The 565,295-nt window shown below is 47.5% G+C and overlaps 1 protein-coding gene and 2 long non-coding RNA genes across 13 annotated transcripts in view; 1 reads left to right on the forward strand and 2 right to left on the reverse strand.

Annotated features, from left to right (window-relative positions):
- The window catches only part of LOC129137992 (uncharacterized), a 7,315-nt gene extending 1,407 nt beyond the window's left edge, over positions 1-5,908 (forward strand). Inside the window, exons 1-2 of the long non-coding RNA XR_008540899.2 lie at positions 1-3,403; positions 5,191-5,908. The exon at positions 1-3,403 is cut by the window's left edge and continues 1,407 nt beyond it. This is a non-coding gene — a long non-coding RNA (uncharacterized LOC129137992). The remainder of the gene's footprint in view (positions 3,404-5,190) is intronic.
- A 35,910-nt stretch (positions 5,909-41,818) lies between these two features.
- CACNA1A (calcium voltage-gated channel subunit alpha1 A) lies at positions 41,819-460,402 on the reverse strand. Of its 9 annotated transcripts, none has more exons than XM_054673090.2 (49): positions 459,829-460,402; positions 435,864-436,167; positions 341,700-341,993; positions 290,966-291,071; positions 288,729-288,868; positions 208,145-208,236; positions 201,902-202,054; positions 196,163-196,356; positions 172,570-172,673; positions 171,150-171,265; positions 169,642-169,698; positions 167,017-167,106; positions 152,080-152,289; positions 147,654-147,766; positions 143,434-143,546; positions 143,138-143,269; positions 142,800-142,872; positions 138,795-138,912; positions 138,565-138,641; positions 135,590-135,696; positions 133,586-134,395; positions 121,542-122,005; positions 120,107-120,245; positions 118,303-118,432; positions 112,136-112,195; positions 110,916-111,022; positions 98,019-98,118; positions 96,737-96,897; positions 94,872-95,009; positions 92,657-92,858; positions 90,397-90,561; positions 88,295-88,405; positions 80,495-80,578; positions 70,181-70,297; positions 69,780-69,845; positions 69,492-69,607; positions 66,275-66,425; positions 64,673-64,800; positions 62,031-62,127; positions 59,265-59,370; positions 49,885-49,992; positions 49,617-49,717; positions 48,000-48,109; positions 47,753-47,891; positions 47,472-47,585; positions 45,982-46,017; positions 44,677-44,863; positions 44,124-44,374; positions 41,819-43,430 (listed from the first exon to the last, which is right to left on the reverse strand). In XM_054673090.2, exons 2-49 carry the CDS (start codon positions 436,055-436,057, stop codon positions 42,699-42,701), a joined length of 7,713 nt encoding a protein of 2,570 aa, XP_054529065.1. In that variant the 5' UTR covers positions 436,058-436,167; positions 459,829-460,402; the 3' UTR covers positions 41,819-42,698. The 9 variants fall into 9 exon arrangements, with proteins under 9 accessions (XP_054529065.1, XP_054529064.1, XP_016790736.2 ...); XM_054673089.2 differs by lacking the exon at positions 62,031-62,127 and adding an exon at positions 63,289-63,385 and having other exon boundaries at positions 167,017-167,108; positions 169,641-169,698; XM_016935247.4 differs by having other exon boundaries at positions 138,574-138,641; positions 459,829-460,401.
- A 47,768-nt stretch (positions 460,403-508,170) lies between these two features.
- LOC107969609 (uncharacterized) lies at positions 508,171-523,221 on the reverse strand. Of its 3 annotated transcripts, none has more exons than XR_010153550.1 (5): positions 522,956-523,221; positions 521,315-521,394; positions 518,417-518,539; positions 516,160-516,309; positions 508,171-508,773 (listed from the first exon to the last, which is right to left on the reverse strand). It is a non-coding gene; the product is annotated as an uncharacterized LOC107969609 (long non-coding RNA). The 3 variants fall into 3 exon arrangements; XR_010153549.1 differs by lacking the exon at positions 508,171-508,773 and adding an exon at positions 515,055-516,045; XR_001711542.3 differs by lacking the exon at positions 518,417-518,539.
- Between the last annotated feature and the right edge of the window lie 42,074 nt (positions 523,222-565,295).

Consider the following 565,295-nt stretch of genomic DNA (forward strand, 5'->3'; position numbering starts at 1 on the left):
TCTCCCGATGGGCTGGCCTTCAGCCTGGAGAGACTCCACGGCCCCTTGGAAGGGGCTCCCCAGAGGGTCTTCCTGGACGAGGGGGAGGGGACAGGCTGAAGAACAATGGGGCTTCTGTGGCTGCAGGACGCCAGGCACTTCCTGTTAACCCTTTCCTCGGGGTGCAGCTGCAGGGAGCACCTCCCAGGTCCCGCCTTGTGGGAAGGGGCAGAGGCAGCCCGAGGGGAAATCTTGTTTCGGGAATTAACTGTTGTGTTAATTGAGGCTTTTGTGAGTGTGCTTAGGAGGGGTGAGGTGAATCACACCTTTTCTCACTTGATGGAGTTACAGGGCTTTCTCCTCTATTGCTGAGGGCTGTGCAGTCAGGGACGGGGCAGGGCTAGCCTGGGAGAAGCCTGTGCACTGAGCTCAGAGACGTTCAAGGCTTTTCCCCAGATAGGTTACACCAGGATCTCCAGGGCATGGACAGGGATGGGGTCGGGGAACCCAGGCATCCTAGGTGAATCCAAGGAACAGCCATGTCTGCAAACCACTGTTCTAGCTGCCTTGCTGGGCTTATCTAGGGGCCACGATCCCTGAGTCAGTTCCCTTGGCAGCCTGGGTCTCAGTTTCCCTTGGCTTGTAGAAGTTCTCCCAAGGGCCTACCAAGAGGACACGGCAGTCTAGGAGCTCCCTAAGGGGCAGGAGTGGGCTGGGAGCCTTGGAAATGGTTTGTTTCTCCTGGGAGCCCTGAGAAGTCATGTTGGGGGAATTAACTGCTGTGTTAATTGAGGCTTCAAGCCAAGTCCCCTCTGTTTACACAGAGAGTCTGAGAAATGCCCTCGGAAGATTCCGAGAGCCTCCAAAGGCCCTGGGGCCTTTGCTTCTGCCCTGGAGGCTTCCGGTTTTTTACAGGTAAGATAACCTCTCCCATAGTCAAGAGAGAGACTTACTGATGCTTATGGCAGCCCCAGGCCCTGAAGGTATGCTGTACTTCGTCACTTCCATGCATTTGTTTAATCCTCACCACAAGCCTGGGTCAGGATAAAAAGTAGGCACTTCACTCTTTTTTTTTTTTAGGGGTCTTGCTATGTTGCCCAGGATGGTCTTTAACTCCTGGGCTCAAGTGATCCTCCCGCCTTCGGCCTTCCAAAGTGCTGAGGTTACAGGAATGAGCCACCGTGCCCAGCCCAGCCCTAAAGTAGGCCTTTTTTTCCCCCCGTGACGGAGTTTCACTCTTGTTGCCCAGGCTGGAGTGCAATGGCATGGTCTCAGCTCACCGCAACCTCTGCCTCTGGGTTCAAGTGATTCTCCTGCCTCAGCCTCCTGAGCAGCTGGGATTACAGGCATGGGCACCATGCCCGGCTAATTTTATATTTTTAGTAGAGAGGGGGGGTTTCGCCATGTGGGTCTCGAACTCTCAACCTCAGGTGATCCGCCCGCCTTGGCCTCCTAAAGTTCTGGGATTACAGGTGTGAGCCACCACGCTCGGCCTTTTTTTTTCCCTTCTGAAGTGGAGTCTTGTTCTGTTGCCCAGGCTGGAGTGCAGTGACGCGATATCAGCTCATTGAACCCTCTGCCTCCCAGGTTCAAGCAATTCTCCTGCCTCAGCTTCCCAAGTAGATGGGATTACAGGCATGCACCGCCACGCCCAGCTAATTTTTGTATTTTTAGCAGAGATGGGGTTTCACCATGTTGGCCAGGCTGGTCTTGGAACTCCTGACCTCAGGTGATCTGCCTGCCTCAGCCTCCCAAAGTGCTGAGATTACAGGTGTGAGCCACTGTGCCCCACCAGGTAGGCACTTTCATTAGCCCCATTTTACAGATGAGGGAACTGAGGGGAACTGAGGCACAGAGTGGTTAAACAAAGTGTCCCGGGTTACCCTGTCCAGTAAAGCAAAGCCCATTGACATTCTTCCTCTCCTGGATTTTTTTTTTTTTTTTTTGAGACGGAGTCTTGCTCTGTCGCCCAGGTGGGAGTGCAATGGCCCAATCTTGGCTCACTGAAAGCTCCGCCTCCCAGGTTCAAGCAATTCTCCTGCCTCAGCTTCCTGAGTAGCTGGGATTACAGGCGTGCACCACTGTGCCCAGCTAATTTTTTTTTTTTTTTTTTTTTTTTTTTTTTTTTTTAGTAGAGACGGGGGTTTCACCATGTTGGTCAGGCTGGTCTCGAACTCCTGACCTCATGATCTGCCTGCCTCGGCCTCCCAAAGTGCTGGGATTACAGGTGTGAGCCACCACGCCCGGCCGGATTTTTCTTCTTTTCTTTTCTTTTCGGCGGGGAGGAGGAGAGTGTGAGGACCTTTGTCCTGGTTGGTGAACTTTTGCTTAAACCCAGCTTCTATCTCTGGTTCTCAGATAAGGAACCAGCTCCTTCTGGGAGCTGAGAGCCGCACCCCAGGTCTCCTTGCCACTCCTGGGCTACCTGTTTTCTCTTTCCTCATATCCAGGGCTGATCACTCACCAGGTTCCCTCTTAGAATCATTTGCCAGGTCACTTCATTTTCCTCTCTTCTCCCCTTTCTGCAGGATGAACACTTCCCCAGGGGTCAATCTGTGCACGCTCAGTCCAGGGGCTGGGTAAAGACAAAGTTTTTTGTTTGCTGTTGTTCACTTGTTTATTTAAATTTATTTATTTTGAGATGGAGTCTCGTTCTGTCACCCAGGCTGGAGTGCAAGGCGCGATCTCGGCTCACTGCAACCTCCGCCTCCCGGGTTCAAGCAATTCTCTGCCTCAGCCTCCTGAGGAGCTGGGATTACAGGTGTGCACCACCATGCCCGGCTAATTTTTGTATTTTTAGTAGAGATGTGGTTTCACCATCTTGGCCAGGCTGATCTTGAACTTCTGACTTCGTGATCCACCTGTCTCAGCCTCCCAAAGTGCTGGGATTACAGGCGTGAGCCACTGCGCCCCACCCTCACTTGTTTATTTACTTGTTTTGTAAACATTATTTACTGAGCATGATCAAACTGCTAGACTGGAGAGGCTGCTGCAATCTCCTCCCTCTGCCCCAGCCATTTCCCGGTACCCATCCTTGCTGGTGGTGTCTGCAATCAGTGGGGCCCTGGCTGAGTTCACGGGAAAGGAAATGGCTCATTGCTTCAGCCTTTAGACCGGGGGGCAGGGAGGGCCTGTCGGGAGACCGCCTAGTCAGGGGCGTGTCAGAGGCCAGAGGGGCTGGGGCCCAGCAGCTGGGGCTTGGTTAAGCTCTGGAGCCTGGGCTCCAGGCCAGCTCGCTGCCAACCTCCACCTGAGACCACCCCACCCCCAACCCCCTTCCTTCTCTCCCCTGCTGCCGAGGCGCGCCCTTCCGGAGTGAAACTTTGTTTGGTTTCTCACGACCCGGAAGGCTTGAAGCAAACCTGCAATTACTCACTGCCTGGTCTGTGCGGGCTGCAGCTCTCAGACTCAGGATGAGGTGGCGGTAGGTGGGGTGGGGCTCTTGGGACCCTTTTACCCCTTCGTGCTGCTGGCTGGGGGAGGCCACTAAAGTCTGCGCGCTGCCTTCCACGCGTTCTCCAGACACCTTCCAAATCCCTGCGGACACTACCTTATAAACAGATACTGGAATTTTCAAAGTGCTGTCATGCTGTTTGGGACCAGAAATTCCCTCCCATGAGGGTTGGATATGAAGCCAGTTTGGAGGGGGAAGCTGAGGGTGCATGCCCCTGGATCTACCAAAGCCTTCTCTTCAGTCTGGGAGGTTTTTTTTCTTTTTCTTTTTCTTTTTTGAGACGGAGTCTCACTCTGTCGCCCAGGCTGGAGTGCAGTGGTGTGATCTCAGCTCACTACAACCTCCACCTCCCAGGTTCGAATGATTCTCCTGCCTCAGCCTCCCGAGTAGCTGGACAACAGGCGTGTGCCACCACACCTGGCTACTTTTTGTATTTTTAGTAGAGACAGGGTTTCACCATGGGTTTCAGAGGGTGCAGTGGCTCACGCCTGTAATCTCAACACTTTGGGAGGTCGAGGCAGGTGGATCACTTGAGGTCAGGAGTTCGAGACCAGCCTGGACAACATGGTGAAACCCTGACTCTACTAGAAATACAAAAATTAGCTGGTGGTGGTGGCACGCACCTGTAGCCCCAGCTACTCAGGAGGCTGACTCAGGAGAATCAGGAACCCGGGAGGAGGAGGTTTCGTTGCTCCAGACTTTGAGACTCCATCTGAAAAAAAAAAAAAAATTAAGCCAGGCAAAGTGGCTGATGCCTGTAATTCCAAAGCTTTGAGTGGCTGAGGTGGGATGATCTCTTGAGGCTAGGAGTTCGAGACCAACCTATGCAACATGGCAAGACCACCACACCCCCATCTCTGCAAAAAATTAGCCAGGTGTGGTGGCGCACACCTGTAGTCCCAGCTACTCTAGAGGCTGAGGCGGGAGGGTGGCTTGAGCCCAGGAGTTTGAGGCTGCAATGAGCTATGATCATGTCGCTGCACTCCAGCCTGGGTAACAAAGCAAGGCCCAGTCTCAAGAAAATCAGTTATTTTTGCATGTGTATGGCGTACATAAGAACATTTGTTACATGTCTATAATGTAACCTCTCTCTGCTTTGCTTTGCAGCTCTGGCAGGGGCAGGGCAGCAGTGCTATGATGAGGCCACTTATAATTGGGGGTGTTCATGGGAGGGCCTTTGTTCTCTGAGCACTGAGTGGGCACTGCTGTATCTCCATATGCCTGGGATCCTCATTGGTTCCCCTCCTTTCTCCCAGGCTTGTGCCTCTTTCTTTTACTTGACTTTTTTTTTTTTTTCCACCCAGGCTGCCATATAGTGGTGCCATCTCAGTTCACTGCAACCTCCACCTCCCAGGTTCAAGCAATTCTCCTGCCTCAGCCTCCCCAGTACCTGGGACTACAGGCATGTGCCACCATGCCTGGCCGATTTTTGTATTTTTAGTAGAGACTGGGTTTCACCATGTTGGCCAGGCTGATCTCAAACTCCTGGCCTCAAGTTATCCATTAGCCTCAGCCTCTGAAAATGCTGGGATTACAGGCGTGAGCCCGGCCTTTCTTCTTTTTCTTTTTTCTTTTGTTTGTTTTTTTAGAGACAGGGTCTCACTCTGTCACCCAGGTTGCAATGTAGTGGCATGATCATAGCTCACTGCAGCCCTGAACTCCTGCGCTCAAGTGATCTTCCCACCTCAGTCTCCCAAGTAGCTGGGACTATAGGTGTACATCACCATGCCTGGCTAATTTTTTAATTTTTTTTGCAGATATGCGGTCTTGCTATGTTGCTGAGGCTGGTCTCCAATTCCTGATTTCAAGTGAGCCTCCTGCCTCTGCCTCCCAAAGTACTGTGATGAGCTACTACGCCTGGTCATTGTCCCTCTTTCTCATGACTCTCTGGACATCCCTGGGGTGGAGGGTGGGGCAGGCACACACATCCCTCAACTTCCCAGTGGTTCCACGATGACTAAGCCAGCCCTGTCCCTGAGGCTGGGAGTCTGGAGCTAGGATCCACCCCCATGGCCTCATATCCCAACCTTGAGCCTGGGTTTCTGGTCAGACTGGACGGGCTAGCTCGGTCTCCTTAACTCTCAGAGTTGCCTTGTCCAGGCCCAGCGGGTCCCACACAGCCAGGCACACCCCACCCCACAGGGCTCCTGGGAAATTCTCTGCCCCACCCTCAGGCTGCCTCAGACAGACTGAGGTTACCTGTGATTATCCCAGATAACCCGAGTGAGCCCATCCTCTGCTCTGGGTGGCTCCCTCCCTGGCAGCTGACCTGTAAATTTTGAAAAGATGGGGACAATGCTCAGCGAGGAGGGATGCTCCTGCTGTCTTCCCTGCTGGCCTGGCCACTCCCCAGACTGGACAGGTCCCTTGGCAGCTCTTCCCAGCAACCCAGGCAGCCCCAAGCCCCCTCTTGCTTGGTGTTCCAGGCCAGTGAGAATCTCACTTCTTCTCCAAAACTTTGTCTTCCAACTCCTGTTTTGTTTTGTTTTGTTTTTTTATTGAAACAGGGTCTCATTCTGTTACCCAGGCTGGAGCTCATGGCATGATCATAGCTCACTGCAGCCTCAAACTCCTAGGCTCAAGCAATTCTTCCCACCTCACCCTCCTGAGTAGCAGGGACTACAGATGTGGGCCACCATGATCAGCTAATTTAAAAAGTTTTTTTCTTAGGCCAGGCATGGTGGCTCACGCCTGTAATCCCAGCACTTTGGGAGGCCGAGGCAGGTGGATAACAAGGTCAGGAGTTCGAGACCAGCCTGGCCAACCTGGTGAAACCCCTGTCTCTACTAAAAATACAAAAATTAGCCAGGCGTGGTGACAGGCACCTGTAGTCCCAGCTGCTTGGGAGGCTGAGGCAGAGAATTGCTCGAACCCAGGAGATGGAGTTGCAGTGAGCTGAGATCACTCCACTGCACTTTAGCCTGGGCGACAGAGTGAGACTCTGTCTCAAGAAAAAAAAAAATTATATATATATAAATTAGCCAGTCATGATGGTGAGTGCCTGTAATTCCAGCTCCTTGGGAGGCTGAGGTGGGAGAATCGCTTGAACCTGGGAGGCAGAGATTGCAGTGAGCCAAGATTGCTCCACTGCACACCAGCCTAGGTGATAGAGTGAAACTCCATCTCAAAAAAGAAAAAAAGAATTTTTTTTTTTTTCAGAGATGGGGATCTCTCCGTGTTGCCCAGGCTGGCCTCAAGCAATCCTCCTGCCTCAGCCTCCCAAAGTGTTGGGATGACAGGCATGAGCCACTGCGCCCGGCCTGTGGTTTCTCCATGTGGGGCCAGATCACTCTTTGTGCAGGGAGCTACCCTGTGCATCTTTGATGTTGAGTAGTAGCCCTGGCCTCAACCCTGTGCCAATGAAAGATGTCTCCAGATGTTGCCAAATGTTGGGGTGGGGTGGGGCGCAGCCTTGCCGCCTGCTTCACCTGTTCTACCTGTCCATACTCATACCAACCTGCAAAGTAACTTGGACCGTGTGTTTTCTTTTTCTTTTTTTTTTTCTGAGATGAGGTCTTGCTTTCTCCCAGGCTAAAGTGCAGTGGCACAATCTCAGCTCACTACAACCTCTGCCTCCCAGGTTCAAGCGATTCTCCTGCCTCAGCCTCTCGAGTAGCTGGGATTACAGGCACCCGCCACCATGCGTAGCTAATTTTTGTATTTTGAGTAGAGATGGGATTTCACCATGTTGGCCAGGCTGGCGGCTCGAACTCCTGACCTGACCTCAGGTGATCCACCCGTCTTGGCCTCCCAAAGTGCTGGATTACAGGTGTGAGCCACCGTGCCCAGCTGGAGCATATGTGTTCTTTTTCTTTCTTTCTTTCTTTCTTTCTTTTTTTTTTTTTTGAGACGGAGTCTTGCTCTGTCACCCAGGCTGGAGTACAGTGGCGCCATCTCGGCTCACTGCAAGCTCCGCCTCCTGGGTTCATGCCATTCTCCTGCCTCAGCCTCCCAAGTAACTGGGACTACAGGTGCCCGCCGCCACACCCGGCTAATTTTTTTGTATTTTTAGTAGAGACGGGGTTTCACCATGTTAGCCAGGATGGTCTCGATCTCTTGACCTCTAGATCTGCCTGCCTCGGCCTCCAAAAGTGCTGGGATTACAGGCATGAGCCACTGCGCCTGGCCAGGAGCATGTGTTTTCTCATCTTGGACCTGGATCGAGTCCTTATGGTGGAGGTGATCTGCGGGTTCCAGAATCTTGGGAAGGGATTGGTGAGACCATAGCATGGCCCATTGCACCGTCCCTCTACCTGGAGTGAGGGGTGCCAGCCTCCCATTTCCTGGTGGGTGGGCTTGCTGGATGGCAGCCTGAGGTGGGTGGAGTCAGGCTGCCTTGTTCTATTTCCTGGTTCCCAGGGCTGGGTGGTGGCAATGGTGGCCCCGGAGCCAGAGGGCGTGGGGTACCCTGATCCTGCCTCTGGATTTACTGGGTGGGTGCTAGGGTGTGTGCTCCAAGACCGATGGCCCCTGTGGGCGTGGAGGAGAAACCAGAGACTCAAGCAGATCTCCCTGCCTGCCTTCTGCCCTCATGTCCCACTTCACCTTGGCTGTAGGCCAGGGGCTGCCGGAATGGTGACTCAGAGCGACTGAGAAGAGGAGAGAAACAGAATGGAGGTCCTCATCCTCCAATCTCCGCCATCCCAGCATCCCCATAAAGGTCAGGACCCTTGAGGCCACATGTCAAGACCAGCCACACTGCCCTCTCCTGCTTCCTCCTCCTCTACCCGCCCTCTTTCAGTGGGATTTTTTTTTCCGGGTACCACGCTAGGGCAGGAAGGCGGAAGTGAGCATGGGGCGTGGAATGTCTCTGAGGTTGGAATATATTTAGGCCAGGAGAAGAGTGTGTGTGTGGTGCTGGCCAGGCCCTGGCGCCGGCTCGGCGGGCTTGAGGAGTGATGCTGGGGAGCCCTGAGCCAGTGTGGGAGGCTCCTGCCTTCTCCCTTTTTTTTTTTTTTTTTTTTTTTTTGGTTTTGAGATGTAGTCTCGCTCTGTTGCCCAGGCTGGAGTGCAGTGGTGCGGTCTTGGCTCACTGCAACCTCTGCCTCTTTGGTTCAAGTGATTCTCTTGCCTCAGCCTCTGGAGTAGCTGAGATTACAGGCATCTGCCACCACGCCCGGCTAATTTTTTCTATTTTTAGTAGAGACGAGGTTTCACCATGTTGGCCAGGCTGGTCTCGAACTCCTGACCTCATGATCCGCCTGCCTCGGCCTCCCAAAGTGCTGCGATTATAGGTGTGAGCCACCGTGCCTGGCCACCTTCTCCCTTTTAAAGACAGCCTGTCAGCTTTGGGGAGGAGGAGTGGGAATCACTAGGCCCCCACCAAGGCTGAGGCAGGCCCTGTGTGGGCCAGATACATTTAGCATCTTCAAAACAAACCAGCAAGACTAACATCAGGATCACCTACAGCTGTAAACACAAGGCCCAGAGAGGTTAAGTGGCTTTCCCAAGGCTGTTCAGGAAAGAGGTGATGATGGAAGGGTTCTCTTGCTGGCCCGGCTGGCTGCCACCATTCATGCACGCAGTGTTCATTCATGCAACACCTTTGTGGGTACAGCCTAGCCTGTGCCAGCCCCCAACAACGTGCGGGAGAACAAGAAGCCAACTGGACCCAGGTCGGCAAACCACAGCCCATAGGTGGCATTCGTCTGTTGTCTCTGCACAGCCCTTGGGCTAAGAATGGTTTTTACATTTTTAAGTGGTTGAAAACAAAAGAATAAGAGTATCCCATGATACATAACAATTATACGAAATTGCAATTCCAGCCTTCATGAATTCAGGGTACACAGGTTACACCCATTTGAGTCCACATTATCTTTGGTTGCCTTTTCGCTACTGTGGCGGAGTGGAGCTGTTTTGACAGAGACCCTGCAAAGCTAAACAACTTTCCTATTTGTCCCCTCCTCCCCTGTCCCCCTCACACTTTTTTTTGACAGAGTTTTGCTCTTGTTGCCCAGGCCGGAGTGCAACAGCGCAATCTTGGGTCACTGCAACCTCCACCTCGTTGGTTCAAGCGATTCTCCTGCCTCAGCCTCCTGAGTAGCTTACAGGCGCCTGCAACTATGCCCGGCTAATTTTTATATTTTAAGTAGAGACAGGATTTCACCATGTTGGCCAGGCTGGACTGGAACTCCTGACCTGAGGTAATTCAGCCGCCTCGGCCTCCCAAAGTGCTAGGATTACAGGCGTGAGCCACCACACCTGGCTTTTTTTTTTTCTCTCTCTCTTTTTTGAGATGGTGTCTCACTCTGTCGCTCAGGCTGGAGCGCAGTGGCGTGATTTCGGCTCACTGCAACCTCTGCCTCCCGGGTTCAAGCGATTCTCCTGCCTCAGCCTCCTGCAACCTCTGCCTCCCGGGTTCAAGCGATTCTCCTGCCTCAGCCTCCTGAGTAGCTGGAATTACAGGCGCGTGCCACCATGTCTGGCTAATTTTTTGTATTTTTAGTAGAGACGAGGTTTCGCCATGTTGGTCAGGCTGGTCTGGAACTCCTGACCTCAAGTGATCTGCCCGTTTTGGCCTCCCAAAGTGCTGGAATTACAGGCCAGAGCCACCACGCCTGGCCACGCCCGGCTAATTTTTTTGTTTGTTTGAGGTAGAGTTTCACTCTTGTTGCCCAGGCTGGAGTGCAGTGGCATGATCTTGGCTCACTGCAACCTCCACCTCCCAGGTTCAAGTGATTCTCCTGCCTCAGTCTCCCTAGTAGCTGGGATTACAGGCGCCCGCCACCACGCCCGGCTAATTTTTTTGTATTTTTAGTAGAGACGGGGGTTCACTATATTGGCCAGGCTGGTCGGCAACTCCTGACCACAGGTGATCCACCCGCCTCAGCCTCCCAAAGTGCTGGGATTACAGGCGTGAGCCACCGTGCCCAGCCGGAGCATGTGTTTTCTTTCCTTTTTTTTTTTTTTTTAAGAGACGGAGTCTTGCTCTGTCACCCAGGCTGGAGTGCGGTGGTGGGATCTCGGCTCACTGCAACCTCTGCCTCCTGGGTTCAAGCAATTCTCCTCCCTCAGCCTTGTGAGTAGCTGGGATTACAGATGTGCACCACTATGCCCGGCTAATTTTTTTTTGTTTTTTGTATTTTAGTAGATACGGGGTTTCACCGTATTGCCCAGGGTAGTCTTGAACTCCTGAACTCAGGCAATCCTCCCGCCTCAGCCTCCCAAAGTGCTAGGATTACAGGTGTGAGCCATCACGCCTGGCATAAAATAATAATAATAATAATAATAATAATAATAATAAAATTGGCTGGGCTTGATGGCTCATTCCTGTAATCCCAGCACTTTGGGAGGTTGAGGCAGGCGGATCATGAGGTCAGGAGTTTGAGACCAGCCTGGCTAACATGGTGAAACCTCATCTCTACTAAAAATACAAAAATTAGCCAGGCATGGTGGTGGGCACCTGTTAATTCCAGCTACTGGGGAGGCAGAGGCAGGAGAATCACTTGAACCCGAGGGCTGGAGGTTGCAGTGATCTGAGATCGCACCACTGCACTCCAGCCTCAGCGACAGAGCAAGACTCTGTGTCAACATTTTTTTTTTTTAGGCCAGGGGCAGTACCTATTTCCAGCACTTTGGGAGGCCCAGGCATGAGGATCGCTTGAGCCCAGGAATTTGAGACCAGCCAGGGCAACATGGAGAAACCCTGTCTCTAGAAAATATACAAAAAATTAGCTGGGTGTGGTGGCATGTGCCTGTCCCAGCTACTTGGGAGGCTGAGGTGGGAGGATATGCCAAGTCCAGGAGGTCAAGGCTGCAGTGAGCTGTGATCACACCACTGCACTCCAGCCTGGGTGACAGAAGAAGACCTTGCCTCAAATAAAAAAAAAAGTTTTTTTTATTATTATTTTTTCTTTTTGAGACAGAGTCTTGCTCTGTCGCCCAGGCTGGAGGGCAGTGGCACAATCTCAACTCACTGCAAGCTCCGCCTCCCAGGTTCACACCATTCTCCTGCCTCAGCCTCCTGAGTAGCTGGGACTACAGGTGCCTGCCACCACGCCCAGCTAATTTTTTTGTATTTTTGGTACAGACAGGGTTTCACCGTGTTAGCCAGAATGGTCTCAATCTCTTTTCACCTTGTGATCCATCCGCCTCGGCCTCCCAAACTGCTGAGATTACAGGCATGAGCCACCATGCCCGGCCTTAATTTTTAAAGATAGGGGTCTCACTATGTTGCCCGTTTATCTGAGCTCAAGCGGTCCTCCAGTGTTAGCCTCCCAAGTAGCTGGACTCAGGTTTTTATTTTAACAATGTAAGACTATATTATCCTTATAAGAATACTTTAAAAAAAATGGATAATCCTCCCAGACTCCCTGATATGGGAGTTGAAGGGGCAGATGTGGGGCGGAGGGAGAGGGGAGCTGGTGTTGGAACCATCTAAACCAGGGCTTGCTAAATCCAGCCTGCCACCTGTTTCTGCACAGCCTGTGAGTTAAGAATGGCTTTTTCATTTTTAAATGGTTGGGAAAAAAAAAAAATCAAAAGGGAAATTTCACGACATGGGGAAAAGTATATGCAATTCAAATTTTAGTGTCCATAAATAAAGTTTTATTGGCATGGAGCTGTGCTCATTCATTTACCCTGTATCCGTGGCTGCTTTTACGCTTCACCGCAGAATTGAGTCATTCAACAGACTGTCTGGCCCTCGAAGCTGAAAATATTTACTGTCTGGCCCATTGGAGAAGAAGCTTGTAGACCCCTCTTCTAAGGGGCCTGAGACCCTCACTTCAATCTGTCCCTGATTCAGGCCGTCCCAGGATCATTTCTTCATTGGCATGGAAAAGACGTTGGTGTGATTTGGAGGCAGGAGGACTCGCTGAGGACTGATCCTTAACACTGGATGCCCCCTGGGGAGGAGGGGCATTGGGGTCTTCAAGGTGAAGCAGGATTGAGGACTGAGGTGGGCAGGCTGGCTATGGGCACGGCAGGAGCAAAGGCCAGGAGGCCAGACCTGTGCCTCAACTCAAGCTGCCCCGCTCAGTTCGAGTCCAACTTCGGCAACATAGCAAAACCCCGCCTGTACAAAAAAATTAGCCATAGGCCGGGCACGGTGGCTCATGCCTGTAATCCCAGCACTTTGGGAGGCCGAGGCAGGTGGATCGCGAGGTCAGGAGATCGAGACCATCCTGGCTAACACAGTGAAACCCCGTCTCTACTAAAAATACAAAAAAAATTAGCCGGGCATGGTGGCGGGCGCCTGTAGTCCCAGCTACTCGGGAGGCTGAGGCAGGAGAATGGCATGAACCTGGGAGGCAGAGCTGGCAGTGAGCCGAGATTGCGCCATGACACTCCAGCCTGGGCAACAGAGCGAGACTCAGTTTCAAGAAAAAAAAAAAAATTAGCCGTGCATGGTGGCACGTGCCTGTAGTCCCAGCTACTCGGGAAGCTGAGGTGGGAGGAATTGTTTGAGACCAGGAGTTCCAGGCTGCAGTGAGCCATGATTGCACCACTGCCCTCCAGCCTGGGCAACAGAGTGAGACCTTGTCTCTTAAAAAAATTAAAAAAAAAAAAGCTGGGCGCGGTGGCTCACACCTGTAATACCAGCACTTTGGGAGGCTGAGGCAGGCAGATCACCTGAGGTCAGGAGTTCAAGACCAGCCTGGCTAACTTGGCAAAACCCTGTCTCTACTAAAAATACAAAAATTTGCTGGGCATGGTGGTGCATGTCTATAATCCTAGTTACTTGGGAGGCTGAGGCACAAGAATCACTTGAACTCAGGAGGTGGAGGTTGCAGTGAGCCAAGATCATGCCATTGCACTCCAGCCTGGGTGACAGAGGGAGACTCTGTCTCAAAAAATAAACAAACAAATAAATAAATAAATAATTATAAATAAATAAATAAAAGGAAAGAGAGACAGAGAAAATAAAAAAGAAAGAGGCGGGGCGCGGTGGCTCACACCTGTAATCCTAGCACTTTGGGAGGTTGAGGCGGGTGGATCACTTGAGGCCAGGAGTTCAAGACCAGTCTGGCCAACATGGTGAAACCACATCTTTACTAAAAATACCAAAAAAATTAGCCGTGTGTGGTGGCACGCACCTGTAGTCTCAGCTACTTGGGAGACTGAGGCAGGAGACTCACTTGAACCCAGGAGGTGGAGGTTGCAGTGAGCCGAGATCGCGCCACTGCACTCCAGCCTGGGGGACAGAACGAGACTGTCTCAAAAAAGAAAAAAGAGAGAGAAAGAAAGAAAAAAATATAAGCAAGCAAGCTCCCCCCCATCCCATCTCCTAGTGGATGGGACAGATCTATTCCATGGGTCACCTCCCCCTAACCAGTCCCCCAGGCCCATCTGCTGTCTCTGCATTTCTCTGCCCCTGTCCACCATCACTGTTTGCACCAGGCTCCATCTCTTTCATTGTCTTGGGTCTGGAGATGTACCCTGAGCTCCCTTAGTTGGTCCCGCACCTCTCTTATCTCCTTTTCTCAGCATGACCAGTGCACTTTTCTTTCTTTTCTTTTTGTTTTTTTTGTTTATTTTTTGAGACGGAGTCTCGCTCTGTTGCCCAGGCTGGAGTGCAGTGGCGTGATCTCCACTCACTGCAAGCTCTGCCTCCTGGGTTCAAGTGATTCTCCTGCCTCAGCCTTCTGAGTAGCTGGGATACAGGCTCCTGCCACCACGCCCGGCTAATTTTTGTAGTTTTAGTAGAGACAAGGTTTTGCTATATTGGCCAGGCTGGTCTCAAACTCCTGACCTTGTGATCCGCCCACTTCAGCCTCCAAAAAGTGCTGGGATTTCAGGGGTGAGCCACCGTGCCTGGCCTTTTTTTTTTTTTTTTTTTTTTTTGAGACCGAGTCTCACTCTGTCACCAGGCTGGAGTTCAGTGGCACAATCTTGGCTCACTGCAAACTCTGACTCCCGGATTCAAGCGATTCTCCTGCCTCAGCCTCCCAAGTAGCTGGGACTACAAGGCACCCACCACCACGCCCGGCTATTTTTTGGATTTTTAGTAGAGACGGGTTTTGCCGTGTTGGCCAGGCTGGTCTCGAACTCCTGACTGCACGTGATCCATCTGCCTCGGCCTCCCAAAGTGCTGGGATTACAGGCGTGAGCCACTGTGCTCGGCCTTTTTTTTTTACTTTAAAAAAAACCTTTTTTCCTCATTCCATGCTTCACTTCAAAATTAACCATTTTAAAGAGAACATTTCGGTGACATTTCAAACATCCACGTTGTTGTGCAGCCGTCGCCACCATCCATCTCCAGAACGCTTTCATCTTGGAAAACTGAAACACTGTCCTCATTAAATACTCACTCCCCATTCCCCCTCCCAGCAGCCCCTGGCACCCACCCATCTACTTTCTGTCTCTGTGGATTTGACTATTCTGAACATTTCATATCAATGGAATAATCTACTGTGTGGCCTTTTGTGTCTGGCTTCTTTCACTCAGCATGATTTTTAAAAATTTTTATTTTTAGAAACAGTCTCACTCTGTTGCCTGGGCTGGGGTGCAGTGGTGTGAAAATAGCTCACTGCAGCCTCAACCTCCTGGGCTCAAGCAATCCTCCTGCCTCAGCCTCCTGAGTAGCTGGGACTATAGGTGTGTACCACAATGCCTGGCTAATAAAACCTTTTTTTTTTTTTTTTGGTTGGATGCGGTGGCTCACGCCTGTAATCCCAGCACTTTGGGAGGCCGAGGTGGGCGGATCACGAGGTCAGGATATCGAGACCATGCTGGCTAACACGGTGAAACCCCGTCTCTACTAAAAATACAAAAAAATTAGCCAGGCGTGGTGGCGGGCGCCTGTAGTCCCAGCTACTTGGGAGGCTGAGGCAGGAAAATGGCATGAACCGGGAGGCAGAGCTTGCAGTGAGCCGAGATTGTGCCACTGCACTCCAGCCTGGGCAACAGAACAAGACTCTGTCTCAAAAAAAACCACGGGGTCTTGCTTTGTTGCCCAGGCTGGTGTTGAACTGGCTTCAAGCCATGCTCCTACCTGGACTTCTGAAAGTGCTGGGATTACAGGCATGAGCCACTGCGCCCAGCCTGCCATCATGGGTTTTGTTTTTGTTTTTGTTTTTGGTGGGGGAGGGGTGGTTAATGCATGTTGCAAAATGGATCAGTGCTTTATTATTATTATTATATATTTTTATGAGACAGAGTTTTGCTCTATTTCCCAGGCTGGAGTGCAGTGATGCTATCTCAGCTCACTACAACCTCTGCCTCCCGGGTTCAAGCGATGTTCGAGCCTCAGCCTCCCGAGTAGCTGGGTGTGGAGGCACCTATCACCATGCCTGGCTAATTTTTGTATTTTTAGTAGAGATGGGGTTTCCCCATGTTGGCCAGGCTGGTCTCGAACTCCCGACCTCAGGTGATCTACTGGCCTCGGCATCCGAAAGTGCTGGGATTACAGGCGTGAGCCACCTTGCCTGGCCCAGAATACTTTCATCATCCCAAACTGAAACTCTACCTCTGTTAAACATCAAATCAATATTCTCTGCACACCCCCAGCCCATTCTACCATTCTACTTCCTGTCTCTAAGCCAGTGAGCTTTCCTTTTTTTTGGGGGGGACAGAGTCTCGCTCTGTCATCCAGGCTGGAGTGCAGTGGTGTGATCTCGGCTCAATCCAGCCTCTGCTTCTCAGGTTCAAGAGATTCTCCTGCCTCAGCCTCCTGAGCAGCTGGGATTACAGGCCCCTACCACCATGCCTGGCTCATTTTTGTATTTTTAGTAGAGATGGGGTTTCACCATGCTGGCCAGGCTGGTCTCAAACTCCTGACCTCAGGTGATCTGCCCGCCTCGGCCTCCCAAAGTGCTGGGATTACAGATGTGAGCCACCACGCCTGGCCTCTTTTTGGTTTGTTGATGTAGGCTGGGCTGATTGATCCTCCCCCATCTGATGGTGAGCCCTTGAGGGCTGGAACAGGATCCTTCTTCCTCAGCACTGTGCACTCCCAGCTCCCAGGCCTGTGCTTGATCTTCAGCTGATGCTCAAAATACAGTTGAAGGAACGGCAGAAAATTCCAAATGGGTGGGCAAAGGATGCAGTCCGCTGCTGGGGAGGATAGATGGGCTGAGGCAGGCGATGAATGCCTCGTGGCTCTGGGTGGGTGTAGGGAGCTCTCGGGCTGCAGGTGGGGTTGGGTGCATGAGCCGAGATCTCAGGGGGCTGGCTGGGTAGGGGCTGCAGACACTGAGAGAGAAGAAGGGTCTGTGGAGGCAGAGAAGTGGGCACAGAGAGATGGGCTCCCCAGGCAGAAGTGCGGCCATGTGGCCAGGAGAAGGTGGGACGGAGGGACGGGAGGTGTGGAGGCTCCATGGTCACATTCTTGGCCGTCCTGCATGTGCGTTCAAAGCCTGGGAAGGGCCCGGTGTGGTGGCTCATGCCTGTAATCCCAGCACTTTCAGAGGCCGAGGCGGGCAGATCACCTGAGGTCAGGGGTTCAAGACAAGCCTGGCCAACACGGTGAAACCCTGTCTCTACTAAAAGTACAAAAATTAGCTGGGCGTGGTGGCAGGTGCCTGTAATCCCAGCTACTCGGGAGGGTGAGGCAGGAGAATCGCTTGAACCCAGAAGGCGGAGGTTGCAGTGAGCTGAGATGGCACCACTGTCTGTCTGGGAGACAGAACGAGACTTAAAAAATAATAATAATAAAAATAAAAAGTAACAAAGCCTGGGAAGGCCTGGGGAAGGGGGCTCTCAATCCCAGCACTTTGGGAGGCCAAGGCAGGAGGGTCGCTTGATCCTAGGAGGTCAAGGCTGCAGCTGCAGTGAGCTATGATCGTGCCACTGCTTTCTAGCCTGGGTGACAGAGCAAGACCCTGTCTGCAAAAAAAAAAAAAAAAAAAAAAGTCCAGAAAGGCCGGTCTTGGGCTGAGTCCTGCCAGGGCCTGGTAGCCAGGGCCTAACAGTGTCCTTGTGTCCTTGCTAGGAGGTGAATTCCTAGTGTAGGCTTGACCCACTTTAGCTAGGGAAGCCACAGGATTTACCATTTCCAGGGGCCAGCTCTGCCCGAGGAGAGAGGCCTTCCTCATAAAGTCAGGCTTGGCTTCCTCCCAGCTGGCTGGCCTCCTTCTCCCTGATTCTAAATGCGGGCTTGTCACCGTGTGTCTGCATGTAGGCACACGAGCGCACATCTGTGTGTGGGGGGGTGTTTGTGGTGCTGTGGGCAGCGTGGGGGTGGCATGTGTTAGCAAGCTGGGGGCCATTTCTACCCCACGGTTCTTTTTATATCTCACATTTACAGAAAGCCTGGACCTCTGAGCCTGGGCCTGTCAGTGGGCTGTTTGAGGCTTTGAAGGAAGGGACCAAGAGGCGGAGGCGTCTGAAACCCCGGCGCCGAGGGAGGATAGTTGGGTCAGGGGTGGCTGTTAGCTTCCTTCCATTGGCACTGACGGCATGCAGCCCGGGGCCATAGCCCTGCAGTGTCAGATGTTGCAGAGCTATATTTTAAGACACTGGCACCATGGTTCACACCTATAATCTCAACACTGAGGTTGGAGGAAGCTGAGGTTGGAAGGCTGAGGTGGGAGGGTCACTGGAGCTCAGGGATTCAAGACCAGCCTAGGCAACATAGTGAGACCCCATCTTTACATATATATATATATAGCGATTATGTGTGTATATATATGTATAGCGATTATATATATATAGTGATTATATATATACATATTTTTTCTCCTGCTTCAGTCTCCTGAGTAGCTGGGATTACAGGCTTGTGCCACCCCGCCCAGCTAATTTTGTATTTTTAGTAGAGATGGTGTTTCACCATGTTGGTCAGGCTAGTCTTGAACTCCTGACCTCAGGTGATCTGCCCGCCTCGGCCTCACAAGGTGCTGGGATTACAAGCGGGAGGCACTGTGCCCAGCCCTACAAATATATATATATATTTTACTTAGCTGGGTGCAGTGGCTGATACCTGTAGTCCCAGCTACTTGGGAGGCTGGGGCGGGAGGATTGCTTGAGCCCAGAAGATCGAACTTGCAGTGAGCTATGCTCGTGCCACTGCACTAGCCTGGGTGACAGAGACAGATCCTGACTAAAAAATAAATAAATAGGCCGGGCGTGGTGGCTCACGCCTGTAATCTCAGCACTTTGGGAGGCCGAGGCAGACGGATCACGAGGTCAGGAGATCGAGACCATCCTGGCTAACATGGTGAAACCCCATCTCTACTAAAAATACAAAAAATTAGCCAGGTGTGGTGGTGGGCGCCTGTAGTCCCAGCTACTCGGGAGGCTGAGGCAGGAGAATGGCATGAACCTGGGAGGCGGAGCTTGCAGTGAGCCGAGATCGCACCACTGCACTCCAGGCTGAGCGATGGAGCGAGACTCCATCTCAAAAAATAAATTAAATAAATAAATAAATAAAGCCGGGCATGGTGGCTCATGCCTGTAATCTCAGCACTTTGGGAGGCTGAGGTGGGCAGATCACTTGAGGTCAGGGGTTCGAGACCAGCCTGGCCAACATGGTGAAACCCCGTCTCTACAAAAAATACAAAAATTAGCCGGGCATGATGTCCGGGAGGTCCCTGTAATCCCAGCTACTCAGGAGGCTGAGGCAGGAGAATCGCTGGAACCTGGGAGGCAGAGGTTGCAGTGAGCCAAGATCCCGCCACTACACTCCAGCCTGGGCAACAGAGCTAGACTCCATCTTAAAACAAATCAAAGTAAATATAATAAATAAAGCATACTCTCTCCGCCTCCACTGCTGGGTCCTCACCAGGATGAATGGTTCAGAGCAAGGCCTGAAGGGGTCCTCCCTGAGATGCTGGGAGCGTCTCCCTGAGAAGCCCTGTTGGGCTGGTCCCAGTGGACCCTGGGTGCTCGCTGCCTAAGCTGCCCTCCCCCATCCCTGCCCAGCTCTGCACCCCATGAGAAGCCCTGTGGGTGGCCCCCAACTCAGGAGTTCCCACAGGGAGCTGAGGGCCGGTGATAGCCCCCCAGGCTTATGCAGTGACCTCTCTTAACAGCTGGTAACTCCTGCAGGATTCTGAGGCACCCGCCTCCTCCCAGAGGGACACATTCATGGCCTTTTCCTATTTATTTATTTATTAGAGATGGGGTCTTGCTCTGTCTCCCAGGCTGGAGTCCAGTGGCATGACTATCGCTCAATGCAGCCTCAAACTCCTGGGCTCAAGCAATCCTCCCACTTCAGCCTCTGGAGCAGCTGGGACTATGGGCATGCACCATGCTGGGCTAATTTATTTTTATGTGTATTATTGTATTAATTTTTTTTTTTTTTTTAGACGGAGGTTTGCTTTTGTTGCCCAGGCTGGAGTGCAATGGCACAATCTCGGCTCACCGCAACCTCCCTCTTCCGGGTTCAAGCAATTCTCCTGCCTCAGCCTCTGGAGTAGCTGGGATTACAGGCACCCGCCATCATGCCCGGCTAATTGTTTTTTTTATTTTTCTAGAGACAGGGTTTCACCACGTTGTTGGCCAGACTGGTCTTGAACTCCCGACCTCAGGTGATCTGCCCGCCTCAACCTCTCAAAGTGCTAGGATTACAGGCGTGAGCCACTGCTCCCGGCCTCGTATTAATTTTATTTTTAAAAATAAACACACTGCAGGCCTGGTGTGGTGGCTCACGCCTGTAATCCCAGCACTTTGGGAGGCCGAGGTGGGTGGATTACGAGGTCAGGATATAGAGACCACCCTGGCTAACATGGTGAAGCCCCGTCTCTACTAAAAATACAAAAAATTAGCCGGGCGTGGTGGCGGGAGCCTGTAGTCCCAGCTACTCAGGAGGCTGAGGCAAGAGAATGGCGTGAACCCGGGAGGCGGAGCCTGCAGTGTGCCAAGATCACGCCACTGCACTCCAGCCTGGGCAACAGAGCGAGACTCTATATCAAAAAAAAAATAAATAAAAGTAATAAAAATAAAATAAACACACTGTAGCCTTGAAATCCTGGGCTCAAGCAATTCTGACTCTGCCTCTCAAAACAATGGGACTGCAGAGGTGAGCCACTGTGTCCAGCTTAAAAAATATATATATATATATGTATATACATGTGTATATATGTGTATATATACACGTGTATGTGTATATATACACGTGTATGTGTATATATACACGTGTATGTGTATATATACACGTGTATGTGTATATATGTGTATATATACATGTGTGTATGTGTATACATGTGTGCATGTGTATATATACATGTGTATGTGTATATATACGTGTGTATATATACGTGTGTATGTGTACATATACGTATGTATATATACACGTATATGTACATATATACATATGTATATATATACGTATGTGTATATACTTATATATACATGTGTATATACGTGTATATATACATATGTATACGTATGTGTGTATACATATATGTATATATATATCAGCCAGGTTCGGTGGCTCACGCCTGTAATCCCAGCACTGCGGGAGGCTGACGTGGCTGGATCACCTGAGGTCAGGAGTTTGAGACCAGCCTGGCCAACATAGCGAAACCCCAGTCTCTACTAAAAATAATTAGCCGGGCATGGTGGTGGATGCTTGTAATCCCAGCTACTTGGGAGGCTGAGGCAGGAGAATCACTTGAACCCGGGAGACGGAGGTTGCAGTGAGCCGAGATCACGCCATTGCCCTCCAGCCTGGGCAACAAGAGCAAAACTCCATCTCAGAAAAAAAAAAATTTTTTTTTTCTTTGAGACAGTCTTGCTCTGTTGCCCAGGCTGGAGTGCAGTGACACAATCTTGGTTCTCTGCAACCTCTGCTTCCTGGGTGCAAGTGATTCTCATGCCGCAGCCTCCATCGTAGTTGAGATCACAGGCACGTGCCACCATGCCTGGTTGATTTTTGTATTTTTAGTAGAGATGGAGTTTCACCATGTTGGCCAAGCTGGTCTCGAACTCCTGACCGCCAATGATTCGCCTGCTTTGTCCTCCCAAAGTGCTGGTGTGTCCGGAATTGGTGGGTTCTTGGTCTCACTGACTTCTAGTATGAAGCCGCAGACCCCTGCAGTGAGTGTTACAGCCCTTAAGGTGGCAAATCTGTAGTTTGTTCCTTCTGACGTTTGGATGTGTTCGGAGTTTCTTCCTTCTGGTGGGTTCGTGGTCTCGCTGGCTCAGGAGTGAAGCTGCAGACCTTTGCAGTGAGTGTTACAGCTCTTGAGGCGGCGCATCTGGAGTTGTTTGTTCCTCCCGGTGGGCTCGTGGTCTCCCTGGCTTCAGGAGTGAAGCTGCAGACCTTCGCGGTGAGTGTTACAGCTCATAAAAGCGGTGTGGACTCAAAGAGTGGTCAGTAGCAATATTTATTGCAAAGAGCAAAAGAACAAAGCTTCCACAGTGTGGAAACGGACTGGAGCGCGTTGCCACTGCCAGCTGGGACAGCCTGCCTTTATTCTCTCGTCTGGTCCCACCCACATCCTGCCGATTGGTAGCGCCCAGTGGTCTGTTTTGACAGGGCGCTGATTGGTGCGTTTACAATCCCTGAGCCAGACACAAAGGTTCTCCACGTCCCCACCAGATTAGCCAGATACAGAGTGTCCATTGGGGCATTAACAAAGCCCGAGCTAGACACAGGGTGCTGATTGGTGTGTTTACAAATCTTGAGCTAGATACAGAGTGCTGATTGGTGTATTCACAATCCCTGAGCTAGACATAAAGGTTCTCCAAGGCCCCATCAGAGTAGCTACATACAGAGTGTCGATTGGTGCATTCACAAACCCTGAGCTAGACACAGGGTGCTGATTGGTGTGTTTACAAACCTTGAGCTAGATACAGAGTGCCAATTGGTGTATTTACAATCCCTGAGCTAGACATAAAGGTTCTCCAAGGCCACACCAGACTCAGGAGCCCAGCTGCCTTCACCCAGTGTATCCCGCACGGGGGCTGCAGGTGGAGCTGCCTGCCAGTCCCGCGCCGTGTGCCTGCACTCCTCAGCCCTTGGGTGGTCGGATGGGACTGGGCCCCGTGGAGCAGGGGGTGGCGCTCGTCGAGGAGGCTCGGGCGGCACAGGAGCCCACGGAGGGGGTGGGAGGCTCAGGCATGGCGGGCTGCAGGTCCTGAGCCCTGCCCCACGGAAAGGCAGCTAAGGCCCGGCGAGAAATTGAGCGCAGCGCTGGTGGGCTGGCACTGCTGGGGGACCCAGTATACCCTCCGCAGCCGTTGGCCCGGGTGCTAAGCCCCTCATTGCCCGGGGCCGGTGGGGCGGGCCAGCCGGCTGCTCCAAGTGCAGGGCCCGCCAAGCCCACGCCCACCCGGAACTCCAGCCGGCCCGCAAGCGCCGCACGCAGCCCCGGTTCCCGCTCGCGCCTCTCCCTCCACACCTCCCTGCAAGCTGAGGGAGTGGGCTCCGGCCTTGGCCAGCCTAGAAAGGGGCTCCCACAGTGCAGCGGTGGGCTGAAGGGCTCCCCAAGTGCCGCCAAAGTGGGAGCCCAGGCAGAGGAGGCGCTGAGAGCGAAGGAGGGCTGTGAGGACTGTCAGCACGCTGTCACCTCTCACTGGGATTACAGGTGTGAGCTACCACGTCCAGCCAAAAAAATTTTTTATAGATGGGGTCTCACTATGTTGCCGAGGCTGGTCTCTAACTCCTGAGGGAAAGCAATTCTCTCGCCTCAGCCTTCTGAGTACGTGTGATTACAGGTGGAGTGATGAAAATATTCTGAAACTAGATTGCAGGTGGTGGTTGTATTACATTGTGAATGTACCGAATGCCTCAGAATTGTACATTTTAAACAATTTTATGCTATGTGAATTTCACCTCAACTAAAAAAACTTAATTTCACCTCCCTTCCTTTCCTCCCTCTCTCCCTCCCTCCTTCCTTCCCTCCCTCCCTTCCTTCCTTCCTTCCTTCCTTCCTGTCTTTCTCTCTTTCTCTCTCTCTCTCTCTCTCTGTCTTTCTCTCTTTCTTTCTCTCTTTCTCTCTTTCTTCTTTCTTTCTTGTCTCGCTCTGTCGCCCAGGCTGGAGAGCAATGGCGCGAGCTTGGCTCACTGCAACCTCTATCTCCTGGGTTCAAGCAATTCTCCTGCCTCAGCCTCCCAAGTAGCTGGGATTACAGGGGCCTGCCACTACACCCGGCTAATTTTTTGTATTTGTATTTTTTTTTTTATTTTTGAGATGGAGTCTTGCTCTGTCACCCAGGCTGGAGTGCAGTGGCACGATCTCAGCTCACTGCAACCTCTGCCTCCCAGGTTAAAGCAATTCTCCTGTCTTAGCCTTCTGAGTAGCTGGTACTACAGGCACCTGCCACCACGCCTGGCTAATTTTTGAATTTTTAGTAGAGACGGGTTTCACCTTGTTGGTCAAGCTGGTCTCAGACTCTTGACTTCTGGTGATCCACCCGCCTCGGCCTCCCAAAGTGCTGGGATTACAGGCATGAGCCACCACACCTGGCCAGGCTTTTTAAAATTTTTTTTGAGACAGAGTCTTGCTCTTCTCCCTCAGGCTGGAGTGCAATGGCATGATCTTGGCTCACTGCAACCTCCACCTCCCGGGTTTAAGCGACTCTCCTGCCTCAGCCTCCCAAGTAGCTGGGATTACAGGCACCTGCCACCAAGCCTGGCTAATTTGGTATTTTTAGTAGAGACGGAGTTTCACCATGTTGGCCAGGCTGGTCTCGAACTTCTGACCTCAGGTGATCTGCCTGCCTTGGGCTCCCAAAGTGCCTGGATTATAGGCATGAGCCACTGGGCCCAGCCTCTTTTTACTTTCTTTTTTTTTTTGAGACAGAGTTTCACTCTTGTTGCCTAGGCTGGCTTGCAATGGCTCGATCTCGACTCACTGCAACCTCCGCCTCTTGGGTTCAAGCAATTCTCCTGCCTCAGCCTCCCAAGTAGCTGGGATTACAGGCATGCGCCACCATGCCAGGCTAATTTTTTCTTTTCTTTTCTTTTCTTTTTTTTTGAGACGGGGTCTTGCTCTGTAGCCCAGGCCAGAGTGGAGTGGAGCGATCTTGGCTTACTGCAAGCTCTGCTTCCCGGGTTCATGCCATTCTCCTGCCTCAGCCTCCTGAGTAGCTGGGATTACAGGCGCCCTCCACAACTAATTTTTTTGTATTTTCAGTAGAGACAGGGTTTCGCCGTGTTAGCCAGGATGGTCTCGATCTCCTGACCTCGTGATCCACCCGCCTTGGCCTCCCAAAGTGCTGGGATTACAGGCGTAAGCCACCGTGCCCAGCCTCTATTTTTAATAGAGATGGGGTTTCACCATGTTCTCCAGGCTGGTCTTGAACTCCTGACCTCAGATGATCTGCCCACCTCGGCCTCCCAAAATGCTGGAATTACAGTCGTGAGCCACTGCGCCTGGCTCTTTTTACTTTCTTTAATGTGACTACTAGAACATTTTGTTTGTTTGTTTATTTATTTATTGAGACATTGTCTGACTCTGTTACCCAGGCTAGAGTTCAGTGGCACCATCTCAGCTCACTGCAATCTCTACCTCCCACACTCAAGCGATCCTGCCACCTCAGCCTCCTGAGAAGCTGCGACTAAAAGCACACACCACTACGCCTGGCTAAATTTTGTATTTTTTGTAGAGATGAGGTTTCTTTTTTTTTTTGAGATGGAGTTTCCCTCTTGTCGCCCAGGCTGGAGTGCAATGGCGCAATCTCGGCTCACTGCAACCTCTATCTCCCGGGTTCAAACGATTCTCTTGCCTCAGCCTCCCAAGTAGCTGGGATTACAGGCATGTGCCACCACACCTGGCTAATTTTGTATTTTTAGTAGAGACGGGGTTTCTCCATGTTGGTCAGGCTGGTCTCGAACTCCCGACCTCAGGTGATCTGCCCGCCTCGGTATACCAAAGCGCTGGGATTACAGGCGTAATCCACTGTGCCCAGCAGAGATGGGGTTTCACTTTTTTGTCCAGGCTGGTCTTGAACTCCTGAGTTCAAGCAATCTGCTCACCTCGGCCTCTCAAAATGTTGGGATTACAGTTGTAACCCACTGCATCAGGCTAGAAATTTTAAATGTGGCATACTTTGGATTTCTGTTGGGAGGCTCTGGTTTAACACTACTGTGCCTCCAGAGACAACACATCACACCTATTTCCTCTGCCCAGCAGGTGGAAACCCCCAGGGCCACTGTGGACCCACAGCAAGGCAGAGAGAAGTCTTAGAAGAGCCGAGGTGGGGAGGAGAGCTGTAGCTGTCCACCCACTAACTGGAATTTTCTTTTTCTTTTTTTTTTTTTTGAGACAAGGGCTCGCTTTGTGGGCCAGCTGGAATGCAGTGGTGCAATCTCAGCTCACTGCAATCTCTGCCTCCTGGGTTCAAGCGATTCTCCTACCTCAGCCTCCCTAGTAGCTTGGATTACAGGCACCTGCCACCACGCTCAGCTAATTTTTTTTTTTTTTTTTTTCTGAGATGGAGTTTCGCTCTTGTTGCCCAGGCTGGAGCGTAATGGCGCGATCTCGGCTCACTGCAACCTCTGCCTCCCAGGTTCAAGCAATTCTCCTGCCTCAGCCTCCCGAGTAGCTGGGATTACAGGCATGCACTACCATGGCCGACTAATTTTGTATTTTTAGTAGAGACGGGGTTTCTCCATGTTGAGGCTGGTCTCAAACTCCTGACCTCAGGTGGTCCGCCCGCCTCGGCCTCCCAAAGTGCTGGGATTACAGGCGTGAGCCACTGCGCCTGGCCAACGCTTAGCTAATTTTTGTATTTTTAGTAGAGACGGGGTTTCACCATTTTGGCCAGGCTGGTCATGAACTCCTGTCCTCAAGAGATCCGCCCGCCTCAGCCTCACAAAATACTGAGATTGCAGGTGTGAGTCACCGTGCCTGGCCTGGACTTTTTAATTAATTAGTTAATTATTTTTTCTTTTAAATTAAATTTTTTTTTTTTGGGATGGAGTTTCACTTTTGTTGTGCACGCTGGAGTGCAGTGGTATGACCTTGGCTCACTGCAACCTCTACCTCCTGAGTTCAAGCAATTCTCCTGCCTCAGCTTCCCGAGTAGCTGGGACTACAGGCTCCTGCCACCACACTCATCTAATTTTTGTATATTTAGTAGAGGCGGGGTTTCACCATGCTGGCCAGGCTGGTCTCGAACTCCCGACCTCAAATTATCCACCCACCTCGGCCTCCCAAAGTGTTGAGATTACAGGCGGGACCCACCGTGCCTGGCCTAATTTTTTTTTTTTTTTTTTGGCCAGTCTTAACTCTGTCACACAGGCTGGAATGCAGTGGTGTGGTCATAGCTCACTGCAGTCTCCACCTCCCAGGCTCAAGTGATCCTCCCGCCTCAGCCTCCGAAGTAGCCGGGACTACAGGCATGAGGCACCATGCCTAGCTAATTTTTGTAAAGATGGGGTCTTGCCATGTTGCCCAGGGTGGTCTTGAACTTCTGGCCTCAGGCGATCTGCCCCCCCTCAGCCTCTGAAAGTGCTAGGATTACAAGCATGGGCCACTGCACCCAGCCACTGACGGGACTTTGGATTCATGGTTTGCTTCCAGAGGTAGCAGGACCTAACTCTCCCTGGCTGGCTGGGGCGGGTAGGGGAAAGAGATGGTTTCAATATCTTGAACCACCCTGAACTTTGGACCTCCTGAAGTTCAAGGACCTGGAGATTGTTGTTCTGGATCACGATTTAGGAGGGGGCGGAGGCGGGGGTGGGGTGGACGTGGCAGAAGTTAACTAGGTCTCAACCAGCAGGGGCGTGTCCTCACCTCAGGGAAATGGCAAGTGTGACTGGACGGAAACCAGAAACCAACCGGTTATAGATTCAAGTCTCATCCTTTTTACAATTGTATGACATTGGACAAGTAATTGAGCCTTTTTGAGCCTTTCTGACTCTTTATTTTCTTTTGAGACGGAGTCTTGCTCTGTCGCCCAGATTGGAGTGCCAGGGTGGGATCAGGGCTCACTGCAACCTCCACCTCCTGGGTTCAAGCAATTCTCCTGTCTCAGCCTCCTGAGTAAGCTGGGATTACAGGTGCTCACCACCATGTCCAGCCAATTTTTGTATTTTTAATAGAGATGGGGTTTCACTATGTTGGCCAGGCTGATCTTGAACTCCTGACCGCAAGTGACCCACCTGCCTCGGCCTCCCAAAGTGCTGGGATTACAGGCATGAGCCACTGTGCCCGGCCTGACTCTTACACTTTTCTGATCAGAAACTTTCTCCCTTGGATCCTTTGAGGCCAGGAGTTTGAGACCAGGTTGGGCAACATAGCAAAACCCTGTCTCTTTTTTTTTTTGAGACGGAGTTTCACTCTTGTTGCCCAGGCTGGAGTGCAATGGCGTGATCTCGGCTCACCGCAACCTCCGCCTCCTGGGTTCAAGCAATCCTCCTGTCTCAGCCTCCCGAGTAGCTGGGATTACAGGCATGCACCACCACGCCTGGCTAATTTTGTATTTTTTAGTAGAGATGGGGTTTCTCCATGTTGGTCAGGCTGGTCTCAAACTCCCGACCACAGGTGATCCATCTGCCTTGGCCTCCCAAAGTGCTGGGATTACAGCTGTGAGCCACCACGCCCGGCTTTTTTTTTTTTTAGCCAGAGTTTTGCTATTGTCACACAGGCTGGAGTACAATGGCGTGATCTTGGATCACTGTAACCTCTGCCTCCCTGGTTCAAGCAATTCTCCTGCCTCATCCCCGCTGAGTAACTGGGATTACACATGCCCACCACCACCCCCGGCTAATTTTTGTGTTTTTAGTAGAGATGGCGGGGGGGGGGGGTCTCACCACATTGGCCAGGCTGGTCTCGAACTCCTGACCTCAGATTATCCACGCGCCTTGGCCTCCCAAAGTGTTGGGATTACAGGCATGAGCCGCCGTGCCTGGCCAAAACCCTGTCTCTTAAACAAACAAAAAAGGTTAGGTGCGGTGGCTCACGCCTGTAATCCCAGCACTTTTGGAGGCCAAGGCGGGCGGATCACTTGAGGTCAGGAGTTTGAGACCAGCCTGGCCAATGTGGTGAGACCCCATCTCTACTAAAAACACAAAAATTAGTGAGGCATGGTGGCGGGCGCCTGTAGTCCCAGCTACTCGGGAGGCTGACACAAGAGAATTGCTTCAACCCGGGAGGCGGAGGTTGCAGTGAGGTGAGATCATGCCACTGTACTCCAGCTTGGGCGACAGAGCAAGACTGTATCTCAAAAAATAAATAAAAAGTAAAAAATAAAAATTAGTTGGGTGCAGCGGCACCCACCTGTAGTCCTAGCTACTAAGTAGGCTCAGGTGGGAGAATTGCTTGAAGTCTGGACTTTAAGGCCAGCCTGGGCAACATAGTGAGATCCATCTCTATTTTATTTATTTATTTATTTGAGAGAGGGTCTGGCTCTGTCACTCAGGCTGGAGCGCAGTGGTGTGTTCATAGCTCACTGCAGCCTCGACCTCCTGGGCTCAAGTGATCCTCCCATCCCAACCTCCCAAGTAGCTGGGACCACGGGAGTGTGGCAGGCCGGGCATGGTGGCTCACACCTATAATCCCAGCACTTTGGGAGGCCAAGGCAGGTGGATCATTTGAGGCCAGGAGTTTAAGACCAGCCTGACCAACATGGAGAAAGCCCGTCTCTATTAAAAATACAAAATTAGCCAGGCGTGGTGGCACATGCCTGTAATCTCAGCTACCCAGAAGGCTGAGGCAGGAGAATCGCTTGAACCCAGGAGGCGGAGGTTGCAGTGAGCCGAGATCACACCATTGCACAGAGCGAAACCTCGTCTCAAAAAAAGAAAAAAAGAAGTGAGGTCTCACTATGTTGCCCAGCCTTGTCTCAAACTCCTGGACTCAAGTGATCCTCCCGTCTTGGCCTCCCAAAGTGCTGGGATTTAAAAAAAAAACGTAGCCAGGTGTGGTGGCACTCACCTGTGGTCGCAGCTACTTGGGAGGCTGAGGTGGGAGGTTCAATTGGAGGAGGTCGAGGGTGCAGTGAGCTATAATGGGACCACGGTACTCCAGCCTGGGAAACAAAGTGAGACACTGTCTCAACAACAACAACAGAAAACCAAACCAAAACAAAAAAGAAGAAAAAGAAAAAAGAGACTGCCTCTGTCTTTCCAGTTTTGGTTTCCTTCCTTCCTTCCTTTTTCTCTTTCTTCTTCCTTTTTTTTTTTTTTTTTTTTTTTTTTTGAGACAGTGTCTCGCTCTGTTGCCCAGGCTGGAGTGCAGTGGTGCGATCTTGGCTCACTGCAATCTCTGCCTCCCGGGTTCAAGCAATTTTCCTGCTTCAGCCTTCCGAGTAGCTAGGACTACAGACATGCGCCACCATGCCCGGCTAATTTTTGTATTTTTAGTAGAGATAGGGTTTCACCATGTTGGCCAGGCTGGTCTCAAGCCCCTGACCTCAAATGATCCATCTGCCTTGGCCTCCCAAAATGCTGGGATTACAGGCGTGAGCCACTGTGCCTGGCCTGCCACTTTCTCTACCTCTCCTAAGCAGCCACTCCCCTCACACAAGAGACTTGCTTCAACCCGGGAGGCGGAGGTTGCAGTGAGGTGAGATTGTGCCGCTGTACTCCAGCCTGGGCGACAGAGCAAGACTGTATCTCAAAAAAATAATAATAATAATAAATAAATAAAAATTAAAAATTAGTTGGGCGCTGTGACACCCACCTATAGTGGCCCACCGCGCCTGGCCATCCAGTTAGAATTAAGAGTGGTCTCTCCGGGCGTGGTGGCTCACGCCTGTAATCCCAGCACTTTGGGAGGCTGAGGCGGGAGGATCACCTGCGGTCGGGAGTTTGAGACCAGCCTAACCAACATGGTGAAACCCCATCTCTACAAAATATACAAAATTAGGCGGGCATGGTGGCGCATGCCTGTAATCCCAGCTACTCGGGAGGCTGAGGCAGGAGAATCACTTGAATCTGGGAGGCGGAGGTTGCGGTGAGCCGAAATCGCACCACTGCACTCCTGCCTGGGCAACAAGAGCAAAACTCCGTCTCAAAAAAAAAAAAAAAAAGTGGTCTCATCTTTGACTGTTTTCCATCTGGCCTCCAGGTGGCGCTGTCGACTGACTCCTTGGCTTGTTCAGGCTGTGCAACCTCAGGTAAACCAAGGCCCCCGGGAGCCTGGAGCTTGGGACACTACCTTGAGCAAGGCCCTGGACCTAATTTTGTGGAGTTCCAAATCTAATTTGATTGTCCAATTGATTTACTTTTGTTTTGTTTTGAGACAGGGTCTCTGTCGCACAGGCTGGAGTGCAGTGGTGGTGCGATCTCGGCTCACTGCAACTTCTGCCTTCCTGGTTCAAGGAATTCTTATGCCTCAGCGTCCTGAGTAGCTGGGGTTACAGGCATGCACCACCACATCTGGCTAACTTTTGTATTTTTCGTAGAGACAGGGTTTCACCATGTTGGCCAGGCTGGTCCCGAACTCCTGACCTCAAGTGATCCACCTGCCTCGGGCTCCCAAAGTGCTGGGATTATAGGTGTGAATCACGGCTCCCGGATTTTTTTCAAAAATTTCAAAATTTATTATTTGTTTGAGACACAGTCTCACTCTGTTGCCCAGGCTGGAGTGCAGTGGGGCGGTCTCGGCTCACTGCAACCTCCGACCCATGGGGTGAAGGGGTTCTCAAGCCTCTCAGGCTCCTGAGTAGCTGGGATTACAGGTGTGAGCCACTGCACCCGGCCGAAGTTCTAGATTCTTTTTGTTTGTTTGTTTTGAGACGAAGTCTTGCTCTGTCGAGATCTCGGTTCATTTCAACCTCCACCTCCCAGGTTCAAGCAATCCTGCTGCCTCAGCCTCCTGAGTAGCTCTGACTACAGGCACGCACCACCACGCCCAGTTTGTATTTTTAGTAGAGACAGGGTTTCACCATGTTGGCCAGGATGGTCTCGATCTCTTTCTTTTTGTTTTTTGAGACGGTATCTCGCTCTGTGGCGCACTGCAACCTCTGCCCAGGTTGAAGCAATTCTCCCAGTAGCTCAATTACTACAATGGTGGGGATTACAGGAACCCACCATTATGCCCGGCTAATTTTTGTATTTTTATAGAGACTGCGTTTCACCATTTTGGCCAGGCTGGTCGTGAACTCCTGACACCTCAAGTGATCTGCCCGCCTCGGCCTCCCAAAGCGGTGGGATTACAGGCGTGAGCCACCGCTCCCAGCCTCGAGTTCTAGATTTGTTAATCAGTTACAGTTTTCTCACCTTTGGCTGTTTGCCAGCTGGCCTCCAGGTGACGCTGTCGACCTGCCTCCTCCTCCACTTGTACAGACTGCCACCTCAGGTCAACCAAGGGCCTCCAGGCCGTCCCTGGAGCCTGGAGCTCGGGACACCCCATTGAACAAGGCCCGGGACTTAATCTTGTGCAGTTTTGAATCTAATTTGATTGTCCAATTGATTGATTATTATACTGTGGTCTTTGATTGGACAAGGCGGTCCTTGAGACTCAGGAAACACATTTTGGAGAAGAAGGTGCCTGGGCACCCTTAGAACATTTTTCCAAGCTGGGCATCGTGGCATGTGCCTGTAGTCCCGGCTACTTGGGAGTCTGAGGCAGGAGGATCCCTTGAGTCTACAAGTTTCAGGCCAGCCTGGGTAATATAACAATACCCTGACTTAAAAAAAAAAAAGTGCTTGATGTAATCCCATTTGTTGATTTTTCCTTTTGTTGCCTGTGCTTTTGGGGCCTTGCACAAAAAATCTTTGCCCAGACCAACATCTGAGCATTTTCCCAATGTTTTCTTATTTTCCTTCTTTCTTTCTTTTTTCTTTTTTTTTTTTGAAACAGAGTCTTGCTTTGTTGCCAGGCTGGAGTGCAGTGGCGCGATATCGGCTCACTGCAGCCTCTGCCTCTCGGGTTCAAGCAATTCCACTGTCTCAGCCTCCAGAGTAGCTGGGACTACAGGCGTGCGCCACCAAGCCAGGCTAATTTTTTTGTATTTTAGTAGAGATGGGGTTTTACCACGTTGGCCAGGATGGTCTCGAACTCCTGACCTCGTGATCCGCCCGCCTTGGCCTCCCAAAGTGCTGGGATTACAGGTGTGAGCCACCTCGCCCAGGCTTCTTTTTTGTTTGTTTGTTTCTTTTTTCTTTTTTTTGAGGCAGAGTCTCACTCTGTCATGCAGGCTGGAGTGCAATGGCACAATCTCAGCACACTGCAGCCTCTGCCTCCCCGGCTCAAGTGATTCTCCTGCCTCAGCCTCCTCAGTAGCTGGAATTACAGGCACCCACTACTGTGCCTGGCTAATTTTTGTGTTCTTAGTAGAAATGTGGTTTTGCCATGTTGGCTAGGCTGGTTTTTTTTTTTTTTTTGAGACAGAGTCTTGCTCTGTCACCCAGGCTGGAGTGCAGTGGCACGATCTCGGCTCACTGCAAGCTCTGCCTCCTGGATTCACGCCATTCTCCTGCCTCAGCCTCCCGAGTAGCTGGGACTACAGGCGCCCGCCACCATGCCTGGCTAATTTTTTTTTTTTTTTTTGTATTTTTAGTAGAGATGGGGTTTCACCGTGTTAGCCAGGATGGTCTTGATCTCCTGACCTCGTGATCAGCCCGCCTCGGCCTCCTTTCAAAGTGCTGGGATTACAGGCTTGAGCCACCACACCCAGCCCAGGTTGGTATTGAACTTCTGACCTCAGGTGATCCTCCCACCTCGGCCTCCCAAAGTGCTGGGTTACAGGTTTGAGCCACTGCGCCCGGCCTCTTTGGTTTTTTGTTTGTTTGTTTGTATTTTTGCGACAGGGTCTCTCTCTGTCATCCAGGCTGGAGTGCAGTGGCGCAATCTGGGCTCACTGCAACCTCTGCCTAACAGGCTCAAGTGATTCTTGTGCCTCAGCCTCCCGAGTAACTAGGACTACAGGCACGAGCCACCACACCCAGCTAATTTTTGTATTTTTGTAGATGTGGGGTTTCACCATGTTGCCTAGGCTAGTCTCAAACTGCTGGACTCAAATAGTCCGCCTGCCTCAACCTTCCAAAGTGCTGGGATTACAGGCATGAGCCGTCGCGCCCGGCCTCCAAAGTTTCCTTCTAGGAATTTCATAGTTTCAAATCTTAGATTTAGGTTTGTAATCCATTTTGATTTGATTTTTGTGTGTGGTGAGAGATAGGGGCCTAGTTTCATTCTTCTGCACATAGCCAGCCAGTTTTCCCAGCACCATTTTATTGAAGAAACTGTCCTTTCCCCAGTATATATTCTTTTTTTTTTTTTTTTTTTGAGAGACAGTCTTACTCTATTGCCCAGGCTGGAGTTCAGTGGCACGGTCTCGGTGCAACCTCTGGCTCCCGGGTTCAAGTGATTCTCCTGCCTCGGCCTCCTGAGTAGCTGGGATTACAGGCGCCCACCACCACATCCGGCTAGTTTTTGTATTTTTAGTAGAGACTGGGTTTTACCATCTTGGCCAGGCTGGTCTTGAACTCTTGACCTCAGGTGATGCACCCGCCTCAGCCTCCCAAAGTGCTGGGATTACTGACGTGAGCCATGGCACCCCACCTAAATATTTATATTTAAGATGACACATATCCCAAGTACACTTGATCTGATCTTTACAAATTATATGAATGTATTAAATTATCACATGTACTCCCAAAACTATGTACATCTATGATGCATCAATTAAAAAAACTATTGAGTGTAGTGGCTCATGCTTGTAATTCCAACTACTCAAGAGGCTGAGGTGGAGGATCGTTTGAGGCCAGGAGTTGCAGACCAGCCTGGGCAACATAGCAAGATGCAGTTTGCACAAAAAATTGCTGGATGTGGTAGTGTGCACCTGTAGTCCCAGATACTTGGGAGACTGAGGAGGGAGGATTGGTTGAGCCCAGGAGCTCCAGGCTGCAGTGAGCCATGATCGCGCCATTGCACTGCAGCTTTGATGACAGAGCAAGACCCTGTTCATGTATATATATATAATATATATATAATATATTTATATATATTATATATAAAATATATATATATACACACATAAATGTCCAAATATATATATATCAGAGTGGGCAGGAGGGAGGTCGCCTTTTGCAGGGCTGCAGGGACAGGTATGAGAGAACCAAGAGTGGGTGAGAGGGGCTGGGCCTGATGTAAACGTGTGCAGGGCTCGTAGGGGCCTGGGGCTGGGGGAAGCTCACAGGGGGAGAGGTAGTAGGCGTGACGGGTGTGACAGGAGACCGCAGCGTGGGACCGGCCATCATTCCAGGCAGGGCAGGGGCGGCAGAGACAGGAGCCCAGATGGAACGTAGGCACCCTATATAGCGGACGTGGCTGTCATCACCGATTCAGGACGTGGGTGGGATGACATTGGTTTCCGTGTCTGTCCCCTCTGCAGTCTCTCCTCTGCGATGGCTGCCCCCATCTGCTCATCCTCACCTGGCCTTCAGCAGGTGCTCAGCTGACATCGGTGAGGGAATGGGAGTGATTCGTCATCACAGTAACCGTGTACTTCAGGTAAACGCTCAGAAGGAAGCCAGTTCCCACAGGACTCACAGTGGGAGACAGAGCGGAGCGTCCAGTGCTTCCTCGGCTAGCCGTATCCCACGATGCCGGGTCATTTGCGGACACAGTCTGCACCTCCTTTATCGCTTGTGTTACTGATGTGGGTTGAATAGCATCTGCTTTAGTCTGTTTGGACTGCTATAACAAAATATCGTAGACTGGGGGATTCATGAATGACAGAAACGTGTAGCTCACATTTCTGGAGGCAGGGAAGTCCAAGGATAGGATTTTTTTTTTTTTTGAGACGGAGTTTTGCTCTTATTGCCCAGGCTAGAGTGCAGTGGCGCAATGTTGGCTCACTGCAACCTCCACCTTCCAGTCGCAAGTGATTCTCCTGCCTCAGCCTCCCAAGTCACTGGGATTACAGGCGCCCACCACCATGCTCAGGTATTTTTTTTTTGTATTTTTAGTAGAGACGGGGTTTCACCATGTTGGTCAGGCTGGTCTCGAACTGCTGACCTTGTGATCCACCTGCCTCGGCCTCCTAGAGTGCTGGGATTACAGGCGTGAGCCACCACGCCCAGCCCTGACTTTTTTTTTTTTTTTTTTTTTTTTTTGAGACAGAGGTTCGCTCTTGTTGCCCAGGCTGGAGGGCAATGATGCGATCTTGGCTCACTGCAGCCTCCGTCTCCCAGGTTCAAGCGATTCTCTTGTCTCAGCCTCCTGAGTAGCTGAGACTACAGGTGTCTGCCACAATGCCTGGTTATTTATTTATTTATTTTTGTATTTTTAGTAGAGAAGGGGTTTCTCCATGTTGGCCACGCTGGTCTTGAACTCCTGATCTCAGGTGATCCGCCTGCCTCGGCCTCCCAGAGTGCCGGGATTATGTGTGTAAGCCACTGTGCCCAGCCAAATGTCTGCTATTGTAAGCCACCCAGCCTGTGATAATTTATTACAGCAGCCACAGGAAGAGACTAATACAACTCCTATTTCTTTAATTTTTTATTTTATTTTATTTTTTTGAGACGGAGTTTCCCTCTGTCTCCCAGGCTGGAGTGCAGTGGCATGATCTCGGCTCACTACGACCTCCGCTTCCCAGGTTCAAGCCAATTCTCCTGCCTCAGCCTCCTGAGTAGCTGGGATTACAGGTGCCCGCTACCACACCTGGCTGATTTTTGTATTTTTAGTAGAGATGGGGTTTCATCATGTTGTCCAGGCTGGTCTTGAACTCCTGACCTCAGGTGATGCACCCACCTCGGCCTCCCGAAGTGCTGGGATTACAGGCATGAGCCACCATGCCTGGCCCAACTCCTATTTCTTTAATTTTTTTTTGAGATGGGTTCTTGCTAGGTTGCCCAGTCTGCTCTCAAACTCCTGGGCTCACGTGATCCTCTCGCCTTAGCCTTAGCTGGGACTACAGGTGCATGCTACCACACCTGACTTCTTTAATTTTTTTTTTTTTTTTGAGATGATGCCTTGCTCTATCACCCAGACTGGAGGCTCTGTCACCCAGGCTGGAGTGCAGTGGCGCAATCTTGTCTCACTGCAACCTCTGCCTCCCGTGTTCAAGCGATTCTCCTGCCTCAGTCTCCTGAGTAGGTGGGATTACAGGCACCCGCTGCCACACCTGGCTAATTTCTGTATTTTTTAGTAGAGATGGGGTTTCACCATGTTGGCTAGGCTGGTCTCGAACTCCTGACCTTGTGATCTACCTGCCTCGGCCTCCCAAAGTGCTGGGATTACAGGCATCAGCCACTGCGCCTGGCCACTTTTTTTTTTTTTTAACTTGAAACATTTTATCTTTTTTTTTTTTTTTGAGATAGGGTTTCGCTCTGTCACCCAGGCTGGAGTACAGTGGTGTGATGACAGCTCACTGAAGCTTCAACCTCCTGGGCTCAGGTGATCCTCCCACCTCAGCCTCCCAAAATATTGGATTATAGGCATGAGCCACTGCACCTGGCCTGTTTTATCACTTCTTTTAAATTTTTTTTTTGAGAAAGAGCCTTGCTCCGTCACCCAGGCTGGAGTGCAGTGGTGCGATCTCGGCTCACTGCAACCTCCGCCTCCCGGGTTCAAGCGATTGTCCTGCCTCAGCCTCCCGAGTAGCTGGGATTACAGGCATGCACCACCACACCCAGCTAACTTTGTATTTTTAGTAGAGATGGGGTTTCTCCACATTGGTCAGGCTGGTCTGGAACTCCCGACCTCAGGTGATCTGCTCGCCTCGGCCTTCCAAAGTGCTGGGATTATAGGCGTGAGCCTCTGTGCCTGGCCCAGTTTTTTAAATTTATTTATTTTTTTGAGACAGAGCCTCTCTCCATTGCCCAGGCTGGAGTGCAGTGGTGTGATCTTGGCTCACTGCAACCTCCAGGGTTCAAGTGATTCTCCTGCCTTGGCCTCCTGAGTAGCTGGGACTACAGGTGCACGCCACCTCCCCTGTCTAATTTTTGTACAGTAGAGACGGGGTTTTGCCATGTTGGCCAGGCTGTTCTCAAACTCCTGACCTCCATGATCTGCCTGCCTCAGGCTTCCAAAGTGCTGGGATTACAGGCGTGAACCTCCGTGCCCGGCCCTGTTTTATCACTTTAATCATTTGTATCTGTAAGAGACTGGCTTTGCTGGGCTGGTGGGGCTTTCTCCAATGCACAGTGAAATAAATGCAGCTTCCTGGCTGGGTGTCCTGACCCCATCCTCTCTGCTTCCGGGTATTTCCCTAAAGTTGAGCCTTCACCCCAGCGTTGCCCTGAGTTCCTGAGGCTGGGGTTCCAGTCCTGGAAGCTGGGGTGCTCTGGCTGGGCCCCCTGCACAGTCTTGGCTCCCTCACAAGTCCTCCAGCAGAGTGATGTCACCCTTCCACGTCCCCACCCCAGTTCTCTGATGGCAGCTGAAGGGGATCAGGATATGTTACTGTTAAAAATATATCACTTAGAGACCGGGCACAGTGACTCACGCCTGTAATCCAGCACTCTGGGAGGTGGAGGTGAGTGGATCGTTTGAGCTCGGGAGTTTGAGACCAGCCTGGGCAACATGGCAAAACTCCATCTCTACCAAAAATACAAAAAATTCACCAGGCATATGGTGGCATCCACCTGTGGTCCCAACTACTTGGGAGGCTGAGGTGGGAGGATGGCTTGAGGCTGCGAGGCTGAGGTTGCAGTGAGCCGAGATTGCACCACTGCCCTCCAGCCTGGGTGACAGAGCAAGACCCTGTCTCAAACAAACAAACAATCTATTATCTATCTATCTATCTATCTATCTATCTATCTATCTATCTATCTGTGTATCTATGTATCTATCTATGTATCTATCTATCAACTTTAGCATAAGAATTATTCTGAGCTGAATGCAATAGAAAATCAGTAGATGGCCAGGTGCGGTGGCTCACGCCTATAATCCCAGCACTTTGGGAGGCCGAGGTGGGTGGATCACCTGAGGTCAGGAGTTGGAGACCATCCTGGCCAATATGGTGAAACCTCGTCTCTACTGAAAATATAAAAAATTAGCTGGGCATGGTGGTGGGAACCTATAGTCCCAGCTACTCGGGAGGCTGAGGCACAAGAATCCCTTGAACCTGGGAGGTGGAGGTTGCAGTGAGTCGAGATCCTGACACTACAATCCAGCCTGGGCAACAGAGCGAGACTCTGTCTCAAAAAAAAAAAAAAAAAAAAAAAAAAAAAAATCAGTAGAGGCAGAAAGAATTCTCTGCTCTCTCCTTTTCTGCCTCAAAGCCAGGCATAAACTTCTCTTTAAGAAGGTGACATAAGGCTGGGCATGGTGGCTCACTCCTGTAATCCCAGCACTTTGGGAGGCCGAGGCGGGCAGATCACAAGGTCGGCAGATCACAAGGTCAGGAGATCAAGACCATCCTGGCTAACACGGTGAAACCCTGTCTCTACTAAAAATACAAAAAAATTAGCCGGGCATGGTGGCGGGCACCTGTAGTTCCAGCTACTCAGGAGGCTGAGGCAGGAGAATGGCGTGATCCCAGGAGGCAGAGCTTGCAGTGAACCAAGATTGCACCACTGCACTCCAGCCTGGGCAACAGAGTGCGACTCCGTTTCAAAAAAAAAGGTGACATAAATTTTCCTTTGTGGAGGTATCCCCCCGTCTCCTTACCAGGGAGAGCAGAATGATTCCTATCACTGCAGATAGTCAGTCCCAAGATGAGTCTACATAAACAAACCTTACTAAAATAACTCTCTGTCTCCCTCTCTCTCTTTTTTTTTTTTGGAACAGGGTTTTGCTCTGTCACCCAGGCTGGAGTGCAGTGGTGTGATCATAGGTCACTGATGCCTTGACCTCCTGGGTTCAAGTGATCCTCCTACCTCAGCCTCCCAAGTAGCTGAGACCACAGGCATGCACCGCCATGCCGGGCTAACTTTTGTATTATTTATTTATTTATTTTTTGAGACGGAGTTTCGCTTTTGTTGCCCAGGCTGGAGCGCAATGGCATGATCTCGGCTCACTGCAACCTCCACCTCCCAGGTTCAAGTGATCCTCCTGCCTCAGCCTCTCGAGTAGCTGGGACCACAGGCATGTACCACTACACTCCGCTTTTTTTTATTTTTAGTAGAGACAAGGTCTTGCCATGTTGCCCAGGCTGGTCTCGAACTCCTGAGCTCAAGCAGTCCACCCACCTTGGCCTCCCAAAGTGCTGGGGTTACAGGCGTGAGACACCGCGCCCGGCCAATGCCTGGGCTTTTGCACCTCAGGGCATTTATTTTTCTTTTTTTTCTTGAGTCTCGCTCTGTTGCCCAGGCTGGAGTGCAGTGGCACGATCTCGGCTCACTGCAGGCTCTGCCTCCCGGGTTCACGCCATTCTCCTGCCTCAGCCTCCTGAGTAGCTGGGACTACAGGCGCCTGCCACTACGCCCGGCTGATTTTTTGTATTTTTAGCAGAGACGGGGTTTCACCGTGTTGGCCAGGATGGTCTTGATCTCCTGACCTCATGATCCGCCCGCCTCGGCCTCCCAAAGTGCTGGGATTACAGGCGTGAGCCACCGCGCCCGGTCACCTCAGGGCATTTCTATGACAATCATGCCCTTCCAACCTTCCAGGTGATGAGGCTCAAGCAATGGCCTGAGAGTATGTGAGAGTGGGGACTAGGCCAAGCTCCGCCCCTCTTCCTCATCCCCTGATCTTCCCACCCTGTGTCTCCTGGGCAACTAACACTCTAGCCTGATGATGTGCACTGTGGAGGCCGTGGGTTTACCTCTTGGCACTCGGGCATAGACTTGGCCTTTGAGTTCAGGGCTCATGGGGGGCTTCGGTAGTGAACTTCATTCCTGGGAGGACAGATGGCTGCAGCCTCATTGACAGCAGAGGGAATTGCACAAACCCTGGCTTACTCCAGTGGCTCCTGGACACACTCAACCCCAGCACCATGGGAGGGGGACCAGAGGCCAGCTCTGCAGTGGATGGGCAGCTTGTTTAGAAGCCTGTGGTGGTTGCCAGATTGCCTGGTTAGAAAGTTAAACCTCTCCCTCCCTCCCTTCCATTCCTTTTTTTTTTTTTTTTTTTTTTTTTTTTGAGACGTAGTCTCACTCTGTCGCCCAGGCTGCAGTGCAGTGACGCAATCTCAGCTCACTGCAACCTCTGCCTCCCAGGTTCAAGCGATTTTCCTGCCTCAGCCTGCCAAGTATCTGGGAATATAGGCATGCACCACCACACCTGGCTAATTTTTGTATTTTTAGTAGAGACAGGGTTTCACTATGTTGGCCAGGCTGGTCTCAAACTCCTGACTTGGTGATCTGCCCACCTTAGCCTCCCAAAGTGCTGGGATTACAGGCGTGAGCCTCTGTACCCAGCCTTAAAAAAAACAAACTTTTTTTTTTAGAGACAGCGTCTTGCTATGTTGCCCAGGCTGGTCTTGAACTACTGGCCTCAAGCGATTCTCCCAAAGTGTTGAGATTACAAGAGTCAGACACCGCACTCGTCCTCAAAACTTTGACTTCTCGTTGGACTGATCTTTTCCTAGATGCCATTATTTTATTTATTTATTTTTACTTTTAATTTTTTTAGAGATGGGATCTTTCTACGTCACCCAGGCTGGAATGCAATGGTTATTCACAGGTGTGATCATAGCTGGTCTTGACCTCGTGGGCTCAAGTGATCCTCCTGCCTCAGCCTCCTGAACAGCTGGGACTATAGGTGTGTGCCACCACATTTGGCTTACCATTATTTTAGAAGGACTTACACCTGTCTTGCTATCTGGAGTCTGCAGATTTCTTACCCAAGGTAAGCTCAAGCAGGGCCTGTTGTCTGGAACAAGACCTGTTCAAAATGTTTGCCTTAATGCTACAGTAGTAATGGTGATAGTCAATAGTAGCTTGCTATGGGTCAGGTACTGTTGTGAGAACAGAAGCTCTCAAAGGGGTATTGGACTCTGGGGATGGCTGAAACACTTCGTGGGGGCGGGGGTTGGTGTCCACGAGACCAAATTATTATTATTAATTATCTGAGATGGAGTCTTGCTCTGTCACCCAGGTTGGAGTGCAGTGGCACGATCTTGGTTCACTGCAACCTCCGCCTCCTGGGTTCAAGCAATTCTCCTGCCTCAGCTTCCCGAGTAGCTGGGATTACAGGCACCCACCACCACGCCTGGCTAATTTTTGTATTTTTAGTAAAGACGGCGTTTCACTATGTTGGCCAGGCTGGTTGTGAACTCCTGACCTCATGTGATCCACCCACCTCGGCCTCCCAAAGTGCTGGGATTATAGGCGTGAGCCACCGCGCCCCGCCTTTTTTTTTTTTTTTTTGAGACTAGAGTCTCATTCCGTCACTCAGGCTGGAGTGCAGTGGTGGGATCTCGGCTCACTGCTAACCTCCGCCTCTCAGGCTCAGGTGATTCTCATGCCTCAGCCTCCGGAGTAGCTGGGATTACAGGTTGTGCAACCACGCATGGCTAATTTTTTTTGTATTTTTAGTAGAGATGAGGTTTTGCCATGTTGGTCGGGCTGGTCTCGAACTCCTGACCTCAAGTGATCCATCTGCCTTAGCCTCCCAAAGTGCTGGGATTACAGGCGTGCATGATGCCCGGCCTCCTTATCGCTTTCAAACAGTGCTTCTAGGAGCTAACAAAGTGCCTCTTTGTATGATTCCCCAAGAGAGACCCACCCAGGCAGCACCTAGCCAAGGGACAAAGACCACTCCTATCCAAAAGCCCTTTGATTCAACTTTTTTTTATTTTTTTTTTCTTTTTGAATGTCATGCAATAATTCACAGTCCCAAGCCCACGGTTTTCAAACAAGGTAGGAAAAAAGGAAAAAAGAAGCAAAGGAATCGATGGTGATGGTGGGTTTTTCTTCTTCTTTTGTTGTTTCAAGCAGGACCAAATGTCAGAAAAAAATGCCTCTTTTCTCAATCATTAATTTTTTTGTCTTTTTTTAAAATTGTTTATTGTTATTATTTTTTTAATTGATTTCTGCAGGCAGTAATAGTAGGGTTTGGTATAACCGGCAAGCACTCTTGTGTGTGTCTGAGAACGTGTGTGGGTGTGAGTGAGTGTCTGGTGGTGGGTGTAGGGCACTGGGGTTCTGGTTCCTTCTGGCTTCTTTGCCGCACTCGGCCACCAGCTCTGTTCATCAGGGAAAGGAAAGATTCAATTGAGATGATAAAACTCATCAATAGAAGCTATTTTTTTCTCCCCGTTTTTTCTTTTAAAAATGTTTTTTTTTGTTTTTTTTGTTTTTGTTTTTTTTTTTTTCCATGTTCCCCAAAGTTCTCCAAAAATGGCTGAGTTAATTCAAATCCCTTGGCTGTGTGGTTTGTCTGCTCCCTGCCTCCCACCCGAGAGCCCCTGTCGTGGGTGGGGGGATCGGGGCTGGGTGGGGGGCACCGTGGCTGCCCAGGAGGGTCTCTTTTGGCCGAGGGTCTCTGCGGGACACCCTTGTGGCCCAGCCCTGGCCTCTCCAGAGTCTGGAGTCTCCCGGCTGGCCCTCTCCCGGGCCCTCTGTGCTGGGCCCCCGCGGCCTCTGCGCGGCTCCTCGGGTGGGGTGTGTGCGTGGGGTGCGTGGGGGGCCGGGCGGGCGCCACCTCGCCCGGGCTTAGCACCAATCATCGTCACTCTCGCTGTAGGGTTCGTGCAGGCCCTTCCTGGAGCCCGGCCCGCGGGGCCTGGCCAGTCCGTGCGCCGGGTAGTAGCCGTTGGGGAGTCGCCGGCCGTGCCGAGAAGGCGAGGCGCAGGCCGGGCCCGAGGCCCGGGGAGTCCTGGGCGAGCGCCCGGTGGCGCCCGAGGACGCGTGTCGTACGGGGGGTGGCGCGTCGTAGGCCCTGGCCATGGCCTCCTCGCCGCCCCCGCTGCCCGGGCCATCGGCCTCGTCGTAGTCGGAGCCCCGGTAGTAGCCATGGTGCCGGGGACCCGGGGGCCCCTCGGACACGTGCGGGCCAGATGCCGGCCACCGGGCCCCGCCGTGTCGACAGGCCCTGGGGGACTCGCTCCGGGCCGGGCCTGGGACCCGCCTCTCCATCCTGGGCGAGCGGCCGCTGCTGTGGCCCCCCGTGGGCGGCCGATCTCCGGCCAGAGGCTCGGCCGTGGGGCCTGGGTACCTCCGAGGGCCGCTGGTGGCCGCCCGGCCCGGCCTGGCCACCGCCTGCTGCTGCTGCTGCTGCTGCTGCTGCTGCGGGGGCCCCGAGCCGCCGGCCTTACGGATCACAGGGGAATAGGACACGTGTGGCCGGGGGGTGGAGGGGGTCTGGGGGAGCTGGCGGCGGCCCCGCCGCGGAGTGCTGGTACCAGATGTTGAGGGGGCTGGGCTTCCACTTACGGAACTACTGCCCTACACGAAAATTGAAACAAAGGAAATCAAAAAAAAAGATACAACAAAATCAAAGGAGACACGGGATTGGGAGGAAGAGAGGGGAGCGAAGGGAGAGGGGCCGGGAGGAGAGGGAGGAGGGGGAGGAGGAGGAGGAGAGGGGGGACACAGGACATTGAATGGAAAAAAGCAACAGCCACAGGGAGGAGGGAGGGAAGGAGGGGGAGTGAGACAAGGAGGGAGGGGAGGAGTCGAAAACCAACACAACAAAGTGAAAAGAGAAATGAGAAATGGAGTTTTGTAAGTTTCGGGGTTAAAATAGCAGAAGTTTCAAAAATTACTCACAGGCGTCCAGAGGACAGAAATCATAATTGAAACAAAAACAGAAGCCGGGTTAAAGGAAAGCGAAAGGTCGGGCGGCACGGCCCAGAACTCAAATATGATCCACAACCGAGGAGGAAGCAGCTGCGGGCGGCGGGGAGGGGGCGGCGGGTGGGCAAGGGGGCTGGGGGGACAGCATAGGCAGCTGGTGTGGTGGGGATCCGTGTCCGCTCCGGCCGCCGGGCACCCCGGTGGCTTGGGGGCAGGATGGGAGGTGGTCACAGCCGGGATCCGGGGACCTTTGCCCAGAGTGGCTGTTGGATGGGGTATCCCCTTCTCTCCTCCCCGCCTCCCGGCCGAGCCCAGCCTGGGGTCACTTGCAGCCGCACCCACCTGCCGGTGCGCCATGTGCTCTCGGCCCTCGCTGGGCGAGCGGGACCAGCGCTGGTCCCGAGCCCGTGCCCGGCCGTGGTCTGGCCGTTCCTGGGCATAGCGGTCCTTGTCTGGGGGCGGGGGGTGGTGGTGGTGGTGGTGGTGGTGGTGCTGTCGATGCTTCCGATCCTTGGGCCGGCCCCGCTCCTGGTCCCGCTCCTTCGACGGCAGGTCCCCGGATTGGGTGGTCATGCTCAGGTCTGTCCCCAAGCCTGGGCCGGGTGAGGGTCAGACAGACAGACAGGTGGTCGTGAGGGAGAGGTGGGGCAGATGCACACACAGGAGGCCACCTGGAAGGTGTGGGGGCCCTAGAGATCCCCTGAACCGAGGCAGGTCAGTGGGTTGGGGGGAGGGGGTAGTACCCAGGTTCCTGCAGCCGCTGCCTGGCCCCCTCTGTCCCCTCTCCATGGAGGCCTCTCCCTTTCTTCTTCCTTAGTGTCTCCTCCGCCCTGCCTTCTCCTCCCCTCTCCTCTCCTCTGTTCTGCTTGTCCCTGAGCACCACAGGGCTGCCCACCTGTGTCCACGTCGGTGTAGCGGCCCAGGGAGCGCTCAGAGGCGCGGTGGCTGCGGTCGCGGCGCCGCTGGTGGTGCCGCTGGTTCTCCTCGGGCGGGACCCGCTCCAGCGAGTAATCGTCCAGGCGTCGGGCCTTGGGGCCCAGCACGGAGGCTGAACGCTTCATGGGGCTGGTGTCTGAGATGGTCTGGGAGGGGGGACAGGCCGGTGGGCTGGGGTCAGCAGCTAGCACCAAGTGGTCCCGGTCCTTCCTGCCCCATTGTGGCAGCCTGGTGGTGGCCTTCGGTGACTGCGGTGTGACCATCCTGGGGCAGGGGCCAGGGGATGCCATGGGGCCTTGGCTTCCCCTGATCAATCAGGGCTCTGGGTGTGGCCAGGCCTCTGAGGGTGGAGCCTGAGGATTCCTCTGTCCCTCAGAGACAGGACTGCTCCTTTTGAGCCCATCCTGGGTTCTGACCAGAAAGATCTGATCCTCACTCTCCAGTCCTGGGGGCCCAGCCACGGTTGGGCAGGCTCAGGCTGGCCAGAGGGAAGCCCTCTCCACATCCAGGGTGCAAACCTGGGAGCCCTGGACTGCCGCACTCATCCCTGCCCCAGCTTGCTCTCCTGGGAGGGTGAGAAGCCTCCGACTGTGGCTGGCTGACCTATGGGCTCAGGACCAGGTGCCCGGCATGGCAGCTTCGGGTCCTCCCGGCTAACGGGGCTGTGCTCGCTGCCCCCACAAGTCTGAGTCCTTCTGGTGAGGCCCAAGCTAAGGAGCTCTGGGTGGGGGTGGGGGATACCCAGGCACTGGAGGCTCTGGGGGCCCACTCTTTTCCCTGGTGCTTCATCCCTGGGTCAAGCCCTGACACACAGGTTTCTCTGCAGCAGGCAGAGGAGGGAAGGAGGGAGATGGGACAGACGCCCGCCTCCCAGGGTCCAGCCCAGCTGAGCGCTGGTGGCCCTGCTCCAGGTAGGAGCTGCAGGACCAGGGGTTGGTGGTGGTGTCAGGGGAAGAAGCCCCCCAGAAAGAGGTGCAGAGTGGGCCAGGCTCTTGGAGAGCCAGTGTCCTCCGGTGTGGGGGGCCCTGAAGAAAAGGGGGTAGGGGTGAGGATGGGGATGGCCCCGCCCACCAGGGCTTATGGGTGAGGGGCACACACAGGACACCACACACAAGGATTGGGCTCCATGGAGGGGAGAGGGTGCGATTGGCAAAGAAAGGGTGGGGTCCGGGGACGGTGAGAGATGACGGGACTCCCTGGAGGGGGGGTGGGGAGGAAGAGGGGGCCGGAGCCCTGCTGGGCGCTGGGCAGGCGCGGTACATACACTGAGGTTATTCCCACGTGGCCGGCCCCTTCTCCTCTGTCACAGCCCCATGGGATGGTGCACACAGAAAAAACAGAAAGAAGAAAATAAATATAAAAGGCAAGAGGGAGAGTGAGGAGGTGGTGCATGGAGAAGAAGCCAAGGAGGGGAGTGGCACTGGCATCAAGAGAAATCGGAGGGAGAAGGCAGGGAGGAAAAGAAAAGTTAAAGTCCTGGCGGGTGGGTGTCCCAGGCCCCCGGGGCTGGGCGTCCTCTATTCCCATGGGTACAGAGGAGACAGACAGGAGATGCAGACAGACAAATGGCAGAGGCATGGGACCGAAAGACAGGACGGCGCAGCCTCGAGCCCCTGGCCCTGGGCTCTGCCTCATGCGATGCACACCCCAACCCCTGGCTCCGGCCGATGCTCAAAGCTTCCATGTGGTGGCCGTCAGCTGGGCTTGTCCCAACCCTCTCCTGGGGCCCAGCAGCTCGGTCCTGAGGGAGCAGCAGCATGCACGCTGGGTGCTCCCCAACCCACGTTCCCAGCAGCCAGAGGCCAGGCCCTCAGGTGACCCTGGTCCAGCCAGGCACAGCACAGCCTCCTGCCCCGTGCAGACGCCACACACGGCACACGGAAAGCTCGCCACAGCCACACATGCCACGCACCCGGGCCAGGCTCTCACAGCCACGCCCTGTTCTCCTCCAGAGGCGGGCTGCGTGCATGGGCCCCCGCTGTTCAGGCCGGGTGGGCAGCCAGCTATGCCTCTGGGCCCTCTGTCCCGTGAGTCCAAGGCAACGGGATCACCTGCAGGTGGGCCTGGCAGCTGGGTGAAGCGGCCACACACAGACACACATCAAGCACACACCCCTGTGCCCCCCAATGACTCCCACAGAGACCAGACAGAAAATACAAGCCCAGCTGCCCCCAGACCCACCCCAGACTCTGCTACTGTATCCTAGGACCTGCCAAGTTCCCATATGCAGACACGTGTGCACGTACATGTGTGCATGTGTGAGTACATGTGCAGTGTGTATATGCCCACGTGCACACGCATGTGTGTGTGTATGCAAGCATCTGAGTAGGCGCACAGCTGCACATTGTGTGCATGTATGTTGAGCATGTGTGTGTGTGTTTGTGTAGGGGTGATCTTCGTGGCAGGTCTCAGCTGGCCCTGTTGAACCCTGCTGCACCCACAAATCTTCCACAACCTCCCCTGTCTGCAGCCTCCAACCAGGGCAGCCAGAGACCATTTTGCAGTGGCCACTGCCCTCTGCCCCAGGGGGAGCACTTTCCTCTCTGTCCTCTGTGAGGGAGGAGGGTCTGCAGGTGCTCCAGGTGTGACCAGGTGGTGGGTGGGGCCTGCAGACTGCTTCAGAGACTGAAGGAGTCCCTACCCAGGCCTGAGTCCGGCAGGGAGGGGAATGCACTGGGCTGCTTGTTGGGGGGCCTGGCCCCACCCAGTGCAGAGTGAGGGGTCCAGCCCCAGGGCAGTGGTGAAAGCCCTCACCTGGTTCTCTGCAGGGAGGCGGGGCATGGAGGCAGCCCGGCCCTGGCCTTCCATGGGGAGGTAGTGCTCGCTGTCGGAGTAGCCATCTCTGCCCATCTCTCGCATCTCCACGGACTGCGGAGCAGATGGCAAAGCCAGATGAGCTCTGGGGCCTGACCTCCAGATCCCTGGTGTCTGCAGAGGGAGGGAGCTGCAGGTGTGTGTGTGTGGGGGGCCCAGATCCCTTCCACCTGAACCACCCGGGCCCTGGGAGCCATTGGGGAGTTGGGGGACAGAGGCACCTGAGAGTTAGGCTGGCTGTTGGGCATGTCGGTAGGGGGGCCTTGTTCCGGACTCCATGTGCCCGTCTTCTGGAACATCTCCTGGGCACGCTGGGTCACCCAGGACGGGCTCTCCTTGAGGCCGCTTTCGTGAGCCATCCTGCATGGGGGACAGAGGCCGGGGTAGCAGTGGGCGCTTGGGCAGCTTCCAGAACGTGGGGACCACGGCACCCCCACACTCCACCTCCCTGGCAGGGGTGACACTCACAGGGCTCCTCCTGGGTCCAGCTGGGTGGAGGGGAGGGCGTTCTGGCCAGGTCCCCCTTCCTGCGTTGGGGACGGGGGCTCCATGCGCTGGAACATGAGGGGTGTCCGGTCCTGGGGAATGGGGCAGAGAGCAGTGTGTGGACAAGGGTGGGGTGGTGGGACGGTGGTACCCAGAAGGCATTGCGACATCCCCAGTATACACATACACACACACACACACACACACACACACACACACACACACACACTCTCAGGTCTCATCCATCTAGACCCTTCCTTCCAATTCCACGCAGAACTGGACCACTTCTCACTCCTCCACCCAAGTCATAGCCCCAGCCTGGTCCCACGTCCTCATCTCCCACTGCAGGCACCTTCTCCCAGGTCTCCCGCTCCTACCTTCAACCCCACTGTTCCACAAGAGCCACCAGAGGGCGCCCATGAGCACTTGAGTCAGGTCCTATCCCTCCTTTGCTTAGAACCCTCCATGGCTCCCACTTCACTTGGGGAAAAAGCCAGAGTCCTTCCTGCAGCTCCCATGGCCCTGAAGGATCTGCCCTGTCACCTCCTTGCCCTTGTCTCCTCCCTGCTCTTTTCCACCACACTGGCCTCTTTGCTGTTACCCAAACAACCCAGGCACGGTCCAGCCTCAGAGCCTTTGCACTGGCTGTTCCCTCTGCCTGGAACACCCTTCCAGGTATTGCTTAGCTCACTCCCTCTCCCCTTTTCCTTCAAGCCTTTGCTCACATGTCACTTTCTCAGGGAGGCTCCCCAACTACCCATTTCCCACCGCATCCCCTCCTCCCCTGGATACTCCTATCTTCTGGATTCTTCTCCACTTTCCCCCACGACACTTTCTTTATCTTTGCTGGATGTTGCACGATTCAGTCATTTGCTACCATCGGCCTTTCCCCACTTGGAATGTCTGCTCCCTGAGGGCAGGGATTCTGGCCTATTTTCCCCATGGGTGCATCCCCAAGGACTGAGAACAGTGCCCTGCACACAGTAATACTCAATAAGTGTTGGTGGAGCAGCTGAATGAAGAATGAATCCACATGATGTGTCCTTGGCAAGAACTTTTTTTTTTTTTTTTGAGATAGAGTCCTGCTCTTATCACCCGGGCTGGAGTGCAGTGGCTTGATCTTGGTTGTACCTCCACCTCCCAGGTTCAAGTGATTCTCCTGCCTCAGCCTCCCAAGTAGCTGGGACCACAGGTGCATGGTGCCACATGCAGCTAATTTTATTTTTTTTTTTGTAGCGATATGGGTCTTTCTATGTTGCCCAGACTGGTCTCCCACTCCTGGCCTCAAGTGATCCTCCCATCTTGGCCTCCTAAATAGCTGGGACTACAGGTGTGCACCACCATGCCTGGCTAATGTTTTATTTTGTAGAGATGGAGTCTCACTGTGTTGCCCAGGGTGGTCTCATCCTGGTCTCAAACGATCCCTCTGCCCTGGCCTCTCAAAGCACTGAGATTGCAGGTGTGAGCTGCTGTGCCCAGCCCCTACTTTTCAGGGACCTGCCCTGGGGCTCAGCCACCCTCATATTCCAGTTGGTTCCCATGGTGACATGCAAGCCACTGTCCCCAGCCCAGGTGTCCCCAGAGCGGCGAACAGCGCACCTGCTCCTCGCGCATGGCCTGCAGCTTCTTGGCCTTGCTCTGCCGGTAGTACTCCATGATCATCATGGCTGCGTAGATCTTCCCCACGGTGAGGTCCGTGGCTGGGGGCACACACACGGCGAGCTCACCAAGGGCAGGCCTCTTTGGGGCCCTTGTCCTGGGTCCCTGTGTATACCAGCCCAGGCCAACACTCTCCCCAGGCCTCCCCTTTCCCTCCCCCTCCAACTGTCCTGGTGGATTGGATCCCAGGGCTGGGCTCGGCTCTTACACTTGTGAGGTGTGACCAGCAGGTCTAGCGTCTTCTGGGACAGATTGGGCCAAATCGCCATCATCTCCTTCCGCAGCTCAGCGTCCATCTGCTGTTTGTCGGCTCCTCCTGCAATGGGGGTGTAGACAGACCCTGACTGCCTGCCTGGGTGTCAGCTGGACTCTGGGTCAGCTGCAAAGCCATAGGCTCCTGAGAACGAGACCCCAATCTTTCTGGTCCCCATGGGGTCTCCAGTTCCCCAACGGCCTGGCCCAGAGGAGGCCCTGGGCAGTGCTGCCGGAATGACCTTGTGGGCTCTGGTTTTCGGTGGGGCCAGGACCATGGAGCAGCTGTGCAGGAGACAGCCCAGCATGGAGAACAGCTGGGCGACCTGGGTCCCAATCTTGTCTCCCAGTTATCGGCTGCATGACTTAGGTTACTCTACCACTTAGTAACTCAGTTTCTCCATCTGTGAAATGGAGACGATAGCAAGAGTACTTGCCTCACCTGGTTGTTGTGTGTGTTTTTGTGTGTGTGTGTTTTTTTTTTTTTAGACAGAGTCTCGCTCTGTTGCCCAGGCTGGAGTGCAGTGGCACGAGCTTGGCTCACTGCAACCTCCGACTCCTGGGTTCAAGCAATTCTCCTGTCTCAGCTTCCCGAGTAGCTGGGATTACAGACATGCACCACCATGCCTGGCTAATTTTTTGTATTTTTAGTAGAGACGGAGTTTCACCATGTTGGTCAAGCTGGTCTCGAACTCCTAACCTCAGGTGATCTACACGCCTCGGCCTCCCAAAGTGCTGGGATTACAGGCGTAAGCCACCGCGCCTGGCTGGTTGTTTTTTTTTTTTTTTTTTTGAGACGGAGTTTCACTCTTGTTGCCCAGGCTGGAGTGCAATGGTGCAATCTCAGCTCACTGCAACCTCTGCCTCCTGGGTTCAAGCGATTCTCCTGCCTCAGCCTCCCGAGTAGCTGGGATTACATGTGTGCACCACCACGCCCAACTAATTTTGTATTTTTAGTAGAGATGGGGTTTCACCATGTTGGCCAGGCTGGTCTCAAACTCCTGACCTCAGGTGATCCACCCTCCTCAGCCTCCCAAAGTGCTGGGGATTACATGCGTGAGCCACCGCGTCTGGCCTGTTTTTTTTTTTTTTTTTTTTGACAGAGTCTCTCTCTGTTCCCAGGCTGAAGTGCAGTCATGTGATCTCGACTCACTGCTACCTCCGCCTCCCAGGTTCAAGAGATTCTCCCGCTTCAGCTTCCTGAGTAACTGGGACTACAGGCACACACCACCATGTCTGGCTATCACCTGGTTGTTTGATGATCAAAGTAACGTGCGTGCAGCCTTGGGACAGTGTCTGCCATAGGATTATTACTGCAGTGACCCATCTGTTCAAGGCTGGGACGCCCTGGAGCATCCCCAACAGAGGAGGTTTTGGGTTTGGTTTTATTTTGATTTTTGAGACAGGGTTTTGCTCTGTCGCCCAGGCTGGAGTGCCGTGGCACAAACATAGCTCACTGCAGTCTCGACCTCCTGGGCTCAAGATCCTCCCACCTCAGCCTCCCAAAGTGCTGGAATTACAGATGAAAGCCACTGTGCGTGGCTCAGAGGAGGTCTTTTCCCCTTTCCCAAGTCTCCACTGCCACGGACATGCCCTTGGCCTGCAGCCAGTCCCTCGTCCCTCACCCCAGTCATGGTGGTCATTAAAGCTCTCTGACGGTGTTTCCTGGCCCTCCTACCTGAGTACATGGGGGGGTTCCTCCTGTGGTTGGCAGGGCCATGTGATGAGTTCTTGCTAATGGGGTGTGCACCATGTAATGTGCCACTTTGGGGCCAGAGCATTTATTATTTTTATTATTGTTATTATTTTTGAGATGGAGTCTCGCTCTGTCACTCAGGCTGGAGTGCAATGGCACGATCTCGGCTCACTGCAACCTCTACCTTCAGAGTTCAAGCGATTCTCCTACCTCAGCCTCCCGAGTAGCTGGGATTACAGACATCTGCCTGGCTATTTTTATATTTTTGTAGAGACAGGGTTTCACCATGTTGGCCAGGCTGGTCTCGAACTCCTGACCTCAGGTGATCTGCCTGCCTCGGCCTCCCAAAGTGCTGGGATTACAGGCATGAGCCACTGCGCCTGGCCTATTATTTTTTTAAAAAATTATCTATCTATCTATCTATCTATCTATCTATCTATCTATCTATCTATCTATCATCTATCTATCGATCGACAGGGACTTACTCTGTTGCCCAGGCTGTGGCACAATCTTTGTTCACCGAAGCCTTGAGCTCCTGGGCTCAAGCAATCCACATTCTGACAGTCAGAATGTCACTGTGGGCTGCTATTTGGATATGCTAACTGGGTTTATGTTTAATATGCTAATTGGTTCAGGCAGGTGGTTGGCTCTGCCCTCAATGCCTGGGGTGGGAGGCTTGAAAGAGGATAGGGTCCAGCCTGGTCAACATGGTGAAACCAGTCTCTAGTAAAAATGCAAAAATTAGCTGGGCGTGGTGGCGTGGGCCTGTAATCCCAACTACTCGGGAGGCTGAGGCATGAGAATTGCTTGAACCCGGGAGGTGGAGGCTGCAGTGGTGAGTTGAGACTGCGCCACTGCACTCCAGCCTGGGCGACAGAACGAGACTCCATCTCAGAACAATACAAAACAAACAAAACCAAAACCAAAATAGAGATTCTTCTGGGCAGAGAGAACAGAGGGGTGGGTGGGAGAGAGAAACAGATGGACAGGGAAGAGAGAGAGAGAGACAGAGACAGAGAGAATGAGATGGACTTGCCCCCTTTCTCCCAGTCTCCAGCAATGAATGGTGACACCATTTTTGAGAATCTGAAGAATGAGGTTAATCTGTACCCCCTTTGCAGCCCCTTAGCCTGCTGGAAAGGAAGCTCAGTGTGCTTAGAAAGTGAGCTGAGCTATGAAAAGGAAGCGTGTTATATTCTCCTGAGACTCGCATCTGCTCAAAGGGCTGCCACTGTTATCACTCTTCCATTGTTGTCCCCACACCCTCTTGACCTTCCTTAACCCCGAGAGCCTGGCTCAGCTGTGGAACTCCAGGATGAGGCCTGGCACCCCCTGAGGACAAGAGGTGGAGGGGCTCCTGGCTGAGAAATCTGGGGGATCATTGTCTTCAGGGAACTGAGTGGCATCTGGGGTACAAGTAACAACTGTGACAGCCAAATGCAGAGACATCTCCAGGAGTCTTTGAAACCCTCAGGAAGGGAATCCAGTAGGTGTCATAGAAGCTGGGGTTCTAAGCAGTAAGGACTAGCTCAGTAGGCTGGTGTTGTCCAAACCCTGCACATTCCAATGAAAGGACTGGTCCATTGACTTGCTCCTGGGAGGTGATCTCTAAGCCTTTGAAATGTCCTGCCTGAAGAGTGTCTTTATTTAGCAGGGGGCCTTGGGCCACACTGTATAGTTCATTCTTTTTTTTTTTCTTTTTAAAAGAGATAGGGTCTCACTATGTTGCCTAGGCTGGTCTCGAACTCCTGGCCTCAAACGATCCTCCAGCCTCAGCCTCCCAAAGTGCTGGGATTATAGGCATGAGTCACTGTACCCGGCCAATACAGTTCATTCTATTTATTTATTTATTTATTTATTTATTTATTTATTTATTTATTTTGAGATGGTGTTTTTGCTCTATTGCCCAGGCTGGAGTGCAATGGCACGATCTTGGCTCACTGCAACCTCGGACTCCTAGTTTCAAGTGATTCTCCTGCCTCAGCTTCCCCAGTAGCTGGGATTACAGCTGCCCGCCACCACGCCTGGATAATTTTCCATACAGTTCATTCTAACAGTGCGATTTATCGTTGGGGTCTTTGGCCACGTGGTATCAGTTTGACCTCTGGAGGGACTGGAGACTGAGTAACTACGTCAGCCCTGCCTATATGACAAACCCTCAATAAAAACCCTGGGGCACCAAGGCTCAGGTGAGCTTCCCTGGTTGGCAGTACACGGTGCGTGTTGTCACACACTGCAGGGAGAATTAAGCGTTGTCTGTGCAACTCCACTGGAGGCAGACAACTGGAAGCTCGCGCCTGGTGTCTCCTGGACCCTTCCCCAGATGCCCTTCCTTTGCGCATTTTATGTTTTTGGATTTTGTTTGTTTGAGACAGAGTCTTGCTCTGTTGCCCAGGCTGGAGTGCAGTGGCATGATCTTGGCTTAATGTAGCTCTGTCTCCTGGGTTGAAGGGATTCTTGTGCCTCAGCCTCTGGAGTAGCTGGGGCTACAGGTGTATGCCACCCCACCTGGCTAATTTTTTTTTTTGGACAGAGTTTTGATCTTGTCACCCAGGCTGGAGTGCAATGGCACAGTATCAGCTCACTGCAACCTCTGCCTCCCAGGGTCAAGCGATTCTCCTGCCTCAGCCTCCTGAGTACTTGGGATTACAGGGGTCTGGCACCATGCCTAATTTTTGTATTTTTGGTAGAGACGGGGTTTCGCCATGTTGGCCAGGCTGGTCTCAAACTTGTGACCTCAAGTGATCTGCCCGCCTTGCCCTCCCAAAGTGCCAGGATTACATGCGTGAGCCACCATGCCAGGCTCTTTGCAGATTTTTTTTTTTTTTTTTCCTAATAGAGTCTCACTCTGTCCAGCCTGGAGTGAAGTGGCGGGATCTCGGCTCACTGCAACCTCTGCCTCCTGGGTTCAAGTGATTCTTTTACCTTAGCCTTCCAAGTAGCTGGGATTACTGGCGCCAGCCACCACGCCTGGCTAATTTTTGTATTTTTAGTAGAGACAGGGTTTCATCATGTTGGTCAGGCTGGTCTTGAACTCGTGACCTCAAGTGATCTGCCTACCTCGCCCTCCCAAAGTGCTGGGATTACAGGCGTGAGCCACCGTGCCCGGCCCTTTGCAGATTTTAATCTATATTCTTTCACTGTAATAAACTGTGAGTATAAAAACTTTTCTCAGTTCTGAGTTCTTCCAGGGAATCACTGAACCTGTGGGTGGTTTTGGGACCCCTGAACACAGATTCTCAGAGTGCCACAGCAGCTGAGTTACGATGGCATTACATACAAAGAGTGGGGGTGTTGTTAGACCCGTTGTACAAACGAAGGAACTGTGGTAGGCAGAATTCAAAAGCTGCCCTTCCGCCAAGATTGTTTATTCAAACACTAATCTAGGGACCATTGCCCAGGCTATGAAGGGACTCTGCAGATATAATTAAAATACCGGAGGCCCGGCGCGGTGGCTCACGCCTGTAATCCCAGCACTTTGGGAGGCCGAGGTGGGCAGATCACGAGGTTGGGAGATCGAGACCATCCTGCTATCATGGTGAAACCCCATTTCTACTAAAAATACAAAAAATTATCCAGGCGTGGTGGCACGCATCTGTAGTCCCAGCTACTCGGGAGGCTGAGGCAGAAGAATCACTTGAACCCGGGAGATGGAGGTTGCAGTGAGCCGAGATTGCGCCACTGCACTCCAGCCTGGGTGACAGAACAAGACTCCATTTCAAAAAAAAAAAAGAAAGAAAATGCTGGGCATGGTGGCTCACTCCTGTAATCCCAGCACTTTGGGAAGCTGAGGCGGGTGGATCACCTGAGGTCAGGAGTTCAAAACCAGCCTGGCCAACCTTGTGAAACCCCATCTCTACTAAAAATACAAAAAAATTTAGCTGGGCTTGGTGGTGGGCACCTGTAATCTCAGCTACTCAGGAGGCTGAGGCAGGAGAATTGCTTGAACCTGGGAGGCGGAGATTGCAGTGAACTGAGATCACACTATTTATACTCCAGCCTTGGCAACAAGAGTGAAATTCTGTCTCAAGAAAAAAAAAATATCAAGTCATCTGACCTCAAAATACAGAGATGATCAGCGTAGGCCTGCCCCAATCAGGTGAGCCCTTGAAAAGCACAATATTGTCTCTGCTGGGTGGCAGATGGGGAAGTCAGAGAGAATGAGAGCGCATGGAGGATTACATGCACTTCCAGGAGCAAAATGCTAAAAAGCCAGTGATAAAACAAGACCTCAGTCCTACAGCCACAAGGACTTCAATTCTGCCAACACCTGAATGAACCTGGAAGTAGATTCTCCCCCAGATCCTCCAGAGAGGAGCCCAGCTTGGCTGACACCTTGATTTCAGCCTCGTGAGACCCTCAGCAGACAGCCCAGTCCAGCTTTTTGGACTTCTGACCTACAGGACCGTGAGCTGACAAATAGGTGTGTCTTAAGCTGCTGTGTCTGTGGTCATCATATAGCTCACTGCAGCCTTGACATCCCGGTCCCCAGTGATCCTCCCACTCCAGCCTCCCAAGTAGCTGGGACTACAGGTGCACATCACCACACCTGGCTAATTTTAAAATTTTCTGTAGAGATGGGGTCTCTCTGTGTTGGCCAGGCTGATCTTGAACTCCTGGCCTCAAGTGATCCTCCTGCCTCGGCCTCCCAAAGTGCTGGGATTACAGGTGTGAGCCACTGCTCCCAACTTTCTTGTGCTCTCTTTACCTTCACTTTGTTCCTGGCATTAACAATATCTGTCCTCCACCCCTCTAGTCCCCCACCTTCCCTGCCACTTCCTCCTTGAGTCTTGCCACGTAGCCTTGGCTCTTCCTCCCTTCTTTCCCTCAAGACCCTGGAAGGCACATATGTCCCGAGGCTCAGTCTTCCCTCCTCCTGACTTACTAGTGGTTTCAGCTGGGCTCAGCACCTTCCCATGTGTGGGACTATCCACCTGCTCCTCTCCCACCCACTCCTTCTCTCTGGTCCCATTTGTTTTTTCTTTTCTTTCTTTTTTTTTTTTTTTTTTTTTTTTTTTTTTTGAGACAGAGTCTTGCTGTGTCCCCCAGGCTGGAGTGCAATGGTTTGATCTCGGCTCACTGCAACCTCTGCCTCCCAGGTTCAAGTAATTCTTGTGCTCAGCTTCCCAAGTTGCTGGGATTATAGGTGTGCACCACCATGCCTGGCTAATTTTTGTATTTTTAGTGGAGATGGGGTTTCGCCATGTTGGCCAGGCTGGTCTCAAATTCCTGGCCTCAAGTGATCCACCCACCTCGGCCTCCCAGCGTGCTCAGATTACAGGCGTGAACCACTGTGCCTGGCCTCAACAAAATGCTGAGATTACAGGTGTGAGCCACCATGTCCAGCCTTCTCGGCTTTTTTTTTTTTTTTTTTCAGAGGAAGTCTCACTCTGTCACCCAGGCTGGAGTGCAGTGGCACAAGCTCGGCTCGCTGCAACCTCTGCCTCTCGGGTTCAAGCAATTCTCCTGCCTCAGCCTTCTGAGTAGCAGGGACTACAGGTGTGCGCCACCACACCCAGCTAATTTTTTGTATTTTTAGTAGAGACGGGGTTTCACCGTGTTACCCAGGATGGTCTCGATTTCTTGACCTCATGATCTGCCCGCTTCGGCCTCCCAAAGTGCTGCGATTACAGGCGTGAGCCAGCGTGCCCCGCCTCAGCTTTTTTTTTTTTTTTTTTTTTGAGACAGCATCTTGCTCTGTCATCCAGGCTGGAGTTCAGTGGCACGATCTTGGCTCACTGCAACCTCTGTCTCCCAGGTTCAAGTGATTCTCCTGCCTCAGCCTCCGGAGTAGCTGGGGTTACAGGTGCCCACCATGACACCCGGCTACTTTTTGTATTTTTGGTAGAGATGGGGTTTCACCATGTTGGCCAGGCTGGTCTTGAACTCCTGACCTTGTGATCCACCCACCTTGGCCTCCCAAAGTGCTGGGATTACAGGCGTGAGCCACTGCGCCCAGCCCCTTCTCAGCTTTAAAAAAAATTTTTTTTCTTTTTCTTTCTGTTGTTTTGAGCTAGGATCTCATTCTGTGGCCCAGGCTGGAGTGCAGTGGTGCGGTCATGACTCACTGCAGCCTCAAACTCCTGGCTTCAAGCAGTCCTCTCATCTCTGCCTCCTGAGTAGCTGTGACCACAGGCATATGCCACCATGTCCAGTTAATTTAATTTAATTTAATTTTTGAGACAGAGTCTTGCTCTGTCTCCCAGGCTGTAGTGCAGTGGCGTGATCTCAGCTCACTGCAACCTCCACCTCCCAGGTTCAAGCGATTCTTCTGCCTCATCCTCCCTAGTAGCTGGGACTACAGTACCCACCACCACGTCTGGCTAAATTTTGTATTTTTAGTAGAGACGGGGGTTTCACCACATTGGCCAGGCTGGTGATCCTGACCTCAAGTAATCCACCCACCTTGGCCTCCCAAAGTGCTGAGATTACAGGCGTGAGCCACCACGTCAAGCCTACCCCTAGATCTAAGCTGCCGTCCTGTCTCCACCCGGATGATATCAGCAGCCCCCACACTGGCCTCCATTCGGTCTCCCATCCCCTCAGTGGCCGGAGGGAACCTGTTCAAATGTGAGTTGGGTCAGGTTCCTCCTCTGCTCTGAACCTGCGTGGCGTGCCCTCACTCAGAAGGTGAGTCAGCTCAATGCCCCGGGTGTCCTGTGTTCACCCCTCTGTCAGGGCCTTTGCCAGTCCTTCTGCCTGGAGCACCTTCCCCCCAGGGATCCATGAGACACTGCCTTACCTCCTCAGTGGCGGCCTCCCCATCCATCTAAAGTGTAAGCTGCTGGGTCCTCCCCTGCTTGGACGGGTCTCTGGCACATTGAAGGAGTGCACTAAATATCTGCCAAATGGGCTGGGTGTGGTGGCTCATGCCTGTAATACCAGCATTTTGGGAGACCAAGGTGGGAGGACTGCTTGAGCCCAGGAGTTTGAGACCAGCCTGGGCAACCTGATGAAACCCCATCTCTATAAAAAATATAAAAAATTAGGTTGGGCATGGTGGCTCACGCCTGTAATCCAGCACTTTGGGAGGTCGAGGCAGGTGGATCACTTGAGGTCAGGAGTTTGAGACCAGAGGTCAGGAGTTCGAGACCAGCCTGGCCAACATGGTGAAACCCCGTCTCTACCCAAACTATAAAAAATTAGCCGGGTGTGCTGGTGGGTACCTATAATCCCAGCTACTTGGGAGGCTGAGGCAGGAGAATCGCTTGAACCCGGGAGGCGGAGGTAGCAATGAGCCAAGATCACACCACTGCACTTCAGCCTGGGTGACAGAGGGAAATTGTCACACCAAAAAAAAAAAAAAAAAAAATTAGCCGAGTATGGTGGTGTGTGCCTGTAGTCCCAGCTACTGGGGAGGCTGAGGTGGAAGGATCACTTGAGCCTGGGAGGTCAAGGCTGCAGTGACTTGCGATCATGTCACCACACTGCTGCCTGGGCAACAGAGCAAGACTCTGTCTCAAAAAAAAACCCACAAAAAACCAAAACCCAAAACCCCAAAAAACCCTGTGGAACGAATGAAGGGAAGAGTGAATGAAGATCCGGGTGGTGACAGCAGCTCCTCTAGTTTGGGGTAGGGAGGGAGATCCCCGGTTCCACCCTGTCACGCCTGTCTGTGCCCGCCCCTGTCCCTTCCTTACCCTTGGCAATCTTGATGTCCAGGGCTGTGCGGATCAGAGCCATGAGGGTGGAATTGAAGTGGACGGTGTTGTCATCTGCGACGGGCAGGTCCATCCGCAGAAGCCGCTACAGAAAACCCAAGGCAAGCGCAGTCATTCCCAGGCATCCCTCCTGGGTCTCCCGTGAGCCGCACCCGCCCCTACCCAGGGAGTCCCAGGAAGAACTCTGAAAGCTGTGGCGGCTGAGGTGTCCCTTACTTAGGTTACCTGTCCCAGTACTCAGTTTCTCTTGGTGGCCCGCAGGGAGGGCACAAAAGGCTCTCTTGTACTTCTGGTCCCCTGCCCTCTCCTTTTCCCCCCCACCTGCTTGAGCTGAGAACTGGCATTTCCAGGGTTTGCCTCAATCCTTGCCCCACCCCCGCCCTGCCCCAGAGTTCTTCTGGACGGCCCCATTTCGGTCTGACCCCAAAGAAAAAGAGCACAAGCTGGATTTGAGCAGTGCATGCAATAGCCAAGGCTGAGGGGGCCAGGACCACAGCCGCTGGTGGGGGGCGCCGCTGGCTCCCCACACCCAACCCCTGGCTTGGCCCAGACCAGGACAGAGCAGATGGTCACAGACCACATCATTCCTCTGAGAAGCAGCAGGCAGGCAGCCCCCCACTGACGGGGCAGGCCCCTCGCAGGCATGCAGCGAGGCTGTGACACAGAACAGCACAGACAGGGGCGCATGCAGACGGAATCTCGAGACTCATTCATAGCTCCGTGGGAAGTGTATCTCAGGGGCATGTCCGGATCTTGGCTCTCTGTGCAATGGCAGGGGGAAGGGGTGAGGGGCACTCCCTTCCAGCCCAGGGAAGAAAAGATTCCCCATGTCCCAGGCAGGGGCTCTGTCCACCATGCTTGGTGGCATGGGAGAGGATGCTGGGCTGGTGTGCACCAGCCCAGGCTGAAGTGGCACAGAGAAGGGGGGTGAGGGCGACTTGGGTGGGGATTCAGACACACGTGGGCGGGAAACACCGAGTTGAAGATGGGGAGGGGTATGGTAAATCCAGAGCAGGACACTGGAGGGGACACTGGGGGTAGGGTGGGGAAGGAGGTGGGAAATAGAGAAACACACATAGACTGGGCCACTGTGCACAGTTGTGCAGGTTGTACACTGCACAAAGGGCTCCCATCTTGGAAATGATAGATTTATATACTTATTATTTATTAATTAAAATATTTTTTTTTGGTAGAGATGGGGTCTTGCTATGTTGCCCAGGCTAGTCTCGAACTGGGCTCAAGTGATCCTCCCATCTCAGCCTCCCAAAGCACTAGGATTACAGGCATGAGCCACCACGCCCAGCCCCCGATTTGTGTATTAAATATAACAGCTTCCCAGCTGATAGAAAAAAAGTGTCTTGTTCTCACCACATTGGTGGATTGCAACAATTTTCCAACAGGCATGTTCTGTGGAAAGGGTGCCTTTTTCAAATTTGCACAAAGTTGTCTTATGGACCCATGGTGGTCCTGCACAAAGACCAGGAGAGGAAGGGCTCGCCCTCCCTCTCTTGCACATGCACACACATTCATCTAAGCAGAGACTGAGAGAAGCGACTTGAGGAAAACTGGGGGGGGGGGGGGGGGCAGGGAGGGGCACAGGGCGACAGGTGCCAGGAGAGGCTCATTGTCTGAGATGCTGGTGGGACAACCTTGTCCCCGGCTTTGATTGAGAAGTGAGGGGAGACATATAGGTTAGGTGAGGAGGGGTGCACAGAGGAAGGAAAAGAATGAGGTGGCAACACGTGGCGGGTACAAATAGCGTTGATGGATAGGGACGCAGGGAAGAAGATCAAGGTGGATGGGAGAATAGGATGATGGGGTAATACTTTTTGGGTGGGGAGAATCTTTAAAGGTCATCCCTGAACTTCTTGTGGATGAATGGAGGGAACAGAGCATCTGTCCTTGGGCACCAAGGGAGATTCCAGGACAGGGATCTGGAGGGGTGGCCCGGCCCAGCCGCTTGGCGGCAGGACGCTCGCTCTCTCAGCCAGCATGCACCAACCCCCGTCGGCCATGGTGCCTGCCCGCCCCAGGCCCCGCCAAGGCAGCGTGCATGGCCTGCATCAGTGTGCCACCGTCCAGGGGTCCAGCTGCGGCCGCCTGCCCACTCTGGAACAATGGAGAGGCATGTTGGGGTGTCTTGGGGGGATTAGGGACGGGGGCTGGGGACGAAACTCCAGGGGAGGGAAGGGAGGGGAAGAGAGGTTCTTGGTGCTCCTTGGAAGGTCTCGAATCCCCAAGGCCCTAGGTCAGAGATCAGCTTCAGGTGTGCGTGGCAGGGGCGGGGACCCGGGACCTCGCCTGCTTTTGGGGGCTAAAGCCCCTCTCTGCAAGGCGCCTGCCCCAGCCTGGGCATGGGGGCTGCTCTGGGTGGGCAGAAGTGGGAAGCATGGGTTTTGACTCCCTGAAGAAGCGTGTTTGTTTCCAATTTGGTACCTGGGAGACCAGGTGCAAGGGGACCTGGGCACTCCCCTCCCCCTCCCCCCGGCATGTTGGCCATAATGGAGTCTCAAAACACGAAGACACTCATCAGAAAGGACGGACACAGTGTGCTGCTTAGAATCAAGGGATGGTCATGATCAGTTTACTCGAGAAAAGAAAAAAAAGAATCAAAAACAAAAAAGAAGAGAAACGTTGGAAAAAGAGAGTCGGCCGGGTGTTTCTGGTCAGCACTAAAAAAAAAGAAGAAGAAGAAGAAAAAAAAACCCAGTGCCTGGACGTCGGTGGTCGGCAAGGGTAGTCTACCTTGTAAGCCACTCTGGCCGGACACTTCTTCCCCAGACCCAGGGGCGGAGACATGTGTCTCAGCATCTGATACATGTCCAGGTAAGGCATGCGGCCCCTGGCAGCACCGAAAATGAAAAAAACAAAAACAAAAACAAAAAAACAAAACGGGAATGGGAACAGAGAACCAAAGGAAGAGGGGTGGGGAGGAACAGAAGAAAGAAAAAAGAAATCCACACGAGCCGAAAAAATAGAGAGAGAAAGATGCAGAGAATGATAAAATAGATATTTCAAATCAATGGAAAAGAGGAGGAAAAAAAATGGAAGAAAAGGTCAGTAAAAAAAGATTACTTCACTGCTCGGGAGCAGGGAGAGAGAGAGAAAAGAGAAAAGTCAGATTCAGCGTGGGCTCTGAGCTACAGTTCTGGAGGGATGCGGAGGGGAGGGGGAATTCTCACTTTGGAAGATGTAGAGCCATGCTTTTGTTCATTGCCTTTTTTTTTTTTTTTTTTTTTTTTGAAGAGACAGGGTCTCTCTCTTGTCGCCTGGGTTGGAGTGCAGTGGTGTGATCATAGCTCACTGCAGCCTCCACCTCCTGGGCTCAAGCAATCCTTCTGCCTCAGCCTCCCAAGTAGCTGGGACTACAGGCATGCGCCACAATGCCTGGCTAATTTTTTATAGAGAAGGGGGTTCTTGCTATGTTGCCCAGGCTGGTCTCAAACTCCTGGGCTCAAGCGATCCTCCTGCTTTGGCCTCCCAAAGTGCTGGGATTACAGGCATGAGCCACTGCGCCCGGCCATCACTGTCATTTCTACAGTTGGGTCACGTTCTCTGGTTTGGCTGAGGCTGGTCTCTGAGGGGGCCTAGGTGGGGAGCAGGGGCCAGTGCCAGGGAGGGGAGGAGGGCTAGGGGCTTTGGGAGGTGAGGGGTGGAGGGGGAGAGAGTGGAGGTGATGGTTGGGGGAGAAATGCAAAGTTACAATCCCCCAGGGGATGTGTCTGATTTGGGGTGCCGTGGAGACCCCAGGATGGGCAGCTTCAGCTAAGAGCAAGCAAAGATGGCTGAAGGCTGAAGGGAAGGAGGAAATATGTTCCATGCTTTATCGAGTCTACATGACTGCATTCTGTTGGCTAAGAGAGTTTTCTAGTTTAATGCAAGAAAGAGAGATGGCTCTGTTTTTTTAGAGAGAGAGAGATATATATATATGAAATATATATATTGAAGAACCCCAAGCCACACTCATTCCATGGATGCTAGCAGGTTTTAGTGGAAGTCAAACCTTGCAAGCAACCCTATGAGGACATTTCTTGCCTAAGCCGAGAGGGGGAGATATTACTCGTAATAAACTGTACATATCCTTATAATGAATCCGACCGCTGAAAGGAGAAGAAAGGGGGTTAGTGCAGGCAATGGGTTCACAAGGGCTCCCTGGGCACATGGCGAGGTCATGATGCCCGAGGCTGGGGTCTCCCTGGCTTGAAGGAGTGGGAGAGACTGGGGACAAGTGAAGGTCCCCAGTACATTCCCAGACACTGGGGAGACCCAGGGGTGTAGGATGTCAGTCGAGTTCGGGACTGCAGGGCACCTCCCCTGGGGCTCTCTCTGCATCTGCCTCCTCCACAGTCTACATGGGCTACAGGGGTGGGTGGGGGGGCTTGTGGAATAGAGGCCTTGGGGACAGCATCCAATTGCTGTGACCTAAAATCAAAAGAGGAAGAGTTAGGAACCAGCCAAAGCCCAGCCCCAGACCCACGGCTCTCCCCAGCCTCTCGGTCTCATGGAGTACTTGTTTGAGGCTATGGGAATAGCCAAGACCACCTCCTGCCCACCTTCCTCGTGACGGCCTCCTCTCTGGTGCTGAGGCCAGAGGAAGATGGGGCTTAGGCTGCTGAGGGCCCCCCAGTAATGCTTCTTCAGGCCCCAAGACCAGCCTGAACTAAATCCTCAGTTAGTGGCTGGTGGGTTCCAGGTATTCAGATAAAGCCTCTGAGTGTCCTTCAAGGCTTGGTGTTGGGTGGGCACTCAATACACGTGCACAAGGTGGAACCCACCCTCTGAAACCGTTGCCTGTCAGTGGAGAGGGACCCCTCTGGTGTCTACCCAGATGGGAGCGCCCACTCCCTTTGTGGCCACAAAGATGCAAGGGCCCCTGAGGCTCTGCGTCCTCCCCTGGCCTGTATGTCCTCTCACTCCAAGGTTCACGGGTCCCAGTGGGAGCTGAGTTCTGCTACTCTGATGTTGCTGCCAATCCTGTCTGCCAAGGGTAGGCAGCCCTCCTCCCCACACTCTCAAGAGAACTGAGGCTGGGATGCTGTTGGTTTTCTCCCTGGAGCCTGGCTAATGCATCCTCACCATCTGGAGACTTCACAGTGAGAGACAGGAGAGACTCGTAGGAGGAGAGGGCTCTTCAGGACATCTCATGGTTGACGCCCTCCCTCATTTCCCAGAAAGTCCAGGGTTTGGGCAGGGTTGGCACCCTACGTGTTTAATCTGGGGTATGCAAGGGTGATGATTCTTATATCTTCTCTCGTGATTGAACCTGTGAGACCCCTGCTAGGACCCCAGGAGTTCAGTGCTCCAGAGTCTGAGGCCTGACCTAGCCCATGTTCCAGTTCCAGGGAGAGGTGAGTATTGTGGCTGGAGGATTCGGGGTGACTTCTTACCAAGCTGCGGGGTCATACTCGGCCCAGACACGCACGTACTCATCCAGGTGGTGGGGGCCCAGGATGGAGGAGTCTCGGGTGAGGTACTCAAAGTTGTCCATGATGACGGCGACAAAGAGATTCAGCATCTGTGGGGACCCCGGGGACCAAGAGAGAGTGGGGGCAGAGACCGAGGGAATGAATGAGTGAGTGAGAAGGAGACAGACAGACAGACAGACAGACCCAAAGACATGTACACAGACGCCCAGATGGAGAGAGGGATAGAGAGAAGATGGGGAAAGGAAATGAGACAGAGACAGAAAAAGACTGGGGAATGGAGAGGTGATGCTCACTCACACAAGGAGGTCCAGTGAGAGAGAGATCAAGTGGAGAGATGGGGAAGAGGAAGAGAGAAACAGAGATAGATGGAGAGAGAGAGATACAAAGAGACAAAGACTGGCCGGGCGCGGTGGATCACGCCTGTAATCCCAGCACTTTGGGAGGCCGAGGTGGGCGGATCACTTGAGGTCAGGAGTTTGAGACCAGCCTGGTCAACATGGTGAAACGCTGTCTCTACTAAAAATACAAAAATTAGCTGGGTGTGGTGGCATGTGCACCTGTAATCCCAGCTACTTGGGAGGTTGAAGCTGAAGAATCGGTTGAACCTGGGAGGTGGAGGCTGCAGTGAGCTGAGGTCTCGCCACCGCACTTTAGCCTGGGCAACAGAGTGAGACTCCGTTTCAAAGAAAAAAAAAGAGAGAGAGAGAGACAAAGACCAAGAATGATGGAAAGAAACAGAGTCAGTGAGAGGGAGGGGAGGCTTCTGAAACAGGGACCAACACCAAGAGAACCACCGTGACCCCAAATCCTCCCACATCTGCCCCCAACAAGGCCAAAGTGAGGTATTTCTTCCCCCGCAATTTTTTTTTTTTTTTTTGAGACAGGATCTCATTCTGTCGCCCTGGCTGGAGTGCAGTGGTGTGATCATGGCTCACTGCAGCCTCGACCTCCAGGGCTCAAGTGATCCTCCCACCTCAGCCTCCTGAGTAGCTGGGACTGCAGGTGCACAGCACCACGTGTGCAGCTAATTCAATTTTTTTTTTTTTTTTAAGAGATGGGTTTCACACCATGCTGTCCAGGCTGGTCTTGTATTCCTGGGCTCAAGTGACCCTCCCACCTCAGCCTCCCGAAGTGTTGGGATTACAGGCATCAGCCACTACGCCCAGCTGAAATATTTCATTGAGTCTCAAATGGGGGAATTCTGTCCCCCACTCCCAACCCCACCCCCACCCCCTGGGGGCATCTGGCAATGTCCGGAGACATTTTTGGTTGTCACAACAGGAGGAACGGGTGGCGTGTGCTGCCAGCATCTGGTGGGGGGAGGACAGGGATGCTGCCATACACTGCAGTGCACATGATGGCCCCACCCCAAAGAATCAGCCACCCCCAAATGTCAACAGTGCTGAGTTTGAGACGCTCAGGGTCACCTGATTCCAGGCTGGTTCAGAGAAGCCTTGGAGGGAACAAGCCTTCGACACAGCCACATTCCACAGAAACCCACTCCCCTGAAAGGAAGCCAGGCTTAGGGAGCCCAGACGGCCCTCACAGTGTCCACAGACTTACCAGAAACGAGCAGAGGAAGATGAAGGAAACAAAGTAAAAATAAGCAAATTCATTGCCACACTCTCGAGTCAGGATGCCAGAGTTCTTATCACACGGTTTCCCGCTGAGGCAGGAAAGCATGATGTTGTGCCAAGCTTCCCCGGTGGCACTCCTGAGGACAGGGAGAAATCAGAGACTCGGACACCCAGCCCTGACTGGGTACCAACGCCTCCCCAGGAGGTGGAGCACACACGTTGAGCACTTGGGCTCTGGAGCTGGCCAGGCAAGCCCCAGGTGGACCACCTCCTTTTACTGGGAGCTGAGAGAAGGGAATTCACATTCTTGGCTGTGCACTGAAGTCCACAGAGAGCTTTGAAAAAATACCAATGCCCGTGCCCCACCCCAGCAGACTTGGATTCAGTTGGTCTAGGGTGGGATTTGAGGACACTGATATGTTTTTTTATTTTCTTTTCCTTCTCTCTCTCTTTCTTTTCTTTTCCTTTCTTTTCTCTCTCTCTTTTTTTTTTTTTTTTTGACAGGGTCTTGCTCTGTTACCCAGGTTGGAGTGTAGTGGCACAATCACTGCTCACTGCAGCCTCAACTTCCCAGGCTCAGGTGATCCTCCCCCCTCGGCCTCCTGAGTAGCTGGGACTACAGGCACACTCCACCACTCCTGGCTAATTTTTAAACTTTTTTTTTTTTTTTTTGTAGAGATGGGGTTTCACTGCATTGCTCAGGCTGGTCACTGTTATGCTTTAAAAGCTCCCCTCTTGGCTGGGTGTGGTGGCTCACGCCTGTAATCCCAGCACTTTGGGAGGCCGAGGTGGGCGGATCACGAGGTCAGGAGATTGAGACCATCCTGGCTAACATGATGAAACCCTATCTCTACTAAAAATACAAAAAATTTGCTCGGTGTGGTGGTGCTCGCCTGTAGTCTCAGCTACTTGGGAGGCTGAGGCAGGAAAATCGCTTGAACCCAGGAGGCGGAGGTTGCAGTGAGCTGAGATCACGCCACTGCACTCCAGCCTGGGTGGCAAAGAGGGAGATTCTGTCTCAAAAAAAAAAAAAAAAAAAAAGCTCCCTTCAGGCCGGGTGCAGTGGCTCATGCCTGTAATCCCAGCACTTTGGGTGGCTGAGGCAGGTGGATCACCTGAGGTCAGGAGTTTGAGAACGGCCTGACCAACATGGCGAAACCCCATCTCTACTAAAAATACAAAAATTAGCTGGGCGTGGTGACGGGCACCTATAATCTCAGGTACTCGGGAGGCTGAGGCAGGAGAATCGCTTGAACCCGGGAGGCAGAGGTTGCGCCGAGCCGAGATCGCACCACTGCACTCCAGCCTGGGCAACAAGACCGAAACTCTGTCTCAGAGAAAAAAATAAAAAAGCTCCCCTCCATGAAGGTGACAGTCATCTCATACTATATTCTCCCTAGATCACTCTGTTCTAGGTATGTTCTGGGACTCCTCACAGTCCTCAAACATGCCAGCCATACTCCTGCCTCAGGGCCTTTACACAGGCAGTCCCCTCGGCTTGGCCTGCCCTTCCCCATATACCCACTGACTCCCTCCCTTGCCAATTTCTCTCAAATGTCACACTTTCAGAGAGGCATAACCTGCCGGCCCTCTATTCTTTTTTTGTTGTTAGATTAAAAACATTATTTATTATTTTTTACTGTGGCAAAATACACACAGCATGAAGTTTATCAATTTAATCATTTTGAAGTGTACAATTCAGTAGCATTAAGTAAACTCACATTATTATGCAACTATCACCACTATCTACCTCTGTAACTTTTTTTAAAAATTAAAAAAATATATTTTTCTTTTTCGAGACAGAGTCTCGCTCTGTTGCCGAGGCCGGAGTGCAGTGGCACAATCATAGCTTACTGTAGCCTGGAACTCCTGGGCTCGAGCAATCCTCCCGCCTCAGCCTCCCAAGTAGCTGGGACTACAGGTGTGTGGCACTATGCCCAGTTAATTAAAAACAATTTTTTTGTAGAGACGGGGTCTCACTATGTTGCCCAGGCTGGTCTCAAACTCCTGGGCTAAAGCGATCCTCCCACCTTGGCCTCCCAAAATGCTAGGATTACAGGCACGAGTCACTGCACCTGGCCCTATTCCCCTTTATTCTTGAATTTTATCTTTTTCCAGCATCCTCTATAATTTGTTTCCTGATTATTCGTCTTCCCCATGGGGATGTTAGCTTCCAAAGTGCTTAAAATGTCTCTTTTCTCTATTTCCTGGTGCATCCTCGTTTTTCAGCCCTGCCTGGCATGCTGTAGGTGCTCAATACACCTCCACAAGCAGAGCTTGCAGTGAGCCGAGATGGCGCCACTGCACTCCAGCCTGGGCAACAGAGCGAGACTCCATCTAAAAAAAAAAAAAAAAAAAAGGGCTGGGCACGGTGGCTCACGCCTGTAATCCCAGCACTTTGGGAGGCTGAGGCGGGCGGATCATGAGGTCAGGAGATCGAGACCATCCTGGCTAACATGGTGAAACCCCGACTCTACTAAAAATACAAAAAAATTATCTGGGCGTGGTGGCGGGCACCTGTAGTCCCAGCTACTCGGGAGGCTGAGGCAGGAGAATGGCGTGAACCCGGGAGGCGGAGCTTGCAGTGAGCCGAGATCGCGCCACTGCACTCCAGCCTGGGCGACAGAGCGAGACTCCATCTCCAAAAAAAAAAAAAAAAAGCCCCCCCAAAAAACCTACACTGAACGAGTGAAGGAACTTTTGTGTGCAGCCAAGATGACGAACCAAAGAATCAAGCCTCACGGTCTGTAAGCCTGTTTTCTCATTTGTCGGATAGGGCTGCCAAGAATCCCTTCCTCACAGGGTGGTCAGGAAGATTCAGAGATAATGCCTGGAAAATGACCTTGATGACTATGTCCCAGGGCCCTCTGCTTCTGCCCTGCTAGGATTCCTGGGCCCCTAGACACCCATTTCCAGCCTCACGGGAAAAGAAGGATAAGAGCACATCTGGCCACCCCCACACCAGAAAAGAAGGAGGAGGGCACGCCCCCTATCGGAAGAGAAGGAGGGCACGTCCCCTACCAGAAGAGAAGGGCACGCCCCCTACCGGAAAAGAAGGGTGAGGGTGCGCCCCTGCCAGAAGAGAAGGAGGAAGGCACGTCTTCCATTGGAAGAAGAGGGTACATCCTCTATGGGAACAGAAGGATGAAGGCAGGCACCCCACTCCATGGAAACAGAATTATCAGAGCAGGTCCCCTTCTCACCGGAAGAGAAGCATGAGGGCCTGGAAGAAGGTCCGGAAGTTATTGTGCTCAGTGATTTGGAACTCATCTTCATCACTGTCCTCGTCCTCCACGTCGATGCCAATGTTACCAAACACCTGCGGAATTGGAGGGTAACGACCAGGGGCTGCCATTCCTCCAGTGGCTTCTGGGAAACCCAGCTCAACCTCCATGGCTGCTTCTGTGAACCAGGCTCCTCTGACCCACCCCTTTCTAAGGGTGGCTGCCCTCCTTGGGAGGCTCTGGGAACCTTAGGGGCATGGCACTCACCTGCATCCCAATGATGGCATAGATGAAGAAGAGCATGGCGATCAGCAGACAGACATAAGGCAGGGCCTGGTGGGAAAAAAGGCAACGAAGAAGAGTGCTGGGGGTCCCTCAGCTGCACTGTCTTCCTCCCTTGTCCCAGTGCTCTGCCCCACTGGGTTGGGTGGCCATATGCCACGCGCCAGAGTCCTGCCAGGGCTGGTGGGCATCTCTGGGGGCTCTAGGATGAGGCCCTTACAGCTGTCCCTTCCAGGGACAGGAAGTTTGACAACAGCCTTGGAGATAACAGATTCTCTGCACGACTACATCACAGAGGCACTTCCAATCTGACTTCTACATTCAGCCAGAGCATGAGGGTCACCTGTCTTCTCAGCCCTGGGCCAGCAGCAGGGACGAGGACTCACCTTGAAGGATTGCACAAAGGTCCAGAGAAGAATGCGGATGGTGTAACCCTGACGGAGAAGTTTGATGAGCCGGGCAGCTCGGAAGAGGCGGAGAAAGCTCAGGTTGATGAAGTTATTCTGGGGAGATGGAGGAAGAGGGGTGACCATCCACCCACCCCAAAGGGCTCAGAGCTGTCACCACTCACAGAGGCCCCTACATGAAGCCAACCAACAGGAAAAAAGCAAGCCAGACCCCAAATAAGGAGGGAGAGAGAAAGCACTATTAATGCGATGATGCGGAGGAAAAACTCGAAAAAGGAATAATGTTGGGAGAGAGAGGGTGGGAGGGAGGAAAAGGCATCAACTCAAAAGCATAAGCCCTCCCTGCCAGCCCCACCCACAATGGGGAAAAGAAAAGAAAAAGAAAGGAGGAAAAAGGAACGGGGATGGGGAAGAAATAACAAAAGAACAAGAAAAAGAAAATATATCCGAATCATCCAATCAGGAAAAAAATCGAGATGGTTTTTGTTTCTCCCAACAACCAAATGCACTGAGACGAAAGGACACAAGCCGGTCAAGTTGCGGAATCTATCACACGTGTACGATGCACAAACACCAGGGCGGGGGTGGGGGTGGAGGTCGCCAGCACGGTCAGGCCTGGTGGACATGTGCGGGTTCCGAGGGCATGTTACGCTCCGGGCCAGAAATGCATCTGTCACGGGACTCACCGGGCACCCTGCCCTGCCCTGCCCTGCCGAGCTGCCCACCCGCTCCTGCCCGCCCTGACCTCACCCCACGGCCAAGAGGAGCAGCGGCTCGAGCCAATTGGGAGAAGCGGAAGAGCATCTTTTCTTACCCCCTTGGCGAGCGGGAATGGGGAGGACGGGAGGGAGCTGGGACTGTTCGGCTGCAGGGTGAGTCCTCGCTGCCCGCTGAGTCGGAGAAGATGCATTTGGGGCCCTTTTCCCCCCTCTCAGGGATGGCTTCTCAGCTTCTGGGGCTGGGTGGAGTAGCACGGGACCAGGCCTGCAGGAAGCAGGAAGCACTCAGCTCCCATGGGTGGGTGAGCTCAGAAATCAGCCCGGGCCCACCAAGGGGCGGGTGCTGGGGGCCGGGAGGTGGGGCCATCCCTGCCCCCAGGACCTCCCTGGGTGGCCACTGCCTCTGCTCAAAAACCCCCTGTCTAGTCACTGCCTCTGCCTCCTCCCACCCAAGCTAGAAGAACCAGGGGGCCAGAGAGTTGGAGAGTCAGGGAGGAGACCAGCTGGAGATGGTGGACATGGACTGCCGGTGTTAAGTGGCCATTGTGGGGCTTCAAGGGACCTTGGTGGGGGGTGGGGGTGGGAGTCTCGAAGTCATGAGTGGGCCAAATCTAGCTAATAAAACTGTTTTGTTGGGCCCGAGCAGTGTTTTTTCATTTGTCCTTGTTTTTAATTAAAAATTATTGCCATTGTTTAAAAATCAAGAGATTTTGCCCACCAATCTGGCTTTCTGGCAACCCCAGGCCTGCTGCGATTGCTCCCTGGAAGCAGGCCACATGATCTCCAGTTTTCCAGGGTCCTCACGTTTTAGAAATGGCACTTGCTTTCCTGGTTGACTGGAAATGCCCCAGAGGCATTGAGTTTGAGACCCCAGCCTCAGGCAGACATGGAAACCCTCCTTCGCTGGCCAGTACCCAGCAGGGTGAAGGCAGGAGGAGTAGAGGGTCTCTCCACACTAAGGGAAGGGGCTTAATCAGACTTGTTCTATGGGATTTGTAGGATTTGCTACAGGCCACGTAGCAAGATTTAACTTGGTCTAACCTTCACCCCCCAAATGGCACAGGGTGACCATACAGTCACAGCCTCCCTCCTGTTTCAAAAGTGTCCTAGTTTGGGTGACATGGGCATCCTACTTGGTGGCTTCCAGAGGGCTTTCTGGCTGCCAGATCTGTGTCTTGTGCTGGCTTTGGCCTGGGAGCTGAGAGGCAAGGACTGGAGTTCAAGGAATTTCTGAGGCCTCTGGGTTTGATGGCAATGTCTAGGATGCTCTCTGGGACACATCAGTGCGTCCTTAGGCCTCTAGGATGGAGAAGGGGGCTGGGGGATCCTACCCTGACCACACTGGGCTCAAGTGCTGTGAGAATGTCTCCAGTGCCTCGAACAAGCCCCAAACCCAGCTTGGCTAACAGAGTCACTCTCTGTGCCCTGCTGCCCTGACCCCCATCCCTGCCTGGCCACCCAGCTCCACCTGGGGATGGGGCCGATGGCTCAGGTATCCCCAGCCCCCTCCCGTTCAACCCCAGAGTACAAGCCATCCCTTTCATGGGGTGGATCATAACATGTGGACTCGGCCAGGCATGCGAAGGCAGGCGGACCCTGGAAGCAGCCTCAGGAGAGGGGTTTGGAGGAGAGCAGGGGAAGCTTGCAACCATGCAAAAAAGCCAGGGATCTGGCAGGGAGATGCGTGCAGAAAACATGCTTCCCTTCTTGGAGCCAAGTGGGGGAGGAGACACATGAGGCAGGTAGGGGTGGAGACGGGAAGGGTTCGGGGCAGTGGGGGAAGGGTACTAGTCTGCCCTCACCCACCCTCCATCTCTTCCTGCATCAGTACCAATTCTTTCCACTGCCCCCAGAACTTCTGACAAGTTCCCTCTTCCTGCCTTCCACATTTCAATCCATGGCTTGGGAGGTGCAGCTTCCTCTCTTCAACACCTCCCCTGAACTTCCTGGCTAGAATGTGATGGGGGTGGGACACAGCCCCTGGAAGGCATGAGGACAGCGTCCTTGTGGTCTTTTCTTTTCCAGTGCTGTGCTCAGATGTTCCTCAAGCGCTCAGAAGGATATGGAGACCACCCACCTAAGGGCTCCAGAAAAGTCCTACTACTTGTAGACCTCAGCTCCAAGCTGCAGCCCCCACAACACCTGCTTATCTGACTTATTTCGGGATGTCCTAAAGGCACCTCAAACTCGCTATGCCCACACCTATTCTCTTCCCCCAACCTCGTCCTTTCCTTGCACTCGCTCACCTCTATCACCCAGTATTTTTTTTTTTTTTTTTTAAGAGAGTCTCACTCTGTTGCCCAGGCTGGAGTGCAATGGCACGACCTCGGCTCACTGCAACCTCCACCTCCCAGGTTTAAGTGATTCTCCTGTCTCGGCCTCCAGAGGATCTGGGATTACAGGCGCCTGCCACCACGCCTGGCTAATTTTTGTATTTTTTAGGAGAGATGGGGTTTCACCATGTTGGTCAGGCTGGTCTCGAACTCCTGACCTCAGGTGATCTTCCTGCCTCAGCCTCCCAAAGTGCTGTGATTAGAGGCTTGAGTCACCGTGCTCAGCCTATCTGCCAGTTTTAAGCCAGACCCGACTGCTCCCAGGCACCTCATCTCCTCAGTTCAGACCTGATCTTTCCCTGGGTCCTGCAGAGGAGAACCCTCCCACTGTTCTCTCTCCTCCACTGTCATCTCTTGCTGCGATTCCTGGTGCCCACCTCCAGCCCAGCCTCCTGTCAAGCTGTTCCCTGCCCTGCAACCAGAGCGAGCTTGTCTAGTCACACGACCAGTCGCACCTCCCCTGCTTCCTATCCTCCCAGGCCCTTCCTGGTGCTTAGGAGAAAGCCCATATTCCACAATATAGCCCCGCCCTCCCCAGCCCCGCATCCTGTCCCCTTCTGCCTTCTTCGGCTGTCTCCAGGCCAGCCTTTCTCTGCTGTCTTTGCATCAGCCACATTCCCTCACTTGCAGATCCTGACCCCTCACAGGTTCCGTCCCACCACAAGGCCTTTGCATGTGCTGTCCTGGGCCTGGAATGCTCTGTGCATCTCTCTCTGCCTTGTTAATGCTGCTCATCCTTCAGCTCGCAGTGCAGGTATAATTTTAAGTGGAGTCAAGGGGTTATTTGACTGATGCCTGCCTCCCCCACCTGACTGTATGTGGTAAGAGGGGACAGTAATGGTGTCTGCTTCTGCCCATAATTTCATCTGTGGCACCAAATAGGGGCTCATTAAATGTTTGGTGGGTGAATGCATGTGTATTGCCAGCAGGGAAGGGATGATCCCAGGGCAAAGATGCCATTGGGGTGTCCCTCTAAGGGCCTCATTGGTGGGTAGGAGAGGGGCAGAGGCAGTTGAGATTTAACAGAACAAGGGGTGTGCAAGGGGCTGAGAAGTGGGGGAGGGAGAGAGATGTGTGCAGTATGTACTGGAGTGGGGGTACAGGGTGGGTAGATGTAGCAGAGAGGGCCAGTGTGTGTGTGTGTGCATGCGTGCATGCATGCATGCCTGTATGTGAGAGACACAGAGACAGGAACAGTGAATGAGGATTAGAGGCCAGGTGTAGTGGCTCACACCTGTAATCCCAACACTTTGGGAGGCTGAGGCGGGTGCATCACTTGAGGTCAGGAGTTCGAGACCAGCCTGGCCAACATGGTGAAACCCTGTCTCTACTAAAAATACAAAAAGTGGCCTGGCGTGGTGGTACATGCCTGTAATCCCAGGTACTCAGGAGGCTGAGGCATCATAATTGCTTGAAACGGGGAGGCAGAGGTTGCAGTTAGCTGACATTGTGCCACTGCACGCCAGCCTGGGTGACAGAGCGAGACTCTGTCTAAAAAAAAAAAAAAAGAGCGAGCGAGAGAGAGAGAATTGGAGAATGAGCGAGAAAAAGAGAAGAGGTCATGACTATGTGCAGTGTCTGTACATGCAGTGACTGTGTGTTCAGTGTGTGGGTGCATAGACTGTGTGTGCATAGACTGTGTGCACAGTGACTGTGTGTGTGCATAGACTGTGTGTGCAGTGACTGTGTGCACGGTGACTGTGTGTGCAGTGACTGTGTGTGTGTAGACTGTGTGCAGTGACTGTGCATGGTGACTGTGCGCAGTGACTGTGTGTGTGCATAGTGACTGTGTGTTCAGTGTGTGGGTGCACAGACTGTGTGTGCAGTGTGTGGATGCATAGTGACTGTGTGTGCATAGACTGCACAGTGACTATGTGTGTGCGTAGTGACTGCAGTGACTGTGCATAGTGACTGTGTGTGCATAGTGACTGTGTATGCAGTGACTCTGTGTGTAGTGAATGTGTGTGTATAGTGACTGTGTGTTCAGTGTGTGGGTGTATAGACTGTGCAGTGACTGTGTGCAGTGACTGTGTGTGCATATTGACAGTGTGTGCAGTGACTGTGTGTGTATAGCGACTGTGTGTTCAATGTGTGAATGCAGACTGTGTGTGCATGCATAGTGGCTCTGTGTGCAGTGACTGTGTGTGCAGTGTGTGTGCATAGTGACTGTGTGCAGTGACTGTGTTTGCATAGTGACAGTGTGTGCAGTGTATGTGTGCACAGTGACTGTGCAGTGTGTGTGCATAGTGACTACATGCAGTGCCAGTGTGTGTACATAGTGACTGTGCACAGTGACTGTGTGCAGTGACTGTGTGTGCATAGTGGTGTGTGCAGTGTGTGTGCATAGTGACTGTGTGTCCAGTGTCTGCGTGCAGTGACTGTGTGTGCGCAGTGACTGTGTGTGCAGTGACTGCATAGTGACTGTGTGCAGAGTGACTGTGTGTGCACAGTGACTGCGTGCAGTGACTGTGTGTGCATAGTGACTGTGTGTGTGCAGTGACTATGTGTGCAGTGTCTGTGTGCAGTGTCTGTGTGCGCAGTGTCTGTGTGCAGTGACTGTGTGTGCAGTGTCTGTGTGCAGTGACTGTGTGTGCAGTGTCTGCGCAGTGACTGTGTGTGTGGATAGTGACTGTGTGCAGTGACTGTGTGTGCAGTGTCTGTGTGCAGTGACTGTGCATGCATAGCGACTGTGTGTGCAGTGTCTGTGTGCAGTGACTGTGTGTGCATAGTGACTGTCTGTGTGCAGTGGCTGCAGTGACTGTGTGCAGTGTCTGTGTGTGTGCAGTGACTGTGTGCACAGTGTGTGCACAGTGACTGTGTGTGTGCACAGTGACTGTGTGTGCAGTGTCTGTGTGCAGTGACTGTGTGTGCAGTGACTGTGTGTGCACAGTGACTGTGTGACTGCGTGTGCACGTACAGTTCAAGGCTCCAGGAGAGGGCCTCAGTGGGCCAGCCCCACATGAAGCTACCAGATCCAAGTCTGGCACTTCTGAGTTCCTCTGCCTGAGAGTCTTTGCCGGCACACTGCCTGGCCTTCAGGTCTCCTTTATCAGACTTGGAGAGTCAAGTCTCTGCTGGTCAAGGCCAAAGATCTTGTGGGCTTGAGATGGAGGACTGGGGACAGCAGGATGGAGAGAGCTGGAGGGGCGAGGAGACAGTTGGCAGCTTTCCTGGGGCCTGGGGTCCATGGAGCTGAATGGGGGACAGGAGTGGTGAGAGGTGGCTGGGAGTGGATTTGCCTCTATTGTCTCTGAGTGTAGGGGATGTGTGTGCGGGATGGGGCAAGAGAGAGGTGCTGCGCTGGGAAAACCCATCCCTTTCTCTGCAAAAGACGCAAACCACCCCAAACAGAAAACCCCCATTCAGAACCCGATAAAAACAGAGAGACAGAGTCTACAGGAAGTGGGAGGCACAGGGGCTGGGGGCGGGAGGACAGACAGACAGAGGGGAGCGGAGGGTTGAGGAGAGCGTCAGGCATCCCACGTTGGAGAGGCAGGGTGTGGCATGCAATGCCGATGCGAGGAGATGCGTTCACAGTTAATGTAAGGCATTTAGACTTCAGAAAGAAGTAAGACCAACCGGATTCTAGATGCAGATGTTGAAGATGAGGGGGAGCGGGCGGGCGGGGGCAGTTGGGGAGGCGTGTTCAGCATTTTTTAGGTTGATTTGTAACCAGTGCCAAAAAACCAATGGGTTTCGGTTCCCGGGCGGGGAGTGGGGGTGGTGGTGGCGGTGGGTTGGGAGATAAGTCATTGGTGTATGAACACACAGACCATGTCATGGATGAACAAATGAATTTCATAGTGCATTTTGATTGGATGAGTTTTTCAGACGGCGTTGCGCCAATATACAGTTTTAAGAGCAGGCATGAAAAGAGACAAGACAAGAAACACAGTCATTATCCATTGCACACAGGGCAAACCCACATCACCCCGGACACTTGGGGGCAGCAGCTGAGACAGCACTGGTTAGTACTGCCGCACGCCCTCTGCCCCCTAAACCCCAGGGACCTGCCCTCCCAAGCATCTGGCATTTCCTGTCTCAGCCTGGCCAAGCCCTGGCCTCAGAACTAGTGGGCTTACCTGGGAGGCAGAAAGGGGCAACTGAGACCTCCTTGCCTGCCAGGACATGCCTCTCCCTACTCCAGGTTGGGAGTTAATTGTCCCAGAAGGACCCAAACACCCACCCCCTATCTTTCCCTCAAATTGATTGTAACTCAGGGCTGGCTAACAAAACTACACACCCATTCACAATAACAATAACAATAGCAGTAATAGTTAACAACCACCATTTTCAAACTCCTGGTTTCCTGGCAGGTTCTGTGCCAAGCACTTCACGTTTCTTTCTTTCTTTTTCTTCCTTTTCTTTTTGAGACAGAGTTTCACTCTGTCGCCCAGGCTGGAGGGCAGTGGCACAATCTTGGCTCACTACAACCTCTCGCCTCCTGAGAATCAAGTGATTCTCTTGCCTCAGCCTCCTGAGTAGCTGGGATTACAGGCACCTGCCACCATGCCCGGTTAATTTTTGTATTTTTAGTAGAGACAGAGTTTCACCATGTTGGCCAGGCTGGTCTCGAACTCCTGACCTCAAGTGATCCACCTGCCTTGGTCTCCCAAAGTGCTGAGATTACAGGCGTGAGCCACCACGCCCGGCCTGTTGATGCTTTTACTTGTAAAAAGTTCCCGTCTCTCTCCTTAGAATGTCAGCTCTATGAGAGCAGACACTCTGTATTCTTGGTCTGTTTTGTTTGGCACCCCTCCTTCTCGTTCTGTCTCCAGCACTTATAATCACACCAGGCACACAGTAGGTGCTCAATGAATGTCTTTTGAGTGCATGCATCACTGTGAGTCTTGCAAGTGTCTGAGGTTGGTTGCAATGGTTAGCCCCACTCTACATGAGAAGAGATAGCGCAAGTTGTCCAAGATCAAACAGCTGGTAGGGAGGGCTGGGGGCTGTTTGGCTACTGCAAGAGTCCTGATGTCCCATGAACACCCCATGCCCCATCTTCCTGCCAGCCAGGAGAACAGGCTGTTGGAGTCTGTCCCTACAGCTCTCTTACTGGTGACTGAATGTTTCAACTAACTTCCTCCACCCCACCTGCCCTTCTGGGGAGCTGGACCATCCTTCTAACCTCTTGACCCAAAGGGACATTGGTTCAAGGCTGTCTTGTATGTAGCCAGATGGCAAGATATTTTGATTGCCAGCTGGAGCTCCAGCCCTCTCTAGAAACTCAGGACAGGGGAGAATGACCAGGTGGGGGCACCCCAGTGGAGAGAGCCCCCATGTGGGCAAGAACCCTCTAGAGGAAGGTTTCAGGGATAGGGTGAGGGGAAGGGGAAAATTCTGGCTCACTGGAGCTGAAGGCAAATAAGTGTGTATCACTTGGGTGCGGGTGCCGTAGGACATATCAAAGAATGGCCCCCTCTTTTGTGTAGTTCCCCAGCCCCTCCTGGCCTTCTAGGACGGAAGAGCAGGCAAACAGATCCTTTTCTGTAGGGGGATCTGACTGGGACACCCCAGGAGCTGTCAGTGTACTCTCAGGAGTCACCCAGGCCTGGCTTTGTGACCTTGGGAGTGTCTCTCACTTCCCCAGGCATTGAAGATCAGTTTTCTTTCTTTCTTTCTTTTTTTTTTTTGAGATGGAGTTTTCGCTCTTGTCACCCAGGCTGGAGTGCAATGGTGTGATCGTAGCTCACTGCAACCTCCGCCTTCCGGGTTCAAGCAATTCTCCTGCCTCAGCCTCCTGAGTAGCTGGGATTACAGGCATGCACCACCACACCTGGCTAATTTTTTTGTATTGTCAGTAGAGACGGGGTTTCACCATGTTGGCCAGGCTGGTCTTGAACTCCTGGCCTCAGGTGATCCGCCGGCTTCGGCCTCCCAAAGTGCTGGGATTACAGGCGTGAGCCACCGTGCCCGGCTGAGGTCAGTTTTCCCATCTGTGAAATGAGGCAACACCCTCTTCCTCAGGCCCGACCACACCCAGATCTATTCTCCTGACTTCCCTGCCTGCTCTGAGCATCATATTCAGCTTGCTTCTGGTTTACTTTGGGCCATGGGAGGCTCTGGCAGGAGATGAGGGATGAGGGGAGAGAAAGGTTGGGGTGTTTCTCCCCTATTGCTCTCTGCCTGCTTGGGCCCTGGTCTCTGTCTCTCCACATTGACAGGACAGCTCCCACTTGGTGGCTTCTCCTGGCCTCCGGCTCAGGTTTCCTCCCCACTTCAGCACCTGGGCAGGTAACAGCTCCCCATGGTGGCTGGTCGCTGGACACCTTGCCACCCTTGTGGGCACCCTTCCCTTCCCCTCCACCAGTGAGCTCTGCATTTGGGTGCCTTCAGTTGAACCCTCCGAGGGAATTCTCTCACGAGCTGAGACCAAGACCTCTATCCTGAGCCAATCCACGTAAACCACTTGGCACAGTTCCCTGGCACACAGCAAGGCTGCAATTCTCGTGAGCTATTGTTATTTTTATTGTTAGTAAGATGACATCGATATCACCCTTGACCCTTGGCTTTGACACCCTTTTTTGACCATTGCTTCCCCCTGCAAGGATCTTCTACCCTCCCCCCAATCTCCTGAGGGACCCCAAGCCTGGGCTCATTGGCAGATGGCCAAGGAGAGGGTCTAGGACAGGACCTCTGGGGCCCTGAGTCTTCCAGAAAAGGAGAAGGGCAATGTGGCCTGTGAGGCCACCACAGAGAGGTCCAGAGACTCCCATGTTGAGAGTCTCCCAGGCCCGGGGCTAGAGGAGGGAAGACACCCTGGGGACCTCTCTATGGCCCTGGGAGTGGTGTCCCCACACTGGCCTGAGGGCTGTGGCTCTCTCCTGCCAACTAGGAGAGGGTTGGTTCAAACAGAATTGACTCGAAACCCATTCTTTCTGGGCTCCTGACATAGGGTGGTGTTTGGGAGCCGGCTCAGCTTTCGGAGCTTTTGAGTGTCTCAGTTCCCTCAATGTACTCATCTGCATTATTAATTCCTAGGCCAGGATGCAGGAAAGCCCACCCCTCAGTGCTGGCCCTACAGCCAAGCTTTGGTCACCCCCATCTCCCCACGATGCCCTCCTGAGGGGCTGCCATTGTCCCCGGGGCCCCAGTTCTCCCTCTCTGGTCATGGCCAAGTGCTGGCTCAAGCAGCTATGGCTGCCGGGACACACTGCCTCTGGGACCGCTCCCCCGCCCCCTGCCGCCTGCCTCGTCCAGCCCAGAGTCACCCAGAGAGAAGCTGGAGGGAGACTTACCCCAAACTCAGTCACGAGGATATCGGTGATGCTGCCCAGAACAGTCACAAAGTCGAAGATGTTCCAGGCATCGCGGAAATAATTCTAGAATGGGGACCCACAAGACAGAGATGCCAACAGAGGGCTTGGTTCCCGGCCCCCTAGGCTGGCCGGGGGCATGTTAGAGGCACAGTTGCCAATCAGCGGAGTGCCCGGGACAGTTATGGTTGTTCGAAGGGCTGCGGTAAAGGCTGTTCGACATCATCTGTGCTGAGTCTCCCTCCCTGGGAACTCCTGGGGGCCTCCCCATGATTGGCCTGGCCCCAGAGGGGGCCTCCAGACCCTGCTTCAGCTCCACAGGGCTGGGGCAGCTCTTCAGAGCTGTGGCCTGTCTCTCCAGCATTGTTGAGGGCTCCCGAGACCCCAGGGGCTTTATAAATGACATCACTGAGATCCTCATGAAGATCCTGGAGGGAAGGGTTATCACCCATTTTCTTTTTCTTTCTTTCTCTCTTTTTTTTTTTTTGAGATGGAGTCTCGCTCAGTCGTCCAGGCTGGAGTGCAGTGGCACGATCTCGGCTCACTGTAACCTCTGCCTCCTGGGTTCAAGCGATTCTCCTGCCTCAGCCTCCCAAGTAGGTAGGACCACAGGTGCATGCCACCACACCCAGCTCATTTTTGTATTTTTAGTAGAGACGGGGTTTCACCATGTTGGTCAGGCTGGTCTCGAACTTCTGACCTGAAGTGATCTGCTCACCTTGGCCTTCCAAAGTGTTGGGATTATAGGCGTGAGCCACCACTCCCAGGTATACCCATTTTCTAGGAGGTAACCAAGCCACTCATCTGCCTGAGGCTAGCAGCACAGAGATGTAAAGCCAGGATTTGAACCCAGGCCTCAGAGAGCCCACAGTCTGTGTTCAGGTCCCCACTAGGTTGGCAGCATACTCGCAAAGAAAGGAGACTCTGGGTTCAAATCCCAGCTCTGCTACCACAGCTGTGTGGCTATGGGCAAGTGGCTTAACCTCTCTGGGCCTCCATTTCCTGATCTGGAGGCAGACAGTAACAGGGTGCAGAACAGGCACTGGACAGGGGGCTTTGGGGCCTTTCAGGCACACGCACTTCCTGGTCCCCTTGTGTTTAGATGGGGCCATGTGTGTCTAGGTGCAGTGATGTGCTGTGTGTGGAAGCAGTGTGGTCACTTTCTGGTCAGTGTTGGACTCTCTAGCCTCTCAACCCTGGGCTTGGCGACCAGTAACATTTTGAATGGCAGCTACTCTGTGAGCCTGGGTCCCTGGGTAACTATGAGGCAAACAGCTTCCCTGCTGAATGTAAAAAACCCTTCCCATCAATTTAAGTCACTGAGATGTGGGGGCTGTTTGTTACTGCAGCTTCACTTGATCTATCCTGACTGCTGCATTCCTGGGCTGGGTGCTGGCTCAAGGGGAAACACAAGCATAACCTCTCTGTTTTTTTTTTTTTTTTTGAGACAGAGTCTCACTCTGTCGCCCAGGCTGGAGTGCAGTGGCACATTCTCAGCTCACTACAAGCTCTACCTCCCGGGTTCACACCATTCTCCTGCTTCAGTCTCCCGAGTAGCTGGGACTACAGGCGCCCACCACCACGCCTGGCTAATTTTTTGTATTTTTTAGTAGAGACGGGGTTTCACCATGTTAGCCAGGATGATCTCGATCTCCTGACCTCGTGATCCATCCGCCTCGGCCTCCCAAAGTGCTGGGATTACAGGCGTGAGCCACCACGCCTGGCCTCTCTTTTGTTAAAATATGGAAATACTCCACATTGTTTGGAGAACAGTCACAGCCTCAAGTCCCACAAGGTCTCCTGCTATCTCTGACTCCCCTCAACCGGGTACTGACATGGTGATGGGTGGCACCCCAGTTTGGATCCAAGAGTCTGGGTCAAAGAGATGGCCCTCCCCTCTGGGGTCAGTGGGACCCAAAACACAAAACACAGGGCCTTCTCAGCATCTTCGCAGAAGCAGAGGCCAGGTCAGGGGTTGGGGTGGTCAGTGTGACCCTGAAGTAGCCCCTCTACCTTACAGAGAAGGAGCCTGACCTTAGAGCTGTGCTTCCCTCCTAGGCGAAGTGCCTGGGGCCTCTGCGCCCCTCTCTGGAAGGCAGTGGTAACACAGCAATCAGACAATGAATGTGCGTCGCTGAGCATGGAATATACAGTAGGTGCCCAACAGATGGGATGTTGTTGTTTCACAACTGCCTAAAAAAGGAATTCAGGGGGCCGGGCGCGGTGGCCCACGCCTGCAATCCCAGCACTTTGGGAGGCCGAGGTGGGCGGATCATGAGGTCAGGAGATCAAGACCATCCTGGCTAACATGGTGAATCCCCATCTCTACTAAAAATACACACACACGAAAATTAGCCAGGTGTGGTGGCGGGCGCCTGTAGTCCCAGCTACTCCGGAGGCTGAGGCAGGAGAATGGCGTGAACCCGGGAGGCAGAGCTTGCAGTGAGCAGAGATTGCACCACTGCACTCCAGCCTGGGCCACAGAGCGAGACTCCGTCAAAAATAAATAAATAAAAATAAATAAATAAATAAATAAATAAAAAGGAATTCAGGTCCCACTGGCACTTTTGGCATTTTGGCAGATGTTGCTGGGGCCCTGCCCATAGCTCAACTACACACCTGAGGTACACTACTTTGCCCAGGGTCTCTCTGTGGCTGCACAAGTGTTAGGGAATTAATAGCTCCCCTGGGAGTGGCCTGTGATTCTGTCTGATGGGCACTGGAGGATAAATACTCCAATTCCCTCCCTGTGAGGTGGGATGACTCTGTGGTATGTGCTCTCTGTTGCCTCCTGGAGGTCTCCACTGAAACTGAGCCCCATTTGTTCACAGCAGGAACTGGCTTAATAATACACTCTTTCCTGGTTGCCTTTCTGTCCCTGTGTCACTTCCTCTCTCCCTTACTGCCCTGCATCCCAGATAAATTCCTTGCACTCAATCCTTGTCTCAGGCTCTGCTTCTGGGGGAGTCCAAACAAAGACAACTTTATAGGCGTTTGGTCACAGACCTGAACCCCTAGGCTAGAGAGCTCCCCTCCATCTCCCAAATGTTATACGGGGAACTTGTGGCTTCATTTAAAACTGAAAGGGGAGACCAGGCGTGGTGGCTCATGCCTATAATTCCAGCACTTTGGGAGGCCAAGGAGGGAGAACTGCTTGAGGCCACGAGTTCAAGAACAGGCTGGGCAACAGAGTAAGATCCCATCTCAAAAAAAAAAGAGAAAGCAGAGGGGAAGCTCAGTGCTGGCTCTTGCAGGATTGGCAGGGTGAGGGAGATGCAGCTACAGGACCCAGTGGAAGACTCACTTCACCAGCAGAAGATCAACTCAGAATAAAATAACTGCAGGCTGGGTACGGTGGTTCATGCCTATAATCCCAGCACTTTGGGAGGCCGAGGCGGGCGGATCACCTGAGGTCAGGAGTTGGAGACCAACCTGGCTGACGTGGTGAATCCCCGTCTCTGCTAAAAATACAAAAATTAGCCGGGCGTGATGGTGGGCGCCTGTAATCCCAACTAGTCGGGAGGCTGAGGCAGGACAATTGCTTGAACCCGGGAAGCAGAGGTTGCAGTGAGCCAAGATTGCACCACTGCACTCCAGCCTGGGCAACAGAGTGAGAATCCATCACACACACACACAAAAAATTATAGATTCAGTGATTCCCTCCCACCTCATCAAACCAAATGAATCAGAACATCTAGGGGTTTGCTCAGGGTATCATTTAATTTTAAGAAATTTCCCTAAGTGCTTCTTTTTTGATTTTTAGAGTCCGGGTCTTGTGTTGTTGCTCAGGCTGGAGGGCAGTGATGTGATCGCAGCTCACTGCAGCCTTGAACTCCTGAGCTCAAGTAATCCTCCTGCCTTCGCCTAAGTAGTTAGGACAACAGTCATGTGCCACTATGCTGGCTAATTTTTCAATGTTTTGTAGAGATGAGGTCTTGCTATGTTGCCCAGGCTGGTCTAAAACGCCTGGGTTCAAGCAATTCTTCTGCCTTGGCAGAAGTCCCAAAGTGCTGGGACTACAGGCATGAGCCACCACACCTGGCCTCAAGTGCTTCTAATAAGTAGCATCTCCACCAAATGAAAGCCACTGTTTTGGAGGAAAAAGGTCCATTAGTAGGATCCCTTTCCTAGCATTTATTTATTTATTTTGATACAGGGTCTTGCTCTGTCACCCAGGGTGGGGTGCAGCGGCTCAATCACGACTCACTGCAGCCCTGACATCCTGGGCTGAATCCATCCTCTCACCTCAGCCTCCTAAGTAGATGGGACTGCAGGTGCACGCCACCACACCAGGCTAATTTTGTACTTTTTGTAGAGACAGAATCTCACTATGTTGTCCAGGTTGGTCTCAGACTCCTGGGCTCAAGCGATCCACCTGCCTCAGCCTCCCAAAGTGCTGCGATTACAGGTGTCAGCCACCGTGCCTGGCCCCTAGCATTTATTGAGTGCCCATGCCAGGCCAGGCTTCATCCTCAACCCTCTAGATGCACGTTAGTCCATCTGCTGTTTACCAGGGCTCTGCTGAGGTGGAGGGGGAGAATGGCTCCTTTTAATGATGGGGAGGTGACAAAGCTTATATAGGACGAGGCAAGATCTGAACCTAGAACTCTGGTGCTAAAGCTGATGCCCCTAACCACCTCCGTGAGCCAAGGTGGGAACCTGGTTTCCTGAGACCCTGGCTGAGACCCAGACTGTAGGTCATTCTCTTCAAAGGGATGGACTAAGCTGGTGGTCAAGAGAACAGATGTCCTGGTTCAAGTCCCACCTTGGCCACTCACTGGGGACCTTCAAGAATTCACTTCACTTCAAGTCCCAGCCCACTAGCATAAGCCTTCTTCACCTCAATTTTTTTTTTTTTTGAGACAAAGTCTCACTCTGTCACCCAGGCTGGAGTGCACTGGTGCCATCTTGGCTCACTGCAACCTCCGCCTCACAGGTTCAAGCGATGCTTGGGCCTCAGCCTCACGAGTAGCTGGGATTACAGGCACACGCCACCATGCCTGGCTAATTTTTGTATTTTTAGTAGAGACGGGGTTTCACCATGTTGTCCAGGCTGGTCTTGAACTCCTGACCTCAAGGGATCTGCCCTCCTCAAGCTCCCAAACTGCCGGGATTACAGGTGTGAGCCATCACACTCAGCCCCCAATTTTTTAAAAAATAATTTTAATTTAATTTAATTTAATTTAATTTAATTTATTTATTTATTGAGATGGAGTCTCACTCTGTCACCCAGGCTGGAGTGCAGTGGCAAGATCTCGGCTCACTGCAACCTCCGCCTCCCGCGTTCAAATGATTCTCCTGCCTCAGCCTCCTGAGTAGCTGAGACTACAGGCATGTGCCACCACACCCAGCTAATTTTTGTACTTTTTAGTAGAGATGGGGTTTCACCATGTTGGCAAGGGTGGTCTGGATCTCTTGACCTCATGATCCACCCACCTCTGTCTCCCAAAGTGTTGGGATTACAGGTGTGAGCCACCGCACTCAGCCAACTATACTTTTGTGTGTGTGCTACGAACCTTGGCCATGTGAGAATAGTGCTGGCTATTTTATTTTATGCATAAAGGCTTGTAAATGCATAACAAAATAGCAAGGGCTGCAAGGTTACCTTTTGTAATAAAATAGCTATCAAAATATTTTTTAAGGCTAGGCACAGTGTCTCATGCCTGTAATCCCAGCATTTTGGGAGGCTGAGGCAGGCAGATTGCTTGATGCCAGGAGTTCGAGACCAGCCTGGCCAACATGGTGAAACCCCGTCTCTACTAAAAATATAAAAATTAGCCTGGCATGCTGGTGTGCATCTGTAGTCCCAGCTACTCAGAAGGCTGAGATGGGAGAATCGCTTGAACCCAGGAGGTGGAGGTTTCAGTGAGCCAAGATTGTGCCACAGTACTCCAGCTTGGGCAACAGAGCAAGACTGTGTCTCAAAAAAAAAAAAAAAGTTTTAAAAATGGCGATCTAACAATGAATATACTTCTCCATTAACACACTGAGTAGGCTGGGTGCGGTGGCTTCTGCCTGTAATCCCAGCACTTTGGGAGGCTGAGGCGGGCGGATCATGAGGTCAGGAGATCAAGACCATCCTGGCCAACATGGTGAAACCCCATCTCTACTAAAAATACAAACAATTAGCCAGGTGTGGTGGCAGGCACCTGTAGTCCCAGCTACTCGGGAGGCTGAGGCAGGAGAATGGCGTGAACCCAGGGGGTGGAGCTTTCAGTGAGCCGAGATTGCGCCACTGCACTCCAGCCTGGGCAACAGCGAGACTGTCTCAAACAAAACAAAATCAAACAACAACAAAAAAACACTGAGTAACAAATTCTAGCTGTAGGTTTAATCACAAGCAACATTTTAAAGCAATGATGAATGCAAATTAAATGTTAAGGTATCTGCAGCCCTTACAATGCAGTATGAAAATATCTGATGTTTATAAGTGACACAGGTCATGTTGATAATATTAAGGGTTGATAATACTAATACTAAGGGTTTGTTATCTCCCTTTAAGATGGAAGGAAATGTTAAAATTTAGTTAGTGGCTGGTGAAAAATAAAGACATATTTATTTTTATTATTATTATTTTTTTGAGACTTGCTCTGTTGCTCAGGCTGGAGTGCAGTGGTGTGATCTCAGCTCACTGTAACCTCCACTTTGTGGGTTCAAGCGATTCTCCTGCCTCAGCCTCCTGAGTAGCTGGGATCATGGGCACCCACAAGCACGCCAGGCTAATTTTTTGTAGTTTTAGTAGAGATAGGGTTTTGCCATGTTGGCCAGGGTGGTCTCGAACTCCTAGGCTCAAGTGATTTGCCTGCCTCTGCCTCCCAAAGTGCTGGGATTACAGGTGTGAGTCACTGTGCCTGACCTCTGTGTTTGTTTTTTAAAGATGGAGTCTTGCTGTTGCCCAGGCTGGGGTGCAGTGGCATGATCATAGCTCACTGCAACCTCCACCTCCTGGGCTCAAAATATCTTCCCACCTCAGCCTCCTGAGTAACTGGCACTACAGGCACGAGTTACCATGCCTGGCTAATTAAAAAAAAATTTTTTTTTTTTTTGTAGGGACAGGGGCTTGCTTTGCTGCCCAGGCTGGTTGAGAACTCCTAGCTTCAAGCGATCCTCCTGCCTTGGCCTCCTGAAGTGCTAGGATTACAGGCATGAGCCACTGTGCTCAGCCTGATTTCAGTTTTCTTTCTTTCTTTCTTTTTTTTGAGACAGAGTTTCACTCTTGTTGCCCAGGCTGGAGTGCAGTGATGTGATCTCGGCTCACCACAACCTCTGCCTCCCAGGTTCAAGCGATTCTCCTGCCTCAGCCTCCCGAGTAGCTGGGATTACAGGCATGCGCCACCACACCCGGCTAATTTTGTATTTTTAGTAGAGACAGAGTTTCTCCATGTTGGTCAGGCTGGTCTCGAACTCCCGACCTCAGGTGATCCGCCCACCTTGGCCTCCCAAAGTGCTGGAATTACAGCCACGAGACACCTCGCCCAGCCTGATTTCAGTTTTCTTATCTCTAAAATGGATGCTAAAGACTCCCAGCCATGATGACTCCCATCATTTTGAGGAACTGGATACATAAGCAGCCATATGGTAACACTCACAGGTTGGGTCTCCCTGGGACTCCTTGGCAAACACAAGAATGCCTAAGTAGGATCTGTGGCCACTGGCAGGATACTGAAGCCACCCTTGAGGTTGGGGTTCTTGGGGCCACGTTGGGAGACCATCATCCAGGACCCATTGTTCCCCCTTGGGCTTCTCCCAAGCCCATAGCTGTAGCCCCAAGGTGGTACTTACCAGAATCCCAAAAGCCATGACTTTCAGCACACATTCCAGAGAGAAGAGGGAGGTGAAGACGATGTTGAACACCCTCAGGGCATTTTCATAAGCAACTGAAGCCCCATAGAACTAGGGGAAAGAAGCAGGAGTAGCAGGGGTCAGCGAGCAGGGGTGGGAAGTGGGAAGTGGGGAGGCAGCTTCATGGCTGTTCTCCAGGCAACACTCCAGCCCCAGGCAATGTCTGAGCAACCTCACTGGTAGGAGGCACAGTTCAGGAAAGCCCAGCTCTCCGCCGGACTAGGCTCTTCTTTTCACATCCAAAAAAACAAAAACCTCCCCCCACCTTTTTTTTTTTTTTGGTAGACGGGGTCTTCCTATTTTGCCCAGGCTGGGCTTGAACTCACAATCCTACCTTAGCCTCCTGATAGTCGGGACTATAGGCATACGCCATTGTGCTTGGCTGAATTATACTTTTTTTTTTTTTTTTTTTTGAGGAGTCTCACTCTGTCACCCGGGCTGGAGTGCAGTGGCGCGATCTCGGCTCACTGCAAGCTCCACCTCCCGGGTTCATGCCATTCCCCTGCCTCAGCCTCCCAAGTAGCTGGGACTACAGGTGCCCACCACCATGCCCAGCTAACTTTTTGTATTTTTAGTAGAGACAGGGTTTCACCGTGTTAGCCAGGATGGTCTTGATCTCCTGACCTTGTGATCGCCCGCCTCAGCCTCCCAAAGTGCTGGGATTACAGGCGTGAGCCACCGTCCCCGGCTTCCTTATTTTTTTTGAGACGGAGTCTCACTCTGTTACCCAGGCTGGAGTGCAGTGGCGTGATCTCAGCTCACTGCAACTTCCGCCCCCTGGGTTCAAGCGATTCTCATGCCTCAGCCTCTCACGCAGCTGGTATTATAGGCATGCGTCACCACGCCCAGCTAATTTTTGTATTTTTAGTAGAGACGGGATTTCACCATGTTGGCCAATTGGTCCCGAACACCTGGCCTCAAGTGATCCGCCTGCCTCGACCTCCCAAAGTGCTGGGATTACAGGTGTGAGCCACCTTGCCCGGCCACTACTGATTGTTTTTGAAGTGCCGAGAAGGAGCTAAGGTCCTTGCATGAACTTTCTCATTCAATCCTCTCACCTCCTCCGGAGGGGGCAAAGGTGCTCTTATTATCATTCCCATTTTATTGACAGGGAAACTGAGTCCCCAGAAAGTCACTGGTTGCTTGTACAAAGGTAAATGAATTAAATGGAAGAGCTGGGCTTGAATCCACGCTTTGGAGTCCAAAGCACAGGGCGAAAGGTTTTCAGAGTTTTTTTTTGGAAGCCGCTCCTTAGCCCTGGGGATTTTAGGGTCCTCACCTACCCCTTCTCCCTCATTTCTTTCTTTTTCTTTTCTTTTTTTTTTTTGAGACGGAGTCTTGCTCTTGTTGCCCAGGCTACAGTGCAATTGTGCTATCTCGGCTCATGGCAACCTCCGCCTCCCGGGTTCAAGCAATTCTCCTGCCTCAGCCTCCCGAGTAGCTGGGATTACAGATGCGCACCACCACGCCTGGCTAATTTTGTATTTTTAGTAGAGATGCGGTTTCTCCGTGTTGGTCAGGCTGGTCTCGAACTCGTGACCTCAGGTGATCCGCCCGCCTCGGCCTCCCAAAGTTCTGGGATTACAGGCATGAGCCACCGCGCCCAGCCCCCTCATTTCATTAATCAAACATTTATAGAGAGCTGCTTGTTCCGTCTGAGCCAGATCCTTGTTGGACTCTAGGAATTCAGGGCTGAGGTCATCATAAATGGGTGGGGGACACTGTCATGCAACCTGACGCAGATTTTTGTGGCAGGCGACATAAAGATAAGATGCCTGCTAAGATGGGCACCTCAAGCAGTCTTGGGTAGTCAGGGAAGGCTTTCTGGAGGAAGAGGTCTGCAGGTACAGCTGGGAAGAAGAAGCTGGCCGGGGGAGTGGTGGGAACAGTGTGTCAGGTAGAGGGAACAGCAGGAACAAAATCTCAGAGGTGATCCAGAGTGTGGTCTGTCTGGGAAACTGCAGATGGTTTCATTTTATCAGGGTAGAGGCAGGAACGAGGTGGGGGTTAAGTAGTGCTGGGGGCTGGTGTGGGGCACTTACCTTCATCATAAGCACGATGGTGTTGAGGGCGATCATGGCCATGATCGTGTACTCGAAAGGCGGAGACACCACGAACTGCCACATGCGGTACTGGAAGCTCTGCTTGTTCTGCGGCATGTGTCGGGTCAGCGGCTTGGCGCTGATGGCGAAATCAATGCAGGCCCTCTGCGGGAGAGAGGCCAGTGGTGAGAGCGGCAGAGGCAGGAGGAAGGTGGCTGTACACTGGGCACCCTCTGTCTAAATCGTCGCGGTTCTCAAGTGCTTCTGCTTGAGTCTCTGCCTCTCTTGCCCCCAGCCAGGATTCCTGGGCTCTCTCTTCCTTCTCACCATTGCTTTCTTATCCCAACAGCTACAGTTTCTTGAGATGTCACCAACTGCCAAAACTTGCACTGACATTTCCCCATTATTGCATGGCTAATGCAAACATGGGAAGTGGGTACTATCAATGGCCTCACTTTGCAGATCACCAAAATAGAGGCTTAGAAAGGTTAAACCACTTGCCTGAGGTGACACAGCTACCGAGTGTGCCAAATCAAATTGAAGCCTAATCCTTCTTCCCCTTCCTCCCTCCCTCGCTCCCTCCCTCCTTCCTTCCTTCCTCCCTCCTTCCTTCCCTCCCTCCTTCTCTCCCTCCCTCCCTCCCTCCTTCCTTCCTCCCTCCTTCCCTCCCTCCCTCCTTCCCTCCCTCCTTTCCTTCCTCCCTCCCTCCCTCACTTTCCTTTTTCCTTCCTTCCCTTCATTCCTTCCACCCTTTCCCCTTTCTCCTTTCCTCTCTCTCTTCTTCCTTCTTTCCTTCGCTCCCTTTCTTTCTTCTTCATTCCTTCTTCCCTCCCTATCTCCTTCCCTCCCTCCCTCCTTTCTTTCTCTCTCTCCTTATTTCCTTCCTTCCTTCCCTCCCTCCCTCCTTCCTTTTTTTTTCTTCTTTGACACGGGCTTGCTTTGTCACCCAGGCTGGAGTGCAGTGCAATCACAGCTCACTGCAGCCTTGACCTCCTGGACTCAAGTGATCCTCCCGCTTCAGCCTCCTGAGTAGCTGGGACTACAGGTGTGCACCACCACACCCAGCTAATTAAAACTTTTTTTTTTTAATCATAGAGATGGGGTCTCACTATGTTGCTCAGGCTGGTCTTGAACTTCCGGGCTCAAGCAATCCTCCTGCCTTGGCCTCCTAAAGTGTTAAGATTACAGGTGGGAGCCACTGCGCCCAGCCCATTCTTTCTTACTGAATACTTTGCTGCTGCTTCTCCTTCTCTTTGAGGGAGAGAGGAGGAGGAATAGTGGTTATTAAGTCTTACGGGTCAAGGGAGCGGAGGATATATCCTAGGTCCTCTATTTAGCTTGGATGATGCCAGAGAGGCAAAGAGTCATGTCTATACTCTCTGGTAGACAGGGGACTGGATTTTCTTTCCTTTTCTTTTTTTGAGAGAGGGTCTTGCTCTGTTGCCCAGGCTGTAGTGCAGTGGCATAATGATAGCTCACTGCAGCCTCAAACTCCCAAGCTCAAGCATCCTCCCACCTCAGCCTCCCATGTTACTGGGGCTAAAGGTGTGCACCATCATGCCTGGCTAATTTTTTTGATTTGTAGTAGAGATGGGGTCTTGCTATGTTGGCCAGGCTGGTCTCAACTCCTGAGCTCAAGTGATCCTCCTGCCTCAGCTTCCCAAAATGTTGGGATTACAGGTGTGAGCCACCACACCTGGCTTGGCTTTCCTTCATAAATATTCACCACCCTTCGCTAGGGGAGACTGTATTTGCCCACTCCACTGATGTCAGAATGGATGTGTGACTTGCTTTGGCTGATGAAATGTGAGCAGAAGTGACATGTGTCATTTTTGAGCACAAGCCTGAAGAACTGAACCTCAGTCTGACATACTCTCTTTTTCATCTGGAGCATCTCAGAGGGAGGCTTCCCTGCTGCTCTGCCAGCCTGGGAACCAGAATAAAGATGGCAAGATCCACAACTGATGTTGACATGCAGTGTGAGCAAAAAATAAGTCCCTTTGTGGATATTTGGCAATGAAATCTGGGGTTGCTTGTTACTGTGGCATAACCTAGTCTAAACTGACTGATACATACGCTATATGATGTGTTTCCTCTGGAAACTCCATGAAGGGCTGCCCTGAAGACCGGATTCGCTTGGGACAATGCTTCTGTTCCCTCCCCCAGGTACCCCTAGAAAGGGGTTCCTGGGCGTTGTGTGTGTTTTAAAGTTTGTGTGTGTCCCCAGTTTTTAAAGGACAGATGGAATTGGAAGTGGCACCTCATTTTTCTCCAGGCTGTATTCCTCCATCATCTTGTCCCCTTGCTCCTGGAAGGTGATGATGATCAAGGCCACAAAGATATTGACAAAGAAGAAGGGGAACACCACAAAGTAGACGACGTAGAAAATGGACATCTCCATGCGGTACCCGGGGCTGGGGCCCTGGTTCTCAAAGGTGGCGTCCACCGAATGCTTGAGGACCCTGCAAGGAATGGGGCAGCGAGAGGGAAGGGGCAGGAAGGAGAGAGACAGGGACCCAAGGGGTGATGAGGAAGGTGGAGAGAGGGTGGAAGTGAGATGGCGGAACAGGAACAGAGGGAAATGAAAAAGAAATTTAAGTAGTCGCTGTTTTTTGAAAGGCTGACAACAATGTCAGTTATTTCTTAATTTTAATTTTAATTTTTTGAGATGGAGTTTCGCTCTCGTTGCCCAGGCTGGAGTGCAACGGCGCGATCTTGGGTCACTACAACCTCCGCCTCCCGGGTTCAAATGATTTCTCCTGCCTCAGCCTCCCAAGTAGCTGGGATTACAGACCTGCACCACCAAGCCTGGCTAATTTTTTTGTATTTTTAGTAGAGACGGGGTTTCACCATGTTGGCCAGGCTGGTCTTGAACTCCTGACCTCAGGTGATCCACCTGCCTCGGTCTCCCAAACTGTTGAGATTACAGGTGTGAGCCACCACGCCTGGCCAATGTCAGTCTTCTACTGCTGTGCATGAAGGGCTTGCTGTGTGCTGGAAACAATATTCAACAATTCATCCCCACTGGCTCAGCAACCCTCCCAGGGAGGTTATTACTGGCTCCACTTTGCACATGAGGAAATTGAGGTTCAGCAATTTAAAGGGACGTGCTGAAGATCACCCACTTATAAGTGGCCAAGTTGGGATTTAAAGACAGGTTGTGGCAATGGAGGGAATAGAGGTGGGTGTATGCATGTAGAGTGGGTATTTGAGCACAGGTGGTGCTGGGTGCTCAGGAGGTACAATGGGGATATATATGAGAGTGGGTAAGTGCACAGCAGCTCTGTACAGTAGTGCAGGTTGCGCACTGCTCAAAGGCTCTGTGTCTAAGCGATACCTTCACATGATAGGCATGATAGATTTGTGTATTCATGATGACAATTTTTTGGCAGGTGGCCCTCCAGTGCCTTGTTTGAACAAAATCATTTAAGTCTATTGCGATGATTTTCAGACAGATGGAAATGAAGTCTGTTGAGAAAGGTGTTTAAAAAACCTTTGCTCAAAGGTGCCTTGTGGGTTAGCACTATTCCCACATGTGTGAGTACTGGATGTGTCTGAGAGTGGGTAGTAGGGCATGTTCAGGTTGGCATATTTGCTGAGAGAGGGAGGGAGGTGAGGATGCTGAGGGCACATGCTGGAATCTACCAAGCTTCCAGCCTGGCATTTCCAAGACCTCTGAGAGACAGACCATTACTTGGACGAGGTGAGGGAGGGAGGCATTTGTTTTGGGTGCAAATTAAGGGGGTACTGAAAATCTCAGTAATCAAGATAATCTTTTGCTCCAATATTTTAAAAAATCAAAATTAATGCAAAAAGTCCATGATGAACAAATATCAATTTCTTCTTCTTTTTTTTTTTCAGGGACAGGGGTCTCCGTCTGTTGTCTAGGCTGGAGTACAATGGCACAATCACAGCTCACTGCAGCCTTGAACTCTTGGGCTCAAGCGATCCTCCCACCTCAGCCTCCTGAGTAGCTGCGATAACAGGTATGAGCCACCACAAGTGGCTCAAAATTTTAAATAAAGACTAAGTCCATGATTCAGCCTCACTTTTTTTTTTTTTTTTTTTGAAGGCGGGGAGGCCATAGTCTTGCTCTGTCACTCAGGATGAAGTGCAGTGGTGCAATCTCGGCTCACTGCAACCTCTGCCTCCTGGGTTCAAGTGATTCTCGTGTCTCAGCCTCCTGAGTAGCCGGGACCACAGGTGTGAGCCACCATGCCTGGCAGGTTTTTTTTTTTGTTGTTGTTGTTGTTTTGTATTTTTAGTAGAAATGGAGTTTTGCCATGATGGCCAGGCTGATCTCAAACTCCTGGCCTCAAGTGATACACCTGCCTTGGCCTCCTAAAGTGTTGGGATTACAGGCGTGAGCCACCATGCCCGGCCTCCAAGACCTTTCTTATTGCTAAGCTCTCAGGCCCTTTATCCTCCTGCTCCCCGGGGCTCCTCCTGGATAGATTTCCAGTCGGGCCACTTACTGTGGCCAGCCTTCTCCCGTGGACACGGTGAAGAGGGTCAGCAGAGCCCACAGCACATTGTCGTAATGGAATTCATACTTCTTCCACTCCCGATCTCGCGCCTTCACCTCATTCTTCTCGTAGAGGAGGTATTTGCCTCTGCCACAGAGAGTGGGGACTGTTAGTAAATGGGAAAGAGGGGCTGTCTTGCACTTGTCTTTGGTTATCAGAGACAGGGGGAGGGAAAGGAAGAGGGGTCCACCAGCCTAGACTGCTTGGGAAGCAGTGACTCCCCATCCTGCCACCATGTGTCCCTGTGCTTCATAGGGGATTACGTGTGCATCTACTTCGAGATAAATCCATGGGTGATGGCACAACCTTACTCCTGGTGGGAGAGCTGACCCAGGGTCCAGCACCCTCTTCCAACGTGGTAACTTCTAGTCCTCAGGGTGAGAGCCTCAGGCTTGCTGGGGGTCGGGTGGAGGGAGTTTAGGAGGAGGCAGAGAGACATAGGGGACATTTAGAGGTTCATCAGGCTAAGGGAGGTTGCTACTCCTTTTCAAGGCAGGAAACAAGGGTTAGTTCCAGACTCCTATCCAGACATCTGGCATCCTCCTAATTTCAATAGTCATCAAGATAACAACAGGCTACCATGTGTTGCAAAATGCCACTTTACACTGGTAACAATATCACTATATATACACATACATATATATACACACACACATAATGTGTGTGTGTGTGTGTGTGTGTGTGTGTGTGTGTATATATATATATATATTTTTTTTTTTTTTTTTTTTTTTGAGATGGAGTCTGGCTCTGTTGCCCAGGCTGGAGTACAGTGGCCCAATCTGGGCTCACTGCAAGCTCCGCCTCCCGGGTTCACGCCATTCTCCTGTCTCAGCCTCCCAAGTAGCTGGGACTACAGGCGTCTGCCACCATGCCCAGCTAGGTTTTTGTATTTTTAGTAGAGACAGGGTTTCACCGTGTTAGCCAGGATGGTCTCGATCTCCTGACCTCATGATCCGCCCGCCTCGGCCTCCTAAAGTGCTGAGATTACAAGCATGAGCCACTGCGCCCGGCCTATATGTATATATTTTTGAGAGGCAGGGTCTCACTGTGTCACGCAGGCTGGAGTGCAGTGGTACCATCATAGTGCATTGCAGCCTTGAACTCCTGTGTTTAAACAATCCTCCCGCCTCAGCCTCCTGGGTAGCTGGGACTACAGGTGTGTGCTACCATGCCCCGCTAACTTTTAAAATTTATTCTGTAGGATGGGCTCTCATTATGTTGCCCAACCTGGTCTCCAACTCCTGGCCTCAAGTGATCCTCCCACCTCAGCCTCCCAAAGTGTTGGAATTACAGGTGTGAGCCACTGCACCTGGCCTCTTACCTAACTTATTTGGTAATGAAACCTGATCTGATTGGACATGAAGCTCTTTATACTTGTTATTTACCCCATTTGATGTAAATAGTTACACATTTTATGGCAGAAATATTGTGTTTGATTATAGGGCTGCCTTAGACCCAGCTGAGGGTGTCATGTCCCACATGGGAATCTCAAAATATACTCAACTTTGAAACACATCTGCCTGTAACGATTTCAAGTAAGGAACTGTGGATGTATATTAATATCCCTCACATGACAAAGGCGGTGGCTGAAAGGTCAATCAATTTGCTTATGACTCATTCTGTGGCTATGGGTGGTGACTCACATTCTAAAACCGGTTTTCTTTCTACCCAAGATCCAAGCTGGTTGCAACTGAGTCGCTTCCAAGGCTCATCACTTCTCCAGTCTCTGAGCCCAAGTGGCCAATGCCTCTAGCCACTTCCCCCCTGCCCACCTGCCAGTTCCAATGGGAATGTGCTGGAAAGTGGAGACCCACCGACAATCTTTCTCAAACTCTTTGGACTCGTCAGTGCAGTGGAAGAATTTCCCCTTGAAGAGCTGCACAGCCACCACGGCGAAGATGAACATGAATAGCATGTAGACGATGAGGATGTTGAAGACGTTTTTAAGTGAGTTCACCACACAGTCAAACACAGCCTGTGGGGTGGAGTTGACAGAGAGCATGAGGGGCTGGGGACCTGCCCAACCTTCTGCCTCCAGTGGCCCATCATACCAAAATACTGCCGTGATCATTCCCATTTTACAGGCAAGGTCGTAAGTCAAGTCACTAGGGTAAGGTCCCCCCAGCTTTCAGAAATAAGTGTTGGAGGAGTCGGACTCAATCCTGGCATTCTGTGGATCTAAAACTCCCAGATGGGATACCAGAGATGCTTTTAAGTGATACAGGAGCCCAACACAGAAAAACAAGGTAACAAAGTTACTTCCTTTCCAACTCTCTCAATCCTTTTGAGTGAAGGAGAAATTATTACTTAGTTGCTACCATGTTAACACCTACCATTGACATTTTCCCTCTTTAACCAAGAAAGAGCAGTTGTCAATGCACAAAGCCTTAGGCAGGCAGCCATATTTGGTTAGATTTCCATAACAGTATCTGTTTTCTGTCTTTAATTTTTAGTAGAGACAGAGTCTAACTATGTTGCCCAGGCTGGTCTCATTCTCCTGGGCTCAAGCAACACTCCTGCCGTGGTCTTTCAAAATGCAGGGATTACAGGTGTGACTTGATTTAAAGAAACATATTACATAAGAGATAATACTGGGGACCCCCAGGTGAAGCATACAGTGAAAGTGGGTGCTCTAATGACTGGATTTTATTTCCCTTAATATATATATTTTTTTGAATGACAGGCTTTTGGGAAATGCTGGTTCATGCTATTTTGGAATGGGAGGTATTAGAGCCTAGAATAGGTAGATGGAAAGTCAAAATTTTATGGAACAAGAAATCTAGTTCCTGCTTCCCAGATCACGGTTATACCCTTTTAAATCCATATGATGCCTTCATGCAAATTAGGAAAAAGGATCTTAACCCCAGGACATTTCATCTAAAGAAAAACTGCCATAATACACAGATTATTTTCGGTCAACTCACTTTACTGCCATCTGCTGGGAAGTTGTAATAATACAAATATCCATACATGATGGCTAGGATGTTATCAGCACCTCCTTTAATGTGTTGTCCTTGAGCAGTGTGCAACCTGCTCAACTGTACATGATAACCCTGACAGTCCCCCCCACCTCACCCCACCATCTCCCAATCTCACCTTGAGCTTTGGCAGCCGCTTGATGGTTTTAAGAGGTCGTAGCACCCGGAGGACTCGGAGGGATTTAATCGTGTTGATGTCTTTTCCTTTGCTATTGCCACTGTGGAGGAATGTTTAGGTGGGGAGAAGGGAAGAGAGGAAGCAGAGGTCAGGTTGGGTAGGGGGCAGCCCACAGCTCCATGGGACCCTACCCTCCCAGGCCTAGAAGTCTGGGGTGAGCTTGGCACAGCCCTGCCCTTCCTGGTGAAGAGTGGTCCATTTCACCTGTTAAGCTTGGGCTCGGGAGCCAGTAAGTAGGTGGCTTTTTGTGATTCTGGTCCCAGGGTTGGTTGAGGGCCCTTTGCCATCTGGCTGGGCCTGAGCAGCTGTATTGGGTGTCCCTGAGACCCAGCATAAGGGAGTTGGCTGATTCCCCACCCCCATTTCTGCACAGATTTTCTTTTCTTTTTCTTTTTTGAGACACGGTCTGGCTCTGTCACCAAGGCTGGAGTGCGGTGGCATGATCTCGGCTCACTGCAACCTCCGCCTCCTGGGCTAAAGCCATGCTCCCACCTCAGCCTCCCAAGTAGCTGGGACTACAGGCACACGCCACTGCGCCTGGCTAATTGTTTTGTCTTTTTGTAGAGATGAGGTTTCACCACGTTGCCCAGGCTGGTTTCAAACTCCTGAGCTCAAGCAATCTGCCCTCCTCACCCTCCCAAAGTGCTGGGATTACAGGTGTGAGCCACTACACCTGGTCACAGCTATTTTCAAAAAAGCCCTTGGTCTAGGAGTTTAGTGGTCCCCTATGTATTCTTTTTTTTTTTTTTTTGAGATGGAGTTTCACTCTTGTTGCCCAGGCTGGAGTGCAATGGTATGATCTTGGCTCACTGCAACCTCCACCTCCCAGGTTCAAGTGATTCTCTTGCCTCAGCCTCTCCAAGTAGCTGGGACTACAGGTGTGTGCCACCATGCCCAGCTAACTTTTGTATTTTTAGTAGAGATGGGGCTTCACCATGTTGGCCAGGCTGGTCTTGAACTCCTGACCTCAGGTGATCCACCCACCTTGGCCTCCCAAAGTGTTGGGATTACAGGTGTGAACCACTGCGCCTGGCCCCCTGTGTATTCTTTTTAAAGGTGGTATCAGTGGGCTCTTAAAAAAATGGGATTTTCTCCCCCTTCCAGTGGGATTCTGGAAGATACTTAAAGTGGCCCTTATACCAAATCTCCCCTCCCCCACCATATTCCCTGAGCCTGAAGGAGGGAAAATAACCGGGTGCCGCTGCTTTCAGATGCTGATGTGGCTGCTGCCATGGTCTCTGCTGCATTGCTCCAAGGGTCTCTGAGCCCATCTTTGCCAGAGAGGACTGCACAGAAGTTCAGTCCAAGGTCTGTTGGAACTGAGCTTAGCAATGCAGACCCCAGAGATGCCATGACACCCTTGGCCAACCACGACTCAGGCCCCCCAAGAGGAGGGTATTGAGTGGGACCATGAATAGCTTGTGGTTCATGGCACTCATGACCCATCCAGTTGTCCACACCAGAAACCTGAGAGTCATGGTCAACTGCCTGCCCTCTATCCCCATCCCCAGTGGGTCACCTTCCTTAACATCCCGCCATCCGTTCCTGGGTGCCATCCCCCCTCACACGTCTCCCAACTTGCTCCTCATTCCCTGCCTCTTCTTCCATGTTTTATGCACACAGTGGCTAAAGCCAATGACCATGTCACTCTTTCTCTTGCTCAGAATTCTTCTGGAGCACGTGAATTCTCAGAAGAGCAAGTGCAAACTTCTGGGCACGGCATTCAAGGCTCTTGAAAATCTAGTCCAACTTACCTTCATCTTTGCATTCCCATTTATGGCTACATATCTCAAGCCCCAGCCACATTCTTTTGCCTCTGTCTGCTTATGCATATACTGTTCCCGCTGCTAGAAATGCCCTTCCTGCACTTCTACAGTCACAGAACTACCCGGTCCTCAAAGCCCAAATTACCTGTTGCTTCCTCCGACAGCATTTCCTGACTGCCTACCTCTGGCTCCTGCCAGCTCCTATGTGCTGTTTCGGAGTTAATCTTTGTTTGTTTCTTCGGTCTCTGGTTTTAGACAGAAAACTCTTCAAAGGCTTACAGTGTAATCTACTCTTCTCTGTGTTCATTTTCCCTTTAATCTTTTTTTTTTTTTTTTTTTTTTGAGATGGAGTCTTGCTCTATTGCCCAGGCTGGAGTGCAGTGGTATGATCTTGGCTTACTGTAACCTCTGCCTCCTGGGTTCAAGTGATTCTCCCACCTCAGCCTCCTGAATAGCTGGGACTACAGGCATGAGTCACCACACCTGGCTAATTTTTGTATTTTCAGTAGAGACAGGGTTTCACCGTGTTGGCCAGGCTGGTCTCGAACTCCCGACCTCAAGTAATCCACTGGCCTTGACTCCCAAAGTGCTGGTATTACAGGCATGAGCCACCGCACCTGGCCATTTCCCCTTTAATCTTGATTCTTGTCCCAGCCCCTAGCCTGCGCCTGGCGTGTGGTCTCAGGACACGTGAATGCCTCCGGTTGGAGTATTTGGGTGGGGAGGTCACCTAGAAAACATCTCCCTACAGTGACCTCCCAGGTCATGAGCAGAGGTGCCCCAGAGACCCCCATCACGATGGGTCTCAGTATCCAGTGCAAAAACATCATTCTTCACATCATTTGCTTTTTAAAGGACTCCATTTTTTTCATTTTTCAGGGAACAAAGACGATAATTGTATTTTAGCCTGCTAGGCAGAGATATACTCCAGGATTCAGAACTCTGAACATTTCTTTTTCTTTTTAAAACTAACATCATCATTATCATCTCAAGGCTGTGCCCCCAAGTGTGAGACACACGTTGGACAGTCACTGAGATAATTTTAGGCAGAACAGGGGCACAGATTAAATAATTGGATCTCAGAGGGGCATAATCATTTCTTTTTCTTTTTTTTTTTTTATTATACTTTAAGTTTCTTTTCCACGTATCTTTCAGACGTTCTGCTTTTGCGAGAAAGGAAGCCTCAGGTAGATGCTAATAGGCCTTTAACACCTCCCTAACACTTAGTAATTTTCCTTTTAACAAAGAGCCCAGCTTGAAGGCAACAACATTGTCTGATTTCTGTTAGATTTACTTTTTTTTTTTTTTTTTTGAGATGGCATTTCTCTCTTGTTGCCCAGGCTGGAGTGAATGGCGTGATCTCAGCTCACAGCAGCCTCTGCCTCCCGGGTTCAAGAGATTCTTTTGCCTCAGCCTCCCGAGTAGCTGGGATTACAGGCATGTGCCATCACGTCCGGCTAATTTTGTATTTTTAGTAGAGACGGGGTTTCTCCACGTTGGTCAGGCTGGTCTCGAACTTCCGACCTCAAGTGATCCGCCTGCCTCGGCCTCCCAAAGTGCTGGGATTATAGGTGTGAGCCACCATGTCTGGCCTACATTTACTTTTGCAGTTGCAGATTTATCTTAGGTTAGCAATGCTGGTTGTAAGTGGATAATATAGTTTCCTTTTTTTTTTTTAAATTAAAGAGATGGAGTCTCAGGGTGGAGTGCAGTGGCACGATCATAGCTCACCGCAGCCTCCAACTCCTGGGCTCAAGTGATCCTTCAGTCTCAGCCTCCCAAATGGCTGGGACTGCAGGCATGCACCACTGCACCTGGCTAAAGTTTCCTTTTGAAATTGAACTTTAGAATACAGGTTGATAGAAAAAAAATATCAAGGAACTGTACATCCAGGTTGCACATGGAACTGGCTAAAATCTTGATGGAACTGGCTAAAATCTTGATGTCCCAAACAAGTGACAATTGGGAGCATGTCTCCATGGGCATTCTGCATCTCCTCATCTGAAAACGATTCCATGGCCATTTTATTTTTTTATTGTTTAATTTATTTTATATATATTTTTGAGACAGAGTCTCACTCTGTCACCCAGGGTGGAGTGCAGTGGTGCAATCTCAGCTCACTGCAACCTCCGCCTCCCAGGTTTAAGTGATTCTCCTGCCTCAGCTTCCTATGTAGCTGGGATTACAGGTGTGCACCACCACGCCCAGATAATTTTTTGTATTTTTAGTAGAGATGGGGTTTCACCATGTTGACCAGGCTGGTCTGAAACTCCTGACCTCAAGTGATCTACCCGCCTCGGCCTCCCAAAATGCTGGGATTACAGGCGTGAGCCACTGTGTCTGGCCCGCTTTCATTGCTTCTGATAACTGCTCCACCCAGCTTGCCTATTGAAACTGAACCTCTGCCCCTTCTGTTCTCTGCAAGAACTGGTGGGGCATGGGCGGAGGCATTGGCAAGACCCTTTGGGATGCCTCCTTCGCAGGGAGTGAGTTCTGGTCATTTGAAGCGACAGGACAGCGGCGGCAAGGACACAAGGCCACAGAAACAGGCCCAGAACTAACGAGGCTGCACCAGGGGACAGATCATGAGAGACAGAATATGAGAGAGAGAGAGAGAAAGACAGAGAGAGAGAGAGACTTTACCGTGTACTGCTCCTGGTGATGTGGCATCGGAGGGAGAGACAGATCGTAAGTGGCCTCAGAAAAAAGAACACAGAACACGCACGTACACACACGCACCCCTGAGCACCCCCGAGTCCCGCCCGGGCAGCAGTTGAGGGAGCCTCAGGCTCATGGCGCTGGCCAATGTCCATCCTTCCATCTGGAAGCCGCCCCCACCTCCATTCAGTCCCCCACCCTTGGCAGGCACTTGGCACTGCCCAAGAAAGCACTAAGAAAGCCAAATTTCCAGGTAGCAGGACAGCTGCAAAGCTGTCAGTTACCAAAGGTGAATTCACCACGGAAAGTCACTGCCAAGAGCCGGAGAAACCCCTCTTCTCCAGGCGTTGTGGAGCTGCAAGGTTTTAGAATGTCTAAAAGGTTGTGAGCTTTGAAGTTGAGGGGACCTGGGTTTGAATCCTGACTCTGCCTCTCGTTATCCTCATCTGCAAAACAGGCCCAGACTGGGTGCCGTGGCTCACAGCTATAATCCCAGCACCTTGGGAGGACGAGTTGGGAAGATTGCTTGAGGCCAGAAGTTCGAGACCAGCCTGGACAACATAGGGAGACCCTGTCTCTCTCCTTCTCTCCTTTTTTTTTGAGGCAGGGTCTCCCTCTGTTGCCCAGGCTGGAGTGCAGTAGCGGGATCTTGGCTCACTGTAGCCTCAACCTCCAGGGCTCAGGTGATTCTCCCATCTTAGCCTCCCAAGTAGCTGGAAATACAGGCAAATTTTTCCATTTTTTGTAGAGACGGGGGTCTCATTATGTTGCTCAGGCTGGTCTCAAACTCCTGGGCTCAAGTGGTCCTCCTGCCTAGGCCTCCCAGAGCGCTGGGATTACAAGTGTGAGCCACTGCATCCTGGGCAAGACTCTGTCTCTTAAAACAACCAACCAACTCAGGTCTGTGGAATTCTGATGTTTGATTAACAAAAGCTATGGCCTTGGCTTTGCTCTTTATGAAGGAGGGGTCAGCAAAGAGTTCTGACTTGGGATGGAATTAGAAGCAACTCTGAAGCCCTCTGAGCAAATGCAGGCCTGGGGAAAGCTATCAGCACCTAGCAGCTGGTCCTCTCATGATTCATTGGAATCAGGCTTGGGGCTCATTAGGAGCCTTCAACAATGACTGGAGATCCAGGTTAGAAAGACTTGAGCACCATCAGAATGGCGGAAACCCTGCTGCCAAGCGGACTCTATGGAATTTTCCATCCACGACCCCTTTGGAAGTTAGTTATTTTTTTTTTTTTTTGAAACGGAGTCTCGCTCTGTCGCCCAGGCTGGAGTGCAGTGGCAAGATCTCGGCTCACTGCAAGCTCCGCCTCCCAGGTTCACGCCATTCTCCTTCCTCAGCCTCCCGAGTGCTGGGACTACAGGCGCCCACCACCACGCCCAGCTAATTTTTTTTGTATTTTTAGTAGAGATGGGGTTTCACCGTGTTAGCCAGGGTGGTCTCCATCTCTTGACCTCGTGATCCGCCCACCTTGGCCTCCCAAAGTGCTGGGATTACAGGTGTGAGCCACCGCACCCGGCCTTATTTTATATTTTTAGAGACGTGGTCTTGCTCTGTCACCCAGGCTGGAGTGCAGTAGCACAGTCATAGCTTACTGCAGCCTTGAACTCCCTGGCTCAAGTGATTCTCCCACCTCAGCCTCCCAAGTAGCTGGGACTACAGGTGAGAGCCACCACACCCAGCTTCTTTACAGATGATTGAGGGAGTTTTCAATGACAGTGATTTTTGCCTAATCTGCTGACTTTAGGTTTAATATGGGAGTCTTCTGGACATCACTGCATTTGCCTATGGGAAGACAGCACCATTATGCCCATTTTCCAGATGAGGAAGCTGAGGCCTAGAGAAAAAGAGTGACCTGCCCAAGGGCAGGCACACAGCTGGGAAGACAGACTAAGATTCAAACCCACGTGTGGGTATCTCGCACTCTAATCTTCTTTCCATTTCATCATACACAAGAAAAATAATGCCTTCAGGGGTGGGGGCTGTTTTGAAGATGAGGATCAAGAGATAGCAGCCTGAGGGCTCCATCTTTGGCTTCCTGACAGTTTGGCTCCTGGGTATGCAGGAGCAGCTTGATCAAGGCGCTCTGCCAGCTGCAGTCCTGCCTTTGGGGGAAGAACAGCCGCGCCAGATGGACTCTTGGCAGTGAGGGCAGGATCATGATCTGCCAGCTGCTGAGAAATGTCAGTTGGCTGCCCCGATGCATGGGCACAAAGCGTGATACCACGTGTGATGGCTCATGAAATGGGGTGTTTATGGTGGACGCATGGATACAAGGGACACAGTCAGTGAATTGAGCAGGACACACACACACACAGATATTTGGGTGAGGTGCAGGAGGGGTGGACATCTTCAGAAGAGCTTCAATACATCCCTTGGTGGGACCACAGGGATAGTTTTCTCCCATATCGGAGACGAGGCCACAATCACAGCACTGGGGGAAGAATCCTTGCTTTGACCCCAACAGGCCAGAACGGCAAGGTTCCTTTCAACAAGGAAGGGAATAACCTTATGCTCCCTTCCCCTATTCCCTTCCCCTGGATCTCGCAGCCCTGCCAGGCCTCAAAGAACCCAGGCTGGCCGGGCTGCTGAGTATCATTCTGCTCACTGTGAGCCTCCGTATTCAGGGCTGGGAGATGGGCAGCATCTGACAGCTGAACCCAACCTCAGTGATCTTGTCGGACTTACTTCCCTCCACAGTCCCTCTGGGCTGCAGTTTCCTCATCTAGATGGGAAAAACTGAGGCACAGAGAGGCTAAAGGACTTGCACATCTAGAGAGAAATCAAACAGACCTGGAGGGACAATTTCTTAAAACAATAAGGTCAATCTAATACCTGTGGGGCTCTCAGCCTTGTCTATGAGGGGATATGCACAGAGGACAGACAAAGCAAGTTAAAAGACCAGAAAGGAAATAAGCAGAGGACCCTGGGGTTGGGGGTGGGTGGTGAAGAGTTCAGCGCTCAGGCTGAGAACCTCAGAGCATCCAGGCTCCTTCCAATGTGCCAACGATCTGATAACAAGGAAAGACAATAAGCAAAGTCCTCATAGGGTGAGAGACCTTCTCAGGCAAAAGAGGCCAGAAACCTGTAACGGGGAGAAGATTCCAAAACTTTTTAGGGAAAAAAGCAGTAGCTCCTATTCTGGTTTTCTAGCAGTTTGGCTCTTAGGTGTGCAGGAATGGCTTGATCAAGGCACCTGGCCAGCTGTGCTGGGCCTGCAGCCCTGCCCTGGGGGAGGAACGGCAGCACCAGATGGACTCTTGACAGTGGGGTGGGGAGGGTGTGGTAGGGGTGAGGTTTGAGGGTCTCCTCTCTCATCCCTTCGGCCATGATATAAAGATGCTCCCTGTTGGACTCATGTCCGTCGGCTCTTCCAAAACCCTGGGAGAGTCCCAGGCACTTGCCAGGATCCCACTGGCAAAATCTCACACCTCCCAGTTCCTGCATGATCTACAAGCCTGCCAGGGTTGACAGGATGGCCTGAAATCCCTATCCAGATCCTTTTCTTGCATAAGAATTAAAACAACAACAACATTCAAAATGGATTTTCAAGAGTGAAGGGTGGCTTTATGCCTGTACCAATTTCATGAGAACAATGTAAAAGCTTGACTCTGCAAACAGGCTGCCAAATTCCTGTGAGTTGTAGGCCAATTTTGAATGCCCTTGTATAACTTGATATTTAAAAAGAAAACTCAGAAATTAAAAAAAAAATCAACTCCCCAAAAGAATCATTCTGCTGTTTTTTTTTTTTTTTTTTTTTTTTTGAGATGGAGTCTCGCTCCGTCACCCAGGCTGGAGTGCAGTGGCACAATCTTGGCTCACTGCAACCTTCACCTCCTGGGTTCAAGCAATTCTCCTGCCTCACCCTCCCAAGTAGCTGGGACTACAGGCCGTCCCCACCACACCCAGCTAGTTTTTGTATTTTTAGTAGAGATGGGGTTTCACCATGTTGGCCATGCTGGTCTTGGACCCCTGACCTCAAGTGATCCACCTGCCTCGGCCTCCCTAAGTGCTGGGATTACAGGTGTGAGCCATCGCACCCAGCTCATTCTGCTAATTGATCTCTGGTGGAAAAGAATTTTTGGTTTGCTTTTGCAGATTAGCTTTGTTTAAAAGAGGAGGCTAATTGTACCTCCAGAGAATCTAGAAACAGCATGTTGTAAACGATGGCCCATAATGGCAAAAGCTCAACAATTGAAAGGCTTGCTCCTGGGTCCTTTGTAGGTCATTCCCCTCCCTAAATTGTGATGGTCAACTTGGAGGATGCAGGTGGGACAGTCACCTCCTCAGCATTTTTTTTTTTTTTTTTTTTGAGACAGAGTCTTGCTCCGTTGCCCAGGCTGGAGTGCAGTGGTGCAATCTTGGCTCACTGCAACCTCCACTTCCCAGGTTCAAGCAATTCTTCTGCCTCAGCCTCCCGAGTAGCTGAGATTACAGGCGCCTGCTATCACGCTTGGCTAATATTTGTATTTTTAGTAGAGACGGGGTTTTACCATGTTGCCTGGGGTTTCACCATGTTGCCCAGGCTGGTCTTGAACTCCTGATCCCAGGTGATCCATCTGCCTTGGCCTCCCAAAGTGCTAGGATTACAGGCATGAGCCACTGTGCCCGGCCCTCCTCAGCATTACAGTATGTCAGCTACAACAGAGGTCTGAGAGTAAAGTGACATTGGAGACCTGAACAGCTTGGGCTTGGTACCATTTATCTGTGTCACACTCAGTGGTGGTCACTGGGAGGATTCACAGGATAAAACCCATTCCCCTGGGCACAGGTGGCCAAGGTAAGCATTGTGTGTGGACAGGTGGATATGACTGACATATTCACCCCACTGCCTGCCCTAGTGCCCTGAGCTACCTGCCACCTCTTGAGCCCTAGGAATCTTGGAGGCTGCTGAGCAGACCCTGCCCCAGAGGAAAGGGGCGGGGGGTCCCTGCCTGAGCATGTCCTCCTGTGTCCTGGGATCTGCCTTTGTCTGAATACCATTCCTCATCAGAATGCAGGGGAGGGGGGCCAAGTCCCTGTTGCCAGGCCGATGACAGAGGGTCAGCTTTCTCCAAGCTACATGGTCCAGGGGAGGCCCACATCACCCAAGGACATAGGTCATCAACAGTGCAGGGAGTGAGAGAGAAAGAGAGGAAGAGAGAGAGAGAGAAAGAGGAAAATAAAAAGATAGAAACTGAGAGGGGTTAAAAGGAGAAAGCAAGCAGAGGGAAAAAGGAGAGAGACAAACAGAAAGAGACAGAGAGAGGGAAGAAGAGAGAGGGAAGAGAGGGGAAAGGAGGAAGAGAAAGAGGGAGATAGAAAAGGAGAGGAGAGGGAGGGAAGGGGGTGAGAGGCAGAGAGGGGTGGAGAAACCCTTAGGTTATTTCCATAGGAGAAGGATTCATTCCAGGCTGAGGGTGGTAAAACATTTTGGCTTTTCAGGATTTAAATTTTCTCATAGCATGATGTCTACCTGACACCTTGAAGGACCTGCTTAAATAGGTGATAGAGGGGGAGAAAAGTATATTTTATTATAATACATTGCTTTTTTTTATTTTTGAGACAAAATCTTGCTTTCTCACCCAGGCTGGAGTGCAGTGGCATGATCTCGGCTCACTGCAGTCTCCATCTCCTGGGTCCAAGCAATTCTCCTGCCTTACCCACCTGAGTAGCTGGGATTACAGGCATCTGCCACCATGCCTGGCTAATTTTTGTATTTTTAGTAGAGACAGGGTTTCGTCATGTCAGCCAGGCTGGTCTCGAACTGCTGACCTCAGGTGATCCCCCTCCCTTGGCCTCCCAAAATGCTAGGGTTACAGGCGTGAGCCACTGTACCCAGCCTATTATAATACATTCTTATATATGCTGTTTATTAGCTAAAAAAATCATTTTGTGTGTGTGTGGGGGGGTGCGGCGGGAACAGTGCTAACTTGATAGGGAATGAATTGTATCTCGTTTTTATTTTACATTTCTCTGAATTCCAAGGGTTGATTTACCTCCATTTTTACTAGTTGCCAGCATTCTATCAGATTTCTGTTTATGTCCTCTGCCCATTTATCCATTGAGAAGTAGTGTTTCTTATTGATTTGTAACTGCTTTTCATATTTTAAAGACATGGACTCCTTGTCTTATTTGTCACAATCTTTGTCCCCTAATTTGATGTGCATTGTATTTTGTTTAATTAATTATTTATTTACTTTTTAACCTACAGAACAGCTTGCTAAACCTGTTTTTTTTGTACTCATCACTATTAAAATTATTCAGTAACCATATAAAGCATAATATTCTAAATAGCAAATTCATTGATTTTTAATTTTTTAAACTTTTTATTTTTTTGAGACAAGTTCTTCCTGTGTTCCCCAGACTGGGGTGCAGTGGTGCGATTTCGGCTCACTGCAGCCTTGAACCTCCTGGGCTCAAGCAATTCTCCCACCTCAGCCTCCCGTGTAGCTGCTACTGCAGGCATACTACCATGCCTGGCTAATTGTTTTGTTTTTTTTTTTAGAGATGGGGTCTCCCTATGTTACCCAGGCTGGTCTTGGCCTCCTGGGCTCAAGCAATCTGCCTGTCTCAGCCTCCCAAAGTGCTGGGATTGCAGGTGTAAGCCACCGTGCATTGCTCTAGTAGTCAAATAGACACTGAAAAGCTTTGAGGAGAGGGAAGGATGTGGGGAGGGAGAGGAGAAGAGAAAAAGAAAAGAGTAAACGAACAAAAAGAGAAGAGAAAGAGGAGGAAGGAGTGAAAGAGAAAGAGAAAGAAGTATAATCAGCCTCCCAACCTTCATGATACATCCCCAGCTCTGAGGCATCCAGAAACTCTGGAGATTTTTTGTTCTAACACGACTTGACCTCATTGTGTTCCCAGAGAAGACTCTAAGTGTGGCCTACTTTATAGCCCTTCTACTGGAAATGGGCCACTATTTTGGCCCTCCTGACAAACCAAGTCCTCATTGTTTGGTGAGGGAGACCATTCAAGGGCCCCTCCAGATTGGCTGAGGAGGGAGCCTAGAGGCAGAGGCACAGGAGGAAGCCCCTGATTTTCTCACCATGGGAGTGAATGTGTCAAGATCCTTTCAAAACCTGTCAGGGAATGATTCACCATGATGGGCACAGCCAGGGTCCCCAAGATTTGTTTCTTGATTAAAGACTGATTAGATATTTTTCATCCTGCTCCAAATGTCTACAACTTCAGGAATGTACTGCTAAGTCTGCTATCAGGGCCCTAAGGGCTAATGGCCACTCACCTGTTGGGTACCATCTTGAAATAGTCACCCAGAACTTGGGGGCCATTTTGAAATGGTTGCCCTAGAACTTGGGTGCCATTTTGGAATGGTTACCCAGAACTAGGGTGCCACCTTGAGATGGCTGCCCAGAACTTGGGGGTCACCTTCGAGTAGCCATCCAAGACTTGGGGACCATCTTGGAATGGCTACCCAGAACTTGAAGGCCACCTTGGAACTCAGGGACCATGTAAGAATGGCCACCAAGAATCCAGAGGCCATCTTAGCAATGGTAGCCCAGAACTCAGAGGCCATCTTGGAATAGCCACCCAGAACTTGGATGCCACCTTGGAATGGTTGCCCAGAACTTGGGGGCCACCCTGGAACTCAGGGGCCATCTTGCAATGGCTGCCTAGAACTTGGGGCCATCTTGGAATAGCCACCCAGAGCTTGGGGACCATCCTGGAATGGCTACCCAGAACTTGAAGGTCACCTTGGAACTCAGGGACCATCTAAGAATGACCACCCCAAATTCAGAGGCCATCTTGGAATGATAGCTCAGAACTCAGGGGCCATCTTAGAATGGCCACCCAGAACTTGGATGCCATCTTGGGATGACTACTAAGAGCTTGGGTGTCATCCTGAAATGGCTGCCTACAACTGGGGCGCCATCTTGGAGCTGCATGATGACACATGGCCTTTCAGAGGGCAGAGAATCCTAGGACTGCCAGGAGAAGTGAAAGACACACAAAGGGAGTCACCAGGTCTACAACTACGGGGCCTTCAGGCATAGGGAGGGGGTCAGAATTCTCATGCACATTCATTTCCTGATTGTCTCTTTAGGGACTTTCCAAAGAGACAGCGGTTTGGGCGGCGCTTGTGGAGTAGTAGGGGGATGAGATGTTCCGGCGAGGCTAGTCTACAGGAAGCTGCACAGCAAGCGGCCAGTGATGTGGCTGAGGCCCGTTGCTGTGTGAGGAGGTAGAAGGTTGGCAGGAGGGGGGGTCCCTTCTCCTTCTTCCTCCATGGACATCATGCAAAAAGCCAATCGAAGCTCTTCCTGGTGGCATGCTGATATCTCCCACATCCCCGGAGCCCACACACCCCATCCCTAGACCCTGAGAACATGTCCTATAATCCGATGTGTGGCCCAGGCTGGGGGTTGGGGGAAAAGAGGCAAGAGGAACCCTTGCGAGGAGACTTACGTGAAGGCAAAGGCTACCAGGGCCCCACTGACCACTATGAAGTCGAGAATATTCCAGAGGTCACGGAAGTAGGCACCCTGATGCAGGACGAGCCCCAGGTCAATCATCTGTCGGGGAGAAGAGAGGGTGCTCAGAACCCCCACCTGATCCCCACCCTGGGGTGCTGCCACCCACTCTCTAGCCTCTCGGGGAGAGGCAGGGAAGCCAATGAGGCCACCTCATCTTGCAGGGATGGGCAGTGGCCAGAGGACTCCAGGGAGGAGTGGGGAGCCCCTGCCCCATGAGGCGGCCCCCCTTTGCCTGATGGAAGCCAGCTCTGGCTTGCCGGCTCTTAGATCCAAACTTTGGGATCCTCTTTGATGCCTCTTTGTCCCAAATCCCTCATTGGTGGCTCTATCAGCAAAACTCACTGGCTCTATTTCCAGAACCTTCCAAGAATCTGTCCACTTCTCACCTCTTCTTTGGTCACCAGCCTGATCCTGTCCCCGTCATCGCCCATGGGGACCAGTGTGATCACCTGCTCACAGGTCCTCTGGCTTCCCACAGATGCCAAAGGGCACCTATGAACACCTGGATCAAGTCCCTCCTCTGCTCAGAACCCTCTATGGCCCTCACCTCACTCAAAGTAAGAGCCGAAGAGCCCTCTCTGTGATCCCCGGCACAAGGTGCCCCCTCACCTCCCCACTCATCTCTCTGTCCTTCGTTTCCCCGCTGTTCTCTCACTCCGCCCAGCCACACCAGCTTCCTTGCTGCTCTTCAAACACACCAGGCATTTCTAATCCTCTGGGAGACTCATCCTCTCACGGGGGGCATTTTTGGAGGCTCAGGATCTCCTGGAATCCCAGCTCTTTTTTTTTTTTTTTTTTTTGACAGAGTCTCGCTGTGTCACCCAGGCTGGAATGCAGTGGCACGATCTCGGCTCACTGCAGCCTCCACATCGGCTCATTGCAGCCTAGGGTTCAAGTGATTCTCCTGCCTCAGCCTCCCGAGTAGCTGGGATTACAGGCATGTGCCACCATGCCCGGCTAATTTTTGTATTTTTAGTAGAGATGGGGTTTCACCATGTTGGCCAGGCTGGCCTCAAACTCCTGATCTCAAGTGATCTGCCTGCCTCAGCCTCCCAAAGTGCTGGGATTACAGGCATGATCCACTGTGCCCAGCCCTGCACTTGCTTAAAAAAAAAAAATTACCGTGTGTTCTCACTTATAATCTGCACTCACCTTGATCACCATCTCAAAGGTAAAGACGCCTGTAAAAACGTAGTCAAAATATCGCAGCACCTGTAAGGGATAAAAGCAAGAGAGCAGTGGATCACTGGCCTGTTCCAGCAGAGCCCCGGTAAAACTAACAATCGCCTACTGGGGAGCAGAGTTTCTACCCAGAAGAGGAAACACAGCTGCTATATACAGTTGCGCAGGGCGTGCACTGCACAAAGGCCCCTCCCATCTCTTTTCATACTGCAGATTTGTATGTTGTGAATGAAATTGTCCAGCAGATGGCAGCAAATCCTAACAAAAAAATCACTGTACTAGGCCAGTTCGCTAACCCACGGGAAGGGTACCTTTTAAAATTTGCCCCAAGCCCTATAGTGGATTAGAAGCGGCCCCAGAGAAGTTCAGGGTTGACTGTATCCTTCTTGGTGATGGATCTAATCCCCCAGTACCCTTGCTTTCCTGGGCATCCTGGGCGAGAAATAGTTGCTATGTGGTTTTTTTAAACACTGGGGCCAACCTCCTGCCACGGCATCTCTTCCTGCTTCAAGGCCAGGCCCCTGCCAGGGTAGGTTGATTCTTCCTGTGCCCCTCCCCAGACCTGATGTTTCTGCCTGGACGAGCAATGTCCTCTGGCCCAGCCCCTGTCCAGGACACACCATAGCACACCTCTGGTGTCACCCAGGCCTGAAGATGAGGGTGCGCTGGCACAGTGTCTGGCTGGTGCTAGACAGGGGGTGGACACCGGCTGGGCACGGTGGCTCAAGCCTGTAATCCCAGCACTTTGGGAGGCTGAGGCAGGCAGATCACTTGAGGTCAGGAGTTCGAGACCAGCCTAACCAAATGGCAAAACCCCGTGTCTACTAATAATATAAAAAATTAGCTGGGCATGGTGGCGTGTGCCTGTAATTCCAGCTACTTGGGAGGCCAAGGCGTGACAGTCACTTGAACGTGGGAGGCGGAGGTTGCAGTGAGCCGAGATCGTGCCACTGCACTCCAGCCTGGGAGACAGAGACTGTCTTAAAAAAAAAAAAAAAATCAGATCCACCCGGAAGCTGCAAGGGCCGAGCATTACTGAACATGGCCACCAGAGGGCGCTGTGAACACCAAAGAAGTCAGGCACATCCTCTGCTTACAATCCTCCGTGGCTCCCACCTCATTCAGGGATAAAAGTCAAAGTCCTCCCTGAGGCCCTCAAGCCCCTGCACGATCTGACCATTCAGCTCCCTGCCCTCACTTCCTCTCATTCTCTCCCTTGCTCACTTCCTTTTGTTCCCCAAGATGCTTCCACCTCAGGGCCTTTGCACAGGCTGTTCTGTCTCTCTGGAATGCTTTTCCCCACATCCCATTTGATTCCCTCTTTCTCCTCCTTTATGACTTAGCTCAAATAACACTTTCCCAGTGAGGACTCCCCTGACCGGCTGTTTAAATTCCATCTCCTGGTGCTTGAGATCCTCTTTACGAAGTCTCTCTTTCCCTCTGCCCACCACACCCTCGGCCACTTATCACTCCCTGAACATTTGTTGTAGTTACTGATAATCTCATTGTCCATCTCCCCCACCCAAATGTCAGCCCCACAAGGACAGGGATGTCTGTCTGTCACCATGGCGTCTCCAGCTTATAATACAGGGTCAGGAATACAGTAGGTGCTCAAGAAATGTTTGTTGAATGAATGCATAAACAGTTGGGGCTGTACTGGGTCCTGGAGGAGCTGGGCTCTGTGATCTGTGTGGTTATAACTTATATTCCTGTTATATGTGGTGCTTGAAGAGGAATCAGAGACCAGAGTGCCTGGGGTCAGGGTGAGGTGACTTCCTGGAGGGAGGGGCTGGTGCAAGGGGATTGGCTTGAAAGACCTGGGTGGGCAGAGGGGATGGTGGTGGGAGAGTATTTCAGGTGCACGAGGCAGTGGGCACAGCCTGGTCAAAGGCCTGGTGGTCTGTGGGCTCTGGGAGTGCAGGGACCATCTCATACCCTGTCAATCCTCCCTGGCTCGCTCAGTACCTGGCACATAGTAGTTGCTTATCAAATACTTACTAAAGGAATGAATGGAAGGAAAGAAGGAAGAGAGGGAGCTGGGAAAGGGCAGGCCATGGGGGTCAGGTGAATCTAATTCTGGAGCTCTTAATAAGGTGTGCAAGAGGAAATCAAAAGACCAATAAATTAGGTTCAAGTATTCCTAATACTTAGATCTTTTTCATCTATTTGCAAATGTTATTTCCTGTGGCTCAGTCTAATCCAAAAAAGTGCTTGATCTCATTCATTACAGGGAAATGCCAAGCACAACCCCAATAAAATCTCACTCCACACCCAGCAGATCGGCCAAATGAAACAGTCGACAGTACCAAGTGTTGACAAGGATGTGGAAGAACAGGAGTTCCCATGAGCTACTGGTGCAAGGGCCACTGCGTTCATTTATTTTTAATTTTTTTTTTGAGATGGTGTCTCGCTCTGTCACCCAGGCTGGAGTGCAGTGGCACAATCTTGGCTCACTGGAACCTCTGCCTCCCGGGTTCAAGCGATTCTTCTGCCTCAGCCTCCAAGTATCTGGGATTACAGGCGCATGCCACCACGCCCGGCTAATTTTTGTATTTTTAGTAGAGACCAGGTTTTACCATATTGGCCAGTCTGGTCTCGAACTCCTGACCTCACGTGATCTACCCACCTTGGCCTCCCAAAGTGCTGGGATTACAGGTGTGAGCCCGGCCCACTGTGCCCGGCCCACTGTGTTTATTTTTATTTATTTATATATATTTTTGAGACAGGATCTCGCTCTGTCACCAAGGCTAGAGTGCAGTGACGCCATCTTGGCTCACTGCAACCTCCACCTCCTGGGTTCAAGCGATTCTTGTGCTTCAGCCTCCCGAGTAGCTGGGATTACAGTTGTGTGTTACCACGCCCAGATAATTTTTGTATTTTTGGTAGAGACGGGGTTTCACCATGTTGGCCAGGCTGGTCTCAAACTCCTGACCTCAGGTGATCCACCCGCCTTGGCCTCCCAAAGGGTCACTGTGTTTATTGTCCAGTAAACATTCAAGCTGCATTTACTGAGGCCAACCACTTGCAAATTATATGCTCTAGAAACTTCGCTTTTGGTTTATACCCTGGAGGAATTCTTATTTATTGAGACAGGGTCTCGCTCTGTCACCCAGGTTGGAGTGCAGTGGTATGAACATGGATCACTACAGCCTTGACCTTCCAGACCCAAGTGATCCTCCCACCTCAGCCTCCCAAGTGGCTGGGACCACAGGTGCGCACCACCACGCTCGGTTAATTAAAAAAAAATTTTTTTTTCTTTTTTTTGGTAGAGGTGGGGGTCTCACTATGTTGCCCAAGCTGGCCTTGAACTCCTGGCCTCAAGCATTGCTCCCATCTTGGCCTCTCGAAGTGCTGGGATTATAGGCGTGAGCCACTGCATCTGGCCTCCTGGAGAAATTACTGTCCAGGTGACTCAGGAAACATGTTGAGGGGTGTGGCATGGGGACAGTATTCACACTTAGAAACAACCCAAACATCTGTCAACAGGGGATGGATAACACATCCCATGCCACACAGTAAATCTCAAAACAGCATCATAAAGAACGCCCATTGACCGGGCGTGGTGGCTCACGCCTGTAATCCCAGCACTTTGGGAGGCCAAGGCGGGCGGATCACTTGAGGTCAGGAGTTTGAGACCAGCCTGGCCAACATGGTGAAACCCCGTCTCTACTAAAAATACAAAAATTAGCCGGGTGTGGTGGCACCTGCCTGTAGTCCCAGCTGCTCTGGAGGCTGAGGCAGGAGAATCGCTTAAACCCGGGAGGCGAGGTTGCAGTGAGCCAAGATTGCACCACTGCACTCCAGCCTGGGTGACAGAGCAAGACTCCATCTCAAAAAAAAAAAAAAAAAAAAAAGAATGCCCATCAATCCTGCAACAGCAACATGTACTCATTTAATGCGAAGCATAGAAGTGTCTCATTTATTGAATGTTACAGAAGAGCAAACATAAATTCAGTTTTTAAGAATTGGCCAGTGTGGTGGCTCATGCCTGTAATTCCAGAGCTCTGGGAATCTGAGGAGGGAGGATTGCTTGAGGTCAAGAGTTCGAGACCAGCCTGGCAACATAGCAAGGCCCGTTTCTACAAGAATTTAAAAATTAGCTGGGTGTGGTGGTGCATGCCTGTGGTCCTAGCTACCTGGGGGGCTGAGGTGGGAGGATCACTTGAGCCCGGGACGTTGAGGCTGCAGTGAGCCATGATCACGTTATTGCACCCCAACCTGGGCGACAGAGAGAGACATTGTCTCTTAAAAAAAAACAAAAACAAAACAGCCTGTGCAGGTGGGAAAAAGAGAGAAGCCAAAAACGCTCATTCCAGAAGCTGGGGTCGTGGTTACCGGTAAGGCAGGGTTTCTCAAGCTGGGCTCTGTGGACATTTGGGTCTGGATCATTCTCTAGAGTGGGGGCCGTCCTGTGCATCGGCGGGTGCTGAGCAGCATCCCTGGCCTCCACCCACCAGATGCCAGGAGCACCTCCCCCCTCCTGTCGTGACAACCAAAAATGTCTGCAGACAGTGTCCCCAGCAGCTCTAGAGGGAAAGAAGGCGGTGGGGGTGGGGGATCGAGGAGGCACATGCCGCGTGGGGCGTTTTTGTTCTATTTCTTGCCCTGGATGGTGGTTACGTGGTGTGAACGTTATGGGGCCACAGTGTTCTTGCAGAGAAGTTTCGACTGCGAGATGGACGAGGGAGGGGGCCGGGGAGCTGAACGCTCTTTGCAAACAGTCCCTGGGGCCTGGTCTGAGCACTGCCTAGATTCCCTTCAGCCCTGGGAGCTGCCGTGCCCCCTGGATCACCCATGCCTGTGCCCTCCCTGCCGAAGGCAACGCCTTCTTCAGCATCCTCGCGTCAGCAGGGGGTTTGTGGACCCCTCCAGGGACACCTCCTCCCCACGCCTGGCTCCTGGAGGCCTCTGGGGGAAACCAGGCTGCGGGAAGCAACTAAGCGGACTGTGAGGAGGCTGGGCACTGGCTCTAGCTTCCTCCAGGAGCTGCGTTCTAATTATTTCCTTCCATCTCCCCCATCAGGTCCCCAGGGGGGCCTGCCAGGCCTGGGAAGGAAGGGAAAGTGCATGGTAAGCTGTGGGCAGGCTTGAGGGATGGGGCTCGCCAGCTTTGCCTGGGTCCTAACCTACTTAGCCAGGGCAGCAGAGCCTTGGACCAGCAGAAAACACACTTTTTTGGCTCTGGGTTGGGAGGGAAGGGTTGGGGGAGGGAGCTGGGGAGGGAAACAGGAGCCACCAGTCCACCCTCTACCAGGCCCTGGGGTCAAGCCTCTGCCCGCAGCCCATGACTGAGGCAAGCCCTTGCCTGTTGGTGCCTCGGTTTCCCCATCTCAACCACAAGCATGCACTCATTCCTGCTTGTCAGGACTCAAAGGGGCTATGCACACCCATCCGTAGCATACAGTGGGTGATTAGTAGATGCAGACAGTTGGGGGAAGCAGTGAGAGCTTTGGGGGATGCAGAGTTGGAATTCTGCTGTGTGACCCTGGACAGGCCACTTAGCACTCTCTCATTCCCCTGAGCCTCAGTTTTCCCATCTGTCAAATGGGGATGCCTGGGCGGGGGGTTGGGGGGGCGCATTGTGAGGATTAAACGAGATACTGCATGCTGAGTTTCTTCCTGGGACACAGCAAGTGCTCAATTAACAGGGGTTGTCAAGAGACCCACCATCCGCAAAGGGGCTTGCTTTCATAAAAACCAAAAGCTTAGGCTGTGTTTCTGAGCCAAATAGTTGTTTCTTTCAAAGCTTCGTGTACAAAGGGAAATGTCTACTGCGGAGGGGACCACCTCTGAGCACCGCCCCTGCCCCAGTAACCCCCCTATTCCATGTAGAGAATGTGCAACATCCATATCCTGCTAGTCTCACGCCTCCATTAGAGAATCCAGCAATTTTCAGCCCCAGTCACTCTGGGCCACCTCCACCCCACCAGGCTCACAGAGAAACTGCCTCAAGGAATGTCTTGCTCCCAAGAGCATCCCCAAGGAATCAGAGCTTCCCCTCTCAACCAGCAGCCATAAGGGCTATGCCTAGGGGTGACCCCAACATCCCACCCTACCTATGAGCATTTTGGATGCAGGAGAAAGTGGCCTGAGGCAGAGCAGCCAGGCTAGGAAGGGGTGTGCTCTGTGGGACTCACGTTGTTCCGAGGTGCGTTGGGCTGCACAGGGTCCTCGGCGGCCAGGGCGATGCTGCTCATGGCAATGACCATGAGGATGCACATCTCAAAGTAGCGCAGGTTCAGGATGTAATGGCACAGGCGGCGAAGGCTGTTGGAGACAGATGGGCGTGCAGAGGTCCACTCAGACCACAGGCTCACAAACCCTTTTCTTCCATAATCTCATGTTACCTACCACTACTGAGATCTCCAACCCCCAAGGCCTCCTACACAACAAACTATTAAACTCCTCCAGGTGGGGGCCCTCTGTGGGTCCTGGAACCCCAAGAAGGCAGAGGGGACCTCGGTGAGAGAAGACATTCACATGCCCTGTTTAGCAAAGTTCCTATCACTCCCAAACGACCCTCTTGAAGTATCTTGATCCCCAAGCTAGGTTGAAGAAATACGGTCCTTAATTCTGTAGGAGATAAAAAGGCTTTTCGATATTAAATGTCCCAGGGCCAAACAATATTGTGAATCTATGGGTTAAGTAGATTTCTTTCTTTCTTTTTAAAAATTAGCTGTGTGACCTTGGGCAAGTTACTTGTCCCCTCTGTGCCTTGGTGCCCTCATCTGTAAAATAGCCATAATACTAGTGCTTACTTCACAAAATCATGAGACCCAAGAGTTAATTTATGCCTGGCTCATGATAGGGGCTCCAAAAAGTTAGTTATTGAAATTATGAATTGCAGGCCTTATCAGAGCCTTGAATGTGCCAATGGGATGTGCCAGTTAACCTCTTAATAAGTGGAGCCAATAATAAATAGTTCATAAGGTTGTGTGAATGGCAGCAGAGCTGAGTGGTTAAGAACAAGGAGGCTAGAGCCAGTGTCTGGGCTCAAACTCCAGCTCTCCCACTGGCTTGCTGTGTGACCTTGGGCAGGTGAATTCACGTCTCTGGACCTCAGTTTTTTCATCTGTCAAATGGAGCTAAGCATAGTAACAACCTCAGAGAAATTAAAAAAAATTTTAAGGCACTCAGAACAGTGCCTGGCACTGAGTAAATACCACATAAGTGCTTCCTTAGTAAAATCGATAAGTCAACTAAATAAAAAAGTACTTTAAAGGTACTTTTATTTATTACTACCCAGGGTGAGTTGCCAAGAGGCAGATTATAGAAAGCAGCTTCTCCCCCATCTTATCTGACATGATCCTTCATTGTCAAGAAGCATTTTGAGCGGTCAGGCTTTCAAGAAATATCCCTGGGAGACATTCAATTCTAAAACAACCTCCGAGCCACTACGACATTCATGGGATAAATTTCTCCCCTAAATAATCTATCCATTTCAAAGACGCCCAAGACAGAAGGCCATGGAACTCAGACACTATCCGCCCAGAATCTAAACCCTTACAGAGTCTAGGTTAGAAACAGAGTTCAGGTCCCAGGGCTGCCATGTGCAGTTGTTCAGGCTGTGTACTGCACAAGGCAGCCATTTCTAAGGGGGTGCCTCTTACATCACAGTGAAGATTTGTTTATTTATGACAAATTTATTTATTTGTTGTTTAGGACAAATTTATTTGCTTATTTATGACAAATTTGTTTATTTCTTGTCATAAATAACAATGATTTTCTAGTGGATGGCAGGACAGGGGTCTCTTCCAACAAAGTATATTGTGACAAATCATCTTACTTGACTTACGGAAGGAGCATCCGTTTTCAACTTGTTCAAAGGTATCCCTGGACTCATGGTGGTCAACACTCACTCATTGCCCTCTATCTGGCCTGACTTCCGCCACCCTGGTGGGAGCCCCAGGCCCCCCTGCCCTTGCTGGGGGCCATACTCACGGGTTGGTCGTGGACAGGATGAACATGGAGCTATAGGGAGGCATTGGCTTAGGGCCGTCTTCCCCACGGTCGTCTTCCTCCTCCTCCTTCTTCTCTTCCTCTTTTTTTGGCAGTGGGTCTGGGTTGGCGTTTTTGTTCACTGTTGGGACAAGAACCAACACAGGGCTCCCTCCACAATTTCCCACAAGTCTCTGGGAACTCCTGTGTACTCCCAGGGCAGGCAAGAAGCGGCTGACATTTCTAAAGTGCCTGCTGTATATACCAGGCATCTTATGACATCACTGAACCCTTGTATGGCCCTGAGGTTGATATATTCTGATCCCTTGTTTACAGATGAGGAAATTGAGGCACAGAGAAGTAAAGTGACTTGTCTAAGGTCACACAGCAGGAAGTGGCAGAGCTGGCATTTGGAACCCAGGCGGCCTGGCCCCCGAGAGCCTGCTCTCAACCACTCTATAGCCTTGAGTGCGGTGGGGCCCTCATGGGATATTAACACAGACCTGCCCCTATCCTTGTTGGACCTTCACACCCTCACTTGCAGGCAGGTAGGGAGAGTGCCAAGAGACCCACTGAACAGATAGAAATACTGAGACCTCCCATAAACTGCATGGCATGCCCCCATTAGCACCCCTCTCTTGACTCAGGGGGAGGAGCCATCAGCCTCTGGAGCTTCCATTCTGCAGCCCAGCTTGCTTATGTGCCCACGGGCAGGCTGAGCCTCTCTGAGCCTCAGTCCCTACATCTATAAAATGGGCACAGTGACAAGACCTTAGGATCTTAGGTCTCAGGACCACGGAAAGCCTTTATCCAGCAAACTCATGAAAATCTCTCACATAGAACTGACACTAGATGAACTTAAGACATAATCCACTCAGCAGTTCACCATTTTTTTTTTTTTTTTTTTTTTTTGAGACAGTCTCGCTTTGTCACCCAGGCTGCAGTGCAGAGGTGCCATCTTGGCTCACTCTACCTTAGCCTCCTGAAGTGCTGGGATTACAGGCATGAGCCAGTACATCTGGCCCCATTTTTAATGTGGCGACTAGAGAGTTTAAACTGACATTTGCATGTGGCCTGTGTTACATTTCTTTTGGACAGTGCTGGGCCGAGAGAATCAATCATCTGACCCCCTCAAGCTTCCACCAGAGGACCCTATTGCTCCTCAAATGGGGTGGCTTCCTGGCTCCCCTTGGGAAGGAAGGACGTAGAAGATATTGCTAACCCAACTGAACAGAACCCCGTGCCAGGCACTGTGCACAAATTATCTCACTGAACGCTCCACAGCCCTGTGGGGTAGGAAACTACGCCTATGCCCATTTTCCAGGGGAGGAGACTGAGGCCAGAGAGATGGGGTCACAGTCCAGGGTCACTCAGCAGAGCCTCTGGCTCCAGGGACGCCAGGTCCCCTGCCCAGTGATGTGAGAGCAGAGGGTCTCACCTTGTACGACGGTGTGGTTGAGGGGGGGTGGGCAGGCTGGGGGGATGTCCACTGTGGTGTGGTCGGGTTTCCTGGCAGTCTTAGCTGAATTGGTCTGGGTGCCGCTGGGGTTGGTGACGATAAGGCTATTCTCGGGGGTCTTGGGGGGGCCGGGATTGGATGGGTTCCCCGGGTTGTTGGGCGTCCGGCGGCTGGCGGCATTCTGGGGGTTGGTGGCCATGGCAGGGATGGCCGGCGTGGGGCCGGGGTCGGTGCTGTTTCCCATCTTGGCTGGGCTCTGGGGCAGGCCGGCGTGGCCAAGGCTGCCGTGGGGAGCGGCCGACTCCGCGGTGGCCAGCTTGTTGTTCTTCATGTTGTCAATATCCTCTGCCAGGGGTGGGTCTTGGCGGCCCAGGTCCTGCTGGATTGGCCGGGTGGTTGACAGGTTGGGGCCCGACACAGGGACCCCGGAGCCCTGGTTCTCTCTGAGGAAGGCAAGTGAATGAAAAAGAACCAACAACTGATTTAGGATAAAAGGCAACAGTTCAGGATCCTAGCTAAGATTCCATCTTTCAAGAGTACAATTTGGGCTGGGTGCAGTGGCTCACGCCTGTAATCCCAGCACTTTGGGAAGCGGAGGCAGGAGGATTGCTTAAGGCCAGGAGTTCAAGACCAGCTTGGGCAACATAGTGAGACCCTATTTCTACAAAAAATGTGTAAATTGACGGGCGTGGCGCTGTGTGCCTGTAGTTCTAGCTACTTGGGAGGCCGAAGTGGGAGGATTGCTTGAGCCTGGGAGGTTGAGGCTGCAGTGAGCTGTGATCGCCCCACTGCACTCCAGTCTGGGTGACAGAGTGAGACCCTGTCACCAAAAAAACAAAAAAGAAAAGGAAAGGGTACAGTTTGGTCATGGAGAAGTCGTGTCCCAGATCCCTGCAGCGCCTGGAATTGAGAGGGGCCTGTTCAATTCTTGGTCAGAGGTCAAGACCTTCACGTGCCCATGGACAGGTTTCCACAACTCCCCATCATCTTATTTCTTTTCCTTCTTTCTTTCTTTTTTCTCGCTCTGTCATACAGTGGCGTGATCTCAGCTCACTGCAACCTCTGGCTCCCAGGTTCAAGCGATTCTCTTGCCTCAGCCTCCTGAGTAGCTGGGATTACAGGTGCCTACCACTACGACCGGCTAATTTTTTGTATTTCAGTAGAGATGGGGTTTCACCATTTTGGCCAGGCTGGTCTCGAATTCCTGACCTCAAGTGATCCACCCACCTCAGCCTCCCGAAGTGCTGAGATTACAGGTGTGAGCCACTGCACCTGGCCTTTTTTTTTTTTTTTTTCAGACAGGGTCTTACTCTGTTGCCCAGGCTGGAGAGCAGTGGCAGGATCATAGCTTACTGCAGCCTTGAACTTCTGGGCTCCAGTGATCCTCCCATCTCAGCCTCCAGGTAGCTGAGGCTACAGGCTCACGCCACCATGTCTGGCTAATTTTAAAATTTTTTGTAGAGACTGGCATCTCACTATGTTGCCCAGGCTGGTCTCAAACTCCTGGCCTCAAGTGATTCTTCCTCCTCGGCCTCCTAAAATGTTGGGATTACAGGCATAAACCACAATGCCCAGCTTGTTTTTAACTTTCTTATTCTTAGCTGAGTTTTCACTGCCTAGTAGAGGGCCTCTCACACAGTCAGTGTTGGGTAACTTACTGTCAAATGATAAATGAATACCCCCATTTTCTTTTTCTTTCTTTCTTTTTCTTTTTTTTTTTTTTTAACTGAGACAGAGCCTCACTCTGTTGCCCAGGCTGGAGTGCAGTGGCGGGATCTTGGCTCACTGCAACCTCTGCCTCGTGGATTCAAGTGATCCTCGTGCCTCAGCCTCCCAAATAGCTGGGATTACCAGCGTGCACCACAATACCCAGCTAGTTTTTCTATTTTCAGTAGAGACAGGGCTTCGCCATGTTGCCCAGGCTGCTTGAACTCGTGGCCTACAGTGATCCACCCACCTCAGCCTCCCAAAGTGCTGGGATTATAGGCCTCCCTAAGTGCTGGATATATAGAGCCGCCGTGCCTGGCCAGAATGTCCCCATTATCCAGATGAGGATACTGAGGCCCCAGGAGAAATCCCACAGCCTCAAACCTCCCATCAACCCCTGCCTCTCCAAGCCATGGACACCTGGGCCCTGCCTCTTGCCATCTACAGGTGGACACAGACTCACTTAGTAGCCCATCTGATGCCTTCTGGACTACAGACCCCTGGACAACACAGCCCTGGTTTCCCATAAATCTATCTAGAAAGAATAAATAAATAAATAAGTAATAAATAAAAGGCTGGCTTTCCCCAGAGGGCTTCCCACTGGCTAAACTACCAGCACCATTCTCCTCATTTTATTTTTGCATTTTAACTTGCAAAAACCCACGGTGTTTTTAGTAAGCGGAAGAGAGACAAGCTAATTTATTTTCAGACCAAAGTAGGTAAGTGGGATGCTTCTATGAATACTTCCCGGAAGGAGAAACCGAGGCAGTTCCACTGTTTCTCTGAGACTGCACAGGGGAAACAGACAGGTCCAAGCAACTTTCTGCCTTCTCAGTTTCGTGAGTGGGTCATAGAGGGACATTTCAGAAGACAGGCTGACCTGGGTTTGAATCTCGGCAATGTCTTTTTTTTTTTTTTTTTTGAGACAGGGTCTCACTCTGTCGCCCAGGTTGTAGTGCAGTGGCGCGATCTCAGCTCACTGTAATCGCCACCTCCCAGGCTCAGGCAATCCTCCCACCTCAGCCTTCCCAGTAGCTGGGACTACAGGTGCCTGCCACCACGCCTGGCTAACTTTTTAATTTTTCTTTTTGTAGAGATGAGGTCTCACTATATTGCCTAGGCTGGTCTCAAACTCCTGGGATCAAGCGACCCTCTTGCCTCAGCCTCCCAAAATGCTGGGATTATAGGCATGAGCCACTACACACAGGGAAATCTCAGCAACATCACCAGCTGTGCAACCCTGTGTGATTTGCTTAACCTCTCTGAGCCTTAGTTCCCACATTTTAAAATTTGGGATAACAGGAGTAGAACCTTCCCCATATCCTGGAGACTGAAGCAATGATCCTGGACCTTCTTTACCACATAATCTCCAGTGAGTTACTTAGCCTCAGTTCCTGACCCATAACATGCGGGCCGTAACCTCATTGAGTCTGGCGCTGAGAACTAAGTATGTTAATGAGCTGAGAGTCACCGAGGATTATTCTCAGGCCTTGAAACCTAATGGGATTTGTCTTGCTGGATTTAGCGCTTGCTTAGGACTGGTGACCTCTTTATCCCTTCCAATTTCTCCCTTTTGCAATGGGAACGTCTATCCTATGCCTGTCCCGCTGTTATATTTTGGAAACATACAAAGATCACTTGTTCTGTAGTTTCTATATTATATATATAACATATATATTATATATATTTATCTTATCTTATCTATCTTATTTTTTGAGATGGAGTCTTGCTCTGTCACCCAGGCTGAAGTGTAATGCACGATCTCGGCTCACTGCAACCTCTGCCTCCCAGGTTCAAGTGATTCTCCTGCCTCAGCCTCCAGAGTAGCTGGGACTACAGGCCTGTGCCACCACACCTGGCTAATTTTTTTTTTTTTTTCTGTAGTTTTAGTAGAGACAGGATTTTGCCATGTTGGCCAGGCTAAAACTCCTGGCTTCAAGAAATCCATTGGCCTTGGCCTCCCAAAGTGTTAGGATTACAGGCGTGAGCCACCATTTCTGGCCTAAATGAGGTAAATTCTAAACCAATATTTCCTCAACATCTTGGACAGTCCACAAAGAAATCCCTAATTCTAACCTGCTTGTGATGCTTTTTGAGAAGTTGTGTATCATGAAAACCTGGCTGAGAGTATTTTCTCATCATCTGTAATGTGTGTGTGTGTCTGTGTGTGTATAATAATAATAATTTATTTTTAAGAGACAGGGTCTTGCTCTGTTGCCCAGGCTGAAGTGCAGTGGTATGACCATAGCTCACTGCAACCTTTAACTCCTGGGCTCAAGCGATCCTCCCACCCTGGGTAGCTGGGATTGCAGGTACACACTGCCATGCCTGGTTATTTTTATTAATTTTTGTAGAGACAGGGTCTCACTGTGTTGTTCAGGCTGGTATTGAACTCCTGGGGCTCAAGAGATCCACCTGCCTTGGCCGCCCGAAGTGCTGGGATTACAGGTGTGAGCCACCACGCCTGGCCCTGTGTATGTATATGTGTATATATGTGTATATATATATACACACATATATATACACATTTCAGAGAGTGATATCCCTGCCATAAAGCAGGCCCAGTTAAGTTATAATTTCAAAGAGAACCTAAATCCTTTGGCCACCAGCTCAAGAAGCCATGGAGAAACTCGTGGCGGCATTTTCATAGAGGAATACCATCTACCAAGAGCAGATGGAAAAGGGTCTGCCAATGTGTTTTGTCTTGTTTTTGCTTCCTTGTAGAGCTTCTGTTGGCTCTGTTTGTTGGGAAATTTTAACAAGCTCAGCCTGCAGAGGCCTAATATCAATTTCCGGGAGGTTTCATTTTCAAAGTGTCTCCAAGGAGAACTCAAAAGGGGCAGAAAACTTTGAAGCTGCACCCCTACCCCCTTCTCCCTGGGGATCTGGCATCCTCTGCCTGGAATAGGTGGCCAGTTGCATAACACCTGCTGTGCGTGGCGTTCTTGTGCCAGCTGATCACTTGGGCATCCTTCTGCAGAGGGCTGTGGACACCTTGCCTGGGGCACACTCAGACCCTGAGATCAGATTATGTGGGGGTGATAATAACAGCAGTTCCTGTTTATTGCTTATCTCCTTGTGTCCCCACCCCCTGCCTAAGGACCTCACATATTAACTCATTTAATCCCTGCAACTACCACCATCTCAGATGGGTATAGTGATCAGCCCCATTTCACAGAGGAGGAGACTGAGGTTCAGAGAGGCAAAGTTACCCAGAGTTACCCAGCTGGAAAACTGCTGAGCTGGGCTCTCTGGTGTTCGAAGCTTTAATGGGGCAGCTTGGTACAGTGGCTTACGCCTGTAATCCTAGCACTTTGGGAGGCTGAGGAAGGAAGATCGCTTGAGCCCAGGAGTTTGAGATCAGTCTGGGGAACATAGTGAGACCCCATCTCTTAAAAAAAAAAAAAAAAAAAAAAAAAAAATTAGCTGGGCGTAGTTGCACGAGACTGTTGTTCCAGTTACTTGGGAGGCTGAGGTGGGAAGATCATTTGAGTCCAGGAGTTTGAGGCTACAGTGAGCTATGATTGTGCCACTGCACTCCAGCCTGGGTAACACAGCAAGACTGTTTTTTTAAAAAAAACCAACTTGGGCCCATTGGGGGTACCGTAAGAATTAGAGTGCTAAGTAATTAACCATTCCCTGCCCCCATGCAGGATAAACTGTGGAGCTCAAGAGTCCAGCATCTCTCTTCCTGTTCCTTTTGGGGAGCAGGTTGTCATGGTGACAGATGCAGGTGGAATTAGGATGCGAACAGCAGAGATAAGAATTCTAGAGTGGAGCAGGTCTTGGCAAAAGTTCCCTTTGCAAGCAGATAGGCCTGGGAGGAGGCACTGCCTGGTTGCAAGGGAGGGGCAGAAGCTCTGTCCTCCATAGATTTTTACTGACAGTCTGGGAAAGTTCCACCCTCATTTTGTCCACCCTGCAGGGCCACTGGGCTCGGCCACCTGGTATGGGGGATCTGGGGCCAGCAGCCATTGAATTATATGAAATAGAATGTGCGTCAGTCCACTTTTCACTGGAGTGAGCCACTGAGAGACAGATGAAGGTAGGAATGAGGAGAAGACAAAGTGAATAAAAAGGAAAAAAATATGATCGGCCTGGCAAGGTAGCTCACTCCTGTAATCCCAGCACTTTGGGAGGCTGAGGTGGGAGGATCGCTTGAACCCAGGAGTTGGAGACCAGCCTTGGCAACGTGGCAAAACCCTGTGTCTACAAAAAATACAAAAGATTAGCTAGGCATGGTCGTGCACACCTGTAGTCCCAGCTACTCGGGAGGCTGAGGTGGGAGAATCACCTGAGCTCAGGAAGTCGAGGCTGCAGTGAGCCATGATTGTACCACTGTACTCCGGGGCCTGGATGACAAAGCGAGACCATGTCTCAAAAAAAAAAAAAAAAAAATATCAATACGCTGGAGAATGAAAAACACAGGGTACGTTTGCAAAAAGCCTCAAGGAATGACTGAAGAAGAGGAAAAATGCACAAGGCAGACCTCCAAAGGCCACTGGCTTTGTCACAACAGAGAACGAAAATGTCTTTTTATTATTTTATATTCTCAAATAAAGTTTTATCTTTGCCACTTTTTTTAAAGCAGATGAATGACTGATCTTGGATTTTTTTTCTCTTAAAGTGCATGAATCTTCATGAACTTTTATTTCCAAAGAGCCTTAGAACCTCTTTATCAGCCAAATGAATAATGTCTCTCCCGGCCAGGTTGTTTGATGTGTCTATTAATAATGGAATTAGCAGTACTCTCCTGGTTCAGAATGGGGGTCTGGCCAGCTGAGGCTATGGGGGTGAAAGTGGGGAGATATTTTCTTCCTCTGAAGAAGAGAGGGAGCAGGAACCATCTGTGGGCAAGCTGTGGGCAACCATTTGGGCAAGCTGGGTCCTTATTGCTTTTTATGTTTATTGATGAGAGTATTACTAACAGTATTAGCTGACACTTCCTGAGTGCTTACTATTACTGCTAAAAATAGCATTCATTGAGTACTTAATAATATTCATATTAATAATAGCTAACATGGCCAGGCATGGTGTCTCATGTCTGTAAATCCAGCACTTTGGGAGGCCAAAGTGGGAGAATTTCTTGAGGCCAGGAGTTTGACACCAGCCTGGGCAACATAGTGAGACCCCAAAATGCCACAAACAATTGCTAACATTTATTGAGCTTTTGGTATAAGCCAGGAACCACTCAAAGCATTTTACACGTACTAACTCAGTTAAATCTTTTTTTTTTTTTTTTTTTTTTTTTTGAGATGGAGTCTCGCTGTGTCTCCCAAGCTGGAGTGCAGTGGCGCGATCTCGGCTCACTGCAAGCTCCGCCTCCCGGGTTTTACACCATTCTCCTGCCTCAGCCTCCCGAGTAGCTGGGACTACAGGTGTGCACCACCTACGCCCAGCTAATTTTTTTTTGTTTTGGTATTTTTAGTAGAGATGGGGGTTTCACCATATTAGCCAGGATGGTCTCGAACTCCTGACCTTGTGATCCGCCCACCTCGGCCTCCCAAAGTGCTGGGATTACAGGCATGAGCCACTGTGCCCGGCTCAGTTAAATCTTATACCCTGAGAAGGAGGTAGCTACTATTCTTATCTCCATTTTATAGATGAGGAAATGGAGGCCCAGAGAGGAGGAGTGAAATTCTGAAAGTCACACAGCCTGGAAGTGATAGGGCAGGAATGTGACTGCCTGCCCCAAAGTCCTTGCCTTTCACAATCAGGCTTTGCTGCTCTTGTAGTTTCCAATGTTTACTGTTGTCTTTCAAAAACTCTTCCTGGCATATTGTTAGGGAGAGACATTCTGTCCCTGTCACTCTGCCTCCTTCAATAATAGTAGATCTGTTAATAAGGCTGATAATAACAGTAATATTAGTAATAATAGCAAGAGTAATTAATAATCATTGGTCTTTCTTTTTTTTTTAGACATGAGGTCTTACTCATCTCTAAAATGAGCAATGCCACTGCAATCCAACCTGGGCAACAGAGCAAGACCCTGCCTCAAAAAAAAAAAAAACCCTAAATAAACCAACAAACTAAAGGCACAGATAATTATAGGCAAGATTTTTCACCTGTGTGAGGAGCACTAGAAAGTCATGAAGAGGAAAGGATAATTCTTTTCCATATGAGACTGTCTTGTACATGGTAGGGTATTTAGTATACTGGCCTCCCATTCTCTAAATGCTCAGGCTGGTCTCGAACTCCTGGGCTCAAGCAATCCTTTGCCTCAGCCTCCTGAGTAGCTGGGATTACAGGTGCATACCACTGTACCTGGCCTTTTTTTTTTTTTTGAGACAGAGTCTTGTTCTGTTGCCCAGGCTGGAGTGCAGTGGTGTGATCTCAGCTCACTGTAACCTCTGCCTCGCAGGACAATTCTTGTGCCTCAGCCTCCCGAGTAGCTGGGATTACAGGCGTCCACCACCATGCCTGGCTAATTTTTTGTATTTTTAGTAGAGACAGGGTTTTGCCATGTTGGCCAGGCTGGTTCCGAACCCCTGACCTCAGGTGATCCACCTGCCTCTGCCTCCCAAAGTGCTGGGATTACAGGCGTGAACCATCACACTGGCCTGTACGTGGCTCTTCATTGGTCTTTACTATATAGAGAGTGCTGTGGTAAACACTTTATTCCATCTAAACTCCTGTTTTGACCTCTCATTCCCCTGAGTGACTGACAGCCCCAGAGTCTCATCAATGCACCTTCAATTTCTTTGTCACTTTCTCGTCACTATTCATGTCCTGCAAACTGGCCTCCTTCTGGTCCACCCCAGGGCCTTTGCACATGCTGTTGTTAGACTGAAACACTCTACTCCCTTCTCAGATTGCTCCTCTGGAAACCTGCCCTGAGACCCTGGGAGCAGTTTCTTGGTCGTATTTCTCAGAATGTCTCAGACCACTTCACTTGCAGTTGTGTGACTGAACTCACAGCATGAGCTTAGAATATAGTAGGCACTTAGTAAATACTAACTGAATGAATGCATAAACCCATAGGAGAAGATTGAAGCGAAAGAATGACCTAGAACAATGGTTTTCAGAAAACTGTTGTAGAACTACGTGGAAACCTAATAACATAATGATTGAGGGGCACTGCAGGCACTTAGAGAATGGTAGGCAGTTATACTAAATACCCTACCATGTACATGACAGTCCCATATGGGAAAGACTTATCTTTTCCTCTTCATGACTTTCTGATGTCCCTCAAAGAGGTGAAAAATCTTGCTTGTAATTACCTGTGCTTTTAGTTTGCTTGTTTGTTTGGGTTTTTTTCTTTCTTTCTTTCTTTTTTTTTGAGACAAGGACTTGTTCTGTTGCCCAGGTTGGAATGCAATGGCATAATCATAGCTCACTGTAATCTTGAACTCCTGGGCTCAAGCAATCCTCCTGCTTCAGCCTTCCAAGTAGCTAGAACTATAGGCACCTGCCGCCACACCTGGCTAATTAAAAACAATTCTTTTGTAGAGATAGAGGTCTCCTTATGTTGCCCAGGTTGGTCTCGAACTCCTGGCCTCAAGCGATTCTCCTTCCTCAGCCTCCCAATGCACTGGGATTACAGGTGGGAGCCACTGCACCTGATCCTGTGCTTTTAGTTTAAACCTAACTCTTTTACATAAGAACACAACATATTTTTTGTATGTTTTTAATATACATTGCATTTTCCTGCAATGCAACTATTAAATGGAAGAAAGACTAGACTCTTTTGTATATGGAACTTTGCCAAGAGGTGTTCAACATTGTGGAACATCTTGACACTGCTGGCAACTCCCCTCATGTGGTTTGAATTGTCCACACAACCCAGAGTTAGCCATCATTTGTGCCTGTCACTTCATGGTGATTTTGTGTATGGGTGTACATATCAGAATTACTTCACTATGTCCTCCAGAGTCTCATTACTCAAAATGTGGTCCCTGGACCAGTAGTATCAGCCTCATCTGGGAGCTCGTTGCAAATGCAGAATCTCAGGCTCCACTGAGTCCTTAGCCCTACGGAATTACAATTTGTGTTTTAACAAGATCCCCGGGGATTTACATACACATTAGATTTTGAGAAGTGCTGGCCTAGTTCATATGTCATACAACAGGATCACTTAAACCCATCATTAAAAAAATCAATATTATGCCCTGATGGTAATATAAAAGAGGACTAAGAGCAGGTTAATTTGTAATAGGACAATGTCTACGATGTCTATTTTAATGGGTAAGTTGTTGAGTCCCTATATGCAGAATCACTATAGCATCTGCTAGAAAGTATTACAAAATATCGTTATGAAAAAGAGGATGCTGGTTCTGAATGGATAAGTTGCTGGCCTGGAAGATGCCTCAAAAGCTTTCTAACATTTTTATTTATTTTTAAAAGGTGAGGTCTCACTATGTTGCGCAGGCTGGTCTTGAACTCCGGGGCTCAAGTGGATCCTCCCACCTTGGCCTCCCAAAGTGCTGGGACTACAGGCATGAGCCACCACATCCCGCTGCATCCAAAGCTTTGAAACTCTGCTCTCCCTTTAATTCTTAGGGCCCAAAGTGGCTTTTCTTTTTCTTTATTTTTTATTTTATTTTTTGAGACAAAGCCTTGCTCTGTCGCCCAGGCTGGAGTGCAGGGGTGCAATCATAGCTCATCATAGCCTAGACATCCTGGGCTCCAGTGACCCTCCTGCCTCAGCCTCCCAAGTAGTTGGGACTGCAGGTGCATGCCACCACATCTGTTTAATTTTTTATATTTTATAGAGATGGGGTCTGCCTCTATTGCCCAGACTGGTCTCCAACTCCTGGTATCAAGTGATCCTCCCACCTTGGCCTCCCAACAGAGTGGCTTTTCAAACTTCCAAAGAATAGCATTAGGTAAATAGAGTTGGCTGAAAATGGCCAAAAATGCTCTAAATTTACCGAGCACTTATTATGTGTCAGCTGCTCTTCCAGGCCCTTTGCATACATTACCTCATTCAATCCTGGCAATGACCCAATTAGATCCCACTATTTCCATTGTGTGAGGCCCAGAGATACGAAGTCACTTTCCAAAAGTCACACAGCAAGAACACAGAAGACTATATAATTCTGGACGAGAGTGGGGCTTCTCTTAATAGTTTCCCTGAAATGCTCAAGGCCTCTGGTGCCAGAGAGCCTGGGTTCAAGGACACTGGTTAGAGGAATGACCTTGAGGAGCTCACTCAATCTCTCAGTTTCCCCATCTGTGAAGCCTCTAATCCGAACACTTTGGGAGACTGAGGTGGGATGACTGCTTGAGGCCAGGAGTTGGAGACCAGCCTGGGCAACAGAGCCAGGCCTCATTTCTACTAAAGGTAAAAAAATTAGGCTGGGTGTGGTGGCTCATCCCTGTAGTCCCAGCACTTTAGGGAGGCTAAGGCAGGCGGAATGCTTGAGTTCAGGAGTTTGAGACCAGCCTGGGAAACACAGTGAAACCCTGTCTCTACAAAACACTGTCTCTACAAAAATTAGCCAGGCATGTGGCACGTCTGCGGTCCCAGCTACTTGTGAGGCTGAGGCGGATGGCTTGAGCCTGGGAGGTAGAGGCTGCACTGAGCTATGACTGCCACTGCACTCCAGCCTGGGCAACAAGGTGAGACCCTGTGTCAAAAAAACAAAAACATACAGCATTTTTTTTTTTTTTTTTTGGAGACAGGGTCTTGCTGTGTTGCCCAGGCTGGAGTGTGATGGCACGATCTCAGCTCACTGCAACCTACCTCCACCTCCCAGGTTCAAGTGATTCTCCCGCCTCAGCCTCCTGAGTAGTGGGAATACAGGTGGGCACCACCACTAATTTTTGTATTTTTAGTAGAGGCGGGGTTTCACTATGTTGGCCAGCATGTTCTCCAACTCCTGACCTCAAGTGATCCGCCTGCCTTGGCCTCTCAAAGTGCGGGATTACAGGCATGAGCCACTGCTCCTGGCCAAATACAGCACTTTTTTTTTTTTTTTTGAGACAGAGTCTCACTCTGTCGCCCAGGCTGGAGTGCGGTGGTGTGATCTCGGCTCATTGCAACCTCCGCCCCCCGTTTTCAGGCGATTCTCCTGCCTCAGCCTCCTGAGTAGCTGGGACTACAGGCACCTGCCACCGTGCCCGGCTAATTTTTGTATTTTTATTAGAGGTGGGGTTTCACCATCTTGGCCAGGCTGGTCTTGAACTCCTCACCTCGTGATCCACCCGCCTCGGCCTCCCAAAGTGCTGGGATTACAGGCGTGACCCACTGCGCCTGGCCAAATACAGCATTTTATAATATATTTTTATAAACAAATACACAGCACGTGCTACTTTGGCTGTTGTCATTATTAATGTTACCGTCATTCTGCGGATTCGAGGTCACCTCCACTTACTTCCTCCTCCGATGCCTCCGCTCCTTGTCCTCCCTCCGCGCGTCCCCCTCGTACGTGGCTGGAGCGCCATGCCGGTGCCTCCTCCTGCGCTCGCCCCCGTCGGGGCCCTCGCCCTCGCCCTCGCCGCCCCGGGCCGGCCGGCTGCCCTCGCGGTGCCGCGCCCTCCGCTCCGCCTTGTCCTCCGGACCCTCCTCCCCGGGCCTGCGGTGCGCGCGATGACGTCGGTGCTCCCCGTCCGCGCCCGTGCGCGGGGACCCGCTGCGGCTCTCCCTGCTGCCCCCCTGCCGGTGCACGTGCCTCCGGTGGGGGTCCCCGGCCTTGCCTCGCTCGGCCTCGCCCTCCCAGAACCCGGGTTGCTCCAGGCTGCCCTCCCGGGCGTGGTGGTCCGACTCGCGGCCGTAGGGTCCCTCCCGGCTCAGCTCGGCCTCCTGGCTTCCCGCCCAGGGCCTCCGTGCGTCCAGGCCCGCCGAGCCGCTGGGGTCCCGGGCCCGATCGTGGTAGCGGGCCTGTTTCCTGAGGAAGTCCTCGGCGCGCTGCTGGCCGAGGCGCTGGTCCACGGTGGGCTCGGCCGCCCGGCTCTTGTTGGTGTTGTTGTTGCGGTTCTCCTGCGGGTCCACCACCAGCGGCCGGTCCAAGTGCGTCTTCATGTCTGGCCGCAGGTGCCGCGTGTAGGCAGACTTCCAGCGCTCGTCCGGGTCCATTTCGTTATACAGGGCCTCCCGGCTGGCCAGCAAGTTCTGCTTTCGCATCTCACTGGTCCGCTGCTCCCACACGGACTTGGCTGGCTTTTGATTCTTCTGTTGCTCTTTCCTGCAGTGGCATGGTCACAGGACTTAGAGCATTGCTAGGCACTGTAGCTTGGATGGATGACCCACGCTAACCAACCCACATCTCAGCCTCCCACTCCTGCTCTCCACCCTCTACTCCCCACTGAATGCTAGGAGTCTGTGAGCATCTGAGTCAGGTCCCAGCCTCCTCTGCTCAAGAACCCTCCATGGCTCCCACCTGGCTAGGGGCAAAAGCCCAAGTCCTCCCCCTGACCCAGAAGGCCCTGTGTAATCTGCTTGTCACCTCCTTGCCTTCACCTCCTCACACTTACTATTCGATTCTAGTCACACAGGCCTCCTTCACATCAGGCATGTTCCTGCCTCAGGGCCATTGCCTATGCTGTTCCCTCTGCCTGGGATGCTCTTCCCCAGGCCCCCCAATGGCTCCTCCCTCACCTCCTTCAGGCCATGTAACCTTCTAGGTGAGCAGTCCCCATCCTTTTTGGCACCAGGGGCCAGTTTTGTGGAAGACAGTTTTTCCACAGACCTAGGTGTGGGGGGTGGTTTTGGGATGAAACTGTTTCACCTGAGATCATCAGGCATTCGATTCTTAAAAGGAGCACGCAGCCTAGATCCCTCAGATGCACCGTTCACAATAGTGTTTGCGTTCCTATGAGAATCTAATGCTGCCTGCTGATCTGACGGCAGGTGGAGCTCAGGCGGTAATGCTTGCTTGCTCACTGTTCACCTCCTGCTGTGCAGCCCCGTTCCTAATAGGCCTCGGCCTGGTACCAGTCCACAGCCCAGGGACTGGGGACCCCTATTCTAGGTGATGCCTTCCCTGACAACTTTGTTTAAAATCACAACTCTCTTCACTCCCAGCATTTGCTATTTCCCTCCCCTACTTTCTCTGTAGTTCCATCGCCTTCTAACACAATATATAATTTACTTATTTTTCTAATTTATTGACTCCTTCCCTTGCTAGAACGGCTACACACAGGTGGGATTTTTTTTTCCTCCTTGTTAATGCTGTATCCCCAGAAGTTAGAACAGTGCTGGGTACATAACAGCTGCTAACCAAATATTTATTGAGTGAAAGTGGGTGGAAGGACAAGAAGTGTCTCTTCCTAAAGCTCAGTTCTGTCAAGGACCACCCCCACTGCTTCCCAAATCTGTGCCTGGGATAGTGTGGACGTTGAGGAGCCAGGGTAGCATCCCAGGGATTAGGGGCACTTACACAGCTATAGACATGTTGGCCGCGGACAGAGGACTCACTTCTGCCACCTCCTTGGCTTTCTGTAGGGCAAGTTTCTGGTTGGCTGCTTCTTCTTCCTCTTGCTCGTCCTAAAAGGCACATGGAATCTTTGTTCACAAAACATGAACTAGGCCTTGGGGACTCACTTCTGACCCTGTTGCTGACCAGGGGCAACATTTGAAATATTTCGACCAATCAGAACCAAGGCTCCCCAATTGGAATGGGTACCTGCTATTGGTTAAGTGTATTGCTATCCCCTCTGTGTATAAGTTTGACATCTAACTCATTATGAAGCCTATTTTAACACACAGCCAGATAACAAAAAATAAAAATGTCCCTTCTCTTCCTACAATGAAGACTTTCCTGCAGCCTGTTTTTTTTTCTTTTGTTTGTTTTCAGAGACAGAGTCTCCCTTGGTTGCCCAGCCTGGAGTGCAGTGGCACAATCATAGCTCACTGTAACCTTGAACTCCTGGGCTCAAGCAATCCTCCCACCTCAGCCTCCCAAGCAACTGGGACTACAGGTGCATGCCACTATGCCTGTATATATTTAATTTTTTTTTTTTTTTTGTAGAGACAGGGTCTCACTATGTTGCCCAGGCTGGTCTTGAACTTCTGGCCTCAAATGATCCTCCCATTTCGGCCTCCCAAAGAGTTGGGATTCCAGGCATGTGCCACCATGCCTGGCCCCTGCATCCTGTCTTAATGAGCTGGAAAGCAGTGCAAAGATTTTCCTCTCACTAGGCTTTCTGAGCCATGTGAACTCTCTGAACCAACTTTCAAAAAACACCAACTACCCTCACACACAGAAGAGCCTGGCATCCGATGGCCCCTGCCATGCACTGTCAACAGCCCCCAGAAGGAGAATGAGGAGAGGAATTTATATTCCCAGCCCCCATGACAGGAAGGCGGTGGGGAGAGGAGAGCAGGGCACTTGGGCTACAGCCAACTGCCCAGGGTGCTGCTGCTCACTAGTGGTTAGGTTCAGAGAGGAGGAGAATGGGGGAAGAGGTTTTAAAAATACATACAGAAAAAGACGTTTTTGGACTTTAAATCCTTCTTCAGCCTTCATGCAGGGCCTCATTCGTAAAACAGAAAAGCCAACAAAGAAAAAGCAAAGAAAAGGCAACGAGAAAGAAATGGCCAGAAATGAACCCGCCCATAAGAAAAGTCATGCCATTGCAGGCAGCTCTCCCGCTGTGCTCCGAATCACTGGAACGGGGAGCAACCTTACCACCTTGGAAATGGTCAGATCAGGACACTGTCAGAGACAACATGGAGATGGGATCTGGCTGGCCACCCTGCTCTCATAGGGCCACCCCCACCCCTCCTGGCACCATTCCCAGCATTTTTCAGAGCCAGGTCTCTGGACCATCTGCCTCAGAAACACCTAAAATGCAGATCCTCAGGCTCCCCAAATAATCTATAGAACCAGTGCTGGGCCCTGGAATCTGCATTTCCCACAGGTTCCCAAGTGAGCATAAAACATGCCCAAATTCAAGCAACTGGTACACAGCAGTTAAGAGCACAAGCTGCAGACCCAGACGGCCTGGGTTCAAATCCCAGCTCCACAACTTACTGCTGTGTGGCCTTGGGCAAGTCTCTCAACCTCTCTGTGCGACACATATCTCATCTAAAATTCCAACTCTCCCTGACTTTCCCTACTGAATTTTTCTCTGTTGTGTTTATCACCAACTGACAAGCTACGTATGTTTACAAATTTATCTTGTTTCTTGTCTGTCTCCCCTCTTGAATCCCTGCTCCACGGAGGCAGGGATTTTTGCCTTTTTTTGTTCACTGCTTAATCCCTAAGTCCTAGACCAGGGCCTTGGTCACACAGTAGGTGCTCATTAAGTGCTTACTGAATGATGAAATCTGTAAAATGGGGCTCAGAGAACTTGGCTCCTAAGGTTTCCATAAGGACTGAATAGGATTAAAAACACGTATTAAATGACCAAGAAATGCTTGTAGGATCAATGAAAGAAAGAATGTGGATCTAGAGAGGAATGTCCACACCTCCCAGGAGATAAACAAACTGGCCTTTCTCCCTCCCCTTCTGCTACCCTCCTGCACCAGCCCCTAAGGATGGACTCTTGGAACTTGGATGAGCTCATGGCTGGATCAGCCCTCAGCTCAGCCATGCCAGCCGGCTCCACAGTGGCCAGGCTTGTGGCCGTGTGCTTGGGATGGCAGAGACTTCCGCTTCCCTCCACTGGGAGCTGGGGCCGGGAAACTCTCTCTCCCTCCTGCCAGGGCCGGCAGATGGAGCGTTGGCAACGTCTGCTTGGTTTGGTTCAATTTCACAAACATGTCCTGAACACCTCGAGGCACTGGAGGTGGGGCTGCAATGCTGAGGGAGACCCCAGGGCTGAGAGGAAGACCCTGTACCTGTTACATGTCATCTTAACTTAATAGGGTCCTTGGGGAGAGGCTTAGGCTGGACGGAGGCTAGCTCTTAACATGCTGCGTTTGGCTAAGGGGAGGCTCCAGCGGGAAGCCAGAGGAAGAGAGAAGGTGGGGACATTTATTGGCCACTCCATCTGTGCCTTGCCATGGTTCTGGGTTCTCTAAGGTCCCAGGGCTGGTGGCAGCCCTTTTTCCTTGGCCCCAGCTCTGACTGGGTCCCCATAACAGCACTCCCTCTCCCATCCACTAGCCTGGGGGCTACACCATTCCTTGGAAACCCTGCTTACTCCCTGTAAACGGCCTTTTGGTTGAGTTTGCCATCTGTTTCCTGCAGCGACCTCACTGCCTTCCCCCTTCCCACCCTCTTGGCTGTAGAATTTGCTTGATGAGGGACAGTCTGTTTCTGGGAGTGGGGGGAGAGGCGCCTTCTCTTTGCATGGTGCATCCCCAGCAAAAGTTCTGACCCCGTTCCCATGCCCCCACCCCCACCCCCACCCCCGTCCTGATCTGCCATGGGCAGGTGGTAACTTTGCCAGAGAAACATTCTCCCACCGCCTCCACCTTGGTGAGCTCCTGGGCGTTGGCCAGATTGTCCACAGCGATGGCCAAGAACACATTCAGGAGGGTGTCTGCAAATGTCTGAGTCAGGAAAAGCAACCACTGGTGGGACACCACTTGGGCCCTGGGTATCTGGGTCTCTCAGTACCCTCCCTTGAGCCCCTGCAACCTCTCCTCTGCCAGAGGTCCAGGCCTGTCCCCTTCTCTCCCTCCATGAAGGATACAGTTCCCAAACAGTGTCAGTACAATGAAATAGATGGAGAACACCATGCCGCCCTGCACGCCCCCCTGAGACTTGATCCCGTCGTACATGACCTCGTTCCAGTCTTCGCCCGTCAGGATCTGAAAGGGGAGGAAGAAACACACAGCCAACCCCCCTCTCAGCCACGGGCCCCTTGGAGATGCAGCTGTGGAGCCGGAATCCGCCCACCCCATCCCCAAGCCCAGGAGGTCTTTAACAATCCTGCCCGGTTTGCAGAGCCAGACTCGGTGTTGGCTTCTCCTTGGCTTTTCTCTTTGTTTGCGAGTAGAAAGGGCCGTTCCTGCATCGTGGGGCTCTTAGCCTGGCTTCTAGGAGACCCTGGAGGAGTCACAAACCCTCCTGTAACTCTGTCTTACTTGATGTGATTAAGGGGATTTGCTATGGACTAAATTGTGTCCACCTCCAAATTCATGAGTGGAAGCCCTAACCTATAATGGGATGGTATTTGGAGATGGGGCCTTTAAGAGGTAACTAGGGTTAGATGAAGTCATAGGGGACTTCATGATGGTATTAGTGCGCTTATAAGAACAGGAAGAGACCGCATGCCATGGCTCATGCCTGTAATCCCGGTACTTTGGGAGGCCGAGGTGGGAGGATCACTTGAGCCCAGGAGTTCAAGATTAGCCTGGGCAATATAGCAAGACCCCATCTTTACAAAAAAATAAAAAAAATTAGCTGGTGCACATCTGTAGTCCCAGCTACTCAAGGGGCTGAGGTGGGAGGATCGTTTGAACCTAGGAGTTTGAGGCTGCAGTGAGCTATGATTGTGCCACTGCACTCCGGGCTGGGTGACAAAAAAATGTGATTTGCCTAAAAAAAAATAGATTTTTTTTTTGAGATTTTTGTCTCAAAAAAAAAAAAAAAAAGAACAGGAAGAAACATCAGAACTCTCTCTCTCTCTTTGACATATGAGGACACAGCAAGAAGGTGGCTATCTGCAAGCTAGGAAGAGGGCCCTCACCAGGAACTAACTAACCCTGCTAACACTTTGATCTTGGACTTCCCGGCCTCCAGAACTATGAGAGAATAAATGTTTCCTGTATAAGCCACCCAGTGTGTGGTATTTTGTTATGGCTGCCTGAGCAGACTAAGACAGGATTTTAATATTTACCTGTGTTCCTCATGTGGTCATGGTGATGATTAAATAAGCTACTACGTGGATAGCACAAATGTAGCACAAGGACATGTTTGGGGTCCCCCTGCCTGAGGCAGACCCTGGAACAAGGGTTCGGGTGCAAGTGGTTTATCTGGGAGGTGATCTCAGGAAGCACCAGTAGGGGAGAGGAGAAGTGAGAAAGGGAAAAGAGGGTGGAACGTAAACAGTATGTGATCAAGCGAGTTTCCACTGTAGGTAACCGGGGCTTGGTCTTGCTAGGGAGCTCTAGGGGTCATCCCACCTGAGGGTGAGGGAGCTGGGGTATTTATCCACCAACGGCTGCTCCTTTTAGGGTGTGGTGCAAAAAATTCACAGTACTACTGGACTGCAGTTCCTTGGGGGCAGAGCAGGGGACCAGAGAAAGACCAAGGCAAAGGATTAGGTGTTGACAGATACAAGTTTTGCTGATGCATATTGAAAGAACCAAGGGGATATTCAAACAGCGCCTACATGCTCCTTTAAAAAAGATCCAACTTCCTTCCTTCTATCCATATTTCCATGAGGATAAAGTAAATGTTAAAGAACTCCAAAAACATGAATCTGCTAAAACAGGGTTTCTAAGCCTCAGCACTGCTGATATTTGGGGCCAGATTATTCTATTTGGGGCTGTCCTGTGCACTGTAGGATATTGAGCAGCATTCCTAGTCTCCACCCACCAGATGCCAGTAGCACCCTCTCCCTAGCTGTGATAACCAACAATGCTTGCAGACATTGCTACACGTCCTTGGAGGACAGACTTGTCCTTGGGTGAGAACCTCTGAGCTAAAGATACATGACTAGTGATCAGTGCTATTAATAATCGCTTATGGGCCAGGTGTGGTGGCTCATGCCTGTAAGCCCAGCACTTTGGGAGGCCGAGGCAGGCAGATCACGAGGTCAGGAGTTCGAGACCAGCCTGGCCAACATAGTGAAACCCTGTCTCTACTAAAAATACAAAAATTAGCCAGGCATGGTGGTATGCACCTGTAGTCTCAGCTACTCGGGAGGCTGAGGGAGGAGAATCGCTTGAACCCAGAAGGCAGAGGTTGTAGTGAGCCAAGAACGTGCCGTCGCACTCCAGCCTGGGCAACAGAGCGAGACTCCATCTCAAAAAAAAAAAAATCGCTTATGTGGGGGCTCAGAACTTCCCTTCATGGAAGGTTTCCTCTTCAACTCCCTGTCTTGGGGTCTCATTTAGAAACTACCTCCCCAGGTGAAGGAGAGAGTGAAGTCACATTTTCTATACACTCTCAGTCCCTCAAAGAGAAAGAATCCACCAAAGATGCTCTGAAGGTCCCGGCTGGGCCAGTCCCAAGCCTCAGGGAATGCGCCCACATGGGCGCAGAAGTTGCTTTGGGTTGATCACCCTGGAATATGAGACCAAGGTATCTTCAGATTTGATGGGTGTATTAGCCATTTTTTTTCTCTGCCTTTTTTTTAAGAGACAGGGCCTTGCTCTGTGGTGCAGGCTGGAGCTCACGGCAGCCTCGAACTCCTGGGCTCAAGCAATCCTCCTGCCTTGGTCTCCCAAAGAGCTGAGATTACAGGCATGAACCACCTCATTGGCCTGGCCACGCATTTTATTTTCTTTATTCTGATGCATCTGGGGTCTTGCTGACTCTGGAGGGACTGCCCCGTCCAGCACTAGCCAGTCCCTAGAGGTAGTAAACAATTTAGCCCTGAGCAGGCTTTTAAAAAGCTAACCAAACAATATCCCAACCAGCCCATATCCCAACCACCTCCTTTATCTTCCCAGCACTATCCACCTGCCCTAATCACCCCAAGGCCAGGTCCTAGACAAGTAGGAACAGCTCCTCTGCCCCAGAGCCCACTGAAATGATCCAAACTAGCCAGTCTCGAGCTGTTTACTCTGCCTCACCCATTCCGTCCCATGGAAACCACAATCAAGCCTCTTGCCCACATTTTCCTTCTCTTCCTGCTTGACCCTGTTGCTTCTCTGCTTGGTCCTGCATGGTGTGCTCCTTCTCTGAGGATCTGTGAGTATAACAAACTTTCTTTTCGTTTTTGAGACAGGGCTTTGCTCTCTCGCCCAGGCTGGAGTATAGTGGTGTGATTGTAGCTTACTGCAGCCTTAACCTCCTGGGCTCAAGCAATCCTTCCACTTCAGCTGCCCTAGTAGCTAGGAGGTATGTATCACCATGCCCAGCTAATTATTATTATTATTTTTTTGCAGAGACGGAGTCTCACTATGTTGCCCAGACTTGTCTCAAACTCCTGGCCTCAAGTAGTCCTCCCATCTTGACCTCCCAAAGTGGTTTTTTTTTTTTTTCTTTTTCTTTTTTGAGATGGAGTCTCACTCTGTTGCCCAGGCTGGAGTGCAGTGGCGCGATCTTGGCTCACTGCAACCTCTGCCTCCCAGGTTCAAGCAATTCTTGTGCCTCATCTCCCGAGTAGCTAGGATTACAGGCATGTGCTACCACGCCCGGCTAATTTTTGTATTTTTAGTAGAGATGGGGTTTCACCATGTTGGCCAGGCTGGTCTCGAATTCCTGATCTCAAGTGATCCGCCCACCTGGGCTTCCCAAAATGTTGGGATTACAGGTGTGAGCCACCACACCTGGCCAAAGTGCTGGGATTATAGGTGTGAGCCACCGTGCCCAGCCACAAACTATCTTTCCAATGACATTCATCTCCTGATCTGTTGGCCTCACCATAATTGAATAATGATAACCATAAAATCTGTATTTCAAAGTGGTGTGAAAAGGCCAGGTAGAGAAGGAGGAGTTCAGGGAAGCCCCTTGGATGTGGAGCAGGCACTTTCATCTGTGACACTGAGAGGTGTTGGCCCGTGGGGCCAGGTGGAGGCTGTACCTGAAACACCGTCATTATTGCTGCTGGAAAAGTATCGAAGTTGGTGGGAGGAGTCCCTTCATCGAAATTAAACCTGCAGGGAGGACACAGACATTTCACGTTGGCCCCACCCGAGGTGCTCTGAGGGTGTGGCTCAGTATCTCATCTCCAAGGAAACGAATGTCTCCATCATCTCTGTCCCCAGGAAACCCTGAGTGGTACCCAGGGCCCTGCCCATTTGGGTGACCGCAATGGGTGTCTGGGCTACGAGGAAGGCAGCCTGCACGGTGGAGGGGACTGTGTGTTCCCTGAGCCTGACCCCAGGGAACCAGGAGTTGGAATTCCTGTGAAGGACTTACTGGCCGCCGAAGAGTTGCATTCCCAAAAGGGCGAAGACGACAATGAACAGGAAAAGGAGAAACAACAGGCTGATGATGGACTTCATGGAGTTGAGGAGAGAGACGACCAGGTTTCTGAGAGATGCCCAGTACCTGCCGACAGAGGCCGGGCGAGGACTCAGGCCAGGCGGGGGAGGCAGGGCCCCGGAGTCAGCCCTCGAAGCACGAGGCTCACTTTCCCAACTTTCTGGAGGCGGCCCCACCATGTCCCCCATCCCCACCCCCTGTACAAATGTCCAGGAACCCCAAAGACTTACTTTGTGACTTTGAAAATACGCAATAACCTGAGGGCTCGTAACACGCTGATTCCAAAGGATGTGCCAGGTTTTATGACAGCCCAGATGACCTCGAAGATGCTCCCAATGATAACCTAGGGCAGAGGACCTGGTCTCATGTCCGGGGACAGTGTCTGGGCTCCAGAACTGGCAAGCATTTCCTAGGTACCAACCTTGCAAGAACTCAACCAAACTCCTCCCTCCAAATGGAAGCCGGGTGAGGATCCTTGACCCCCTCATTCATCCATTCATTTATCTATAGAGACCGGGTCTCACTGTGTCACCCAGGCTGGAGTGCAGTGGCGCAATCCTAGCTCACTGCAGCACTGTCCTCCTGGGCTTAAGTGATCCTCCCACCTCAGCCTCCTGAGTAGCTGGGATTACAGGTGTGCCCCACCACATCTGGCTAATTTTAAAACATTTTTATAGAGATAGTGTCTCGCTAGTATTGCCCAGGCTGGCCTCAAACTTCTGGGCTGAAGCCATCCTCCTGCTTTGGTCTCTCCAACTGTTGGCCTCCACTTTCCAAAGCATTGAGCCACTGCACCCGGCCTCTTATTTATTTATTTATTTTTATTTATTCATTTATTTTGAGATGGAGTCTTGCTCTTATCACCCAGGCTGGTGTGCAGTGGCGCAATCTCAGCTTACTGCAACCTCCGCCTCCCAGGTTCAAGCGATTCTCCTGCCTCAGCCTCCCAAGTAACTGGGATTACAGGCACCCGCCACCACGCCTGGCTAATTTTTTGTATTTTTAGTAGAGACGGGGTTTCACTGTGTTGGCCAGGCTAGTCTCGAACTCCTGACCTCGTGATCCGCCTGCCTCGGCCTCCCAAAGTGCTGGGATTACAGGCGTGAGCCACCACACCTGGCCTCTTTTTTATTTATTAAGAGCTCCCACAGGCCTGAGAATTCCTGAAACGCATAATTACAAAGTGAATGTCATGCAACTACTACCTATGTCAACAATTAGGAGAAGGCTAGGGCAGTGGCTCATGCCTGTAATTCTGGAACTTTGGGAGGCCGAGGTGGGCAGATCACTTGAGCCCAGGAGTTCAAGACCAGCCTGGGTAACACAGGGAAACCCTGACTTTACAAAAAAAAAATTAGTCAAGCATGGTGGCATGTGCCTGTAGTCCCAGCTACTTAGGAGGCTGAGGAGGGAGGATAGCTTCAGCCTAGGAATTTGAGACAGGAGAGGGTCATGATCCTGCCACTGCACTCTAGCCTGGGCAACAGAGCAAGACCCTATCTCAAATAAAATAAAAAATAAAATAAAATAAAAACGGACATGTGGATACCCTGGAAGTTTCCAGAGACACTGTGATATAACTACCATCCTGAATTTTGTAATAACCATTTTCTTACCTTAAAAAAAACTGAGGTGAAATTCACAAAACATAAAATTCACACTTTGAATTACACAATTCAGTGCCTTTAGGTACATGCACAATATTCTGCAACTATCACCTCTATCAAGTTCCAAAACATTTTCATCACCCCCAAAGGAGGCCCTGTCCCCATTAGCAGTCACTCCCCAGTCTCCCTCACCCAGACCCTAGCAACCACTAATCTACTTTCTGTCTCTATGGATTTGCCTGCTCTGGACATTTCATACAAATGGAATTATGCAATACTTGACCTTTTGTGTTTGGTTTCTTTTACTGAGCATTGTGTTTTCGAGGTCCTTGCCTTTTTAACGTATTCAAGTATCATCCTTAAAAAATACAGTTTAAGGCGGGGCATGGTGGCTCACGCCTGTAATCCCAGCACTTTGGGAGGCCAGGGCAGGTGTATCACCTGAGATCAGGATTTCGAGACCAGCCTGGGCAAATTGCTGAATCCCGGTCTCTACAAAAAATACAAAATTAGCCGGGGGTGGTGGTGCATGCCTCTAATCCCAGCTACTTGGGAGGCTGAGACGGGAGAATGGCTTGAACCCGGGAGGTGGAGGTTGTAGTGAGCCAAGATTGCGCCACTGCACTCCAGCCTGGGCAATAGAGTGAGACTCTGCCTCAAAAAAAAAAAAATATATATATATATATATATAGAGAGAGAGAGAGTTTAATTTTGTCCACTTGAACTTTGCATGAACTGTATGGACTTAAGTTGCTAGCTCCTGCCTCCTTCTGTGCCATGTTACATGGGTGAGATTCATTCCTGTTGTTGGGCATGTGGCTGCTGTTGGTGGACTTTGATTGTTGCAGAGTATTTCATTATATAGATATGCCACAAAATATTTATCTGTTCTACAGCAAAGGGATACATGGATATTGAGACTTGGAACTATTACAAACAAGGTTGCTCAGGACATTTTAAATTTTTTTTTTTTTTTTTTTTGAGACGGAGTCTCATTCTGTCACCCAGGCTGGAGTGCAGTGGTGCAATCTCAGCTCACTGCAACCTCTGCCTCCCCGGTTCAAGTGATTCTCCTTCCTCAGCCTCGCAAGTAGCTGGGATTACAGGCATGTGCCACGACGCCTGGCTAATTTTTGTATTTTTTTAGTATAGACGGGGTTTCGCCATGTTGGCCAGGCTGGTCTTGAACTCCTGACTTCAGGTGATCCACCTGCCTCCGCCTCTCAAAGTGCTGGGATTATAGGTGTGAGCCACTGTGCCTGGCCTACTTTTATTTCTTAGAGATGGGGTCTCACTCTCTTGTCCAGGCTGGAGGGCAGTGGTGTGATCATAGCTCACTGCAGCCTCAAACTGCTGGGCTCAAGCAATCCTCCCACCTCAGCCTTCTGAGTAGCTGGGGCTACAGGTGTGCACCACCACACCTGGCTAATTATTATTATTATTATTTTTTGTAGAGACAGGGTCTTGCTATATTGCCTGGGCTGGTTTTCAACTCCTGGGCTCAAGCAATTCTGCTGCCTCAGCCTCCTGAATAGCTGAGGCTATAGGCATGAGGCATCACACCCAGCTTTCTTTTCTTTTTAATGGAAAGAAATTGGTTTTATTCTTTAACTACTTGGGTCATTTATGTAGGGAAGGTTTGTTTGTTTGTATGTATTTTGTTTTCTCCAACAACATAATTTTCTATAATGGCAGAAAACAGTACAACATTCAGTTATTATAAATTATTAAGCTGGCTGGGTGTGGTGGCTCACGCCTGTAATCCCAGCACTTTGGGAGGCCAAGGCGGGTGGATCACGAGGTCAGGAGATCAAGACCATCCTGCCTAACATGGTGAAACCCCATCTCTACTAAAAATACAAAAAATTAGCCAGGTATGATGGCGGGCACCTGTAGTCCCAGCTACTGGGGAGGCTGAGGCAGGAGAATGGAGTGAACCTGGGAGGCAGAGCTTGCAGTGAGCCGAGATGGCACCACTGCACTCCAGCCTGGGTGACAGAACGAGACTCTGTCTCAAAAATAAAAAATAAAAATAAAAAATAAAAAAAATAAATTATTAAGGCTTTCTGAGACCAACAGGACTGTGGTAAATGATTAGGGCTGCCCTGGGCCAGGCATTCTCCACTTATTTGTGAACAACCTTAATTTCACTTCCAGCTGCAGGGACATTCTGGCCTGTGTCTCCTAGGTATCTGGGTGAGATTTTCTAGGATGAATTCCTAGCAATGGAATGCTGGGTCATATCTCCATCTTGTAGTTTTTGCCCTGGTTCGACGAGAAGGATTGGACGTAGATTATTCTCAAGGACTTAGGTTTTGTGTGGACTAGTGGGTTACTGGGTGTTCATCACATTTAAAAAATAAATTAATTAACTGAGTAATTCACAAAATAACAAAGGACCATAATGGCTCCATAATGCCAGGGTGTTGTAATCTAACAATTATACTTCATCTACTTCCACATGACTGAGCTACAAAGGAAAAGAAGAAATAGAAATCACATTGATGTCCTGTTTGTAATCCTGAAGTTGGGTACTTAGTTGGAGCGACACAGGCAACCCACCTAAGGCATGGCTTTTCTCCCAACTTGGAAAACTTGTCTTATGTCCCCCACTTAGCTTTCCAAAGGGGGTCTATACGTTTTCCTCCCACTGGCGGTGGTTGAGGGTTCTGGGTACACTGTATCCTTGCCAGTGTTTGGGATTGTTTTCTCATTCCTTCTGCATCCATCTGAGTCTCTCATATTCAGGGGTGACTTTACCTTTCTCCCTTTAATGTGTCCAGGTATCTGTCATTCCAGGCAAGAGCTGGAGAAATGAACTCCTTAGAAACAAGAGCACTTACCCCACAGTCAAAGCAGTTGAAGGAAGAGTGGAAGTAAGGCCGCGTCCCAAGCCCGTACATTTTTATAAACATTTCGGACATAAAGAGTCCTAAGAAAATGAATTCTGCATAGTCTAGAAGGGAGAAGGAGGAAAGAGAGAGGAGGTTAGGCTTGCTGAGGGTAGGGGTTCCAGGTGGCTCTGACTTTCCTTTTATTATCATTTTTTAACTTTTTATTTTTTGTAGAGATGAGGTCTTGCTATGCCGTTAGGCTGGTTTCAAACTCCTGGCCTCAAACAGTTTCCCTGATTTGGCCTCCAACATGCTAGAACTACAGGCATGTGTCACCACACCCAACTTCTGACTTATCTTTTTTCTTTTTAAAATTTTTATGTGGAGATGGGGGTCTCACTATGTTGCCCAGGCTGGTCTTGAACTCCTGGCCTCAAGTGATCCTCCCAGCACAGCCTCCCAAAGTGCTGGGATTATATACATGACCCACTGTGGCCACGCCCTGTCCAAGGTGTCCTTCCCATGGGCCTCAGTTTCCCCTCTGTTAAAAAGGAAGAGCTGGCTGGGCATGGTGGCTCACGTCTGTAATCCCAGCACTTTGGGAGGCCTAGGCGGTCAGATCAACTGAGGTCAGGAGTTTGAGACCAGCCTGGCTAACATGGCAAACCCCGCCTCTACTAAAAATACAAAAATTAGCCAGTGTGGTGACACATGCCTGTAAACCCAGCTACTTGGGAGGCTGAGGCATGAGAATCACTTAAACCTGGGAGGTGGAGGTTGCAGTGAGCCAAGATTGAGCCACCGTACTGTAGCCTGGGTGACAGAGCAAGACCTTGTCTAAAAAAAAAAAAAAAAAAGAGCAACAATTATGCCCTACCCTCCAACCAACAAGCTAACCAACCTTAGGCCAATTTTAAAAGGAATGAGAAAAATATCAGTGGGTCTCCATCTTGTAGTTTTTGCCCTGGTTCGATGAGAAGGATCGGATATAGATTATTGCCAAGGACTTTTGTGTTGACTGGTGGGTTCCTGGGTGTTTATCACATTTAAAAAATAAACTAATTAACTGAATAATTCACATAATAACAATGGACCATAACGGCCCCATAATGCCAGGGTGCTGTGATCTAACAATTATATTTAATCTACTTCTACATGACTGAGCTCCAAAGGATAAAAGGAAATAGAAATCATAATGATATCCTATTTGTAATCCTGAAGTTAAGTACTTAGTTGGAGCGACACAGGCAACCCACCTAAGGTATGGCTTTTCTCCTAACTCAGAAAACTTGTCTTATGTCCCCTAGAAATCCTGTGTTGTGAGTGACCTAAAAAGTCTTGAGTAAGACAAAGCCTTTTGTTCTTTGATGAGCAAGCATAAAATTGCAAATGCCTCAGGGAGGGGTAAAACATGGATATGCATTTGCTCCAGCAAATAAATGGCTGACATCAGATCCTTTTCTGAGAGGGCTTTCTTGGTAGGGTAGGAAGATGAGGAGTTAGGAAGGGCGTGGGTACTTAATGGATAGAAAGGAGAGATGAGGAGGGTTTCTGAGGAGCAGAAAGCATACAGAAAGGAAAGAGACAGAGGACTGAAACTAACTTCCATGAATTTCATATAGCTAATTAAGGCCACAAAGCTAATTGTGTTTGGTGGTTGTGATGGTTTAAATGTTTGTGTCCCCTCCAAAATTCACGTTGAAACTTAATTGCCAATGTAACAGTATTAAGAGGTGGGGCCTTCAGGAGGTGATTAAGTCATGACGGTAGAGCTCTCATGAATGGGATTAGGTGCCCTTATAAAAGAGGTTGACAGAGGAAGTTTGTCCCTCTTGCTCCTCCACCTTCTGCCATGTAAGGACCCAGTGTTCCTCCCTTCCAGAGGATACAGTGTTCAAGGTGCAATCTTGGAAGCAGAGAGTAGCTTTCGCCAGACAGGGAAACCTGCCAATGCCTTGATCTTGGGCTTCCCAGCCTCCAGAACTGTGAGAAAATAAATTTCTGTTCTTATCAAATTACCCAGTCTCGGGTAATTTGTTATAGCAGTACAAATGAACTAAGATATTTGCCAAGGGTGTTTGCTATGTCATGCTTTTAAGAGGTGTTTTGAACTGACCGTCAAAGTCCTTCACAGTATTTATCACCAAAATTTCTCCTTATTTATAGGACGCTAAGGAGATCTTAGTGTCTGAGGGGAACTCTAGGGTTCCTAGGACCAAAATATCAGCAGAGGAAGTCTGTTTGTAACATCTGACACATTCCTAGACCCACCAGAAGTAACTCTGGGAGGATTGAAGAGTTTCTGAGATCTTGTTCCTCAGTTACCATGGAAACATGATAGCAAGTGATGCACAAGACTTGAAAGAATTACTTATCCTTAGCATTGTTGCATCTGGAAGAACTTTCAGGACCATCAAATCCAGTTTCCACCACATAGATGTGGAGTCTGAGATCCAGAGAAACAACTACACTTCACTGATGCCAAGATATACATTTTTGTTTATATTTTGACATCTCTGAAATTAATGTGTATCTTTTTTTTTTTTTTTGAGATGGCGTCTAGCTCTGTTGCCCAGGCTAGAGTGCAGTGGCATGATCTGGGCTCACTGCAACCTCTGCCTCCCAGGTTCAAGCGATTCTCCTGCCTCAGCCTCCCAAGTAGCTGGGATTACAGGCGCCCGCCATCATGCCCAGCTAATGTGTGATCCTGGGCAATCTACTTAACCTCTCTGTGTCTCAGTTTTCTCAAAGGGAAAGTGGGAATGAGTAAAGGACCTTTATAGACACTGAGGACCCAGGCAGGAAGTCTCAGTCCCTTGTTCCTGAACCAGGACAGACTGTACAAGATGATTAGTAGAGAGAATATAGGAGATTAAAAATAGAGTATTAGAGGAAGTTAAAACACGAAGTAGAGTCCTCATTTATAAGAGACTCCAGAGGGACTAAAAACAATTACTAAGTTTGAAACTAGGTCAGGGCCCTGGGAAGGAGAACTGGTTCCTGAGGGGTGTCCTGGGGGGTCAGCCAACGTGACTGGGAACAAGGAGGGTTATAAGAAGACAATGGCCTGGACTAGGCTCACGGGCCTTTCTAGGTCAAAGACTAGACTGTCTCTTCTTGCTGTCCTAAGTCAATTCTGAACCAGGTCAGAAGGTCAGTGAATAAATTAGACAGCCAGTAGGCAAAAGACGTTTTGAGAAGTCCTTACTTGGGGCCTGTGAGCCAAAGCCAGGGCATCCACCTGCCCCCCTCACTGCCCAATCACTACTCTTTATTTTATTTTATTTTACTTTATTTTTTGAGACAGACACTCTCTCTGTTGCTCAGGCTGGAGTGCAGTGGCATGATCTTGGCTCACTGCAACCTCTGCCTCCTGGGTTCAAGCAGTTCTAGTGCCTCAGCCTCCTGAGTAGCTGGGATTACAGGTGTGCACCATCACATCTGGCTAATTTTTGTATTTTTTGTAAAGACAGGGTTTCACCATATTGGCCAGGCTGGTCTTGAACTCCTGGCCTCAAGTGATCCACCCACCTCAGCCTCCGAAAATGCTGGGATTACAGGTGTGAGCCACCATGCCTGGCCCCAATCACTGCTCTTGTTGATTCCTCAGAGCTCTTTACTTTTTAAATCCTGCTCAGACATCTCCCCATCTTTTGCTGCTTTTCCTCACCCTCACTTGGCCCTCAATTTTGATACTATCTCATGCTAACTCACATAGAATCTGGGAATAGGCCCAGAGGGCAAAGCCTTAGTGGGCCTTGTACCTTGAGGGAGCAAAACGCTCTCGCAGATACTGGAGGGGATGTTCTATGAATGAATAAGGAAGCCAAAAAGGGCAGGGGAGGAAGTATTAGGTTGGTGCAAAAGTAATTGTGGTTAAAAAAAAAAAAAAATGGCAAAAAATGCAATTAATTTTGCACCAACCTAACAGGAAAGAAGCAGAAGGTTTGAAAGAAGAGAGAAGTAGAGTCAGAAATAAGTAGAGAAAATGAGGGCAACATATAAGCCACTCCTTATTTCTAAGGCATCCTCTCTTAACCATAAGTTATGAACATTTCCAGAGATGTACATAAAAATTATTAATACATGTATGTTTCTGTTTCTATCTGTCTATCTTATGAGCTCCGTCTTCCTCTGTCTCTCTTCCAACATCCCCTTCACCAGCACCCCTCTGTCTCTCTCTCTTAGAAAGGAATCACAGGAGCATTTGTTGGTCTGAATTCCAGCTTCCAGCTCTCAGGTCTAAGGGAGATGGGTTCCATTGTCATAGCAACGGCAACATTGGCCCCAGTGACAGTTATAGAAATGGCTAAAGGAAAGGGCAGATTCAATGAGGACCAAAGAAGATACACATACTACCAGAGAAAGAGAAGTGGAAAAAGGGTGTGAGGGAGGGATCAGGGAGTTGGCAGGGGTGGGGCTGGGTGATACTCACAAAGGAAGTCGGAGAGCCACTCGGGCTGGTTGTAGTGAACAATAGCAACACACAGCGTGTTGAGAGCTACCAAACTGAGTACAGTCCAGTAGAAGGCCTGAGTTTTGACCATGCGGCGGATGTAGAAACGCATCCTCCTCTCCTTTTTGTGAAAAAAGGTCGAGTTCTCCAGCTTGGCACTTTTAATGCTGGCTCGGGCGAAGGGAGAACCTGCCAGGGAAAAGATGGAGAATGTCAGGCTCAGGCTGTTCCTTCAGAAGAAATTAACCAATGTGCAGCCCAAGCACAGATTTTAGCCAGGGGATCCATTAGTCTCTCCAGCAAGCCTCTGGCCTGAGGGAACCATCATGACCCATGGGCTTAGTTTTGCATAGATGGAGCTTATGAGAAGACAGTGCCCCTGAAAAATAACAGAATTAGAAGTAACCAATTAGCAGGATGTTGATGGGAAGGCTGATAGTTCTCTGTTGCAGGAGCCAATTTTCCATGTCTCCCACTCCCAGCCACATCTGATGCCTCTGGGAGTCACACCACAGGGCAGGATAAAGCAGAGCCTCCATTCCCTGATGCAGGGGCAGGCAACAGAGCTGCATGGAGCACGCTTGGAAGGCCTCCAGAAAGAGATGTGGATGAGACTGTTTTCCATGGACATTTAACTTTAGAAGTGATCACTGAGGAATAAGCTGGGTGTGTCCTCTGCCTACATATAGTTTTGCTCTTATGCATTTATTGAGTACCTATTTTGTGCCAGGCTCTGTTCCAGGGGGTCAGGATACATTAGGCAACAGAGCCTCGACTTCCGGGGTCTGACCCTCTAAGGGGAGGAGACAGACAGTGGACGTAATAAGTAAATTAACAGTGGGATGGAAAATGAAAAGTGCTATGGGAAAAAAAAAGTTGGGATGGGTGCAGTGGCACATGCCTCTAATCCCAGTACTTTGGGAAGCTGGAATGGGAGGACTGTATGAGGCCAGGAGTTTGACACCAGCCTGGGCAACGCAGTGAGACAAGTTCTTTTAAATAACAATTTTTTTTTTTTTTTTAAGAGAAAAAGTAAAGCATCACAGAGGGACTGGGAGCAAGGTGGGTGTGTTGACTTGTTACTTTAGTATCTTAGGTAGAGGAAACGGCAAATTTAAGGTCCTGAAGCATGAATGTGCCTGCCCGACATTTTTGGGGAAGAGCACAAGGAAGTCAGTGTGGCTGGAGTGGAGTGGTTGAGGGGAAAAGAGGAAGGTGGTGAAGGCAGGGAGGTGACAGGCAGATCATGCATGGCCTGGTGGACCACAAGGAGGACTTTGGCTTTTACCCTGAGTGAGGTGGGAGCCGTGGAGGGTTCTGAGTAGAGGAGGGATGGAACCTGACTTGGGTGTTCACAGGCACCCTCTGGCTGCCGAGTGGGAGAGTAGACAGTGAGAGGTGAGGACGGGAGCTGGGAGACCAGGCTGGAGGTGACTGAACCCATCCAGGCAAGTGATGATGATGATGGATGGGGGCTGGAGTTGGGTGGTAGTTAAGCGGGGAGGATTTGGGATGAATCATTTAAGACAGATTCAACATTTGCTGATGGAACGGTGTGGATGTAAGAGAGAGGGATGAGCCAAGGTGAATGAATGATGTACATACAAAGGAATGGATGAATTGGTGAACCCCTTAAGGGATGGAGCTCTCATCCACTGAATGGGCACAGGTTTAGGGGAAGGTCAGAGCTCAGTTTTGGACAGATTGAATTTACCTTCTAAAATACATCTTTTTTTTTTTTTTTTTTTTTTTTTTGAGACAGGATCTTGCTTTGTTGCCCAGGCTGGAATGCAGTGGCTTGATCATAGCTCACTGCAGCCTTGAACTCCTGGGTTCAAGCAATCCTCCCACCTCAGCCTCCCAAGTAGCTATGACTACAGGCACGTACCACCATGCCCGCTTAATTAAAACAATTTTGTTTTTGGTAGCAATGAGGTCTCCCTGTGTTGCCCGGGCTGGTCTTGAACTCCTGGGTTCAAGCGATCCTCCCGCCTCAGCGTCCCTAAGCATTGGGATTACAGCATGAATTACCATGCCCAGGCTTAAGATATCTTTTCTTATAAACCCTCAGTTGCATTCATTTTTAAATGGTTCTTCATTGATTGATTCATTCATTAGTACATTCATTCATTCTTTCATCCATCCATTTGTTCATTTATTCATTCATTCTTTCATCATTCTTAAATTCATTAGCACATTCATCATTTATCCATTCCTTTGTGTGTACATCATTCATTTGCTCATCCATTCATCCATCCATTCGCTCATCTATTCATCCATCCATTCATTATTCATTTGCTCATTTGTTTCTCCATTCATTCCTCCATTTATCCATTCACCCATACATCCATCCAGCACGTTTATCAAAACCACCCCACTTGCCAGACACAGGACACAGCAAACACCTCCAAGGAGGCCACTTCCTATCAGCAAAATTCTCAACAGAGATTTTGAGTTGGCACCCTAGGGGCCATACCGACTCATACTGGGTTTGTGAAAGCTGAAATTATTGGTCCACATTTAAAAACTGGGAGATTTTCCATGAAAATATGGATTTCAGCTTCCCCTGAATGAAAATAACAGCTGACGTTTATGGAACATTTAGCAGGCACCAGGCACTGCAGGGAACATGTTTTACACGACAAGCTACTTACTCCTCCTCAGAGCCCTAGGAAGTAGGGACCAGCGTTATCCCCATTTTACAGCCAAGGAAACAGGCTGAGGGGGGTCTAGTAACCAGTGAAGATGTGTCAAGATGGTTCAGAGTGTGTGCTCTCGGCCACCACGTTGCACACCTGGGGCATATGGTCATGGGGCAGGGGCACATTCCACTCGGCTGCAGTTGGCCAGGCCCAGTGGCTGTGACCTGCTTACAGGGACGCCTCTCCTTTCTGCAAAGACCCTTCCCCTCATGTCCATCACCTTCTCAACCCCAGTGGCAGCTCCTCATGACCCTGCCCAGCATTTCTGGCCCTAGTCCCTGAAACTCTCAAAGATGTGTCCAGATCTGCAGGTCTCCAAAGGGCTTGGCCAAAAGAAATAAGACCCTTGGGACCTTGGGGGTCAGAGGGGATGTTCCACAGATCGAGAGAGAGAGAGAGAGAGAGAGAGAGAAACCACAGCAGGTAGAAGGTCCCCAGCCCCCACTCCTGCTGGAGCCACACTGAAAACCTGGCTTAATCACCAACCAGCAGATGACCTTGGGCAAGCCACCTTGGTAAACTGGAGACAACCACACTTCCTACCTCAAAGGGCCATCCAAAGGCATAAATGAATTAATACATCTTAGCATGATGCTAAGTGGTACCTTACGATTATTGGATATAAATCCTCTAGTACAACCTCAAGAGCTGAAATCATGACTAGGTTCACGTGCCAGCCATTGAGAAAGTCCTTCCTGACCACTCAGCCTGAAGACACATCCCCACAACAGGCATACCCTTCACTGGTAAGGGAGAGGGAAATGAATATTAATTGAACACCTACTAAGTGCTGGACCCCATGCTAGGTACTGTCACTTCTATTAGTTGAATTTCATACTCACTTTGACCCACGTTCCCTTTTTCTATACATTCCTGTCTCTCGTTTTTCTCTGTGGTCTGGAATTATAATTGCAGACAATTTCTAGATTTTTAAAAATCATTTTCATGAGATGTTTTATTCAACCCAATACATCCAAAATATTACCATTTCAACATGGAATCAATATCAAGGTGGACTCAAAAGATACTTTATACTCTTTCTTTTGTACTAAGTATTCCCAGCCGGACGTGTTATTATGAAGTACATCCTAGTTCAGGGTCAGCCACATTCAAGGGATCAAGAGCCAGTGTAACTGGTATCAGTCTGAAATGTTCTTTTCCTTTTTTTTTTTTTTCTTTTTTTTTTTGAGATAGAGTCTCATTCTGTCACCCGGGCTGGAGTGCAGTGGCACGATCTTGGCTCATTGCAACCTCTGCCTCCCAAGTTCAAGTGACTCTCCTGCCTCAGCCTCCCAAGTAGCTGGAACTACAGGTGCCCACTACCACGTCTGAATAATTTTTGTATTTTTATTTTTTATTTTTTATTTTTTATTTTTATTTTTTATTGTACTTTAAGTTTTAGGGTACATGTGCACATTGTGCAAGTTAGTTACATATGTATACATGTGCCATGCTGGTGCGCTGCACCCACTAACTCGTCATCTAGCATTAGGTATATGTCCCAATGCTATCCCTCCCCCCTCCCCACTCCCCACCACAGTCCCCAGAGTGTGATATTCCCCTTCCTGTGTCCATGTGATCTCATTGTTCAATTCCCACCTATGAGTGAGAATATGCAGTGTTTGGTTTTTTGTTCTTGCGATAGTTTACTGAGAATGATGGTTTCCAGTTTCATCCATGTCCCTACAAAGGACATGAACTCATCATTTTTTATGGCTACATAGTATTCCATGGTGTATATGTGCCACATTTTCTTAATCCAGTCTATCATTGTTGGACATTTGGGTTGGTTCCAAGTCTTTGCTATTGTGAATAATGCCGCAATAAACATACGTGTGCATGTGTCTTTATAGCAGCATGATTTATAGTCATTTGGGTATATACCCAGTAATGGGATGGCTGGGTCAAATGGTATTTGTAGCTCTAGATCCCTGAGGAATCGCCACACTGACTTAGCCCAAAATCTCCTTAAGCTGATAAGCAACTTCAGCAAAGTCTCAGGATACAAAATCAATGTACAAAAATCACAAGCATTCCTATACACCAACAACAGACAAACAGAGAGCCAAATCATGAGTGAACTCCCATTCACAATTGCTTCAAAGAGAATAAAATACCTAGGAATCCAACTTACAAGGGATGTGAAGGACCTCTTCAAGGAGAACTACAAACCACTGCTCAAGGAAATAAAAGAGGATACAAACAAATGGAAGAACATTCCATGCTCATGGGTAGGAAGAATCAATATCGTGAAAATGGCCATACTGCCCAAGGTAATTTACAGATTCAATGCCATCCCCATCAAGCTACCAATGACTTTCTTCACAGAATTGGAAAAAACTACTTTAAAGTTCATATGGAACCAAAAAAGAGCCCGCATCGCCAAGTCAATCCTAAGCCAAAAGAACAAAGCTGGAGGCATCACACTACCTGACTTCAAACTATACTACAAGGCTACAGTAACCAAAACAGCATGGTACTGGTACCAAAACAGAGATATAGATCAATGGAACAGAACAGAGCCCTCAGAAATAACGCCACTTACCTACAACTATCTGATCTTTGACAAACCTGAGAAAAACAAGCAATGGGGAAAGGATTCCCTATTTAATAAATGGTGCTGGGAAAACTGGCTAGCCATATGTAGAAAGCTGAAACTGGATCCCTTCCTTACACCTTATACAAAAATCAATTCAAGATGGATTAAAGATTTAAACGTTAGACCTAAAACCATAAAAACCCTAGAAGAAAACCTAGGCATTACCATTCAGGACATAGGCACGGGCAAGGACTTCATGTCCAAAACACCAAAAGCAATGGCAACAAAAGCCAAAATTGACAAATGGGATCTAATTAAACTAAAGAGCTTCTGCACAGCAAAAGAAACTACCATCAGAGTGAACAGGCAACCTACAACATGGGAGAAAATTTTCGCAACCTACTCATCTGACAAAGGGCTAATATCCAGAATCTACAATGAACTCAAACAAATTTACAAGAAAAAAACAAACAACCCCATCAAAAAGTGGGCGAAGGACATGAACAGACACTTCTCAAAAGAAGACATTTATGCAGCCAAAAGACACATGAAAAAATGCTCATCATCACTGGCCATCAGAGAAATGCAAATCAAAACCACTATGAGATATCATCTCACACCAGTTAGAATGGCAATCATTAAAAAGTCAGGAAACAACAGGTGCTGGAGAGGATGTGGAGAAATAGGAACACTTTTACACTGTTGGTGGGACTGTAAACTAATTTTTGTATTTTTAGTAAAGATGGTGTTTTGCCATGTTGGTCAGGCTGGTCTCGAACTCCTAACCTCAAGTGATCTGCCCGCTGCAGCCTCCCAGAGTGCTGGCATTACAGGCATGAGATACTGCGCGTCCGGGCCAGTCTGCAATGTTCTATGGTGGGGGAAGGGGTATGTCACCGCCAAGGATTCATCTGGTGATTTCTGGCAATTTATATACGCTTAAAATTATATGTAAATTGTAATACAGCCATGTGTGGCTTAATGAGGGAGACGTGTTCTGAGAAATGCATTGTTAGGCAATTTTGTCCTTGTGTGAGCATCTTAAAGTGAACTTACATAAACCTAGATGTTGTAGCCTACTCCACACCCAGGCTACGTGGTTTGTAGCTCCTCCGCTACAAACCTGCCCAGCATGTTACTGTACTTAATACTGTAGGCAACTGTAACATCATAGTATTTGTGTGTCTGAACATATCTAAACATAGAAAAGGTACAGTAAAAACACAGCATAAAAGAGAAAAGGTGGTTCAGCTGCATAGGGTACTTGGCATGAATAGAGCTTGCAGGACTGGAAGTTGCTCTTGGTGAGGGAGTGAGTGAGTGGTGAGTGAATGTGAAGGCCTAGGATATTATTGTACACTCCTGTATATATTATAAACACTGTATGCTCAGGCTACATGAAATTTACAAAAAAAAATTTACAAAAAGTAAAGTAATTACGGCCAGGTGCAGTGGGCTCGTGCCCGTAATCCCAACACTTTGGGAGGCCGAGATGGGCGGATCATAAGGTCAGGAGTTCGAGACCAGCCTGGCCAACATGGTGAAACCCCGTATCTACTAAAAATACAAAAATTAGCCGGGCATGGTGGCACACGCCTGTAATCCCAGCTACTCGGGAGGCTGAGGTGGGAGGACTGCATGAGCCCGTGAGGTTGAGGTTGTAGTGAGCTGTGATCGTGCCATTGCACTCCAGCCTGGGTGATGGAGTGAGACTTGTCTCAGAAAAAAAAAAAAAAAAGAATCGCATTCAGAAACACAGAAAGAAGACCATATGACAACAGAGGCAGAGACTGGAATTATGCATCTATGAACTGAGGAACACCAAGTATTGCTGGCAGCACCAGAAACTAAGAAAATACCATGGAACAGATTCTCCCCTAAAACCTTCTGAGGGAACGTGGTGGCTCTGCTGACACCTTGATTTCAGTTTGGACTTCTGGCCTCCAGAACTGTGAGAGAAGAAATTTCTGTTGTTTTAAGCCACTGGGTTTGTGACACTTTGTAATGGCAACTCTGGGAACTCAATACCACCCATATAGAGCCTGTATTATTAAAACGACGTAAATGGATCCCCGTTTCCCCACATCCTTGCCAGCACTTGTTATGATTTGTCTTTTTTTTTTCTTGTGAAATGGAGTCTCATCTGTCACCCAGGCTGGAGTGCAGTGGCATGACGTCTGCTCACTGCAACCTCCACCTCCTGGGTTTAAGCGATTCTCCTGCCTCAGCCTCCTGAGTAGCTGGGACTGCAGGTGTGCACTACTGCACCCAGCTAATTTTTGTATTTTTAGTAGAGATGGGGTTTCACCATGTTGGTCAGCCTGCTTCTCCTCTTATAAAGACAGCAGTCGTTGGATTTAGGACCCACCCTAATTAAGTTTGATCTCATCTTAACTTGATTACCACCTGCAAAGACCCTATTTTCATGTAAGGCCACATTTGCAGGTACCAGGGGTTAGAACTTCAACAAACCTCATTTGTCTTTTTGATAATAGCTACTCTAGGCTGGGCACAGTGTCTCACACCTGTAATCCCAGCACTTTGGGAGGCCAAGGAGGGCAGATCATTTGAGGTCAGGAATTCAAGACCAGCCTGACCAACATAGTGAAACTAAATACAAAAGTTAGCTGGGCATGGTGGCGTGTGCCTGTAATTTCAGTTACTCGGGAGGCTGAGGCAGCAGAATCCCTTGAACCCAGGAGGCAGAGGTTGCAGTGAGCTGAGATCACAACACTGCGCTCCAGCTTGGGCGACAGAGTGAGACTCCCTCTCAAAAACAAAACAAAAAACAAAAAACAAACAAACAAACAAAAAGATAATAGCTACTCTAACAGGTGTGAGGTGATAGCTAATGGTGGTTTTGATTTGCATTTCCCTGATGATGAGTGATGTTCAGCATTTTATTCATATACCTGTTGGCCACTTGTATGTCTTTTCTTTTGGGATATGTATGTTCAGATCCTTCGCACATTTTTATTTTTTATTTCGAGACAGGGTCTCAGTCTCCTTCTGTCGCCCAGGGTGGAGTGCAGTGATGCAATGTCAGCTCACTGCAACCTCCTCCTCCCGGGCTCAAGGGATCGTCACATCTTAGCCTCCCGAGTAGCTGTCTTTGCCCATTTTTAATTGGGTTGTTTTCTTGCTGTTGAGTTGTTTGAGTTCCTTATATATTTTGGATATTAGCTCCTTATCAGATGTATTGTTTGCAAACGTTTTCTCACATTCCTTAGGTTGTCTCTTTCCTCTGCTGAACGCTTCCTTTGCTGTGCACAAATTTTTTAGTTTGATACGATCTCATTTGTCCATTTTTGCTTCTGTTGCCTGTGCTTTTGAGGTCCTGTCCAAAAAATCATTCCCGAGACCAATGCCATGGAGCTTTCTCCTTATGTTTTCTTGGAGCATCTTTACCATTTCAGGTCTGACATTTAAGTATTTTCAGAACATCTGCACTACCACGTTCACTTCAGCATTATTCACAATAGCCAAAATATGGAAGCAAACTAAGTGTCCCACAATGGATGAATGGATAAAGAAAATGTGGTATATATACAAATAGAATATTATACAGCCCTAAAAGAAAGAAATTCTGTAATGTATGACAACAGGGACAGAACTGGAGGACATTATACTGAGTAAAATAAGCTGGCACAGAAAGACAATTACAGTATGATCTCACATGTGGGAGCTTAAAATGAAAAAAAATTGATCTCATAGAAAGAGCAGGAAGGTGGTTCCTGGAGGCTGCAGGAGAGGAGGAGGGATTGAGAAGGAGAAGATGTTGATCAAAGGGTATAAGTTGCAGTTAGACTGGAGGAGTAAGTTTTAGTGATCTATTGCATTGCATTGCATCGCATTTAGTGATGCATTAATACATTATTGTGTATTTATATTGCATTATTAATAAATAGTAATGTGTTGCGTATTTCAAAATTGCTAAGAGATTTTTAATGCCTTCCCCACACACAAAAAACGGTGAGGTGGTGAGGCGATGGATGTGTTAATTAGCATGACTGAATCATTCTATGATGTATACATAGATTAAAACATCACACTGTACCCCATAAACATACACAATTACCATTTGTCAGCTGCAAATAAATTAATAAAAAATCATGCCTGTAATCCCAGCACTTTGGGAAGCCAGGGCAGGAGGATCACTTGAGGCCAGGAGTTTGAGACCAGCCTGGGCAACATAGCCAGACCCCATCTCAACAACAACATCAACAACAACAACAACAAATTAGCTGGGTGTGGTGGTGCCTGTAGTCCCAGCTACTTGGGAGGCTAAGCTGGGAGGATCGCTTGAGCCCAGGAGCTCCAGGCTGCAGAGAGCTATGATCATATCACTGCACTCCAGCCTGAGTGACAGAGCAAGAACCTGCCTTTAAAAACAAATAAAATCATCTAAATGGGGTCTGGTTTTCCTAAAAAAGCAGAGTTACAATGGCAGCTTCCATTCATAATGGATCAACTTTTTTTTGTTTTGTTTTCATATGCTCCACATTTTACTTATTTATCATTGTGCTGCTGCTGCTGCTGCTGCTGCTTCCTCTTCTTGTTCCCCTTCCCCTTCCCATTCCTCCTCCTCTTCTTCTTCTTCCTTCTTCTTCTTTCCTCTTCTTCTTCTTTTTTTTTTTTTTTAATACAGGCCAGGTACAGTGTCTCACACCTGTAATCATAACACTCTGGGAGGCTAAGGTGGGAGGCTCATTTGAAGCCAGGGTTTTGAGACCAGCCTGGGCAACATAGCGAGACCGTGTCTCTATCAAGTATTAGCTGGGCACTGTGGCATGCGCCTGTAGCCTCAAATGATCCTCTCACCTTGGCCTTCCAAAACGTTGGGATTACAGGCATGAGCCACCACACCAGGCCTGTATTATTGCATTCTTTACAGAAATAAATAAAGGCTCACTCTATCACCCAGACTGGAGTGCAGATCTTGGCTCACTGCAACCTCCATCTCCCAGGTTAAGTGATGCCTCTGCCTCCCAAGTAGTTGGGATTACAGGCGCCCGCCTCCATGCCCAGCCGATTTTTGTATATTTATTAGAGACAAAGTTTCGCCATGTTGGCCAGGCTGGTCTCAAACTCCTGGCCTCAAGCCCGTCTTGGCATCCCAAAGTGCTGGGATTACAGGTGTGAGCCACCGTGCCCAGCCATACTGTTATTTTTCTTTTTAAAGTTATTATTCATTTATTTTAAATTGACAGATACAGGCTGTATCTATTTATAGTGCATAACATGATATTTTGACCATATGTATACACTATGGAGTGGCTCAGTTGAGCTAGTTAACATATGCATTATTACATATGCTTATCACTTTTCTCACGGTGAGAATGCTTAAAACCTACTCTCTGAGCAATTTTCAAGTATATAATACATTGTTATTAATACAGTCGCCAGGCTGTACAAAATAGATCTCTTGAACGTATTCCTGCAGTCTAAATGAAATTTGATATCCTGTCAGGTGTGGTGGCTAACACCTGTAATCCCAGCACTTTCGGAGGCTGAGGTGGGCAGATCACTTGAGGTCAGGAGTTTGAGACCAGCCTGGCCAACATGGTGAAACCCCATCTCTACTAACAATACAAAAATTGGCCGGGCGTGGTGGTGTGCACCTGTAGTCTCAGCTACTTGGAGGCTGAGGTGGGAGAATCGCTTGAACCTGGAAGGCGGAGGTTGCAGTGAGCCGAGATCGCACCACTGCACTCCCACCTGGGCGACAGAGTAAGACTCCATCTCAAAAAAAAGAAAAAAAAGAAAAAAAAATTGATATCCTTTCAGCAACATGGCTCAACTTTTCACGTAAATGATTCAAGTTCCTTATTTCAGCAGTAAGTTCATCAATTAGAAATGAACCTGCTTTACAGTGCGTTTATCAACTGATTCAACAGCGCAGTAGAATCACCAATTATATAAGACTGCATGTGGGCCAGGTGTGGTGGCTCACGCCTGTAATCCCACTGCTTTGGGAGGTGGAGGTAGGAGGATTGTTTGAGGCCAGGAGTTTGAGACCAGCCTAGGCAACATATTGAGATCCCATCTCTATTAAAAAATATAAAAAACTTCGCTGAGTGTAGCAGTGTACACCTATAGTCCCAGCTACTCGGGAGGCTGAGGTGGGAGGATCACTTGAGTCCAGGGGTTTGAGGCTGCAGTGAGCTATGCCTGCACCACTGCACTCCAGCCTGAACATCACAGCAAGACACTGTCTCAAAAAAAAAAAAAAAAAAGGACTGTGCATACTGTGGTATAATGTGAACGTGAACGCAAATACCACATAGCTCCCACCTTACTTTGAAATATGCATTACTGTATTATTACTTTTTTTTGTTTTTTTTTTTTGAGATGAAGTCTCTGTCACGCAGGCTGGAGTGCAGGGGCATGCTGCGGCTCACTGCAGCCTTGACCTCCTGGGCTCAGGTGATCCACCTCAGCCTCACGAGTAGCTGGGACTACTGGCGTGTGCCACAATGCCCAGCTAATATTTGATAGAGACAGGGTCTCACTATGTTGCCTAGGCTGGTCTGAAACTCCTGACCTCAAACGATCCTCCCACCTCAGCTTCCCAAAATGTTGGGATTACAGGCGTGAGCCACCACACCCAGCCTGTATTGTTGCATTCTTTACATAAATAAATAAAGCTAAATGTGATTCCTTGCCAGAATCCTGGAATTCCAGAGATCTCTTTTGGGGTGGTCTAGAAAACCACTGGCTAGATTGGGGGCTCCTTTCTTTGTCTTTTTGAGTAATCAGGCTGATGAGGTGGGTTTCGGTGGATTTGCCGGTAGCAAACGTGGCTATGAAAGAACAAGCCACTGGCCTGGGTTTTGGGTCTGTTTAGAAAGCTGCAATGTCACCTGCCTTGTTAACAGAGGCGGAGGCTGCAGTGAGCCGAGATGGCGCCACTGCTCTCCAGCCTGGGTGCTAGAGCAAGACTCCATCTCAGAAAAAAAATAAATAAATAAATAAATTAAAAAAATATATACATATATATGTATATGCAGATTTTTTATTTTTTTGATGGAGTTTCACTCTTGTTGCCCAGGCTGGAGGGCAATGGTGCCATCTCGGCTCACTGCAGCCTCCGCCTCCCGGGTTCAAGTGATTTTGTGCCTCAGCCTCCTGAATAGCTGGGATTACAGGCTCACGCCACCACACCCAGCTAATTGTTGAATTTTTAGTACAGACACGGTTTCACCATGTTGGCCAGGCTGGTCTCCTACTCCTGACCTTAAGCGATCTACCCGCCTCAGCCTCCCAAAGTGCTGGGATTACAGGCGTGAGCCACCGCGCCCGGCCAACAAAGTAGATTTTTAAGAATGTATGTTATTTTATTTTTTTAAGAGACAGGTTCTCACTCTGTTGCCCACGTTGCAGTGCAGTGGCCCAATCATAGCTCACTGCAACCTTGAATTCCTGGGTTCAAGAAATCCTCCTGCCTTAGCTTCCCAAATAGATGGGACTATAGGTGTGTGCCATAATGCCTGGCTAAGTTTTTCAACATTTTGTTTTTCAGAGATGGAGCCTTGTTATGTTGCCCAGGCTGGTCTTGAACTGCTGATCTTAGGAGATCCTCCTGCACTGGCCTCCCAAAGCAGTGGGATTACAGGCGTGAACCACTGTGCCTGGTCATAAAACAGATTTTAAACAATGGAGGTAACGTAACACGTGAGACAGACATAATTGATCAAATACTCAAGACACCTATTGAGCGCTCCAATTCTTGACATTTGCTTACAGGAGATTAAACAGATGCACACGCGAGTGGAAGCAGAATGAGTTCTCTATTACAAAGAAAAGCGTGTTTTGGCTGGAAATTAAAAATGCAAATGAAAACAAGCTTTAAGGTTTCATTACAAACCCACTTAACTGGGAAAGGAAATTAAATTGGTAATATTCGATGGCCTGGGTGGGGAATCCATGAACATATGCATACTTGGCAGGTTTATAAATGGGTTCCATGTTTTTGAAACTCAGAATGGCTCTTTGAATAATGAGTTGAAAAGCTGTTAATATCTTTGATCCTATAATTATCCCCAAGGAAATACGCCCAAAGGGTGGGGGGGAGTCATTGTACGTAAATGTGCACAGCAGTGTTCTTCGTAAGAGAAATTATTGGAAACAACTCAAACACCCTATAATAGAGCTATGGCTAAACAAACCATAGTGTATCCACCCTACGAGATATGTGATCGCAATGGAAATTATGCCTAAACTCAGCAATAAGGTTATAAACTAGGGGCAAGCGATAAAAGGGGAATACGAAATAGTGGATCAGAAACTATGGATCAGAAACACATGGATGTACTAACTTCCCTCCTTCCTTCACTTCTCTCCCTCCCTCTCTTCCTCCCTTCCTCTTTCTCTTGCCATCCTTTCTTCCTCTAAATTGCGGCCACATAGTTTCCCAAGCAGCCTAAATTCCTTCTCCCTTCAATCTTATTCCAGTCTTATTTCCTCTGCCTGGATGCTCTTCCTTCCATTAAAAACAAAAACCCATTAAAGAACAACAACAACAATAACAATACATTCTCACTTTAGAAGGTCAAAATCAACATAATCACAGCCAATGAATCAATAGGACAGAGGAGTGAGAAGGGAAAGAATAAATGTTCCCTCCTCCCTCGAATTCTGGCCCTTGTGGTGGCAAAGGTCTGAGCCCTGCCTTTCACACTGTTCCTTCTGCTATCACCACCACAGTGATCTCCTACCCATCCTTCAGTTCCCAGCTTAACCATCACTTCCTCCAGGTAGCCTTCCTTGACTGCTCCCCATCCTTCTAGAGCAAGCTAAGCCCAGAGCCTCTCCCTGAAGTGCCATTACCATTACAGGTTTATTTGTGTAATTCTCTGTTTAATTTCTATTTCCTGCACTGGACTGTGAGCTCCATGTAGGTAGGGATTTGGTTAGTGTCTTTTTTTTCTTTTTTTTTTGAGACAGGATCTTGCTCTGTTGCCCAGGCTGGAGGGCAGTGATGAGATCTCAGCTCACTGCAACCTCTGCTTCCCAGGTTCAAGTGATGCTCCCGCCTCAGCCTCCAGAGTGGCTGGAACTACAGGCTAATTTTTTTTGTATTTTTAGTAGAGCCAGGGTTTCACCATGTTGGCCAGGCTGGTCTCGAACTCCCGACATCAGGTGATCCGCTCATCTCAGCTTCCCAAAGTGTTGGGATTACAGGCATGAGCCACTGTGCCTGGCTCAGTTTGTGTCTTTTTTTTTTTTCTGTGCCCAGGCTGGAGTGCAGTAACACAATAATGGCTTATTGCAGCCTCCACTTCCCAGGCACAAGTGATCCTCCCAGCTCAGCCTCGTGACTGCCTTGTCTTGTTTGCAACCAAGCACCTAATATAAGCAGGTTCCCCATGAATACTTCCCGAATGAGTCACAAACATTCACCAACTTGACTGTGAGCTTCGTCCCTGCCAGGTGCTGGTTCGCCATGCTTCATGGGGATCATTTAGTTGAATTCCCACAAAATAATGAGAAGCTAGGCACGGATGTTATTCCCATAATGATGTAATCTGCCCAGGACACACGCACAGGTGGGAAAGGGTGGAGCTGAGACCCAAATCCAGGCAGCACGGTTTGCAAGCCCTCTGCCCCCATCCCAACATGTCTCTTGGGTGATAGGTGATGAACAACTGATAGGTGGCAGAGGAAGGGACTCACCCACAGAGGCTATATCAGCCAGCTGATCCTCAGCCTCTTCGGGGTTGAGCAAATCTGTCTTGCTTTTCTTTATGGTGGTTCTCCGCAGAGCTCCAGCAATGGAAACATGACAAGAGAAAAAGACGTTACCCTTTTTGCAACAGAGACCATATGGACACAGTGTGTCCTTGGATTTAACTCTCACGGCAACTGTTCTCACGGGAACTAATAGTATACCCATTTTTCAGATGTGTAAACTGAGGTTCAAGGTGGCACTATCACTTTGCTTAAAGGGGTAAAGACAAGAATCAAGTTGGGTTCAGTCCGACTCCAGGTCTGGGCCCTCAGCCACTATTTTCCTTCTGGTTTATTTATTTATTTGTTTATTTATTTTGAGAGAGTCTTGCTCTGTCACCCAGAGAGTGGTGTGATCTTGGCTTACTGCAACCTCTGCCTCCTGAGTTCAAGCGATTCTCCTGCCTCAGCCTCCTGAGTAGCTGAGACTACAGGCATGCACCACCACGCCTGGCTAATTTTTGTATTATTAGTAGAGATGGGGTTTTGCCATGTTGGCCAGGCTGGTCAAACTCTTGACCTCAAGTGATTTGCCTGCCTTGGCCTCCAAAAGTGCTAGGATTACAGGCATGAGCCGCCGCACTCAGCCTCTATTTTTAAATTCTAAGAAACCTCACTTTCTTATGAAAACAGTCCACCCCTTGACCTGTAGCATACTCGCTAGGCAGGCTGCAATTTTGGGATTCTGCCCCCGTATTCAAGCTATACACCCCAGGGGCTCCACAGCAGACAAGTTCAGGTGTAGACTTCCAATAAAAAGATTTAGGTACCCTAAATGAGTTAGATTACCTAACTCATTTAGGGGAGTTAGGTAATCTCCCCTACCCAACTAAGATAATAAAATTCATTTTATAACCTTCTGGGACACAGTGCCAGTTCTTTTATTTCCCTCAAATCTCTCAGATTTTTAATCAAAAGTCATCACCCTGTCTAACCAGCTTTCTTTCTTTTTTTTGAGACAGAGTCTTGCTCTGTCGCCTAGGCTGGAGTGCAGTGGTGTGATCTCGGCTCACCGCAACTTCCGTCTCCCAGGTTCAAGCAGTTCTCGTAGTTTAGCCTCCTGAGTAGCTGGGATTACAGGCGTGTGCCATGACACCTAGCTAATTTTTGTATTTTTAGTAGAGATGGGGTTTCGCCATGATGGCCAGGCCGGTCTTGAACTCCTGGCCTCAAGTGATCCACCCGCCTTGGCCTCCCAAAGTGCTGAGATTACAGGCATGAGCCACCACGCCCAGCCCCTGTCTAACCAGTTTTCTAAAGTGTGAGAAGATAAATCTCGAGCAAGAAGTTGCATTTTTCAGGGAGTACTACTATTTTTCTTATTGCTGTTATTACTATATTGCAGACATATTATTCTGGCCTATCTCTAAATTCTCTTTTTTTTCTTTTGAAACAAGGTCTCACTCTGTCACCCAGGCTGGAGTGGAGTGGTGCCCACTGCAACCTCGACCTCTTGGGCTCAAGTGATCCTCCCACCTCAGCCTCCTGAGTAGCTGGGACCATAGGTGCGTGTGCCCCCACATCTGGCTAAGTTTTTATTTTTTGTAGAGACGGAACCTCACTATGTTGCCCAGGCTGGTCTTGAACTCCCAGGCTCGAGTGTTCCTCCTGTCTTGGCCTCCCAAAGTGTTGGGATTACAGATGTGAGCCACAGACAGACCACATCCAGCCCTATCTCTAAATTCTAGGAAACTACTTTCATGAAGCCTCAGGTTGGATACACAGTGACTCTTACAGTCTGTCCCCTGACTCCCAGCTATGCTGGGGAGGTTGGGCTTTTGGACACCTTTTTAATGGTCCCTCCTTTCATATTCAGGTTTCCAGGGGACCATGAATTGACATCTACACTCCCAGCACTTTGGGAGGCCGAGGTGGGCAGATCATTTGAGGCAAGGAGTTCAAGACCAGCCCGGCCAACATGGCGAAACCCCATCTCTATCAACAATATAAAAATTAGCCAGGCATGGTGGCTTATGCTTGTAATCTCAGCTACTCATGAGGCTGAGGCAGAGAATTGCTTGAACCTGGGAGCCAGAGGTTGCAGTGAGGTGAGATCGTGTGACTGCACTCCAGCCTGGGTGACAGAGCGAGACTCTGTCTCAATTAAAAAAAAAAAGAAAAGAAAGAAAGTCACGGTTCTGTCTTGTTAAGTTTCTAACATGGGAGACAGCAGCCGTTCACGGTAAACTGGATTATTGGTGGAATTATTACTTATTTAGCAAACAGAAACGTGCTGACCCCATGCCAGGCACTATCCCAGGTGTTCTATTTGCCATAATGAATATCATTCTGAGAAACAATCTCATGAGCTAGGGTATTGTTTATATCATACCCATTTTGCAGATGAGAAAAAGCAAGGCACAAAGCAGAAAAAACCAGGTCCATGGTTAAAACAAAAAAGCAGAGGCCAGAATAGGGAAACTCTGCACGGAAGTCCTAAAATTCCTCCAAGAGGAACGTCTACCCTCTGCAAGATCCTTAGAGCCAGTCACCTGCTCTCCCCCGACTCCCCACCACAGCTTCTCCCTTCTCCCCTGGGACCCACCCCCGAGGTGGGTTTAGAGCAGTTACCATCAAAGGGATGCCTCTGCTCCCCGTCAGTGTCATCCTCGGCGAGGATCACCTCTTCTGAAGAGGAAGAGCACAGAGTTAAGCTCCCGCATTTGGAGGATGAGTTCTCCCTTGGACCGGGAAGAAGGGTCTGCCCGGCCACCCCCATTCTCTGCTGACTGATGGTGACAGCTCAACCGACCAAAAAACACGCTGCTGGGTGGTTTCTGACTTCAAGCCCCACCTCCGCAACAGTAGCAAGAGCCAACATTCTCCCCACCTCGCGCAAAATAAAAACCAACGTCCACACCACAGCCTATAAGCCCCTGCTTGATCTGATCTCCATCACCTTCCTGTCTTCCTCTCCTCCAGCTGTCCCCACCTCTCACTCTGTTTCAGCTGCACTGGCTTCCTTGCTGTGTCTCAAATACGTTCCTAGCTCAGGGCCTTTGCACTTGCTGTCTCTGCCTGGAATGCCCCTTCCCTTGACATCCCCACAGCTTCCTTCTTCACGTCCTTCAGGTCTCTCTGCTCAGAGGGTACTTCCTTAGAGAAGCCTTCCCTGACCATCCTGCCTCTAACTTCCTACTCTTTTTTTTTTCTCTGACACGGAGTCTCACTCTGTTGCCCAGGCTGGAGTGCAGTGGTGCGACCTCAGCTCACTGTAACCTCTGCCTCCTGGGTTCAAGCAATTCTCCTGCCTCAGCCTCCCGAGTAGTGGGATTACAGGCATGCGCCACCATGCCCGGCTAATTTTTGTATTTTTAGTAGAGACAGGGTTTCACCATGTTGGCCAGGCTGGTCTCGAATGCCTGACCTCAGGAAACCTGCCCGCCTTAGCCTCCCAAAGTGCTGGGATTACAGGCGTGAGCCACCGCGCCCGGCCAACTTCCTACTCTGTTTTATCTTCCTAGTCTGTTTTATCTTCCTTCTCTGAATTTGGGAGTTCCCAACATGACACGTATTTGTTTGCTTTATCTCTCTCACTAGAATATCAGAGCTCTGAGGGCAGGGATTTGGTGTGTATTGTTTACTCCCATATCCTCAGTGCTTAGATCAGTGCCTGGCACACAGCAGGTGCTCCCTAAATGTTTGTTAAATAGCTGAACAAATAAATATGTGCCTACCGTGTATCAGGCACTTCTCTCCCCAAGTGACTTAGCTGAGATTATTTTACTAAATACTCCAATAGTACTATGACATAGGCACTATCATCGCCTCCATGTAACAGCTGAGGAAACGGAGGTACAGGGATGTGTGGTGCATGGGTAAAAAGCGGCAGGGCCGGGATGTAAACCAGCGTCTGATTTCAGAATTCAAGTTAGGTGATGTCAGATCCTGGCTTCATCCTAGACTTTTTCATATCAGACTCTGGATTCTTGTTGATAAAATTTGGGACTACCAATTCAGGTTCTCTTTCTCCTCCCATCATAACCCTCCCAGCTTAGCCTTCTCCAAACTGCATGACTCTCTTTGTACTCCGTGGCCTGGGATCTCCATCCCTGGGCCCCAGGATGAAAGGGCCTCACCTGCTTTTGAGATCCACTCCATGTACCCATTGAGCTCACGTTCAATCTGTTGTTGCCGCCTCAGCTTCAGAAAAGCCCGCCGGTTCTCCACCCGTTCCCTTTCTTTGGCAAACTCCCTGGAGAAGCATAGAAAAGCCAGAGTATGGCTGTTTTGAAAATGTTAGGAAACGTTTGTGTGTGTGTGTGTGTGTGTGTGTGTGTGTGTGTGTGTGTGTGTGTGTGTGTTTGGGGATTCAGAAGTCCCTGGAGGTCAGGAGTTTTCAACAGGAGGAGTCAGGTCTTCTGGGAAAAGACTGGGATATTATAGTGATGGGTGCTTCTGCCAGTTTCACACATTTCCCGACAACTGTGCCTAGGTAAAGAAAAAGGCCAGGCACAGTGGCTCATGTCTGTAATCCCAGCACTTTGTGAGGCTGAGATGGGAGTATCATTTAAGGCCAGGAATTTGAGACCAGCCTGGACAACACAGTGGGCCCCATCTCTATGAAAAATAAAAAATGTAGCTGGGCATGGTGGCATACACTTGTTGCCTTAGCTACTCAGGAGGCTGAGGCAGGAGGATCGCTTGTGCCTAGGAGTTCTAGGTTACAGTGAGCTATGATCGCCCCCTACACTCCAGTCTGGGTAATAAAGCTAGACACCGTCTCAAAAAAAAACAATAAAAAAGAAAAAAACCGAAAGGATAAAACCATGCCATGCCAACCACCACTGGCTGCATACCTCATTCTCATTCTCTTCATACTTTTGGCTAATAATTATTTCAGCCCTCTTTTAAGTTAGACCAATAAGCCATGAATGAAAGACTTCTGCAGCAGGTTGGCTTCTCTGCCATAGGTCCCACCTCTTCCTGTTTCCCTTCTTCCTTTTCCTGTTTGGAACATGAAGTGGCCATCTGGAGGGCATGAGGCAGCCATCTTAAGACCATGAGGTATCCACGAGATTGGAAGCCTCTGGTAAAGATGTCAGAATGGAAAGCTGGAAGAATCTGGGGTTGCTGATGGTGCCATAGAGCCACCATACAAGTGCCCAGACTTCTTATGGTAAGAAAAATGAAGCCCATTTATGATTAAGCCAAAAAAGTCTTGGGGATAGAGGACAATATGGGTCAGGAAAATACACCGTTAGAGCATATGCTATGATTTTATATTTGGAAAATGGGGGAGAAGTAAACCCAAACTATTGGTTTTAAAAAAAAATGTAAAGAAAGTAAAGCCCATATGAACCCTCTCACTGGGAACCCCTAGCAGTACACAACCTCTGCACCTGTACATGGCTTGCTAATAACAGTCTGGTAACCCAAACAAGGGAAGAAGCCTTTTCTCTGTCTAGTGAATGAAAACAAAGCTTCAATGGCCTCTACTTGGAAAGAAGTTGGCAAAGAGGAGTGAGTGGGATGGGGTGGGGAGTAGCAGAAACTTACCCTGACAGCACACCCAGCACAAGGTTCAGCATAAAAAAGGAGCCGATGATGATGAGGGGGATGAAGTACAACCAGTTCCAAGTGTTCCCTGAGGCATCGTTGCTCTGTAGGGTGTGAGGAGGGAAAGCAGGTGAGAGTTGACTGGGACTCAGATAGAACCTGACAGGTGAGGGAAGGGGAAGCTCGGTTCTCTTGTGGCTCTGTCTTAAATGTTCTTGGCTTGTGGAGTTCTGGGGCTCTGGCATCCCAGAGGGGGAAATGGAGGAACGTTTTCTGAAGAAAACATCCAAAGGGAAAAGCTCTCTCTTAATTATGTTCTCCTCACATAACATAACTGACCTGGGAATGAGTAAGAAACACAAGAGGACTTCCCAGGCCACAGTCCAGAAGGAGAAGGAAAAAGTAAACCAAACAAAACACAAAACCTACCAAAATGGATTAATTAATCCCTGGTTCCTTCCCTTCTCCCAACACAGTCATAGACGACCCTTAGAGGAGATGCACGACCAGAGTCTGATGGCCTGGTGAAATCACCAAGCCAGACAGATGGGCCATGAGCCCTTTCCTCAAGTGTCTCCCTGCTCCATTCCCTGCAGCCTTAATGCCAATCACAAAAAATTCTCAGAAGTTTCAGCTCAATTTTCAAGAGGAAAAAAGTCCACAAATAGAATACTCTCTGAAACAGAAAATAGAACACTATAGCAAGAAGGAAGTAAGATGAGGGGAAGAAAATCAGGGAGAGGAGGTTGGGGGTTAGAGAGAGAAAGAGACAGAGAGAGAGAGAGAGAGAGAGAGAGAGAGAGAGAGAGAGAGAGAAAAGAATGATAAAAGCCAGCACTTACAGAGTATTTATGGTGTGCTGGCACCTTCCTAAGCACATTATGTATGTTAGCTCACTTAGTCATTTAATCCTCATGATGCCTCTATGTTATAATGCCCATGTTACTATTGAGGAAACTGAGGCTTAGAAAGACAAAATCATCAGCCCAAGGTCACAGAGTTATTCACTAGTGGACATGGGATTTGCACTAACCACCTGGCCCCAGAGTCCATGGGCTTAACCTCTGTGCTGGGAAGCCTTGCCTCCAGCTGTCAGGGCAGGGGTAGCCTTTCAATGGTTGATCACCCTGTGACACCTGCAGAATGCAGGGCTCTCAAGTGTGGCTTTAAAAGCCCACCTTTAAAAGCATGTATGACACTGCTGCTGCCTGGAAGAAAGGCTAAAATGAGAAAGAAGTTAAGATGAGGTCATTACTACCAGGTGTCTGTGAAGCTGTGGAGCAACTGGAACCCTCATAATCTGCCAATGGGAGGGCACCATGCTGTATTCATCTCCTGTGGCTGCTGTAACAAGGAACCACAACCTAGGTGGCTTAAACAACAAAGATTTATTGTCTTACAGTTATAGAGGCCAAAAATCCAAGCTCAAGGTGTCAGAAGGGCTGGTTCCTTCTGAGGGCTGTGAGACAGAATCTGTTTTATGCCTCTCTCCTAGCTTCTGGCGGTTTGCTGGAAATCTTTGCTGATTCTTGGCTTGTAGAGGCATCATCCTGAGCTCTGCCTTTGTTTAAACATGGCATTCTTCCTCTGTGTGTGCCTGTCTCTGTGCCAAAATCTCCCCTTTTTATATGGACACCATCGTATTAGATTAGGACCCACCCTAATGATCTCATCTTAACTGCTATGGTTGGTGCAAAGATAACGGCAGTTTTGCCAATGGCAAAACCTTTACATGTGCAATGAATCTATTTCCAAATAAGGTCACATTCTGAGGTACTGGGGGTTAGGACTTCAACATATGAATTTTGGGGTGAGACAATAAAACCCATAACACATGGTACAACTACTTGAAAAGTTGGTTGAGAGTTTCTATACTAAAATTAATTAAGTCATGCTTAACAATGAGCATACATTCTGAGAAATGTGTCACTAGGTCATTTTGTTGTGCAAACATCATGGAGTGTACTTACACAAACCTAGATGGTATAGCCTACTACACACCTAGGCTGCATGGTCTCACCTATTGCTCCTAGGCTATACACCCGTACAGCATGTTATTCTATGGAATACTGTAGGCAATTGTAACTCTATAGTGTATCTAAAAATATCTAAAAACAGGCCGGGTGCGGTGGCTCACGCCTGTAATCCCAGCACTTTGGGAGGCCGAGGCGGGCAGATCATGAGGTCAGGAGATCGAGGCCATCCTGGCTAACACGGTGAAACCCCGTCTCTACTAAAAATACAAAAAAAATTAGCCAGGCCTGGTGGCGGGCGCCTGTAGCTACCTGGGAGGCTGAGGCAGGAGAATGGCGTGAACCCAGAAGGCGGAGCTTGCAGTGAGCGGAGATCACGCCACTGCACTCCAGCCTGGGCAACAGAGCGAGACTCCGTCTCAAAAAAAAAAGAATCTAAAAACAGAAAAGCTATAGTAAAAATACTGTATGATAATCACTGTTACGTATTCGGTCCATTATGGGACCACTGTTACATATTTGATCTGTTGTTGACCAAAATGCCATTGTGCAGTGTATAACTGTATGTACCTTTGCCAACACCCAGTAATTCTTGGATAGTTACTGATCCAAGATCACTACAATTAGATAGTAATTCCAAAATAGTAATTCTGAATAGTTACACAACAGAAAGCACACACAAGAACATTCATAGCAATGGTATTCATCGTAGCTCCAAACTGCAAACAATCCACACTGTTATCAATAGGAGAGAGAGGATACATGCAATGAACAATGCCACAGGTCACATGAGATCTTAAAAAGTTAATGTCAAGCAAAAGAAGCCAGACTTCATTTATGCAAAATACAAAACAGGCTAAACTGGTGAATGATGCTCAAAGTCCTGGTAGGGGTACCCTTGCGGGGAGGTAGTGACTAGGAACAGGATATGAGGGGGGCTTCTGGGGCTGAGAAGGTTCTGTTTCCTCATTTGTGTGCTGGTTACATGGATGTGTTTAGTTTGTGACAATTAATCAAGCTCTTCACTTATAATCTGCAGATTTTTCTGTATGTTTATTCTACTTCAATTCTTAAAAAGTTGTTTTTTTTTGAGACGGAGTCTTACTCTGTTGCCGAGGCTGGAGTGCAGTGGCATGATCTCAGCTCACTGCAACCTCTGCCTCCCGGATTCAAGCAATTCTCTTGCCTCAGCCTCCTGAGTAGTTGGGATTACAGGCGCCCGCCACCATGCCTGGCTAATTTTTGTATTTTTAGTAGAGATGGGGTTTCACCATGTTGGTCAGGCTGGTCTTGAACTCCTCACCTCCTGATCCGCCTGCCTCGGCCTCCCAAAGTGCTGGGATTACAGGCATGAGCCACTGAGCCCAGCAAAAGTTTTTTTTTAAATAGTCAACTTTACCTTAAAAAGAAAGAAAATGCTGATACGTGCTGCAACATGGGTGAACCTTGAGGGCATTATGCTATGTGAAATAAACCAGTCATAAAAGGGAAAATCCTGTATGATTCCATTTACAGGAGGTCCCTAGAGTCGTCAGATTCATAAAAACAGAAAGTAGCATGGTGGGTGCCAAGGGCTGGGGGAGGGGGAACAGGGAGTTCGCATTTAGTGGGGACAGAGTTACATTTGGAAGATGGAAAAGTTTGGGAGATGGATGGTGGTGACAGTTGCACAATAATGTGAATGTATTATACTTAATTTCACAAAACTGTATCCTTAAAAATGGTTAGGATGACAGCAATATATTAATGGTTTCAAATAGCTAGAAGGAGGAGCTTGAATGTTCCCAACAGAAAGAAACAATAAAGGTCTGAGAAGATGGATATGCTAATTACCCTGATCTGAGCACTACACATTATATGCATTGAAACATCACTATGTACCCCATGAATAAGTACAATTATTACTTGTCAATTAAAAAATGTTACAAAGTTAAAAAAAATTAGGATGGTAAATTTTATGTCATGAGTGTTTTGCCACGGATTAAAAAAAAAAAAAAAGCACTGAAAATAAATAAAACTAACGAAGTCTCAGCTTTAATCACGGACACAGACAGGTTCTGGGGACAATGAATGTGCCAGCCACCAGCCCACATCCTTGTTTTAACAAGCTCAGAAATGCCAATGCTTTGCTTCTGGAAGGTTCTGGAAGAAAGAATCGAGTCAGCGGAACATTGCTGGACAGAAGGCAGCACTGGCTTTGTGCTCCTCTCTCCATCACTTTGGCGGCTGAGGGTTCTCGTTCCCATTTCTCAGGGCTAAATATAGCCCAGGGAACGAAACTCTGCACCGGCCGCCAGTAGGGAGACTCTGAGCCATCACGAGGAGCAGGCTCAGATGACAGGGACAGGGTGGAGGATGGGGGAGAGGGACAGGACTGAACAGGGAAAAACAGCCGAGGCCCTTCCATGCCAAGGCAGCCCATCCATCTCAGATGCTGCCAACAAGACCCGAATCTGCCCTTGCCCGGGTCCCCGACAAGCTTGGGAACCTCTGGCCACAGGACACGCTACCCAGCACCACAACAGACACACATGGAGGCTTGGACTGTTTGAGCTCATTTAATCCTCTCATGAACCCCAGGAGTGGGTATATAATTATCCCCATCCTTCCGGGTGAGAAAACTGAGGCACAGAGAGGTCTATTTTTTTTTTTTTTTTTTTTTTTTTTTGAGATGGAGTCTCACTCTGTCACCCAGGCTGGAGTGCAATGGCGCTATCTTGGCTCACTGCAACCTCTACATCCTGGGTTCAAGCAATTCTCCTGCCTCACCCTCCCAAGTAGTGGGGATTACAGGTGCTTGCCACCATGCCCAGCTAATTTTTCTATTTTTAGTAGAGGCGGGGTTTGACCATGTTGGCCAGGCTGGTCTCGAACTCCCGACCTCAGGCGATCCACTCACCTCGGCCTCCCAAAGTGCTGGGATTACAGGTGTGAGCCATCATGCCTGGCCGAGAGGTCAAGTTACATGCCCACAGTTCTGTTGTGGGTTGCAGTGGGTCTCTCCAAAAAGATGCATTGAAGAAGTCCTAACCCCTGGTACCTATGAATTGGAAATAGGGTCTTTGCAGATGGAATCAAGTTAAGATCAGGTCATTAGGGTGGAACCTCATCCTACATGACGGGTTTCCTTATAAAAAGAGGACATCTGGGCAGAGCACAGTGGCTCACATCTGCAGTCCCAGCTACTCAGGAGGCTGAGGTAGGAGGATTGCTTGAGGCCAGGAGTTTGAGGCTGCAGTGAGCTATGATCGCACCACTGCACTCCAGCCTGGGAGACAGAGCAAGACCCTGTGTCTAAAATAAAGCAACAAACAAACAAATAAGTAAATAATAAGAAAAGGAGAAACCTGGGCACAGAGACAACCTTGCACAGAGGGAGAAGGCCATGTGAAATGGAGATGAAGGCGGGATCAGGGTGATATGTCTACAAGACAAGGACCACCAAGCACTGTTGGCAAACCACCAGGAGCTAGGAGGGAGGCAAGAAGGGATTTCAGACCAAGTCTCAGGAGGCACCATGGCCCAGCTGACAGCTTGATGGTCTGTGGCCCAGCTGACCTTGATGGTCTGTGGACTCCTGGCCTCCTGAACTGCGAGAGAATAAATAAATTTCTGTTGTTTTCAGCTACTCTATTTGTGGTTCTTTGTGGTTCAAGCTACAGGAAATAAATGAAGTCACTCAGTTACTGAATGGCAGAGGGGGCCTCCAACCCTCCCATCTCCTTGCTTTTATCTCCTCCCCTTTTCCCTCGCTCATTCGGTTCCAGCCACCTGGCTTCCTTGCAGTTCCTCAACCACGCCAAGCACAGTCCTACCTCGGCCCTTGCACAGCCTGTCCCTCCCTGCCTGGAATGCTCTTCCCTGAGATTGCTACATGGTTTCCCCTCACCTCCTTCAGGTTTTTTACTCAAATGCCACCTTCTGAGGGAGGCCTCCCCTGATGGCCCTTTACAATTGCATCCCTCATTTCTGGTCCCCACCGTTTCTTTTTTCCCTTTTGCATTTCACCGCCTATATTCTTTACTTATTTCTCTTGTTCTCTCGTCTTCCTGGCTGGAATGTCCATTTGACAAGAGGGAGGGGCTTTGTCCTTTTTGTTCCCTGCTGTATTCCTGTATTCCCAGCCCCCTAGGACAACATCTGGCACACAGTTGGTGCTCAATAAGTGGTGTCTGTTGAATGACTGATTGAGAGGTGTGTCCAAGTTCCCTGCATAGCTCAGATCGTCAACCCCAAGCCAAGCTCCCTCCTGAACTCTCATCTGCACCATCCTCTCTGGGGAGTGGGCTTCTGCTGCCTGATTTTAGAGACACTTTTTCTCTTCCAAACTCATTCAATTATTCAATTCCATACTCTGGAATCAACAATTCCCAGGGAAGAAGGTGGTGGAAGGCTGGGTGCAGTTTTGGATTAGGAGATGAGCTTTCCTTGGTTTGGGGGTGGGGGTGGGTGGATTTTGTTCAGGAGCAAAATGAAAAGTACATTTTACAAGCACAAGGACTGGAGATGCCATGGCTGTTCTGTGGTAGTTCATCAGCAAAGATGGGGTCACAGATCTCTTCTCCTAGTTCTCATCTCTTCTTTGGCAGTTCAAGTTAAGGGAGGGATATGCACAAGTCTGGATTCGGGAAGGAGAGTGGGGAGGATGGCTTGCTCATTTGTTAAATTCATTAATATTGGGAAGGATGTGCTCTAGAGATCGCCTTGTCTTTCTTCCAAGGGCTCAAAGACTTCCACTGCCTGGAACACTGTTCCCCATTAATGCTGCCATCAAATATTTCCAGCAATATGGTGGGATGGTCCTTCCTGAGTCCCTTTGGGGTTGGCTGAGGGCCACATGCTAAGTGCTGGCCAATGAGGAGTGAGTGGAAATAGCTGTCATTTTGGAGCCAGAGCATTGAACTTTCAGTGTGGGACCTTCTAGCATTCCTTTTTTCCTTCTGGAATAGCAAGTGGCAATGTTCTAGGTGATTAGCTAGGTCTCAAGTGACTGCACTGAACAGAGCCCCCTTCTTCCCCACTGCCAACCTGCACTGGACATGTAGCATGAGCAGGAAATACATCTGTTGTTAAAAGTCATGGAGGCTTTGGGGATGTTTGTTACTGCAGCATAACTTGGCTGCCCTGACCAATACATCTTTTTAATTAAATTTTTATATTTTGTAGAGAGGGGGTCTCTGTTGCCCAGGCTGGTCTAGAACTCCTGGGCTCAAGTGATCCTCCTGCTTCAGCCTCCCAAAGTGCCGGGATTACAGGCATGAGCCACCACGCCCAGCCAGATTGATACAGTTTGATATCTCTGTAGCTTGCTCCTTCACCTCTTTCTGGTCTTTCTTTCTTTTTTTTCTTTTTTTTTTTTTGAGATGGGGTCTTGCTCTGTTGCCCAGGCTGGAGTGCAATGGTGTGATCTCAGCTCACTGCAACCTCCACCTCCTGGGTCCAAGTGATTCTCTGCCTCAGCCTCCAGAGTAGCTGGGATTACAGGTGCCCGCCACCACACCTAGCTAATTTTTGTATTTTTAAAAATAGAGACAAGATTTCACCATGTTGGTCAGGCTGGTCTTGAACTCCTGACCTCAGGTGATCCACCCACTTCAGCCTCCCAAAGTGCTGGGATTACAGGCATGAGCCACTGCACCCAGCCTCCTTCTGGTCTTTCTTAAATGCCAACTTCTGATTGACTCTTTTATGGATCCCATGAGGCAGGTGAGAAAGTGTCTGTCTCCTGCATGTCTGATGGAGAACATACATTCTTCTCATCAGCACATGGACATTCTCCAAGACAGACCACATGTTAGGCCACAAAACAACTCTCAACAAATTTTAAAATATTGGAATTCTGTCAAGCATCTTCTCAGACTACTGTGGGATAAAACTAGAAATCAATACCAAGAAGAATTTCAGAAATGATGCAAATATATGGATATTAGACAACATGCTCCTGAACAACTATTGGGTCAATGAAGAAATTAAGATGGAGATTTAAAAAATTTTTGAAATGAATGAAAATAGAGACACAACACACCAACACCTGTGAGATGCAGCAGAAGCAGTGCTGACGGAAGTTTACACTTGACCTTAGCTAAAGGGCCAAGAAGCAACTAAGAGGGAAGTTTATAGCATCAAATACCTACATCACAAAAAATAGAGGCCAGATGTGGTGGCTCACGCCTCTCATCTCAGCACTTTGTGGGGGCTGAGGCAGGAGGATCGCTTGAGCTAGGGGTTTGAGACCAGCCTGGGCACCACAGTGAGACTCTGTCTCACAAAAGCAAAAAAAAAAAAAAAAAAAAAAAAAAATTACAAATTAAGAACCCAACACGTACCTCAAGGAGCCAGAAAAGCAAGAACAAACCAAACCCAAAGTTAGCAGAAGAAAAGAAAGGTCAAGTTCAAGATCACAATCGGCCAATTATTTCCATTCTCTGAACCTATGCCTGGAGCAACTCTGCCTTTAGGTCTTTGCTTGGCCAATTTCTTCTTATCACTCAACCTTAGATCCATTGTGCCCCCATCAGAGAAGCCTTCTTGGACCTCTCAATCAAAAGGACTTGCCCCTTCCTGCAGCTCAGCCAGACATCTCATTCTCTTCCCAGCACGTTCCACTGTCTGAATCATCTTGTCAACTTATGCATTTCAAGATTGTCATCTTGATCATCAGCTCCTCCAGGGTAGAGATTTTTCCTGTCTAAATCCCAGTGTCCAGATCAGCACCAGGGACATAGTAGGTGCTCACTAAGCATTAGTTGCATAGTCAATACAAATGTTCCTGGGGTTCCTGTTGGATCATTTATTTATTTATTTATTTATTTTGGGACAGAGTCTCACTCTGTCGCCCAGACTGGAGTGTGGTGGCACGATCTAGGCTCACTGCAACCTCCACCTCCCAGGTTCAAGTGATTCTTGTGCCTCGGCCTCCCGAGTAGCTGGGATTACAGGCACGCACCACCACGCTCAGCTAATTTTTTTGTATTTTTTTAGTAAAGATGGGGTTTCGCCATGTTGGCCAGGCTGGTCTTGAACTCCTGGGCTCAAGCAATCTGCCCTCCTCAGCCCAAACAGTTGGGATTACAGGGGTGAGCCACCATGCCCAGCTTGGTGGATCATTTAAATAATAAACACAGGAAACGTGTTTATCCCAAAACCAAATTATTAAGCTATTTTTCTGGGAAAGGAGAGGCAGAAGGCAGAATTATGGTCGCATTAGCCAAGTCTTTTCGGGCTGATGAAATACTCCCCACATCTTCCTCGATTCCTGCCATCTCTGTGCCTGGTGGATGGAGAAACTGAAGCTGAGAGAGGCAACATGATGTGCCTGGATCACACAGGGTGCAGATGGCATGGGTGGGACTAGACCCGTCATTCTGGCTTACAACCGACTGATTTTTTCCCACTTCACCCCTTCTCCATACTTGCATAGTATTTTAAGTAAATAACAATGGGCCCAAGAGAGCTTCAAGGGTGGGGGATGCTACTGATTCATCCCAGTATCGCTGGTGGTGCCTGGTGCTTAGAAAGCGCTCCATAAATACTCATCAAACAAACTAATGGCTGAGTCCCAGCAAAATCCTTAAGTGCTTTCTGTTTTATGGTTTATTTTCCTCTAATTTTTTTGAGCATGGTTCATTGAGAAAAAGTATACAGGATGTTAAAAAAACAAAACAAAACAAAACAAAACAACCCCAAAACTCAGCTCAGGAGAACACCCGTTTCTCCAGTATATGGGATAAACATGGGGGTGGATTTGAGTGTGAAAAAGCTGAAGTCTGACAGTGACCGTGAGAGAGGCTGTGTGTCCCACTTTATACCCGTTATAGATCATGCCAGGCCTGCTAATTATTTTTTCAGTGTTCTTTTTCCCCTTTCACTCTCAAAACTGTCCTGGTTTGGATCATAAATTATATAGGCTGTCTGTTCATGAAGTTTTTTTTTTTTTTTTTGAGACGGAGTCTCGCTCTGTCACCTAGGCTGGAGTGTAGTGGGGTGATCTCGACTCACCGCAACCTCCATCTCCTGGGTTCAAGCGATTCTCGAGTCTCAGTCTCCCAAGTAGCTGAGAGTACAGGCGTGCATGACCACGCCTGGCTAACTTTTTGGTATTTTTTAGTAGAGACGGGGTTTCGCCATGTTGGCCAGGCTGGTCTGGAACTCTTGACCTTGTGATCCACCCGCCTTGGCCTCCCAAAGTGCTGGGATTACAGGCGGGAGCCACCATGCCTGGCTGATCCATGAAGTATTTTATCATCTTCCTTCATCAGCTCCTTCCTTCATCCTCACTCACTCCCCACTGGACATCTGGGCAGCTACATGTCCTCACAAATGCCAGGAACATCCTGCCTCAGGACCTTTGCACTGGCTGTTCCATCTACCTCGGCTGCTGTTCCCTGAGATATCTCCATGGCTCCCTTCATCTCCTTCATGTCTTTCAAAAAGCCTCAAGCAATTGCTGGCCTCAAACTATCCTGTCCTGCCTCAGCCTCCCAAAGTGCTGGGATTACAAGTGTGAGCCATCACACCCAGCCAGGGACATACATTAATGATCACTAACTAAACATAGTTTTGTTGCTTTATTAATTGACATTCACCAAGGGAGAGAAGGAGAGAAATGTTTATTTATTAAGGAAAATTTTAAATTGATTATATATATATGTATATATATATATACACACACACACACACACACATATATATATATATATACACACACACATTTTTTTTTTTTTTTTGAGACAGAGTCTTGCTCTGTTGTCCAGGCTGGAGTGCAGTGGTATGATCTCGGCTCACTGCAACCTCTGTCTCCTGGGTTCAAGCAATTCTCGTGCCTCAGCCTCCCAAGTAGCTGGGACTACAGGCACCTGCCACCATGCCCAGCTAATTTTTTGTATTTTAGTAGAGACGGGGTTTCACCATGTAGCCCAGGGTGGTCTTGCACTCCTGAGCTCAGGCAATCTGCCTGCCTTGGCCTCCCGATGTGCTAGGATTACAGGCATGAGCCACCGTGCCAGGCTGATAGATGTATATATTTTTTGGATACATGTGATACTTTAATGCATTCATATGATTTGTTCCTTCAGGTCTGTTTTTTTTGTGTTTTTTTTTTGAGACAGTTCTTGCTCTGTCATCCAGGCTGGAGTGCAGTGGCATGATCGGCTCACTGCAGCCCCAACCTCCCAGGCTCAGGCAGTCCTCCCATCTCAGCCTCTCAAGTAGCTGGGCCTACAGGCATGCTCCACCATGTCCAGCTAATTTTTAAATTTTTTTTTTGTAGAGATGGGGTCTCACTATGTGCCTAGGCTGGTCTTAAACTCTTGGGCTCAAGGGATCCTCCTGCCTCAGCCTCCCAAAGTGTTGGAATTATAGATCATAATGGCCACGGTGCCCGGCCATTCAGGGTGTATAAGAAGAATTGCAACCTCTCATCTTGACAATGCACAAACTCTCTACTGTTTCATTCTATCCCTGACCTCTCACCACCCTCTAACACTATCTCTAAGGCAGCGATCCACAAACTACAGCCCGCGGGCCAGCCACCTGTTTTTATAGGTTAACGTTTAATTGGCCCACAGTCATGCTCATTCACTTATGCGCTTTATCTGTCGTTACTTTCACGCTACAGGAGCAGATTGAGTCGTTGCGATGAAGACCGTCTGGCCCACAAAGCCTAAACTATTTAATGTCTGCTATCTGCCCTTTTTATCCCAATTGATCACTGGCTTTCCCCACCAACACGTCAACTCCTCTGTGTCCAGAACAGTGTCTGCATACAGTAGGCATTCAATGATGGTTGTTGAATGAATCAGTGATTTATAGTCCAAAGTCCAATGCTTTGATTTTGGTCAAGACAAACATCTATGAATGAAAAAGGGCATGGGTCAAAGGTGATTCCAAACATTAGCAACCACTGGCCAGGGGACATGCATTTATTTATTTATTTATTTTTAATTATTAGGTTTTTTTTGAGACAGGGTCTGGTTCTGTCACCCAGGCTGGAGTGCAGGGGTGTAATCACAGCTCGCTGCAGCTTCAAACCCTTGGGCTCAGGCAATCCTCCTTCCTCAGCCTCACGAGTAGCTGGGACTACAGGTACACACCACCATGCCCAGCTAATTAATTTTTTTTCTTTTTTAAAGATGGGGTCTTGCTTTTTGACCAGGCTGGTTTTGAACTCCCGGTCTCAAGCAATCTTCCTGCCTCAGCTTCTCAAAGTGCTGGGATTCCAGGCGTGAGCCACCACGCCTGGCCAGGGACATGCATTTATGATCACAAATTAAACACAGTTTTTCTGCTTTTCTAATTGACATTCACCAAAGGATAGAAATAGAGATGAAGAGAAACTCACAGAGAAAAGCACAAAGAAGGGTGAGGAGAAGGGAGAGAAGGAGAAGGAGGTGGAGAAAGAGAAGGAAGAGAGAGAGAACGCAAGAATAAAAGAGACAAAGGCTGGGCATGGTTGCTCATGCCTGTAATACCAGCACTTTGGGAGGCCAAGGCAGGCAGATCACTTGAGGTCAGGAGCTCGAGACCAGCCCGGCCAACATGTTGAAACCCCGTCTCTGTTAAAAATACAAAAAATTGGCAGGCACAGTGGCTCACGCCTGTAATCCCGGCACTTTGGGAGGCCAAGGCGGGCGAATCATGAGCTCAGGAGATTGAGACCATCCTGGCCAACATGGTGAAACCCTGTCTTTACTAAAATACAAAAAATTAGCTGGGCGTGGTGGTGCATGCCTGTAGTCCCAGCTACTCAGGAGGCTGAGGCAGGGGAATCACTTGAACCTGGGAGTCAGAGGCTGCAGTGAGCCGAGATCGCGCCACTGTACTCCAGCCTGGCGACAGAGCAAGACTCCATCTCAAAACAAAACAAAACCCCCCAAAATTAGCTGGGTGTGGTGGCACGCGCCTGTAATCCCAGCTACTTGGGAGGTTGAGGCACAAGAATCGCTTGAACCCAGGAGATGGAGGTTGTAGTGAGCCGAGATAGCGCCACTGCACTCTAGCCTGGGTGACAGAGTGAGACTGTCTCAAAAAAAAAAAAAAAAAAAAGAGAGAGAGAGAGAGACAAAGAGAGAGAGGGAAAAAGAAAGAGTCAGAGAGAGACGGATGAAGGGTAATGAATTGTGTCCAGAGCTGTGTGTGAACCCTGGCTTTGTCACTCTTGGCTAGGGGACCTTGGCAGGTCACGTCACCCCTGTGGGCCTCCGTTTCCTCATCTGGAAGATGGGGTTAAAAATATCTTTCCTCACAGGGCTGTTTTACGGATCAAGACACAATGTAAAGCTGATGCCAGGCACACAGAAGCCCTCAGCTAAAGGCAGCCCCAAATTAACTCAAGACACCCTGGTCCTGCCAGGTCCCCAGCCCCTCCACATCCCCTCCTTGGGGGCAACCAAGAGAGGGTAGGTCCTGTACCCCATGAAGTGACCCCAATTTGCCTTGGCCCAGCTGGCAAAGAGGGGGTCAGGGACCTTCCCCTGTGAGAGTGGAGACAATATCTGGCTTTTCTGAGCCACATGGGGCACATAGGGTGAGGGGGTCCCTGTGAAATGAGGCCACCTGTCACTAGAACAACACAGAGCCACCAGCTCTTGTCTCCAGCAAACAGTTTTGTTGCAGTACTCATGGGGTTCCCCATGCTATCCCCTTGAGCTCAGAGAAGCAGCCCTCAATCCTATTTGCTGTGGGAGGCTATAAATGGCAGAATCTGAGGATGGTGACACTGAGTGAGACAGAGCTGAATTCTGACTCTCAATCGCTGTGCACAGCTCTGGGACTCAGTTTCTTCATCTGTAAAATGGGGATATTAAAGGCCCTAGCTCAGAGGGTTTTATATTTTTATCATCAAGGAATCCCAGGCTGATGCCTAGGGAAGTAGCCAGAACAGGGTGGCACAGAGGAAGTGATCGATCACCCATCTTGATTCCACAAGGCTACCCAGAGCCTTCTCTGGCCCAGGAAGGTCCAGGGAAGAGGCCCGTCTAGTGGGCATGGGAGCCATGTGGATACCTTGGAGCCTCCAGGTCAAGAGCAGAGATGGGCTGTGTTGATGGAGGTTTGTTTTGTAGCAGTCAGAAGTGAGTTGGACCTCACTTTTGGCACAGAATTTCCAGTAAACCTGCATTTGTAGTCCTTGGGTATGGACAGAAACTCACACCATCCCAAAGCTCTTAGGGGGTAGGTTCACCTTGAGGCCCAGCCAGTACCCCAATCCTCCTTCCTCTGAGAGGCCTGGCCTCCTAGAGCAGAGCCTCTCAACCTCAGTACTACTGACATTTTGGGCTGGGTAACTGGTTGTGATGGGGGCTGAGCCAGACACGGATGGTGAGAACTCCAGTTACCTGCTAAACTATCACCTCTTCTGAGGGGTTTTCTAGTCACAGTGACTGCGGAAGGCACTGGCAAGATTCTCTCAGTTTCAGCTTGGGGAGGAAACAGTTAGGGGTCTGTGGACAGAATTCAAGGAGTCCGTGAATTTAGATAGAAAATAATTACCCCTTTACTTCCTCTCACTTTCACTGGAAGTGGAACATTTTCTTCCATGATGATTGGAGGTGGCAAACTGCAGAATCAGTGACCCCCATTACCAACAGAAATCACATATAGTTCACAGATATCATGCAAAGTCTTTTAAGCTTAATACGCCCATGAAATCCCAAGACTTATCCAACCCATCGCTGGGACTTGTTGTTGATGTGTTATGAAGAATCACATCTCTTAAACGACATCACAACTCTTTAAAAAAAAAATTCTGGGCTGGTCACAGTGGCTCATGCCTATAATCCCAGTGACTCTGGAGGCTGGGGTGGGAGGATCACTAGAGGCCAGTAGCTCGAGGACAGCCTGGGCAATGTGTGAGAACATGTCTCTACCAAAAAAATACAATTAGCTGGGCATGATGGTGGGTGCTTATAGCCCTAGCTATTCAGGAGGTTGAGGTGGGAGGATCGCTTGAGACCAGGAGTTTGAGGCTGCAGTGAGCTATGATTGCATCATCGCACTCCAGCTTAGAAGACAGAGCAAAACCCCAAAAAACTGGGATTAGGAGTTTTTGGGAAGAACGCTATATAGGCATAAAATCAAGGGTTACATAATATCCACATCCCTGGGGGATACTAATCTTCATCATTTGGTTAAAGTGGTATCTATCTGTTCCTCCGCTATAAAACTTCTATTTTCCCCTTTACCTACTCTATTCTTCGGAAATGAGTCACTAAGTCCAGCCCACTCTCAAAGTAGGGGAGATTAGTCTCCACCTCCTGGGGCAGTGGGGAGTGAAGTTTACATACTTTAAATGGAATTCTTTTGTAAGAAAGATTTGCCTGTTTTTCATTTATCTTGTGTATTTAATAATAAAATAAAAATGATCATTTATTTACTTATGTGTTTATTTAAGAGATGGGGTCTTGCTGTTGCCCAGGCTGGAGTGCAGTGGTGGGATCATAGCTCACTGCAGCCTTGAACTGCTGGGCTCAAGCAATCCTCCTGCCTCAGCCTCCCAAGTAGCTGGAACTACAGACATGGACCACCACACCCGGCTAATTAAAAAACATTTTTTTTGAGATGTAGTTTTGCTCTTGTTGCCCAGGCTGGAGTGTAATGGCGTGATCTCAGCTCACTGCAACCTCTGTTTCCCAGGTTCATATGATTCTTCTGCCTCAGCCTCCTGCGTAGCTGGGACTACAGGCGTGTGCCACCACGCCTGGCTAATTTTTGTATTTTTAGTAGAGACGGGGTTTCACCCTGTTGGCCAGGCTGGTCTCGAACTCCTGACCTCGTGATCCACCCACCTCAGCCTCCCGAAGTGCTGGGATTACAGGCGTGAGCCACCGCATCCGGCTAATTAAAAAAAAATTTTTTTAAAGATGAGTCTTGCTATGTTTCCCAGGCTGGTCTTGAACTCCTTGTCTCAAACAATCCTCCCACTTCAGCTTCCTAAGTAGCTGGGATTACAGATGTGAGCCACCAAGGCTGGCCATTTATTATTGATGTATCAATCAATCAATCAATTATTTATTTTCGTGTGACTCTCTCGACAGATTATGTAAGATAAGGACACCTAGGACACTGTTTGCCCAAGAAAGATTCATTCTCCTCCCTTTCTCCCTGCCTCCTGGTCTAGGAATGACCCGAGACCTTCTTTTTTCTCCCCCTAACCATTTAGCAAGACAAGTTTAATTGGCTCACGCCAATTTGGGAGGCTGAGGTTGGTGGATCACTTGAACTTACGAGTTCGAGACCAGCCTGGCCAACATGATGAAACCCCGTTTTTACTAAAAATACAAAAAAATAGCTGACCATGCTGGTGCATGCCTATAGTCCCAGCTACTTGGGAGGATGAGGCAGGAGAATTGCTTGAACCCCAGAGGTGAGCCGAGTGAGCCAAGATCATGCCACTGCACTCCAGCCTGGGCAACATACTGAGACTCCATCTCAAAAAAAAAAAAAAAAAAAGTAAACTGTGATCATCATAGAGAAATTTGAAGATACAAAGAAGTATCGAGAACATCAAGATTCCCAAATCCCACCACCCGAAGGTCAGCTTGGTACAGTGTCTTCCAGTTTTTCTTTACTTACATTTTCATATTTGTACATTTGAGATCATAAGGTTTACCTCCCCTTGATTCCTTTTTAAAAACTCATTTTCCCCTCTTATCATTTCTTCTTTTCTAGACAGGGTGAGCTGCCACTGTTCTCCATGCTGGGAATGCTCTTTCCAAAACATCTGCCTGGCTGCCTCCTTCTCTGCTCAAACATCACCTCCTCTTAGGAGCCCTCCCTGATTGGCTGACCTAGACTAGGGAACCATGCATCACTTCTTCTCTTGTGCAGCTTTCGCTCTGTTGCCCAGGCTGGAGTGCAGTGGCGTGATCACAGCTCACTGCAACCTCCACCTCCTGGGCTCAATCGATTTTCCTGCCTCAGCCTCCCAAGTAGCTGGGATTACAGGCGCCCGCCACCATGCCTGGCTAATGTTTGTATTTTTAGTAGAGATGAGGTTTCGCCATGTTGGCCAGGCTGGTCTCAAACCGACCTCAGGTGATCTGCCTGCCTCGGCCTCCCAAAGTGCTGGGATTATAGGTGTGAGCCACCATGCCTGGCCTCCTTGATCCCTGTTTAAAAACTTGTTTCTCCCACTCATCACTTTTTTTGTTTTGTTTTTTGACAGGGTTTCACTCTGTTGCCCAGGCTGGAGTGCAGTGGCGTGATCACGGCTTATTGCCACCTCTGACTCCAGGGTTCAAGTGATCCTATCCTCCTGTCTCAGCCTCCTGAGTAGCTGGGACTACAGATATACGCCACTATGCCTGGCTGATTTTTGTATTTTTGTATTTTTTTTTTTTTTTTTTTTGTAGAGATTGGGTTTCACTGTGTTGCCCAGGCTGGCCTCAAACTCTTGGGCTCAAGTGATCCACCCATCTCAGACTCCCAAATTGCTGGAATTACAGGCATGAACCACTGTGCCCAGCACCCCCACTCATCATTATATGGTGAGCCTTTCCCCTGTATCCTTAATATTCTCCCAGCAGACGATTTTTAATGATGACATAATATGCCATCATACGGAAGGACCATACGGTATTTAACTGATCTCCTATTGTCAGGCTTTCAATTGCTTCCAGTTTTGTTCTAATTTTGTAAATAACTCTGGGATGCATATCCTGATATAAACCTTCAACAGCATCGCTGATTAGTTGAGCTTAGATTTCTTCAAAAGGCATTTAAACCAGGAAGCCAAGGGAGAAAAACAAGAAACGAATACAAAATCTGGAAGGGAATCAAACACATCCTGTAGGTGAGCTGCTACTGTTCTCCATGCTGAGAATGCTGTTTCCAAAACATCTGCCTGGCTCCCTCCTTCTCTGCTCAAACATCACCTCCTCTGAGAAGCCCTCCCTGATTGCCTGACCTAGACTAGGGAACCACCCATCACTTGTTCTCTTGTGTAGCTTTCGTTCCTATTGGGCTTCCCATAGTACATACACATTTGCTTAGTGTCTCCTGTTTTCTGGGTGATTGATTATTTATCATGTTTACCGTTTGTATCTGTCTCTTCTACCAGGGTGGAGATTTTAGACTGTCTTCTTCGTTGCAGTGTCTCCAATCACCTAATCATTGCCCAGCACACAGTAGGTGCTCAATAAATGATTACTGGATAACTGAAAGGATGTTAAGAGAATAAATGTGGTGCCAGGATCTTACAAAGGGCTGCCTACCCAGGTGGGCAGCCTCTGCGGTACATCTGTGTCCATGGATTCCAAGATGCTTGGAGCGACTGTCTGGACTCTCCGTTGATCTCAACTACTAGCTTGTTCAGAGCTGGGTAAATGGAGTTGGCTGGCAAGGCCACACCCACTGGCTTCGGCTCCAGCACCAGTCATGGAGGACAAAGATTTCCAGACACTCTGCTTGCCTATGGCCAAACAGATCGAGGCGCATTCTAGGACAGATCCAGGGCAGGGCTAGCCCAAGGGAGATGGCTGGGCACGAAGGCAGAACCCAACAGTGCTCCAACGCAGCAGCTGTGTCCTCCTCAGCAGAAACTCAAAGATGGGCACCTTAGCCCCTGCACCCTGGCATTGACAGACGCTACTCGTTGTTTTAGGGGTAGAGAGAGGGGTTATCTCACTTTGGGAAGCCCCAGACAAGAGTTCACATGCAAGTCGTTTTATTTAGGAGGAGTTATAAATGGAATTGCGTCCTCCTGCTACACACACAAAAATGTTTAAGTCCTAACCCCTTGGTACCTCAGAATGTGATCTTATTTGGAAATAGGGTAATTGCAGACGTAATTAGTTAAAATTAGGTTGGACTGGAGTAGGGTAGGTTCTGATCCAATACAACTGATGTCCTAAGAAGAGGAGAAGACACACAGACACACGAAGGGAGGATGCTTTTTTTTTTTTTTTTTTTGAGACGGAGTCTCAGTCTGTCGCCCAGGCTGGAGTGCAGTGGCATGATCTTGGCTCACTGCAACCTCCACCTCCCGGGTTCAAGTGATTCTCCTGCCTCAGCCTCCCAAGTGGCTGGGATTACAGGCACCCGCCCACCACGCCTGGCTAATTTTTGTATCTTTAGTAGAGATGGGATTTCACCATGTTGGCCAGGCTGGTCTCAAACTCCTGACCTCAAGTGATCTGCCTGCCTCGGCCTCCCAAAGTGCTGGGATTACAGGCGTGAGCCACTGTGCCCGGGCTGGGAGGATGCTATTAGATGACAGAAGAATGGAATGGAGAATGAAGGCTCTAGAAGCCAAGGAATCCCAAAGATTGTGGGAAACCAGCAAAAGCCAGGAAGAAGCAAAGAAGGATCCTCCCCCGGAGGCTTTTGAGGGGCGTGTTGTCAGCTCTGCTAACATCTTGGGGTTGGACTTCTGGCTTCCAGAACTGTCAGACCATAAATTCCTGTTGTTTTAAGCTACCCAGTCTGTGGTGCTTCATTATAGCAGCCCCAGGAAATAAATCTAAAAGTTCATCCCAGGAAATACCAGACAGGGAAGAGAAGGTGGCAAGTGAAGGGTGTGTACGTGACCAGGTTAACCCTGCGGGCAACCAGAGCCTGATCCCACTGGAGAGATGCAGGGCAGAGCAAAACACCCGACAGGGAGGGAGCTGGGGTATTTATCCACTGACTTCTCCAGGCACTGGCTGGGGACTGCTCCTAGGGGTTGTCCATGCAGGCCAGGTGATCACAGCAGCCCCAGAGAGAGGCAGAGAGTGACAGCTGATTGCAGTATAAGGCATCCCCGTCCTCAAGGAACCTTGGTCTTCTGACCCAGGGTTTCCTGACAGAAACCTTACTGACATTTGGGCCTGGATCATTCTCTATGGTGGGGCAGAGGTGGGGGATGCTGTGCATTGTAGAATGTTGAGTAGCATCCGTGGCCTTTACCCACTTGATGCCAATAGCATCCTCCTTCTTCCCATCCAGTTGTGACAACCAAAAATGTCTGCAGCCACTGCCAAGTGTCCCCTGGGGGCAGAAATCATCCCTGGGCGAGAAGCTGTGTTCTAGGTTCACATTAAGGCCAAATCATTGCATGGGCTGCTAACCAAAGGACGAGGGTGGGATGTCAATGTGTGGAAAGTGCTAGAAAGCTACTCTGAGTTAGTGGTTAATAGCAGGGCCAGCGAGGGGAATAAAGTAAGACCTCTCACACCTCACTCCACTTCCTCAGGCACTGCTGGAGCTGTTACAATGAAAAATTCATGCACATTTCTAAAAGGAACACCATGCAGGGTGGGGAATTTGACTTACACGGAGGTCACCCCGGGCCAGGATCAGTTCTAAACACTTCATGCGAATCCACCTTACTTAGTCCTCATGCCTTGTGAGGTGGGACTATGCTTCTCTTCGTTTTGCACATGTGGAAATAGTGGCACAGAGAGGCCAAGCACCTTGCCGAAGGTTGCACAGCAAGGAAGTGGAAGAGTCGGAAGGAACCCAGACAGGCTGACACCTGAGTCTCTGCTCTTAACCACTCAGTTTGTGTCCCCAGAGGTGGCTTAGCTCTAAGCTTAGAGGCTTCCAGGGCAAACACCCATTGGACAATGATGTTTATAACCGAGCCCTGTGGAAATCACGCTTCCTGTCCCACCACTGGGCACGCCCCCAGCATCTTAATCTGAACCCCCAGACGCTTTCTCTGGTCATCCAACCCTGTGACATATCCCTTTTTTATGCTCACAATTTTTTTCAGCTCCCATTCCCCACTCCCATTCTCTCCCTGAGTTCCCAGCCTTCTCCATTTCCCAGTCTCTTTCCCTCTCAGGAGGGTTCATTTCCTGCTGGAGCCTCCTCTCACACCAGCCTTGCAAAGTAAAAACCTAGAACCCACAAAAATTCCCCAGCGAGTTTTGGCCAATTGGGCTGACCCTTTGTCCAAGCTGTTTGCAGGTGAGGGCCAAGAGAGGGCCTGAGCTCGGATCTGCTGCCTGTTCCCAGAGATGCTACACTCAGATGAGGTTTTCATGCAAATTAGAACACCATGTCCCTTCCCCACATCCTTTTTTCTGTCAATAAATTATCAGGATAACAGTAGAAATCGTATGTTGTCTATGATATGAATGACATTCTTGTGCAGTGCGTGACAGGCGCAACTGTTCATGTGGCTCCTTTTGCTGCCTACTCCCAACTAAAACGGGCCTTTGTTGATCAGGATTACAAGGATGAGTTTTTGCAAATCTCCCTCCACCCACAAGTGGGGAAATTCCTTAACCCATTTATGCCGGAGGTTGCAATTTTTGTGTGTGTGAAAAATCAGACCTTAGTGATGACCTTGAGCAGCAGGATGTAAATAACTCCCACAGGATTAGCATTCCAATAATGGAACACTAGGCATAAATGGGTTGTTAAGGAACATACACTAGGACCAAGAGGAAAGTTCAGCTTCTCTATGTACACGAGGAGGAAGCCAGGTATTGCTCCCGGGGCAGGCCAACCGCTGGCCTAAACTTCAATGGTAATTTCAGCCCTTAGGGCAGGTGAAGAGGAGACCTCCACTGGTCAACAGAGCTGTGTGTATGGAGCAGCCCCACGGTGCTCTATGGGGTCACTACAGTTGTGGCATCCTTGTGTTTGATCCTGAATCCTTGGCTCTGCCCCGCTCCAGCTGCTGACAAGTGACCTGCCTGGGGACTGCTTACCTGCTTAGTAGGTGAGGGAAGGTGAACTGTGGTGAGGACAGAGTGGGGTTTAAAACTTGCACACCTAAATATCTATCAAAATTATAAATGCATTTAGGCTGGGTGCAGTGGCTCACACCTGTAATCCTAGCACTTTGGGAGGCTGAGGCAGGAGGATTGCTTGAGGCCAGGAGTCTGAGAGCAGCCTGGGAAACATAGTGAGACCCCATCTCTATAAAATTGTTCTTAAAAATTAGCTAGGTATGGTGGTGTGTGCCTGTGGTCCCAGCTACTCAGGAGGCTGGGGTGGGAGGATCACCTGAGCCCAGGAGTTTAAGGCTGCAGTGAGCTATGATTACACCACTGCACTCCAGCCTGGACGACAGAGGGAGACCTTGTCTCTAAAAAAACAAAACAAAAATCTTCCCCAAAAATAAAATTATAAATGCATTTAGTCTTTGATCCTGCAATCCCACTTCTGGGAATGGAGACCCTCCAACCCCCTAGCTATATCTGCAAAAGTATGAAGAGGTACGTGCAACATGCTCCTGGCAGAGCAGCATCATGTTCCATGTCAGTGGACAGGAAGCCAGTCAAGCATTTCTCTTAATGGCAAACAAATAAAACTATGGGCAGCCACACAATAGAATGCTATGCAGCTGTGCAAAAGAATAAAGAAGGCCAGGCGTGGTGGCTCACGCCTGTAATCCCAGCACTTTGGGAGGCAGAGGCGGGAGGATCGCTTGAGCCCAGGAGTTCCAGACCTGCCTGGGCAACACGGAAGAACCCTGTCTCTACAAAAATTAGCTGGGCATTCTAGTGTGCACCCGTGGAGAGACTGTCCATGTCCTGCAGTGGAAAGATCTCTAGAACGTGTGGTTATGAGAAAACAAAAATCACAGAATTGAACAGCATGTATAGAATGCTACTCCTTGGGATAAGAAAGAGGGGGGAGGACATAGATTCGATTATGCTTATAATTATAATTGCATAAATAAACATTGGAAGGATATTCTGAGGAACTAAAGGGGTTGCATATTGTGGGAAGAGGAAGTAGCATGCAAGTGGGGGCAGGGATACATCTTTCCAGAAACATCCCTAACATTTTTAAGATCTAGGGCAAGAGTACAAAAGCAGACCACATACTACGGGGAAATATTGAAAAGGTAACTAAATAAAACATGCTGTGTGCTTCTACTTTGCAAATATACCTTCCTTTACAGTTTGGAAGGTCAGGGTGGAATTTAGAATCCGGATATCTGCACTGGGTCAAGGTGTGGGGAGAGCCAGCCCTGTCCTGTCCCTTTCTCTTCTTAGTCATGGCTCTGTCCTGCCACAGGGGCTCCACACATATGTGTGGGCATTCCAGCTTGTACATCCAAGCTCTGGCCACATTTGTGTCAACAGCCACCCCTCGGATGTCCTTGGCCCTCAGGTGGGTTACAAACAGATCCATATGAGAATTGCACGCAAGTTCATGGAATCTGGCCATGGGCAGGGAATTCCAGGATCCTGGTAACTCAAAACATGGTCTACAAAGTGGGGCACAAGCTCTTGGTAGACACATCCCCTTGGCTCCAGGAACTTCTCATCCCACGGGGAGTGGTATGGCTGGAGAAGGGCTGGGTGAGCCTCAGGGCAGGGACCCCTTGCCTACGTCCAAAGATATTACTCTATCTTTTATCTGTGTTGGTTTTTGGATCACATAACCTTTCCGTATTCAAAAATCTAAAATTATATCTAAACACTTGCACAATGAAAAATGATGTTGCATCTGGGGGCCCTCCAGACTTCTATGCCCTATAGTTAGAATTCTGCTCATAAGCCCCTGTAATCTTCAAAAGCCTGAGCCTCAGGCCAGCTTCAGTGGGGCTGTGTTGTCCTTGGGCTGCCTTTCCCAGCTCAGGGTCCCTCCATTGCAGCCTTGGAGTCTCACTGGTCCCAGGAGGCCACCTCCCTGAGACTCTGATTGTCCACACACACTGTCCCAGCATCACTTACATTGTAGAGGAGATCAGTCCACCCTTCCATGGTTATGCACTGGAAAACAGTCAGCACTGCAAACAGGATGTTGTCGAACTGAGTGATCCCGTTGTTGGGCCCTTCCCAGTAGGGCTGACATTTGGTCCCATTGGGGCAGGTGCGGGCGGGCTCTTCTGTCCCACATGGAGCCGGAGACTCACCCTGAATGTCATCTACAAAAGGGAAGGGGAGAAAAGTCAGGGGAAGGAGCAGGGAAAACCAGCTCTGAGAAATAGGGACCAGTGACTCTATAATGCTGTTGGAACGAATAACTTTTGGGACAAACGTGATCAGTCTTCAAAGAGATCAATGTTTGGCTTTGGGGGTCTATTATTTGTTTTCTATTGATTAATTTCTTCTCTGAGCTTTACTACTTTTCTCTTTCTGTTTTCCATGAGTTTTTTTTTTTTCTATTCTTTTCCTAAACTTTTGAGATGGATGGATTAACTGCCGTTAAGGCTATAAATTGCCTTTAAGTGTGGCTTTACCTGCATCTCAAAATTTTGTCATGCATTATCATTATTGTTCAAGTAAAATATTTTCTAATTTCCATTATTATTTCTTCTTTGACCTATGGGTAATTTAGATGTATTTGTTTTTAAAAAAACTTATTAGGGGTGTGTGTGTGTGTGTGTGTATATATATATATATATATATATATATATATATATATATATGAAGACAGAGGGGAGCGGGAGACGGGGAGAGAAGGGGGGAGAGAGAGAGCGAGAGAGAAGTATAAAACAGTATAATGATTCACCATGTACCTATCACCAATTTAGACACTTACCTACTTACTTCTGGCAAATTTTGTTTCATCTATTCCTCTGTATCCCCTCCAAACACTTTGCCTTGCCACTAGAATTTTTTTTTTTTTTTTTTGAGACGGAGTCTCATTCTGTCACCCAGGCTGGAGTGCAATGGCATGATCTCACCTCACTACAATCTCCAACTCCCAGGTTCAAGGGATTCTCCTGCCTCAGGCTCCCAAGTAGCTGGGATTATAGGTGGCCACCACTGCACCTGGATAATCTTTGTATTTTTAGTGGAGATGGGGTTTCACCATGTTGGCCAGGCTGGTCTCGAACTCCTGACCTCAAGTGATCCGCCTGCCTCGGCCTCCAAAGTGCTGGGATTACAGGCGTGAGCCACTGCACCCAGCCTAGAATATTTTTAAAGCAAAGCTCAGACATCATATCATTTCATCCATAAATGAGAGGCATGTCTGTTAATCTGCAAACACTTTTAGAGTTCTCTTTTTGTTACTGATTTCCAGCTTAATTGCATTACGGTCAGAAAATATGTTTTGTATTTGTATTTTTTTCAGCTTTTTGACCTCTGTTGAGACAAACTTTATGGTCCATAATATAGTCAGTTTCAGTAAATGTGCCGTGTGCATGGTGCAGCTGGTAAGTGCAGCCTTCTTCCGACATCCATTAGGACAAATTTGTCAAGCGCATTGTGTTATTCTCCTATAAGCCTTGCTGATTTTTTTCTTCTTGGGATGTACTGGGCTCAGGGAGCTGTTCTGGGGGTGAGGGACACCAGTACACACAGTTCCTACCCTTGCCTAAGGGTAAGGAACAGGAGCTGAGCTTTCTCCCCAAATAGCAGGAGGCAGGCTGTGAAAATGCCACAAGGAGAGAGAAACGTGCCAACAGACACCCCTTTTGCTGGAAACCAAAGACAGCTTCCTGGGGAGGTGGCAGTCAGGCTGAACGCTAAAGGTCAGTCCAAATCTTAAGGTATTGATGGGGTAGGGAGGCAGGAAAGCTCACATCTGGGAGTGTCCTCATTTTACCAGCACAGCGGGTCTGAGAGGACCTTATTCTGTGAGCGATGCTTTTGAAGGTTTTCAAAGACGACCGTGGCATTGTCGGACAAGAAAACAAACAGCTGAGTGTGTGTAAACTCCAGCTTCCTACTCAACAAAAATATCTCTCAATGTATGTGCTACAGACTTTGCAGCACCAATTCTCTGCTCCCTTGACTGAGCACACAGCAGAGGGAAATCAACCAATGCTGAATGAATGAATCTTGTTGGCCTTTCAAGCTCTGGCTGAATAGAAACTCCAAGTCTAGCCTCGCCATGAACTTAAGTTGTTGGAAACGCCTTCCTCACTTATGCTGGACTTGGTACATGAACTATTATTTGATAAATACAGGTTGGAAGGCAAAAATCTTTTAAACATAAGGCTCAGGGCAGAGAACAAAATAAATCCATGGGTTCCTATAATAAATGAGAACTATCGTTTAGCATGGCACCTGTGCCTGGAATCTTCTCTGTCCCCACGCCATGTCCAAGTCTGGCTCAGTTCCCACCCTCCATGTAGGCTCTTTGTGTAGCCCAGTTAACAAAGCCCCAGTCCCTCCCTCCCCTCCCTCCCTTCCTTCCTTCCTTCTTTCCTTCTTTCCTTCCTCTCTTTTTTTTTTTTTTTTTTGAGACAGGGTCTCACTTTGTCACCCAGGCTGGAGTGCAGGCACCATCATAGCTTACTGCAGCCTTGCAGCCTCCAATTCCTGGGCTCAAGTGATCCTTCTTCCTCAGCCTCCCGAGTAGCTAGGACTACAGGCATGTATCACCACTCATGGCTAATTTTTAAATTTTTTTATTTTGAGACGAAATCTCACTCTGTTGCCCAAGCTGGAGTGCAGTAGCGTGATCTCGGCTCACTGTAACCTCTATGTCCCAGGTTCAAGTGATTCTCCTGCCTCAGCCTCTCAAGTATGTGGTACTACAGGCACACGCCACCATGCCTGGCTAATTTATTTTTTTTGTATTTTTAGTAGAGACCCCCAGGGTTTCACTATGTTGGCCAGGCTGGTCTTGAACTCCTGACCTTTTGATCCGCCTGCCTCGGCCTCCCAAAGTGCTGGGATTACAGGCGTGAGCCACTGCACCCAGCCAATTTTTAAATTTTTATTTTAGCAGAGACAGGGTCTGGCTATGTTGCCTAGGCTGGTCTCAAACTAACGGCCTCAAGGGATACTCCCACCTCAGCCTCTCAAAGTGCTGGGATTACAGGTGTGAGCCACTGCACCTGGCCCCTTTCAGGCATACAATAGCTACTGAATTTTCATATTTAGGGGGGCGTGGGTATAATCACACATTAGCCTTCACTGTTAAAAATGGCTGCAAATGAGGGGTCTTGTTTCCTCTAACTATTTTGGAAGCTCTTAGAAAGCAGGAAGCCTTCCACTTTATCTTTGCTTCCTTCTAAGCGATTGGCACGGTGCTGGGCACACAGGAACTGGGCTCCCGACACTGAGGAATGCTACTGAAAACGGGTCTATCTTTAGCAGCTTTGCAATCCCCCTCAACCCCCCAACCACCGACACGAAACACTCTGAGCGTTGCTTCTAGAAAAACAAGCGTCCAGAGTGTCTGAGGAATTCGGTTATAAATACATTTTAAAATTAACCCACTGCCTGGGTGTCTGTATATATCTGTCTCTTACTCACACGTCTTATATTTTTAATCGTGAGCTAGCTTTTCAGTCTTTCTCCTAAATCGAGGCTTCCTCCCCTCTGGTGGCACCACCCACATCTGTCCCCTCAAAACCCCACTCGGACCCAAGCCAACCCCATGGCCTCTTCTCCTTTAGCTAGTCTAGGGTAGAAAAACATAAAATAAAACTTCACAGAAACCTAGGATCCAGGAGTCCTGGTTTCTCTGCTCACGGCTGATTTTTCCAAGTGGCCCTGCCCCATATTCTCTCTCTCTCTCTCTCTCTCTCTCTCTCTCTCGCATTTCCGCCTGGGTGACGAGGCCAGGAGCAGAAATAGCTCTGCCTCAATTAACACCTTCTTCATCGGGGAAAGAAATAATTAGGACATTCCATATTGAGCAAACTTCACAAGCCCAGGAGAGAAAGAGACAGGAGGAGCAAGAGAAAAAGAGGAAAAAAAAAAAAAACCAAAACCCACAAAAAAACCCAAACCTCCAACCATTGCAAATAAACCTTCCCCAGTGGGTTTTCCCTCCCCCTGGGGAGGAGTGGGGAGGGAGGGCTCAGGGGCTGCCTCTGCGGATCCACTTGGGGGTCACTGGGTGGAGAGGGTGGGTGGAAATCCACTCCCAGACAGAATCTTCTTCTGTGGCTGCCTTTCCCAAATAAGGGGCCTGAAACCTCTTTCTCAGCCCACCTGGGTTCCCCTTTGGGCTTCTTGATTCCTTCTATCCACTCCTTCAATTCACAGCTCCCTTGACCCAAATCATCAGAACCAGAACTGCTATTCAGTCTGTCTGCACCCAGATGGCCAGTGGTCCAAATACTGAAATACTGAAGGCATCCCTTCCTACTTGATTCCATTTCATTCTGGAGCTTTAGAGAGCAAGCAGCTAGAGTTTGGACAGGCAAAGATTTATCTGAAAACGTATCCAAGGGCTATTTGGTTCCTGAGTGTGGATCGTGGTGGACACACTGCTTCCACACTGCTGGTTCAGAGCTGAGCCCTGGGAGAGTGTCTCTGCGCTGCCTGGCTTTTCCGGGGCTCACCCTACCCCCAGACCCAGCCACTGAAGGGTTAATGTGGGCATAGTCAGAGAGGGGCAGAATGCTGCTGAGTGCTAGGTTCTGATTGGTTGGTGCCAGGACTCCCAATTGGGGTATCTCTGGCACATCCTGGGGGTTGGGGGAGACCAGGAGGACTCATCCAGTACTCTCACCCAGCACTCAGGGCAGAGAACAAAATAAATCCATGGGTTCCTATAATAAATGAGAACTATCGTTTAGCATGGCACCTGTGCCTGGAATCTTCTCTGTCTCTCACCTTCTACAAGGTACCACTCACAATGCATTGAGGCAATAACCCTTTTCTGGCCCAACTCTCCCCAATTCTTGCTTGCTTTAGAAGTCAGCACTGGTCGAGGTCTGAAAGCACCCAGAATACCTGTTCCACTCAGCCAGATGTGCCAGGCATTAATTCCCACTCTAGGAGCAGTCCTCACCAATGTCAAAAAGAAGCCAGTGTATAAATACCCCAGCTCCCTTGCCCCTTGGCTGGGACGGCTCTGAGGTGTGTGTTCTTTTTTTATTTATATTTTTATTTATTTATTTGAGATGGAGTCTCACTCTTTTGCCAGGCTGGAGTGCAGTGGTGTGATCTTGGCTCACTGCAACTTCTGCCTCCCGGGTTCAAGTGATTCTCCTGCCTCAGCCTCCTGAGTAATTGGGACTACAGGTGCCTGCCACCACACGCAGCTAATTTTTGTATTTTTTAGTACAGATGGGGTTTCACCATGTTGGCCAGGATGGTCTCTGACTCCTGATCTCAGGTGATCCACCCGCCTTGGCCCCCCAAAGTGCTGGGATTACAGGCGTGAGCCACCGTGACCAGCTGAGTTGTGTGTTCCTTGCTGTCTCCCAGAGGTGCCCAGGGGGATCCAGTCCCAGTTTTAAGTGATAACCCGCTTGATAGCACACTCTTTAAAAGATCCCTTCTTTCTCTGCTCACTTCCTCATTCCCCCGATGGTGCTTCCTGGGATCATTCCCAAATAAACTCTTTCTCTGCTGGGTCACCTTCCGTGGAACCCCACCCCTTTCAACAGCTAAGATCTCAGAGGCTATTTCACTCACTGCCTCTCCTGTAGTGCTCTCTGAAGGAGACGGTCCTCCCAGCTGCCAGGAGAAAGAAGCACACCCCTGCCTAATCCTCCCAAGAGCTTGTCCCTGAAGGAGAAAACTGGAAAGATGCATCATGCTCCGTGGACCTACCTGTCCCCTCTTCAAAGCAGGTGGTATGAAATTTTCCCATATAAAATTCTAACCCTATGATTGCAAAAATAAGGATTGCAAAAAATAGGAGGAGGCCGATCTGCAGCAAAGGGATCATCGCCTTCATGATCGACTTCAGGACGACTTGTAAACCTGGGGGGACACAGAGAGAGGCCCCATAAGCCCATGAGCAAGTACCCCCAAACCCCGCCACCAAGACGCCCAGGTCTCTCCCAGACAAAGCAGGTGTGTTCCTGAGGGAACATTAAGCACCCAGGAACCTGGGGATTGGGCAATGGTGAAGGAAGCACCACACGGAGGCTGATCCTTATCATGGGAACAACACTTCCTAGGTTTTTTTTTTTCCTTTGAGACAGGGTTTTGCACTGCTGCCCAGGCTGGAGTGCAGTGACACAATCACAGCTCACTGCAGCCTCAACCTCCTGGGCTCAGGTGATCCTCCTGTCTCAGTCCCTGCAATAGCTAGGACTACAGGCATGCACCACCATGCCTGGTTAAGTTTTAAAACTTGTTTGTAGAGATGGGGTCTTGCTATGTTGCCCAGGCTGGCCTGAAACCCCTGGCCTCCAAGCACTCAAACTCCTCAGCCTCCTAAAGTGCTAGGATTATAGGTGTGAGCCACCATACCTGGCCCCTATTATTATTATTATTATTATTATTATTATTATTTTTTGAGACAGAGTCTTGTTATATCGCCCAGGCTAGAGTGCAGTGGTGCCATCTCGGCTCACTGCAAGCTCTGCCTCCCAGGTTTACGCCATTCTCCTGCCTCAGCCTCCCGAGTAGGCCCAGCTAATTTTTCGTACTTTTAGTGGAGACAGGGTTTCACCGTGTTAGCCAGGATGGTCTCGATCTCCTGACCTCGTGATCCACCCGCCTCGGTCTCCCAAAGTTCTGGGATTACAGGCGTGAGCCTCCACGCCTGGCCTTATTATTTTTTAAAAAGCACTTTTAACTTTAAAGTATTTATTTATTTATTTATTTTAATTAGCCAGGCATGATGGTGCATGCCTGTAGTCCTAGCTACTCTAGGGACCGAGGCAGGAGGATCACTTGAGCCCAGGAGGTTAAGGCTGCAGTGAGCTATGATTGTGCCACTGCGCTCCAGCCTGAGCGGCAGAGCAAGACGCTGTCTCAAATAAATCTATATATATATTTTATAGAGACAGGGTCTCACTATGTTATCCAGGCTGGTCTCGAACTCCTGACCTCAAGCGATCTTCCAGCCTCTGCCTCCCAAAGTTCTGGGATTACAGGCATGAGCCACCGAGCCCAGCCAACTTTAAAGTACTTAATAAAGGTATTTGACATGCTGTTCCATTTGATGATCTTTTGGGCAAGAAAGGGGTGGGAGTCCATTGCTTTTGGAGCCATATTCCTGGGTGTTGGGCAACTTGCACCCAGAAGAGGGAGCCATTTTCTTAATTTTTTTTTTTTTTTTTCTGCCAAGAGGTGGCGTCTTTTCCTCATTCATAAAAGGCTGCCATATAGGCTGGTTGCTGCTCTGGGTAGGAAAGCGGTTGGCGGTCCCAATTTCAACCCCAAGGAACCAGACTCAACATTATTTCACTGGCTTCTAGTGACAAACCCCTGAGGTGGCCATATATGTAAAGTCACTCCCATTTTACAGAAGTGGGAAGCAAGGCTAACAGAGATGCTGTGATTCACCCAGAGAATGCATGAGAAATGGCAGAACTAGGCAGGGCGCGGCGGTTCACGCCTCTAATCCCAGCACTTTGGGAAGCTGAGGCCAGCGGATTAACTGAGGTCAGGAGTTCAAGACCAGTCTGGCCAACATGGTGAAACCCCATCTCTACTAAAAATACAAAAAATTATCTGGGCATGGTGGCCAGCGCCTGTAATCCCAGCTACTTGGGAGGCTGAGGAAGGAGAATTGCTTGAACTTGGGAGGCAGAGGTTGCAGTGAGCCAAGATGATGCCACTGTATTCCAGTCTGGGTGACAGAGCGAGACTCTGTCTCAAAAAAAAAAAAAAAAAAAAAAAAAAAAAGGCAGAACTAGGATTTGAACCCAGGTCCATTTGAAACGAAGCCCCATGTTTGCCCATGTGCTGATGTTGCTTTCTCTGTTCTGAGCAACCCAATTCAGAAAGATGGTGGTGAATAAGAAGGCAGGGGGCCAGGTGTGGTGGCTCACGCCTGTAATCCCAGCACTTTGGGAGGCTGAGGCGGGCAGATCACGAGGTCAGGAGATCGAGACCATCCTGGCTAATATGGTGAAACCCCGTCTCTACTAAAAATACAAAAAAATTAGCTGGGCGTGGTGGTGGGCGCCTGTAGTCCTGGCTACTCGGGAGGCTGAGGCAGGAGAATGGTGTGAACCCGGGAGGCGGGGCTTGCAGTGAGCCGAGATCGCGCCATTGCACTCCAGCCTGGGTGACAGTGCGAGACTCCGTCTCAAAAAGAAAGAAGGCAGGGAACAGTGCCCGAAGGGACACAGTGGAACAGAAGACACACCCAACTGGGCATCTGAAGACCTAAATCTGGGGGTATTGTCATCAGTCAGGGACCCCGTGCAAGCTCTTAGCCTACCAAGCTCAGCCTCCAGTAGCCTCTCATCTAACAAATGGTTCATTCATGGCGGCTGAATTACTCTGGGCTTCAAATCCTTTTGGGAGAGGAAGGGGTTAATACTGAAATTCGCATCCTGCACTAAAAGTTCCACTGTTGTAAGACTCGAAGAATGTTAATAATAATAATAGCTGGCCAAGCGTGGTGGCTCATTCCTGTAATCCCAGCACTTTGGGAGGCTGAGGCGGGTGGATCACTTGAACTCAGGAGTTTCAGACCAGCCTGAGCAGCGTGGTGAAACCCTGTCTCTACAAAATACAAAAAAATTAACTAGGCATGGTGCTGTGTGCCTGGAGTCCCAGCTATTTGGGAGGCTGAGATGGTAGGATTGCTTGAGTCTGGGGAGGTTGAGGCTGTACTGAGCTGTGATTGCACCACTACACTCCAGCCTGGCGACAGAGCAACAGCCTTAGTTAGTATTTCTTTGCCCATCACTGGCTTGTTTTTTTTGAGATGGGCTTGCTCTGTCACCCAGGCTGGAATACAGTGGCATGATCACGGCTCACTGCAGCCTTGACCTCCTGGGCACAAGTGAGCCTCCTGCCTCAGCCTCCCGAGTAGGTGGGACTACAGGCACACTTCACCATACCTGGTTCCACTACCATTTTTTTCTTGATTAACTCAGGTCTGAATGATGACAACATCCTATGTTTGTAACCACTATGGTATCTACTAGGAAAGTCTATGATCAAAATGAAGGTTCAAACATATAGCCTGAGGCTTTGCTTCTTGATTGGAGGAACTTCCCATGGCTCTTGATGGGTGGAGACCACAGTAAGAGAGGGAAGCTGTCAGGATAGCTCGAGGGGCCATGCCACTCCAAGGGCTTAAAAATGTAATGTGGGTGCTAACAGATGCAGCGTGGTGCAGTGGTTAAGGTGCTGGATACTCTTGGTGTCCGGCCAAGATCCCATTTTCTTTCTAGTGTACCTGCCCTCCAGCTGCTATGGATGTTGGTTGCTAATGCCTCCCAGCTGCCTCTCTTCTTAGTAGAATTGCCCTTGGTGATCAAAAGCTATCTCATCTGGGAGCTACTGCGTCTCTACCTCCCATCCACAGTGACTGACCATAGAAGTACAAAAGGCCGGCATCCTTGCCATGCGTTGGAGGACAACTCTGGTGTCACACACACTCCAGCTGAAATTGCATCCCTGCTCTATCCATTCCCCAGCCCCACCCTGCTGATCTCCTGCTGTCTCTCCCAAGAGCCGTCCCCCAATAAAGCAGGTGCATCTGAACACCCACCTAAGTATCTGCTTCAAGGGAACCTGACCTAGTCATCCGCTTACTAGTGAATTCCAAACCTCAGCTTCACCATCTGTAAATGGGGACTGCAATAGTACCTCCCTCATAGGATTAAATGAGAGAGTTCACACACAGTGAAGTACCTGGTAAGTCATAGGTGGTCATTAAACAGAGACTCTTGTTACTATTGCTATTATAATATATATATATATTTTTTGAGACAGGGTCACACTTTGTTGCCCAGGCTGAGTGCAGTGGCACCATCACAGCCCACTGCAGCTTCAAACTCCCAGGCTCAAGCGATCCTCCCATCTCAGTCTCCCTCCTGTGACTACTGGTACACACCACCACACCTGGCTAGTTTTTGTATTTTTTTTTTTAAGAGACAGGGTCTCGCTTTGTTGCCCAGGCTGGTCTTGAACTCCTGGCCTCAGGCAATCGTCCTGCCTTGGCCTCCCAAAGTGCTGGGATTACAGGTGTGAGCCACTGCACCTGGCTCTTTTGACTATTAGATTTGGGATGGCCCTTAATTTAATATGATGCAGGCATCTGCTGGGATCTTGCAGAGACCTTGGATAGAAGTGTCTTCTTTCTACAAAAAGACCCTGCTGGTGATCCCCTGGGAAATCTTACTCTTTAAACCTGGGTAGCAATGAACCGGAAGAACGAAGCCAATAAAATGTAAAATGGTGATAATAAAAGAGACTACTTCACAGGCTTGTTGGGAGGATAAAGGACTTTAAAAAAATGGAAATACTTAGAATAATGTCTGGCACATAGTAAGTGCTTTTTAATTTTTTTTTTTCTTTTTTTGAGACGGAGTTTCACTCTTTCATCCAGGCTGGAGTGCAGTGGCGTGATCTCAGCTCATTGCAACCTCCGCCCCCCCGGGGTTCAAGTGATTCTCCTGCCTCAGCCTCCCGAGTAGCTGGGATTATAGATGCCCACCACCACGCCCGGCTAAGTTTTGTATTTTTAGTAGAGACGGGGTTTCGCCATTTTGGCCAGGCAGGTCTCGAACTCCTGACCTCAGGTGATCCACCCATCCACCTTGGCCTCCCAAAGTGCTAGGATTATAGGCATGAGCCACTGCACCCAGCCTATAAATTGTTTGTTTGTTTTTAAACTTTTTGTTGTCTGTTTTTTTGAGACAAGGTCTCACTCTGTTGTCCAGGCTGGAATGCAGTGGTGCTATCACAGCTCACTGCAGCCTTGACCTCCTGGGCTCAGATCCTCCTGCCTCAGCCTTTTAAGTAGCTGGGACTACAGGTGTGCACCATCATGCCTGCTAATTTTTTTTTTTTTTTTTTTTTTTTGAGATGGGGTTTCGCCATGTTGCCCAGGCTGGTCTTAAACTCCTGAGCTCAAGCTATCTGCCCGCTTCGGTCTCCCAAAGTGCTGGGATTCCAGGTGTGAGCCACTGTGCCCAGTCAACCTGGCTAATTTCTAAAAAAAAAAAAAAAAATTTGTAGATATCGGGGGGGTGGTGTTCCTCACAATGTTGCCCAGGCTGGTCTCGAACTTGTGGCCTCAAGTGATCCTCCCAAAGTGCTGGAATTACAGGCATGAGCCACCATGCCTGGCTAAATTATTATTATTAACCAAGACAAGAAGATAGAAAAAGGACAGCCCTGTTTTATTTTTGCTTTTTACATTTTTTTTGGCTCAACCTATACTTAATCTTGACCCTGCATATGGCAGCCACCCTTAAACAGGGACTAGATGTATCTGTGGAGAATGAGAAAGCAGCAAGGAATGAGTATGAATTTTAGAGCTCGTTACTGTCCACTCTAAGAATTCAGGTGAGTAATTTAACCTCCTTGAGCCTCAACCTTCTCATCTGTAAAATGGGTGTTCACTGGGTGACTGTGAGGACGAAATAAGGTAATTCATGTAAAGTCCTTCTGTAGTGCCCTGTACGCAGCAGGCACTCATTAAATGGGAATGGTCATTGCCACCAGTGGTACGGCCCAGGCTTGGAGTCACACTTGCTCACTCCTAGTTCTGCCACTTCTCAGCCACAAAACCCTGCTCCAATGTTTCAGCCACTCTGAGCCTCAGTTTCCCCCTCCATAAAATAGAGACATCAGTCCTATCAACTTCATAGGGCTGTGAGTACTGAATGAGATCACACGTGGTGCTTAGCATGGCTCCCAATAGACAGTAGGTGCTCAATAAATGGGTGCGGCTCCTAGTTTGCTTTCAGGAGCTCATGGGGAGCTACAGTCGTATTCCTAGGGGGTTCCCTATAGGGAGTCCCAAAGAAGAGACTGCCCTCACACAGGCTGGTGGCAGGATGTGGCCTCCTGAGATGCTCTGCATAGGGGAAACTGAGGGCTCCTGGGGCCCGTGAGCAAACCCCTTGTCAGGGTCGGAAACTCACGCACTTGGGATTCCAGACACCAGCTTGAGCGGCCGCAGCACTCGAACTGCCCTCAGCGTCCGTAGGTCAAACTCCGTCCCAACTGTCGCCAAGATGCTGAAAGAAAGAAGCCAGAATGGAGAACAGAGGGTGGGTTTTGGGGGTCAGACAGTATGGCGGGGGTGCTTGGGATTCCAAGCCGTCCTGTATTGGCTGGGTGACCACAGGCAGGTGACTCAACACCACTGGCCTCAGTTTTGTCACCTGTAAAATGGTCTTAACAGTACCTGCCTCACGGGATAAAAGGTGATTTACGAAGACCCCCAACAGATGGTTCATGTTGCACAAATGTTGCAATGAGAGAAATGGAATCTTCCCCATGGCTCATGGTTGGGGTGACATTCAGTATATTTCACAACCTACAATGACAATAGATTGTGGGGTGGCCTGGGGCCCTGGGGGAATGGCAGACCTTTCAGGGTTTGTGGCTCTTTATTTTATTTTATTTTATTTTTTTGAGACAGAGTCTCACTCTGTTGCCCAGGCTGGAGTGCGATCTCCAATGGTGCGATCTCAGCTCACTGCAACCTCTGCCTCCCGGGTTCAAGGGATTCTCCTGCCTCAGCCTCCCGAGTAGCTGGGATGACTACGCACCCGCCATCATGCCCGGGTACTTTTTTTTGTATTTTTGTAGAGACAGGGTTTCACCATGTTGGCCAGGCTGGTCTTGAACTCCTGACCTCAGGTGATCCACCCGCCTCGGCCTCCCAAAGTGCTGGGATTACAGGCGTGAGCCATGGTGCCTGGCCTGGTTTGTGGCTCTTTAACAAATGGCAGGAAAGTAGTTCAGTGTTAAAAGCCCAGCCTGCATGGGTTCAAATCCCAGATCTGCCACTTTCCAGTTGGGTAACCTTGGGCAAGGGACTTCCCTGCTCTGTGCCTCAGTTTCCCCCTTTTGTATAACCTGGATAACAATAGTATCAATACCTCCAAGGGTTGTGAGGATTCAGTAAGTTGACAAAAAGTGGTCAGCACAATGCCAGGCACACAGGCGGTATGCTAAGCTATTCAGAAATAAATAAGAAAACAAAAATTGGGTGTGATCCTGCCTGTGTGGACCAGCCGGCATCAGCTGGCTAGAAGGCAGCTACAGACCCCAAGCCTCTGGTCAAAAAGAGTCCCTTTTGTAAATGCAAGTTAGTAAGGATGATAGCAGTAGGTGGGATGAGGCTTCCATAGAAATCCTCCGAGCAAGACCCTGTCATGAGACCTCATTTGTAAAAGTATTGCTGTTGAAACACAGGGTCCCTCCTGGCCCTGTTTCCTGAACATGTCCATTTCAGAGCTAAGTGATGTACAGTGCGTGGTCAAGGCACAATACAATAAAAGAGACTGTCATCAGAACTTCATATAATGGACAAGAAATGCTGAATACCAGAGGGTCTGTGGTTAACGGAAGGTTGGTCACAGCAAATAACTTGGGGATTTTTCAGTTTATTTTTATTTTAGACATGGGGTCTTGCTCTGATGCCCAGGCTGGAATGCAGTGGTGCAATCATAGCTCGCTACAGCCTTGAACTCCTGGGCTCAAGCAATCCTCCTGCCTTAGCCTACTGAGTAGCTGGGATTACAGGTGGGAACCCCCACACCTGGCTTGATTTTTCAGTTTTATCCAGGGGCTTGGGTCTTAACACTTCAGTCTGTGGCCAACTGGTATCTGTACCTCTTGCCTCAGGGCTGTCTCCAAATCTGGGGCAGGCCCAGGGAATGAACTTTAAGGGAGCAGCCCTCAACCAAAGTTTGCTGGGAGTTGGTGGATCAATACCGCAGCTCCCTCACCCTTCATTCTGGATCACTTAAGATGTGAGTTCCACGTGGGCTCCCAGTGGGACTGAGCTCAGTTGCCTACAGGACAACTCACCCTTCCTTGCCCCACCTCCCCTCTCCTTCTCCAACCCTTCTGGGGTCACCTCTCAGATGAACTACTTGCACAAGGATTGCCCTAAATTCTTGTTTCAGGATCTGTTCTGGGTCATCCTAAACTAAGACAAAGCAAGTTCCCAACTTTTTTTCTCAAGATTACCCCTAGAGGAGAGATGGGCATATTAGGTTGGGCTGACCTTTTCCACCATCCACAAGTGGGCGTCTGAGTGTATCCTATGTGCTGGGTAGAGTGACATATGAGACTATCCCTGCCCCGTGGAGCTGATGCAGAAGAGAAGTGGTTAAGAAAAACATGCACACAATGAGTGAATCTGTTGCAGGTGTGATGCCTTCTCAGCTAGGAAGACAATGGCTTTGAGAGGCACACAGCAGGTCGTGTTAACTAGTCCAGGGCCTGGGATTCCCCCTACTTCAAGTCAAGTTCCCATAGATGAGGGGGAGAAATCTGGCTAGTGGGGAAAGAACTTTCCAGGCTGAGAGTGGCCATGACAGAGAGCTTGGGACTGAAAGAGGGCTTGGCAAATTCAAGAAATGACATGGTGTCACCACTGGGATTTGGATGGTGAGGTTCAAGCAGCAAGTCATGAAGCCAGAGTAGGCAGAGGCCATGACATACAACTTTACAAAAAATGAATTTATTTATTTTTATTTTTAGAGACAGGGACTTATTCTGTCACCCAGGCTTGAGTATAGTGGTGCAATAACAGCTCACTGCAGCCTCAACCTCCTGGGCTCAAGCGATCCTCCCACCTCTGCCTCCTAAGCAGCTGGGACTACAGGTGTACAACAACATATTCAGAAAATTAAAAAAATTTTTTTGTAGAGATGGGGTCTTGCTATATTGCCCAGGCTGGTCTAGAACTCCTGGCCTCAAGTGATCCTCTCACCTCAGCCTCCCAAAGTGCTGGGATTATAGGTATGAGCTACTGCACTTGGCCCATTCAACTTTTAATTTGATTTACTTTATTTTTCTCTTCTCCTACCAGCTTTCTGGTACTAATTTGGGTTCCTCAAATTCTGACTTAGAGATCACTATTCTCTTCTTGCACCTTGTTTTCTTCTGTGCTGGCAGATAAAAGCTGTCAGGGCATGAACAGCAAAGAACAGGCAGTGGTTAAGTCCTTAGTATTTCACTTCACAAACATTAACTGAGCACTAATAACAAGCCAGGCCCTACTCTGTGTGGGGGAGACTGAGAGTAAACCCAATAAATATAAGCAGGCTTTGTTTTGTTTTGTTTTAGAGATGGAGTCTCCCTGTGTTGCCCAGGCTGGCCTCCAACTCCTGGGCTCAAGGGATCCTCTTGCCTTGGCCTCCCAAAGTGCTGGGATTATGGACGTGAGCCACCACACCGGCCGAGGCAGACTTCATTTCACTGTGCTTTGCTTTATTGCAATTTGCAGATATTGTGTTTCTTACAAATTGAAGATTTGTGGCAACCCTGCGTCAAGGAAGTGTATCAGGGCCATTTTTTTTCCAACAGCGTGTGCTCACTTTGCGTCTCTGTGTCACACTCTGGTAATTCGTATGGTATTTCAAACTTTTACATAATTATTACATCTGTTATGGTGGTCTGTGATCAGTGATCTTTGATGTGACTATAGTCATTGTTTGGGGGCGCCACGAACCACATCCATAGAAGATGGCAAACTTGATCGATAAATGTTGTGTGTGTTCTGATCGTTCTGCCAACTGGCCATTTCCCCATCTCTCCCGCTTTCCTTGGGCCTTCCTATTCCCCGAGACATAATAATATTGAAATTAGGTCAGTGTATAACCGTACAATGGCCTTTAAGTGCTCAAGTGAAAGGAAGAGTTGCACGTCTCTCACTTTAAATTAAAAGCTAGAAATGATTAAACACAGTGAGGAAGGCGTGTCAAAAGCTGAGATAGGGCCAGGGATGGTGGCTCATGCCTGTAATCCCAGCATTTTGGGAGGCTGAGGTGAGAGGATGGCTTGAGCCTAGGAGTTTGAGACTAGCCTGGGCAAAATAGGGAGACCCTATCTCTACAGAAAATAAAAAAATTAGCTGGGTGTGGTGGTGCACACCTGTGGTCTCAGCTACTTAGGAGGCTGAGGTGGGAGGATCACCTGGTCCCAGGAAGTCAAGGCTGCAGTGAGCGGTGATCGCACCACTGCACTCCAGCCTGGGCAACGGAGTGAGACCCTGTCTCAAAAACAAAACAAACAAACAAACAAGAGGCCATAAGCTAGAGGTTAGCCAAGTTGTGAATGCAAAGGAAAAATTACTGAAGGAAATTAAAAGGGCTACTCTAGTAAACACATGAATGATAAGAAAGTAAGACAGGCTTCTTGCTGACATGGAGAAAGTTTTAGTGGTCTGGATAGAAGATCAAACCAGCCACAACATTCCCTTAAGCCAAAGCCTAATCCACAGCAAGCCCTTAACTCTCTTTAAGTCTGTGAAGACTGAGAGGGGTGGGGAAGTGCAGAAGAAAAATCTGAAGCTAGAAGATCTTGGTTCATGAGGTTTAAGGAAAGAAGGTGTCCCCATAATATAAAAGTGCAAGGTGAAGTGATAAGTGCTGATGGAGAAGCTGCAGTAAGTTATCCAGAAGATCTAGCTGAGATTATTAATGAAGCTGGCAACACTGAATAATAGATTTTTAATGTAGACAAAATGCCCTATTGGAAGACGTTGCCATCTAGGACTTTCATAGCTAGAGAGGAGAAGTCAATGCCTGGCTTCAAAGCTTCAAAGAACAGGCTGACTCTTGTTAGGAGCTAGTGCTCCTGGTGACTTTAAGTTGAAACCAATGCTCACTTACCATTCCTAAAGTCCTAAGGTCTTAAGAATTATGCTGAATCTACTCTGCCTGTGCTCTATAAATGGAACAATGAAGACTGAATGACAGCCCATCTGTTTATAGCATGGATAACTGATATTTTAAGCCCACTGTTGAGATCTACTCAGAAAAAAAAAATATATATATATAATATATATAACACATAATATATGTTATATATAACACATAATATCTGTTATATATAACACACTACACATAATATATATGCTATATATGATATACTACACATAATATATTATATATGATACATTACACATAATATATATGTTATATATGATATATATAACACATAATGTTATATACGATATATATAACATAATATGTTATATACGATATATAACACATGTTATATATGATATATAACATGTGTTATATATGATATATATAACATGTGTTATATATGATATATATAACACATAATATATGTTATATGTGATATATATAACACATAATATGTTATATGTGATATATATAACACATAATATATGTTATATGTGATATATATAACACATGTTATATGTGATATATGACACATAATACATGTATATGTGATATATATTACACATAATATGTTATATGTGATATATAATTTATATTACATATAATATATGTTATATATAATTTATATATCACATATAACATATATGTGATATATATATTATATATATATATATGTATGTATTTTAGATGAAGTCGCACTCTTGTTGCCCAGGCTGGAGTGCAATGGCACGACCTCAGCTCACTGCAACCTCTGACTCCCAGGTTCAAGCGATTCTCCTGCCTCAGCCTCCAGGGTAGCTGGGATTACAGGCACCTGCTACCATGCCTGGCTAATTTTTTTGTATTTTTAGTAGAGTTGGGGTTTCACCATGTTGGCCAGGCTGGTCTTGAACTCCCGACCTCAGGTGATCCACATGCCTCGGCCTCCCAAACTGGTGGGATTACAGGTGCGAGCCACTGTACCCAGCCAGAAAAAAGATTTCTTTCAAAATATTACTGCTAACAATGCACTGGTTATCCAGGACCTCTGATGGGCATGTACAAGAAGATGAGTGTTGTTTTTATGCCTTCTAACACAACACTTTTTTTTTTTTTTTTAGAGTCTCACTCTGTCGCTGCAGTGGTGTGATCTTGGCTCACTGCAACCTCCGTCTTCTGGGGGTTCAAGCAATTCTCCTGCCTCAGCCTCCCAAGTGGCTGGGATTACAGTCATATGCCACCATGCCCAGCTAATTTTTGTATTTTTAGTAGTGATGGGGTTTCACCATATTGACCAGGCTGGTCTTGAACTCCCGACCTCAAGTTACCCACCTGCCTCAGCCTCCCAAAGTGCTGGGATTACAGGTGTGAGCCACCATGCCCAGCCACAACATTCATTCTGTAGCCCATGGATCAAGAAGTAATTCTGTATTTCAAGTCTTATGATTTAAGGGATACATTTCATAAGGCTATAGCTGCCGTAGATAAATTCCTTTGATGCATCTGGGCAAAGGAAATTGAAAACTTTCTGAAAAGCATTCACCATTCTAGATACCATTAGGAACATTTGTGGCTGGTTCCAGTGGCTCATGCCTGTAATCCCAGCACTTAGGGAGATCAAGGCAGGAGGATCACTTGAGGCCAAGAGTTCAAGACCAGTCTGGGCAACACAGTGAGACCTCAACTCAATTAAAAATAAAAAAAAATCCACAACAAACAAACAACAAAAAGAACATTTGTGATTCATGGGAACAGGTCAAAATATCAACATTAATAGGAATTTTGAGGAAGTCAATTCCAATCCTCATGGATGACTTTGAGGAGTTCAAGACTTCACTGGAGGAAGACACTGCAGATGTGATGGAAATAGCAAGAGAACTAGAATTAGAAGTGGAGCTTGAAGATGTGACTGAATTGCTGCAGCCTCATGATCAAACTTCAATGCATGAGGAGTTACTTGTTATGGAAGAGCAAAGAAAGTGATTTCTTGAGATGGATTCTACTCCTGGTGAAAATTCTGTGAACATTGTTAAAATGACAACATGGGATTTAGAATATGACATAAACTTAGTTGACAAAGCAGTGGCAGGGTTTGAAAGAACTGACTCCAATTTTGAAAAAAGTTCTACTGTGGGTAAAATTGCTGTCAACAAGCATCTCATGCTAGAGAAATCTTTCGTGAAAGGAAGAGTCGATGGATGCAGAAAACTTTCTTGTCTTATTTTAAGAAAATGTCACAGGCACCCCAATCTTCAGCAACCACCCCCATGATCAGTCAGCACCCATCAACACTGAGCCAGTGACCCTTCACCAGCAAGATGAGGACTCACTGAAGGCTCAGATGATTGTTAACTTTTTTAGTAATAAAACATTTATTTATTTATTTATTTATTTATTTATTTATTTATTTATTTTTTGAGACAGAGTCTCAGTCTGTCACCCAGGCTGGAGTGCAGCAGTGCAATCTCGGCTCACTGCAATCTCCCCCCGCCTCCCAGGTTCAAGCAATTCTCGTGCCTCAGCCTCCCGAGTAGCTGGGCTTATAGGTGTGCACCACCACACCCGGCTATTTTTTGTATTTTTCATAGAGACGGGGTTTCACCATGTTGGCTGGGCTGGTTTTGAACTCCTGACCTCAAGTGATCCACCCCACCTTGGCCTCACAAACTGTTGGGATTACAGGCATGAGCCACTGTGCCCAGCCTTTTTTTTTTTTTTTTTTAATTTTTGTTGAGAGATATGGTCTCACTCTGTCCCCCAGGCTAGAGTGCAGTGGTGTGATCATAGCTCACTGCAGTCTCAATCTCTCAGGCTCAAGTGAGCCTCCCACCTCAGCCTCTCATGTAGCTGGGACCACAGGCATGCGTCACCATACCCAGCTATTTTTAAAAAGAATTTTTTTGTAGAAACGGGGTTTCACTTTGTTGCCTGGTTTCAAATCCCTGGGCTCAAGCAATCCTCCTGCCTTGGCCTCCCAAAGTGTTGGGATTACAAGCCACTGTGCTCAGCCTTGATGGATTTTAAAATTAAGGTATGTACATTTTTTTTAGACATAATGCTGTCATGCACTTAATAGACTATAGTGTAAGCATAACTTTTATGTGCACTGGGAAACCAAAAAAGGCACGACTCCCTTTATTGCAATATTCGCTTCGTTATGGCGACCTGGAACCAAACCAGCAGTGTCTCTGAGGTATACCTGTATGACAGATGTTAGGGCGATGAGTGCTTAGGAGAAAGTTACCACAGAGCAAGGGGAAAGGACGCGTCAGTGACATGGGGCTGGTGGGATGAAGGGAGTGGTGACATTTCTATCAGTAAAGGCACCTGCTCTTTACCACCTGGAAGGCAAACAGTTCAGTGTTAAAAGTGTTACAGGGCCGGGCGCGGTGGCTCACACCTGTAATCCCAACACTTTGGGAGGCCGAGGCTGGCAGATCACAAGGTCAGGAGTTCGAGACCAGCCTGGCCAATATGGTGAAAACCCGTCTCTACTAAAAATACAAAAATTAGCTGGGCGTGGTGGCGGGCGTCTGTAGTCCCAGCTACTTGGGAGGCTAAGGCAGGAGAACCGCTTGAACCCGGGTGACAGAGGATGCAGTGAGCAGAGATTGCGCCACTGCACTCCAGCCTGGTGACAGAGCAAGATGCCGTCTCAAAAAAAAAAGTGTTTAGACCAGCACTGCCCAGGAGAAATCTATTAAGAGCTACTTATGAAATTTTATAGCCAGGCGCGGTGGCTCATGCCTGTAATCCCAGCACTTTGGGAGGCCGAGGCAGGCAGATCACTTGAGGCCAGGAGTTCGAGACCAGCCTGGCCAACATGGCGAAACTCCATCTCTACTAAAAATGCAAAAAATTAGCTGGGCGTGGCGGTGGGCATCTGTAATCCCAGCTACTCAGAGGCAGAGGCAGGCGAACTGCTTGAACCCATGAGGTGGAGGTTGCAGTGAGCCAAGATCACACCACTGCACTCCAGCCTGGGTGACAGAGCGTGACTCTGTCTCAAAAAAAAAAAAAAAAAAAAAAAAATTAAACTTTGCTAGTAGCCACATTAAAAAAGTAAAAACAAACAGGTAAAATTCATTTATTGGTTTGTTTGTTTGTTTGTTTATTTATTTATTTATTTATTTTGAGACAGGGTCTCCCTGTTGTCTAGGCTGGAGTGCAGTGGCTCAATCTTGGCTCACTGCAACCTCCGCCTCCTGGGCTCAGGTGATCTTCCTTCCTCAGCCTCCTAAGTAGCTGGGACTACAGGTGGGAGCCACCAAGCCCAGCTAATTTTTGTATTTTTTTTGGAGAGACAGGGTTTTACCATATTGCCCAGGCTGGTCTCGAACTCCTGAGCTCAAGCAATCTGCCTGCTTTGGCCTCCCAAAGTGCTGGTATTTGAGGCATGAGCCACTATGCCCAGCCTGAAGCATTCTAAGAAGATTGTAGACCTGCTGGGCACAAAAGCTCCTGCCTGTAATCTCAGCTACTCGGGAGGCTGAGGCAGGAGGATCGCTTGAGGCCAGGAGTTCCAGACCAGCCTGAGCAACATGGCAAGACCTTGTTGCTATTAAAAAAAATAATAACAATTAAAAAAATTGGCAGGGCATTGTGGTGTGTGCCTGTAATCCCAGCTACTCGGGAGGCTGTTGGTGGGAGGACCACTTGAGTTTGGGATTTTGAGGCTGCAGTGAGCTGTGATCGTGCCACTGCATTCCAGGCTGGAAGACAGAGCGAGACCCTGTATCTTAAGAGATAAAAGATATTTTGCACATGGTTTTCCTCGGAATCTGGTCAATATTCTACACTTTCATGTGTTTCAACTGAAGTGCTCAAAGGTCACATGTGGCCAGCGGTGACTGTATCAAACAGCACAAGTGCAGAGAAATAGACATTTGAATAAAGACTGGGAGAAAGCAAGGGAAGCAAGACAGTGAGCCATATGAATATGTCAGGGAAAACTCTAGGCAAAGGGAACAGCCGGTGCAAAGGTCCAGCTGGTGCAAAGCTCCTCCTCCCGCTCTCCCCCTCACTCACTCTGTTCCAGCCACACCAATTCATCCGTGTTCTTCAAATGCACCAGGCTGGACCATGCATTTAATAGCTAGGCCATGCCTGGTGTATTTGAGAAACAGTGATGAGTTGGTGTGGCTGAAGCAGAGCGAGCAAGGGGGAGGGTGTGAGGGGACGAAGGCAGGGAGGTGATGGATGGTGCAGGGCTTTGTGGGTTGTGGAGAGGACTTTGGCTTTTTCTCTGAGTAAGGTGTGAGCCATGGAGGGTTCTGAGGGGAGGAGGGATGTAATCTGACTTGTATTAAAATACGATCTCTCTGGGGGGCAAGGCCGGAAGCTGGGAGATTGAGGAGGAGGCAACTGCATTGACGCAGTTGAACGCTGATAAGCCTGGACCAGGGAGGTTGCGCTGGATGCAGTGATAACGCTAAGACAAACTCCACCCTGCTTTAGGGAGAGACCACACCAATGAGTGAGTGAGAGATTCAACTACAAGTCCCTCTGACCCCAGGGATAGAGGAGGCAGGGATGAAAGAGGGAATGATTACAGGCTGGGGACAGCATTATCGCAGAGCTCATGTCTGGGGAGGCAGCATAGCACAGTCAGAACATCTCAGACGGGTTAAATCCTGGCCCTGCATTTTCTCATTGTGTGACCTTTCCCATTGCCTTAACTTGTTCAAGCCTCGGAAATGCAGATAATCTCACCACCCTGTGCAATCCCAGCTGGCTCCCAAGATGCATTACCTCACAGCCTCCTCCCTGGAAGGATAAGAAGGAATTAGGAGGAGAACAGGAAGATAAGGGAGGCTTCTCTGGCTAAGAAAGCCCTATGGAGGCAGAAGGCTCCACTCAGGGTATGTGGTAGGGGAGAGGTTGGGTGAGCTGGACAGTGGAGGCTGTCAACTAGAGGCTGGGTCTTGTCCTGTGGACAGTGAGAGTCATGTAAGGTTTTGGAGCAGGAAGGGATGTGATTAGGGTTGGCGTTCAGAAGACAAGCCTGACAGCTGAAAGGACAGATTGGTGGTGATGGAGCAGAAGTTAGGAGGGAGCCGCAAGAGCAGGCTGGTGTAATGAGGGCTGGAACTAGGACAAAGGCAGTGGGAGTACAAAAGAGGCCCCGGTTTATATATAGCTGCCATTGATTGCTGTGCTCCAGGGAGCCTGCCTGGGCTCATCAAATCCTCCCTGCATCCCAGCGGTTGGCAGTTTGAGGCCCATTTTACAGAGGAGGAAACTAAAGACCAGATAAGTTAATCCCACGTGGAGGTTCCTACCACTGAGTAAGAACTCGAACCCCAGACCAGCCACAGGACTCCAGAATCCCAGTTCTCTACTGTGTCATCCTTCAACTCCTGTGACTAGTTGGGCGGGGTGAGGGGCAACGGTGGTGAAGAAAGAGAAGAATGGCTCTGGTTCTGAAAGGACCACGGAGTGATGTTCATTCATTTATTCAACAAGGATTTAGTGAGCACGTACTATGTGCCAGATATTCAGAGAGTGCCTAAAGATGCTACCAAGAACAAAGCAATAGTGGGAAAATATATAGTATGTCAGACGGTGTGAAGTGCTATGGAGAACAATATGGCAGCCCCTAGGGCTTCCAATGGAAAGACTGAGTGTGGAGCAGGAGAGAGGTATCAAGGGTGACTCCAGGGTTTTGGCCTGAGCTACCTGAAGGATGAAGTTGCTGTCAATGGAGATGGGGAAGATGGAGGAAGAAGGTTTCAAAGATCAAGAACTGGGTTGTAGACATGTTGAGTTTGAGATGCCAGTTTTCTGTCACTCCTTAGTTAAAATCTTCCAATGGCTTCCATCAGGCTTGGAGTAAAATTTAAACTACCATGACACATGACCTTGCGTGATGTGACTCCTGCTGACCACCTTGTCCCACAACACCCTGGCCACTCCGACTTCCTTTCTGTTCTGCCAGCAGGAAAAGCTCACTTTCTGCTTTATTGAGAATTACTATATTGGCTGTCTCCTCTGCCGTCCCCATTCCTTCAACTCTCATCTTTTGCCTAGCTGGCCTCTTCGAATTCTTCAGGTTGAAACTCAGATTCTGCCTTCTCAGAGAGAACATCCCTCAACTTCCTAGCTAAAGAGATCCTGCCTCTTCACTCTCTGGAATTATATTGTTTTTGTTTGTTTGTTTGTTTATTTTTAAGACAGGATCTCACTCTGTCACCCAGGCTGGCGTGCAGTGGCACAGTCACAGCTCACTGCGGCCTTGACCTCTCAGGCTCAAGCAATCCTTCCACCTTGTCCTCCCAAGTAGCTGGAACTACAGGCATGCATCACCCTATCCAGCTAATTTTTAATATTTTTTTTTGTAGAGACAGGGTCCCAGTACGTTTCCCAAGGTGGTCTCAAACTCCTGGATTCAAGTGATCCTCTCATCTTGGTCTCTTAGTGTTTGGATTATAGGCGTGGGCCACCATGCCCGGCTGTACTGTTTATTAAGTCGTATTTATTATTCATGCTTTCTTCTAGAATGTCAGCTCCACGAGGACAGGGGCTTTTTTTGTATAGCATCTTTCATGGCCTAGTGGGTACTCAATAAATATTGTGGTGGGTGAATAAGTGAGGTGTGGCAGAGGACAGGGTTATGGAAGACCAGATAACCCAGGGTAGATGAGTGAAGTGGAAAAAGCCAAGGGTCCCCAGTGGAGAGGGAGAAGACACAGACATGGGAGGAGACTGGTGTGGAGAATGGCATACCTGACAGTCAAGTTCAAAAGCATTTTGAGGCTGGGTGCAGTGGCTCATGCCTGTAATCTCAGCACTTTGAAAGGCCGAGGCAGGTGGATCCCCTGAGGTTAGGAGTTCGAGATCGGCCTGGCCAACATGGCAAAACTCCGTCTCCACCAAAAATACAAAAAAATTAGCCAGCCGTGGTGGCGTGTGCCTGTAATCCCAGCTACTTGGGAGGCTGAGGCAGGAGAATCACTTGAACCTGGGTGGCAGAGGTTGCAGTAAGCTGAGATCGCACCACTGCACTCCAGCCTGGGTGATGAGAGTGAAACTCCATCTCAAGAAAACCCCCCAAAAACAACAGCAACAACAAAAACACACAGAAATAAAGTATTTTGAGAAAGGAGAGGTCACTGGTCTCCAGGGCCGCACAGAGATGAGTAAGAGTAAAGGATGAAGAATGCATTTCATACGGCATCAGGGTCACGTCAGTCTTGCGGGGGCTGATGGTTGAGGGAGAACAAGAGGAGAAGAATTGGAAATGTGAGCCTGGGTAGGAGAGGAGATTTTCAGGGTGGGAGAGAACTGAATATGGGTCAAGGGAGAGAAGTTGATGATGTATCTCTTGGCCTTTAGAGAGCTGCACCGCCCAATAAAGTAACCACTAGCCACACATAGCTATTTAAATACAGATTTAAATTCATTTAAATTAAATGAAAAATTCGCTTGTACCAGTCACGTTTTAAGTGCTCCCAAGCCACATGTGGCTGGTGCATACATACATACTTCATCAGTGCAGAAAGTTCCATTGGACTCTGATGTTCTAGCATGTCCATCCCCGTAGGGCAGATATTTTCTTTTCTTTCTTTTTTTTTTTTGAGACAGGGTCTCATTCTGTTGCCCAGGCTGGAGTGCAGTGGCACGATCTCGGCTTATTGCATCCTCCGCTTCCCAGGTTCAAGCGATTCTCCTGCCTCAGCCTCCCAAGTAGCTGGGATTACAGGCACTCGCCACCATGCCCGGCTAATTTTTACATTTTTAGTAGAGACGGGGTTTCACCATGTTGGTCAGACTGATCTCAAACTCCTGACCTTGCGATTCACCCGCCTCGGCCTCCCAAAGTGCTGGGATTACAGGCATGAGCCACTGCGCCCGGCCTTCTTTTCTTTTTTAGAGACAGGGTCCTACTATGCTGCCCAGGCTGGACTCAAACTCCCAGTCTCATGAGATCCTACTGCCTCGGCCTCCTGAGTAGCTAGAACTATAGGCATAAGCCACTGTGCCTGGCTTTGCAAAATTTATTTTTATTTTTTATTTTATTTTTTAGAAATTTTCATCTGTTTTGTTCATAGCATCTCCAGCACCTAAAGCTGTGCCTGGCATACAGTAGGCACTCAATAAATGTTTACTGAATGAATAATGAAGCAAAAATGTAGAAAAGTGTGGTTGATAATTAACAAAGTATATTCTAGAAGAGGTGGAAGGCTCAGTATTTAAAGAAGAGAGCCCCGGCGTGGTGGCTTATGCCTGTAATCCCAGCACTTTGGGAGGCTGAGGCAGGAGGATTGTTTGAGCTCAGAAGTTCAAGACCAGCCTGGGCAACATAAAGAGACCCCATCTCTACAAAAAATATAAAAATTAGCCGGCCATGGTGGTACACTCCTCCAGCTGCTCGTGAGGCTAAGGTGGGCAGATCACCTGAGCCTGGCAGGTCGAGGCAGCAGTGAGCTGTGATTGTGCCACTGCATTTCTGCCTGGGCAACAGAGTGAGACCTTCTCTCTTAAAAAAAAAAAAAAAAGAAGAAGAATGGAAGACACAGTTGTCCATCCAAGAGCCACCACCACTACCCGCCTTGCTGGCAGAGCCCACCTCCCATCAAAGAGGCAGAAAATGCCTAATAGTCTCTTTTTCCCAAGATTCCTTGCAATAAGAGCACTTGTCACATGACCCATTCGTAGGCCTAACAGGATCTGGGTGAAAAATCTGCTGGGTGCTTCTGGAAAAGGATTTTTTCCCCGTGAGATGAGTCACATGGTAAGAGACAGCCCTTCCTCTCCCTCTTCTTTGGCCGGATGCTTTTGTGTTTGTCTACGTGGATGGCTGGGTAAGTACCTTAGAACTGAGGCAGTCATCGGCCGGGCACAGTGGCTCATGCCTGTAATCCCAGCCCTTTGGGAGGCCGAGGCAGGTGGACCACCTGAGGTCAGGAGTTTGAGACCAGCCTGACCAATATGGTGAAACCCTATCTCTACTAAAAAAAATACAAAAAATTAGCCGGATGCAGTGGCAGGCACCTGTAATCCCAGCTACTCGGGAGGCTGAGACAGGAGAATCGCTTGAACCCAGGAGGCAGAGGTTGCAGTGAGCCGAGATCATGCCACTGCACTCCAGCCTGGGCGACAGAGCGGGACTCTGTCTGAAGGAAAAAAAGAAAGAACTGACGCAGTCGTCTTGGGGCTGTGAGTGGTAAATGTTAAAGAAAGTCCTTACAGTGACGATGTTAGAGTGGAAAGATGGAAGGACTCTTTGGAGACATTGTTGAGCCATGGAACCAACCCTGCAACCAACCTCCTGGCCTCCAGACTTCTTTTGTTTTTGAGACAAATCTCACTCTGTCGCCCAGGCTGGAGTTCAGTGGTGCAATCTGGGCTCACTGCAACTTCCACCTCCTGGGTTCAAATGATTCTCCTGCCTCAGCCTCCCGAGTAGCTGGGACTACAGGCGTGTGCCACCACGCCTGGCTAATTTTTGTATTTTTAGTAGAGATGGGGTTCACCATGTTGGCCAGCCTGTTCTCGAACTCCTGACCTCAGGTGATCCACCCCACCAGTCTTGGCCTCCCAAAGTGCTGGGATTACAGGCATGAGCCACTGCGCCCGACCTCCATTTTTATTTTCTTAATTGTAGCTAAGTCATATCAGAACCTGCTGATTAAAGGAGCCAATATTCACTAAATGTATTCTCTTCCAGGTTGTGTGCTTGTTACTTTACATTCTGAGAGCTCATTTTATGCTGCTTACCAGGGACTCGTTCTATTCTCCCTTTCATTGGTAGGGAAATTGAGACCCATGGGGTTAAACTACTTGTCCAGCTAACATGTGGTGCCTGCGTGCTATGTCTGGTTTTACCCATTCTACCATGCTGCTCCTGGTTAACTCTGCCACCCCACTCACCTTCCCCACTGGGACCTCAGCCAAGCTCATGCCTTCACTAGCCTGAGCATGGGAAGGAGGTCAATTCTCTGCTGGTTGGAAGTCAGGATGTCAATAAATATTTACAGAGGAGCAACTACCATATGCCACTCAGAAGAGAGGGGAACATGTGCAAAGGCCCTGGGACTGGAGAGACCTCATGAAGAGAAGTGAGGTTACCAGTTGAGAAGTGGAGGCAGAGGACAGGAGTTTGAGCCCAGGAGTTTGAGGCTGCAGTGAGCTACGTCACTATAGCCAGTGCAACAGAATGACATCCTGTCTCTAAAAATTAAAGCAAAATTAAAAAGATGACACAGAGGAATGTCTGCAAATCAGTGAGAATAACACAGCAACCCCAATAGGAAAACAGGCCCAAAATGTGAATAGGCAGATTAGGGGAGTGAGAAGGAGAGGAGACAGGAGAGTGAGAAGATGTTAGCATGGTTAGAAAGCAGGGGAGGGGATGGGGATGTAGTGGCCCCCTAACCTCAGGTTAGATAAAGTACCTGCCTCTTACAGACTCAGGCCAAATATTTCTAAGATGGGTACCAAGGAGCAGAACCACTTCCCATACAGTCTATATTCTTGCCACTCCTAGGTTGAGGACTGAGTGATTCTCTTCAAGTTCATTCTTAAATCACCCAGCTTTCCCCTTCTTGAAAAAACTATTTCTTCTTCTTCTTCTTTTTTTTTTTTTTTTTTGAGACAAAGTCTTGCTCTGTCACCCAGGCTGGAGTGCAATGGTGTGATCTCAGCTCAATGCAACCTCTGCCTCCCGGGTTCAAGTGATTTTCCTGCCTCAGCCTCCTGAGTAGCTGGGATTACAGGCACATGCCACCATGCCTGGCTAATTTTTGTATATTTAGTAGAGACAGGGTTTCATCATGTTGGCCAGGCTGGTCTCGAACTCCTGACCTTAAGTGATCCACCTGCCTCGACTTCCCAAAGTGGTGGGATTACAGGCGTGAGCCACCCCCTGGCGAGAAAACTATTTCTGAAATTCATTTTCTGAATCTTCAAATGCAGAGTCAAGTTCTTTGCTCTCCTCAGGTTACGGGATATCTTTACCTTTGGTCTGTACGACGCCTGTTTCTTGTTTATACCTTCATTCATTCATGCATTAATTCCCCTTTATCTCTACACCCTACTTTCATTCTTCTCCCTCCCAGAGACAACTGAGAGAATGTTTAATTCGGCCTTATAGGAGTGCATTCTCGCAAAAACACGTGCGATATTTTGAGTGTGTCTATTTTTAACTGACATAAGCAGGATGAAGTTAGACACATTCTGTTGTTTCCTGTTTTCACCCAGAACCATATTTTTATTTTTTGTTTTTTAAATTTTTTGAGACAGAGTTGTGCTCCTGTCACCCAGGCTGGAGTGCAGTGGCACGATGTCGGCTCACTGCAACCTCCGCCTCCTGGGTTCAAGCGATTCTCTTGCCTCAGCCTCCCGAGTAGTTGGGATTACAGGCACCCGCCACCACATCCAGCTAATTTTTGTATCTTTAATAGAGACAGGGTTTCGCCATGTTGGCCAGGCTGGTCTCGAACTCCTGACCTCAGGTGATCCACCTGCCTCGGCCTCCCAGAGTGCTGGGAAGACAAGCATGAGCCACCGTGCCCGGCAACAACCATATTTTTAAAAGCCCCATCCCGTAGTATCTGTTGGATATGCAGTCTGGAGCTCTCACTCATTCTGGTGCTCCATGGGTGCCTCTGTCACATGCCGCCTCCTGGTCTCCAGGAGGGACACCAGGTGGCCTTCAGCTCCCCTTATATAGATGGTGCTGGAGTAAGCATTCTCGTACCTGCCCCTAACAGACCTGGTAAGAATGTCCCTGGGATGGATGCCTGGGGACATAAGCGCTGATGGTGCTGGACCTCACTGGACTGAGTACTACCGATATGTCTCCAGAGTGGCCTCCCTGGGCCACACCCCTTTGAGTGGTGCAAGACTTTCCTCTGTGCCCGCATCGCTGGAAACCCTTGGCTTATTCACCTATTTTTTTCCCCAATATTAAAGGTGTACAGAGATACTGCTTTCATTTCCATCTTTCTGGTTACAAATGACTTTGAGTACCATGTCATAGGCTGATTAGCTTTTCAGACTTCACTTCCCTGATCTGCCTGTTCACATTTTCAGCCTGTTTTCCTATTGGGGTTGCTGTGTTATTCTGGTTGACTTGCAGACATTCCCTCAGGTAGTCTTTGCATTTTTATTTTTACTTTATTATTTATTTATTTATTTATTTATTTATTTATTTATTTTGAGACAGAGTCTCGCTCTGTCGCCCAGGCCGGAGTGCAGTGGCGCAATCTCAGCTCACTGCAACCTCTGCCTCCCGGGTTCAAGCAATTCTCCTGCCTCAGCCTCTCGAGTAGCTGGGACTACAGGCATGCGCCACCATGCCTGGCTAATTTTTTTTTATTTTTAGTACAGACGCGGTTTTACCATGTTAGCCAGGGTGGTCTCGATCTCCTGACCTCACGATCTGCCCATCTCGGCTTCCCAAAGTGCTGGGATTACAGGCGGGAGCCACTATGCCCCACCTACATTTTTATTTTTTATGTTTAGAGACAGGTCTCACTCTGTCACCCAGACTGGAGTGCAGCGGTGCGATCATAGCTCACTGCAGCCTCAAATTCCTGGGCTCAAGCAATCCTCCTGTCTCAGCCTCCTGAGTAGCTGGGACTACAGGCATGCAACACTTTGCCTGGCTAATTCTTAAAATGTTGGTAGAGATGAGGTCTCTCTGTTTCCCAGGCTGGTCGCAAACCCCTGGCCTCCAGTGATCCTCCCACCTTGGCCTTCCAAAGCACTGGGATTACAGGTGTGAGCCACTGCACCCAGACCCTCATGTAGCCTTGATCAACACTGTCTGACAGAACTTTCTGGATGATAAATCTGTTCTCAATCTGTGCTGCCAAATATGGTAGCCACTAGTCACCTGCGGGTTTTGAGCACTTAAAATGTGGCTAGTGTGAATGAAGAACTGAGTTTTAAATTTCATTTAATTCTAAATCATTTAAATTTAAAGTGACCACACAGTGCTAGGGACCTCTATAACAAACGGCAGTTAGAAGTTAACCCCTGATCAATTTTTTTTTTATGATTCTATCCACTATTTACCATGTGCTAATTCCTATTCTAAATGACTTATAAATATTAACTCATTCAAAACTCACAACAATTCCACAGGTAGATACTATTTTCTCCATTTTATTGGTGAGGAAACTGAGGCTCAGAGAGGTTGATAACTCACCCAAGGATTCACAGGAAATGGGACAACCAGCATCTGGATGTAAGGTTTGGTTCCCGAACCACCCCCATTGCATCTTTTTTTTTTGAGACGGAGTCTTGCTTTGTCGCTAGACTGGACTGCAGTGGCGCGATTTCAGCTCACTGCAACCTCCACCTCCCTGGTTCAAGCAATTCTCCTGCCTAAGCCTCCCAAGTAGCTGGGATTACAGGCACGTGACACCATTCCTGGCTAATTTTTTGTATTTTAGTAGAGACGGGGTTTCACCATGTTGACCAAGATGGTCTCGATCTCCTGACCTCGTGATTCGCCTGCCTCGGCCTCCCAAAGTGCTGGGATTACAGGCGTGAGCCACCGCACCTGGCCCCAATTGCATCTTTATTTGAACAAATATCTTAGTTTTCATGTAATCGAGTCTTTTTTTTGCCTTAGAGTTTGTGCTTTACAAGTTCAGTGGAGGAAGTCCTTCTCTCTTCCTGGGTTCACAGCTACTCTCCAGCATTTTTTTTCCTTTAATGTAAAGTTCTCCCCACTCACAGAAGGTCCTCCCAAGCTCCTTAACCTTCTACATGGAGAGCAATTCTTCATTTTATTTGTCTTTTAAAGTAAAGGATTGAACAAAAGGACATGTTTCTATTTCGGGTGGTTTCTGAAGCCCTCTTAAAGTACAGTGTTTTCTTAAATAAAGAGGAGTAGGAACAGAGGCAAAAACCCCATAAGGTGGTGAGGTAAGTGATTCTAGAAGAGACAGGAGCTCGAGAGGGATGAGAGCTCTGGAGAAGTCAAGAAGGGGAAATTGCCGGGTGCGGTGGCTCACATCGGTAGTCCTAGCACTTTGGGAGGCTGAGGCAGGAGGATTGCTTGAGTCCAGGAGTTCAAGACCAGCCTAGGCAACAACGTGAGACCTGTCTTTACCAAAAATGAAGAAATTAGCCATGGCCGGGCGTGCTGGTTCACACCTGTAATCCCAGCATTTTGGGAGGCTGAGGCAGGAGGATTGCTTGAGCCCAGGAGTTCAAGACCAGCCTGGGCAACATGGTGAAACCTGGTCTCTACAAGAAGTACAAAAATTAGCCAGGCATGGTGGCTTGTGCCTGTAGCCCCAGCTACTCGGGAGGCTGAGGTGGGAGAATCGCATGAGCCCGGGAGGTCAAGCCTGCAGTGAGCTGTGATCATGCCACTGCACTTGGTTGACAGGGTGAGACCATGTCTCAAAAAAAAAAAAAAAAAGAAAAAAAAGAAAATCAGCTGGGCACAACGTTGCATATCTGTGGTCCTAGCTACTAAGGAGGCTGAGGCAAGACGATCCCTTGAGCTCAGGAGGTTGAGGCTACAGTGAGCTGTGTTTGTGCCACTGCACTCGAGCCTGGTCAACAAGAGTGAAACTCTGTTCAAAAAAAAAAAAAAAAGAAAGAAAAGAAAAAAGAAAGAAAGAGAAGAATGGGAAACTTAGTGAAGGCCAGTGCATTCACAGTCATGAGTGTTTTGAAGGGTACTGTTGCGAGACCTTGCCAATCACCAGGGCTAGAGGAGGTGGTGAAAGAGAAACCTCTCCTTGAGAGGCTGGAATGAGAAGATGATGTGACTTGGGCAGGTGGAGGCAGGATGTCTTCCAAATAGAGGTGAGAACATAGTGTCAGTGGAGATGGGAGAGCCAATGGATGAATCCCATTGATGGAGTGAAGCTCTTGAGGAAATGAACAAGTGCATTTACATTTGAATTCCCAGACATTCAGTGGGAACCTGCTACAGGAGAGGCACTCCAGGAGCAAAATAAAAACAAACTCTCATTCACAGGTGGTGGGAGTTTTAACTGGTCCAACCACTTGGGAAAACTGTTGGGCAGTTTCCTTTCCTTCCTTCCCTTCCTTCCTTCCTTCCTTTCTTTTTTTTGAGATGGAGTTTCACGTATTCTGCCACCCAGGCTGGAGTACAGTGGTGCAATCTCTGCTCACTGCAACCTCTGCCTCCCAGGTTCAAGCAATTCTCCTGCCTCAGTTTCCTGAGTAGCTGAGATTACAGGCACACGCCACCATGCTCGGCTAATCTTTGTATTTTTTTGCAGGGACGGGGTTTTGCCATGTTGGCCAGGGGTTTTGCCACATTGGCCAGGCTGGTCTCGATCTCCTGAGCTCAAGTGATTTGCCCCCCTCAGCCTCCCAAAGTGCTGGGATTACAGGCGTGAGCCACTGTGCCCGGCCAATTGTTAGGCAGTTCCTACCAAAGCTAAACCAATTCCTCCCTCTGACTCAGATGTTCCGGTCCTAGGAATATCTCCCATAGAAATATGAAGAGTGGTCACCCACAGACATATCTGAGTGTGTTCAAAGTAGCTTTCTCTGGAATAGCCCCAAAGTAGAAAGCACCAAACTGCCCACCATTAGTAGAGTAAATGAACAGGTGGTTCAGCACACACAGCGATGAGAACAAAGGAACAGCAACAGCACGGATGAATCTCACACATACAACGTCAAGGGAAAGAAGTCAATGCATGCATGCTGTATGACCCCATGTGCTTAAAGTTCAAAAACAAGCAAAACTAATCTAGACTGCTTGAAGTCAGGATGGAGTTACTGGTGACCTCAGAGGCACAAGGGGGTTTCTAAACGTTGGTGCTGTTTTGTTTTCCTTCCTTCCTTCCCTTCCTTTTCCTTCCTTCCTTCCCTCCCTCCTTCCTTCCTCGAAGCTGCAGCTGTTCCCTCCCTCCCCCCCTTCTTCTTCTTCTTCCTCCTCCTCTTCCCTCCCTATTTTCCTTCCTTCCTTTTTTCTTTATCTTTCTCTTTCTTTCTCTGTCTTCCTCTTTTCTTTACCTCTCTCTCTCTTTGTCTGTCTTCCTCTTTTCTTTCCTTTTCTCTCTCTCCCCTTCCTTCCCTTCCCTTTTCTCTCTCTCCCCTTCCTTCCCTTCCCTTTTCTCTCTCTCCCCTTCCTTCCCTTCCCTTCCCTCCCTCCCTCCATCCTTCCTTCCTTCCTTCCCTCCCTCCTTCCTCTCTCTCTCTCTCTCTCTCTCTTCCCCTCCGCCCCCATTGCCCACGCTGGGGAGCGATGGCAAGATCTCTGCTCACTGCAACCTCTGCCTCCCAGATTCAAGTGATTCTCCTGCCTCAGCCTCACTCGGCTATGTTCTGTTTCTTGAACTAGGCGCTGGTTACATGACCGGGCTCAGTTTTTGAAAATCACTCAAGCTCTACTTGCATGATACATGTGCTTTTCTGTATGTATGTTATATTCAATAAAAGGTTAAAAATATATTTAGGAAGTAGCTAACATTTCTTGAGTGCTTGCTGTGGGCCAAGTCTTATGCATTATTTTATTCAATCCCCATGATGACCCTACAAGTGTGGTGGTGGTGGGTCCTATCATTCCCTCTACTTTCCAGGTCAGAGAGGTGGGGTCACTGCTTCGAGTTCACACAGCTAGCACATGGCTGAGCTGGGTCTTAAGCCCATGTCCTGCTCAATTCTAACTTCTCTGCAATGCTCTCAGGTTTGGAAAGTAAAAGGACAAGGATTTCTCAAAGTCAGAGGGTAAAAAGGAAAAAAACAAAACAAAACATGAGATGATGATCCCGCCATACAATTGCCTGCTAACTTCATCAAGAAACAGTTGGAAGATCTCGAGGACCAGGTGAAGGTTTGAAGCAGGGTTGGGGTGAACTTAATAAAGCGTTGATTAAACGTTGTCAGGGGATCCTGAAGACTCAGCTTAAGCGGATACCTGCAGGAAAGAAAGGAACTCTTCCTGCTTCTTCTCTTGAACAATTTTGGCTTTAACGACCATTTTCCCACAAGGCAACAACAAATCTTTCATAGTTCTACTCTTCCAAAGCCCTGTTCACAGCATCGTCACTGTGGGAGGTGGGCGCCTATACCCACTTCCCTGATAAGCAAACTGTTGGGGCTCAGAAAACAATACCCCAAAATGAAGTTCTCCAAAGCAGCCACAGAAGCAAAAGTTTTTCTCTGACCTTCTCCTGCCCTCCTGTCTCTTAGTCCCATTCTCCTCTGGGGCTAGCCACAAAAACTAGAATCCCTCTTCCCTAAGGCGCGTCGTAGAAACCAGACCTCTTTTCCCCAAAGTCAGCCCTAACACCTAAAAATATTACTCTAACTTTCCCTCCACCTTTCTTTGTAGAAACTAGCTATAAATAAATTACCTGGCCAGCTGCGGTGGCTCATGCTGGGATTACAAATCCCGGGACTTTGGGAGGCCGACGTGGGTGGATCACTTGAGGTCATGAGTTTGAGACCAGCCTGGCCAACATGGCAAAACACTGTCTCTACTAAAAATACAAAAATTAGCTGGGCATGGTGGCGTGCACCTCTAGTCCCAGCTACTTGGGAGGCTGAGGCAGGAGAATTGCTTGAACCCAGGAGGCAGAGGCTGCAGTGAGCTGAGTTTGCACCACAGCACTCCAGCCTGGGCAACAGAGTGAGACTCCCATCTCAAAAAAAAAAAAAAAAAAAAAAAGAAAGAAAAAGAAAAAGAAAAAGAAATGATCTGGCTGGGCACAGTGGCTCATGCTGGGATTACAAATCCCAGGACTTTGGGAGGCCCAGGTGGTGGATCACTTGAGGTCAGCAGTTTGAGACCAGCCTGGCCAACATGGTGAAACCCTGTCTCTACTAAAAAATACAAAAATTAGCTGGACATGGTGGCGCGTACCTGTAGTCCCAGCTACTTGGGAGGCTGAGGCAGGAGAATCATTTGAACCCAGAAGGCAGAGGCTGCAGTGAGCCGAGATTGTGCCACTGTACTCTAGCCTGGGCAACAGAATGAGACTCTGTCTCAAAAAAAAGAAAAAAAAAAAGAAATTATCTAACTTACGTTATTTGACCGTAGGTTATAAGGATCCCATTCTAGAGAGGGTCCTGCCCCATACCCAGAAGGAATGCATGCTCAGAGAGACCAAGAAGAATCAAGACAGCCCCCTTATTCCAGAGAGGGTCCTGCCCCATACCCGGAAGGAATGCATGCTGAGAGAGACCAAGGAGAACCAAGAGAGCCCCCCCTCCATTCCAGAGAGGGTCTTGTCCCATACCCGGAAGAAATGCATGCTCAGAGAGACCAAGGAGAATCAAGACAGCCCTTTTTGGGTTTCCCCACTCAGTCTATTAGCATTTACATTGTACACTTTTTGTTCAATCATATTTCTACACCGCTGTCCATACTTTGTTGAACCTAAGCTTAAAAAACGGACAATTTCCCCTGCAGCTTTGGGTCTTCATTCTGAAGGCTCTCGTGCAAACACATTAAATAAATTTGCCTGCCTTTTCTCCAATTAATATGCCTTGTGAGTTGATTTTTTTCAGTGAACCTTCAGAGGGTCAAGCCCTTGGCCACTACAAAACCAAGGTTCCGGAAGGCCAGGTGTCTTGTCAGAACACTCATTGGTTCATTTCAGAGCTGAACTTGAACTAAAGCTTTCTGACTCTACTCTTCCCCGTGAGGGAAGCCTCCATCCCAGCAAAGCAGCTCACTCAACTTTCTTGCTTCTCAACTGCTCCTTTGCCTAGAGAGTCTCCTCCCTACTGATCCACAGCTCTCTGTCTCCCTTCAAAACTGCCTCTTGTGCTGTTTTCTCTCTTCTCCATTCCATAACATGCATGGGCTCAGGTTACACCACAGCTGCGCCGGCCCCTAGAACTTTCTGGGATGATGGAAATGTTCTATTCTGATCTGTCCAATATGGTAGCCAAGAACCACGTGTGGCTAATGAGCATTTGAAATGGGGCTCAGTGGCTAAAATTTTCATTTGGTTAAATTTTAATGACTGTACATTTATATTTAAATAGCCTCGTGTGGCTAGTGGCTATCCTGCTGTACCATGCAGCTCTGCAGTTGAATTATAGAGTGGATTACATAATCGAGGGCGTGCAGTCCGACACATGATGGTGCAAACTAGTCATTCCCTGTGTGCCCTCTAGGTCAATGCTCCAGCGGGCTCTGTGCCCTCGAGGCGGACCCTTGAAGACTACAACTCCCAGAATGCTTTGCTCCGTTTCCGGTTTGGTTTGGCTGAGGGGAAGCGCTGGCAGAAGATGAGGGGAGGGAAAGAGATTGGAATATTGCTTCCCTGCTCCCTCCCTGGTTCTGACAGTAGTCCCTTCTGCACAGCTCTGCCTCCACTGGGTTCCAGGAAATGTAGGGCTCGCGATGGCTTTTCTCTGAGGACCTCAAACAGCCGTTATCTATTTCTCTCACCTGTTCCTATCTCTTTAAGGAGTCTCTTCATGGCATGGTCTTCTTTTGAACCATCTAGAAGTTAATTCTTTTTCCTGTTAGGACCCTGATTGGTATGAGGTGGGAGGAATGAATGGTCCATGAAAGCTGCCCACCTGAAGACCTTGAAGTCCCCCCAGTTTCTGAGGTCAAAGTCTGGAGAAGCAGGATTTGATTCTAGATTTCCCCACCTCAAGAGGGAGGGATGCTCTACTGCTTTTTTTCAAATAAGACTTCAAATTGTGGGGAGAGACATTCTTCCAGATTCTTGCTTCACCCCATTGTAAGGCAAAGGCAAATCCTGAGAGCTGGAAGCCCAAGAAACAGAGGAGGTGGGTGGAAGAACTCAGGAGTGTCCCTTAAAACTGTCCTAAGGGTGGAAGAAGATAGGAATGTCCCTTAACATTGTCCTAAGGTAGGGCTTGCAAGGAGGTGACATAGATCAAAATGTGAAGCTTGATTCTCAGTGAGGACCCACGCAGAGACTGATGTCTGTCTGTCCTTCCTGCATGCTCAGTTAGACTCCGTTTCCCAGCTCTGCAAGTGGGCGCCGCCATGTACGCTCTGGTGACATCGATCAAAATGTGGAGCTTGATTCTCAGTGAGGACCCACGCAAAGACTCATGTCTGTCTCTCCTTCCTGGATGCTCAGTTAGACTCCATTTCCCAGCTCTGCAAGTGGGTGCCGCCATGTAAGCTCTAGCCAGTGGGAGGTAGATGGAAGTCATATGGACTACTTCTGGGTCTGTCCCAGAAACATTTCTCCTGTGCCCTTCTCATGCTCTTTTCCCGTCTGTGGCTTGATATCAAGAAGCATGGAGACTTTGGAAGCCATGGGTTGAAGATGAGGAGCTACAATATGGAACAAGCCTGGGCCCCTGACTTACTGCTTAGAGGAGAGGTGCCTGCTGTTTAAGAATACATTTTTTTTTTTGGCCAGGCACGGTGGCTCATGGCTGTAATCCCAGCACTTTGGGAGGCCGAGGCAGGTAGGTCACCTGAGGTCAGGAGTTAAAGACCAGCCTGACCAACATGGTGAAACCCCACCTATACTAAAAATACAAAAAATTAGCCAGGTGTGGTGGCGGGCACCTGTAATTCCAGCTACTGGGGAGGCTGAGGCAGGAGAATTGCTTGAACCCAGGAGGTGGAGGTTGCAGTGAGCCGAGATTGCGCCATTGCACTCATGCCTGGAGGACAAGAGCAAAACTCCGTTGCAAAAGAAAAAAAAAAAAGAATACACCTTTTGAACTTTATCTGTGCAAGAACTAAATTTTTATTGTTTTGAGCCCTTATGCATGTTGGGATTCTTTGTTACAGCTGCAAGCATATCTAATACACTTAATAGGAACTTATAAACAGTAACTAATACACTTGGGCGGGTAAATTGTCAGTTTCATGAGACCATGGATTTGCCTCTTTGGTTCACTGATGGATCTCTGGTGTCTAGAACAGGGCTGAGCAGGTGGAAGGGCTCAATAAGTGTTTGTTGAATGAGCTATCAGCTTCCAATTTTTCTTAGCAGCTGACTGGAAAGCAGAGAAGTATAGTAGATGCAAGCTCTGGCTCCCAGGTGGGAAAGGGTTGGGTTTATATCCTGCCTGATTATTTACTAATTGTCTACATTGGGCAATTGCCAAGCCTCAGTTTCCTCATAGGGAGGATGGAGAATTATATAAAAGCTCTTTCTTTTTGTGGACAGAGTGAGGATTCAACGTGATCATTCATGAGAAGTGCTGAGCATACCACCTGATGCATAGTAAGTGCTCAGGAAGTAGCGGTCATGATGATCTGGACTTTTCTCATTCTCTGGGCAAACAAAAAGCACAGAAGCTGCCCCTGCAATCGGCTCTGACAAATTTCAGGCCCCGAGGGGAGGGAGGCCAGGCTTGAGCCTGGGATTATAGCCAAAGACCAGCTCAGGAAACAATATTACATTCCCATGATCCTCCTGCGATCCCAGGAGGGCTTGAGCCTCTGTTTCTTGTCCTGACCTCAGACTAACTCTGCAGAAATGCTGCTCGGGGCTTGGACTAGCTGCTCTGGTTCAGGGAGCCCCATTGAGACCTGGAACTTAGAGGGCCTGGTGGAGTCCTCAAGACTAATGTGGGGAATGAGCCATAGTTTAATTCAGGACACCCCACTTTTTTCAAGTATTATTATTATCACCAGCCTGGAGTTATGCGTGATTGGGCAGATGCCTTAGGACTGATCAGGTTTTTCTCCTCCATTAATTAAAATGTGAATCACAGCTGAGTCACTAAAGAAAACGGTCAATGAGCAATTCTGACTTCCTCCCTCCTTCCTTGCTCAGAGAGATGAGTCAGCAGAAGTCCAGATCCAAAAATGAGAAGAAGAAGAAGGAGAGAAAAGGAAAAAAAAAAAAGCCCAGAAGAGATGTAGGGCTTGGGAAAGCAGGAGCAAAATGAACCTGAACCATATTATTCTTTGTCTTAGCAGAAAAAAGTTCCCAAATCGCTATCCCAAGGCCTAACGGTCAAATCCTCTAATGAGCACGACCAGTTCTCATTTTTACAGACAGACCCACAGGCACCCAGAGATGGATCCAAGCCCCAGCAATCTCCTTTCTTGCTTTCCTCAAGCAACGACAGGCTCCTCACCATGCCAAAAACAACCACCAATCTCCACCTTTCTTTTTCTGCTTCGTTTTCCCCACAAAGCTCAGGCTCTCCTTTGAATTCAGACAGCATGGTCATGTTTCATAAGATAAGGGACGAGTGAGGAGCTGGGGTGCGTCCGGTCAATAGGAAAGGGCCATGGGGAGTAACAGTAGAAGATTTCAGAAGTGGGGAGGTCCCTCAGAATCAGGGAAGCTACGTAACTCAAAACATGATTCCTGGAGCCAGGCTGAGCCTGAATCCTGGCTTTGTGTAGAGCTAATCAATCTTTCTGAGCCTCAGTTGTCTCATCTGTAAAATGGGGAGAGTAAAAATACCTACGCACAGTGTTGCAAAGATGAAAAAGTCAGCACCCATCAGAAGTTAGCAATTATAATATTCATTAGAAAAGTATGATCCAAGAATTTCTGCCTCACCCATAGGGTCACCCCAAAGCAAGATGATCAGACAGGTTGGGGAGATGGTCCTCACTGAGCACTGGCACACACACTTGAACAGGTGTGTGTGTGTGGGTGTGCAAGCTCTCATGTGTGTGCATGCAATCTCCCCTCCCAAATCAACTGATCACGTATAACACTGCACATTCGACTTTTGACTTTTGCAGGATGAATTTTCATGATGCCTATTTATATTTTCAAATTATGAGCAGGGGCTTTCACCAATTACCCCTGTCTTGACCCCTTGTTATTCAAATGATTCTCTTTTGAAGAGCTTGCAGTGTCCCAGTCCTTGTCAATTTTTAACTAGATGAATACTGTCCAGATCCCATCTGTTAATGTCTGGGGGTGTGATTTCAGCAGCTTGCCACCATCATGCTCACTGACTTTAAGAAATCTTCTATTTTTTGCAAGGTTGGTAATTTCTAAGTCAGTTTGCCTTGGACTTGTGCTAGAGTGTAAGATAATATTTAACAATCTAGAACAGTGACTCTCAACCAGGGGTGATTTCACCTCCCAGGGGACATTTGGCAATGTGTGGAGACATTTTTGGTTCTCACAACTGGGGCGCGGGCGCTACTGGCATCAAGTGAGTTGAGGCAGTGCACAGGACAGCTCCCATTTTGGAGCTGAGAATAATGCAGCCCCCAAAGTCATCAGTGCTGTGGCGGAGAAACTCTGACCTAGAACCCAGGGGGCCATGGTGGTCCTGAGGCAGAGTCTCGCTCTGTCATTCAAGTTGGAGTAAAGTGGCATGATCTTTGCTCACTGCAACCTCCACCTCCCAGGTTCAAACGATTCTCCTGCCTCAGCCTCCTGAGTAGCTGGAATTACAGGCACCCACCGCCACACCCAGCTAATTTTTCTATTTTTTTAGAGACAGGGTTTTGCCATGTTGGCCAGGCTGGTCTTGAAATCCTGACCTCAGGTGATCTGCCCGCCTCAGCCTCCCAAAGTCCTGGAATTACAGACCTGAGCCACTGTTGCCTGTCCAGGACTCACTTTTACAAGTAGTCAATTCAGTCAGTTCCTTAGGGACCAAAAAATGGATTATGCCAATTTTAGGGTCCTTCTGCCTCTTTCTAAACTACAATGAATTTATACTAAGCGTGGGGCTCTGCAGCCAGATTTCCTGGATTCAAATTCCAACTCTGCCACTTCCTAGCTGGGCAAGATATTTAACGGCTCTGGGTTTCCATTTTCTCACTAATACATGTGACCAATAAAGCACCCACTGAGTAATTGTTTGCATTAGGTAGGCTGATATGTAAAGTACTTATGACAGTGCCTGATACATAGTTGAGGCATGAGTGGGAGGTAGACTGAATCCCTGGTGCAAACATGGTGAGCTTCCCACTAAAGATTCACAAGCGGGACTGGGAAATGGCAGCCTAATCAGAGACTACATTTCCCAGCCTCCCATGCAGCTAGCCTGGGCCACATGACTAAATTCCACCCAATAGAATGCAGGCACAAGTGCTGTTCACCACTTCCAGGCACCCTCATAAGTACCTCCCACTCCACTTTCCCTTTTCCCCAGCTGCTGTCTCAATGTAGGCTCTTAGAACAACTTTGGAAGCCACATGTTTAAGCAGGGAGAGCCTCCAACAGCCTGGATCCCTGAGTGACTGCATGGAGTCGAGCTATATTTGAGTCACCCACCACTCCACCTCATTGCACCCCTCACCAGTTTCACTTTATTATTTTTTATTTTTAGTAGAGATGGTGTCTCACTGTGTTGCCGAGGTTGGTGTTAAACTACTGGGCTCAAGCGACCCTCCCACCACAGCCTCCCAAAGTGCTAGAATTACAGGCATAAGCCACCACGTCCGGCCACCAGTTGTACTTTAGAAGTTGATTTCTCACTCATGTATACTCTTAAGCCAGAGATTTTTGGTTTTATTGGTTATTGCAGCTGGTGTTAACTAACACAGCCTCTTCTTCCAGCATTGCTTTGTCTCTCTTGATCAGCAAATATTATCATCTCTTCAACATCTGACCAGCTTCAAGACAACTACAATCCTCTCCTTCATACCTTTCCTATGAGTTGGCAAATAAGCTGGGGAAGAAGCCCCTTCTCCCATTGGGGATGAGGAAAGGGAATGGGTTCCCTAGGCCAGGATCTTAGTAAAGATCTTTGATACAGAAACAAGAAGGGATCTGGGAGTCAGGACCACTCAGCATCTCAGGCCAAAGAATGTGGGTGAGTAAAATAATGGTACAATGGACTTTAGAGACTTGGGGGGAAGAGTAGGAGGTGAGCACTGGATAACAGACAACAAATATGGTGCAGTGTATACTGCCCGGGTGATGGGTGCACCAGGTTCTCACAAATCTCCACTGAAGACCTTACTCATGCAACCAAATACCACCTGTACCCCAATAACTTATGGAAAAATAAAATTAAAAAAAAGAAAAAAGAAAATTAAGCAAATAAAAAATAATCAAAATCTAAAGAAAACCCCAAAACCTAACAATTTCTGAAAAAATAGTATGTGGGTATCCGTTTATTAATAAAACATTCAATTATAATTTCAACATCAATTAATTGATCAGCATAAATAAGTGGACCAAATTTCATATATATATACACATATATATACACATATATATACATATATATACACATATATACACATATATATATACACACATATATATATATACTTGCAAGTGAAACTCAAACTCATATTAGTACCATCAAACAGTAGCAATATGTGCCGACATCTAGATTGTCTGCTCAAATATCACTTTCCCAATAAGGCCTACCCTGACCACCCTATTCAATGCTGTATCTTGCACCCCAGAAAGTGGCAGGGCCAGGACTTGAGCACAGCACTCCCAAACTCCCTTTACCCGACTTTACTGATTTTCCCACCTGCGAACACACCATCGTTAATGTTTAGGGTTCTCACCCTCCCCCACCTCACTACCTCATAAGAACCAGAGGGTCTCCTCATCACCTAGAATAGTCATGGGTACACAGTAGATGCTAAATAAATGTTGATCTGAGTGAAGTGCTTGTTCTTTGCCTGGGACATTCTAAGAGGTTTATACATATGAACTCATTTGCATGCTCAAAGCAGTTTGACCAAGTGATGAGTTTAAAAAAATTATCTCCATTTTATAGATAAAGAAAGACAGGTTGAGAGAGAGCACTCAGGCAGAAGTGGAAGAGCCAGGATTTGAACCCAGACTGTCTGGTCCCTGGGTCTAGGAGCTCCAGACACTGCTTTGTCTAGGCCCACAACACAGACTCAACAAACCCGGGACAAGTGTGAGGGGAACCCAAACCAGAGGTGTTCGTTCAGTTTTTGTTTGAAAAATACACACCATGTTGCGTATGGGTGTGGATAGGGCCAGGCTCACAAGATTGTGCTTGGCGACCTTTATAAGGAGGGAGGACCTGGGTGCAGTGGCTCACGCCTGTCATCCCAGCATGTTGGAAGGCCGAGGTGGGGGGATTGCTTGAACCTAGGAGTTCTAGACCAGCCTGGGTAATATAAGGAGACCCCGTCTCTGCAAAAAAACAAACAAACAAAAAAAAAACAAAAAAAAACTTTAAATTAGCTGGGCATGGTGGTATGCACCTGTGGTCCTAGCTACTTGAGAGGCTGAGGTGGAAGGATAGCTTGAACCTGGAGGTTGAGGTTGTAATGAGCCGTGATCATGCCACTGCACTCCAGCCTGGGTGACAGAGCAAGAATGCGTCCCAAAAAGAAAAAAAAAGTTGGTACATAGGGTACAATGGTACATATGTTCAAATCTTGGCCTCACCACTCTCCAGCTGTGTGATCTTGGGGCAGTAACGTAACCTCTCTGTGCCTCAAGTCTTATTTATAAAATGGGTTGTTGGGAGGATAAAATACATTGACATTTGTAAAGTGCTCAGAACAGGTTCATAGGCACACATATGCACATATGTGCGTATATATATATACACACACACACATACACACACAGTAATAAGGTTCATAGTTAATGCTGCTATATATGTTTCTGTTAAGGAAATAATGGTCACAGCTTCCACCTGGAGCTCAGGAGCGTGGAGCAGGCCACCTGAGAGCAGAGCCAATCCCTGCACTGTATTCAGCCTCATGCCACCTGGGGAACAGTGTGTTCCAGTCAAAAGAGCTAACAGCGACCTTCCAACAGCTCCTGCTAATTTTAAGGACAAGCCTCTCAGTGCTGGCACTGGAGTCAATTGTTGCTTTTTCAACAACAGCACCAGGTGTGTGTTAAGAGGCGTGCCATCAGGAAGGCATCCTCTCCCGAGAAAGCTGGAAGTGGCAAGTGGCCCAGGCTGCCCTGAACAGGACGGAAAATGGTTCAGAGCAAAGCTGAGGTAGGCAGGGAGAAAAGATACCAGGGCCGTATCCTCTGTGTCCTCCCCCTGCCAGGCAGAATAATCTGGCATTGCTTAAATATGGTACAAGTCCCGTGATGTTTCCAGCCTGCAAAGCACCTACAGCTCCAAAGTGCTTTCCAGAAATGAGCTAACTAATCCCCAGGGGTGGGTCATGATGCTAAACGTGAACCATCCCTGAGGGGAAAGGTGTGGAAGAGTGTTATTCCAAGAAAACAGGCAAAACTGCAGGGCAAGGAGTGAGAGACTGTTAGTAAGAATGATGATAAAAATGATATTATTATTATTACTCATATTATTATTTGAGATGGAGTCTCACTGTGTCACCTAGGCTGGAGTGCAGTGGTGTGATCTCGGCTCACTGCAACTTCCGCCTCCCGGGTTCAAGCGATTCTCCTGCCTCAGCCTCCTGAGTGGCTGGGATTACAGGCACCCCGCCACCACACCCGGCTAATTTTTGTGTTTTTAGTAGATGGGGTTTCACCATGTTGGCCAGGCTGGTCTCAAACTCCTGACCTCAAGTGATCTGCCCGCCTTGGCCTCCCAAAGTGCTGGGATTACAGGTATGAGCCAGCGTGCCCGGCCATTATTATTATTTTTGAGATAGGGTCTCACTCTGTTGCCCTGGCTGGAGTGCAGTGGTGTGATCACAGCTCACTGTAGCCTCGACTTCCTGGGCTCAAGCAATCCTCCCACCTCAGCCTCCCAAGTAGCTGGAACTACAGGTATGCACCACCATACCTGGCTAATTATTTGTATTTTTATTTTTTATTTTTGTAAAGACAGAGTCTCCCTATGTTACCCAGGCTGGCCTCGAACTCCCGTGCTCAAGCAATCAGCCTGCTTCTGCCTCCTAAAGTGCTGGGATTACAGGTGTGAGCCATTGCTCCTGGCCATATTATTGGTAGTAGTATTGCATTATTATCAACAGTCTGTAATATTTCTTGAGCGCTTACAAGGAGCCAGATACTGTTCTAAGAGCTGTATGTCAATTATTTCAATAAATCCTCCATAACTGTATGAAGTAAGAGTGTTATTATCTCCATTGAACAGATGAAACAAATGAGGCCCACAGAGGTTTGGGCATCAGCCCCAAGTCACACAGCTTGCAAGAAGGGGAGCTGGTTCAAGCCCAGGTATTCTGATAACATAGCATCTTCATCATCCTCACCATTATAATGATGTTCTGTATATTTCACAGTATTTGCTGGGGTTGGCTACTGTTGACGCCATTTTACAGATGAGGAAACTGAGTTATAGAGGGACTTGCTGACTGGCCCAGGGTCACATAGCTGAGAGGTGGCAGAGTCAGAATGCATCCATTCATGTGGTCTCAGCACCCACATCAGCACCAATGGGACTTCGATATTGCCTGGATGGTCTTCCCTCTTTCCATATGCCAGCTTTATGGAGAACAGAGTCTGGACAGATGCAGTGGCTCACACCTGTAATCCTAGCATTTTGGGAGGCTGAGGAGGGAGGATCGCTTGAGGCCAGGAGTTTAAGACCTGCCTGGTCAACATAGTGAAACCACATCTCTATAAAAAAAAGGTAATATAAAAAGGACGGGCATGGCGGCTCATGCCTGTAATACTAGCACTTTGGGAGGCTGAGGCAGACTGATCACTTGAGCCCAGGAGCTCAAGACCAGCCTGGCCAACATAGGTGAAACCCTGTCTCTACTAAAAATATAGAATTAGCCAGGTGTGGTGGCGGGTGCCTGTAATCGCAGCTACTTGGGAGTCTGAGGAACAAGAGTTGCTTGAACCTGGGAGGTGGAGGTTGCAGTGAGCCAAGATCGCGACAATGGGCTTCAGCCTGGGTGACAGAGGGAGACTCTGTCTCAAAAAAAAAATTATATATATAAAGGGAATCTGATCCCTAACATTAGTGGAACAGCTTCAATTCAGGGATTGAGCAGGAGGAGAGGCTGGTGCATTCAGTGTCCACTCCCCAGCATCAGAGTGGATTCTACCCAGCTTGGTGAGAATTCTCTGTACCCAATTTGCCCTTTGATACTGCACTGGGCAGAGAGGGTGGGTGGGCATCCTCCTACTAGGGCAGGAGGAGTCCTTCACATATACCTGTATTCTGGGCCATCACCCTTCAGCCAGAGTCATCCTTCTAAATAAAAAGCTAAGCACAACCACCCCTTGTCTAAATCCTTCCATGGCTCCCTTGTGCCTTCAGGATAAAGTCCAAACTCCTCAAAACATGGGTTGGTTCCTGCTGACCTTCTGTACGTTCTTCTCTCGCCGTTTCCCTCTCCCAACACACAAGCACATTCACACACACACACACACACACGCACACATGTAAGCATGTGTACACACATACCCACACACAAGCACAGCTCTGTTTACCTGTTTCCTGTATAAACCCTATGATGTGGAATCCCAGCTCTGCTACCTGGGCAAGTCACTTAACTTCTCCATGCCTCATTTTTCTCGTCAGTAAAATATTTTGCTCTCCTGTGCTTCTCTAGACTAGAAGAATGCCTGACACACACAATGCACCAAATGGTCATTTTCTGTTTGGTTTTGTGAAAGACAAAACGCGTAGACAGTACAAAATTCAGAAAGACACAAGAAAGTAAGTTTCCTTTCCACACCTACTTCCAAATCTTTCAGGGTGCCGCTACAGAGGCAAACACAATTATTAATTTCTCATGGAATCTTCCAGATTTGCTCTTACGAGAAAATGGCGGCACCATTCAAAAATTGCTTTTGTCACCTGATAACATATCTTGGATATAGAGATTCCTATTTCCTTCTCTGTAAAATGGGGATATGAAAGAATCCACCTCACAGGCTTGTTAGAAGAATTAAATGAGTTAATACTCACTTTTTAACAGTACTTGTACACAGTAGACACCCTATAAGTACTAGCTCTTATTGACACTCAGAGATCTGCTTCTTCTTTTTGTAATGACTTCATAACACGCTAAGGGATGGGTGTACCATAGTTTATCCGACAGTTCTTGTTGATGGAGACTTCCATCAATGGAGTCTTCCAATTGTTATGCTGCAACAATGCTTCTCTTTGCTGTAACAATGCTTAATAAATATGGTTCACGTCTGTAATCCTAGCACTTTGGGAGGCCAAGGCAGGCAGATTGCTTGAGCTCAGGAGTTAGAGACCAGCCTGGGTGATATGGTTTGCCTCTGTGTCCCCACCCAGATCTCATGTTGAATTGTAATCCCCAATGTTGGGGGAGGGACCTGGTAGGAGGTGATTGGATCCTGGGAGCAGATTTCCCCCTTGCTTTTCTCATGACAGTGAGTGAGTTCTTGTGAGACCTGGTTTTGTAGCACTCCCCACCTCACTCTCTCTCTCCTGCCACCATGTGAAGATGTGCTTGTTTCCCCTTCATTTTCCGCCATGATTGCAAGTTTCCTGTGGCCTCCTCAGCCATGCCTTCCACACAGCCTGTGGAGCCGTGAGTCAATTAAGCCTCTTTTCTTTATAAACTACTCAGTCTCAGGTAGTTCTTTATAGCAATGTGAGAACAAACGAATACACTGGGCAACATGGCAAAACCCCGTCTCTACAAAAATTACAAGAATTAGCCTGGCGTGGTGGCTTGTACCTGTGGTCCCAGCTACTCAGGAAGCTGAGGTGGGAGGACTGCTTGAGATGGGGAGGTTGAGGCTGCAGTGAGCCACGATCTTGCCACTGCACTCTAGCCTGGGCAACAGAGTGAGACCCTGTTTCAAAAATATATATGTGGTGAAACAAAAGAACTAATGAATGAAGAAATAAATGGAGGAATACTTTGAGCAGGGTATAAGGAACCTGGGTAAGTTTCAGAGATTCCAAGATCTTCAAAGGTATCTTTCTAGGCACTAAGTCCTTTTACAAATTCCTTTCATGTGGCACTAACATTATATGTTCAATACACCAGCATGATCAGATTATACCACTGTGTGTGGGGTGCTAGGGCCATTCTTTGATGGAGAACTGGTCTACCCATTGCGATCATTCTCACAGATACAAGCAGAGCTGGTCCACAGGTGAGCAACTGTTCTTGCCCCAAAGAATGTAGTTAATGTTCTTCCCATAAGCTCATGGCTTTTGAGAATACTGTTGGTCCCAAAGGAGAGACAGTAGTTGGTCAAAGGAATACCACCTCAGCCCAGGAAGGGGACTGTGTACTGAAGGAACAGTAAGGTGTCCTTGAGGGGTTTGAAGGATTCCTGGTGAGGCTCGATTGTGTTGTAGCATGAAGGCTGAAGAGTGGGGTGGGAGGCAGGGACGAGGAAGGAGATGGGTCATGAGCTCTATTAAAATGTATTTTTGTAATTCCGAGTTGAAAATAGACATACCGACTTCATGCTGACTGTTTCAGGTTCGTGACGTAGCCTGGCTCGTGGGGGCCTTCCCATTCAGCACGTCTCCGTGGCAACAGGCCACTTTCTCATTCACGCCATCTCCAGGGTTACCTTGCTTGGCTCATTCATGACTGTTGCCATAGAGACAGGTCCATTGATACAATCTTGACTCTTTGGAACTTTGCTTTCCCGAATGATGGAGTATTGGCCGTGGGGTAGGGATGACATTGTGATAGGGTGTGAGGCGAAGAGAGTTCTGGGAGTTGAGGTATAAAGACTTAAAATCTGGCAAGAGGAAGATGAGGTCATGGTAGGAGACATGGTAAGGCAGTAGACCAATATCATTCCTGATCTTGACATGTGAAATGGTTGATCCTTTGACAATCCTGCGTGTGTGTGTGTTGTGTGTCTGTGTGATGTCTTTTATTAGACTCGAAGTACAAATACGCCAGGCACTTAGCCTTGTCATTGTTGATGTCTGTATCTCCAGCATCTAGCACAGCACCTGGTACAAAGTAAATGTCTCCTCAAATAATAATAATAATAAGAAGAAGAAGAAGAAGAAGAAGAATTTCTTTTTGAGGCAGGGTCTTATTCTATCACCCAGGCTGGAATGCAGTGGCTCGATCTTGGCTCACTGCAACCTCCACCTTCAGGGCTCAAATGATCCTCCCGTTTTAGCCTCCCGAATAGCTGGGACTACGTGCATGCCACTATACCTGGCTAGTTTTTGTATTTTGTGTAGAGACAGTGTTTTGCCATGTTGCTTAGGCTGATCTCGAACTCCTGATTCAAGCTCAGAAGTGAATCAGGAGTTCAAGCAATCCTCCCACCTTGGCTTCCCAAAGTGCTAGGATTACAGGCATGCACCACTGCACTCGGTCTACCCACAAATAATTATTGAATAAATTAGAACTTGTTGTTTGCGGTAAACTGTAAAAATATAAATTGTCCTTGATAAACCATAAAAATATAAAAACATTAGAAGACAATTTCCACAAGCAACCACTACTATTATTTACTCTCTACCTCCCAGCATGTATGCCCATATAGTGCATTTTCTCCTGTTTCTATAGATAACTGTGTGTGCTGTCATCTAAAGTGAAACCTTCCACCTGTACACCAAATGCCATCCCCTCTCGTCCACCAAGAGATGTCCTCCTGACACTCTTCTTCCTCCAGCATCCTCATGTTTTTCTCCCCTAATAGGTTATTCCTCTCAGCATAAAATCTGCTGTTAGGTCTCCCATCTTTTTTTTTTGAGACAGGGTCTTGCTCTGTTGTCCAGCCTGGAGTGCAGTGGTGTGATCATAGCTCACTGCAGCCTCGACCTCCCAGGCTCAAGAGATCCTCTCACCTCAGCCTCCCAAGTAGCTAGGACCACAGGCATGCACCACCATGCCCAGCTAATTAAAAAAAATTTTTTTTTGTAGAGATGGGGTCTCACTATGTTGTCCAGGCTAGTCTCAAATTCCCGAGGTCTCAGCCTCCCAAAATGCTGGGATTACCGGTGTGAGTCATTGTGCCTGGCCTTTTTTTTTCTTTATTCTTTTTTCTTTCTTTTTTTTTTTTTTAAGGGAAACAAACCTCTGAAATCCACTTCCCCCACCAGCTAACACGTGCCCCATCTCTCTTCCTCTACCCTTCACAGCAGAACTCTTTAAAAGAGCTAGTAGTAATCCTTCCAGTAGCCTCTTGCCTTCATCTCTTCACCTAAGCAGCTCTGGCTCGGGTCACGAAAGATCTCCATGCCACTACATCCAATGGTTGATTCTCATTTTTCATTTGAGTCAACACATCGGCATCAGTGGACATCATTGATCATTCCCTCATACTTGAAATGGCTTAGCACTTTCCTTGCATGACAGCCAGCACCCACATTCTTCTGATTTGCTCCAATTCAGTCTTCTCTGCTGGCTCCTCCTCATCTTCCCCAACCTCTTTAATGATGGAGAGTAAGCCCTGGGCTCAGTCCTGGGTGCTCTTCTGCATCTATGCCCTTATTCGGTTCCTTAAATAGCCTCCACAGGAGGCTGACTCCTGCCTTTGGATCTCCAGCTCTGACTTACCTTTTTTGAATTTTAGACTCCAGTTCCTATTAGGCTGGTGCAAAGGTTATTTCCTTTGCCATTACTTTTAATGGCAAAACCGCAATTACTTTTGCACCAACCTAATAGATGGCCATCACAATATCTCTATCCATCAGTAGGCACTTCATAGAAAGCTGAGTTCCTAATCTGCCCACCTAGTCAGTCTCCTTCCCCATTTTATTTGATGGCAAACCCATCCTTTCACTTGCCCATGTGATAGGGTTTGGCTGTGTTCCCACCCAAATCTCAACTTGAATTGTAATAATCCCCACGTGTCAAGGGTGGCGCCAGGTGGAGATAACTGAATCATGGGGGCAGTTTCCCCCATACTGTTCTTGTGGTAGTGAATAAGTCTCATGAGATCTGATGGTTTTTATAAATGGCACAAGCTCTCTTGCCTGCCGCCATGTAAGACATGCCTTTACTTCTCCTTTGCCTTCTGCCATGGTTGTGAGGCCTCCCCAGCCATGTGGAACTGTGAGTGCATTAAACCTCTTTCCTTTATAAATCACCCAGTCTCAGGTATGTCTTTATTAGCAGTGTGAGAAGAGACTAATACACCATGTCAAAAAACGTGGGGTTCTCCTTGACTTCCCTCTCTCTCTCTCTTTCTCCTTCTCTCTCTCTCTCTCCCCCCATTCTCCTTTTTGAGACAGGGTCTCACTTTGTCTCCCAGGCTGGAGCACAATGGTGCAACTACAGCTCACTACAGCCTCAACTTTCTGGGCTCAAATGATCCTCCTGCTTCACTGTCCTGAGTAGCTGGGATTACAGGGACACATCACCCTGCCTGGCTAATTAAAAAAATTTTTTTTTGTAGAGACAGGGGTCTCACTATGTTGCCCAGGCTGGTGTCAAACTCCTGGGCTCAAGCGGCCTTCCCCACTTGGCCTCCTAAAGTGCTGGGGTTACAGGTGTGACCCACCGTGCCTGGCCTCTCTCTTTCTCTTAAAGTTCATACTCAGTTGAGTCTGCAAATCTAAAATTAAGTCAACACAGATAGTGAAACCAACCACCCCTCCCCACCTCCATGACCACAGCCCTGACTTGAGGCCTCCGTTACTGCTTGCTCAGAACATTGCAGACAACTCCCAAATGAGGTCCTTGCTTCCACGCCGCCTCCAGTGCATTCTTTTTTAGATGTTTTATTTGTTTTCTTTTGCAGAAAAGAGGTCTCACTGTGTCGCCCAGGCTAGACTTGAACTCCTGGGCTCAAGCGATATCCTCCTGCCTTGGCCTCCTGAGTATCTGGGACTGCAGCCATGTGCCACTCTGCACCCAGCAATTCCTTAGCATTGACAAGCATATGGTGATAATATAAGATACAAACAACAGGAGAAACTGGGTGAAGGGTATGTGGGAACTCTTTATACTATATTTATAACCTTTCTTTTTTTTCTTTTTTTTTTTTTTTTTTGAGATGGAGTCTCACTCTGTCACCCAGGCTGGAGTGCAGTGGCGCGATCTCAGCTCACTGCAACCTCCGCCTCCTGGGTTCAAGCAATTCTCCTGCCTCAGCCTCCCGAGTAGCTGAGACTACAGGCGCCCGCCACCATACCTGACTAATTTCGTATTTTCAGTAGAGACGGGGTTTCGCCATGTTGCCCAGGCTGGTCTCAAACGCCCGACCTCAGGTGATCTACCTGCCTCGGCCTCCCAAAGTGCTGGGATTACAGGCGTGAGCCACTGCGCCCAGCTACAACCTTTCTAAAAGTCTAAATTACTCTAAAATAAATATTTAAAAAATAACATTTGTTTGGTAGAAAGGGTCCACTGATTTAAAAAGATTTGAAGACTACTTTGGTAGGCATTTCTGAAGTGGGACATGTTATGGTGTGACTTAAATATTAGTCAGGCGAAAATGGTGTGGTTGGAAATTCAGAAAGTGGGTTAGGACCAGGTGTGGGGGCTCACGCCTGTAATCCCAGGGCTTTGGGAGGCACAGGCAAGAGGACTGCTTGAGCCTAGAAGCTTGAGACCAGCCTGGGCAACCTAGCAAGAATCCATCTCTACAAAAAGTTTTTGTTTTTGTTTTTAGATGGTGTCTCGCTCTGTCGCCCAGGCTGGAGTGCAGTGGCGTGATCTCAGCTCACTGCAAGCTCCGCCTCCCAGGTTCACACCATTCTCCTGCCTCAGCCTCCCGAGTAGCTGGGACTACAGGCGCCTGCCACCACGCCCGGCTAATTTTTTGTATTTTCAGCAGAGATGGGGTTTCACTGTGTTAGCCAGGATGGTCTCGATCTCCTGACCTCGTGATCCGCCCGTCTTGGCCTCCCAAAGTGCTGGGATTACAGGTGTGAGCCACCGTGCCCGGCCTACAAAAAGTTTTAAAAATTAGCCAGTGTGGTGGCACATGCCTGTAGTCCCAGCTACTAGGGAGGCCAAGGCAAGAGGATCCCTTGAGCCCAGGAGGTCACGGCTGCAGAAAGTGATTATAGTGCCACTGCACTCTGGCCTGAGTGATGGAGCAAGGTCCTGTCTTAAAAAAAAAAAAAGGCCAGGCACAGTGGCTAACACCTGTTAATCCCAACACTTTGGGAGGCTGAGGTGGGAGGATCACCTGAGGTCAGGAGTTCGAGACCAGCCTGGCCAACATAGCGAAACCCCATCTCTACTTAAAAAAAAAAAAAAAAAAAAAATTTGCCAGGTGTGGTGGCAGCTACCTGTAATCTCAGCTACTTGGGAGGCTGAGACAGGAGAATTGCTTGAACCCAGGAGGTGGAGGTTTCAGTGAGCTGAGATCTTGCCATTGCACTTCAGTCTGGGTGACAGAGCCAGACTCTGTCTTGAAAGAAAGAAAGAAAGAAAAGGAAGGCAAGGGAAGGGAAAGGAAATAAAAGAAAAGAAAGGAAGGATGGAAGAGTGGAAGGTGAGATAAAAGCAGATAGAAGCCTGGGCAACACAGTGGGACCCCATCTCTACAAAAAATACAAAAATGAGCCAGGTGTGGTGGTGCCCGTCTGTAGTCCCAGCTACTCAGGAGGCTGAGGTGGGAGGATCCTTGAGCCAGGGAAAAAATTGAAACTGCGATGAACTTTGAGTCCGGGAGTTTGAGACCAGCCTGGGCAACATAGGGAGACTCCTTCTCTATAAAAATAAATAAAAATAAATTAGCCAAGCATGATGGTGCATGCCTGTGGTCCCAGCTACTCAGAAGGCTGAGGCAGGAGGATTGCTTGAGCCCAAGTCGAGGCTGCAGTAAGCTGTGATTGCGCCACTGCACTCCAGCCTAGGCAACAGAGCGAGACTCTGTCTCAAAAAAAAAAAACAGGCAGATAGCAGCGAAGGACAATGTGCCACATTAAGGAGCTTGGATAGTATCTTGAAAGCAATAAGGGTTTAAAAACCAGGGAATGTTGGAGACACGTGGCACAAGAAAGGTGTCATCTAGATGGACAGAAGACCCTCATGATCCCATGACAGCGACTGGGAAGGGGTAATTAAAAACAAAGAAACACAAGCCAAAAGCATCATCAGGCTGAGAAAAGAAAATGTCTTAGCATGGCTGAGAACACACTCAAGAAATAGAAGCTCTGCCGGGTGTGGTGGCTCATGTCTGTAGTCCCAGCACTTTGAGAGACCAAGGTGGGCGGATCGCTTGAGCCCAGGAGTTAGAGACCAGCCTGCGCAACACGGCGAAACTCCATTTCTACCAAAAGTCCTAAAAAAAATTTACCCGGGTGTGGTGGTGTGTGCCTGTAGTCCCAGCTACTCCAGAGGCGGAGGGGGGAGGATCGCCTGAGCCTGGGAGGTCAAGGCTACAAGTGAGCTGAGATCACACCTCTGCACTCGAGCCTGGGCGAAAAAGAGAGATCCTGTCTCAAAACAAAAGCAAAACAAACAACAACAACAACAGAAGAGAAGTTCTGAGATGCCCATGTAGGACAGCTGGTTACCCATTGGGGGACTTTCCCAAAGCGATTTTGGGGAAGGTGGGAACTACTGGGATGAGGAGGGCATAGGAGATGGGCTGTATTCCCAGGGAGCTTAAAGGAGTCAGGGCAGAGGCTTCAGAGTAGGAATCAGGGCAGGATTTGGGGGATGGAAGATCCTGTCTTCCTCCGAGACAGAGAGAAGGCGGGTGTGTGTGCGGCGCGGAATAGAGGCAGGTGGTGCCGACAAGGAAACGTGCGGAAGGAAGGGAGATAGACGCAATCCCTGCATATTTTTCTCAGCCCATTCTGTGCTCTTCACAACACGCCTGCCTTTATGACCTGGGGGACAGGGTGAGAGGCTTCTGCACGTCAGAGCTAGACCGAGAGGATGTTCCTCCCTTGTCTTCAGAGCTGAGTGGGTCATAACATTTAGAACTAGATGAGGCCAGGCGTGGTGGCTCACACCTGTAATCCCAGCACTTTGGGAGGCCGAGGCGGGAGGATCACTCAAGGTTGGGAGTTTGAGACCAGCCTGGCCAACATGGCAAAACCCCGTCTCTACTGAAAACACAAAAATTACCCAGGCATGGTGGTGCACGCCTGTAGTCCCAGCTACTGGGGAGGATGAGGCAGAGAACTGCTTGAACCTGGGAGGCGGAGGTCACAGTGAGCCAAGATCATGCCACTGCACTCCAGCCTGGTCAACAGAGCAAGACTCTGTCTCAATTAAAAAAAAAAAAAAAAAAAAAAAGTAGATGGGGCCTCAGAATTCACTGAGGCCAATTTCCTGATTTAACAATGAAGAGAAAACTCCAGAGGGACTGAGGGAGCTGTCCAAGGTCACCCAGCAAGTGAGGGACAGATCTGGGATCAGAAGACCAGTCTCTCACCAGCTGGCCTGTGTCTTCTACTGCACTGTGCTGGTCCCCACAGGCCTCTGAGCGGTCCTCTCTGATGAAGCTTCCTACGCTGATAAAAATATTCTCTATCCATGCTGTCCAATATGATAGCCACCACCCACAAGGGATGATTAAGCACTTGAAGTGCAGGCTGTGTGAGTGAGAAACAGAATTTTAAATTTCGCTTAATTTTTTTTGAGACAAGGTCTTGCTCTTTCACCCAGGCTGGAGTGCAGTGGCACAATCACAGCTCACTGCAGCCTTGACCTCTTGGGCTCAAGCGATCCTCCTGCCTCATCCTCCTGAGTAGCTGGGACCACAGGCCTGCACCACCACGCCTGGCTAATTTATTTTTATTTTTTCTAGAGATGGGGTCTCCCTGTGTTGCCCAGGCTGGTCTCAAACTCCTGGGCTCAAGCAATCCTCTGGCCTCAGCTTACCAAAGTGTTGGGATTACAGGCGTGAGGCACAGCATTTAGGCTGTGTGCGGTGGCTCACACCTGTAATCCTAGCACTTTGGGAGGCCGAGGCGGTGGATCACCTGAGATCAGGAATTCGGGACCAGCCTGGCCAACATGGTGAAACCCTGTCTCTACTAAAACTACAAAAATTGGCCGGGCGTGGTGGCTCACACCTGTAATCCCAGCACTTTGGGAGGCCGAGGCGGGTGGATCACAAGGTCAGGAGTTCGAGACAAGCCTGGCCGACATGGTAAAACCTCGTCTCTACTAAAAATACAAAAAATTAGCTGGGCGTGTTGGCGGGCGCCTGTAATCCCAGCTACTTAGGAGGCTGAGGCAAGAGAATCACTTGAATCCGGGAGGCGGAGGTGGCAGTGAGCTGAGATCGCACCACTGCACTCCAGCCCAGGCAACACTCCATCTCAAAAAACAAAAACAAACAAACAAATTTAAAAAATCCAAAAATTAGCTGGGTATGGTGGTGCATGCCTGTAGCTACTTGGGAGGCTGAGGCAGGAGGATTGTTGTGTATATATTGCCAAAATAAAAACAAAACAAAACCCAAAACCAATTTAATATCCACATACGGATATTAATATCCACATACGTGCAATTGGTGACCGAACTGCATGGTACAGCTCAAAGAATGTTTCCAAGAATGGCTTTTGATGACCACCTCAAAGCTCACAGTCTTTCCAGAGAGACCGTCACCCTCTCCCCAAGGGGGCAGCCTGATGTTCCAGGAGGTGGCAGCCACTCGTCCAGGTCAGAAAGTGACTGCCAAGAACTCACTGGACCTTGGAAGTCAGCCAGCTGCCAATCTGTCAGCTTGCATCCGGAGGGCTGGTGAAGCAGCACTGTGTTAACTGTGCAACTCTGTGCTGCTGTGCACGCTCGGTATGTGGGTCCCGAGGGGTTTCCACTCCACTGGGAAGGAACAGGGAGGGAAGGCTGTCATGTTTCGGTTTCTGAATGTCCAGCTGCTGTGACAGCAGGAAAGAGTCGCCAAGGGCTGAGACTGGTGGGTGGGCTGGCTCCCCAGATAGAACAATCCACCCAGAGCCCATTCTGTAGGTAGTGAGGCAGCCTCCATCAAACCAATCGTGGATTCTCTGTTTCTGTAGAGCTCTGCCTGTTTATGCCTCACTTTCTGGGGATGAACTGGCCTGGGCTTCTGCAATAATTTCAGCACAAGGAGTTAAAAGAGAACCATAGTTGCCCAGTGTGGTGGCTCATGCCTGTAATCCCAGCACTTTGGGAGACCGAGGCGGGTGGATCACAAGGTCAGGAGTTCAAGACCAGCCTGGCCCACATGGTGAAACCCCATCTCTACTAAAAATACAAAAATTAGCTGGGCGTGGTGGTGTGTGCCTGTAATCCCAGATATTTGGGAGGCTGAGGCAGGAGAATCGCTTGAACCCGGGAGGTGGAGGTTGCTGTGAGCTGAGATCGCACTACTGCACTCCAGCCTGGGTGACAGAGCAAGACTCCATCTCAAAAAAAAAAAAAAAAAAAGAGAACCATAACATCTTCCACCAAGACACAGACCTCCATGGCCAGCCCTGTCCCCTGTCATGAGCTCTCCCGGCCCCATGTTCTTTTCCTTCCTGGAGGTTAGCACAGTAGATGCTCAAAAAGGTATCTGTGACAATATTTGTGTTGCAAATGATGTCAAAACCGTGCAAAACCATGTTGGTTTGAATCCTGGCTCTGCCACTTACTGTTCCTCCTCAGGTGAGTTACTTAACCCCACTCTGTCTTGATTTCTCTGTGGTTTTCCCCATAGAGAGAAGACATTTGTTAATGTATGAAAAGTCCTTAGAACAATGGAATGAAGCTTCCATGAAGTCAGCTTTCTCAGGTCCACAGCAAATATTTGGGGGAGTGGAGGTGGGGGCAGAACCCTTCAGGCATTCAGTACAAGGTAGTGGTGTGTGTACGTACGTGGGAGGCAGTCCCAGATGTCAGAACCTGAATTCAAAGCGCATTCTGGCTGTAGTGGGTTGAACAGTGAACCCTCCAGAAGTTATGTTGATGTCCTTTGAGAGGGAAGAGGAGAACGCCCTGTCACCACTGAGGCAGAGACTGGAGTGAAGCAACTCCAAATCCAATGGAAGGATCCTCCCCCGGATCCTTTGGAGGGACCCTGGTGACACCTCGATTTCAGACCTATGGCCTCCAAAACAGTGAGAGAATACATTTCCCTTGTTTGAAGCCGTGCGGTTTATGGTACAGTCATGTGCTACATAACGATGTTTTGATATGTTTTGATCAACAGCGGACTGCCTATACAATGGTGGTCCCATATGGTTATAACTTGTATTTTTACTGTACCTTTTCTGTTTAGATATGTTTTTTATTTTTTATTTTTTTGAGATGGAGTCTCTGTCACCCAGGCTGGAGTGCAGTGGCATGATCTCAGCTCACTGCAACCTCCACCTCCCAGGTTCAAGCGATTCTCCTGCCTCAGCCTCCCGAATAGCTGGGATTACAGGTACCTGCCACCACACCTGGCTAATTTTTGTATTTTTCAGTAAAGAAGGAGTTTCGCCATGTTGGCCAGGCTGGGCTCGAACTCCTGACCTCAGGTGATCTGGAATTACAGGCGTGAGCCACCGTGCCCGGCCTAGATATGTTTAGATACACAAATACTTACCATTGTGTTACAACTGCCCACAGTATTCAGGACAGTAACCTGCTGTGCAGGTTTGCAGCCTAGGTGCAATAGGGTATGCCCCATAACCGAGGTGTGCAGTAGTTTATACCATCTAGGTTTGTGTTAAGTTCTCTACATGATGTCCACACAATGACAAAATCGCCTATTGACTCAGTTCTTAGACTATATTTCCAAGGCTGGAAACAGTGGCTCATATCTGTAATCCCAGCACTTTGGGAGGTCAAGGTGGGAGGCTCTTTTGAGCCCAGGAGTTTGAGACCAGCCTTTGGTAACACAGGGAGACCCCACCTCTACAAGAAATTTAAAAATTAGCCGGGTGTGGTGGCATGCATCTGTGGTTCCAGCTACTCTGGAGGCTGAGGTGGGAGGATCGCTTGAACCCAGGAGGTCGGGGCTGCAGTGAGCTGTTATCAGGCCACTGCACTCCAGCCTGGGTAACAGAGTGAGACCTTGTCTCAAAAGATAAAAAGTATCCCCCAGGACAATGTCAGTTAAACAAGATCTGTAGATTTTGTTATCTAATTAGACCCAGGATGGAATGGATGTGGGACAAGTAAGAATGCTGTTAAAATGAAGAAAATCCTGGCCGGGCATGGTGGCTCATGCCTGTAATCCCAGCACTTTGGGAGGCCGAGGCGGGTGGACCACTTGAGGTCAGGAGTTCGAGACCAGCCTGGCCAACATGGTGAAACCCTGTTTCTATTAAACATACAAAAATTAGCTGGGTATGGTGGCGCACACCTGTAGTCCTAGCCACTCAGGAGACTGAGGCAGGAGAATCACTTGTATCTGGAAGGTAGAGGTTGCAGTGAGCCGAGACTACTACACTCCAGCCTGGGCGACAGAGCGGGACTCTATCTCAACATAAAAATAAAAATAAATTAAAAAATAGAAACAAGATAAAAAAAGAGACTGCTGTTGACTTTGGAATTTTTGGGCAGGGGTCAGCAAACCCCATGGGCTGGCCATCTATTTTTATAAAGTTATGTGGAATTCAGCTGCATCCATTCATTGACCTATTGCACAGAAAGGCTCTCTCTCTCTCTCTCAAGTAGAAGGAGGCTCACTTCATAGTCTCTTTTCTTAAGTAAAGCAGTGAATTGAGTTGAATACTATTTCCCCCAAATTCGTGTTTACCGAAACCTCAGAATGCAATCTTGTTTTGAAATAAGCTCTTTGCAGATGTAACTAATTAAGGATCTTGAGGTGAGATCATCCTGGATTTAGAGTAAGCCCTAAATTCAATGACTGGTATCCTTCTAAGAAGAGGAAAGGACATAGACACACAGAGAAAAAAGGCAAATGAAGATGGAGGCAGAGATTGAAGTGGATGCCAGACAAAGAATACCAAGGGTTGCCAGGAGCCACCAGAAGAGGCAAGGAAGAATTCTTTCCTAGAGCAGTTGTCAAGGTGGCTCTGCTGACACCTTGATTTTAGGCTTCTAGCCTCCAGAACTATGAGAAAATAAATTTCTGTTGTTTTAAGCCGCCAAGTTCATGTTACTCTGTTATAACAGCCCTAGAAAGCCAATATAGGCAGAGAAAGATGAGGTGACATGCCTTTGCCCCTGATTTAATAATTCAGTTAATTCTGGAAAAGAACCCCTTATCAGATAGGTCCTGTTTGACAATTTGATTCAATAAATATGGTAGCAACCACTGGATGTCCACCACTCCCCCATCCCCCACCATCTTCTACAGTAATGGAATTTTAGCTAAGTCATGGAGTTCCCAACAAAACTACATTTCCCAGCATCCCTAGCAGTTTGGTATGATCACATGATTAAGTTTCCATCAGTGATATGTCAGTGGAAGTGACAGCTGCCACTTTTGGGTCTGAGACTTAAGAAATTCAAGGTCTGCCTATTCAAGACCAGTTAAGTTTTGATTGTGCAAATGGTGCGGAAGATCATTTGGTGGTAGAAAAGAAGAGGGCAACAGGAGCCTGAATCCCTGAGTGACTTTGTGGAAGTGAGCTTCCCTGCCAACCTGCATGGCTAACCTTGCAGCTATTATAGGAGAGAAATTATTTTTTTTTCTTTAAGGTTTTAATCCGGTGGCCTTTTGGGTCTCTTAGTATGGCAGTATACCTTTGCTACATAATATAATAAATATTAATTATGTACCCAGGAAGTTGTAGTCATGGGGGATAGGACAATGACTGGATGGGTAGGGCCCTGCTCTCATGGAGCTTACAATCTAAGGGAAGGAAAGCAGATAATTTAAACCTCAATTATAATACAGGGGGATAAAAAACCTGGTGGAAGAGCACTGCTATGGTCTGAATGTCTGTGTCTTTCTCAAATTCATATGTTGAAACCTAGTCACCAATGTGAAGATATTAGGAAGTGGGGCCTTTGGGAGGTGATTAGATCATGAAGACAGAGGGAGTCATGCTCTCATGAAAGAGGTTTCAGAGAGCTGCCTCAACTCTTTTCACCATGTAAAGATGCAGTAGGAAGACCCCTTCTATGAAACAAGAAATGGCCCCTCATCAGACACCAAATCTGTCAGTGCCTTGATCTTCCCAGCCTCCAGAACTGTGGAAAATAAATTTCCGAGGTGTATAAGCCACCCAGTTTAAGGTATTTTATTATAGCCACCTGAGAGGATTAAAACAGGCACTCTCTGGGCAAAGGAAGTGTCCTCATCCAGACTTGGAGGGTCAGGAGAGGGTTTCTGGAGGAAATAATGCCTATTCTGAGACTTGACAGCAAAGGGTGGAAAGAAGAAGAGTATTTCAAAAAGAAGGAAAAATAATTCCAAGGCTATCCAGTGACAGAAAGTATAGGATGCTAGGGGATCCTTAAAAAGTTCAATGGGCTGGATGTGGTGGCTAACCCCTGTAATGCCAATACTTTGGGAGGCCAAGATGGGAGGACTGCTTGAGCCCAGGAGTTTGAGACCAACCTGGGAAACATAGTGAGAACCCATCTTTACTAAAAATAAAAATATTAGCTGGGTGTAATGGCATGCACCTGTGGTCTCAGCTACTCAGGAGGCTGAGGTGGGAGGATCACTTGAGCCCAGGAGTTTGAGGCTGCAGTGAGCTGTGACTGTACCACTGCACTTCAGCCTGGGTGATGGAGTGAGACCACATCTCAAAAAAGAAAAGTTCAATGTAGCTAGAGTGGAGAGATAACACAGGTGATATGGGTCAAGGCCAGATGACGCAGGGTCTCAAAGACACTGCTAAGAGCAATGGGTCACCTTGAGAGGATTTGACAAGAAGAAAGACTTGGTGAGATTTATATTCCGTGTAGTAAAGAGTTAACTCCTTGGGGTTGGGGAGTTCAAACTCTGCATATTCCAAAGGAAGGACTGGCCCTTGGCTGGCTCCTGGAAAGAATATCTGTATATCTAGGGCTTTAGGCCATGCCTGGTAGTTTATGCTCACAATGGGATCTATGGTGACTGCCTGTTTGTGTTCAGCTGGGGCCCTGGGACACACCATATCAGTTTGATCTTGGAGTGTGCTGGAGACCCAGCAGTTAAAGTCAGTCACATGGGTGCTCCATGTCAATGTAACTGAGCCCCAATAAAAACCCTGGACACCAAGGCTCAGGTGAGCTTCTCTGGTTGGCGGTACACTGTGCATTGTCACACACCATTGCTGGGAGAATTGAGCACTGTTTGCATAACTCCACTGGGAGTGAACAGCTGGAAGCTCATGCCTGATCTCCCCTGGACATTGCCTTGTGCATCTTTTGCTTTGCAGATTTTAATCTGTATTATCTGTATTCTTCCAATGTAATAAACCATAACTGAATTTCACAGCTTTTCTGGGTCCCGTGAGCCCTTTTAGCAAACCTTCAAACTTGAGAGTGGTCTTGGAGAACCCTGACACATACTCTTACAACCTTGAAGCTACTCCAGGTCAATAAGATTCTTGTTCTAGTTGCATCTCAAGAGAAAAGCAATTCCCTCTCTGATGAACTTTCAGATGTCCTACCTGCTTGCTGGCCACAGGACTTTAGGGGATTTGGAGATGGACAAAACTGGCCTCTGTCTCCAAGCAGCTCAGAGTCTAGAGGGCAAGGCAGAAAGGAGACCAAAGACAGCAATCAGCACGCGGTGTGCTTTTATGGCAGAGTGCGTGATGGAGGGCTAGTGGGTTCATCCCTACCTTAAATTCTGGCCAGGAATGGGGACAAGTCACAGCACCCAGATCAGAGATTAAGTTGATGAAGCTTGGGGGAATGGTGCTGTGTATCTCAGGGGAGAAGGAGGTGAAGTGAAGCCAATGCTGTGTGGGCCAGGATTGAATCCCAGAGAGAATTTTCTTTTCTTTTCTTTTTTTTTTTTTGAGACAAGGTCTTGCTCTGTCACTCAAATGGCAGTGCAGTGGTGCAATCTTGGCTCACTACCACCTCCACCTCCCCAGGCTCAAGCAATCCTCCCACCTCAGCCTCCCAAGTAGCTGGGATACAGGCATGCACCACCACGCCTGGTTAATTTTTGTATTTTTTTTTGTAGAGATGAGGTTTTGCCACATTGCCCAGTCTGGTCTCAAACTCTTGAGCTCAAGTGATCCACCTGCCTCAGCCTCCCAAAGTGTTGGGATTACAGGTGTGAGTCACCGCACCTGGCCAAGAGTTTTCTTCTAGAAAGTCCGCCTGAAGTTGTGCAGCATTTCCAGTAGCCAGAGCTACTCTGAGAGATAAATGAGGCTCTTTGCCAATGTTGGCTAAAATCTAAAACATCACCCAAGGCAACCTGTATCATACTCTCTGACTTCTCCCCTCCACAGCCCCCTTGCCCTGCCCTCCAGGGAGTGTCCCTTGCAAATGTCACTGTTCTTCCTTCCCTTTCATACCATCTTCATTTAACAATCAAAACAGCTGGCCAGGCGTGGTGGCTTACGTCTGTAATCCCAGCACTTTGGGAGGCCGAGGCTGGCAGATCGCCTGAGGTCAGGAGTTTGAGACCAGCCTGACCAACTTGGAGAAACCCCATCTCTACTAAAAATACAAAACAAACAAACAAACAAACCAACAAACAAAACAAAACAGCTAGGAGTGGTGGCGCGTGCCTGTAATCCCAGCTACTCAGGAGGCTGAAGTAGGAGAATCACCTGAACCCGGGAGGTGGAAGTTATGATGAGCCAAGATCATGCCATTGCACTCCAGCCTGGGCAACAAGAGCGAGACTCCGTCACAAACAAACAAACAAACAAACAAACAACAACAGTCAATGCATGCCAAGAACTGTGCTGGATGTTCTATTACTTATTTATTTTATTTTTTAACTTAATTTGTATTTATTTTTATGTTTTAGAGGCAGGGTCTTGATCTGTCACCCAGGCTGGAGTGCAGTGGCATGATCATAGATCACTGTAGCCTCAAACTCCTAGGCTCAAGTGATCCTCCTGCCTCAGCCTCCTGAGTAGCTAGGACTAGAGGCATGCCTGCACCATCATGCACACTAACTTATTTTATTTTAATTTTGCAGAGATGGGGGTCTTGCTATGTTTCCCAGGCTGGTCTCTAACTCATGGCCTCAAGTGATCCCTCCGCCTTAGCCTCTAAAAGTGCTGAGATGACAGGCATAAGTCAGTTCTTGGCCATCTACTCTTTTAAATAATCCACACAACAGACATCTATTTCTTTTTTTGAGACAGAGTCTCGTCCTGTCACCCAGGCTGGAGTGCAGTGGTGCGATCTTGGCTCACTGCAACCTCTGCCTCCCGGGTTCAAGCAATTCTCCTGCCTCAGCCTCCCAAGTAGCTGGGATTACAGGCACGCACCACCACACCCAGCTAATTTTTTCTATCTTTAGTATAGATGGGGTTTTACCATGTTGACCAGGCTGGTCTCGAACTCCTGACCTCATGATCCACCCACCTTAGCCTCCCAAACAGCTGGGATTACAGGTGTGAGCCACTGCGCCTGGCCCAGACATCTATTTCTAATGCAGTAAGCTGGGTAATAAGACTGACTCTCTTGCTGAAAACGATGACAAATCCTGCATAAAATCTGAAGGCCATGTTGTTGAAACAAGAAAGGCCTGACAATTAGTAGTTATCAGCCCCAAATAAATAAGTGAAGTCAAGAATTTCCCAGAGGTAACCTGAGCATCTACCAGAGCATTAAAACCACTTTTGCCCCAAGGGCATCTGTCTAACCCATGGAACTGCTGCTTCAAGTTTTATGGCCTCCTAGGGAGCAGGGGTGGGGCAAAGTCCAGGGTACACACGTGTTAGAAAGTCTCAAAGGAGACACACCACTCCCCAAGTAGGATGGGGCCCCAATAGGCTATCACTTTCAGGTAAGAAAGCTGAAGTTAATTTACTCCCGTCTTTCCATTCCCAGAGATTTTTGAGGAAGTTACTTTGGCACTTTGCAGAAAAGGAGAAAAACAAAAGTCTTTGAGAAATTAAAACCACAAGCTGGCTTTTGCAGACACTGGTGACCTAAATTCTCAACACATCGTTGGTCTAAAAGTCTAAGATGGTCCTAGACTGGGAGTTTCCCAGACACCTGGGAAAAGTAAATGCAAATTGTCCATGGAGGGTTCGCCTTCATCGCAGGCCTCAATGAACTCCCTTCAACAGTGTCCCATGGAGGCCGGGCACGGTGGCTCATACCTGTAATCCCAGCACTTTGGGAGGCCGAGGCGGGTTGATCACTTGAGGTCAGGAGTTCAAAACCAGCCTGGCCAACGTGGTGAAACCCTGCCTCTACTAAAAATACAAAAAAAATTAGCTGGGTGTGGTGGCACACGCCTGTAATCCCAGCTACTCAGGAGGCTGAGGCAGGAGAATCATTTGGGCGTGGGAGGCTGAGGTTGTAGTGAGCTGATATTGCACCACTGCACTCCAGCCTGGGCAACCAAGCGAGACTCTGTCTCAAAACAAAACAAAACAAAAAATAGTGTCCCATGGAAAATGAGCTTCACACAACCAAAGATAACAAGACATTCAAGAAAACAAGGCACCAGAATGAGGAATCACAGGAAACAAGAGACAGCAGAAAAAAAGCCGTAACAATTTTAGATACTTAAGTTATTGGACACTGATTATAAAAATTATTCACATATTATGGGCTTTTTTTAGATTTAGCCTTTTCTTTTGCATATTATACTTAAAGAAATGTAAGACATGCTTGAAAATACCTATAGAACAATTCTCAAGTGGGGGCGTTTCTACCCTCCATGGGACATTTCGTTTGGCAATGTCTGAGCCATTTTTGGCTGTCACAACTGGGGAGGGGCTGCGACTGGCATTTAGTGGGGTGAGAAGCCAGGGATGCTCTAAGTATCTTAGAGTGCACAGGGTGGTAGCTCACGGCCAAGAATTACCTAGCCCAAAATGTCAATTGTGCCAAGGTTGAGAAATCCTGCTGTAGGAAAACAATACTGCAAAAGATGAAGCAGGATTAAAAAAGATCAGACAGCTTGTAGGAAGAAAACAATTCTAATACTTGGAATTAAAGACATAGTGGGCATGGTTAATAGCAGATCAGACATAGCTAGAGAGGCAACTGGTAAGCTGGTGAGAGACAGGTACCATTATTCCCCTCATTTGACAAATAAGTAAACTGAGGCACACAGAGAGCCAGCATCTTGGCTTGCTGGGAAATAAATCACAGATTGGCATCCACCTAACTCAAGATCTGTGCTGTTAACCACTCTGCCATTCTGTTTAAACCCAAGGGAATGGTGTCCTCTCTCTGCCTGAGTCTCTGAATGTCTTCCCCACTTGCTATTTTCTTTGGCAAAATATTTTAGGGAAAATAGAATTTGTCTAAAAATGCCTGACAGAAGAAAGGCACATTGTGTTGCATTAGCATGCAGGCAACAATGCCTAGCGGGGAAAAGTGGCACAGCAATTTCCATCTCTAAAACATTTACCTTCCATTAACTAATTATGGCCCACAGTTCATAGTCAAGGGGCTTGGGGGTGTTTATCTTTACACAGACACAGGGAAAATGGAAGAAATGCACCGATAAAAGTGGTCCCCCCCAGGCCACGCGTGGTGGCTCAGGCCTGTATTCCTAGCACTTCGGGAGGCCGAGATGGGCGGATCACCTGAGGTCAGGAGTTCGAGACCAGCCTGACCAACATGGAGAAACCCCGTCTCTACTAAAAAAAATAAAATTAGCCAGGCGTGGTGGCGTATGCCTGTAATCTCAGCTACTCAGGAGGCTGAGGCAGGAGAATCACTTGAACCCAGGAGGCGGAGGTTGCAGTGAGCCGAGATCGTGCCATTGCATTCCAGGCTGGGCAAGAAGAGCGAAACTCCATCTCAAAACAAATAAATAAAGAGTTCCCCCTATGAGCTGCTAGAAGCTGGAATGCAGGGTCCAGGGCCGTCCCAAATTTGCAATCCCAGAGTCTTCAGCTGCAGGATCTTGGGCAAGTTACTTCCTCTCTCTATGCTTTGATCTCTCTCTCCATAAAATGTGGATCATGAAAAACAACCCTTTTAGGATTCTTTCCAAAGATCCAAGGAGATGTGTGTTAAGGGCATGGCACATAACAACTGCTCAGTGTGACTGGTGATTACTTCTATTGCAGAAGCAGGAAAGCACAGTGGTAAAAACAAACAAACAAACAAGCATACACACACACTCTGGGATCACACTCCTGGGTCTGAATCCCAGCTCTACCACTCCATAGCTGTGTGACCTTTGGACAGTTACTTAACCTCTCTGGGCATCAGTTTCCTCATAGGTAAAATGTGGATAATAACAGGTTTTTTTGTGTGTGTGTGACAGAGTTTCACTCTTGGAGTGCAGTGGAGTGATCTCGACTCACTGCAACCTCCGCCTCCTGGGTTCAAGCGATTCTCCTACCTCAGTCAAGTAGCTGGGATTACAGGCACCTGCCACCACGCCTGGCTAATTTTTGTATTATTAGCAGAGACAGGGTTTCACCCTGTTGGTCAGGCTGTTCTTGAACTCCTGACCTCAGGTGATCCACCTGCCTTGGCCTCACGACGTGCTGGGATTATAGGCGTGAGCCACTGCGCAGGGCAAGAGCTCTTATCTTATAGGCTCTTTAGAAGATTAAATGGGTTAATATTTGTAAAGGGCTCATAGTAAATGCTAGTTGTTATTCTCATCACAATTTACCTGGATTATTAGGCTGATGAGTGCAATGCAGTTGAACTGAAGTTTTACAAGGGCAGAAAGCAGGCCTGTTTTGTTGACCGATGTGTCATCAGGGCCTAGCACATAGTTGAACCTCAGTGAGCAATTTTGGAATGAATGAAGTATTTCCTTTTTACCTGCCAATATCCCCAAATGTAACAAAAACCACGACTACCATTTGCTGAGAATCTACCCTGGAGCAGGCCCCCTAGTGGGCATATTACACGGATCATCTCCTCGCATCCTCAAAACAACGCTGAGACAGGTGGCATCGTTCCATTTCACAGATAAGGAAACCGCAGGTCAGAGTGGCCCCGCAGCCTGTGAAGGGAAAAGCCAGAATTTTCGCCACGTCCACTGGGATTCCCAAATCCAAATGTTCAGCTACTTTCTGCCACCAGTGTTTCCTTCAACCTGCGATCCGCTCTCATGGATGTCACAGCCAATCACGTAGACCCCGAGAGCCCTCCTGTTTGTATTTCTTTGCTTCTACCATATGTTCCCCCTGCTTCTTACTGAAGAATAGAAGCAGTTCAATGCCTCAGTTTCCCTACTCATAAAAGGAGGAAAACAACAGTGGTGTTCTCAGAATGGCCTTGAGGACGGCACAGGTGAATCACGCCTCAAACAGAGCGAGCCTCTGCAAATGGAATAGCCTCTCTACCACTTGCCTACGAATCCCCCCACCACCTTGACCCTCAGGCACACATCTTTAGATTTGCTGACCACCTTCTGAGCTGGGTCTCGCTCCTCTGCCCAATAGCTTTCTTTGCCCAAGCTGATTTATCTGTCATTTCTCCCCCTCCAGCCTCTATCACTGTGCGTACACACACACACACACACACACACACACACACACACACACCCCTCTTTCTCTCTCTTCTTGCAGCCTCTTCAGCCACTAAAATTAGCTCCATCTCTAGTCCACATCCCCAGCACGCCTGTCCTGGTTTCTCTGGGCTCCCAGCCACTTGCGATATTGTGTCTCAGATGCCACACGCTGCCTGCCTGATGTCACAGCCGCTTCCTAAAACAAGAGGTATTTTGAGATCCTGGAGGGGGTGGGAGCGGGGGGAAGGGAGGGATTTCACACATCTTCCTCCCGGGGTGTTTTTAAAAAACGCTGACACGAGAGATGTGTGCCCCCCTCACTGTGCCCCTCACTCCTATTTTTAGTTTCAAAGTGTCCAAAAAAAAAAAAAAAAAAAAGCTTCAGAGCCAATGAGACCTCTAAGGGCCCCAGTGGGTCAAATCTTGATTTAAAAAAAATTCCACTTCTGGGTCTATATCCAAAAGAATTGAAAGCAGGGACTCAGCTATTTGTACACACAGGTTTACAGCAGCATTATTTACAATAGCCAAAAGGTAGAAGCCAAGTGCCCATCTGGATGAACAGATAAGCAAAGTGTGGTCCATCCACACAATGGAATACGATTCGGCCTGGAAAAGAAGGAAATTCTGACTCATGCTACAACATGGATGAGACTGGAGGACATTATGCTCCACGAAACAAACCAGTCACAAAAAGACAAATACTGTATGATTCTACTCACAGGGGGGCCCAAAGTAGCCAAATTCACAGAGATAGAAACTAGAACGGCGGGTGCCAGGGGCTGGGGGAGTGGGGAGTGGGGAGTGTGGAGTAGGGTGGGGGGAGTGGGGAGGGGGGAGGGGGGAGTCGGGGAGAGGGGAAGGGGGAGCGGGGAATGAGAGTTTCCTGGGGGCAGAGCTTCAGTTTTGCAAGATGCAAAAGTTCTGGAGATGGATGGCGGTGCTGGTTGCACAACAATATGAATGTACTTAACGCCGCTCAACTAAACACTTAAAAATGGTACATTTTATGTTATGCATATGTTACCACAATGAAATATATATATATATATATATTTTTTTGAGACAGAGTTTCGCTCTTGTGGCCCAGGCTGGATTGCAATGGCATGATCTCAGCTCACTGCAACCTCCACCTCCCGGGTTCAAGCGATTCTCCTGCCTCAGCCTCTCGAGTAGCTAGGACTACAGGCGTGCAACGCCACGCCCAGCTAATTTTTGTATTTTCAGTAGAGACAGGGTTTCATCATGTTGGCCAGGCTGGTCTCAAACTCCTGAACTCAGGTATCTGCCCACCTCGGCCTCCCCAAGTGCTGGGATTACAGGCGTGAGCCACCATTAGAACAATGAGACAAGCAGGTCAGGAGGAGATAGCACATGGACAGGGGGTGAGGATGTTACCACCTAGTCATGGCAGGGGCTTGATGCCCCTGGAAGATTTTACAGGGACAATTCATACTACAAATTATTTAGTGAACACTTACTATGTGCCAGGCTGTGTTCTAGGCTCTGGGGGAATAGCAGTGAACAAAACAGACAGAAGTCCCTGCCCTCATGGAGCTGGCATTCTAGTGGGGGCAGGGGATTGGCAATAACCAACAAACAAGTAAATATAGCTTGGCAGATGCTCTTCAGGGGTGTAGAGGGAAATTAAGCCTAGAGGCAGGGAGTGGGGTGGCACAGTGCAGGTGAGGCAGTTACATGTTAGAAGGACATTTGAGCAAAGACCCAAAGGAAGTGAGGCGGGGAGCCAAGCAGATATCTGGGGGAAGAGTGTTCCAGGCAGAGGGAACAGCCTGTGCAAAGGCCCTGAGGCTGGGGAGTGCTTGGTGTGTAAGGGACAGCAGGGAACCTGTGTAGCTGAAGCCGAGTGAGTGGAGAGGACAGTGGGAATAGAGGGGGATGGGGGGTCACAGGGGCAGAGTTTGTGGGTCCCTGTGAGGAGAATTTGGGCTTTTTCTCCAAGTGAGGTTGTGAGCAAAGAGGAGCCAAGTCCTGACTCAGTTGCTCACAGGCGCCCTCTGGCTGCTGTGTGGGGAACAGTCCCGGGGGTGGGGCAAGGACGGAAGTTAAGAGACCAGATTGGGGTGGAGGGGCAACTGGTTTAGTCCAGGCCAGCAAAGATGGGGGCTGGACCGGGGTGGGGCTGTGAAGGTGGTGAGAGGTGGGTGGTGGATTCTGGGTAGATTCTGAAGGTAGAGCCAATAAAATGTGCTAACAGATTGGATGCAGGGGGTGGAGAAAAAGAGGCATAGAGGCATAGAGGAAGATCTGGAGGTCTGAGGCCAGAGCACTGCAGGGGGTTAAAGCCGCCTTTACCTAAATAGAAAATAGGGCAGGAGGAGCAGGTTTGGGTGACGGTGGTCTTTTGGAGGAGCTGTAATCCATCTAACACCTCAGAGTCAGCTGCACACCCATGTTCATGACAGCACTCTTCACAACAGCCAAGATGCGGGTACAACCCAAATGTCCATCAGTAAAGGAATGGATGAAGAAAATATGGCGTGTATATGTATACAATGAAGTACTATTCAGTCTTTAAAAAGGAGCAAATTCCATCTTTTGCGACAACGTGCATGAACCTGGAGGGCATTATACTAAGATGAAACAAGCCAGACACAGAAACACAAATAGTGCACAATCTCGCTTATATGTGAGCTCTAAAAAATTTGAGGCCGGGCGCGGTGGCCCATAATCCCATCACTTTGGAAGCCCGAGGCAGGCAGATCACGAGGTCAAGAGATTGACACCATCCTGGCCAACATGGTGAAACCCCGTCCCTACTAAAAATACAAAAATTAGCTGGGCGTGGTGGTGCACACCTCTAGTCCCAGCTACTCAGGAGGCTGAGGCAGGAGAATCGCTTGAACCCAGGAGGCGGAGGTTACAGTGGGCTGAGATCATGCCACTGCACTCCAGCCTAGCAACAGAGTGAGACTCCGTCTCAAAAAAAAAAAAAAAAAAAATTTTTTTAGGCCAGGTGCAGTGGCTCAACGCTTGTAATCTCAGCACTTTGGGAGGCCGAGGTGGGTGGATCACTTGAGGTCAGGAGTTCGAGACCAGCCTAGCCAACATGGTGAAACCCCGTCTCTACTAAAAATACAAAAATTAGCTGGGCCTGGTGGCAAGCACCTGTAACCCCAGCTACTCGGGAGGCTGAGGCTGGAGAATCGCTTGAACCCAGGAGGCGGAGGTTGCAGTGAGCCAAGATGGCACCATTGCACTCCAGACTGGGTGACAGAGCGAGACTCCATCTCAAAAATAAATAAATAAATAAATAAATAAATAAATAAATAAAAATTAAAAATTTCAAAAAATAAAAAATTTGAACCCATGGAAGCAGAGAGAATGATGGTTACCAGGGGCTGGTGGTGGAGGGATTGGGGAGATATTAGGCAAAGGATACAAAGTTTCAGTCAGATAGGAGGAATACGTTTTAGAGATCTTTTGCACAGCATGGTGACCACAATTAATGATAACGTATTGTAGTGTATGTTTCAACGTACTATACAACATAATGTAATATACAACATAAGGTATTGTATATTTCAAAATTGCTAAAAGAGTAGATTTTAAGTGTTCTCACCACAAACAATAAGTATGTGATGCAGTGGATATGTTAATTGGCTTGATTTAATCATTCAAAAATGTAAACATATATATCAGAACATCCCATTGTACCCCATGAATATATACAATTAATTTTTCAGTTAGAAAAAAAGTCAGGCTGGGTGCAGTGGCTCATGTCTGTAATCCTAGCACTTTGGGAGGCTGAGGCAGGAAGACTTTTTGAGGCCAGGAGTTTGAGACCAGCTTGGGCAACATAGCAAGACCCCGCCTTTATAAAAAAATTTAAAAATTAGCCAGGCATCTGGCTCACGCCTGTAATCCCAGCACTTTGGGAGGCTGAGGCGGGCGGATCATGAAGTCAGGAGATCGAGACCATCCTGGCTAACACGGTGAAACCCCGTCTCTACTAAAAATACAAAAAATTAGCCAGGCGAGGTAGCGGGCGCCTGTAATCACAGCTACTCGAGAGGCTGAGGCAGGAGAATGGCATGAACCTGGGAGATGGGGCTTGCAGTGAGCCGAGATTGCGCCACTGCACTCCAGCCTGGGCTACAGTGCGAGACTCTGTCTCAAAAAAAAAAAAAAAAATTACCCAGGCATCATGGCATGTGCCCATAGTCCTAGCTACTCAGGAGGCTGATGTGGGAGGATCGCTTGAGCCTGGGAGGTCAAGGCTGCAATAAGCCATGATCACGCCACTGCACTCCAGCCTCGGCAACAAAGCAAGACGCTGTATCAAAAAAAAAGAAAAAAAAAAAGTCAGCTGAAGAAGATGGACCCCCAGGGACATGGAAACTGGTTTGCACCCAGAGCCTTAGATCAGGGCCTCCACTGTGGGGAAGTGACCTTGGTCTGGCTGGTAGGCGGGGGATGCAGGTCAGATTATTGACCTGGGCTTTGGTGTCTCATCTGCTAATAAGGGATGCAAAAAGCCCCAACCTCAGACTCTCTGGGAGGCACCAATGGGAGAATTCTTGCAAAGGACTCAGACAGCTCTTCACTCACTGCATGGCACCCAGCAGAACAAGAGCAAGTATAAGTATTAGCAATGGAATGGTTGCAGTGTGTCTAGCTAACCTCTCCTGGGCAACACTGCATCATCCAGTGGCCATCCCCTGGGAACTAAGTCAAGCAGCAAACGTCTGGAAACAGGGTCTTTACTTTCCAGAATCAGATAATCACAGAATCAGCAACCTCTACTCCATGTATTGAGTGTGGCAGTTAAGAGCTTCGACACTGAAGTCAAGCTTCCTCATTTAAACCCCAATTCCACCACTTCCTAGCCGTGTGGCTTGGGGCAAGTCCTCTAGCTTTTCTGAACATCAGTTTTCTGATCTGTAAAATGGGGAGATTGAGACTGAATGAAATAATCCTTGCAAAGCCCTTAGGGCACAGCCTGGCCACACACATGTTATATCTGTGTTCACTATTGTTGTTATGATTATTATTTTTAGAGATAAGTTTTCGCCCTGTCACCCAGGGTGCAGTGCAGTGGCGTGATCATAGCTCACTGCAGCCTCGACCTCCTGGGTTCAAGTGATCCTCCTGTCTCGGCCTCCTGAATAGCTGGGACTACAGGCTACTGTTATTACTGATACCTTTATTTGCCCTGTGAAATAGGTACAATGAGCCCCTGAGATATTAGGTTGGTGCAAAAGTAATTGTGGTTTTTGCCATTACTTTTAATGTACTTTGGATCTGTGTCTGTCTGCAACCAAATCTTATGGCGAATTGTAATCCCCAATGTTGGAGGTGGGGCCTGGTGGAAGGTAATTGGATCATGGGGGGCAGATTTCCGTCTTGGTGCTATTCTTGAGATCGTGAGTGAGTTCTTGTGAGATCGGCCATTTAAAGGTGTGTAGCATCTCCCCACTCTCTCTCTTCCTCCTGTTCTGGCCATGTGAGGACACCTGCTCCAGCTTTACCTTCTGCCATGATTGTAAGTTTCCTGAGGCCTTCCCAGAAGCTGAGCAGATGCTGCCATGCTTTCTGCAGAGCCTGCAGAATCGTGAGTCAATTAAACCTCTTTTCTTTATAAATTACCCCAGTCTCAGGATTTTTATTTATTTATTATTATTTTTTTTTTTTTACAAGGTCTCACTCTGTCACCCAGGCTGGAGTGCAGTGGCATAATCATTGCTCACTGCAGCCTTGACCTCCCAGGCTTAAGCGATCCTCCCACCTCACCCTCCTGAGTAGCTGGGACCACAGGCGCGTGCCACCACACCTGGCTAATTTTTGTACTTTTAGTAGAGACAGGATATCACTGTGTTGCCCAGGCTGGTCTGGAACTCCTGGGCTCAAGAAATCCTCCCACCTTGGCCTCCCAAAGTACTGGGATTATGAGTGTGAGCCACTGTGCCCAGCCAGGCATTTCTTTTTTTTTTTTTTAATTTTTTAAAAATAATTTTTTTTTTGAGATGGAGTCTCACTCTGTCTCCCAGGCTGGAGTGCAGTGGCGCAATCTTGGCTCAATGCAACCTCTGCCTCCCGGGTTCAAGCAATTCTCCTGCCTCAGCCTCCTGGGTAGCTGGAATTACAGGTGCATATCACCATGCCTGGGTAATTTTTTTTTTTTTTAGAAGAGATGGGGTCTTGCTATATCGCCCAAGCTGGTCTCACAATCCTGATCTGCCCACCTCAGCCTCCCAAAGTGCTGGGATTACAAGCATAAGCCATCACGCCCAGCCCCAGCCAAGCATCTCTTTATAGCAATGTAAGAACGGGCTAATACAGGCCCCAATTTTCAGATGGGGAAACTGAGGCTCAGAGAGACAACAGTCTTGCCAGAGGTCAGCAGAGCAGCAGAGGTGAGCAGGAAGGGTGCTCTGCCAGCCTGTCCTCATTTTCCCGGATGTACATTGGGGACAATGACGGCACCCACCAAGAAAGATGTGCCTGGAGGATTAAATGAGATAATTTACTCAAGATATTGAGAATAGCACTAGGTACAAATTGTGGATGAATGTTGGTGTTTATCATAACTCCCTCTGGTCACTCGGCTGGGCACTGGGGAAGCCCATGACTGTCTGACTGCAGGGTCCAGCTTCTTATTACAGAGCTTTGCTGTTGAACCTACAATTTAAAAACATACAAGGCTTTACTTGTTTTTGTTTTGTTTTGTTTTAAGATGGAGTCTCACTCTGTCATCCAGGCTGGAGTGCAGTGGCGCAGACTCAGCTCACTGCAACCTCCACCTCCCCAGTTCAGGTGATTCTCATGCCTCAGCCTCCCGAGTAGCTGAGATTACAGGGATGCACCACCAAACCCAGCTAATTTTTGTATTTTTAGTAGAGATGGGATTTCATGATGTTGGCTAGGCTGGTCTTGAACTCCTGACCTCAAGTGATTCACCAGCCTTGGCCTCCTAAAGTGTTGGGATTACAGGTGTGAGCCACTGTGCCTGGCCTGCCTTTGCCTGTTTCTTCAGAAGAGACAAGGGAATGAAAAATCAGGGATTGTTCCCTGAGCCTTCGCTTTTTCGAAGCACTCAGCATTCCTGGTGCCCAAGGCTTCCCACATTGTCCCCTTGGCTGGTACAGCTGCTGAGGCGAGTGTGATTCTGAGGTTGGGGCTTTTTGAATTCCCTGTTTGCAAATAAGAGAGGAACCTCAGCTGCTCCTGAATCCACCCAGAGCAGGCTGGGCAGTCCCTGTTTTTCTCCTCCTGCTACAGAACAACAGGACTGGAATTAAGTATAGCTCTTCTTCCTTCTGTCCATCCCCTAGCAATATCTGGGCAAGCCTAACAAAAGCCATGAAGCCTGTATTATCAGCTATGAATTCATTCATTAATTCACTCACTCATTCATTCATTCACTCACTCATTCATTCATTAATTCACTCACTCATTCATTCATTCACTCACTCATTCATTCATCCACTCACTCATTCACTCATTCATTCATTCACTCATTCACTCATTCATTCATTCACTCAATCACCCATTTATGCATTCAACAGATTTTTACTGAACCCCATTCTCAAGTTCTACACGAGGCTCTGTGGTTCTGTCTTTACCCACCAGAGGAAGGAGACAGATGATTAACCAAATAGACAACATTAAGAGGATTCACACTGATGCCACAGATGGCCATAAAGAGGGGACCTAAACTGGTATCATAGTGGGCATGCAGTGGGGAGATCAGGGAAGGCTTCCTTCCTGGAGGAAGAGACAGTATCATATCAGTAAACATGTACTTCCTTGAGGCCTGAGAGTGCCCCTTTGGCACCTTGGCCCCTCTTCAAGGCCCCTGGACTGCCCCCACAATGCAGCAAACAATGAGTACACATGTGGCACAACAGGGGAACCTCTTTTCAGGTTAGCTGGTGTCCCTGCCACCTGGATGTTAAATACTTTATGTATCATGTCTGAGTAAAAATTAAGCAGATACAGAGGAGGGAGCATATCTCAGACACAGGCACACAGCATGTGCAAAGTCCCTGGGGTGAGTGGGCAGAAGCTGCTCGTGGAGAAGGCTGGTGTCCCTTTCCCTATTTTCTCCCTCTAAAATTTGACAGTGGACAGAAGGAAGCCTGGTTCTACAGTGGGGCAGAGCTGTGTCCAAATCCTGGCTCTAGCCACACAGAACTGTGAGGAGGTTTGAAGATGATAAGCTATGTAAAGGATCTAAGACCCAGCAGATGCTCAGTTCATGCTCTCTGAAGTTGATCTCTACGCCGGCCTCGGTTTCCATAAACCTAACACTGCAGAAGGGAAGAGAGGTGGAGGCAGCTAAGAAAAGAAAAGGGCCAGGTGTGGTGGCTCACGCCTCTAATCCCAGCATTTTGGGAGGCTGAGGAGGGTGGATTACCTGAGGTCAGGAGTTCAAGACCAGCCTGGCCAACATGGCGAAACCCTGTCTCTACTAAAAATACAAAAATTAGCCAGGTATGGTGGCGTGCTCCTGTAATCCCAGCTACTCAGGAGGCTGAGGTGGGAGAATTGCTTGAACCCAGGAGGCAGAAGTTGCAGTGAGCCAAGATCACGCCACTGCACTCCAGCCTGGGCAACAAGAGTGAAACCCCATCTCAAAAAAAAAAAAAAAAAGAAAAAGAAAAAAAAGAAAAAAAAAGAGTTGGGGCGGGAGCGAGAAGAGTTAAGGTCTCCACATAGATACCCAACCAGCCTGGCCTCTGCCCCCACCTGAGCCCCTGAGCCAATGGAATCAGAGCCAGGTTTCCATCCAGCTCTGATCAGGAGTGGGTAACATTTCAACAAACAAAATCCAAAGCCCCAGTGGACAGAGGGAGCCAGGTTGCATGTCTGTGCATGTCAGCATGGCAGACAAGAAATCTCTTCCCTTGCACGCCAACCACCTGTGAAGGTTCAGAACTCAGATATCACAGTGAGATTTGATAAAAGCTGGAAGCATCTGAGGAGGCTGTGTAATCATTCCCACTTTTCTTTCCAGCTTGCTGTATGATGGGCCCTCTGCTCTCAGCAGAGTTTTTGCTGACATTTTTTCCTCCTTTTCTCTGTGCAAGTGACACAGTAATGACACGTCATCTACATTGATTGCTGAGGGTCAGGGATGGAAAGGAATCGGAAAATATGCTCTGAGGGCCCACAGAAGTCAGGGCAAAAGGCCCCAGGGAACAGGAATGGGGCCCCAGTGGCCCCAGGTAAATACCAGATGGGCTCTGTTGCCCCATTCCTTGAATCTGGACCAGCTTCATTGCTTGCTTTGGACAACAGTGGCCAACATGATGTTGTGCCATTCCTGGGACTAGCCCTTAAGAAGGCTGAACACTTCCTCTTTCTCTTAGAATCCCACTGCTGCCACGTGAACTAGCTCAGGCTAGCCTGCTGGAGGATGAAAAGCTGCCATGTGAACTAGCTCAGGCTAGCCTGCTGGAGGGTGAAAGACCATAGGGAGTGGAGCACAGTCATTCCAGCCGAGGTCATCCTGGACCAGTCTGCAGCCAGCTAACAGCCAAACGGAAGAGCTACCCAGCTGACCCACAGCTGACCAAAGATGCATGAATGAGTTCAACTGAGACCAGATAAAGCACCCAACTGGGCCCAGCCTAAACTGCCACCCTTCAGAATCATGAGCTAAATAAATGCTTGTCATTATAAGCCACTGGGTCTTGGGGATTGTTTGTTACACAGCAGTATTATGGCAATATATAACTAATGCAAAGGAGCATACAGAAGAGGTAAATATGAGTTACACTAAGACAGAGTTTTAAAATAAAATATCCTGATTTTATTTTATTTTGATTATAGGTGCACGCCACCACACCCGACTAATTTTTATATTTTTAGCAGAGACGGGATTTCACCATGTTGGCCAGGCTGGTCTCAAACTCCTGACCTCAGGTGATCCACCTGCCTTGGCCTCCAAAAGTGCTGAGATTACAGGAGTGAGCCACCATGCCCAGCTTTCTCTTTCTTTTCTGGCTATCCTGTTCCCCTGTTTCCTGGTATTGCCAAACAAACCACTTGTCCTCAAATTTTTTTTTTTTTTTTTTTTTTTTTTGAGATGGAGTCTTGCTCTGTCACCCAGGCTGGAGTGCAGTGGTGCGATCTTGGCTTATTGCAAGCTCCGCCTCCCAGGTTCACGCCATTCCCCTTCCTCAGCCTCCCGAGTAGCTGGGACTACAGGCGCCCACCACCACGCTCAGCTAATTTGTTGTATTTTTAATAAAGACGGGGTTTCACCATGTTAGCCAGGATAGTCTCGATTTCCTGACCTCGTGATTCGTTGCCCTCAAATCTTTGTCTCAGGATCAGTCTGGGTTCTGGGTTCTTCTTTTTTCTTTTTCTTTTTTGACGGAGTCTCGTTCTGTCGCCCAGGCTGGAGTGCAGTGATGCCATCTCAGCTCACTGCAAGCTCCGCCTCCCGGGTTCACGCCATTCTCCTGCCTCAGCCTCCCCAGTAGCTGGGACTACAGGTGACCGCCATCATGCCTGGCTAATTTTTTTTTTTGTTTTGTATTTTTAGTAGAGACGGGGTTTCACCACGTTAGCCAGGATGGTCTCGATCTCCTGATCTCATGATCTGCCCGCCTCGGCCTCCCAAAGTGCTGGGATTACAGGCGTGAGCCACCGTGCCTGGCCCAGTCTGGGTTCTTGATCGCAAAACCAAACACTGACCGGCTATCTTAGGCATAAAAGGGATTTTTAGGAAACTCAGATAATCAACAGGGGGCCAGAAGAGGGGATTTGGGAAATGAGCAGGAACAATGTAGCCAGCCTGACCTTCTCCTGTAGCAGGAGGCCATGAAAGAGTCCAAACCATCATGTTTGGATCACTTGGTCCGTTTTCAAATTCCTGGGTAGGAAAACGTGACTGGTTGAGTTTTTTATTAGTTTGTTTTTTGAGACAGGATCTTGCCCTGTTGCCCAGGCTGGGCTGGAGTGTAGTGGCACTATCACGGCTCACTGCAGCCTTGACCTCCTGGGCTCAAGCAATCCTCCTGCCTCAGCCTCCTGAGTAGCGGGGACTACAAGCCTGTGCTACCACCCCCAGCTAATTAAAAAATTTTTAAGAGATAGGGGTCTCACTATGTTGCCCAGTCTGGTCTCAAACTCCTGGGCTTGGCTCAAGCTATCCTCCTGCCTTGGCATCCCAAAGTGCTGGGATTACAGGCGTGAGCCACTGCGCCTGGCCCTGGTTGTTTAAATCACATGCCCTGACTACCAGGTGATGGGGTGACAATGAATCCCTTTCACCTTCAACTTATTAGTGAGGGTGGGGTCCCATAGACCAGCAGTACTTTATAGAAAGGGGAGGATTCTCCCTAAATTGGAAAGGGAGGTCAGATATTGGGAACCCAACTAATAATAGCAAATGTTCTCTACAGTTAACTAACTGGTCTATGGAACTGGGCCTGGAGAAGTAGTAATAATTATTATCATCATTATAATGATAGTTATTAGTCTTACAATAGCTAATATAATTGAGCACTTATTCTGTGCCAGTTTTTGTTCTGAATGCCTTATATGTATCTCACTGACTTTTACCTTTTGAGGTAGGTGCAATTATTATTCCCATTCCACAGATGAGGAAGCTGAGGCCCAATGGACCATATCACTTTCTCTTTCTTCAGACTGTCCCTGGGCAAGTAACATCCATAAACCCAGCCCAGCATGGGTCAGACATTAACTCATTGAACCTTGAAAACAACTCCATAAGGTGGTAGTATTTTGTTGTTGTTTTGTGTTTTGTTTTGTTTGTTTCAGACAAGGTCTCGCTCTGTTGGACTGCAGTGGTGCAAGCACGGCTCACTGCAGACTTGACCTCCTGGGCTCAAGTGATTCTCCCACCTCAGCCTCCTGAGTAGCTGGAATTACAGGCACACACTATCACACCCAGATAATTTTTGCTTTGTTTTGTTTTTGTAGAGATGGAGTTTCACCATGTTGCCCAGAATGGCCCTGAACTCCCAAGTTTAAGCGATTCACCCACCTTGGCTTCCCAAAGTGTTTGGATTACAAGCATCAGCCACCATGCCCCACCAAGTCAGGGGATGCTACTACTCTCATTTTCCAGATGAAGAAATGGAAGATTCAGGGAGGTACAGTAACTTGCCCAAGGTCACACAGCTTGGAAACAGTGGAGTCAGGTTGGGAATCCACTCTAACCCCAAAGACCAGGTCTTAACCACTATGCTTCCTTACGTGTCTGTGTAGACTGGCTGTCCTCATTTAGAGATGCCTGCACAAGAAGCAGCTGGGTTGCAAAGCAATGTTTAAAAAAAATTATTTTTTGAGACAGAGTCCTATTCTGTTGGCCAGGCATGGTGGCTCACAGCTGCAATCCCAGCACTTTGAGAGGCCAAGGCGAGTGGATCACCTGAGGGCAGAAGTTTGAGATCAGTCTGGCCAACATGGTGAAACCCCCTCTCTACTAAAAATGCAAAAATTAGCCAGGCATGGTGGTGTGCGCCTGTAATCCCAGCTACTTGGGAGGCTGAGGTGGGAGTGCTTGAACCTGGGAGGCGGAGGCTGCAGTGAGCCAAGATCGCGCCACTGCACTCCAGCCTGGGCAACAGAGCAAGACCCTGTCTCGAGGGAAAAAAAAAAAAAAAAAAAAGAGTCTCGGTTTGTTGCGAGTCCAGTGGCATGATCTTGGCCTCCCGGCTTCAAGCGGCCCACCAGGCAGCCACCTCCCTGCCCTGGTGAGAGGAGAGGAGTCATTAGGCATGCAAACTGTAGAGGCAGTGGGACAGATGCCCCTTGGAGGCAGGCTGGCATTTGTCATAGCAATTCGAGAAAACAAGACCTCAGTCGGCCCCCAAACCTGCGGAGAGATGGATGGCAAGGTCTTCTCCAGCCCCACAGGGAAAATGGCCAAGAAGCTCAGTATGGAACAAGGTCACCTGGCCATCTGGCCTTCACTCAGTCCCTCTCCACCCCAGCTGGAGGCAGAGGGAGGGAAGAAAACATTTTAGCACAATACGGTGTGCTGGGAGCTGTCCAGGGTGCTGAAACCTGTAACCCGCTAAGCTTCCAACTTCCGCTCCTTGAGTTAGCGCCGAGTAGACCCCAAGGCAAAAACTAGGGTCCAATGGTTAATTTGGGAGGTAATGCAAGGAATTATAAGTGAGGAATGAGGAAGAGAGAGATTGGTAAAGGGTACACTAGTGAATGGGTTTTATGTGAACAACTAGGATTCAATTTTACTGAGGCACTTCTACGATGCTGTATAACATATTTCAGTGTTTTCCCACTGAGCAATGGGGAAGCCAGGGTATTTATACACTGACTCCCTAGCTCACTGGTTGAGGGATGCTACCGAGGTTGTTAAGCATCTGGCTCAGCAAACTCTGTGATGCCAGAGACTGCCCTCCAACAGAGACGTAGAGAGATGGGAGTGTACCAAGAGGAAGCTGCAGGTGAACTTAGACGTAAGCTAGGTAAATAAGGCATGGAGAATTTGTAGCATCTATCACATGCTCCCCCACAAGAATTTAAGTTTTTTTCCTTCAGTTCACCAACTTTCGTGTGTGATGCAAACCCTAGGAGCTAGGCACTAGTTTTACTCCCTTTTTCCAGGTGAGAAAACTGAGGTTCAGTGAGTTCAACCCACATTCTCACTGTCATAGAGGGAGGAGCTTCCTCTGACTCTGAAGCCCAGGTCTTAACCATGGCGCTAGGCCAATCTCTCATTTCTTGAAATCTCTCCTGCTCCTGTTTTCCCCCAGCCATAGTGGAACCCAAGATCAGGGAGGGGAAGGAAGGATCACCCTGACTTCCCATGCCAGAGAGCTCTATTCAAATTCTCAAGTTTATTTTCCTTGGCAAACTTGACCTTAGAGAAATACCATAGGATTCAAGAAAATGGGTTCTAGATCCAGATCTGCCTTAGTTCAAATCCTGGGTCCACCACTTATGAGACAGATGCTCTGGCTTGAATATTTCAAACCTTCCAAAACTCATGTTGAAATTTGTTTTATTTATTTTATATTATTATTTATTGACACGGGGTCTCACCCTGTCACCCAGCCTGGAGTGCAGTAGTGTGTGTACATTATAGCTCATGCAGCCTTGATCTTGAACTTTCCAGTCTCCATAACTGTAAGAAATAAATTGCTTTTTCTTTATAAATTACTCAGTTTCAGGTGTTCTGCTATAAGCAACAGAAAACAGACTAAGACAGTAAGCATTTAATGTCTTTGAGCCTCAGTTGCTCCACCTGTAAATGGGAATAATAATAGTATTTATTTAACCTTGAGAGTTGAAATAATTTTATTTTTATTTTTATTTTTAGAGACAGTCTTGCTCTGTCACCCAGGCTGGAGTGCAGTGGTGTGATCATAGTTCACTGCAGCCTCAAATTCCTGGGCTCAAGCAATCCTCCTGCCTCAGCCTCCTCATTAGCTGGGACTATAGGCATGTACCAACATACCTGGCCAACTGAAAAAATAAACTTTTTACAGAGACAGGATCTTGCTATGCTGCTCAGGCTGGTCTCGAACTCCTGGGCTCAAGTTATCCTCCTGACTTGGCCTCCTAAAGTGCTGAGATTATAGGTGGGTGCCTATGTATGTATATAATATATAGTATATCATATTGTAAGCACCTCATAAGTTTCAGCTTATCAATGTTGCCACTGTTGTTAATAACAGGCATTACATTCCTAAGGACACTGGGTTGAATACAGCTCTTTGCTGAACTTAACACAGGCCCAGTATTATTCTAGGTTTAGAGAAGTGTCCTAGCAGAGAGGCTGAGATCCTGATCCACCCCTTACCAGCTGTGTGACTCCCTTGTGAGCAGCTTAACCTCTCTGAGCCTCAGATTCATCTGTACAAAGGCTAGCGAGGCTCAATGTGATAATGCACATAAAACTCTTAATGTAGTCCCTGGCACATAGTAAGTACTCAATAAATGATAAGAATAACGACCATGGCAGCTAACATCATTATTATCACCGTCACTGCTGGTGTTGTTAGAAGATGGAAGAAAATAGCTCCTGCTGCTAGGAAGTGATGTGGTTCCTGGTGAAACATGGTCCAGCAAATATCATGACAACCAAAAGCTTTGAACAATAAAAAGATCGATGCTCTCTCAATGGTATAACTCACTGAGAATGACAAAAAGCATTTGTGTCACAGTGGGGAATCCTTTTGGTACCAAGGATGACTGATCCATGGAGGGGAGAAACTACTGCAGAGAGACATTAAAATAAAATGCTGCTGGTATTTATAGGAACTGTTGCTGGTCTCATGAGTTAGAACGCTGGTTGTGTTTTGTTGTTGTTGTTGGAATGCTGTTTACATGTGAAGGCAACTAAGAGCAGTTGCATGGGGCAGGGGTGAAGAAAGAAAGGAGGTAAGAAGCAACTACATGTATTTATTCAATTAATCAAAAAGGAGAGAGGACATGAGAGGTGTATGGTCAAGACACTGACCCCTCTGAGACTTGGTTTCCTCAACTATATAATAAAAAGCGAGGAACTGGGATTATTCTCTGAGGATCCCTTTCTTATTCTCTGGAAAGAGGCCATAGGCTAGTCAGGGGGCAAGAGGAAGGAAGAGAGAGCTGGGCTCTAGTGGCAGAACCTGAGGGGTGATATTAAACATTTATACCACTTCCATTGCCCAAAAAGCCAGGGTTCCTGGCTCCATGACATGAAGACACCTTCTTATTCTAGATCTCTTGCCACCATCTCTGTGTGACTTTGGACAAACCACTTGTTTGTGAGTAAAACAGAAGGGCTGGACCTGCCAGAATCCATGGAGCCTTAAAATTCAATGATGCGGCCCGGTGCGGTGGCTCACGCTTGTAATCTCAGCACTTTGGGAGACAGAGGTGGGCGGACCACCTGAGGGCAGGAGTTGGAGACTAGCCTGATCAACATGGAGAAACCTCGTCTCTACTAAACATACAAAAAAATTATCCGGGCTTGGTGGTACATGCCTGTAATCCCAGCTACTCAGAAGGCTGAGGCAGGAGAATCACTTGAACCTGGGAGGCGGAGGTTGCAGCGAGCCGAGATCATGCCATTGCACTCTAGCCTGGGCAACAAGAGAAAAACTCTGTCTCAAAAAAAAAAAAAAAATTCAATGATGCTTCAAGACCAAAAACAACATCTTTCCCTGCTGGTTCCTGTGTAGTTGTGTCTTTTCCTTGCCTCTGATCTTCAACAAAATGGCCCAAAGCCTGAGACAGTTTATAGACCCTTCTAAAAAGGAACCTTCCGTTTCATAGAGTCATAAAATGTCAGAGCTGGCAAAGACCCAGAGCTTCTCCATCTTATATCTCATCTGATGTTCAGGGCATCTGCCATAGACTTCTGGACTATCTGACTATCTCTATCAGTGTGTTGGTCCCATCTTCTAAACAGCTTAGTAAATTTCCCAGGACACTCATTATCAGAAGTGTCACCCTTTTCCAGCTTAACAACCATTTATTTTACTGAGCATTTATTATGTGAAAGGGACAGTGCTAACCCTGTGAATAAAAAAGAAAAAAAATTGTGCTCACCCCTCTCTGGTGAGGTTCACAGTCTCTTTTCTTAACATGCATGATTCGTGTTATTTGATCTCTTCAATATTTATATATATTTGAGAATGACAGTAAAAGAACTGTCATCTCAGACATACAGCCAAGCTTCTGAAATCTTCCTCTTACACATTTTCAGTTTCATGATCAGAACACAAATACAATAAAAACATGCCTTACAAGGGTTTGACAAAATTATAAAGTTAGGATTTCTCTGAGGCTCTGAGTTACAAAGAACAAACAGATGTCCGGGGTAAGATCTTTCCCACCAAACTTCCCCCAAGAAGAAGGTAAACGCCATGGTGGTCCACAAAAAATGAATCACGTTTTAACGCTGTGGTTTGCTTCAGGAATCTGAGAGGGCAACAGGTTAATCAGAAAGTACTCATTAGGCCGGGCACGGTGGCTCATGCCTGTAATCCCAGCATTTTGGGAGGCCGAGGTGGGCAGATCACCTGAGGTCCGGAGTTCGAGACCAGTCTGGCTGATAGTGTGAAACCCCGTGTCTACTAAAAATACAAAAATTAGCCAGGCACAGCAGTGCATGCCTGTAGTCCCAGCTACTCAGGAGGCTGAGGCAGGAGAACTGCTGGAACAGGAGGTGGAGGCTACAGTGAGCCAAAATCCCACCACTGCACTCTGTCCCAAAAAAAAAAAAAAAAAAAAAAGGAAAGAAAGTACTCATTAAAGTCATCACTGTCTCAATGTCAAATTAATATATTTGAGTCCCCTCCTCTCTGAAACATAGAATTAAGTGTCTACTGTGTTTCTCTACCATTGACATTGGCAGAAGGCTAGGTCTGCATGATGTGTGTGTGTGCGTGCGCGTGTTTTTTCTTTCTTTTTTTTTTGAGACAGAGTCTCACTCTGTCATCCAGGATGGAGTGCAGTGGCACAATCTCAGCTCACTGCAACCTCTGCCTTCTGGATTCAAGTGATTCTGCTGCCTCAGCCTCCCAAATAACTGGGATGACCGGTGCACACCACACCACCATGCCAGGCTTTTTTTTTTTTTTTTTTTGTACTTTTAGTACAGATGGGGTTTCACCACGTTGGCCAGGCTGGTCTGGAACTCCTGACTTCAAGCGATCTGCCCGCCTCTGCCTCCCAAAGTGCTGGGATTACAGGCATGAGCCACAGCGCCCAACTGGGATTTTTTTTCTTTTTAAGACAAAATCTCACTTTGTTGCCCAGGCTGGCCTTAAACCCTTGGGCTCAGGGAATCCTCCCACCTCAGCTTCCAGTAGCTGGAATTCCGGGTGCTTGCCGCTGCACCCAGCTCATGCAGAATGTTTTACTTTCCCCTCCCTGTTCCTAGCTTACAACCCAACAGGACACTAAACAGCACCTTGGAATTTGGAGTAATAAAATTTGAGCAATGTGCCTGATTTGAAGGAGACAGAACCACCAGACAAAAAGGGTAACTGACTACCAGAGAAATAAGAGCAAGAAAAGCAAGTGAAAGAAATGCATGGTGAATTCAAAAAGAAAGGAGAAGGGGATGTGAAAGGAACCCAATCTAGAATAGAAACGCTTCATGATAGGGTCAGGATTCCCTGAGAATCTAATAAAAACTACAGACCAGAAAAAAAATATGTACATATACACAATTTTTTTCTTGCATAAAATTTCAGTGGGTTCATTCATCCCAATGATGAGCTCTCACCCTTAGGACCTATCTGTTCTAGATGAAGTATTTCTCCTCTAGAGGAATGAGTCTAGAATCTCTTCCATCAGATGACAGGAAACTAGAAGAAAGGCCACCTTGTTGTAAGCAGGGAGATACAAACACAAGTGACAAACTGACCTACTGAATGACTGCCTTCGGTTTAATGATCACTTATTGGGACCCACTAGGTGTCTGTATTAGTCAAGGTTCTTCAGAGGGACAAAACTAACAGGATAGATGTATATATGAAAGGGAGTTTATAAGGAGAATTGACTCACACAATCACAAGGTAAAGTCCCACGATAGCCCATCTGAAGGATGAAGAGCAAGGAAGTCAGTGGTGGATCCGTCAGAGTCCTCAAACCTCAAAAGTAGGGAAGCTGACAGTGCAGCCTTCAGTCTGTGGCCAAAGGCCTGAGAGCTCCTGGCTAACCATTGGTGTAAGTCCATGAGTCCAAAAGCTGAAGAACTTGGAGTCTGATTTTAGAGGGCAGGAAGCATCCAGCACAGGACAAAGATGAAGGCCAGAAGACTCAGCAAGTCTACTCTTTCCAACTTCTTCTGCCTGCTTTTATTCTGGCCGCACTGGCAGCTGATTAGATGGTGCCCACACAGATTGGGGGTGAGTCTGCCTCTCCTAGTTCACCGGCTCAAATGTTAATCTCCTTTGGCAACACCCTCACAGACATACCCAGGAACAAGACTTTGCATCCTTCAAGCTGATCAAGTTGATGCTCAATATTAACCATCACACTGCTCAATAGTATATGAGCTTCCCTAAGTGTTCCCATAACCGTGTTATTATGAAAAAACAAAAAACAGGGCTGCAAAAGCCCATCAATGATAGACTGGATAAAGAAAATGTGGTACATATACACCATGGAATACTATGCAGCCAAGAAAAAGAACAAGATCATGTCCTTTGCAGGAACATGGATGGAGCTGGAGGCCATTATCCTTAGCAAACTAATGCAGAAACAGAAAACCAAATACTGCGTGTTCTAAGTGGGGGCTAAATGATGATAACACATGGACATACAGAGGTGAACAACACGCACTGGGGCCTTTTGGAGGGTGGAGGGCGGGAGGAGGAAGATGATCAAGAAAAGTAACTAATGGGTACTAGGCTTAATACGTGGGTGATGAAATAACCTGTACAACAAACCCCCAAGACACAAGTTTACCCATGTAATAGATCTGCACTTGTACCCCTAAACTTAAAATAAAAGTAAAACGAAAAAAACCACACAGGGATTTTTAAGGCTCCTTCCTGCCAGCAAGGTCAAGCCAGCCTCAGCCAGCAGAAGCCAGCCCCCAGGGAGCATGAATTGGCACAACCACTTTGCAGAGCAATTTGGCAATACCTAGTGGGGCTGAGGATGCACACAGTATACAACTCAGCAGTTCCACTCCTGGGTATGTGCCCTAGAGAAACTCACTTGGGAGAAAGCAGGGACACTTTGGGTCAAAATAGCCCAAAGCTGGAAACAATCCAAATAGATAAATACACGGCAGCATACTCCTACCACAGAATACTATGCAGTCATGAAAATGGATGCATGAAAACTATTTTTATTAATCAGATTTATCTCATGTTGAACACAAGTCAGGTTAGAGAAATGTGAAGTTTGAAAAACAGTACCACATATCTTTTTTTCTTTCTCTTTTCTTTTTTTTATTTTTTATTTTATTTTATTTTTTTGAGACAAGGTCTTACTTTGTTGCCCAGGCTGGAGTGCAGTGGTGCAATCACGGATCACTGCAGCCTCGACCTCCTGGGCTCACGTGATCCTCCCACCTCAGCCTCCTGAGTAGCTGGGACTACAGGCGTGCGTCATCATGCCTGGCTAATTTTTTGCATTTTTTTAATAGATGGGGTTTCACCATGTTGCCCAGGCTGGTCTTAAACTCCTGGACTCAAGCAGTCTTCCTGCCCTGGCCTCTCAAAGTGCTAGGATTACAAGTGTGAGCCATCACACCTGGCCTTTATTAAAAAAACAAAAAAACAAACAACAACAACAACAACAACAACAAACATTTTTTAGGGACAGGGTCTTGCTCTGTTGCCCAAGCTGGAGTGCAGTCATAGCTCACTACAGCGTCAACCTTATGGGCTTAAGTGATCCTCCCGCCTTGGCCTCCTGAGTAGCTGGGACTACAGGAGCACACCACCATGCCCAGCTGAATATTTTATTACATTTTATTTCATTTTGTAGAGACAGGGTTTCACTACATTGGCCAGGCTGGTCTCAAACTTCTGGCCTAAAGTAATCCTTCCATCTTTGCCTCCAAAATTGCTAGGATTACAGGTGTGAGCCACCATTCCCAGCCCACATATTTCTTATCTATGCATGTAGTCAAAGTGTAAACTATTCTCACTCTGATGCTATTTAAAAAATATTTTGAAGTGTAAAAATAGGTAGCATATATTTCTTATATACTTAGGCAGCCAAAGTGTGAATACATAAATGGAAATAATAAACATAAAATTCAGGAAAGTGCCCCCGGATGGGGGAGAGAAAGGAATGGGTCTAGGGAGGGAGAAAACAGGGATTAGAAAGGTTAGAAAGGTTTTGTTTTGCTGGGTACAGTGGCTTATGCCTGTAATCCCAGCACTTTGGGAGGCCATGCCAGGTGGATCACTTGAGGTCAGGAGTTCAAGACCAGCCTGGCCAACATGGCGTAAACCCGTCTCTACTAAAAATACAAAAATTAGCTAGATGTTGTGGTACACGCCTGTAATCCAAGCTACTTGGGAGGCTGAGGCAGGAGAATCACTTGAACCTGGGAGGCAGAGGCTGCAGTGAGCTGAGATTGTACCACTGCACTCCAGCCTGGGTGACAGAGGGAGACTCTTATCAAAAAAAAAAAAAAAAAAAAAGAGAAAGGTTTTGTTTTGATAGCAGGTTACTCCATTACTTCTCTATCCCCAATTCTCCCCATTCTTCTGGTCACCTTCTCTAGCCATGTGGGTCTTCTTACTGTTGACCAAACACGTCAGATACAGTCCAGCCTCAGAGCCTTTGCACTGGCTGTTCCCTTTGCCTGACACTCTTGTTCCAGCTCTCCTCATGGCTCACTCACTCACCTCCCTTAGGTTTTCATTCAGATGTCACATGCCCAGTGAAGTCTTCCCTGGCTTCCAGCACCCCTCACCCCTGCCTGCCACACATCCCATCCCTCCCCTGCTTTATTTTTCCTCTGTACCCCTCACCGCCATCTGACACACTAGATTCATTCATCAATTGTGTCCATTTCCATCAGTAGACTCTCAGCTCCATGAGGACAGGGGATTTTTCTATTTTGTTTACTGCTGTGTCCCAGAGCCTAGAACAGGACCTGGCACATAGAAGTGTTCAATAAATAGTCACTGAATAAATGAATGTATACACAGGTGTTTGCTCTATTATTCTCTACTTAGTTTTGCATGGGATCTTGCTAGGTTACCCAAGCTGGTCTCAAACTAGTTAGGCTCAAGCAATCCTCTCTCTTCAGCCTCCTGAGTAATTGGGGTTACAGGCATGTGCCACTGTACCCAGCTTTATACACTTTTAATTTTTATTTTGTGGAGATGTGGTCTTGCTATGTTGCTCAGGCTCGTCTCAAACTCCTGGGCTCAAGCAATCCTCCCACCTTGGCCTCCCAATGTGCTGGGATACAGGCATGAGCCACCCTGCCCAGCTTTACATTTTTTAAACAATAAAAAAGTTAGCCACTAGGCTGTTTCCAGATGAGTTTCCTAGTAGACTAAGAGAAAAGTGCCCAGTACCATAATATGCCCTTGGGACCCACCAAGGTCCCAAGCCACCGAACTGTGAGCACAGCCAACAAAGATCCCTCTGTGAACACCCAAGCCCATGAGAGCTAGCCCAGAGTCCTTACAACAGACTGCTGACATCTGAAGGCCTCTACATAAACAGCCCAATAGGCCACAGCTCCTTCTGTGAGAGGCAACATTGTCTGAAACAAATCTGCATTGTGAGAGCCCAGCCAGCACAGTGTGGGTGCTGCAACCCATCACATCCGCCAAGAGAGACACAACCTGGAGCAGCAACAAAACATGGAAAGCTATGATCCTGTAAATGATTACTATGAAAAAGGTGTCCAGTGAAGAAGGGTCTTAGAATAGGAGAGCCCAGACTTAGCTGAGAGGAGAGTAGAGAGTGGGAAGAGGAGGAACCAGCCATTGGTACTAGATACTAATGTCCCTACTGGAATCTAATGAAAGTTTTTAAGGTCCCTGACAGACTAGTAGGTCATTCTCCAAATCCATTTCCCTTTTCTTCTAAGCACAATCTGATACTTCCCAGCTTCCCTTGCAGTGATGTGTGGTCATGTGACCGAGTTCTAGCCAATAGGATATGAATGGAACAGGCATGGGTCACACCCCTTCCAAACTCATAAACCTTTCCAAGTATCACCTTCTATGCTCATTTCTCCTTCCTGGTTTGATACAGACAAGCATGGAGTTATTGGATGATGTGGGCTGACAATGAAGAGCCACAATATGGCAAGGGTCAGGGTCTGTCAGTCATTGGAGGAGATGAGCCTGTCGACTAGGAACAATTATTTTGGACTTTTTTTTTTGAGATGGGGTCTTGCTCTGTTGCCCAGGCTGGAGCACGGTTGGATGATCATAGCTCACTGTGCCCTCCAACTCCTGGGCTCAAGCAATTCTCCCAGGCATGTACCACCATGCCTGGTTAATTTTTATTTTATTTTATGTTTTACAGATTGGGGGGGGGGTCTCACTGTGTTGCCCAGACTGGTCTTGAACTCCTGAGCTCAAGTGATCCTCCCACCTCAGCCTCCCAAAGTGCTGAGATTACAGGCATGCACCACCACACCCAGCTCAATTTTGAATTTTCTATGAGTGACAAATAAACTTCTGCCATGTTTAAGTCATTTCCTAGCTTTGGATCTTTTGTTATACCAGCAAGTGCTACCTCATATGGGGTGCTTAGAGGAAAGCATATACACATTTCAACCACAGTTCATCATATATGGATCTGAAAACTCCTTGAAGACAGTGACTGCACCTTATTTAGCTTGCTTTTCTCCTTTGTCATAATCACAATCCCTTGCACCCAGACATTCTCAAAAAACATTCACCAAGTTGAAATAAAAGCAAGATATCCTCAAGCAAATCAAGAGACCCATGCACGTACAACACTTAAAACCTTGAGTTCTGGAATGCATAATCTTCTGTTCATCTCCCAGTTCCATTACTTACTTGCTGGGTGGCCTTAAGCAAGTTACGCTCTGAGTTTCTGATTCCTCAGTGGTCAGATGAGAATATTAATATTTCCTAATTCAGTGGGTTGTTGCAAGGATTAAATTAGAGAATGGGCATAAAGCACTCTGGAAGCAGCCAACAATAATGAGCTATTATTTTAATTGTAACAGAAAGCATCTGCTGTAATATATAGCTGAGACATGGAGGTGGGGTGTTGGCAGAAAGGAGGCAGGCGCATAACAAGGGGAGGGAGAACACAAGGGCTCAGGCTTCCTGAGCCTGGCCCGGACCACACCAACCAAAAGCCTCGTAATCCTTCAGCTAGTTAAATCCAAAGCGTATAGCACGCGCCACTTACCCCGTTAGCACCACCACAAAGTCCATGACATTCCAGCCATTCCTCAAGTAGGAGCCTTTGTGGAAGGCAAACCCAAGGGCAATGATTTTAATTCCAGCCTCGAAACAAAAAATTCCAATGAAGTATGGTTCTGTGTCATCCTGGAAGGGAGAGAAGGCAAGGTCAGCGTCTTGGGCTGGGCAGATGTTGACAAGATCAGGGAACCAGCCCACCTAGAAATCAGTACCTATCACCCTCTCACTTCCCCCGACCCTCCTGCACTCACCACCCCTCACTGCCTCTTGTAGAGTTCTCTTGTCAAAAGCCTTTTGCAAGCAAAGCCAGTGCTTAGAGAAGGCACCTTCCTCCTTCATTCCTTTTGGGCCAACCTCACATATCACTCGGCTAAACAGAATTATTTGTTTGCACCTGTCTTATTCAATACGACAGTCACAGGCCACATGTGGCTATTTCAATTAAAATTAAATGCAATAAAATAAAAAACACAGTTCTGCAGTCACACTGGCTACATTTCAAGTGACAATCCTATTGGACAGGGCAGATGGAGATCATTTCTGTGACTGCAGAAAGTTCTAATGGAAAGCATTGGTTTAGAGGAGTTACTTGTCACATGCAGCGTTCAAGGTATTTGAGGCTAGAGCTTGTGCATTGACCTCACTCCTAAATCTGACCCCTTAGGATGGTCCTCAGCTGGCATGTAGATTGCTAAAGGTTTGGAATAGGACTTCTGTACTGGCTGATAAGTGGCCAGTATCCTCACCTCCAGTTCCTCCGCAGAACCTCCGGCTGGTTCTGGCTTCCAGCTGATAATCTATCATATTTGAAATTAAGCTATAAGCTCTTCTCCATCAGAGCCCCAATGTGAATGTTTTCCCATCTGTTACAGCAATGTTTCTCGAGCTACAATCATTTCATTCTGCCTGAATGATTTTTCTTTTCCACATTAGCTTGCCACTGGTACTTCTACTTGCTTACCAGTCTTTCAATGGACTCTTTTTATTTAGCTTTATTTTAAGTGAAAATGCAAAGATCTAGAAATCATAGGTTTGCTAGGCTAGCTATGGTTTTTAGAAGACTGTGACATTGTGAAATGTATGTTTGGTCTTTGACACTGCTTCCTGGTGTACAGCTCCTAAAACCCTTGGGATCGCCAAAGGGATGTCTTTTTGTAGGCTAAGGATTGACTGATGGCTGGCAGCTTCTAGGTAGCTTCAGGATGGGGGTTGGTCACCGGGAAAACCAAGGCATGATTAGAGGGTTGGATTTAAATCATTGACCGTTGGTGATCAACTTGATTTTCAGCCCCTCTGCCCTCCCAGAGGTTGGGGGGTGGGGCTGAAAGTCACAACCCTCAAATCATGCCTTGGTCTTTCTGGTGACCAGTCCCCCTCCTGAAGCTACCTAGAAGCTGCCAGCCACACCCTTCTCCTATATCTCACCCTTTGCATCTCTTCATCTGTATCCTTTGTAATATTCTTGTTTCTTTTTTTTCGCCCCCCCCGCCCCCCCGCCCCCCGCAAGACGGAGTTTCACTCCTGTTGCCCAGACTGGAGTGCAATGGTGCGATCTTGGCTTACTGCAACCTCTGCCTCCCGGGTTCAAGCGATTCTCCTGCCTCAGCCTCCCAAGTAGCTGGGATTACAGGTGTGCACCACCATATCCAGCTAATTTTGTATTTTTTTAGTAGAGACGGGCTTTCACCATGTTGGTCAGGCTGGTCTCGAACTCTTGACCTCAAGTGATCTACCCGCCTTGGCCTCCCAAACTGCTGGGATTACAGGCATGAGCTACAGTGTCTGGCCAAGACATAATTATTAACATTAACAATGTTCATTTGAGTATACTGCCTGAAATTATGTCAGATGCCAAAGTGGGCAGTTTGAGACCAGCCTAAGCAACCTAGTGAGATCCCCATCTCTACAAAAAAAGATAAAAATAAGAAAATTAACTGGGCATGGTGGCACCTGTAGTCCCTGCTACTCAGGAGGCTGCAGTGGGAGGATGGCTTGAGCCCAGGAGGTGGAGGCTGCAGTGAGCTATGACTGAACCACTGCACTCCAGCCTGGGTGACAGAGCGAGACTCTGATTCAAGAAAAAATAAAAAGGAAATTTAGGCTTCCCATGATCTGGCTCTGGGCTCCAGGACTGAGAGCCTCCTCTGTGCCCTGCTCCACTCCCCCAAAAATTAATGTCCTGCTAAAGCCAAGGAGAAGACCCTGAGAAAAGACATCACTCACCAGCCGTTCAGACATCGGGGTCTTGTCATCATCAGGCAGATGCTGCTCCAGTGCGAGGACGATGCAATTCGCTATGATGGTGGCTAAAATCATATATTCAAAGGGAGTATTGGGGAATTAAGGAAAAATCTTGTTCAAAGAAAAGAAGGGTGTTGGAGGTGCATCCACCCCCACTGACCCCAGTGGAAAGATCTCAAGCCCTCTAGATCCTCCCAACTCATCAGCACAGGTGGAATTATTCGTTCTCCTGTCTGGAGTAGATCCCTGCAGATCTCAAACCCAGATCAGGAGACTTCTAAAGGGAAATGTGGATATTCACCTTCTATCTCACCCACAATATTCACTGAACACATATTCATTCAGTACCTGCTGTGTGCCAGACTCTGTTCTGGTCTAGGGACACAGTTGAGAGCAAAGCAGACAAGAGGAGAAGCTTCCTCCTGCTTCCCAGAGGAGAAGCAAATAAATGAGATGACTACATCATGTATACTATGCTATACAGTACACTGCATATACCATGTTATACAGTACGTCATATATTCTATGTTATGTAGTAAGATGGTGAAGGCTATAGACAGTGGAAGGGGTCAGGGCTGCAATTTCAAATATGGTGGCAGGGCCAGCATGATGGCAGGCACCTGTGGTCCCAGGTACTTGGGAGGCTGAGGCGAGAGAATTGCTTGAGCCGAGGAGGTAGAGGCTGCAGTGTACAATGACTATACCACTGCACTCCAGCCTGGGTGACAGAAGGAGGCCCTGTCTCAAAAAAAAAAAAAAAAAGATAAATTAAAAATAGATAGAGGCTGCAGTGGGTGGATCACTTGCGGTCAGGACTTTGAGACCAGCCTGGCCAACATGGTGAAACCCTGTCTCTACTAAAAATACAAAAATTAGCCAGGCGTGGTGGTACACACCTGTAGTCCCAGCTACTTGGGAGGCCGGGGCAGGAGAATCACTTGAACCTGGGAGGTGAAGGTTGCAGTGAGCCGAGATCATGCCACTGCACTCTAGCCTGGGCAACAGAGCAAGACTCCATCTCAAAAATAAATAAAGTAATAAATAAATAAGTAAATAAATAAATAAAACATTATGATCAGATTTGACACCTAATGCATGATCCACAGAAGAAAAAACAGATACGCTGGGCTTTATCAAAATTTAAACCTTTTGTGCATCAAAGGACGTTATCAAGAAAGTTAAAAGGCAAGTAACAGAATAGGAGAAGCTATTTGCAAATCATGTATCTGATAAGGGTCTAGTACTATATAAAGAACATTTACGGCCAGGTGTGGTGGCTCACGCCTGTAATCCCAGAATTTTGGGAGGCCAAGGCGGGTGGATCATGAGGTCAGGAGATCAAGACCATCCTGGCTAACACGGTGAAACCCTATCTCTACTAAAAAAATACAAAAAATTAGCCAGGCGTGGTAGCGGGCGTCTGTAGTCCCAGCTACTCGGGAGGCTGAGGCAGGAGAATGGCGTGAACCTGGGAGGCAGAGCTTGCAGTGAGCCGAGATCGTGCCACTGCACTTCAGCCTGGGCGACAGAGCGAGACTCTGTCTCAAAAAAATAAAAAATAAAAAGAGAACATTTACAACACAACAACAAAAAGATAATCCAATTGAAAAATGGACAGGAGGCTGGAATAGACATTTCTCCAAAGAAGACAGTCAAATGGCCAATATGTACATGAGGGTATTAGTGATCAGGGAAGTGCAAATCAAACCCCAATGGGATACTGCTTCACATCCACTAGGATAGCTAAAATTAAAAACAAACAAACAAACAGAAAACAAGTGTTGGTGAAGATGTGAAGAAATTGAAACCCTCATGCTGGTGGGAATATAAAATGGTGTAGCTGGCCAGATGCGGTGGCTCATGCCTGTAATCCCAGCACTTTGGGAGGCCGAGGTAGGAGGATTACTTGAGCACAGGAGTCCGAGACCAGCCTAGGCAACAAACTGAGACTCTATCTCTACAAAAAATATGAAAAATTAGCCGGGCATAGTGGCGCAGGCCTGTAGTGCCAGCTACTTGGGAGGCTGAGGAGAGAGGATTGCTTGAGCCTCCCAAGCAATTGCAGGAGGTTGAGGCTGCAGTGAACCATGACTGCACCACTGCACTCCAGCCTGGGCAATGGGAGTGAGACCCTGTCTCAAAACAACAAGAACAAAAACAACAATAACAAAAAACACCAGTGCAACTGCCGTAGAAAACCATTCATTGGTTCCTCAAAAAGTTAATCACAGAGTTACCATGTGACACACAGCAACTCCACTCCAAGGTATAAACACAAAAGGATCGTAAGACAGGTATTCCAACAAACACTCATACACAAATATTCACAGCAGCACTATTCACAACAGCCAAAAGATGGAAACAACCTAAATTTCACCAGTGGGTGAATGGATAAACAAAATGTGGTCTACTCATAGAATGGAATAGTATTCAGCCATAAAAAGGAATGAAGTAGGCCGGGTGCAGTGGCTCACGCCTGTAATCCCAGCACTTTGGAAGGCCGAGGCAGGCAGATCACCTGAGGTTGGGAGTTCAAGACCAGCATGACCAACATGGAGAAACCCCATCTCTACTAAAAAAAGTACAAAATTAGCTGGGTGTGGTGGCACATGCCTGTAATCCCAGCTACTCAGGTGGCTGAGGCAGGAGGATTGCTTGAACCCGGGAGGCGGAGGTTGCAGTGAGCCAAGATTGTGCCATTGCACTCCAGCCTGGGCAACAAAAGCAAAACTCCGTTTCAAAAAAAAAAAAAAAAAAAGGAATGAAGTACTGATACGTGATAGAACAGGAATGAACCTTGAAAACATTATGCCAAGCGAAAGAAGCAGACATAAAATACCCCATATTGTATGATTCCATGTATATGAAATATCCCGAACAGGCAAATCCAGAGATAGACAGCAGATTTGTTGTTCCTGGGGAATGGGAAGGGAAATGGGAGTGACTGCTTAATGTTTTAGAACTAGATGAAGGTGACAGTTACACAACATTGTGAGTGTACTAAACGCCTCTCCCCTCCCCTCTCCTTTCTTTTCTTATTTATTTTTACTTTTATTTTTTTAAAGAAACACAATTTTGCTCTGTCACCCAGGCTGGAGTGCAGTGGCATGATCATAGCTCACCGCAGCCTTGAATTCCTAGGCTCAAACAATCCTCCTGCCTCAGCCTCCTGAGTAGCTGGGACTACAGGTGCACACCACCATGTGTGCCTAATTTTTTTTTTTGTAAGAGACGGAGTCTTAGTTTGTTGCCCAGGGTGGTCTTGAACTCCTGGGCGACCTTCCTTCCTCAGCCTCCCAAAGTGCTGGGATTACAGGCATGAGCCACTGTGCCCAGCCCTAAATGCCACTTTAAAATGGTTAATTGTGTTATATTAATTTTACCTCAATAAAAAAAAAATTACAGTGATCAGGGCAGACCTCTGAGAATCTGCTCTTCCAAGACCCGAGGCAGGGGAGGGGTCGTCCAGTAAGTATCTCTAGATGCCCCATTTGCATTCTCTCCAGTTTGCATAGGTAAACTCCTCCCTGCATCCTGGGAACTGTCATTTGGGTTGAGGAGGCCTCCCTCCCTAGAGTCCCACCAGAGGATCTGCAGGGCAGGTGGGGAGGGTCTATCTTGTTCATTTCATATTAGCTCCTGACCTGCTGATCAGCTGGTAAATGGGAATGTCCGCTGTCTCCCTGCCACACCCCTCAGAAGTGTCCCACGCCAACAGGCTCTGCATATGGATCTGGCAATCTCTGAGGAGGTGTAAGCACTGGAGAAGCGGCTGCTTGAGTGAAAAAGCCATAGGGTGTTGGTTACTCCGGAGCAGGATTTCCCAACCTCAGCACTAGGTTTAGGGGTGGATCATTCTCCTTGGTGGGGCTGTCTGGGCACTGCAGCATGTTCAACAGTATCCCTGGCCTCTGTGTGCCAGATGCCAGTAGCAACCCCTCCTGTCCAGTGATGACAACCTCAAGTGGTCTCTAAACATTGCTGAGTGTCCCCTGGGGGCACGAAATCCCGCGTTCTGTAGAGAGATCAATTAGTACGTCTTGGGGGAACTTGACCATGCTAAACCTCTCCCCTCCTCCTAGCTCTAACCTTTGGAAAATTAATTGGTTTCAGTCTCCTCTTCTGCCCTGGAGTGAGGTTTGGCATTTTGGAAGCACCATAAAACCATCCCCTCCAGGCCGGAGGGAGAGTGGAACCTGCTTTCCAGGTGGGAAAACGGAGTCTGAAACAGAAACCCCCTCAGTAAAAGTCTCGGAAAGCCAGGAAAACCAGGCTTCCTTTTGTCACCAGCTTCAGCCTTTGCCTCCAGCTGAAAGCACACTCTGAAAAGCAAAATCCGAGACTCAGGGCAATTTGGGGAGCCAACAAAAGCCGGCCTTGCCGACGATCATCTCTGATTGGCTTTCTGCCTCCGAGCTGACAGGCATTAGGAGCCCAGAGAACAAAGCTGGGCTGTGTTGCACAAATACTCCACTCTGCCTCACCCTGCAGCCTGGAAAATAAGAGACAATATTTGTACACAGAGCAGCAACGCCAAGCCCTTCCCTGGTCTCCTCTCGCTATGATTTGAAGCTGACTTCGCTTTCTCTTCCTGCCAACTCAGCCTCCTTACACGCGCTTCTGCCATCCCACTCCTCCGGTTCCCTGGCCTCCTGCCCCTCAATGGCAGGGATGTGACTTCCTTTGGACCGGCTCCGGCACTGAAGGTTCCAGGAAGAGTCCCAGAAGGCCACCATGCAGCATGCAGCACTTTTATGGGCTGCAATATCAGGGTTTCAACTGGCCAGTGTTGCCTGGATTTCAGACCCAGGGCTCTCTGGGTATGGCAATAAAACCTTAGCACGTAGGCAAAAATAAAGAGGTTCTACTCTCCCACCTTGCTTCATTTTCTTACTTCTTATCAAACACAGATACTCACACTGTTTTTCCAACATCATCCCCCCTCCCTCTGCTCACCCGCACCCCCGCAAGTGTCCACAGACATGCCCCAGATGGACATCTGCAACAACGACCTCAGACCCTTGCTACTCAAAGTGTGGTCCCAGAACCAGCACCTGTTAGGAATGCAGCCTTAGACCTCACATCCACCTGCTGAGTCAGAACCTGCATTTAAAAAGATCGCCAGGGGATTTGCGTGCACCGGGAAGTTTAGGAAGTGCTAAGTGCCTCTATTTCAGGGGTAGGAGGAGGAGCTCAGGTAATTGCGGTTTTGAGTCATCCAGAAAGAGGTGGGGGTTCCTCTTTCTCCTCCAAGCTTTCTCCTCCACGTTCTGACCCCAGGGGGAGAACTGAACAGCCCTGGGTACCAGCCTTCTGCTCCCACTTGGGTAAAGAGCCTGAGAAGAAACCGAAGATTTTGATGAAATAAGAGCAATGTTGGAATGAGACAAAAGCAGAAAAGAAAATTTCAGCCTAATGCATGTGGAAGTATTCAAAGCCTTCCCATGGATCCCATCTCACTCAAAAGCAAAAACAAAGTCCTTCCAGCACCAGCAAGGTGCATGACCTGCTCCCATTACCTCCCTCCCCTCATCTCCTCTATTCTCTCCCTTAGTCACTCAGCTACAGCAATGCCGGCCTCCCTTTTATTCCCCAAACTCCCCAGGCACATTTGTACCTAGGGGCCTTTGCACCTGCTGTTCATTCTCCTGGAATAGTCTTTCCCCAGACATCCACATGACTCCCTCCCTCACTTCCTTTAGGCCTTTACTCAAAGGTCACATCCATCAACCCCCTTAGCCTGCTTATTTTTTTCTTTCTTTAGTCCCCGTCCCCAGTCAAGCATCTGCTATTTTTTTCCTTCTTCATCTTGTTCCCTGTCTCTCCCACGAGACTGCACGCTCTATGCACGTGGGGACTTTTTGTCTACTTTGTTCACTGCTTCATCCTCTGTGCCCAGGAGAGCATTCTCTATATAGTAGATGCTCAAAAAACACCAGTGGAAGGGCCTGGTGCGGTGGCTCACACCTGTAATCCCAGCACTTTGGGAGGCCAAGGCGGGTGGATCACCAGAGGTCAGGAGTTCGAGACCAGCCTGGCCAACATGGTGAAACCCCGTCTCTACTAAAAATACAAAAATTAGCTGGGCATAGTGGCAGATGCCTGTAATCTCAGCTACTTGGGAGGCTGAGGCAGGAGAATCACCTGAACCCGGGAAGCAGAGTTTGCAGTGAGCCGAGATAACGCCACTGCACTCCAGCCAGGACAACAGAACGAGACTCCATCTCAAAAACAAAACAAAGCAAAACAAAACAAAAATCACCGGTGGAGGAAATGAAGGAAGGGGACATGGGTCCTGCTGCCTATAAACCCCGACTTCATCTCAAGCCAAGTCTCCATGAGCATGTTAAGGACACAATGAAACCCCCTGAAATATGCAATGATGTACTTGGTGCCCAGATGAAAGAAAGATGGGCTGCTGAGTTCTTGGCATGGTAAGAGATGCCTCGCCCGAGGCAGAAGCCAAAGGTTTCACTGGGTAGTCGAGCTGGGGGGAGGCGAGGCTTTCTCAGCCCAACCTCAAGTCATGCCTGATCCTCCCGATTTAGAAAGCCTGAGTTCTAACTCACAGCTGCGGTGAGCAATGCCTCTGTTAGCTGAGCTGAGCCTTTCTGCTCCCTGATTGGCTCAGAGAGAAAGCACCTGTGTCAGCGGGATCCAGAAAAATCAGCCATCCTAGGAGGCCAAAGGGGGGCGGGGGCTGAAAGAAGAGAAGCATCCCTGATGGGAGGAAAAGCTGGCTTCCGAAATGGCTCTCGGAAGTCAGGATAGCAGACAGCCCTGCAGGCAGGTGAGGAGACACAGAGCTCTATACACAATGAAATTGATCAGGACCTGCAGAGGCCCCGGAGAGAGGCTGTATGTGACCCTGGAAAAGATCAAGTTTGACTCTGCGTAGGGAAGAAGGAGGGCTTGCATCTGAGAACAGGACCTTGCTCTTCAGATTCAGAACATGAAGGAAAATTCTCAAAGTGGGCATGGCTGATGGTTCCCATCCCTTAGCAAGACCTTGCAGTGTCCAAGTAATCCTTGCATCCCTCTGTGGTGCCCTTCACCCTCATCTCATTTCAAGCCTCCTGTGGTTGGTGCGGAAATCAAATCAGGTTTGTCAATTCTTTGTGACCTTGTCTCCACTATGGGGACTGCTGATGGGTGGGTTCTAAGGAAACAGATACTTGTAGCAGTTAGCCAGGTCATTGAGCTTGTGGGAAGAAGCCAAACAGACCTCATTTTCATGTAAGTTCCACGCTCATCACAATCACCAGGAAAAGAGTAGAGGGTACCAGGACCCTAGATATATGGGTTTAAGACATATTCCTTGGTCCATTAAACACATGCCCCAATTTCACTCTGCAATATGATCAACTATTGTGGGGCCATTAACAAGCACAGCGACCATAATTACAGCTGCCTTGTTTCCAACTGCTTCTTTGGGCAGATACCGTGGTAAGCACTTTGTTTCAGTTAATTCCTTGCAACATTTCTACAAGGTGGGTTCTGTGGTAAGCCCCATTTTCCACATAAGAAAATCCAGGCTCAGAGAGATTAAATAAATTTTCAAGGTCACATAGGAGGTACTGGCAGAGCTGGGGCTCACACCCAGGTCTGCCCAACTCCACAGTCTATGCCTTTTTTTGTTTGTTTGTTTGAGTTAGGGTCTTGCTCTGTTGCCCAGGGTGAAATGCAGTGGCATGATCACAGCTCACTGTAGCCTTGACCTCCCAGGCTCAAGCGATCCACCCACTTCAGCCCCCTGAGTAGCTGGGACTATAGGTACATGCCAACACACCTGGCTAATTTTCAACATTTTTGTAGAGATGAGGGTTTTACCATGTTGCCTAGGCTGGTCTTGAACTCCTGGACTCAAGCGATCCTCTCACCTTGGCCTTTCAAAGTGCTGGGATTACAGGTATGAGCCACTGTGCCCAGCCCACAGTCTATGCTTTTAAGCTGGTGGTCCCCAAAGACCACTCAGGAGCTACCCTGGTTAGAAGATAGATGGTTTTGCCTTTATTAAAAAAAAAAAAAATAGAATGCAGGTGCACTTGGGGCCCTAACCATATGGATTAGACCAAATGGGTTACACCTCACCCAAGTCCCAACCAATGGCCACAGTTTAGTAAAGGCCAACCATCGCATGCTAGTCCACGCCCTCATAAGCCCATCTCAAGTAGGAATTATTAATGACTATTTCAACTTCAAACAATCCAAACAGTCTCCAGTTCCCAGACGTGGGCTTTAAAATCTTCAACACACAGTTCTAACCAAAATGAAGCCTGGAAAAGATCTCTCCACTCGCTGATCAGCCCAAGACTCTTAGCAGGGATGGCATGCTAACAGGAGCAACCCTAGTGCGGCCCGGGATGTTTTCAGCACCACGGCCAGCGGCAAAGAGGCACAAGTTTAATTTCACTTGCACCCAGGGATGGGAATCCCCGGGGAGAGAAAACAAAACCAGCAGCAACTATTAACTCTCTCTGAGACATCTGCAAAGACCTACATTTCACATACAGGGTAGAGGCGAAAAAGATTAATCATGTCATCAGGAAAATCAAATGAAGAGAAAATTAAAAACAGTATCAAATAGGTTTGTGTGTCATTTGTTTTTCATATTATCCAACAATGTCCAACACTTTGGTTCTGAAATGAGAAGTCTATTCAGGGCTGCTAAATCATGCTTCTGCTTAGAAAACTGGCAATATCTGCACTAGAAAATAGTAGTGCAGAGGAGTTGAAAGGATTTGGGGATCAGACGTGGCTTTGACCTTGGGCAAGGCAGTTTCCTTCTCTGAGCCTCAGTTTCCTCATATATAAAAGGTAGAAAATAGCACCAACCTCATAGGTTGTGTGAGAATGGAATGAGCTGATACACACAATAATCTATTACAGGGCCCTGCATATAGTAAGTGCTCAAGGAATGTGAGTGTTTTATATTGTTTATTTTGGTTCCCGTGATGACTAGAAAATTTAATGTGGGCCAAATGCAGAGGTAGATGCCTATCATCTCAGCCCTTTGGGAGGCCAAGGCAGAGGATCGCTTGAGGCCAGGAGTTTGAGGACAGCCGGGGCGACACAGCAAGATCCTGTCTCTACAAAAATACATTTAAAAATAAGAAAACTAGCCAGGCATGTTGGCACATGCCTGTAGTCCTAGCTACTCGAGAGACTGAGGCAAGAAGATTGCTTGAACCTGGGAATTTGAGGCTGCATTGAGCTATGATCATACCATGGCACTCCAGTCTGGGCAACAGAGCAAGACCCTATCTCTTAAAATAAATACATACATACTTTTTTTAAAAAAGAAAACTTAATATGCTTATAAAAACAGGATACAATTCATCTCATTGTAATCATGCAATAAATGTTCATTACTTTATGACAATTGCTGCTAACAGTAAATAACTTTTCCAATTTTTTTTTTTTTTTTTAAGAGACCGAGTCTTGCTCTTTCGCCCAGGCCGGACTGCAGTGGTGCTATCTCGGCTCAATGCAAGCTCCGCCTCCCGGGTTCACGCCATTCTCCTGCCTCAGCCTCCCGAGTAGCTGGGATTACAGGCGCCTGCCACCGCGCCCGGCTAATTTTTTGTATTTTTAGTAGAGACGGGGTTTCACCGTGTTAGCCAGGATGGTCTCGATCTCCTGACCTTGTGATCTGCCCACCTTGGCCTCCCAAAGTACTGGGATTACAGGCGTGAGCCACTGCGCCCGGCCAACTTTTCCTATTTTTGCCCTTCTAGGTCTTGGTTCCTTTTCTTTTCTTTCCTTTTCTTTTGGTTTCTTTTCTTTTCTCTTCCCTTCTCTTTTCTTTTTGAGACAGAGTCTTGCTCTGCCGCCCAGGCTGGAGTGCAATGGTGCAATCTTGATTGACTGCAGCCTCCACCTCCTGGGTGTGAACAATCCTCCTGCCTCAGCCTCCCGAGTAGCTGGGATTACAGGCGTGCAGCACCATACCTGGCTAATTTTTTGTATTTTTTAGTAGAGACAGGGTTTCACCATGTTGGCCAGGCTAGTCTTGAACTCCTGACCTCAAGTGATCTGCCCACTTCAGCCTCCCAAAGTACTGGGATTACAGGCATGAGCCACCGCGTCCAGCCTTAGTTCCTTTTCTTCAAGGAGAGAGGGAAGGGACAACACCTACCGTCATCATAGCTGAACAGACCTCTCAAATCTGAAATGTTTCCAAGAACATACTGCAGTGCATGCATATGTGTGGTCCACTCACTGAATATGAGACTCAAAATAAATGTTGCCAAAAAAAATCTTCGTTGGACATTTCATGTAAATGGAATTAAACACGATGTTGCCTTTTGTGTCTGGCTTCTTTCACTCAGCATCAACTTTTTTGTTTTGTTTTGTTTTGTTTTGTTTTTTAAGATAGGGTCTCACTCTGTTGCCTAGGCTGGAGTGCAGTGGTATGATCCTGGCTCACTGCAGCCTCGGCCTCCTGGGCTCAATCGATCCTCTCGCCTCAGTCTCCTGAATAGCTGGGACTACAGGCACATGTTACCACACCTGGCTAGTTTTTTGTAAATTTTTTTGTAGAGATGGAGTTTTGCTGTGTTACCCAGGGTGGTCTTGAACACCTGGGCTCAAGCGATCCGCCCACCTCAGCCTCCCAAAGTTCTGGGATTACAGGTGTAAGCCACTGTGTCCAGCCACATCATATTTTTGAGGTTCATCTATGTTGTAGCAGAGATTAGTATTTCATTCCTTTTTAAGGCAGACTAATATCTGAGGAAGGTATATCACACTTGGTTTATCTGTTCATCCATGGATGGACTTTTGGGATATCTCATCCTGTTGACTACCTAGAATAGGTAAATCCATAGAGACAGAATGCAGATGGGTGGTTGCCAGAGGCTGGAGGAAGGTGGTGGGGAGGGGAGAAGGAGAGAGACTGCTTAATGGGTACAAGGTCTCCTTTAGGGGTGGTGAAAATGTTCTGGAGCTAGACAGAGGTGGTAGTTACATAACAGTTGGAGTGCAGTAAATGCCACAGAGCCGTTCACTTTAAAATGGTTAATTTTCTGTTATGCAAATTGCACCTGATTTTTTTTAAATTCCATTTTGGTTTTGCTTTTTTTTTTTTCTTTCCCCTTGACTCTCTCCTCAGGGTTCCCATCATGGGCCTTTACTCATTGCACTTTACCCTGGGCGACACAGTGAGGCTCTGTCCTTTTTTTTTTTCCCCCTTTTCTTTTTTTTTAAGACGGAGTCTTGCACCTAACCTGGGTCAGCACCCAGGCTGGAGTGCATGGAGTGCAGTGGCACGATCTTGGCTCACTGCAGCCTCCATTTCCTGGGTTCAAGCTATTCTCGTGCCTCAGCCTCCCTGGTAGCTGGGACTGCAGGCACCCACCACCATACCTGGCTAATTTTTGCATTTTTAGTAGAGTTGGGGTTTCACCATGTTGGCCAGACTGGTCTCGAACTCCTGACCTCAAGTGATCTGCCCACCTCAACCTCCCAAAGTGCTGGGATTACAGGCGTGAGCCACCGTGCCCATCCGAGACTCTGTCTTTTAAAATACTGCTGCTGCTGCTGCTACTACTTTCATCAATAATAATAATAATAATCATCATCATCATCATCTGACCACACATCCTTGTGCACTTGTGAGAATTTTTCTGCAGAATAAATTCCGTGATGTGAAATTGCTGATTTTTTCTCCTCTGAGCCCTCAGCCATTTAGAGAAGCATGATATGGACGGTTTTCAAGAGTCCTTCCCTCTCTCTTTTAAATTTCCTTTATTTATTTATTTATTTATTTATTTATTTATTTATTTATTTATAGAGATGGGTCTCGCCATGTTGCCCAGGCTAGTCTCAAACTCCTGGGCTCAAGCTATCCTCCTGCCTCCCCACCTCCCAAAACACTGGGATTACAGGCGTGAGCCACTGCATCCAGCTACAGGGAAGATAATGTTTTAATAAAAGCTGGAGGAGGCAAGGGAATGAGACCTGTTTCTGTCTGGGAGAAGAGTAACCCAGGAGGGGAAGCAGCCAGTACAAAGAATGTGTGTGGGAAAAAATTTGAAAGACAAACACGAAATTGCTAGCAGAGGTTATCTCTGGGAGGTGGGATGGGGTAAGGGCTTTTCACCTTCTAAATGACACACTACACATTTTTAAAGCTTTTAAAAAACCGCACAAAACAACAAGTCCATATTCTTTTCATAATTAAAACCTTTTTTTTAAAAAAGGGGGATGCCAGGCATGGTGGCTCACACCTGTAATCCCAGCTACTGGGGAGGCTGAGGCACGAGGATCACTCGAGCCCAGAAGGTCGAGGCTGCAGTGAGCTGTGATCACTTCACTGCACTCCAGCCTGGGTGACACAGTGAGACCCTATCTTTTAAAATGATAATAATAACTATCTCACCATACATCCTTGTGCACTTGTGATAATTTTCCTGCAGCACAAATTCCAAGATGTGAAGTTGCTGGGTGTCAGAGGGGATGCACACTGACTTTTTCTTTTCTTTTTTTTTTTTTGTGAGACAGAGTCTCAGTCTGTCGCCCAGGCTGGGGCACAGTGGGGTGATCTCGGCTCACTGCAGCCTCTGCCTCCTGGGTTCAAGTGATTCTCCTGTCTCAGCCTCCCGAGTAGCTGGGATTACAGGCACCTGCCACCATGCCCAGCTAATTTTTTTATTTTTAGTGAGGATAGGGTTTCACCACGTTGGCCAGGCTAGTCTCGAACTCCTGACCTCAGGTGATCCACCCACCTCGGCCCCCCAAAGTGCTGAGATTACAGGCATGAGCCACCATACCCGGCCCACATTAGATATTTTCTGGAGATTTACAGGCCTATATTTTACAGTTTTTAAAAAGTGAGATGAGTGTGTGTGTGTGTGTGTGTGTGTGTATGTACCTTCTGAAATTAAATCCATAATTTAAATGTATAAATTCCTCTGGGCCAAAAAGTTTAAACATGGAAGAATTAACATGACTCATGGAAAACATACAAATACACAAAAGTAAAATAAAGATCCCTTGATGAAAACAGAAAGAAAAAACAAAACAACAAGCCAAGTTTTAAACAAAAAGTATTCATCAATTTCAGACTCTCGGGGTCGGGAAGAGAGTGAGGAGTGAGGATGCTTCAGTGTCAGATTCCAAACAAGAACTGAAGACCTTCTCCCTGTTTATCTTTTTTTCTAGGTCAGTAAAGTTCTCTAGGGACCTCTGAGTGGTGTGAGGTCTCTGTCTCCTGATTCAATTTTCAACCACTTTCCCTTATATGTTCACTCTACCAAGGGGGAATCCTTTTCCTCTCTGGCAATAGTGACATCCCTGTTCAGTGGTCAGTAAAATCCTCCATTTCCCTGGTCTCTCTCTACACAGTCCATCTACTTCATGGTTTAAACTTAAACCTGGAGGTCAGGCGCAGTGGCTCACACCTGTAATCCCAGCACTTTGGGAGGCCAAGGTGGCCGGATCACTTCAGGTCAGGAGTTTGAGACCAGCTTGGTCAACATGGTGAAACCCTGTCTCTACTAAAAATACAAAAGTTAGCTGGGCATGGTGGTGCGTGCTTGTAATCCCAGCTACTTAGGAGGCTGAGGCAGGAAAATTGTTTGAACCCAGGAGGCGGAGGCTGCAGTGAGCCAAGATCGTGCCGCTGCACTCCAACCTGGGTGACAGAGCAAGACTCTGTCTCAAAATTAAACAAACAAATAAAAAACCTTTAACCTGGAAATGCCCTGCAGACCATCAACTCTAAGACCAAGGTGGGGCCACTAGCAGCCTCAAATTAGTTCCTAAGAACAAAAGGAAAACTCAGCTCTGGAATATGTCCACCATCATGGCCCCCAGAAAAACCAGTGAGAAGGGCCCCAAGAAAGCAAGAGAATCAAAGAAAGACCTTCCCAACTCAGATAAGGTGGAAAAGGTGCCCCCAAGAAGTCAAGTGAGGTGAGGAGGGCTCCCTCAAAAGCAGGTGTAGCCAAGAAGGCCCCCAAGAAAGTCAGCAAAGCCAAGAAAGTCTTCCTTAAACCAGCCAATGCCATGAAGGTCCCTCCCAGTGCTGCTGGGCTCAATGGGAAGTCCAAAGTCAGAGGTAGCACCAGCAGCTAAGATCCTGAGATCCACAGGAAAACAGAAGCTGGGAGTTAAGACTCTGACGGAACCTGTTAACATTTGATGACCTCCAATTTCCCTGTGGAGAGACCATTGTCCATGCTGGTCCCCTGCTTCCTTGATCACTGGAGGGTGTCCCTACCTCTTCATCAGTAACCAATGTCTCCTCCAAGCCACTCCAGCTATGCATGCTCAGAAGCTACACCAGCCACCTCCAAAACACCTGTTTCCAGCATCCTTGTCTTGAACCACCTCTTTTTTTTTTTTTTTTTTTTTTGAGACGGAGTCTCGCCCTGTCGCCCAGGCTGGAGTACAGTAGCTCCGCCTCCCGGGTTCACGCCATTCTCCTGCCTCGGGCTCCTGAGTAGCTGGGACTACAGGCGCCCGCCACCACGCCTGGCTAATTTTTTTTTTTTTTTTTTTTTGTATTTTTAGTAGAGACAGGGTTTCACCGTGTTAGCCAGGATGGTCTCGATTGCCTGACCTTGTGATCCGCCCGCCTTGGCTCCCCAAAGTGCTGGGATTACAGGTGTGAGCCACCGCGCCCGGCCGAACCACCTCCTCTTTAACCACCTCCCAGCTCACTAACTCCCTTAAATGCAAACCAACGTCCATCCCATCGAGCCCTGCAACCCACTGACCCCGCCATTTCTCAGGACCCTCTCCTGCCTTGTCAACCTTATATAGGTTGATTATATCGCACTTTCTTGCCTCTTGTTTCTCTCCTGGAAAAAATCCATCCCTGCATGAACTCAACTAGTTGCCTTCCCCATACCTGGGCAGTGGAGCATTCCTGAATGAGATCAACTATCTGGGCTGGTGACATTAAATTCATGATGCTAAACTCAAATGGGCATTTGAGAATCCCAGCATCCTATATCAGAGAAGACACCCGTGCATATTGGTATAATGGATAGGAATGATCCAATTTACAGAAATCAATATTCTTCCATCATTAAAACCTCCACCCTTGACTGAAAATTTTCCTTCAGCCACCAACCAATTTCTCTACTCCCCTTCATAAAGAGTTGCCTTCACGTGTTCCTGCCACTTCCTCACTGCACATTCTTCTCCTACCCTCCCCAGGCTGGTTTCTAGCCCCCATCACTCAACCAAACCTCTTCCAAAGAGGATCACTAAAGACCCCCAGGCTGCCAAATCCCAGGGCCATTTTTCGGTACCCAGATTACTTGACCATGCCCTTCTTAATGTTGTTCTAGTTTTCCTCCTATCCTCCTGGTCTCTACTTCTCAATCTTCCCTTTTTGCTCCTCTTTTTCTATCCAATCTCTAAATGTTGGTCTTCCCTGGGGCTTAATCCTAGGTAATCACCCTTTATCTATCTCTACCCTCTTTCTAGAGCTTGCATGCATTTCGATGTATTTTGCCATTCTCTTGTTGCCCTTTCTCCCTAAAATATCCACTCATTGCCCTGTTTGGCATCCTGGTAGAGGCAGGGCTGACTTCTGTGACTGCATCATCCAAGCCCTGCAACATTGCCTTCCACCACATCTTCTGCCTTCTGGGTTGGCTTGGCCAACGGGAGGCACCAGCAAGAGATCAGAGAGGAGGGGGAGTTGGGGCATTTCTCCATTTGATTTCCTCCCTGCTACAGTGTGTGGTCTTAGCAATAGCTATACCACTCTGTGTCTTCTTAGAGCATCTCATAGGAGTGTCTATATTAGTCTCCTAGGGCAGTCATGACAAATTGCCACAGATTGGGTGGCTTAAAACAACAGAAATTTATTCTCTCGTCATCCTGGAGGCAAGGTTCTGAAATTAGGGGGTTTCCCTTCAAAGGCTCTAGGGGAGGATCCTTCCTTGCCTCTTCCCGCTTTTGGTGCCTCTACGTGTCTTTTGGCTTGTGGCTGCAGCACTCCATTCTCTGCTTCTATTGCCACATGACTTTCTCCCCTGTACCTTCTCATATAAAAGCACTTACCATGGAATCTAGAGTCCACTGTAATTCAGGATGACCTCATCTCAATCCCTGACTCAATGACATCTGCAAAGATCCTACTTTCAAATGAGGTCTCAGGTTCTGAAGTTCCAAATGCATCTGAATTATTGGTGGACAGGATTCAAACCACTACAGTGTCCAAGGCCCAAACTCTTCCATTCCCTCCCTAATCCCATGTCTCTTTCTCTATTAACCTTTGTTATGAATTGTACCACCAGCTGCCTAGTAAGGAGCTCAATCAGGTAAGGTTACCCTAAGAGACCTTCCCAGTTCCTACATCTTCCTCCCCCTACAGCTGATGTATCATCAGACCCCACCAATTCTACTTCCGAAATTAGACTTTGAATCCTCCTGCTCAGCATTGCCTCTTCAGCACCACCCAAGGTCAAGCCACTGTCCCTTCCCACAGAAATATCTACAATCTCAGTAGACTCCAAAGTGGTCTATCCATTTCATTCTCCAGACAGAAGCCAGGGCATTATGCTAAGTGAAAGAAGCCAGACACGAAAGGTCACACAGTGCCTGAATTCATTTATATGAAAGAGCCAGTATAGGTAAATCCATAGAAACAGAAAACAAGTTTGTAGTTACCAGGAGTGGTGGGGGTTGGGGGGATACCGGGAGGGGAGGATGAGGAGCAACTGCCTCATGGATACAGGGTTTTCTGGAGGGGGGGTGATGAAAATATTTTGGCACTAGAAAGAGGTGGAGGTTGTACAATATTGTGAATGCGCTGAATGCCACTGAATTGCTCATTTTAAAATGGTTAACTTATGTTGCATGAATTTCACCTCAATACAAAAATTATTTTATTGAGACAGGATCTCACTCTGTTGCTCAAGCTAGAGTGCAGGGGCACAATCACAACTTACTGGAGCCTCAACCTTTGGGGCTCCAGCAATCCTCCTACCTCAGCCTCCCGGGTAGCTGGGACTACAGGTGCACACTATCACACCCAGCTAATTTTTAATTTTTATTTTTATTTGTAGTGATGGGGTCTCCCTATGTTGCCCAGGCTGGTCTTGAACTCCTGGGCTCAAGTGATCCTCCCACTTCAGCCTCCCAAAGTGCTAGGATCACAGGTGTGAGCCACCATGCCCAGCTAAAAAATATATAGACAGGTAGATAGATATGTATATATGTATACATATATATGCTTTATATATGTAATATTATATGTTTGTATATATGTATATATATTTAAAGTAAAGCAGTTCTGTCCCATCCCACTTAAGCTTCTCTGAGGACTTCTCATTGCATGTAGAATAAAGTTCACCTCTGGAACTTGACCTAGAAGGTCTTGTGTGACCTGTCTCTGCCAACTTCTTGGGTGTCTTCCCACCTGTGAGTCCCTTTGCTCATCAGACTCTAGCTACACTGGCTCATTTTTAACATGATGAACTTGTTCCTTCCCCAGGGCCTTTGCACATGCTGTTCCTTCTGCCTGGGATTCTCTTCCTCCCTCTGTCTCATTCTGTTCACACTCTGCTCTGTGCTTAACAACCTTCCGGTCTTCACTTACATGGTACCCCTGTACTTCTAATTATCCTCTACGCAAAGGGCCTGTAGTAGGTTACTTATTTTATTTTATTTTTCAGAGATGAGGCCTTGCTCTGTCACCCAGCCTAAAGTGCAGTGGCGCAATCATACCCATGCTTTAGCCTCTGGAGCCTGTGGCCATGACCTTATTTAGTAAAACGGCCTCTGCAAGTACAATTAAATTAGAGATCTCAAGATGAGATTGTCCTGGATTATCTGACGGGCTCAAAATCCATCGACAAAGATCCTTATAAGAGACAGAAGAGGCCAGGTGCAGTGGCTCACACCTGTAATCCCAGCACTTCGGGAGGCTGAGGAGGGAGGATCACTTGAGCCCAGAAGTTCAAGACCAGTCTGGGCAATATAGTGAGATCCCATCTCTATCAAAAATTTAAAAATTAGCTGAGTATGGTGGTGCACGCCTGTAAGTCCCAGCTGCTCAGGAGGCTGAGGTGGGAGGATTGTTTGATGCTGGGAAGCAGCAGTTGCAGTGAGCTATAATTGCACTGCTGTACTCTTGTCTGGGTGACAGAGTGAGGCCCTGACAAAAAAAAAAAAAAAAAAAAAGAGAGAGAGAAGAGGAAGAGAAGACACTGACATGGAGGAGAAGGCCATGTGAAGACAGAGGCAGAGATTGCAGTGATGCAGCCACAAGCCAATCAAGCCAATGTATGCTAACAACTACCAGAAACTGGAAGAATCAAGGAAGCATTCTTCTCTAGAGCCGTCCAAGGGAGCTCAGCACTGCTGATGCCTTGATTTTGGTCTTCCAGCCTTCAAAACTGAGCGACAATATATTTATGTTGTTTTAAGCCATATAGTTCATGGCAATTTGTCCTGGCAGCCCTAGGAAACAAACACAGGACCCTGCTGGTTTTCTCCCAAACACTTACCACAATTAGTAATTATGTCTGTATTTGCCTATTCCTTATTTTATGCCTTCTTTTCCTGTTACAAGTTCCAGGAGGGCCAGGAGGAACCACATCTGTCCTGCCCACTGTCATGTCCCCACCATGTACATCCCAGTTCCAGGCACATGGCAGGCTCCCCTCCAACCCCCTGCCTCCCAAAATGTTTATTGAATGAGCAAATGGATCCACCTCTCCTTCATTTCTCTTTACATCTCAGCGGCAGTCCTTCTTGCATCTTCCACCTTCACTTCTAACTCTGAGCTGTTGCATTAGCAACTCCAGTTAAACAGATTTTCTGGAAAGCCCCGGCCTCCCAGTGAAACCTCCCTCACTTGCTCCCCACTGCACTTCTCCAAATATTTGGGTCTGCCTCACCTTTTCCATCACTGGTTCTGCCATCCATGAAGATTCTCCTTGAAGCTTTATCATTAAAAAATAAACCCACATATTCTGTGTCTCCAAAAGAAGCTTTTACTTTTGCAAACTCTATTGATTTAATCCTAGAGGCTGCTGGCAGCAGTCCCAGGAGCTTAATCAATATGACAACACCCAGCGCAGACAGAACATCAAGGAGCCTCGGCCAAGATCTCCTGCTCGGGTCTTCACTGACCCCGACTGAATCTCTTACAACCATGAAGACAGATTTACAGTAGGGGGCAGGATATTTGCAACAGCTCCAGGATCTTGCTTAGGTGAGCAAAAGGAAATGCCTCCAAGCTTGAGGCGCTTCAGAGCTATTTGTTAATTTGCGACTATGGCCAATTCCCATAAGACTCAAGGAAGATGGAAGACAACAACAGAAAAACATTGCAGGTTCTAGAACCTGATTATAAACTCCCTGGTGGGGTGAGCAGGGGAGGAACAGGCAAAGGGGAGGTGGGAAAAAGAAGATGAAGATGTCAAGAGTTAAAAATGCAAAGAGTTGGCCTGGCGCGGTGGCTCACGTCTGTAATCCCAGCACTTTGGGAGGCCAAGGCGGGCGGATCACAAGGTCAGGAGTTCAAGACCAGCCTGGCCAATACGGTGAAACCCCGTCTCTACTAAAAATACAAAAATTAGCCGGGAGTGGTGGCAGACACCTGTAGTCCCAGCTACTTGGGATGCTGAGGCAGGAGAATCACTTGAACCCAGGAGGCAGAGGTTGCAGTGAGCCAACATCACACCACTGCACTCCAGCCTGGGCAACAGAGGGAGACTCCGTCTCAAAAAAAAAAAAAAAATGCAATGAGTTAAAACAGACATTCCTTCACCCCTTAGCAGACACTAAGTGACCAGAGAAGGAGAAAAAAAGGTCATAGAAAGAAGGAGGTTGAGAATGACTAAATCAATGCCCCAGGCTTTAGAAACCATTAATCTCCTCGAAGGAAAAGTCAAACACTTCTCACATTTTATTCAAGATTGAAAAACAGGAAAATTAGAAGCACTATAGGAAGAAATTGGAAGGCAAGAAATATTTGTTAATCAGAAGTTTACATGCATGTGACATTTCCGAACCTATTGAGCCCTTATAGGAAAATATGAATATCCATCCCTAAAACATACATCAACATAATCTTCCTGGAGACACTGTGATTAGATATCAGCCCCAAAATGCAGATAATGAGGTATACAGTCAGCCTAGTCTACGTCCTGCTGCAGTAACAAACAATCCCCAGATCTCAGTGGTTGAACACACCCCAGGTCTATTTTTCTACTCATGCTATGAAGTGGGATGGGGACTGATCTATGTCATCCTCTCTCCAGCACTTACTTTGAGAGAGGGTCCATCTTTGTGCATCCATGACAGTGGAGGCAGGAAAAAGGAAACATGGTGAATCCCATGCTCACCCTTAAGGCTTCTGTCCGGAAGGACTCATGTCACTTCCCCTCACATTTCATTGATGAAACCAAATCACACAGCCATACCTAACTTCAGGGAGGTGGGGAAAATGACACTGTACTCTGTGCCCAGAGAAAAACAAGAAATGTTAGCTGAACAAGGTAAAGGATACCCCCTCAGGAAGATCATATGACTTGCCCAAAGTAAAGCAGCTTTGAAGGTGTCAGAAGTGGGACCTGAATTCAAGACTAAATGGTCCATGTCTTTTTGCACTATCACCCTGAACTTGGCAGGAGTTGAGAATTAAATCTAGATAGCAGTGAAGAGAAACATCAATGGAGGCAGGGGGCAGAAGGAACAAGGGAAAATAATACATCAAGTAAGGGAGAAATAAAAGGAGCCAGAAAATTACAACCAGAACATAATTAAAGGAGTTTCATCTTTAGAAACCAAAACACATTGTGAAAAGTAGGGAAAAAGTGGGGGAGTTTTACACTCTTTTCAGGGAGAGGCAAACAGTAACGGGATAGTGCAGGGGTTTATATGAGGCTATATAAGGAGGCGGGGACACAACCATGAAAGAAACTTGTACACTTCTTGTTCTTCCTCTGAAGCTGCCATCTTGGCTCAGACTGAAGGTCCAACAAATGCTAGTTGGTGCAACAGCAGCTCAGGAAGCTGGGGCCAGGGCTTGCCAGGACTTCCATCAGCTGCACTGTTCCTCCCTGGACATTTTCCTGCTCAGTTCTGGGAAATCTGGACAAGAGTTGGATGATGTTCCAGAACAGATGGTGCTGGCTTGGTTCTTCTGATCATTCCTCCCCTATCCCTAACCCAAGCCAGACTGGAAGTAAGAAGGGATCCTGGTTCTGCCACCCTCCCGGCCAGCAGGTGAGAATTCTACACAGCCAGGTAGGTCAGTTTAGCACTAGAGCAGGGATTCTGGAAGGACTCACCATCATTGCCAACTCATCATCACCATTTCAGTTTTGAGCACCTATTATATGCCACCTGAGTACTTTCCGTGCCTGAATGCATTGAGCCCTCACCACCTGTCTGCCTAGAAATCCTACTGGTCAACTTTCAACTTATATCCAGAATTAGTAGTTTCCAGAAGCTGGGGGAAGGGAGAAACTGGAAGTAACTACTAATGGGTGCAGGGTTTCCTTTAGGGGGGATGAAATGTTCTGAGATTAAATAGAGGTGACTGTTGCATAACAGGGTGACTGTAGTAAGTGCTGTGGAATTGCACACCTCAAAGTGGTAAATTTCATTTTATCACAATAAAAAAATTCATTTTATCACAATAAAAAAACTTAAAAATTATAACCAGAATCCAGCCACTCATTATTATCTCCACAGACAACAACCTGGTTCCACCCCCACTATTACCTGCCGGGACCAACACTGTCACCTCCTTCCTAATTCCCCAGCTTCTGCCCTGCCTGCCCCCAACCTTCAAAGTCTGTTCTTTTCACAGCGGCCAGAGGAGCCTATGAATATCTGAGTCAGGTCACGTCCCTCCTCTGCTCAAAAGCCCTCCGTGGCTCCCAGCTCCCTCAGAGCAAAAGCCAAAGTCCTCCCCGCAGCCCATAAGGCCCTCCAAAACCTGTCCCATCACCTCTCTGTCCTTATCCTTGCACCTTCCCTCTCTCTTGCTCACTGCCTTCAGCCACATCTGCCTCCTCACTGTCACACATGTCACATATACCCCTACCTCAGGGCCTTTGCACCAGCTGTTCCTTCTTTCTCTAGACATCCTCACAGCTTCCTCAAGTCTTGGCTCCAATGCCACCGCCTCGATAAAGCTCTATCTAATACAGCAACTGCCTCCCCAGCCCTTTCTCTGCTGTTCTCTTCCCATTACCCTTATAATCTTCTAAAGTACTATGCAACTTACCTATTATTTTTGTTTCTTATCATACATCTCTCCCAATGATCATGTAAGCTCCCAGAGGGCAGGGACTTTTGTCTGCTTCCTGTGTCTTGAACAGTGCCTTGGCCACCACGTATACTCCTTCAGTGTTTGCTAAACAAATGAACAGCCCTATGAGGCAAGGACTCTTTTGCCCATTTTATGGAGGAGGAAAACTGAGACTCATAATCAGGTATGCAGCTAGTAGTGGCTGTGCAGCAACCAAACTGTCTGAATTCACAGCCCAAACTCAACACAGCGATCGTTCCTTATTATTATTCACACAGCAAAGATGGACCAGGCAGTGTTCTAAGGGCTGGGGATGCAACAGAAGACAAAATAGATAAAGCTGAGCCCTCATGGAGGTGATGTTGTACCTGGTTCAGTTGTTTCCTGCCCAAACTCTCATCCACTCTCACTTTTGGCTCTGACAGTGGCCACTGAGTAACACAGTGTGACATGCCTTCAACTATGATCTGAATGTTCTATAGAAGCCGCCTTTCCATTATGCAACTGTGGTGGCTTTTCTTTTGTTATACGATGATTATTTTTCAACCCCACTATCTTTGCACTCAACCGTGGGCCCCCTGGGCTCAGAGACCTCGTGACAGTCATCTTCTCATCACCACATCTGCAAATGTGTGGGTGGATGGGGCAGCAACAGTCCACCTCCTCCAAGAAGAAGTCTCTGATTTTTCCTCCCCAGACAAATCTTCGTCTCTCTGTTCTTGGAAACTCAGAGAACTAAGTACCTCCCTCGAGCTGCTGTGCAAATGTGTGTGTTGTGTTTTATTTGGTTCTTCCGTATTTTCACTCTGGAAGTCGACAGTTCTGGCCAGAATGCCACCCGTCCCCACAAAATAAACATGTCATTGTGATAAGTGTTATGAAAGAAATGGGGTGAAGTCTAATTCAGACTTGGGGTGAGTTGCTGGGTCAGGAAAAGCTCTAAGGATGTTCCTTTTAAAAGGAAACCTAAAGGTTTTATTATTATTGTTGTTGCTGTTATTTTTAGAGACAGGGTCTCACTCTATCGCCCAGGCTGGAGTGCAGGACGCAATCACTCACTGCAGTCTTGAACTCCTGGGCTCAGGCACTCTTCCCACCTCAGCCTCCTAAGTAGCTGGAACTACAGGCATGCATTGCCACGTCCGGCCAATTTTTTATTTGTTGTAGAGACGGGTCTTGCTACGTTACCCAGGCTGGTTTTGAACTCCTGGCCTCCAGCGATCCTCCTACCTCGGCTTCCCAAAGTGCTGGGGTTACAAGCGTGAGCTACCACACCTGGCCTAAAGGATTTATAAGGATTCACCAAGTAAAGAATTGGGCAAAGGTACAAGTATTTCACAGCAGCTTTGTTCATAATGGCCCAAACGAGAATCAACAGAAATGCCAATCAACAGGTAAATGGATAAACAAACTGTGGTTATTTCCAGATGAATGCTATTCAGCAACAGAATGACAGAAGCCACAGTGCTCACCCATCCAACACATATTTATCAACTGCTTACTGCGTGCCACCTGCTGATCTAGGCTGTTCTAGTCCACATTGGTGGGTAAAACCAAAAGATCAGGTGCAGTGGCTCACGGTAATCCCAGCACTTTGGAAGGCTGAGGTGGGTGGATCACCTGAGGTCAGGAGTTTGAGATCAGCCTGGCCAACATGGTGAAACCCCATCTGGACTAAAAATACAAAAATTAGCCAGGCATGGTGGTGGGTGCCTGTAATCCCAGCTACTCAGGAGGCTGAGGCAGGAGACTCACTTGAATCCGGGAGGCGGAGGTTGCAGTGAGCCCAGATCGTGCCACCACACTCCAGCCTGGGTAACAAGAGCAAAACCTCATCTTCAACAAAACAGAACAAAAAACGAATAAAATCACCTTCCCTTGTGGAGATCATAGTGATGTAGGGTGACAGATAGCAGACAGATGAATAAGTAAGAAGGTGAAAAGTTCCAAAGGGGAAAATAAGGCAGAAGGGTGGGAGGCAAATGCTGAGAAGGTGGCCTTTGAGTGAAGTCCTGAAGGAGAGGAGGGAGAAGCCATGAGGTCACCTGAGAGAAGAACAATGCAGACAGAGGAAACAGCCAGCGCAAAGGCCCTGAGGTAGGACTGTGCCTGGTGTGTCTGAGGAAGAGTAAAGAGAATGGCAGGAGCTGGGTGAGTGAGGCCAGAGATGCTCGTGGCCTTCTCCAAGTGATCTTCTCGGGCTTTCTCCCAAGGCAGAGAAAATCAGCAATGGGAAAGGAAAATGGCAACTTCTGGAGCTTGGGAAGAAAAGAGGAAAGAGGAAAGAAAAAACGAAGAGAGGGAAGAGGAGGAGGACAGGCCTGAGCTCAGAGTCCTGCCACCTTCACTCTTCATGTCTTATCAGACGAACAAGCCTGGAGTCTGGACAGCCCATGTCCCAGTGGCCTGCCATGCTGTCCTAAAAGACAGACCAACAGAGAGAAAGAAAGGCTGGCCTTTAAGAAAGGAAGGGCAAAGAAGAACATAAACAAAGCAACAGAAAAAGTAAAGCTAATATATAATAACATATACTATACCAGCCGTTGACAAACTCTGGCCCATGGCTTGTTTGTGTAAACAAAGTTTTATTGGCAAATGGCCATGCCCATTCATTTACGTATTGCCTGTAGCTGCCTTTGCTATAATGGCAGAGTAGAGTGGTCCCAAAGAGACAGTATTTACTAGACATTTTCTAGCTAATCCTTTGCAGAAAACATTTTCTGACCCCCGTACTATAACAATAACATACAACTATATTAGCATATTACGTATTTGTAGCATATATAGTTGACCCCTGAACAACTCAGGTTTGAATTTTATGGGTCCACTTATGTAGATTTGTTTTCAATAACAGTTACACCAAGCGTGCTTGTCTTTCTGGCCTCCCCTTCCACCTCCACCTCTGCCACCCCTGAGACAACAAGACCAACTCCTCCTCTTCCTTAGCCTACTTAATGTGAGGACAATGAGGATGAAGACCTTTATAATGATCCCTTTCCAATTAATGAATAGTAAATATATTTTCTCTTCCTTATGATTTTCTTAAAATAATCCTTTCCCCTCCCTAGCTTACTTTATTGTAAGAATACAGTATATAATGCATAGAACATACAAAATCTGCCTTCATCGACTGTTTATGTTATCGGTAAGGCTTCTGGTCAAGAGTAGACTGTTAGTAGTTAAGCTTTGGGGGAGTCAGAAGTTATACACAGGCTGGGTGCGGGGGCTCACACCTGTAATCCTAGCACTTTGAGAGGCTGAGGCAGGAGGATCACTTGAGCCCAGGAGTTCGAGATCAACCTGAGCAACAAAAGCGAGCCCTTGTCTCTAATTTTAAAATTTCTAAAAAATAGAGAAAAAAATTTACACACACATTTTTGACTGCACAGGAGGTCATTGCCCCAACCCCTATGTTGTTCAAGAGTCAACTATATTTATCTATGAATATATAATTACATAACATAAAATGGTTTATTACTATTATAAATAACATGCTGAGTTCTTACCATGTGCTGGGCACTGGGCTAAGCTTTTCTGCCTATGCTCTGGTACTGAATCTGATCAAAAACTCATTGGATTAGGACAATATTATTATTATTGTTATTATTCATTGAGAGCACGGACTCCGAATCTAGATAGCCTAGGTTGAAATCCCACTTTTGTTGCTTGAGGGGTGCAAGACCTCAGAGAGTGAGTCTCTCTCTGTTTCGGTTTTCTCTTTTTGTTACACGGGATGATAACAGTACCCACCCCTCAGGGCACAGAAAGGATGAGCTAAATTGATGCAAGCGAGGTGCTTGGCATACTGACCAGAACTCTCATTACCATGGTTGTCCTTATTTTACAGATGAGGAAACTGAGGCACGGGAAGGTGAAGTCACGGACAGCCATCACTGCCAGAAGTGGAGAGCTGGCAAAGTTGGGGAGAGGGTGATAAAAACTAGGAATCACGGCTCTCATGATAGGTGGACCTAGAAGACAGCACTGGGGAACTTGGTCCTGTCTACCTCTCACCTCATTGTCCTGGACCTGGGAGTGGGCAGAAGGCAGGGACCTGCTAGTCAGCTGCCAGAGGCAATGAGGGGTTGCTCTTCCGTTCTCCATGGAGGGAAGAAGGCCGGTTAAGCTTGAATGGTGGAAGCTAAGACAGTGACAGCCCTATCATCACAGATCCTTGGAGGAGTTCAAAGAAGTGGGTGGGGCGGGGAGGGGACAGACCATTGTTACAGCCGCTGGGCTGACCCTGGGGGCTGGAGATGAGGATGCACGGCCAGTACAGCTGGACCAGATTGGAGTCAGGCGGGCTCATACCATTGTTAACATGCCCAGCTTCAATGTCACTTGTATACCTACTTCTGGTTGCCAAGATAGGCTACAAAGAGGTAGGAGCAGGTGAGGGGCAGGTTGCTTCCTGCCCCTGGGACCCAAGTCCACCTCCCTGGACCCAGCCTGAGGGACCGTTTCTAGGTTTCACCTCCAGGAAAGTGACTGCTTGGTTCAGGCAGCGATCACTTGCTTTCTGTTCTGACTCCATCAAGGCACCTTTCCCCACCCAGCCTCAGGTTAAGGTGAGGGGCTTGCCAGGGGCACGGACTGCCTGCAGAGACCCCCACTATCTCAGTTCTACCTTATCTCCTGGAGAAGACAGCTATCCAAGCAGAGGACCCCATACTCAAGTTTGGCATAGAATTTACCTCCCTTGGAGAACACGGAAAGATTTTCACTTAAAGGGAAAGAATTTGCAGAACAAGGAAAGAAGTAAGGGAGAAAAAAAGGAGTGAGCAGATACTGGCATGTAGAGGGAACTAAAAACCAATAACCATCACCACCACTGCTACCACCAATAATAAGAATAGCAGTAAGGAGGCCGGGTGCGGTGGCTCACGTCTGTAATCCCAGCATTTTGGGAGGCTGAGGCGGGCGGATCACGAGGTCAGGAGATCGAGACCATCCTGGCTAGCAGTGAAACCCCGTCTCTACTAAAATACAAAAAAACTAGCCGGGCGTGGTGGCGGGTGCCTGTAGTCCCAGCTACTCGGGAGGCTGAGGCAGGAGAATGGCGTGAACCCAGGAGGCAGAGCTTCCAGTGAGCCGAGATCGTACCACTGCACTCCAGCTTGGGTGACAGAGTGAGACTCCGTCTCAAAAAAAAAAAAAAAAAAAAAAAAAAGAATAGCAGCAAGGCAAACCTTCTTTTTCTTTTTTCCACCTGAGAACCTAGTTTCACTTTGTGAAAAAGACAAAGTGACGTGTCCACTAAACCTTCTTCTCCATGGACTGAATTTCTCAGTTCCCCCTGCAGTCAGATGGACCACGGGTATTGGCTGTCTTCCATTACCCCAAATCCACTCTCCTTCCTTCTTTACCCTTCTAGGACTGTCACATGGGGGGCTGACCTGTGTGGATGGGCTCACTGGGCTCCCAGCCCTCTGGCTTTGGACAATGGGGAACATTTATTCTGCCAGCTTCCTGTTAGGAAATGCTCCCTCTCTCTCTTTCTCTCCCCCCTTCTTTCTCTCAACTTGTGTGTGTGTGTGTGTGTGTGTGTGTGTGTGTGTGTGTGTGTGTGTGTGTCTTTGTGAGTCTCAGTCTCTCTCTGTCTCTGCCTCCTTCCTCTCTTCCTCCTTCTCTATTTCAGTAAGGGCCCACACCTTTGTAAGCTATCTCTTAATTTGATTCTTAAGCTATCTCTTAATTTGATTCTTGGTGTGTGTCTTCCGTTTCCTACTGGGACCCTCTCTCATACACCATGGGATGAAATTCCAGTCCACAGAATGCAGGCAGAAGTGAGGTTCACTACTTCTATATGTGGCCTCCCAAAAGTTCCTGTGTGAGCCTTCATACTCTTTTCCTACAGGCCGGAAGTGAAGGACTTTCTGATCTTAGGGGATGGTGGAGCCACAGATGGAAAGAGCCGGGTCCTGAAATCACCACATGGAATGCCACTTGCTGATCATCTGATTGGATTTAGGGTGAGTGAGAAGTACATTCGTATTGCCTTAAGCTACTGCAGACTTGGGGGTTGCTTGTTACAGCAGCAAGCATATCCTAATACACCTTTAAGAAGACCGCTCTTCCCCACTTGGAGAAGTTAGCTCCACCCCAACTCCATAAAGTCATGTGACCCAAGCCTAAGCCAATCAGAGCACCCCTTTCTCCACCTCCCATTTCCCCACAGTGATTGGTTCTAGCATGAGCACATGACCTCAGCAACAGCCAATCAAAAGCAAGAAAGCATTTGCTGAAAATTCCGGGAAGATGGCTGAAAAAGAGAGAAGAATCTCTCTCTGAATATGGTCTTGGGCAGACTGGAGGGCTGGAAGTGCAGCTAAGTCATGGATAATGGAGCCAGCTGCAAAAAGTAGAGCCAAGAAACAGAAACAGAGGCCTAATGGTGTTATCTGATCCCTAGATCCAAACAAGCCTGAAGCTGGACACTCCTGAGACTCTTCAGTCTCATGAGCCAATACAATCCCCACTTCTTGTTTAAGCCCCTTTGAGTTTTCCCCCTCTTGCAAGTAAAGGGAACTAAGGGATTCACATAGGTAAATATAATGAGTCCACACCATGTGTCAGGCCCACTGACCTCACAGCAAGTCAACAGGTAGATATTTTTACTTTAATTCCCATTTTATAGGCAAGGAAATGGGGACCTTTTAAATTGGCCAGGAGCACCTCAGTAGGGAAATTATTTGCAAAAGAGTATGTTTGGGGATTGGGTGTGTGAGCTTGAGTAACTGGGATTGGGCTGAAAGTCCAGAAACCAATCCTGAAACCACCATCTTTTGTATGATTTCAAGAGTGCCAATTAACTTCCCCCATTCTATAAAAAATGGAGATAAAAACCCTTCCACTTCTCCCCCACCAATTTCATAGTGTCAGTTTGGGTAACAAAGTAAGGTAACAGTTAAAAGGTGCTCTGAAGGAAAGGCTAGCAACTCATCCTTGCTGTTGTTAATAAACAGTCATTGTTGAATTGGTTCCAGAAACCCTGGGGGCCAGGGGCTGTCCAGTGACTCTCTTGGCCAGAATTCCAAAGACCATCTGTGGCAAATACATCCTCCAGAGCACATACCCTTGGCAGGATCACAAACTGCTTTTCTCACCCAGAAAACACAACCAGAAAAGAAACAGAGATAGAGAGAGGGGAGAGAGGGGAAAAATCATGCCAGCTCAAAATTTCTTTTAATCTGATCAATGATTTCCATCTCCACAGCCACCATGCCAGCCCAAGGCACACTTCCCTGAATGAGTGAAATCATTTCCTAATTGGTCTCATGGCTTTTTATTCTTGCTCTGTTCCAATACATTCTCCATGCAGCAACCAGTGGAACTATTCACAGACATAAAATCATTGCATTACTGCTTCAGTAGCCTGACAGTGCCTTTAGGATAAATATCAAACTCCTAAGCACCTTCCACAGGACCTTTGCACATGCTGTTCCCTGTGGCCAAAACATCTTTTCCACCATTCCCACCCCTACAATAGCAGAGGCCCACTAAAGACTCAGTTTATCAGCACTTCCCTGGAAGATGTTGTTTCACATGTTTCTTTTAGAGCAAGCCAGACTTGTCCCTTTTTGCAAGGCCTATAACATTTTAAATTGTAAGTAGTAATAACTATTTACATGTCATCCTTGCCAGACTGTAAACTCCATGAAAGCCATGACTGCATCTGTCATATCCGTCACTGTAACTCAGTGCCTGGCACATAGGTGGCACTCAATAAATATTTGTGGCTTCAAAGGTTGAGTATAAAAACAGACCAGATGAAAGAAGGTAAAAGTTAAACAGTCAAGAGGTTGTCTTGCAGATCATTGGGGCAAGAATGGGCTTTTTAATAAATGATGCTGGGACAATTCTTATGGAATAAAAAGGAAATTGGACCCCTACCTACCACCACACATAAAAATCAATCCCAAGCTGATTAAAGACATACAGTGAACACAACTCTAAAACTTTCAGAAATAACATAAAATATATCCATGGCCTCAGGGTAGAAATGATTTTCTTAAATAAGATACAAAGCCCACAAACTATAAAGGAAAAGATTTCTAAAATCAACCACATCAAAATTAAGAACTGTTGGTGATCAAAACACATTATAAAAAAGATCAAAAGCCAAGCCAAGAGAAAATATTGCACAACATATAATGATGAAGAATCAGTTTCCAGGCTATGTAAGGATCACCTACAAATCAATATTTTTTTTTTAAAGTGACCTAATCAAAAATGGACAGAGTATGTAGAGGCACTTCACAAAAAAGCAAGCTTGAATAGTCAATAAATATTTTAAACTATGGTCACTCTAATTTGCAATCGGGGGATGCAAACTAAAATCACAATGAGAAATCACCATGAGAAAGGCTATAACTTAAAAATCTGACAATACCAAGTGTTGGCAAGGTTGTGAAGCATCTTGAATGCTCACACACCACCGGCAGGAGTGTAAATTAGCACAAGCACGTTGGAAAATTGTTTGGCAGTGTTTAGTCAAGGTGAAAATGTACAAATCTTAGTATCCAACAATTTCACACAGAGCGATGTGCTCCAGAGAGACCCCTGCAAGCGAGCAGCAGAATCCATAAACAACCAACAAAGCTGCTTATGCCAGTGCCCAAAAGAGAACAAAGTCACATGCTCACCATCAATGAATAAACAAGATCATGAAGGAGCTGCAGTGACCACAATGAGGATGAAATCTCACAAAGGTAACTGCAAACCAATGAAGCAAAATACAAAACAACTCCTCTCACATGATTTTATTCATATAAAACTCAAAACCACATAATATCTGACTATATTGCTTCAGGATGCGTACTTAGGTGGTACAACCACACAAGAAAGCAAGCGAATGGTTCCCCTACAATCTCCAATAGTGGTTCCTCCAGGAGGGAAGGAGTGGCTGTGATTGAGGATGAGCATGAGGGAGAATCTGATGGTGGCCCTGTGGCTCTTGACCTGGGTAAAATGGGTGTACGCTTCATGGTTTGGTCTTTAAAATGTTCATCTATGTTCCTACACTGTTCTCTAGGTTTGTTCTCTCTGTCTGTCTCTCTCTCTGTCTGTCTCTCTCTCTCTCTCACACACACACACACACACACATGTCAGCTAAAGACTAAAAAAAAAGAAGATACATACACCAAGCAACAGTTTATGCTGAGAAAGAGAAAAGGGGAAAATACCCAGACAGAAAATTAAAAGATAACATAGACACAGGAAATGAAAAGAGGTGACGAGTTGGCAAGACGGCGAGGGTAAGGAAATGAGAACTGGAGAGACAGAAAAAAGAAAAAAATAATAAGATGGTCAAGGATAACAGGAGAAGGGGAAGATACAAGAAGCAATATTCTCTCTCTTCTTTCTGTCTCTCTTTCTCTTTGTCTGTATCTCCTCTCTTCCTCCATATCTCTCCCTCTCCTTCATCCCTTCCATCTTTGTCTCTCTCTGTTTTCCCTCACCATTGCCTTCCTTGCACTTCCTCCATCCAGGTCCTTCTCTCCCCTTCCATCTCTGTCTCTTTCTCACCTTCCACTTTTCTTTCTCTCTCATCTCTCTCTCTCTCTCTGTGTCTCCTCTTTGTCTCCTCTGTCTCTTCCTTCTTCCCTACACACGCAGCCTCTCTTTCTTTTAACACTTATTTATCAAGTGGCTACCCTGTGCTGGACACAGTGCTAAAAAAGAGGCCCTGGCTGGGGGAAATGGGATGGCATGGCCCACCGTGGTTCCCAAGCATCAGTGGCATGGACGCCTGCCCAGGGCGCCTCATCCCAGCTCCAGCATGGACCTGTGGGCCGCCTGCCACTCTCTCCCCATCATTAATTTCACTATCAAACACTCCCAGCATCACAAGTTGTAGGTCTTATTTATTAAATATTTAACTAGGAGAAACCCAGCTGAGATGAAACCTCTCATTTGTGGCAGCCACAGGAGAGCAGAACATGGACCTGCTGCTGGGATTAAGCCAGGCTGATGAGTAGAACCAGGGTGCCCAGAGGGGGAAACAGGTGGGGGCAGCCCCCGGTGGGGAGAGGAAGACCCAGAAATGCAGGGAGCTGGGCTTCCACACAGTCTCACCTGGATGGCGAGAGGTTGTCAGCCAGGGAAGGCGAGTTCAAAAACCCCCAAAATCAGAATAGGTCAATCTATACAGACAGAAGATTAGTAGTTGCCAGGGGCTGGGGGAGCAGGGAGAGACGGGGAGTGAGCGCTCAGTGAGTACGGGGTCTCCTTTTTGGGGTCTTGGAACTAGAGAGAGGTGATGGTTGCACAACACTGAGTGTATTAAATGCCACCAAACTGTACACTTTAAAATGGTTAATGGCCAATTTTATGTTATGGGAATTTTATCTCAATGTTTTAAAAATTAAAAAAAAAAATCCCACACCCAAACCCATTAACCATTAGCTCTAAGGCTGCTGACCTCATTTTTAAAAATTCATGCTTATTACACAGGCATTGCTTACTATCAATCCAAGGCACCTGCTCAGCATTTTGGGTTTCTTTCTTTTTTAGAAATAGGGTCTCACTCTTGTCCCCCAGGCTGGAGTGCAGTGGCACCATCATTGTTCACTGCAGCCTTGAACTCCTGGGCTCAAGGGATCCCCCCACCTCGGCCTCCCAAGCAGCTAGGACTACAGGCATGCACCACTACACCTGGGTAATGTTTAAATGTTGCCCAGGCTGGTCTCAAACTCCTGGCTTCAAGCAATCCTCCCATTTCAGCGTCCCAAAGTGCTAGGATTATAGGTGTGAGCCACTGCATCTGACCCTACTCAGCACTTTGAATCATCCCATCATTTACTTCTCACAGCCCTGGGAGGGAGGTGCCAGCAGGTCTCTAGTTTTAGAGAGAAGGGAGCTTGTGGTTCAGAGAGGGTAAGTGGCTTGCCCAAGGTCACACAGCTTCAGCTTCAGTCTACCTGCTTAGCCGCCTAATGGGCTCTCTGCTAACTCTGGCTGAACTTTAGAAACCCTTGGGGAGTTTTCAAACATTCCCCACTCCAGGGGAAGCCCTGGACAAATCTCTCCAGCATCTGTGGGGGTGGAGCTTGGGGCATCAGCATTTTCTTTCTTCTTTTTTTTTTTTTTTTTTGAGACAGAGTCCCACTCTGTCACCCAGGCTGGAGTGCAGCAGTGCCATCTCAGCTTACTGCAACCTCCACCTCCCAGGTTCAAGCAGTTCTCCTGCCTCAGCCTCCCAAGTAGCTGGGACTACAGGCGTGTGCCACCACACCTGGTAATTTTTGTAATTTTTAGTAGAGATGGAGTTTCACCATGTTGCCCAGGCTGGTCTCAAACTCCTGACCTCAGGTGATCCACCCGCCTTGGCCTCCTGAAGTGCTGGGATTACACACCTGAGCCACCGTGCCCAGCCTCAGCATTTTTAAAGCTTCCAAGTGATTAGAAGGTGCAGTCAAGATCACCTGAGGAATCTCGTTGAAGAGCAGATTGGGATTGAGTAGGTCTGGGGTAGGGGATGAGATTCTGCATTTCCAACAAGCTCCCAGGAGATGCTGATTCTGTTGGTTCAGGGACCCTGGCAACATGTCCAGTAGGATGCTCTAGATCTGCACTATTCAGCACAGTGGTCACTAAGCCACACAGGGTCATCGGGCACTTCAAATGTGGCCAGTGAAACTCAGGGACTGTTTTTATTGTAATTAATTTCTTTTTTTTTTTTTTTTGAGACAGAGTCTCTCTCTGTTGCCCAGGCTGGAGTGCAGTGGTGCAATCTCAGCTCACTGCAACCTCTGCCTCCTGGGTTCAAGCAATTCTCCTGCCTCAGCCTCCCGAGTAGCTGGGACTGTGGGTGTGCACCACCATGCCCAGCTAATTTTTGTATTTTTAGTAGAGATGGGGTTTCACCATGTTGGCCAGGATGGTCTCGATCTCCTGACCTCATGATCTGCCCGCCTCGGCCTCCCAAAGTGTTGGGATTACAGGTGTGAGCCACCACATGTGGCCTGTAATTAATTTCTAAAATTGCAATAGCCATGTGTGGCTACTGCCTACCTTATTTGGCAGCATAGGTCTCCCGGGCTCAAGAGATCCTCCTACCTCAGCCTCCCAAGTAGCTGGGACTACAGGCATGTGCCAACACCCTCGGCCAATTTTTGTATTTTTTTGTAGAGACGGGGTTTCACCATGTTGCCCAGGCTGCTCTCAAACTCCTGGGTTCAGCCTCTCAAAGTGCTGGGATTACAGGCACAAGCCATTGAGCCTAGCCTGGTCTGCATCTGTAAGTGATCCAAGACTATGGCCAAGGGTGAGACAAACACCTTAGGGGAGCAATGAAGAAATTAGGAACTCACTTGGGTCCTCCACCTTTCCTTTCTCGGCACTGGCCACCTGCTCAGGGGCCTTCACCTGTCCCCTTCGGTCTCCCCAACGAATCCCTGCTTCACTCCCCAGACAGAACCATCAGAGCCTCCCCACACCAGCCCCTGACTTCTCCTACTCCTCAGATCACCCTAAATCAAGCCCACATCTCCCCTTGGGTTTCCTCCTATCTCAGTTTCTCAGTTGTATCTCCTGTCACCTCCAAATGCAGCTAAGATCACCTGGGAGATCTTTATTTTTGAGCCTTAGTACTTACCACACTCGAACTATCCTTTACCTGTTTATCTGGTGCTTGGACTCCCTCTCTCTCCCCACCCAGAACATCAGCCACACCAGGGCAGGGATTTTTGTCCGTGTGTTTATTTCTCTCTGTGTTTTGTCCATCTACGTCCCAGTGCCCATGCCAAGTAGGAAATTAAGAGCTTGCTGGTCATTAGAGAAAAGTAAATGACCAGCAGTGACTACCTGCTGAGAATTTACTATGTGCCACGCATGATGTTTTATAGTCACCATCCATTTAATCCTTGCAACATTCCTGCAAGAAAATGCTACACTGCTTATCTTATAGATGACGAAACAGAGTGGTTAAGATTAGGTAGCTTCCCAAAGGCCACACCACCAATAGAAACCTAGTCCTAGCCCAGGCGTGGTAGCTCACGCCTGTAATGCCAGCACTTTGGGAGGCTGAGGCAGGAGGATCACGAGGTCAAGAGATCGAGACCAGCTTGGCCAACATGGTGAAACTCCATCTCTACTAAAAATGCAAAAATTAGCTGGGTGTGGTGGCACGTGCCTGTAGTCCCAGCCACTTGGGAGGCCGAGGCAGGAAAATTGCTTCAACCGGGAGGCAGAGGTTGCAGTGAGCTGAGATTGTGCCATTGCACTCCAGCCTGGGCAACAGAGCGAGACTCCATCTCAAAAAACAAAAGAAAAGAAGGAAGGAAGGAAGGAGAAAGAAGGAAAGAAAGAAAGAGAGAGAGAGAAAGGAAAGAAAGAAAGGAAGAAAGAAAGAAAGAAAGAAAAGAAAGAAAAGAAAGAAGGAAGGAAGAGAGAGGAAGGAAGGAAAGGAAAGAAAGGAAAGAGAAAGGAAAGAAAGGAAGGAAGAAGGGAGGGAGGGAGGGAAAGAGAAAGGAAAGGAAGGAAAGGAGGAGAAGGAAGGAAGGGAGGGAGGGAGGGAAAGAGAAAGGAAAGGAAGGAAAGGAAGAAGGAAGGGAGGGAAGGAAAGAGAAAGGAAAGGAAGAAGGAAGGAAGGAAGGAAAGGAAGAAACCTAGTCCTAGTTGAGCTCAGACTCTGTCCCTTAACCATCGTCCCGTGACATCTCTTGCCCACTCGCACACCAACCTCTCTGGAATGCAAATGGTTTCCCGGAGAAAACTTGAGTATTTTTCCCTCTGGGTTTTTATCCTTGCTGTGCCTTCACCTGTCTCATAAAGTTTCTCCATTTGCTAGATGTGTGACCTTGGCAAGCAGTGTTAGCTCTCTGAGTCTCAGTGTGCACATCTGCAAACTGGGGGCAAAAATAAGTGCCATGAGCTCTGGGGGCTGGGATGAAGTTCTCATAAACTGCCAGGGCAGTTCTGTAAAGCTTAGGGGCTCATAAGCTCCCCACAGAGAGGAGCTACTGTTATTATAACTATTCACCACAAAGCAGAGAGTTTCCATGTCCTCCTGGGACATGGTGCTTCCTCTTTATCAGGGATGGAGTGAAATCCTGACATGAGCAAGGGCAGGAGCCAAGAAAAGGGCCTTTCCGTCATGAATGTGGAAAATGGTCTGTTTGCTTTTCATCAGGTTTTGGGGGTTGGTGACATGGGGGATCCTGTTTGGTCAGTTAGAGGAGTTGCAGCTGGTCCTAAAGCTTGGAGAGCTTGCACTAAATCATGTGGCTGCCATTTCACTTTGAAATAAAGGGGCTGTCTAAGGGCCAGGTGTGGTGGTGCACACCTATAGTCCCAACTACTCAGGAGGCTAAGCTGGGAGGATTGCTTGAGTCCAGGCGGTTGAGGCTGCAGTGAGCCATGATTGCACCACTGTGCTCCAGCCTAGGGGACAGAGTGAGACCTCACCTCTAAATTTTAAAAAGGGCTTGTCAGCACCAACAGAGGGACACAGAGGCGCACACACACTATTGCATTGGGGAGGGAGGAGGCCGATACCTATAACACTAATACATCAGACTCTTATTTGGCACCCACTGTGTGTCAGGTACTGTTTTGAGTGCTGCTTTCCTCACAACCACCCCACAATGCAGGCACTAATGTTATACCACTTTTACTGATGAGGAAAGGGAGGCCCAGGGGGCTAAGTGATTTGCCTAAAATGATATGAATGGAAATAAGCAGAGTTGGTATTTGAACCTAGGCAGCCAGGCTCCACAGCCTCCCTCCCTCCACTACACTGGACTGCCTCAAGCCCCACACAGAGCCATGACATGCCTCAATTTCAACAGAAACTTGCTCAATCCCTCAAAGACATCGGTAAAGAATGTGCCTGAGAAAACAGAGGAAAGGATATCCAAACAGCCCACAGAGATCTGGAAAATGCTCTATGTCTTAAGTCACCAAAGAAATGCACAGGATACCACAACAGGATTCCACTTTCACTTATCTGATTGGTGAAGATGTAAAATCAAGGGAGGGCAAGCCTGATTGGGCCACGTCGTCAGGGAAAAGGGACCTTGGAATTTGAAAGGGCACAGACTTCCTGTTTCTTGCAACCTGGCCCAAAAGCCTGACATACGACCTTGCCATACCATTTCCAGGAATCTGTCCTAGGGAAACATGACAGAAGTGTGCAAAGACTTCTCTACCAGGATGCTCACTGCAGTGTGATCAGTATTGGTGGAAAAACGGCTGGTCTCAAAACAAATATACAAAAGGAAGCCCATTTTTGTTATGAAAATCAAAAAGTTTAGGTATATCGGGGGGAAAAAAGGAGTGGTTATTCCATTTCCTTTGGAAAAAAACAAAATCCTCACCATAGTTCACAAAGCCCAGAATAAGCCAACCTTGTCACCTCCCTGCCCTCACGTCCTCCCATTCACCTAGCATACAGTAGGTGCTCAGTCAACATTTATGAATGAATGAACGCACTCCTTCCCATTCCCCTCCATCTCTAAGCTGATATGCTCCAGGGTCTCTCTCCTGTACATTCCTAAGGGTGTGGGGATCAAGGGAATATAGAAACACAGTCCCCAGCAGCATTCACCATGCCAGGAGACCAAAGAAAGTAAGGCACGATTTTCAAACTGGGCAACAGAAGGAGAAGGAGAGAGAAGGGGAGGCCGCCGCAGTTTTCATTCCAACATTTTCCAGCTCTGGGTGAGATTTCCTTCTATATACTCATCTATATTTACATCAACGAATCTGTCGGTAGCAAGCCTGTTGCTTCTTGTGTGGGATCTAAAGTTCACAGAAAGCTGGCTTAGACACCCAGCTAGGAAGACAAACTGTAAATTAAATTTAAGTCACCCAAAAACCCTAAATCCACCCACTCCTCTTGAAGAAACCCATGACATCGATTACATCAAGATTTCTCAACCTTGGTATTACTGACATTTGGAGCTGGATAATTCTTTACTGAGAAAGGCTGTCCTGTGCATTTTAAGATGCTGAACTGCATCCCTGGTTTCTACCAGCCAGATGCCAGTAGCATCTTGCCCCCTCCCCCTACATTCGTGACAACCAAAAACGTCCCCAGACATTGCCAAAAGTCCCCTTGGGGGAAAAATTGCTCCCAGTTCAAAAGCACTGCTTTACATGCACCCCAGGAAAAATTCCAAACCATTTAACTGTTCTTTCTCTGTTCCTTCTCATCAACATCCTGAATATAACAGTCACCTGTTCTCAAAATTCCTTCTACAGATTCAAAGAAAGTGGTAACAACAGAGTTTCAATTATGGGCTTGGAGTGCCATATATAGACAGGAATTTCATTCAGAAAACTATCAGAACCTTGGACAGAGATTCACACACAAAGATGTTTACTGCACTGTTATTTATAATGGCAAAACAAACAGCCAGAGATTGTTACATGAATATAATACATGTATAAAGTGGAACATTATCAGATATTAACAAGTCTTTTCTGGGGTTGCCACCAACCCATACAGCACCACTGTATGAATTTAAACAAGACACCCCTTTCTCTGGTTGTGAAATTAAACAAGACACCCATTTCTCTGATTGTGAACTTAAATAAAACACCCCTTTCTCTGTCAAAAATTGTCATAATAGCTTCATCTTGCTAGAACAAGATACTTAAGCTTTTATCAGCTGGGGTACTGAAATAATAGACATACAAGTTCCATGATACTTATGATATGTGACATGCTATCTTTGTGCAGTGCACAACCTGTGCAACTATACATGGTGGCCCTTATTTTTTCAAGGATACCTAGTGGCATGGAAATGTGTTCCTAAAAGTTTACATGCATAAAAAGGTGTGGGATGAAATACATTAAAATGTCTTCAGAGATTTTTTGTGGATGAGAGAGTATACATATATTTTATATTCTTTTTTGTACATTAGATGTTCAGTAAATGAAAAGGATAGGCCTCTTGGAGGAGGTAACTTTTGGGCTGAGACCTAAATGAAGAGAAGGAGTTAGCCATGGGGAGACCTGGAGAAACAGTGATGCAGGCAGAGGAAATAGCTTATGCTGAACAGAAGGAATGTCATGTAATGCAAATGACGTGGGTGTGAGTAAAAATGGTCAGCAGGGCTGAGACAGAGTAGACAATGAAAGGAAGGTAGACAATGAAAGAGATGAGATCAAAGACAAAACAGGGACCAGATCACATGGGGCCTTAAAGGACCTTGCTACATCAGTGTGTTAGTCCGTTTTCACACTGCTATAAAAGTAATTTATAAAGAAAAGAGGTTCAATTGACTCACAGTTCTGCATGGCTGGGGAGGCCTCAGGAAACTTACAAATCATGGCAGAAGGCAAAGGGAAAGCAAGGCACGTCTTACATGGCAGCAGGAGAGGAGAGAGAGGGAAGAGGCCCACCCAAGTTTAAAACCATCAGATCTCATGAGAACTCACTATCACAAGAACAGCATGGGGGAAATCACCCCCATGATCCAGTCACCTTCACCAGGTCCTTCCCATGACACGTGGGTATTACAATTTGAGATGAGATTTGGGTGGGGACACAGAGAAAAACCATAGCAATCAGTAATCTGTAATCTCTGACTAGTGGGTAAGAATCTGGGGCATTTACCCAATCTGCTTGGAAGAGAAATAGTCTACCAGTCCACCACCACATGCTATCCTATCCACCAATGGAGCAAAATCCAAGGAATTCCACTTTCAGTCCCAGTGCTGAAACAAAACCAGGTGTTTCCAGAATTTTAATAATCTTTGTTCAATAACACTGTTTACTTTCCTCACCATTACTCAATTAAATACTTATGCATGATATACTGCAGGAACTTTGGGGGGATGTGAGGAAGGCAAATCACTGTCCCCTACCCTCAAGGAGCTTTCTAATTACATAGGTAAAACCTAAGCATATAATATTTATTTATTTATTTATTTATTTATTTTTTGAGATGGAGTCTCGATCTGTCACCCAAGCTGGAGTGCAGTGGCATGATCTTGGCTCACTGCAAGCTCCACCTCCCGGGTTCACACCATTCTCCTGCCTCAGCCTCCCAGGTAGCTGGGACTACAGGTGCCCGCCACCACGCCTGGCTAATTTTTTGTATTTTTAGTAGAGATGGGGCTTCACCCTGTTAGCCAGGATGGTCTCTATCTCCTGACCTTGCGATCTGCCTGCCTCGGCCTCCCAAAGTCCTAAGCATACAATCTTACTGATTTTTACAAAAGTGTGTGAAATTCACTTGATGCTGGAAAAGGTACAAATAAGGTGGTAAGCGGACAGACTTGGTCATTCCCAAGTCAAACAGAACACCAAATATCAGGGAGACCCACACATAGACAGCTACCCTACCATACACCCTTATATCCAACATCCACCCATCCACCCACCCATTCAACCATCTATCATCCACTCATCCACCCATCCAGTCATCCATATTTTTACCCCTCAATCCAGTCTAGTCATCTGCCTATTTATTCATCCAGCCATATATTCACTCATACACCAATCCATCCAGTCATCCATCCAGTCATCCATTCACCCATCCATTTGTCCACCCACCCATCGAGTCATCTACCAATCTACTTATCCACCCACCTACCCATCCAATCACCCATCCTTCCTTCCTTCCTTCATCCCATCCATCCATCCACTCATCCATGCATCTGTTCAACCATCCATCCATCCATCCATCCACCCAGCCATCCATCCATCCACCCAGCCATCCAACACTAACTGCAGGGAATGCCTCCATCCCCACTAAACCACAAACATCCAGCTATGATCCATAATTTAAAAGACTGCATTGTGATCAGAAACAGGCCACAAGTCAAAAATTTGCATTCTGACAACTCTTTCAAAGACAACTCAAGTCTCTAAACATTTCTGACCATTCCAATTTGTGTAAGACCCAAACACTCCATGTCCTTGTAAGGCCCTCAGAGAAGCTAACCTATATTTGGTGCTCTGAAGTATTTGATGTCTTCAAAGATGGTGCCCTTAGGGAGAAGGCAAGACTAGAGACAGTATAGTTAGAGGAAGGGGAAGCTGTGGGGAGATTGGAGAGTCTGGCAATGGGGCAAAGCAAATGAGAGAAAAAGATTAGAAACATGGAAGAAGGATTGCTGAGACATGGGGAAAATCCTGCTTGGGCCTAGGAATCATGGAATTCTAGTATGGACAATCAATGAGACCTTGTGATTGTGTTCTCCTTGGCTTATATATTGGAGCAACAGTGATTGAGCTGATCATTCAGAAGAATGGGTTAACAACACAGACACCAAAAATCACGGAGATCAAGGGAGTTGAGAGACTTGGCAAGAAAGAGCAGAATATTAACACTTATGCAGCACCCACTGTGTGCCACACACTATTCTCAGCAGTGGATCAGAGAAGCCCAAATATGGCCACCCACATAAGTCCATCCATCTATCCACTCTTCCATGTATCAACACATATAGTGCTTCCTAAGTGTCAGGCACCATTCTAAACATCAGATGTATTAACTCATTTAACCCTCCCAGATAGGAGCTATTAGGATCCCCATGCAGCTATTAGAATCCCCACTGGGACAGACTGGGAAACTGAAGCACAGAACACTTAAGTGACTTGCCCAAGATCACGCAGCCAGTGACTAGTAGAGCTGGGATTTGAACCCCAGCCACCTAGCTCCAGAATCCATGCTCTCAACTCAACCATGCTGCTTCTCTACAACCATATCAATTGCCAGTGTCTAAACCACAGGTTCTGACTCTCAGAATACAAGCAGGACCAAGAGCTAACTGGTTGACCCAGCCTCTTAGAGAAAATGATGAGTAAACTGTGAAATGGCTTAGCTCCTGCCATAAATGCTGATGAATCTCAGCTGATTCTAGGTGAAGCTAGATTTCCAAGTACACAGACTAAAATTAACACCTCAAATTCATTCATTCAAAATTATTGATTCCTTACAGCAGCATTGTTCATAACAGCAAATAAACAAACAATCCCCCACCCCAAACTAGAAACATCCCAAATGCCCATCGTCCCACTTGAACCCGGAAGGCGGAGGTTGCAGTGAGCCGAGATCGCGCCATTGCACTCCAGCCTGGGCAACAAGAGCGAAACTCCATCTCAAAAAAAAAAAAAAATATATATATATATATATATATATATAAATTTATGTTGTTAAAGCTGGGTACGGTGGTGCATGCCTATAGTCCCAGCTTCTCGGGAGGCTAAGGCAGGAGGATCGCTTGAGCCTAGGAGGTCGAGGCTGTAGTGAGCCATGATCATGCCACTGCACTCCAGCCTGGGTGACAGAGTGAGACTCTGACTCAAAATAAATAAAATACAATTCATTGAGTTGGCTACTTCACAGGATGATTATATATGCCATGTGCTTTCTGGGTACAGTATCTTTTAACCTTCTTACAATTCCTCGGACATAGGACTACTGTCCCTGTTTTACAGAGGAGAAGACTGAGGCTCCACAACCGTGAGCTGGAGCTGAGATTTGCAGCCAGGGTGGCCTGTTCCCAAGCTCTATATGTTTCCCCTCCATCCAATATCACCTTCCCTCCTCTTTTCCTCCTTACAGCCTCCACTGCTTGTGCTGTTAATCAAACAGACACATTCCTATGCAGACGCCACAACATGCCACGAACACATTTCACTGCAGTGATGGTCAGCATAGCCCTCCCACCCACACACACCATGCCCATCATTCTCAATAAAGAAGATAATAAAGATCATGGAGATAAAAGAACGTGACAGACTCTGGAAGATCAGAATCCATGTAACACCACTGCGGGCCAAGTTTTAAGTCTGCCCCAGAGTCTCATTGAAGACAAATCCATCCACTTTCACAAAAAGGTAACATCCAGACTTCGCCCTCCTGCAAATGCTGCTCGTATGAAAATACTTTAAAAATCAGTTTAAAATTACATATATTTTTTACACACAGGCCTAAAATGAGAACAGAACTTAACAGCGTGAAAATTATTTACTGGCAAGTGGGTGACTAAGTTGGGTTTCCCTCATGGCTCCAGAGAGGGGACTCTCGAATCCTGTTATTTGGGGGCTGGGGGTAGGAGGCTGCTAATTTCTAACTGCAGGTGCCGCCTGAGCAACAGGCACCTTTAAGGAAGACTCACGGCTGCTCCCAGTCTGAACGGCAGATAAAGCCGTGTCTGACCGAAGCGAGATGTCAAAACTTGATCCGGACTTAACTCAGGCATTTCCCTTCATAGCTGGAATCTCTCTTGTATTAGCTGCCTTAAAGACGGCTTCTAAAAGCTGCATTCATTCCAATAAAAAGTCTTGGCTTTTCAGAGGGAATAAGTAACTGACTCTCCCCCTTTCTTGGTCAACGGCACCATCTCTTGCACCATTCTTCTCTCTCAGGTGTTAAGAACTCACCATTAGGGTGACCAGCGTCCCAGTTTGCCCAGGACTGTGAGTTTCCAGAGATGCTAAACCCAGGATAGTCCCAGGCAACCCTGGCTGAAGGGTCACCCTACTCAGATAAGAACTAAGGCCCAGTGGTTTTTGAAACCCAAGTTGCTGTGCCCACCCATCTGGTTCCCTCGCCAGGAATGTTCCTTGTTTTTCCTATTTTTTTAGGGAGTGAGGAGAAAGAAGACCAAAGTTTGGAAGGGGAGGGAGGTACCTAAATTCTAAACCAAAAGTTGAGCAAAGTTTTTCTGTGGAGTTTGCAGTGGACACCTGGGGTGGCCATCCTGGGCTGCACTCTCGACCGGCCCCAAAGGAAGAGACAGGGCGTGCAAAAGGGGAAGAGGGAAGCTAATTATATACTTTAAAACTCCCTCACCTTGTCACCCACAGAGAGAGGGAGGGACCAAAGGAGGAAAGAGAATTAATTTTACCTTAGACCCAAGGGAATAGAAAAATGGGTCAAGTGGCCACGAATTTTTTTTCCCCTGAAAGCTTCCAGAGAGAACGGAGAATGCAAAATGTCCAAAGGTGGCTTTAAAGAGCGCCACGATCAGGTTAATCAATCCACACTGACCAGTCGCAGGGGGCGGGGTGGGGGGAGGTGGGGGGGGCCTTCGCTCCCATTCCTACCCAGAAAGCCTCTTTTCTGGCCGGTTTCCAAAAAAAGAACACTGGAACCTAAATGACTCCATGGTATTACGGCTCTTGCGTTTTGGGGTTTTTCTCTGTGCTGGAGACTGTGCTGGCCATTTTTCACGCACGACCCCATTTAATCTCCTGAGAGCCCTCCAAGGGAGATGCTACTAGAAGGAATATTCTCATCATGCATGTCAAGAAATAGGCTCTGGTGCCCAAGATAACATGGCTGGTGAATAATGTGAACCTGGGCCAGTCTGACCCAGAGTCCGGAGTGTTTTCCCTCTCCTCTCTGCCCTCTTTCAGAGCAGGCACCATCCCATCCGGCCCTTTTCTCAGGAGCTGAGCTGGCATTCTCGGAAATGCGTTACTGCACGGCTCTTAGGCTCTGATCATTTCTGGATGGAGTCCACCTTCCCGGCGGTGCTTTTTATTGCTGAGAAAGTGTATATGTGTGCTTGCTACTGGGGGGGAACAGGGAGGGGGAAACATAAGCCCTACGCACCCAACAGATGCCTCCCACTCCAAGTCCCTGAAGTAAGACTTCATTCTCAAGGGGCCACTGCATCCAATCTACTCAAGCACTAACATTTCAGAAACCTTCATTGGTCTGATAATCTCATGGACAGTCTCTCAACCCCCTGCACCTAAAACCCATCAAAATCCTAAAACGTTGGCACAAGGGTAGATCAGATGTTATACAATTTAGTTAATGGGTGAAGACAGGCACTGTTTCTCATTTGCTCAGCAAACGTTTATAGGATGCCTGCTTTGTCCCACACACTGGGGTTGCAGTGGTGAAGAACAGGGTAAAGATCATGGGTCTCACAGCCTCAGAGCTTGACTTTTTCCTGGGGAATGGTAGAACTACCAGGGAGGGGTGGAACCCCACCCAAGAGAACCCCTTCTTTCTCTCTCTCTAGTGCAGGCACATAGCTTTGAATGACATCCTTAATCTTTCTTATTTCTCTGACCGGGATTTAACACTATTACTTCCACTCCTTTCCATAGATCCACATCCTTAATCCTAAGCCATCGAGGCCAGACGTGCTTTGGAATTCAGAACTCAGGGCTTTTAGACGCATTGCAAAGATGGGAATGTAAAATGGTACAACCACTTAGGAAAACAGTTTGAGAGCCTCTTATAAAATTAAACATACACCTACCACACAACTCAGCAATCTCACTCCTGGGTTAATTTACCCAAGAGAAATGAAATGTATGAAATGAAATGTTCCCACTAAAACCCGTACGCCAATGTTTATAGCAGCTCTATTCATAATCATTGAAACTGGAAGCATCCCAATGTCCTTCGGCTGGGAAGCAAACTCTGGTCCATCCATATCATGGAATCCTGCTCAACACCAAAAAGGAAGGCGCTACTGCCACAGGCAACAGCATGAATGAATCTCAAAGTCTGAGTAAAAGAATCCACATTCAAAAGGCTATATACTGTGAAATTATATTTATATGACCTTCGGCAAAAGGCAAAGCTGTAGGGATGGAGAACAGATCAGTGGTTGAAGGGGCTGGAGAAGTGGGGTGCTGACTCAACAGGGGCACTGTGGGGGTATTTTAGGGTTGATGAAACTGTCCCATATCTTGATTTGGGTGGTGGCCACAACTACATCCATTTGTCACAACTTGCAGACCAGTATGTCAAAAGGGTGAATTTTGCTACAAATAAATTATACATCAATAAACCTATTTTTTTTTTTTTTGAGACAGAGTCTCAAAAGAAAGTACAATGGTGCAATCCCGGCTCACTGCAATCTCCGCCTCCCAGGTTCAAATGATTCTCCTGCCAGCCTCCCGAGTAGCTGGGATTATAGACGCACAACACCACGCCCGGCTAATTTTTGTATTTTTAGTAGAGACGGGGTTTCACCATGTTGGCCAGGCTGGTCTCGAACTCCTGACCTTATGATCCACCGGCCTCAGCCTCCCAAAGTGCTGGGATTACAGGCGTGAACCACCAGACTCGGCCCCTATAAACCTGATTTTTAAGGAAAAGAAAAATGATAACAAGATGTCTCTATGATCTAACCTGGATACTCCAACCCTAGCCCATGAACTTACCACATGGGGAATCCCTAGAAGCTAGCTAGAAAAGCAGAATCCCAGACCCCACCCAAATCCTGCTGGACCAGAACCATCCTGTTAACAAGACGACTTCCATACACCTGAAAGTTTGACAGGACGACAATGCAGACCTAACAGTCAGGAGCTGAAGCAGCACCTCACCATCAAGCACATCTAACATTTCTGCTGCAAAACATACGCAAATGCACACCAAGTAGAATGAATGAAAACTGTAAATTAACACTTCAAACTGAAGTCAGTTCAGGTTAGGTTTTACCTCTATATGAGCTCGTCTTTTGGTTTTTGGAGCTTTTGGGATTGGGGAATTGTGGATAAGAAATTGCACCCTTTTTGAAAATACTCCCATTGGAAAAGCCGTGCTAAATTTTACTTCGCAGAATTTTGCTCCTCTGGAAATACCAGCCAAGCCGGTCTAGTACAAGGATCACGTAAGTGACACCATCCTGCCCTCTACAGCAGTACTTTCTAGAACATTATATCTCTCAGGACAGGCCAAGAGTCTGATAACCTGCTCCCATATCTCCCAGCGCTTCTCATGCAGAAAGTTTCTCTTTAGAGAGCTTTTCTTAAAAAAAAAAAAAAAAAAAAAATGAGAGGAGTGCCAATCAGCCAATGTCCACAGATGTCAAAGTGATGTCACCTGATGTCAATGTGACTTTAGGTGTCTTGTTAAGATTTCTGCAAACCGGATGAAAAGCTGGAATTCTACGTGTAATTCAGGAGACTGTGCGTGATAATACACAGACCTGCTTCCAGTGTTCCTCTGATGGCCTGAGTTTCTACATCATGTTCGGTGGGAGACCTGGTGGCACAGGGAGGGCTGGAAAGATGACATTCACCTTGGCACTTGGTAGAAGGAGTGAGTGGCATTAAGTGGGGAGGGAACTCTAGGAAGGCTGACAGATGCTCCTTTTTGAGCTGACAGATCTGAGCTCTTCGGCAATCATCAGAGACCCTCATGGCCCTATTTGAATCACAATTCCAGTCAATGAAAACATGAAACCAAGGTGTGTGGTCAAGACGGCTTGCTGCCTGGCATGAGAAAAACACGGCAATGTAAATTTGAACATCAAACACTTCCATTTGGGTTTCCTCACTTAGGAAGAGGGGAAATAATGAAATAAATGAGGATTCTTGATTCTCATTGATGGCTTCAAGTTTGACCCACTGAGGGATGAAAGAGGAAGAAATCATAGTGACAAATTGCCCTGAGTGTGGAGAAAGCAAGACTGCATCCTTCACCAGTGTACCATGCCGGAATTTACATTTGGAAGTAGCACTCTTAGGCCCTGTGAGCATACAGACAAGTTCATGGACCATTCACTCACTTCTCTTCCACAAGACAGGGAGGAACCTGCTTTCCATATCGACCTGCAACCCTTAGTCAACACCATTTCCAAATACACATCCCACGACACACGCATCAAAAAGTAGCAGGGGCGATTCCACTCCTATCTAAGAGAACTGTGGGAAAAAAATAATAGAAGACACAAGAATGTTCCCAGTGGCACAAACAGAAATGACACAAATGCCCATCAACAGTAGAATGGATAGATTGTAGTAGAGTCACATACACAGATGTGAGCAAAAGAAGCCAGTGGCAAAAGAACGTACTGTGTGACTCCATTTACATGATGTTTAAAAGAGGCAAAATGAACCTTAGAAGTCAGGTGAGCGGTACCCTTGTTGGGGGAGCAACTAGGAGGCGGTATGGGGAGGGGGACTTCCAGGGGACTGATCGGGACCTGGGTGCTGGATACGTGGGTGTGTTCATTTTGTAAAAATCTATGCATCTGAATATATGTACTTGCCTGTACATACATTAGACTTTATTCTAAAAGTTCAGAATAAGTACCTACACACATTTTTTTTCACTCTCAGGATATGCTTAAACATTTTTTTTTAATGGCAGAAATATTTGGATAAAAAAGTAAAATGTTCTGCCCTGGTTATCGTGACTCTAACATTCCACGTGTCTTTCTCTTTACACTGGCCTGAATTCTTTTATTCACTACCTCCCTCCCCAGGTCTCTGTCCATCCCCTCTCATCTCCAACCCTCCCACCCACCCCGCCACCGCCCTCCGCTCCATCCAGGACAGAGAAAGCTCAGTCCTGGATGACCCAGCTCCATCACAGATTGTGAGGTGGGGAGTTTTCCCTTCCAGAGTAGGGATGTATAATGTGTTTGTTACCTCGGGCCAAAGAGAATAAAAACAGTCTGCAGAGAGCAAAATGCACAAACTCATCATAAGAGCAAGAAAGCCCTGGGCGAGCTGGCCAGAGAACCGATGAAGTGGCAAGCAACACTCGCAATTCACCTGCCTCCCTCTCCCACGATTCCCCCTTCCGAGGGGCCGCTGCAATCCCCCTCTCCCCCAACAGCCCTCCAATCTGCAGGATTCAGGCTGGACAGAGGTAAGCTAAGGACACAGCAGAAGGGCTCCCCACCTCCTTCCTTTCCTCTTAGAAGTCTCCAAATCCAGGCTCCAGAAGGCGATCTAAAGCCATTTTCAATGAGGAAACCTGTCAGCCGAGCAAAGCCCTCTCACTCCTGGAGCTAACTGGGTGTGCACCCATGAATACCCTGTCCTCCTGCAAGGCACTCCCACTCCTCACTCTGTTGATGGGCAGAGTAATCACGCCACCCCTGAGCACTTCAATGGGCCTGGGATGGTGAGGAATTGCTAACATTAAGAACCAGCCTCTTTAAGAGGCTGAAACTTAGGAAGCAAAGACCTGGCACCTGCTTTGGGCACCAACGGAGATGGCATCGTAGTTAGAGGTATGCTCCCCTCAAAAGCACCTCTGCTGAACTTCTTAATTTTCCCCACCCTCAAAGTAGACCACTCACACACTCCAAAACCTCAGTGCCCTCTGTTGCAATCCCAGCACCCAGGATCCAAGAGCCAGGCTCGATTTTGAACCCCTCTGAAGTGAGTCCCTCTACCACCCGCCATGCTCCTCAAACAGCAACCCCCGGAGACCACACAGGGCCCAGCCCCGTTTAGTCTATAACTGCAAAACCACATACAAAAGGGATAGGGGACTCATCGCTGAGCCCCAGGGACCCATCCAGCCCGTTCATTTTTACACAGAGGGCAGCTGGTTGGAACTGTGCGGAGAAGCGGCACATCTGGGCATGGCACGGTGGCCAGCCAGCCTGGGCAGCAGGGTGTGTCCCCCCTCCTGGAATCTGGGTCATGCTTAGATAACTGCTAGAAAGCCCGACTAATTACCCACCCTTGCCTGCCTACATCTCGATAGATGTTAAGCCCTCCTCAAGGTTTATTTCAAGCAGGCAGGGATTTAAAGAAACACAGAAGATCTGCATTTTGATAGCATCTCCACAGACGAAAATGTGGGCTTCACCTTTTTCCTCTGGATCTTTGATTAAAAAAAAAAAAATTTAAAAGGCATTTACCTACCCAAGATGTCCACATGGGTGCTGATTCTCCTGGTGTTCCCTCTCGGCTACTCGGGGTAGGAGAAGCTGGACATGGTGCTCTACAATGGACCCACCACCTCATTTGCTCTTGCCCTGTCTTTCTTACTGAAAGTATCCAGATCAGGTCTTCCCAGGCCAGGGGTCCAGATAAAGCAAATGGGATCTCTTTCTCGACACCCCCAAAGATGATGAGGTTCCCCAATCAGCAGTTAAAGGCAATGGGACCTACACACATGAGGGAAACATAAGCGCCCCCCAGCCCATCACTACCCTCTCCAGATCGGACCAGCGGCCCACCCTGGGGTACTCACTTCGGCCAGTGCTGGCTTCTCAGTGTGAAGGCCACATGGACTCCCTCTTGCTCTTAGCCCTGGGAGCCCCCAAGCGCCCTGCCCTAAAAGTGCGGCGGCCCCCCACCTTGGGGAAAGCAGTAGTGGAGAGGCTGTCCAGCTTCCCCTGCGTGGACTCCAGTGAGCGACGGCCAAGAAAACCCAACCAAGGCCCCCATAGTTCCCTTGCCCTGGCCAGAAGCGCCCAGGCCCGAGCCCGCTCCAAGCTCACTCCGTAAAACTCCAAACCCTCCGGACTTGGCTCGAAAGCCCCCACCAAGGCCCCTGCACGACCCCAGGCCCCAGATCTCATTCTAGAGTCGGTCCTTGGGAAGGATCCACTCTCCGCTGCCCACCCCCCAGCCCCCCACAAACCCATTCCCAAGCCTCCAGGGTAGCTCAACCCAGCTCGGGGTGGAGAGATTCTTTCACACTCCTCCCGGTGCCCCCTCTCCCAGCCCCTGGAAGACCCCCCCTCCTCCCCACCTCCCATCAACCCCCGGGTCTCTCTCCCAGCCTGGAAGAGGGGAGGCGGAGGGAGGAGGGGGAGGCGCAGCTGCTGCTGGGGTTCGGGCAAAAGGATATGGCCATTCGGTGATCTTTTTGGCGTATTTTCTCACCACGTTGTCTTCGCTGAAGAGGAAGAGAGACCGGTTAACCGTGAGGCAGTTCTGTCGGACGGGGATGGGGTTGTAGAGTGCCATGGTCCGCGCTCTCTGCGCCATTGACTGCTTGTACATCCTTTGCGCCCCGGGCTGCCCGCCCTGCCGGCTGCCCCCGGCTCCTCGCCCGCCTCCGGCGCCCACGACCACCCCGGCGGCTGCCCCGGAGCCTCCTCCCCCGTAGCGGGCCGGCATCTCGTCTCCGAAGCGGGCCATTCTGCAAAGAGCAAAGGGCTCCGGGTTACGCTGCGGCGAACGATGCGGAAGACGCCGCCGCCGCCGCCGCCGCTGATGCTGAGGCTGCCGGGGCTGGGAGCGCGGCGGCTGGAGCTACGACTGCGGAGACGCTCCACGGCCCAGCCCATCGGGCGGCGGCGGCTCGGCGCCTCGGGTCGGGGGCTCAGAAGGCGGCTGCCCGGGCCGAGCCGGGGATAGCAGCTCGGGACATCTTCCTGGCTGACCCCGGAGAAGGAGGGGCGGGAGGAGGGTGCGGGGGCGGGGCGCGGGGGCCCGGGGAGGAGGGGGGAGGGGAGAGAGAAGCGAGGCAAAAAATAACCGAGGAAGGAATCCAGGCAATCCCCAGTCCACCCACTCCGGAAAAAAAAAAAAAAAAAAAAAAAAAAAAAAAGACAGTTAAAAAAAAAAAAATCCACCCAACGCACACCCCCTTTAAGACGCGAACGGTTTGCAAAGGACGCCCCCCCCGGGACGCAGTGGAAGCTTCAAATTCCTCCGAGGTCCGGGTCAGGCTGGCATCTTGCAAAAGGAGTGCGCTCGGCCCATTAAAAAAAATAAAAAATAAAAAATATATATATTTAAAAATAAAGAAAGACGAAACCCAGGTCTGGGTGGGGAGGGCAAAAAAAAAAAAAAAATTAAGTGCCCTTCTGTTTTGCTGGAGTTCCTAGACCTTAAAAATGCTGAAAGATCTGTAGCTCCAAAAATAAAATAAAATAAAAACAAAGAAGATGAAAGGGAAGGGAAAGAGGAGGGAGGGGGAGTAAGACGCTCCAGAGGGTTCCTAAGGAGTCTTCACACCGCAGGGTCCAGGTTTAAAAAAAAAAAAAATTTTTTTTTTCTTCCTGAATCACCAACGGCTGCCTCTTCTGCTCCCGGAGGAAGTGTGAGTGTGTATGTGCGCACAGCGTTTCGCTCAATGGTGCCTCATCTTGGGGTTAAATTGCAGCAGTGAAATCCTGAAAATTCCCAACAGGGGGAAAAGAGAGAGAGAGGTATGCGCCCTCCGCTTAGCCACTCAATAGCTGCCCCTGGATGCGGCAATGCCCCTCCACCCTCCAAATCCCTCCACCTCCTCCTTCTCTAGGTTTTGCTAAAATAAGACTGGTGTGGAGGGTTGCGGGTAGAAGAAGGTAAAGAGGAAAAAAAAATGGGCGCAAAGGTCTGAACCACTGGCCAGCAAACGGAAAAGGGGAGCAATTGATGAGTTTAACAGCAGAAGGACCCACCCAGAGTGTCGACACATGAGGGCCCGCGACCAATCGTGGAGGCGCGGGGGGACCGGGCTCAGCGGAGTTTGTGGGGGAGAGAGGGGAGCGCCGCATGGTTGGGAGGCAGGGAGGGGGGAATTGGGGTGCTTCCTCCTCCCCTGGGAGGAAAGCCTGTTTTCCACCCGGTTCCATTTCGGTTGCAGACAGCCGGACGCTCCCCAGCATCTTGCAAGGAGAAGGCAGGATGGAGGCAGGAAAAAAACTTAAAAGACAGAAAAGAGAAGGGGATTTGTGTCTAGAGGTGCGATTCGTCAGTCTCTAAACAAATTTGCTCTGTTTAGCCAAAGACCATTTTTGAAAGTGGAGAGAGTGGTTTGGGGTTACTTCTGTGAACGTTTCAAATCACAAGGACTCCTGCAAGTTGGAATTAAAGGTTTATTCTACCTTGGAGACCCCAGAGGTGACAAGTCTGAACTCCCAGGAGGAAATAATTAACCAGGTCCTAGTTGGCTGGATAGGGGTTCTGGGTGGTATAGTTTGCTTGATACTCACGTCTCTCCAGAACCACTTTGATTACTTCCCATTCTGCTTTTTGTGTGGTGAAATTCAATAAGCACAAAGAAAAATGCATAAAACATAAAGGTACGGAGTTAAGAAATTGGTCTGAAATGAACACTCATGAAATCAAGTCTAGGGCTAGAAATGGAACATCACCACCTCTGCAGAACCCCCTTTGCCAACACGCTTACACAGCCCCTTATTCCAGCAATAATCGCTACCTGACTATGGTATTCATATCTTGCTTTTTTAAAAAAAAGTTTGACTACCTTATTATGCATTCCTAACCAATACAATTTTACTTTGCTTCTTTTGGGCTTTTATATAAATGGAATAATCATATAGTATATATTCTACAGTTTCTTGTTTCTTTGGTTCAACATTATGTCTTTAAGATTCACCTGGCAGGGCACGGTGTCTGCGCCTGTAATCCCAGCACTTTGGGAGGCAGAGCATGAGGACTGCTTGAGGCCAGGGGTTTGAGACAAGCCTGGGCAATATAGCAAGACCCTGTCTCTCCAAAAACCTTTTTTAAAATAAAAATTAACCAGGCATGGTGATGTGAACCTGTAGTCCCAGCTACTTAGGAGGCTGAGATGGGAAGATCCCTTGAGTCCAGGAGTCGGAGGTTGCAGTGAGCCAAGATCAAACCACTGCCCTCCAGCCTGGGCAACAAAGTGAGACTCTGTCAAACAAAACAAAACAAAACAAAAACAAACAAACAAAAAAAACAAGATTCATACATCCTAATCTGTTTTTAGAAAAAATTTTAGAAAAATTCACCTGTTTGTTGTCACACATGGCTGTGATTCATTCACTTTCACTGCTGTATAGTATTTCATCAAGAGAATATGCCACAATTTGTTTATCCATCATCTTGTTGATGGGTATCTGTTTTTTTTCCAGTTGGGGCTATTAAACATTACTGCCTCAGGTACCTTTGGTGCAGATAAGAATGCATGTCTCTAGGAATAGCCTTAGGTGTCGAATGTCTGCGTCCACAAGGTATTCATATCTTCAAGCTTATAAGATGTCATCAAACTGTCTTGCAAATTCAATGTACCAAGAAACCATTGAATTTTCATGGAGCTTGTATATGCAGAAAGGCCAAATGGAGAGGAAGGGGAAAAGGATGAAAAAGGCAAATATTCTTTCAAGCCTTAGCTAGTTAAATCCTAGTTAATTCCCTTCCCCCCTTGCCACCCCACACACACATATCAGTATTCGGGTTCTTTTGGAACACTCTGGAAAGATGATATGTCTTTATATAAAGTCCCCGTTCTGTGCCAATGCACCAACTATTATACATTGCCCCATAGCACTTTCAAGATTTTCCAACTTGTCACGATATGGATGAAATGATTAAACCAAGAGTGATTGGAATTGCAAGGAGATAGAATTGTGTGGGATTCAGGGAGAAGGAGGGGCTTTTAAGGCGCTCACCAAATATCAGTGATTTTTGTACTTGACATTGTTTCAGATATAAAAGGTGAACAGCAACTAATATGAAACAAGAAGCGAGCCCATGTGTTCAGATGGGAAGAACCAGTCATATGAGAGGAGCTGAGTTGAACTTATAATGTGTTCTGATGGACCTCTCTGAGAAGATTATTCAGTTTTAGAGCAGGAGCATTACCTGCATAGATCTGTGAAGACCCCAGAGTTTTTCAGGAAAGAGTGACATCTCACTGATGGAGCTCCTGCCAGGGTAAATCTCCCACTGAGTCTTCACAGCAGCCCCATGGAACAGATGTAAACACTGAGGGTGAGGGAGACTTAAAAACTTTCCCAAGGTCACTAACGTGGATCTGAAACCATTTCTGACTCTTGTATTCTGTTGGACAGAGGGGAATTTGGTACAACCACTTTGGAAAACCGTTGGCTGGGTGCAGTGGCTCACATCTGTAATCCTAGTATTTTGGTGGGCAGAGGCAGGAGGACTGCTTGAGCCCAGGAGTTCGAGAGCAGCCTGGGCAACATAGTGAGACCCTGCCTCTACAAAAGGAAGGAAGGAAGGGAGGGAGGGGGGGGGGAGGGGGAGGGGGGAGGGAAAGAAAGAGAGAAAGAAAAGAGAAGAAAGAGAGAAAGAAAAGAAAAGAAAGAGAAAGAAAGAAAAGAAAAAAGAAAAGAAAAGGTCAGGAAAGAAATAAATTAGTTGAGCATGGTGGTGCATGCCTATAGTCCCAGCTACTGGGGAGGCCAAAGTGGGAGGATTGTGTGAGCCCAGGAGTTTGAGGCTGCAATGAGCCAAGATCATGCACTCCAGTGTGGGAGACAGTCAAGTCTCAAAAAACAAACAACGACAACAAACATGTAAAAAGAAAAACTTTTTGGTCATTTCTATTAACATGGCCATTTGAGTATCCTATGACCCAACAATGTCACTCCTGGGTATACACCCAGGAGGAATGAGGATATATGCCCTAGAATGTGCAGCACTATTCATACTTGCTAAAAGTTGGAAATTTCCAAAACACCGTAATGGATAAATACACTGTAGAACATGGAATTTTATGCAGCAATGAGAAAGGACAATATGGAGCTACACACAGGTGCATGGATGAATTTTACAAACTCCATGCTGAACCCAAGAAGACAGACACAGAATAGAACATGGTGTATAATTCCTGTTATATAAAGTTTTTAAAAAATGGTGCACACCTGTAGTCCCAGGTATCCTGATTCCCAGCTACTCTGGAGGCCAAGACAGGAGGATGGCTTGAGCCCAGGAATTCGAGGCTTGCAGTGAGCTACATGATCTGTGCTCCAGCCTGGGCGACAGAGCGAGACCCAATCTCTTCTTTTAAAAAATAAGTAAATAATAACATTAAAAAATGAGCAACACTGATCACCTTTAGAAGTCAAAGGAGTAGTCGCTTTCAGGGTAAAGGGATACCTTCTGGAAGCATCTCCATCTGGGTGACAGTGGCATGGGTGTGCTCACTTTTTAAGTTTTGTTCATTTTGTACCTTTTCACTGAGCTGCACGTGACTGATTTGTGCAGTTTTGTGTGTGCTGCCTACTTAAATAAAAATATTTGTAGGCTGGGCATGGTGGCTCAAGACTATAATCCCAGCACTTTGGGAGGCCGAGGTGGGCAGATCACCTGAGGCCAGGAGTTCGAGACCAGCCTGGCCAACGTGGTAAAACCCTGTCTCTACTTAAAATGCAAAAATTAGCCGGGTATGCTGGTGCATGCCTGTAATCCCAGCTACTCGGGAGGCTGAGGCAAGAGAATCACTTGAATCCAGGAGGCGGAGGTTGCAGTGAGCTGAGATCATGCCACTGCACTCCAGCCTGGGTGACAGAGTGAGACTCTGTCTCAAAAAAAAAAAAAAAAAAAAATCGTGATGCTCCTGAAGTACAGCCCAGGCAGCACCACTTGTCATGGCGATTTGTGATCGTTCTCTTTGCACACTTTGACCATGAAGCCCCTATGCAACAAAATCAGACATCTTTACTGGAGGACAAAGAACAGTCCTCCAGGATGCCCAAACCGTGCCTAGGCAGCAGAGAAGCTGGCTGTGTACAGAACTGCCTGCAAAGTGTTGTGAACATTCAGATTCCTGAGCCATCCCACACTCTGTTTTATTTATTCAGCATGTCCCTGGGGTATAGCCAGTTTTGGCAACCACAGCTCTGGAAGGGGGCAAACTCACCATCTCTTTCTTGGCATTCTCTAGTGTTATCAAAGGAGGTGCTGTTGGCATTTTCGGTGCAACACTTGTTGCTCTTCAGGGCTGTCCTGTGCATTGCGGATTGTTTAGCCTTCTTGGCAAATGCCCACTAAATGTCAGTAGCATCCCTAGTCATGTGATAACCAGACATACCCACATACATTTGCAAACGCCTCCTCTCACCTGCCATCAAGGTGACAGAAGAGTCTACACTTTCCTGTCACCAAATGGCATTTCCAAAGTTTGCCTGACTACAAAGTTTGGTGTGCTGGGGTTCCCCTCTCCTTCCTAGGAATCTTCTCAAGTCCTTCAACCCCCAATTGCTCAATACCTCTTTTCCAGAAAGAACTTAACTCATTTACTATAAAGTGTGGCAGGGCTCCACGTGCATTATCTTTATAGATTCACTTTGCAGACATAACATTTCTGTAGCCAAAGGAATGAATCTCTAATACCAGAATCTTACCTATCACCTAGCAAATGGGAATGGATGGGCAAGAAGTCATCGCAGCCTCCTCAAATGACTGTAGTAGGTAGTTCCTGGATCCCCACTAATACAAATTACTAATGTTGACCAGGTAGAAAGATTTAGAATGTTATTAGCGTTGCAGACAGAAGCAGTTTAACAGCAGGCAGCCAGAAACCAGCCCCAACCATTGGTTCTAATCTTTAACACATCTGCCAGCTGGAGGTTTAATTTATCAATCAGCAGCAGCATTACTATACTGGCTTTAAGAATGTTATTCAATTGAACAGGGCTAGCATCTTTGAAATAAATGCCCCAAATAAATAACTGCAAATCGCATTCATTTGACTGCTAAAACAATTATCAGCAAATCTAGTCATGTTGAGTTGCAAAAATGGATCGGCCAAAAGACATTTGGTCTCTGCCTTCTGGTCTGGATACCCATGGGGAATGAGTATCAAGATCTTTGGGAGGTGGAGGATAAAAATGACAAAGCCAAATTTGATCATCCAGACATCTGCGGGTCATGATGTAGGCACCCAAGAGTGAATTCAGAGACGGAATGTGGCTGCGACTTTGGGCATTACATTGCATAGCAGCATGTGCTCTGCAAGCTTCCAAAAACGAATGAGGCAAAGCGTAATTCTGGACACAGACCTGGTTTCAAATCCTAGCTCTCGAAATTCCTAGTAGTGTGCATTTGGAACGGTGCTTCCCCTCTCTCAACTTCAGCTTCCTCAATAAAATGAAGACAAGACTCCTTACCCTACAGGCTGCTGTAAGGATGAATTAAGATCAAGCAGAGGCCAGGTGTGATGGCTCATGACCATAATCCCAGCACTTTGGGAGGCTGAGGTGGGTGCATCGCTTGAGCCTAGGAGTTCGAGACCAGCCTGGGCAACATGGTGAAACCCCATATCTACTAAAAATACAAAAATTATCCAGGCGTGGTAGCACATGCCTGTAGTCCCAGCTACTCAGCTACTCAGGAGGCTGAGGTGGGAGGATCACTTGAACCTGGAAGGTTGAGGCTGCAGTGAGCCGTGATCATGTCACTGCATTCTAGCCTAGGTGATGGGGTGAGACCCTGTCTCAAAAAGAAAACAGACAAACAAACAAACAAAAATCAAGCAGATAAGCCCTCAGCATAATGACTAGCATACATATTATATAAGAATTCATGGTAAGTGATTTTTAAAAAATCACCATAGTCGGCCGGGTGCGGTGGCTCATGCCTGTAATCCCAGCTCTTAGGGAGGCCGACGTGGGCAGATCACAAGGTCAGGAGATCGAGACCATCCTGGCTAACACAGTGAAACCCCGTCTCTACTAAAAATACAAAAAATTAGCCGGGCGAGGTGGTGGGCACCTGTAGTCCCAGCTACTCGGGAGGCTGAGGCAGGAGAATGGCATGAACCCGGGAGATGGAGCTTGCAGTGAGCCAAGATCATGCCACTGCACTCCAGCCTGGGCGACAGACGAAGACCCCATCTCAAAAAAAAAAAAAAAAAATTCACCATAGTCAATCTTCCAGACCTGAAATTTGTGAATCTCACTGACTAAGATTGATTAAATATTACCTTATTTTTTAACTTCTTAAATAAACATTTTATTTTGGCATAATTTTAGATTTACAGAAAGTTTGAAAACGTAGTACAAGAGAGTTATCATTATGCCCTTCACCCAGCTTCCTCTAATATTAACTTTTTTTTTCTTTGAGACAGGCTCTCACTCTGTTGTACAGGCTGGAGTGCAGTGGCACAATCACGGCTCACTGCAGCCTCGACCTCCTGGGTTCAAGCGATCCTTCCACTTCAGCCTCCTGAGTAGCTGAGTAGCTGAGACTACAGGCATGTGCTACCATGCTCCGATAATTTTTGTATTTTTAGTAGGTATGGGGTATCACCATATTGCCCAGGCTGGTCTCTAACTTCTGGGCTCAAGCGATGCACCCACCTCGGCCTCCCAAAGTGCCAGGATTATGGTCATGAGCCATCACACCTGGCCTCTGCTTGATCTTAATTCATCCCTACAGCAACCTGTAGGGTAAGAAGTCTTGTCTTCATCCCTAGTAGCTGAGACCACAGGCACAAAACACCATACCAAACTAATTTTTTTTTCTTTTTTTTTTTTCTTTTTTTGAGACGGAGTCTCGCTGTCTCCCAGGCTGGAGTGCAGTGGCGCGATCTCGGCTCACTGCAGGCTCCGCCCCCCAGGGTTTACGCCATTCTCCTGCCTCAGCCTCCCGCGTAGCTGGGATTACAGGCGCCCGCCACCTCGCCCGGCTAATTTTTTTTTTTTTTTTTTGTATTTTTAGTAGAGATGGGGTTTCACCGTGTTAGCCAGGATGGTCTTGATCTCCTGACCTCGTGATCCTCCCGCCTCGGCCTCCCAAAGTGCTGGGATTACAGGCGTGAGCCACCGCGCCCAGCCCCAAACTAATTTTTAATTTTTTGTAGAGACAGGGTCTCACTCTGTTGTCCAGGCTGGTCTCAAACTCCTGGGCTCAAGCAATCCTCCCACCTTGGCCTCCCAAAGTGTTGGGATTACAGGTGGGAGCCACTGTGCCCAGCCTCATTTTGTCTCCTTAGTCTCCTCTGATCTGTTTCTTTGTTTCTCACAACCTTAATAATGTCTAGGAGCACTGATCAAGTACTTTGTAGAACGTCCCTCACCTTGGGTTTGTCTGTTTTCATGATTAAACTGGAATAATGGATTTGAGAGAAGACCATTGCACAGAGGTGCAGTGCCGTTCTCTTTGCATCAGATCAGGGTGTATGATAGTTATGTGACTTATCATTAGTGATTTTAACCTCGATCCCTTGGTTAAGGTGGTGTCTGCCAAGTTTCTCCACCATCAAGCTACTATTTTTCCCATTCCCTACTCTACCTTCTGAACAGTCACTAAGACCTACCCACATGAAGTGGAGGAAGAGGGATAAGTATCCCCTTCTGGACTGGGGAGTATCTATCCATATTCTTCAGAATTCTTTCATAAGGAGGCCGGGCACAGTAGCTCATGCCTATAATTCCAGAACTTTGGGAGGCTGAAGCAGGCAGATCACTTGAGCTGAGGAGTTCGAGACCAGCCTGAGCAACATAGTAAAATCCCATCTCTACAAAAAATAACAAAAATTAGCGGGGCATGGTGGCACTCGCCTGTAGTCCCAGCTACTCTGGAGGCTGAGATAGGAGGATTTCTTGAGCCCAGGAGTTCAAGGCTGTAGTGAGCTATGATCTTGCCACTGTACTCCAGCCTCAGTGACAGAATAAGACCTTATTTCTGAAGAAAAAAAAAAAGTTATATATGTAGGCAATTTGGCAACTACCATAAAAACATACAAGAACTATCAGGGGATAATGAAAGTTTGAAGGATAACAGATCATTTACATAGTGTCAGAGTATCTTCCCAAAGACAACTGTTAATTTTAATGGTCAAAACAGTAACCTGATAGTGGAGCACCCTGGCAGATAAGCAAGTGACGGGCAAATCACGTGCCGCCTAGAATGACATACCAAGAAGCCTGCAACATCGCTTCTAGGAACTTCTGCCAAAAATGCATGATTTGAATAATTGGTAAACAACCATGTTCAGATTAAGGGGCACTTTATACAATAAGCATTCTTTGGAAGTGTTAATGTCGTGAAGCCCAGATAAAGACAGAACAACTGGTCCAGAGTAAAGGAAATGTGACTGACCAAATTCAACAAGTGAGCCAGGACCTCCTTTTGCTACAAAGGACCCTATTGGAACAATTGGTGACATCTGAATAAGATCTGTAGATTACATAATAACAGTGTGCATATGCTAATTTCCTAATTTTGATCATTGTGCTGTGCTTATGTAAGAGAATGCCCTGTTTTGGGAAACACACTGAATTATATAGGGTTAAAGGGCCATGATATCTACAAACTACTCTCAGTGGTCAACGGTCGGGGTAAGGAGAGAGAGAGAGAGAGAGAGAGAGAGAGAGAGAGAGAGAGAGAGAGAGAGACAGAGACAGAGACAGAGAGGATAAAGTAAAGTGTAAGTGGTAAAATGTTAACATTTGAGAAACCTGGATAAGTGATACAGGCGACTTCTTTGTACCAGTCTTACAACTTTTTGGTAAATCTGAAATTTCAACAAAATAAAAAGTTAAAATAAATGAGTGGCTACAAAAATTGCAGAGGCACAAGGTTCATTCATTCTCCTGACTGTATGGAACATCTGCCATGTGCCCAGTAATTTTGCCAGCACAGAACAAGGCAGACAGAATTTCCCGTTGTCGTGGAGTTGAATGGAGATGAGGAATAAATAGAGTAAATAATAAGGAAAATACATAGTATGTCAGATGGGGCTAAGTGCTAAGGAGAAAAACAAAGCAGGAAAGGGAATAGAGGGTGCTGCCATTGGGAATTAGAGTCAAATGCGTCTCTGAAACAGGTTTTGTTATGCAAAATAGCAGCCCCCTGCCTCCCTCCATGTTTCATATCCCCCTCCTGAAAGATACTCACTATCAACCCTTTTTGCTGATTTTTTTTTTCTTTTTTGAGAAGGAGCCTTGCTCTGTCACCCAGGCTGCAGCGCAGTGGCATGATCTTGGCTCACTGCAACCTCCGCCTCCCAGGTTCAAGTGATTCCCCTGCCTCAGGCTCCCGAGTAGCTAGGCTTATAGGCACCCACCAACACACCCAGCTAATTTTTTGTATTTTTGGTGGAGACGGGGTTTTGCCATGTTGGCCAGGCTGGTCTCAAATTCCTGACCTCAAGTGATCTGCCTTCCTCGGCCTCCCAAAGTGCTGGGGTTACAGGCATGAGCCCCTGCACCTGGCTACCTTTTGGCTGATTTTAAAAAGCATTATGGATATATAATAGTTGTGCCTATCTATGGGGTATATGTGACATTTTGATACAAGCATACAACGTGTAATGATCAAATTAGGGTGACGGGGATATCCACCACCTCAAGCATTTACCATTTCTTGGCTATTATTAAAAAGTCAAAAAATAACAGATGCTGATGAGCTTGTGGAGAAAAAGGAATGCTTATACACTGTTGTTTGGGAATGTAAATTAGTTCAACCATTGTGGAAGACAGTGTGGTGATTCCTCAAAGACCTAAAAGCAAAAATACCATTACACTCAGCAATCCCATTACTGGATATATACCCAAAGGAATATAAATTGTTCTGTTACAAAGACACATGCACGCGTATTCATTGCAGTGCTATTCACGATAGCAAAGACATGGAATCAACCTAAATGCCCATCAATGGTAGACTGAATAAAGAAAACGTGGTACATAAATATCCTGGAATACTATGCAACCATAAAAGAACAAGATCGTGTGTTTTGCAGGGACATGAATGGAGCTGGAGGCCATGATCCTTAGCAAACTAATGCGGGAACAGAAAACCAAATACCGCATGTTCTCACTTATAAGTGGGAGCTAAATGATGAGAACACATGGACACGTAGAGGGAAACAACACACACTGGGGCCTAATTGGAGGGTGGAGAGTGGGAGGAGGGAGAGGATTAAAAATATAACTAATGGGTACTAGGCTTAAGACCTAGTACCCAGATTACAGGCGTAATCTGTTACACCTGTAATCACAGCACTTTGGGAGGCCAAGAAGGGCGGATCACCTGAGGTCAGGAGTTCGAGACCAGCCTGGCCAACATGGTGAAACCCCATCTCTACTAAAAACACAAAAACTAGCTGGGAGTGGTGACAGGTGCCTGAAATCCCAGCTACTCAGGAGGCCAAGGCAGGAGAATCGCTTGAACCCAGGAGGCGGAGTTTGCAGTGAGCCGACACGGCGCCACTGCACTCCAGCCTGGGCAACAGAGTGAGACTCTGCCGCAAAAACTAATAATAATAATCTGTACAACAAACTCCAGGACACAAGGTAACCTATATAACAATCTTACACATATACCCCCTGAACTTAAAAGTATTTTTTAAGAAAGGATTTACCATTTCTTTGTGATGGGAACATAAATTATTGTTACCTATAGTCACCCTATTGTGCTTCCAAGCACTAGATTTTATTCCTCCTATCTAACTCTATTTTTGTACCCATTAATCATTTCCTCTTTATTCCACCCTCCCCACTACCCTTCCCAGCTTTTGGTAACTATCACTCTACTCTCTACCTCCATGACTTCTTTTTTTTTTTTTTTTTTAAACTCCCACATATGAATGACAGCATGCGATATTTGTCTTTCTGTGCCTGGTTCCCTTTAGCTGATTATTTTGCTATTTACTACCATATTATTTATATTGGGTTTTTGTTTGTTTGTTTCAGAGATGGAGGTCTCACTCTGTTACCCAGGCTGGGGTGCAGTGGTGCAATGTCAGCTCACTGCAGCCTCAAACTCCTGGGCTCAAGTAATCCTCCCACCTCATCTTCCTGAGTAGCTAGGACTACTGATGCACACCTCCACACCTGGCTAATTTTATTATTTGTTTTTGTAGAGATAGTGTCTTGTTGTGTTGCCCAGGCTGGTCTCAAACTCCTAGTCTCAAGCAATCCTCCTGCCTCAGCCTCCCAAAGCACTGGGATTACAAGTATGAGCCACCACACCAAGCCCCACATCGTTCATTCACTTACTTCTTTCTACTTTTAAATTTTTCAGTTTTAGTCATTATTTATTTGTTCCAACACTATTATTTTATTCAACTAATATTTCTCAAACTGACCACATACTATGCATAGCATACTATGCCAGCCACTACAGATAATATAGAGAAGCATTAACTATCAAAGAGCTTATAGTTAGGTTGGGAAAACAAGTCGTACACTTGTGAATATTTAAGTAGTATTAAGAAATAGCCAACAGCAATACCCAAGGGTATTATAATGAAAGCAACAAAGAAGTATCCTGTCTAGGTGTTGTAGCACTTTATAGGTATTAGCTATAGAAAAGGAGGATTTTGCTAATTTCTCCCTCCATCCCCCTACACATGGAACCTTCCAAAACCTGCGCATTTGCCCAATATTGTTCTTTCACAAAGTGAGGAAGATTCGGTGTTTATATTATCATGTACAAGGCAAGTTACAGTTATGTCATGAACAAACTATAGCTACTTTTTCTTTACGACATATCGTTTCCCTTGGGACTTATCATTTTTTAATCTTCTTTGTTTGGTACTTATTGCAAATTTGACCCCCCAAGTCTCTTGACAGGTATTCAGTTCATTTTATCATCCAGAAGCAGTCTTTCCTGAAGACTTGTCACATGGTCTAATCAGGACTTTCCCTGGCATACAGCCTTCATCCTGGGCTCTCTCTTTATCATCATCCAGGAGATTCCCTTTGCTTCTCATTGTTGGATTTCTTAAGTCCAGTGTTCTCTGTTTCCCTCTTCTTGGTTTACTCCCTTGTTTGGGTGAAGCACATCCTCTGGTAGCTTCCTAAGAAAGGATGCATGAGAGGTTTTCCAGTTACCTATTGCTGCATAAAAACCAGCCCAAACTTAGTAGCATAAAACAGCAACATTCATTTTTATTATCACATTTTGTGATTTGGGTGGTCAACTGGGATCATCTGAGTGGTTTTCACTTGGGGTCTTTCATGCAAATACAGTCAGATGGCGAGAGGGACTAAAGTCATCTCAAAGGCTTCCTCAGTCACAGGGCTGGCACTTAGGCTGGAAAGACTCAAACAACTGAGGTTTCTCAAGCATCTATCTCCATTTCTATGTGGTATCTCCACATAGCATCTCCAGTATGGCAACTTCAGGGTAGCTGAACTTCTCTTATGCCAGTTCAGGACTCCAAAGGCACATGTCTCAAGGGAGAGAGCCAGGCAGAAGCTGCATCTCCTTTTATGAGCTAACCTTGGAAGTCACAAAGCATCACTCCTTCCCTACTCTATTAGTTGAATCAGTCACAAAGGTTCACCCAGGTTCAAAGGGAGAGAATATAGATTCCAATCCTTTATGGGGAAGTGATAAAATTCTAAGCAAATGTAAAATGGGAGCCATTGTGTAGCCATTTTTGAACAGTCTAATCTGTCTCAGGAAGTAAATATTGGAGACTTCTATGTATGAAATGCCATTGTTTTAGCTTTATACCTCATTGGTAGTTTGGCTGGGTATAGAATTCTGGTTTGGAGATCATTTTACTTCAAAAATGTGAAGTATTGCTCCAACATATTCTCAATTCCAGTATTGCTGTTGGGAAGTTTGAAGCATTCTTACTCCTGATTTCTTGTATATGACCTCATTTTTTTTCTTTAGTAGCTTTTAGAATCTTTTTCCATTGTGTTCTAAAATTTTATTATGATGTAAGTTAGTTTAGGTCTATTTTCAGTCATTGTACTGGGCACTTAGTATGATGATTGTTACCCCCTTTTTTTAGAGACAAGGTCTTACTTTGTCACATAGGCTGGAGTGCAGTGGTGTGATCATAGCTTATTACAGCCTCGAACTCTTGGGCTCAAAACAATCCTCCTACCGCAGCCTCCTGAGGACTATAGGAGTGTGCCACCACACCCAGCTAAGATTCCCACCCTTTTTTTCATGATTCTCTTTTAAACTTATTATTCAGATGTTGGACTTTCTGGACTGATTCTCTTCTTATCTGTTCCTTTCCTTCTATTTTGTATTTCCATTGTGTCTTAATCTTCTTTTTGAGAGATTTCTCTAATTTTATCTTTCCACTTTTTGTTCAGTTTTTTATTTATGCTTTTATATTTTTTAATTTCAAGAGGCTTTTGGTATTGCTATAATTGTTCTCTGAGTGTTCCTTTTCCATAGTATTCTGCCAACAGCCACATGTTTAAGCTTGAAATCACATCTTCCCCCATTCAAGCCTTAAGATGAGAACGAAGCCCCAATTGATACCTTGATTGCAGCCTCAAGAGAGACCCTGAAACTGCTGCACCCTGGTTCCTGACTCACATAAACTGTGAAATAAATGTTGCTTAAAGCTGCCAAGGCTTTGGTAAATTGTTACACAGCAATAGATAAATAATACATTAAGTCTCCATATTTCTTATCTTCTCTTCCTGAAATAAAATAGCCAATTTTTCTCCTTTCTGGATCTCAAAAAATTTATTCTCTGAGACAGGCATTAGAGCTGTTCACCAAATATTTCCAGTTCTCCATATACAGGCAAGTGTAAGATGTAAGCTGGCATTTCCCGGCCCCCTTGTGGTCTGCTGGGGTCATGTGACTAATTCTGACCAATGAGTTCTCAGTGGAAATGAAATGTGTCACTCCCAGGTTGAAGCATTTAATAACCAATACAAATCTCTCTAATGTTGCAGTGTCCAAGGCAGTAGCCACATGTGGCTATCAAAATTAAACAACATTTAAAATCCTGTTGTTCAGTGGTACAAGCCATATTTCTAGTCCTCAAAAGCTACATGTATCTAGTAGCTACTTTATTAAACATTGGAGATAGGGAACATTTTTGGAAAGTTCTATTGAACTTTTGAAAGTGGTCCACGGCAGTGCTCTAGACCACTTTTTTCTTCTGCACGGGAACTGGCAAAGCTCCAGGTGGCAAACGCTCCTTAAGACTAGCTCCAGAGTGAGGACAACATGCAACATAAGTGACTCTTTAGCTTTTTCTTTTATTGTGGAAAAATATGCATCATAGCCGGGTACAGTGGCTCATGCCTGTAATCCCAGGACTTTGGGAGGCCAAGGTGGGCAGATCACCTGAAATCAGGAGCTCGAGACCAGCCTGGCCAACATGGTGAAATCCTGTTTCTACCAAAAATACAAAAACTTAGCTGGGAGTGGTGGCGGGCACCTGTAAGCCCAGCTACTGGGGAGGCTGAGGCAGAAGAATCACTTGAACTAGGGAGGTGGAGGTTGCAGTGAGCCGAGGTTGCTCCATTGCACTCCAGCCTGGGCAATCAAAGCGAAACTCTGTCTCAAAAAATATATATGCATAATAAAAACTTGATCATTTTAACCATTTTTAAGGTGTACGTTTCAGTGGCATTAAGTACATTCACATAGATGTGTAACCGTCACCATGATTCGTGTCCAGAATTTTTTCATCTTCCCAAACTGAAACTCTGTCCCCATTAAACACTAACTTCCCATTCCCTCTCCCCCAGCCCCTGGCAACCACTCTTCTACTTTCTGTCCCTATGAATTTGACCACTCTAGGGACCCCATATAAACAGAATCATACAGTATTTGTCTTCCTGTGACTGGCTGATTTCACTTAGCATTATGTCCTCAAGGTTCATTCATGTCGTAGCATGTGTCATAATTTCATTCCTTTTTTAAGGCTGAATAATATTCCTTCATATGGATATACAACACAATGCTTATCCATTCACCTGTTGACACACACTTGTGTTGCTTCCACCTTTTGGTTATTGTGAATACCGCTGCTATGAAATGGATGTACAAAGGAACATCTGTTTGAGTCCCTGTTTTCATTTCTTTGAGGTTTACACCCAGAAGTAAAATTGCTAGATTATACATTAACTTTATATTTGAGTTTTTGAGGAATCACCATACCATTTTCTGCAGCGGCTGCAGAGTCCTTAGCTTTGAGAAGTACATATTAAAATATTTGCAGATGAAATCATACGATGTCTGAGATTTCCTTTAAGAGGGTTAAACACAACCCAGGGTTATGTTAGAGCAAATTAAAGGTTTGCTTCAATTTGCAAATTAAGGTTATGTTTAAGTTTGGGCTAGAGAAATACAAGATGTGTTATGAGTTGATAATTATTGAAGATGGGTTATAGGAATTGGGTGGAATATCATTCTATTTTCTCTTCTTTCATATGTGTTTGAACTTTTCCAAAAGAAAATAAATTTACTTTTCATATAAAGTGCTTGAAGTATTCTTAATTCACATTGAGACAAGGGCCTCACACTTAATTATGGAAACAAAAGTACTCAAGCTTACTATATTCTTAGGCAATTACAAATTATATTCAGCATCTAACCCCTCTGGTAAGTCAGGAGCTTGATTAAATGCTTAGTTATATATTCATGTGTATCCTAAGAAGTTAGCAAGGGAAATTTAATCAAAGGAGCTACACCTGCTTATGGAAATGCAGATCTTCGTTTTTCTTTTTTCTTTTTCTTTTTCTTTTTTTTTTTTTTGAGACAGAGTCTCACTCTGTCACCCAGGCAGGAGTGCAACGGCACGGTCTCGGCTCACTGCAACGGCACGGTCTCGGCTCACTGCAACCTCCACCTCCTGGGTTCAAGCAATTCTCCTGCCTCAGCCTCCTGAATAGCTGGGATTACAGGCGCCCACCACCACGCCCGGCTAGTTTCTGTGTTTTTAGTAGAAACAGGGTTTCACCATGTTGCTCAGGCTGGTCTTGAACTCCTGACCTTGTGATCCTCCCGCCTCAGCCTCCCAAAGTACTGGGATTACAGGCATGAGCCACCGCGCCCGGCTGGTTTTTCTTGAGTAAGAACCGAGCAAGGTGTCCACAGGTTGCAAAATAACAAGTTTTACCACACCTGAAGATAAAGTTACCAACGATAGGATCAAGTGCACTATTTCACCTAGAAAGCTTGAGAAAAATTATCAGCTTCATTTGTTCATTCATTCATTTGACATATGTTGATTATGCATTTATTCTATACCAGATCCTATCCCAGGCACATCCATTAATAGAGCAAATAATTTCCTGTTCTTAGGAAACTCACTGTTTAGGGCAGAGAAATCAGACAAATAAACTCAGGCAGATTTATCATCTGTCAGGTAAAGATGGTTTTTATAAGAAAAATGGAGGCCAGGTGTGGTGGTTAACACCTGTAATCCCAGCACTTTGGGAGGCCACGGCTGGTGGATCACTTGAGGCCAGGAGTTAGAAATCAGCCTGGCCAACATGGAGAAACTCTGTCTCTACTAAAAATACAAAAATTAGCTGGGGATGGTGGTGCAAGCCTGTAATCCCAGCTACTTGGGTGGCTGAGGCATGAGAATTGCTTGAACCCAGGAGGCAGAGGTTGTAGTGAGCCAAGATCACACCATTGCACTCCAGCCTGGGTGACAGAGCAAGACCCTGTTGAAAGAAGAAAGGAAGGAAGGAAGGAAGGAAGGAAGGAAGGAGAGAGAGGGAAGGAAGGAGAGAGAGGGAAGGAAGGAGAGAGAGGGAAGGAAGGAGAGAGAGGGAAGGAAGGAAGGAAGGAAGCAAGGAAGGAAGGAAGGAAAGGGAGAGAAGGAAGGAAGAAAGGAAGGAAGGAGAGAGAGGGAAGGAAGGAAGGAAAGGGAGAGAGAGAAGGAAGGAAGAAAGGAAGGAAGGAGAGAGAAGGAAGGAAGGAAAGGGAGAGAGAGAAGGAAGGAAGAAAGGAAGGAAGGGAGGGAGGGAGGGGAGAGAGAAGGAAAGAAGAAAGAAAGAAAGAAAAAGAAAAAAGAAAAAGAAAGAAAAAGAAAAGAAAAGAAAGAGAAAGAAAGAAAAAAAGAAAGAAAAAGAGAAAGAAAAAGAAAGAAAGAAGCAGGTAAGGGTCAGAGTGGGAGCTATTTTGCAAAAGACTGCTCTAAGAAGGTGATATTTGAGCAGAGACATGAAGGCAGGAAAAGACGTGCTGCTATCTAAAGGAAGAGCATCGCAGGCACAGGGAACAGCATAGGCAGAGGCCTACATGGAAGATGCCTGGCATGCTTGAAGAACATTAAGGAGGCTTGTGTGGCTGGAGTGGAGAGAATAGAAGGACATGAGGGCAGGGAGGTGATGGGGATTATGGGGCTGGCATTCCATGTTGGGCCTTTATTGTTTTAAAATGTAGGTTTTATTATTATTGTTATCTTTTTGAGACAGGTTTTTGCTCTATTGCCCAGGCTGGATGCCATGGCATGATCATGGAGGAGATTCACTGCAGCCTCAACCCCCTGGGCTCAAGCAAACCTCACACCTCAGCCTCCTGAATTGCTGGGACTACAGGCGTGTGCCACCATGCCTGGCTAATTTTTCTGGGTTTCTTTTGTAGAAATAGGGATCTTGTTATGTTGCCAGGGCTGGTCTTGAACTCCTGGTCTCAAGCAATCTTCCCACTTCAGCCTCCCAAATTGCTGGGATTACAGGCATGAGCCACTGCACCCAGCCCAGTTTTATTATTATTCAGGTATGGCAAGGCCACTAGATCAGGGGACGACTGCCATTGAAAAGACAGTTTGTTACTCACAGGTCCCAAGAAGAAGGGGCACGCCCATGCTATGCAGGGCCTCACAGGGAAGCACCAGGGCTGGGCCAGGGACCGAGGGAAGAAAGAAAACATGTGGGCAAGAGCCTTTATTGTGGTTTCCATGGGAAGGAATGAGCCAGGCAGGGTGAGGGCTTCGGGGCATAGGAGTTGCTCCTCGTTGTTTGGTACCTGGCTCTGAGATCATTAGAGCAGGGGGATAGTGTCCCAGCATGTGAGAGCCCAAGAAAGGAGATGTTTGGGGGTGTAGATCTGGATTGGTTGGTTTGGATGTAAAAGGCCCTTTACTATCTAGAAATTGTCTAGCTCTGGGAGGGGGCATCCTTGTAGGGTCAGCAAAGCCCCACATATCAGAGAATCAGAAATACATGGTTAAGACCGGGTGCAGTGGCTCATGCCTGTAATTCCAGCACTTTGGGAGGTGGAGGGGGGTGGGTGGATCACTCAAGGTCAGGAGTTCAAGACCAGCCTGGCCAACATGGTGAAACTCTGCCTGTACAAAAAATACAAAAATTAGCCTGGTGTGGTGGCGGGTGCCTGTGGTCCCAGCTACTTGGGAGGTTGAGGCAGGAGAATCTCTTGAACCTGGGAGGCAGAGCTTGCAGTGAGCTGAGATCATGCCACTGCACTCCAGCCTGGGTGAGAGCGAGACTACATCTCAAAAAACAAACAAACGAGCAAAAAGACATGGTTAATACGTTGATTTTATGAAACTTGCCTCAAAGATGTTTCCTCTTGTAAAGGCACACTGGGGCTCTTAAAATGTTTCGAGTTATAGGATCTCAAAGCTCCTGTCTGTCTTGTTCACTGCCTCAGCCTCAGCCATGAAGAGAGGTCAAAATAGAAACCCAACACCTCCAGAAGTGAAAAGGGCAAGTTGCAGAGAAGTGCAGGTGTTGAGCTATCTTTATGAAAGAAAGAGACAGAAATACATGAAAAAAAGAAAAAGCATTTTGCTCATATTCTCAAGAAGAAACAAAAGATTAGCCAGAAACCAATACAAATTATTTTCCAATGGGGAGAGAGAGAGAATGAAGCTGGGGACACAGGTAGGGGACATTTGATTCTGATGCCTCCTTAGAAGGAGAACAGCATGGTTTCCCCAGAAAATGGAGACTTGGTCCTTTTATTTTCTTCTGTTTTGCCCAACGACTAAAAAAGAGCTTGTACGTATCCGGGGAAGACAACAGAGAATGTGGTAAGAGAGTTAGGCTTGGTGACAACAAGAATGGGAGCGCACGCACATGTTTGCAAGGTTACACATAAATATATGCATACATCTGTGATCTCCTTCCATAGCTGTTCTGCCTTTTCCGTCACTGAAATGACAACAACTAAATCATCTCATGTCCCATATGGCAGCCAGACTGTCACAAAGTTAATGGACATAAAGTTCACAAGGGCTTGTGGTATAAAAAGTAAACTTTTTGAATTATAAGGAAGTAGGTACTACACTGGTGCAGCAAACACTGTCCAGCCATGCCCTGACCACTTGAGTGCGTGCAGGTCTGACTTCCCCCTGCCAGCCCCCAGGGCATTTTCTCTGGCTATCAAAGTGTCCACTCAGCAGTCTGTGGTGTTAGAGAATTAATACTCGCATCCTTTAACTTATGATGGATGGGAGTTGATGGATCAATACCCCAGCTCCCTCACCACTAGCATGCAACAACGCTGAGGAATGTGCTCTCTGCTGCCTCCCAGAGGTCCCCACTGGTAATTGAGACCCAGTTGCTCATGGTGGTAACTTGCCTGATGACTCACTTATCACTGGGTCTTCCCTCTCCTACTTTTCTGCCAGTGTGTTTTGGGATCTCCTCCAGAAGCATTCAAATCTCTGCTTCTGGATCTGCTTCTTGGGAGCTGGGGGGCGGGATTCAAACTAAGACAATGGAGTTGGACAGATTCTGTTAGCTACTTCAAAATATTTAGGCAGAAGGAAGGAACTTCAGGGCATTCAGGGCAGTTTTCCTGGATCCTCCACTGAACTTCCTTCCTTTCATTTTCCTTCCTTCCTTCCTTCCATTTCTTCCTCTTGTTTCTTCCTCTCATTCTCCTTTCTCTCTCTCTTTCCTTCCTTCCTCCCAGCTCAAGACATGGGGCTGCTTCTGCTGGGGCAATACTTAATGGTGTTACATAAAAAGGTTTTTTTCCATATTGGGGGAAATATTTTTAGGAAGGACTTCCTTTTTTCCTTCCTTCCTTCCTTCCTTCCTCCCTTCCTTCCTTCCTTTCTCCTTCCTTCCTTCATCAAAAAAGAGTATGAAAGGTGTCTTAGTCCATTAGTGTTGCTATAAAGGAATACCTGAGGCTGGGCAATTTATAAAGAAAAGAGGTTTGTTTGGTCAACAGTCCTGCAGGCTATACAAGAAAGTTGGTACAGGCATCTGCCTCTGGTGAGGGCCTCAGGCTGCTTCCATCATGGTAGAAGGTGAAAGGGAGCTGGCATGTACAGAGACCACATGATGACAGGGGAAGCAAGAGAGAGCAGAGGGAAGTGCCAGAGTCTTTTGAACAGCCAGCTCTTGGGGGAATTAATAGAGCAAGAACTTACTCATTACTGAGAGGACAATACCAAGCCCTTCATGAGTGATCTGCCCCCATAACCCAAACACCTCCCACTAGACCCCATCTCCAACATTGAGAATTAAATTTCAACATGAGATTTGGAGGGGTCAAATATCCAGACCAAAAGCAAAGGGTCTTGCATGACAAAACAAGCATATATCAGGTACCCCCGATATGTTTACTACCTGAGCCTTATTGTGTCACCAAAAAATACCAGAAATACTTGTCAAAGATTTCGACCCACACACACTATCCAAAATGTAGCCATAAGCCACATGTGGCCACTGAGCGCTTGAAATGTGACTCATCTGAATTGAGATCAGTAAAGCATAAAATACACACCAGATATTGAAGATTTTTGTTTCTGTTTGTTTGTTGAGACAGGGTCTCACTCTGTCGCCCAGGCTGGAGTGCAGTGGCGTGATCATGGCACACTGCAGCCTTGACCTCCTGGATTTAGGAGATCCTCCTGCCTCAGCCTCCCTCGTAGCTGGGACTACAGGTACATACCACTATGCCCAGCTAACTTTTTGTAGAGATGGGGTTTTGTCATGTTGCCCAGGCTGGTCTGGAACTCCTGAACTCAAGCAATCTGCCTGTCTTGGCCTCCCAAAGTGCTAGGATTACAGACATGAGCCACTGTGCCCAACCTGAAGACTTAATATTTTTAAAAGTCTGAAATATCTCAATAATTTATATGTTCATCTCACGTGGAAGTAACATTTTCAATATATTGGGTTAAAAAATATATTATTAAAACTAGCTTCACCTGTTTCTTATTACCATTTCTAACGAGGCTACTTGAAAATTTAAAATTACATATGTGATCCTTGTATTTCTTTTTTTTTTTTCTTTTCTTTCTTGTTTTTTTTTTTTTAGAGACAGGATCTCACTCTGTTGCCCAGGCTGGAACACAATGGCACAATCATAGCTCACTGCAGCTTTGAATTCCTGGCCTCAAGAAATCCTCCCACCTCAGCCTCCCAAAGAGTTGGGATTACAGGGATGAGCCACAGCACCCTGACCCCTTGTATTTCTGTTGGACAGTGCTTATCGGATGACTACCAAGCCCTGCACTTCTTTTTGTTTGTTTGTTTGAGATGGAGTGTTCCTCTGTCACCCAGGCTGGAGTGCAGTGGTATGCTCTTGGCTCATTGCAACCACTGCCTCCCGGGTTCAAGCAATTCTCCTGCCTCAGCCTCCCGAGTAGCTGGGGTTACAGGCACCTGCCACCACACCTGGCTAAGTTTTGTATTTTTAGTAGAGTTTGGGTTTCACCATGTTGGCCAGGCTGGTCTTGAACTTCTGGCCTCAAGTGATCCACCCCCTACCTTGGCCTACCAAAGTGCTGGGATTACAGACATGAGCCACCGTGCCTGGCTTCTTTTTTCTTTTTTCTTTAGAGACAGGGTTTCACTGTTGCTCAGGCTGGAACACAGTGGCATGATCATAGCTCACTGCAGCCTTGAATTCCTGGCCTCAAGCAATCCTCCCGTCTCAGCCTCCCAAAGAGCTGGGATTATAGGCATGAGCCACAGCACCCTGATCCCTTGTTGTATTTCTTTGGAGAGTGCTTGCCTGGATGGCTACCCCAGCCCTGCACTTCTGAGCTCCATGACCCCTTAGAAATGGTTTCCTCATCTAGAAACAATGCAACAGCAACAAAGAATAATAATACCCTGCTAACATCCATGCTGGGTTCTACTTATGTGAGTTTGAACTATCGTTTCACCTCTTTGAGCCTCAGTTTCCTCACCTGCAAAATGAGGATGAGGACAGGACACACCCCATGGGATCACGAAACGATGGAACAATGCCCTCCCTCTATATGTGACAGGCCAAGCACAGGGTAGTGGAAAATAAACACTGACTTCATTGGCAATCCTCTTTACTGAGTGCAGTTGAAATTGCCTCTTACAATGCAAATCAAAACCACAGTGAGATACCATCTCACACCAGCCAGAATGGCAATTATTAAAAAATCAGGAAACAATAGATGCTGGCGAGGCTGTGGAGAAATAGGAATGCTTTTACACCGTTGATGGGAGTGTAAATTAGCTCAACCATTGTGGAAGACTGTGACGATTCCTCAAGGATCTAGAACCAGAACTATCATTTGCCGCAGCAATCCCATTACTGGCTATATACCCAAAGGATTATAAATCATTTTACTATAAAGACACATGCACACATATGTTTTTTGCAGCACTATTTACAATAGCAAAGACTTGGAACCAACCCAAATGCCCATCAATGATAGACTAGATAAATAAAATGTGGCACATACACACCATGGAATACTATACAGCCATAAAAAAGAATGAGATCATGTCCTTTGCAGGGCCATGGATGAAACTGGAAGCCATCATTCTCAGCAAACTAACACAGGAATAGAAAACGAAACATCACATGTTCTCACTCATAAATGGGAGTTGAATAATGAGAACACATGGACACAGCAAAGGCAACATCACACACCGGGGCCTGTCGGGCAGTGGTGGGGAAGGGGAGGGAGAGCATTAGGACAAATACCTAGTGCATGCGGGGCTTAAAACCTAGATGACGGGTTGATAGGTGCAGCAAACCACCATGGCACAAGTACACCTATGTAACAAACCGGCACATTCTGCACATGTATCCTGGAACTTACGGTAAAATAAAAAATAATAATAATACAATTAAAAGTTAAAAAAAAAAAAAAATTGCTTCTCGTGTCCAGGAAAGCACCTGGTGCTCCAGAAACAGAGAAGGCAAAAACAGAAAATGACCCACTGGAGGCCAGGCGCGGTGGCTCACGCCTGTAATCCCAACACTTTGGGAGGCCAAGGCGGGTGGATCATGAGGTCAGGAGTTCGAGACCAGCCTGGCCAACATAGTGAAACCCCATCTATACTAAAAATACAAAAATTACAGCTAGGTGTAGTGGCACGCACCTGTAGTCCCAGCTACTCAGGAGACTGAGGCAGGAGAATCATTTGAACCCAGGAGGTGAAGGTTGTGATGAGCCGAGATCTTGCCATTGCACTCCAGCCTGGACGACAAGAGTGTGACTCCGTCTCAAAAAAAAAAAAAAAAAAAAAAAAAGACCCACTGGAGACACAATCAAATAAAGGTAATAGAAAAAGAGACCCCAGCATCACTTATTGGTGGGAGTAAAAATTTCACCTAAGAATTACATGTGGAGAAAAACATGAACGCATTTGTGTTCAGACTGTTCAAATGCATGTTGTCCCACAGAGAGAGCTTAATAGGTTGACTTGGCGGACCATTAAATCTCGCTTCTGTGTCTCTTGCCTTCCCTTCCTTGGAGTCGTCTGTGTCTTTTGTTGTGGAAAAAGCTTGCATCCCATGCCGACAGACATCACTCAACTCTCACCCGAGGCACTCATTTAAGAGCTTGCCTCAGAGGATTGTGTGTTCCTTGGACACATGTGTCAAAATATCACATGCCTCCCATAAATATGTACAATTATTATGTATCCATAGAAAAAAGGAAATTAAGAGGAACAAATATAGAGATTAATACTATTTGCATATTAAATGATGATCTAATTATAAAACATAGGAAGTTAAATAAAAATATGAGAAACAATGAGATAATTCCATAAGGTGGCTAGTTATAAATTTAATATAAAAATTGGATCGGGCACAGTGGCTCGTCCTTGTAATCCCAGCGCTTTGGGAGGCCAAGGTGGGAGAATCACTTGAGACCAGGAGTTCAAGACCAGCCTAGACAACATAGCAGAGACCCTGTTTCTAAAAAAAAAAAAATTATATTACAAGGGCATAGTGGTGCACACCTGTAGTCCCAGCTACGCAGGAGGCTGAGGCAGGAGGATGAGGCTGCAGTGAGCTACGATCATGACACTGCATTCCAGCCTGGCCAACAGGGCAAGACCTTGTCTCAAAAAAAAACCCAAAAAATTATTATAAAAATTAATGCTGCCCGGGCATGGTGGTTCATGCCTGTAATCCCAGCACTTTGGGAGGCCAAGGCGGGCGGATCACCTGAGGTTAGGCGTTCGAGACAGGCCTGACCAATATGGCAAAACCCCGTCTCTACTAAAAATACAAAAATTAGCTGGGCATGGTGGTGCATGCCTGTAATCCCAGCTACTTGGGAGGGTGAGGCAGGAGAACAGCTTGAACCCAAGAGGTGGAGGTTGCAGTGAGCCGAGATCGCACCATTGCGCTCCAGCCTGGGTGACAGAGTGAGACTCTGTCTCAAAAATAATAATAATAATAATAATAACTATATATGATGACCACTTACTGAATAAAATGGGCAAAAATGTCTCATTTACAAAAGCAAACCAACATAAAGTATTGTATTGAAAATAACTTGGCCGGGCACAGTGGCTCACACCTGTAGTCCCAGCACTTTGGGAGGCCAAGGTGGGCAGATCACCTGAGGTCAGGAGTTCAGGACCAGCCTGGCCAACATGGTGAAACCCCATCTCTACTAAAAATGCAAAAAAATTAGCCAGTCGTGGTTGTGCGTGCCTGTAATCCTAGCTACTCTGGAGGCAGAAGCTGGAGAATTGCTTGAACCCGGGAGATGGAGGTTGCAGTGAACCGAGATTGCGCCACTGGACTCCAGCCTGGGCCACAGGGCGAGACTCCGTCTCAAAAATAATAAAACAATAATAATGCTAACTATATATGATGACCACTCAGTGAATAAAATGGGGGGAAAATCTCATTTACAAAAGCAAACCAGGATAAAGTACTGTATTGAAAATAAACTTATGGAATGGGAAGAACCCTTATGAAAAGAACTTTAAAATTCTACTGAAGAATGTGGTATAATCCTCCAATACACGAAAATAAACACAGTTATTGAGAGGAAAACAATACTGCATAAAAATAAATTCTGTCCAAGTTACTCTACGAATAAAAGTGTTATTTGTTCCCAAATCAAGAAAAAACCAAGTCACCTTGGGGGACCAGAATCAGGGGAAAGAGATTTAACTGGGCTTAAAGATGTGTTACAAGGCGGCACGGCATATGTTGGAGTTGTATGACCTTGGGCAAGCTGCTCAACCTCTCTGGCCTCAGCGTGCTCCTTAGTAAAACAGGGAAAGTGCAGTGTTCTTGTGATTGGTGATCGTGTGGATTAAAGTCATGTTAGGTAGGCTCACAGCCTGGGTGGCGGTGTTGGTAATTTTCACTGCCTCCAACTTACAGTCATGTATTATCACCAAAGTGACTCCCCTCCTCCCACATGAGTCTGAGAGGGCTCCTGGTATATCAAAACCATGTGAAAAGCAATCGTGTCCTTTGGACATTTTAGTGCATTAGCTCCCACTGAATGTAACAATTGTGGCCAGTGTGGTGGCTCTCATCTGTAAACTCAGAGATCTGAGAGGCCAAGGCAGGAGGATTGCTTGTGCCTAGGAGTTCAAAACCAGCCTGGGCAACATAGCAAGACCCCACCCAAAAAAATAGCCAGGCATGGTGGCACATGCCTGTGGCCTCAGCTACTTTGGAGGCTAAGGTGGGAGGATTGCTTGAGCCCAGGAGGTTGAGGTTGCAGTGAGTTATGATCGTACCACTGTACTTCAGCCTGGGTGACAGAGCAAGACTCCGTCTCAAACAAACAAACAAACAAACAGTGAGTCTGAGAGTTTTCTTTAAATTTCCTTGTTTTTATTTTTTTAAGAGATAGGGTCTCACTTTGTCACCCAGGCTGGAGTGCAGTGGTACGATCATAGCTCACTGCAGCCTTGAATTCCTGGGTTCAAGCCTCAGCTTCCCAAAGCGCTAGGACTAAGGTGTGAACCACTGCATCCAGCCATAAATCAAATTTCTTTCATTTGTTTTAAAAATTTTTGCAAAAGTAAAGTAATTTTTATTTTAAAACATTTTAGGCTGGGCACCGTGGCTCATGCCCATAATCCCAGCACTTTGGGAGGCTGAGGTGGGCAGATCACCTGAGTCAGGAATTCGAGACTAGCCTGGCCAACATAGTAAAACCCCGTCTCTACTAAAAATACAAAAATTAGCAGGCATGGTGGCGCACACCTGTAATCCCAGCTACTCGGGAGACTGAGGCATGAGAATCACTTGAACTCGAGAGGTGGAGGTTGCAGTGAGCCGAGATCGCGCCACTCCAGCCTAGGCGACAGAGTGAGACAGTCTCAAAAAAAGAAAAAAGCACAATATTTTAAAGCCACTCTCCCATGACTTCTCCAATACAAACACTGGGTATTTTATTGTATTTCTGTCTGGTTCTCCCCCTCTAGGTTTTTATTTTTCATACAGATGTAATTATAATTTAAAGATTTTATATACAATAGTTTTTCATCATCTGAGTAGTCACTATACGGCTCATTATCCAAGTATTTACACCATTATGTGTTTAGGGAAGCAAAAGTCATCCTAACATAAAAATTGTCACTAATGAACTGACAACTTGACAATTATCCCCCTCAACCATCCATTTCGGAGTAATACAAATATTGCTTTGGAAGCCATCAGATCAGTGTGTTTGTCACTGTTTATCTCTGATTGTTGATGGTTGCTTGAAATTCAATGACACAATTCAAAACTATGTGAAACAACTGCAGAGTGAACATTGAAAATCTTTGCAAGGGGCAGCAGGATTTCATGAAGTCAATGAAAGTGATGTTGGAGAGCTACTTGCAATGCAGACAATGCCATTGTTAAGTGAGGAACTTGCAGTGAGACTGGTTAACAACAGAGAAGGAGATGACAGGTGGATGATAGTGATGAACACTTTGAAATAAAATGAATGGGCTGGGAGCGGTGGCTTATGCCTGTAATTCCAGCACTTTGGGAGGCTGAGGCGGGCAGATCACCTGAGGTCAGGAGTTCAAGACCAGCCTGGCCAACATGGCGAAACCCCGTCTCTACTAACAATGCAAGAAAAGTAGCCAGGCATGGTGGCAGGTGCCTGTAATCCCAGCTACTTGGGAGGCTGAGGCAGGAGAATCGCTGGAACCTGGGAGGCAGAGGTTGCAGTGAGCCGAGATCACGCTGCTGCACTCCAGCCTGGGCGGGGGAGCGAGACTCTGTCTCAAATAAATAAATAAATAAATAAATAAATAAATAAATGGAATGAATGGATGATCAAATGGTTTAAAAAGCCCTCTGAGGCACCTTGTTTTGGCCCACAAAATGATTCCCAACAAAGTTCAAGATTACATAACTGCCTTTAGGTTTTTGAGGAATCACCACACTGTCTTCCACAATAGTTGAACTAATTTACATTCCCACCAAAAGTGTAAAAGCATTCCTTTTTCTCCCATTACCGGGTACATGCCCAAAGGAATATAAATTATTCTATTATAAAGACACATGCATGTGTATGTTTATTGCAGCAATATTCACAATTGCAAAGACATGGAACCAACCTAAATGCCCAACAATGACAGACTGGATAAAGAAAATGTGGTACATATATACCATGGAATACTATGCAACCATAGAAAGGAACAAGATCATGTCCTTTGCAGGGATGTGGATGGAGCTGGAAGCCATTATCCTCAGCAAACTAACACAGGAACAGAAAACCAAATACCGCATGTTCTCACTTATAAGCGGGAGCTGAATGATGAGAACACATGGACACATAGAGGGGAACAACACACACTGGGGCCTTTCTGAAGGTGGGGGGTGGGAGGGAGAGCATCAGGAAGAAGAGGTAATGGATGCTGGGCTTAATATCTAGGTGATGGTATGATCTGTGCAGCAAACCACCATACCTATGTAACAAACCTGCACATGTACCCTGGAACTTAAAAGTTGGGGAAAAAAATTACACCACTGAAGTCAAAGATGAAATGAAAGGGGTTCTGTTGTTCTACCATACAATTTTGTTGGGAAATAAGGCACGCTTGAATACAGTCATCCCTAAGTATCCATGAGGGATTGGTTCTAGGAACCCCCGACAGATAACAAAATCTACAGATGCTCAAGTCCCTGATAGAAGATGGCACCGTGTTTGCATATAGCCTGTGCACATCCTCCAGCACACTTTAATTAATTAATTATTCATTTATTTTTTGAGACAGGGTCTCGCTCTGTCGCCCAGGCTGGAGTGCAGTGGCACCATCTCGGCTCACTGCAGCCTCGACCTCCCAGGCTCAAGTGATCCTCCCACCTCAGCCTCCCCAGTAGCTGGGACTAAAGGTGTACACTACCATGCTCAGCTAATTAAAAAAAAATATATATATATATATATTTTGTAGAAATATATATATATATTTTGTAGAAATATATATATATTTTGTAGAAATATATATATATTTTGTAGAAATATATATATATTTTGTAGAAATATATATATATTTTGTAGAAATATATATATATTTTGTAGAAATATATATATATTTTGTAGAAATATATATATATTTTGTAGAAATATATATATATTTTGTAGAAATATATATATATTTTGTAGAAATATATATATATTTTGTAGAAATATATATATATTTTGTAGAAATATATATATATTTTGTAGAAATATATATATATTTTGTAGAAATATATATATATTTTGTAGAAATATATATATATTTTGTAGAAATATATATATATTTTGTAGAAATATATATAGTAGAAATATATATATACACATATATATTTTGTAGAAATATATATACACATATATATTTTGTAGAAATATATATACACATATATATTTTGTAGAAATATATATATACACACATATATTTTGTAGAAATATATATACACATATATTTTGTAGAAATATATATATACACATATATTTTGTAGAAATATATATATACACATATATTTTGTAGAAATATATATATACACATATATTTTGTAGAAATATATATATACACATATATATTTTGTAGAAATATATATATACATATATATATATATATATATTTTTTTTTTTAGAGATAATCTTACTATGTTGCCCAGGCAAGTCTTAAACTCCTGGCCTCAAGCAATCCTCCTGTCTCAGCCTCCCAAAGTGCTAGGATTAAAGGCATGAGCCACTGAGCCTAGCCCAGTATGCTTTAAGTCATCTCTAGATTAATTATAATACCCAAGATCATGTAAATGCTATGTAAACAGTTGTTGTATTGCTTAGGGAATAATGACAAGAAAAAAGTCTGTGCATGTTCAGTACAGGCACAACCATCGCAGGCCTAATTACATTTTACATCTGCAACTTGTTGAACCCATGGTTGGTTGAACCTGTGGATTCAGTGTAGAGGGCTGACTGTATCAACTTTTGATTCTTTGTTAATTCTAAGAAGCTGATCATGTTTGGAATTACTATTTAAACTTTGTTGAACACAATTTAAAAAATTAACTGAGGCTTAGAAAGTGTGGCTTCATTTTACAGGACAAAGTCCCAATTGCCTCTCTCTCCTCACCCCCACACCCGGTGCTCCCTGTGAAATTTGGATTCCTGTATTCAGTGGATTCAGTTTAAGCAGCTTTTTCCAGTACTTAGTACTCTGAAATGAATAGGTTTCCTCTAGCACTTTCTTACTTAAAATCGTATTATAACCACCATTATCTTTGATGGCTACATTCATTTAATTTATTTACTTATTCCTTTTTTATGAACTTTTAATAATGTTTCTGATGAGATGCTTTTAAAAGCAATAAGGAAATGAGTAATGATATGTCTTTGTGCGTTTAGCTATGAGGATTTTATCCCACATGTGGAATTACTGGATTAGATGCGAAATTGCAACATTTGTATGGCTCTTGATACACATTTCTCAGTGTCTTTCCAAACTGGCTGTAGAAATGTACCCTGCCATCAGAAACATTTGGAGAGATATTTCTACTCCTCACAGATTACGTATATTTGTTAAACACCACTGTGGGCCAGGCGCTGTTCTAGGCACCTGGGATACAGCCCAGAATGAGATGACCTCCAATAGTTGCCCTCATGGAACTGACAGTCAAATTCAGAAAAATAGACAACAAGCAAATAATTGTTCAATATGGTAGACATGATGTATTATAGAAATGTAGGGTGGTGATACAAGAGCTAAGAAGAAATTATTTAGGCAGATAGGGTATGAGAGTCCTCAATAAGGTTTTCCTTTTCATGAAAAGCAGCCCCCAAATTATTTCTTTTCTAACAAAGAGCAGCCTGTAAAACTGAGCTGCAGACATAGACAAGCAGGCTGGAAACTTGCCAGGTGAATGCCGGCAGCTGTGCCAATAGGAAAAGGCTACCTGGGACTAGGCATGTTCAAAATGGCGGCCTCATCTTCCCTTCTCTTTGTCAGCCACGTGTACAGTAAGGAGCAGGTAACATGGCACCAGCGAGGCAAAGATTCCATTTGCATAAGATTAGGGCGAGCCAGCCAGCTTCCCCATGTGCTATGTAAACATCACACCTGGTCCAACCAATCCTTGGGCCCTATGCAAATCAGACACCGCCCCCTCAAGTCTGTCTATAAACTGGTGCACTCTGCCATGGGTGGGAAGTCCCATTCGGAAGCCCCTCGCACACAAGAGAGAGAGTTATTCTCCTTTCTCTTTCTTTTACCTATTAAACCTCTACTCCTAAACCCACTTCTTGTGTCCGTGTCCTCGATTTCCTTGGTGTGAGAGGACGAACTTCGCAGATTTACCCCAGACAACAACGCCGCTTCAGTGGGATCCAGAGAGGATGATCAGGGAAGCTTCCTTGGTAAGATAAAATTCAAGCAGACACTTGAAGGCGGCGAGGAAGGATACTATCAAAAATCCGTGGGAAGAGCATTCTAGCACGAGGGAACAGCTATGCGAAGGCTCTGGGGCAGGAATGTGCTTTGTGTGCACCGAGAAGTAGATGGGTGCAGATCATGCAGGGTCTTGTGGACCACAGGGGGGACTTTGGCTCCTATCGTGAGTGAGGGAGGAGCTGTGGAGGATTCTGAGCAAAGGAGGGACGTTACCTGGCTCAGGTGTTCACAGGTGCCCTCTGGCCAGGAGAGCAGATGGGAAAGAAAGCAGAAGCTGGGAGGGGAGGAAGAGGAAACCACACTGGGTTAGGTGGGGGGCCGTGACCAGGTGGGTACCACGGTGAGTTAATTCTGGTTATATTGAGATGGTAAAGCAGACAGGTGTGGCTTATGGATTGGAAGTGGAGGATGCCTGGAGGAGAGGAGTCAAGAATGTCTCAGGGATTTTGACATGAGCAGTCTGAGGACACAGCTCTGCTATCAGCTGAGGGGAAGAAAACTGGGGCGGGGAAGTGGGAGGGTGGGGGTAGTGTTGGGGGAAGATAACAATTCACTCACCACTTCCCCCTTGAATTATAGAATCACCCCACAGCAGTATTCATAAAGAATGAAAATGCAAACATCTATTAATAATTATTCGCAAATGCTGCATATTAGCCAGTTTAGATAAACCCTGCTCTCTGGGAATTTTGCCAGAAAAAAATCCCCAAATAAGCTTCTACAGCTCTCAAAGCCAATAAAATGCCATCAGGGAGTAGACGGAGAATGGCAAAGTCCCTTCCTCATGTGAGAATCTGTTTAATCTAACATTACCATGCCTTCATCTACCCTTCTGTAAGACCCAGGATTGTCTGAACACAAAGACAAACATAACAGAGCTAAAGAAAGACGTGAAGTGAGAAAACAAAATAATCGTGGAGGATAGGATGTTTGGCAAGACTAGATGAGGACTTCTCAAGCTAGAAGGAGACGATTACACCTAACTAGCTCCCGCTACAGGCAGTTCCACTCTTCTTTCTCTCTTTGCTGCCTAACCCTCACCAATGCTGGATGGATTAGAATCTGTGTCTCTGCTTCCATTGTTGTTTGTGGCCACCTTGATGATACAAACTGCCCTGCTGTAGTCTATTGTTTATTTACTCATGCAACAAACAATTATTAAGCTTCTACTATGTTGCAGGCACTGTACTGGATGCCTGAGATAGAGTGTTTCGGAGACCACCAGTTACCCACCCACCCATTATCCCCTCATAACTTCCCTAGCTTTCAGAACCCAGCAATAAAACAGAACTACATTTCCTGGGCACCTTTGCAGAGAGATGTGGCCACATGAACAATTCTGGCCAATCAACCATAAGGATGCTGATCTCAGCTGACCTTTGTCCTTTGATCTTCTTCCTCCTTTCTGTCTGAAGCACTGATGTGATGGCTGGGGCGGCAGCAGCCATCCTGAGACTGACCATGAGGAAAAGACCAAGCTGACCTTGGTCTTGGCTGAACATCCTTGGGCCACTGCAGCATTTTTATTTTATATGCAACCAAATAAAATTTTCGACTGATGCACATGTATGTTCTGAAAAAGTTATCTTTTTATTAGCCTGTTTCTCCACATAAGACTTCTTGAGGCTGGGTGCAGTGGCTCACACCTGGAATCTCAGCACTTTGGGAGGCCAAGGCAGGAGGAACACTTGAGCCCAGGAATTCGAGACCAGCCTGGGCAACACAGCGAGACCCTGCCTCTACTAAAAATACAAAAATTAGCTGGGTTTGGTGGCACACACCTGTAGTCCCAGCTTCTCAGGAGGCTGAGGTGGGAGGATCAATTGAGCCCAGGAGGTTGAAGCTGCAGTGAGCTATGATCATGTCACGACACTTTATCCTGGGCAATAGCACGAGACCGTGTCTCAAGGGATAAACAAATAATAAAAGTAACATTAAAAAGGAAGACTTCATGAGTGCAGAAACCAATTTTATTTAGCTTCATAAGCCCTCAAGAAATGTCAGATGAATTCATGAATGAGTAAGGTAGCATGACTTTTATAATTTAAAACGCAGCAGGCCCAGGAAGGGCATCTTCTTCCCCTATTCGCTCTCTGCTTGGGTGCCACATCTCTGGCAGTGGCTGATCCCTTCCGCGATGACAGCTACTGCCAGCAGCTCCTCCCTCATCGTTCCAGCTGCCACTGGCTCCAACGTTGCAATTTCTTCAATCCAAGGATTGTAGGGGCTTCCTGCTATTGCTAGCCTCTGGGTGCCCAACATCCCACATGGGTTAACTCTGTCCACACCTCTGTAAGGAAGTCCTTCCTTTTCTTTTCTTTCTTTCTTTCTTTCTTTTTATATATATATATATTTATTTATTTTGAGACAGGGTCCCTCTCTGTTGCCCAGGCTGGAGTGCATTGACATGATCACAGCACACTACATCCTCAACCTTCGAGACTCAGGTGATCCTCCTGCCTCAGCCCCCCCGAGTAGCTGGGACTACAGGCATATGCCACCACGCCTGGCTAATTTTTGAATTTTTTGTAGAGATGGGGTCTCACTATGTTGCCCAGGCTGGTCTCAAACTCCTGGGCTCAAGTGACCCACCCACCTCAGCCTCCCAAAGTGCTGGGATCACAGGCATGAGCCACCACACCCAGCAAAGCTCCTCCTTAATGCCTCTTCCTTTGAAATATCTGGGGGCTGGAGAGTGAACTTGTTTCCTCTGTAGACTCTGAGAGACACTCCCCACCCGGTGGTAAGTTCAAGGGCACAGAACACATATCCGCTTTACTCACTAGTAACCCGGACCCAGCACAAGTTCTGCCATGGAGAAGTTGCTCAATGAATATTTATAGAATAACTAACTTCACTTCCCATTAAATAAACCAGAATAAAAATAATAAGGTGATGCCATTTTTGTCTATTAAATTAACTATATATATATATATATTTTTTTTTTTTTGAGACAGGGTCTTGCTCTATTGCCCAGGGTGGAGTGTAGTGGTGCACTCACGGCTAACTGCAGCCTCAACTTCCCAGGCTCAAGCAATCGTCCCATCTCAGCCTCCATAGAAGCTGGGACTACAGGTGCGTGCCACCACGTCTGGCTAATTTTTGTATTTTTAGTAGATATGGAGTTTCCCCACATTGGTCTTCAACTCCTGGGCTCAGGCAATTTTCCCACCTTGGCCTCCCAAAGTGTGAGATCACAGGCATGAGCCACTGTGCCTGGCCCAAAAAATGTTTTTAAAACAATAAAACCCAATGCTGGTCTGTGTGCATTGAAATGAATAGACTTCAGCATTGCTGTTAAATGTGTAAATTGATACAACCCTTTGGAAAAACCATATATATAAGAAACCATTAAAATAGTACTCATTTTTGACTCAGTAAAACTACTCCTGGAAATCTAATACAAAGAAATGAATCCCAGTGAAGGGAAAACGTATGTAAAGATTTGATTGTAGCATTATGTATAATGTCAAAATATACCCAACAGTAGGTTATAAGGAAAAGACCCTTCTATATAGGCATTAAAATGACAGTATGGGATGGAGGGAGGGAGGGAAGAAGGAAAGAAGGAAAGAAGGGAGGGAGGGAGAGAGAAAGGGAAGGAGGAAGGGAGAGAAGGAAGGAAAAGAAGAAAGAAAAGGAAGGAAGAGAAGGAAAGAAAGAAAAAGTAAGGGAGGAGGGAGGGAGAAAAGGAGGGGAGAAAGGGAAGGAAAAGAAAGAGAAAAAAGAAACAAAAGGAAGGAAGGAAAGAGAGAGGTGAAAGGAGGGAAGGAAGGGAGGAAGGAGGAAAAAAATGAACAAAGGAAGGAAAGAAGGAACGGGGCAGGAAAAAGTTAATGGGGGTGCAGTAGTTTCAATTTTCCATAGCTGAGGTCGAGAAGGTGACTGTGAGCAGAGACCTGAAGGAGGTGAGGCAGAAATTAGTCACAAGAATAAGAAAAAAAATGTAAGAAAGAGATGTTAACAGTTAGGTATTAACAACTGTGTGTGGACTCATTAATAAATATCTTTGAGCCCCTGATCCATGCTAAGGATGCATTAGAGGCAAAACTGGACATAGTCTTTATCTTTTTTTTTTTTTTTTTTTTTTTTTTTTTTTTTTTTAAGACAGCGTCTTGCTCTGTTGCCCAGGCTGGAGTGCAGTGGCACTATCTCAGCTCACTGCAACCTCCGCCTCCTGGGTTCAAGTGATCCTCATGCCTCAGCCTCCAAAGTAGCTGGGACTACAGCTGTGTACCATCATGCCCGGCTAATTTTTGTATTTTTTGTAGAGACAGGGTTTCACCATGTTAGCCAGGCTGGTCTCGAACTCCTGACCTCAGGTGATCCACCCACCTCAGCCTCCCAAAGTTCTGGGATTACAGGCATGCACCACCATGCCTGGCTAATTTTTGTAGAGATGGGGGTCTCACTATGTTGCCCAGGTGGGTCTCGAACTCCTGAGCTCAAGCGATCTGCCGGCCTCAGCCTCCCAAAGTGCTGGGATTACAGGCATGAGCCACCGTGAGCGGCCAGTCCTTATCTTTATACTAACTAAATGAGAAAATCAATAAGAGCGAATTAGAATGTTGATGTGAGTAATGAAAGAAAGGCCTATGATGCTAGAAAAATATATACTCAGAGGTATTGGGGAGAGAGACAGATGCATGAATAGAGGTAGAGGGATATAGAGAAAGAAAAAGAAACAAAGAGATGGAGAGAGAGGGAAAGAGAGAATGTGGGGAGGAGGGGACAGAAACAAGGAGAGACAGAGACAGAGAGAGATGTCAATGAGGTGAATTATATTTGGGACTCTCTGAATTCTCTTTTCCACAGCTGAATAATAACGGTAATAGCCCAGTAATTAGTATACAACTGCTCAACCTCTCTCTCTTGCCTGGAGCTGGCAAGAAAAATAAGCAATCATACTGAAGAAAGGACCAAGGACTTAGGGAGACATTGAAAGAAAAAGCAGCCTAGAAATCATGCATTGGAGAAAAACAGAGTCTGAAGGTTGTGGCAAAGCGAAGAGACCCTGAGGTTAGGAGGGAAAGTGGATGTGCTTTTTCTTAAAAAAAGATATTTCTAAAGGAGTTTCTGATGTTAAATGGGATCTCGGCAGAATGAAATAACAAGGCTCTTAACTCTAAAGCCCTATCCATCTTCCCAGAGAATGTTCCTGACCCTTCAGCACCAAAAGCAAACCCTTTGTACCTGTGCTTTTCCCTCCAGTTTTGGTACATCATGGACGTAGGTGTTTGCTTATCCAACCACCCTCTCTGACTGGTCCCATTTGTAGCAGAGATAATGCCATGGATCTGGCAAATCCCATTTTCTTTTCCTTCCTGGGATACATACAGCAAAGGGACATATTCCAGTTCTCACTGAAGTTTGTTGGGCCCTGGGACTACATTCTGGCTAATGGCATTTAGGTAAAAGTGATGTGAACCACTTCTAAGCCTATCCAATACAAAATGTCCAGCATAATTCTCTGTGTACAAATTCAGAAGCAATTAGGGGAATGCAGAGGCCCTTCCTAGACAATGGCAAAGCCACAAGATGAGAGGACCCTGGATCCCTGCATCACTGCCTGGAGAAAAGTCTCCCAGGAAGTACAACCATTATGGAGAACAGTTTGGAGGTTCCTCAAAAAACTAAAAAGAGAGCCACCATGTGATCCAGCAATCCTGCCGCTGGGTATATACCCAAAAGAAAGAAAATAGTACATCGAAGAGATATCTGCACTCCCATGTTTATTGCAGCGCTATTCACAATAGCCAAAATTTGGAAACAACTCAAGTGTCCATCAACAGATGAATGGATAAAGAAAATATGGTACATATACACAGTGGAGTACTGCTCAGCCATAAAAAAGAATGAGATCCTGTCATTTGCAACAACATGGATGGAACTGGAAGTCATTATGTTAAGGAAAATAAGCCAGGGACAGAAAGACAAACTTCGCATGTTCTCACTTATTTGTGGGAGTTAAAAATTAAAACAATTGCACTCATGGAGATAGAGAGTAGAATGATGGTTAGCAGAAGCTAAGAAGGGGAGTGGATGGGAGTGGAGGAGGAATGTTTAATAAGTACAAAAAAATAGAAAAGAATGAATAAGATGTAGTATTTGATAGTACAACAGGGTGACTATAGTCAATGATAATTTAATTGTATATTTTAAAATAACTAAAAGAGTATAATTGGATTGTAACACAAAGGATAAATGCTTGAGGTGATAGATACCTCATTTTTCCATATGTAATTATTACACATTGCATGCCTGTATCAAAATATCCCATATATCATATATATATATATATGATATATATATATATATATACACTATGTACCTACAAAAATTTTTTTAAAAAGAGAAAAGCCTACTGGGAGAAAACATCTATCTCGGATAGTTGAGTGAACAAGAAGGACACTTTCACCATGTTCAACCTCTGAGAATGCAGGGTTTATTTGTTATAGCAGCTAATATCCCTTATCCTATCTAATACACCATCCATCTTGGACAGTAGAGTGAGCAAGAAGGAAACGCTCACTGTGTTCAGCCACTGAGAGTTCAGGGCTTAGCTGTCACAGCAGCTAAATCCCTTATCCTGTATAATACACCCTTTCCATAACAGTGTGTGTAGATTTTCAGAAGAGTTTACATTCCCTCCAATTCTGCTTCTAAACCTTTATTTTCCTGCCTTTGAGAAAGAATTCATACTCCTTCAAGGCTCAGACCATCCATCCGGCATCTTCACCACCTCCCATCTCTGCCATTGTCCTCTCCAAGCTGTTTCTTGCCTCTGTCTCTTTGCCCTTGCACTCATCTCCACCTGGAATGCCAAAGGGGCACTGCAGACAATGTGTGTTTCAACCAAAATGGACAGAGATGCTGTTTGCTGCTGCAGGACAGATTAAAAACTCTTTGGAAGCCTCATACCCATGACTTTGGCCTTGGAGATACTGCTGTCCAGCCACTAGGCAAACCAAGCACACAAGCTGTTAAAACAACCCAGTTACTAAGGCAGAGAGCTGGGAGTTACTTTTGACTCCTCCCTCTCCCTCATCCCACTATTCTATCAGTCACCAAGATGTATTGATTCTACATCCAGATACCTCTCAAATCCATCCACTTTCATCACCATTGCTTCCATCAAATTCCAGGCCACCATCATCTCTTAGGATAAATTCCAATTCTGTTAATGTGGCCCAGAGGTCCTGCGTGATCTGGCCCCTGCCCCAACCCCAGCCTCTTCCCTCTCAGACTCTATATTCTAACTGACTTGGACTCCTTTCAATTCTTTAAATGCACCATATTCTTTTCCTGCCTTTGGACCTTTGAGATACTGCTCCCACAGCCAAAAACACTCCTCTTCTTCTTCCCCAGCTAAACTTCTACTCATTCTCTAGGTTTCAGCTTAAATGCTCCTTTATCCAAGAAGCCTTCTTTGAGTTTGTTAAATGGCATTCGACTCTGCAATTATAAACCATGTCCTGCATTTAGAGCACTGCATTTACCTGCTAGACTGGTAAGCTGACCAGCAGTGCCAACATCTGCATTGTTCATTATTGTGATTTCAGGGTCAAGCATGGGGCATGATATATAGTAGGTGCTTACTAAAATATTGTTGAATAAATTTTAAAAATGGATGGATGGACAGATGATTTGATGGATGGATAGATGATTTGATGGATGGATGGATGGATGGATGGATGGATGGATGAGTGAATGGATGATTTAATGGATGAATGAATGATTGGGATAGATGATTTGATGAATGGATGGATGGGTAAATGAGTGAATGGATGAATGAATGGATGGATAAATGAGTGAATGATTGATGGAAGGATGAATGGAAGAACGGATGGCTGAATACATTTCTTCAAGATGCTGAGTGTGAATCTGTGACTCCAAAGGAAACCAAAGATAACTGTCATCTGGACAACCCTAAAACCAGAAGTTCCATGAGACTACATTCTTGCTCATCTTTGCTTTTGTGGACCTTGAATTCTCTTTGGGAGTGAGTAGATAATGGCAAGGAAGCAAAGACAATAGAAAACATACAAATAAACCAGGTGGCACCAGAAGATGACACACACCACATGCTCTAAAGGGGTGGCATTTGATCCAAGACCCCAGGCACTTAAAATTAAAATTAAACAAGTGAGAATGCCAATTCCATGCCAAAAATCAAGCCAAATGATCCTCGGAATGTGTTGACTGGCAATGATAGCTGGGATTTAACAATAGACTTATCAACCTATTATGCATGTCCTGCCTTTTGCTTCAGTAATCACTTTCCCCAGGTCCCAAGGAAATACAAAATGGCCCTTAAACAGATGACAAGGGGCCCATTTTCACTCATAATAAGAGAAGACCAATTAAAATTGTATTGAGATGCCATTTTTCACCTACCTTATGGGCAAAAGCATGATAACACACACTGCTGGCAGGGCCGAGGGGCACCAGACTCCCATCACCTCTATCGCTGATGGGAGTGGAAACTGGTACAATCTCCATGGAGGATCATTTGGCAAAATTCACCAAGATTACCCATATCTTTACCCTTTGACCCAGCAATCCAGTTTCTCCAAATTTATCCCATTGTCTATGATACGCTGATATGTTTGTATCTATTTTTTTTAATTCATTTTTGAGGCAGCCTTGCTTTGTTGCCCAGGCTGGAGTGCAGTGGCACGATCATGGCTCACTGCAGCTTTGAACCCCTGGGCTCAAGGTGATCTGCCCACCTTAGCCTCCCGAGGAGCTAGGACTATAGGTGCCTGCCAGCTAATTTAAAAAGAATTTTTTTTAGAGACGGAGTCTTGCTATTACTCAGCCTCCCGAGTAGCTGGGATTACGGGCATGAGCCACCACACCCAGCAACTGACATGTTTTAAAAAGTGACATATGTGTGGCCCATACCTGTGATTTCAGCACTTTGGGAGGCTGAGGTGGGAGGATTTCTTGAGACCCAGAGTTTGAGACCAGCTTGGGCAACATAGCAAGACCCTATCTCTACAAAAAACAAATTTTGCATTGGTAGTCCCAGCTACTTGGGAGGCTGAGGCAGGAGGATCACCTGAGCCCAGGAGGCCAAGGTTTTAGTAAGCTATGATTGCATCACCACACTCCTGCCTAAGTGACAGAGTGAGATCCTGTCTCAAAAGGAAAGGAAAGGAAAGGAAAGGAAAGGAAAAAAAAGGAAAAGAAAGGAAAGGAAAGGAAAGGAAAGGAGGGCATATGTACAAAGTTACTCATTATTAGACTGTATGTAATGGCAGGATATTGCAAACAACCCATGAATCTATCAATAGAGGCTGGTTTAATAAATTATGGACCACTACATAAAAATAATAATCATAGCCTAGACACATCACTTACTTCATTCATGCCTAGCATGATTCTAAATGTGTTATATGTAATAATTCATAATAACCATAGCAGGTGCACTCTAACCACTTTTCTATGTTATAGGTGAAGACACTGAAGCACAGAGAGGATCAGTGACTTGCCCAAGATCACACAGCCTGGAAGCAGCAAATCAGGTCAGTGAGGGGAGCTGGTCACTTGAGGGGCTGGAAGCAGGCACAATGATGTAGCTATAAAAGGAAGAAGCCCAAGAGAGCTGTTTGGGCCAGGCGTGGTGACTCATACCTGTAATCTCAGCACTTTGGGAGGCCAAGGCAGGCAAACTGCTTGGGGTCAGAAGTTCGAGACCAGCCTGACCAACATGGCGAAACCTTGTCTCTACCAAAAATACAAAAATTAGCTGAGGAGGGTGGGTGGTGTGTGCCTGTAGTCCCAGCTACTTGGGAGGCTGAGGCAGGAGCATCGCTTGAACTCAGGAGGTGGAGGTTACAGTGAGCCGAGATGGCAACACTGCATTCCACCCTGGGCGACAGAGGGAGACTCTGTCTCCAAAAAAGAAAAAAAAAAAAAAAAGCTGTTTGATGCACAAGGATGATAAATGACAGTGGGCCGGGCCACAGGATGCTGTAGGGTCACCTTCTGCTCACACCCAGGTTCCCAGGAAGATAATGGTGGGTGGGATGGAAGAGGGAGCCTCAGTTTCTCTGTCTTCCTCAGCTGTCTCTGCACTCTCGACCACACAGTTGTAATACTGCCTCTCTGAAAATAAGGAAGCTTCTGCCAAACTAATCTGGAAAGATCTCCAAGAACATATTGTTAGGTGAAAAAAAGCAAGATGCTGAACTGCATGTAGAGTATACGCTCCCTTATGTAAGAAGAGAGGGGAAAGTAAAATAAATATTTTACATTTGCGCACATTTCATGTGTTTGCATGAAGTAACTCTGGGAAGACATACAAGAAAGCAATAAATGTTTCAGGGGAAGGAGATGAAAGTGGGGAGGGGGATGGGGCAGATTGGGGAATGGTAGGAGATGTAAACGGATTAACTATTGAAACATTAGCATTTAATTTTGAAATTGCCAGAGAAGCTTACAGGTACTTGAGAAAAGCACCATTCGTCTTTTTTTTTTTTTTTTCCTCACTCTTATCACCTTGGCTGGAGTGCAGTGGCATGATCTCGGCTCACTGCAACCTTTGTCTCCCAGGTTCAAGTGATTCTTCTCCTGCCTCAGCCTCCCAAGTAGCTGGAACTACAGGCGCGTGCCACCACGCCCAGCTAATTTTTGTATTTTTAGTAGAGATGAGGTTTCACCATGTTGGCCAGGCTGGTCTCGAACTCCTGACCTCAAATGATCCACCTGCCTCGGCCTCCCAAAGTGCTGGGATTACAGGTGTGAGCCACCACACCCAGCCGCTCATCTAATTATTGACAGGGCACGTGCCTTGCAGTTTTCTTGAGTCCCCACCACTCCCTATTGTCTGCCTGATGTTGAATTCTCATCTCATCTAAAGCTGAGTTACTCTCAGCTCCAGCTCCTTATTGCTACCCCTGAATGTGGGTCCAAAGTGGCTAGCTTCTCTTATTTTTCAAGAGAAGTGGAAAACCATATTTTTATAAGAAACCTTCCAGATTTTAAATGTTGGCAAGGAATTAAATTTTTAGAAAATGAGAATTTCTGTGGCCTATATACAACCTCTGATCCAGATGAATCCAGAATCTGTGTGTCCTCAGGAAATCCCCTGGAGGTTGTTTTGCTTGACTGAGTGGCAGAGTTTGTAGCACTCTAAGGACCTGTAGGGCAACTGTTCTACATACTGTTTGAAAACAGAGAAGTCAAGAGCCAATAAAAAAGGCTGGTGAGGGGACTCCATGTATGGTTGCTCAAGGCGTGCACTGCACAAGTGCTCCTGGCCACATGAGAGAGAGGAGAGCTGAAATACAACTCACTGATGGAGTGCTTCATGATGGATGGATCAAGCTGGTGACATCTGAACCCTTGTCAAATTCAACATCACTAAATGAGAGGCAGCCAGACGTGATGTGCCACCCGATGAAGCAAGATGTACCAGTCATCATCAAAGAATTATCCTTGCAAAAACAACCAAGCATAAAACAAAAACATTGAAACTGAATCTGATTCATCCTCTAGATCAGGGACCACCAAACTATGGCCCCCTAGTCAAATCTAGCCTACTGCCTGATCTTGTAAATAAGGTTTCACTGGGACACAGCCACACTCATTTATTTAAGTATTGTCTGTGGCTTGCTTTCACACTGCAAAGGCAGAGTTGAAACCATATGAACTGCAATACCTAGAAGACGCATTATCCAGATTTTTACAGAAAAGTTCACCAACCCCAGGTCTAGATCTAGCCCCCCCGTTCACAGGAAATACAGGGGAGAGAGGAGCACACTAAATCAACACCATGAGGCACGCAATCAGCAGAATCCAAAGTGTGGAACAGCCTCCAGGACAAATGATCCAGTTTCTTCCACAAATAAATGGCAAGCAAACAAAAGGAGGAGGCAAAACTGTTCAAGATTCCAAGAGTCTTATAAGATACATCAGCCAATCAGGGAAATGGGGATAACGACTGGCTGTTCAGTGAGTCTTAAGGAAATAACAGCCATTTTGGGTAGATGTGAAAATGACATAGTGCTAAATGCAATATAATATTTGGGGTTGGATCACGGAACAGCAAAAACGGCATTAATGAAAAAAAGGGTAAAATCTGAATAGAGTCTGTGATTTAGTGAATGGTGACAAATCACAGTAATGTAAGATGGTAACAACAGGAGGGGCTAGATGAGGTGTATGTAGAAACACTCTATTATCTTGGCAATTTTTCTATAAATCTAAAATTATTCCCAAATGTAACGTTTGTTTTAAGACAATGGTATTGTGATTGCAGTTTTGTTTTGTCTTTGTTGTTTGAGACAGGATCTTGCTCTGTCGCCAGGCTGCAGTGCAGTGGCACGATCATAGCTTACTGCAGCCTCCAACTCCTGGCCTCAAGCAATCATCTTGCTTCAGCTTCCTGAGTAGCTAGGATACAGGTGCACACCACCACTCCTGGTAAATTAAAAATAACAATAATTGTAGTGATGGGATCTTTCTATGTTGCCTAGGCTGGTCTCAAACTCCTGGCCTCAAGTGATCCACCCACCTCAGCCTCCAAAAGCACCAAGATTACAGGATAATCCACTGCACCTGGTTAGACTGTACTTTCTAATACACAGTGTCTCTTAGAGTCTATTAGATTAGACTCTAATCATCTGTAACATTAACAGATACAATGATGCAATGACTAGACTTTGCTTTAAAATAATCCAGCAAAGTGCAAATAATAGGTGAGAGCATAAAGAAACTAGATTTGCCAAATATTGATATTTATTGAAGTCAGGAAATAGATTCCTGAAGATCGTCTTTATGTTTTTCTCCATTTTGGGGTGAGTTTGAAAATGTTCATAATAAAAAGTGGTTTTGAAAATTGTTTTAAATTAAGCCTACATGCATTTAAACATGTTGCCTAGGATGGGCTGTGGCTGCTTGGAAGAAGAGGCAACTTTATCTTATCAGAAGGCACTTTCCACCAACCAGGCAATGTGTCCTGGCTTGTAGATTCCCTCTGCATGTCCATCAGGGTGCTGGGTGCTGGCATCCCTCTTTGTGGAATGATGGGATGATGGGGGTGTCTCACCCCTGGAGCTCCTATGTTTACCCCCAACCTAACTCAGCCAACTCCATGTGACATTGTAGAATCTGCCTCAAGTCCTGTTGCATCCTCAAGTCCTGTTGCATGGCTGGCTGTGACCACAAAGGGACCCAACTTTCAAACACACTTTAATTTGGGTAATAAACAGCCCACAAAAAAATTACTGGAGACATCTGCAAAGAATTCTTATCTTTCACAAAGATCATGGGAAACTACCCTTTTCAACCATTCCACTGGGTATAAACAGGAAAACAGGTAGCTTCAACTGCAGTGGCAGCTATCTTAAGATTTTGGCTCCTTGAGAGGTGAAAAATAGTGCTGGATCAACCCCATCCTGAAGCCCACACCACCACTGGACTTACAGTCATGAAAACCAGTACCTTCCCTTGCTGTTCAATCTGCTTGAGTTTGCTGTGACTTGCAGCCCAACACCCTTTCCTGGTGGGACCACGTAAAACTGTATCAGTTCATGAAAATCTGTACAGATTTGCCAAGTGAGCCCAACAATGCATTTGAGATGGTCAAACCGAGAGTCCCAGTTTAGGTCCTGCTGGGAGCCCTAATCCAAATAATACAGGTTTTAAAAAGCATTAATAACCAGGTCTAAACAGATTCAAAGCCCTTTTCACAACCCCTATTCAATTAAGCAGCCAGCCACTTGTCAAATACTTCTGCAACCCATTCCCTCCTCTCTGCCCCTGTGACCACTCAATTCTGGCCTCCATCATCATTTGCTTGGACTGTAGCAATATCTTCCCTCCTGGTTCTCCTCCTCTAGTATCATTTTTCTCCAACCATCCCTTACACTGGCCCCAGATGGCCTTTTCTAACTTACACATCTGATCGAGGAGATGGTAAAACTTTTTTTTTTTTTTTGAGACAGAGTCTTGCTCAGTCCCCCAGGCTGGAGTGCAGTGGCACGATCTCAGCTCACTGCAAGCTCTGCCTCCCGGTTTCACACCATTCTCCTGCCTCAGTCTCCTGAGTAGCCGGGACTACAGGCGCCCACCACCACACCCAGCTAATTTTTTTTTTGTATTTTTAGTAGAGATGGGGTTTCACCATATTAGCCAGGATGGTCTCCATCTCCTGACCTTGTGATCCACCCGCCTCGGCCTCCCAAAGTGCTGGGATTACAGGCGTGAGCCACCGCGCCCGGCCCTAACTTTTTTTTTTTTTTTTTTTTTTAAAGAGACGGGGTCTTTCTTTTCTGCCCAGGCTGGAGTGCAGTGGCATAATCATAGCTCGCTATAGCCTCCAACTCCTGGTCTCAAGTGATCCTCCTGTCACAGCCTCCTGAGTAGTTAGGATTACAGGTGAGTGTCATCCCAGGCACCTAATTTTTATTTTTTTAATTTGTTTTGTAGAGACGAGGTCTCACTATGTTGCCCAGGCTGGTCTCGAATTCCTGGCCTCAAGTGATTCTCCTGCCTTTGGCTTCCCAAAGTGCTGGGATCACAGACGTGAGCCACCATGCTGGCAAAACTCTTTAATAACTCTCTCTTTCTAATTGTGGCAAAATTCGCACAACATAAACTTTACCATCTTAACCATTTTTAAGTGCACAGGTTAGTAGATTAAGTGGTCATGTGGTTGTACAAGCATCAGCATCATCAATCTGCAAAACTTTCTCATCTTCCCAAACTGCAACTCTGTCACCATTAAACTATAACTCCCCATTCCCTCTTCCCTACCTGCTGGCACCCACCATTCTACTTTCTGTCTCTATGAATTTGACAACTCTAGGGACCTTATATAAGTGGAATCATATAGTATTTGTCCTTTCGGGTCAGGTTTATTTCACTGAGCACAATGTCCTCTGGGTTCATCCATGTTATGGCACGTATCAGAGTTCCCTCACTGAGAATCTCATTGTTTAGGAATTTTTATGGACGCTTCATTTTGTAGGCATGATTCATTAAATCACTGACCACTGGTGATTAAAGAGATGAAAGAGCTCAATCTCCAGCTTCTCTCCACTCCCTGGGGGCTGAAGGGTGGGACTGAAAATCCCAACCCTGGCCGGGCACGGTGGCTCACGCCTGTAATCCCAGTACTTTGGGAGGCCAAGGCAGGTGTATCACTTGAGGTCAGGGGTTTGAGACCAGCCTGATCAACATGGCGAAACCCCGTCTCTACTAAAAATACAAAATTAGCCGAGCATGATGGAACATGACTGTAATCTCAGCTACTTGGAAGGCTGAGGGAGGAGAATTGCTTGAACCTGGGAGGTGGAAGTTGCAGTGAGCCGAGATTGTGCCGTTGCACTCCAGTCTGGGCAACAAGAGCGAAACTCTGCCTCAAAAAAAAAAAAGAAAAGAAAAGAAAATCTCAACCTTTTAATCATATCTTGGTTTTTCTGGTGACCAGGCCCCATCCTGAAACCATCTAGGCACCCCGAACCAATCATTAGCATACCCAAGAGACTCTTATCATTCAGGAGATTCTAAGAGTCTTAGAAGCTTTTGTATTGGGAACCCTAGACTAAGACTGAACATAACAAAAGATGCTCCTATCATCTTTATTACTCAGGAAATTAGAAGAGTTTTAAGAGCGCTGTACCAGGAATCAGGGATGAAGATCAAATATGTATTTCTTATTATATCATAATAACAGCAGAGGACACTATTTAACCTACTGAAGTAATACAAGCAGTAAAGTAGGTGTGGAAAAACTGAAATGGTGTCTGGAATCAACAAAGTGTGGGACACAACCAGACAAGAAATCATTTGACCCCTAACTCTGTCACCCACTGTGTGTCCTGCAAGAGCTGGCTTCACCTTGAGCATGTCACAGGAACTGGGGACAGAGACCAAGTATTTTTTATTATACCACAGGTTGATGACCTCATTCCAGCCCCTGAATAGGCCATTTCTGAAACCGGACATTACGTCAGCCCCTGGATACAGCCATTCCTGAAACCTGACAGTAGTTCACCCCCTGGATACAACCATTCCTGAAACCTGACATTATTTCAGCACCTGGATACAGCCATTCCTGAAACCTGACAATAGTTCACCCCCTGGATACAACCATTCCTGAAAGCTGACCTTATTTCAGCCCCTGGTTACAGCCATTCCTGAAAACTAACATTATTTCAGCCCCTGGATACAATCATTCCTGAAAGCTGACATTTATCCAGCCCCAGGATACAACCATTCCTGAAAGCTGAAATAAGGTCAGCTACCTTATTTCAGCCTCTAGATACAGCCATTCCTGGAGCCTACATTTAAATGACTTGAGTCAATAAATCCCCCTTACCCCAGTTTTTAATCTAAGTCTGTTTGCATTGTGTCTCTTGCAATTTAAAGAATTCTGATAGATACCCCTGGGCTATCCCGTCCATCTGGAATGGCCTCCCCAGCCCACCACATTCATTAGCCTGACACACTCTGGCTCACCTCCCACCTTGACCCAATGCTTCCTCCTCTGGGAAGGCTTCCGTGATTCCATAGAGCAAACCTAAGGGTGCCTATTTCACTCCGAACATTCCTCCCTGCAGCATTCATCTGGCACCGTGACGATTGTTGATTTCTGTGTTGGCTGCCCTAGATTGTTCGTTCCTGAGGGGTGAGCACTGTGGTCTCTTCGTGTTTGTGTTCCCAGCCCTGACCCCAGCAGCATCCAGTAAATAGCTGTTGTGTTGAATGAACCAGTAAGTGAATGACTAAATAGTAAAAAGTGTTGCCTTCCTCTGACAATGGATTTATTTTTAAAAAGGGTAAGAAAAACAAAAGGCTGTACCACTGATGGTGGCTGCAGGGCTCATGCATGCATTCTCTCCTCTGATTAAATAGCAGGCAAGGTGTGTGGGAAGGGAACAGAGGGACCTCAGAGACAGGCAGATAAACGAGTGGGTGGCTCTTGCCAGCAGTAAGCCTTTCTTTCATCTGCTGTATGGCCAACCCCTGCCCCCAGTGCCCACTTGCCAGGCTAATCTCCTCTGGATCCCCAGAAACAATAAGAAATAATTTGTCTGAGGGGGGAATCGGATGGGAAAGGGGGAGGAAGATATGTCCATTCCATTCCAGCTGGCTCCAGCTCTCCCCCACTGCTCCCTGAGCTAGCCAAATGCATCTTCTAATTTAGTTCATTCTTCTCTTCCTAGCCATTGGTAATAGACCCACACAGAACACTTGGAATTTAACCATCCTTCCTCCCCATAAGAGAAAGGGAGAGTGAGAAGATATGCAAAAGAGAAATAGAAAGGGGAAAGAAAAGAAGGGAAAAGATAAAAGAAGAATGATCACAGTAATGGCTAAGAAATATCATTCTTACTATGCGCCAGGCACTTAGCTGACAACCTAACATGTATTAACTTAATTCATTCTCCTTGAAACTGTATGGGATAGGTTCCAGTATTATCCTTATTTTACAAATGAGAAAGAGGAGCAAAAATAAAGTAGAGGACAAAGTAGGGATTTTTTTTTTTTTTCAGAGACAGGGTCTTGCTCTGTTGCTCTGACAGGCATTTAGTGGCACGATCATAGCTTGCTGCAGTCTCCATCTCCTGGCAAGTGATCCTTCTGCTTCAACCTCCCCAGGCATGCACCATCATGCCAGTCTGAGTTTTGTTTGTTTGTTTGTTTGGTAGAGATAGGATCTGCCTTTGTTGCCCAGGCTGGTCTCGAACTCCTGGCTTCAAGAAATCATCCCACCTCAGCATCCCAAAGTGCTGGGATCATAGGTATGAGCCACTGAGCCCAGCCAACAAGGCAGGAATTTTTAAAAATCTTTCTAAATGAAGGCACTGGTGGATCCCCAGCTCTGGAACACAAAACAGAGTAGGTGCTCACTGAACAATACAGAATGAAGGTTTGAAAGAAATCCTAGCCCATACTGTAAAGACATCATCATCAACATCATCACCCATTACTAAGTGGAAAAGAACATGTTATAAAGCAACAGATAGGTAGGAGATGAATTTTGCTTATCTTTATACATGGATGGGAAAAATTCTGCAGGACCATTCACCAATAGTGGGGATCATCTTGCAGGAGAAATCAGAGATCAACTCAAACACGTCAAAAACATTGATTTAGGCCTGGCTTGGTGGCTCACACCTGCAATACCAGCACTTTGGGAAGCTGATGTTTTTATTCACACTTAAAACTAGGAAAATGTCAATTGTCCATGGCCAAGAATTGTGCGGCGGGGTGGGGAGGCAGGAGAGATCCATTTATTGGAAGTTCAAAAATAAGAATAAGTTAGACATCAGAATAATGGGGTATAGACTCAGAAGGGGTGCCAAGGCACCTTGCTGGGGGGTCAGGGTTGTTCTCCATCCAGATGTGGGTGATGTTCACTAGTTGTATACATCTGTAAAAATTTGTGGTGCTCTGAACTTAAAGTATATGCATTTTTATACATCTTGTCAAATGTATCTTGACATCCCAATTTTTAAAAACTTTTAAAATGCAAAATATTTTTGAATTATCGACGAGCACAATGGCTTGGCTGGTAGAAGGCTGCTGCTGGAGACTGTAAAAGGCTAACGCCCCAGGTTGTACCATGGGCCCAGGTTGCACCGTGGGCCCAGGTTGCTTGTCGCCCCTGAGGAGGAAGGAGTTAGCTCATCCGTGCCAGCTCCCTTCCCATGACAACAGGAGAGCGCAGCACTTAGAGACACTGGTCTCAGCACTTTTTAATCTGAGAGCTTTGGAAAAGCCTCCGAGTCGGGGGAGGAAGAGGAGAGCTCTCAGAAGAACTGGCTGGCAAGATGCTGGGGTGGTGGAAAAAAAGATGCTTCCAAGGCAAAAAAAAAAAAAAAAAAGAAAAGAAAAAGGATTAAGAACCAGCTCTGATGGGATCTGAATACACTGCCTTGGAGGCTGGAGAGATTTCCACCCATTTCTGCCTCCTCTAGAGAAAAGGCAAAAAAAAAAAAAAAACCCCAGAAATGCAACATTTAAGCTTCAGTAACAAACCCCGCCCCACCACCACCACCACCAAAATGAAAATAGAGCTCACTTAAAAAAATTATTTTTTGGCTGGGGGCAGTGGCTCACGCCTGTAATCCTAGCGCTTTGGGAGGCCGAGGTGGGCGGATCGCTTGAGGCCAGGAGTTTGAGACCAGGTTGGGCAACAATGTGAGACCCCGTCTCTACTAAAAATACAAAAATTAGCCAGGTGTGGTGGCACATGCCTGTAATCCCCACTCCTCGGGCATGCTGAGGCAGGAGAATCACTTGAACCTGGGAGGAAGAGATTGCAGTGAGCCAAGATCCTACCACTGTACTCCAGCCTGGGTGACAGAGAGAGACTGTCTCAAAACAAACAAACAAACAAAATAAAAACAAAAAAAATTAACCCTCTAAAGAATATTTATCCAGAAAGCGTTCCCAAGAAAACTAGGTACAAATACTAGATCAGCATCACAAAGGAAACACACATATATTTTTGTGTTCCATGACTGTCTAGTTGGCTGGCTTGGGTGAGGGCAGGTATCCCAGGGTCCAGACACTACACCTATAGAAGTGTCATCTAACCAGAAACACAAAAATAGAGGCAGATTTCTCTGTTCTTCAGCACTCAAATGCTACACCACTAAGATTTCAAGACTAGGAACTGGCTTTGCTCCTGGAAATGAACAGAAAAGGAACTTTTAGGCTAACCCAGGGAGAAAGACAGTTATGATTGTGAGCGTGAAGTTATCTGCAAGTGAATTACGCACTTTATGAGTAAAGGTTGTTAAGTTTTTGTCCTTGATCAGTCACCTTTGCTACTCCTGGATGTAGAAGAGAAAGGTGGTGTCTACCAGTGTCCTGGGCACGGGATGGACTACATTTCCCAGATGCCCTTGCAATTCTGTGTGGTCATGTGACCAGGGAAATGGGAGAGGTTGCAGGTGCCTCTTTCAGATCTGGATTAGGTAGATAGTTACCACAATGGAAAATATTTGTGTATCTAAACATATCTAACCATAGAAAAAATATAGTAAAGACATGATATAAAAGATAAGAAATGGTACATCTATATAGGACATTCATCAGAAATGGAGCTTACAGGACTACAGGCTAATTCAGTGAAGAGTGAGTGAGTGTGAAGGTATAGGACATTACCATACACTACTATAGAATTTACAAACACCCCGGTCGCCCCATCTGGGAAGTGAGGAGCGCCTCTGTCCGGCTGCTGTGCAACCTTCCAAGTGTGAAGTGATAGCCTTGTGTGTGATCTTTTCTGTCTTCCCCCAAGTTTGCATTTTTGACATTAAAGTTTACTTTTTAATTAAAAATGAAAAAAAAAAATTTACAAACACTCCACACTTAGGCCACGCTACATTTACAAAAAACAACTCTTTCTTTCTTCAATAATAAATTACCCTAGTTTACTATAACTATTTTTACTTTATGAACTTTTTAATTTAAAAAATTTTTTTGTTTGTTTTTTGTTTATGGAGTGTTGCTCTTGTCACCTAGGCTGGAGTGCAATGGCACAATCTCAGCTCACTGCAACTTCCACCTCCCGGGTTCAAGTGATTCTCCTGCCTCAGCCTCCTGAGTAGCTGGGATTACAGGCATGTGCCACCATGCCCAGCTAATTTTTATATTTTTAGTAGAAACAGGGTTTCACCATGTTGGCCAGGCTGATCTTGAACTCCTGATCTCAGGTGATCCACCCACCTCAGCCTCCCAAAGTTCTGGGATTACAGGCGTGAGCAACTGCACTAGCCTTAAAAACTTTTTGTAATAACACTTTAGTAATCGAAGATTACTAAATCTAGATGCTGGTGCTTTTTGTAATAACACTGGAATAACACTGATAAACTTTAGTAATAACACTTAGCATAAAACACAAACACATTGTACATCTGTAAAAAAAATTTTCTTTCTTTATATCCTTATTCTATATGCTTTTTTCTATATTTAATTAAAAAATAGTTTTATTTCTAAAACATTTTTGTTAAAGTTTAATACACAAACACACATTAGCCTAGTACTACACAGGGTCAGGATCATTAAGACGTCACTAGAAAATATAAACGTTTTAGCTCCGTTAGATTTTTTTTTTTTTTTTTTTTTAATGAGACAGAGTCTCACTCTGTTGCCCAGGCTGGAGTGCAGTGGCACGATCTCGGCTCACTACAACCTCTGCCTCCTGGGTTCAAGCGATTCTGCTTCAGCCTTCTGAGTAGCTGGGATTACAGGCACACACCACCATACCTGGCTAATTTTTTTTTTTTTTTTTGTATTTTTAGTAGAGACGGGGTTTCACCATGTTGGCCAGGCTGGTCTTGAACTCCTGAACTCAAGTGATCACCCGCCTCAGCCTACCAAAGTGCTGGGATTACAAGCATGAGCCACCGTGCCCAGCCTTCCATGATAATCTTATGGGGCCACTTTCACACATGTGGTCTGTCATTGACCAAGACATCATTATGAGGCACATGACTGCATTTATTTATGAAATGACCCGAGAAAACACCAGTAGGGCAGAAAGGAAGTGAGACAAGGAATCGAAGGCAGCCAGTGAGTGGTGTGTTGTTGAACCAGGTACCACTGTGGGCACCTGGGACTGAATAACACTGGTGAGTTCTGGGAAGCAGAGTGGAACATAGACCCTGGAGGCATCCACCCAAGTGGGAGGGAGCTGGAGTATTTAAACACCAACCCTCAGTAGTCATTGTTGGGCCTGCTCCCCAGCACTTCAGGCTTGCCTTGGTTGCACACATAGAGAACTTTGGCTGCCAGGACATAAAGATGCAGTTGCTGTCAGCCGAGAATTGGGCTGGAAGGTATAGATATGGGAAGTGCCAGAAGGATGGCACGTGGAATACCTATAGTATCAGCAATGGCAGAACCACACAACGGAAAGAACCTGGGCTCCTGAATGACTGCCTGGAGCAGAGCCACTGTCATCAACCTAGACCGTAACAACTTGAACTGTAACAATTGAGAGGAAAATACTCCCACCCTCTTTAAGGCATTGAAATATTAATAGTATTGGGGTTCTTTGTTAACAGCAGCCTAGACTTATCCTAACAGATATATCAGCCTTTTTTTCTACTGAGCCTGAGAGCTGCAATTTCAGAGACAACAGCACCCAACTTTAAGGATTTGCAGTTTTGATGCATCATTTCACTGAGTGTTCCTGAGAAGCCTCTGCCAACTGATTTGGTAGCCCACCAATAATAACCCCTCAGTAAATTTTGAGGGAAGGAGTACACCCAAAAATGCTGGAAGTTAACACCCCTGGAAACAATTAATGTCCTCAACCCATGAGTAATGAGAATTGTTGGATAAATACCCCAGCTCCCTCATCTCTAAAGTAGGATGCCTGAGGTCTATGCTATCCTCCAGTGCTTCCTGATGGGGCTGAGCCCCAATTGCCCACAGTGATGACTTAATAACATACCATTCACTAGCTACCTTCCCTTCCCTTCCCTCTTTCACTTCCCCTCTCGCCTATGGGTATTTCCTGGAATAACCTCCCAAATGACTATTCACACTTGAATTCTTTTCTCAGAGTCTGCCTCAGGAGACCCCAAATGAAGCCTGGGGATAAATTATTATCACCTTTAATGCACAGACCAGGACACATAGAAAGACCACAGTCATCCCAGGTTATGCAGCAAGGAGGTAACATAGCTGAGACCCAAATTCCCATCTTGACTCCAGGATTCAACCTCTTAACTCCATTGCTGTCCAGCAAGCTGGACTTCTCCACAAGGGAATCCTCCCCCGTCAAGCACATTTATGGGTAAAGCCACCCTCATCATCTCTTTCCCACAGGCTTGTGACTGTCCAGGCTTTAAATATAAATTTGGCAAACATTTATTAAGCACCCACGGTATACCAAGTACTAACACCACATTGATTCATTGACCCTGCTCTCAAATAGCTGAAGGTCAAACTAGGGAGCAAACATTTGAAGGGAGAAACACCAAACCAACTGGGAGGTTGTAATCATGGCTGCTGCTCACTGCTCAGGCTGTTACAATGGTGAAATATACCACATAAGTTCATAGATAGCCACTGTCCTGAGTTATGATGGTTAATTTTGTATGTGAATGTGACTGGGCTATGGGATGCCCAGATATTTGCTTAAACATGATTTCTGGGTGTGTCTGTGAGGGTGGGTATTAGCCTGTTTTCATGTTGCTGATAAAGACATACCAGAGACCGGGTAATTTATAAAGAAAAAGAGGTTTAATGGACTCACAGTTCCACATGGCTGGGGAGGCCTCACAATCATGGTAGAAGGCAAAAGGCACATCTTACTTGACAGCAGACAAGAGAGAAGAACCAAGTGAGAGGGATTTCCCCTTATAAAACCATCAGATCTCATGAGACTTATTCACTACCATGAGAACAGTATGGGGGAACCACCCCCATGATTCAATTATCTCCCACCGGGTTCCTCCCACAGCACGTGGAAATTATGGGAGCTACAAATTCAAGATGAGATTTGGGTGGGGACACAGCCAAATCATATCAGGGTGTTTCTGAAAGAGATTAGCGTTTGCACTGGGGGACTCAGTAAAGCAGATGGCCCTCCCCAGTGTAGCTGGGCATTGTCCCATCTGTTGAGGGCCTGAATAGAACAAAAAAGTGGAGGAAGGTTGAATTAACTCTGCTGGACTGCGGAGCTGGGACATCAATTTTCTCCTGCCCTTGGTGCTCCTGGTTCTCAGGCCTTCAGACCTGGACTGGAATCAGCCCTCTGGTTCTCAAGCCTTCAAAATACACCACCAGCTTTCTTGGGTCTACAGCTTGCAGATGGAAAATCAGGGGACTTCTTAGTCTGTATAATTACATGAACCAATACCTTATAGTACACCCTCTCCTACATGTATACACATGTAGGGCCAACAGGATAAATATAGACATAGACGTGGATACACACGTGGATATGAATAGACATAGATGAAGATGGACATACGCATAGATGGAGATGCAGTTAGAGATATAGGCTTCATCCTATTGTTTCTACTTCTCTGGAGAACTTTGATTAATATATGAGTACCCCTGAGGGCCCCCCACCTGCTCTCTGGGTCCTTCCTCCAAGCCACCCTAGACCTCCTTTTGACCCATCAAATAAAGGGATAGGGCCAGGCGTGGTGGCTCACACCTGCAATCCCAGCACTTTGGGAGGCAGAGGCAGGCGGATCACCTGAGGTCAGGAGTTCGAGACCAGCCTGGCCAACGTGGCGAAACCCCGTCTCTACTAAAAATACAAAAATTAGCACAGCATGGTGGCTCATGCCTGTAATCCCAGCTAGTAGGGAGGTTGAGGCAGGAGAATCACTTGAACCTGGGAGGTGGGGGTTGCAGTGAGCTGAGAATTCTGGAATTCTAGAATTCAGTTCTGGAATATGGAATTCCTAGATCAAGGTTTCAACACGCCACTTCACTCCAGCCCGGGCGACAGAGCAAGACTCCATCTCAAAAAATAATAATAATAAAATAAAAATAAATAAAGGGATAGTTCGGGCACTCAGGGAAACCCTGGGCTCCCAGTCCCTAGCTATGGGCCATGTGCACACTGATGGGCTGATGCCTGTGCCAGATCTGATTATCATAGAGATGCATCCTCAGTGAGGAGGACAAGGAAGGCGTCATCCGCTTTACCTGAGCTGGTCAGGTAAGGCCCAGACTAGGTTGTTTTTTTATTAATCCAGAAAACAGCAACCTATGGTGGGTATAAAGTTCTTTGCGGGGGGGGGGGGTGATAAAAATGTTACGAAATTAGATGGTGTTGTTGATTATAAAACCTAGAACGTGCTAAAAACCACTGAATTGTACACTTTAAAGGGGTGAATTTTAAGGTATGTGAGTTATAGCCCAATAAAGCTGTTTATTTATTTATTTATTTATTTATTTTTGAGGCAAGATCTCACTCTGTTGCCCAGGCTGGGATGCAGGGGCACGATCACAGCACTCTGTAGCCTGGAACTCCTGGGCTCAAGCCATCCTCCTGCCTCAGCTCCCTGAGTAGCTGGGACTACAGGTGCACCACCATACCTGGATAATTTTCTTTTTTTTTTTTTTTTGGTAGAAACAAGGTCTTGCTATGTTGCCCAGGCTGGTCTCGAACTCCTGGCTTCAAGAGATCCTCCTGCCTCAGCTTCTCAAAGCGGTAGAATTACAGGCGTGAGCCACTGTGCCTCGCCAAAGCTCTTGTTTTATTTAAAGGAAAGAAAACAACAGCCTAAACCCCATTTCTTGACACCTCCGTGCATCGAGATTGGGACCAGAGTGAGGAGAATGAGCACTGGCTTTGAGCACAAAATTAAACACTTGCACGCTGGGCTATTTGAGTTTGCTACGGCTGCCGTGACAAGGCACCACACTGAGTGGCTTCAACAAAAAAACAGACTGTCTCTCAGTTCTGGAATCTAGAATTCATAGATCAAGGTGTCAACGGGGCTATCCTCCCTCTGAAGGTGCCGAGGAAGGATTTGTTCCAGGTCTCTCTCCTGGCTTCTGGTAGTCTCTCAGCATATGACAGCACAACTCCAATCTTTTTAGTTTATTTAATTTATTTATTTATTTGAGACGTAGTCTGACTCTGTCACCAGGCTGGAGTGCAGTGGTGCGATCTTGGCTGACTGCAACCTCTACTTCCTGGGTTCAAGCGATTCTCCTGCCTCAGCCTCCCGAGTAGCTGGGATTACAGGCGTGCGCCACCACGCCCAGCTAATTTTTGTATTTTTAGTAGAGATTGGGTTTCACTATGTTGGCGAGGATAGTCTCCATCTCTTGACCTCGTGTTCCGCCCCCCTTGCCCTCCCAAAGTGCTGGGATTACAGGCATGAGCCACCGCACTCGGCCCCACAACTCCAATCTTTACACAACATTCTCCCAAGTGCACATGGCTGTGTCCAGTTTTCCCCTTTCTATATGGACGACCCACTCACATTGGATTAGGGGCCCACCTCATCTTAACTAATTATGTCTCCAACTATGTCTGCAATTTCCAAAAAAGTTCACATTCTAGGGTACTCAAGATGCTATAGTCTTAATGTTGTGTCTCTCCAAAATTTGTATGTTTTTTTGTTGTCATTTCTGGTTTTGTGGTTTGTTTTTGTTTTGAGATGAAGTCTTGCTCTGTTGTCCAGGCTGGAGTGCAGTGGTGCAATCTCAGCTCACTGCAACCTCTGCTTCCTGTGTTCAAGTAATTCTCCCATCTCAGCCTCCTGAGTAGTTGGGATTATAGGCACCCGCCACCACGCCCAGCTAATTTTTGTATTTTTAGTAGAGACAAGGTTTCCCCATGTTGGCCAGGCTGGTCTTGAACTCCTGGCCTTGAGTGATCCGCCTGCCTCAGCCTCCCAAAGTGCTGGGATTACAGACGTGAGCCACTGCCCCAGCCCGCTATTTGCATGTTGATACTTAGTCCACAGTGCAATAGTATTAAGAGGGAGGACTTTGAGAGGTGATTAGGTCATGAGTACTGCACCTTCACGAATGGGAATAGTGCCTTTATAAAAGAGGCTCAAGGGTGGTTCATGCCTGTAATCTCAGCACATTGCAAAGCCAAGACAAAAGGATTGCTCGAGCCCAGGAGTTTGAGACCAGTCTGAGCAACATAGGAAGATCCTGTCTCTACAAAAAAAATTTTAAAATTAGCCAAGTGTGGTGGTGTGCCTTTGTGGTCTCAGCTATTCAGGAGGCTGAGGCGGGAGGATTGCTTGAGCCTGGGAGGTCGAGGCTGCAGTGAGCCATGATTGCACCACTACACTCCAGCCTGGGCAGCCTATCTCAAAAAACAAAACAAAACAACAACAATAAAAAAAAAAAAAAAAGAGAGAGGGAGAGAGATTCCAAGGAGTCTGCTTGCCACGTCCACTATTTGAAGACACAACGTGCTGTCTATGAGGAAGGGCCCTCACCAGACACCAAATCTACTGGTGCCTTGATCTTGGACTTCCCAGCCTCCAGAACTGTAAGCAATAAATTTCCTTTGTTTATAAATTACACAGTCTAAGACATTTTGTTATAGCAGCCCAAACAGATTAAGGCAGGGCATTAGGACCTTAACATATGAGCGTGAGGGGTAGGAGAGGGAAACATTTCAACTCATCACACATGCCAAGCCATATTGCATCCTGAGGCCAAAGGAAAAATCTGAAATACTGATCTTGCTCTTATTGAGAAAGTTGATATTTTTGCTCATCATGGATTTTTGCATTGATTTTTATTTCTGAAATTATTGTACTAAAATGTTATTTACCTTGATCTCTGAATTTGTTGGTACTCTTAGAGTTTGTGCCTAACGTAAGCACCTCCCCTACCTCACCCCAGTCCTGGCCCAGTCTGGCTTGCTTCATGATTTTCAAAGTCTGCAACAAGTGGCTTCCCCACCACATGTGCAAATTCTCCCTCCACCCTTGGATGGGATTTGTTTAGGCCCAGAAAGTTTAAAGGAGCTGTGGTGTTTTGTTTTGTTTTTTTTTAATCTGCCTCTGCCTAGGTCACTGGCTTCATTTCCTCCTTCATTGAGGCTGTTCTTCCTGCCTTCTTTGAAGACTTTTGCTTTTTTCCCCAGCTTTGAGATATAATTGACAAATAAAAAATGGTGTACATTTGCTATAGTTTGGATGTTTGTGTCCCCAAACCTCATGTTAAAAATTTTATTATTATCATTATTAGTTTACAGACAGGGTTTTGCTGTGTTCCCCAGGCTAGAGTGCAGTGGTGCAGTCATAGCTCACTACAGCCTCAAACTCCTGGTTATAAGTGATGCTCCTGCTTCAGCCTGCTGAATAGCTGGGACTACCGACATGCACTACCATACCTGGCTAGTTGTTTGTTTTTGTGTGTGTGTGTTTTGTTTGTTTTTGTATAAACAAGGTCTCACTCTGTTGCCCAGGCTGGTCTTGAATTCCTGGCCCCAAGTGATCCCACCTCACTTTCAAAAGTGTGGGGATTACAGGCATGAGCCACCGCACCTGGCCTCATGTTGAAATTTTATCCCCAATATTGGAGGTGGGGCCTGATGGGAGGTGTTTTGGTCATGGGAGCAGAGTGGATCCCTCGTGAATGGCTTGGTGGCTTTCTCATAGTAATGAGTGAGTGACTTCTCACTCTATTAGCTCCAGCAAGAGCTGATTACTAAAAAGAGCCCTGGCTGAGTGCGGTGGCTCACACCTGTAATCCCAGCACTTTGGGAGGCCAAGGTAGGTAGATCACCTGAGGTCAGGAGTTAGAGACCAGACTGACCAATAAGGTGAAATCCTGTCTCTACTAAAAATACAAAAATTAGCCGGGCATGGTGGTGGGTGCCTGTTATCCCAGCTACTAGAGAGACTGAGGCAGGAGAATCACTTGAACCGGGGAGGTGGAGGTTGCAGCGAGCTGAGATCGCACCACTGCACTCCAGCCTGGGAGACAGAAAGAGACTCCGTCTCAGAAACAACAAAAAAAAAAAAAAAAAAAAAAAAAGAGCCCCGCACATCTCCCTGCCCTCTCTTGCTTCCTCTCTCACCATGGATCTCCACACACTGGGTCCCCCTTTCCCTTCCAGTATGAGTAGAAGCAGCCTGAGGTTCTCATCAGAAGCAGATGCTGGTGCCATGCTTCTGGTACAGCTTGCAGAACTATGACCAATAAGCCTGTTTTCCATTTGTGTACCCAAGGAGTACCTGAAGCTGGGTACTCTTGTATAGCAACACAAATGGACTAAGATAATATTTCAGGTGTACAACATGATCTTTGATAATGTGTGTACATCGAAAAATGATTACCACTATCAAGCGAATTAATACATCCATCACCTCATCTGGTTACCATTTAGTCTGTGTGTGGTGAGAACATTTAAGATATATCCTTTTAGCAAATTTCAAGTAGACAGGCTGGGTGTGGCAGGTCACGTCTGTAATCCCAGCACTTTGGGAGGCTGAGGCAGGTGGATTACTTGAGGCCAGGAGTTTGAAACCAGCCTGGCCAACATGGTGAAACTCTGTTTCTACTAAAAATACAAAAAAAAAAAAAAAAAAAAGAGCCGGGCATGGTGGTGGGCACCTGTAATCCCAGCTACTCAGGAGGCTGAGGCAGGAGAATTGTTTGAACACAGGAGGCGGAGGATGCAGTGAGCCAAGATCATACTACGGCACTCCAGCCTAGGTGACACAGCAAGACTCCATCTCAAAACAAAACAAAACCAAAAAAATCAAGTAGACAATACAGTGTTGTTAACTATAGTCATCATGCTGTACATTAACTCCCCAGAACTTACTCATCTTGCCTAACTCACAGCTTGCACTGCTTGACTGACATTTCTGCATTTCTTCCCTGCCCCTAGTCCCTGGTAACCATCATTCTACTCTCTGCCTCTGTGAGTTTGACTTTTTTAGATTCCGCATGTAAGTGAGATCCTGCAGTATTTGTCTATGTGTGGTTTATTTCACTTAACATAATGTCCTTCAGGTTCATTCATGTTGTTGCAAATTACAGGATTTCCTTCCTTTTTTTTTTTTTTTTTTAAATAGGATCTCGCCCTGTCACCCAGGCTGGAGTGCAGTGGCGTAATCATAGCTCACTATATAAACTCCTGGGCTCAAGCCCTCAAGCGATCCTTCTGCCTCCAACTCCTGAGTAGCTGGAATTATAGGCGGGAGCCATCATTCCCGACTATTCTGTGATTCTATTTGAATAATTCAGGCTAGGCGCAATGGTATACGCCTGTAATACTATCACTTTGGGTGGCGGAGGCAGGAGGATCACTTGAGGCCGGGAATTTGAGACCTTCCTGGGCAACATAGTGAGACCCTGTCTCTACAAAAAAATTTTAAAATAGCCAGGCATGGTGGTGTGCATCTGTAGTCCCAGCTACCTGGAAGGCTGAGGCTGGAGGATCACTTGAGCAGAAGTTTGAAGTAAGCTATGATCACACCACTGCACTCCAGCCTAGATGACAGAGTGGGACCCTGTCTCTAAATGATAATAATAATAATGGCCCGGGTGCGGTGGCTCACACCTGTAATCCCAGCACTTTGGGAAGCTGAGACAGGTGGATCACCTGAGGCCAGGAGTTAGAGACCAGTCTGGTCAACATGATGAATCCCTGTCTCTATTAAAAATACAAAAATTAGCTGGGTGTAGTGACGAATGCCTGTAATCCCAGCTACTCAGGAGGCTGAGGCATAAGAATCACTTGAGCCCAGGAAGCTAAGGTTGCAGTGAGCCAAGATCGTGCCACTGCACTCCAGCCTGGGCAACAGAATGAGACTCTGCCTCAAAAAAATAAAAATAAATAATAATAAAAGAAAAGAGGCCGGGCGCGGTGGCTCACACCTATAATCCCAGCACTTTGGGAGGCCAAGGCGGGCGGATCACGAGGTCAGGAGATCGAGACCATCCTGGCTAACACGGTGAAACCCTGTCTCTACTAAAAATACAAAAAATTAGCTGGGTGTGGTGGCAGGCAACTGTAGTCCCAGCTACTCGGGAGGCTGAGGCAGGAGAATGGCGTGAACCTGGAAAGTGGAGCTTGCAGTGAGCCGAGATCGCACCACTGCACTCCAGCCTGGGTGACAGAGCGAGACTCTGCCTCAAAAAAAAAAAAAAAGAAAAGAAAAGAATGATTCAGTCCTGCCTGGATCATTCTGCTCACCTTCCATGGGCTTCCTATCCCATGTAGGTGGCCACCATCTTGCTAAGAACTAGGGAAGGTAGAGTGAGAGCTGGAGAAGAGGGAATCGATCCAGTATTAGAAGAACTATCCAATGAGGTTATTTTGGAAAGAGCTATTTTAACCTGCTACCCACTTTGATACACATGGAAAATATCTCAAACTACAGGGAAGATCTGAATGTGACAGATCTCATAATCAGTGAGAGGGATAAATAGGAAGTACTTTCATAGCACTCACTATATACCTGACACATCACATTTATTAGCTAACCTTATGAGATTGATATGATTGCGATCCCTTTTTCTTTTTCTTTTCTTTTTTTTTTTTTTTGAGATGGAGTCTCGCTCTATTGCCCAGGCTGGAGTACGGTGATGTGATCTTGGCTCACTGCAACCTCTGCCTCCCGGGTTCAAGTGATTCTTCTGCCTCAACCTCCCAAGTAGCTGGGAGTACAGGTGCGCACCACCGCACCCAGCTAATTTTTGTATTTTTAGTAGAGACGGGGTTTCACCATATTGGCCAGGCTGGTCTTGAATTCCTGACCTCGTGATCTGCCCGCCTCAGCCTCCCAAACTGCTGGGATTACAGGTGTCAGCCACTGCACCCGGCTGATTGCTCTCCCATTTTACAGGTCAGGAAACTGAGGCCCAGAGAGGTGAAGTGACTCTTCCAAGACCACATAGTGAGTGTGGCAGAGCCAGGATTTGATCCCAGGCCATTTGACCCTCTCTCCCTTCTTTGACCTGCTCTGCTATAGCTGCCTCTATTACTAGTATTGCTATAATAATATTATTTATTATTCTAATAATCATAATAATATTAACCACCATGGATATTGAACACAAATCATTATTTGATTGTAGGAGCTATCCAGCCCTGCATGATCTGGAGAGACTTTATTTACTGTGCATCAGACACTGGTCTGATTTCCATCTGGGGTGATGAAACTGTTTTGGAACTAGAGGTGATGGTTGCACAACATCATAAATATACTAAATGCCACTGAATTGTTTGCTTTAATACAGTTAACTGCATGTTATGTGAATTTTACATCTTTTAAAAAATTCTAAATCAATAGCCAGGCATGGGGGTGAGGGCCTATAAATCCCAGCTACTTGGGAGGCTGAGGTGGAAGGATCACTTGAGCCCAGAGTTTTGAGGCTGCAGTGAGCTATGATTGCACCACTGCACTCCAGCCTGGGTAACACAGAGAGACCCCGTCTCTACAAAAAAAAAATTTTTTTTTTTTGAGACAGAGTCTCACTCTGTCGCCCAGGCTGGAGTGCAGTGGCACGATCTCTACTCACTGCAAGCTCCGCCTCCCAGGTTCATGCCATTCTCCTGCCTCAGCCTCCAGAGTAGCTGGGACTACAGGCTCCCGCCACCACGCCTGGCTAATTTTTTTGTATTTTTATTAGAGACGGGGTTTCACCATGTTAGCCAGGATGGTCTCGATCTCCTGACCTCGTGATCTACCCGCCTCAGCCCCCGCAAAGTGCTGGGATTACAGGTGTGAGCCACCGCGCCCGGCCAAAAAAAATTTTTTAATTAGCTAGACATGGTGGTATACACCTGAATTCCCAGCTACTTGGAAGGCTGAGGCAGGAGGATTCCTTGAGCCCAGGAGTTCAAGGCTGCCGTGAGCTATGATGGCACCACTGCACTCCAACCTGGGTGTCAAAGCAAGACCATCTCTAAAAAAAAAAAAAAAATTGAAATCAAATCATGTTACTCCCCTGCTTCAAACCTCCTATGGCTCCCCATTGCACTTAGAAAAAACAAGCACACATATATTCATTGCAGCAGTATTCATGATAGCAAAGATATGGAATCAACCCAAATGTTCATCAATGACAGACTGGAAAAAGAAAATGTGGTACATACACACCATAGAATACCATGCAGCCATAAAAAGGAATGAGATCATGTCCTTTGCAGGGACATGGATGGAGCTGGAAGCCATTATCATTATCCTCAGCAAACTAAAACAGGAACAGAAAATCAAACACCACGTATTCTCACTTAAAAGCGAGAGCTGAACAATGAGAACACATGGACACAGAGAGGGGAACAGCACACGCTGGAGCCTGTCGTCGGTGGGAGGAGGAGAGCGAGCATCAGGATAAATAGCTAATGCATGCTGGGCTTAGTACCTAGGTGATGGGTTGATAGGCACAGCAAACCACCGTGGCACACGTTTACCTATGTAGCAAACCTGCATGTCCTGCACTTGTATCCCAGAACTTAAAATAAAATTAAATTTAAAAGAAAAAGAAAAAATGACCCAGCCTCTCCATGCTGGTCTACAGGAGTCTACATAATCTGACTCCTACCAACAGCATCTTCTACTTCTCTCCCCCAACTCATCCCATTCCATCCTCACCAGCCTCTCTTCTGCTCCTAAAACATATCAGGGTCATCGCTGCCTCAGGACCTTTGCACTGTCTGTTCCCTCAGCCCGCAACACCTATCCTTGCATCCTCAGTGGCTGCCTCCTTCTCCCCATTCAGGCATCACTGCCATCTCTTGAGAGACCTTCTCTACCCAACTGCTCACCCCTCCTTAGCCCATCTCATAATGACCCCTGAAAACATCTCTCTTCAAAATAATCTGAAATGACGTGCTTACTTTTGGGCTTAATCATTTATTATCTGTCTTTCCTGTGAAAATGTAAATTCCGGCCAGGGGTGTTGGCTCACACCTGTAATCCCAGCACTTTGGGAGGCTGATGTGGGCAGACTGCTTGAACTCAGAAGTTCGAGACCAGTCCGGGCAACATGGCGAAACCCCATCTCTACTAAAAATACAAAAATTAGCCAGGTGCGATGGCACATGCCTGTAGTCCTAGCTACTTGGAAGGGTGAGGCAGGAGGATGGCTTGAGGCTGGGAGGTCAAGGCTGCAGTGAGCTGTGATTGCACCACTGCACTCCAGCCTGGGTGACAGAGCGAGACCCTGTCTCAAAACAAAAAGAAAAAGAAAAAAAAGCAAATGTAAATTCCACATTGATATTATCCACCACCAGACTCCAGGCCTTAGCATGTTGTAGGAATTCAATAAATGCATCAACTCTACCTCATTAGCACCTTCAGTTTCTCTTGGTTCAATGGCCAGTGGCTCCCAGGAGTAAAGGCATGGGATTCCAAAAAGAAATGTAAACATGTTAATATTATAGGTCCTGTATTATCCAGCCATTTCTACATCCCGATGAGAAGCTACTGGTCCCCAGCCAGATCCCTCTGACCCAGCTGGGGGTCTGTCCCAGGCTACTGTGAGTTGGGCTGTTTTTTTGATTTTGGGGTTTTGTTTTGTTTTTGTTTTTAAGAGATAGGATCTTGCTCTGTTGCCCAGGCTGGAGTGCAGTGGCGCAAACACGGCCCACTCTGCCTTGACCTCCTGGACTCAAGTGATCCTCCTGCCTCAGCCTCCCGATTAGCTGGGATTACAGGTGCATGCCACCACACCCGGCTAATGTTTTTTTATTTAATTTTTTGAAGAAATCGGGGTCTTGCTATGTTGCCCAGGCTGGTCTCAAACTCCTGGCATCAAGTGATCCTCCCACCTCGGCCTCCCAAAGTGCTGGGATGATAGGCGTGAGCCACGGTGCCCAGTTGAGTTCTTAGTGGCTCCCAGACATCCCCTTAGATGATGGGCGTTACCTCACCATGAGATGCCTGGGTTAGATCCATGACCCCTCTTCCGGGAGGCGGCCACTGCCCGTAGCTGGCTGAGCCTGGGGTTTAAGAGCCCAGACCCAGACGGGTGCGGTGGCTCACACCTGTAATCCCAGCAGTTTGGGAGGCCGAGGCGGGCGGATCACAAAGTCAAGAGATCAAGACCACCCTGGCCAGCATGGTGAAACCCCGTCTCTACTAAAAATACAAAAATTGGCTGGGCATGGTGGCGCATGCCTGTAGTTCCAGCTATTCCAGCTACTCTGGAGGCTGAGGCAGGAGAAACATTTGAACCTGGGAGGCAGAGGTTGCAGTGAGCCAAAATCACTCCATTGCATTCCAGCCTGGGCAACAGAGTGAGACTCTGTCTCAAAAAAAAAAAAAGAGCCCAGACCCCTTGCTCATATACCCTGGTGGGTAGATCACCCTGAGGCGAATCAATGAGCTCTTCACCATCCGGAACCTCCCCCAGGATCAGGTGGAGGCTGAACTTGGGCTGAACCGCATCCTTGATCAGCTTCTTCCTCTGCCCTGTGCTGCTTTTCTCATTCTCCTTAGACCACCGATTCTCAAACTGGAAACACTCCCAGAGGTCCTGACTTAATTGGTAAGGCGTGCGGCCCAGCCACATGGATTTTTAAAAATCTCCCCAGGCAATTATAAAGTGCAGCCAACTTAGAGAAGCACTGCCTCAGAGGTCTCTCCTGAGAACACCCCCTTTGTAAGCTCCTTACCCAAGAATCGCCAGCGTGGGCTCCTCTTCCAGGAAATCTGACCTAACGCACTTGCTGTCCACCGAAAGCGCCTACTAGCAGCTAGGACCCAATGCCGGGGGTGCAGGAATTCCTCTTCCAGGCCCAGAGCCCAGCCCACAGCCAGGGTGGCCTTCTGGTCATGCAGATGGAGCAGCAAGAACGGGGGTGGGCAAAAGGGGGCGATGAGAGAAAGCATGTGTGAGAGAGAAAGGCGGGGGCAGGAGGGAGAGAGAGACAGGGGGACAGACAGAGACCCAAAGACATAGAGACACGCAGAGAGAGACCCAAAGAGAGAGACAGAGAGAGACGCAGAGACAGAGAGACCCAAAGCCATATGGAGAGATACAGAGAGAGAATGGCTGGGTGCAGTGGCTCATGTAATCCCTGCATTTTGGGAGGCCGAGGCGGGCAGATCACTTGAGGTCAGGAGTTCGAGACCAGCCTGGCCAACATGACGAAACCCCGTCTCTACTAAAAATTCAAAAATTATCCAGGCGTGGTGGCGCATGCCTATAATCCCAGCTACTCGGGAGGCTGAGGCAGGAGAATTGCTTGAACCCGGGAGGCAGAGGTTGCAGTGAGCAGAGATCATGCACTGCACTCCAGCCTGGCTGACAAAGCAAGACCCTGTCTCAAAAAAAAAAAAAAGAAAAGAAAAGAAAAAAGAAAGAAAGAGAGAGAGAGAGACCCAAAGAGAGACAGACAGAGAGACCCAGAGAGAGAGAGAGAGACAGAGAAAATAAGAGAAAGAGACAGAGAGATCCAGAGACAGAGAAAGAGCAACACACACACACAGACACACACACACACACACACACACACACACACACTGGTGCAGGGAGGCTGTTGGAAGAAGAGAGAACAAAAGAGAGAGAGGGTGATACAAAGACAGAGATAGAGATCAGAAGGGAGAGAGAGAAAGGGGCAGAAATAAAAAGAAAAAGACAGAGACCCAAAGAAAGAGAAAGAAAGAAAGAGAGAGAGAGACCCAAAGAGAAAGACAGAGAGACCGAGGGAAAACAGAATTCAGATAGAGAGAAACAGAGACAGATGAGAGAGGAATAGGAAGCCCCTTCTCTCTCTCTCTCTCTCTCTCTCTCTCTCTCTCTCTTTTTCTCTGTCTCTCTCTCAGATGGAGTCTCACTCTGTCACCCAGGCTGGAGTGCGTGACTTGATCTGTAGTTCCAGCTACTTGGAAGGATCAGTCTTGGCTCACTGCAACCTCTACCTCCCGGGTTCAAGTGATTCTCATGCCTCAGCCTCCTGAGTAGCTGGGATTACAGGTGCCCACCACCACGCCTGGCTAATTTTTTGTATTTTAGTAGAGACAGGGTTTCACCAAATCTCCCAGGCCGGTCTTGAACTCCTGACCTCAAACGATCCTCCCGCCTTGGCCTCCCAAAGTGCTGGGATTACAGGTATGAGCCACCGCTCCCAGCCCTGGGCAGCCCCTTCTATTCAGTCCTTCACCCTCGGTTGGCATGGCATCTCTGCTCCTCGCCCCACTTGGAATACCCAGAGACCACTGGCCGGGGAGAGGGAGAAGAGCATCCAGGAAGGCTCTTGGCCACCTTATCTGACACTGCCAAGGTAGCTCCTCCCCAGGGCTCCTTGAGCCGCTCACCAGCTTCAGTTTGTTAAATTTAGCTCAGATTCCTTTGCTCTGAGTAAATTGCCTCTTTGCAAAGGAGCAGAAGAGGACTAAACCTGTTTACAGTGTTTGAAACCCACTCACTAAAATATTTTGCAACGATCACAATAATGACTCTGATTTCCATGCCGGCCGCCTCTCAGGAGCTGGGGTTGGTGCAGGGACCAAGGGTGCCGCCTGGCGTGGCATGTGAACAACTGCACGCTGAGCTCAGGCAAACCTGGGTTCAATCCCAGCTCCCCAACTGACCTGCCAGGGGGCCTTTACACGTGGCTTTTAATGCATCCCATAAATGGTATATCAGTGATTCCCCATCTCACCGGCTTTCTGTAAAAAGATTAAGTGAAATGCCGGAGGCTGAGCCACTACAACTGGCAAAATTTAAGAGGACAATAGGTTGGTGGTTACAGGGCACAAGATCCAGAGTCAAGCTGCCTGGGTTCAAATGCCACTTGTACCCCATATGACCTAGGACAAGTTACCTAGTCCCTCAGTGCCTGAGTTTCCTCGTCTGCTAAATGGGGATAATGCTAATGGCTAACTCATAGGCTTCTTGCTCCATTCTTGATTGTTTTCCTACTTATCTTTTGGTTTCAGCTCATGAGTCCCTTAGAAAGCTATTGCTAGGCTGGCGACGGTGGCTCCCGCCTGTGATCCCAGCACTTTGGGAGGCCAAGGTGGGCAGATCACTTGAGGTCATGAGTTCGAGACCAGGCCTGGCCAACATGGTGAGACCCCCCATCTCTACCAAAAACACAAAAATTAGCTGGGTATGGTGGCGCACACCTATAATCCCAGCTACTCGAGAGACTGAGGCAGGAGAATCGCTTGAACCCGGGAGGTGGAGGCTGCAGTGAGCCGAATTTGCGCCACTGCTCTCCAGCCTGGGCAACAGAATGAGACTCCGTCTCAAGAAAGAAAAGAAAAGAGAAGAGAAGGGAAGGGGAGGGGAGGGAAGGGGAGGGGGAGGGAGAGGGGAGGGAGGGGAGGGAGGGGAGGGAGGGGAGGGAGGGGAGGGGAGGGGAGGGAAGGGAAGGGAAGGGAAGGGAAAAGAAAGCTTTTGCTAAACCATCAATTATACCTCTCTTAAAGCATTTACCTCACTGGGACAGTCTATGGCAATGATTTTGAATTCATTGAGGGCACTGACTATAATGTATTCATCCATATATGCCTGATGGATAACACAGGAGCTGATCCACATCAACCCCTCTGACTTCATTTCCCATCACTCCCACCTCACTCACCTTGTCCCAACCAACACCAGCTGTCTTGCTGATACTCAAAACACACCAGGCACATTCCTGCCTCAGGGCCTTTGCACTTGCTGTTCTCTCTGCTTGGAACTTCCTTTCCCAAGAACTTTGCATGGCTGGCTCATCCTCTTCATTAAGCACTCAATTCAAATATCAGTTCACCAGATGAACCACCCCTAACCACCTTTTCTTAGGTTCTGTTTCAGTCACGTTTTACCCCATTGCAGTGTTATTGTCAATCTCACTGCCTCAAATTATTGTATTATCTATTTACTAGTATATTATCTGTTTTCCCTTATAAAATTTAAACTCCATGAGAGTAAAGTCCTTGTCTGATTTGTTCTCTGCCTCCAAAGTGTTCAGTGATAAGTTGGTGAGGTGATGGATATGTTAATTAGCTTGATTGAATCTTTCCATAATGTACTCATAGGTTGAAATATCACATTGTAGCCCATGAATATATACAAATGTTGTTTGTCAATTAAAGTCATTTTTAAAACTGCTTGATGAATCTCTGTTGAATGAATGATTAATGAATGAACCTCATCCACTTCCATCCCTTCTATAACTATGTCTATGTAGCACTTACTGTGTGCCAAGCACTGTTCTAAGTAATTTGCATGTATTAATTAATTTGATGCTAACAATCTCTCTGAGAGGTAGGTGATGCAATTATCATCCCCATTTCATAGCTGAAAAAAACTGAGGCACAAGATGTTGGTCCAGTAACTGGTATACAAGCCAATGAAATCTGGATTTGATATCAGAAGTGGGGTGCTGTTAAATGCACTAAGATTACAAAGCTGGTAAGAGGTTGGGCCAGGATTTGAAGCCAGGCACTGTGGCTCCTGAGCCTACAGGCTTAGTCACTCTGTTCAATTTCTCACAGTTCCCCAAACACTATTTCTACCCACTTTTAGTCTCTTCTGCTCTATTCCTCAATTTCTTATAGCCTCCTAGGCGACTCTCCCCAAACTAGAAATCTCAGATTTCCCTTTGAACTCACCTGTTCTTTCACTTCCTAGCTGAAGTGGTACTTAACTTGTTTATAATTCAGGGAGCCTGTAAATTTGGTTGGGAAAATTCGCATATTCATTACAGCCTCTAGCTGTAATTATGCATGGAGGCAACAAATTGCAGCAATATTAGCAGTGTTCATGGCACCTGTGACTTTGTCATCAACAGAAACCACATCTCAGCTGGGGGCAGTAGCTCACGCCTGTAATCCCAGCATTTTGGAAGGCCAAGGCAGGTGGATCACTTGAGCTCAGGAGTTCGAGACTGGCCTGGAGAACGTGGTGAAACCCCCATCTCTACAAAAAAAATACAAAAATTAGCTGGGCATGGTGGTGCACACCTGTAGACCCACCTACTCAGGGGGCTGAGGTTGGAGGATCACTTGCACCTGGGAGGTAGAGGCTGCCATGAGCTGTGATCTCACCACTGCACCTGGGAGGTAGAGGCTGCCGTGAGCTGTGATCTCATCACTGCACTCCAGCCTGGGCAACAGAGTGACTCTCTCTCAAAACAACCAACCAACCAAAAAACAGAAACCACATTTTTATTATGTCACATTGTAATTATTGCAGATATCTTGAAATTCACTGACTCTCATGACTACCTTGAAGTTGTTAGGTCTGTTACTAGCTCTTGTTATTTACACATTATGAAAGAAACACATTAGTGATGTATGACAAATCTGTTCTTTCAAATATTTTTATAACTAATGTTCAATGTAATTGGTTTCCTCTGCATTTGATATTATGCATTTAAAAAGCACAATTCTGAGAAGAGATCCCTTGGCTTTTGTCGAACTGAAGAGAGCTCCACGGCTCAGAAAATGTTAAGAATCTTCACCCCAGCCAATTAGCAAGTGAATCCTATTGATTCTCCTTCTAAAGTGTTTCTTAGATCCTCTCCCCACCTTTATTCCCAACACTGCTGTCCTAGTTCAGCTATCTCCTGACTCACTGGCATTGCCCCCCTCCACATCTCCCTCTTGCTCATCTTCCCCTCCCAGTTTTAAAAATCTATGACAAAATTAATAACTAGTATTTACACTGAGTTTTAGGGTTTACAGCAGATGTTACAAACTCAGAGCTCACAAATTACTTCCTTGATCTATCCACATCTTAAGATAAAAATATGTTCAGAACAAGTCAGGAGATTACATATAAAAGTGAAATTTTTGCTTTTTCTCAAAAACTCAGACGATTTACCCGAGCTGAGCCTACAATCCTGCATGAGAGCAATCAGCTTCTATTGAATAATGGTTATATCCTTCAGATAAGCCTGGAGCTATCTAGTTTGCCAAAGACCTCACCACTCTCTAATGTCTCCCTGACATGGAAGCTGCCCCAGTCACCATTACCCACTTGGCCCCTGTAGACAATTGAGTTTAGCAACCCTGGATTTCAAAGTACCTTATTTGATCCTTATAAAAGCCCTGCAGAGTGTGTATGGTACAGATTCTTATCCTGTTTTACAGATGATGCAACTGAAAACTCATGAAAGTTAAATAAAACACAGGGTCACATAAGAGTGGAAAGATCTGGCATTTTTCTCTCCAGACTCTGTACTTCCCACTGACCTGGACTCTTTTCAGAAATTACTTTGTAAAACACCATTATGATGTGTTGAAGTGCATGGTCTCCCATCAAAAGACCTCCGATGCTACTCAGGAGGCTGAGGTGGGAGGATCTCTTGAGTCTAGGAGTTCAAGACCAGCCTGGGCAACATAGTGAGACCCCGTCGCTCAAAAAATAAAATAAAATAATTAGCCAGGCATAGTGGTGGGCACCTGTAGTCCCAGCTACTTGGGAGGCTGAGGTGGGAGGATTACTTGAGCCCAGGAGTTCCAAGCTGCAATGAACCATACACGATTGCACCACTGCACTCCAGCCAATGGTGGACAGAGTGAGACCCTATCTCTAAGAAGAAAAAAAGACCTCCAATAGCCTGGTCAATGAAAATGGGATAAATCCCAAGCTTCCCAAGGTGATATCTGAGCTCCTTCAAACCTGGCAGCCTCCCTTGCAGCTTCTGCTTTCAAGTTTGACACGCCCCTTCTTTAAAGTCAGACTTTTGAATGTTCAATTATGCAAAGCCACCATGCTATAAGGAAGCTCAAGCTAGCCACATGGAGAGAAAGAATATGCTGAAAAAGCTCATGTTTGGTGCAAACATGTGAGTGAAACCTCATGGACTGTCCAGCCCTGCCAGCCATCAACATAATGCAGCTAAATGAGAGACTGCATTATGTTGAGATTACAGCAGAACCACACTCCTGAGTTTGCAAACCCACCTTCTTATCTATTTGAGATACTCACGTGCTCAGACACAAAAACTAAAGATAAAGACGTGAGTAAGTAGATCAAACACACTGCAGGGAAGGTTAAAATACGTAGCTACCAGTAGGAGGCACTATCCCCGGAGCACTGATTGTCAGGAGGCATGGGAGGACCCAGGAAGGGACTTGGGTGGGTGGGGGAGCTCACTAGGGGCCTCCAGGCAACAGCTATTTACTAACTGGTATGGAAATATTTTAATATTTTAACAATCAGCTGTACCAATGTGTCTCAGCTGAATATCTGCCCTGAATACACAGAAAGGAGATTATTGAAGCCAAAAGAATAAGAATCCAAGCCGTGAATCATACTGCAATCATTCCGCCTTGGCTTAGAAATGGATTAGACACCATCATGCTTTTTCATTCCCCAGTGGATTTTAAATTTCCAAGTTGGTATAAACCTGGGGGCCTCTGCTGAGTGTATCATAAGTAAAGTGGAACGTGATGACTCGCACACTGGCTAGAATCGCCTGGGAACTTTATTTTTATTTTATTTGTATAGCAGCAGAGTCTTGCTCTGTTGCCCAGGCTGAAGGACAGTGGCATGATCATAATTCACTGCAGTCTTGACCTCCTGGGCTCAAGCAATCCTCTTGCCTCAACCTCCCGAGTAGCTGGGACTACAGGTGCATGCCACCATGCCTGGCTAAATTAAAAAAATTTTTTTTCGTAGAGATGGGATCTTGCTATATTGCCCAGGCTGGTCTCAAACTCCTGGCCTAAAGCCAGGAGCCAGGCCTCCCAAAAGCATTGGGATTACAGGCATGAGCTACCATGCCCAGCCTACCAGGCAACTTGAAAAGTGCTAATGCCAGGACCCTACATCCAGAGTTGGATTTAATGGAGTAGGGCCTGGACATCATGATTTTTAAAACAGCCCAGGTGATTGTGCAGCCAAGGTTGGGAACCACTGATGTAAAGCCATGCTTCTTAAAATGTGGTCCACAAACCAGCAGCAGCAGCATCACCTAGGAGCTTGGAGAAATGCAGAGTCTCAGGCTCTGCTGGGACCTACTGAATCAGCAACCCCAAGGTGAACCCAGAAATATCTGTGTTTTCACAAGCCCTCCAAGGGGGGTGCTGATGTGTGCTCAAGGACCAGAGAGCTGGCAGAATGAAAGATCCACTACCTGTTTCTCTCGCAAGACCGCCATGCCACATGGATGCAAGGTCAATGAAAACCCTCCAAAACTCCACTGTGCCATGAACATGCTGGGGTCTCCAAGTCCAGCACACAGGCTAATCTGGGGCTGGAGACTTTGTTTTTTGTTTTTGTTTTGAGATGGGGATCTCGCTCTGTCACGCAGGCTGGAGTGCAGTGCTATGATCACAGCTCACTGCAGCCTTGAACTCACAGGCTCAAGCGATCCTCCCACCTTCCCACCTTAGCCTCCCGAGTAGCTAGGACCACAGGCACGCACCACCATGCCTGGCTATTTTTTTTTTTTCTGTACAGATGGGGGTCTCACTATGTTGCCCAGGCTGGTCTCAAACTCCTGGCCTCAAGCAGTCCTCCCACCTCGGCCTCCCAAAGTGCTGAGATTACAGGCGTGAGCCACTGTGCCTGGCCATGGGCTGGAGATTTTGGACACAGATCTCAGGAGACTGAACCAGACTCTGGAAAATTGGCTGTGCTTGTGGGAGCCGACCAAGGGAACATTTAAGGTAAGCCTGAGAGGTCCCACCAAAGGGAGAAAGAAAATGGGTGAAAGTGAGTCCTACCCTCCGCAATTGAGAAGCCCAAGGAGCTCTCCAACGGGCTGCACCTGCTCCTGCTTTAGGGAGCCTCTTTTTTTTTTTTTTTTTTTTTTCTCGCTCTGTTGCCCAGGCTGGGGTGCAATGGCACGATCTCGGCTCACTGCAATCTCCACCTCCTAGGTTCAAGCAATTCTCCTGCCTCAGCCTCCCGAGTAGCTGGGATCACAGGTGCCCGCCACCATGCCCGGCCAATTTTTTGTATTTTTAGTAGAGAAAGGGTTTCACTGTGTTAGCCAGGATGGTCTCAATCTCCTGACCATGTGATCCTCCCACCTTGGCCTCCCAAAGTGTTGGGATTACAGGCGTGAGCCACTGTGCCCCGCCAAGCGAACCTCTTTTTAAATGGGGACATCCTCATTCTAAGGCAAGCACTGAAGAGTTCCAGAATGTTCCCGCAGGCCCACCCGCAGGACCAATGCACGGACTCCGTGCCACTTTGTGATGGATTGTAGTCATGCGTGTCTACTGAAAAGCCTTACATATTGTGCCTTGGGTGCTGCCCTGTGTTCGGAAGCTTGCTTCTAGGGTCTGTGCACTCAGCCGTGAACATTTAAATGGCAGCTTTGAGACAAGGCCTCAGCTGTTCTCTGGTCCAGACATAAGAGGCCAGAGCTTTGAAAATGGACCCAGTTCGGCCAGGTGCGGTGGCTCACACCTGTAATCTCAGCACTTTGGGATGCCGAGGCAGGCAGATCACCTGAGGTCAGGAGTTTGAGACCAGCCTGGCCAACATGGTGAAACCGCACCTCTACTAAAAAATTAAAATTAAAAAATTAGCCAGGTGTGGTGGCAGGCGCCTGTAATCCCAGCTACTCAGGAGGCTGAGGCATGGGAATCACTTGAACCCAGAGGTTGCAGTGAGCCGAGAAGTGCACCACTACGCTTCAGCCTGCGGGATACAGCGAGAATCTGTCTCCAAAAAAAAAGAAACAAAGAAACAAAGAAAATGGATCCAGTTAAACTTGTATGAATTTGAGAAAGTTTTTTTTAACCATTCTGGGCCCTAGTTTCCTAATTTAAAAAAGGGAAGAGGTGAGCCAGACACTGTGGCTCATTCCTATAATCCCAGCTACTTAGGAGGCTGAGGCAGGAGGATTGCTAAAGGCCAGGAGTTTGAGGCCAGCCTGGACAACATAGAAAGACCCCTGTCTCTACAAAAAAAAATTTAATTAGCTAGTGTGGTGGTGTCCACCTGTAGTCTCAGCTACTCAGAAGGCTGAGGCAGGAGGATCACCCGAGCCCAGGAGTTCAAGGCTGCAGTGAGCTATGATTGCACCACTGCACTCCAGCCTGGGCAACAGAGTGAGACCCTGTCTCTTTATTTATTTGGTTTTTTTTTTTTTTTTGAGACAGAGTCTCGCTCTGTTGCCCAGGCTGGAGTGCAGTGGTGCAGTCTTGACTCACTGCAACCTCTGCCTCCTGGGTTCAAGGGATTCTCCTGCTGTAGCCTCCCGAGTAGCTGGGATTACAGGTGTGCACCACCATGCCCAGCTAATTTTTTTGTTGTTTTTAGTAGAGATGGGGTTTCACCATGTTGGCTGGTCTGGTCTCAAACTCCTGACCTCAAGTTATCCACCTGCCTCGGCCTCCCAAAGTGCTGGGATTACAGGTGTGAGCCACCACGCCCGGCCCCCTGTCTATTTAAAGAAAAAAAGAGAAGAAGAAGGAATTTGCACATATATCCTATATATTTGCACAAATAAAAAAATAAAAATTAAATTAAAAGGAGGGAGGAGTAATTAAAGATATGATTTTCCAAGATTGTCCTAAAAATAAAAAAGAGAGTATGAGTGCCTATGGCACTGATTGGCATGTGGACAGGATAACGTGCTTCATAAATGTTAATAAGAAAAATAAATAGGCCTTCCTATTTGAGACTTAAGGGCGTTTGATATCACCATCTCTCCAGAAAGGACCATCTGAAACATCCTCTCTTAGTTCCCATTAACCTCTCACTGTGATTTATAGCAGAAGTTAGCAGTCAACGTCCTGCAGGCCAGATACAGCCCACTATCTGGCTCTTTACAGAAGTCTGCAAATCCTAGATTTAGAGGTCAGATTTTCATCTCTCAGCCACAAACACATTCCAACCTCATATCTTGCTTTCACCCAGCCTTTACTAACCACCTGCTATATGCTAGGCTCTGGTGAAACATAACCAATAAGATAAAGTCCATGCCCTTTTGGAGGTCACACCTCGGAGTATGGGTGGGAATTTGTTCATTTCACTTAATTTAACAGGTCTGACCAGGTGCAGTGGCTCATGCCTGTAATCTCAGCACTTTGGGGGGCCAAAGGTAGGCAGATTGCTTGAGGTCAGGAGTTTGAGACCAACCTGGCCAATATGGTGAAACCCTGTCTCTACTAAAAATACAAAAATTAGCCAGACATAGTGGTGGATGCCTGTAATCCAAGCTACTCTGGAGGCTGAGGCAGGAGAATGGCTTGAACCCAGGAGTGGAGGCTGCAGTGAGCCAGGATCGCATCACTGCACTCCAGCCTGGGCAATAGAGTGAGACTCCTCTCAAAATAATAATAATAATAATAATAATAATAATTATTATTATTATTATTATTTAACTGGCCATTCCTGCTTATAATGTGAGATGCACTGTCCTAAGCATTTTTCAAATGCTTAATTCTTGTAATAACCCTATGAAGTGACTGCTATTTTTTTCCTGCATTTTGCAGGCAAGGAAACAGAGGCTCAGAGAGGTGAAGTCACTTGTCCAAGGTCACACAGCAAATAGTTAGAACCAGGGTGTGAATCCAGCCAGACTAGCTCCGGAGCCAATAAGCTCCACAGTCTCCTTATTCAGAAGCCCTTGACCTAGCATACAGATGGAGGCACTACACATAAATATTGACCAGGCGGTGCCCAGACCACAGGAGGAAAAAAAAAGAAAGTGACTTATCCTTCAAGACACTGTTATTTGAACCTGGCCTCGTCAGTGCTCTCTCCCAGACTTTCTGCACTAGGAACTGTTATCTTCCTTCAGTGCTCAGAGAGGCTGTGGCAGTTGCCCAGGGTCACCCAGCTCTAACAGGATGAGCTGGGATTTTCAAGGTGGCTCCTTTTGTCCCCAGATCTGTCTTTTGCAACATATGTGGGGCCCTCCAGAGGAATTTCACCAGGCAAGAATGGCCTTCTTGGATGGCAAAGGAATACATTTGATTTGCAACGTGGCATTTCAGAGAGATAGTGGGATTGGGGTTTTGTTATTGTAGTTCTTTGTTTTTTGCTTTTTGGTGTTTTTTGAGAAGGAGTCTCACTCTGTCACCCAGGCTGGAGTGCAGTGGTGTGACCTTGGCTCACTGCAACCTCTGCCTTCTGGGTTCAAGCAATTCTCCTGCCTCAGCCTCTCGAGTAGCTGGGACTACAGATGTGTGCCACCACCACGCCTGGCTAATTTTTGTTTGTTTTCTGTTTTTTTGTTTGCTTGTTTGTTTTTTGTTTGTTTTTGTTTTTTTGTATTTTTTAGTAGAGACAAGGTTTCCCCAAATTGGCCAGGCTGGTCTCGAACTCCTGACCTCAGATGATCTGCCCTCCTCGGCCTCCCAAAATGCTGGGGATAATGGGATTGTTTTTTAAGTTCATTGTCACCATTAGATTTTGACCCAGCACTCATCTCTATGTGGACTTGGTCTTCATTTCTTCAATTGGGCATTACAAGACCTGCTCTCCCAAATGTCGTTTTCATGGTTGCAAGAGACAGAGGAGGTGAAAGGACTGTGAGAATTTGGAAATATCAGAAGGTGAGGTCTTATTTTATTTTAATCCCAGTTCGGTCTCTTTCAAGCTGGTTCTAGTGGCCAGGACTTAGAGAATGGGTTGTATGTGCCATGCTGGCCTTCAGGATTGTATAGATTTCATCCTAAGTTTGTTTGAGACTTCACACAACCAAGTTTGACAGACATCACGTGCTTTCTACCTGCAAAGCTCTGTGCAGAGCACTCCCATAGCTTCAAGGGTCAAATAAGAAAAGGGACTTGCCTTTGTAGAGTTTAGTACTTGAAGAGCAGGGAAAAGGTTAATGATCACAATTTCATTCATTCACCCTTTCATTCATTCAGTCGCCCATTCATTCATTCATTCATTCGACTCTATGCCAGGCATTTCCAAGTTCAAGACCTTGAAAAGGCAGGAGTTAAGAACATGGGCTCTGGATTCTGACAGACCTGGGTTCCAAAGCTGGTTCTAACTTATTGGCTTCATTATTTAACCCCTCTGTGCCTCAGTTGCCTCCTCTGTAAAATGGGTACTGGGGTTAGTAACCCATGAGCTCATACCCAAAGCCCCTTGGCCTAGGGCTGGGCCTATGGTGGGTGTGGAATAAATGGGAATTGGTCTCTGTGTAGTTCATAGACATTGTACAGCTGCTGTTTGCATGTCTGCCTCCTCCTCCAGGCAGGCCCCCTTGAGTACGTGCATAAATGTGGAACCAGAAGATCCCCTGGGCAGAGAATGGAAGAGAAAATAGGGTTCACTTGCTCTAAGAGGCTTTCAGGTCTCAAAGCCAGAGCCATGAAGAGGTGATCCACATAGATGTTCAAGTTCACAGGGGTCCATCAGTTATTCACTCAACAAACATTGGTATCTATTATACTCTAGGCACTTTTCTAAGCACTAGAGACACGGTAGCAGAAAAGACAGACCAGAAACAAACAGACAAACCTGCCCTTATGGAACTGACAATCCAATTTAGAAAGAAACACATAATTTTATATAATGAGCAGAATGGCTCTGCAAAATGAACAGTCGCCCCAGGAGAGGGGCTCTACAGGAGAAGGTGACATTTGTGCTGAGACCACAGCGTGTGAAGGAGCCAGCCATGGGAAGAACATTCCAGGCAGGAGGAACAGCAAGTGCAAAGGCCTTGAAAATGCAGGGGACAGAAGGAAAGCCACCGGGACTCGACCAAAGTGAGGGCAATAATGATGGAATCATGGGCAGAGAGTCATGGGCAGAGCCCTGCACCAAGGCTCACTCAGTTAAGGGAGCCTGGAGTGTGGACAGACGCCATCAAAAGAACCCTGAAGGCCGGGCGCGGTGGCTCACGCCTGTAATCCCAGCACTTTGAGAGGCCAAGGCAGGTGGACCATTTGAGGTCAGGAGTTCGAGACCAGCCTGGCCAACATGGTGAAACCTCGTCTCTACCAAAAATATAAAAATTAACCAGGCGTGATGACGTGTGCCTGTGATCCCAGCTACCTGGGAGGCCGAGGCAGGAGAATCACTTGAACCTGGGAGGCAGAGGTTGCAGTGAGCCAAGATCGCCCACTGCACTCCAGCTTAGGTGACTGAGTGAGACTCTACCTCAACAACAACAACAACAACAAAAATAACCCTGAGGTGTTGAAAAGATAGAATTTTGGAGTGACGGTGACAGAATAAAAGACAAGGATCAGTTTGGGCACAGTGGCTCGTGCCTGTAATTCCAGGGACTCTAAAAGCTGAAGGAGAGGCATCACTTGAGCTTAGGAGTTTGAGACCAGCCTGGGCAACATAGCAAGATTCAATCTCTACAAAAAATAAAGTAAAATAAAATAGCCAGGTGTGGTGCCACGTGTCTGTAATCTTAGTTACTTGGGAGACTGAGTTGGGAGGACTGCTTGAACCTGAGAGTTTAAGAGTACAGTGAGCTATGATTGTACCACTGCACTCCTGCGTGGGTGACAGAGTGAGACCCTGTCAAAGAAGAAGAGGAAGAGAAAGAGGTAGAAGAAGAGGAGGAAGTGGAAGAGGAGGAAAGACAGGGATCAGCGGTAGGCAAGCAGAAGTATGCAGACCCCACAAGAAGAAAAGAGGGCCAGGCATGGTGGCTCAGGTCTGTAATCCCAGCACTTTGGGAGGCTGAGTCAGGCAGATCACCTGAGGTCGGGAGTTCAAGACCAGCCTGACCAACATGGAGAAACCCCGTCTCTACTAAAAATACAAAATTAGCCAGGCGTGGTGGTGCATGCCTGTAATCCCATCTACTCAGGAGCTTGAGGCAGGAGAATCGCTTGAACCTGGGAGACAGAGGTTGCGGTGAGCCAAGATCACAACATTGCCCTATAGCCTGGGCAACAAGAGCAAAACTCTGTCTCAAAAAAAAAAAAAAAAAAAAGAGGAAGAAGAAGAAAAAGAAGACAGGAGGCCGGACGCAGTGGCTCACACCTGTAACCCCAGCACTTTGGGAGGCCGAGGTGGGTGGATCACCTGAGGTCAGGAGTTCGAGACCAGCCTGGCCAACATGGTGAAATCCAGTCTCTACTAAAAATACAAAAATTAGCTGGGCGTGGTGGTGTGCACCTGTAATCCCAGCTACTCGGGAGGCTGAGGCAGGAGAATCGCTTGAACCTGGGAATCGGAGGTTGCAGTGAGCTGAGATCGCGCCACCGCACTCCAGCCTGGGTGACAGAGTGAGACTCTGTATCAAAAATAAATAAATAAATAAATAAGGCATAGTTGTTCCCAGGATTGGAAACCCAAGGTACAGATAAATTCTAGATGGAAAAGTCACATTGAACAGAGAGGATAATTTGGCAGTGGGGGTGGTGGGGGATATTTGTTCATAAGCTGCTTGGGTTTCAAGGACCAGCATGGAGAATCTGACAGACCAAAAGAGATAGGGGAGCCCCATCTCTGGGGGGCCCTACCCAGACCTTCCATGGCTGCCAAAGCTGCTAATTCAAAGAATAAAAGAAGGGTCTCTCTGCACCAAAAGTCAGCCAGCTGCACTGAAAAAGCAGCTCCCTGGGACCAGACCTATTTTTTTAAATATCAACTAGGCTAGAATTGGCCAGCCTGCCTCCCTTAAGAAAAGAAAGAAAGAGGCCGGGCGCAGTGGCTCATGCCTATAATCCCAGCACTTCGGGAGGCCGAGGCAGGTGGATGATTTGAGGTCAGGAGTTTGAGACAAGCCTGGCCAACATGCTAAAGCCTCATCTCTACTAAAAATACAAAAATTAGCCAGGCGTGGCAGCTAATCACAGTGGGTCCCTGTAATCCTAGCTACTTGGGAGGCTGAGGTGAGAATCACTTGAACCTGGGAGGTGGAGGTTGCAGTGAGCTGAGATCATGCCACTGCACTCCAGCCTGGGCAACAGAGCAAGACTCCTGCTCAAAAAATTAAGTAAATAAAAAGAAGAAGAAGAGAAAAAAAAGGAAGAGAAAGAGAGCTCTGATTTCTAAGTAGGTTCTTTTTTAAAGGTTAGGTTGCAGTTTAATTGTGATGTCTAAACAAAACAACCTGCTTTTCTTTCTTTCTTTTTTTTTTTCCAAGACAGGGTCTCACTCTGTCACCCAGGCTGGAGTGCAGTTGTGTGATCATCACTCACTGCAGCCTTGAACTCCTGGGCTCAAGCAATCCTCCCATCTCACCCTCCCGAGTAGCTGGGACTACAGTTGGGCACCACTACACCTGGCTGATTTTTTTTTTTTTTTAATTACGTGAGCATTTTTCGTAGAGACGAGGTCTCCCTATGTTGCACAGGCTGATCTTGAATTCCGGGGCTCAATCGATCCTCCCACCTCAGCCTCCCAAAGTGCTGGGATTACAGGCGTGAGCCACCATGCCCAGCCTCTTTTTTTTTTAACTATGTAAACTGAGGCCTCAAAATGCTTAATGGCGTACCCGCTACAGAAACAGAAAACTATTATCAAGTACTTACTATGTGGCTGCACTGTTCTAAATGCTTTCTATGTAATAATGCAGTGAACTTAATCTTTGTAAGAGCCCCAGAGATGGGTGCTATTGTTTTCCCCATTTGACAGAGAGGGAAACTGAGGCACCGAAAGGGAAAGGAACCCTCCTCCCCAGAATCAGTCAGCAAGTGGCAGAGTTGGGATTTGAACCCTGTCCGGGGCACTCAACCACACCCCAGACTGAAGCCAGGCAAGCCCCACACTGGACCTCAGGACCTGCTTGTAACCCATCAGACCTCAGGGAGCCCTGCAAAGCCCCGAGTCCGCCCCTGCCGCCCCAGTTGGTCTTTACCAAGCCCTTTGTGCATGAAAAAGCAATGGCCATATATGTAATGATTAGTTATCACATGATGGGAATTCAATTATTGATTTGGGGCTGCCTTCCATTTCTCGGAACAGGCAGGAAGGAAGCGGCAGGGAGGTGGGTACTCAGTAGAGCGAGCTGAGCGCTCTGCTGCCCGGCGCCTGCCAGGCTGGGGAGCCATGGCGCCACCTGGTGGCCAGTCTTAGCAGCGGCGGGCGACAGGGGGTGAACGCAGGGGAGACCCGCGCAGGCTGCTTTTTGAGCACAGTGTGTGTCAGGCGCTGTTCCAGCTCAGGGGTCCAAAAACCTCTTCGATAAAGGACCTCAGATGAAATGCTTCCGGCTCTGAGGGCTAGACAGTCTCTGTCCCAGAGACAGCTCTGCCGTTGTAACACAAAAGGAGCCACAGACAACATCAGCACAAATAGAAAAGGCTGTGTTCCAATAAAACTTTATGGACACCAAATTTTGAACGGCATACAACTTTCACCTATCAAGAATTATCCTTCTTTTTATTATACGACAACAAAAATTAATGAACGGGTCTGGCGTGGTAGCTCACGCCTGTAATCCCAGCATTTTGGGAGGCCAAGGTAGGTGGATCACCTGAGGTCAGGAGTTCGAGACCAACCTGGCCAACATGGTAAATGAAACCCCGTCTCTACTAAAAAATACAAAAATTAGCTGGGCGTGGTGGCGCGCACCTGTAGTCCCAGCTACTCTGGAGGCTGAGGCAGGAGAATCGCTTGAACCCGGGAGGCTGAGGTTGCAGTGAGCCGAGATCTCGCCCCTGCACACCAGCCTGGGTGACACCAGACCGGCCCACGTGGAGCTCACAGAGCAAATATGGCAGCAACAAGGGAGAAAGCTGATGCGTAATACATATGAGCTGGTCGTGAGTGCTAGTGGGGAAAATTAAGTGGGGCAGGGAACCAACATAAGTAGGGGTTGCATTTTATTTTTTTTCAATTCTATTTATTTATTTAGAGATAGGATCTCTCTCTGTTGCCCAGGCTGGAGTGCAGTGGTGCAATCATAGCTCATTGCAACCTTCAACTCCCAGGATCAAGCAGTCCTCCCACCTCAGCCTCCTGAGTAGCTGGGACTACAGGTACGCATCACCATGCCCAGCTAATTTTTGTAAAGATGGGATCTTGCCATGCTGTCCAGGATGGTCTCAAACTCTTGGGCTCACAGGATCCTCCTGCCTTGGCCTCCTGAGTAGCTAGGACTACAGGTCCCAGTACAGTCAACGAGGGAGGAAGCCCCATATGTAACACATAGGATCTGGTTATGAGTGCTAGTGGGGAAAATTAAGTGGGGCAGGGAATCAGCACGAGTAGGGCTGCATTTTATTTTATTTTTATCTTATTTATTTATTTATTTATTTATGAGACAGGGTCTCACTCTGTTGCCCAGGCTGGAGTGTGGTGGCACGATCATGGCTCACTGCAGCCTTGACCTCCCAGGATCAAAGGATCCTCCCACCTCAGCCTCCCAAGTAGCTGGGACCACAGGCGCACACCACCATGCCTGGCTAATATTTTTTTGTTTTTTGTGGAGATGCCTCACTATGTTGCCCAGGCTGGTCTCAAACTCTTGGCCTCAAGTGATCCTCCCGCCTTGGCCTCCCAAAGTGCTAGGATTATAGGCATGAGCCACTGCACCCAGCCGGGGCTGCATTTTAAATAGGGTGATGATGAAAAGTTCGATGAGGAGGAAACCTTTAATCAAAGGCTGGAAGGAGGCAAGGAAGAAGCCGTGTGGGTGCCGAGGAGAAGAGCATTCCTAGCAGAAGGAACGGCCAGTGCAAAGGCCCTGAGGCTGGACCACCCTGGTGCATTGGAGGAACAGTGATAAGGTTAGTATGGCTGCAGCACAGTGCACGAGGGAGAGAGAGGGAGGAGGTGAGGGCAGGGAGGTGACAGGGGCAGGGCCTTATGGGTCTTGGTGAGGACTTTGGCTTTTGCTATGAGTCAGGTGAGAGCCATGGAGGGTTCTGAGCAGAGGAGGGATATAATCTGACTTGTGTTAAAATATGATCTCTCTGGGGGGGCTGAGCATGGTTGCTAACACCTATGATCTCAATGCTTTGGGAGGCCGAGGCAGGAGGATCACTTGAGGCCAGGAGTTTGAGACCAGCCTGGGCAACATAGCAAGACCCTGCCTCTACAAAAAAATCTAAAAATTTTCCAGGAGTGGTGGCATGCACCTGTGGTCCTGGCTGCTCAGGTGACCGAGGTGGGAGGATCACTTGAGCCCAGGAGGTCAAGGCTGCAATCAGCCATCATTGCACCACTGCACTCCAGCCTGGGTGACAGAGTGAGACCCTGTCTCTAAAAATAAAATAAAAGTTTCACTTTGTGTGTCTCATTCTCTCAGCTCAGGCCTCGGGGACCAGGACAATTCAGGCCACCCATCCGATCCCTAGCTGGGAAAGTCACCCAGTCCTAGCTGGTGACCTGCAGTTTGGCTGAGCCTGGGTCCCCATATCCTATAAGTGGCCAGTTATGGCCTGGAATTCAAGGTCACACCATCTCTCTCTTGGCTTGGCTCTCAAATGCCTCAGTAACCTGGAATTCACCTCTCCGGGTCTGTTCACCCATCTCCATAAGGGGCAAAATAACTACCGATCATAACAAGTAATCATGGCCAGGCGTGGTGGCTCACTCCCATAATCCCAGCACTTTGGGAGGCTGAGGTGGGTGGATCACCTGAGGTCAGGAGTTCGAGACCAGCCTAGCCAACAGGGTGAAACCCCGTCTCTACTAAAAATACAAAAAAAATTAGCTAGGCATGGTGGTGCATGACTGTCATCCCAGCTATTTGGGAGGCTGAGGCAGGAGAATTGCTTGAACCCGGGAGGTGGAGGTTGCACTGAGCCGAGATCGCACCACTCCACTCCAGCCTGGATGACAGAGTGAGACTCCGTCTCAAAAAAAAAAAAAAAAAAAAAGTAATCATAATAAGATACTAAGTAACCACAATAACAATAGCAACAACAGCTGCCCTAGCTGTTTCAGGAGATCGTTGCGTGCATCTGATAAGATGTGCGGCAACGAAACACTTTGGAAAACAATAACCTGCACCACAATCTATTTATAACAATGGTGATGAGGACTAATCGAGTTAATGCATGTAAAGGTCTTGGAGCCGTGCCTCGCAGATAGTAAGTGCTCCATCAACACTGGGTTTTTGTTTGGTTTTTGAGACAGAGTCTCACTTTGTCGCCCACGCTGGAGTACAGTGGTGCGATCTCGGCCCACGGCAACCTCCCCTCCTGGGTTCAGGCGATTCTCCTGCCTCACCCTCCGGAGTAGTTGGGACTACAGGCACGCACCACCACACCCGGCTGATTTTTTTGTATTTTTAGTAGAGACGGGGTTTCACCCTGTTGGCCAGGCTAGTCTCTAACTCTTGACCTCAAGCGATCCACCTGCCTTGGCCTCCCAAAGTGCTTGGATTACAGGCGTGAACCGCCATGCCCAGTCAATACTGGTTATTGCCAGGCACAGTGGCTCATGCCTATAATCCCAGATAGTCCAGAGGCTGAAGTGGAAGGATCGCTTGAGCCCGGGAGTTTGAGATCAGCCTGGGCAACATAGTGAGACCCCCATCTCAAAAAAAAAAAAAAAAAAACCACCTGGTTGGGCTGGGCGCCTGTGGAATTACACGCCTGTAATCCCAGCACTTTGGGAGGCCAAGGCGGGTGGATCACGAGGTCAGGAGATCGAGACCATCCTGGCTAACACAGTGAAACCCCGTCTCTACTAAAAATACAAAAAAAATTAGCTGGGCATGGTGGTGGGCGCCTGTAGTCCCAGCTACTCGGGAGGCTGAAGCAAGAGAATGGCGTGAACCTGGGAGGCGGAACTTGCAGTGAGCCGAGATCGCGCCACTGCACTCCAGCCTAGGTGACAGAGCGAGACTCTGTCTCAAAACAAAAACAAACAAAAAACATGGTTATTATTATTATTATGGCCTAATAAGTATTATTAATGATACTCATGGTAGTTCCCTTAACTCTCCTCTCTCTGCTCCCCATTCACACTAATGTTCTCTCTATTCTCTGATGAAGATGACGGTTCAGCAGCTCACTGCTTAAACCCAGGCAGCGTCAGCCTCACCCGGCAGCCTGTTAGAAAGAAATGCAAAATCCCAAGTCTTAGCCTAGACCTGTTGAAACAGAATCTGCATTTAACAAGACCCCATAGGCCAGGTGCAGTGGCTCACACCTGTAATCCCAAGATTTTGGGAGGCTGAGGCAGGAGGATTGCTTGAGCCCAGGAGGTTGAGGCTGCAGTGAGCCATGATCGAGCCATTGCACTCCAGCCTGAGTGACAGAACGTGACTCTGTCTCAAAAATAAAAATAAGAAAAGCGTTGAGTTTTATTAGTCCTTAACTGATGGTTGACCCAAATCCACTTGGCTGGCTGGCACTGGCTCTCATTCATTGTCAGTCAATGCTTTTACTCAAGAGATATTTTATGAGCACCTACTGGGTGCTGGCCTCAGTCTCTGGGGATACAGCTGTGAACAGGACAGACAAGCAACCTGATTGAGGATACTCCAGTGGGCAAGACAGACCACTAGAAATGAGATAAATAACAATTCCAGTGAATGGCAATGTATTGCAGTCTGCTTAGACCTGCATGAGTGATTGATGGACTGGGATGTTGGCTGATAAAGTGGACACGTGGCTTTAAAAGATTCCTGCCTAGAAAGCAAATATTGAGACCGGACGCAGTGGCTCACACCTGTAATCCCAACACTTTGGGAGGCCAAGGTGGGCGGATCACTTGAGGCCAGGAGTTCAAGACCAGCCTAGCCAGCATGGTGAAACCCCGTCTCTACTAAAAATACAAAATTAGCTGGGTGTGGTGGCAGGTGCCTGTAATCTCAGCTACTTGGGAGGCTGAGGCAGAAGGATCACTTGAACCCGGGAGGCAGAGGTTGCAGTGAGCTGAGATCACGCCACTGTACTCCAGTCTGGGTGACAAAGCAAGACTCTGTCTCAAAAAAAAAAAAAGAGAGAGAGAGAGAAAGAGGATTGAAGAAGATAGTAACAGAAGCAGAAATGAGCAAAGAGACCAAAGTCTGTCAGTCATGAGAAGTAATCACGGTGGTGATCTAATTCAATCGCTATCAGAAGGTGGCCAGAAAACATTCAGAATTCTCATGAAGACAATCGGTGAGGTGAAATCACGTAAGCCTCACTGTGGCATGTACCGTGCCTGGGTGGGGTTCCTACTGGTGGACAAAACCACCACAGTTATAAAAATAAAGCTTCCAAACAGCAATGAAGAATGGAAGATGCTTAGGAGATGCAGTAGCTTACATCTATAATCCCAGTGATTTGGGAGGCTGAGACAGGAGGATCACTTGAGGCCAGGAGTTTGAGACCAGCCTGGGCAACATAGTGAGAACTTGTCTCTACAAAAATAAAAAATTAGCCAGGTGTGGTGGTACACTCCTGTAGTCCTAGCTACTGGGGAGGCTAAGAAGGGAGGATCACATGAGCCCAGGGGTTCAAGGCTTCGCTGAGCTATGATTGCCCCCACTGGACTCCAGCCTGGGTAACAGAGGAAGATCTTGTCTCTAAATAATAACAATAATAATAATAGGAGACATTCTACAGGATGATTTATCTGGTTTCTTCTCAGAGTCAATAGGATAGAAAATAGGGGATCAGAAAGAGACTGCTATAGACTAAGTAAGACATAGAAGACATGACTACCAGAAAATTAAATATAGAATTATCATATGATCCAGCAACCCCGCTTCTAGGAATATATCTCCAAGAATGGAAAGCAGGGTCTCCAAGAGTTATTTGTACACCTATGTTCATAGTAGCATTATTCTCAATAGCCCGAAAATAGAAGCAACCCAAGTGTTCATGGATGGATGGATGGATGGATGGATGGATGGATGGGTGGGTGGATGGGTGGGTGGGTGGATGGATGGGTGAGTTGGTGGATGGATGGATGGGTGGGTGGATGGATGGATGGATGGATGGGTGGGTGGATGGATGGGTGGACGGGTGGATGGATGCATGGATGGATGGATGGATGGATGGATGAGTAGGTGGATGGATATGTGGGTGGATGGATGGATGGATGGATGGGTGGATGGATGGGTGGATGGGTGGGTGGATGGATGGGTGGATGGGTGGATGGATGGGTGAGTGGGTGGATGGATATGTGGGTGGGTGGATGGATGGATGGATGGATGGATGGATGGATGGATGGATGGACAGATGGATGGATGAGTGGGTGGATGGATGGGTGGGTGGGTGGATGGATGGATGGATGGATGGATGGATGGATGGATGGATAGATGGGTGGGTGGGTGGATGGATGGATGGATGGATGGATGGATGGACAAAATGTGGTCTATTCATACAATGGAATATTATTCAGCTTTAAAAACTAAGAAAATTCTGACACATGCTACAACATGGATAAACCTGGAGGACATTATGCTTAGTGAAATAAGCTAGACACAAGAGGACAAATGCTGTATGTTTCTACTTATATGAGGTCCCCAGAGTCATCAGATTCATGAGACAGAAAGTGGAATGATGGGTGCCAGGGGCTGGGGAGTGAGTGTTTCATGGAGACAGAGTTTCAGTTTGGAGTGATGAAAAAGTTCTGGAGATCGGCCGGGCATGGTGGCTCATGCCTGTAATCTTGGCACTTTGGGAGCTGAGCGGGGCTGATCACTTGAGGTCAGGAGTTCGATACCAGCCTGTCCAACATGGCCAAATCCCATCTCTACTAAAAATACAAAAATTAGCTGGGCGTGGTGGCAGGCGCCTATAATCCCAGCTACTTGGGAGGCTGAGGCAGGAGAATCCCTTGAATCCATGAGATGGAGGTTGCAGTGAGCCAAGATCATGCCACTGCACTCCAGCCTGGAAGACAGAGCGAGACTCTGTCTCAAAACAAACAAAACGTTCTGGAGATGGATGGTGGTGACGGTTGCACAACGCGAATCTACTTAATGCCACTGAACTGTATGTTTAAAAATGGTTAAAATGGTCAATTTTACGTTGTGTGTATTTTACCACAATAAAAAGAGAGAGAAACGATGAAATGCAACACACAGGCCTTCTTGATTCAAAAAACTCAACTGTAAAAAGATGAGCAAGGAAATCTGAATGTGGACCGGAAGTTAGATATAAAAATCATGATTAATATTGTCAGTGCGATATCATTAAGATGTGTCTGTGTGCTTTAGAGATGTAGTCTGAAGTTTGCAAAAATCACATAAGGTCAGGGATTTACTTTTAAACATCTCAGAAAGAGGATATGGATTTATGATGTGAGTCTGGCACAATCCTGATAATTATTAAATTTTAATGGATACGAAAGTCTCACTGACCTCTTTTTCCTACTTTTAGTGTATTGGAACATCTTCAGAATAAAAAGCTCTCACAGAGCACGGTATTCAAAAAGCAAAGGCAAACTTCTAAAACATAAGGGTAGAAGCGTGTTGTACTATTAAATCAAACTATTAAGCCATTTGGAAATATATATATCTTGTTGATGTCTCATCCTTTTCACGTTTTTATTTTTATGTGTATTTTACAGTGCATATAACACATTTAGCAAAATATTTTTATAAATTATATATAAATAAAAATGCATGGGCCGTGGCTACGCATTTCAGCTATGAGTGTGCTCAAAAATTGTTTTGCTGGCTGGGGTAGGAGTTCAGAAGTTTGGAGATCATGGCTATAAGGACGCTTTGGGCCAGGCATGGTGACTCATGCCTGTAATCCCAGCAATTTGGGAGGCCAAGGCAAGAGGGTTGCTTGAGCCCACGAGTTCGAGACCAACCTGAGCAACATAGCAAGATCCCATCTTTACAAAAAAAAATTTTTTTTAATTAGCTGGGCATGGTGTCATGCACCTGTAGTCCCAGCTACTTGCAAGGCTGAGGTGGGAGGATCGTTTGAACCCAGGAGGCAGAGGTTGCAGTGAGCCATGATAGGGCCACTGCACTCCAGCCTGGGTGAAAGAGCAAGACCCTGCCTCCAAAATTAATTAATTAATTAAAATTTGTAAAAATGAAAATAAATTAAAGAAACTTTTATGGGTTCTAGAAACCAAGGCAGACGTTAAAGGGAATAGGTGCCTTTCCTGGTTATTTATGGAATGATGGATGGGTGGATGGACAGATTGGTATATAAGATGATAGGTGGGTGGATGGACGGAAGAATGAATGGAAGAATGGATGGAAGAATGGATGGATGAATGGGTGAATGGAAGAATGGGTGAGTGGGTGGGTGGGTTGGGTGGATGGATAGATGTGTAGACAGGTGGGTGAATGGGAAGTTGGTTGGATGGCTGGAAAATGGATGGATGGGAGAAAGAACAGGGAGGTGGATGAATGGATTGATGGGTAGAAAGATGGATGGGTGATGGATGGATGGATGGATGGATGGATGCATGCACAATTAGAAGTTTAAATGGGTGGGTGGTGGGTGGGTGAGTGGATGGATGAGTGGATGGAGGGGAGGTTAAGAGGAACCCAGTTTTGTGGCAGGTGGCAGGGAAGTCACAACATGCCTTCCTAAATGATGCTCAAACACGCCAGTAGATGTCAGACTAACCTCATGAAACCACCTCGGGGCCAAGCTTGAACCACCCTGAGCCCCATCCTGAAGCTCTTTGATTCAAAATGAGCAATGGCTCATTTTAATAAAACAGTTTGCATTGCACCCTGTCTTTACACACTCCCTCACCAGCACCCTCCCAACCCAAACGGCATTTATAACCCCACTTCCCCTCCTGCAAATGGAAAAATGGGGCCGGGGTGGGTGTCTGGTGAAGCGTGCTTCCCACAGGGTCAGGTCTGGAGCATTAAGAGGGTAAGAGAGTAAATTTTGGGGTCCCCTAAATTGATTAGTGTCCATATCAGCCTCAGCTCCAATCAAAATAATACTTATATTCTCATCCCACACTCCTGATGTCTGCTCAGGAATCCACCCTAGGCCTGTGCCTTTGCCAAAAAAAAAAAAAAAAAAAAAACTTTTGAGGAAAAGGAAAGTGAAGGGGAAAGGGAAAGAGAAAAGAAGAGAGGGAAGGGAAGGGAAGGGACCCTGTCTCAAAAGGAAAGAAAGAAAACAAGAAAGACAGAGGAAGGAAGGAAGGAAAAAAGAAAAGAAGGAAGGAAGGAGAGACCCTGTCAAAAAGAAAGGAAGGAAGGAAAGGAAGGAAGGAATAAAGGAAAGAAGGAAAAAAGGAAGGAAGGAGGAGAGAGAGAGAAGAGAGACCCTGTCTTAAAAGGAAATAAAAAAAAGAAAAGAGGGAAAGGAGAGAGGGAGGGAAAGAAAGAGGAAGGAAGGAGGGAAGGAAGGAAGGGAGGGAGGGAGGGAGGGAGGAAGGAAAGAAAAAACCCAGTAGCTCCCCCACTGTGTGGAAAAGGATGCGTAGGGGCCGGCCTGAGACTGAACCTTCACACAAACCACCTTCAACCCTCGAACAGCCAAGACCCCAGCTCAGGAAAGCCATTCATCCAACATTGCCCAGCAGCAACTACATGACAGAGCCAGTTCCACCCCCAGTGTCTCCCACCAGAAGACCCACTTTTGGGGTCACTGACAAAGAGAAAGGGGGACCCAGAACCAGACTCAACTGAAGCCACCACGTACTCCCAGCCCTATCCAGGTCCCTCTCTGCCTTCACACACTTCTGTCTCCAGCCCTTAAACCCGCAGATTTCAACTCAACACTGGAAGTAGAAATGGGATTTCCACGTTTTTCCCCAGAAAGCAGCATTTCTCAGCCATCTCAACAGAAATATTTGCTGGCTGAGCGCAGTGGCTCACGCCTGTAATTCTAGCACTTTGGGAGGCCAAGGCGGGTGGATCATTTGAGGTCAGGAGTTTGAGACCAGCCCGACCAATATGGTGAAACCCCGTCTCTACTAAAAATACAAAAATTAGCCAGGTGTGGTGGCGTGTGCCTGTGGTCCCAGCTACTTGGGAGGCTGAGGCAGAAGAATCTCTTGAACCCAGGAGGCGGACTTTGCAGTGAGCCGAGATTGGGCCACTGCACTCCAGCCTGGGTGACAGAGCAAGATTCAGTCTCAAAAAAAAAAAAAAAAAAAAAAACAGAAAGAAAGAAAGATTTGCCAACCCATCAGAGTGGACACTCACAATCCTGGGAGTCGGGTCCTGGCTGCCCCATCCATGGTTAATCTCTGTTGCCTCAGCCTAGGGCAGCTCAGGGATTCACAGAGCCAGATGGGGTGTCCGGGGGGCATAAGGCAACCAGTATTGATCAGTTAGCAGGGAAGGATTTTGAGATTTCAGAAGTCAGCACAGCCTTATCAATATGTTCCAGCTGCATGAATTTGCTCCCCGAAAAAGCTTGCCAAAAACATCCTAACCCCCAAGGGATCCCCGGTACAGCCACACCGCCCCCCGATCACCACCACCCGGGCATACTCACTCCCATTCTTTCCTCCTGGCCTGGGGGGTGCTGTGGATTTTGTGGGCCTGGTGGGCCAAGATGACATCTCGGTGATCCACCACGCCGCCCCGCCGCCTCAGAGGGGGGCCCTCGAAGCAGATGCTGAGCCGGGGAGGCCGAGTGTCCTGCAGGGCGCTGGGCGTGCCCCGAGCTGCGGTTGTGCAGGGCGTCATAGTAACTGGGGCGCGAGAGCATGGAGTCGGGGACCCAGGAAGACTTCAACATCCATGGGCCTCGCTCAGAAATCCCAGGGTCTTCTCCCTCCAGCACAGTGAGGGGGAGACTAGAAGAAGAAAGAGGAGACAGAGAGGGCCAGCGTGAGGGAGAGGCAGACAGAGCTCACAGAGGGCAAGGAGAAGGGAACTCAGAAGACGAGGAGAGGCCGCCCCACCCTCCTTCGCAGAAAGTCAAAATACACCCCAGCCCCGGCTGGCCGGGATTTAGTAGTTCCTTGGCAACTCAGGGCCCAGAAAGCCAGTTCTTAGGAGCTGCCCGGCAACATATGTGCCCCATGGAGCAAAAGACTATGAGGCTGTGCCGCGGGCACTCGCTCCACCTCCCAGGTGCCGGCCACAGAGGGCAGGATGCTGGATTTCTCAGCATCTCTATGTCTCCTTCTGCAAAATGAGCCACCATGGGCCTGGGGGTTGGCTCTCCCTCAGTCCCTGGGTCCTGTGAGCTCTGGAAAGCTGAAAGGGTGAGTTCAAGAGGCAGTTTTAAATGCACGTGGAAGGCCAGGTGCAGTGGCTCCCGCAGGTAATCCTAGCACTTTGGGAGGCAGAGGTGGGCAGATCACCTGAGGTGAGGGGTTCGAGACCAGCCTGGCCAACATGGTGAAGCCCTGTCTCTACTAAAAATACAAAAATTTAGCCGAGCATGATGGCCCATGCCTGTAATCCACATGTCTGTAATCCCAGCTGCTCAGGAGGCTGAGGCAGGAGAATCGCTTGAACCCAGGAGGCAGAGGTTGCAGTGAGCTGAGGTCCCACCACTGCACTCCAGCCTGGGTGACAGTGAGACTCTGTCTCCAAAAAATAAATAAATAAATAAATCCACATGGGAGTGGCCACCTGTCCAGCCACACTGCTTCTCACCAGGTTCTCTGTTTTTTTAACTTCATTTTTATTTTTTTTTTTAGAGATGGGGTCTTGCTATATTGCCCAGGCTGGTCTGGAACTGCTGGGCTCTAGCAATCCTCCTGCCTCGGCCTCCCTCTTGAGTAGCTGGAATGACAGGTGCACGCCACCACACCAGGTTACAGCTCGTTTGTTTGTTTGTTTGTTTGTTTGAGATGGAGTCTTACTCTGTTGCCCAGGCTGGAGTTGTGGTGTGATCTTGGCTCACTGAAACCTCCACCTCCCGAGTTCAAGCGATGCTCCTGAGTAGCTGGGACTACAGGCGTGCGCCACCATGCCCAGCTAACTTTTGAATTTTTAGTAGAGACGGGGTTTCACCATGTTTCATGTTTCACCATGTTGGCCAAGCTGGTCTCAAACTCCTGATCTCAAGTGACCGGCCCTCCTCTGCCTCCCAAAGTTCTGGGATTACAGGCATGAGCCACCGTGCCTGGCCAACAGCTGGTTTTTGGAAAGAGAAAAGAGACAGGGTTTCCTCCACTCACACAATTATCAGGTGGACACTCAACACACCAAAGGACCTTGAAGCCCCAAGATCTTTATCTCCAATCACTTAATCATTCAACAAACTCTGAGCAACCACCCAATTTGTGCCTGGCCCTGTGCTAGGTCCTGGGGACGCAGCCATGAATAAGACTGGCAAATGTCCCCACCCTCATGGAGAAGGCATTCTAGGAGGGAGACAGACAAGGAACAAAATAAGTGGGTACATTACATAGAGATTAGGAGTTGAAAAGTGCTGGGAAGGGCCAAAGGACCAGGTGTGGTGGCTCATGCCTGTAATCCTAGCACTTTGGCGGTCAGATTGCCTGAGCCTAGGAGTTTGAGACCAGCCTGGGCAACATAGTGAGACCCCATCTCTACTAAAAATACAAAAATTAGCCAGGCGTGGTGGCGCATGCCTGTAGTTCTAACTACTTGGGAGGCTGAGGTGGGAGGATCACTTGAGACTGGGAGGCAGAGGTTGCAGTGAGCCAATATTGTGCCACTGCACTCCAGCCTGGGTGACAAAGCCAGACCATGTCTCAAAAAAAAAAAAAAAAAAAGTTTTAAAATAGGCCAGGCATGGTGGCTCACGCCTGTAATCCCAGCACTTTGGGAGACCGGGGCGGGCGGATCACAAGGTCAGGAGATCGAGACCATCTGGCTAACACGGTGAAACCCTGTCTCTACTAAAAATACAAAAAATTAGCTGGGCGTGGTGGTGGGTGCCTGTAGTCCCAGCTACTCGGGAGGCTGAGGCAGGAGAATGGCATGAACCTGGGAGGCAGAGTTTGCAGTGAGCTGAGATCACACCACTGCACTCCAGCCTGGGAGACAGAGCGAGATTCCATCTCAAAAAAAAAAAAAGATTGTATATATATATGCACACACACATGCACATACATACACACACACACACACACACACACACACACACACACACGTATATATATATATATTTTGAGACAAAGTTTCACTCTTGTTGCCCAGGCTGGAGTGCAGTGGCATGATCTCAGCTCACTGCACCCTCTGCCTCTTAGTTTCAAGCAACTCTCCCGCCTCAGCCTCCCAAATACCTGGGATTACAAAATTGTACATATTTATGATGTCTAACATGATGTTCTCGAACACGTATGCATTGTGGAATGGCTAACTTGAGCTAATTAACATGCATTACCTCACACACTTACTGAGGTCTTTTTGTGGCTAATCTCTTCTTATAAGAACACGAGTAATATTGAATTAGGGTCACTCATCTGACCTCCTTTTACCTTAATTACCTTTGTAAAGGTCCTGTCTCCATATACAGCCCCATTCTGAGATACTGGAGTTTAGACTTCAACATATGAATTTGGGAAGACACCATTCAGTCCTTAACAAAGAAGGGTAAGGTGTGTAGGCTGGCTACCTACACCAGCTCATGCCTGTAATCCCAGCACTTGGGAGGCCAAGGCAGGAGGATCACTTGAGGCCAGGAATTCAAGACCAGCCTGGGCAACATAACAAGACCCTGTCTCTACAAATAATGTTTTAAAAATCAGCCAGGCATGGTGGCACGTGCCTGTAGTCCCAGCTACCCAGGAGGCTGAGGCAGGAGGATTGTCTGAGCCTGAGATGTTGAGGTTGCAGTGAGCCGTGATTGTCCCACTGAACTCCTGCCTGAGCAATGGAGTGAGACCCTGTGTGAAAGAAGAAGAAGAAGAAGAGGAAGAGGAGGAGGAGGAGGAAGAGGGAGAAGAAGAAGAGTTGGGTAGACTGGTGACTTTATTTATTTATTTATTTATTTATTTATTTATTTATTTTTGAGACGGAGTCTCACTCTGTCATCCAGGCTGGAGTGCAGTGGTGTGATCTCGGCTCACTGCAAGCTCCACCTCCCGGGTTCACGCCATTCTCCTGCCTCAGCCTCCCGAGTAGCTGGGACTACAGGCGCCTGCCACTACGCCCGGCTAATTTTTTTGTATTTTTAATAGAGAAGGGGTTTCACTGCGTTAGCCAGGATGGTCTCGATCTCCTGACCTCGTGATCCGCCCGCCTCGGCCTCCCAAAGTGCTGGGATTACAGGCGTGAGCCACCACACCCGGCCCGACTGGTGACTCCATTAAATAGGGGTGCAGAGACAGCCTCACTGAGGAGGTGACATCTCAGAGAGGCCTGAGGGAGGTGAGGAGCCACATGGGTATCTGAGAGAAGAGCTTTCCAGGCAGAAGGAACAGCACATGCAAGGGTCTTGAGGCAGGACTGTGTGTCTCAAGGAACAAAGAAGAGGCCCGTGTGGCTGTGGGTGATGTGGTCTGTGGCTTTTGGAATCTATACCTCACCCAAAAGCATATTTCCAGTCCCAGACTGATTTTTCCCACCTGAGTCAGCCCCTACGACTAGCCTCTCAGTGTCTGTCCAAGAAAAGCGTATCTACTAGGAGGCTGGCATGAATGAAATAGAATTAGGCCATGCACAGTGGCTCATGTCTGTAATCACAACAGTTTGGGAGGCCGAGGGAGGAGGATTGCTTCAGCCCGGAAGTTTGGGACCAGCCTGAGCAACATAGCAAGACCCTGTCTCTAAAAACAAAAACAACAAAAATAAACTTTGTTTAAAGAAATTAGCCAGGTGGCATGTACCTGTAGTCCTAGACACTCGAAAGGCATAGATGGGAGGAAACCTTGAGCCCAGGAGTTCGAGGCTGCGGTGAATTATTGCACCACTGCATTCCAGCCTGGGCTACAGATAGCCTACCTTGTTAGAAAGAAAGAGAAGGAAGGAACGAAGGAAGGAAGGAAGGAAGGAAAGAGAGGAAAGAAGAAAGAAAGAAAGAGAGAGAAAGAAAGAAAGAGAGAAGGGAGAGAAAGAGAGAAGAGAGGATGGAAAGAAAAGAGAGAGAAAGAGAGGAAAGAAAAGAGAGAGAAAGGGAGGAGAGAAAGAAAACAGAGAAAGAAAGAGAGAAAGAGAAAGACAAAGAGGCCGGGTGCAGTGGCTCATGCCTGTAATCCCAGAACTTTGGGAGGCCGAGGCAGGAGGATCACCTGAGGTCAGGAGTTCAAGACCAGCCTGGCCAAAATGGTGAAACCCCGTCTCTACTAAAAATACAAAAATTAGCCGGGCATGGTGGCGGGCACTTGTAATCCCAGCTACTCGGGAGGCTGAGGCACGAGAATCGCTTGAACCCAGGAGGCAGAGGTTGCAGTGAGCCGAGATCGTGCCATTGCACTCCAGTTTGGGTGACAGAGTGAGACTCCATCAAGAAAGAAAGAAAGAAAGAAAGAGAGAGAGAGTGAGAGAGAAGGAAAGAAAGAAAAAAGAAAGAAAGAAAGAGAGAAAGAAAGAAAGGAAGGAAGGAAGAGAAGGGAAGGAGGAAGGGGAAGGGGAAGGGAAGGGAGACCCTGTCTCAAAAGGAGAGAGAAAGAAAGAAAGAAAGAAAGAAAGAAAGAAAGAAAGAAAGAAAGAAAGAAAGAAAGACCCTGTCAAAAATGAAGGAAGGAAAGAAGGAAGGAAGGAAGGAGAAAGAAGAGAGAGAAAGAGAAGAAAGAAAGAAGAGAAAGAAATGAGACAGAAGAAAAGAGAACGGAGAGAAAGAAGAGAAAGACAGGAGAATGAGAAAAACAGAGAGAAAGAGAAAGAAAAGAAAGGAGTGAGAAGGAGAAAAAGAAAAGGAAAAGAGAGAAAGAAAAGAGAAGAGGAAGAAGAGAGAGAAAAAGAAAAGAGAGGAGAGAGGAAGAGAAAGAAAGGAGAGAGAAAAAGGAAAAAGAAAACAAATTAAGAAGCTCAACCCTATACAAAAACATTTCATAAGTCACTTCAACACCCACAGGTATAAGTAGGTGGTGCACAGAATGAGGCTGCCCCCAGATTGCAAAGAACCAATTGAAGGAAGGAAGGAAGGAAGAATTATCTCCATTCCATTTCCTCTCACCCTGCTTTAAGCATGCAAAGAAATGAGAACTCTCCCAGCCTCTCCTAAGCAGATCAACTCAGTATCAGCTTAGCAAATGCAGTTACCTTCCGGTTTCTTTCGAAATCCTATAACTAATGGAGTTTAATAGATCTATCCTTCATGACGCTTTTAAGCTTCAATTTACTCCCGTGAAACCTCACTCTTAATTGCCCACGATTGTGCATTTATAGTCTTTTGTGTTTTGCCAAATACTTTCCCATTGTGCTGAAAAAGAAATCTGCTTTCCTTTTATAACCACTTCTGCACGGATGCCATTTTTCTTCCCATTTCACAGAAATAAAACTGAAAACAAGAGGTAGATTCAAGTGTATTCCAGCTACAAGGTTTTATTTCACCCCTCCCCAAAAATATTCTTCCTGCACATATATTTTTTCTTTTTCTTTTTCTTTTTTTTTTTTAAGAGGCAGGGTCTTGCTCTGTCGCCCAGATTGGAGCACAGTGGCACCATCATAACTCACAGCACCCTTGAATTCCTGGGCTCAAGTGATCCTCCGAAGTAGCTGGGACCACAGGCCCGTGCCACCACAGCAGGCTAATTTTTAAAATTTTTAAATTTTTCATAGAGATGGGATCTCCCTATGTGGCCCAGGCTTGTCTCAAACTCCTGGCCTCAAGTGATCCTCCTGTCTCGGTCTCTCAAAGCTCCGGGATGATAAGTGTAAGCCACCGCGCCCGGCCACAACGATATTAAAGAAAGAAAAAATCGGCTGGGTGCAGTGGCTCACGCCTGTTATCCAGCACTTTGGGAGGCCGAGGTGGGTGGGTCACTTGAGGTCAGCGGTTTGAGACCAATCTGACCAACCTGGTGAAACCCTATCTCTGCTAAAAATACAAAAATTAGCCGGGTGTGGTGGTACACATCTGTAGTCCCAGCTACGTGGAAGGCTGAGCCAGGAGAATCGCTTGAACCTGGGAGGCGGAGGTTGCAGTGGGCGGAGATTGCGCCACTGCACTTCAGCCTGGGTGACAAAAAAAAAAGAGAAAGAATCCAGTTTACAGGTTGGGTGAGCTGTGTAGTACCTACACATTAACTAAAATCCCAGAAACCAGACACAGTGCAAGAACTTTGACGGCAAAAATTCTGAACAAGCCAGGCTCTGTGGCTCTCACTTGTGGTCCCAGCTACTCAGGAGGCTGAGACGGGAGGATCAGCCCAGGAGGTCAGGTTGTAGTGAGCAATGATCACGCTACTGTACTCCAGCCTGGGTGACAGAGTGAGGCTCCATCTCTGAAGATTAATTAATTAATTAAGTTCTGAAAGCAGAAAGAGTGTTTCTACCTGGGAAGGTAGGAAGCGGATCAGGAAGTCAAAACCTAAAGCTAATATCCCAGGTGACAGCTTTGGAGACGTGCACCTGCTTATCCCACAGCCTGACATGGGATGCTCAATTTCCCTCTCTGGTGCTATAGCACATAGCTCCCATCCTCCCCCATCCCATTATAGGCTTCCAAATTCACCCTGATACCCAAACCAGAAATTGAGTTGTCAATCGTGGTTTCTCGCTTCCCTTAACTCCAGGCATCAAATCCATCCGCAGGTACCATCTACTCACCTCCAAAATATATCCTGAGGGCTGGACGTGGGGGCTCATGCCTATAATCTCAACAGTTTGGGAGGCTAAGGCAGGAGCACCTTTTAAGCCCAGGAGCTCAACTGAACAACATAGCGAACAACACAGTGAGACCCTGTCTGCAAAAAAGAATTTTTTTAAATCAGCCAAACGTGGTGGCACGCAATGGCAACAGTAATCCCAGCTACTCAGAAGGCTGAGGCAGGAGGATCACCTGAGCTCAGGAAGTTGAGACTGCAGTGAGCTGTCATCATGCCACTGCACTCCAGCCTGGATAACAAAGTGAAACCCTATCTCAAAAATAAAAATAAGCCAGGCATGGTGGCTCATGCCTGTAATCCCAACACTTTGGGAGGCCAAGGCGGGAGGATCACTTGAGGTCAGGAGTTCGAGACCACCCTGGACAACATGATGAAACCCCGTCTCTAATAAAAATACAAAAATTAGCCAGGTGTGATGGTGGGCACCATAATTTCAGCTACTCAGGAGGCTGAGGCAGGAGAATCACTTTCACCTGGGAGGAGGAGGTTGCAGTGAGCCAAGATTGTATCACGGCACCCCAGCCTGGGTGACAGAGTGAGACTCTGTCTCAAAAAAATAAAAATAAAAACAAGGCTGGTGCGGTGGCTCACGCCTGTAATCCCAGCACTTTGGGAGGCCGAGGCGGGCAGATCACCTGAGGTCAGGAGTTCAAAACCAGCCTGACCAACATGGAGAAACCCCATCTGTACTAAAAATACAAAATTAGCTGGGCATGGTGGCACATGCCTGTAATCCCAGCTACTTGGAAGGCTGAGGCAGGAGAATGGCTTGAACCCAGGAGGCGCAGGTTTTGGTGAGCCGAGATCATGCCATTGCCCTCCAGCCTGGGCAACAAGAGCAAAACTCCATCTCAATAAATAAATAAATAAATAAATAAATAAATAAATAAATAAATAAAAAATATATCCTGAATCCAACCACTTCCTGCACTGCATGGCTGCCACCCTCAATCATTTGGACTGGGGCTGCCTTCTTCCCTACTCCCACTCCCAATCCATTCTCTCCTCTGCAGTCAGTGCAGTCTTTCTAAAATGTCAATCAGGCCAGGTACAGTGGCTCACATCTGTAATCCTAGCACTTTGGAAGGCCCAGGTGGGCAGATCACCTGAGGTCAGGGGTTCAAGACCAGCCTGGCCAACATGGCAGAACCCTGTCTCTACTAAAAACACAAAAATTAGCCGGGCTTGGTGGCACGTGCCTGTAATCCCAGCGAGAGGCTGAGGCAGAATTGCTTGAACCCAGGAGGCAGAGGTTGCAGTGAGCTGAGATCGCGCCACTACACTCCAGCCTGAGCAACAGAGTGAGACTCCATCTCAAAAAATAATAATAATAAAAAATAAAAATAAAAAATGTCAATCAACACATTTGCTTTTGCTGGAATAAAAGCCGCATCCTCCCAGGCTGCCTCATCCCTGTGACTTTGTCCCCTCCCCTTCTCCCTGTTGCACTTTTAGCCCCAGAATCACTGGCCTTGTCCCTGTTTCTGGGCTGTGCCAGGCTCATTCCACCTTCGCACTTGCTGTTCCCTCTTCCTGGAATGCTTTTCCCCTAGTCTCGGACAAGCCAGCTTCCTGTCGTCATGCAAGGCTGTGATCAGATGCCAATTCGCAGAACCATCCGCCCAAAGCACCACCCCCAGCAGGCGTTCTCATCACGCTCGCCTGTGAGGTCTTCCTTAAGGTGTCTGTTGCTCCCTGAGACCAGTACGTACATGCAGGCTTCTATAACATCCACCTCCCTGATAGGATCTCAGCTGAATTTGAACAAGGATCTTGGCCTGTCTCATTTGCCATTGAGTCTCCAATACCTTCACTATTTCTTGCCTGAATGAATGAATAAATGAATGAATGAATATTCTTAGGAATGAGTCTACCCAGGAAAATGTCATTAAGCCCCTTCCAAACCACCACCAGGGGTCTGTGACTTTTCAATTTTATGTATTTATTTTTAAATTTTATTATTATTATTATTATGATTTTGAGACAGAGTCTCACTCTGTCGTCCAGGCTGCAGTGCAGTGGTGTGATCTCGGCTCACTGCAACCTCTGCCTCCTGGATTCAAGTGATTCTCCTACCTCAGCCTCCTGAGTAGCTGGGATTACAGGCGCCCACCACCATGCCCAGCTAATTTTTGTACTTTTAGTACAGACGGGGTTTCACCATGTTGGTCAGACTGGTCTCGATCTCCTGACCTCAGGTGATCCTCCCACTTCAGCTTCCCAAAGTGCTGGGATTACAGGCGTGAGCCACCATGCCCTGCTGTTTTATTATTATTTTTGAGATGGGGTCTCACTTTGTTACCCAGGCTGGAGTACAGAGGCATGATCCTACCTCAGTGCAGCCTCGAACTCCTGGGCTCAATCGATCATCCCACCTCAGCCTCTCGAGTAGCTGGGACCACAGGTGCACACCACTAGGCCCAGCTAATTATTTTATTTTATTTTTTGAGAGACAGGGTCTCGCTATGTTGCCCAGGCTGATCTCTAATTCTTGGCCTCAAATGGTCCGCCCGCCTCAGCCTCCCAAAGTGCTGGGATTACAGGTGTGAGCCACTGTGCCCAGCCTGGGATGTTTTTCTAAGTAGGGAAGGGATAAAGTATGCCGGGAAATAAGGCATATTCTGGAGGAAGGTCCAACCTCTTCACACAACAATGAACCGTGGGGTCCCAGGAAAATTGCCTAAGCCTCTGAGTCTCTGCTTTCTCCTCCACAACATGGGGATCATGGCAAGTATTTCAGAAAGCCGTTGTCGTGAAGGGTTATCAGGCTCCTCCATGAGAAGTCAATGCAATGAACACAGCGCTGGGCCACGGAAAGTGCTAGGTCCACACCTAGTCTAGTGTTAACCTGGGGCAGGTGGGCAGAGTGGGGCATCTGCAGGAAAGGGGGACAGCCACTCCAGCTACATCACCAAGGACGCTTTGCAGAGCACTCGTGAGCAGTTCCAACGGAGCCCCAGCTGTCCTGTGTGTACACACGAGGAACAAACACATTTCCAGCCAGCGGTCGCTCCCTCCCCAGCCAGGTGCCTGCGCCTGGCACCTGCGGGGGCCCCATGACCAAATGTGCTGTCCTCTCTCTCTCTCTCTCTGTTTGCCCAACCTCAGCACAGAGGAAGTGGCAAAGTACGTGGGCTTGGCTTCACTGAGAATCAGCAGGGTTCCACCAACAGACAGCACCAAAGAGAAGACAATAGAAAAAGTAAACAGAAGAAAATAAACAACACGAAGCCTGAGGCCACAGAAAGCCTCATTGTTAATGGAATAACAATCAGAGCACCTGCTTGATACGCCAGGTATCGGTGGTCCCCACCACTTTCCCACACCTGAAACAGGAGCTGAGCCCTCCGCTGCCAAGCCTGGACTGGCCTGAATTGCCATGGCAACCGGATGGCACCTGGAGATGCTCCTGATTCACACAGCCTGGTCCAGGAGCTCTAGGGGAAGAGACAGAGAGGGAGGGACCACAGGGAAGTCTGGGGGTGCTTTCTGTGACCCTCCTACATGGACAGAAACATTTACATGGCTGTGACAGACACCAGGCTTCGCCACCCACAAATGAAAGAAGTGGTCACAACTAGTAAAAATGAGTAAAAGATACACCATATATATATATATATATATATATATATATATATATATATTTTGTTTGTTTGTTTGTTTGTTTTTTGAGACAGAGTCTCACTCTGTTGCCCAGGCTGGAGTACAGTGACTCACTGCAACCTCCGCCCATCCAGGTTTAAGCAATTCTCTGCCTCAGCTTCCGGAGTAGCTGGGATTACAGGCACATGCCACCATGCCCGGCTAATTTTTTTGTATTTTTAGTAGAGACGGGGTTTCACCATCTTGGCCAGGCTGGTCTTGAACTCCTGACCTCATGATCCACCCACCTCGGCCTCCCAAAGTGCCGGGATTACAGGCGTGAGCCACCGTGCCCGGCCCCTTAATTTTTAAAAGTAGAGGAAAAACATTCTCTGAAATTTTGCGGGTTCATCACACATTGGAAAAGCACGTGATGCTGGAGCCAGGCATCATGGTGTGTGCCTGTAGTCCTAGCTACTCAGAAGGCTGAGGCCAGAGGACCACTTGAGCCCAGGAGGTCAAGGCTGCAGTGAGCTATGATTGCACCACTGCACTTTTGCTGGGGTGACAGAGTGAGACACTGACTCTTAAAAAAAAGAAAAAAAAGGAAGAGGAAAGATGCTCCTTGGAAGGAGATGGGAGCTCAGGAAGCCCCAATATGTCCTTTGTCTAAAGAATTCAATATAGAGCCAGGGAGGGGCTGGACTGTAATCTTACAAGCTCTTCTTTTATTCTCTGGTGTGGGAAAATGTCTTTTTCCACCCATCTTGGAGGAAAATTTAAAAACTAAAAATGAGAGGCCAAGGTGGGAGAATCACTTGAGCCGGGGAAGTTGAGGCTGCAGTGAGCTGTGATCTCACCTCTGCACTCCAGCCTGGGTGACAGAGCAAGGCCCTGTCTCTTAAAATAAAGTACAAGAGATAGACTTGAACCACTGTTGCTGGCTGTGAGATGAAGGAGGCCGCGAGCCAGGGAATGCAGGCCACCCCTGGAAGCTGAGAATGACCCCCTGCTGACAGCAAGCAAGGAAACAGGACTCCAGTCCTACACAGCATGAAACTGGATTCTGCCAACAACTTAAATGAACAAGAAAACAGATTCTTCCCTAGAGCCTCTGGAAGGAAGCACAGCCAAGCAACACTTTGATTTCAGCCTAGCCAGGCCTGTTGGCTTTCTGACCTATAGAAACTGTGAGATAATAAGTGAGTGGTTTGTTTTGTTTTGTTTTGTTTTGTTTGAGATGGAATCTCACTCTGTCGTCCAGGCTGGAGTGCAGTGGTGCGATCTCAGCTCACTACAACCTCCACTTCCTGAGTTCAAGCAATTCTCATGCCTTAGCCTCCAGAGTAGCTGGAAGTACAGGCACCTGCCACCATGCCCTGTTAATTTTTGTATTTTTAGTAGACACGGGGTTTCACCACGCTGGCCAGGCCAGTCTTGAACTCCTGACGTCAGGTGATCCGCCCACCTTGGCCTCCCAAAGTGCTGGGATTACAGGTGTGAGCCACCACCCCCGGCCCACTGAGTGTGGTTAAGGCATTTATTTGGTGGTAATTTGGTATGGCAGCAATAGAAAAATTAATAGGCAGTTACATACATGTAGAATAATTTTTTACAAACATGGAATTTGTGAGATTATATATGTGTATATACATACATACATATATGTTAAAAGTCTACAACTTTTTTATACTTAGTAATATGTCTTAGATAACATTCCACATCAGTTCCTATAGGAATGTTTCTTACAAATATTCCACATCAGTTCCTGTAGTTTATTTTTATGTTGTTTTGAGATGGGGTCTTGCTACGTCACCCAGGCTGGGGTACAGTGGCACGATCATAGCTCACTGCAGCCTCAACCTCCTAGGGCTCAAGCAATCCTCCTGCCTCAGCCTCCCAAGTAGCTGAGATTACAGGCACACACCACCATACCCAGCTTCCGATAGTATTTTTCAATGACTCCATCAAATTTATCTGGTCTGGACCTCTGGGTCTTTCTGATTTCTTGCTATTCCCCAGAATGTTGCAGCCAACGTCCTGCATTGTAGATCTTCAGGTTCTGCTACAAATATCTCTGCAGAATAAATCCCCAGAGGTGGAATTGCTCTGTCAAAGAGTGTAAGACTGGGCGAGGTGGCTCACACCTGTAATCCCAGCACTTCGTGGGGTTTGCCTTCGAGTGGAATATACGCAGGTGTGGAGTCCTGGTTGAGAGCACAGAAGTGTTCCTTTAAAAGCAGCTTAAACACTTTGGGAGGCCGAGGCAGGCAGATCACTTGGGACCAAGATTTCAAGACCAGCCTGGCCAACATGGTGAAACTCTGTCTCTACTAAAAATACAAAATACAAAAATTAGCCAGGTGTGGTGGCAGGCACCTATAATCCCAGCTACCCGAGAGGCCGAAGCACAAGAATCGCTTGAGCCTGGGAGGCAGAGGTTACAGTGAGTCGAGATTGCGCCCCTGCATTGCAGCCTGGGCAACAGAATAAGACTGTCTAAAAAACAATTTTTTAATAAATAAATTTTTAAAAAGCAGCTTAAAAACATCTATGTTTGAAATCACATCTCCTCCCCTCCTCTCTCTTGTTCTCTCTCTCTCGCTCTCTCTCTGGCCTTGATCCTTTTTCTTTCACTTGTCATTTGATCCTGTCTTTCTCTGTGTGCTAAGAGCTCCATCAATAAAACACCTTAATCCAGCCCTGGACAAAACTGGGGTTGCTAAGACCCAGGGAAATGGTCTTCCCTCCCAAGTTCTAGGCTAGAGAGTGTGAAATTCAGCAGACCATGGATTCTAACAGCTACTAAGGAGGCGCTGGGATGAAGATCATCTAAATGTCATTTGTAATCGACCTCCAGATGCATTTGTCACCTTCCGGATGATGTTTTATTTGGCTGATAGTAAAAGCGGTTTCCAGGCCCTGAAAAAACACTCTTCATGGTAGGGAGCCCGGTGTGGAGCAACTGCTAAGGACCTTCCTAGAATTGAAAACTCAGAACCAGGGAACAACCCAAATGTGCGTCGATGGCAGGATGGATAAACAAAGAGATGTGGCACGGTGGCTCACGTCTGCAATCCCAGCACGTTGGGAGACCGAGGTGGGTGGATCACCTGAGGTCAGGAGTTCGAGACCAGCCTGGCCAACATGGTGAAACTCCATCTCTACTAAAAATACAAAACTTAGCTGGGCATGGTAGTGCATGCCTGTAACCCCAGCTACTCGGGAGACTGAGGCAGGAGAATGACTTGAACCTGGGAGGCGGAGGTTGCAGTGAGCCAAGATCGCACCATTACCCTCCAGCCTGGGGGACAAGAGTGAGACTCCGTCTCAAAAAAAAAGATGTGGGTGGTGCACACGTACAATGAGAGGCTTAGAGAGGGAGGAAATTCTGGCCGGGCGTGGTGGTTCATGCCTATAATCCCAGCATGTTGGGAGACCAAGGTGGACAGATCACTTGAAGTCAGGAGTTCGAGACCAGCCTGGCCAACGTGGTGAAATCCCGTCTCTACTAAAAATACAAAAATTAGTCAGGTGTGGTGGCGCGTAGCCTGTAATCTCAGCTACTCAGGAGGCTGAACCAGGAGAATCGCTTGAACCCGGCCGGTAGAGGTTGCAGTGAGCTGAGATCATGCCATTGCACGCCAGCCTGGGTGACGGAGTGAGACTCTGTCTCAAGAAAAAAAAAATTAATAAATGAATACAGGTATCAATAAGTGGATATAGGCACCAATAAGTGGGTATAAGCACCAATAAGTGAATAGAGGCATGAATCAATAGATGTAGGCATGGCCAGGCACGGTAGCTTATACCTGTAATCCCAGCACTTTAGGAGGCTGAGGGAGGCGGATTGCCTGAGCTCAGGAGTTTGAGACCAGCTCAGGCAATATGGTGGAACCCCATCTCTACTAAAAATGCAAACAAAAAAAGTTAGTCAAGCATGGTGGCACACACCTGTAGTGCCAGCTACTTGGGAGGCTGAGGCAGGAGAATCACTTGAACCCAGGAGGTGGAGGCTGCAGTGAGCAGGGATCAAACCACTGCACTCCAGCCTGGGTGACACAACGAGACTGTGTCTCAAAAACAAAAAAAGATGTAGACCCCAATAAGTAGATATAGACACCAATAAATGGATATAGGCACCAATAAATGGACATAGGCACCAATAAGTAGATATAAACACCAATAAGTAGGCATAAGCATCAATAAGTAGCTACAGACACCAATAAGTGGATATAGGCATCAGTAAATAGATACAGGCATCAATAAGTAGATATAGGCATCATTAAGTGAATATAGGCACCAACGAGTGGTTATAGACATCAATAAGTAGCTGCAGACACCAATAAGAGGATATAAACATCAATAAATGGATATAGGCACCAATACATGGATATAGGAACCAATAAGTAGACATAGGTACCAATAAGTAGATATAGGCCTCAATAAATAAACATAGGCACCAGTAACTGGATATAGGCATGAATAAGTGGATACAGGCCTCAATAAGTAGGCATAAGCGTCAATAAGTAGCCACAGGCACCTATAAGTAGATATAGGCATCAATAAGTGGATATAGGCATCAATAAGTAGATATAGGCATCAATAAGTGGATATAGGCATCAATAAGTAGATATAGGCATCAATAAGTAGATATAGGCATCAATAAGTGGATATAGGCATCAATAAGTGGATATAGGCATCAGTAAGTGAATATAGGCAACAATAAGTGGATATAGGCATCATTAAGTGGATATAGGCATCAATAAGTAGATATAGGCATCAATAAGTGAATATAGGCACCAATAAGTAGATATAGCCCTCAATAAATAGACATAGGCACCAGTAACTACATATAGGCAGGAATAAGTGGATATAGGGCTCAATAAGTAGGCATAAGCATCAATAAGTAGCCGCAGGCGCCAATAAGTAGATATAGGCATCAATAAGTAGATGTAGGCATCAGTAACTGAATATAGGCACCAATAGGTGGGTATAGGTATCAATAAGTAGCTACAGGCCCAATAAGAGGATATAGACATCAATAAATGGATATAGGCACCAATAAGTGGATATAGGCATCAACAGGTAGATATAGGCATCAATAAATGGATATAGGCACCAACAAGTAGAGATAGCATCAATAGTTAGATATGGGTATATACAAGGGTGTTTATGCTCCTTCTGGCCACAACCCGAAGCTTCCCCATCTCGGGCAGGGTGGACCCCCTCCTGCCCCATCTTTGCATAGACAAGCAACCAGCAAGATGAAAGAAAAAGTAAAGCTGGGGCCAAGAAGAGCTCTCATCACTTGGGGCAAAACTCCAGCACTGCCCCACATACATGAGAACAAAGCTAAATAAAACGCCAGGCCAGATGGCCAAGGTTGAACGCAAGCTGAGACCAGCAAGCCAGCATAGCCCCAAGTGTGGCTGCAAGTGTTCCTCCCCTGGTGAGAATAAACCATGTCACAGCTGGTCTCGTGTTCCACCCACTTTTTTCTTCACCAGCTGGACGGTGCGATCATGGTGCGGTGAGATAAACACGCACCCTCCCACCGAGATGAACAGATCACCCGGGATTGCTGGATGGTTGGGCAGCCCCAGGACACTGAGTGAGGCTGCAGGACGGGGGAAGGAGGGGAGGAGACCCCCAGGGGTACAGGCTGTTGGGCTGAATCTCAGGCTGAATTCTTCCTCCCAATTTCACTTCGTGGCTCTGTTATCCTCCCCATCACTCATGCATCCATTCATCATTCATTCATTCATCCAGCAATATTTATTGAGCACCTACTGTATTCCAGGCACTGTTCTCAACACTGAGGACTAAGACATGAATAACACAGACAAAAGTCCCTCCTGGAGCTGGCGTTCTAATAAAGGAGATGGACAAGAAACAGGAAAAACTCCTGAAATAGACAGAATGTCAGATAGAGAAAAGAAAACGGTAGAGGAGGGGGAAGGGGAAACTGACTGTCATTTAGGTAAAGTGGCCAGAATGGCCTCACTGAGAAAGAAATATTTGAGTAAAGACCTGAAGGGAGATGAGGATGAGGGAGGATGCATGAGGGTGTCTGTGGGAAGAGCATTCCAAGGCAGAGGAAAAGGCCCTTGCAAAGGCGCTATGGCTGGCCGCGTGGCTGATGCGTTCAAGGAACGGCACAGAGGCCAGTGTGGCTGGAGCAGAGTGAGTGAGGGGGCCAGAAGGTGAGGGCAGGGAGGTAACGGGGCCAGGAGGTAAGGGCAGGGAGATAAGGGGGACAGATGGTACAGGGTCTTGTGGGCCATAGGGAGAACTTTGGCTTTTGCTCTGCATGAGGTGGGAGCTATGACAGGGTCTAAGGAGATGAGGGATGTGGCCTGACTCAGGTATTCATGGGAGCCCTCTGGAGGTCACATTTGCAAGAAACCCCAAATGCAGTGGAATCAATCACCCCAGACATTGTGGGGTTCCTTCCTTCTCTCTTTCCTTCACTTCCACATTCTACTCATCATCGGAGCTGGTGACTCCCCCTTGTCCTTCCCCTCCCACTTGCCGTAGGCCACACTCATCCCTCCCTGAATCTCGTCTCCTCCAAGTCATCATAAACAATCAGTTCATCCATTAGCCAGTCCCCTAAAGACTCCCCACAGCCAGCTGAATAAAGTGTGAGTCCTGGCCAGGCACAGTGGCTCATGCCTGTAATCCCAGCACTTTGGGAGGCCAAGGAAGGTGGATCATTTGAGGTCAAGAGTTCGAGACCAGCCTGACCAACGTGGTGAAACCCCATCTCTACTAAAAATACAAAATTAGCTGGGTATGGTGGCAGACACCTGTAATCCCAGCTACTTGGGAGGCTGAGGCAGGAGAATCACTTGAACCCGGGAGGCAGAGGTTGCAGTGAGCTGAGATTGCACTACTGCACTCCAGCCTGGGCAACAAGAGCGAAACTCCATCTCAAAACACAAAAACAAACAAACAAAAAAAGCCAACAACAACAACAAAAAAGCAATCAGCTCATCCATTAGCCAATCCCGTAGAGACTCTTTCCACAACCAGCTGAATAAAGTGTGAGTCCTTTCGCCAGCCCCGTATATGTACCATGATGCAGCCCCAGAATTCCTTCCATCCTCACTTCTCACTACATGAAGCTGATGCTCTGAGACAATCCTGACCACACCCCTGACTTTCACCACCCTGAATACCTTTCCCTCTCCTCATCCCCAAAGTCCAGCTCAAAATACATTTCTGCTTCACAAGCCTCTTCTAGAAAATCCTACCAGTGCCCACACCTCCTGTCTGCCCATGGCTCCCTGCCCCTAGCACCTGCCGCTCCCGACCTGGGGCTCCTCTGGCCGCAGGAGTGAGGCCCATCTGCAGGGGACAGGTCACAGGTGCTACCCCTGGAATATTCCTCAACCAATGGCTGCTGCCAGGAGTTGGTAGAGAAATATCCCCATCTTTGCAACCAGACTGCTTGGGCTTGGATTCAGGATCAGCCACCTCCTGCTATGTGACCTTGGGTAAATCACTCCACCTCTCTGAGCCAGTTTCCTCATCTGTAAAATGGGGATAATAAAAACACATCCTTCACAGTGTCATTGTGAGGATGAAATAACTTAATTCTATGCAGCATGCCCAGGACAGTGTCCCACACATGGTAAGCCCCAATATGAGTGTTTGCTACTGTTATTACTGTGTTTACAATGATAGTTTCATTCTCTGTTGAATCCTCAAAGCCTAGCACAGTGCCTGGCCAACAGGAAGAATTCAATAAATAATTGCTGAAAGGCAGATTGCCAGGTGCGGTGGCTCACCTCTGTAATCCCAGCAATTTGGGAGGCTGAAGCCAGAGGATTGCTTGAGGCCAGGAGTTTAAGACCAGCCTGGGCAACATAGGGAGACCCCCTATCTCAACAACAACAACAAAATAATAAATTAGCCAGGTGCAGTGGTACACACCTGTAGTCCCAGCTACGAGGGAGACCGAAGTAGAAGGTTCACTTGAGCCCTGGAGGTTGAGACTGCAGTGAGCTATGATCAAGCCATTGCATTCCAGCCTGGGTGACAGAGCCAGACAAAGAAAGAGAGAGACAGAGAGAGAGAGAGAGAGAAGGAAGGAGGGAAGAAGAAAGAAAGATGGAAGAAAGAGAGAGAAGAAGGAAGGAGGGAAGGATGAAAGAAAGAAATAAAAAGAAAGGAAAGAAGGAAGGAAGGAAAGGAGGGAGGGAGGAAGGAGAAGGGAGGGAGGGAAGGGAGGGAGGGAGGGAAGGGAGGGAGGGAGGGAGGGAAGGGAGGGAGGAAGGGAAGGAAGGGAGGGAGGGAGAGAAGGAAGGAAGGAAGGTAGGAAGGAAAGGAGGGAGGGAGGAAGGAGAAGGGAGGGAGGAAGGAGAAGGGAGGGAAGGAAGGGAGGGAGGGAAGGAAGGGAGGGAGGGAGGGAGGGACAGAAGAAAGGAAGAAAGGAAGGAAGGAAGGAAGGAAGGAAGAAGGTGGATCAATTATTCCTGTTGTCCAAGCAAGGCAAAACCAGTGGCGTCAGGTCAATACTGAAACTGAACCAAATACCTGGACACTTAGCACCATGTGTCATCCCCTGTCCACCTTCTCTCTCTCTCTCTTTGTCTCTCTCTCTTTCTCTCTCTGTCTCTCTCACAAACTTGCTTGACTTCATCAGCATTGGAGAACTAAAAGGAAACAGTACAGAGTACCAGGAAAAAAATAAAACTCCTCCCACAGGGACTGTATTTCTCTAATGTTTCTCCCACAAACTAAACCATGCATCTGTTCTCTTAAGTCATTCTTGGGCAGGAGTGGGTGGGTAATGTTGCTTTTATTCTATCTCCTTGAATTTTTTTCCTGATTAGGTATTCTTGACTCCTCAATATTGAGCAACTGGTAGGTGTTTCACCATGTCCCTCATTTATCCTGCCTCTTTGGCCAGACAGTGTCTGTGTGTGTCATCAACATATTAACATGTTAAAGCAATAATTCATTATGGAGGTCATTTTCTGGCTTTTTTTTTAGATACAGGGTCTTGCTCTGTTGCCCAGGCTGGGGTGCAGTGACACGATCAGAACTCCCTGCAACCTCTAACTCCTGGGCTCAAGCGATCCTCCCACCTCAGCCTCCCGAGAGCTGGGACCACAGGCATTGGCCACCATGCCTGGCTAATTTTAAAATTCTTTATAGAAACGAGATCTTGCTCTGTTGCCCAGGCTAGTTTTAAACTCCCAAACTCAAGCAATCCTCCCACCTTGGCCTCCCAAAGCTCTGGGATTACAGGCGTGAGCCACCGTGCCCAGCCCTCAGTGGTCATTTTGAATTCTGATGTGCTTTGTTTGTTCAACAAATATTTATTAACTACCAACTGTGTACCACTGTGATCTGATTATCATTCACCTTGGGATCTTAAGACTCTAGAGAAATCACCTAAAAACTGCCTCCAGGCCGGGCACCATAACTCACGCCTATAATCCCAGTACTTTGGGAGGCCAAGGCAGGCGGATCACCTGAGGTCAGGAGTCCGAGACCAGCCTGGCCAACGTGATGAAACCCTGTCTCTACCAAAAATATAAAAAATTAGCTGGGTGTGGTGGCATGCACCTGTACTCAGCTACTCAGGAGGCTGAGGCAGGAGAATCACTTGAATTCAGGAGGCGGAGGTTGCAGTGAGCCGAGTTCGCACCACTGTACTCCAGCCTGGGCAACAGAGCGAGACTCCGTCTCAAAAACAAAACAAAACCTGCCTCCCCTTGGGGGGTCAAAAGAAAATGTAGTGTTGGTTTTGCTGGAGAGAAAAATAACTGTACACCAAAAGTTGTAGTCCCTTTGGGGAAAAAAAGTGAGTAGCCCTTGAGTTGAGTCCTGAAAAAAGATGTTTGAAGATGGTGTCTGCCTACCATCTTCAAGATTTTGGTGTTGGTAGCTAAGAATTAATGTATGAGTTAGTAGGGTCCATACTAACTAGTAGGGTTCTGTTACTCATGTCTGACCAGGACAATTTCATGGAGGGTAAGACAAGTGGTACAGGAAGAAGAAAGAAATGTGAACTAAAAAAGAAATCAGAGACCGGGCATGGTGGCTCACACCTGTAATCCCAGTACTTTGGGAGGCTGAGGCGGGTGGATTGCTTGAGCCCAGGAGTTCAAGACCAGCCTGGGCAACACGGCAAAACCTCATCTCTACAAAAATACATAAAAAATTAGCTGAGTGTGGTGGCGCACGCCTGTGGTACCAGCTACTGGAGAGGCTGATGTGGGAGGATCACCTGAGCCCTGGAGGTTGAGGCTGTAGTGAGCCGAGATCGGGCTACTGCACTCCAGCCTGGGTGTTGAGTGAGACCCTGTCTCAATCAATCAGTCAATCAATCAAATAGTTAAAATGGTAGGCTCTATGTGTTTTTTACCATAATTTAAAAAGAAATTGGCTGGGTGCATTAGCTCACACCTGTAATCCAAGCACTTTGGGAGGCCGAGGTGGGTGGATCACCCGAGGTCAGGAGTTCAAGACCAGCCTGGCCAACATGGTGAAACCCCGTCTCTGCTAAAAATACAAAAATTAGCCAGGCATGGTGGCGGGTGCCTGTAATCCCAGCTACTTGGAAAGTTGAGGCAGAAGAATGGCTTGAACCTAGGAGACGGAGGTTGCGGTAAGTCAAGATTGCACCACTGCACTCCGGCCTAGGTGACAGAATAAGACTCTGTCTCAAAAATAAATAAATAAAAAATAAAAAGAAATCAAACACATGCTCTGGAGAGTAATTTGAAAGTAGCCAACATTTAGTGAGCACGTACTAGGTGCCTGCCACTGGGTATCACCTGTGGCTGGGCTTCTCAGCAATGCTAAGACACAGACGCCATCGTCATCCTTGCGGTCAGCAGGGGGCACTGAGGCACAGAGGGCTGAGTGGCTCCCCTGGGTCACACGCCAATGAGTGTGTGGCCTCCAGGGCTTCTCAGATGCTGACTGGCTCATGACTCACCCAGCCTCAAGTTCAAATGCAGATTCTAACTCAGCAGGGCTGAGTGGAGCCTGGGACTGGCCAAGACCTGCACTTTGAGGGGAGGATCTATTCCCCGGAGGCTAAGTCAGTCCTCCCTAGTCCATTGGACAAACTTGGCCTATAAGGGGGTTGGAAAATGCTTACCCAGAGCGTTCGTCTGTCTGTCACTGTGGAGACAGTTGGGTTGAAGGATCCTGGAATAGAAGCTCCCTCATTTGCCCTGGGCCCTCTGGTCCTATACCCTAACATTTTAAATAATAATAATAATAAATGAAACCCTCTGCCAGAGCTTTTGATGTCCACGAGTTTTACAGGTCATTTGCTCAGTAATTTCCCTCAGTGTCAAATCCACCCTCTCCCTCCTGACCCCTGTAATGATCTTCTGTTTTCTTTTTGGGGAGGCTGCATTGACTTGAACCCATCTTATGTGGAGGGAAAGTAGCATTTGCACCGAGTGACTTTTTTTTTTTTTTTTTTTTTTTTGAGACGGAGTCTCGCTCTGTCGCCCCAGCTGGAGTGTGATGGCATGATCTCGGCTCACTGCCACCTCCGCCTCCCGGGTTCAAGCAATTCTCCTGCCTCAGTCTCCTGAATAACTGGGACTACATGCGCCTGCCACCACGCCTGGCAAATGTTTTGCATTTTTAGTAGAGATGCGGTTTCACCATGTTAGCCAGGTTGGTCTCGATCTCCTGACCTCAAGTGATCCGTCCACCTCGGACTCCCAAACTGCTGGGATTACAGGCATGAGTCACTGCGCCCGGCCACCGAGTGACATCTTGATACATCTCCTGAGATCTCTGTGTCTTGGAGGAAAACAGTATCCACACAGGGATAAACTCAGCCTCTTAGACTTCTGTAGTTGGGGAGCCTTCCTGCAACCTGGTATTGGGGTGTTGAGGATGGACTAGGGGTCACATGGGTAAGGAGAGGTCTGTGTCAGCTGTAAGCACCTGAGATCCCTGCAAGCAACCGAAGGCTATCCCTGAAAGAGCAGGTGCGGGACAGGGCAAGGCTGCCCTAGAGTCACTGTCTCTGAACAGGACAGGAGCCCTGAGCCAGGGATACCTAGAGAATATTCCTCCACAGCACCTAGGGCTTTGAGGAGAAGGAGGAGAGCGAGAAGCTTCTCTCTTGTTGGTTCAGCCTCTGGGAAGGTGCTCTGACCTCCTGTTGACATTCTAAATTGGCTCCTTCTCCTGGGTCAGTCTCTCAGGAGCCTCTAAGGAAGGAGCCTGGAGCAATCAACATGATCCCCATGCCCTGCCGTCCCCAGCAGCATCTGTTGTATGAAGCTGTTAGCTTCAAAGGAAGGAGAGGGGAGAAGAGGAATTCTGCTGCCAGTTTTTCCCACTTACTGAGAAACAAAAGCCACCCAGACAACTCAGTTCAAAATTAAAGAAAAAAGGGGGAAGGGGCAAGGGGGGATGGCTTAGAGGGGGTGTCCAGCTCTTTCTCTGCTTTTCCTTCAAGTGGGGCAAGAGAGGGAAGAATATTAAATATTAAAAGGAAGAAGTGGTTTCCTAAGACGATGTAATTATTCCCAACAGCCTAAACTCCATCTGCCATTTATCTCTCTTTTCCCAACACATTCACGCCGCGTCGATCACAGCAAACAAGGCCCAGGCACACAGGCGTCGGGAACTTTTGTTCGGGGTCCCCAAAGCCACGGGCAATTGGGGGGTGGGGAGCGGTGAGGGGATATTTCATAATTCTAAATGTTGTCACTTGTTCAAAGCAGCACGAGACTTAAAATGTGGACTTGAATGAGGGGGGTGGGGAAGATATAAAAAAGTAGAATTTGACTTAGGTCAGAAATCCTCATTCTTGGGAAAACGTCACATGTTCAGGGCAGATGGCAAAGACATTGGTTGCTGGGAGGGGGGTTGCCAAGGGCAATTGAATGAAAATGGATTTTTAAGAAAGAAACAGGAATACGCTGGAAATGAAGAGTCTGCCCCCCTTCTTCCCAGCAAGAGAAACTGTTCAGAAAAGCGAAGAGGTTCTTAAGGCAGAAGCAAGTGAAATCTGGAAATAAGCTGCCCGCCCGCAAAGAAAAACTCTTCATAGAGGGAGCAGGGGAAGATCTTTGTATTTCTACCTTTGCAGATGGAGGTAATTTGCAGCAAGGAAAGAAAGATTAAACTCCCTGCAGGACTTTGCCTCCAGCGTCCCCCGCTCTCAGAAGCCCCACTCACCTGTATCGCATCAGCGCTGGGGCTCAGGCGACGCGGCTAGTGGTCAGCACTGCGAGTCCTCCAGGGGTCCCGAGGGTCCCATCTCGTCAGCACCCAGGGGTCCGAGCTATCTGAAGTCCATGCATCCATGGCCCACCCAGTGGAAAGAAGAAGGGTGGCCCAGAGACAGGAGGGAGAAAAGTGGGTGCCAAGAAGAGCAGTTTTCTGAGCAGAGGGCTCCCCACAAAAGCAGACACTGAACGGGGTTGCTGTATCAGCTGCCAAGGGAAAAAAAAAAAACGGAGGAGGAGGAGGTTTCCCTGATGCTGGGAGGAGGGAAAAGAGGACCGATCGTTCTCAGCTGCTGATCATCTTTAGCTAAGTGCTACACGGGGACCCAGCCTGGGGAGATCAATCCAGGCAAGGCAGAAGCTGAGAACAAGCCAGGCCACTGCTCCTCAGGGGGAAAAATAATTCACGATTTCTTGCTCTCTTCTCTATGCCCCTTAACACCGCACTGGGACCTCCCAGCACAGGGCAAAACTGTTGTCTCAAAAAGGAGACTTTTTTCCCCCCGTTCGGGCTTCCCTTAAAGAGCAGAGGAACGGTGGTAAGAAGAGTATTCTCTCTCTTCCACTGGTTCCTGTCGGGGGTCCGGGGAGGGGGCGTGTAGAACAGGCATCAGGCAGCAGGGATATGGAATCGTGTTATAATTTAACCATCTCCACTCCGCCACATTGCAACCTAAATTATTTATGCTCTTAGAAAAATGATAATTAGAGGACAGCTGCTAGCCTCCTCTGTGAGTCTGTCGTGTTCATTCTGGAAACAGCTTCCCAGTACCTTGATCTCCTCCCTTAGGCAGAGGGGTTGTATTATTAAAGAAGAAAGGCAGGAAAAGGAAAGTTGAGTCCTTTCATGCAAAACACCAATCCATTACAACTTGGTAAGTTTGTTTGCAATCTGTGTAGACTTATGCTCTCAAAACTAGGGTAATCCCATGTCTCTTTTCAAAGGGGCCTCCTGTTAAAGATGGGGGTTTTGTTTTTCCTATAAGAAGCATCAAGAGGCCGGTGCAGTGGCTCACGCCCGTAATCCCAGCACCTTGGGAGGCCAAGGCGGGTGGATCACCTGAGGTCAGGAGTTTGAGACCAGCTTGGCCAACATGGCAAAACCCTGTCTCTACTAAAAATACAAAAATTAGCCAGGTGCCTGTAATCCCAGCTACTCAGGAGGCTGAGGCAGGAGAATCGCTTGAACCTGGGAGGCGGAGGTTGCAGTTAGCTGAGATTGTGCCATTGCACTCCAACCTGGGCAACAAGAGAGAAACTCTGTCTCATTTAAAAAAAAAAAAAAGCAGCAGCAGCAGCATCAAGGGCACAGAGAATCTCCGTATTTTTCCCAAGGCTGAGCCAAAATGGGGAGAATCTACCTCATTAAGAACAAAGCAGCATTTAGACAGGTGGGGAAAATCGAACCTGACTAGGTGTCAGGGGATTTTAAAGAATTCATGTGAGTTTTGTAAGGACTGTTGGTGGTATTTGGTTATGGTGTTCTTTAAAAGTGTTTGTTAGAGATGCATATGGAAGTATTTATGGATAAGGTGATATGATACCTGGATTTGCTTTTTTAAAAACTCCAGGAAACAGCACCACATAAATAAAATATGGCATAGCTATGCAATGGAATATTATTCAGCCATGAAACGGAATGAAGCACTGATCCGTGCTGCAATGTGGATGAACCTCAAAAACATGATGTTGAGTGAAAGAAGGCAGACACAAAAGACCACATGGTGTAGGATTCCATTTATGCAAATTGTCCAGAGTAGGCAGATCCATAGAGATGGAAAGCAGGTGAGTGATTGGCAGGGGCAGGTGGAGAGGGAATGTGGAGTGGTTGCTGTCAGGGATGGGGTTTCCTTTCGGGGTCATGAAAATGTTCTGGAACTAGATAAAGGTGGTGGTTTTCACAACATCGTGAATGTACTATGGAATTGCATTTTATTTTATTTATTTATTTACTTATTTATTTATTTTTGAGACAGAGTCTTGCTCTGTCGCCCAGGCTGGAGTGCAGTGGGGCAATCTTAGCTCAATGCAACCTCCGCCTCCTGGGTTCAAGCAATTCTCCTGCCTCAGCCTCCCGAGTAGCTGGGATTACAGGCGCCCTCCACCATGCCTGGCTAATTGTTGTATTTTTAGTAGAGACGAGGTTTCACCATGTTGGCCAGGCTGGTCTCAAGCTCCTGACCTCAAGTAATTGCCTGCCTCGGCCTCCCAAAATACTGGGATTACAAGAGTGAGCCACCACACCTGGCCAGAATAGCATTTTAAAATAGTTAAGTTTATGTTATGTGAATTTCACCTCTACTTAAAAAAAAAATCCCACCAGAAAAGAAGGGAAAAGATACACCCGAAGAGCAGAAAACTGCTAATTGGCCACGCACGAGGGTGGCTCATGCCTGTAATCCCAGCACTTTGGGAGGCTGAGGCAAGAGAATCGCTTGAGCCCAGGAGTTAGAGACTAGCCTTGGCAACATGGCAAAAACCTGTCTCTACAAAAAAATACGAAAATGCGTGCCTGAGTTCCCAGCTACCTGAGAGGTTGAGGTGGGAGAATCACCTGAGCCTGGGAAGTTGAGGCTGCGGTGAGCTATGATCATGCCATTGCACTCCAGCCTGGGCGACAGAGCAAGACCTTGTGGAAGGGAAGGGAAAGGAAGGGGAAAGGGAAGGGGGAAGGGGAAGGGAAGGGGGAAAGAATGGGAAGGGAAGGGAGGGGAGAGGAGGGGAGGGAAGGGGGGAGGGGAGGGAAGGGAAGGGAACAAGAAAATAATATTTGCTTCTAAAACTGTTATGGTTTGGCTGTTTGTCCCCGGTAAAATTCATGTTGAAATTGAATCCCCAATATGGCAGTACTGGGAGGTGGGAAGCGGGGAGGGAGAGGAGGGGAGGGGAAGGGAGGGAATTGCTAATTGGAGAAGCTGGGTGATAGGGCCTTGGGGATTTGCTGTATTTTTCATTGTATTCTTCTCTCTACTTCTCTACTTTGTGTATATTTGAAATTTTGTTTCTGTTTTTGAGACAAGATCTCATTCTGATGCCCAGGATGGAGTGCAGTGGTACAATCATGGCTCACTGCAGCCCAAACCTCCTGGGCTCAAGCAATCCTCCTGCCTCAGCCTTCTGAGTGGCTGGTACTATAGGCTCACGACACCATGTCCAGCTAATTTTTTTGATTTGTTGTAGAGATGGGGTCTCGCTATATTGCCCAGGCTAGTAATTTTCTATATTTTTTTGGTTTTGTTTCCTTTTCTTTTCTTTTTTGTTTTTATTTTATTTTATTTTATTGAAATTTTCTATTTTAAAGAGACGTCTGGGAAGTGTGGATTAAGAAGGATGCAGCCCATGTCAGTGGGTTTGGACCAACAGACAATTTTGGCTGGACACAGTGGCTCACGGCTGTAATCCCAGCACTTTGAGAGGCCGAGGTGGGTGGATCACCTGAGGTCAGGAGTTTGAGACCAGCCTGACCAACATGGTGAAACCCGGTCTCTACTAAATACAAAAAACTAGCCGGGCATGGTGGTGCATGCCTGTAATCCCAGCTACTTGGGAAGCTGAAGCAAGAGAATCACTTGAACCCAGGAAGCAGAGGTTGCAGTGAGCCAAGATTTCACCACTGCGCTCCAGCCTGGGCAAGAAGAGCGAAACTCCTTCTCAAAAAAAACAAAACAAAACAAAACAAAAAACGAGATTAGGGGATTTCTATGTGGGTGAGTCCAGCCCGTAGTTCAGCAGCTGGGGAGCCACTAGGATGGGAAGCAACTCAAAGCAAAGCTGGTGGGATTTTCCCCAGGCCAGGAGGCCTCCAGGTCCGTCACCTACACTGGAGTGTGGAGAAGAAGCCAGCCCTGGGGTCCCTCTGCCTGGAGAACAAAAGGACCCAATCCACCCTGCCAGCCTGGGACCCTGCCCAAGCTTCATCTCCACATCAGTAAAACCAGGCTAATCCTTCATACCTGGTGGGGATTTTGTGAGCATTAAATGAGATCGTGTTAAAAAGGAACAACAAGAAAATAATATTTGCTTCTAAAACTGTTATGGTTTGGCTGTTTGTCCCTGCTAAAATTCATGTTGAAATTGAATCCCCAGTATGGCAGTACTGGGAGGTGGGACCTTTACAAGGTGACTGGGTCATGACAGCCCTCATGAATGGACTGATTCATTTATGGATTAATGAATTAATGGGCTAATGGATTAAGGGGTTGTTATGGAAGTGGGACTGGTGACCTCATGAAAAGAGAAAGATGAGCTGGGGGCAGTGACTCATGCTTGTAATCCCAGCACTTTTGAAAGCCAAGGCAGGAGGATTGCTTGAGGACAGAAGTTTGAGACCAGCCTGGGCAACATAGTGAGACCCCTGTCTCTATTTTAAAAAGGAGAGGAGAGGGGAGGGGAGAAGAGGGGAGGGGAGAGGAGGAGAGGGAAGGGGAAAAGGAAGAGAGACCTGAAGTTTGAGACCAGCCTTGGCAACATAGTGAGACCCCTGTGTCTATTTTAAAAAGAAAGAGAGGAAAGGAGAGGAGAGGAGAAGAGGAAGAGAGACCTGAGCTTGCACACTCAGCTCCTCACCATGCCATCCCCTGCACCGACTTGGGACTCTGCAGAATCCCCACCTACAAGGAGATCCTCCTCAGATTTGGCCTCTTGACCTTGAACTTCTCAGCCTCCATAACTGGAAGAAATTAACTCCTTTTCTTTATAAATTACCCAGTTTCAGGTATACTTTTTTTTTAAATGAGACAGAGTCTTGTTCTGTCACCCAAGCTGGAGTGCAGTGGCGCGATCATGGCTCACTGCAGCCTCAACATCTCTGGCTCAAGTGATCCTCCCACTTCAGCCTCCCGAGTAGCTGGGACTACAGGTGTGCGCCACTCTGCCCAGCTGATTTTTTAAATGTTTTATAGAGATAGGGTTTTGCCGTGTTGCCCAGGCTGGTCTCAAACTCCTAGGCTCAAGCAGTCCTCCCACCTTGGCCTCCCAAAGTGCTGGGATTACAGGAGTCAACCACCATGCCCAGCCCAGTTTCAGGTATTCTGTTATAAGCAACAGAAAAAGGGCTAAGACAAAAACCATCTCTGAAAGACACATGAAAATCAATCATAGGGGTCCGCTTTTCTCTGCTTATTTTTTTATATTTAGGGAATTTTAAACCATGTGAGTACAATATGGATTATATGAGTTAATGCATATGTTAAATAGCTTGATTTAGCCATTCTATAATATATGTATATATATCAAAACATCCATAAGTATATATACAATTTTTACTTGTTGATTTAAAAATTTATTTAATTAAAACGTGAGATCATGCATGTCAAGAGACAGCATACTTTTTTTCTTTTTTTTTTTTGTAAAAGGCCAGATAATAAAAATCCTAGGCTTGGCCAGGTCCGTTGGCTCATGCCTGTAATCCCAGCACTTTCGGAGGCCAAGGCAGGTGGATTACCTGAGGTCAGGAGTTTGAGACCAGCCTAGCCAACATGGTGAAACCCTGTCTTTACTAAAACTACAAAAAATTAGCCAGGCATGGTGGCGTGTGCCTGTAATCCCAGCTATTCTGGAGGCTGAGACAGGAGAATCGGTTGAACCTGGGAGGCAGAGGTTGCAGTGAGCCGAGATCACGCCACTATACTCCAGCCTGGGTGACAGGGTGAGACTCTGTCTCAAAAAAAAAAAAAAAAAAAAAAGGAGAAATTTGTTCCTAGTATAACATAATACGTGGTTATTAAAGTGCCTCGTGAACTCAAAAATGCTATGTCACATAAGCTGTCATTATTATGCAGGGAGTCATAAGTCTATGCAATTAGCATTGAATTTTCCTGTTTTTAAATCACATGACTTGTATGAGTCACTTCGTGATCAACATAGTCATCCTGGTTTCCTTAGAAGTCCTTTGAAAATGTCAAAAAGTTCTACTTTTCCTCTTACGCAAATGAGACCATCCTGAGTCAACCGTCTTTTAAACTCTTGTGTTTTTTGCCAGAGTTGGTGACCATGAATAGATTGAATGATTGGCCCTGATGAGTCACTCTCTCGTGTGTGCCTATCTTTGCGATGGTCTCATCATGGGTGGTGGGTACTTCTCCATGGCTTGGCCTTAGGCTTGGCCACATGACTTGCTTCAGTCAATGGTAGGTGGGCAGAAATGGCAAGGAGTGAGTTCCAAACCAGGATTCAGAAGCCACATGTGTTTCTGCCTGCCCTCTTGCACCCACCATGGAAACAACTGTCCCAGGAGGAAGAGGAGGGACACGTGGAGCAGAGGAGTCACCCAGCTGAGCCCCAGCCAGATCAGCCAAATCCAGCTGGTACACATGTGCATGGGGAATAAATGACTATTGCTTTAAGCCACTAAGTTTTGGGGTCATGTATGATGCAGCTGTGATGGTTAATTTGGGGTCAGCTTGACTGGGTTAAGAGATACCCAGATAGCTAGTTACACCTTATTTCTGGATGTGTCTGTGTTTTTAGAAGAGATTTGCGTTTGAATCTGTAGACTGAGTAAAGAAGATTCAGCCTCCTCGATGCAGTGAGTATCTTCCAATCCATTGAGGGCAAGGATGAAACAAAAAAGCAGAAGAAGGGGAGATATCTCCATTTCATGCCTCAGCCTCCTGAGTAGCTGGAATTACAGGCTAGGGCCACCATGCCCAGCTCGTTATTTTTTGTATTTTTAGTAGAGGCGGGGTTTTACCATGTTCGCTCATGCCTATAATCCCAGCACTTGGGAGGTCAGGAGCTAGAGACCAGCCTGGCCAACATGGTGAAACCCCATCTCTACTAAAAGCACAAAAAATTAGCCAAGTGCGGTGGCACATGCCTGTAATCCAGCTACTTGGGAGGCTGAGGCTGGAGAATTGCTTGAACCCGGGAGGCAGATGTTGCAGTGAGCTGAGATTGCCCGACTGCACTCCAGCCTAGGTGACAGAGGGAGACCCTGTCTAAAAAAAAAAAAAAAAAAAAAAATGAGGAACTTCTGTCCAGTAGCCAAAGTCTGGGCACCTTCTCTATGATTCCAACTGGTTTTTCAACTCTGCCTTCAAAAAAAAAAAAAAAAAGGCCGGGCACAGTGGCTCATGCCTGTAATCCCAGCACTTTGGGAGGCCAAGGTGGGTGGATCACGAGGTCAGGAGATGGAGACCATCCTGGGTAACATGGTGAAACCCCGTCTCTACTAAAAATACAAAAAATTAGCCGGGTGTGGTGGCACACACCTGTAATCCAGCTACTCGGAAGGCTGAGGTAGGAGAATCACTTGAACCCAGGAGGCAGAGGTTTTAGTGAGCCGAGTTTGCGCCACTGCACTCCAGGTGGGCTACAGAGCGAGACTCTGTCTCAAAAAAAGAGCCAGGCGCAGTGGCTTAACGCCTGTAATCCCAGCACTTTGGGAGGCTGAGGCGGGCGGATCACGAGATCAGGAGATCGAGACCATCCTGGCTAACACAGTGAAACCCCGTCTCTACTAAAAACTACAAAAAATTAGCCGGGTGTGGTGGTGGGCACCTATAGTCCCAGCTACTTCGGAGGCTGAGGCAGGAGAATGGTGTGAGCCTGGAAGGCGGAGCTTGCAGTGAGCCGAGATCATGCCACTGCACTCCAGCCTGGGCAACAGAGCAAGACTCCATCTCAAAAAAAAGAAAGAAAAGAAAAGAAAGAAAAGATGCTGGAAGCAAAACCATTTAGAAAGCAATGTCATGTGTTGATCCAGTTAGAAAACTGGGAGGGCCTTGGTCAGCCAGTCCAGGAACGAGGCAGAGAATACTACCTCACTTACCTCCAAGGGCCATGCAAAAAACAGAGGGCACATTCAAACTGGGTAATCTGAGAAGCATTTAATAAAATATATTTACAGCAAAGGCTGGATCGGTTGGATAATGCAACAGCAACTGCAGGAAGCTGTTACCACCCACACCTAAAGGGGTGAAGAAGAGAAGGTTCTAGGCTCCACAGACACAGGGAGAATTGTGCAGAAAAGGTAGCCTGAAAGAGGGACGCACACAACCCATAGCAACCTGAAACAGAGGAAGCCAAGGAAATAAATTTAAATTCCCTTAACCGGCCGGGCGCGGTGGCTCACGCCTATAATCCCAACACTTTGGGAGACCGAGGTGTGTGGATCTCTTTAGGTCAGGAGCTGGAGACCAGCCTGGCCACCATGGTGAAACTCCGTCTCTACAAAAAATACAAAAATTATCCGGGTGTGGTGTCAGGCGCCTGTAATCCCAGCTACTCGGGAAGCTGAGGCAGGGAGAATCACTTGAACCCAGGAGGTGGAGGTTGCAGTGAGCTGAGATCACGCCACTGCACTCCAGTCTGGTTGACAAAGTGAGACGACTCTGTCTCAAATAAATAAATAAATAAATAAATAAATAAATAAATAAATAAGATAAATTCCCTCAACCTCACCCTTCTCCCACTTTTTTTTTTTTCTGCTCTGTCACCCAGGCTGGAGTGCAGTGACAGGATCATAGCTCACTGCAGCCTCGACCTCCTGGGCTCAAGTAATCCTCCTGCCTCAGCCTCCCAGGTAACTGGCACTACAAGTATGTGCCACCATACTCAGCTAATTCTTCCCTCCTTCCTCCCTCCCTCCCTTCCTCCCTCTCTCTCTCCTTCCTTCCTTCTTTCTTTTTTTTTTTTCTCTTTCTTTTCTTTTTCTTTCTTTGGAGAGATGGAGTCTCCCTATGCTGCCCAGGCTGGTCATGAATTCCCAGCCTCAAGCAATGCTCCCCGCTCAGCCTCCCAAAGTGCTGGGATTACAGGCATGAGCCATCGCACCTTCTCTCACTTTTCATCTATGAGTAACTCCCATTGGCTGAGCCAACCAAAAGCCAGTGAGCAACAGAGCCCAATGATGTTGTCTTTTGGGGTCAGCCTCAGGAACAGAAGAGGGTAGAAGGTGAGGAAGAGTAGAGCTGGAAGGAAAAATGGACTTTACCCACTTTCTCTTAACCAGTTCTCAGCTGACAAAGCATCTTCAGCACTTTCTGCATCCCTTCAATTCAGGTCATCTTTCTCAGCAGCCTGCTTGGCTGATCTGATTCTTTTTTCCTTCTCTGGCTACCAAAGGAAACAGATACAAAAGGGAAAATTGATTTTCCAGGGAAGCCTCCAGTAAGCCTCAAGGACAATCCCATTTATGCATTTATGTTCCTCGTAACATCTGGTTTTGAGCCAGTCCTGCTGTGGGTGGAGTGCTGTTACTATACTGTTTATGTTCTGATCGTATTTCTCTTGGCCCAGAGAGCAGGCAGCTGGCCAAACATATAATGCCCTCCACGGGGGCAGAGGTCTCTCTCTGAGCCCAACAGCTGAGCCCCGCACACAGAGCGCTACTGGGAAATTTGACACCATCTACCATCAGCAGAATGAATGCCTTTGCCATTGGCCCAGGCGAGAAAATCGCTGCTTGCATATCCTGGGCAAAGTCTAGTTATGCATTAACAGTGACAGAAGGACAATTAGGATGCAGGAAACCAAGAAATAATATGTGAGATAAAGTGTACACTCTCCTTGCCTGTGTGAGCCAATTGTTTAAACTGCAAGAAGACACACAGGCTCTGAAATTGAATCCTTCTGTGCTCAGACCCCAACTTTATCACTTCCTGGTGCCATGGTCTCTCTTCCTTTCCTTCCTTCCTTCCTTCTTTCCTTCCTTCCTTCCTCTCTGTCTGTCTCTCTCTTTTCCTTCCTTCCTTCCTCTGTCTCTCTCTCTCTTCTCCTTCCTTCCTTCCTTCTTCTGTCTCTCTCTTTTCCTTCCTTCCTTCCTTCCTGTGTGTGTGTGTGTGTGTGTGTGTCCGTGTGTCCACCGCCTATGTTCGAAATTCTCCTCCTTCTACGAGGATACCAGTCATATTGGATTAGGGATTGCTAGGGTTTGAATGCATGTGTGCACCCAAATTGAAATGTTGGATCCTAAGACCCGTGCAATAGTGTTAAGCAGTGGGGCCTTTAGAGGTGATTAAGTCTGGAGGACTCTGCCCCTCTGAATGGGATTAGTACCTTAAAAAAGGGCCTGAGGGAACTAGCTAGGGCCTTTGCCCATCTGTTCTTTTTTCTTTTTTTTTTGAGATGGAGTCTCGCTCTGTTGCCAGGCTAGAGTGCTGTGGCGCGATCTTGGCTCACTGCAACCTCCAACTCCCTGGTTCAAAGGATTCTCCTGTCTCCACCTCCCGAGTAGCTGGGATTACAGGCATGCGCCACCATGCTCGGCTAATTTTTGTATTTTTAGTAGAGATGGGGTGTCACTATGTTGGCCAGGATTGTCTCGATATCCTGACCTCGTGATCCGCCCGCCATGGCCTCCCAAAGTGCTGGGATTACAGGCGTGAGCCACCATGCCCGGCTGCCCATCTGTTTTTGAAAAAAAAAACAAAACTTTTTTTGAGACAGGGTATTGCTGTGTTGTCCGGGCTGGTCTTGAACTCCTGGGCTCAAGTGATCCTCCTGCCTCTGCCTCCCAAAGTGCTGGCATTAAAGGCACGAGCCACCATGCCTGGCTGCCCTTTTGTTCTTCTGCCACGTAAAAACACAACAACAAGATACCATCTCGAAGGCGGAGGACAAGCCCTCACCAGACGCTGAATCTGCTGGTGCCTTGATCTTGGACTTCCCAGCCTCTAGGACCATAAGCAATAAATATCTGTTGTTTACAAATTACCCATTCTCTGGTATTTTGTTATAGCAGCAGGAACGAACTAAGACTAGGCCCACCCCAGTGACCTCATCTTAATGAATTATGTCTCTAATGACCCAAGTTCCAAATAAAGTCACATTCTAGGGTACTAGAAGTTAGGACTTCAACTTATGAACTTTTTTTTAAGACACGAGGCCTGGCTCTGTCACCCAGGCTGGAGTGCAGTGGCGCAGTCATAGCTCACTGCAGCCTCAAACTCCTGAACTCAAGCAGTCCTCCCACCTCAGCCTCCCGAGTAGCTGGGATTACAGGTGCGTGCTACCATGCCCAGCTCAACTTATGAGCTTTCAAAGACATAATTCAACCCATAATGGTAACTTAATCTGAGTCTCAGTCTCCCTGTAAAACAGGCTAAGAACCTTGAATGGACAAATAATCTTGATGAAATGATTATGAAAAAGGGAGGCATTTAAAACAGTTTCTGGCACAGAGTGGGTCCTGAAAAAACCGTCGGGCTAGGAAAAGATGTGCTAAAGACTTCCAGGGGGAGTCCAGGGGTGTAGGAAACACGGAGAAAAGCCTGCAGATAAATCAGTGAGTGACACTAGGTATCATGTAACACTGTCGTCAATTTTGCTAAGATATAAATTACAAGCCAGGCATGGTGACTCATGCCAGTAATCCCAGCACTTTGGGAGGCCAAGGCAGGCGAATCACCTGAGGTCAGGAGTTCAAGACCAGCCTGGCCAACACGGCAAAACCCCATTTCTACCAAAAATACAAAAATTAGCCAGGAGTAGTGGTGCTATCCTGTAATCCCAGCTACTCAGGAGGCTGAGGCAGGAGAATCACTTGAACCCAGGAGGCAGAGGTTGCAGTGAGCCGAGATTGCACGACTGCACTCCAGCCTAGGTGACACAGCAAGACTCCATCTCAAAAAAAAAAAAAAAGATATAAATTACTACAATAAAATGTACCTGAGCTGGGTGCAGTGGCTGACATCTGTAATCCCAAGGACTCAGGAGGCTGAGGCGGGAGGACTGCTTAAGCCCAGAAGTTGAAGACTGCAGTAAGCTGCAATCCTGCCACTGCACTCCAGCCTGGGTGACAGAGTAAGACCCTGTCTCTTAACAAATGTCTGAGCACGGTGGCTCATGCCTGTAATCCCAGCATTTTGGGAGGCTGGGGGGGGGGGGGTGGATCACTTGAAGTCAGGAGTTCGAGACCAGCCTGGCCAACACAATGAAACCCTGTCTACTAAAAATACAAAAATTAGCCAGCCATAGTGGTATGCGCCTGTAATCCCAGCTACTTGGAAGGCTGAAGCACGAGAATCGCTTGAACCCGGGAGGCAGAGATTGCAGTGAGCTGAGATTGTCCCGCTGCACTCCAGCCTGGGTGATAGAGGAAGGCTCTGTCTCAAAAAAAAAAAAAGAAGTGCACCCATCTTCAGTGTACAGTTTGTAGGTTTTGACTAATGTGTACACCACATGACCGCCAAAGATTTAGAACATTTCCATCACTCCCAAAATGCCCCCATGCCCCTTTGTGGCCAATGCCTCCATTCCCGTCCCCCAGGCGACCACTGATCCATCTGTCACTTTAGATTCAACTTGCCTATTCTATAATTATATAGAAACAGAATCACACCAGGGGCAGTGGTCCACGCCTGTAATCTCAGCACTTTGGGAGGCCCAGGCAGTAGGATTGCTTGAGCTCAGGGGTTCAAGTCCAGCCTGAACAACATACTGAGACATTGTCTCCACCAAAAATCCAAAAAAATTAGCTGGGGGTGGTGGTATGCACCTGTAGTCCCAGCTACTCAAGATGCTGAGGAGAGAGGATCACTTGAGCACAGGAGATTAAGGCCGCAGTGAGTTATGAGCGCACCACTGCACTCCAGCCTGGGTGACAGAGCAAGACCCTCTCTCCAAAGAAAAAAAAAAGAAATGGGCCAGGCATGGTGGTTCACACCTGTAATCCCAGCATTTTGGGAGGCCAAGATGGGTGGATCACAAGTTCAGAAGTTCAAGACCAGCCTGGCCAACATGGTGAAATCCCATCTCTACTAAAAATACAAAAATCAGCCAGGCAGGGTGGCAGGCGCCTGTAGTCTCAGCTACTCAGGAGACTGAGGCAGGAGAATCACTTGAACCTGGGAGGTGGAGGTTACAGTGAGCTGAGATCACGCCACTGCACTTTAGCCTGAATGACAGAGCGAGACTTTGTCTCAAAAAAAAAAAAAAAAAAGAAAGAATATCAAAAAAAAAAAAAAAAAAAGGAAAAGAAATGGAATCATACAATCATACAGTCTGTCCTCTTTTGTGACTGGCTTCTTTCACTCAACACTTGTGAGATGCATCCTTCTGATCTTTTCATCAGAATCTGTTCCTTTCTATTATACTCCAGTGTATGGGTGGACCACTGTTTGTCCTCTCTCTTGTGAATGGGCATATGGTTTGTTTCCAGTGTTTGGCTAACATGAATAAAGCTGCTATGAACATCCATGTATAAAAGTCTTTGTGGGGGCCAGTCTTGGTGGCTCATGCCTGTAATCCCAGCACTTTGGGAGGCCGAGGTGGGAGGATCACCTGAGGTCAGGAGTTCAAGACCAGCCAGGCCAACATGGTGAAACCCTGTCTCTACAAAAAATACAAAAATGAGCCGGGCATGGTGATGCATGCCTGTAATCCCAGCTACTCAGGAGGCTGAGGTGGAAGAATCGCTTGAACCTGGGAGGTGGAGGTTGCAGTGTGCTGAGATTGCACCACTGCACTCCAGCCTGGGCAACAGAGCGAGGCTCTGTCTCAAAAAACAAACAAACAAAAATGTCTTTGTGGGGATCCTGGGTAAATACCAGAGAGCGGAATTGTTGAGTCACCTGGTGAGTGTCCATTTAACCCCATAAGAAGCTACCAGACTGTCATCCACCAACAGTGTGTGCATCACTCTACATCCTGGCCAGCACTTGGTATCACCCGTGTTTTTGATTATGACTATTCTAGTGGATGTGTGGTGACATCTGCCTGGGGTTTTAATTTGCATTTCCCTAATGACTAATGATGTTGTATGCATACTCATGCATGAGTAAGCTTTAAAGACATGAAGGGAAAGCCCGGGGGTCAGAGAGGACATTGCTGAGAGTCAGGAGGTGGGAATGCAAGATGGCACTGCAGCAGTTTTTAGGGTGTGGGAGTGAGGGGGTGGATGGAGGGGCATACTGGGCATACCACACGGTGGGAGATGAGGCCTCAGGTCTTTGCAAGATGGTGAGTAGGAATTGAGGCTCCCTGTATAATAAAGTAGGGATCCTGGTAGGACCACACCTAGGGACAGGGTACCAGGAAGACTCTCCACCAGCCCAAGGTGAGCACAGGGGAGCTCATCTTTTTTGCTTTTTTTTTTTTTTTTTTTTTTTTTTGAGAGAGGGTCTTGCTCTGTCACCCAGGCTGGAGTGCAGTGGTGCAATCTGGGCTCACTGCAACCTCTGACTCCTGGGTTCAAGCGATTCTCCTGCCTCAGCCTCCCGAGTAACTGGGACTACAGGCATGTGCCACCACGCCTGGCTCATTTTTTTGTATATTAGTAGAGATGGGGTTTCACCATGTTGGCCAGGATGGTCTCAAACTCCAGACTTCGTGATCCACCTGCCTCAGTCTCCCAAAGTGCTGGGATTACAGGCATGCACCACCACGCCCGGCCATCTCTTTTCTGAACATTGAAAACACATACATATAGGTAATAACCAGTGTGCTCTAGGATGTGGGAAACAGACATTAATTTACACTGTTGGGCCGGGTGCAGTGGCTCATGCCTATAATCCCAACACTTTGAGAGGCTAAGGCAGGCAGATCACTTGAGCCCAGCAGTTCAAGACCAGCCTGGGCAACATGGCAAAACCCCATTTCGGCCTGGCGTGGTGGCTCACTCCTGTAATCCCAGCATTTTGGGAGGTCGAGGCAGGTGGATCACTTGAGGTCAGGAGTCCGAGACCAGCCTGAGCAACATGGTGAAACCCCGCCTCTGCTAAAAATACAAAAATTAGCCGGGAGGCTGAGGCAGGAGAATCGCTTGAACCTGAGAGGCAGAGGTTGCAGTGAGCCAAGATCGTGCCACTGCACTCCAGCCTGAGTGACAGAGCGAGACTCTGTCTCAAAAAAAAAAAAAAAAACCTCTGCCAAAAATACAAAAATTAGCCAAGTGTGGTGGGACGTGCCTGTAGTCACAGCTACTTGAGAGGCTGACTTAGGTGGGAGGATCACTTGAGCCTGGAAGGTTGAGGCTGCAGTGAGCTTTGATTGCACCATTGCACTCCAGCCTGGGTGATGGAGCAAGACCCTGCCTAAAAAAAACCCCAAAATTTACTCTGTTTACTCTCAGCTCACTGCAGCTCAGACCTCTCCAGGCTTAGGTGATCCTCTCACCTCAGCTTCCTGAGTAGCTGAGACCACAGGCGCGCACCACCACACCCGACTAATTTTTGTATTTTTTTGTAGAGACAGGGATCCTGCTATGTTGCCCAGGCTGTTCTCAAATTCCTGGGCTAAAGTGATCTACCCGACTCAGTCTCCCAAAGTGCTGGCATTACACGCATGAGCCACCATGCCTGGCCTCTTGCTTACGTCTATTTTGGACTTGCTCTCAGATTCTTTTGTGTGGCGAAGTGTAAAACCTGGACTGGCTCAGCAGCAACAATTGGATTTTAGACAAGTAGACACTCCAAAAGATGTTCACTACAATAACCATTATCTCAGCACTTCATTTCTAACCTTAACTCTAACCTAGAGAGACAATTGCACAAATGTTCAGAACAGCCTGTATCAGTTACTTAATGCCATGGTAATGCTGCGTAACAAATGGATATGAAAATGTCAGTGACATGCAACATTAAGTTTATTGCTCATATATCTGGGGCACCCTCACTAATGGGGTGGAAAGGAGGTGATCAAAACATCCAGCCAGAACATCTGCTTCTCTTCCTCCTCCTTCCCTTTCCCTTCTTCGTTTATCAACTCTAGCGTTTACTGAACAATTCTTATGTTCTGGACACTGCTCAAAAAGCATCACAGGTAATAAGTAAGTTCATTTTCACCAGGAGATAAGTATCACTAACATATCCACTTTGCAAATGAGAAAACTGAGTCAGAAAGAAGTTAAATAACTGGCCTGAAAGCCCATAGCTAGTGAGGGGTAGACTCAAAGAGTCCTTGCTTCTAAACCCTAAGTCCAGAGGGCAACAACCTTTTTATATAAAGGACCAGAAAATAAATATTTTAGGCTTCGTGGGCCATGTGGATTTGGCTCGTGGGCCATGTGGATTTGGCCCATGGGCCATAGTTTGCTGACCCTTGCCTTAATCCAACAGCCTAAGAACTTTCAAAGTAAAGCTGACCAGAGCTTTACCTTTCCACGAGATTTCCAACAAACCCCTAAATCCAGTAAATTAGAAGAATGGTATAATTCACCATGAATGAATTAGGCTGATTGCTGCATAATTCATGATTATCAAAATGATGTTTTAATGTCAGTCATCTTCTTAAGGTATTTTTTAAGACTTCTAGGCACTGTCCTATTGCAGGAGAAAGATGTTTTTATACCTTTTTTTTTTTTTTTGAGACAGGGTCTCCCTCTGTCACCCAGGCTGGAGTGCAGTGGCACAATCACAGTTCACTGCAGCCTCAACCTCCCAAGCTCATGCAATCCTCCCTCCTCAGCCTCCCTAGTAGCTGGGACTACAGGAGTGTGCCACTGTGCCTGGCTAATTTTTTATTTATTTTTTGTAGAGATGGGGTCTCACCACATTGCTCAGGCAGGTCTTGTACGCCTGGGCTAAAGTGATCCCCCTGCCTTGGCCTCCCAAAGTGCTGGGATTAGAGGCATGAGCCACCACACCTGGCCACAGGAAAAAATTCTGCTTCAGTGGAAAATTAGACACTGTCTAGAGCAGGGATTGGCAAACCACAGCCCAGAAACCAAATCCAACCACTCCTATTTGTTTATATTTTTTACAGCTGTTTTCATGCTTCAATGGAAGTGGAGTAGTTGCCACGTAGACCATATGTCTAGCAAAGTCTAAGATATTTACTACCTGGCCTTTTACAGAAAAAGCCTGGCAACCCATAGGGTAAAGAACACTCTTCTGAGTTATCTGATTCTAGCCTTTCCTTTCCTTTGACCTATTTTACTATTCTGCAAGTTCTTGATAATTGATAGCGATGCAAAATAATCCTTTTTTTGTAGACAAGAAAAAGCTGTAATGTCCACCAGAAGTTCAACCTACTTCCCTCCACCACTATGGAAGAGTTCAATTTGCACAGTCATTTCAGTGTTTCTGATGCATAACTGTGTCTTTTATCTGAATGCTCCTTTGAATGAGTTGTAACATTGGTTCCGTCATTCATGAGGAAGATAAAATCTTTAACACACATTCACTTCACATATGTATGAAAGTCATGATTTTTCTTCTTTCTTTAATTATTCTTGAACATTATTTATGGTTTCATAAGAGTTTAGAGAGCTGCTCTCCAATGGACATTACAAAATATCTGCATCATTCTACTAGATCTTGTAATAGTAGCCCTGAGCTACAAATTTTGTACCAGAAACTTGAGAAAAAGTTTGCCTGACTTAATGGCATTTTGGGAGGCTGAAAAATCAACTATTGAGTATTAAACTGGAAATCCAAAACCAGGTGTGGTGACTCACACCTGTAATCTCAGTGTTTTGGGAGGCCAAGGCAGGAGGATCTCTTGAGGCCAGGAATTCAAGACCAGCCTGAGCAACATAGCAAGACCCCATCTCTACAAAAACAAATTAAAAATTAGTCAGTCATGGTGGTGTACGCCTGTAGTCCTAGCTACTTGGGAGGAGCTCTTGAGCCCAGTAATTCGAGGCTGCAGTGAGTGATGTGCATGCCTCTTCACTCTAGCCTGGGTGACAGGGTCACACCCTCTCTCTGAAAAATAAAATAAACTGGAAATCCAAGTAACTAGATAATGAGGAGATAAAACATAAAACACTCTTAGAAGTTATGAGTATGTGATATGGCTTGAATGTGTCCCCACATTTTATGTATTTGAAACTTACTCCCCAAATTTATATGTTAATTCAAAACAGGGCTTTGGGAAGGTATTTAGGATCAGATAAGGTCATCAGTGTTAAACGCTCATGATGGGACTGGTGGCTTTATAAAAAAAGGAAGAGAGACCTGAGTTTACATGCACGCTCTTGCCCCCTCACTACAGGATGCCCTCTGCCATGTTATGACACAGCAAGAAGGCCCTCACCAGATGTCAGTTCTTCAGTCTTGGCCTTCCCAGCCTCCAGAACTGTAAGAAAAACATTTTTTTCTTTTTTTTCTTTCTTTTTTTTTTCTTTTTGGCAGCATCTTGCTCTGTTGCCCAGGCTGGAGTGCAACGGCACAATCTCAACTCACTGCAGCTTCCACTTCCTGAGTTTAAGTGATGCTCACATCTCAGCCTCCCAAGTAGCTGGACTTAACAAGCATGTGCCAACATGTCCAGCTATTTTTGTGTGTGTGTGTATTTTTAGTAGAGACAGGTTTTTGTCATGTTGGCCAGGCTGGTCTCAAACTCCTGGCCTCAAGCGATTCACCTGCCTCCGCCTCCCAAAGTGCTGGGATTACAGGCATGAGCCACTACGCCCGACATTTATTTTCTTTATAAACTACCCAGTTTGTGATATTTTCTTATAGTAATGCAAAGTAGACTAAGTATATAAGTGATCGTTGATGCCAAAAGGATGGTTGAGATCCCCCAGGGAGTGTGGGGGGAAATATGAGAAGAGGAAAAGGCGGATAAATGGGGAGGGACAGGGTAGAGGAGCAACTGAGGACAGCTAAAGTTAGACTGGACAGAGCAGCATTGTGGGCTGCAACAGCATGGGCCAAAGGAGCGCCAAGGCAGATGCATCAACACCATCAAGTTGTGCATAAAGGTCAAGGAAGGGCTGAAAAGTGGCCATTGGCTTGAGCAAATAACAGGTCATTAGTGGCCTTGGCAAGAACAATTTGATAGGAATGGTGGATTGAAAGGCAAACAACAGTGGGTTTGGAGTGAATGGAGAGAAGGAAGTGGAATTACAGTTGGCTGAATAAATGAAGAATAATGCCTGATTGCTGCAGGGTTGTTATGACAACCAAATAAGATAATGATGGTGAATACTCTTTACGGAATTTTTTATTGAGGTATCATTTATATACAGTAAAATCCACCCTTTATTAGTATACAGTTCTATAGGTTTGGACAAACATACACAGTCTTGTAGCCTCTACAAAAATCAAGAAATAGTACAGTTCCCTCACCCATAGACAGTTCTCTTTTGATCCTTTGTAATTAATCCCTTCCTGCAGCCTTAGCCCATAGCAATCATTGATCTATTTTCTGTCCCTACAGTCTTGCCTTCTCTAGAAAGTCACATAAATCAAAGTGTACACTACATAGACACTTGAGTCTGGCTTCTTTCACTCAGAATAATGCACTTGATATTCACCTATCGGTATTTTATTTTTTTAATTGCTGAGTAATATTCCATTGTATGTGAATATTCCATCACTTTTTTTTCATAAAAGTGAAATGCTGTATAAAATTGTAAGGACTTATTATTCTTGGAAAATATATATACGTGCAGGCAGGAAAGTCTGCCTTAGTTTGGGCTCCCTCAGAAGCTGACCTTGAGACATGATTCAAGTGAAAGTTGTTTATTTTAGAGTCAGTTCCAGGAGACTCAGTATGGGAAGATAAAGTGACACAGGGAAGGAAAACAACAAGCGTCAAGCAAGTTACCACTGTGGGCAACTGACGCTCAATCTGCTGGTGACCTCTAGGAGACAACATAGAATACAGATCTCAGAATTGCCCAGCAGAGGAGTGAGGGAGCTGGGATATTTATCCTCCACCTTCCTACCAGTCACTGATTGACAGCCACTCATGGAGGACATTAAATCTCTAGCATTTCTGGCCCAACTGTGTAGATCATAATGTGTACCCCAAAGACCAGAGACAGTCCTCAAACGAATGAATGCAGGTGCTGGCCACTGGAAATTAGGCCAGAGTGTGCTGACCAAGGATGAGGTAGGGGAAGGCCAGGTGCCGACCATTCCTCCTATAGAGTGGATACATAATCAGATCATAAACGATCTCCCCTTAATTTTCATCTCTTTCTTAAGCTGTAAACATCAAGTATTTTTATAGCTCTTCAAGATGCACTGCATGGAGACCTTCTAAATCATCTCTATGTCCTCTAATTGGGCTTGTCACTCACAGCTAATATTGCTATATTTATAGTTAATCTCTCCATATAGCGTCTTATGACTTATTTTTGGATTTGTGAGTCAGGCATGCATACTCCAATATGCATGCTCATGCTGCTGTTTATCTATCTCTACGGGAAAACAGGATGTTGTGTTCCTTTTTTCCCTGCCTCACCGTACCCACTCCTGACCCTTGTCTGACAGCCTTTGGCTTATATTAATTTTCATAAATACCTTCTGCTTACTTCATAGTTTTCCAAATATTCGAAAATACTTTATTTCACTTAATCTGCAGGATAACACTAGGAGGCAAGCAGAGACCTCTTGCCTCTAATGCATTTTACACATGAAAAAACTGAGGCTCATGTCAATTAAAAATTAATTTAAGCTATTTCATTTAAGTTAAAAATTAGTTTCCACTGCATCATATGGGATGCTTCTAGTTGTGAATAACTAAAATCCCAAACTGAATTAAACATTAAAGAAAATTATCAGCTCACATGAAGAATATAATAAATAAAAAGTAGGATGTGCTTTCAAAAGAGGTTTGATGTGTTGGCTCACAAGATGACTGCCAGGAGGAGCTTATGCAACTTCACGCCCCTTGTTCACAACGGGAGATGGATATACACTACCTCCATCCTGAGATTCACTCTGATTGGCCCAGTCCATATCACATGACCACCTCTGAGCCAATGACTATAGCCAGGTAGATGGGGTATGCTGATCGGCCTAAACTGGTCACATGGTCTACCCGGAAGCTAAGGCAAAACTCACTTCCCTAGAAATAGATGGAGTCCCAAGTGAAAAACAGCAAGAAAGGGAAAATATTGGAAGACATTCATGGAAAGTGGGTTAATTAGGAATGTTGTCATCTGTAGGTTACCAATAACCTGAGTAAGAGTGGCTTAAATAAATAGGACTTCAGTTTTCTCACAAAGTGAAAAGTATGGAGGTAGATGATAGCCATTTTTTTAAAAGCCATTCTCAGGCACGGGCAGTGGCTTGTCTGTAATCCCAGCACTTTGGGAGGCCAAGGCGGGTGGATCACTTGAGATCAGGAGTTCGAGGCCAGCCTGGCCAACATGGTGAAACCCTGTCTCCACCAAAAATACACAAATTAGCCAGGCATGGTGGCGGGTGCCTGTAATCCCAGCTACTCAGGAGGCTGAGGCAGGAGAATCACTTGAACCCGGGAGGCGGAGGTTGCAGTGAGCCAAGATCATGCCACTGCACTCCAGCCTGGGCAACAGAGCCAGACTTTCTCAAAAAAATAAATAAATGAATTAAAAAGCCATTCTTCTCTCCTTCTTTCACCCACCATCCTCACTATATTGCTTTTCCTCCTTAAATTTAATCACTTCACAGTCTCAAAGGTGGCTGCTACAGCTGGAAAGGAGGAGTAAGTTCTAGTGTTCTATACCACTGTAGGATGACTATAGCTAACAATTATGTATAGTTTCCAATAGCTAGAAGGAGGATAGTGACCGTTCCCAACATAAAGAAATGATGAATATTTGAAATGATTAATATACTGATTATCCCTGATCTAATCACTATACATCGTATGTATCATGTACAATTATTTGTCAATTAAAAATAAAATTTTTTTAAAAATTTTTATTTTATGTGTATTTTTATTTTTTGAGACACAGTCTCGCTCTGTCACCCAGGCTGGAGTGCAGTGGTGCGATCTCGGCTCACTGCAACCTCCGCCTCCCGGGTTCACGTGATCCTCCTGCCTCAGACTCCTGAGTAGATGGGATTACAGGTGCACACCACCACACCCAGCTAATTTTTTGTATTTTTAGTAGAGACAGGGTTTCACCATGTTGGCCAGACTGGTCTCGAGCTCCTGACCTCAGGTGATCTGCCCGCCTCGGCCTCCCAAAGTGCTGGGATTACAGGCGGGCTGCCTGGCCAATTTTGTATTATTTATTTACTTTTTTTTTTTTTTTTTTTTTGTATGAGACAGGGTCTCACTCCGTCACCTAGGCTGGAGTGAAGTGGCATGATCTCAGCTCACTGCAGCCTCGACCTCCTCAGCTCAGGTGATTCTCCCACCTCAGGCTCCTGAGTAGCTGACTAAAAGTGCCCACCACCAGGCCTGGCTAATTTTTGTAATTTTTTGTAGAGATGGGGGTTTCGCCATGTTGACCAGGCTGGTACCGAACTCCTGGGCTCAAGCAATCCACCTGTCTTGGCATCCCAAAGTGCTGGGATTACGGGCCTGTGCCACTGCATCCGGCCTGCTCTTGCCTTTTAACAAGGAATAAATCTGCATCTTCAAGAGCCCTCCAGCAGACTTCTTTATCATGGGTCAAGTTCTCCCAATGTAGAGTCTAAAATAAGCATCCTGATGCAAAGGGTTTATTGAGAAGGTTTGTTCCAGAAGAAACCATGAAGGGAATAAAGGAAGCAGAACAAGGAAAGGGAAGAAGACAAGACACGGAGAGGAAGTCCCAGCCTAACCCCTCCCCCACAGAGAGCTCCACAGCTTAAATTCCATCTTGGAGACTGTCCCATGGTGTCTCTCAATCAGAGAAGCAGAACCACTATGAGTGATCTAGAACAGGGAATTTATTATGGGATTTGACCTTGTGCAATAGTGAGTTAGTGGAGCAGACTGTGGCCCTTGGTCTGGTACTGGGTCTGCAATCACTCTAGGTCAGCCAGCCCATCCGTCAGGAGGGAACACTAGCTGTGCACAAGAGCAGGGAGGAGCAGAACCCACGAGGGACTTGCGTCTGTCTCGCACCACCTGCAACCTCAATGTCGTGAGTGACCTGCAGGTGAAGCTGTCATCCTTCACCTTGGAGCTGCGTGTTCACTTGGCCTAGTTCTCAGGGAAGATGAAAGAGATCTGGCAAGAGCTGGAGAAGAGCCAACAGCTCTGCAGCAAAGTGTGTGTGTGCTGCCGCCATGCCTGACACCTCCAGGAAGATTAAAAACTAGGGTGATTGCTTTACATCCATCTTCCAAATCTTGTGCAGGTTATTCTTCTAGCCAACTCTAACCCAGAACTTTACAGGGAAGAGAGTAAGGAGAAATGTTCTTCCAGCTTAGCTAAACTGACATTATCCAAAGCCAAATGTCCCACCTGGAGAAAAAAGGAGTTAGCTCCTGGCTATAGGTGCCCCCAGGGAAGATGCAAATACACAGGCATTCCCCAGTCTCTGTGCAGGCAAGGAGGTCCCCGTGTCCAAAGGCAACCCTGTGATGGCCACAGAGGCTGGACGTCAGCAGCAAAACAGGCAGAACTGGTAAAGGGATCAGAGGGGATCTGGGCAGGGCATGACAATGGCCGCTACATTTACTCTACATCTCAATGGCCAGAGTCAATGTCACGTCCCTGCCCTGACTCATACAGGTCAAGGTTCCAGTCTACCCCAGAGGGTAACCAACCACATCCACCACATCCACCATTAGCATGAGAGCCAAGGCAAAGACAAAGTCATGTAATCCCCTTCCAGTGTCCTTTCCACTCTGTTTTCAGTATTGACTGTTTTCAGAACATAATTAATCAAGATTAGATGTCTAGAAAACCTTGTTTAAAATGTGTTGGCCGGGCACAGTGGCTCATGCCTGTAATCCCAGCACTTTGGGAGGCCGAGACGGGCAGATCACCTGAGGTTGGGAGTTCGAGACCAGCCTGGCCAACATGGTGAAACCCCGTCTCTACTAAAAACACAAAAATTAGCCAGGTGTGGTGTTGCTCACCTGTAATCTCAGCTACTCAGGAGGCTGAGGTGGGAGAATTGCTTGAACCTGGGAGGCGGAGGTTGCAGTGAGCCAAGATGGCGCCATTGCACTCCAGCTTGGGCAACAAGTGTGAAATTCTGTCTCAAAAAAAAAAAAAAATGTCCCGTAAACCTTGTTTAAAATGTGTTGGCTGAGCACAGTGGCTCATGCCTGTAATCCCAACACTTTGAGAGGCCAAGGGGGGCAGATCACCTGAGGTCTGGAGTTCGAGACCAGCCTGGCCAACATGGCAAAACCATGTCTCTACTAAAAATACAAAAGTTAGCCGGGTATGGTGTTGTCTGCCTGTAATCCCAGCTACTCGGAAGGCTAAGGTGGGAGGATCTTTTGAACCCAGGAGGCAGAGTTTGCAGTGAGCTGAGATCATGCCACTGCACTGCAGCCTGGGCAACAGAGTGAGACTCCATCTCAAAAAGAAAAAAAAAAAAAGGCATAGTTTCCTCCCGTCTTCCCAAATGAATATCTCAAGTATTTATCTCTAAATCAACTGTTCTTCAAAGTGTATTCTGTGAACCCTTAAACCTAAGACCCTTTTGAGAATCCATGAGATCCAGTGGTGTACTGAAACCTATTTCTATCAGCTAGAAGAAACCAATTGTTAAAATGTTCAGGCACTGGTGCGAGCCAGTTGATAGCTTGAAATTGGCCATGGAAGAAGTATTTACACCATGGAAATTGGCATGCAGAGCTTTTTTCCCTCCCCTTTCCATGAGAAAATAGTTAAACATTTACCAGCACACCTCCGTTTGTAATAATATTAAGACCTGATTTTCCTTTTTCTCTGTGTTGTCATTTGCACTGTTGGTACCAAAGGAATGGTGGGGAAAACTGCTGGTGCCTTAGCAGGAATCAATGCAGTATTACAATATTGTACTAGTAATTGTTTTTTTTCATACCATGCACTCACAGTGAGGAAGGAAGGGAAGAAGGAATGAAGGAATGAAGGAAGGAAGGAGGGAAGGAAGGAGGGAGGGAAGGAAGGGAGAGAGGGAAGGAGGGGGAGGGAGGGAGGGAAGGAGGAGGAGGGAGGGAGGGAAGGAGGGGGAGGGAGGGAAGGAAAGAGGGGGAGGGGGAGGGAAGGAGGGAGGGACAACTTCACTTAAAGTTGCAGTGGTCCACACCTGTAGTCTCAGCTACTCGAGGTGAGAGGATCCCTTGAACCCAGGGGTTCAAGGCTGCAGCACACCATGATTGTGCTTGTGAAGAGCCACTGCACTCCAGCACGGGCAACATGGCCAGACCCCCTCTTAAAAAGTTTTCAATTAGGCTGGGTGTGGTGGCTCATGCCCATAATCCCAGCACTTCGGGAGGCCGAAGCGGGAGGATCACTTGAGGTCAGGAGTTCGAGACCAGCCTGACCAACGTGGTGAAACCCCATCTCTACTAAAAATACAAAAATTAGCTGGGCATGGTGGCAGGCGCCTGTAATCCCAGCTACTCAGGAGTCTGAGAAAGGAGAATGGCTTGAACATGGGAGGCAGAAGTTGCAGTGAGCTGAGATCGTGCCACTGCACTCCAGCCTGGGTGACAGAGCAAGACTCCATCTCAAACAAACAAACAAAGTACAAGGTAAACCAATGGATTTTAATGAAACAGAACTGATTAAAATGGATTCAGATTTCTCAGAGCAACTGATCTTTAAGAAACTTCCAGTTTTTGAGTTTTGGTGTAGTATCAAAGAGTAATTCCTGAATTTTCTGAAATATTGAAATAATTTCCTCCCTTCATCAACTACATGTATGTAGATTTTCTTGAGTCTTCAACCAAAACAATGTATCACAACAGAGTGTGTGTAGCAGCTGTGAGAATAAAGCAGTCTTCTATTAAACCAGACAGTAAAGAAATTTGTAAATATGTAAAGCAACGCCACTCTTCTCACTAAATTTTTTTTTTAATATAATAAAATACATTCATTGTGTTAGGCTGGGTGCGGTGGCTCACGCCTGTAATCCCACTACTTTGGGAGGCTAAGGCAGGTGGATCACCTGAGATCAGGAGTTCGAGACCAGCCTGGCCAACATGGTGAAACCCCGTCTCTACTAAAATACAAAAAATTAGCCAAGCATGGTGGCACACACCTGTGGTCCCAGCTACTCGGGAGGAAATTCAAGGCTGGAGTGCAGTGGCACGATCTCAGCTCACTGCAACCTCCATCTTCCCGGCTCAAGCAATTCTCCCGCCTCAGCCTCCCGAGTAGCTGGAATTACAGGTGTGTGCCACCACGCCCAGCTGATTTTTGTAGTTTTAGTAGAGACCTGGTTTCACCATGTTGGCCAGACTGGTCTCAAACTCCTGACCTCAGATGATCCGCCTGCCTCGGCCTCCCAAAGTGCCGGGATTAGCTTGGCTTTTTCTCTTCAAAGACCTAACAAGAACAAAGCCATATTTTGACTTGTCTGTGTATGCTACCTAGGATCATTCATACCTCAAATCCCCCTCAAACACAATACAAATTAATGAGTTGGGGCTGGGCATGGTGGCTCACACCTGTAATCCTAGCACTTTGGGAGGCCAAGGTGGGCGGATCACTTGAGATCAGAAGTTCAAAACCAGCCTGGCCAATATGGTGAAACCCTGTCTCTACCAAAAATATGTTTTAAAAAATTAGCTGGGCATAGTAGCGTGAGCCTGTAATCCCAGCTACTCTGAGGCTGAGGCAGGATAATCGCTTGAACCCAGGAGGCAGAGGTTGCAGTGAGCCAAGATTGCGCCACTGCACTCCAGCCTAGGCAGCAAGAGCAAAACTCCGTCTCAAAAAATAATAATGATAATAATGAGCTGAATATAAACCACAGAGTGGCTTTGTCAGCAAGGCAAGTTGTTAAGAACTATTCAGCTGTTACTTGCATAATTGATTATTAAAAGCAACTGAACCTATGAGAGGTGCTATCTTAGCCAGAACAGCTGGCTTGGTCTCTACTCTTTCAAAAATACTTACCACTGGGGAAGCTGGACCCTGTCATCTCACAAGTAGGATGTACTGCTTGAAATTCTTGCTGGGTCAAAATAATAGCTTTGCTGTGTAAACTGGACCCATGCAAGTTTCCTGTTGGCTAACACCATAAGCCATGACCTTCAGCCAACGGTTGGTAATGTCGGGAAGTTAAAACACAGTCCAATTAGTTCAAGAGATCTTTGTGTAGACCCAAAATTTCATTCATGTAAACTCATGAGCTTTTCTTCTAGGAGGAACAGAAAGGATACTAAATGAATTTAGCCTCCAAAGATCTGGTCTCCAGTTCCAAGTATCATCAACTAGCAGCAGGACAGAATCATGTAATTTCATCAAAAAAAGGGGTCCCTATGGTTCCCTGAAACTGTAGAATTCATTGAATGTACGATTCTAGGACCTGTGACCCATATGTATTCGTTTGCTGGGGCCTCCATCACCAAATACCATAGATTGGGTGGCTTACACAACAAGAATTTATTTTCACACAGGGTTGGAGGCTGGAAGTTCAAGATCAACGTATCAGCTAGATTGGTTCCTTCTCAGACCTCTCTCCTTGAATTGCATAAATAATTTGTTTTGTTTTGTTAAGTTTTAAAACTTGACTTTTTTCCCTTCAAGGGCCTAGAAAACACATAGACATATTGTGACTTGTGTGTATGTGTGCTAGATAGAATCATTCATACTCCAAATCTCTCTCACATTACAGATTAATGGGTTGGATGCAAATGGTATGTATTGACCAACAGCCCCAGCTGAGGTCCAGTTGACAGTCAGCATCAACTACCAGACATGGGAATGAGCAACCTTCAGATGATTTCAGCCTCCAGTTGTTGAGTCGCCTCAACCTTGAATATTCCCAGTAGAGACCCAGGCACTATGCAGCAAAATCAAGGCATCTTTTTCTGCATCCATTCTGAATTCCTGACCCATAGAATCTGATAGCACATAAACTGGTTTCTATTTTATGCCCCTAACTTGGGGCATGGTTGGGTTTTGTGGTTTGGGGTTGAGGTTGGTTTTTACTTTGTTTTGTTTCGTTTCGTTTGAGATAGGGTATTGCTCTGTCAACCAGGCTGGAGTGCAGCGGCATGATCATAGCTCACTGCAGCCTCAAACTCTGGCTCAAGCAATCCTCCCACCTCAGCCTCCTGAGTAGCTGAGACCACAGGGGCACACCACCATGCCTGCCCCCAAAAATGTTCTCATATCGTTGCCCTTCCCTGTATCCCCACCTTTGGCTATGTAACTTTGCAATACTCTTATTATGAGCAAAACATATGGTCTCACCTCTTGACTTTGGATTTCGTTATACAACTTGCTTTGGACAATAATTTTAAAAACCACAAAACTGACGGTGTGTCATTTTTGAGCCTAGGTATATTAGTCAGAGAAATAGAACCAGTAGTATAGTAAAGATATACAAGACAGAGACAGGGAGAGAGCCAGAGGGAAAGACAGATTTATTAGGAGGTATTGGCTCACATGATTATGGAGGCTGAGAAGTCATACAATCTGCCATCTCCAAGCTGGAGATCCAGAAAAGTCAGTGGTGTCATTCAGTTTGACTCCCAAAGGCCTGAGAACCAGTGTAGCCAATGATATAAATCCTAGTCTAGGGACCAGAGAAGATAAGATGATATGTCCCAGCTCAAGCAATAAAGCAGTAAAAGAGGCAAAAGTCTCCTTCCTCCATCTTTTGTTCTACTCAGGCCCTCAACAGATTGGATGATATCCACACAACTGGGGATGATGGCAGCCTGCTTTACTGAGTCCAGTGATTCAAACGCTAATGATACAGGAGCTAAAAAGAAATTATTTAGGCAGACAGTGAGGGTAAGAGAGTCCTCAGCAGAATTACCCTTATAACAAAAAGCAGCCCCCAAATAATTTCTTTTCTAACAAAGAGCAGCCTGAAAAATTGAGCTGCACACATAGATAAGCAAGCTGGAAGCTTGCACAGGTGAATGCCAGCAGCTGTGACAATAGAAAAGGGCTACCTGGCATGTTCAACATGGAGGCTCCATCCTCCCTTTTCTTTGTCACCACATGTGCAGTAGAAAAGCAGGCAACATGGTGCTTGCCAGGTAGAGAACCCATCTGCATAATAAAACATTAGGGTGGTAAGGCCAGCTTCTTTGTGCACTATGCAAACGGCACCCGTAGTCCGATCCAGTTCTTCACGTGCTATGTAAATTGCATACCTGGTCTGACCAATCCTTCATGCCCTACGTAAATCAGACATCACTTCCTCAAGCTCATCTATTAAACATCCTGTACTTTGCCACAAACAGGAAGCCCTGCTTGGGAGCCCCTCTCTCTCTGCAGGAGAGAGATTTTTTCTCTTTCTTTCGCCTATTAAACCTCTACTCTTAACCTCACTCCTTGTGTGTCCACGTCCTTGATTTCCTTGGTGTGAAGCAGTGAACCTTGGGTATTACCCCAGACGAACAATGCCACTTCACTAATACTCTCAATCAGGCCAGGCATAGTGGCCCATGCCTGTAATCTCAACACTTTGGGAGGCTGGGGCATGAGGATCACTTGAACCAAGGAGTTTGAGACCAGACTGGGCAACATAGCAAGACCCCATCGCTACAAAAAATAAACACAAATTAGCCGGGCATGGTAGCACACACCTGTGGTCCCAGCTATTTGGGAGGCTGAGGTGGGAGGATCATTTGAACCCAGAAGGTCAAGGCTATAGTGAGCTATGATTATTCCATTGCACTCTGGCCTGGGCAACAGAGTGAGACCCTGTCTCAAAAGAAAACAAAGGCTAATGGTATTTTTTTTTTTATTATTGAGACAGAATTTATCTCTTATTGCCCAGGCTGGAGTGCAATGGCACGATCTCGGCTCACTGCAACCTCTGCCTCCTGGGTTCAAGCAATTCTCCCACCTCAGCCTCCTGAGTAGCTGGGATTACAGGCACGCACAACCACGCCCAGCTAATTTTGTATTTTTAGTAGAGATGGGGTTTCTCCATGTTGGTCAGGCTGGTCTTGAACTCCCGACCTCAGGTGATCCACCCGCCTCGGCCTCCCAAAGTGCTGGTATTATAGGCATGAACCACCACACCTGGCAGGCTAATGCTATTAATCAGAAGCATTGTCACAGACACACTCAGAAAAAATGTTTAATCTGGGCACCCCTTTGCCCAGTCGAGTTGACATAAAATTAACCATCACACTGGGACTCGAGAAGCCTTGAATGTCGCCACTTGCCCCTGCCATCATCACGAGGAGGACATGCCCAGACTAGCCCATTGGTCCTAGGAGAATGAGACACATGTGGAACAAAACTCAGCTGAAATCAGACAACACACAGAAGTAAGTGAAAATAGATGATTGTTGTTTTAAGCCCCTGAGTTTTGGGATGGTTTGTTACACAGCGTTTTTGTGGCAATAACTAACTGATACAGCAAGTAAGGCAGTGAGCAAGTAAGGACTCACAAACAATGCCCCAAAATGAGGGCCCCAGAGCAAAAGTTTTTCTCTGATCTTCTCCTGACCACCTGTCTCTCAGTCCCATGCTCCCCTGAGGCTAGCCATAGAAACTAGAATCCCTCTTCCCCAAGGTGGTTCATAGAACCACAACCTCTTTTTTCCCAAAGCCAGCCATAAGACCTAAAAATATGACTCTTTTTCTCTGCCTTTTTGTGTAAAAACTGGCCATAAATTATCTGACCCACCCTATTTGACTGTAAGTCATAAGACCTCCATTCCAGAGAGGGTCTTAGCCCATAGCCAGGATGCTGGGCAGTTGAGCCCCAATATTGGGGCTTAGCCTGGGAGGGTTCTTGGCTTCAGCCTGGAAAGGATACAAGGATGAGCCAGAGGTGTTAGTCACTTTTACTGAAGCAGCAGTGCACAGCAGCTGTGGAGGTATTGCTCCTTGTGGAACGGGGCCGCCTCATAGGCAGTGTACCCAAAGTAGCAGCTCAGAGGCAGTGCTGCAGGCGTATTTATAACCCACTTTTAATTATGTGTAAATTAAGGGGTGGATTATACAAAAATGTCTAGAAAAGTGATGGTAACTTCCAGGTCATCAGATCATTGCTAAGGAAAGGGATGGTAACTTCTAGGTGTTACCATGGCAATGGTAAGTTGACATGGCTCACCAGTGGGCGTGTCTTGTGGAGAGGTGCTTTTGCCTCTTCCCTGTTTTAGCTAGTCTTCAGTCTGGTCCAGTGTCCAAGTCCCACCTCCAGAGTTGAGTCCTGCCTCCTACCTTACCCAGAAGGAAATAATGCTTCACAGAAAAGCCAAGAAGAATCTAGATAGACAGACCTTGCCAGATTTCTCCACTCGGTCTATTACCATTAGATCAGACCCTGTATTTCCAATCATGTTTCTGCACAGCTGTCCATACTCTGTGGAACCTAAGCATAAAAACAGTTTCCACTGGGCGCAGTGGCTCATGCTTGTAATCCCAGCACTTTGGGAGGCCGAGATGGGTGGATCACAAGGTCAGGAGATCAAGAACATCCTGGCTAACACAGTGAAACCCCATCTCTACTAAAAATACAAAAAAATAGCTGGGCATGGTGGCGGGCACCTGTAGTCCCAGCTACTCGGGAGGCTGAGGCAGGAGAATGGTGTGAACCCGGGAGGTGGAGCTTGCAGTGAGCTGAGATTGCACCACTGCACTCCAGCCTGGGCGACAGAGCGAGACTCTATCTCAAAAAAAAAAAAAAATAGTTTCCGTTGTATCTCTGGGTCTTCATTCTGAAGGCATCCGTGTCATGTAAAACTATGATCAAAGAAATGTGTATGCCTTTTCTCCAATTAATCTGCCTTCAGTGACTTGATTTTTCAGTGAAACTTCAAAGGGTGACAGGGAAATTTCTCCTTGGCCCCTGCAGCAGGCATGCGTTGCTTCTGAACACATTCCAGTGGTGATAATCGTGGACTCACACCTTGTAACCATAATAGGCCCATTGCCTTATGCACACAGCAAGTGAATATGCCAAGACACTGGGTTGCAGCACGGAAAGACGTTTAACTGTAGGGCAGCTGAATGAGGAGTTGGGAGGGTACCTCAAATCCATCTCCCCAAGGAGTTTGGGGCTAGGGTTTTTTTTTGTTTTTTTTTTTTTTGCTTTTTGTTTTTTGGTTTGTTTTTTTTTTTGAGATGGAGTCTTGCTCTGTCGCCCAGGCTGGAGTGCAATGGCATGATCTCGGCTCACTACATCCTCCGCCTCCCCGGTTCAAGTGATTCTACTGCCTCAGCCTCCCGAGTAGCTGGGATTACAGGTGTGCCATCATGCCTGGCTAATTTTCGTATTTTTAGTAGAGACTGGGCTTCACCATGTTGGTCAGGCTGGTCTCGAACTCCTGACCTCAGGTGATCCACCCACCTCGGCCTCCCAAAGTGCTGGGATTATGGGCGTGAGCCACCGCGCCCGGCCGGGGCTAGGGTTTTTAAGGGTGTTGGAGGGGCTGAAGTGTGGAAATCATTCGTTGGTTGAAGAATGCAGGATGAAGTCATGTGACTGGAAGATGAAGACACTGACGGCTTCTGCTGATCCTATTCCTCTGTGGGGGTCTTCAAACGGGTTGGCATCAGCTGTTTTGCTGGAAATCAGGGTCTGATTGTTTAAGGAATCCTAAAACAAAAGCCTTATGTTTCTAACGTCAGAAATTCTATTTAAAGGAACAATGGAAGCCAGGCGTGGTGGCTCACACCTGTAATCCTAGCACTTTGGGAGGCTGAGGCGGGTGGATCACTTGAGGTCAGTTCGAGACTAGCCTGACCAACCGGTGAAACCCCGTCACTACTAAAAATACAAAAATTAGTCAGGTGTGGTGGCGGGTGCCTCTAATCCCAGCTACTCAGGAGGCTGAGGCAGGAGAATCACTTGAATCCAGGAGGTGGAGGTTGCAATGAGCTGAGATTATACCACTGCACTCCAGCCTGGGCGACAGAGTGAGACTCCATCTCAATCAATCAATCAATCAATAAAGGAACAATGGAGACGCAAATGGTCAGTGTCTAGTTTAGCAACAAGGAAGTGGGCCAACAGCCTGATTCATATTTTATTATAACTATATTTCCATCCAGAATCTGGCATGCAATCCTTATCAGCCCTGGGAGAGGGGCATGGTTTCATTCTGGCCCCAAAAGGCTGGAAAATATAGTTGAGTAACCAGATGCCCAGTTTAACTATATTCTAGGGGAAAGGAAGATGGGATTTTGGAAGACAGCAATTGGTGCCAAAGGTAAGTACAATACTTTTTTTTTTCTGAGACGGAGTCTCGCTCTGTCGCCCAGGCTGGAGTGCAGTGGCACGGTCTCCGCTCACTGCAAGCTCCGCCTCCCGGGTTCACACCATTCTCCTGCCTCAGCCTCCCGAGTAGCTGGGACTACAGGCACCCGCCACCACACCCAGCTAATTTTTTGTATTTTTTAGTAGAGATGGGGTTTCACCATGTTAGCCAGGATGGTCTCGATCTCCTGACCTCATGATCCACCCGCCTCGGCCTCCCAAAGTGTTGGGATTACAGGCGTGAGCCACTGCGCCCAGCTACAATACTTTTAACAGTGCGTGATTCCCTCAAAAACAAAACATCTTAGACATTGTGTCAACTAATGGTTTTTGTTGCAAGTAGCAACTCTGGTTGCAAAAGTGGAATTTATTGGAAGGATATTGGAGGTCGAAGAATTGACAAGAGTGGAAAACCAGCCTGGGGATGCAAGCAGGAGTGAAAAGTACCCCCACAATGCCAACAAGGAGACACACAACTGTCTTTTTAAAATTTTATATAAATTGGCTGGGCGTGGTGGCTCAAGCCTGTAATCCCAGCACTTTGGGAGGCCAAGGCAGGCGGATCATGAGGTCAGGAGTTCGAGACCAGCCTAGCCAATATGGTGAAACCCTGTCTCTACTAAAAATACAAAAATTAGCCGAGCGTAGTGGCAGGCGCCTGTAATCACAGCTACTCGGGAGGCTGAGGCAGGAGAATTGCTTGAACCCGGGAGGCAGAGGTTGCAGTGAGCCAAGATTGCACCACTGCACTCCAACCTGGGAGACTGAGCAAGACTCTGTCTCAAAATAATAATAATAAAAATAATAAATAGGTAAATAAATAGGCCGGGCACAGTGGCTCATGCCTGTAATCCCAGCACTTTGGGAGGCCGAGGTGGATGGATCATGAGGTCAAGAGATCGAGACCATCCTGGCTAACATGGTGAAACCCTGTCTCTACTAAAAATACAAAAATTAGCCGGGCGTGGTGGCCCACGCCTGTAGTCCCAGCTACTCAGGAGGCTGAGGCAGGAGAATCACTTGAACCTGGGAGGCAGAGCTTGCAGTGAGCTGAGATCGTGCCATTGCACTCCAGCCTGGGCAACATGAGTGAAACTCCATCTCAAAAAAAAACAAAGAAATAAAAAATAAAATAAAAATAATTAAATGTGTGGGACACATGTGCAATTTTGTTACATGCATAGATTACATAGCAGTGCAGTCAGAGCTTTTAGGGTAACCATCACCTCAATAACATACTTTGCACCCATTGATTTTTCATAACCCACCACCCTCCCACCCCTTCTGAATCTCCCTTGCCCATCATTCCACTCTCTAAGTCCATATGTTGGCATGATTTAGCTCCTGCTTATGAGTGAGAACATGTGGTATTTGTGTTTCTAGGTCTAATTTGTTTCACTTAACATAATGGCCTCTGGTTCCATCTACGTAGCTGCAGAAGACATGATTCCATTATTTTTTTATCATCGAATAGTATTCCATGGTGTATATGTACCACATTTTCACTATCCAATTATCCATGGATGGACCTCTAGGTTGATTCTTCATCTTTGCTATTGTGAATAGTGCTTCAGTAAACATACAGGTGCAGGTATCCTTTTAATATAATGATTAATTTTCCTTTGGGTAGATATTCAGTAGTGAGATTGCTGGATCAAATTGTAGTTCTATTTTTAGTTCTTTGAGAAACCTCCATACTCTTTTCCATATAGATCTATCTAGATGCACCTTTAATTTTGTTATTTATTTAAAAGGAACTGTCAATCTGAAATAAGCAACAGAGAGATCAACTCTCTTTAAGAAAGAATTTTTTTTTTCTGAGATGGAGTCTTGCTCTGTTGCCCAGGCTAGAGTTCAGTGGCACGATCTCAGCTCACTACAACCTCTGCCTCCCGGGTTCAAGTGACTCTCCTGCCTTAGTCTCCCAAGTAGCTGGGACTACAGGCATGTGCCACCATGCCCGGCTAATTTTTGTATTTTTAGTAGAGACGGGGTTTCACCATGTTGGCCAGGCTGGTCTTGAACTCCTGACGTTGTGATCTACCCATCTCAGTCTCCCAAACTGCTGGGATTATAGGCGTGAGCCACCGCTACCAGACAACAAAGAATTTATTCAGGAATAGCAGGGGATTACAATCTGAGATCCGCATGCTATGGCCCACCGTAGGAGCATCCAAAGAGGTTAGGGCAGGGGAAACTTTCAAAAGAAAAAAAAGAGCCAGGCGTGGTAGCTCAGGCCTTCAATCGCAATGACTAGGGAGGCTAAGGTGGGAGGATCACTTAAGCCCAGGAGGTCGAGGCTGCAGAGAGCTATAATCATGCCATGTACTCCAGCCAAGGTGACAGAAACCCTGTCTCTTTAAAAAAACTAAAAGTTAAGGCCGGGCACGGTGGCTCACACCTGTAATCCTAGCACTTTGGGAGGCCGAGGTGGGTGGATCAATAGGTCAGGAGTTTGAGACCAGCCTGGCCAACATGGTGAAACCCCGTCTCTACTAAAAATACAAAAATTAGCCGGGCATAGTAGCGCGAGCCTGTAATCCCAGCTATGCAGGAGGCTGAGGCAGGAGAATTGCTTGAACCAGGGAGACAGAGGTTGCAGTGAGCCGAGATCATGCCATTGCACTCCAGCCTGGGTGACAGAGCAAGATTCTGTCTCAGAAAAAAAAATTAAAAAAATAAAAAATAATAACAAATAAAATTTAATTTAATTTAATTTTTTAAAAAAAGAAAAATAGGAAAGGCCCAAATAAACTGTTTTGAAACAAAGACCATTGGTTACAGGAGCTTGTTGCGGGAGTTTGTTAGTTCATTGGTGGACACGGAAACACTTGTCACTCAGGCAGCTGTCCTTGCACAAGCAGCTTATCTGGGCCAGGCGCAGTGGCTCACGCCTGTAATCCCAGCACTTTGGGAAGTCGAGGCGGGTGGATCACGAGGTCAGGAGTTCAAGACCAGCCTAGCCAATATGGTGAAACCCCGTCTCTACTAAAAATACAAAAATTAGCCGGGCATGGTGGCGGGCACCTGTAGTCCCTGTTACTCATGAGATTGAGGCAGGAGAATCGCTTGAACCCAGGAGGCAGAGGTTGCAGTGAGCTGAAATTGTACCTCTGCCCTCCAGCCTGGGTGATAGAGTGAGACTCCATCTCAAAAATAAATAAATAAATAAATTTATTTATTTATAAAAGCGAGTAGCTTATCTGGAATATCACAGCTCTGAAAAATTCTTTGGATGTCCTTAGCATGGGCATACATGCTCCAGGGCTGCCTCTTCATGGCCTCCTGGGTCCATTGTGTTAGATTTGATGTAAGTGACTCCATTTTGATGCTAATAACTTCTGCAAAACCACACTCAGCCAATGGTTCTGCAACTTGCACATTTTCACATAGTAATATATAGTGGAGATCTTTCCAAAATATTACACTCTACCCAGGTCTATGTCTTTCTTCTTAATAACTGCATTAGTATTGTAATACTAACACTGTGCCTTAATTTGTTCAAATCAATCCCCAAATGAGGGACACTTTCCAATTTTGGGCTATTTCAAATAAGGCTACAGAAAATATCTTCAACCCAGCCGGGTGTGGTGGCTCACGCCTATAATCCCAGCACTTTGGGAGGCCGGGGCAGATGGATCACCTGAGGTCAGGAGTTCGAGACCAGCCTCACCAACATAATGAAAACCTGTCTCTACTAAAAAGACAAAAATTAGCCAGGCATGTTGGCACACGCCGGTAATCACAGCTACTCAGGAGGCTGAGGCAGGAAGACCGCTTGAACCCAGGAGGTGGAGGTTGCAGTGAGCCAAGATCGTGCCAATGCACTCCAGCATGGGTGACAGAGCAACACTCCGTCTCAAAAAAAAAAAAAAAAGATAATATCTTCAACCCTATATCTTGGCAAACTCTCTCTGGAGAGTAAATACCTAGCAATAAGATTTCCAGGCCAAAGTCTATTAGTAGCTATCTCCAATTTTTCTCCAGGAAGATTGCATTAATTTATACTACCATGAATAATGTAGGAGCGCATACATTTCTATATATGCTTAGGGAAGTAAGTCACAAAAAGACAAATGTTATATTATTCCATGAGGTCTTAGAGTAGTGAAATTCATAGAGACAGAAAGTGGGATGGTGGTTGCCAGGGGCTGGGAATAAGGGAGGGATGCATCAGGAGTATTTAATGGGGACAGAATTTCAGTTTTGCAAGAAGAAATGAGTTGTTTCAGTTTGTTGTTTGTTTGTTTCTTTTTTTTCTTTTTGAGATGGAGTCTCGCTCTGTCGCCAAGCTGGAGTGCAGTGGCGCGATCTCAGCTCACTGCAACCTCCACCTCCCGAGTTCAAGCAATTCTCCTGCCTCAGCCTCCTGAGTAGCTGGGACTACAGGCACCCCACCACCATGCCCAGCTGATTTTTGTATTTTTAGTAGAGATGGGGGTTTCACCATACTGGCCAGGCTGGTCTCGAACTCCTGACCTCAGATGATCCACTCGCCTCAGCCTCCCAAAGTGCTGGGATTACAGGCATGAGCTACCACGCCCGGTGAGTCGTTTCAGTTTTACAAGAAGAAAAGAGCTCTGGAGACAGATGGTGTTGATGATTGCACAACAATGAGAATGTACTTAATGCCACTGAACTGTCCACTTTAAAATGGTGAGGGTGGTCAATTTTATTTATGTGTATTTTTACTATGGTTTTTTTTTTTTTTTTTTTCTAAATGGGTAGGCCGGGCATGGTGGCTTGCACCTGTAGTCTCAGGCTACTCAGGAGGATGAGGCCAGGAATTGAAGACCAGCCTGGGCAACACAGTGAGACACTATCTTTATAAATACATTTAAAAACAAAAATTAGCCAGGCATGGTGGCTTGTGTCTGTAGTCTCAGCTACTTGGGAAGCTGTGGCGGGAGGATCCCTTGAGACCAGGGGTTTGAGGCTGCAGTGAGCTGTGGTTGCACCACTGCATCTAGCCTGGATGAAAGAGCAAGACCCTGTCTCTAAAAAATTACTAAACAAAATAAAAAACTTTTTTTAATTGGGCCAAAAAGGCCAGGCGCCTGTAATCCCAGCACTTTGGGAGGCTGAGGCAGGTGGATCACCTAAGGTCAAGAGTTGGAGACCAGCATGGCCAACAGGGTGAAACCCCATTTCTACAAAAATACAAAAATTAGCCAGCATGGTGGCGGGTGCCTGTAATCTCAGTTACTCCAGGAGGCTGAGGCGGGAGAATCGCTTGAACCCGGGAGACAGAGGTTGCAGTGAGCCAAGATCGCGCCACTGCACTCCAGCCTGGGCGACAGAGCAAGACTCCATCTCAAAAAATAATAATAATAAAATAAATAAATAGGGCAAAAAAAAAAATCAAGCATCTCTAACAACTACCTCTGTAGAGCTCTTTGCTCTAAACACATTGCTTTCAATGCTTCTTGGGTAATTTCAGCATTGGGTTAGCCATTTGGAAAGTTATTAATAGGCTCCATCCTAACTCTTATCAGGACAGTCGTCTCCTAATTCTAGGGCCTAGTTGTCTTTTCTGCCTGGAGAGCTCCCACAGCACCCACAAGGCATCACTAAGATTCACAGGGTTAGGTATCTTTCCAGCAGCAGATCACCACAGAATGTTGGCATCACACATATTAAGAAATTAAAGAGCAAAAGTGCCTGGTTTAGAAACCAGTGATCTGCACAGAAACGCATGTTTCCTCTAAAAGGCCCTTAATTCAGCCAGGCACAGTGGCTCACACCTGTAATCCCAGCACTCTGGGAGGCCGAGGTGGGTGGATCACCTGAGGTCAGGAGTTCGAGACCAGCCTGGCCAACATAGTGAAACCCCGTCTCTATTAAAAATACAAAAATTAGCCGGGCGTGGTGGTACGTGCCTGTTATCCTAGCTACTCAGGAGGGTAAGGCAGGAGGATCGCTTGAACCTGGGAAGCAGAGGTTGCAGTGAGCCGAGATGGCGCCACTGTACTCCAGCCTGGACAAAAGAGTGAGACTGTGTCTCAAAAAACAAAAACCATAAAAGGCCCACAATTCAAACATCTGGTGTCCATTTAGGAAGCCAGTTGGTCACAGCTGGGAAGGTTTTCTCCCATTCGATCGTAGGGTCTCTCCAAGTGCACATTCCCCACAAGGACATAGCCATAAAGAATACATGAGCAAAGTAAAAGAGAATACTGGGAAAATCTTTCGTTTTTAACAATACTTATTTCATTATGGAAGTAACATACTCATCAGTTAAAAACTTGAAGATGGGCAGGGCTTGGTGGCTCATGCCTGTAATCCCAGCACTTTGGGAGGCCGAGGCAGGTGGAACACATGAGGTCAGGAGTTCGAGACCAGCCTGGCCAACAGTGAAACCCCATCTCTACTAAAAATACAAAAATTAGCCAGGTATGGTGGCACACACCTGTAGTCCCAGCTACTCGGGAGGCTGAGGCGGGAGAATCGCTTGAACCTGGGGGGCAGAGGTTGCAGTGAGCTGAGATCAGGCCATTGCCCTCCAATCTGGGCAACAGAGTGAGACTCCATCTCAAAAAAAAGGACAACTTGAAGACGTAGACAAATACAATCACCCATTGTGATAAATAGATAGTTTGGGGGGGTTTTGGTTTTGTTGTTATTGTTGTTTCAGAGCCAATGTCTCACTCTGTCACCCAGGCTGGAGTGCAATGGTACAATCTTGGCTCACTGCAACCCCCACCTCCTGGGCTCAAGCAATTGTCCCACCTCAGCCCCCCAAGTAGCTGGGATTACAGGTGCACACCATCATGCATGGCTAATTTTTATATTTTTAGTAGACATGGGGTTTTGCCACACTGCCCAGGCTGGTCTTGAACTCAAGACCACTCAAGCCATCTTCTTGACTCCGCCTCCCAAAGTGCTGGAATTACAGGCATGAGTGAGCCACTGCGTCCGGCCTAGATAGTGTTTTTCAATTGTGCAGCATCCATATTTCCTTTTTTTCCTGAAAGCAATGGCCTGATTCTCCCCTGGAAAACCACCCACCCCCTTGACTTTACCTTCCTCCTTCCGTGTGGCTGGACAAGACTGATTGCATCTCTAGCTCCTGGGGCAGGCTTTCCCCTTGGAAGAGTCCCATCCCCTGGCCTCTGAGATTGGTTGAAGGGTAAACGACCCACACTGAGCCAATCAGATAGTGCCAGGATTTTGAATGAAGCTGGCAGGAAAGAGATGAGCTTTTTCCATCGGTGTGGATAAACTTGAAAAAAGTAAGCCTGGAATGATCGGGGTCTATGATGCCACCATGAGGGGAGAGCCTGCCTGAGAATGAAATCTGAGTGGAGAAATACAGACAGTGTCCTGACAATGTCCTTCAGTCATCTGAATCCAACTATGCTCGAAGCTAAATCTATCCCTGAACTTTTCAGCAATGGGAGCCCATTGATTCCACTGTTGTTATTTTTGTTGAAGGCAATATGATTTCTATTTCTGATCTGGGCAACCAACCCATCCATCTTCCAAACCCAACCAAGGCATTTTTCTCTGAAGTCTTTTTTTTTTTTTCCTTTGCACTGGTATTTGAACTTTTTATATATTTGAGACCACAGTATTTCTATATCTATGTATAGCTATAGATTATATTAGTTGGTCTTTGCAACAACAATTCTACATAATGGACTAATCTCAAAACTTCTTTTTCTTCTTTACAGGTCTGGGAGTCAGCAGGTTTTGCAGCAGGTTCAGATTTGCCATCAGCACTACCATGCCCTGTGATCAAAGTCAATGGAAAAAGAACCCAATTCAGGCAGGACTACCAATGTATTCGGTTGGTGGAAAATTAATTGTGGTTTTTGCCATTGAAAGTAACAGCCCAGACTCTTCAGGAGTGAAGGTTTGGGTCACCCTGTTACCGGAAAGGGGTCCCAATCCAGACCCCAAGAGAGGGTTCTTGGATCTCACACAAGAGAATTCAGGGTGAGTCCACAGAGCCAAGTGAAAGCAAGTTTATTAAGAAAGTGAAGGAATAGGCTGGGCAAGGTGGCTCACAACTGTAATCTCAGCACTCTGGGAGTCCAAGGTGGGTGGATCACCTGAGGTCAGGAGTTTGAGACCAGCCTGACCAACATGGAGAAACCCCATCTCTACTAAAAATACAAACATTAGAGACAGGAGTTTCACTATGTTGCCCAGGCTGGTCTTGAACTCCTGGCCTCAAGCAATCCTCCCACCTTGGCCTCCAAAGCCACCATGCCCGGCCTCTGAGGAGCTTTATAATCCCACACACACAGAGATGCTCCATCCTGCATGGGGCTGTCCTGATTCCTGTTAAAACCACTAGCCTACAGATACAGTGTTTCTTTTTTTATTTTATTTATTTATTTATTTTTTGAGATGGAGTCTTACTCTGTCACCCAGGCTGGAGTGCAGTGGCACTATCTCAGCTCGCTGCAACCTCTAACTCCCAGGGTTCAAGCCATTCTCATGCCTCAGCCTCCTGAGTAGCTGGGACTACAGGCGTGTGCCACCACACCCGGCAAATTTTTGTATTTTTAGTAGAGATGGGATTTCGCCATGTTGGCCAGTCCGGTCTCGAACTGCTGACCTCAAGTGATCCGCCTGCCTCGGCCTCCCAAAGTGCTGGGATTACAGGCATGAGCCACAGCGCCCGGCCCGGATACAGTGTTTCTAACAGTGTGTCTCATCACCCTTAGATATGCTGGGTGGTGGGAAGGCAGAGAAGGAAGGACAAAAGCCACTGCTTATTTCAATTACCTACCTTCCACCCCATTGGTGAGGGGGGGATTCTTGCCCTAGTGTTATGCAGATGGCCAAACACACGCCTGACACAGGACAGATGAGACTGACAGCGATTTATTAGTTATTTACACTCACTGCCTGGAGAAAGGAGACACTGTTGAAACCGCCTTTGCAAAATTATGACTGAGACAGTCAAAGAAATCTAACTGAATCGACTCCATCTTGCTTCTAACCTCCAAGCTGTCCTTGTTCATTCCTTGGCGTAGGCTGGACTAACTTTGGGAGAAACTCAGTTTATAGTTTATAGTTTAAAACAAAGATGACAGACTGGGCATGGTGGCTCACGCCTGTAATCCCAGCACTTTGGGAGGCCGAGGCAGGCAGATTACCTGAGGTCAGGAGTTCGAGACCAGCCTGGCCAACATGGTGAAACCCCGTCTCTACTAAAAATTAAAAAAAAAAGAAAATTAGCTGGGCGTGGTGGCGGGTGCATGTAGTCCCAGCTACTCAGGAGGCTGAGGCAGAACAATTGCTTGAACCCGGGAGGTGGAGGTTGCAGTGAGCTGAGATTGCGCCACTGCACTCCAGCCTGGCAACAGAGCAAGACTCTGTCTCAAAAAAATAAATAAAATAAAATAAAATAAAATAAAATAAACTCTGCTCCCTCACTGCACTCCAGCCTGGGTAACAGAGGGAGACTCCATCTCTGAAAAAAGATAAAAAAACAAAAAACTCTGCTTTTTGAATATTTGGGGAGACTGATTTTAGTCATAATAAAACTCTGGTCTCCCGCACGGCCAGCTCTGTGTGAATTACTCTTTCTCTATTGCAATTCCCCTGTCTTGATAAATCAGACAGCAGGGATCTGAAACCCTCTGCTCAGAGATAAACAGGAACTGTACCTGGTCCATTTAATAAAGAGAGTTGCTTGGCTTTGGGGTAGGGGTGGTAACTTCTCCATCAGGGCAGAGTAGGGAGGGGACTTTGGGATCAGTCATTTGAAGACCTCCTGGTTTCACCAGCTGTCAAGGCAGCACATAACATTGAGCCTTAATTTTAGGCTTTGCACCACGTCGCTTCTGGGCATTATTTTTTAGCAAGTGTTATGGGGTGACAGAAAGGAAAGATAAAATATTCTCCCAGAGGGACGTTATTCATAATCGCTGTGAGTTGTACAGAAATCAGTATACGGTGTCTTTTTTTTTTTTTTTTTTTCTTGTCCAAGGAAACTAAACTCCAAACGAAGTGAAATAAAGTTGGAGAGAACTTTAACCTTGCTGCCATGGAAACCACATTTCTCACTCATGGGGCAAAGAGGGTTTCTGTGAGGATTTCCTGAGTTGATAAGGTATCTGGACATTGGCAATTCCAGATATTTGATTGACAAGCAGGAAATCGTAAGGATTTCCTAAGATTGACTAGCCGAGGAAGGGAAGCTTGGGATAAAAAAAGTGCTTCTTTCAGGAGAGGCATTTCCTACCCCTTCATTCTAAACCAGGGCTCCTGGCCGGGCCCAGTGGCTCACGCCTGTAATCCCAGCACTCTGGGAGGCCGAGACAGGTGGACCACCTGAGGTCAGGAGTTCAAGGCCAGCCTGGCCAACATGGCAAAACCCCATCTCTACTAAAAATACAAAAAATTAGCCAGGCATGGTGGTGGGTGCCTGTAATTTCAGCTACTTGGGAGGCTGAGGCCGGAGAATCACTTGAACCCAGGAAGCAGAGGTTGCAGCGTGCCGAGATCGCGCCATTGCACGCCAGCCTGGGTGACAGAGCGAGACTCCATCTCAAAAAACGAAGAAACAAACAAAAAAAGATTCTCATAAGGATCACGCATCCTAGATCCCTCGCATGTGCAGTTCACAATAGGATTCGTGCTCCTGTGAGAATCTAATGCTGCCACTGATCTGACAGGAGGCGGGGCTCAGGCGGTGATGTGAGCAATGGGGAGCAGCCGTAAATAAAGATGAAGCTTCGCTCTCGGCTGCCCCTCACCTCCTGCTGTGTGGCCCGGTTTCTAACAGGCCACTGTTACCAGTCCATGGCCTGGGGATTGGGAACCCCTGGTGTACGGGTGGCAGTGACCACCTCTCAGCCACAGGGTGACCCCACAGAATTTGTGCTGTTTTCCTCTAAACACAACAATTAGAACTCCCCAGGGGAAACGTTCTTGGGTAATGCCCTGAACCCCAATAAGGGCCTTGGCCTCCAGGTCCCCCGCCTCACACTTCCCCCATCTTCTGGTTGATCTTGCACATCCCAAATGGCTCCCCTCTTCCTATTGCCCTGCAAGGCACTCTGTCCTCCTCTCTCTGGGATTTGTGAGTAATAAAACTGTTTCTGTTATCTGTTATTTCATGTGTTTTGTTGAGTTACCTTTTTTTTTTTTTGAGACTGAGTCTCACTCCATCACCCAGGCTGGAGTGCAGTGGTGCGATCTCGGCTCACTGCAACCTCCGCCTCCTGGGTTCAAGCGATTCTCGTGCCTCAGCCTCCCGAGTAGCTGGGATTACAGGTGCACATCACAACACCTTGGGGGCAAGATCATTCGAGAAGCTTTACATCTTGTAGGACTGGCCCTGACTCCAGGAGGGTTTCCTTCTGCCAGTTTAGTTATGCAGCAGGAGGTGCTTGGCGTGTCTCCCCAATGCAGTCTTCCCTATGTCATCTGAGCCCCAAAGCAATGTGCCCTGGGCCTTTAGTCTCTCAAAGTCTTAGGAAAGCAGCTTTCTCTTCATCTCTATGTAGTCTCCAAACCAGTTCAAATATGCTGCTGGGTTACTCGGGAGGCTGAGGCAGGAGAATGGCTTGAACCCAGGAGGCGGAGGTTGCAGTGAGCCGAGATGGCACCATTGCACTCCAGCCTGGGTGACGGAGCAAGACTCCGTCTCAAAAAAAAAAAAAAAAATGCTGCTGGGACAAGCATCCAAACCAACCCTCCCTTTTCTCCATAGCCTACAAGATACATGTACAAAATAACATCTCCCTCCACCTTCAAACGAAACCCAAAAGCCCTCATGGGAAGACGCACAGCACGCGGGATTCTCACCACCAGATGCCTAGCATCTGAGATCAATGAATGCTAAGGACAGGAATCACACTCATGTCAGGAGGCACCAACAAGTCTTGACGCAGCCTTTAGTAAAACCTGGGGACGAGAACTTTCATTTTGTGAGTTTCCTTTTTCATGTGGATTGCATTGTCTCTACTGCCTTCTTTGCTTTCTCTCTACATCCTTGTGAAGCGAAGTTCCTTTGGAAAAATTCCAGCTGGCCGGGCATGGTGGTTCATGCCTGTAATCCCAGAACTTTGGGAGACCAAGGCGGGTGGATCATTTGAGGTCAGGAGTTTGCGACCACCCTGGCCAACATGGTGACACCTGTCTCAATAAAAATACAAAATTTAGCAGGCGTGGAATCCCAGCTACTCGGGAGGCTGAGATATGAGGATCACTTGAATCTGGGAGGCTGAGGCTGCCATGAGCCAGATCACGCCACTGCACTGCAGCCTGGGAAACAGAGGGAGACACTGTTCAAGGCCTACCTTTTATTATTATTTTTTTTTTTTTTTTTGAGATGGAGTCTTGCTCTGTCACCCAGGCTGGAGTGCAGTGGCAACCTCTGCCTCCTGGGTTCAAGCCATCCTCCCACCTCAGTCTCCCAAGTAGCTAGGACTATATGTGACACCACCACGCCCCACTAATTTTTTTTTTATTTGTACAGACAAGATCTCACTATGTTACCCAGGCTGTTATCAAACTCCTGGACTCAAGTGATCCAGCCTGCGTTGGCCTCCCTAAGTACTGGGATTGCAGGCATGAGCCAGCACACCCTCCCTTGCTTTAGTTCTTAAAAGAGACTCTCGCACATTGGCTTCAGGCTCAGCTGGATCCAGGTCCTTGAACAGGTTCAGGAATCTGGAACCTGTCTCTTTCATTTATATATTTATTTGAGACAGGGTCTCACACTGACGCCCGGGCTGGAGTGCAGTGGCACGATCATGGCTCACTGCAACCTCAGTCTCCTGGGCTCAAGTGATCCTCCTACTTCAGCCTCCCAAGTAGCTGGGACCACAGGTGTGTGCCACCATGCCTGGCTTAATTTTTTATTTATTTATTTATTTATTTATTTATTTATTTATTTATTCATTCATTCATTCTGAGACAGAGTCTCGCTCTGTTGTTGCCCAGGCTGGAATGCAGTGGCACGATCTTGGCTCACTGCAACCTCCACCTCCCAGGTTCAAGCAATTGTCCTGACTCAGGCTCCCAAGTAGCTGGGACTACAGGCATGTGCCACCATGCCCAGCTAAATTTTTTGTATTTTTAGTAGAGGCGGCATTTCACCGTGTTGATTAGGCTGGTCTCGAACTCCTGAACTCCAATGATCCACCCACCTCCATCTCCCAAAGTGCTGAGATTACAAGCATGAGCCACTGTGCCTGGCCAATTTTTTAAATTTTTTTAGAGACACAGTCTCACTATGTTGCCCAGGCTGGTCTCGAACTCCTGGCCTCAGGAGATCCTGCCGCCGCTTCCCAAAGTGCTGGGATTACAGGCATAAAACACTCCGCCCAGTCCCTGGTCTCCTTTGTGTCGGCTTCATCAGCTGTCAGTTCCGTTCTCCAGGGTTAGCAATTCTAACAGAAGTCCCGGGATGATGTCTCATTGGCTTGTCTTGAGATATGTGGTTATGATTGAACTACAAGCAGAGGGATGAGATTGGCCACTCAGGGTCATGTGCCCCATTTTCTTTCTTTTTTTTTTTTTTTGAGACGAAGTCTTCCTCTGTCGCCCAGGCTGGTGTACAATGGCGTGATCTCGGCTCACTGCAACCTCCGCCTCCTGGGTTCAAGAGATTCTCCTGCCTCAGCCTCCTGAGTAGCTGGGATTACAGGTACATGCCACCACGCCCTGCTAGTTTTTTGTTTTTTGTTTTTTTTTGAGACAGAGTCTCACTCTGTCGCCCAGGTTGAAGTGCAGTGGTGCAACCTCAGCTCACTGCAACCTTCACCTCCCCGGTTCAAGCAATTCTCCTGCCTCAGCCTCCTAAGTAGCTTGGACTACAGGCACGTACCACCACACCTAGCTAATTTTTGTATTTTTAGTAGAGACAGGGTTTCACCATGTTGGCCAGGATGGTCTCAGACTATTGACATCATGATCCGCCTGCCTCAGCCTGAAGTGCTAGGATTAAAGGCTTGAGCCACCACGCCCAGCCCACGCCCAGCTAATTTTTGTATTTTTAGTAGAGATAGGGTTTCACCACGTTGCCCAGGCTGGTCTCGAACTCCCGACCTCAGGTGCTCTGCCCACCTCAGCCTCCCAAAGTGCTGGGATTACAGGCGTGAGCCACCACGCCTGGCCCTACATGCCCCATTCTAAAGCTGGCCCCTTTCCAAGCACATGGATGCAAATGGGATAATGGCTCCCCCAGGGAAAATCAGAAGAGGCATGGATGCTGACCCGCAAATGCAGCTGATACCCAGTCCACCTACACTAAGCAAGTCATTAAGGCTTACTAAAACATAGTGTTCGTACATTCAGAATAGAAAGTTACTGTAATTTATTGAGCACTCTATTTTGGTATTCCACCTAGAAGCCTGGCAGACACACAATACCTCCCAGCATTGCACACAAGTGTACACTGATAGTATAAATTTCCATAATTTCCTGGAGGAACATTTTGTCTTTGTGTTATCTTGAATTGGCCACGGTTTTCAACCGCTGTTCTTTTTGCTTAGCTAATGATAAATCACTGTTTAGCTTGTTATTAGCAATTTAATTTGTTGTGGGTTGTTTGGCAAATTCTACAGTGTTTAATAATACTCATTTGCATCAGCAGTATTTTTGGCCTATAATTGTTCAATAAATAGACTTTAAGTCATGTATGCATTGAGCAAAAATAGAAATCATCTGTACTCTTATTGCTTAAGCAGATGTACCCACAATTCCCCAACTTTTAGAAAGCTTTTAGGATGACATTCCATTTTTATCACCTACTTGTTTTTCTGCTGGAAAGTGGGAATGGGGGTGAAGCCTTAATTCCCTCCTAATTGGGCTGGGGGAAAAAATTTAGAGCTGATAACTTAAGAGAACTTTGCATATACTGGTTTTAGTACCTTGGAAAGTTTATGTGGTAGAGTGGCAGAGTATATGTTTTAAAAACTGGTCTTAGGCCGTGCATGGTGGCTCATGCCCGGCACTTTGGGAGGCTGAGCAGGTGGATTACGAGGTCAGGAGTTCGAGACCAGCCTGGCCAACATGGTGAAACCCCGTTTCTACTAAAAATATAAAAATTAGCCGGATATGGTGGTGTGTACCTGCAATCCCAGCTACGCAGGAGGCTGAGGCAGGAGAATTGCTTGAACTCAGGAGGCGGAGGTTGCAGTGAGCCGAGATCGTGCCATTGCACTTCAGCCTGGGCGACAAGAGCAACACTTCGTCTCAAAAAAAAAAAAAAAGGTCTTAAATTGTGGACGGTCTTGAAAACTTGATCTAGGACAAAGGTTGGCAAATTTCTTCTAAAGTGGATCAGATAATAAATCTTTTTGGTTTTGCAGGCTCTAGTGTCTCTGTCACAATAACTCAACCCTGATGCTGCAGTACAAAAATAGCCAGAGGCAATACATACGCAAATGGGCATGGCAGTATTCCAAAAACTCTTTAATAACAAAAACAGGCAGCCAACCAAACTTGGCCCGTGGGCCACAATTTGTCAAACCCTGGTCAAGGAGTTTGGACTTCTTTCCATTGGATCATTAAAGATGTTGCAGGTGTGAATTTCAGTTCCCAATTTAGAGACTTAAGAGATGTAATCTTATTTTCGTTTTTTGTGCATTTTGTTTGTTTGTTTGTTTTGAGAGCCTCACACTGTCGCCCAGGCTGGAGTGCAATGGCGTGATCTCGGCTCACTGCAACCTCTGCCTCCCGGGTTCAAGCAATTCTCCTGCCTCAGCCTCCTGAGCAGCTGGGATTACAGGTGCCCACCACCTTGCCCAGCTAATTTTTTGTATTTTTAGTAGAGACGAGGTTTCACCATGTTGGCCGGGCTAGTCTCAAACTCCTGATCTCGTGATCCACCCACCTCGGCCTCCCAAAGCACTGGGAGTACAGGCATGAGCCACCTCACCCGGCCACCTTATTTTTCTAGAACGAAAGTGATCACTAGTTCAAGTCCTCATTCTTCAAGGGTGGTGAAAAGTTCATCTCAGGTCAACTCGGAGTGCTTCTACCCTTTTCCTTGGTACCTTGGTGCTGCATCTTATTTCCCTAGGGCTTGGATGGTACCTAGATATGGGAGACAGAAGGGTGAGATAGATTGCCAAGTCATTGCCTCCTTACAATGGCCTCATGGAGGGTTCCTCAGAATTGTGATGCTTGATTATTGGCTGCCATGAGTTGAACTGAGTCCCCCAAAAAGATATGTTTAAGTCTTAACCCCTAGTACCTCAGAATATGATCTGATTAAGGTTGTTACAGATGGAATTAGTTAAGATGAGGTTATATCGGAGTACGGCAGGCCCTTAATCCAATATAACTAATGTCCTTTTAAGAAAAGGAGGCTGGGTGCGGTGGCTCACGCCTGTAATCCCAGCACTTTGGGAGGCCGAGGAGGATGGATCACCTGAGGTCAGGAGTTCGAGACCAGCCTGGCCAACATGGTGAAACCCCGTCTCTACTAAAAATAAAAACATTAGCCGGGCTCGGTGGCATGCACCTGTAGTCCCAGCTACTAGGGGCTGAGGCAGGAGAATCGCTTGAACTGGGGAGGCGGAGGTTGCAATAAGCGGAGATCACGCCACTACACTCCAGCCTGGGTGATAGCACAAGACTCTGTCTCAGAAAAAAGAAAAAGAGAAGAGACATAGAGACACAAGGGAGGAACACCGTGTAACAAGGCAGAGATCCATGTGCTGCAGCTGAAAGCCAAGGAATGCCAAGGTGAACTGGAGGCAAACCACCAGAAGCCAGGAAGTGGCAAAGAAGCTATCTCCCCTACAGGTTTTAGGGAACGTAGCCCTACAACACCTTGATGTCAGACTTCTAGCCTCCAGAAGTGTGCGGTGGTATATTTTGTTGTTTTAAGCACCCAGTTTGTGCTACTTAGTTACAGCAGTCCTTGGAAATTAACACATTGCTCAATGGTATTCACTCCTAGATCCACTCTTGTTCTCACCACTTCAGATCTCCTAGATGTCTGAGCCACATCCTTCATCCTAAGTCCATTTTCTTCTTTCAAAGTAATAGAATGGTGGCCAGGAACATGGCTGCCTAGGTTGACATTTCCCAGCCTCCTTTGCAGTCAGATGGAGTCACATGACTGAGTTCTCACCAGTGGGTTGTGAGAGGAAGTGACATGTTCCACTTCCTGGTTTGAGTCTTATAACATCATAAGCACTTCCTTTTTTTTTTTTTTTTGAGACAGAATTTTGCTCTGTCGCCCAGGCTGGAGTGCAATCGTGTGATCTCGGCTGACTGCAACCTCTGCCTCCCAGGTTCAAAGGACTCTACTGCCTCAGCCTCCCTAGTAGCTGGGATTACAGGCATGTGCCACCACGCCCAGCTAATTCTGTATTTTTAGTAGAGATGAGTTTTCTCCGTGTTGGTCAGGCTGGTCTCGAACTCCTGACCTCAGGTGATCCACCCACTTTGGCCTCCCAAAGTGCTGAGATTACAGGCATGAGCCACCGTGCCCAGCCAGCACTTTCTTCATAGTCTCTTCCTCCTTCCCATTGGCTGGAATTAAGACTTAGTGGGGATCCAGCATTGACCAGGCAGACAAAGCAATGCCGCACAACAGGAGATTGTAAACATGGCTGCACATTAGAATCTCCTGGGAACTTTTTAAGAAAAAAGAAAAGAAAAAAGATAAAAACCATGTCCAGGCCCTATCCCAGACAAAATAAATCAAAATCTCTGAAGGCGGGGCCCAGGTATCAGTGTTTTTTTACAGCTTCCAGAGTGATTCCAAAATGTAGCTACATTGAAGACAATTGCCTTAGAGAAGGGTAAACTGAGAACAGGAGATTGGAAACCTGAGTGACTTCCAGGAGCTGACTTGCTAACACGGACCATTTATACCAGGTTACCAGGTGAGGGACTCTGACTTCCCCAGAAAACAGACCACTCACATTTATAACATTAACTTCCAAAACAAAAGCAACTTTGATAAACTCAAAAACTGCATATTAGTTTATCTACAACTGAGATGGAGAAGATTTCTTTTCTTTTTTTTTTTGAAACAGTCTCGCTCTGTGGTACAGGCTAGAGTGCAGTGGCACAATCTCAGCTCACTGCAACCTGCACCTCTCGGATTCAAGTGATTCTCCTGTCTCAGCCTCCCAAGTAGCTGGGATTACAGGCACACACCGCCACGCCTGGTTAATTTTTGCATTTTTAGTAGAGACAGGGTTTCACCATGTTAACCAGGGTGGTCTCGAACTCCTGACCTCAGGTAATCCACCTGCCTTGGCCTCTCAAAGTGCTGAGATGGGGAAGATTTCTGATGGAGCGGGGTTTTATTTCAGAGACTTGGAAGAACTTTTTTGTTTGTTTGTTTTTTGAGACAGTTTCGCTCTTGTTGCCCAGGCTGGAGTACAGTGGCGCGATCTCGGATTACTGCAACCTCCGCCTTCCAGGTTCAAGTGATTCTCCTGCCTCAGCCTCCTGAGTGGCTGAGATTACAGGTATTGGCCAACACGCCCGCCTAATTTTTTGTATTTTTAGTAGAAACAGGGTTTCACCAGGTTGGCCAGGCTGGTCTCCAACTGCTGACCTTAGGTGATTCACCTGCCTTGGCCTCCCAAAGTGCTGGGATTACAGGCGTGAGCCACCACGCCCAGCTGGAAGAACTCTTAATCCCACCCCTGACCATTCCATTCCTCTTATAGTTCATGAAATCTCTGCTCCTCTGTCCTATCTACTTCCACTGCATTTTCAAACAAGTCATTCAATTTTCATTCTTTCTTTCTTTGTTTTTGTTTTTGTTTTGTTTTGAGTCAGAGTCTCGCTCTGTCACCCAGGCTGGAGTGCAGTGGCGTGACCTTGGCTCACTACAACCTCCACCTCCCGGGTTCAAATGATTCTCCTGCCTCAGCCTCCCGAGCAGCTGGGACTACAGGCGCCCACCACCACGCCCAGCTATTTTTTTGTATTTGTAGTAGAGATGGGGTTTTACTATGTTGGCCAGGCTGGTCTCAAACTCCTGACCTCGTGATTTGTCCACCTCGGCCTCCTAAAGTGCTGGGATTACAGGCATGAGCCACCCCGCCCAGCCTCAATTTTCATTATTTCAAATAACATTTATTGAGTGCTTACTGTGTACCAGGTATTGTACTGAGCATTTTCCTTGTAATAGTGGATTTAATCCTCACATACTGCAGTGCAGTAGGCATTGTCATTACTACATTCTACAGATAAGAAACTGTGGTTCAGAGGTACAATTTACCAAGTTCTATCTAGGTCACAGTCTATGCTTTTTAATTAAGTATATTGTCCTATATTCCTTCTGAATGTTATTAACAAATTTTGTTAATAAAATGTCACTTTTTTTCCTTAGAGTCAAGGTTTTGATCTGTCACCCAGGCTGGAGTGCAGTGGTGTGATCATAGCTCACTGCCACCTCGAACTCCCAGGCTCAAGTGCTCCTCCCACCTCGGCCTCCCAAGTAGCTGAGGTTACAGGCATGCATCACCATGCCAAGCTAATTTTTAAATTTTTTGTAGAGATGGGGTCTCACTGTCTTGCCCAGGCTGGTCTTAAACTCCTGGGCTCAAGCGATCCTCCAGCCTCAGCCTCCCAAAGTGCTGGGATTACTGGCATGAACCACCGCACCCAGCCAAAATGTCACATTTTATATGCCCAATATGCTTTCAGAAATGTTAGGTGCAGTACACATTAAGTATGGAAGTCAATGAATTTAAGACTTTAAAAGACTGTATAGATAGTTTTTAATTTGGCTCCTTTTTTTTCTTTTTGAGACAGAGTCTTGCTCTGTCACCCAGGCTGGAGTACAGTGGCATGATCTCAACTCTCTGCAACCTCTGCCTCCTGGGTTCAAGCAATTCTCTCGCCTCAGTCTCCCAAGTAGCTGGGATTACAGGCATGTGCCACCACGCCTGGCTAATTTTTAGTACAGACGGGGTTTTACTATGTTGGCCAGGCTGGTCTCGAACTGCTGACCTCGTGATCTGCCCACCTTGGCCTCCCAAAGTGCTGCAGTTATAGGAGTGAGCTACTGCACCTGGCCAATTTGTCTCCTTTCTTAAAGGTGAGAAAACTGAGACTGCATTCACCTATTTGTCATTCATTCAACAAATGCTTACTGGATATTGACAAGGGCTCACTGTTATTGAGAGCTAACTATATGTCAGGCACTGTTCTGGACCGTTTTCAGATACTTACTCTTGAAACCCTCAAACACCCTTGTGATGTAGCCAACTAATGGGTAACATCTCTAGTTACTCTATTTCATGAATGAGGAATCCAAGATACAAAAAAGTAAAGTCCACACTAATAGTGGGTGGTGGAGAAAGAATTCAAACACAGGAATCTGATACCACAGGCACAATGCTACATTAGCTCATAACTTAAAAGTCACCAAACACGTGAGAAGCTGCTTTGAAAGACAGAAGAAATAATCAAAAGGAGATGTAAATCCCCTTCCAGTGTCTGCAGATACTGGGATTGTCAGATACAGAAGAGTAGTCATGAGAGAAATGACTGGAGAAATGAAAGACGGCTGGACGTGGTGGCTCAGGCCTGTAATCCCAGCAGGTGCGTCACCTGAGGTCAAGAGTTCGAGACCAGCCTGGCCAACATGATGAAATCCTGTCTCTACTAAAATTGCAAAAATTACCCGGGTGTGGTGTGCATGCCTGTAATCCCAGCTACTCGAGAAGCTGAGGCAGGAGAATTGCTTGAACCCAGGAGGCAGAGGTTGCAGTGAGCCAAGATCACATCACTGCACTTCAGCCTGGGCAACAGAGCGAGACTCTGTCCAAAGAAAGGAAGGAAGGGAGGGAGGGAGGGAGAGAGAGAGAGAGGAAGGAAGGAAGGAAGGGAGGGAGGGAGGGAGGGAGGGAGGGAGGGAAGGAAGGAAGGAAGGGAGAGAGAGAAAGGAAGGAAAGAGGCAGTCATAAAGGTGATCAAAGAACAAGAAACTTTGGGGAACAAATAGATGCTTTCCAATATAACTTATAAAAATGAAAAATATAATCGCTGAAATAAAAACTCAACTGACAAAAATCAGCTTAAACACAACCCAAGAGTAAATGAGTGAACTCAAAGATGTAGCTGAAGAAATAACCTTGAATGTAACACAAAGAGACAAGAGATATAAAATATGAAACAGGCTGGGCGCAGTGGCCTGTAATCTCAGCACTTTGGGAGGCTGAGGCAGGAGGATTGCTTGAGCCCAGGAGTTTGAGACTAGCCTGGGCAACAAAGTAACAAAGTAAGATCTCATTTCTACGAAAACTTAAAAAGAAAAAAAAAAAGGTCGGGCATGGTTGCACCTATGGTCTCAGCTACACAGGAGGCTGAGGCAGGAGGATTGCTTGAGCCCAGGAGGTCAAGGCTGCGGTGGACCATGATGATCACACCACTGCACTCCAGCCTGGGTGACAGCATGAGACCCTGTCTCAAAAAAACAATAAGTAAATGAGAATAAAAAATAAAATAAAATATGAAACAGTAAGAGAGATGAAGTTTAGGAGTATTAAATTTGGCTGGGTGTGGTGGCTCACACCTGTAATCCCAGCACTCTGGGAGGCAGGCCAAGGTGGGTGGATCACATGAGGCCAGGAGTTAGAGACCAGCCTGGCCAACATGGCGAAACCCCTGTCTCTACTAAAACTACAAAAATTAGCTGGGCATGGTGGCACACGCCCATAATCTCAGCTACTGGAGAGGCTGAAGCAGGAGAATCACTTGAACCCGGAAGGCAGAGGTTGCAGTGAGCCGAGAGCATGCCACTGCACTCCAGCCTGGGTAACAGAGCGACTCTGTCTTGAGAAAAAAAAAAATTGAATTCTAGATGCACCTAATCAAACATCCCAAAGAATCAAATAGAGAAAATGGAGGCGAGGCAAGATTTAAAGAGATAAGACCTGCAAATTTTCTAAAATTGATGACAAACCGAAGTCCACAGACTAAAGACGCACAGAGTGAAGATCCAACCAGGATAAATAAAAAGAAATATATGCCTAGGCCCATCTTGGTGAAACAAAACACCAAAGATAGACAGAAGATCTTAACAGCAGCCAGGAAGAAAGTAGACATCATCTACAAAGGCCTGGCCATTTCAACCCAGGTGACTTTCCATCAGTAATAGAGGAAGACGGAAGGCATTGGAATGATACCTTGACATAATTGGAGCAAATGCCATTCTCCATTCAAGACCCTTGAGAGGTTTGGTGCCGTGAGGGTTGAGGAAGTTCACCAGTGAGGACCACTGGGCCCTGGCATCTGAAAAAGCAGGTCACTCATGGAAAGCACTAGAAGCAGAGATGGTAGCAAGGAGACTGCCATTGGGACTTTATTTTTTATTTTTATTTATTTATTTTTTGAGACAGGATCTCACTGCGTCACCCAGGCTGGAGTGCAGTGGCACAATCTTGGCTCACCACAATCTCCGCCTCCCAGGTTCAAGCGATGCTCCTGCCTCCCCAGTAGCTGGGATTACAGGTGCCCGCCACCATGCCAGGGTTCTGTTTTGTTTTGTTTTTTGAGACGCAGTCTTGCTTTGTCACCCAGGCTGTACTATAATGGCACTAATGGCACAATCTCAGCTCACTGCAACCTCCGCCTCCCAGGTTCAACTGATTCTCCCCCCTCAGCCTCCCAAGTAGCTGGGATTACAGGCACCTGTGATCATGCCCAGCTAATTTTTGTATTTTTATTAGAGACGGGGTTTCACTATGTTGGCCAGGCTGGTCTCAAACTCCTGACCTCAGGTGATCCACCCGCCTCGGCCTCCCAAAATGCTGGGATTACAGGCGTGAGCCACTGTACCCAGCCTTGCCATTGGGACTTTAACAGCAGCAAATCTGTTATGAGCAAAGTTTTTCCTGGACACAAATGAAACATCCCCGCACCCCACACCGCAGAATCCTGCAACATAGTGTGGGAAGCTTGTAGAGAGGAGATGTTGAGGTCCTCCATGTGGAAAATAATGAGGTATTGAAATTCAGGCATTAATGTTAATGGGGCCCCATTTGTATTCAGTCTAATTGGGACTGGACTTTTTTGCTTTTAGGGTCGACTAACTGACCAATAAATTCTAAATTTTGTTTACAAACTTTGGCTCAGGTTAAGCACTGAATCCATTTGTCTCAGATACACTCTATTGCCCAGAGAGTAAGTGAATGTATTAGCATATAAATGAGATTTTGAAACAAAGACGTCAAGATATTGAAGAAGTTGCATGCAGTGGTGCATTCCTGTAGTTCCAGCTACTCAGAATGCTGAGGTGGGAGGATCACTTGAGCCCAAGAAGTGGACGCTGCAGTGGGCTGTGACTGCACCACTGCACTTCAGCCTGGGCGACAGAGCCAGACCCTGTCTCAAAAAAAAAAAAAAAAACTGAACAAAGAGATTCAAGAAAACAATGGCTCAAATAAGAAACAAGTTTAACAATGGCTCAAATAAGAAACAAGTTTAACTCTCTCTCACCTAAGAATCCAGAAGGAGGCAGATGGTCTGACACAAGCAGGGGGCTCCACTGCACAAAGTCACCCAGAAACCCAGCTCTTTCCATCTCGCTGATCCATTATATCCAGGATATGTCTTCTTCCATATGCCACCCTGGCTCACCACAGTGTCCTTATTGGAGTCATCATGAAAGGAGTAAAGAGAAAAAGTAGAGAGCAAGCATTTCATTTTATGGAAGCAACACAGAAGTTACATTGTTTTTCCACTCATATTCTATTGCTGGGACCTTGTTCACATGGCCTTATATAGCTGCAAGAGAAGCTGGGAAATGTAGTCTCTAACTGGGCAACCATGTGCCCTGCTGATACTCAAGGGAGTTCTATTCCCAAAAGTAGGAAGAGGAGAGGGGTTTCTGGGACAGATGACAATGTCTGCCATGAGGGGACAGGAGATGAAAAAGAGGATGCCACAGTTAACTCACAATTATTTTTAAGAAATAGTAATAATAGCTACCACTTATGTACAATGTACCAGGCACTATTCTAAGCATTTGTATCAACTCCTTTAATCCTCAGCTCTCTGAGATAGTTACTATTATTAATCCCATTTTGTAAACGAGAAAAAGACATAAATAATGTGACACATGTCTAGTAAGTGGTACAACTAGAGCGTTAAAACTCTCTAGTCAAAGCCTTAAGAAAATTCATTTTCAAACAGTGACTTTGGTCAGTGCAGTAGCTCGCACCTGTAATCCCAGCTGCTCAGGAGGCTGAGGTGGGAGGATCACTTGAGGTCAGGAATTTAAAACCATCCTGGGCAACATAGCTAGACCCCGTCTCTAAAAATAATCTTAAAAATTAGCTGGGCATGGTGGCTTGCACCTGTTAGTCCTAGCTACTCCGTAGGCTGAGGCAGGAGGATTACTTTAGTGCAGGAGTTTGATGCTGCAATGAGTTATGATCATGTCACTGCACTCCAGCCTGGGCAATGGACCAAGGCCTCATCTCTTAAAAAAAAAAAAAGTGATTTTGCATTCACCTATAAAGTAATTATTTGAGGGAATGCAAAGAACATTTCTAGGACTATGAAAAAGAAAGCTAGCAAAGCAACTGATTTCTAGTTTAGTGCAAGGAAGGCAAACCATTTACTGAATAGAGAAAAAAATATTCTCTCTAGTTTATCTCTAAAAGTAAATGCTTTGAGAACATAATCTATTTGCCCTTGGGATGAAGTCAGAGCAATTTCAATCTCAGGATCCAATCTTTCTGCCAAATATGGTCTCTGTTACTAACCCCCTTGACTAGAAATCTTTGGGAGCCAAAGAATATTCCTTTCCTTTCCCTAATATACAGATGCTGAGAGCAAACGTCTGTCTCCTGGGAATCTTGGCAGGAAAAAATCTAAGAATTTTTTTTTTTTTTCCACCAAGCTACTTTGGGAATTAAGATCATTAAAGACTAGTAGCAGCTGCTACATACTTAGCAAATGGAGCTAATCAGACTTCCACACGTGGGGAAGTATCTAAATACACCACTGCTGCTAAATCCCAGTCTTGACTGTGGTGATATCCATTCCCCTCCTGACCAGGTAATTAGAAAGAACTGGATAATCACTTTAGCAAAATAGCAGATGCAGTGATATATCACACCTGTCCACAAGCTGTGTGGCAGGATAAGAGGTGAAAAGTGCCTCTGAGCTGAGAAATATCACAGTAAAAATGATGCATCATAGAAGCTGAAATTCACAGAGCCAGCCCCTGTAAGAAGTACCTGACACAGGAGCAGTGGAGACTCACAGAGTGGGTATGTTGCAGACCCACCAGGTTTGTATGCCTGCTGTGCAGTAACATACCAATTCCACCAAGACAGCAGGGTTTGCAGCAGAGAAAGAGTTTAGTGCTCACAGGGCATCTGAGTGAGGAGAAAAGAGGAACCCCCAAATCTGTCTCCCGAAGGAGTTCTGAGCTGGGGTTTTAAGAGGATCATGGAGGGCAAGGACTGGAAAATTGAGTCTGATTGGTTGGGGTAAGGAGGATGAAATCATCAAGATATGGAAACTGCATTCTTTGGTAAGTCAGCTCTTTCTGGGGTCCTTCAGACCAGCTGACATCAGTAGTTTCACTGGCCGGGCACAGTGGCTCACACCTGTAATCCCAGCACTTTGAGAAGCCAAGGCAGGCGGATCACCTGAGGTCGGGAGTTCGAGACCAGCCTGACCAACATGGAGAAACCCCATCTCTACTAAAAATACAAAATTAGCCAGGTGTGGTGGTGCATACCTGTAGTTCCAGCTACTCGGGAGGCTGAGGCAGGAGAATCGCTTGAACCCGGGAGGCGGAGGTTGCAGTGAGCCGAGATCATGCCATTGCACTCCAGGCAGGGCAACAAGAACAAAACTCCATCTCAAAAAAAAAAAAAAAAAAAAAAAAAAAAAAAAGAGGTAGTAGTTTCACCGATATTCAGGGTCTGAAAGAACATCTCAAATGGAAAACTTAATGCCTCACAATGCTTAGGATGACATCTATAGAGCAGTTAAGGGAAACTATAATCTTGTAACAGGGTCTACATGATTCTGATGCAATAGGAAGCAAACAGCTATAAGGAAGCAGGCCAGAGAGCAAGCTGACTTAATGATTAACGCTGAATGTGCTACAAGCTTGCCTTATTTTCACTTCTCCCCCTCCCTTTCTCCCTGATTAATTTTATAAAGTTTATAGGACGATTTCAGGCACAGGGATGCCTGATTGGAAACTACGTCTCCCAGCCTCTCTTGGGGCTGGGTGTAGCCAGACGAGTAAGGTCTTGCTGATGCAGGGCAGGTTCTTGGCTTTGCTCAAGAAGGAATTCAAGAGTGAGCTGGTGGTTGGAGAAAGCAGCTTTACTGGGGTAGCAGCAGTGTTACAGCTCTGTGACTACTCCTGCTCCCCATAGGCATTGCACCAAGAGTAGTAGTGATCTGCGGTCATACTTATACCCAATTTTTTTTTTTTTTTTTGAGATGGAGTCTCACTCTGTCGCCCAGGCTGGAGTGCAGTGGTGAGATCTTGGCTCACTGCAAGCTCCATCTCCCAGGTTCATGCCATTCTCCTGCCTCAATCTCCCGAGTAGCTGGGACTACAGGCGCCTGCAACCACGCCCGGCTAATTTTTTCTATTTTTAGTAGAGACGGGGTTTCACCGTTTTAGCCAGGACGGTCTCGATCTTCTGACCTCATGATCCGCCCGCATCAGACTCCCAAAGTGTTGGGATTACAGGCATGAGCCACTGCGCCTGGCCTATACCCACTTTCAATACATGTTAGTTAAGAGCCAGATTATTCAGAAATAGCTAGAAAATGGGCGGTAACTTTGGGTGTTGCCATGGCAAGGGGCAGTAGTTTGGGGCGTTGCTATGGCAATGGTAAACTCTCATGGTGCTGGTGGGGGTGTCTTATGGTGATGGGCAACGAAGAGGTGCTTTTGGTGCCTTTAATCTGGGCCAGAGATGAGTCCTCCCTGCCTCCTTTCTTATTGCCAATGGAATGTGAGCCAAAGTGATGAGTTGCTTGCCCAAGTACTGGAACATAGATGTGCCTGAGACCCAGTGTCAACCTATTAAATGAGGACAATACCCTAAGTAATGACCTAGCAGCAAGATGAGAGGAAGCAGGATCCCAAATGACTGTGTGTAAAACAGCTCCTCCCTGCCAACCTGGACTGCTCATGGCCAAATATTGTGTGAAAGAGGGGTAATCATCTGTCCTCCATAAGCCGCTGTGTCTGGGAGTCCTTTTGGGGTTTTTTTGTTTGTTTGCTTGTTTTGTTTTGTTTTGAGACAGAGTCTCGCTCTGTTTCCTAGGCTGGAGTGCAGCGGCATGATCTCAGCTCACTGCAACCTCTGCCTCCCAGGCTCAAGCGATTCTCCTGCCTCAGCCTCCCGAGTAGCTGAGATTACAGGCCTGCGCCACCACGCCCAGCTAATTTTTGTATTTTTAGTAGAGACAAGGTTTCACCATGTTGGCCAGGCTGGTCTCGAACTCCTGACCTCAGGTGATCCACCCTCCTCAGCCTCCCAAAGTACTGGGATTCCAGGCGTGAGCCACCGCTCCCAGGTTTGTTATAGCTTCTTAACCTTTGCCCTAACACAGTAGACTAGTTCATTTAATCTTCACAACAACCCAGGGAACTGGTTACTATTATTATTCCCATTTCACAAATAAGGTAACTGAGACTCAGAGAAAGTTAAATATTTCACCCACCATCCCAAAATCAACAAATGATGCAAACAGAATTGGAAGCCAAGTTTCAAGCCCGTGGAGAAGGTTCTGATTCAGTAGGTCCTAGACAGAGGCTGAAATTCTGCATTTCTAGAAAGCTCCCAGCTGAGGCTGGGAGGTCCATGGATTATAATTTGAGGAGCAAGGATTTAAACCACTCCACTCCCTTGTCTCCCCTAAGAGTTAGAAACTGACTGTCTAAGCCTGAGCAGTATAGTGAGACCTCATCTCAACAAACTTTTTTTAATTAGCTGGGCATGATGGTGCACTCCTGTAATCTCAGCTACTTAGGAGGCTGAGGTGGGAGGACCAATTGAGCCCAGGAGGTCGAGGCTGCAGTGAGCCATGATTGTAACACTGCACTCCAGCCTAGCTAACAGAGTGAGACCCTACCTCAAAACAAAAAATAAAAAAAAGAAAGAAACTGGCTGGGCGCAGTAGCTCATGCCTGTAATCCCAGCACTTTGGGAGGCCGACGCAGGTGGATCACCTGAGGTCAGGAGTTCAAGACCAGCCTGGCCAACATGGCAAAACCCATCTGTACTAAAAATACAAAAAGTATCTGGGCGTGGTCGTGCACACCTGTAGTCCCAGCTACTCGGGAGGCTGAGGCAGGAGTACTGCTTGAACCTTGGAGGTGGCAGTTGCTGTAAGCCAAGATCATGCCATTGCACTCCAGCCTGGGCGACAGAGTGAGACTCCGTCTCAGAAAAAAAAGAAACTGTCCAGATTCCCAAGTTCTAGTCTCAGATATCTAAATGACAACCAATAATAGCTTCCTAAAAATGTTTTGCCCTTTCTGTACTGTTCCCTTCTCCTGGAAATTAGTTGAATTCATATATTCAGTTTTCTTAATAGGCAAATTCTCTTTCAAGCTTTGAATTTCTCCTAGGCAGGTGTCACACTTCCAAGGAGCAGTTACCATGAAATTGTGAAATATGATGCCACTTTCCGGAGATCTTGTGACAGCTGTCTCACCCTCTGTCTTTTCTTACTCTGGCTCTGTAACCCAAAATAACATTCAATGAGGCTTCTTGGGAAAGGTGACATGTCATTCTGTGCTGTTTCAACAGGAAACATTGACTACAATAAGAAACACCCTCAGGCTGGAGAGATATTATAATCAACAGCAAAAAACCATTTCAGCACCCAAAACACTTGGGAAATGTATCCTTGTTGCAAACCCAACTTCAGCCTGAAAAATCATCGCATTCTAAAAGTAAACCAAAGGCTGGTTCCGGTGGCTCATGCCTGTAATCCCAGCACTTTGGGAGGCCAAGGCAGGAAGATCACTTGAGGCCAGGAGTTTGAGACAACCCTAGGCAACACAGGAAGATCCCATCTCTGAAGAAAAAAAAAAAGAAAGAAAGAAAAATTAAGGCTGGGCACAGTGGCCCATGCCTGTAATCTCAGCACTTGGGAGGCCAAGGCAGGCAGATCACTTGAGGCCAGGAATTCGAGACCAGCCTGGCCAACATGGGGAAACCCTGTCTCTACTAAAAATACAAAAATTAGCCAGCATGGTGGTGTGCACCTGTAGCCTCAGCTACTCCGGAGGCTGAGGAAGAATCACCTGAGCCTGAGAAGTGGAGGTCGCAGTGAGTTGAGATTGTGCCACTGCACTCCAGCCTGGGTGACAGAGTGAGACTGCCTCAAAAAAAAAAAAAAAAATTAAAGCAATTAGCATGGTGGCATGTGCCTATAGTCCTAACTATTCAAGACAAGAGGATTGCTGGAGCCCAGGAGTTCAAAGTTACAGTGGGCTACGATCAAGCCACTGCACTCCAGCCTGGGCTGCAGAACAAGACCCTGTCTCAAAAAAAAAAAAAAAAGGAAGGAGCCAGGGGAGCTTATTGGTGACTCTGAGATGTCCAAGGATAAATCTGGCTTCAAACATGGCTAGATCCAGGGCTGCCAAAGATAATATTAGGACTCACGCTCTCTCTCCATCTGTCAGTTCTGCCACCCACAGGATCTCCCCCTCTCCCGTAACCACCATGAGAGCTATGGTGGATAGGATCGCATTTTTTATTTATTTATTTATGAGACAGAGTCTCGCTCTGTCCCCCAGGCTGGAGTGCAGTGGTGCTATCTCGGCTCACTGCAACCTCCGCCTCCCGGATTTAAGCGATTCTCCTGCCTCAGCCTCCCCAGTAGCTGGGATTACAGGCACCCACCATCAATCCTGGCTAATTTTTGTATTTTTAGTAGAGACGGGGTTTCACCATGTTGGCCAGTCTGGTCTCGAACTCCTGACCTCAGGTGATCCACCTGCCTTGGCCTCCCAAAGTGCTGGGATTACAAGTGTGAGCCACCACGCCTGGCCAGGTTGCATTTTCAGAAATGCAGTACCTCTGCACTCTGCATGTGACTGTGCCCTCCCACCGTGGGTAGAGTATATTTCCCCACCACACTGATACTGGGCTTGGTCATGTGACTTCCTCTGGCATATGGGATGTCAGCAGATGTGAACAACAGATGTAAATGTGCCCGCAGGACTTAGCTGAGCTCTTTCACTCAAGTATTCTGCCAGGAGAAGAGCATGCCCCAGGGAATTGCTTACCCTTATCCTGAGAATTATCAAATGTGGAGCAGAGTAAACCCAACCTTGGATTTGGCACCGACAGAACCCAACCAATCCAACAGCCTGAAGCAGAGTCATTTATCCAAGTCTTGAATGGAGGATCAGCTAAGCCAAACTGGACCTTTAGGCCCATGAGTGTAAGAATAAAGGCTTATTGTGAGGAAGCAAGCCTGAGTTTTGGGTGGTTTGTTACATGGCATTATGATAGTAACAGCTGTAATCCCAGCATTTTGGGAGGCCAAGGCAGGAAGATTACTCAAGGCCAGGAGTTTGAGACAACCCTAGGCAACACAGGAAGACTCCATCTCTGCAAAAATAAAAATAAAAAAAAATTAAGCCCGGGCGGCCCATGCCTGTAATCCCAGCACTTGGGAGGCTGAGGCAGGCGGGTCACTTGAGGCCAGGAATTCCAGACCAGCCTGGCCAACACAGGGAAACCCTGTCTCTACTAAAAATACAAAAATTAGCCGGCATGGTGGTGTGCACCTGCAGTCTCAGCTACTCCAGAGGCTGAGGCAGAAGAATTGAGATTGTGCCACTGCACTCCAGCCTGGGTGACAGAGCGAGACTGTCTCAAAAAAAAAAAAAAATTAAAACAATTAGCCTGGCATGGTGGCATGTGCCTGTAGTCCTAACTGAGTCATTATCCACACACCACTCAACATTCACTCACAAGAGCGTCATTCATCACTTGCACCCAGAACCAACACCAGCAAAAGAAATAAAATCTCATACAAAAATGCACCTAAAGGGCCGGGCACGGTGGCTCATGTCTGTAATCCCAGCACTTTGGGAGGCCGAGGCAGATGGATCACCTGAGGATGGGAGTTCGAGACCAGCCTGACCAACATGGAGAAACCCTGTCTCTACTAAAAATACAAAATTAGCCGGGTGCGGTGGCGCATGCCTGTAATCCCAGCTACTTGCGAGGCTGAGGCAGGAGAATTGCTTGAACCCAGGAGGCAGAGGTTGCGGTGAGCCGAGATAGTGCCATTGCACTCCAGCCTGGGCAACAAGAGTGAAACTCCATCTCAAAAAAAAAGAAAAAGAAAAAGAAGAAAAGAAAAGAAAAGAAAATGCACCTAAAAGCCGGGTGTGGTGGCACATGCCTGTAGTCCCAGCTACTCAGGAGGCTGAGGCAGGAGGATTGCTTGAGCCCGGGAGGTTGAGGCTGCAGTGAGCCACGTTCATGCCACTGCACTCCAGCCTGGGGAACAGAATGAGACCCTGTCTCAAAAAAAAATTATTATCCTACTATTGATAGATATTTGAGTTTCAAGTTTTGGCTAAAAAGCCTGCTGTAAACATTCTTCTACATGTGTTTTGGTGCATATAACCACCTATTTCTATTGACATACACCTAGCTGTAGAATTGCTAGATTATATGATAAATGTATATTCAGCTTTAGTGGATCCTTCCAGTTTTCCAAAGTGGCTGTACTAATTTGCACTCCTATCAGTAATGTATGAGCATTCCTTCCCGTCACTCCACATCTTCACTCAAACTTAGTATTTGTTGTCAGTCCATTTATTTATTTATTTATTTTGAGACAGAGTTTCACTCTTGTCACCCATGCTGGAGTACAATGGTGCGATCTCAGCTCACTGCAACCTCCATCTCCTTGGTTCAAGCAATTCTCATGCCTCAGCCTCCCCAGTAGCTGGGATTACAGGTGCGCATCACCGCGGCTGGCTAATTTTTGTATTTTTAGTAGAGACGAGGTTTCACCATGTTGGCCAGGCGGGTCTCGAACTCCTGACCTCAGGTGATCCTCCCATCTCGGCCTCCCAAAGTGCTGGGATTACAAGCGTGAGCCACCGGGCCTGGCCTGGTCAGTCCTTTTAATATTAGCCATTCTGATGGAGATATAGTTAATTTGTATTTCTCTACTCTGCAAGGGTGTTAAGTACCTTATTGTATATTGGTCACTTTTTCTTCTTTGCTTTTTTGTTGAGATGGACCCTTGCTTTGTCATCCAGGCTGGAGTGCAGCGGCGCAATCTCAGCTCACTGAAACCTCCATCTCCCAGGTTCACGCGATTCTTGTGCCTCAGCCTCCCAAGTAGCTGGGATTACAGGCATGCGCCACCACGCCCAGCTAAATTTTGTATTTTTCATAGAGACAGAGTTTTGCCATGTTGGCCACGCTGGTCTAGAATTCCTGACCTCAAGTGATCCGCCTGCCTTGACCTCCCAAAGTGCTGGGATTACAGGCATGAGCCACCGTGCCCAGCCTCATTTTTTCATCTTTGTTTTGTGAAGTGCCTGTTTAAGTCTTCACTCACTTTCTTATTCACTCACCTGGCTTATTGATTTGTGAGGGTTCTTTATATATTCCGAATATGAGTCCTTTGAGACAAGACATAATGCAAATGTCTTCTCCCAGTTTGTGGCTTGACTTTTCACTCTCTTCACGGGATCTCTGATGAATAAAAGTTCTTAATTTTAATAAAGTCTAATTAATCAGTATTTTACTTTATGATTAGTGCTTTTTGGGATCTGATTCGGCTTATCCAAGCCAAATAATATGTCTTCTCCTTGAAATTCACAAAAGCCCACCCAAATGTTAGGTGTTTTTATTAGCAAAATTTCAAAAATGTTGATTTATTACTTTTTACTCAAAAAAAGTGGAAGACATTTTTCTGTTATTATTTCTTTGTAATAAAAGACTAAGAGTCTACAATTCTTATTGTCTGTTTGTTTGTTTGTTTGTTTTTGAGACAGAGTTTTGCTCTATTACCCAGGCTGCAGTGCAGTGGCATTATCTCAGCTCACTGCAACCCCCGCCTCCTGGGTTCAAGCCATTCTCCTGCCTCAGCCTCCTGAGTAGCTGGGATTACAGGTACATGCCACCACATCTGGCTAATTTTTTTATATTTTTAGTAGAGACAGGGTTTCACCATGTTGGCCAGGCCGGTCTCGAACTCCTGACTTCAAGTGATGCACCCACCTCAGCCTCACAAAGTGCTGGGATTACAGGTGTGAGCCACCATGCCCCGCCTGTTTGTTTTTTTTGAAATGATCTCACTCTGTCACCAAGGCTGGAGGGGAGTGTTGCCATCATAGCTCACTGCAGTCTCAACCTCCCAGGCTCAAGCAATCTTCCCAACTCAGCCACCTGAGCAGCTGGGACTACAGGCAGACACTACTATGCCTGGCTAATTTTTTTTTTTGTTTTGTTTTGTTTTTTTTGTACATACAGGGTCTCACTATGTTGCCTAGGCTGAACTTCTGGGCTCATGCAATTCTCCCACCTCAGCCTCCCAAAGTGTTAGAATTACAGGCCTGAGCCACCGCACCCAGCCTACAACTCTTATAGCAATGTTGCCTTCAAAGGCAGTTTGGGCCACGTGCCATTTTTGCCTCTGTCCCTGCCTTCCTAACCTACACCTGTAGAAGGTGCAACTCCACTGTAAGAACAACTGCAGCTCCTCAAATATCCCATGTGCTGCCTACATTTCCCAGTATCCCTTGCGCTTTGATTAGCATCATGTGATTAGTTTTGGCCAATGGGCTGTGAGCATAAATGATGCATGCCATTTCCAGACTGAGGCAGTGAAAAACTGGCATTCCTCCTGTCTCCCTCTTCCCCCTGCCCAATAACCTTGGAAACCATATGTTCTAGATGGGAGAAGAGGGCTGGCCAACCTATCTCAGACTGTGTATGAGTGAGAAATAAGCCTTTGTTTTATTAAGCCACTAGATTTCAGGACTTAACTATTGCAGCAGCTGGCATTCCTTAGTCTAACTAATACCCAAGGAGAATCAGAACAGCCATTAATAGGAACTACCAAAGCTCTGCAAGTTGAATGCATGTCCTGACAGTTCCTTTGTCCTCAGCTCAGTACTGAGGTTATCTTTGGCAAAGTTCTCCATCACTGATTTTCTTAGGTCAGATTCTCCCAAAAGCAGTCCCTGAGACAAGGATCTGGGTGCAAATAATTTATTAAGAAGTGTTCCCTTCTCAGCAAACTATCGCAAGGACAGAAAACCAAACACCGCCTGTTCTCACTCATAGGTGGGAATTGAACAATGAGAACACTTGGACACAGGAAGGGGAACATCACACACCAGGACCTGTCATGGGGTAGGGGGAGGGGGGAGGGATAGCATTAGGAGATATACCTAACGTAAATGATGAGTTAATGGGTGCAGCACACCAACATGGCACATGTGTACATATGTAACAAACCTGCACGTTGTGCACATGTACCCTAGAACTTAAAGTATAATAATAAAAATAAAAAATAAAAAATAAAGAAGTGTTCCTGGCTGGGCGCGGTGGCTTACACCTGTAATCCTAGCACTTTGGGAGGCCAAGGCGGGTGGATCACCTGAGGTCAGGAGTTCAAGACCAGCCTGGCCAACACGGTGAAACCTCGTATCTACTAAAAATACAAAAATTAGCCGGGTGTGGTGGTGGGTGCCTGTAATCCCAGCTACTTGGGAGGCGGAGGCAGGAGAATCACTTGAACCCATAAGGCGGAGGTTGCAGTGAGCCAAGATCACGCCACTGCACTCCAGCCTGTGCGACAGAGTGAGATGTGGTCTCAAAAAACAAAAAAAAAGAAAAAAGAAGTATTCCCAGGGTAATCAATAGGGGGATGGTGGGGAAAGCAGGACAGGGAAAACAAAGAAGCAAAACAAACATTCAATGCCAAGTGAAGTTTCACACCCAGACTGTTCCAGCCAGGGACCCCTGGGGCACAAACTATACCCCAAAGCTGGTCCCACCTAGAGACAAAGGAGAAGGGCTTTGGACCCTGTATTCATCAGCTTGGGCTGCTACAACAAAATGCCACAGACTTAATGACTTAAGAGAAATTTATCCTCTCACAGTTTTGGAGGCTGAGAAGTTCAAGTTCAAGGTGCCAGCAAAGTCAATGTCTGCAGAGGGCTCTCCCCTTGGGCTATAGACAACTACCTTCTCATGTGTCCCCACATGGCCTTTCTCTCATGCATGAAGAGAGAGACAGAAACAGAAGTAACTCTCTGGTGTCTCTCTCTCTCTCTCTATTTTTGTTTGTTTGTTTGTTGTTTGTCTGTTTTGAGACAGAGTCTCACTCTGTCGCCCAGGCTGGAGTGCAATGGTGCAATCTCGGCTCACTGCAACCTCTGCCTCCCAAGTTCAAGTGATTCTCCTGCCTCCGCCTCCCAAGTAGCTGGGATTACAAGCATGCATCACCGCGCCCAGCTAATTTTTGTATTTTTAGTGGAGATGGGGTTTCACCATCTTGGCCAGGCTGGTCTCGAACTCCCGACCTCAAATGATCCACCCTCCTCGGCCCCTCAAAGTGCTGGGATTACAGTCATGAGCCACTGTACCCGGCCTCTCTCTCCCTTTTTAAGAGACAGGGTCTTGCTCTATTGCCCAAGCTGGAGTGCAGTGGCAGAATCATAGCTCACTGCAGCCTTTAATTCCTGGGCTCAAAGAATTCTCCCACCTCAGCGTCTCCAGTAGCTATGATTACAGATGTACACTACCACACCTGGCTAATTATTTTTTCATGTATTGTTGTAGAGATGGTCTCACTATGTTGCCTAGGCTGGTCTCAAACTCCTGGGCTCAAGCAATCCTTCCACCTCAGCCTCCTAAAGCACTGGGATTACATATGCCAGCCACCGCGCCTTGGTCTGCTGCCTCTTTTTATAAGGATGCTAATCCTATTGGATCAGGGCCCCACCCTGAATACTGCATTTAACCTTAATTGCCTCCTAAAAGTCTTATCTCTGAATACAGTCACATTGTGGGGCACAGGGATTTGGAGGGCACACAAACATTTAGTCCATAACTGACCCCTAAACCTATTGATGATTGGCTGCCAGGGAAGGTTGAGCAAGGTAGGCTCCAAGGCACTCTGGCCCTCCATGTGGGCAGGGCAGCTCCAGGGCCCAAGAACAACCTCTGAAGGTCACAGGTGTGAGCAGGTAGCATGTAAGCATTAAGAAACCAGGGGATGGATGCGCTGAGGTGGGGTGAGGTCCGGGTGTGGCTGCCCACACTCCCTGCTACTCTGATGCTGTATCAGCAAGAAACAGCTTATACATTTCTGTTGTAATGGGGGAAGCAAACTTTAATCATACATCTGCAGATTTCTCTCACTCTACGCCAGCCTGCAGATGTCTTCTGCTAGAGTTAAAAATTTCCACGGAATTATCTCCAATCTCCTCTCATAGCCGGGTAATTTGGCCAAAAGAAATCCCAGATGTTTCCAAAAATCCCTAATAGTGACTGTAAGGCTTTGATTTCTCCTCATCCAGTTGGTCCCAGGGCACTGCCAAGCCCTGGTTGGTGTCCTTGTCAAATTGCTCCGAGAGTGAGCAAAAAAACGGAGAAACTTGTGCCCAAAACCCAATCAAGCATTTGTCTTAAAAGCACACTCGCCTTGAAAGCCAGCCAACTTCTGTGAAATAGAAAAGAATCCATTTTCTGCTTCTATTTCTTGGCCCTTGAACAGGCAGTGACTCAAGACTCGAGTCAGTGGTTGGTACAGCTGCAATGAGACATCCGTCAGTGAGCTGGCATCTCTGACAATGGCGTGTGCCCACAGAGAGGCTGTGACTCAGGAGGGCAGGTGGCACTCCACGATCCCCCAAAGCAGCCAAGCCAGGTGGGGTGCCAAGCATCCCAGGTGCTCCTGAGCTGGAAGATCAACAATTTTCTACCAGTTGAAGTCGTGTTTGGCAAAGAAACCGTTCAGCCCTTTAACGGATATTGACAGCCTGCTAGTTTCCAAAATGGGGTCAAAAGATGGAGATTCTCCTTTGATGGTGTCAGCGGGTGCATAATGGATGTGTGGATGTTCTTTGTGCTCAGAAACGTCTGCCGTTCCATCCAGTTGCATGCTGAAGGGAGGTGGGGAGCTGCCAACTCCTCCACGACCCATTTCAAAATATTAAAAGAATTGTTAGCAATTCCAGGTTGCTGGTGAAAACATCTCCTTGGTTTTCTTTCCCCCACTTCAAATCACAAACCAACCCAACCATTTCTAGAATACACAACTCTACTGGGGTCCTATTCCATGTGCTATAGGAGACTGCAAAACAAAGTCTTTTTTCTTTTTTTGAGACAGGTTCTCACTCCATCCCCTACGCGGGAGTGCAATGGTGCAAACATGGCTCACTGCAGCCTCGACCTCCTGGGCTCAAGTAATCCTCATACCTCAGTCTCCTGAGTAAGACAAAATTTTACTGGGGCAATTTCAACTCTTCGTAAGGTTTTACCTTTTGAACTTGTGCTTTCTTTTTTTTTTAAGACGGAGTTTCACTCTTGTGTTGCCCAGGCTGGAGTGCAGTGGCACAATCTCGCCTCACTGAAACCTCCGCCTCCCTGCTTCGAGTGATTCTCCTGCCTCAGCCTCCCGAGTAGCTGGGATTACAGGCGGCTGCCACCATGCCAGGCTAATTTTTGTATTTTTAGTAGAGATGGGGTTTCACCATGTTGGCCAGGCTGGTCTCCAACTCCTGACCTCAGACGATCCACCCGCCTCAACCTCCCAAAGTGCTGGGATACAGGCATGAGCCACCATGCCCAGCCTTAAGCCACCGTGCCCAGCCTGCTGTCTTTATTATTATTATTTAGAGATAAGGTCCCACTCTGTTGCTCAGGCTACAGTGCAGTGGCATAATCATAGCTCATCGTAACCTCAAACTGCTGGGCTCAAGTGATCCTCCCACCTCAGCCTCCAGAGGAGCTGGGACTACAAGCACACACTACCTCACTGGGCTCATTTATTTTTTATTTTTTAGAGATAGGGTCTTGCTATGTTGCCCAGGCTGGTCTTGGACTCCTGACCTCAAGCAATCCCCCTGCCTTGGCCTCTAAAAGTGCTGGGATTACAGGCATGAGCCACTGCACCCGGCTTAAGTTATACTTTCTACACACACACACACACACACACAAATAATCGTGTTCGAGTTGCATAGACTTAAGAAGCTCAATCTACTTACCTACTTTGAGAATGTCTTAATTTGAATTCCCCCAGGAGCCAAGCCTGCGACAAGGATTTGAGGATAAGTAGACTATTTAGGAAATAGCCCCCAGGAAGCATCGGTAGAGAATAAGTAAGAAAGAGGGGAAGAGAAGGCAGCTAGCAAAGGATACATCCTTAGTGAGTTACTGCTGTGGGCAATAAGGGCTTAATCCCCTGGGAAATGGGAGGTGGAAATCCACCTGACAGTTATCCCACTGGAGGGGCAAGGGAGCTGGAGGATGGATCCGTGACCTCTGTCAGTCATTAGCAGGAAGACGGCACCTGGGGGACTTAGATTCCCCAGCACTTCTGGCTGTCACAGTGAAGACAAAACAGACCCTGGCTGCAAGAGAAAGCCCCCAGGGAAAGAAAGGCAGGTGCTCAGAGCAGGTCTTGGGAGCCGGAAATGAAGCTAATGTTTGCTAAAGTGATGAGGGTGAGGGAATAGGTGTGACCTTGAGTTGCTGGGGATGAAAATCTTGCTACATAAGCAGTACTAGGCTTTTGTGACCCAACAATAGAGAAATAGAAACCAAAAGACTCCATGGATCAGGTAGAGTTAACTTACAGAGAAAAAAAGCCTTTTTTTTTTTTTTTTTGAGACGGAGTTTCGCTCTTGTTGCCCAGGCTGGAGTGCAGTGGCGCGATCTCGGCTCACTGCAACCTCCGCCTCCCGGGTTCAAGCGATTCTCCTGCCTCAGCCTCCTAAGTAGCTGGGATTACAGGTGCCTGCCACCACGCCCGGTAATTTTTTGTATTTTTAGTAGAGATGGGGTTTCACCATGTTGGCCAGGCTGGTCTCAAACTCCTGACCTCAGGTCATCCACCCGCCTCGGCCTCCCAAAGTGCTGGGATTACAGGTGTAAGCCACCGTGCCCGGCCTAAAAAAGCCTGTTTAAAAATGTTTTAGGCTGGGCACGGTGGCTCAGGCCTGTAATCCCAGCATTTTGGGAGGCTGAGGTGGGTGGATCACCTGAGGTCAGGAGTTTGAGACCAGGAGTCTGGCCAACATGGTGAAACCCAGTTTCTACTAAAAATACAAAAATTAGCCGGGTGTGGTGGCGCGTGCCTATAGTCCCAGCTACTCAGGAGGCTGAGTCAGGAGAATCGCTTGAACCTGGGAGGACGGAGGTTGCAGTGAACCGAGATCGCACCATTGCACTCCAGCCTGGGCGACAAGAGTGAAACTCTGTCTCAAAACAAAAAAAATAAAATAAAAATAAAAATAAAAACCCTCCCATAGATGCTCCATACGCTCTAATTCTCTGTCTCCATCCACTGAAAGCAAAATTCCAAGGCTTTGGCTATGGTGGAGCCTCAAGATGGAAAGACCTTGGATTTCTGAAATCATGGGCCGATGATCATGAAAATGCACCTCTGGGATCTGCAAGAAGTGTGATTGAACAAGCACCCCAGCTGCTGGGCTCTGAAGTCCAGCACGTCATAGGAACCGAGGCCATGTTTCCCAAGGGCTGCTCCTCACCCTGGCCTGAGCAGAGCAGGGACACTGTGGCAAGCCAGGTCCTGAGAGACTCAGAAATCTTCGGGGACAAGCAACTTTGGCTCAATGGCCTGGCCAAAGTCTCTCAGAAATGTCCTGCAGTCTAAGATGCTTCCCCCGCACCAGAACTTCACATGAGCAAAATCTTCCTTCTATTGTCTCTTTTTTGTCGATTTCTGGTAAATAACTTCTATCGTCTTAAAACACACTGGAGTTAAGGGATTTAGGCGTTACAGCAGCAGTTGTTGCCTTAATTCATTAATACAGGAGGAAATTGAGGGGCCATTGCCCAAAAGGTTAAGTTCAAAACCACAACTCCAGGACTGCAATTGAGGGATCAGGAAGCTGATGCTGGCCGGCGCCTGTAATCCCAGCACTTTGGGAGGCCAAGGCAGGCAGATCACTTGAGGTCAAGGAGTTTGAGACCAGTCTGGTCAACATGGTGAAGTCCTGTCTCTACTAAAAATACAAATAACTAGCTGGGCGTGGTGGTGCACGCCTGTAATCCCATCTACTCAGGAGGCTGAGGCAGAGGTTGCAGTGAACTGAGATTGTGCCACTGCACTCCAGCCTGGGAGACAGAGCGAGACTCTGTCTCAAAAAAAAAAAAAGAAAAGAAAAAAGAAAGGCAGACAGGAAAAGGAAGCCAATAAAAGGTGTGATAATGAGCACTGTATTAGTTAGCTATTGCTGCATAACAAATTACCTCAAAACTTCAGTGACATTAAATAACACGTATCTATTATCTAATAGTTTCTGAGGGTCAGGAATCTGGGAACATCTTAGGTGGGTCCTCAGCTCTTGGGCCTGTCATAGGCTGCAATGTAAATACAAGAAAGAAATCATGAAAGTGACAAGCCCTCTTTCCCCTTGGGTAGATGACATTGGCTATATTTCTGGCTATACCGCACCTTCCCATTAGCATTCAGACTTCCCTTTTTGCGGGGAATTGTCCAGCTGAAAGTTGTCTTAACACAAGGACTGTTCCCAACACTAGCCTCCCAGGGCAAGCCTGTGACGCACACTTAGTCAACCCAAAGCTCATTGCTTTGGCTCCTAGGTGAGTGTCCCAGTGTCATTTGAGAATGTTTGTAGAACAATGGCAGAGATGGCATGTAGTCAGAGCTGTTTGCCATGAGACCTTGGCTCTGAACTCTCTAGCTGGGTTCCAAGGAGGAAGGTTTATCTAATACAGACATGCCAAGGATGAACCTCCTATGAACTTTTTATCCAGCGTGAATGCGCATGGAAGTTTGGCGATAACACACAAGTGACCAGGAGAAGGGATGCGCTGAACTCTGCTAAAGGCTTTTCTCCCACAATATCAAGGAAGGAAACTGAACAGAGCTGGCTTTCAGACCTAGAGACCTCCACCCTACCTGGCTCCTATCTTGGAGGAATACTGTCCCCAAGTGACTGGGAGAATTCCAAGGAACCTCTAGGTGCTAATATTGACACCTAAATTCATGGGTCTGCAGACTTCTGCCATGGAATGCAATTGTCTTCACTTAGGTTCTCCTAGAAGTAGACAATGACCCAAGGACTCAATGGGCAAGTAGTTTGTTTAAGGGAGACGCCAGGAGATACCAGTAGGGGAATAGGGGTGTGACACAGAGAAAAGAGGGCAGTCCATAAAGGTGCATGATGAGCAAGTTACCTCTGTGGGCAACAGGGGTTCAGTCATGCTGGAAAATGCTGAGGACTGAGTGGAACACATACCTTAGAGTCATCCCACTTGAGGGTAGAGGGAGCTGGGGTATTTATCCACCAGCTCCCAGAGAAGAGATAGCAGTCCATCTCTTCTCTGTATGATGAGCAAGTTACCTCTGTATGATGAGCAATTTACCTCTGTGGACAACAGGGGTTCAGTCCTGCTGGAAAATGCTGGGGACTGAGTGGAACACACACCTTAGAGTCATCCCACTTGAGGGGAGAGGGAGCTGGGGTATTTATCCACCAGCTCCCATTGGTCACTGATTAGGGGGGCTTATTAGGGAATGAAGAATGTGGCTGTTAATTCTCAGATACTTCCACTCTGCTATTCAGTCTTTGGCAGCTTTAAAGAAAGCCCTTAGGGGCCAAGCACAGTGACTCACACCTGTAATCCCAGCACTTTGAGAGACTGAGGCAGGAGGATCGCTTGAGCCCAGCAGTTTGAGACTAGTCTGGGCAACATAGCAAGACCCCATCTCTACTAAAAATGAAAAAAAAAATTAGCCAGGCATAGCCCAGGCGTGGTGGCTCACACCTATAATCCTAGCACTTTGGGAGGCCGAGGTAGGCAGATCACCTGAGGTCAGGAGTTCAAGACCAGCCTGACCATGATGGTGAAACGCCATTTCTACTAAACATACAAAAATTAGCTGGGCGTAGTGGCGTGTGCCTGTAATCCCAGCTACTTGGGAGGCTGAGGCAGAAGAATCGCTTGAGCCCAGGAGGCAGAGATTGCAGTGAGCTGAGATCATGCCATTGCACTTCAGCCTGGGCAACAGAGCAATACTCCATCTCAAAAAAAAAAAAAAATAGCCAGGCGTGGTGGTACACACCTGCAGTCTCAGCTACTCAGGAGGCTGAGGCGGATGGATAGCTTAAGCCTAGGAGCTCAAGGTTGCTGTGAGCTATGACTGTGCCACTGCACTTCGGCCTGGGTGACAGAGCAAGACCCTGTCCGAAAAAAAAGAGGAAAAGCAAGCAAGCAAGCTGTTGGGGGCCAAGTAGAGTGGCTCGTACCTATAATCCCGGCACTTTGGGAGGCTGAGGTGGGAGGATCGCTTGAGCCCAGGAGGTCGAGGCTGTGATGAGCTGTGATCACACCACTGTACGGAGCCAGGATGACAGAGCAAGACCCTGTCTCAAAAAAAAAAAAACCCTTGGGCAAGAAGATACAAATACTGGTAGCTGGTAGTATCTTCCCAGGGTTAGGGCAATTCAACATTAGTATCAGCTACAACAATTTATAACCTTCATGGTATTCACTAGACCCCCAGAGCTCCCAGAATTTATGCCCTTCCTCCAAGCCTGTTTTTGCAGCTTCTTGTCTATTCTGTGAACATCTGCACTTGTTTCCATAAAACCCATTCCTTAAATTGAAGATCCACAGAACTCACTCCTGTTGCAAACAAAAACCTTGACTGATATACCCTGCCATCTGAAATTTGCAGTGAAATAATCTGTAAATAACTGGGCATTAACAAGGCTTTTCCAGAAGACAACTTTCAAGGTAACCATAAAGAATGTATTTATTTATTTATTATTTTATTTATTGAGACAGAGTCTTGATCTGTCACCCAGGCTGGAGTGCAGTGGTGCAATCTCAGCTCACTGTAACCTCCACCTCCCGGGTTCAAGCAATTCTCCTACCTCAACCTCCTGAGTAGCTGGGACTACAGGCGTGCACCACTATACCTAGTTAATTGCAGTTGGAGATCGCGCCATTGCACTCCAGCCTGAGCAACAAGAGCAAAACTCCATCTCAAAAAATAAAATAAAACATATGATTTTTGAGGGCGAGGAGTGGTGGCTCACACCTGTAATCTCAGCACTTTGGGAGGCTGAGGCACGTGTATAGCTTGAGCTCAGGAGTTCAAGATCAGCCTGGGCAACATGGCAAAACCTTGTCTCTACCAAAAAAATACAAAAAATTAGCCAGGCATTGGCGGTGCAGCACCTGTGGTCTCAGCTACTCGGGAGGCTGAGGTGGGAGGATCGCTTGAGCCCAGGAGGTGGAGGATTCAGTGAGCAAAGATCACACCACTGCACTCTGGCCTGGGTGACAGAGTGAGACTCTGCCTCAAAAAAAAAAAATTAAAATTAAAATAAAAAATACGTTTTATTATTATTCATGTATGGTGAGGCCAACAGATCAGGATATGACTGCCACTAGAAAACACAAAAGTTTGTTATTCACACTTCCCAAGAGGACAGGGCACTCCATGCCGTACAGGGCCACATGGGAAAGCACCAGGGTTGGTCAGGAGGCAGAGGTAGTGGGGAGAACATAGGCAAAGGTCTTTATTGTGATTTCCAAAGAAAGAAGCAGGCAAGGGCCGGGCATGGTGGCTCCCGCCTAATCCCAGCATTCTGTGAGGCCGAGGCAGGCGGATCATGAGGTCAGGAGTTCAAGATCAGCCTGGCTAACATGGTGAAACCCCATGTCTACTAAAAATACAAAAATTAGCTGGGCATGGTGGCGGGCACCTGTAGTCCCAGCTACTCAGGAGGCTGAGGCAGGAGAATTGCTTGAGCCCAGGAGGCAGAGGTTGCAGTGAGCCAAGATCGAGCCACTGCACTCCAGCCTGGGCGACAGAAGGACACTCCATCTCAATAAAATAAAATTAAAATAAAGTATACAGACGGAGGCCACGCACCGTGGCTCATGCCTGCAATCCCAGCACTTTGGGAGGCCGAAGTGGGTGGATCACCTGAGGTCAGGAGTTCAAGACCAGCCTAGCCAACATGGTGAAACCCTGTATCTACTAAAAATACAAAAAAAATTAGCTGGACATGGTGGCGGGTGCCTGTAATCCCAGCTACTCAGGAGGCTGAGGCAGGAGAATCACTTGAACCCGGGAGGCAGAGGTTGCAGTGAGCTGAGATCGCACCATTGCACTCCAGCCTGGGCGACAAGAGCAAAACTCCATCTCAAAAAAAAAAAAAGTATATAGACGAATATGCATAGGTTATATGCAAATACTATGCTGTTTTATGTCAGGGACTTGAGCATCCACAGATTTTGGTATCTGCAGGGGTCCTGGAACTAATCCTCCTTGGACACTAAGGGACAATTGTATTTCTTGAGTTATCCAATAACTACTGCTCAGCAGTTGGTAATAAAAGTTCAGAGGCTGCATAGAATCTTCGTGGCTTCTCTGATTTGACTCTGCAACACTGTTTCCTTTCATCTCCAGCAGAGCCTGCCAGCTGCCCGGCAGGCATTCAAAATCCAGAATTGAAGGAAACCATATCGTGTGATCATCTACTTCTTGGATTTGAGTCTTTCCCAGGTGTGGCCATTTCTGGATGGTGGAAGGAGATGTTCCTCCCTGGCGGTGACCCTCAGTCACATTTATCCCTCATCCTTTCCTGTATCCTAAAAATAGCCAGGATGCTGGGAGCTGTTAAGGCTGCACTGAGGTATTTTTAGCCTTAGGATCCTGGAGTTGGGGCCCAGCTGGGCTGAGCTGCAATGAAGGGGTGTCGGGGGGCAGGTGGCACCTCAGAGAGCCTTTGGAGTGGCCCAGTAGTGTCCCAGTTCTGATTTCTGACTTAATCAATGGTGAAAATTGAGTTATGGGGGAAGAAGCAGAGGAAGGAGTGAAATGCAAAAATTCATTCATTCATTCATTCATTCATTCAGTCAGTCAGTCAGTGTCAGGCTCTGTTCTCAGCCCTGAGACTACAAGAACGACCAAAACAAAAATCTGTGCCCTGGAAATGAACAGGCAGAGTTCAGAATATCTACTTGTATCAGAAAACAAGGAAAGCGCCTTTAAAGACTAAAGGAGTGTTTTTGTCAGATGAACATGGGAACGAACTGAAAGAGGCTCTCCCTGGTCAAAATGGGGACAATAACATTCTCCTCTGTTAGTCAAAAGCCTGTGTCATAAAAACCTTGCTTACAGATGTTCAACGTAATTTCTTACAGCTCCAATCAGGGCAATTAAATAAGCAGACCGTCTAGGGGTTTCACATAAGAAGAATAAATAGCCAAATGCCAGGGATGTTTGAAAAGCAAAATATGGTTCATTATTTCCCCTGGGAGAGTCACACTGAGCCACGGATTAATCAAAATACGGAGCATAGCGCACTGAAAAGTATTCCATTACCAGGAAGTGTAATTTCTGACTTATTCTATTTTAGAATAGTAACAACTGCTAATTTCTGGGTCCTTTCTAGGTGCTAGGCATTATTTCATGGGCCCCAAGACCATTGTCTAACTTGATCCTAGCCACAACTCAGCAAGGAGTATCCAGACCCTTTTTGTTTTTTGTTTTGTTTTGTTTTTTGAGATGGAATTTCACTCTTGTCACCCAGGCTGGAGTGCATTGGCTCATCTCGGCTCATTGCAACCTCTGCCTCCTGGGTTCAAGCAATTCTCCTGCCTCAGCCTCCCAAGCAGCTGGGATTACAAGATTACAAGCATGTGCCACCACGCCTGGCTAATTTTTTGTATTTTCAGCAGAGATGGGGTTTCACCATGTGGGCCAGGCTGGTCTCGAACTCCTGGCCTCAAGTGATCTGCCCGCCTCAGCCTCCCAAAGTGCTGGGATTACAGGCATGAGCCGCCATGCCCGGCCAGAATATCCAGACCCTTTAAGCACATTTAGCAAAGAAGAAAGAGGAGGAGGAAAAGAATAGAAGGAGGAGGAGGGAAAAGAATAGAAGGAGGAGGAGAGAAAAAGAGGGAAGAGGAAGTATTTTAGTAATAGTCATTTTTTTTCCCTTTCAGCATGTGAATACATGTATCAGTTAGAATTCAATTCTGCTGCATAGAAGAGAAAAACAATAGTGGCTAAACAGGGCAGAGGTATATTTTTCTGCCATGTAGGTGTACCACAGTAGTCAGTTCATGGCTGGCAAGGCAGCTCCACAATTATCAAGGACCTTAAGGCCTTCTAACTTTCTGCTCTGTCATCCTTGGCTTCCATCCTCAAGGTTGCCTCATGACCACAAAATGGCTGCGAGAGCACCAGCCATCATATCCATGTTCCAGACAATATTAAGAGGAAAGAGGCTAGGGCTAAAGGGTACACTTCTCAACTGAGCCATCATCATTAAAGAGTTTACTAAAAGCCTCATTCAATAACTTCTGCTTACAGCTCATTGGGCCACTGCTATCTGCATTAAATTAAGAAATGTAGTCTTTTAGCTGAGCACATTGTTACCCCCAATAAATATGAAGGTAGGGGTTCTGTTAAAAAGAAGAATAGAGCCAGGCACAGTGGCTCACACCTGTAATCCCAACACTTTCGGAGGCTGAGGCAGGACAATCGCTTAAGCCCAGGAGTTTCAGACCAGCCTGGGCAACATAGTAAGACCCCTTCTCTACAAAAAATAAAAACCAGCAGGGCATAATGGTGCATACCTGTGATGCCAGCTACTGGGGAGGCTCAGGTGGGAGGATCACTGGAGCTGGGGAGATGAAAGCTGCAGTGAGCCAAGATCATGCCACTGTGCTCCAGCCTGGGTAACAGAGTGAGGCCCTGTCTCAAAAAGGAAGGAAGAAAGGAAGGAAGGAAGGAGGGAAGGAAGGAAGGGAGAGAGGGAGGGAGGGAAAGAAGAATGAAGATGAATACTGAGACTGCAATTAGCAGTCTCTGCCACAATAACCATGCTGCATTTTCCATCTGGTTTTTACTAATTGCACAGGAATTCTAGCCATGCCCCCTTGCCCTTACCTCTTCACAGTCTGCAAACCAGACTGCTTCCCAAGTGCCAAAACTGGGGTCTTTTGTTTGCTGTTGAGACCTGCTTTGCCACCTGTAGGCCACAGAATGAATGCCCCTGAGAGCAGCTCTCAACTAGTAACTGACAAAAATTGGTGGATAAATACCCCAGCTCTCTCACCTTCCAATGAGGGACTTCAGCCTACACCACACGGAACAGAAGAACTGCCCAGCTGAGCTCAGCCAACCATAGAGTCATGAGAAATCATCATCATTGTTCTCAGTCTCTGAGTTCTAGGACAGTTTGTTACTCAGCAATAGGTAACTGAAATGGGTGGAATGGGATAGAAATAAATCTTTGCTGTTTTAACGCACCTAAAATTTAGCCTATCCTGACTGACTCACCCTCATTGTATTCACCCTCTGCTGAAAGCCAGGGGTTTAAATCTCTGAGCAGGACATCACCCTCAAACAAATGTGGTTTACTTGGTCTTGTGGAAGACACAGGATTTGCCAGCTATGTACGGTCAAGATCAATAGCAAGTCTAAATGGCTGTGTGTAAAGGGAAACATGTTCTGTGGCTGGGTTTGGTGGCTCAAGCCTGTAATATCAACAGTTTGGGAGGCCAAGGCAGGAGGATCGCTTGAACCCAGAAGTTCCAGACCAGCCTGAGTAACATGGTAAAACCCCGTCTGTACAAAAAAAAAAAAAAAATTATTAGCCAGGGGTTTTGGTGCCCATCTGTAATCCCAATTCCTCAGGAGGCTGAGGCGGGAGGATTGCTTAAGCCCAGGAGTTCAAGACTGCAGTGAGCCAGGATCGTGCCACTACATTCCAACCTAGGTGACAGAGTGAGACACTGCTCAAAGGAAAAAAAGAAAAGAAAAAGTGTTCTGCCCTTTTATTATGCTGGTGATATCCAAACATAATTATCTTGCCATATTCAAGGTCCTAAAAGGCAAGTCTCTCTCTACTTTCCAGTAGAAATAATAAGCCATGTGTTGGTGCTCACCTATATGTTCCCCTACATTTCCCAGAATCCCTTGCAGATGAGACTGACCCATATGACTCACTCTAGCCAATGGATTATCGCCACTGGGATGAGGCAGTTAAGAGCTGATACATTCCTCTGTCCTTCTCTTCCCCCCCTGAGGTGATTTTGGAAGCCTTGTGAGAGATGGTGCTGTTGCAAAATGGAGGAAGACTGGATCTCTGCATCACCGCTTGGAGGCGAGCCCCTGCAAACTAGCTTACAGGAATAAGAAACAAATTTGTGCTGTATAAAGCTACCGAAGTTTCTGATTTGTTTGTTATTGCTACTGAATATAGCCTTATGCTGTCTAGCAAGCATCATTTCTGGAAACAGGATGAATTCTCAGGGAATCTTGCAAACATTACATGTCATTATCCCCAGCTACAATTTGCATAATTCATTTTCTGAGGGGAACTCACAGAACTTAGCAAAGAACTACCAAAAAGATAGGTAGGCAGCACTTTGCTGATCCCATTTGTTTGAGAAGAAAAACAATTTTGAGACAGAGTCTCACTCTGTTGCCCAGGCTGGAGTGCGATGGTGCAATCACAGCTCACTGCAGCCCCAATCTCCTGGGCTCAAGCAATCCTCCTGCTTCAGCCTCCTGAGTAGCTGGGACTACAGGCACACACCACCACACCCAGCTAATTTTTTTGTATTTTTGTAGAGACAGGGTTTCACCATGTTGCCCAGGCTGGTCTTGAACTCCTGGGCTCAAGTGATCCACTCACCTCAGCATCCCAAAATGCTGAGATTACAGGTGTGAGCCACCTTGCCTTGTGGAAAATTTATTTATTATGTGATGAATATCAAGCTTCTTTGTAAAGAGGATATAGCTAAGAGCCTCTCCTAGCAGTGATGTACATAAGTCACTCCGCCCATGTGAGAGGCAGTTTCCCCATTTGGAAGGCTGGATGGAAAGGTCTCTGCAATCTATCCCCTCATCAAAAAAAATTTTGGGCCAGGCAAGGTGGCTCATGACTATAATCCCAGCACTTTGGGAGGCCAAGGCGAGAGGATCGCTTGGGGCCAGGAGTTAAAGACCAGCCTGAGTAACATAGTGAGACACCCATCTCTACAAAAAAGAATGTTTTTCATTAGCCCAGTGTGGCAGCGCATGCCTGTAGTCCCAGCTACTCAGGAGTCTGAGGAAGGAAGATCCCTTGAGTGCAGGAGTTCAAGGCTGCAGTGAGCTATGATCACACCACTGCGCTCTAGCATGGGCAACAGAGTGAGACCCTCTCTTTAAAAAAAAAAAAAAAAAAAAAGAGCCAGGCACAGTGGCTCATGCCTGTAATCCCAGCACTTTGGGAGGCTGAGGCAGGCGGATCACCTGAGGTCAGGAGTTTGAGACCAGCCTGGCCAACATGGTGAAACCCCATCTCTACTAAAAATACAAAAATTAGCCGGGCATGGTGGCAGACACCTGTAATCCCAGCTACTTGGGAGGCTGAGGCAGGAGAATCACTTGAACCCAAGAGGCCGAGGTTGCAGTGAGCCGAGATCACGCCACTGCACTCCAGCCTGGGCGACAGAGCGAGACTCTGTCTCAAAAATAAATAAATAAATAATTCTTTTTAAAAAACACGCTAATTCTAGTTTCAGTCTGGATGATAATTTGGGGAAGAGAAGCAGAGAGGAAAATTTGGAATTAATTCCCTCCATGTGGCAACCCCTGAAGATCACAAAAAAGTTACAGTGAGAATGGGAGCAAGGATTCTAAAACTTCCCCACTCCTGGGGAACCTGCTGTCCTAAATTTAAACTTGGAAGAGATTTTGGCAACACCCTCCTGCCTCTTTCTGCCAACAAACTCACTGAAATTAACAAATGGCCTGTTTGCTTATGTTTGGTCTGTCCTTAGCGCGGAAACGGTTCTCTGCGCCCACAACTGATTATATCCAAATTTACTTCCAGTTTTTCCTCTCCTCTCCCCTGTTGTGTTGTGTCCTCAGTTTGAAAGGTCACATTCATCAAATTAGAACATGAAAGGTTGGCACACAGACATTTCGTGTGAATGCCTAAATGCCTGGAGCAGGATAAGAAGTTAAAAGAAAAAAAAAAAAACTTTTGCAAAAGAAAAATAATTATCATAACAGCTCAGGCACAGTCCTAGAGGTTTACATATATTAAATTTAGCAACATTGGACTTTTTTTAACAGCCTGATTTTCTCTGCCGTGCATGATTTCCTTTGCCCAAACAAACCATTGCAACAAATTTGTAATGCATAGAAATGCAGCTATCGGCCGGGCACAGTGGCTCACCCCTGTATTCCCAGCACTTTGGGAGGCCGAGGCGGGCAGATCACCTGAGGTCAGGAGTTCAAGACCAGCCTGGCCAGCACAGCAAAACCCCATCTCTACTAAAAATACAAAAAATTAGCCGGGCATGGTGGCAGACGCCTGTAATCCCAGCTACTCGGGAGGCTGAGGCAGGAGAATTGCTTGAACCGGGGAGGCGGAGGTTGCAGTGAGCGGAGATCTCGCCATTGCACTCCAGCCTGGGTGACAAGAGCAAAAATCTATCTCATAAAAATAATAATAATAATAAATTTTTAAAAAATAAAATAAAATAAAAATGCAGCTATCATCCTAAAATGTAAAATGTGAGAAGTGGTGATCGAAAATAACAAAAACAAGCCAGATGCAGTGGCTCATACCTGTAATCCTGGCACTTTGGGAGGCCGAGGTGAGAGGATCACTTGAGCTCAGGAGTTCAAGACCACCCTGGGCAGAATAGGGAGGCCTCATCTCTACAAAAAATTTAAAAATTAGCCGGGCATGATGGTGCACACCTGTGGTCCCAGCTACTTGGGAGACTGAGGTGGGAGGATCATTTGAGCCCCGGGGGGTCGAGGCTGCAGTGAGCCATGATTGTACCATTGCACTGCCGCCCAGGCAACAGAGCAAGACCCCCGCCTTTAAAAGTAAATAAATAAAAGACTTGTTTGGAATATCAAACTTTTAGAACTTTTGGAGGATCTGACTTTGAAATATCTCAGTTTGACTTTGGGGTAGGTTTTCATTTCTTTCTTCCTTTCTGTGATATCCTATTTGGGTTCAAATTCCATTCCTCAGCCTCTAGAATTCTCTCCATCCACAGATCTTACAATCTGCATGCCCCAGTCTTCTGGATTTTGACATCAACTTCATGGAACGCACCAGTCTCCCCACCACCACCTTATCTGTGGTTTCACTTTTTGTAGCTTCAGCTACCTGCGGTTAACTGTAGTCTGAAAATATGTGAATACCGTACAATAAGATATTTTGAGAGAGAGAGACCACATTCACATAACTGTAATTATTTGCTACAATTGTTCTATTGTATTTTCAGTCATTGCTGTAATTTTCTTTTTTTTTTTTTTTTTTTTTTTTTTGAGACGGGGTCTCGCTCTGTCTCCCAGGCTGGAGTGCAGTGGCGCGATCTCGGCTCACTGCAAGCTCCGCCTCCCGGATTCACGCCATTCTCCTGCCTCAGCCTCCCGCGTAGCTGGGACTACAGGCGCCCACCACCACACCCGGCTCATTTTTTTGTATTTTTTAAGTAGAGACGGGGTTTCATGGTGTTAGCCAGGATGGTCTCGATCTCCTGACTTCGTGATCCACCCGCCTCGGCCTCCCAAAATGCTGGGATTACAGGCGTGAGCCAGTGCACCTGGCCTGTTAATTTTCTTACAGTGCCTAATTTATAAGTTAAACTTTATCCTAGGCATGTATGCATAGGAAAGCACACAGTATATATAGGGTCTGGTACTATCTGTGGTTTCAGGCACCCACTAGGACTCTCGGAATAAATATATTGTCCCTCAGATAATGGGGAGCCGCTATAGTCCTAATACCAGGGCTTTGCTGAGGGGCTCTGTAGGTTTGGGTTTTTTTTGTTTTTGTTTTTTTTGAGACAGAGCCTTACTCTGTCACCCAGGCTGGAGTGCAGTGGTGTGATCTCGGCTCACTGCAACCTCTGACTTCCAGGTTCAAGCAATTCTCCCACCTCAGCCTCCCAAGTAGCTGGGATTACAGGCACGTGCAACCGTGCCCAGCTAATTTTTTAATTTTTCGTAGAGTCAGAGTTTCACCATGCCGGCCAGGCTGGTCTCAAACTCCCAACTTCAAGTGATCCACCCACCTCAGCCTCCCAAAGTGCTGGGATTGCAAGCATGAGCCACCGCGACTGGTCGCCTTCAAACTCTTTAAAAGCATCAAGGTCATAGAAGATGAGGAAAGGCAGGGGAATGATCCCACGCTGAAAGAAGCTGAAGGGACCTCACAACTAAATACAACCCATGACTCTGAATCGGACCTTTATGCCCTAAAGGACAATATTGGGGCTATTGGCAAATTATGAACAAGGTCTGGGCATTAGATGGTTGTATTAGAGCAAATTTCTTCTCCTGGTTTTGACAGTTGTTTAATGGTTTTGCAAAAGAATGCTCTTGGGTTTAGGAAACAAACTCTGAAGTATTGAGGGACAAACTGAAGTATTGAGGGACAAACTCTGAAGTATTGAGGGACAAAACTCTGAAGTATTGAGGGATAGCAGGCATTGTGTGTTCTGCCACTAACTTTCTTCTTTTTTCTTTTTTTTCTTCCTTTTTTTTTTTTTTTTTTGTTTGAGATTGAGTCTCGCTCTGTCACTCAGGCTGGAGTGCAGTGGCCTGATCTCAGCTTACTGCAATCTCCGCCTCCTGGGTTCAAGCCATTCCCCTGCCTCAGCCTCCCGAGTAGCTGGGATTACAGGCGCACCCAACCACACTTGGCTAATTTTTGTATTTTTGGTAGAGACAGGGTTTCGCCATGTTGGCCAGGCTGGTCTCAAACTCCTGACCTCAGGTGATCCACCCGCCTCAGCCTCCCAAAGTGCTGGGATTACAGGAGTGAGCCACCACACCCGGCCTCAACGTTCAATTTCTTGAAATTGATTATTTTGTAATCATGTCAGAGAATGTTCTCATTCTTTTTTGTTTTTGAGACACAGTTTCGTTCTGTCGCCCAGGCTAGAGTGCAATGGTGCAATCTCAGCTCACTGCAACCTCTGCCTCCCAGGTTCAAACAATTCTCCTACCTCAGCCTCCCAAGTAGCTGGGATTACAGGTACCCACCACCACGGTTGGCTAATTTTTGTATTCTTAGTAGAGATGTGGTTTCACCATGTTGGCCAGGCTGGTCTCAAACTCTTGACCCCAGGTGATCCACCCGCCTCAGCCTCCCAAAGTGCTGGGATTACAGGCGTGAGCCACCGTGCCCAGCCAGAGAATGTTCTGATTCTTAAGAGATGCACACTAAAGTATTTGAGAGTGAAGGATCAGTATATCTGCAACTAACTCTCAAAATATCTAATAATGTATGTGTATGTATATACATACATATCTGTGTGTATATCTGTAGAGAGAGACAGGCAGAAACAGATGAACCTACGTGGGAAACGTTACCGACTAAGGAGTGTAGGTGAAGGGTTTGTAGGTGTTCATTGTACTGTAATTTTTCTACAGGTTTGAACATCTTCAAAACAAAATATTGAAAAAATAAGTCACAGCCGGGCATGGTGGCTCATGCCTGTAATCCCATCACTTTGGGAGGCCGAGGCGGGTGGATCACCTGAGGTCAGGAGTTTAAGACCAGCCTGGCCAACATGGCAAAACCCCGTCTCTACTAAAAATACAAAAATTAGCTGGGCATGGTGGCAGACGCCTGTAATTCCAGCTACTCGGGAGGCTGAGGCAGGAGAATTGCTTGAACCCGGAAGGCGGAGGTTGTGGTGATCCGAGATCGCACCACTGCACTCCAGACTAGGTGACAGAGCAAGACCCTGTCTGAAAAAAAAAAAAAAAAGGGCCGGGCACGGTGGCTTACACATTACAGATTACAGATTACACATGTAATCTCGGCCTTGGGAGGCCGAGGTGGGTGGATCACCTGAGGTCAGGAGTTCAAGACCAGCCTAACCAACCTAGTGAAACCCCCGTCTCTACAAAATACAAAAAATTAGCGAGGCGTGGTGGCCCATGCCTGTAATCCCAGCTACTTGGAGGCTGAGGCAGGAGAATTGGTTGAACCGTGGAGGCAGAGGTTGCAGTGAGCCAAGATCGCACCAGTGTACTCCAGCCTGGGTGACAGAGCGAGACCCTGTCTCGAAAAAAAGAAAAGAAAAGAAGCCACCTAGTCTATCGCCTGTGTTTTGATTATTTCAAGCACAGACTCTGAGTATCAAAACATCCTCCTCGTGAGAGCCTAATGAAGGAAACAGAGGAAGATTTGAGAGTCTCAGAAACAACTTGGTTGCCACTTAGACATTAACCCCAGATGCTCCCCATTTCCAACGATACCTGCAAGCGTGTTTTCAACAACATCGTGGAGTCCAGATTAAAGAGCTGTTTTCCTCCTCAGAAAGTAGAGACTCCTTCAAGATTTGCATAAGCCATTTAGAAGCCAGGGAACCTTGGGATAGATGTGAATCTTGGAATGTGGGTTGTTAGAATATTTTAAAGCTGGTGAGAAAAAAATTGAAGTAAAACAAGGATGTCCAGGCAGAGGCATCTGCAAGACAAATTAGCACCATCGCCACCACCCCACCCCCCTCCCCAACCCAGTCAACAAACAGGACAAGTAACACTTCTCTGCCCTCGTGGGAACAGATTGAGTGGAAGGAGTTGATGGGTGGGGAGGTGACGTTGCCAAAATCCTGAAATAGAGCTGTTCAAAACACCCTTTCACAGCATGTCAGACAAATGCCGGAGTGATTAAATGTTGAGTGGAGACTTTGAGAAGCTGAAAGAGGAGGGCAGAAACTAGGCATGAAAACATACTCCTTTCATCTCCTTCCAAATCTGGGTCAGCACTCAACTGCGGCATCAGGACACTTTCTCAGCATCTGAGAAGCAACATCACCTAATCCAAGTCTGTCAGGGCGCCAAAATACTCTGGCTTCCGGTGATTAGCTGATTTGTGCAGTATGCATTCATGGAGCACTTATGTTCCAAGCTCTGGAAAACACAGTAGCTTCTCCCAGTTCCTGCCATTGGGAGCTTGTAGTCCAGCAAGGGAAATGGGGAAGTAGTGATAATATGCTTGGTTGAATTTTTTTTTTTTTTGAGACAGGGTCTTGCTGTGTTGCCCAGGCTGGAGTGCAGTGGTGCAATCACGGCTCACGGCAGCCTCAAACTCCTGGGCTCAAGAGATCCTCCCACCTCAGCCTCCCGAGTAGCTGGGGTTACAGGCACTGCTTGAATTATCGTTCCAGTTTTTTCAATCCTCTGTAGATCCACACTCCGTGTGCTGTGGGACTTTGCTGTTATTCTCACCAAAGGCAGAACCCTTGCCTCTTGACTTTGGGCTGTTTGGGCTGTGGGACCAGCTTTGCTCAACAGGTAACCAGTTCCAAGCATCCCTCAAGAAGCCTCCCATGTCTCCACTTGGCTTCTTATCTCTGTCATCATCACAAGGGAAGCTTCCTCCCAAGAATGATTATTCCTTTGGCCGAGGCCTCAGAATGAATACATGCCAGCCAGGCACAGTGGCTCACGCCTGTAATCCCAGCACTTTTGGAGGCCAAGGTGGGCGGATCGCCTGAGGTCAGGAGTGTCAGACCAGCCTGGCCAACATGGAGAAACCCCATCTCTACAAAAAAAAAAAAAAAAAAAGTCGGGCGTGGTGGCAAGTGCCTGTAATCCCAGCTACTCAGGAGGCTGAGGCGGGAGAACCACTTGAATCCAGGAGGCAGAGGTTGCAGTCAGCCGAGATCACACCACCGCACTCCAGCCTGGGCAGCAGAGTGAGACTATGTCTGAAAAAAAAAAAAAAAAAAAAAAAAGAATGAATACATGCAGAATTGATCTAAACCCAACCTGCAGAGAGAGGCCAAAGCATGCATCAAAGCTGTCCAGCTGGTCCCCACCCACATCAGCCAAGTCCTCAGACATGTGGGCAAAAATAAATGATTGCTAGTTTTGGAATAGCCATCACAATAGCCCATATGCTGGGCTGTCAAGCAAATCTCAACAAATTTTGTAGAACTGAGATCCTACAAAGTATGAGCACAGTGGAATTAAACTAGAAGTCAACAACAAAAAAGATAACTAGAAATTTACAATTGTTTGGAAATTTAACCACACATCTCTAAATAACTCCTAAGTCAGAGAAAAAAAAATCACAGTGGAAATAAGAAAATATTTTGAACTGAATGCTAATGAACATACCTGAAAAAATGCTGTGGGATGCAGCTAAAGCAGTGCTGAGAGGGAAAGGCATAGCTTTGAATGCCTGTATGAAAAACGAAGAAAAGCTTAAGGTATTGTTATTTCAAGATACTGAGTTTTGGGGTCTCTTTTCTTGTGCAGCAATAGCTGACTGCTATGATAAGTAGCATTTATACTGCATTCATTATGTGGCAGACACAAGTAAACAGAACCACACAGGTTATGTGAATGGCCAGTAAGGAGTAAAGTCAGAATTCAAATCCAGATTGACTCTGGCATTAGGCTCTCAGCACCGCGCTATACTTCTCCTAGAGGAGAAACCTAACAATCACGACATTGTGATAAATGCTATTAATTCATAGAAGTGGGTGGACCTAACTCGGAGGATTGGAAAACACTTCCAGAAAGAAGTGATGCTTGACCTGACAGTTAAGAGAAAGTGAAGGCTGTTGAAAAGGTTATGCAGAGGCCCATGGGCATGAACGACATAGCCCGTAGTTCAGTGTGGCTGGCCCATACAGTGAGCATGAGTTGTGTCAAAAAATGAGAATGAAGATGTAGTCCAGATCTGATTCAAGCCTGTCTAAAGAGGGAGATGATCTGATTAGATTTGCACCTCAGGAAGATCCATCTGTAGTATGTGGAGGATTGGAAGAGAGATATGATGCAAAAATTCCACTTAAGAGGCCATGAAAGGGCCGGGCACTGTGGCTCACACCTATAATACCAGCACTTTCGAGGGTTGAGGCAGGCAGATCACTTGAGGTCAGGAGTTTGAGACAAGCCTGGCCAACATGGTGAAACCCCAACTCTACTAAAAATACAGAAAAAACTAGCCGGGCGTGGTGGCAGGTGCCTGTAATCCCAGCACTTTGGGAGGCCAAGGCGGGTGGATCACGAGGTCAGGAGATTGAGACCATCCTGGCTAACATGGTGAAACCCCGTCTCTAGTAAAAATACAAAAAAAAATAGCTGGGCATGATGGCGGGCGCCTGTAGTCCCAGCTACTCGGAAGGGTGAGGCAGGAGAATGGTGTGAACCCAGGAGGCAGAGCTTGCAGTGAGCTGAGATCACGCCAGTGCACTCCAGCCTGGGCAACAGAGCGAGACTCCGTCTCAAAAAAAAAAAAAAAATACAAAAATTATCTGGGTGTGGTGGTGCACACCTGTAGTCCCAGCTACTTGGGAGGCTGAGGCAGGAGAATTGCTTGAACCTGAGAGGCAGAGGTTGCAGTGAGGTGAGATCGTGCCACTGCACTCCAGCCTGGGCAACAAAGTGAGACCTTGTCTCAAAAAAAAAAAAAAAAAGAGGCCATGAAAGCATTGATAAAGACTCTCTTTTTCTTTCTTTCTTTTTTTTTGGGAAACAAGGTCTCGCTCTGTCACCTAGGCTAGAGTGCAGCAGTGATCACAGCGCTCACTGTAACCTCGACCACCAGAGCTGAAGCGATCCTCTTGGCTCAGCCTCTTGAGTAGCTGGGACCACAGGCATGCACTACTATGCCCGCCTAATTTTTTTATTTTTATTTATTTATTTTTTTTGGTAGAGATGGGGTCTCTCTATTTTTCCCAGGCTGGTCTTGAACTCCTAGGGCTCAAGCAAGCTTCACACTAGCCTCCCCAAGTGCTAGGACTGCAGGCATGAGCCACCCATGACCCCTCTTTTCAACTAGGCATCATTCTTGGATCCTGTCCTTAGCCTGCTTCTGTCAGTCTTGGCAAAGAATCCTGCTAAATTATACCCCAATCCTTAATATTTTATCACCCTGGCCAGCCTTCAGCAAGAATCCTTAAGTTAGCGTCTTAATCCATTTGGGCTACTCTAACAAAATAACATAGATTGAGTGGCTTAAAAGCAACAGAAATTCATTTCCCACAATTCTAGTGGCTGGGAAGTCCAAGAGCAAGGCACCAGCGCATTCAGTGCCTGCTGAGAATCTGCTTCTTGGTTCATAGATGACCATTTTTTCACTGTGCCCCCACATGGTGGAAGGGTTGAGGGACCTCTCTGGGATCTCTTTGATAGAGGCATTAATCCCATTCCTGAGGTCTCCAGTCCCATAACTTTATCACCTCCCAAAGGCCCTGCCTCCAACACCATCACATTGAGGATTAGGTTTCAACACATGAATTTGGGCCTGGCACAGTAGCTCACACCTGTAATCTCAGCATTTTGGGAGGCCACAGCAGGTGGATCACCTGAGGTCAAGAGTCCAAGACCAGCCTGGCCAACATGGCAAAAACCTGTCTCTACTAAAAATACAAAAATTAGCCAGGCGTGGTGACATGGGCCTGTAATTCCAGCTACTTGGGAGGCTGAGGCAGGAGAATCACTTGAACCCGGAAAGCGGAAGTTGCAGTAAGCTGAGAATCATGCCACTGCACTCCAGCCTGGGCAACAGAGCGAGACTCCATAAAATTAAAAAAAAAACCAAAAACATGAATTTGAAGGAGACACAAACATTGTCTACAGCAATGGTTTGGCAAGAATCCCCCTATCTGCCGAGTGCAGTGGCTCATGCCTGTAATCCCAACACTTTAGGAGGGAAAAGCAGGAAGATTGCTGGAGGCCAGGAGTTCAAGAGCAGCCTGGGCAACATAGAAAGACCCTGTCTCTATTAAAAATAAAAAAGAATCCCCCTATGCTTGATGTTTCCTCTTAGTCATTTTTCATCCACTAAACCCTTCACTCTGCTCATCGGCTGTAAATGCCAATCTGTCTTTGCTGTTTTGGAAATTGAGCTCATTTCTCTGCTGAAGTCTCTTTTCCCCTATTACAATAGAACTGAATAAAACTGTCTTTACCACTTTTAACCGGTGTCCAGCTCTGTCTCTTCGACAGCATCCAGATGAGTCACAAAGACCTGAACTAAAGCATTAGCAGTTAGGATCCATCAAGCATTTCTTTAGGATTTATTGTTTTAAGTCCTCAGATTTTGTCTAAGGCAATGGGAATGTAGCAAGCAGTAAACACAACAGGCAAAAATCCCTGCCCTGGGCCGGGTGAAGTGGCTAACGCCTGTAGAAGTGGCAGAAGTTCCATGCACCCAGACTGCCTCCCACCTCAAGTATCAGCCACAGCAACTCATTTTTCTGCCTCGGAGCTTTTTTGCAGCTATTGAAGGCTGTCTGCGTGCAGATGCTGCCAGCAGTTAGGAAGAGATAAAGCCCCGAGGAGGTAACGCTCAACCAGTGCAGAGTCAATAAATGGATGTGTCACTCCCCACCCTCATCAGCTAGGGGGACTACTCTGACTTTTTTTCTGCACCATTTACTTGCAGGAGTAGCTCAATAATGCACTCTTCATTGGCTTTTCCTCCTAACCTGTCTGCCTCTTCCAATATCCCTGTTACTGCTTCCTGAAACGATTTTCCAAATAAACTATCAGAAAAGCAAAATGAAGACGCAAACGAAGAGAACACTTGGGGCTGGGCGCAGTGGCTCACGCCTGTAATCCCAGCACTTTGGGAGGCCGAGGCAGGCAGATCACAAGGTCAGGAGTTCAAGACCAGCCTGGCCAACATGGTGAAATCCCATCTCTACTAAAAATACAAAACTTAGCCAGGCATGGTGGCGCACGCTTGTAATCCTAGCTACTCAGGAGGCTGAGGCAGGAGAATTGCTTGAACCCAGGAGGCGGAGGTTGCAGTGAGCCAAGATCACACCACTGCACTCCAGCCTGGGGGACAGGGCAAAACTCCATCTCAGAAAAAGGAAAAAAAAAAAAAAGAGAGAGAACACTTGGAAAGACCAGGAGTGGACATGATGTCAAATAAAAGCAGACAGCCCATGAATAACAGAGTGAGACAGAGGCAGAGGAAAAAAAGAATTGAGATTTAGGGGAAAGCCATTTCCCATCATTAACTACTTTCAGGGCAAAAGGAGAAGTAATTGAAGAAGTGATTGGTTTAGTGGTTTTTCTAAAAATAGTTTCTGTGTTAATTAAAATTTACAGAGAAAGCAAATCAATGTGTTCCCCTTTATCTCTGCCTAATTTCTGTCCTCCCAACTCATGAGTGGGGCTATTGAAGATATTAAAGAGAACAAAGTTGCTAAGGACATGAAAACCCATGGGAAAACATCCTTACATGAGTGAATGCCTAGAGAGCCAGCCAGTCCCACCTGTGTCCATTCTAAGGCAAAGACTAAACATACAATTTATCCTCTAAAAAAATCCAGGTGGGATCAGGTGTGGTGGCTCACGCCTGTAATCCCAACACTTTGGGAGACCAAGGTGGGGAGGATTACTTGAGGCCGGGAGTTCAAGGCCAGCCTGGGCAGCATAGCAAGACCTCATCTCTACAAAAAATAAAAATAATTAGCCAGACATGGTGGTACACACCTGAAGTCCCGGCTGTTCGGGAGGCTGAGGCAGAAGAATCGCTTGAACCCGGGAGGTGGAGGTTGCAGTGAGCCGAGATTGTGCCACTGCACTTCCAGCCTGGGCAACAGAGCAAGACCCTGTCTCAAAAATAAATAAATAAAAGGCTCCTCTTGAGGCAACGCCTAAAACCTAGATGTAATGACGGAGCTCTTGTGCCCTCCCGTGGGCATCATGCCTCAGATCGGGAGAGCAGCTCTAAGCGCTCTCTGGGGAGAAGCTTGTCAGACACAAGCATGCGTCTGTCAGTGGAATTCCAGGCACCGAGGCCAACATTAGCATGCAAGCGAAATGCTGAAGGATGTTATGCTAAACGCAAAAGCCAGGCACAGAAAGACCAATTCCACATGCTCTCACTCCTCTATGAGATCTAAAAAAGTTGAACTCAAAGATGCAGAGAGAAGAATGATGATTACCAGGGGCTGAATGGGGAGTGGTGGGAAGTGGAGAGATTTTTGTCTAAGAGTGTAAGTTGCAGTTAGACAGGAGGAATACTTTTTTTCTTTCTGCAAGTTATGGTGTACATGAGAAATGTTTTACATGTATATAATGCATAGTGATTAAATCAGGGTATTTAGGGTATCCATCACCTAAGTCTCTCACTGTCATGCAGGCTGGAGTGCAGTGGTGCGATCTCGGCTCACTGCAACCTCCGCCTCCCAGGTTCAAGCAATTCTCATGCCTCAGCCTCCCAAGTAGCTGGGACTACAAGCACGTGCCACCACACCTGGCTAATTTTTGTATTTTTACTCGTGACAGGTATTTTTAGTAGCGACAGGGTTTCACCATGTTGGCCGGGCTGGTTTCGAACTCCTGACCTCAAGTGATCCGCCCCTCCGGCCTCCCAAAGTGCTGGGGTTACAGGCATGAGCCACCGCGTCTGGCTGAGAAGGAATATTTTTTTTATTTGTGCAAATTATGGTGTACATGAGAAATTTTTTACGTGTATATAATGCATAGTGATTAAATCAGGGGATTTAGGGTATCCAGGGTATCTGTCACCTAAGTACCATACATTTTTTTAAGTAGAGTCATTCTACTCTGCTATCAAACATGGAATATGGCCAGGCACCGTGGATCGTGCCTGTAACCATAGCAGGCAAGGATTACTTTGCCTTTCACCTTTGGGAAGCCAAAGCATAAAAATTACTTGAGTCCAGGAGTTCGAGACCAGCCTAGACAACACAGCCGACAACCTTTTTTATTTTTTTGAGACGGAGTCTCACTCTGTCGCCCAGGCTGGAGTGCGGTGGCATTATCTCAGCTCACTGCAGCCTCCGCCTCCCAAGTTCAAGCAATTCCCCAGCCTCAGCCTCCTGAGTAGTTGAGATTACAGGCATGTACCACCACACCCAGCTAATTTTTGTATTTTTGGTTGAGATGGGGTTTCACCATGTTGGCCAGGCTGGTCTCGAACTCCTGACCTCAGGTGATCCACCCGCCTCGGCCTCCCAAAGTGCTGGGATTACAGACGTGAGCCACCACGCCCAGCCTTCTTTTTTCCCTCTTCTATCAAATGAAACTACCTTAAGTGCAAGGGCAAGTGATTCCATCCTGGTAGCCTTACCATCTGGTCTAATGCCTGACACAAAATAAATGACCATCCATGAACAAATCGATGAGTGATTCAATTAATTGTTTACCCAGCTCAGGCCTAAATGGGAAGAGGAGGAAAGCAAAGTAGAATAATATGAGGGCACAGCAAAGGATGCCCCTACAAAACCATGCGTAGAACACCTCCCCAGAAACCCCCATACTATAGGGGTTCTGGCTATGGCCTTCAACACAAGTTTACCGACAACAGGTTTCCTTTGGGGATGATGAAAATATTCTGAAACTAAATACAGGTGGTTAGCCGCCTGTGATCTCAGCTACTTGGGAGGCCAAGGCGGGAGGATCACTGGAGCCCAAGAATTTGAGATCAGCCTAGGCACCATAGTGAGAACTTGTCTCATTTTGTGTGTGTGTGTGGTTTTTTGTTTTTAAATGTTGTGGCGGTTGCATAACATTGCAAATGTACTGCCACTGAACTGTTCTTTTTAAACTTTTTTTTTTTTTTTTGAGATGGAGTTTTGCTCTTCTTGCCCAGTCCTGCCTCAGCCTCCCGAGTAGCTGGGATTACAGGCACCCGCCACTACGCCCAGCTAATTTTTTGTATTTTTAGTAGAGACAGGGTTTCACCATATTGGCCAGGCTGGTCTCGAACTCCTGACCTCAGGTGATCCGCCCACCTCAGCCTCCCATAGTGCTGAGATTACAGGCGTGAGCCACCATGCCCAACCTAAAACTTAATTTTATGTTTTGTGAATTTCAGTTCAACTTTGTTTGTTTATTGAGACAGAGTCTCTCTCTGTCACCCAGGCTGGAGTGCAGTAGCATGATCTCGGCTCACAACAGCCTCAAACTCCTGGGCCCAAGCCATCCTCCCACCTCAGCCTCCCGAGCAGCCAGGATTACAGGCACGCACCTCCACTCCCAGCTAATATTTTGTATTTTTTGTAGAGACGAGGTCTCACTGTGTTTTCCAGGCTGGTATCGAACTCCTAGTCTCAGGTGATCCTACCGCCTTGGCCTCCCAAAGTGTTGAAATTACAGAAAACAGCCACCCTGCCTGGCTCAATTTAAAAAAGAAAAAAACTGATATACAAATTTGAAAAGTTTTGCTAAAAAGGAAAAACAAAGGCTCCCTCTGGCTGCAGTGTGGAGAATAGACTGCCCCATGAGGCGAAGTGGATTGTAATGGTCATGAGGAAGCTGGAGGGTGTACCTCAGTTCTTGAACTTCAGTTATTATACTTTCCTTAGTTCTATGACTTATGAAATATTTCTCAGCCGGGCGTGGTGGCTCAAGCCTGTAATCCCAGCACTTTGGGAGGCCGAGGTAGGTGGATCATGAGGTCAGGAGTTCGAGACTATCCTGGCCAACATGGTGAAACCCTATCTCTACTAAAAATACAAAAATTAGCTGGGCATGGTGGCACACACCTATAGTCCCAGCTACTCGGGAGGCTGAGGCAGAAGAATCGCTTGAACCTGGGAGGGGGAGGTTGCAGTGAGCCGAGATCATGCCACTGCACCCCAGCCTGGCAACAGAGCTAGACTCTGTCTCAAAAAAAAAAAAAGAAAGAAATACTTCTCTCCTTTTTTTGAGAAAAGATCTCACTCTGCCACCCAGGCTGGGGTGCAGTGGTGCAATCATAGTTCACTGCAGCCTCTACCTCCCAGGCTCAAGTGATCCTCCTGCCTCAGCCTCCCAAGTTGCTGGGACCACAGTTGTGTGCCCTCACGCCTGGCTAATTTTTTTTTTTTTTTTCAGAGACAGGGTTTCGCTATGTTGCCCAGGCTGGTCTCATACGCCTGGGCTCGAACGATCCTCCCCCCTTGGCCTCCCAAAGTGTTGAGATTACAGACATGAGCCACCCTGCCCTGTCCTATTTATGAAATATTTCTTGAGGGACATAGAATATTTGGTCTCAGTGCCAGCAGGGCTGCTGAATTTCCCGAGTCTTGGGAAATGCCAAGAAATAAAGGTACTATCACCAGGCAAGCTGGAGTGGTGAGCAACTTGATAGTCTCAGAATGATATCGCCAGCTGTTGGAAATCTTGTAGAACTGGCTAACACCCACTGAACAGTTGCTACGTACCAAGCACTGCATTAATGCACTTAATCCTGACAATAGCCCTGTGGGCCGATGGGCCGGGGTTTTGTTGTTGTTCTTGTTGTTTTGAGACGGAGTCTCGCTCTCTCACCCAGGCTGGAGTGCAACGGTGTGATCTCAGCTCACTGCAGCCTCCACCTCCCAGATTCAAGCAATTCTCCTTCTTCAGCCTCTGGAGTAGCTGGGATTACAGGCATGCACTACCACCCCCGGCTAATTTTTGTATTTTTAGTAGAAATGGGGTTTCACCATGTTGACCAGGCTGGTCTCGAACTCCTGACCTCAGGTGATCTGCCCGCCTTGGCCTCCCAAAGTGCTGAGTTGACAGGCGTGAGCCACCGTGCCCGGCCTGATGGGCTGTTTTATCACCGCCTCACTGCAGCAGTCCCTCTGGTGCCGCAAGTCCCCTCTCTGCATCTGCAGGAGACAGTTCCCTGTGAGACCTGACTTACCTGTCCCACCTCAAGCCTGGACCACACATCTTTTGGCTTTCTTCAGCCTTCTCCAACACCTCAAGGCAGCCCAAAAGTTTGGGGCTAAAGACCCCAGGGTGAGCTGGACATGGTAGCCCATGACTGTAATCCCAGCATTTTAGGAGGCTGAGGTGGGAGGATCACTTGAGCCCAGGGGTTCAAGACCAGCCTGGGTAACATAAGGAGACCTTGTCTCTACTAAAAATAAAAATTTTTTAAAAGTCAGGCGTGGTAGCATGCACCTGTAGTCCCAGCTACTCAGGGGCCGAGGTGGAAGATCAAGGCTGGAGTGAGCTATGATCACACCACTGCATTTCGCCCTGTACAACAGAGTGAGACCCTGTCTCTAAAAAAGAAAAAAGACCTCAGGCTGTAATTGATCACAGTTAACATCAGCACATCGTATCACATGTCCCCTAATAGGCTATACTCAAAAGGACGCATCATTTCTGTGGAATTCCTGCCAGAAATGCATAACCTCATAGGCAGAGTAGTCAAATTCACAGTGACAACAAGGTGCTTTCCAGGGACTGCGAGGAAGCAGGGAATAGGAAATTATTGCTCAATGGGTACACAGTTTCAGCTTGGAAAGATGGAAACATCCTGGAGAAGGATAGCGGTGATGGTTACACAACAATGTGATGTACTTAATATCACTGAACTGTTCACTTACAAATTGTTAAGATGGGCTGGAGGCGATGGTTCATGACTGTAATCCCAGTGCTCTAGGAGGCCAAGACTTTTTGAGGCCAGGAGTTTGAGACCGCCATGGGCAACCCCATCTCCCAATAGCGAGACCCCATCTCCAAAAAAAATTAAGATGGTACATTTTATATTGTGTATATTTTGCCACAGTTAGAAAGAGAAAGAATTGTTTGGCCAGGGGTGGTGGCTCATACCTGTAATCCCAGCACTTTGGGAGGCCAAGGCAGGCAGATCACCTGAGATCAAGAGATCGAGACCATCCTGGCTAACATGGTGAAACCCCGTCTCTACTAAAGATACAAAAAATTAGTCGGGTGTGGTGCCGTGTGCCTGTTGTCCCAGCTACTCGGGAGGCTGAGGCAGGAGAATCACTTGAACCCAGGAGGCAGAGGTTGCAGTGAGCCGAGATCATGCCACTGCACTCCAGCCTGGGCAACAGAGCAAGACTCTGCCTCAAGAAAAAAAAAAAAAATAGCCAGGCATGGTGGCATATGCCTGTAATCCCAGCTACTCCGGAGGCTGAGGCATGAGAATTCCTTGAACCCAGAAGGCGGAGGTTGCAGTGAGCCAAGACCTAAGACAATCCCATGTAACAGATGAGGAGATGAGGCCCTGTATTAGTCCATTCTCGCATTGCTATAAAGAAATACTTAAGACTAGGTAATTTATAAAGAAAAGAGGTTTCACTGGCTCTTTTACCTGCGGTACAGCCATGGTTCCATAGCCTATACCGGGAGCATGATGCTGGCATCTGCTCGGCTTCTAGGAAGGCCTCAGGAAACTTAGAATCATGGCAGAAGGGGAAGGGGAAGCAGGTACGTCTTACATGGACAGAGAAGAAGAGAGAATGAGGCAGGAGGTGCTACACGCTTCCAAACAGCCAGATCTCATGATAACCCACACACTATGTAGCACTGGAAGGATGGTACTAAACCATGAGACTGCCACCCCCATGATCTGATCACCTCCCACCAGGACCCACCTCCAACACTGGGGACTACACTCTGACATAAGATTTGGAGGGGACACAGATCCAAACTATATCAGGACCAGAGAAGTTAAGGAGCTCTCCCAAGGTCCCACAGCCAAGAAATAGCAGAGGTAAGGCTCCAACCAGACAACCCAGTGTCACACTCTACTCTCTCGATCACTACGCTCTGCCACCTCTAAGAGTTAAGCAATTTCCCATTTTAAATTTCACTAATGTAGACCCAGATTTATGTCCCCATAATTCCCTATTGTAAACCCAAACAACATTCTTCCACCAACTTATTTGAATAACGTGTGTAGGACAGAAAGAAGTGACAGCTTGAAACTACTCTAATTTTACTTACGAATAATTGAGGTTGATTCATGCTGCTTTCTAAAAAACTGGTAATCCTCTTGGTGTTCCAGGATGCCAAATTTGTCACATACGTCTCTTACAACTTCTACTATTCTCTCTCGAAAGCAGTACTCAAAAGCAGACAGTCACAAAGATAGGGTACTCAACAAGGGGTGTTCCAAGACAGAGAAAGTTAACTTTCCCAAAACAGATGGAAAGAGCCGAAAAGGAAGAAGAAGGAAAATGAAGGAGGAGCTTCGGGGAGAAAGACACATTAGTGTTCAATGTCACAAAGTCTATTAGTAGAGTATATAAAAAAATAATGGGCCAGGCGCAGTGGCTCACGACTGCAATCCCAGCAATTTGGGAGGCCGAGGCGGGCGGATCACCTGAGGTCAGGAGTTCGAGACCAGCCTGACCGACATGGAGGAACCCTGTCTCTACTAAAAATACAAAAATTAGCTGGGCGCGGTGGTGGGCTCCTGTAATCCCAGCTACTTGGGAGGCTGAGGCAGGAGAATCGCTTGAACCTGGGAGGCGGAGGTTGCGGTGAGCCAAGATCACGCCATTGCACTCCAGTCTGGGCAACAAGAGCAAAACTCCGTCTCAAAAAAAATAATGATAATAATAAAGCTGGCTGGGCACGGTGGCTCACACCTGTAATCTCAGCACTTTGGGAGACCTAGGCAGGAAGATTGCGTGAAAGCAGTTCAAGACAAGCCTGGGCAATATGGCAAGACGCCTGTCTCTACGAAAAAAATTTTTCTTTTAACTACCCAGGCATGCTGGTGCATGCCTGTGGTCCCAGCTATTTGGGAAGCTGAGGCAGGAGGATGGCTTGAGCCCAGGAGGTTGAGGCTGCAGTGAGCCATGATCGTGCCACTGCACTCCAGTCCGGGTAACTGAGGAGTAAGACCCTGTCTCAAAAAAAAAAAAAAAAAAAAAAAAAAAAAACTAACCTAAACTAAACTAAAGAGACCATAAAAGGGAGCAGTTTAGAGAACATCCAAGCTTGAATCTTTCTCAGGTAACTACCTTGAGGTAAGTGATACTAAAGGGCATGAAAGCGTCTCTTTTATTTCTTTTTCTTTGAGACAGAGTCTTACTCTGTTGCCCACGCTGGAGTGCAGTGGCACAATCTCTCCTCATTGCAACCTCTGCCTCCCGGGTTCAAGTGATTCTACTGCCTCAGCCTCCCGAGTAGCTGGGATTACAGGCGCCCGCCACCATGCCCAGCTAATTTTTGTATTTTTAGTAAAGATGGGGTTTCAACAAGTTGGCCAGGCTGGTCTCGAACTCCTGACCTCAGGTGATCCACCCGCCTTGGCCTCCCACACTGCTGAGATTACAGGCATGAGCCACCGCGCCCAGCCAAGAGCGTCTTTGTGTTGGGTCACTTGGGATGTAGCTTCTTGCTATTTCTTGTTCTACCAAGGTTTTCATTGCCGAGGGCTGCCATAACAGTGTCACCAACTGGGTGGCTTAACACAACAGAAATGTATTCTTTTACAGTTCTGGTAGCTAGAAGTCAGAAATCAAGGTGTCAGCAGGGCCACGCTCCCTCTGCAGGCTCTTTCTTGCCTCTTCTAGCTTCTGGTAGCCCCTGGCGTTCCTTGGCTTATGGTTGCATCACTCTAATCTCTGCTTCCATCTTCACATGGCCATCTTACCTTTATCTCTCTCTGTCATCTCCTCTTACTGTAAAGTGGCCACTAGTCAGGCTAGGCATGGTGGATGGCACCTGTAACCCCAGCGCTTTGGGAGGCCAAGGCGGGAGGATCGCTTGAGGCCAGGAGTTCACGACCAGCCTGAGCAACATAAAAAATACCCTGTCTCTACCAAAAATAAAAAATTAGCCAGGCATAGTGGTGTGCATCTGTAGTCCCAGCTTTTTGGGAGGCTGAGGCAGGAGGATCACTAGAGCCCAGGAATTAGCGACTTCAGTAAGCCATGATCATGCCACTGCACTCCAACCTGGGCAACACAGGGAAACCCTGTCGCTTTAAAAATAATAATAATAGTAAGGCCGGGTGTGGTGGCTCACGCCTGTAATCCCAGCACTTTGGGAGGATGAGGCAAGCAGATCACGAGGTCAGGAGTTCGAGACCAGTCTGGCCAACATAGTGAAACCCCGTCTCTATTAAAAATTACAAAAAAATTAGCCGGGCGTGGTGGTGGGCGCCTGTAATCCCAGCTACTCAGGAGGCTGAGGCAGGAAAATTGTGTGAACCCGGGAGGCAGAGTTTGCAGTGAGCCGAGATCGCGCCATTGCACTCCAGCCTGGGTGACAGTGCGAGATTCTGTCTCCAAACAAACAAATAATAATAATAATAAATAAAAGACACTAGTCCAATATTTCCAAAAACAAACAAAAACACTAAGCTGTGGCTGGATAAGGCAGCTCATGCCTGTAATCCCAGCACTTTGGGAGGCCAAGGCAAGAGGATCGCTTGAGGAGTTCAAGACCAGCCTGGCCAACATGGTGAAACCCTGTCTCTACTGAAAATACAAAAATTAGCCAGACGTGGTGGCAAGTGCCTGTAATCCCAGCTACTCGGAAGGCTGAGGCAGGGGAACCGCTTGAACCCAGGAAGCGGAGGTTGCAGTGAGCCGAGATCGCACCATTGCACTCCAGCCTGGGTGACAGGACGAGACTCCATCTCAAAAAAAAAAAACTAAGCTGTTATATAACAGAGACCCAAGAATGTAGCAGTTTCAAGAATATCCAACCATGAAGTCATTTTGGACTGGGGCCCACCTTAATGACATCATTTAACTTGGTAATATCTGCAAATAGATTTCCAAATCAGGTCTCATTCACAGACCCTGAGGGCTAAGGCTTTGACATATCTTTGAGGGGACACAAGGTAACTCCTAACAGCCATCACCTCGAGCACTGTCCCCGTTGCAGGGTTGATGCTGGGATGGAGGAATGTCCCTGTTTCTACTCCATGGAGGAGAAAGAGCACAGAGTAGCCCACACTTGGTGTTAGAAGGCCCGTACCCAGAAATGCCATGCCTCATCACTGTTCATTTTTCACTGGACAGACGGTGCCCTCCATGGCTACACCTGGCTACAGTGAAGGCTGGGACAAGTAACCCTTAACTGGGCCACCATGCAAGGTGAAACAGCACCACTGCTATGCAAGCAAAAGAAAGCAAACTTTGGTCCGGGCACGGTGGCTCACGCCTATAATCCCAGCACTTTGGGAGGTCAAGGAGGGCGGTTCACGAGGTCAGTAGTTCGAACCCAGCCTGATCAACATGGAGAAACCCCATATCTACTAAAAATACAAAGGGTGTGGTGGCATGCACCTGTAATCCCAGCTACTCGGGAGGCTAAGGCAGGAGAATCACTTGAACCCAGGAGGCAGAGGTTGCAGTGAGCTGAGATCGCTCCATTGCCATTGCACTCCAGCCTGGGCAACAAGAGTGAAACTCCTTCTGAAAAAAAAAAAAAGAAAAAAGAAAGAAAGCAAATTGTACGATGCCAGCTTCCCCTAATCTGAGCGTCTTACATAACCATGCCACATTTGTCAAAACTATGATATTAACATTGGTACAATACTATTAAGTAGACTTCATTCAATATCACTGTCTTTTTTGGCCAGGCCCGGTGGCTCACGCCTGTAATCCCAACACTTTGGGAGGCTGAGGCAGGCAGATCACTTGAGGTCAGTTCAAGACCAGCCTGGCCAACACGGAGAAACCCCATCTCTATTAAGAATACAAAAATTAGCTGGGCATGGTGGCACAAGCCTTTAATCCCAGCTACTCTGGAGGCTGAGGCAGGGGAATCGCTTGAACCCAGGAGGCGGAGGTTGCAGTGAGCCGAGATCATGCCATTGCACTCCAGTCTGGGTGACAGAGCACGACTCTATCTTGGGAAAAAAAAATAATAATAAATTTTTTTAAAAATAAAATTAAGGGCAGGGAGTGGTGGCTCACGCCTGTAATCCCAACACTTTGGGAGGCCAAGGCAGGTGGATCATGAGGTCAGGAGTTTGAGACCAGCCTGGCCAATATGGTGAAACCCCGTCTCTGCTAAAAATACAAAAATTAGCCGGGCATGGTGGCGTGCACCTGTAGTCCCAGCTACTCAGGAGGCTGAGGCAGAAGAATCGCTTGAACCTGGAAGGCGGAGGTTGCAGTCAGCTGAGATCGTGCCACTGCACTCCAGCCTGGGCGACAGAGCGAGACTCCATCTCAAAAAGAAAAATAAATAAATAAATAATAATAACAATAATAATAAATTAAATTAAATTAAGTCTCTTGCTCACAAGAGGATAAATGATAGGCATGGTTTCAACATGCTTTTCTAATAGCAATGAGATGGGACATTTCAACTCTTTAGCCTCTTTTCCCCTTGGCTGTATATTTTTGTGCCACTTCCTGGAATTAAGAGCATTTTGTGGGCCAGGCTTAGTGGCGCACGCCTGTAATCCCAGCTACTCAGGAGGCTGAGGTACAAGAATCACTTGAACCTGGGAAGAGGAGGTTGCAGTGAGCCGAGATCACACCACTGCACTCCAGCCTGGGAGACAAAGTGAGATCAGTCTCAAAACAAACAAACAAACAAACAAAAAAACGTTACAATGAAGGCTATAGTTTAGATTCATCCCCCCCACCCAAGGCCAACCACACATAACCACACAAGTTTGTCATCTTGATTCCCCTGAAATGCTAGCTCTAATCATAAATGAAACACGAAAATGTAAGTTTTACATCCTCGTCAGCATGATTCAGTGAAATTAAACCAATCGGCTGTAGACAAATGAGCTTAAACGGGTCTATTTGCCTTAAAAAGAAGTTAATGTAAAACAGCCAATCACAAAAAAGCTCAAAATACTTCCTCCTTTATGCCTTATAAACTTGCCCTAACCGCTGTAAGAGAACTCCTTACCACTTGATTTGACATCTCCTGAATCAAGACGTGTACTTGCTGTATGACAAAGAATTTTTAATTTTTTTCTAACTGTATCTGATTTTATATATGTATGTATGTGTGTGTGTGTGTGTATATATACATATATATTTGTTTTGTTTTGTTTTGTTTTAGACAGTCTCGCCCTATCATTGAGCTGGAGTGCAGTGGCATGATCTCGGCTCACTGCAACCTCTGCCTCCTGGGTTCAAGTGATTCTCAAGCCTCAGCCTCCCGAGTATCTGGGATTACAGGCGCCCGCTACCATGCCGGGCTAATTTTTGTATTTTTGGTAGAGATGGGGGTTCACTATGTTTGCCAGGCTGGTCTCAAACTCCTGACCTCAGGTGATCCACCCGCCTCAGCCTCCCAGAGAGCTGGGATTACAGGCGTGAGCCACCGCGCCAGGCCTGATTATATTTTTGACACTAAAAGTATCGTATGCAGGAAGACAGCTGGCACACACGGAAACTTCATGCAAATAGAATAAAGTATGCTCTCTAAAAGACAAATTAGAAGAAGGTGCCCTATCCTCCAACTTGGAGAACACAGCCTAGGCCGGACTTCAGCCCCATTCTCATGCCCTCAGCCAGGCACACTTGTTCAGGGCACAACCTGCACAATCGTACACAGTGGCCCTGACTATGTCTGTATGCAACTACAAAAACAATAGGCCGGACGCGGTGGTTCACGCCTGTAATCCCAGCACTTTGGGAAGCCAAGGTGGGCAGATCACAAGATCAGGAGTCCCAGAACAGCCTGGCCAATAT

Source organism: Pan troglodytes, chromosome 20 (genome assembly GCF_028858775.2).
Source record: "Pan troglodytes isolate AG18354 chromosome 20, NHGRI_mPanTro3-v2.0_pri, whole genome shotgun sequence".
Lineage (NCBI taxonomy): Eukaryota > Metazoa > Chordata > Mammalia > Primates > Hominidae > Pan > Pan troglodytes.

What these genes read in the sequence shown, in the direction of transcription:
- CACNA1A (XM_054673089.2), bottom strand. Translation starts at nt 436,057, where the DNA reads ATGACGCCCTGCACAACCGCAGCTCGGGGCACGCCCAGCGCCCTGCAG. An exon ending in CTGGTAGCCTTTGCCTTCAC is followed by an intron (nt 98,119 to 110,915) that starts GTAAGTCTCCTC and finishes ATTCCTCCACAG; the next exon opens with TGGCAATAGCAAAGGAAAAG. An exon ending in AGCGGCTGCCAAAGCTCAAG is followed by an intron (nt 96,898 to 98,018) that starts GTGAGATTGGGA and finishes TCCACCCCACAG; the next exon opens with GCTGTGTTTGACTGTGTGGT.